Consider the following 547,887-nt stretch of genomic DNA (forward strand, 5'->3'; position numbering starts at 1 on the left):
CACACACAACAGTCTCTGGAGTGTAAAGAGTATGGTGTTAAAAACAAAAAACATCCAGAAAGCGTCAGTTCTGTGAACGAAAATGGCTTGATAATGACAGAGGTCAGAGGAGAATGGCCAGACTGGTCCAAGCTGACAGGAAGGTGACAGTAACCCAAATAACCACACAGTGCTATGCAGGGAAGAATTTCTGAATGTACAACATGTCAAACATTGATGTGGATGGGCTACAGGTGCACCTACTGTTAGCTAAGAACAGGAAAACACACTCACTATTCTAAACAGCACTGTGGCAGCAGTGGAGTCATTCAGGTTCCTGGGCACTACCATCTCACAGGACCTGAAGTGGGAGATACACATCGACTCCATTGTGAAAAAGGCCCAGCAGAGGATGTACTTCCTTCGCCAGCTGAGGAAGTTCAACCTGCCACAAGTGCTGCTGAAACAGTTCTACACAGCACTTCAATAACTGTCTGGTTTGGTTCAGCTACAAAAACCAACATCAGAAGACTACAAAGGATAATTTATCATTTATAAATGAACAAATAAAAAGATTATATTAATGTATAAAAATTGCATTATATTTAACAATACAATTGTGCATAAAAAATCATATTTATTCTTTAAATTGTAATTAAATGTAGCAAATAATTAGTGCATTAAGTCTGTTTAATTATCTTTTTAATGCACTTTAAAAGCACTTTTTAAATTGCATTTTAAAAAGGTATTTGCCAATGGATTTTCTTTTCCATTTTGCTTTTCCTTTTTCTTGTCCTATTCTTTCTCCAATTAAGAATCGAGTTTAAAAAATGTCATTGGACCGTTGACTTGTGGGAGCAACCAAAGAACTTTCAACTCAGTTATAAGACACACCCCCTCTCCCACATGCCACTCGAAGATGATGTAAGACGGCCTGTCATTGGACGATGGTACGAGCAGTTTACGTGATATTATTGGATCTGCGAATCCCGTGCAGTGCACAGTGATATGTGTCCAGGATGGGAGCTGGAAATTGTGATGCTCTCAACAGAACCAGCCTACCGACACATGCCCTGAACTGAAACACGTGCAGCTACCACCATTTGCCTTACCCTACCTCATCGCTTTATGTACTGAGCCAATGAAGAATGCCGCCAGATCCTGTACTAAAGCACCTCCGTGAAGTTGGCACCCCATACAGTATAATCTTTACCAAATCAGTACCATTCAAAAATGAATGTTTGTGCTGGTTCGGTGTTTGACATATTAGAAATAATTTTTTTAGCTGTGTTACGTCAATTTCCACCCCATGAGGTCCAAATCGCTCCAAACCAGTGCAGTTCATTTTTGTAATTAAAAGAAACACTAACTATTTCCATTCCTTAGAAATAGCAAGAAACAGTGACTTCTTAGTTTTGATGATGTTATACTCTAAAATCTAAAATGTGCAGTAACAAATAATAAAGAATAGGCAAGTGTGATCAAAACTTTCTAAAGAGTTCTAGACTCACACATAGGGGCTGATGAACAGAGCATGTTTTATCCACACTATTTTATTAATTATTTCAATGTAAACATGCGCTAGATAGACGTCTTTGGTGGCTTGTTCGTGTTTTTAGATGCCATGTCGAGTTAAAAAAGTCTAAACTAAACTGTTAAACGTCCTTCTCGAGTTGAGACAGCTACATTTTGCATAATTTTCTGAATAGTAGCTACCACTATGCAATTAAGCAAACACCATCAACACAAGTCAAGCGAGCTTCTAACTAAATTTAAACGAATAAAAGCAAATTCAGAGCTGAATACTGTGGCTGTTTACTTGTGAAAACATTTGGAATAATTAACCTATATAAAGCTTTGTTCAGCAGTCTCACATATAGCCTATACACAAATCATAGTTTGCAGCACAAACACGGAACATTTTTGCTGTTGTATTTGAAGTTTGATGGGGTGAAATATGAAACTTTGCCAAAAAAAATGTGTGCTTCAATGGCACAAACCAGAAGCGATCACATACAAAAACAGGTGAGAGTGATTGACATGGGGTTTGGCCTGCATGATTTCATGGCTCCCAAAAGCTATCTTGTTAAATACAAAGAAAGGAATATGTTATGATGTTTTTTTTGACAGCACAAATAGAGCACAAACGAACGACACCGGTTCGGAGCGATTTGGCAAGTGACGTCACACAGTCAAAAAAAATTATAATGTCTAATATCTCGAACACCATACCAGCACAAACCAAGCACGAGGCCACATAAGGGCCAAAGTGGCGCTGGTCCACCCAATAAAAACTGTAGGAAAATAAGAACAGTTTGCCAATAAAAAGAAACTGCATTTTTTTTTTTGCATGCATAATAGCTCTTATGCAAGACAATCATCATATTCCTGTTGGAAATACATGCGGCCATATCTGATTATTTCAGTGTGTAATGTATAATATTTCAGGGTCCCCCTCAGTGTATATTGTGGTTACGGCCCTGTATAAAGTTGAACTTAAGTGCTTCGTTATGGGAGCTGCCTGGTACAAAGGTGCTGATCACATTGGCAAATATTTCCAGGTGTTTGTTTCTCAAAATGTCAAGTCAAGTACATTTTATTTGTATAGTGCCATTCACAACACACATCGTTTCAAAGCAGCTTTACAGAAGATCAGCATTAACAGAAGATAAAACTGTAATGTCTATAATGTCGATGAGTCATCATTGTGTAGTTTGATAATATATGATTGTGAATTGTGTTTAAAAATAAGTAATTAAAGAATAATCGTATTAATAACCCCAGTGAGCAAGCCGAAGACACAAAACTCCATAAGATGTTGGTTAATGGGAGAAAAATAACCTTGGGAGAAACCAGAATCACTGTGGGGGCCAGTTCCCCTCTGGCTCACATCATGAATATAATGCCAATATTACTAATGTATAGTGCAAGTCATGGTTTAAAATGATTAAACTAAGTAAGTGTTAAGGGTCAGTGTTGGTGTAAGTGTTAAGGGTCAAAGATTTAGTTTGAACTGTAAGATTAATGACCAATGTCTTTGAAGTCCATCCTGGATTAACTGCAGAAGTTCACATAGATCCAATTGTCCTTGTTAGTTGGCAGAAGAAGGCTTTTGTTGGCAATTGATAGTCTATGTATTCCATTTCAAGAGTGTAGTCCATCAATAGACCGAGGTGATGCAGGCAGAGATCAGTGAGGTGCATCGCAGTTCAACCTGGCCGGTAATTTCGGTGAGGTTCGGTGTGGTCCATCCTAAATCCAAGGTTCTGACAACCTTCAAAATTAAAATAATGTGGTGTCACGAACCCCGCTCCCTCGCTCCGCCCACTCGAGCTTCCTCGCTCGTTTTGCTCCCTCGGGCTACCACGCCCGTTTTGCTCGCTCGAGCTTGCACGCTCGTTTTTGCTCCTACGAGCTCACACGCTCGTACGCTATCTCCCCCTCGGGCTCACGTGCCCGCTCCCAATGGCCAGAACATTATGACCACCTGCACTCGTCTCAGTCACCCCTTTATTCGTTTCACCTGCACTCGTCTCATCACCTTTCATTGTTTACACCTGCACCTTCCCCTATAAATACCACAGCACATCCGTTTCACGGGTGTTGGTTATTGTATTTAGTTTCCCGTCTCTTTGCCCCCCGCTAGTCTCGTCTAGTTTAGTACTCCTCTCGTTCACCCCTTAGCTTGCCAGCTCCCCTTGTTCCCCTGTCTTTTGCTCCCACTAGTCCCGTCTCGCTGATTCTGATTACCCCGGCTTTGACCCTACACTTTCCACGACCTCTCTCTTTGGATTTGCCCCTTTTATATTCTCCGATTCCCCGGCTTCGACCTCTCGCTCCCCTTGACTACGCTTCACTGGATTTGCCCCTTGTTTGTACTTTTGCCTGCTTTGCTTTGTGAATAAAGCAGTTTCCCATTTACATTGTGACTGTCTCGTCTTGTGTGTGTGTGAGCGGGTTACATGTGGAAATACTAACAAACATGGAAGTTATTTGTAAGCTTTTTGAGGTGCCAAAATGTATTAACTATTACATAATTCAATTCAATAAATAATTGGTGCTTTGGTAAGACAGGGTTTGCTCATCTTATAGAGATGAATAAAAGTGATGCAAGGAATGCATGCAATGTGAATGTACCCGATGAGCATCGCATCATGATAAGGGGATCTCAAGTAGCCTGTGTTGTTTCTTTGGCAGGAAACTGAACAGATGCATGAAGAACAGGGTTAAAATGACGGACATCAGTACTGAACTACTCATAGACCTTTCTAAACAGAATGAAGGGATCTCTCATTGCACACTCTAACCTCTTTGATAAATGTATTTTATTTATTTATTTCAGATTTAAACTGTAGGGTCACTTTACTCACATATATCTCAAAAAATCTGTTTAATAACATAATCTTTGTATTGCTGTCATAGTTATGAAAATAAGGCCAATAAAACATTATACTGTATTATGTGCTATGTACATTTAGATTTATCTGTAGACTTAATTTAGTCCCATCACGTTGTATACGCAGATTGTGGAGACTGCCACGTGATTTTTTTTCACACTTTTTAAAACTGTAAAACAGAGTACAATGGCTTTTCAATGATTAAAATATATTAATATAATTTATTCAATGTCACTTTGTATCTGATAAACTGTAAAAGATACATTTAAGTTGCTCTTGATGGATTTAGTTTAATAGCTCTCGTTAATTTACAAACGTTTTTACTTAGATAAAACATGCTTTTAGGAAACACACCATAGAGATTATTACTACTTAAGTGTTACTAACAGTCCTCTTAGTGCTTCTGAAAACCCAAACAACACCTGTGAAAAGCAGGAGGACTGGAAAGTGTCTAATAATAATGTTTATTGCAATATCTATTATTTTAATTTATTGTACACTGGCGGCCAGAAATTGGAATAATGTAAAGATTTTGCTCTTATGGAAAGAACTTTTATTCACCAAAGTGACATTCAACTGATCACAATGTATAGTCAGGACATTAAATTACATTTCAATGAAAAATGTTCAGAACTTCTTAAACTACTTCACAAATCATCCACATGCAGCAATGACAGCTTTGCAGATATTTGGCATTCTAGTGGTCAGTTTGTCCAGATACTCAGGTGACATTTCACCCCGCGCTTCCTGTAGCACTTGCTATAGATGTCGCTGTCTTGTCGGGCACTTCTCACACGCCTTACAGTCTAGCTGATCCAACAAAAGCTCAATGGGGTTAAGATCATTACACTCTTTTCCAGTTATCTGTTGTCCAATGTCTGTGTTTCTCTGCCCACTCAAATCTTTTATTTTTCGGTTTCAAAATTGGCTTTTTTTTTTTTCAATTCTTCCCATAAGACCTGCACCACTGAGTCTTCTCTTTACTATTGTATATGAAACTGGTGTTGAGCAGGTAGAATTCAATGAAGCTGTCAGCTGAGGACATGTGAGGCATCTATTTCTCAAACTAGAGCCTCTGATGTACTTATCCTCTTGTTTAGTTGTACATCTGGCCTTCCATATTTCTTTCTGTCCTTGTTAGAGACAGTTGTCCTTTGTCTTTGAAGACAGTAGTGTACACGTTTGTATAAAATATTCTGCCAATTTCAAGCATTGTATAGCCTTCATTCCTCAAAACAATGTTTGACTGAGGAGTTTCTAGAGAAAGCTGTTTCTCTTTTTTGCCATATTTGACCTAATATTGACCTTAAGACATGCCGGTCTATTGCATACAGTGGCAACACAAACACAAACACAAAGACAATGTTAAGCTTCTTTTAACGAACAAAATTTCAGCTGTGTTTGATATAATGGCAAGTGATTTTATAATACTAAATTAGCAACATAACATGATTACTCCAGGATAAGGTGTTGGAGTGATGGCTGCTGGTAATGGGTCCTGTCTAGATTTGATCAAAAATGAATTTCGGAAAGGCACACACCTGTCTATATAAGGTCCCACAGTTAACAGTGCATGTCAGAGCAAAAACCAAGCCATGAAGTCAGAGACAGGATTGTATCGAGGCACAGATCTGGGGAAGGGTACAGAAAAATGTCTGTAGCATTGAAGGTCCCAATGAGCACAGTGGTCTCCATCATCTGTAAATGGATGTTTGGAACCACCAGGACTCTTCCTAGAGCTGGCCACCTGGCCAAACTGAGCAATCAGGGGAGAAGGGCCTTAGTCAGGGAGGTGAACAAGAACCCGATGGTCACTCTGACAGAGCTCCAGCGTTTCTCTGTGGAGAGAGGAGAAACTTCCAGAAGAACAACCATCTCTGCAGCACTCCTAATCAGGCCTGTATGGTAGAGTGGCCAGACGGAAGTCACTCCTCAGTAAAAGGCACATGACAGCCCACCTGAAGTTTGCCAAAAGGCACCTGAAGGACTCTCAGACCATGAGAAAGTATTCTCTGGTCTGATAAAACAAAGATTGAACACTTCCGCCTGAATGGCAAGCGTCATGTCTGGAGGAATCCAGGCACCGCCCATCACCTGACCAATACCATCCCTACAGTGAAGCATGGTGGTGACGGCATCATGCGGTGGGGATGTTTTTCAGCGGCAGGAACTGGGAGACTAGTCAGGATCGAGGAAAAGATGAATGCAGCAATGTACAGAGACATCCTTGATGAAAACCTGCTCCAGAGCGCTCTGGACCTCAGACTGGGGTGAAGGTTCATCTTCCAACAGGACAACAACCCTAAGCACACACCCAAGATAACAAAGGAATGGCTACGGGACAACTCTGTGAATGTCCTTGAGTGGCCCAGCCAGAGCCCAGACTTGAACCGGATTGAACATCTCTGGAGAGATCTGAAAATGGCTGTGCACCGACGCTCTCCATCCAACCTGATGGAGCTTGAGAGGTCCTGCAAAGAAGAATGGGAGAAACTGCCCAAAAATAGGTGTGCCAAGCTTGTAGCATCATACACAAAAGACTTGAGGCTGTAATTGGTGCCAAAGGTGCTTCAACAAAGTATTGAGTAAAGGCTGTGAATACTTATGTACATGTGATTGTTTTTTTTTTTTTCATTTTTTATTTTTAAGAAATTTGTAAAGATTTCAAACAAACTTTCACGTTGTCATTATGGGGTATTGTTTGTAGAATTGAGGAAAATAATGAATTTAATAAATTTTGGAATAAGGCTGTAACATAACAAAATGTGGAAAAAGTGAAGTGCTGTGAATACTTTCCGGATGCACTGTAAATCCATAAGACCCAGAATACAATTTTAAAATACGAATGTGGAGGAACGAAATGTAAAAGGTGCATTTAATAATGACTTATATTTAACACTAAAACAGCACACTAATAAGTACGTCTTAAAAATATTTAAATATGTATTTATTCATCCATTTATAAATTGGTTTATTTATTTATTCACATTTAAATGTGTCTTTATTTGTCCATTTATAAATTGGTTTATTTATTCACATTTTTATTTTAAAATTAATAGAATGATCATTTATTCCTTCATTCTTTTGTAAACTTGCACTCGTGGGCTTTCATACAGGTGAGGCACTGTCCATTAAAAACGGTCATCTCGACTCTGTGAAGTATCGGCATTTTTATTATTTTTTTTTTTTACAAATGTAATACCTTAAACATTGCATTATCTGTTAAGAATATACGCCGATGCGAGTGAAAACACTTGGAGGCTAATGAACGCAGCCGAATCGTGGAAAACTTTCGCCTTCAGGGAAAAGGTGGTTTACCTCGACTCACCAGCAGATGGCGATACTCTCCACGAAAGTGAACGACTGTGTGAATTTATATTTATTTTTACGCGGCCAGCTTGTACTGCTCTGACTCGCCACCAGATGGGGCCCCTCCGTCTTAATTTTTAAGCACACACAAAAACCAGCCTTCCGTAGAGAGCATGGAGATCAGATTACACAGAGGGCGGAGAACAGCCCACTCCAGCACTGTCTTCCTCAAACTCCAGTGGGACAGAGAGCCTGCGATCCGTGCAGTTCAGACAGAAGATATATCTCACTGCTTTCACCTCCATTATTCCACACAATGTGAGGATCATGGCTGAAACAAGGTAAGAGTTGTCAGTTCGATTTTGCAGTTGCACAGTGCAGTACTTTAAACCTTGAAGGTAACTTTGAAATTAAATCCATGTTTGTTTATTGAAGATCGTGGCAGGAGTCTGAATGTCACTTTACGGGGACGTTTTCGATTAAAAGAAGTACAGGCGTAGCTTGATCACTTGATATTATTGCTAATACATAAGTGTGTTTTAAATGCTCTGCACGGGCAGTGATGTTCACACAGAAGTGTTTGCATGGTCAAAGTTTGACATATCCATGTCCATTCTCAGAAGACCTCCTATGAATCCAGGACAGCACTGACAGGGTTTGTGAACCATTCAAATATTCAAAATGCGTCTGGTTGGACTTAAGAAGCTAGAGACTTACAGTTTGATAATATGTGATAGTTCGCACACTTACTGTAGTTGTTCATGCATGAACTGTGCCTGCGAGGACCAAAAATAAAAGGCCATTTAAATCATAGCGAGTAATCTTCCAGTTTAAAGGGATAGTAAACGTCAAAATGCTAATTCTGTCATTATTTAATCACCCTGCTGCTGTTCCAAACCTGAATGTTCCTCTTTCTTCCGTGGAACACAAAAGCGTTGGGGGGCGTTCACACCAAACGTATTTTTGCATCAGTCTGCAATACTTTTATCGTTTTCCTATGTAACGTAACATGCAACACACATTTTTTAACACTTATCGAAACACCTGCATTATTTTCAATTTGTGGTGCCAAAACTAACACGTTTTTGTCAGACAACTCGAGATGCAAAATATTTTAACCAAGTAACTGCCTGTATTAACTGGTTATTATCCGATAAGGTATGAATCAAACAAATGGCAAAACAGGTGTGACAAAGGCCTATATTGGCTAAAACAGGCTCACTTGACAGATGTGGCCGCATCTCAGGATAGCATTCTGCTCTCAAATCTCATTAGCTTTTGCTTATTCAAAAATTAAGCATGTCAAGTTTGACATGAATTACCACCCTTCATGAGACATGCAAGAACCAATGAGGTTTGTTAGAAAATGACAAAATTTAGATTTTTGGGTGTCATTTTCCTTTAAACTAGGATTTGATATAAAGCATTATAAGCCCATCACCTTATCAGTGTTCACCAAAGCATCTGTTGGGTTTGCCATGCTGTGTTTTTTGATAGGATTGTTTGAAACGGAATACATTCATTCGTGTTACACACCACTATACCAGGTTTTCAGCTGTTTACCCTGCCAGCAGATGGATGATTCCCCTCACCGAGAAACACTTGTTGGGCAGAAGTCAATAGTCTTACCCTATCAGCTTAATGTTGCTATTGCAGGGTTTAGCTCACATTGTAGTTGCTTGAGAAAATAATGTATCTGTTATTGATCTGTGGTAAAGCCTTAATTACTAGTTTCTTCTTTGGATCTTCTCGGATGAAAATACAAATTGACTTAGCACTGCAAGTAAACAACTGAGGAACCCAAAACAAATGCCTCATCCCTGATGGATACATCAAGCTGTTCTCTCTGGTTCTAGCCTCTATAAAGAGGTCATGGCTTTTTTATTCTTTGTATTGGCTAATATGTGCATTGTATATTAATTGGATGTTTAAAATAATTCTTTTGAAGAAATGTTGCATCTGTCTGCTATTTCATGCTTTCAAACGTAATATGGAACGGCAGAGAAATTGTTGAAATGATATGACCAATTGTGATAGATGTAGCCCTGGTCTGATGGAAATTGAGTTTGTGGGTGTGCGTTTGTGTAGCCAAACTTGGCTCGGCTATAACTATGTAAGTGTAGGGTTTGTGTGTGACTGTGTGAGGGATGATGATATATGTTGGTCTCCTCCATTCACTTGTTGTGCTATAGTTGCTCTCCAGTAATATCTCCGAAAACACAAAGCTGCCTCTCCCTATGGAGTCTTCCTGTCGGCCCATTTAGGAAAAAGAGCTCTCTTCCCACTGTGTTCTGCTTTAGAACACTTTCTACTGCTCTTTTGGGACATTTGTGGGTTTTCCAGAGGTGTGGTTTTCAATGTCAAGAACACATTTCGTGCTTAAATGACCAAGTCAGTCGAATACTGAATATTTGCTTACTCTTTTGTTTGATTTACCTCATTGTTCATCTAATAAGCGTTTAAAAATAGTTTTACACAAGAGCTTTTGGTGCTTACCTGAGTCCATATTTAGTCAGAGTTTAGTTCATTTTTTTGGTGTGAAAGCGATTTTCCAAATTCAGGTGTGCTGATCGATGATGAACAATTAGCATCTTTGCACACTTCCAGTCACACTGTCATATAGGCGTAAGCGAAATATGCAAAAATGTTTATCCTAATATAAAAAAATAAAATTAAAATTTGATCGATAACATTGTATATCATGATATAAAAGTGATTAGAAAACATTCCTTTTTATTTAAAATAATGTCTAAAGTAGTCTAATAGTAGAAACCAACATGGAGACAAAGGGTGTGTGCCATCTGAACCTTGGTGCGCACCAAACGAGCGGGCCGAGTAATTTGCCTTTAATACTGACCTCAAGCATACCAGGTTCTTCTCTATGTTGCCCATTACAGTTCGGTACAGGCGTCGGAACCGCCGTCAGCCGTCCTGGAAGCATATCTTTGTTTGTGTGTGCAATGGAGGAATTTCTGGTGCTGTTTTGACTCCTTTGCACATTTTATTAACTCTTTGTTTATTCTCCTCTGGTAAAAATACCACCAAATATACATATATCCAACACGAGCATTTAGCCCAGCAGCCAGCATTGTTTTAGATGTTCATCAAGTTCCATCGCAAAATATACGTCATAAAAGCTGTCCAATCAGGTTGTGACGTTATCCTTATGCCTTCTGTTTTGTATCTTTAGGTTTGGTGTTAAAAATGCCAGTGTGAATGTCAAGTGAACCAGGACTAAATGCATAATTTTCTTTTTTGGTCCAGACCTAGAGGACCAAGAGAACCGAACTACAAGTGTGAACACACCCTAAGATTATATTTCTACGAACTTGACATGTGTTTTTAAACTTGAAAAAACTGCCTAGCTTTTTTTAGCGCAAGGATATAATGTAAATGGCCCATGTTTTTGCGTTAGTGCTGTTTTTCAGTTGCTTCAGTTGATGGATGTTTTTTACTGTTGCAGTTTTTTTATATAAATGTTTTTTATCACTGTACAATACGGTCCTGTTCATTAACATTAGTAAATGCATTCCTATATATTTACTGTGCATTTACACATTGAGAATCGATGGATTCATGCAAAAGCTGAAAAACTTTGCTTTCATAGGCTTTATATGGAGTTAAGTTGCATCTTGAACTGTTCTGAGACCAGTGCAGACAGACAGCACACTGGAGGATAAGTCATTCACTATATAGAGATCAAGGGAGCATCCTATAACTTTCTATGCAGCTAAGTGCATTCACTCCAAAATCTGACAAAAAGTTCAGTTTCAGGTTGCAGGTGATGTTTGGCCCACTCAACATGTTTGGCAGACATGGGACTATAAAAATCAGTACTTTGATTCAGAATAGATATATTGTGCAAAAGTTATAGGCACTTGTGAAAAATTTGCATAATGAGGGTGTCTCATTAATTTGCTGAGGATGTCAGCAAAGGTTGCATAATAATAATGCTATAAGTAGTTTTCATTTATCAATTAACATCATACAAAGTCCAGTAAACATAAAAAAAGTTTTCCCTTTTAAAACCCATCATTCTCCTAGGTACACCTAGACACAGTTTTTTTGATTGTTGGGAGATCGGATGTTCCAATTTATTTAGGCTGTCTCAGTTGCTTCTGTCTCTTCATGTAATCTCAGACTGACTCTATGTTCAGTGGGGGGGCTCTGTGAAGCCATGACATCTCTTGCAGTGCACCCTGTTCTTCTATTCTATTTTCTATTTGCAAAAGTAATGTTTGGGAGTCTAAAATGTTTTTTTCCTATTGACACTAAAACTGAAGATATAAATAATCATCTTAAGACAAATGTTCTTGTGAAACATATAGATATATATATATATATATACCATGTCAAATAAATTTAAACTCAGTTCCCTTTACAAAAAGCTTCACTATGAAGCGATTTTGGGAACAATCCTGCATTGTAACCAGCTGTGAATATGTGTGTAACACGTCACCGGAATTTATAGCCTCAGCTGGTGAGATCATTAGATGCACCTGTGGCCAGGCTGTAAATATACGCGTCACCAGCGTGTCGTCAGATCCGTTTTCTTCAGAGCATACTGTGCTGTGTGTTTCACAAGCCAGTCAGAAACTTTCTTTCCTCTGCTAGGATTTAGAATTTGTTAGGCAGTGCGCAGTGAACCTTTTCTCCTTTCCCTCTTCCTATAAATATATATAAAATTATATTAAGACCTGAGTGCGGGTGCATGCCCAACGAAGAAGCCTTTTCTGAACTTCGTCGGGCTACAGATTTATCTTTCCGTGCGACCAAGCAGACAGCCCATGCCATTGGTCGGTCTATGTCCGCTTTAGTCAGCACAGAGAGGCATTTATGGCTTAACTTTTTGGGCATCAAGGATAAGGTTAGAGTTTTCCCACTCAATGCCCCTGTTTCGCCTTCCAGTCTCTTCGGAGACGCCATGAATATGATTATCTCCAGATTCCAGGAGTAGAAAAGCCACAAGGTTCCCACTACCGTGAAACCGGAGCAGACACGTCTACTGTGGAAAGAGCTGCAAAATCTCTTGGTCAAAGGGGCCATGAACATGTTCCCCTTCCAGAGAAAGAGTCAGGCTATTACAGCAGATACTTCCTGGTCCCCAAGAAGGGGGTTGCGTCTGATTTTAGATCTTTGAGGCTTGAACCGCTCGGTCAGGGTGTTCAAGTTCTGTATTCTCAGATCCAGCATTACGATTGGCTGATCACGATCGATCTCGTGGACGCATATTTCCATATTGGAATTCTGCCACAGCACAGGAAGTTCCTGAGGTTCGCTTTCAGGGATGAAGCCTTCCAGTATCGGGTTCTTCCATTCGGCCTAGCCCCATCACCCCGCACATTCACAAAATGCATGGATGCAGCACTGGCTCCTTCGTGACTCCGGGGCATCCGCATTCTGAATTACATAGACGACTGGCTGATCTTAGCACAGCTCCAAGAACTGGCAGTTCAGCACAGGGATATTGTCTTAGCTCATCTGGTTTCTCCGGATCTGAGACTCAACGTCAAAGAGCGTTCTCTCTCCCACCCGAGGAATCACCTATCTGGGGGTTATATGGAATTCGATCAAGATGCGGGCACAGTTGTCTCCCGCTCGTTAGGGTTGTGCCTTGTGATGGCTGACCAACATCACGATGTAGAGCCACCATCGTGATGCCACGCCCCCTTTTGCGAGTCTTGCTAGTGTGACTCACTAATCCTAGTCTCTTCTATAGTTAACCTAAAAACTTTGCAGGGATTGCTCTGTAAATTAAATTGAGAATATAACTAATGCATATATGCTATTTTAAATACTGTAGTATATGCCAGAGACGTGACGTGTTAGTCTGTGAAAATACCGTGTCAGGTAGGCTACACAAATATTGATCTTGACATTGTTAGCTTCTTGTCTTTTTTTACATGTCTTACACTGTACATTTACATTAAATTTTTTTATGTTGTAGGCTACAAGAAAATAGCCTTTATTAATTAATTATTAGTAGTTGTAGCGTCTCAGAAAATCTTGCTCATTGTCACATAGCTCTTGTATACACTGAAGCGGCAGTTTAAGATAAACTCAGACCAGCGAACGTCAAATAACTTTTGTCTGGTTAATACTTTTTAAAGAAACATTTCCTTGGCCATAAATCCACAATGTCAAATCAAATGAAAGAAACAAGGTGAATATGAATAACACACATTTATTAAAACATAGAAGAACAACAAATAAAGAACAAGAAAACGGGAACACTCAGACCGAAACTCGGCATTAACATTTCACTTATAATTAGCAGCACAATTAACTTCAGCACAGGCTACAAAATAAATTATGTTATTGAAATATTGTAAAGTGGTCATATGAACTACACAAATGAATGTTTCAAAAATAATATGCAAAATCGAATAGCTCCGCAACGGATGGCGAAAAATAAGTAAAGAAGTCTACTATCTTTCACCATAGACCATGTATAAATTTCGATGTTTCTGGCCAGAAATACCAACATATTCACTTTATCTGGTTTTAATAAGCTGCGGATTGGAGTAACTACACTACCCGCTGTGCTGAAGACCCGCTCTGATGGAGTACTGGTAGCACATATGCACAGATATTTCCGTGCTAATCTTGCCATGAACGGAAACCTTTTGTCGTTCGTTTTCCACCAAGTCAGCGGGTCCTGTTCCCCATCAATGGCCATTTCCTGCAGGTACATGGTCATTTCTGCCTCGACCTTTTGCTCATCCGTGAGTAAAATAACAAAATTATAGTTTTTAAGTGGAAAATAGTATTTATGTAAAGAGATATATTAAAATAAAAAGTGCACAACTCTTCTTAAGTGAAAGCTAAAAAAAAAATGCTTCACGTGTCGTGCAACCTACTGATAAAGCGCCGACGAGTCATTAGTTGGGTTAGTAAAATAACGAAATTATAATTTTTCATATAATGTTTGAAAATTATATGAAATTATATAATCCCCGCCCCACCCCACTGATGATATCATCGTCCATCGCGATGTTTTACTGTCAACATCGTCAACTGCCAATTTAGGGGACATCGCCCAACCCTACCGCTCGTATCACGTCCATTCAGAACACCCTGAGCAAACTCAGGCTAGGTCAAGGTTGCACTGTTCACCAGTATCAACAAATACTAGGTCTCATGGCGTCTGCGTCCACGGTGATCCCTTTGGGCCTGCTCCAGCTGTGGCTAAAAGCCAGGGGATTTCATCCAAGGGCCAGTCACCTAGGGCTAATAAGGGTTTGCTTCGTTCCCTTGCTATGTGGTTCAGACCCTGGTGTAGGTGTGTCTCATCGTCGCAGGCTGCTAACGACTGATGCCTCCCTGACGGGCTGGGTAGCGGTCTTAAGTGGTCGTCCAGTTCAAGGGGATTGGAGGGTCGTCAGCTCGTTGTCACAGTAACTGTCTCGAGTTGATGGCGGTATTTCTGGCCCTGAAATACTTCCTCCAGAGGCTACCATGTCTTGGTGCAGGTGGGCAATACAGCGGTAGTCTCTTACATAAACCATCAAAGAGGTCCACGTTCACGTCAGCTAAATTTCTGGCACGTTGGATTCTCCTTGGGGCCAGGGCAAGCCCCTATCACTCAGGGAAGTTTATATCCCTAAATGCCCGTATGTGGGAGCAGATTTACTCTCCAGACAGAAAATACCGACGGGTGAGTGGAAACTCCACCCCTAGGTAGTGGAACAAATCTGGGTAAGATTTTACATGGTAGAAGAGGACCTCTTTGCCTCTATGAACAGCACTATGTCTCCTCTACTTCTCCCTGAGTCACCCAGCCCCCCCGGGTCTGGACGTGATGGCGCATACATGACCCTGAATGCGTCTGTATGCATTTTTCCCCGGTTTCTCTGCTCCCAGGAGTCTTGGCCAGAGTTCGCCAGCAAGGGTCTTGCCTCTCACCAATAGCACCACGCTGGCCGAACAGGGTATGGTTCTCGGAGTTAATATCTCTCCTCGATGGCTCGCCTTGGGCGATTCCAGACAGGAGGGACCTTCTGTCTCAGGCACAGGGGACGATATTTCATCCCCGGCCCGAATTGTGGAAACTTCATGTTTGGCCCCTGAAGGGTACCAACTGAGGGACACATGGCTGTCACCTGAGGTTATCGAGACCATTCTTAGTGCTAGGGCTCCCTCTACCAGAAGAATCTACACCAATAAATGGGGTGTCTTCGAAAAGTGGTGCAGTTCACATGGTGCAGATCCAGTTAACTGCCAAATTGTTTCAGTTCTGGACTTCCTGCAGGAAAAACTGTCAGCAGGCATATGCCCCGCTACTCTCAGGGTTTATGTGGCCGCCATTTCGGCATGCCACGCCTTGATGGACGGGGTGCCTTTGGGGAGGCATCCTCTACTCGCTCACTTCATTCGTGGAGCCATGCGACTGAGGCCTCCTGTTAGGACCAGAACTCCTTCATGGAGGTCCTGGAGGGTCTGGTTGAGACCCCCTTTGAACCTCTAGAGTCAGCGTCTGACAGACTTCTGACAGATGGTCTTTCTTATGGCGATTACCTCTCTTAAGAGGATTGGGGATCTACAGGCTCTGTCTGTTTTGCCAGCTTGTTTAGAATTTGCCCCAGGTATGGCCAAAGCTATTCTGCATCCTCATCCTGACTACCTTCCTAAGGTGCCTTTTTTGACACTACATCCTGTCACTCTGGAAGCATTCTGCTCCCCGCCGTTTTTAACGCTGGAGCAGGAAAGACTTCGCGGACTCTGCCCAGGCGTGCCCTTCAGACTTATGTCCACTGCACTAGCCAGTGGCGTAAGTCAGGGCAATTATTTGTCTGCTATGGGGGCCGCAACAGGGGGGCGGCCGCTACCAAGCAGACTATGTCACATTGGGTGAGGGATGCTATTGCCCTGGCCTATGAGGCGCGTGGTCAAGCTTCGCCAGTAGGTGTCAGGGCTCACTCCACCAGAGGGGTCGCCTCCTCTAAAGCCTTGGCTAGAGGGGTCCCTCTGCAGCAGGTTTGTGATGCGGCAGGCTGGTCCTCTCCGCACACGTTCATCGAACTTTATGGGTTAGATGTTTTTGCTACTCCGGACTCCTACGTCCTTGAGTCGACATCTCAAGCTCATGTCTGAACAAGTTTGTGATGCGGCAGGCTGGTCCTCTCCGCACACATTTGTCAAATTTTATGGTTTAGATGTTTATGCTACTACGGGCTCTTACATCCTCGAGTCGACATCTCAAGCTCATTTCTGAGACCTCTCGCATTCTTGTGAGCACACTTCACAACCGTAGGTGTCTGGACAGCCCTGTGCGGCGGCGTGGGTATTGCGTTCCCAAAATTGCTTAGCAAAGCGCAGCATCATAGTGAAGCTTTTTGTAAAGAGAACGTCTCGGGTTACATGTGTAACCCTTGTTCCCTGAAAAAAAACGATGCTGCGCTTCTTTGCTGAACTGGGACGTCCCAGGACTGCTCTTCAGAAAAAGATATCTGACGACACGCTGGTGATGCATCTATTTATAGCCTGGCCACAGGTGCATCTACAGATCTCACCAGCCGTGGCTATAAATTTCGGTCAATGTTCATTGACGTGTTACACACATATTCACAGCTGGTCACAATGCAGGATTGTTCCCAAAAGCGCTTAGCAAAGCGCAGCATCTCATTCCGCTTTTTTCAGGGAACAAGGGTTACACATGTAACCCGAGACGTTTTTCACAATTCCTGACATTTAATTGTTGAAAACATTCTTTGTCTTAGGTCAGTTAGGATCACTACTATATTTTAAGAAGGTGAAATAATAATAATAGTGGAGAGAATTATTTATTTCAGCTTTCATTTCTTTCATCACATTCCCAGTGGGTCAGAAGTTTACATACACTTTTTTTAATATTTGGTAGCATTGCCAAAAGAGAACTGGTGTATCTGAGTCAGGTTTTTAGGCCTCCTTGTACGCACATGCCTTTTCAGGTCTGTACAAATATTCCATCGGATTGAGGTCAGGGCTTTGTGATGGACACTCCAATACCTTGAATTTGTTGTCCTTAAGCAATTTTTCCACAACTTTGGAGGTATGCTTGGAGTCAATGTCCATTTGGAAGATCCATTTGCGATGAGCTTTAACTTTCTGGCTGATGTCTTGAGATGTTGCTTCAATATAATCCCATAATTTTCCTTCCTCATGATGCCATCAATTGTGAAGTGCACCAGTCCCTCCTGCAGCAAAGCACTCCCACAATATGATGCTGCCACTCCCATGCTTCACGGTTGTGATGGTGTTCTTCGGCTTGCAAGCCTCACCCTTTTTCCTCCAAAAATAACGATGGACATTATGGCAAAACAGTTACATTTTTGTCAAACCAGAGGACATTTCTCCAAAAAGTAAGATATTTGTCCCCATGTGCACTTGCAAACTGTAGTCTGGCAGTTTTGGAGCAGCGCCTTCTTACTTGCTTAGCAGCCTTTCAGTTTATGTCGATATAGGACATTGTTTAACTGTGGATATAGATACCTGTTTCTTCCAGCATCTTCACAAGGTCCTTTGCTGTTGTTCTGGGATTGATTTGCACATTTCATACCAAACACATGGTGTTTATACTTGTGTACTATTGTTTGTACAGATGAACGTGGTACCTTCAGGCATTTGGAAATTGCTTTCTAGAATGAACCAGACTTGTGGAGGTCAACAATTTTTTTTTCTGAGGTCTTGGCTGATTTCTTTTGATTTTCCCATGATGTCAAGCAAAGAGGCACTGAGTTGAAGGTAGGCCTTAAAATACATCAACAGGTACACGTCCAATTGACACCAATTAGCCAATTAGCCTATCAGAAGCTAATTGGCTAATTGCCTAAAGGCTTTACATAATTTTCTGGAGTTTTCCAAGCTGCTTGAAGGCACAGTTAACTTAGTGTATGTATACTTCTGATGTTCTGAAATTGTGATATAGTCAATTAAAAAACAATCTGTCTGTAAACAATTGTTGGAAAAAGTACTTTTGTCATACTCAAAGTAGATGTCCTAAATGACTTGCCCAAACTATATTTTGCTAATATGAAATCTGTGGAGTGGTTACAAATTTTGTTTTAATGACTTCAACCAAAGTGTATGTAAACTTCTGACTTCAACTGTATATAATGTATATTCTGATGAGCAGTTTTAAATAAATAATCTTTTATCTCATATTTGTATAAATTATGAAAGAGGTGTGAACATTTATGAGACAAAAGGGTATGTTATCTTATTTTCATGACTATATATATGTACTGTTTATTAATCCTGTGATTAATGGCTTATCAGCTGTCTTCTGATTTCTATCTTGTTTCTGAACGGCAATGTAATTATGTGATTTGGTGACTAAAAACAGCCATTTGGCTCCTTCATTTTTCAGTTTAGGAGCCAATGGCTCCTAAGTTATTTTTGTAGGTGGGCTTGAGAAAGTGGCTTTATTTCACACAAAACTTGAAAACAGAAACGCAAATGCTCACTGTGTCACGTTTGAAAGCAGCATTCCCAGTATAGGTCGGTATCTGCTGAATATTAACCCAAGACCACTGATGTAAAATCGTTTAGCCTAGAGTGGCAGTCATTAAATGCACAGTAGGGCATGTCTTAAAATAACTTGCTACCCCCACTGAGATGATAGGAAACTGAGCACGGCAGCACTCAAAATCTAGCCCTGCTCTCCCTCTGGCAAGGTGGGGCTTTTCTTTACTTGTCAGCTAGTGTCTTGTGAAACCATCTTCAAAACTTAATAAACACAGGCCTGTTTAAGGCCATCAAAGACAATATTAAATCAAAGTTGACCCTTTTTACTTTTATTTAAATGTATACCTGGCTGACAAAAGAATAACTACGCAAGGCTATTCGGAAAAACATCACATTATGGAAGTATAAATGCATTGCAAATGTTCCATGTTGTCTTTAAGCTGGTGGTGGTACATCAGGTTACATACAGCTGTTTGTTGTAGATGAGTTGAGTTTGGTCTTAGTTTTGTTGTCAAGTGCTTGCAATATTCATATAAAACATACAGGTATAAAAGGTCATAAAAAAGTAGATTGAGTAGGTTTAATTTGTTGGTTTGACTCTATGAAGAGGCACCAGCCACAGTTTCATGTGAGTTAAGCTGTTTCAAGATCTTGCCTTGATACTTTCCAGTGCATAACCATCAGGGCTGGACTGGTAATCTGGCACACCGGGCATTTTCCCGGTGGGCCAAAGCTCTTTGGGGCCGATCAGGTGCGGACTGGCCATCGGGAGAACCGAGCGGGCCGGCGGTTCGCAGCGAAACAGTCCGAATGGGCCGCAATAATCTAAAATGTGCTGGCGTGTTATGCAGAACGGACATCAAAATGGCACTGCGATATACAGAAAAGGACAGTGAACACCCCCCAGCTCAAGTTTTGGACCAGTTGCCATGTAAAATCACGGGCCGATATGTCTTCTCAGTCCAGCCCGGGTAACCATCCATAACCACAAGAAACAGAATGTTAGGGATATTAGCGTAAAACCACCTCTCCCTTTTAGCCTTCAGAGGTCTCTTTCTGTTTTTGAGAGTGCTCATAATGCACATAACCAGTTAGTAGCACCATTTCTCTTTTTTCAGTGGAAGTTTACCACATGTTCCTTCCTTTAGATGAGTTTGACTTTTGCCGCTTGGAGATTTAAACAGAGGGACAGCACACATACCTGCCCTGGAGGCTCATCTCCATGGTTTAGTCTTTTGAAATTCCTCTTAAATCTGTATTGGAAAACTTCATGTAATGAGAGTGGCAGAAATTGAGGGTGTTTCTCTGGGTTTCCTTGATGAACACAAGAGGACTTTCACATTTCGTACACTTTGGCTCTATTCTACTTGTACTGCAAGTATTATGTTAACACGAAAAATGCGATGAGACCTAGTTACCATGAGCACATGAATGGTGTGCTTGTTCTAACGAAAAAGTGCACAAAGTGCTTTTCCAAGGGGTATTCATGCCCGAAGAGAATAGTGCAAGTACACAGTGTATGGTACATCATTAAAGACACAGATAAATGTTCCCCCATCTGTACTAATACACTTTTCTGAATCCTCTCACATGAATACCCTGCCTCTCCAAAACACCCACACTTGTCCTCTGAGCCACCCCTAACACCCGGCCAGCCCCCAGCAAACACAATGCAGTACCTCATCTATCTGATAAGAGTGGACATGACCTGCAAGTGTTGTGGGCCAGGCCATCCTGAGCTGTTTGTGCATGAATTGGTGGGTTTGGGGTGGTGTGTTCAAGCACTTTGAGAAGCAACAGATTGAGGAATGTGCTTGATGATTTGCTTTTTTGTAACCTTTCATATTTTGAAGCTTTTCCATGTTAATAGTTTAAGTGTTTAATTTTTTGGTTTAAGTGTTTAATTTGTTTTTCCTACTTTTGGCCAGACAAAAAGATAGTCCTTCCCCAAACTTTGGTCGATCCAGTGTTGCTATGTTGGGCTGGTTGGGATTCTCAACAAAACAGAGCCATTTTTTTGAAAGCCCCACAGTGTTAATGGAAGTCAACCCACAAATGGCATATTTATAGTTATTGCATATTAAGCTAGGAAACTATTAATTATTTTAGCATTGGTAAAAAAATTACAATTTACATTTTGCCTGAGGCTTGAGCCATACTGTGATCAAACAATTGCAATAAAACATCTTTAACTAGTCAATGAAAAACATTTCTTGACTTTTCTTCCACAGTCAATACTAGCATCCCACTCAAATAATATAACCAAGAATTATTGAATTAATATCTCCTTGGCAAACGTTGACAGGCATTTAATGGACTGGTGTTGTGATTGGCAGTGGAATAGTGAAGAGAAATGTTCATTTTCTTATATCTCTTTTATTCTTGTATGTTTTCTTTAGGGATTGTGTCATAGATTCAAAAGGTCTGCAATGACCTCGGCCTGTGTATGAACTATAGGGATCAGCGATGTAGAGTGAAGGACGCGCCTGGCCTGTGCCCTCCCACCTCACTGTGCCTCTTCCTTCCTGGTTGTTATTAACAGAGGACTAGAGAGATGAAGAATGACTTAAAAAGTCAAAAAAAGATCTGGGCCACAGTACCATGCTATACCAAAAAGAATTTCAAGGTGGTAAATGCCAACATTCTGCTTTGAAGTCTTTGGCTCTTTCTTTGCAAGGACATTTGTCTAAAACTGAAACAACCGCAATTAAAATATATTGTGACATGGAATTATGAGCCATGACTTAACAACAAGTACGTGTGTTTTGACCAGTGATGGTCAAGTTACTTGGAAATAGTCATTAGTTACTGATTACTGATTACTTCTCCAAGAAAGTAATCCAGTTAATTTACTAATTACTTATTGCCAAAAGTAATTCAAAAACATGATCCACGACCTGAATACACTATAAAGCAATAGACCTTTCAGCCTTATTCTATCCTTTCTGCATATTCCATCATCTAAAATTGAATCAAATGAAACCTTCTCTTTTTTTAAAACTTGTTTTATTAGTTTCAATATTTTAACTTTATGCACATTACATCAAGCAAAAATGTAATTAAATGCAACATTCTCAGACTTGAAGAAAATTGTTGAACATTTAAACCTATTTTCTGCACATTCCACCATATTTTAATGAACTTATGTTCTGTTAACTTCTATTTCTGCATATTCCAGCATATAAACTAAAAATATTTTTTGTAAAACCCTTCATTCGAATAGATTTAAATAAAATACAGCAATAAAATAATTAAAATGAAAGTATCTCCTGACTGTATTCCAAATTATTAACATTTACATCTTTTAATAGTAAAGTGCAGAGAAGAGTAAAAATAATTTTACCAAAACAGAAAATGCTGTTGCATGCCACATTTAGGCTGTTAGCTGTAAAGTGGAATTAATCCAGTGAACGGTTACACCCATAAAACTTTTGTTATTTACCGTCCAGATGTCAGCAGTAGTGGAAACAAAGTCTACATCTCCGAGTGCAGCCTTCAAATTAGCGTCCATTATGTCGTATTCTCTCTCAAGGTATCCTGCAAATGACTTTCTCTGCGGCAGCTTGATGCCGTCTTTGGTCGGTATTTTTTCTACGATGCGTCGGAACGATTCAGAGTCAACAGTGGAAATTGGCAGCATGTCCTCGACAATATAGCCAGCAACGAGATTATTCAGTTCAGCGGCACTAAGTCCTGTCACTTTTAAGTCTATTTTCACCTGTTTAGCAGGAGACGGGCCCTCGGAGGTTCGCCTGGTGGAATTGGATGTAGCCGCAGCGGTCATGTCAGTTGGCGGTTCAGGGTTATTTTCAGTAAGTTTCACATTCCTGTGCTGGCTTGCTAGGTGCTTGCTCAGATTTGAGGTGGAATTTTTCGCTGTAGATAAAAGTTTTCTTCCCACGCAGAGTGTACAGCGGACGCTGATGTTTTTGTCACCTTTAACCGAGTCAAACTCAAAGTAATGTCGGTACTTCCAAGCATTAAACGCTGCATGGTCCTGCTCTCTCCCGCGCTCCATGTTGTCTCGTTCAACACTACACATGTCAGTGTTTACCACTGACGTCGCGGCGCTCATACGTCATCATTGTCACTCACGAGTCACGACTCACGTCACGAGACAGTCTCACGAAACAAAATCACGGTCAAGTAATGCAGTAATGCAGCCTGCTTACGGGGAAGTAACTGTAATCTAATTACTGTTTTTGCAACTGTAATCCCTTACTTTACTCGTTACTTGAAAAAAGTAATCGGATTACAGTAACGCGTTACTTCTAACACGTTACTGCCCATCAGTGGTTTTGACACATTAAGTTGTGGTGCTCATCTGCCTGATGTGTGGTTGAATCAAGCTCGCAACATTTCCAGATCCCATTTCGCCCTCTTCGACATAGTATTTGTTGTCCTCTCTCTCTCTCACTGTCCTTGTCAATAAAACTGACAAAAAGCCCCACCCCCAAAAAATTTATAAAATACATTACACATTGCTAACAAAGCCGGTACTAAGATTTGATGTTTTGGGGGCATTTTAATCATAAGGGTGGGCATGTGGTTGTCTCTTCATTAGACTGGGAAGGGGGTGTAGGACATTTTGGGGTGCACAAGGAAAATGTAAGTGGTGCCCTTCAAGTGGGAAAAATATTGTTTGGAATTCACTGTCTGTCAAACATATTTTACAATGTCACATCAGGATGAAAATTGCAGAAATGCTAATGCAGATCGCTGTTGCCCCCTGAATTACCCGTTAAACTTGAGGGCAGGAGTCTTGTTCCGTGCTCCCCCTGAGATCCCTAATCAGGCATCCTGCTCGTTAACAGTGAGTGGGTACCAGGCTGGTTTCTATGACAAATGCCGCTTTTGTCCATGGTCAAGGAGTGTGGATAACACAGACGCTAGCTCTGGAACGCTAATTTCTTTAATTGCAATTGAGGCCACAGTAGCGATACAGAGCTAATTGCAATGGCATGACTCCTCTCTCGTAAATTGGGTGGAAATAAAACTTAACTACCAGAAATTGCACGTAATTAGTGTATCTGTGGGGAAAAGGCACACTTAAAAATGCATTAATTTCATTGCGTAAGATAAAAAATATCAAACCAAGTGACATCTGCAAACAAATGATGCTAGAAATTTAGCTGAACAAACTTTTGTTTAATTAAAAAAGTCATTTGTTCACAAATTGGACTACACTGGTTGTGCTGTATTGTGCTGATTTTTAGTACGATGTTGTATCCACATCTGTGGAAAAATATAGACATTTATGAACCATTATTGGAACTAAATGTCATGAACATTATTCAGTTCCATTCAGATCCAGTTCCATAAGCAAGTTTAATGGAACAACATGAGGTCACATGTTAAATACATTTTTAGTTTAAAACGCAGAGGAACAATTCTCTACCAAGTTTTCGAAAGCGCTCCCCTAGTACAGCATACTTTGGAAAATGAGAAACTGAGTTACCAACTAAAAACATGGAAGCATGTATATGGCCTAAAGGCCTGTTCACACCAAGAATGATAACTATAATTATAACCATAAAGTTTTAAAAATCATTCTAACTCTTAAGAGGTCCACACCACAACAAAGATAACGTCACCAAGGAATTATACCGTTTTGTTCACTTTCAGGACGATTATCTTCCAGCTAATGAATGATAATTGATGAAATTTGACAGCTAATCAAAATACATCCAACTTAAAAGGGATCGAGCCACAATGTGGACTCAAAATAACACTCCAGTGCCGGAACGCCACTTATTATATCGCACAAATGAATTGGAAACTCCTGCTCAAGAAGCGGCAATGTTTCTTCTGCAGTCTTCTTCAGTATTACCGGAGATGAGATCATGAAAAGCTAACGCAAGCTGGTACCAAAGATTTTCTCGGGTATCCAGCTGTAATTTCAACAACATCGTCTTGCCTCCTTTGAAGTTGTATCTGTCTGTTTTTCTTTTAGTTTCTTTGCAAAACAACGTGTTTAGAATAAGTAGAATGTTACTGTCCGTTGGTGTGGTGGGGATGCTAATATAGTTATCATTACAGTTATAGTTATTATTCTTTGTGTGAACGGGCCTTAAGACTGATGGTGCGTTCCAGACAACTTGAAAATAACACCTGGAATGGCAATTGAAGGACATCTGACTTGTAAAAACGTATTTCTGAGAAGGCATGAGAGGCAAGTTTAAAATTTTATATATAATGATGCCTTATTTTTTGCTATTCTATGGCGAACACAAACATTTTGTGTCCATGACTTTGTGCCAAAATGATTATAAGCACACACAATTTTCTTGTTAAATCATGCTGCTCTTTCGTGGTGTGTACATTTGTCCATGATCTATGACTGATTGGAATGCTTTGATGTTGGAAGTGGAGAATTTCAACTCAGATATTCCCACCTCTTGACTTCTGGAAACCAGCTCAAGACAACCCCAATTATTGGAATACATTTTCATGTCTGGTAACCTCGCTGACCCCGGCAACTCTATTGGAGTCGTTTTAATGCACGTTTAAGTTTAATTTTCCTGTTCTTTTCTTTTATATAAGATTGTTAATCCGGCTGTTATTTTAAATTAGGAAGGGAGGACGAGCAGGTGTGTGTCTGGTTTTAGATCATCCTATCAGTTACTATGTTCGTGAGTAGAGTGTGTCATGTGGAGCTCTCTGTTGTAACTCTAGCCGAGAGCTCAACAGATGAATTGGGCCCTTCCTCAGGGGGCCGTGTTGATGGGATCTGAGTCATTATTTCATATTCTATTGCAGGACGCCCACCATTGTATCTGTTCTAAGTCACCATCATCTTGAAGTGTTTGCATTTATTTGTTCATGTCTGTCTATAGATGTTTTCAAGCAAGCGTGCAGTTTGTTTGAACTGGTCTAAGTTCAGCATAAGATGGGAAAATACTGATAGACAAAGACGAAATGAGAGAGAGAGACGACGAGAGATTTCTGAAAAATGTAGGCCTACTGGCTACTCTTTTCCATATAACGAAAGTGAATGTGGTTCCAGGTTGTCAAGCTCCACAATGACAAAAAAGCACCCCAATATAGTATCATTAAAAGTTGTATATTTTACTGTATTGATTTGCTTGTTTTAATGGATGCAAACAACAGAGAGCATAACTTTCTTCAAATAATGACTTCAGAAGTCGTCTGTAGGTCACGAGTGGTATGGACTATTTTAATCATGTTTTAACCCCCCACCCCCCCAACAAAAAACAAAACAGTGGCCAGTACATTTCCCAACATTTCTTGTGGTGTGTTCCACTGAAGAAATAAAGTCATACTGGGTTGGAACGACATGAGGGTGTGTAAAAAATGGCATGTTTGGTTTAGTTATTAGTTTATACTGAAGGTACACTCAGTAATCTTTTGAAGTATGCCGAAGTGGTTTACATTGGCATAAAGTGACTCCTAGTGGCCTGGAAGCTGCATCATTCAAACACAATAGTTTTCTGTTACCGCTGCCATTGTAGAAATTCACTATGCACAGTAAGCCAGGATTAATTTAATCCTTGAATGAAAGTGCCTAATAAAAGTGCAGTTAATGCAGAAGTAGAATAAAAGACCTTTTATCAGGTTACTATAATGACTGAACTATTCACATGTGTGGTCATGATTTTATACATGAGGAAAACAATTATTGAGTGCACCTTAAAATGCCAAAAAATTATGTAAGATCCACTAAATCTTTCTTGCAATTACACTCTGATGTTCTCTTTTTGACTTATTTTACATCAGTCCTCCCAACGCTTTCCAGATATCCATATGTAATTCACATCTCTGTAACGAGAAACACACACACAAATGTGAGACAAAGAGCATGTTTAAAGCAGCGTGCAGTTGTTCGGGCAGGCCTGTGAGATCGTTTAGTGGAGCATGATCCTGTGTTTTTCTGGACTGACCTGCTCTGCTTGTAGTCACTGGAATTTGAGGTGATCCCATTGTGTTTTTTTTTCCCCCGTAGCTTACACTACACTGCGTGTAGGCATGTACCCATTTTAGAAAGTGTCCTATAAATATTTTCTTAGTGGAGGAAGAACCACATTGCTTTTAATCTAGACTCTGGATACAGACAGCCCAACTTTTCCCAGAGTCATTGAGGTATTTTAAACCTCAGATCAGATGAAGACTGTGTTAAATGAGGCGTTTGATTGCATGTCATGGATGGACAGACTGAAGAACTATGCCTCTTTTTGAACTCGCTCGTAAAATAGAACTTCCCCCACATGCAATTATAATATTTATAAATGTGCACCAACGCACTGTATTTGTCCTCTGCTGCAAAGCACAATGGCCGATATCAAGTACATGTCTGTTAATTTATATAAAACCGTATCAAACATATTTTGTTTTATTAAATAATTGTATTAATCATTTTACTTTACTGTATCATGTCTTTTAAAACACACTTATGCAGATTCAAACTTGAACATTCTCATGTAATTATTCATGATGTGTCAAATTTAAATGTGTGTAAATGAGTTTGGACAGCTACGGTGGAGGGCAAGATTTGCAGTTAATAATGAAATAAATGTCTTTTGCTCAAGCAAAGCTTTTGGAAGACTTAAGAAGAAGTGGAATGTAGCACTCAAGTCTTATGGACTTAAATGTACTTAACCCTTAAATGAATATCCTGGGTCTTTGGTGACCCGGGACCTCATTTGACCATAGTGACCTCCTTTACCTCATTCAAATATGGGAGATATGCCCACACTTATTTTGTATTCCTCAAACGTTTTCTTATGAATCATTTAACAATTTAAAAAAAGACAAAATTGGATCATTTTTTATTTTTTTTCTAATTGTATAATTACCAAAAAGGGGACTTTAGTGGCACGAGCTATTAAATAGTGTTGCAGTATATATTTCCACTTCTGTAAATCATATTTTTATGATTATTTCATATACATTTAAGTTTAAAATCCCAGAATGCCTATTTCTTTGTTAAGTACAAGACAAATGAGTGCCATATTCTTTAGGGATGTACAAGACTAGTCAACTAAACGGTAATGATGCAGCTAGTCGACACTGGAATTACTTGTTGGTCAGTATTTTTCCCCATTACTTTTTAGTCAACTAGTTGACTCTTTACACTGTAAATTGATGTTTAACTTTACACTTAAACATTAGTCAAATTAGTAGTTACGCACATCCATAATATGTGTAATATACACATTACTACTATATCATGTAGATTTTCTGCACAATGGTGGTAAATTATCAGTATCCTACTAGCATGTAGATCCATTTGGGATAGATATACATGCCAGGTCGCTAAAGAACAGAGGTATGTAATAATGTTAAGCAAAGAGCCCATGCATTTAAGTGTTAATGCTGGTTTTATGGTGTCATTTTGTCATTTTTGGAGATTGACAGCCACTGGTCACTGTCTGCTGTTGTGAAATGCAAAAGAGCAGCATGTACATTTTTCAAAACATTGAAAGAAAAGAAAGCAAGTCATATGGGTTTGGAAGAGCACGATGGTGAGTAAACGATAACAGAAATAAAATATTTGTGTGAACTGACCCTTCAAATCAAACCAAACAAGATTCTCCATGGTAAAACAAGCTTGCTTGATAATGAATATTTATTTTGCTAGCACAGATGGGAGTTGAAGTGTGGTAATCCATCGTAACTAGGCCCTGCTGAATTCCTTCCACAGACCCCTCATGATTAAATCATGGCAAGAATGATCTGCATGACCTGTTTTGCATTATTTTGCATTCAGCTTCTCTTTGATAGATGTAGGCCGAAGAGTGCTGAGAGTGAGAGAAAATGATCGACTCAAACAATACAGAACAAAAGCAAGGACAAACTTCTGCAGCCATTAATGACTGAATGTTTTGGCTTGATCTAAAACTGCTCCTGAACTTTGGTCTAGACTGTTTCTCTCTTTCTCTGTCTCTCATTCTTTGTAAAGTTTCTCTCTGCTACTCTCTCTCTCTCTCTCTCTCTCTCTCTCTCTCTCTCTCTCTCTCTCGTACTCTCTTGGGGAACTTTCACACAGCAGCAGAATGCGATTGTCAGTCCTGTTCAGGGCAGGGACTAGGATAAGATCTTGGGATTGGGGCATTTTGAACATTAGGGTGGGCGATAGGTTGTCTCGTTTCACAGTCTGACCATGGATGTATTGGGGGCTTGGCTATTTCACCATCCTACCGGGGTGGGGGCATCCGAAGTTTATTGGGGGCACAAGGAAACCTTTTTACTGTGCGTTGAGAGTAAAAGTTTGGTTTGACTTGTTCTGTGTGTCCAAAGACAAAGTCCACCCAAGCCTTTAATACTCTCTCTATTCTTTACAGTCAGTTTACAACAAATAATAAACATTTAATTCGAAGCACACACTTTATCCAACTGACTTGTTTTTACAATTTAGTTTTCAAATAAATGAGTCGATAATGATGTAGTTTTTCTCTTTTGTAAGTCGCTTTGGATGAAAGCATCTGCCAAATGAATAAATGGAAATGTTCATTTAAAAGCACAACTTGGATGGAAATCTGACTTTTGTCAGTTAATACTTGTTGGATGAACTCATCCCTCAATTGGACTTGCATATGAAATAATATTGAGTCAATTGTGAAAAGATTCTCCATATTCAGCAGTTTGAAGAAAAAATTGGCTTGTTCGGAAGAAACACATTTTCTCTCAGAAGTGCTTTAAAGTTTGTCACAACTGGCTCTAGACTTTCTCATCCTATCTTTCCTGCTTTATATAGCCCCCTGCAGAGAGTGTAGAGAGAGAGATTCAGGTGTTCTTTTCATTTCTCTCTCAGCATGCATTACTGCTCAGAGAGTTGTGTGGGAGTCCTTTTCTGAGGCCTCTCTCTCTCTCTCTCTCTCTCTCTCTCTCTCTCTCTCTCTCATGATGAGGAGAACAGTGGTTTTACTTTCACAGGCATTTTACACTTCCATGAAACTGTTTTACATGCTGTTCAACTATCATGTCTCTCTTTTTAATCTTTAATATACTTTATATTTGTCGTTTTCTGTCCATTTTCTTTTTGTCTTGCTTTCCAGCAAAAATCCTTAATAAAGTTAAGTTTATAATTTTTGGATGTTAAAATACTTTCTCCCCTTGTGGGTATACCTCACTACATTTTGTTATATTTATGCTTAAAACAAGAATTAAATAATTTGCCAATGGGGTAAGAAAATGATCCTTAATTCAAGATATATTTTCTGAATTCCCCCCCCCATTGTCCCTAATCTGTCGTGGCCTCCTAATAATCTAATTCCCTAAATTGGCTACATCACTCTACTCTGTCCTCTCCATCAATAGCGGGTGTGTGATGAGTGTACTGGTGCATTATGTCTGCCATCGCATCATCCAGGTGGATGCTGCACACTGGTGGTGGTTGAGGAGAGTCCCCCTATACTATGTAAAGTGCCTATGTAGAGCACCTAGAAAAGTGCTATATAAATGTAAGGAATTATTATTATTATTATTATTTTAACAAGTCTTAATATCCAATTTTGTTCCCTGATGGATGTTGTTTTAAACATGTTAAGCTGTTTTAGTCTGACAAAATAGTGCTAAGGAAAACAATTTTTTTTGCCATTGGACTGGGATGCTTATACACTGAACGGCAACAGCAGGTGTTCTTTTCTCTTTTTGATCAAGCCGGGTTCATAAAACACAAGATTGTATTTCACCTACTGAATGAGAGAGAGAGTGAGTGAGTGAGGTACATTTTCCCTCTGAGGATTCCAGCTGGTAACAGATGTAGTATAGTTCAGAAATGGTACAATAAAGTGAGTTCACACCTGGTCCTCTTCATGCTAACCTCAGTGTTTTTATTTAAACGGCCGGGCGCATCAATCATTGCAAAGCTCAATCTGTACGAAGATTAAACACAACAGAATGCAGTATCACTTCTCTTTTCTTTGATTAATATGAATAATCTAATGATTACACTCTGATGTCAATTTCTGATAATTTGCATGTCCTTCATCTCATAAATCCATGTAAATATTACCCATATGGTGCATTTAGTTGTATGTAAACCACAGCGGGCCAATGCAATAGAAGACATGGTATGGACAACAGATGACAAAGCTTTCATGTTCTCAGATTATGTCTGAAATGGAGCTCCAGAGCATCACAAATGCTGTTGTCCATCATCTCCAGGAAACACAGGCTTTGGCAGTGTACTGTTTATTAGATACAGTTCAACATTGATATATAAATATAGACTAGTGTGCAGGTCTCTGAGAGAGTGTCTTATGAACTGAGTATCGTGTGAATCTGTGAAGAGATTGGGAAGTGACTGGAAGACTTGAAGAGGTCTTGGCATGATGTGGAGATGCAGTCTGTAAATTTAGGGGGGTGGACGGTATGAAACTGACATGGCCAGTGTCAAAAAGACCCCATGAAAGCAAAAGTGAAGTTTTGTGGCTTTTACTCAATGTTGAGCTTTGAAGCCATCTATATGGTAGTGTACTCCAAAAAGTTGACAAAAGTAACAATTAGTAGATATGTGCAGTCAAAATTTACACTTTCTCTTCCCGGTAAATTGCCCAAAAATAATGATGAGTGTAATTCACATAGTTGTATGCAATTTTCTGTCCAATCAAATGCTCGTTGCCATCATGCTATATTACCTGCCACCAGCAAGTAGTAAATCAGGGTTCGCGGCTGTGATGCAACTAAAGACTATTGGCTATTTCTTTAAATGGACAAGACAAAGTTCTGTTTCTGTAAGAAATGCAACATCACAGGACAGAAAACTGCACTCATTACATGGTTTTATGAGGTCTTTGTTATAGTTGGCTTGATAGATGTACCTGAAAGAAACTGGAAATGACTGGATAGAGAGGTTGAATGGAATCTAGACATGTTGCAGACCAATTCCGAACCTCTGTCACCCACATGAATACAACGGGTAAAATGTGGCTTAACTCCATGAAGGAAACTTTCTTACTTGCTACCTTGACCATATAAACAGTTTTCATACATTCGTCTCTTTGGTAAAGAACAAGGAGATAAAAGCAGCAGCGTATATGGCTTCATAATGATAAATATGTATTAGGGAAATCAATACTTATTGTCAAATCAACAGTTATTGAATGGCTCATTGTTTCTCAGTACATTTTGAGGCAGCTTATCATCATTTTGATATATTAACATTAGCTAACATTTAAATTACAAGCCTAATTTGTGCACTTTCCAATTCACAGTCAGTTGGCCTTCTGTTTAATGTAGTCTGGTGTAATAGCTTTAGGAGACCACAAGGGGTCTATATAACATTTACTGTACTTAATTCTGAAGCCAGCCATGGGTGGGACAAGGGACAGGTGACACTCAGGACACGACGATGCGCTGCAGGTGGCAGTCCAAAGTTGTAAATCTAGTCACCATACATGCAAAATTTACAAAAGTTTTTGTTTTCTTCTTCAAGAATGAAGAAGTGATGTTGATGAGTTTGCAGGTTAGTGCATTAAGCTGGTGTAACTGTGCAATCTGAATGAGTAGAAATGGTTACGTTTACATTTCTCTGTGTTTAGCGTTGAATAGGTTTCATTGAAGCTGTCAAACCACAAAAATAAAGACATATTTGTAATTAAAAATACATTGTGAAGGCTATATAAAGATACATGTATGCAACGTATAATCTAGTCATGGCTAGAGTAAATTATTTATGTCCTTTGATTATGATTTGGGTCAAATTTAGTGGAAAACTATGTGTGTTGCACTGTGAAGGTGTGTGTACCTATGTAATACAAATTAAATAATTATATCTCAAATTAGAAAGCCTATATTTTAAAATATAATTAACATGAGGCTTATTATAGGGATTCACAGATGTATCAGTCACCACTGATATTTTTTTGGACAAGTATTAATCAAATGAAAACCATTGGCATGTCTGTCATAAGCATGATAAAGGCAATAAGAAAACCTGATGGTTTATTAATAATTATTGAATTTTATATAGTTTATAAATATTTTTTGTTTAATATACTGTTTATATTTAATATACATATTATATATTTATGATTTAAAAAGTGAGTTCCGAATGACCCTTATTTTTGAGCCCCACACCTTTTAGACTTTCAAAGATCTCAGAATGGATGGTAAAGTCTTTGTAGGGAATATGGCATAGGGATGATCATTTCTGAATGGAACGCATCCTCGTTCAAAACATCAGCGGGAGGCACTTCATTCATAGTGACTTTAACATGATTAACGTTACTAACATTAATATTATTGTCATAAAATGCCATTATTAAAATGTGGACCATGTTGCTCGGTGGCTGGATGCTCTCTGGATATCTGGAACCAGAGTCCTGCACGGGTTCTGTTGCGTAAACCCACACAAATGTGCACGTTAAGTGTCTCCACCCCCATAGAAAACCATTATAAAGAAAATGCTTAAGATGGTCTAATGTACTAAAACAATGATAATTGAAGACCAAATTCAGAATGCACCTTATTGATGATGCATTCTATATACAGGCAAGCAGATGAGCCCACAATCTAAACACAATTCACGATTTACTCGCATTGATAATGTCATAAAACACTTAATGTGCATTGTGTTCAGATTCTGGGCTCATCTGCTTGCCTGTATATGGTTGGTGAAAATGAACAGGAAAAAGATGGGAAAGATAAACATTATTTGACATTTAAAAAATACCCTTGGCTATTTGACCAGCAATCAAATTAGAAAGCTAAACCATATAAGTATGATTTAACAAGATTCGGTCGGTGCCTAAAATGTATCAAACTCAATACCCAGTCCTATTAGGAACACACAAAAATAAATCCTTACCTTGTCTGCAGGTCATGCAGACAGCTCCATTGAACAGCTTCATTGATTATAATAGGAATGAAACAATATTCTTGATCTCTTTGTTGAGGAAATCATTTTGAGCATCTGAACTCGCGTAGATGCTCAGTATCAACAACACATCTGGAAAGTCACTTCAGGCAAATGTTTGATGTCATTTGAGGTAAATATGTTAACTTAGAGCCTTAAAGGATCCGTTAATGATACAGAAGTGCTTCAGGAATAGTTGTGTTCTAAATCTTTTGTTATTGTTTACATGCTTGAAATGGTCTATAGCAGGAGTATGCAATTAAAGTTTCAAGAGGTTCGGTTTATTTCCTTCTCAAAGGTCTGGAAAATAATAACCTGCAGTACTGCTTTAAAATTTTGTTGTTGTTGTTTTTTTATTTGGAATAGTTATTTTAATTTTCCACGTTGGTAGCAATAGTACTTTGTAAAAGAAACAAAAATTAAACAGTCAAAATAGTCTCTTCAAAGCAGAGACAATGTCAAACCAAAGCAGTGGGGTGTGAGGGATCTTTTCTACCAAAAGATTCGGCTAATATATTTCATAGTTCATTAGCCGGCATACCGATGCATACTGAGTTTAACAAGCAACACAAAGCATAATAAATCATAAATAAACCCTTTGGAAAAAATATGTTGCTCAGAGGTTGCTTTTCCTTAGCTGTAATCTCTTTCAAGACTCAATTACAGCAAAATGCTATTGCTCAGAGGTTGGTCTTTCTAAGCTCAGGAACATGAAATTTACATTTATGCATTTGGCAGATGCTTTTTTCCAAAGCGACTTGCTGTACAATTATTACAGGGACAATCCCCCTGGATCAACCTGGAGTTAAGTGCCTTGCTCAAGGACACAATGGGAATCGAACCAGCAACCTTCTGCTTACAAGGTCTGTGCTTTAGTCCACTGTGCCACTTCCACTAAAATTTAAAGTTTAAGCCTATATTAAGAGTGCAACGATGAGGAAATAGGATTAAAGTTACACTTAATTGTTGATATACATTAAGAGAATAGAACTTTACAGTTTATGATCATAGGGCAAATAATTTGTTCTTGGAAGTAAGTAGCTTGTTAGTCGTGTACCAGATGTCTTTTTCCAAAGTCCCTTAAAGAAGTCTTATTAGAGTGGGAAAAAAAAATGCTGAAAGGCACAATGATGATGATTCTTGAATAATTTGATTATTAATAAATATTATTGTGACAGGGCGGAGGGCGGGGCCGGGTCGTGATTTTACACACCCTGTCCCTTATCAAGCTAATTAAGCCTCCGAGAGGGATAAAGGCCGACTGCGGATGGTGGTGCGGGATAGAGAGAGAACGTTTACGGGCAGCTGAATGCCATGTGTGTGTTGAACCTCTTTACAATTATGTGGCAGTATTAAGAAATGTTTGAGTTCATATTGAGACCTTTGACATGGTGCACTGTTTGTGAAGTTGTTGAGAGCTCTTCTGAAACTTCAGAGGAGACAAATGTGTGAAGCAGGAGACTTCATTTCTGTCTAGGAGAAACATTTGAGATATTAAAGGGATCTCATTTGTGATTTTTCTTTCCTCTTATGATTAAATTAAGTGATATTATTGAATGCATTTATTATTAATTGTAATTATGAATTACTGTTTGTTTATTATTAATTGCAATTATTAAATGCATAAAATATAGTTAGTATTAAAAAAATAAAATGTAATCACTACATACAGGAAGTCATTTTATTATTTTACAATGTTATAATTATTATTTAATTCTTTCTATAAAATCATTCTCTACCAATATTCAGACCAAATCTCTGCTTTACAAAGATACACGGTAAGTGTTTTGTCTGTTCAGCTGCTGTGTGCAGATTGTGTTTGTACAGAGAGGGTGAAAATGTGAGAGCTGCATTCCCTCTTTGTGAATGTGTAACAGTGAAGCATGTCAGCTATGCTCGGATTAGTTTACTAACAGAAGGAATAAGTGACCACTCACTCACTCACACACACACACTTTGTGGTCCTGTAAAGGGCCTGTGTATTAGGTTTTGAAAGAGTCTCATTTTTATGAGATTTATAGTAAAGATTTGGCATTTATGATCTGAGTCAGTGTTAAACAGGCATAAAGTTCTGGTCTATAAAAAGGCTTTTTTTGTTGTTGTTGTGAGGTCTGGCCTTGGATCTGTTAGTTAGTGGACGGCAACACTGTGGCATCGATTGACACTCAGAACTGAGTTGTCATCTCTCACTACCCATTTGTTTTTCTAGAGGCAGGTTGGTACTTGTAAATGACTCCACCCTTTACTGAAACACACACACACATAGTGTTGGAGGTGTTTCAGAGCCTGTCTGTGGAGAAGTTTATTGACTTTCACAGTGGTGTGAATGAGCCAAGCCAGAGTGAACGTCCTGCAAGACAAACCAATCACAAAAGGACAGTGTTTCGTTTGGACCAATCCGGCTTTAAATGACTGACTGACTGACAGGCTGTTCATAACAAGCTGAGTGACTGATGTGTGTCAGACAGGTTTTTTATGTGAGTGTCAGTGGAAAAAAGAGGTTACTGTGTGTATCTGTGTTGTTACTATTGACGTCAGTTTCCATGCATTTTCATAGTCGATTGTCGTGGATATGAACGATCAATCAACCATTTAATCATAGGTTTTGATAGCGCAAAATGTACATGAGAACTCCAAATAATGTGTGCATGTAGCTTACTGTATATTTAACTTACATGAATACACTTAAGAAATGCAAGTATAGGCATTTCTCTCATTAAATATTCTTAGTTTAGTGTACACGGGTAAAACTTGTATTGTCATTGTACTGCAAATTGCAACTCTATGTTAAAATTTTATTTGATTATATTATATTATGAATCCCCATTGCTCACTTTTTGTGTTTTTGACTTTGTTTTTTGACACCTGATCAAAGGAAATTCCCACTGGGATAAGTAATAAACTGAACTGAACTGGTTGCATTAAGCGTTTTATGCTGTAGATTCAAAAGATCCAGCTAGAGTCATTTGTTCGGGAATTGAACTACACTGCTCACACTGAGTGTTTGTTTTGTGGTATAGATTTTATAACTGTGCAGTGCTGCCACTGAATAATGCACATTCGATAAGCATGAGTTATAATAATCATATTCCAATTACAAACTCCATCCCTACTTATTTCCCTCATTAAAGTTAGGGGTTTGGTCAAATAAGCATGAGCAAATGTAATAGTGATGCTTGCCTTGGAAAACACCTAAAAATACCTAAAAACCTGTTTTATTATGCCAAAAATAAATTATTTGCAAGTCAGCAAGGTTTAGAGGTGTGTCCATTTGCCTCAGGTCTCGACTTTAAAGACTTATTTTCTTTCTTTTTGAACATTACAAGCACATACAGACACACACACACACACATGTTGGTGTGGCTATCCTTATGAGGATAATGATTTTTATACTATATGAACTATAGATTCTATCCCCTAACACTACCCCTAACCATCACAAAAAACATTATGCATTTTTAAATTTTCAATAAAACATCATTTATTATGTTTTTTAAGGGATTTAAATTATGGGGACATAGAAATATGTTCATAAACCACATTTATAGCATAATTTTAATTACCAGTTTGGAACCTAAAAAAAGTCCTCTTAAACCACTTAAACCTGCCCACACACGTGCACACAAACACACACACACACACACACACACACACACACAACACACTTCTGGTTGTGCAGCACAGTTCAAACTGCTCATTTCTGGAATGCCATGCAGGTGTCTTTGGAGGTGAATAGATAAAACGACCCTTCACATACAGACGTATAAAAGAGGACATTCCTATCCTCAAGACCACACACTGTGCTCTACACACACACACACACACACACACACACACACACCCTAAAGCTATCTGACATTCCACTGCCCACGTGCTGTATGCCATTCTAAACGAAAGTTGCTTTAGTCCAACCAGTCACAACAAACGTGATGTACTACTACTACACAACACTACTACTGATAATTCTTTGGCATCTTTTTTATTTTTTTATTTTATTTCCAAAATTAGATCAGAGGAGTGGAATTTGGGCTCTTACATTGCAAACAGCTAAACAAACGAGTTTATTTTTTTATCATTGTAGGTAATTAGTGTATGAATGCTGTTTATATAATTTAAAGATAGAGATAAGGACAGGATCCATGGGAGTTTATGCTCTGTTTGCACAGCACAAAGTGTGTTTATATAGAAAGCACAGATAAAATAGGGCGGTTTGATTCCCCTAGCTTTGAAGACACACAACATGCCAAACAGAAATGTAAGCAATCCTGTTATCGTCTCTTCAAAACAGATCTCTACTGAGTGCATGCCATATCACAAGGTGTGCAAAAAATCACAGTAGGGCAACATGCAGGAATCCACTGCGAACTCTGTATAAAAGTGTATGAACATCATTTTCGAACATTTTATGAATTTCAATCTTTGATGTGTGAAAGTATGAATGAAATTTGCAATCTACGGTGGAGGGGAAGATTTTCAGTGAATAAATACTTTGCTCAAAAAATATTTTTACCTGTTTTTAAAATGTATGCATTTTGTTTTCATAACTAAATTACATCAAATTAAATTGTGTAATGTTAAACAAAATTAATTTAAGAAAACTTTTATTTAATTTTATTAAAGATTACTCAATTACATTTTGGGAGAATTATTCCAATGAAAAAAAATGCGTAAATCTCAAAATAATTTGAGTGAAGACACAAGACATATGGACTACTTGTATTGTGTGTTTTTGGGGGCTTTTTAGGACATTCACCTTAAACCCATAATTGTATTTTCTTTAATTTAGGCAGCATTTTCTTTATTACCAAAACGCAATACAAACACAAATTTGATGAGAACATTCATTTTGGGAACACAAGGGAATTTATTAAAGGTGCAGTATGTAACCATTTATTTTAATTTTTTGCCAATGTGTGAATGGCTTGTAATGCCACTTAAATAATGAGCCCTTCCCGGATTTCCTAGGTTGCCTATTAAAGCCTGTAGACTAATTTTCATGTGAAAGGAGCGGGTCGCTTTTGCCGGGAAAATCCAAAGGATGTGACGTTTATGTGCGCTCCCGAGAGCCTTGCCTCAGACAGTAATAGCTTCTCTTCCGTTATTCAACAGCGACAACAAACTGCAACATTAGGTAATGTTATCTTAGAGCTGAAACCAGCAAATGTCCGGCTCCCAGCACAACACCGACTCCTACACAAACTCAGAGTTAGCCCAAAAAAAAAAAAAAAAAAAAAAACATTTATCTACTGAATCCAGTCTTGCTAAATGGTAACGTGATCGTGGTTGAGCGAAAACTAGTGAACATCGGCAGGGCATTTGATTCCTGGAGGAATCTTCGTTTGGTTTTGGGGATCAAATCTAACCATGAATTGGCATTCTTCTTATTAGACATGTAAACTTACATAACTGCAACGCATGTGAAATATAGTGCCATAAGGATTGATCTGTGTAATTTTAGCTAAACTACAATAACACATGAAATGAATGCTAGACAATGTTCAAGATAATGCAAAAAGACCCATTCATTAGTGTAACATAACTTGGTTATACAGAAAATATATACATTATAAAACAATAGCTCATCAATCAAAATGATAGTTGTGATGGAATCACATCAATACTGAATTGTGTCAACATATTTATAATGTATAGTCTATTTTATCAACCGCTACTGTCATCACCCACCAAATTTACCTAACAGCTATTGATAAAGCTGGCTAGCTAGCTAACGGCAACATAGGCTATCGTATAAATGCAATCAATTTATCATGCAAAGAAAAGTGATTAATTTAAATCTGTAGACTATTATTAATTTTCCACCTGTTGTCGTTGACGGATACTTGCTTGATTGCAAATGGAGTCGTTGGAGACAGTAAATGTTGGATTTGAGGTGGTTAAATGCGATTTTTTTTTTTTATCACTTCGTTATTTTATTGCTTTTCCATTTATTTTAAGTTCAATTTGAATTTAGAAATGTACTTTGTGTTTCAAAAAATTAATTTAATATTTAAAGTAAAATCAACAATATAATCGGATATCATTATATTTTTTAAGGCGATTATCAATAAAGTATTTTTTACATATTGCCCAGCCCTAATACGCAGTAGTGTTATGTGAGTTTGTTCACAGATTGGATTTTCTGTCTTGCTTTGACACTACTCACAAAGCTAAACAGACCTGCCTTTAGATTTACACTTCTGTTAGTAATGACATCAGGCACAAACTGAAAATCTTTCCAAACAGTATTTGTGACAATGTGAGCATCCTGATTCATGCAAATGGCTTTTTTCCCCACTTGTCTGAGGAGCTTCCGCTGACTGGCTTGAAAAGTTAGTAGCCAAATGAAGTAATACTGTCATACCGTCTGTTGTTTATCCACTCTTCTTTTCTATGAAAAGTTCAAGTGCACTCTAATGCAAGGAGTTCAGAGCTCTGGCCTGTCTTTAAAGCAGACATGCCAGGGCAAACCACTCATCTACTGCCTGACAAGAGCTCAAAAGGGGGGATAGAAACAGAAGACGAGGAGCGAAACCTCCTGACTACCAACTGGATTGTAGGTCAATGTTTAATTTTAAGCACCATGTGGCAAAGGACCATCTGAAAAGTCTATATATTGTGCTAAAACTGTGGATTTTTTTATTTAAAAACAGAAGGTTCAATATAAATGTTCAAAAAGATGTACACAATTACACAGATCAGACAATGTATGGATACTGGATAGATGTATGAGTTTCCCTTATTTTACAGCTTCAAAATTGGCAATCGTATGCTGCTGCCATAGCGTGCAGCATCCAGCCACAAGCACAGTGTAAAGTAAGCAGATGCTAAACTCATCTGATCCCAAACAGCCACAGGACCTCGTCTGAGTGCTCGCTGTGCACACCATAAAGAAGTGTGCTGGAGGATTTAAAAAAAGCCCTCTACATCCCTCTATATCAGAGCTGACTGTAATCAAACAGAAATCCAGCCCATTCCTCCCTGAGAGTGCAGATAAAGTTTTCAACAGATGACAAGCTGCCCTGGGAAGAGCCACAGCTGTGAAGCTATAAGAGCTTTGCGTGCGTGTGTGTGTGTGTGTGTGTGTGTGTGTGTGTGTGTGTAATCCCCACTCCTCCCATGTGAGGGCAAGTCAGCATGATGCTTCCGTTGCTCTTAAGGAGATAGAAATAGACTTATCACTCCCAGTACAAGTATTAAATGCACATACAAATGTGGTGTGTGTTTTTCCTGCAATCGTACTCGAGGGTTTCACAAAACTGAAGATAATTAATGTGTTTGCCTTGTCTGCTTGTCAGACACCGGGATAGGGATGTTTGTGTACGGGAGACTGAAATTTAACAAACATTTGCATGACACACACACTAAAGCAAACACGATCACATCATGTGGGTTTGAGTGATTTCCTCACTTTAAAATGTATAAAAAATGATACAGAAGTATCATAAACGTAGTTGAGGTGACTCATGTATCATATTCCAAGTCTTCGGAAGGCATACAATAGGTTTCTGTGAGAACTGGATCTTGTAGCGTAGAGATTCTGCTACAAAATAATGTGAAAACCATCTTGATCACTCATTCATACAAAACAATATAGTAATTGAACTTTTGTAAGACAATTTTAGTGTTATAAAAGGTCATATGCGAGGAGGCGTGAACTATCTTGAATATTGATGCATTTCACACCTGAGGAGACAAAGAACCCTCCCCTGGGCCTATCAATGAGGAATGTGACAGAAATACTTAATGATCAAAATCAAGTTTAATCTGACTATAAATTTTCTTTACATAAAGACTTTACTTAATTTTAGACCTACACTACCTTTTAAAAGAAGTATCTTCTGCTCACCAAGACTGCATTTATTTGATCCAAAATACAGTGAAAACATTGTATGAACTCTTTTTACAATTTAAAAGAACAACTTTTTGAATATATTGTAAAATGCAATTTGTGATCAAAGCTGAATTTTCAGCATCATTACTGCAGTCTTCAGTGTCACATGATCCTTCAGAAATCAAAATAATGTGCTGATTTTCTAATATGGGCATATTTACACCATATTTGACACATTTACAGCCGAACACATATTTGCAAGCACAAGCTTTGTTGATGATAATGAAGCATTATAAACACTAGATAAAATATATTCTAAACATTCATATTATTTATATATCATATTGCATATCATATTTATATTATACAGCATACAATTTAAATACCTGCTTTAGCCTAAACAGCATTTAAATGTAACTAAAACTTGCTTATTAGGACATATTTCAATTGTCAATACTCTGAATCCTGGCTGGCAAGTCTGGAAACAGTCCCACTAGTAAAATATGTACATGTTTATATAAAATAGCATGTCAACTAATATGTAAGTAAAACTAAATGACTTACTCATCCGAAATTGTATCCTCAGCTGGATCAAGTCACTCTTCAAAATACAAACGTACCGGAGTCCTGCTCTTCTGAGGAAAATGTTAACTCTTCGTCACTATACAGGAGCTTTCTCGCCTGTGTATCGTGTCATCCAAACATTCAGAAATGTGAATTAAATAGTTGTTTTCAAGGCACAGTCGTGGGCGTTTACCATTTGCATTGATCGCCTCAGTATATTACCGTATGAATAGCACCCTCTGCCCGTGGGTGTGATCACATTAGGGATTATTAGCTGAGCCAGGAGAAACTGTACATCACTTTGTTTCAAACAGATTACATTACAGAATATCTGTTTTAAATTTGAATTGTTTTATTTAAAAGTAGAAATCTTAAGCATTCTTTAGACATATGTTTCATGTTTGTGTGATAAATATTCGCGGAGTTTCTGTTCATTTTTGTGACGCATTTCTGAAATATGCTTGTGAACACAGAGACTGCTGAAAGCTCAACCTTTTTATTTTCTTTATTTTACAAAAGCACACGATTTTGTTGTTATTGTGAGTATACACAAATAAAAGTAGACCCTTTATAGTCTCTAACAATGTCTTACACTTATCTGTATGCCCTAAACAGATAAGACGCTGGCGCGTCCGTCGACCTTAGAGGGTTAACAGCTCTGATTAACAGCATCCTATAATAAAATGTTTATTTAAAAGCGTCGTTTAGGGTTGAAGCCATGGCCTTGCAGTTATGACACATTACTTCAGACATTTTGACATCTGTGGTGTTCAGCTGGTAGATGCAGGTTCGAATCCAGTCTATATCGTGCCTTGATTCCATGTGGGTGATTCTCACATAAAATGAATAAAGAAAATGGAGCATACATTTTGGACCATTAAGGAAATAGTTCACCCAAAAATCACATAAAGGCAGCATAAAAGTAATCAATTTGACTCCAGTGTTTAAATCCATATCTTCTGAAGTGATATGATAAGTGTGGGTGAGAAACTGATCAACATTGAAGTTCTTTATACTATAAATATACACTTTCACCAGCCCTCCTATTCACATTCAGTGTTCTTATTTTGTTTTTCAAAAAATCGCCACGTAACTGGGCTGTTGTGCCAATATGTTTTTTTTTCCTTTCCTTTCCCTTTCGCTTATCCTTTCATTTTTGTATTTCTTGTCCCTGCCCAGTAGGTGGCAATCGCCTAAAAACAGAAGAAGAACTCTGTCCTCTTGTAAGCACACATAGGAGGGCTGCTCAAAATGGTTGCCACAAATTTGCCACTCATTCATTTCCCATGCAAATGAGCTTGTGATTCGCCACTGATTCCGGTTCTGTTACTCTATTATAGTCAATGTTAAATTGGTCAGATTATTGAAATAAAATGGGTTGTGAACAGTGTTACACGTTGGCTTTAACTGTCAGTTGTTCACAAAAATGCTCAAGTTAAATGGAATTAGGTACACAAGCTCCTTTTATTGTCAGGAAACTATTTTCTGGTATAGACGGCTACATACAAATGTGCTTCTCTCAGGCTGTCGGCATGTCTAGACATGTTCAGTGTACTGGTCACACAATAAATCTCAGATCAAGCTTTTAAGGGGATAGTTTACCCAAAAATGAAAATTATCTCATCATGCCATCCCAGATGTGTATGATGTTCTTTCTTCTGCAGAACATAAACAAATATATTTAGAAGAATATTTCAGCTCTGTTGGTCCATACAATGAAAATTATTATGTGCCAAAATGTTGATGCAGAAAAATGTAATTCGGAGGACTCCTGTAGTTTAATCCATATCTTCTGAAGCGATATGAGTGTGGGTGAGAAACAGATCAATATTTAAGTCCTTTTTGATAGAAATTCTCCTCCCTGCCCAATAGATGGTAATATGTATGAAGAAGTTAAAGTGGAGATTGATTGAGCAGGGAGGAAAGTTAATAGTACTAATGACCTGAATATTGATCAGTTTCTCACCTACACCTATCATATCACTTCAGAAGACATAGATTTAACCGCTGGAGTCTTATGGATCACTTTTATGCTGCTTTTATGTGCTTTTTGGGGCTACAACATTTTGGTACCCATTCACTTGCCTGGACTACACTTTACCACTACTTTACCACTATGGACCTACAGAGCTGAGATATTCTACTAAAAATATTTTTTGGTGTTCTGCAGAAGAAAGAAAGTCATACACATCTGGGATAGCATGAGGGTGAATTTTGAGTGAATTATTCCTTTAATACAGTTCAGAACATTGTTTCCCTAACAAGTTTAATGTTGTTATGACAGGCTGACCTCTTTTTATCTCACAAAACTATCTGGGATAAATATTAAGTTGTTCTGGGGTCAGCATTTCCAAATACAAGCATATTTTCCTTTGAAGAACACACAGATACAAAGGCTCCATGTGAACTTTTATATTGAGAGTTTCTTTTGCAGCTCAAGCTGAATAACATCTTTATCTAGTCAGTGGGTTCTGCTTTATGTCTCAAACAATACAGCCTTATTTCCATCGTGTGACTGTGAGAGTTTTGTTGGTGAGAGGTTTTTAGAAGTCTCCACAATGTCATACCCTGCTGGAAAAAAGAATGAGCTGGTTTGCTGGCCTGGTCAGGCTAGCCTGTTTGCTGGTTTTTGAGAGGTTTGAGCACTTGTCAGCTGGTCAGGCTGGGAGACCAGCTGGCTAACCATCTAACCAGCTGAGAACCAGCACGTTTGATTATTGTCATGCAGTTTCAGCGACATTGTCAATACAGGGTTTCGTCCTGCGACGGCAGACTGCATCGTGCGGCGAACTCCATGCTGTGTGTGTGTGTGTGTGTGTGTGTGTGTGTGTGTGTGGCAACAGTCCTTCATTGACACTCTTGGTGGTTTCAGTTCTGAGTGATCACACAATAACACTGTGCATTGTGGCTCTCTCCACTGTTCTGGGAATATTTCCCATGTCACGTATATATAATACCTTCAGTCTTTGCTAGCTTGTCCATATTGCTTTCACATTGGGTATCAGCAACCATCTCGCATTGTGTTACATCTTGCAATATACAGTATACCATATGCAACGATTCAGTATATATCACACATACATCAGTATATCATAATTAGATTGTGATTGAAACTGTGGCAAAATTATCGGAGAGAAGTAGCATGTCTAGGAGACTAAATCATGAATCATGTGGTTCAGGGTGTCAGTCTCCACGTGGCTCTGACTGACATGAGAAACTCTGGTTTAGTTTGGGCTTATTTAGGCTATTTGTATCTTCGTTATTGAACTCTAGGACATGATATGAAAAATAAATCAATATAGGGATCCATTTTTCCTCTGGGGAGTCTGTAATTTCTCAGCCAGTTTGTTTACATGCAGTTTAAAAGTCAGATTTCGGACTAAATTGAAAATTTGTCTTTTTAAAATGCATGTAAACCCTGAATTTATGCAAGTGTGTTTTTTGCGAAGTCTAACAGACCTAGATAATGCAACTTTAGCTCGTTTTCATCCAGCATGTCTACATGTTAATCGGATCACAATTGGCCTCATCGTTGTCCGTGTGCTCCGAAAAACAAAGGTATCACGTGTACTTCCTTCAAATATTCAGTTATGGATTGTGTCATGTATACAGAACTTGGACAGACAGATTAAGACAGTAGCTCGACCACACACACCAGCTGTAGCTTGATTATAACTGCATGTAAACTTACTGAGTAAGAAGTCAAATGTCTGTCTTATTTCAGAGTCCTCTGTTCACAGATCACAACTTTGATTTCCCCTCTTTCTCTCTCTCTCTCTCTCTCTCTCTCTCTCTCTCTCTCTCTCTCTCTCTCTCTCTCTCAGCATTTCTTACAGACGCATACTTCTCCCAACACATGCCCGTAACACAAAAGGGTTTCTATTCCTGTCCTCTGGTCATGTGAGTGTGGGAGGGGTCAGGGGTGTGTGGTTGGGATTACAGGGCCAGTGTGAGCTCACTGCTGACCCCAAACACAGCAGATGGCCCTCAGTGTGCATGCTTGGATAGGGTAGGTCTGACTCACTGTCCTGGAAAGACCATCACAGTGGAGGTGCACACACACACACATGCGCACACACACACACATAAACACTATCTTTTCTTCTCTACCTACTTGAGTCAATAGAGGAAGCTCTTTGTGGTTTAACACACACGTTCTGTACACACATGGTGGTTCTCCAGGATAAACCTTCTCTCTGTGTGGATTTTGATATGGATTCTGAACATTAGCCTACAACACAAGGTAAATTGTGAGTTTTTCTGGTTTCCAACAGGAAGAACCTACAGTAATTATGCTGTTTGGTGTCTTGCGTGTACTCTGCGACAGTTTAAATAATTAAAGCATGCTGGAAAAGTGTAGTTATATTTATATTGCTAATGGATTGATGTGGTGTTGATATGACACTATATGACATAAGACACAATATGCTGTATGTTGGGTTGTAAATATAATGCTCTAAAGCAATTTGAAAATCTTTAGTATGCTATAAAATTGTCAGGTAAACTACAAAATGTGCTTTATTTATTAACATCTACATGATACATATTTTGGTTACACCTTTTTAATGTGTTCTTGTTTCTGTGTAATTACACAAGTAATTACTGATTATTACTAATTAACAACATGTACTTACTATAGGTTTAGGTTTAGTTGCTTGTAATTATATATAATTGATTGTTATTACTATTGTAAATACATGTAATATGTGTAACAAGAACACATTAAAATAAAGTTTTACTGATTTTGTTTTAAAGTAAAAATACTGAATGAACCTGAATAGACTAGGTGGCACAAATAAAAGTAATATTCAAGGGTCAGATCTGGTAGAAAAAGCTACTTAAGAAAACAACTGCACATGTTCACTTGTTACAGTTAAGCCGAGAGCTAGTGCATGCTGTGAAGTCACATGAGGTTTGTTCAAATTCATATTAATGTAAACTAAGAATGTATAATTAATAATTCATATACAGTAAAATAAGAACGTTTAATATTAGGTTGTATCTCAATTAATATGAAGGCAAAGCTGTATGTATAATAATTATCAAAGAAATAGCAAAACGCTGTTTAAAATAGTTCTTGATGGAGTACAGTACTGTGCAAAAGTTTTAGGCACTTGTGAAAAATGTTGCATAGTCTTCAAAAACAATGGCATATATAGTTTTCATTAATCACTTAATGTCATACAAAGTGCAGTAAACGTAAAAAAAAGTTAAATCAATATTCGGTGTGACCACCTTTGCCTTTAAAACACCTGGACACAGTTGTTCTTGGTTATTGGCAGATAGGACGTTCCACAGTTCTTCTATTTCTCAATTGGTTCTGTCTCTTTATGTAATCTCAGACTGACACGATGTTCAGTGGGGGCTTTGTGGGGGCCATCTGTTGCAGGGCTCCCTGTTCTTCTATTCTAATCTTTTCTATTTGCAAAATTAATGTTTGGGAGTCTAACATTTATATTTCCTACTGACACACTAAAGATGAAGATATAAATAACCATCTTAAGACAAATGCTTTTGTGAAACATCTTATGTGCCAAAGACTTTTGCACAGTACTGTATATCATATCATCTGCCCTTGTATGTTTATTATGGTGTGTCATAGACTCCAGAATGCCCCATGGTTCACATGACTGTGTCAGTGATGTCATCATATTTTAAATGGTGAAGGGAATCTTTGAGAAACATAAAATCATTGTCTTTTGAACCAGCACTTATATTAAAATCACTTATAAAGATCACTTTTTTACTCTATATATTTGTCGTGTTTTCCAGTAAAACTATCGAAACATTCTTAAAACAAGATACATTTACTTGAAGTAAAATTGGGTAGAATAATAGTTCTGGTTTTTTTTTGTCTTGTTTTAAGCAAAAACAAAAAAGTTTTTGTAAAAATAATTCTAGATATCTAAATCCATTTTTCTTCTCAAGTAAATACGACTTTTTTAGGGAGTTTAGGTTTTAAATTTTTATTTTGTTTACTAAAAACAAGACAAAAATACTTTTTTCACTTTCCCTGAGAGACTACAACAGGTGTCTTGCTGCTCTGAACAGTTGTTTTCTTGTGTTTGTATATGTTCTTTGAGCCATTTCATTAATTAAACTGAAACAGATTTAGCACAATCTCTATTTCCTGTGTGCTGTGCTTGTAGTTGGCCATCTGTATCAGAAGATAGGTCTCTTAATCTCAATCTTCAGATCCTTTGTTGTACAGTAACTAAATTGTTGAGAGTAGATTAGAGCAGTGCAGGTCAGGCAAGGGGCCAGGATCCCTTTCCTACCAACAATTCATGGCTCTCATCCCTGGGCCATGTGCCTAGCCATGAACCATGATTGACATTTCTGTCTCTGAGCGGTTTCACTACACCTTCCAGGAAAAGACAGTGGAAAATCTTGCATGTATGTATGTCTGACCGTACATGCAAGATGAGTGATTGATGTGACATTTTATCATATGCATGTGTTCAGTGTAAACTGTATGTGTGTTTTCAGTTTGAACTGGGTTAAGTCACTGTATTTTGAGGGGTTCCTGGCTCACACCTGCATACACCTGTTGTTCAGTGTGGAGACTGCAGTATGAAGACCAACTGGAGCTCTCTTCAGCCATCCAAAAGAATCCAAAACAGAAGAGTCATGGAGAGCATTATTTTGATTTATTTGTTCTGTCTTGTCTTTAATGTAAATGGAAATGTGTCATATAAACGGTCATTTAAAAGCTATTATATTTTTCTGTGTTTCTTATTGACTACTTGTATGGTGCAATTTTGCCCTTTTTGGAGTTTGACAGCCTCAATCACCATCCACCTTCATTATATGGAAAAGAGCTGCCTGGAAATTCTGCCAGATATCTTTTTTATTGTTGTTGTTCCACGGTTAAAAAACTAAAATAAAAATCATCTCATGCACAATGTTTATTTTAAGTGAACTGTCACTTTAACTAGGTTTGTCACATTTATTAGTTAACCAGTTGAATAGGAAAATAGCATGCACAGTATAATACTGTATATATAAAAGCATAAAAACAAAATCACATGGATTTGTGGATGATGCGGACAGGCCTATCTTATTAATATCTCATTAAGATAAAACAATTTTTCCACTGGTGTTCTGTTCTCGGCTGACAAAAGTGGAACCTGATGTTGTCTTCTGCTTTTGTAGCCCAACTGCCTCAAGGTTCGACGTGACATTCTGAGATGCTATTCTGCTCACTACAATTGTGAAGATTTACCGTAGACTTTGTCAGTTCAGACCAGTCTGGCCATTCTCTGCTGACCTCTCTAATCAACTTTTCCTTCCACAGAACTGCCGCCCATCATTCTGAATACACTCTAAAGACTATTGTCCATGAAAATCCCAGGAGATCAGCAGTTACAGAAATACTCAAACCAGCCCGCCTGGTACCACAAATCACTGAGATCACATTTTTCCCCATTCTGATGGTCGATCTGAACATTAACTGTAGTTCCTCAACCATATCTGAATAATTGTATGCATTGCACTGCTTCCACACGATTGGCTGATTAGATACTTGTATGAATATGTAGGTGTACAGGTGTTCCTAATAAAGTGAACAATGAGTGTGTATATATAAAATGCTGCTTATTTTACAAGCTGGTTTGTTGTTTTGTTGCACTGCATTTTCATTTTAAACAAGCTGCAAACAAATCCAGTTGTTTGAATTTCTTCTAAAGCACTGCAATACTATTCACTGTATTGCATGATTTGATCACAATTGTGTGACTGTGACAACATTTATGCTAAATGACATCACATGGTACATTAGTGTACCTCGGCAGTTAAATGTCCACTGAGTGGTGCTAAAAGTGAGTTAAATGCTGTCCTAAACAGATGAGATCTTTAAAGATGAAGCTCTGTCAAGTTTTAAATTACCTAAAGCTATCCTAATCCTTAACCTAATCGATAGTATGCAGTGCGTCTATGACACTTTTGTCTCATGTGTCGACTCGAGCACTTTTGGACTTGTACCCGGTCCTTTGTATTGTAACTTGATTGCACTTGAACAAACTTGTAAATGTGCATAGTTGGTTATGTAATGGAAATGTTAGAATGGATCACCTTCCCAGTCATGCACTATAGTAAAAGTGTTTAAAAGTCATAAGATAGCATGGTGTGAAGAGCAGTGTGAAAAGTTTGTGTTTATGGACTCATAATCTGCCATTTTACTTGTGATTGTGTAAAGTGAATTCAAGTATTTGTTGTCATATCACCTCTAGTGTTCATTTCACCTGGAAACTTAAAATCGAAACATAAAAATAATTTGGCAAAAATATATGTATAATCTATGAGCTTGATATCACTTTAATATTCTGACTACATTACTCATGTCACCTTTCTCCAGGTCTGACTGGGTGGAGATTGTGGAGCCCCGCTCCAGGGAGCGCATGTATGTCAATCTACTGACTGGCGAGTGCGGGTGGAAACCGCCACCCACCGCCCCTGTCCGCCAGTCAGACGGCAACCAGTGGTGGGAGCTTTTCGACAATAATAACAATCGGTTCTACTACTACAACTGTACGAGCCAACAGACGGTCTGGCACAGACCTCAAGACTGTGACATATTGCCACTAGCCCAACTCCAAGCCATGAAGAGAAGTTCAGATGCTGAGCTCATGGCTCAAGGAAGACACCAGAGGGGAATCGTAGACAGCAAGCGGACCCCCCTGCCTGGAATGGTTTCACCCACACAGGAGCTGGAGAGTGGGAGGGAGACACCATCCTCTGGGGGGAAAGAAGACAGCCTGGAGAAAAGGAGCCAAGGAAATAGGTAAAAAGAGCACAGTGTCTCCTGGTTATACTTGCAAAAAAGCACAAATATGACATTAAGGGCAGATTTCTCAGTGATTTTAGTGGAGTACCTATATTAACTGAGTTTCAGATGTGTGTGCTTCTCATCTGTGTCTCTGCGTGTTGATATCAGCCACACTGAAGAATTTTAAGTTATTGTGGATGTATATGTATGCATTTTCACATTTTCTGATCGGCTGGTTATTTCCTTTTAAAACCGTACATAAACGGGAATGCTTACAACTCTGGTTTTAGTGCAGTGGTTGATTGACAGGTGAACAGGTGGTGCTTTGCTGCTGTTCAAATGCATTTGAACGGAGGAGTGTTTATACTATAAGCCCAATGTATTCACATGCGTTTCGACCACATTCAACCACCTCAGTCAAATGGCCCCTGTTTACACCTGTGAGTAACTCTCATTTCAAATGGATCACTGCTCTCTGTGACCATGAACACTGTGGAGGATTAATGGCTGTGTTTAATGGGATGTCTCACTGCCAGAGACTGTTGAAGTCTGTATGTAGTCTGCTTGCAGATTAATCTATTAGCTGACAGACATTTTAGCCTCTTTGTCACTTGGTTCATTGCGGCCTTGTTATCATATTAGCTCTGCATATGTTGTTGGTTAGAACCGCAGAAAGAAAACCTTGTTTTTTGTCTTTTTGTTTTGTCTTGCCTTGTTCTCTTTGTCTGGAAGTGAATGGGGCCAATGTTTGGAGGGTTTTAAGGCAGAAATCTGAAATTGATTGTGATAATCAACGTTATGCCACAAATGCTGACAATTGATCTTAACTTGTATTAAACCCAGAAAATTCCTTTAAGAGGCAGCCATGTTTTTTATTTTAGTCATAATTTTTGTCTTATGATGATAATGTCCTTTACATTTTGTCAGTATTTCATCAAAACAAATTCATGTAATTTTAATCAATGAATATAATATATTTTAGTTGGTGATAATGTACAAAATAACAAAAAGTTGTTTTAATCTGTAACAGACTTAACCAAATGTTTTGATACATTTTAGAATCCTTTCTTACCTATTTAAGCATGCACTCAAAAAATAATTGTAAGATTTACGCAATTAAATTTTACAACAAAATTACATTAAATAGTCATTTGTAATATATAGGCCTATACTGTATATATATTTAGTTTTATTGGTAACAATTCACAATAAGATTAACAACATTAGTTAACATGAACTAACAATGAACAATACTTTTACAGTATTAATTAATCTTGGTTCATGTTAATTTCAACATATACTATTAATAGTACTACTAATAATAGTCTTTTTATTAACTAGCATTAAGAAAGCTTAATAAATGGTGTAAAAAATAAGCAATTATATAAATAAAATAAAAAAAACATTGTTATTGCATAGTTAATATCTTGCAGTATTATTTGTTTTTTCTCATCATATTTTCATCAGCAGTATGTTTCAGTTAAAAACAGTTTGATTATTGACCTTTAAAATCCTTGAGAGGATCGACACTAAATCTATTACCTCATTGTCTCTCTGTGTCTCCATGGCACACCTGTTGGCAGAAGTATGAATACGCTGAGGTATGTACCAATGTTATTGTGGCTGAGATCTGGAAACTTCTCATATGCACTGATTTCACTGAAATTCTGAATTCACACGCAGTAACAGTTACAGTAGCGGATGTGCCTATACAGTTGAAGTCAGAAGTTTACATACACTTTGGTTGATGTCATTAGAACATATTTTAACCACTCATTGAGTTAATATTAGCAAACTATAGTTTTGCAAATTGTTTAGGACATCTACTTTGTGCATGACATGACATCATGGGAAAATCTAAATAAATCAGCCAAGACCTCAGAAAAATAATTGTGGACCTCCACAAGTCTAGTTCATCCTTGGGAGCAATTTTCAAGCACTTGAAGGTACCATGCTCATCTGTACAAACAATAGTACGCAAGTATAAACACCATGGGACCACACAGCCATCATAATGCTCAGGAACGAGATGCATTCTGTCTCTTAGAGATGAACATAGTTTTTTGCAAAAAGTGCAAATCAATCCCAGAACATCAGCAAAGGACCTTGTAAAGATGCTGGAGGAAACAGGTAAACAAGTATCCACAGTAAAGTATCCACAGTAAAACGAGTCCTATATCAACAAAACATGAAAGGCTGCTCAGCAAGGATGAAGCCATTGCTCCAAAACACCATAAAAAAGCAAAACTACAGTTTGCAAGTGCACATGGGGATAAAGATCTTACTTTTTGAAGAAAATTCCTGTGGTCTAATGAAACAAAAATTGAACTTTTTGGACATAATGGTAATTTCTATGTTTGAAGGATAAAGGGTGAGGCTTGCAAGCTAAAAAAAACACCATCCCAACCGTTAAGCATGGGGGTGGCAGCATCATGCTTTGGAAGTGCTTTGCTCCAGTAGGAACTGGTGCACTTCACAAAATAGATGGCATCATGAGGAAGGATAATTATGTGGATATATTGAAGGAACATTTCAAGACATTAGCCAGGAATTTAAAGCTCGGTCACAAATTGGTCTTCCAAATGGACAATGACCCCAAGTGGGATTCAAGAAGAGCTACTTCCTCGTAGTGACCCCTTGGCAACATCTCTGATGGCAAAAAGCTCTTCAAATGGAGCTTACCATGCAATGCTTACCAGCAATGAAATGTACTCCGCAAGAAGAAAATAATCGAAGGGTCTTTCAAGAACCTACAGGTCCGTGTATCCTGCAGATTACTGCGGAATGCCTAACTTGAGCCAAATGCATGGTTATCAACCCCCTGGCTCAAGAGCACAATGCTCAAGTGATCCTTCTTAAAGAGACTCACACCAAAGATGACAGCAATATCAAGATACATGGCTACTACCTCACAGGTGCCATCCATCATGCACACAGTGGATTGCTATTGGAATAAAAGGCTTTATTATTGTCAAAATCTACAAACCACCTAGTACCCAGTTCTCCAGTCGTCCAAGCTAAACACTTCCTGTCATCTATGCTGGTGATTTCAATTGTCAGCACACCAACTGGGGCTATCGAAAGAGCACACCAGAAGGTGAGGCTCTAGCCGACTAGGCATCCATTCAAGGTTTAACTTTACTGTTCGATAAGAAACAAGCCAACACATTCTTCTCTGCCAGGTGGCAAAGTGGAACAAACCTGGACCTGTTTTTCAGCTCAATAAACAACCACATGCCTTCACCACAACGCTCAGTGCTGAGCAGATTTCCGAATTCGCAGCACAGACCAGTTACGTTCCACCCAGCACTTGTGACACCAACTCCAAGTCATCCATCCACTTGCTTGAACTTCCAAAAAGCAAATTGTACCAAATTCACTAAAGAAAACAGCCCCTTTCCACTTAAACTTCCAGATCCAAACTCAACTGATGTTAACGACTTGTACTCAAGGTTCTGCAATATGATTATCTCCACATCTAACAATCATATCCCAAGAGGTTTCCGAAAGACCTACATTCCCGGCTGGGATGAAGAATGTACTAACTTAGCCTCTGAACTTGATTCAGCAACCACAACAGAAAGAGCGCAATCCATTGGCTAATAATAGAATAACTGGACAACAAAAGGAAACAAGAGTGGAACAACACAGTCTCTAAAATCGACATGAAGCACTCCAGTAGAAGAGCCTGGCAAACCATCAATCGACTGACTGGCCAAAGCCATAAACCACAAATCCAAAACCAGGTCAAAGCCAAAGACGTCGCAAAGGTGCTTGTCGGCAGTGGCAAACCAACCCACATAGACAAGCAGTTTGCTAGGAATGTTAAACAAGAGATTCAAGACAGCTGGCGAGCCAGCTCAGCAGATGATAACAGTCACAGCAGCTTCACCTATCCTGAACTGATAGCAGCGATTTCCACCCTCAAGGCAGGGAAAGCTCCAGGGTCTGATCACCTGCATCCTGAACAGCTTACCCACCTCTCTGCACCTGCCTTAGAATGGCTACTAACATTTTTCAACAACTGCCTAATATCTGGAGAACAGCAAAAGTTATCGCTATTCTTAAACCAAACAAACCACTTGATGACCCAAAAAGGATAATATACAACAGAATAGGCTCTATCATAGACCCAAAGCTCCCAAATTAACAAGCAGGTTTCAGGCCAAATAGATCAACAACCTACCAGATCTGTTGTATGGTCGATGATATCGAACAATGCTTCCAAGAAAAATTAATATGGTTGCTGTTTTTGTGGACTTAACAACTGCTTATGACATGGTCTGGCATAAAGGACTCATACTTAAACTGCTTTGTATCATCCCAAACAAGAAATTGTTCCTCTTTATCCAAGAACTAATCTCTAACAGATGATGTACCTTAACACAGGAAATTCTACCTTAAGATCAGCATCCCGCAATGCTCAGTGTTGACAAAACTATCCCATTTGAGAAAAGTTCTAAATATCTAGGAGTTGCCCATGACTTCTCACTGACCTTCAAACAACATCTCGAACAGCAGCAAAAATCCAAGCAAGGAACAACCTCCAGCGAAGACTAGCTGGCATTAGCTGGTGTGTAAATTTCACCGCATTATCCACCTCTGTGCTTTCTCTAGCCTTCTCGGTAGCTGAGTACTGCTCTCCAGCCTGGCAGCAGCCACACGAAGAAGGTAGACACAGCCCTGAACAACAGCATGCACATTATCACTGGGTGCATTAGATCTACGCCCACTGAGCTGCTACCTATTCTCAGAGGCATCTGTCCACCAAATCTTCGCAGAGAAGCAAGTTGCATCAACCTTGCTCTGTAAGCCTTGGATGACCCTAACCACCTGCTGCATGATGCCACCGTGAACACCACGATCCTCCGCCTTGAAAACCAGCACCCACCTTCTAACACAATGAGGCAACTTATGAAAGAAGTAAATTATGACGATGGCACCAATTGGGTTAACAAAAAGTGGCAAGACGCATGGAATAATAACAACCACAGACTGAAACAGTTTATTGACAATGTGTCTAACAAACCCTCTGGAAATGACCTATCCAGACAATCCTGGGTCAAACTGAACCGACTAAGAACTGGACATGGCCGTTTCTGAGCCACCCTACACAAGTTGGGACTCACTGATGACCCAATCTGTGAATGCGGCGACAGCAAGGAGTAGACGGCCGACTACATTCTATATTCCTGCTTTAACAATGTAATATCTGCATGTTAAGCTCATATGAAAAAACCCCAAGCATACTTCCAAATTTGTGGCAAAATGGCTTGAGGATAACAAAGTCAAGGTATTGGAGTGGCCATCACAAAGCCCTGACCTCAATCTGATAAACATTTGTGGGCAGAACTGAAAAAGTGTGTCCAAGGAGGCCTACAAACCTGACCCGGTTACACCAGTTCTGTCTGGAGGAATGGGCTGAAATCCAAGCAACTTATTGTGAGAAGCTTGTGGAAGGCTACCCAAAACGTTTGACCCAAGTTAAACAATTTAAAGGCAATGCTACCAAATACTAACAAAGTGTATGTACATTTCTGACCCACTGGAAATGTGATGAAAGAAATAAAAGCTGAAATAAATAATTCTCTACTATTATTCTGACATTACACATTCTTAAAATAAAGTAGTAATCATAACTGACCTAAGACAGGGAATGTTTTCTACGTTTAAATGTCAGGAATTGTGAAAAACAGAGTTTAAATGTATTTGGCTAAGGTGTATAACTTCTGACTTCAACTGTATATGGCTGGAAGCAGTTGAAGCTAGGCATTGTCTGTGTATTAGCAAGGCAGAGGTAATTTATATTTATATTCAAAAACAGACCGGTCTATAATGAAGGATGTCTTATACAGGCTTGTCATTATAATAGAATATAACAAAAACACTATAACACTCACAGACAGAAACCGAAGAGAACAAAAGGGTGAAAAGGAAAATAAAAAGAAAAAAGAAGTGTTTGTGCACATTCTATGCAGGCCTACAAAACCACATTGTTTGCTGATTGGCACCAATATGAAGTTGTTTCAGACCAAAGTGTGAATTGCTGTTGAGTTTTATTTAGTTCTCTTGTGGTGTGAGGAGCACTGAGGAAAGGCAGATCTTTCATGTAGTTATCTTTCCAACCACAATATATGTTTCATAGAAAACCCAGATCCTCTGCATGAGTCACTGCTGCATTGGAAAAGGTGCCCCTTGCGTCTATGATGAAGTTATATTGTCTAACACAATTTGATGATGTCACGCTTCTTCTTTCTGGGTCACTGCTGATGAACCCTGAGTTTTTTTTGTGGGTATAAATAACATGCGTGTTCTGTTCTCTCTCAGTGTTTTTTCTTCTCGTAACATTTTCGTCATTTTGGACTCTTGAAACTGTTTTGGCACAGAAACACCGTTCAGCTGGTAGAGTGCCAGCCAGGAAAAACACTGTGTGTAGAAGAGAGAGAGGGGTGCCTAGCAGTCTCTTCTAAGAAAATCAGCCTTAAATGGTCACACTCTTTTCTTTGTTAACACACCCGTTAACACACCCTGGAATGCGTTTTCTCTGCGGTACTTAATATGGTGTGTTAGTACCCGTTGCTAATTGTAGCTTCTTAGGTGGGACACATACATAGACTCCCAACTCTTTAAACTTTAGATCTTGTAGTATTATACCAGCTCTTGTAGATTGCAGTGATTTTGTGGTGTGAAACTGTTCTTTCTAATTGAATGTACACCATCATCTCTTTAACAGCTCTTTCTTGCAAATTTTCTTGTTTTATGTAATATATGTTATAGGGATGGTGTATGATACTTGACTAGTTGTCCAACAACCATCTTGTCAATTAGTCCTCATTGTTATCTGGATTCTTTTCAGATTTTTTTTTTAGATATGATATTGTTTGTGGTGGTGAAAGGAATAGTCATTTTCAAAAATGTGTTTAAAATTATTTACACACACAAAACCTTTATTCTTATGATGCTGGGCACACATAAATGCACATTGCCATGTTGAGATCATATGACTGCCTGAAGGTTACCGTATTTTTTAGAATATACATCCATTTTTTTTCATCATCTGAAAGGTTCAGCGACTTTTAGTCCAAAGCGACTTAGATCACAATTTATATTGCCAAGAGGTATGCACATTTTTGAAATATCCATAGATAAAGACAGTCGCTAACGTTAATAAATTCTCTCTTTGCACTGTGAAACAAACAAGTGATTGCCAATGTTGATGCATTTTACCATTCAGAAATGAGCATAATTAATTCTAATACAAGTAATCATCAGCATTGTCCAATCAATGCCAACCATGTTCAAATCAAATTTAGCATTATAAATTCTGAATCTAAGTACTGATTTTCATAGTCCCATGTCTGCCAAACTTGTTGAGTGGTCTAAACATCATCTGCAGCCTAAAACTGAACTTTTGGTCAGATTTTGGAGTGAATGCACTTAGCTGCATAGAAAGCTATAGGATGCTCCCTTGATCTCTATTTAGTGAATTACCTATCCTCCAGTGTGCTGACTGTCTGTACTGGTTTCAGAACAGTTTTGAAATGCACCTTATTTTCATCCTAACTCCATATAATGCCTCTGAAAGCAAAGTTTTTCAGCTTTTGGATGAACCCATTGATTCTCAATGTTATAATGCACAGTAAGTGTAGAATTTCTAAGGAAACATAGGCTTATAGTCCACGTCAGTTATTCGCTCAAATTTTCAAAATGACATATCGGATGAAACTAGAGATTGTAGTCTTTTGACTCAAATAGGTTTCAATGTAAAAACGTAATTACAGATAGGTTTCTTAACCGATGTAGTTTAGTTGGCATTTCTCCCAAAAACAAACTCTGCTGTGATCGGCGCCATGTTGTTTTGTCTCATGACTCATATCCTATCGTAATACTTTCCTGACAGCCCAAAGTGTTCTGAATTGAGATAAGTCAGTTAATGTAAGTTTGAATAATGCATTGCGTATAGTGAAGCCAAAATACAATGTCAACACCCCTTAAACAAACACAAAAAATACATTAGTGCTGTGTCCCAAATGACACACTATACACTATGCACTAACAAAATATACTATGCACTTAACCGTGTGGGGTATGAATTTTCAAATTGCAATATTGTCCCAAATGAAACAGTTAATGGTTTGTTACTATACGGAAGCTTTTGCCATTTAATAACTGACAGAAGTGACATTTCAAGCTAGCTTTAGCGCATTAGCGGACATCAGATCAACAATTGTATCTCAAAAAACGAACGTATTCACACAGCATGATGTGATGGTAAAGCATTCAACTTACATATGCAAGGTGCTGTCTACACATAAGTTTCACTAGCTGCTACATTCTTCATTATTTACAACTGTTTTGTCAGATTAGCAATGCAGACAGGTAGCACGTCCCCTGCCACTGGTTGGCTAGCCACGTGCGCTGAGTGCACGAATTATCCAACATTCCACACTTAATTTTTGACGGTTGAAAAAGTGCATCATCCGGTACTTAAAGTACTTTTGCTTCTTTTTGTTGCATTTTCAGTGTAAACATACTACTCTCACTACTCACACTACAAAATGGTATGTCATGGAGAAAACCTGGTTCTCTACTTGCACATGTGTTGCATAGCCTATGGATGTCAGAGAGGGTAAGAGGTCTACTCAATGTGTGTGTATATGCTCTTTCTGGAAAAGGTCAGGGGCTCTTTTCTTAAAACCTGGTGTGCAGCCTACCTAGAAAGCATTTTTTGGGGCATTAAATGCACATTCATCGGATGTGCCCGTGCTGTTTTTCCAGCAAACTCAAATATGTGTGAAAACTTTGTCATTGTCACACCTCCCTCGGGCTCTGCACCTCCCTCAGTGCTCCGCTCCTCATCACCCATTTTCTAATTCACCGCACCTGCACCTTCTCATCACTGCTTGCATATCTCACCTTCACAACACTTCACTGGCTGTGTCTTGTTTTGAAGGCTGCATGCTAGGTAGGACACGTCCTTTGAAGGGTGCAGTATACCGAGTGTCCTACTTTAAACAAGCCTCGTTTAAACGAGCCTTCATAGGACAAACGGAAACAGTAACATGGTTGCTATGACAGCATGCCACACATGAGAAGGGAACAAAGACCCTTAAAAAGGGAATGCATGAGGTACTTTTTAGGAGAGTTATAATGATGTAAAGAGAAAAGAAAACAGATTTTACAGGTGTACTTTTATAATTATATTTTAATATAATTATACATATTTTATACTCTGCACTCAACTACTGAGGTACTTCAACTTGGAAATTAACGTTACTTGCATTTGAACATATTTACAGGACAATTGGCGTATTTTTTTAAACATTTCCGTTGAAGCAAAGAATTGTGAGTGCCCATGAAGAATACACCTCATGCATCCTCCAAATTCAGGAAATCGTGATATGACTTAATGTGATTATCAAACTTAAAAAGAATCCGATTTAATTAAATACAGGTCCTTCTCAAAAAATTAGCATATTGTGATAAAGTTCATTATTTTCCATAATGTAATGATAAAAATTAAACTTTCATATATTTTAGATTCATTGCCCACCAACTGAAATATTTCAGGTCTTTTATTGTTTTAATACTGATGATTTTGGCATACAGCTCATGAAAACCCAAAATTCCTATCTCAAAAAATTTGCATATTTCATCCGACCAATAAAAGAAGTGATTTAATACAAAAAAAGTCAACCTTCAAATAATTATGTTCAGTTATGCACTCAATACTTGGTCGGGAATCCTTTTGCAGAAATGACTGCTTCAATGCGGTGTGGCATGGAGGCAATCAGCCTGTGGCACTGCTGAGGTGTTATGGAGGCCCAGGATGCTTCGATAGCGGCCTTAAGCTCATCCAGAGTGTTGGGTCTTGCGTCTCTCAACTTTCTCTTCACAATATCCCACAGATTCTCTATGGGGTTCAGGTCAGGAGAGTTGGCAGGCCAATTGAGCACAGTAATACCATGGTCAGTAAACCATTTACCAGTGGTTTTGGCACTGTGAGCAGGTGCCAGGTCGTGCTGAAAAAATGAAATCTTCATCTCCATAAAGCTTTTCAGCAGATGGAAGCATGAAGTGCTCCAAAATCTCCTGATAGCTAGCTGCATTGACCCTGCCCTTGATAAAACACAGTGGACCAACACCAGCAGCTGACATGGCACCCCAGACCATCACTGACTGTGGGTACTTGACACTGGACTTCAGGCATTTTGGCATTTCCTTCTCCCCAGTCTTCCTCCAGACTCTGGCACCTTGATTTCGAATGACATGCAAAATTTGCTTTCATCCGAAAAAAGTACTTTGGACCACTGAGCAACAGTCCAGTGCTGCTTCTCTGTAGCCCAGGTCAGGCGCTTCTGCCGCTGTTTCTGGTGCCTGTGCACAGTGGCTCTGGATGTTTCTACTCCAGACTCAGTCCACTGCTTCCGCGAGGTCCCCAAGGTCTGGAATCGGTCCTTCTCCACAATCTTCCTCAGGGTCCGGTCACCTCTTCTCGTTGTGCAGTGTTTTTTGCCACACTTTTCATTCCCACAGACTTCCCACTGAGGTGCCTTGATACAGCACTCTGGGAACAGCCTATTTGTTCAGAAATTTCTTTCTGTGTCTTACCCTCTTGCTTGAGGGTGTCAATGATGGCCTTCTGGACAGCAGTCAGGTCGAGCAGTCTTACCCATGATTGCGATTTTGAGTAATGAAACAGGCTGGGAGTTTTTAAAAGCCTCAGGAATCTTTTGCAGGTGTTTAGAGTTAATTAGTTGATTCAGATGATTAGGTTAATAGCTCGTTTAGAGACCCTTTTCATGATATGCTAATTTTTTGAGATAGGAATTTTGGGTTATCATGAGCTGTATGCCAAAATCATCAGTATTAAAACAATAAAAGACCTGAAATATTTCAGTTGGTGTGCAATGAATCTAAAATATATGAAAGTTAAATTTTTATCATTACATTATGGAAAATAATGAACTTTATCACAAAATGCTAATGTTTTGAGAAGGACCTGTAAATGCATGCACTGTGTCCTTGAAAATGAAAACGCAGCACAGTTGTATTTTCTACAAGCATGCAGTGGCTCGTGTTTGTTTCCAGCTGTTGCAGAGCAGTCCACAATCATTAAGCCATATCAGAAATGTATGACAAACTATCACTAAAGATCAATTGTTGATGATGATGATGATGAAATGTTGATGAAATATAACAACGTTTACATTTAATTGTTTATATTGTAATATGTTGTAGATTATTGTAGGAATGCACATTTTATATCCCTTATTTTTTTGAATGAGCAAACAATTCCCCATAAAGTGGAATTTAAATAAATTTGGATCGGCTGGATCCAGCTCTATTCCTGCTTCGTGTTGGACTCCACTGCTACGCTGTGTGATGATGACTAATAGCAGCCAGTGCCAGCCAAACATCACTTCGGTCTATTACGATGGACTTCAGACGATGAACTGATGCCAACTCCAACCATAAGACATGGGATGCTTCATATGCCATTGCCTGAACCTTGGATTTAGGATAGACCTCACCAAAATTACCGGCCAGGTTGAACTGCGATGCACCTAACTGATCTATGCCTGCATCACCTCAGTCTAATGATGGACTACACTCTTGAAATGGAATACATAGACTATCAATTGCCAACAAAAGCCTTCTTCTGCCAACTAACAAGGACAATTGGATCTATGTGAACTTCTGCAGTTAATCCAGGATGGACTTCAAAGACATTGGTCATTAATCTTACAGTTCAAACTAAATCTTTGACCCTTAACACTTACACCAACACTGACCCTTAACACTTACTTAGTTTAATCATTTTAAACCATGACTTCCACTGTACATTAGTAATATTGGCATTATATTCATGATGTTAGCCAGAGGGGAACTGGCCCCCACAGTGATTCTGGTTTCTCCCAAGGTTATTTTTCCCAAGATTGGGGAGGGCAGCAGTAATCTGTCTCATACATTACATTGCATTATGTCCTCTTGTAGAAGGCAGAAATCCTTTCAGATTAAATGTAAGAACAAAGAAGGGGTTTAAGCACTCATCCCCCTTTAGCAGCCACATCACAGCAGAGAAAGACATGGACACGAGGTCATGGAGACAAGAAGATCTCGGTGGATTAGCAAGAACAAGAACCAGGCTATCCTGATGACAATAGACCTGTTGTTAATGTTGAAGTGTGTAATTTCTCCACCACTAGCATTATCTAACAGAATCATGCAAATAATCATTGTTTTCAAACAGATTTCAGGAAACTATACTCAACTTCCATTGGTTCTACAAACAGATAGGCCCACTCCAAACTCATGCCATTGGCTGAGTCAATGTTGCTGTGTCGGGCTGGACGGGCTGTTTAAACAAACAGGGGAACGTTTTAATAATGTCACCGAGCCACACTGATAAACCTTTAGTTGAAATCAACCTACAAAAATTGATGCTGGATGAAAGTTGTTTGTGATAGTTCAATGTTGAAAAAGTTTCATAGTTGCAAGGGAGTGTGTGAATGTGTGTCTGTTTTCAGTAAATGTATTTTTATTGGTGTGCAATGTTTGAAGAACAGCTTGTCTTCTTAATCTGTGCAGATCATCTCATGACAGTTCACCTGTTGCATGTTTTTGTTGTTGCGTCCTTTTTCATCTATGCATGCTTTTGTTTTTTGTTTCTATCTCTGGATCCATCTTCCCACAAACGAATGCTTTATTCTCACTCTTTAATTGCACATGTCCTTTCTTGTCCCTGCCTTTCAGATCGTCTCTGTCATTGGTTTTTGAGATGTTTCGCTTATTGTCTTCTCCTCTGTGAGGGCACTGTAATATTTGACCTGCAGAAATTTCAGCTTCAGGGAAAAGAAACTTGTTTGTGTGCACATGTTCCTGCATGTGTGTAAAGCATGGACAGTACTTCCAATCTTTAACACCAATTTTAGCCCGATTTGCAATTATGTCGGTACTGGTCGTCGCCTCCAGTCTGCAGACTTGGGCCAGTCGGGGTTGTAAGATTTCATGGTAAATCACATAGTAAATGATGAGCACAGACTCTGATTTCTTACCCTTAAACTATGAATCTATTTAGTCAGTGTATATCTAACATGTTTGATATTTTAGAGCAGACTATAGAGCTAACATTGTGGCTTGAAAAATATTACCAATAATTCAATGATTATTGTGGCCGATACTGAAAACCGCTAATTCACCATTCATTGTGGCCAAAACTAATAACCTCTAATTAACCGCTCATTTTGGCCAATACTGATGACCGCTTATTCTCTGCTGATTTGGACGATACTGAAAACTGCTAAATCACTGCTCATTATGGGTGACACTGATACACGCTAATTCACAGCTCATTGTGGCCGACACTGAAAAATGCAAATTTACCACCCATTGTGGGCAACACTGAAAAACACTAATTCACTGCTTATTGTGGCAGATACTGATAACTGCTAATTTACCGCTGATCGTGGCCGATGCTGATAACTGCTAATTGACCGCTCATTGTAGCTGACGATGCTGATAACTGCTAATTGACCGCTCGTTGTAGCTGACGATGCTGATAACTGCTAATTGACCGCTCGTTGTAGCTGACGATGCTGATAACTGCTAATTGACCGCTCATTGTAGCTGACGATGCTGATAACTGCTAATTGACCGCTCGTTGTAGCTGACGATGCTGATAACTGCTAATTGACCGCTCGTTGTAGCTGACGATGCTGATAACTGCTAATTGACCGCTCATTGTAGCTGACGATGCTGATAACTGCTAATTGACCGCTCGTTGTAGCTGACGATGCTGATAACTGCTAATTGACCGCTCGTTGTAGCTGGTACTAATACAGATAATCGATAATTCGTTGCTCATCGTGGCCGATATTAATACAGATAATCTATAATTTCCTGCTCATCGTGGCCGATACGTTAACTGATCATTTTACCCTTAGCATTTTTTTATTTAATACTGAGAAATGAGAATTCAACAGAATATGCCAGCCATCAATTATGAACAACACACCCTACCAGAACGTTTAGGGTACAGTGGAGCAAAGTTTTGACAAAGTCCAGACTGACTTGGCACTCTGCGCACATGCACACACACACACACACACACACACACACACACACACACACACACACACACACACACACACACACTTGTTGTCAGTGCTCATAGAGATGTTCACATGCTTCCTGGCTCAGACGAGCAGCATTCCACTTAGACCAGTAAACACAGAGACACTGTTCAGTTTTAAAAGTAACAGCACTAAAATGTGTAGCTGTCTTAAGGTGGGTTGACTGGTAATTACAGAGGAGTACAAGTGAAAAAACACTGGGATGAAGGGAGGGACATGAAGAAAAAGGTAGGAGGAATGATATCGTTTACTTAATACAGAACATGCAGCTTTAGTAACATGAAGTACACACTACTATTCTCAGCAAAGTGTGGGCTAGTTGTCTGCTTATAAAACAGCGAGAGATAAACACACTCCCAAACACACTGATGCTTTTTAGGTAAGCAACCGTACATGATATCTACAAAACAGTGCAACTTGAAAGCATTCCATTCTACTTTAAGCTACATATTTATGTGCAAACTTAAAAAATCTGATTTAAGTTATTTCTAAATGACTTATGTCGGAAAAACATAGTTTTACTCGTGTATATTTAAGTAGTGCTAGTTATCATTTTGAAAGTTATGCTGCAACCAAGGGTGCAGCATCCTTTGTAACTGGAGGGTTGTGTATTAATGTTTATGCTTGTCGGAATACCTCCCATATTTTCCGTGGTACATAGCCATGGGAAATACATGTTGTTACCATGGTACCCCTGTACATTAGAGAGAGATGAAAACATGACCTCAAAATTCTCTTCATTCCTTTAAATTGGTTTCTTAATTTATTTTGTCACACTCTCTCATTTGTCGAGTGTGTGTGTGTGTGTGTGTGCGTGTGTGTGTGTGTGTGTGTGTGTGTGTGTGTGTAAGCGTGTGTTCTTGAGTGTAATTGCAGGATGCAGCCAAATATGTGCTAACACACTCACTCAGCACATAACTTGCATATTTATAGACTTTGGTCAGATGTAAATTCTAATCCGTAGTCACATCACTCATTCAGAAAGAAGGAAAAGAAAGTAGGCCTTTATCACAGTGACTGTATTTGACAACACTATCGCTGTCACACGTGCTCATTGATGACTCACTTCCTGTCATGTTTTTACTGACTATAGGTTAGATAAACCAAACATAAAATTAACATAACATGAAATGTAGCCGTTACTCATTGTCTATTTTATTTTGTTGTTTATTTAATGTCTATTGCTAGAAAATGACAAAATCACAAGTTATTTATACATCAAAAGTTTGGTAGCAGTGTTGCAATTATATGCAAATCTCAGAGAAATTTTGATAGACCATTTTAAGATAGACTGCTTTTGTTTTTAAGACTTAAGAGTTTTAGGTCCTATTTTGTACCATATTCATGGAAAGTGGCTTCTAAAATAAGCTAAGCCACTTGAGACAAGAACAAGATAAAACCTGTGATTGGTTTACATTTTTTGATAAAATAATAAATAAATTAAATAGACAATGTTTGGTGAATTGGACTCGTTACTAAGCAAGCACTAAATGTATTCTGACACATTGAGTAAACTTGCTGAATTTGCATGGTTTGAGGTGTGGTCATTAAAATATTTTTAGCATAAATTAGAGAAACATATTTAGATTTTCTCATATTTACTTAGCATTCAGGTTCGCTGGGTTTCAAGGCTATTTTGCACACACAAAATGCTACATTTAGTTAAGAAAATGAAATGCTAAATATAAAATGTAATGAGAATAAGTTAAGTTGGGGTCATAAAAATGTGTTTGTGTTGTACATATTATTAATTAAACCTGTTTAGATTTTCTTGTATTAACTTAGCATTCAAAACTCCATGAAATCAAATTTTTCTATTTATTGTTTTATTTATTTTTATGTCTGTACATTCATTCGGGGTTCCGTCTGTCATGACATTTTAAGACTAGGATTTACAGGCCTTAAAAAGTAATGGAAATGAGTTACATTTTTAAATGTCAAATTTCTAAAGAAAAATCAATTTTGTGGTTTTTAGTCTATGTCTTTTAGCTTTCATACCAGTTATTTTCTAGTTATTCACTAACACATTACAATAAGGTTACAATTGTTAACATTAGTTAACAACATTAGTTAACATGAACTAACAATGAACAATACTTTTACAGCATTTATATATCTTGGTTCATGTTAATTTCAACATACTAAGACATTTAAAAGTTAATTGTTATTTACATGAACTAACAATAGACAATTGTATTTTTTATTAACTAACATTAACAAAGATTAAAGATTAACTGTAAAAAAAATATATATTATTAATTGTTTGTTCATTATACTTAATGCATTAACTAATGTTAACAAATGGAACCTCATTGTGAAGTATCGCCAGTTATTCTAGTTATATTCCAGTTCTAGCTATATTCTAGTTATATCTGTATTGGCCCAGAAATTCAATATAATTGCATCTGTACTTATGAAAACTAGATGTGACCTTGGATCTTAAGACAATAAAAGATATTGAATGTTAATTGAATGACAGTATTATCACTCACAGCCTTTTTTTAGTTATTGGATTAATTATCAATTAAACATTGTGTCTACCCTGACAAAGCCCCATTGGCTATTTTTAAATGGTGATGAACTCTTGGATAAATTTTACCCCAATTTCCTGTTTCAACAAGTAATACATCATCACAAGAAAGGAAATTGAGTTTGTAAAAACATTTCTTTGGATCTTTCAAGTTCGCCCTGTTTCAGCTATTTCGTTTAGACAACACAATGTTCAAATTAGGCTAGGCATCAAACTGCTAAACATAAACAGGGCATTTATTAAAGCCATTTCTGTTTGACAGCCGTCTCTCTCTCTCTTATGAAATCTGTCATTCAAGTTCAGATTGTGAAGTGGTAGCTAATGCTAGTTCACAGTAAAATCTAAATTGCAGTTATTAGCTAGCTATTTTCTGTAACGCAAGAAGCGAAAACCTCACGATAACAAGCTTGATTTTGTTACTCACCCATTTTATTTCTTAAAGTCTAGAGAAACAACTCTTCCCAACATCTTACCCTCCTTGTCACTGTTTGAGTCACACAAATTAAAACGCCCTGACTGCTAACCCAATTTGACTCTCCATGACCAAATTGGGTTAGCTCACATTTCAAACGGATCTTAACTTTGTTTTTCCTTTCCTTAAAATTCAGCAGCTTCAAACATATTTTTTTTCCCTCAGATGTTGTTGACACAGCGACAGATGACAGCAAGCTCGATATATGAAACTAAACACTGCGACTGCCAAATCAATTCTCCCACAGACGTGAGCTGATACCACGTGCCGAGTGACTGTTATGTACTGCGTTTGTCAAATCTAGTGAGTAGTCTCGCTTGGATAAGGCCGTTTGAGAGCTGCCATATGGAATGTGGAGTATTTTGGGCTCATATTCCCCACATCAGGTCAATAAGGTCACCCTGGAGGTCAAAGGTCAAAAGATTTGACCTCATGAAGTGAGATAAATAAGGGATGGGGATATTCCCTCTTGTTCGGCCACACACACGTACACACACACACACACACACACACACACACACACACACACACACACCCTGTCTATCATACATTTTTAAGGTTGACATGGTTGTTGAGTTTTTTCAAACATTACCCAAAAGTCTGTACAAAAACATAAAAGCACACAAACACTTTCATGCTTTAACAAACTTATAGTTTTATGCACTTTGTTCACAAGATTCCAAAACCAGAGAATGCCAAAGTCTGTTCGGATTCCATGCTTGACTTTCCCATGACAAATCCCTTTAGGACAACCCGCCCCCTTCCCCCTCTATCGGTTAGACCAGCATCAGCATCTCAGGCCAGAGACCAGCATCTGATGGTCTTTTCATCACTCTGTAACTCTGTGTTCGCTACATAGAATTTCAGTTTTATGGTTTGTAAGAAGGTACTCATTATTTACATCTCACTTATAGAACTAAAGCAATTTCACACTCACAACTACATAACATGATGCCCATGTACGCACACAGTAATAATCAGGCTTGAAGGTGGAAAGGATCACAAGAGAATTTAGAAAGTTGTTGGCAAGTATGAAAACAAGAACAGTGAGCTGATTGTTTCAGTGCATTCATGATGATTTGGGGGAAAGGAGGGGAAAATGTGGAGAACAATGTGGGGTGTGTGTATTTGTAACACCTGTGAAACAAACTGCTAATTTTCTGTCTGTTGGATCAAAAGAGCAAAACAGGTTTATAAGCAGAGAGGGAGGATGGAGAAATGGAGTGTGGAGAACAAAAGCACATGTGACTGACTTGCCCCCTCACACCCACCTGCTGCGTATATCTGTGTGTTTGTGTGTGTGTTCATCAGACTCTGATCTCCATGGAGAGATTAGTCTCAGACAGTTTCCTTTGAGCCCATAGTAAAAAAATAAAAAATGTACGCCAAATGTTCTATATTCACATTTTCAATATATTTATATTAATATTTAAAAACTAAAGTTGTTTCTTTTGTTGTTTTTAAAGATTTATAGCATTTAATGCTATAAATAAATAATTCTAAAATGTGAAACAATTAAGAATGATTAAGTGACCCTAAATGGTATTGTATGGAAAATATTTACTCTATATTAAATTGTATTTCTTCTACTTGCTATTAGTAACAGTATTAGAAAAACATTTTTAATTCAATGCAGTTTTTTAGTCCATAAGAAACAGTATAAAGCAGTAATAATATTAAATTGTACTTTTTATTTTTTTGTTTATTTATTTATTTTTCCTGAAATTGAAATGTTCCACAGACACACTAGCATTCCCTTGCATCCCCCTGAGGGTCCCTGGACACAGTTAGAAAACCCCTGCTTTGATATAAAGCATGGTACTGAGTCATTACCATATTCATATACCATGATATTTACACGCAAGGTACCTACAGCAAAATAATTGATTTGTACCCCCATGATAATACCATGGTACTATTTGTAAGTGTTTGCTTGATAAGAAATAATGTATGTTGTTAGTCTGACTTGTAACATGACCAATTGTCCACAATTTTTCAATTTCAGATATTGATTTGTTTATTTGTTTGTTCAAGGTTTCCATTATTATGGAAAACCTGAAAAGTAGGGATGCACCTATATAAAATGTTCTCTTTTAATCCAATACTTTGAGTCTCAGTATCGACCAATAATGTTTTTTCCAAATCTGTTTAAAATATATGTACTTCACTCTGTGACACTAATTGTGGGTACTCTTTTATATGCAAAGAAACACAAACCTTTAAATACACATTATTTCAATATAAATGTATAGCCTATTAAGAAAGACTTTATTGTTAACTAGATTAAGTAGCAAAAATCAGTCCACTTTTCAATGACACTGTTATTTATTGGTATCCAGTCAACTTAAATATTGTTGTAATTTGTAAACTAATATTATTATTATTATTATTGACTAATAATTAGGGCTGTCGATTTAACGCGTTAATTCAGTGCGATTCATTTGACAAAAAAATTATGCGTTAAAAAAATGTATGCAATTAATCGCACCATAATAAGAAAGATTCCTGAGAAATGCAAGCCTGTAATACCACCCGTTTACTCCAGAGGGCAGTAAGTGAAATTTCAGCTGAATGAACAACACACAGTTTATACAGTGAAGAAAACAACCCACAACACAGACATGCGTTACATTCTTGCGTTCAAAACACTTGAAGGAGCACAAATGCGAACTAAGGGATCTCAAGATGTGTTTAAAGATTGAGAATTAAACTATATTTAACCCTGAAACAGTGAACTAAACATTTTATGTTTATGCACCCAAGACGCTACACAAGCATGTCTGACGCAGGTGTAGATTGACGGGCTCTTAAACAAGCCCTCATAATAAATCTCCAACTGATTGACAAATTCACTTGTGAAATGGATTGCTGTGAACTGTGTGCCAATGATTGACTTATGATCAATAATATGGTAGTAAACAAGACATTGTATTCTAAACTCCTCTGCCACAAGAATGTAATGCATTTTAATTATCTGAATATTTTTTATGATATATATAATTTTAAAATATTTAAAGATAACTATGTATAATTATATATTGATATAAATATGTATAATCATTATATATTGAATTATTGTTATATAAGGGGCTTTCTCAGCAAATATTTGTATATGCGATTAATAGCGATTAATTAATCGAGACACCATGTTATTAATTCGATTAAAAATTGGAATCGATTGACAGCCCTACTAATAATACAATAGTAATATACTTTAGTCATGCACCTTTTACTTTAAAATCCTCTGGCTTTTATTTTGAAGGTCGGAACACTACAGAATGTCCTGTAAGTGTCTGTTTTTGTTTAGTTCATAGTAGTTTAATTCACTGCTATAAGCGAACCAAACTATTGAGCATCTACATCTGAGATGTTTTTTTGTGTAGCACTCACATATTGTGCACTATTCTGTGAGCTGAAAATAGCAACGAACGCATCACTAACTTGCACGTGCTATGTTTGTGTGTCAACAGAGCCGCACCATTCACTAACATGCTGGCGCTGCGCAGGAATACTATATATATACTTATTAAACAGCCTTTTGCATTCACAAAGCTATCACATGTCTTCAAGTGGCTTTGAATAAAATGCACGTCGAGTCATATGGACTACATTTATGGTGTTTTTATGTCATTTTTGGAGCTTGACAATTACGAACATGACTAACACAGAGGATCGGATTTGGGTTGGTCTTGTCAAATGGCTACCCGATCTGTGTAAATACATCAGTATCAGAGCTGACACTGATCCAGGTATAGGATCGGTGCATCCCTTCTGAAAATATCCAGGAATTTTACATTTCGTGGCCAAACGATGAGGGACAGCTGGGGGAGAATTATCGCAATCCGCCACACACAACATCAGGCCCTCCTCGAACTGTGCACAGAACAGGAGCAGCGGTTTATTGCGCTCCTCCGGGCTCAAGCGGAGGACCAGCAGGTGCTCCGGAGCTTGTTGCATCAGGAAGTTGCTGCCGCTGCAACCCCAGACCCTGCGACCGCCCCACCTCATGTTTCGCTAGTCATGATGGGCCCCCAAGACGATCTGGAGGCATTCCTGGAGCTCTTTGAGTGCTGTTGTCCGGTGGTTTGTGCTTATATTGCTAGTTCTAATTAGTGTTATCAAAAGTACTGCTACTTTTGTACCAAGTCGATACTAAAATAAAAATATGCAATGACCAGTGTTTCAGCAGTACCCGTAGTACCAAGCACCGACTCTATCCGGTACCTGCTCACAGTATGAATGACACATGCTAAAAAATGCTCACAGGCTTGTTTTGAACACGTACTCTGTTACTTCTTTTACACTGAAATAGAAAATGTATCAAATTAAAATCATGACATATCCTAGTGTGATTCATTAAAACCATAAAGGCTGCATTCTTAGTGTGGATGTGCTACATACTTTGAACAAATCTATAAATCGCTGGTATCATTAGGGTTAGGGCTGTTTTATACAAAATTTGGCTGCATCAGAAAACGTAGGCAGCTGCATAATCAGTTGGTTTGGATGGATGGAACACTTTAGAAAACAGTTTGAAAATCACCTTATTTCATCCTACCTTCATCCATTAAGTTTGGAGCAGAAGAATTAGAAATAAACCTTGTGTTCCAACTGTTCCTGTTTATTTAATGATGACCTGTGAGACTTAAATCAAGCAGTGCAGTTACTAACTGGTTGGTCATATGACATGTATAATTAAAGATACATGAGAGTTGTTGTAAAAAAAAATACAAATAATAATTAATCAGTGAAATATGCCATCGCATTTCTTGTTGGTTTAGGTTTGTCTGTTTAAAATATTGTTAGGCTCTATTGTTGGATTGTAATTATGTCTCTAAAAAGTCTGCAAGCATACCTTTTACAAGAATGGTATTCAATTTTCAGATTGATATCTGCTCTGTAGAAATCTGAAATGATCTCATTGTTTGGCAACAGACAGCAGAGGGTAGTAAATGCAATAAGAATTGCATTTCTCATTTCAAAATAAATCTTTTAAAAAAGGTGCTACTATAATTACTGGAATCGTTACTGGAACCGCTAAGGAAATGGAATCGTTAAGAAGAATATGAACCGGAATTGTTTACGATTCCCATCCCAAATTATCATATTAGCTTTCTGTGGTATCGAAATCGATATTCAGAACCATGAAATTTCACTGGTATCGGTACCGACTACTGAAATTTTGGTACCGTGACAACACTAGTTCTACCTGGAAATTGTCAAATTAACAGAAGTGCATTCCCGTCTGATTTCTATTCCAATCAAAATTGTCCATTCAGTTACTGTCCAATCAGCATTTGAGCTTTACATTGTACCTGGATTCACTTTGACAGGTGATTGGTCTGTGAACGAGTAAGCACCTCCTCTTCATGAGAATGTGCCCGAACGTTCTACCTTCATTTTAAGTATGAAGTGAGCCGAATGGTCAAAACATCTCAAATAGCTTACATTCCTATATGAGGTGTGTTCAATCAATGTGTGTGCTTGTGCATGCTTATTTAAATGTTGATGCATGTGTTTGTGTATGTGTATTAGACAGAAAGAGCACTTTTGTGTATCAGCTCTTCATCAATATCATGCAGTGCACACACTCTCTGTTGCATCAATGTGAATTCTGCGCTGGTATTTCCTGTTTATGCTGTGGGAGAAATGCCCTTTGAACTTTTCCAACATACTCTCCCTAAGGACACCCCCGTTCTGTGCTCCAGCCCCCTGTCCAGCTCTCTCAGCATCCTTTAGTGTTCTCACAGTGCAAATAACACAATCAGCACGCTGCACTCGCCAAGACTCAGACTCTTTTGTGGTTGTTTTTGTGTGTGAGAATCTAAACACCTGGGCGTCAACGAAGCTTTTCAGCCCTCTCTGAAGATAAATGAGCTGGTGTTCTCATTAGCACACTCATAACTCAAGTCACAACCATGTGTTGAAAACTACAAGGATGCTTTTCAATTTAAGTGAGTGAGTGCTGAGAAAAAAATATAAAACAATAAATGAATGAAAAACAATAACAGAATTATATAAGGGGAGATTTAAAAAATGTGATTTGTAGTGGTGCTTGCCCATGCAAAATTCACCACCATGGTTGCCTTGGTGTTGCTAGTTGTTTTTCGCATGCTGCTATATGGTAGCTAGGGTGTTGTAGGGGGTTGCTAGGTTAATCACTACATTTGTAGTGGTACTTGCCCATGCAGAGTTCACCATGGCAATATTAGGGTGTTGTGGGTGGTTGCCAGGGTGTTGCTAGGCAGTTGCTATGGTGTTTTGAGTTGTTTTTTTGCACATTGCTAGCTTGTTATAGGTGGTTGTTTACAGGCCCTGATCAAAAGAGCCCACATGGCTTGGATCTCTCCTGATCTGTGTTTTATTGTCCACCAGGCGTTTCGGAACATTTTGAAAAGTAGTTGCACCCAACAAGGCACACATTTTGAGATATCAATGTTTGTTGTACAAACAGTGTGGGGCAAGTTAAGCTCCAAAGTTTAATTCTTAAGTTTAGGGGTTTGTTTAAATCCCTAACCCTAAATATGAGCAGTAATAATAGTGATGTTTAGTAAGTGAGAGTGAGAGAGCATACAGTCTAGAGGTTTTACAGATTAATCAGTACCATTAGTTACATTTACATTTACATTTACATTTATGCATTTGGCAGACGCTTTTACCCAAAGCGACTTACAGTGCACTTATTACAGGAACAATCCCCCTGGAGCAACCTGGAGTTAAGTGCCTTGCTCAAGGACACAATGGTGGTGGCTGTGGGGATCGAACCAGTGACCTTCTGATTACCAGTTATGTGCTTTAGTCCACTATGCCATCTCCACTCCAATCCTAGTTGCTTACTGTATCTACAAAAAAAATATTGTACTTTTGTGGTGGGTGCTGGAGGATTTTACAGTAAAAACAAACGCCTTGGTTCTACCATATAACAGCGGTCTCTAGAGGTGAAATTAAAACAATTTCATTGACACCTCATGGGGATTTGCTGTATAAAAATCTTTCATAATAAACCATATTTATCCATATTGTTATCCTCACTTCAATGCACATTTGATTTTTTTTTATTAGATAATCAAGTGATCTAAATTTAAGTCAGGGTATACAAAGAAAATGTGATTGTGGGAAAGTGCCCTGTCACCACACATTTAATCTCCAACTATTATTCACATGTCTTGTGAATCGCAATAAACCTTATTCCCCATATATAAAGCCCTGGTGTATGGTAAATAACTGGCGAATATGTAGGCTATAAAAGCTTACTTTGATAAACAGCCTACTTAAATAGAGCATTGTAACGGAGTCAAGTCACCATAATTTCAGAAGAAGTTGCAGTGTTTTTGGGCTTATTTATAGTTCAAATTGCCACCAAAATGCACCATATATTTATAATTTTTTTAATGGTTATTATTGGGATTTAGTTTGAATAATAAACTGCATCTGTGCTTTTGTTGATTTTGGACTCCTGTAGCTTCTATGACTACGTCATTATCACATTCATTTGAGGGAGGCAATTTCAAAAAACATATTTTTTTTTTAAATAAACAAAACACTAATCAAGACTCTCACAAGGGAGAGGAACAACAAAACGTTCAGGAACCAACTGGAGACAAGACTTGAATTCACAAACTTACAAAACAATCATGCACAGGACTGCCCACAAGGGGAGTTTAAATAGGTTAGGGTAAAGGGGAAGGCAGGTGCAACTGATGAACTGATAACAAGGCAAACGAGAGGGCGGGGTTATCACTCAAGACAGAAGAGCATGTGGCAATGAAAAACCCAAACAAAGACACATACTCACACTCATGACAGACACCATATCAGTGTCAGGATCCAGTCACAAAATGATACAAACCAAGTGACAGCATCCTGAAACTTTAGACAAGACACAAGAACACAGGGCCATGAAAACAAACCCAAAGCCATGTGTTCACATACGACAGAGTAAAACATGGAAATCAGAATCCAGCCACAAAAACTATCAAATAAACCAACGGAAGTAGCTGGATCCTGTCAATCATAGTAAGGAAAGATTAAGAAATATGTTTAAATTCTTTAAATCATTTTAATATTAATTGGTTATCTGCCTTATCGACCACCGTAGTTATCGGTATCAAAATCCACTTTCGGTCGACCTCAAATACAAGACCCAGTGTATCAGACCTTTTCCTAGTATGTATGCAGGCAAAGTAATCTTGAGCTTTTTTTATTAGTTTGAGTCTTTCTGAAGTGTTTTGGGCTTTTATTGGGATTATTCAACTCTTTGTTTACTCCACACCATGAATAGATTGTTGACATTTGTCTGGGAGACCATAGACACAATGGGTGGGAAAAAACAGATATGGAGAGAAATACATTTAGGGTGTGAACAGTGTTTAAAGATTTGGATTAAGAGGTGGACAGCTGCTTGTTTTAAGAAATGAGCTAAGGGTGTGTTCAGACTTTGGCAGGTTTGGTTCGATTAAAACGAACTGTGGTGCAATTGCTCTGTTAGTGCGGTTCATTTGAACAAGTGTGAATACTGCCATTTGAACCGTTTGTGTGCACCAAACGAGCGGGCCGAGACCACCTGAATAGTGGGTCTTGGTCCGCTTCCAAATTAACTCTGGTGCAGTTTGATTGATATATGAACGCAGCATGGACCAAATACGTCTAAACTGACCAATAACTTAACACATTTTATTAGCTCTTCGCTTTTATCCCAGCAGCCAGCATTGTTTTAGATGTTCGGCAAGTTCCGTCGCAAAATATACGTCATAAAAGCTGTCCAATCAGGTTGTGACGTTATCCTTATGCCTTCTATTTTGTATCTTTAGGTTTTGTGTTAAAAATGCCAGTGTGAATGTCAAGTGAACCAGGACTAAATTGTCAAATTTTCTTATTTGGTTTGGACCAAGAGAAACGAACTGCAAGTGTGAACACACCCAAAGTGTGGACAAGAACTTTAGGAATGGGGTGAAGTGCTGAAAATGAAGTGAATGGAATTTGAAAAGCATTTTATGAATAAATCTCATTACATAAGAAAATGTGAGAAAAATAAAGATCAAGAAAATGTCTTATTGTTAAAACATTTTCTTTTTTCAATGTGGCTGGGGATTTATTACATTACACGCTGAAATTATATCTGATCAAGACAAACAAACCGAGAACTGTCCAAGGAAGTAGGGATCCAAGTTTATTTGTGCGCCTGTGTGTGTGTGTGTGTTATGATAAGACTCATATTCTTGCTACTGTAATCCAGAGGAGGGCCAAAAGTAGCTGCCTTCCTCCTCCCTCTTTTTCTCTCCTTCTCACCCTCCCTTCCTCTTTCCTCCTTGCTCACTGCCTCACTCTCCATACCACTCATAATTAAAGGATCACATTGTGCCGCTAATAATGTGAGCTGAAGTTGGATAACATGTGGAATAATAGAAGTTGCTTGGTTTGCTAAAATAGACTTTTGGACAACTGCAGACACTTGTTCCTTCACCTTTATTAGGCTATTTTGTCATTCCTCTGCGGTTCCAGATAAGGGAGGTGCCCTCTAGGATTTTCATCACGCCAAGCACCCTTACAGATCGCTTGTGCTCCGTGCCACCTCTGGGTATGCCAGGGGTAAGTATGCTTGCTGATCACTTGATTTTACACGTACACACAATGCCCTGTACATCAATGTCTCAGGTGTGTGTGAGTTTAGATGGCCATGTGCAACAGGTGCATCTAATGTACATGTTGTGTATGTACATGTATATGGCTTTTTTCAGTCTTTTGTTTTTTCAAAAGGAAGGTTTTATGTTGAAATTAATATAAATGTTTAAGGAAAGCGTTTATTTTAGGTCCTGTTACTGGTCAACATTTCTTTTAAGTGGTTCACTATGTTTTGCCTGTGTTGGTTCAGTCTAAATGAGGTTATAAAAGCTACATGCATGATAATTATAAAATAATTAGCAAAATGTTGTTTACAATATGTTTAGATGGAGAAAATTATGTCAAACTACATGTCAACTTCCCAAAACTATTTGATGTCAACTACCTATCTTGAATGTATTTTATTGATTTTTTTTTTTTTTTACTTTTGATATTTGTAATGTAAAAATCATCCCTGCTGAAAAACAACAACAATAGAAACCTAGAAACTTCTAGTGATGACATTTTATGCTTAGTGGGTACCATTAGGGACCGATATCAGTTATGGAAACCATTACAAACCATTAAAATCTAATGGAATATCTATTTATTTTTCTCTCTGTGTGTGTGTGTGTGTGTGTGTGTGTGTGTGAGTGTGTGTGTGTGTGTGTGTGTGTGTGTGTGTGTGTGTAGTGTGTGTGTGTGGCGTATTTATCACTTTGTGGGGACCAAATGTCCCCATAAGGATAGTAAAACCCGAAATTTTGGACCTTGTGGGGACATTTTGTCGGTCCCCATGAGGAAAACAGCTTATAAATCATACTAAATTATGTTTTTTTGAAAATGTAAAAATGCAGAAAGTTTTCTGTGAGGGTTAGGTTTAGGGGTAGGGTTAGGTTTAGGGGATAGAATATAAAGTTTGTACAGTATAAAAACCATTATGTCTATAGAAAGTCCCCATAAAACATGGAAACACAACGTGTGTGTGTGTGTGTGTGTGTGTGTGTGTGTGTGTGTGTGTGTGTGTGTGTGTGTGTGTGTGTGTGTGTGTGTGTGTGTGTGTGTGACCAGGTCTGAGTAAAGTGCAATTGTGTTGTGGTCATAGAGACACTGTTTTGTTTTGGTGGGCTGGCAGGGGTAAAGGAAACTGCTAGCCTGGCACAATTCAGATTAGCGTGCCGTGTACACACACATATATTGCTACACTGTAATCTGGATTAGTAGTCTAAGGTCTGAATGTTGTTTACGCCTTTAATAAACCCAAACACAAAGATTTGCCTCATTAATTTAGCTTTTTGTCAACAACATTGATGGTTGGTTTGAAGTGTGTATTCAGTTTTTGTGGTTTGTGTGTGTGTGTGTGTGTGTGTGTGTGTGTGTGTGTGTGTGTGTGTGTGTGTGTGTGTGTGTGTGTGTGCAATCACATGTTTGTTACAGTGGCATTTCTGATTGGGAGTTTTAGAATTTCAAGGGTTTTGCTGTATTTTACATTAGTTGTGTATGTTGATGCACACATGAAAGATAGAACACATGAACCAGTAATATGCATTGTTATTTGTGTCTGTGTACATCTATTTAAACATACTTAAACCTGTTCTGTATATGTATCTTTAAATGTGAGCATGTGTACGTCTTAGTAAACATACAAACATTATGTAAACATGTTTATAAGTTTCTGCCTCTTGTAAGCATGGTGGCATTTGTAGCGTTACTCTCGTTCAGGATGGTTGTGTGGGCGAGTGATAAATTAATCTGATTTTGTGACATGTCGTTTTGCTAGCATTGTTATAACGTTCTGTTAATATTGCTGTAACATTTCCTTTGCTACAGCAGGGCATAGTAGATTCCTGTTTTTCCGCTATTGCTGGAACACTGTCTGTTCAACCTTTCCTGTTGTGTTTCTCCTACACACTCCACTGCAGTTGCCTGGATAGTGTGAGTGTGTGTGCCTGCTCTGCACATTGTTTCTCATGCTTTGTTAGTTGCGAGAAGCTCTCCATTACTAAAAAACAATTCTTTAAGATTAATAAATATTACAAATGTTATTGCTTAGTCTTTCCCTATCTAAGGGTAAACACAGTGTTTCGTCATTTTTGTTTTTAATTCATGTGCTATTCGTTTGAAGAAAACATGCAAGAGGGAAAGTACTATGTAAGCCTTGGCATCACAACCCTGAATTCCTCTCTATTATATATGGACAAATTTGTAGAAGATCTCACGTTTGTCTCTCAAGTACTCACAGGATATTGTTGGATATTGTAGTCAAAAGCAGGAATGCATAGCATGCAACATGATAAATGATGCTGTATGAATTCTTACAAAGGTACTGAATTGTAAAATCAACTTTACTTAGTACAGTATGTGAATGTATATACGGTATATGTGTGTGGGTATTAAAATTTTTTGAGTTGCCTAGCAAGACAGCATTTGAAAGTATTCTAGGTATGCTCCAGATACAAAGGCTATTCTAAATAGTTAGCAACAAAATTAAGCTGCCTTCTAAAATAGCTTCCTCTAAATAGCTTTGCAATGAAAAATTAAAATCCCCAATATGGCAGATGGAATCAAGTGAAGTCTTGGGTTAGTACAGTAGTATTGATGAAAATCAATAAAACCAATCAAATAAAATGTAATTACAATTGTACTATTTCATCCAATATCTGTGTGTGCTATGAATTTAAGTGCTTATTAGAGTGTCGCATAATTAATAGCTTAGCAAATTGCTAACATGAAACTCCATTAGAATCAACTGTGAACTTTAGACCAAATCCACACTAATCCTTTTAATCTGGAAACCCTCTTTTCTGTTCCCTTACATCATAATTTTCCTGTTATGAAATTGTACTGCAACACAAAGTATACTGTTATGAAGAGCTCTTTTGAAAGTCTCCGTGGTTAATGGCATTCCAGTGTAAATGAGAGGTATAAACATAGCAAAATCTATGCATTTTCAAATGAAACAGTTTGGTGTGGACATAGCTGGAGTCGAGTCTCCTGTGCTTCACAAGAATAGCAATATGTGTTATGTGCATGAGTGACCGTTAAGGCGATCGCACACCGGACAAGAAGCACCACGTCGCAGCTAGGACATGGCACAAGTATTAAATACAGGGCACGTCAATGGAAGACAGTACACATAAAAGTTAGCAAGATTGATCCCTTCTTCAAGAATGAACAATGCTAGAGTAAATAATCTATTTCTTTTGATAATGATTTGGGTCGATTTTAATGTAAATATTACATTGCTGTCTTTATGCGCTCTGTGGCATGGCATAAATTTAAGCAGCCTCTGAAGTCGTAGCTGGCTGCTGCAGACAGATGCCAAGCAGCAGTGGCAGTGTGCGTACCTTCATTGAAAACAGTTGTTTCAAATTTTAGAACGTGCCATATTGTCCGCCAGACACATCCGTTGTGCGACCCCCTTCAAGAGATTAGTTGCTTATATAGAGCATTTCAAATCATTTTTTTTTTTTACATTTTTGTCATAGAAGGTATCTGCATATGAAGATAGTATGGTTTAAGGTAGCTCACTAGGTTTTGAAATAGAACTATTGAGTTTTTGTTTTGACAATATCCTTTTTTGTGTGTGTTTCAGGGAAACTGCTCAAAGATGGCAGCCTGCTCTGGGATCCAAGGCAGCCATGTTGGTGAAAGTGAACAGCATTGGTAGAAACCAGCCTCTGGGTCCTGCTAGCACCCACCATCTCCTCCACCTTAACCCCACCAGCACTTGCACCGGTACAACTTCACCCAAGCCAGGTTATACTCCCCAACCCGACAGAACTTGTCTACTCAGCAAAATGTCCATCCCTGGAGACTCCAAGCAGTACCATCTCAATAAAGCAGATAATGCCAATTTCTGTTTGGTTCTGACCACTTCTAGCTCTTCCTCTAATCCTGCCCCCCCACGCTCTGGAGCCAGTACACCATGTCCCTCCTCCCCACAGTACGGAGCCACACCCTCAGCACCCATCTACGATGAACCCCCACCCATGGACCCACCCATTTACGATGAACCCTCAGTGGAAATGGAAGTGGAGGGGGTGCACCACTTAAAGCGAGGTCCCTACTCTACAAATCACAGCATAACGCGAGGAACCCAACCTCCTAAACTTTTCCAATACCCCCAATCCAAGCACATGTGCAGTTTTTCGGATAGTGAGTACAGTCCAGCTGGCAGAGAGTGCATCAAGCACATGGTGAATGTGGATGTAGCTTTGTCCAAGCACCAGTCCTTTAAATCCAGTGAGGGTGCTTCAAACACAGCCAGTCTTCAAATCCAGCCCCAGTCCCCAATCCCTGCCCAGATTAAGAAGGAGGTCTCTCTAGAGAAGAAGCAGTCATGGAAATTGTTGGAGCCTCGCCACAGCCATCAAAGCAGCCTGGCCTCCCAGGATTACCCAAGCCGTGCTGCCGTCACGTACCAGGACTCGGGCTACTCCACTGGGCCGTCCCCGAGCCTGCGAAGAAAGAACCAGTGTCGTGCAGCTCTGGGTGTAGGGTCAGGGCGACCCGGCTCTGTGGGCAGCAGTGGGGAGTTAAGTGCACTGAATGAGAAGCTGATGGCAGAAATGAGGGCAGTGGTGAACCGTTCAAACATGCTTCATGGAAGCAAGGCCAGTCTGGACACTGAGATGGGCTCGGAGGCTTCTGGGAGTACTGCCCGCTCCCCTGTCAGTTCATTGAAGATAGGTGCAAGAGGGGGTGGAACACTGGGCTCGAGGGAGGATGTGACATCAAGCAATCGTTCACTGTATAGGGGTGGGGGTAGCAACAATGGTGGCATGGTGCTGGTGACAGATGGCCCGGGAGGCAGGAAGAAGAGGACATTTGAGAGAGTGGATTCACAGGAAAAGAGCAGAACATTGCAGACAAATTTGTCCTCTCCAGAACCACCCAAGTCATCATCACAGGTACAATTTTTTTTTTAAGTTGTCCATATGGAAATGTTGTCATAGGTCCAGTGAGGCAATCAGAAAATGTCATCCTTGCAAGTCTCTTTTCCACCAAGTTTTTAATTTAGATCCCTTGCTGAAAAATCCAGCATGAATTTACAGTACATTTTGGTTCAGTCTGGTTTACATTGGTGTGGTGCTGTTCCCTTTACAAAAAGCTACACTTCTTATGCTGCGCTGAAAGCGCTTTGGGAACAACTTCATGTGTGTGACCAGCTGTGAATATGTGTGTAACACTGACCGGAATTTATAGCCTTTGCCGTTGTGATCATTGGATGCACTTGGGGCTGAGCTATAAATAGATGCGTAACCAGCGCATCATCAGGTATTCTGTCTTCAGAGATCACTCTGTGTGTGTGTGTGTTTTCACGAGCCTGTCAGAACTTTCTTTCCTCTGTTAGGAGTTAGAATTTGTTAGTCAGTGCGCAGAAGACCTTTTCTCTTTTCTCTTTTCTCTCTTTCTTTCAAAAGAAAAAGGGGGGAAAATATGACAGAAAGTCAGGGCAAACGATGTGTGTTCCCCTGTCTCCGCTGTATGGCCGAGAGGGACACGCATCAGCTTTGCTTCGTCTGTTTGGGGGAAGAGCATGCTGCTCTCGCGTTGGGGTGGGGCGGGTGCGAGCATTGCGATCTGCTTTCGAGCAAAATGCTTCGCGCTCGCCTCGCTTCTGGGAGTCAGTGCCCACTCTTTCATCGTGGGGCTCTCGCATATATCTGGCTGAGGAGCGAGAGACGGGTCCGTCCCTATCCCTCGCTCTCTCCCCAGATCCAGCTGATCCTTCTTGTGAGCCTGAAGCGCACCTCGGCGCCTCTTCGTAACACGAGGGGGGGCACTGAACCTCTGTACATTCCACGCATAATAATAAAGTGGCTGAGAAATTATTCGAGGTGGTTACTCGGGCTGTGGCTACAGCTAGACTGGCCACGCGAACAGACAGATTTCTGTCTGGTGGCAAAAAGGAGGAAGGGAATATTAGTATATTACTATATTAGTCCCTTCCTTTCTTTGATGACCTCCATGACGAGCTTTCTCGTTCATGGAGGAAACTTTTTACTTCCTGTGTCTTCGTGCCCTTGATGTCGACATATTCGACTATCGTAGGTGCTGAGACACGGGGCTTATCAGCACGTAGGTGCTGAGACACTTGCGGGTTATCGCTCGCCTGGCTCGACATCATCACTAAAGAGACCCACTCTCCCCACAAAGCCATGCAGGACTACCTCCATGCTAGTAGGGAGGGCTTATCAAGCAGCTGGTCAGGCTGGTGCTACTCTGCACATTATGGCAGTCTTGCAGGCATACCAGACTGACCTGCTAAAGGACCTGAGTGCGGGTACCATGCTCAACAAGGAAGCTTTCTCAGAGCTTCGTCACATTTACATAATGCCAAGGAATGCAGAGATTTTAGATTTTGAAAATGTGTTGTTTTAAATACTATAAATTATTTTATAAGCTTAAGCAAGACTCAAGAAACAAATTTGTTTAATTAAATGTATGAGTAGAACAGAGGGATTAGCACCATTAAAGGAACAGTTCACCCAAAAATCTGTCAAAGGTTCCATACTGTAAATGCAGACTAAAAGTGGTTTATATGATGTGTGTGCTTTTATCCAAGTCTTCTGAAGTCATATGATAGATTTCTGTCATTAAACTAAAAATCACACAAAGCTATCAGATGTCTGAATATTGTGCATGACTCATATGAACTACTTTTATGGTGCATTTATAGTGTTTTTTGTCTTTGTTGGAGATTCAGGAGGATTCTCTTTTTGAAGAATTTGTTTTATAAAATAACAGCATATGGATTTGGAACAAAATGAGGTTGAGTAAATTTTTGGATGTACTATCCCTTTATTTAGGAGAGATGAAAAGTTGGAAAGAAGAAGAAAGAAAAAGGGAGGCAGCAATGTTTGATTTTGGGATGTGATTTCCATATTGGGTCACCTATTTAGGGAGCAAGCGTAATCCATATGAGCGTCTCTAAGTTTCAGCAGGGAGAGTGAGTAAGCCAATCATCTGCAACCTACGCAATACACAGACTCCAGTTCCTGCGGCAGTCGTGATAATGCAAATAAATGCTAGACCATCTGCATCATGCAGTACTGACACATTTCTCTTTCTTGATCTCTCTGGCTCCAGACAGGAACACTGGAATCCAAAACTCAGCAGGACGTTTCCCCCCATGTCTGTGACCATGACAGAGTGGGCCATGGAACAGCCCACATCACCCAAAAAAACAAGAACAACCCCCCTCCCTCCCATACCAGCACGGGTTCCGGTTACCAGTACCCGTACACCACCCTCTGCAAGCCTCCACCCGATGCCAACATGGAGGACTGGGCCAGCAAGTACCTCAACCAGCACACTCAAGGCCTGTTCCGCCGACGAGTCTCCATCGCTAATATGCTATCGTGGAACCGTGGCTCCATTAAGAAACCCATGTTGATCACCAGTGACCGTGCCATCAAGAAGGAAGCCTGCGAGATGTTTAAGCTGGTCCAGGCCTACATGGGAGATAGGCCGGCCAGGCTGGACAAACGGCATGCTGCCCTTCAGGTGGTGACAAAGTGTTGGGAAATGCAGGGATTGAGGGATGAGCTGTACGTGCAGTTGGTGCGGCAGACCACCGATAACTTGAGTTTGAGGAGTCTGGAGGCCGGTTGGGAGCTGATGGCCATCAGCCTAGCATTCTTCTCACCCTCGCCCAAATTTAGACGCTACTTGGAAGGCTACATACAGAGACATCTTGAACCTAATAACGATAAAAAGAGTAAGTATGCTGTGAAGGCACACTATGTTACATGTGTGTTTGTGTTTTTGTACAACACTATAGTTTGGGGAGAAATTTGTCACAAAAAATTAACTAAATCTGACAAAAAAATAAATAAATTGGGGGAATCCTTATTTGGAAAAACTGTTTATACATAAATAATGTTTTATTATTATTAGTAGTAGTAGTATTACTATTGTTTCTTGGGTTAGGGTGTGGGTTAGAGTTAGTCTATAGTAACTAGTGGCCATGCACCAAAAGTGTAGTAGCCCCTAGTGTGTTTGTTTTTTAAAATGTTACAATTTTAGAAAACGTATCAAATTTGGCACACTGATTGGTGTGGGCATGAATAGCCCCCTGACCAACTTTGGAGCCAAACCCTATAGCACCACCACCAGTTCAAATAATGTAATATTCATCTCATTACTTTTGAACAATTTTGTCTAGAAACTAAATTATTTCTACTCCTACAGATTATGTACAATCTTTACCATAAACGGCTCTGATGATCTTTAATCCCAGCCGCAAAGACATGGCTGAACAGAATTTCGATTTTTTTTTGCCACGGATCGGAAGTAACAACATTGTGAACTGAACGATTGCGACCCAAATCGGGAAGTGAAGCTGTATCATGGCAATGCTTTGATCTATCAATATGACACTTAGTACACTTCTTTAGGACCATGATCTGAGGCTAAATGCCAAGTTTGGTGATAGATGTGATAGGTCAAGAAATATAAAAAATAGCTATTTTTGCCCATAAATTCTGAGCCCTTTGTTTCAAACAATAAAATTGATATTGTTGTCTATGGATTCCTTGGATCATAGTAAATAAGACAATACCAGTTTTGCCATGAAAGGCCATATCGTCCGACTGCCATTTTAATTAGCTTCAGTAGATCTGTGTTAGTACAGTGGCCCCAAAAATAATGTAGACACTGATACCAATGCTGCTGAAAAGCTTAAACTAGTGTGATTTCTCTTGCCAAGCTGGTTTATGCTTGTTAGTGCTGGTTTTTGGTCTAGCTGCTGGATGAGCATAGTTCACCAGTAAAACATTCTGGTTGACAAAATATCTGGTTGACCAACATGGTTTTTCTGGTGATACTGGTTGATCATGAAAGTCTTTCTGGTTAAGCTAGTCAAGAAGCCCTTTTTGATCACTAGCACTAGATACTAGCTATGAACTACAGTTGAAGCCAGAAGTTTACAACCACTCCACAGATTTCATATTAGCAAACTATAGATTTGGCAAGTCGTTTAGGACATGTACTTTGTGCATGACACATGTAATCTTTCCAACAATTGTTTACAGGCAGATTGTTTAACTTTTAATTGACTATATCACAGTTCCAGTGGGTCAGAAGTTTACATACACCAAGTTAACTGTGCTTTCAAGTAGCTTGGAAAATTCCAGAAAATTATGTCAAGTCTTTAGGCAATTAGTCAATTCGTTTCTGATAGGCTAATAGGCTAATTGGAGTCAATTGGAGGTGTATCTGTGGATGTAATTTAAGGCCTACCTTCAAACTCAGTACCTCAGAAAACAATTGTTGACCTCTACAAATCTTGTTCCACCTTGAGAGCAATTTCCAAACGCCCGAAGGGCCTACGTTCATCTATACAAACAATAATATGCAAGTATAAACACCATTCAACCACGCAGCTATCATACCACTCATGAAGGAGACGCATTCTGTCTCCTAGAGATGAATGTAGTTTGGTGCGAAAAGTGCAAACCAATCCCAGAATTACAGCAAAGGTCCTTGTGAAGGTGCTGGAGGAAACAGGTAGACGAGTATTTATATCCACAGTAAAAAATAGTCCAATATCGGCATAACCTGAAACTCTGCTCAGCAAGGAAAAACCACTGCTCCATAACTGCCATAAAAATGCCAGACTACATTTTGTATGTGCACATGTGGACAAATATCTTACTATTTGGAGAAATGTCCTCTGGTCTGATGAAACAAACATTGAACTGTTTGGCAAAAATGACTATCGTTATGTTTGGAGGAAAAAGGGTGAGGCTTGCAAGCTGAAGAACACCATCCCAACTGTGACGCATGGAGGTGGCAGAACCATGTTTTGGGGGTGCTTTGCTGCAGGAGGGACTGGTGCACTTCACAAAATAGATGGCATCATGAGGAAGGAAAATTATGTTATGTAAAGTTGTGGCAAAATGGCTTAAGGACAACAAAGTCAAGGTATTGGATTGGCCATCACAAAGCCCTGAACTCAATCAGATAGAACATTTGTGGGCAGAACTGAAAAAGCATGTGCGAGCAAGGAGGCCTACAAACCTGTCTCAGTACACTCCTACATCAGTTCTGTCTGGAGGAATGGTCCAAAATTCCAGCAGCTTATTGTGAGAAGCTTGTGGAAGGCTACCCAAAATGCTTGACCCAAGTTAAACAATTTATAGGCAATGCTACCAAATACTAACAAAGTGTATGTACATTTCTGACCCACTGGAAATGTGATGAAAGAAATAAAAGCTGAAATAAATAATTCTCTACTATTATTCTGACATTACACATTCTTAAAATAAAGTAGTAATCATAACTGACCTAAGACAGGGAATGTTTTCTATGATTAAATGTCAGGAATTGTGAAAAACTGAGTTTAAATGTATGTAAACGTCTGAATTCAACTGTATATCTATTGTTTTATAATATAAAACTTATTTTGATGATATGATTTGCTTGGAAAGTGGCGTGTGCTATCTTCAATTCCACTTGGTTTGATATGAAATGCAGTGACATTCAATGCTTTTTGGGCCCACTGTATATCTTAGTTTAATAATTAGAATATGTTCTGTTTTAGGATCCCTATGCTTTTTTGCTTTGTATTTGTTTGTAGGACGGATAAAGGACTCACACAGGGGAATGTTTATGTTTTAGGCCATCCCATATAGATTCAAAGCCTGATAAACTCATATACATATTAACAGAGTGGGTCAATATTGGTCACAATGCTATACTTATAATAGTTTGTGCCTACTCAAACAGGATGTAATGCTGATGACGAGAGAAAAATAAAATGCAGGGATTACAGCAGGTGATAATTACGGGTCATGGAACAAAAAAGTCATACATTTTTCAGATGGACAATTGGACAGTATGAGTGTTCACAATTAATTATTTTGCTGTGTTTTACAGTATTTCAGCATATCATGGAACAACAGGACATAAAAAACAAGAAGAATTCAAAGCCCAGGAAGAAGAGGAAACAGAACAATGAGGAAGAGGAAGAGCAGGGTAAATTTTAATGTGGAATTACCCATTCACACACACACTCAAGGAAATGTGCGTACACACACACACACACACACAATAAAACATGAGTAGAGTGTGTACATGTGACAATGACACAAAGATGCTATTATTTGTTGGTAGAGCAATAGATTAAAAAATACTCATCTACTCAAATATAAAAAGCACCTTTAAGATAACTTATGATGGTTCGCATTTATTCAGTGTGATTAATTGTATAAATATAACTTTGGAGCAATTCAATTTTCCATCTTCATGGTGAGTCTCAGTCAGCAGGGGACAGTCAGCTCAAGATACCTGTATATATTACTGAACCTGCAGAGTTGCGTTCACAATGTGTATGAGCGAACTGTTGCATGGAAATAAATTGAAACTCACAGCACCTCACGAGATGATCAGAGATCATTTGCAGCATTCTCATAGACGACATTATTCTTGCACACAGTTTACAGTAGAATAAAACAGAGAAAAGGAGTGATAACTCTTTACATGGGCTTGCTCCATGAGACAGGGTCCTGTTGCATGGCTCTGAACAAAGAGCGAATCATACACAAGCCTTAATGGCTTTTCTTTTGTCTGTTCTAAAAAATATAATAAAGTGTGTTTCTTTAAGCACACGTCTTTGTGACTAACAGCATTTCTTGTCATGTGTCACTCCGAAACGTCGTACAGGTCACCCGCCTGTTGTGGGTAGATGAGCAAAATTACTCGTGCATTAAATACATTTGAACGAGGAGCTTGTGAACTGGATTCAGCCTTGTCACATTTTGCGGGTGGCGGGTGCTATTTCACACCATGGGTGCACATAAAAAATAACGAATGTTCATAGAATTGCTCATAGAAAATGCTCTTAACAGCTGAGGTCAGTAGTTCCCCTTCTGTCGCTCTCTCCACGTTGTGTCAGAGAAGCGAAACTAGGGGTCTCTCTTGAGCGCCGATATTCACCTCTGAACTATGAAAAAAGGCCAATGAGAGTTGGCAGCCAGTATTTGCATGTCCCGCCCCCGGACATACGGGTATTTAACCCTTCTGCATCAATTAAAAAAAGTTACACATAGGTTCATTATGGACAAAAATGTCCATGTCCAAAAACTGTCATAAAAATATTATAGATTTATATTTTTTTCCACTTTCACTGACATAATTTTTTTAACCAGTATCAGCTCTAATCATAATGACCAAACATTCATTCATTTTTAGAATTTTAACCCTTTAAACGCTGGTTTGTTTACATAATGCCACTGTTGTTTTTTTAGGAAAAAATGAAAAATAGTAATTATTTTCAATTTAATAGATGCTAAGCAGAATTTTTTTCTTTGATTATTAGAGCCTCGGATATGTCAATGATTAACAACAACATTCATTTTGATGCTTTCATATTTTTTATGCAGTATCAGATTTAAAAAAAAGCTACCACTCAGGTCCATAATGGACAAAAATGGCCATGTCAAAAAAGTGTCATAAAAATATTATAGAATAATATTTTTTTCTACTTTCACTGACTTATATTTTAACCAGCATCAGCTCTAATCATAATTACCAAACATTCATTTATTTTCCGAATTTTAACACTTTAAACGCCGGTTTGTTTACATAATGCCACTGTTGTTTTTTATAAAAAATATAATAATTATAATTATTTTCAATTTAATAAATGCTAAACAGAATTTTTTTTATTTTTATTATTAGAGCCTCAGACACATACAAACCACACTCTGAAATCCATACCAACACACTCACACAATTATATATTCATAATGTATCTAATTGACTCTATAATATGCATAAGCCAAAAACAGCAGAAAACAACAACAAAAGCGATGATATGCCAAACCTGAAAAAATGGCACGATCTGGTAAAAAATATTTAAAATGTAAATTTTGAAGCCTTGCCAACATAATGAAAGCATGTTAAACAAGATTGCGTAATTTTATAGTTAAATGGCACTGGGATTAAAAATCGCAGTTTTAATGGGTTTCAATGTGCCATTTTTGTCCAAAACGACGCAAAGAGGGAGTATTTTGTGTAACTAGTGCAAAAAATATTTTTTTAAAGAAAATATGGTGAAATATTAAAATTCCAATAAAAATTCACACCTGTGGAAAATTTTATGCAGTTAGCATTAACACAGACAAAGTTATCAAAAAAACAATACTGAAAAAGCCAAAAATGTCCACAAGGATGCACAAGGGTTAAGCGGCGCAAATACGGGAGTTCATTCAGAAAATTTCTTCAGAGCCAATGGTCGTGTCTGCAACTGCTGCGTATACACACAGAGTTCCTGCTATCCCTCTGCTGCATGCTGTTCGATTCTACGGCGCACAACAGCGGCTTTCTCCTGTTTGCACGGCTGTGCACTTCCTGCCCCTGAGCGCTTCGACAGTGCAGATTTTAAAGATCTCTCACGAGTTCTTTTCCCTTCATAAAAGAGTGATTTTATTTAAAAGAGTAATTTCCTCTAAAAGAGCAAAAACACAGCGGCGTTGAATGTCCTTTTAAGGATGCATCTTTTTAAAGATGGCTTTCCGCCCCGTGTTGTTCCTGGATGCAGTAGAGTACTCTCCGCTTCCGACGGCCACAGGTGTTGTCTCGTGTGTCTGGGTAGCGATCACACCGGGGCTGCCTTTGTGGATGGTTCATGTTCTCACTGCGAGAACATGACCATGACAACGTTGCGGTCGCGGCTTGCTTACAACCGTAAGCAAGCCACTCCAGCCACCCCCCGCGTCGTTCCTTCTTCCCACGTGATTGAGGACGATGCGGCTGGCGATGGAGGCGATTCGGGGATGGCAGCGGGTGCAGCTCGGTTTGGAGTTAGACTCAGTCTCAATGACAGCATGTCTCTCCAACGAGCGTGCTCAGTCAGTGCTGAAATGCCTCGCTTCCTTCAAGCCAGGCGCTGGTCCCTCTAAAACGTTTCCAACAGCTCCTGGGGCATATGGCATCCTCCACGGCGGCCGCACGCTGGGGTTGATGCATATGAGACCACTTCAGCACTGGCTCCAGACTCGAGTTCCAAGATGAGCATGGCGCCGTGGCACGCACAACGTGAAAGTTACCACTACCTGCCGCCAAGCCTTCAAACCCTGGACAGACCTCTGCTTTCTAAGGGCAGGAGTACCCTTGCAGCAGGTGTCCCGACGTGTTCTGGTTACGACCGACGCCTCCAAACTGGGTTGGGGCGCCGTGTGCAACGGGCGCGCAGCCGCAGGCCGGTGGATCCGAAGCCTGCTGCGCTGGCACATCAACTGCCTAGAGCTGCTGGCTGTTTCCCTTGCCCTGAAGAGGTTTCTTCTGTTAATTCAGGGCAAGCACGTCCTAGTCAGGACAGACAGCACCACGGTGGTAGCCTACATAAACTGCCAAGGCAGAGTACGCTCCCTCCACATGTCACAGCTCGCCCGTCGTCTCCTCCTTTGGAGCCAGCAGCGACTCAAGTCACTGCGCGCCACTCACATCCCCGGCAAACTCAGTGCAGTAGCGGACGCGCTGTCAAGGCAGAGCTTGCCTAGCGGAGAGTGGAGGCTCCACCCCCAGTCGGTTCAGCTGATTTGGGACAGGTTCGGCAAGGCCCAGGTAGACCTGTTTGCCTCCCAGGAAACCTCCCACTGCCCTCACAGAGGCTCCCCTCGGGACAGATGCTCTGGCACACAGCTGGCCCGCGGGGCTGCGCAAGTACGCTTTTCCCCCAGTGAGCCTTCTTGCACAGGTGCTATGCAAGGTCGACATAACAAAGGGGGTATCGTCCCATGTTTTCTCAGGTCCGAGCCCGTAGAACTCGGTAGCACGCTGACGATCTGACCGGGTGAACCGCTTGCGACTAGCGCCCTTTCCCTCTAACCAAGGGAAAACAGTTCGCCTCCGTTCCCAGGAGATCCCATCTTTGGGCCGCTGGTTGACTCCTCCCTAGCCCTCGTGGGTCCGCAGTTCAGTGGAGGAACTCGCCGACCCAAGCCACTGTGGGTACCTCAAGCTACCCTGTACTGGTATAGGTGCTCCACAGGTAAGGCCTCCTGTTCGGACTCCCCCTGTGTAATGCCACGGTACTGTCCCCTCACGAGCGGACCCCTGTGTCTCCCTTAGGCAGTTACAGCTGCCTCGGTCACCGTGCTGTTCACTATCCCCCCCCCTACGGGGTTGGGTCTACCACCGCACCAACTTTTCCACATAGGTCCTAAGTTAGGCCATCTGATGTATTTGCCACTAAAACTTTGTCTCCCCTGCCGGGTAGGTGTGGCCTCCACAGGGTCTTCTCCGCCCTGAAAGAAGGGCTAAGACCCCCTTCCCTCAATGCTTGTAAGGGCCCCGGCCGTAGTTGCTCTATGCGAGAAACATAGAGAGAAAAGAGGCCCAGCCAGGCTGGCCCGTTCCCAGGTTGGCGGCCATCACCTTGTTCCCCCCTCCAGGGTAACGATAAGGAGTCTGATGGCTTAAATGGGGCATTGGGGAAGGGTACGTGCAGCCTGATACAGTTGGTCATCCTGCACGTAAGAATACCTGCTCGCTCCTGTATCAGCAGTTCACGTACACGGCTCAGCGCATGGCACTTTTATAAGTGGACCCCTAGTGTCGCTTCTCTGACACAACGTGGAGAGAGCGACAGAAGGGGAACGTCTAGGTTACGTATGTAACCTCCGTTCCCCGATGTAGGGAACGAGACGTTGTGTCTTCCCTGCCACGTCGCTGAGCCGAGCCACTGTGGTGGACGGACCATTTCCGGCTCCTCAGAAAAATCCTGAATGAACTCCTGTATTTGCGCCGCTTAAATATCCGTATGTCCGGGGGCGGGACATGCAGATACTGGCTGCCAACTCTCATTGGCCTTTTTTCATAGTTCAGAGATGAATATCGGCGCTCAAGAGAGACCCCTAGTGTCGCTTCTCTGACACAACGTCTCGTTCCCTCCATCGGGGAACGGAGGTTACATACGTAACCTAGACGTTATTGGGTAAGGAGGCCCAGAACACTATGAATGTGCATGTCGTGGAGAAGCGCTTTCATTGCACTCGTGAACAGCAGAGCTCACTGCGCACATATAAAATTAGCCACACATTGGCGGATTTTCTTTCATCTGTTTTTCAAAATATAATCACGCTTCATAAAACGTGTGTCTTTGTGTCTAATTTCTTGTAATTTATCACTCCGAGAAGTCTTTCAGGTCACCTTCCACAGTGGCTGGTATATCAGCAAAATACTCTGCATGAAAAATCTGCATTTGGCGGGTGTTCATTTCAAAGCTTGTTCACCAGGATTAGGGTGTACCACAAATTCGGAAGAAAGGAAATCAAAACAGTGTCATTGACTTTAAGCTTTGCAATCGCATCCAAACTTTCTGCTGGAAAATTATCTCTAGAAAGTTTTAAACGATCATGTGTTGGTGAATGGTGAGACACCTGGCGATTTTTAACAAAGAGCCACTTGTGGGTCACGAGCCATAGGTTCCCGACTACTGACTTAAAGCGTGTATAAAGACACAGTCTAAATGAAGCTGGCTCTAACCCACCACAGATGAGCCTTAAATTTAGTTTTTGTCATGATAGAGCATATATTTCATAATTTAGTTTTTTTAAAGTAATATTTTCATTAATTTCATATTTCTATATTGCATTGCGTCTTTACACAGAATTTTTAGCAGGCACAGAGCAATATGAACTTGGCTGTGTAAATACACCAATAGATTGCAGGTGGAATGCAATAATTCATCCTATGAAAGCAGTCTACCTCGGACAGACTGACAGACTCAATTGAAAAATGGATTGCTGTGAACTGAAGGCCAGTGAAAGCCTTATGTTTAATGATATGGAAATAAAGCAAACAATACATTGACTTCTAAAGCCACCTTTAGTATTATCTAATCAGTGCTTCACTCATCTGCCACAATAATGTATTGTCTTTTGAATTATTTGACTTATTATCTATACACTGGCAGCCAAAATTTTGGAATAACATTTTTTTGCTGTTTCGAAAGGAAATTGGTATTTTAATTCACCAAATTGGCATTCAACTGATCACAAAGTATATTCAGGACATTACTGATGTAAAAAACAGCACCATCACTATTTGAAGAAATTCATTTTTGATCAAATCTAGACAGGACCCATTACCAGCAGCCATCACTCCAACACCTTATCCTGGAGTAATCATGTTATGTTGCTAATTTGTTACTAGAAAATCACTTGCCATTATATCAAACACAGCTGAAAGTTATTTTGTTCGTTAAAAGAAGCTTAACATTGTCATTGTCTTTGTGTTTGTGTTTGTGTTGCCACTGTATGCAATAGACTGACACGTCTTAAGGTCAATATTAGGTCAAATATGGCAAAAAAGAGAAACAGCTTTCTCTAGAAACTCCTCAGTCAAACATTGTTTTGAGGAATGAAGGCTATACAATGCTTGAAATTGGCAGAATATTTTATACAAACGTGTACACTACTGTCTTCAAAGACAAAGGACAACTGTCTCTAACAAGGACAAAAAAGAGATGTAGAAGGCCAGATGCACAACTAAACAAGAGGATAAGTACATCAGAGGCTCTAGTTTGAGAAATAGATGCCTCACATGTCCTCAGCTGACAGCTTCATTGAATTCTACCCGCTCAACACCAGTTTCATGTACAACAGTAAAGAGAAGACTCGTGTGCAGGTCTTATGGCAAGAACTGCAAAGAAAAAGCCACTTTTGAAACATAAAATCAAAAAGAAAAGGTTAGAGTGGGAGAAGACACACAGACATTGGACAACAGATCATTGGAAAAGAGTGTTATGGATTTTAACCGCATTGAGCTTTTGTGGGATCAGCTAGACTGTAAGGTGTCATGAGAAGTGCCCGACAAGACAGCGACATCTATGGCAAGTGCTACAGGAAGCGCGGGGTGAAATGTCACCTGAGTATCTGGACAAACTGACAACTAGAATTCCAAATATCTACAAAGCTGTCATTGCTGCATGTGGATGATTTTTTTTATGAGAACTCTTTGAAGTAGTTTAAGAAGTTCTGAACATGTTTTTCAAATTGTAATAGTAATTTTTCTCATTGCTAATGTCCTGACTATATATTGTGATCTGTTGAATGCCACTTTGGTGAATAAAAGTACCAATTTCTTTCCATAAGAGCAAAATCTGTACATTATTCCAAACTTTTTGCCGTGTGTGTGTGTGTGTGTGTGTGTGTGTGTGTGTGTGTGTGTGTGTGTGTGTGTGTGTGTGTGTGTGTGTATGTATCCCCATAAGGATAGTATGTATGTATCCCCATAAGGATAGTATGTATGTATCCCCATAAGGATAGTAAAACCCGAAATTTTTGACCTTGTGGGGACATTTTGTTGGTCCCCATGAGGAAAACAGCTTATAAATCATACTAAATTATGTTTTTTGAAAATGTAAAAATGCAGAAAGTTTTCTGTGAGGGTTAGGTTTAGGGGTAGAGTTAGGTTTAGGGTTAGGTTTAGGGGATAGAATATAAAGTTTGTACAGTATAAAAACCATTATGTCTATGGAAAGTCCCCATAAAACATGGAAACACAACTGTGTGTGTGTGTGTGTGTGTGTGTGTGTGTGTGTGTGTGTATCCCCATAAGGATAGTATGTATGTATCCCCATAAGGATAGTAAAACCCGAAATTTTTGACCTTGTGGGGACATTTTGTTGGTCCCCATGAGGAAAACAGCTTATAAATCATACTAAATTATGTTTTTTGAAAATGTAAAAATGCAGAAAGTTTTCTGTGAGGGTTAGGTTTAGGGGATAGAATATAAAGTTTGTACAGTATAAAAACCATTATGTCTATGGAAAGTCCCCATAAAACATGGAAACACTACGTGTGTGTGTGTGTGTGTGTGTGTGTGTGTGTGTGTGTGTGTGTGTGTGTGTGTGTGTGTGTGTGTGTGTGTGTGTGTGTGTGTGAGATGCAAATATTTTAGGAAACGTTTAATCGATTGACTGCCCTACTTAAAAATTGAATTGACACTATTTACTCTACTTATTAATGTCACTGGTTTTATTATGCACTATTATTGCATGTTATTGTAAGAAAATATTTGTTTTCATAATTTTTCATCACAGTGTATTTTCTCCACCTCTGAAAGGATGTTTTTGCTGATGTAACCAAGGCCACATTGGCAGCAAAAAAATGATATTCACCAATTAAATCAATAATATCAATTACAGTATATGCCAATGGATACAATTAAGTCCCATCCCAAATTAATGATTAATATTCTATATTCAAATAATGTAATATATTAATATATCAAATTTGTAAGCATATTATAATATTCACTCTGAAATAATTGGCATTATGAAAGTTAATTGGGTTGCAAATGCAATGTTTAACATTGTCTTTCATGAGTTCACTTGTTCACATAATTCTTGAGAGTGATTCAGGTGGAGGGACTCGAGCATGAGACTCCACTTGAGCTTTAGCAGCCACTTTAATGTAAAATGCTAATTCCAGACTATTGGTTAGAACACATATTTATTATATAGAATTGGATTGCTCATGACATCAACAAAGTGAAACCACTGTGCCACCATATTGCTATGTCCAAATGTTCCAATGTCCCTGTTGACTAAATAGGAAATCATCTCATTTCAGTGAGTAAACATTAATCATTCAATCACTGATTTTACATCTGAAATCTGCATGTACATCTCTACAATGCAAACGTCCTAGACATGTAATTATTTATTTATTTAAAGTCAGGAATTTTTCCTGTTTCTTGAAAGTCAGAGCGAGTTATGTATATCTAATATATATCAAACAGTATCCACCTCTATCAAACTTCATCAGTGAACAGATCAGCTGAATGTACACAAGTTCACTGAAACATTTTCAGACTTATTTATTGTGAACATCGAAGTGTTTGTTCAGAGTTTTATGTTTTCATCAAAAAGTGACACTTGAATAAGAGCGCGTGCTCTCTCTCCCTCTATCACATGCACAGCGGGCAAAGAACACATATTTATGACATGTATCCATGTATGACTAAGGAGAGCACTTCAATATGAAAACAAACAAATCCAGGCCTTTTTTAATGTCTCTTTCGGGTGGTAAGGACATATTGCAAACATTACAGCTTTTCCTACTTACATTCAAAACTTGTGAACAGTTTTGCCGCTTCCGTTGGTGATCGTTATGCTGCACTGATTGACTGAACGTTAACAGGTGAATGCTCTGATATCGCAATCACGTATATCTTCTCCCTTGTAATGAATATTATCCATGATGAACAAATTAAACAATAAACATGATTGCCACTAGAGGGTGAAATGCAACTGTCGTACCCACAGTTCGGATACAGTGAAACGGGGGCTTTTTCGCCAGTCAGTCATTGATGTTCTATGACAGTTTGGGCATACCAAGATGGCTGCTCGAACACTTCCTGTGGCTTCACCTCCTGCTGCCAGTTTAACATTGCATCAGCAATCCAGTTCTATATGTATATCATTGGTTAGAACTCCATTGAGGATGTGGAACATTGGATGCCACATAGAACACATCCGCTCACATGCGTGTGCAGTGATAATATGGGAATCTTCCTGGTTTCACTTTCGGCTTAGTAATGTATTAATGATGCCTTGGATCTGGTAGCAGAGAAGGACCACTCAAAGAGAGAGCAGAAAGAGAGAAACGAGGAGAGACCAGCTGGTCCTGTACCTAAGGGCAGTATTCCCCCACTTGATTTCTCTCGTTCTATCTCTGTCTCCTTCTCTCAGTCTCTTGTAGAGGGAAGATTAAAGCTTTGAGCAACAAGATATTCTGAGAGTCCCACGCTACCCTGGCCCGCAGCCAGACTGCTCAGAGAGAGAGAGAGGGAGAGAGAGAGAGAGACATACAGACAGACAGAAAGAGAGTTTGTGGGTTGAGAGGCAACAGAGATCCTGAGAACATCTTTCAGACTTAAAGCGAGAGTGATAGGAGATGGAAAGAGAAAGAGGATCGTAGCAGATTGAGACAAAAAAATAAAAGAGAGCAGGACATTTTGATCAGGTTACACCCTCGGTGGCTGCCATCCAACTTAACCCTCCGTTCATTCTTTTATCTGTCTCTCTTTTATTTCTTTTGCACACAGTAAGCCTTTCTCAAGAGCCTCGCACCAAAACAAAGAAGAGACAGCTCAGCGTGGGCTCTTAATAATGCAGCTCCAGCCCGGTCTCAGTTAATTACACTGTGTGCTACTTCGCACTTGATCCAGAGTGCTGAAGTAATGGCCACTGTAATGTTTTGAGGTTGAAATGCAAGGCTAAAATATACTGTATTTACTAAGATATTATTTACAGTAGTCATTTAGCGGATAGTTTTTATCCGAAGTGACTTACAGGACACTTATTACAGGGACAATCAACCTGCAGTTATCCTGAGTTTAAGTGTTTTGTTCAAAGCACAACGATAATAGTTTATGACTTGACCCTTGCAAGATTCAAACTTTTTTGTTACCAGCCTTGATCTTTAAGCACTAAGCAGCACAGTTATTATTTATAAGTTTTACATTTGATTCTTTCATGAATTTCTGTTTAAATCTTGTAATTATTGGTTGTTCATTGTCCTCTAGTGAGGCCTAGGTCTCTATTTTCATGATCGTGCTAAGTGCAGCGCTACACGCTACAGTGGTGTGTTCCATCGTATCCAATTTTCTTGAGAGAGCTAATTATAAGTGCAATTTTCATCCCAGCACAAGTGTAAGTGGGCGTGGATGGGAGTGTTTGCATTATCAAACTGTGGGAGTATTGTATGTTAACGAAGTGCCGCATAGCACAATTCTCTATTTTCCTGAGAAATGGGTCATTGCGCTAAAACTTTCCAGAGCCACATCTTATCTTAGTGCAAAGTTTAAACTCAGTTCCTGCATTTGCAGTTTGGAGATTCCACAAGCAGGTAATAATAAAGTTCATGACCAAACTCTGAAAATATAGTGAAACATCAAATAATGTCCCTGACGATCACTGTTGTAGCCATTTTATGAAACAAAAATTTTAGATTTGTGTTAAACAATCCATAGTTCGTGGTTTATTTTTTAGTTATCATTATGTTTATATTTACAGTTGTATTTATGATTTGGATTGGTATTTTTCCACCTGTTGAGTCATTTTTAAGTTACTGCAAAAGTGGCCGGTGGAAGAAGTTGGAGAGTAAAATGTTTAGATTTGGGAAGGTGGTTATATATAAAAGAAATGTACCACTTCGTTATTTTGATTACATTTTTGTTTCGATTAAAGTGTCATTTAAATTTTGAAATCTTTTTTGTTTAATTTTTTTGTGTTTCAATAAATAAATTTTTATTTTTAAAGCACAATTAACCGGTAGAAGTAATATGCATGCAAAAATCCACAGCCGAACATGGAAGGTCGATACAATCACTGTTAATACTAGCCATGATTTGTGTTTCAGTTGATCAAAATTATTAATAATACTTGAATTCTATAATTTAATGGAGTCTACTCCCAAATTCCAATGAGAACCATTCTTATAAAAGGAGGGTGTCACTGGCTTTTAAATGTGCCAGACATTCATCAAGAACGCAGTTATTGCACAAAAGAATGTTGTAACGTATTCAATGGAAAGGAGGAGGCGAGAACCGGCTTGACGATATAAATAATATTTTAATTAACAACTTAAACAAAAAGACAAACACACACATATGACGAACATGTCCGTAAATGATCTCTCTCTCCCGAACGATCCTCTGCAGTAAACCTTTATCCCTCTCAGAGGCTTAATTAGCCTAATACGGGACCGGGTGTGTTGGCTCACGACCTGGCCCCGCCCTCCACCCTGCCACATTCCTCCCTCGTTCTCTCAGGCTGGGGAGCCCCCAGCCTGACGTACACCCCCACCCCCCCCTTTCCCTGGGGGAGGGCGTGCTTTAAGCCTAGTCTGCCGGCAGGTCATCCCCATCTACCTGGACAAGGGAGGGGACAAGGGGAGGGAAACAAAAATAATTAAAATGGCGGGGTACTTCCTGTAACATTGTAGTACCCCCCTAAAAAAACACAAAGGGAAAAGGCCAACGCAGAGCGGCAGTGAGAGAGAGAGAGAGGAGAGAGAAATGACATTTTTTTTTTTAAAACCTACTCGCCGGTTCTCCGATACGCCGTAGCTTGTTCCTCGGCCACTCCTCCACCCTCTATCGGACGACAGCCGCGCCTCTCCGGGCGGATCAGAGGCAGACCTCCAGCCCCTGGCGGACGGAACGCCCTGCCGCATTCTCGGAGAACAGAAGGGGTCTCCCCCGCCCCGGGCAGCGGTTCTCCTGCTCCAGGCGGTCGGCAGCGAGCCCCTCCCCGCTCGTGGTCGGTGGTCTCAAACCCCGCCACGTTTCAGTGGCCGGTAGGCGACTCCTGCGCCCCTGGCAGCGGCACTGACCACTCCAGGCGGTCGGTTAGGAGCCCCTTCTCCCCTCACGGTCGGTGGCCATCGTCCTCTTCCAGGCGGCTGGGCTCCTCGTCCCCCGGCCGCGGCTGCTCCATTGGGGTGGACGGTAATGGCGAGAACTCTACTACGGCGTATCCCTCCTCCTTCCCGGGTTTCGGCACCAGTGTAACGTATTCAATGGAAAGGAGGAGGCGAGAACCAGCTTGACGATATAAATAGTATTTTAATTAACAACTTAAACAAAAGACAAACACACACATATGACGAACATGTCTGTAAACGATCTCTCTCTCCCGCACGATCCTCTGCAGTCAACCTTTATCCCTCTCGTAGGCTTAATTAGCCTAATACGGGACCGGGTGTGTAGGATCACGACCTGGCCCCGCCCTCCGCCCTGCCACAAATGTTAAGTCCAAATATCTATTTTTCTAATTCATTGTATGTAGTCCATTTACACTACCAACTTCTTATGAATGTGCTGTCTTTATTTATATCGCTGGTGCTTGACTGGAAATTAACTACATAAAAGGATGCAGATGGTGAAATAGCCAGAGAATTATATTGCACTTGATCGCCCATTAACAATTTGCGTGTGCAATTTCGCCAAACCCACTTGGCTGCCACACGATTGGCTGATTAAATAATAGCATGGATGGTTGTTGGTGCCAGACGGGCTGGTTTGAGTGTTTCTGTAACTGCTGATCTCCATGAAAACAAAACAAAAAAAGCTTTACCGTAGATTGTTTTGGATCATTCAAAAGCTCATAAGAAACAAACAAACACCCCTAAAAAAATTGACTTGGTGTGAACAGGCCTTTAAGCATCAGTTTCAGAATTGCTCATGGTGCCCAAAGTTCAAACATTTTCAACTTTGACTCTGCTGCTGCTGACCATTCAAAGTTTCAGCCAATGATTACCGAGTAATTTGCTTGTATGCAAAGTAAGTCTTCGGAATGACAGGTACAACTTAACACTGTAGTGGTTTTACACACTTTTTACATCTCTAATAATGTCGTTTAGAGTGAAAATTAACAGGCAATATTAAAAAATTGCCAATGTTTATGAAGAGATATTGATATTGTCTCTTGAAAGAATATTCCAGGTTCAATACAAGTTGAGCTCAATAACAGCATTTGTGGAATAATGTCGATTATCGCAAAAGAAAAATTATTTCGACTTGTCCCTCATTTTCTTTAAAAAGGCAAAAATCTTTGTAACAGTGAGTCTCTTACAATGGAAGTGAATGATGTCAATACATATTTGTGTGTGCTCACTTGCATCAACAGTCATTTGTCCCTGACTTTTGACCTTTGCGTTGTTTGGAGGTCAGAGTGGCAGGATTTGTGAATATTGTTTCAGTGTTTGTAATAGTTATGAGTTATAGCAAAGCCAGTAAAACACTGATGGCTTTTCAAATCAAGGCTCACGTGTGTACAGGGAATATGAAGGAAACAACTTTTTTAGCATGATGTTCATTTGTCTCAGGAAAACACTGCTGGTTTACTTTAGTCACCCAAAACATTGTTTTGCCTTGAGTGGAGCATGCCATATGACACCACTATGTCTTTCACTCTATTTTGCGGTTGTGGTTCCATCAGATGGAGGCTGGGAATATTCTAGAATGACTGAAAGAATGTGGCATTAAAGTTGCTGGGCCTCACCAGCTGTCTACCAAAACTGTTTGCCCCAGGAGATGGCATTGTGAAAAGGGCTGGAGTTCAGAGGCCCTGGTACCCTGTCCTTTTTAGAGGAGGGGGAAAAAAAGTTTATTATATGATGTACTGTATTTGCTGGGGCCCCGTCCCTTTACCCCCATTTTTTCCCTTTTTCATCCCTGTCTCACTCAATGTCAGGATGTTTTGTGGGGGTGTGGACTGAGGTGTGTTGAGTGGGAGGGGGTTGACAGATTTTTAGCATGTATGGGCTTTAAGAACAGCCGTTAAAACATTAGCACTATTTGTATGCAAAACAGCCCTCATATCACCCCATTCCCTTTCATCCCCCTCCGTTTCTCTCAGTATCTGAAGTGTCCAAACCACCATTCTTTATCTCCTAGAGGCCGATGATAAAAGTGTGTTCAAAGACACTCAAAGCTCATGAGAGAGAGGGAGGGTGCATCAAGGGGATGGGAGATGTAGAGAAGAGTCAACCTAGACAAATTAACAATCCTTACAGTACAGTAGAGCACAGTTACTGTAGAAATGTTTGAGATTTTACTATTCTGTAAATACTGTGGTGTTTATTTTCTTGGCTATCAGTGGGAAGAGCTGCTTTACCATATTTACACAATAATGCGACAAAGAAACATGGATTAATGTGAAAATATAGTGTGGGACCCCTTGTTATTAAGGGGTGATGTTAGAGTGGAGATGACATTGTTTATGCTCTTCAAGCAAAATCACTAATTGTCATATCAGTATAAAACTCAACTGATGTTATGTCACAGGTTTGCGTATATCAGCCATATTCGGGGCCGTTTAGACTAAATGCGTTCTTGCGTTAAAAAAAGCTAGACGCAGCGCAAATGAAGTTTAAAGGGATACTTTACCAGAAAACTTTAATTCTCTCATAATTTACTCATCCTCATGCTTTCCCAAATGATTTTAGACATTTTTAGAAGAAAATCAATGATATAAAAAGCATTTAAAGGCAGCACAAAAGTAATCCATAAGACTCCAGTGTTTAAACCCATATCTTCAGAAGCGATATGATAGGTGTTGGTGAGAAGCAAATACATTTTTAAGTAATTTTTTTATCATGAATTCTCCTCACTGCCCTGTAGTTGGCGATACACACAAAGAATGCAAATCGCTAAAAACAAAAGAACGTGAAAGTGGTTGGAAAAAAGGACTTAAATATTGATCTTTTTCTCACCCACACCTATCATATATTTTCAGAAGACATGGATTGAACCACTGGAGTCTTATTGATTACTTTTATGTTTAATTTTGTGATTTATTTGGAGCTACAAAGTTGTGATCACCATTCATTTTAATTGTATGGACCTACAGAGTTGAAGTATTCCTCTAAAAATCTTCAATTGTGTTCTACAGAAGAAAGAAAGTCATACACATCTGGGATGGCATGAGGGTGAGTAAATGATGAGAGAATTTTCACTTTTGGGTGAACTATTCCTTTAAGTTCTTGTAACTTGTCATGGTGTCTTTAAAACTTGGCACCCCTGAACAAGACACAAAATAAACAACTAGGCACCATGATCAAATACGTCCGTCCGGCACATGTTTACATGAAGAAAGAAAAAACAGCTTAGGCTTACACAAACACATTTAACTAATAAAATAATATTCATTATTATATATCTATATATATCTATATATATATATATATATATATATATATATACACACTGATCAGCCACAACATTAAAACCTAATATTGTGTAGGTCCCCCTCATGCTGCCTAAACAGCACCAACCCGCATCTCAAAATAACATTCTGAGATTACATTATTCTCACACAATTGGTTATCTGAGTTACCGTAGACTTTGTCAGTTCGAACCATTCTGGCCATTCTCTGTTGATCTCTCTCATCAACAAGGCATTTCCTTCCACAGAACTGCGGCTCACTGGATGTTTTTTTGTTTTTGGCACCATTCTGAGTAAATTCTAGAGACTGTTGTGTGTGAAATTCCCAGGAGATCAGCAGTTACAGAAATCCTCAAACCAGCCCGTCTGGCACCAGCAATCATCCATGCGTTTATCTAATCAGCCAATCATGTGGCAGCAGTTTAGTGCATAAAATCTTGCAGAAACTGGTCAGGAGCTTTAGTTAATGTTCACATCAACCCTCATAATGGGGGATAAAAAAAATTTGATCTCAGTTATTTGGAGCGTGGCATGATTGTTGGTGCCAGACGGGCTGGTTTGAGTATTTCTGTAACTGCTGATCTCCTGGGATTTTCACACACAACAGTCTCTAGAATTTACTCCGAATGGTGCCAATGATCGGTATATATACTGTTGTATATATGAATCATAAACTTTCAGGCATAAATTACTCTATTGTGTTTACAGTCGTGACATAAAATTACTCATACTGTGATATAAGATTTTGGGCATAGCACCCCTATAGTACACAGTGATGTAGGTATAAAACAGAGGACTTATAAAAAGATGAAGGGAAGATAGTAGAAATTTCCAAGGGAGCGTAGCGGAAGATAGATAAAAGAATGGCAGGAAAACAGAGGATATGTCAGAGAGGGGTGAGATAGACTCATATAAAATATCTGAACTACTTGCCAAACATGTTTTCACAGCTTAATAGACACAAGAGCCGCCAGGGTACAACAGTAGCTATAAATCTCACCATCTTTGTGATTCACATATTGTGTCTTAGAGTAAAAGACAGACTCTCACAGCCCCACCTGTTCCTGTTAGTTCTGACTTGGCTTTAGCGACAATGTCCAGGCCATTGTGCATTTAGCTTTGTTTTTAAATATCATTAAGTGTTCTCACCATTTGTAGGTGGAATTAAGTTAAGGCACATGTCTAAGCCATTTCTCCAGTTTTTCAAAATGTAAATATTACAGATGTACCATCTTTATGTGCAGGTTCATTTAGCTGTATTGATTTTCATATTAATGCTGGGACCTAGCTTTAGACATTAAAAAAACCTATCCTGGCATGTAAAAATCTCTAAAGGTTTGACCTTGTGAAACATTGAACCTACCTCTCACTGCTTCAGTTTTTGATACAATGACGATGCGCCAACACCGCCCATAAGTATGAGTAATAGTTCTGAAGAGCCCTGAAGCCTCTAAGTGTCTGTTTTTGATGTCTGTTTCTCAAGCTTGAGTTCAGTCCTCTAAACCTTCCATCACCTGTTTGCAGTAAATCTCATCCTGTGTATCTGAATTTCAGACCTGTGTAACTGTGAAAGGTTGTTCAGCCAAATAATGAATTGTGTTCTCAAGAAGAGACAAGGGAGGAACCTGGTGAATTTTTTTAAGCATTTCCTTTGTTGAATGGAAGCGATTGATTGCACACGGCATTAGCTATAGTTACTTGTATATTTCACCCCTATCTTGCTGTGAGTTTGATATTTAATCTGCCGGACAAATATCTGCCACTACTGACATACAGATTTATGACATAACTTGAACAAATATCTGCCAGTACTGACATACATATGATAGAACTTGGACAAATATCTGCCAGTACTGACGTATTTATGGCAAACTTTGACAACTATCTGCCAGTTTTAGCAAACAGTTCTATGGTGATCCTTTGTCAAATACTGTATCTCCCACTACTGGTAAACATTTGTATTACCTGCCACTGCTAGTAAACAGATTTGGAAAACCTAAGCAGTCCTGGCAACAATGAAAAATCCATTTAATTGAAGAAAATGTACTTTTTCATATTATTTCAATGTTGTGAATGAAATTTTTTTTTGAAGAAAAACTTTCAATTAACCAAAATGTGTGAATGTCTCCAAAGCCATAAACACCCTTACCTTAGTATATTTTCAAATACACTGATGCATACAACCTTGCAGTTAAACACACACATATAAACACAAAGTCCAAATCTTTCTAAATATTTTCGTCCATAATCACAGAGACCATAGAGAACGAGAGAATTTGCATTGTTTCAAAATACTTTATTTATAAATCCCTTATAAGAGCATTTTATGCTTAGGACTCTGATACAACTCACAAGACTATTAACAAGCCAAACTTTGCCTCCCCTCAAGCTCTTAGAATTCTGGCAAACCAAAATTGATTTAAAATAAAACATTAATTCTCTACTGCATTGGTCTCTCAGTGGACTTTTCTGTAATATACTTTAATAACTCTGCCATTGGTCAGTAATATTATCGATTTATTTTCTTTGACAGGTCTTCCCATCAGCACTTACGCTAAGTATTGCTACCGTAAGCTGCAGAAAGTGGCCATTACTGGGGGCAAAAAGGTAAGAGAGGCAGAATTAAACTACACAGTAAAACAAAATATTTATAAAAACATCTTTGACCATTAATAGATGTTGCCCCTCACCTCTGTTCTGAATCTGGCATTGTTGAAATGTTAAAGGCAGGCATTGGTCACATCTTGATCGGAGCTAAATATAACTAATTACATGTAACATGTTTTAACCAGACACAGATGTTGGATGATACTATTATGTGATGACAAATGAGAATTGAAAAACAGACACTTTTTCCCAGGATTTATGTTTATTTATAGATGCCAGCAGTGCTGTTAGATCATACCCAGTAGTCTCAGAATGGCCAAATGAAGCAGTATATATAGTGCAGCCATCTTAATTTGGTCATATCTGTTAGCACCACGAGAAGTACTAATGTACTAACTCAAACTAAGAAACTAAAGATACAAAAACCCCTTAGGCCCCTTTATAACCCTTATACATGAGTTACAGATACACACACATACACACATTACTGGAAACAACACTGGCAGTAGCTCTATGCCCTCGTTCTTTGTCCTTTTATCTACTCCACACTGTAATCAGCCATCCCACCACTGTCTCTGGGTATTTACCCCACACCACACCTCACAGCAATGTACTATCTCGCTCAGTTTTAATTGTACCATGATACCATTGAGATAGTGTCTATTTGTTCTACATACAGTAGTTGTGCAATTAAGAGGGAACCTTGTAGTGATTGTGCCATATTCTAAGTCTCCTGAAGCCACAATAATAATACGTTATATGTGTGATTCAAACATGTACAATCTCTTAATTTCCCTTGTTCCATCTTTAGGGTCTGAGAAAGCCCATTCTGGAGGAGATTGATCATGGACGGAATGTCATCTTGACGCCGTCTCTGTTTGGCAGTGCTCTGGAGGAGATCATGGAGAGACAGAGTGAGCTTTTCCCAGAGAGAAAACTGCCCTGGGTGCAAGTGGAGCTCTCGCAATGTATACTGGCCCTAGATGGAGCCCAAACAGAGGGCATTTTCAGGTGAGACATATAAATAGAAAGAGACAAGAGGCCCTATCATAACTGGGAAAGTGTTAAGTGTTTATTGCAAATTACAAAATTATTTGAATAATTAAAAGGGGAAGTTCTTGTAAGGCTAATTACTATGCACGTGGCCATATTGACATTTGAAAATGTATGATTGAAACTCCCTAACCGTGAACGCACACTGCGAATCTCAGTTGCTCCTAGTCTTCATGTAGCTGTATTGATTTGGGTGGTATGTTCAGGGGATTTTCATTCAAACATTAATTTGTCTGTTTGACATTTTGGAACATAAAAAAATAAAAACAGATCAAACACATTAAAGGAATATTCCGGGTTCAATATACAAGTTAAACGCAATCTACATAATCTGTGGCATAATGTTGATTACCACAAAAATTATTTTAGACTCGTCCCTCCTTTTCTTTAAAAAAAAGCAAAAATCTGGGTTACAATGGAACTGAATGGGGGCCAATACGTAAACGTTAAAATACTCACTGTTTCAAAAGTATAAACACAAGATATAAACAATAAAATGATTTTAGTGTGATTAAATAACTTTTCTTTGTAAAGATATATCCAATTATAAAATGACATTTTAAACAGCATTACAGCTCAAATAATACACAAGTTTTAACTGAAGAATTAATGTAAGTGCTTTTATAAAATTATAAGTTTCACATTTCTGCCTTTAAACCCTCCAAACATTTGCACCATTCACTTCCATTGTAAGTGCCTCAATGTAACCTCAATTTTGACTTTTTTTAAAGAATAGAAGGAATGCACTGGAATACATTTTTGTGGCAATCAATATTCTGCAACAAATGCTGTCGATTGAGCTTAACTTGTATGGAACCTGGAATATTCCTCTAATCACTCAATACAACAGAGCCACAAGATTGTCTGAAGTCTGACACCTGAGAGAGAAACAAGCCAAAACTAGAGTGCTGATTTCACTTTCTCATCCCCTCTTTCATTATCTGTTTTATGACATCCCACTCAGTCCGTTATGGAAGTAAATAATTTTCCGGACAGTTTATTTTTCTTCCCCTTGTTACCAGGATGTGCCCTGTTATTAATGGCCCTCTGTTGAATTTTTCTTGCGTTTGTATGTGAGAGACTTCCCGTAGACACTTTGTCTCGTCTCTGTCGAGTCAGTCCCCATGTGTAAGAAATACTTCACAGGAGGAAGTGTTCAAGTACACACACTCTTCCACTAACATACATTCTGAGCTGTATATTTCATTAAATCTTAAGGGATATTACACAGCAAAGCAGTCACAATTCCATGTTTTAATGAAATAAGGTATGAGACTGTCAAATTGGCTCCACCTTGTGGGAGACTGTTAAAGCACACTATTCAAGCTATTGATGTATTCAACACTCATGCCCTCATTAAATTAAGTTAATAATTGTTCAGGAACAGGTTATGGTAAATTAAATGCTATATGTGAGAAATGTGAATGATGGGCTCTTCTCCTGGTATTATCATCCTGTAGGGTACCTGGGGACATTGATGAGGTAAATGCTCTCAAGCTACAGGTGGACCTGTGGAATATTCCAGAAAACCACTCTGATCCCAACATCCCAGGTGAGAATATAAACATGATACAAAAACATTCACATTTATTTCAGTAAATACATGTGATTCGACATGAAAAATGAGAATGAAAAGCATATATGTATCTGTGAGAGAGCAAAGACTCTTATGTTTGTCATGAATTACTGGCAAAATGCCTAATATTTTGGTAGAAATTGAATGGAAAGCAAATTAAGTAAACTTTTCAACCATTTTTGTTTTTACACAACCTCAGTATATTGCATATTTAAGTCTGATAGTGGATTCCTGTTATCATATTGGAAACAGATATTAGAGATCCACAGATGTATAGACAGTAGATCTTTCACTTTCTGTCTCCCAGCATCTCTGTTGAAGTTGTGGTACAGGGAGCTTGAGGAACCGGTAATTCCTCAGAGTTTCTATAAGCAGTGTATCAGTCACTATGAAGATCCTGATGCTGCTGTCAGCGTGGTTCAGTCGCTGCCAGAGCTCAACAGACTAGTACTCTGCTATTTCATCAACTTTTTACAGGTAATTCCCTGGATGTTAACATAACTTATAAACATTAACAACAAATATATAAATGCCATGTTTTGCTTGTCCCAGGTCTTTGCCCAGCCAGTGAATGTGAGTAGGACTAAGATGGATGTGAATAATTTGGCAATGGTCATGGCTCCAAACTGCCTCCGCTGTCAGTCAGATGATCCTCGAATCATATTTGAAAATACGCGGAAAGAGATGTCCTTCCTCCGTATACTGATTGTCCACCTGGACACCAGCTTCATCAAGGGATTAATCTGACTCCTCAGACTTGAATCCTCTGCTAGAGCTGTGGAATGAATCATTCAGGAGATTATTTGAATTAGGGCATTCTTCTTCTAAAAGAATCATTCTAATCTTCAAGTGTCACAATATTAGTTACACTGACTTCTGGAATACACCTTAAATCTGGACTTTGCTCAGTGTGTGATCATCCTAAACGTAATCTTCGTAAAAACAAATCGTCTCTCTTTTTGGAGAGTGAATGAACTGAATCAAAACACTGAATTTGATTCCATGTTGCAGAGATCAAAGACAGGCTTTGAAACAAAAACAAAAACAAAAATGCAAGACATTTGTCTTTGGTTCGTCATTTGTTTCTGTCTTTTATATGAATTAGATGGGAAATGCAGCTATGGACAATCATAATCTATTCCTCTTTCCCAATACCATACATGCAATATGATCTGCAGTGTATTTACTTAATTTAATATGTTATGAGTGTTCTGATTATTTAATAGCAAGAATTCGTAATCTTAAGAAGGAGTGTGGGGGTGTGGCGATTATAGCCTTCAGTTTTGTCTACATGCCTACAATGAAGCTCAGGAGGTGACATTTCAGAGCAACGAATAGACTGGCTCGGAAATACTTAGCATAGTGGTTAATATTTGGGGTCTGGCACCCTATATGGTTCCTGAGAATGTTTCTCTGTTTTGGAAAAAGCCTACGCTGATGCAAAAGAGTGTATGTGTAGTGCCAGTGTAAACACACAACTATCCATGTTTCCTTATTGTAATAAGCCCCAAAGGGTACCATAAACCAAAGATCAGATACAGTTTTTCAACCATTACAACTGTAGTTTCCCAATCATCTCTCCTTTTCCCATTTGGAAATGCAAAACTGAGCTTCCAGAAGTTGGCTGGATATATCAATGGAGTTAACACAGAAAAATACTCCACGCAAGCATGCAGATGCAGATGTGAACGTTAAGGCAATGCATTGCAAACGTGTTGTGTGGTTGTACACACTTAAAGGTGTATTTTTTTGCTAAATAAAAAAGTTTTGCACATTAAGACATAAATAGCAGATTTTGAAAATGCTGTCATTAGATGAAGACTGCAGTCATATCAGAAGCCCAGGACAAACTTTTACATTTTACATGGAGCGGGTTGCCTCCTCATGGGCCTGCCATGTTGACAGCGCATGACACAGTTACTACCACAAATAATGACAATGATAGTAACATGTTTAATTTATATAGCACTTTCAGCCAATGCTCAAACATAAAAGTACTTGTAAACAAAACAAGCCCACTTGATGGCCAGACACTCCTTTTCTAACGTGCTGTACCTAGTCTCTCTTACCGAGAGCTTTGTACAGGTAATGTACAGCACGGGGCGCCAGGGTCCAGTCACTGTGGGATTCTTCTATCCTCATCCCAAATCCTCACCTTGGACCAAGCATTGGTGAATCGAGGTCTGATTACAACCCAAACCCACCAAGAAAACTCTGGAACACCCACCTCTCCTCAGCCTGGGCTCGCAAGAATGCCTCAAACCATTGCTCCTGTTCAGAATGAAGCTCCAGGAGTGCCTTGTGTTGTTTTTGGTAGATGCCAGCGAGGGTCTTTTTGATGTCAGCCATGACGAGGACTCCATGACGGCTATTTCATTTACTCCGGGGTTTTGGCACCAGTGCAACAAGACCCTTAACTCCAGGGAATGAGGAAGCGGGAGACGGAGATTCCAACACAGGAAAACCCATTTATTCAAACAAAAAGGTTTGCTTAGCGATAAATACCAACAGAGATGCACACAAAGTTCAAATAAATTAAAGGTGGCAACAAATCAGTACAGCATTCAGTAGAACAGCAAGCGGTCAACACACAAACAGCTTGTCAGCTGGGCTCTCTCGTCTGCTGCTGTCTCCTCCTTAAATGCCCCATCACTCCTCACTGAAACACGAGTGTTAAGCACAGGTGGAAATCATTCACCACGTATCTTCCCTGACCTCACTCCCTACAGCACGGTGCTTGGCCACGGCCATGCCTCCCCACAAACAAGAAACAGCAGCACTTAGTGAACAAACTGAGTCCACCTTTAAATGTGAAGTGTGTAATATCATACACCGAATTGTAGTAAATATTTAAATCTGTCAGATAGTCCCACCCCAAACTCTCACCATGGGTTGGTGAATGTTGCTTTGTCAGGGTGGTCAGGATGCTCTAACAAAGTGTTTACACTTTTCAGGGAAATCAACTTATGAATGGCTTAGTTGTATCTGCATATTGGGAGATGGAAGAAAGTATTTTAACATTGCAAAAATCACCTTTATGATGTACTTGTAATCTTCAATCACTACATTGGTAACAAACCTCAGTACTCAAGGGGGTGATAGAGTTGGCTGAAATTGATTGTCATTTAACCAAATGTGTTACTATTTGTTAGAGGTTGACCAATTAATCTGGTTATTATAATTAGAATTTTTTTTATTTAGAATTTTTCTCCCCAATTTGGCATGCCCAAATCGCTTTAGGTCCTCGTGGTGGCATAGTGACTCGCTTCAATCCGGGCGGAGGACAAATACCAGTTGCCTCCATCTGAGACAGTCAATCTGCACATTTTATCATGTGGTTTGTTGAGCACTTTACCATGGAGACCTAGTGCATGTGGAGGCTCACGCTATTCTCCGTGGTATCCATGCACAACTCACCATGCGTCCCATCAAGAGTGAGAACCACATTATAGTGACCACGAGAAGGTTAACCCAACGTGACTCTACCCTCTCTAGCAACCGGGCCAATTGGTTGTTTAGGAAGCCTGACTGGAGTCACTCAGCACGCTCTGGATTCGAATTTGTGACACCAGGTGTGGTGGTCAGCGTCTTTACTTGCTGAGCTTCCCAGGCCCCCGGAACAATTGGTTATTGGAAAAAAGTAACTGCTGTAGTTCGCCAGTAGTTTTTACCCCAGGTGTTGGGAGGTTCTAAAGTATGGCCATGGTGCATTCTGGGCTTGTTTGTACTTAAAAGTCACAAGTTATGCACCAGATCTTTATTATTATCTGGATTTTGGTAGCTCATTAAACTACAAATGGTATTTTATTTAATTTGGACTCTTTTTGCCTCTTATGTCGGTGCCTGTCACAGTAAGGAAAGACCACTGTGAAATTGTTTAACACATTAACTTAAGATTTTAGAAAGTATCAACCACTTAAATGGTTATCAGCTTTTTCCACCAACTTAGATATCAGAATCTGCAAAATGCAATATCAGTCGTCAGTTGACCTCTACTATGTAGGTATCTTACTATCAACATATCGACAGTTTAACTAACTTGCTCAGCAAGATACTTTTCAAAATGTTGCTCCAGCATGACAGTAGTAGTAAAACTGGCCGTAGAAGATTGTTCATCTTGCAGCAATGCATTCCGCATGTTAAATTGTGCTTGTGGAGCCAGAAGCATTTGTGTTCATGTAGCATAAAGTTTCGGGGCTTACCATTATCACTGGAAACTTTCGCCATCAAAGTGAAACCAATAAACAATTTTTCTCTGGTTTTATTTTGGTATATAAACTCATCTGGAAATTCAGTTTTTTATGGTTGACTCAAAACTGAACAGCCATTATTCATCACTGATATACAATAAAACAATACAATTTGCTATTGATTTAAAGTGTGATCTGGCATCTGCTCTGCATCTGCTTTTGTATATAGACCCCTCATCTGATTAATAGTTGTTTTATAAAGCTGAATGAATGGTGAAAATGTAAGTGAGCTACTAGATTTGAGACTCTGAATGGGAGTGTTTAGTCCTCTCCTGTTGCACTTCCCTCATCTTGTGGGTCCTCATGATCTTAAAGATTTGTTGTCTTACTTTGCTCTGTCAATCTGTGTGAGAATGTACATGTAGGAGAAAGTGGTGAATTGATGACATGATTGATGATTTGTGTTTGAATTTCCAGTTTCATAAAGAATTCTGAAAGAATAAAGTTTGTAAATTTGTATATTTGTGCACAATTTGTCCTCCACATTTCTGTCTCTATCCATGACTCACTCAAACCTGATGTACTTAGCGTGTAATATTCCAAATGTAAACAGCAAGGTGATTCAGAATGCATACTGCACTTCAAAGAGTCAAGAAGGATATATATATATATATATATATATATATATATATATATATATATACAGGTGAAACTCGAAAAATTAGAATATCGGGCAAAAGTTCATTAATTTCAGTAATTCAACTTAAAAGGTGAAACTAATATATTATATAGACTCATTACAAGCAAAGTAAGATATTTCAAGCCTTTATTTGATATAATTTTGATGATTATGGCTTACAGCTTATGAAAACCCCAAATTCAGAATCTCAGAAAATTAGAATATTACATGAAATCAATAAAAAAAGGATTTTAAATACAGAAATGCCGGCTCTCTGAAAAGTATAATCATGCATATGTACTCAGTACTTGGTTTGGGCCCCTTTTGCATTAATTACTGCCTCAATGTGGCGTGGCATGGATGCTATCAGCCTGTGGCACTGCTGAGGTGTTATGGAAGACCAAGATGCTTCAATAGCGGCCTTCAGCTCTTCTGCATTGTTTGGTCTCATGTCTCTCATCTTTCTCTTGGCAATGCGCCATAGATTCTCTATGGGGTTCAGGTCAGGCGAGTTTGCGGGCCAATCAAGCACAGTAATACCATGGTCATTGAACCAGGTTTTGGTACTTTTGGCAGTGTGGGCAGGTGCCAAGTCCTGCTGGAAAATGAAGTCAGCATCTCCATAAAGCTTGTCTGCTGAAGGAAGCATGAAGTGCTCTAAAATGTCCCGGTAGACGGCTGCGTTGACACTGGACTTAAAAAAGCACAGTGGACCAACACCAGCCGATGACATGGCTCCCCAAACCAACACAGACTGTAGAAACTTCACACTGGACTTCAAGCATCTTGGATTGTGTGCCTCTCCATTCTTCCTCCAGACTCTGGGACCTTGGTTTCCAAATGAGATGCAAAATTTGCTCTCATCAGAAAAGAGGACTTTGGACCACTGAGCAACAGACCAGTTCTTTTTTTCTTTAGCCCAGGTAAGACGTTTGACATTTGAAGCCCATGTCCAGGACCCGTCTGTGTGTGGTGGCTCTTGATGCAGTAACTCCAGCCTCAGTCCACTCCTTGTGAAGCTCCCCACACATTTGAATGGCCTTTTCCTGACAATCCTCTCCAGGCTACGGTCATCCCTGCTGCTTGTGCACCTTTTTCTTCCACACTTTTCCCTTCCACTTAACTTTCTATTAATGTGCTTTGATACAGCACTTTGAGAACATCCAACTTCTTTTGCAATTACCTTTTGAGGCTTTCCCTCCTTGTGGAGGGTGTCAATGATGGTTTTCACAACTGTCAGGTCAGCAGTCTTCCCCATGATTGTGAATTCAACTGAACCAGACTGAGAGACCATTTAAAGGCTCAGGAACCCTTTGCAGGTGTTTAGCTGATTAGAGTGTGACACTTTGAGCCTACAATACTGAACCTTTTCACAATATTCTAATTTTCTGAGATTCTGAATTTGGGGTTTTCATAAGCTGTAAGTCATAATCATCAAAATTATATCAAATAAAGGCTTGAAATATCTTACTTTGCTTGTAATGAGTCTATATAATATATTAGTTTCACCTTTTAAGTTGAATTACTGAAATTAATGAACTTTTGCACTGATATTCTAATTTTTCGAGTTTCACCTGTATATATATATATATATATATATATATATATATATATATATATATATATATATATATTTATATGTCAAGAAGTATATAAATATATGTGTATATACATATTTATATACACACACGTATATATATATATATATACACACACGTATATATATATATATATACGCACATATATATATATACACACACACACATATATACGCACATATATATATACACACACACATATATACGTGTGTATAGATATGTCAAGAAGGATATATATATATATATATATATATATATATATATATATATATATATATATATATATATATACATATATTACCTCTACTGGCCTCTTGTGGCGACATCAGTAGTCTTATTTGAAAATATACGTTGATTATACTCTTGTTTTCAAGATTTTCAAGATTAAATACATTTACCTAAGTATCATATGAAAGTAATAAGTATTACTTTCCGAATGCAATGTAAGTTTTAATCTCTAATAACATAAAACAAACATAAAATCAAAATGCTTTAATATACGTCACATTTAGTATACTTAATGATTATAAAATTAATGACCACTGCTGTCTCGTGGTCTGACTCTTTAGAGTTCAAATGAAACATTATAATTCAGACACTGGCCGTGTGTTTGACTGATGTGTTTAGGGAGCACCACCTGACTAATATATATATATATGCCTTCCAAAAAAGACACCGCAAATATCTTCATGTTATGCCATTACAATCATGAATATCTATGATTACAATGAGGAAACACGAATAACTCCCAAAGAAGGAAAATCCGCGCATGCGTACTGCGAAGACAGGCTCCACCTCGTGAGCCCCACCGGCCTTTCTGCTCGCGCCGCCGGAGAAAACAAACTGCGTGGACGCACTCTCAAAGCATGCGACTTCAAGCACTCTCCGAGCATTTAGATTTGCTTTCTTTGCTATCGGAATACATTTATCGGGAACAAGGTAAACATCAATGTGATAATGCTCTGCTAAAAAATAAGCAATTGTTTTTGACGTGGTTGGCTGGTGTAATTATGAATCGTATAATGTTTATATGATGCTGTTCTGTTAAAACGAAGCTTGCTTCCATGCATGTGTTCCTCCGTTTGATGATGGCGGGACCCGTGAAAGTGATTTTGAGAAATTGTGCATTAAGGAAAAGCATTGGCAGTAACAGTCTAAGACATTCAGTAGATCGCGATAAATACATGCATGGGCTTCTTCAATAGCTAGAGGACTTTTTTTTCGAGTTGTTCTGTATTCGAGAAGCATAATGACGGGAGCCCCTTGCAGCGAGGAGCAGGCCGAGAGGAGGCCGTTGAGAATCATTGTTTGATTGACAGATGCATTACCCAATCAGAACGCTGGGATTCACGTCAGTCAAGGGCGTGAACCAATTAGAATATATTGCTGTTGCGCATCGGCCTGGAGCGGTGAACAATGTAATGTCAAAATAGCCCTTTAAATACCAAAAATACTGCTTGAACTTCATTTTGAGAGGTTAACTCATTGTTATGAAATGCAGATAGTATTTCCATTATTTCGTTTGTCTGTTATCTAGAACTGTACACAGCATTTCCCGTCAAGTTCGCAGTCAACGTTGCACCCACGTTTTCTTCGCATGCGAAGTGGAGGAAAAGTCAGAAGCCTGATTTCATGTTCACCATTGTGAAAATTTCTCCCAATTAACCTTATACCTTTAATCACTGTCATGTTTTGGGAACGATTGTGACTTGCTATGTCAGGTACGCAGAGATGAGCCGCTGGCCTGACAAGGTAAACAACGAGGAGGAAACGTATTGCGCGCCATTTGCGTCATGCTGCACTCAACCGCCATGTGCGACACGTGAACGAGATTGCATTGAAATAATCTAATGTGTCGGTATCCAGCGATTATGACGTATAAATAATATATGGATGGACCCTGTTGGAAAGTGTCTGCCCACGAGGATGGACACGAGTTCGAGGGCTGCACGAGCAGCACAGGCGAGTTATGAAACTTAAGCGACATGTGATGACGCGCTTTCATATGATAGTGGTGTTGAAGACCCGTTGTGATGAAATGTATTTCTGTCTGTACAATGATGTATAGTGTTTGTCCAATTATCCTCGTATTTTTTTTTTTTTTTTTGATCATCTGAGACGTTTAAACATTACTATTATTTAGGAATATTGTGTGCAAGAATGGTCCTTTTTCACTTGTTTTGACAGGCAAAATAATAACATTTTGTTAAAGGTGCAGTGTGTAAGATTCAGAAACCCTTGTTATTAATGACACCTGTGGCCGTTAAGTGAACTGCAACCAGCTATCTGTTGCTCGTGCTTCTGCATACAATCCAGCAAGTATTGTCCAAAACAATGATGTAATAATTAGGGCTGTCAATCGATAACATTTTTAAATCGAATTAATTACTTGGTGTTCCGATTAATTAATCACGATTAATCATTTGCTGAGAAAGCCCCTCATATAACAATAATTCAATATATAATGATTATACATATTCATATCAATTATATAATTATACATAGTTATTTTTTAAATGTTTACAAATTATATATATATATATATAATATATAGTGATTCACTGGCATATATAAAAATATTCAGATAATTAAAATGCATTACATTCTTGTGGCAGAAGAGTTAATCATTGATAAGACAATACAAAAAGCGTCTTTAGAATACAATGTATTGTTTACTACCATATTATTGATCATAAGTCAATCATTGACACACAGTTCACAGCAATCCATTTCACAAGTGAATTTGTCAATCAGTTTGAGATTTTTTTTATTAATGCTTACAAACTTTTACATCTAGAGCCAAGAGGTATATTAAAACAAACAACAACAAAAAGGAAAATAAACAGTTTAAATAAAAATATCGAATTGTTTACATATTTCAATACACTTTACAGCTTTCTTGTTACTCAAATTGGAAATTGTTCTTAGGTATTGCTGAACCACTGCTAAATCTAATGGTTTATAACCACCATACTTGCATCTATGAATACTAAACTTTGCCAACAAAAGCAGAACATTAACCAAATAATATTCCTTATGAAGAGACATGTCATGGCTTAAAAAAACAAATAAAACATTTTCAAAACAAAGTTGAAAGCTGGGAATGATATGATCTCTAACAATCTTGCAGAAATCAGACCAAAATCAAGTCGAGTGGGGACAACTCCAAAATAAATGATTTTTTTTTTTTCCACCTGCATGTACAGAATATAAATCTCTCTACAAGCAAATAATTAGTGGGGTAGTACTTATAAATAAGTTTGAAGGAAATTTCTTTGATTTTATTTGTGATTAGATATTTATAGGTAATTTCCAAATTTTGCACCATCTCAATCCAGCCACACCCTGCATCAGGCATGTTTGTGTAGCGTCTCGGTTGCGTTGCATCATAAACATAAAATGTTTAGGTCACTGTGTCAAGTTCAATATGGTTTAATACTCCATCTTTAAACGCATCTTGAGATCCCTTCGAGTGTTTTGAACGCAAGAACGCCTACTGAAGTGTTTTCTTCACTGTATAAACTGCGCGTTGCTCATACAGCTGAAGTTTCACTTACTGCCCTCTGGAGTAAACAGGTGGTACTATAAGCTTGCATTTATCAGTAATCTTCCAAATTATGGTCTGGGGAAAGTGCGATTAAATGCGTACATTTTTTTAACGTGTTATTTTTGTAAAATGTATCGCACTGAATTAACGTGTTAAATCGACAGCCCTAGTAATAATGTACAAAGAGACTGAACGTGATTCACTGGCATCATGACTGATGAGGTAGCATAATTAAAATTACAGAGTTATGATTGGTTTACTACAAACTTTAAGACTAAACTAAAACTACATATCAGCTAACACAGCATACTGATACACACATACAACTACATATGAACAAACTATACCAGACAGTTTACTGTTGCACTATTGTATGTTTTATATATGTTGTACTACGAATAAGAAACCAGCGTATTTGCTTAAATGTATCACTTTGTTCCTGACTTTTTTTTTTATAAAGTGAAGATCAATGAAATTGAAAGTTACTAAGCAAGGTAGTGCAATTCGTCAGTTTTAGCAGGCAAGATTAAGTTAGCTAAAATTACACAGATCAATCCTTATGACACTATATTTCACATGCTTTGCAGTTATGTTATGTAACCTGTCCAATAAGAAGAACACCAATTCAGGGTCGGTTATGTTGCCGTTTAGCCAGACTGGATTCAGTAGATAAATGTTTTTTTTTGGCTTGCTTGGAGTTTGTGTGGGAGCCGGACGTTTGCTGGAATCCATCTCTAAGATAACGTTACCTAGGCTTGCAGTTTGTTGTGGCTGTTGAATAATGGAAGAGAAAATATTACTGTCTGAGGCAAGGCTCTTGGGAGCACGCATAAATGTCACATCCTTTGGATTTTCCCTGCAAAAGCGACCCGCTCCCCGCTACAGGCTTTATTTGGTAGTCTAGTAAGTCCGGAAAGTGTACATTTTTTAAGTTGCATTACAAGCCATTCACACATTGGCAAAAAAAGGGCAAATATTACATGAAAATTGTTACATACTGCACCTTTAAGATTTATTTTTGAATGCCTTTTTCACTCTGCCAGGCAGGTAAAAGTGCATCTAGGTTCACAAACACGTGCAATTCTTTGGAGTGTGAACTGGCAGTTCATCATGATATGATCTTATATCGATACTCTTAGAGGTAGATCCGATGTTTGCCAATACCTCAGTCTGCCACGATATGATTTTGATAAATTCCTGCGATTGATATTATGTACCTATTTTACACAATTAATTGTATTTATTATGTCAAACATGCAATCAAAATATAATTTGAATATTTTACTTTCAATCCAAAATACTTACATACCCGTGACAGAAGAGTATGCAGGGCTCAACGCTAAGGATTTTTTCTACTAGACTGGTTGGGCCAGTGCTTCAGATTTTTACTGGCCCTGGCAGCAATTTCACTGGCCCCAACACAATAATGACAAATAGTTGTTTTTACCATCATGGCTTTAAAAATTATGTCTGAAGATTAATATTTTTTACATATCTTATGTTTTTGATACAATATCCCCCAGGAGTCTGGGTATCTTAGTGAGTAAAGACGCTGACTATCACCCCTGTCACAAGTTCGAATCCAGGGTGTGCTGAATGACTCCAGCCAGGTCTCCTAAGCAACCAAATTGGCCCGGTTGCTAGGGAGTGGAGAGTCACATGGGGTAACCTCCTTGTGGTCACTGTAATGTGGTTCTCGCGCTCGGTGGAGTGTGTGGTGAGTTGTGTGAGGATTCCCACATGCTATGTCTCCAAGGTAATGCGCTCAAAATCTACGTGATAAGATGCAAGGATTGATGGTCTCAGATGCGGAGGTAACTGAGATTCATCCTCCGCCACCCAGATGGAGGCGAGGCACTATGCCACCATGAGGACTTAGTGCATTGGGAATTGGGCCTTCTAAATTGGGGAGAAAAAGAGAAAAAATTACAATGTCCCCAAAATTTTATCACATTTATAATTTGCAAGATATGATTTATGCCTTATGTAATCCCATATATGCGCTTTACAGATATAAATTCATGAATGCATCATATTAACCTCAGCTGTCCTGTCAATTACACATGTGATTTTAAGCCAAGATTTCTGTGGAGGAGATGATGGGTTTTCGGTCACCCGTTTAGTCATGCAACTTTTGCCCATGTGTTGTGTTTGCACAAGAAGGATCAAAGATTTATAAAGACAATAAAGATTTAATTATTGTCTGAGAGAAGACTTGCTACTACAGTGGGTAGATATTAGGCCTAATCTGTGAATTAACAATATGTATATAACATGAAATGAGACAACCCAAACGAGACCAACACCGACTGATATACAAAGAACAAAAGCAAAAGTACCTGTATGGTCCAGAAATTAGACATGTAACAGGTGTTTTATGGGGATGATATGAATTAGACTGATCAAAATTTCAAATAGTCATCTTCACCCTGCAGCTGAACAGCTCTGATAATAATAGCCCTAGCGTTCTTGATGCTTTTCATATCAAATGGCATTATCATGTCGAATTAATGTTTACATTTTGAAATATTACTAAATTAAATACTCTATATTCTGTATACTTCCATTGTGGATATTGAGCAGCTCGTGATTTTCAGACACGTGTATAACTGGGGTTTTGCAAAGTTTAGCAAAAGTTTGCATGGAGAGACATGGATTTTCAGTCCTATAGAAAGAAACTCTTGATTTCTTGTGTTCCAATGTGTGGATCACTAATTTTCACCAACATGTAAAAACGTAAAATGTGGAGATTTCACCCACTGTGAACATGGAATGTGCGGGATACTTAAAATGTTGCAAACACGTTAAATCCCACTACGAAATTCATTAAGTGGGTTTTCGTTCCTGCTATTTTCTACACATTGTTAATAGCTGCTACCAAAACACTTGGAAAAGAGTGAGGACAGTGCTAGGAGAGTGTCTTCACGATCTTCTGTGTGCACGCGACTGTGCCTTGGCACGTCCAGTACATTATGCATTTGCGCATCTTTGCAAGATAAATATACTCGCGCTCGCTCCTCGGTTAGAAGACTTTGTTAGCTCCGTGTAATTTTTGTGCTCTCTCGCATGTTGTTTGCTTGCACTCATGTTATAAATGCAGCACTGGCCCGATTGGGTAAGTGTCAGTTCTAGCAACTGGCCCGAATCTTTCTCACACTGGCCCCGGGCCATCGGGCAGTCCATATTGTCGAGCCCTGGTATGTGCTATCGGTGTTTTTCAAAGGAGAAAGTGAGACGTGCATGGTTGCCAGATTGCACAAAATAAGTATAACATTAGGCAGAATATTTCCAATTTGCGCAAGTATAAATCTAATATTGGGGGCGTTTCGTCTCTTATCTAGCAACCTTGAGCATGTTAAACGCTTGTGGAGACGCGTTAGGTCCCAATGCAAGTTAACTGAAATATCCAATGAAAAATAAAAAGCTTTTACGATAAATGAGCCGCTGGCCACATTAAACCACATGTTGGGCCTGATCCAGGCCGTATATTGCCCATGTCTGCTTTAGCTGTTTGCGAGATTATCATTAAATCTACGTCGGCAGTCCTAAATAGTCTATCACTTGGGCAGCCACAGAAATATCTTCAATTGGAGAACCACGGCATTGCTCTTTCCCTGCTGTCCGTGACCCAGTCCGAATAGACCAGTTGAGAAACACTGCTTTAACTCACACACCCACTCATTTCAGACCCCCTCGCCTCACTACTCTCAGACATTTTCTCCGCTGCACGCACGTGTGTGTGTGTGTCGCAAGTTGATGAGTCTGACAAGGAATAAAGGAGATGCGCACACATGTGAGATTCTCTGTCCGGTTGCATTTTTTTCTCAATACCGTAGATAAAAAAATGTACATGGTGCGATCAGTGCCTCATCTATGAGTTGTGCAAATGTCCCGATCTGTCACACTGTCGTGGAGACCCTCATCCCTTGAGCGCGCATGCTTAATTCAGCTAGATTAGAACGTGATGTCTTGTGACTTATTGAATCATAATATGTGTCACTGTGCATTTCTTATCTTGAAGAAAATTGGCAGAATGCAGCTTTATTAATAGAGAGAGGTTGTTTTTTAGTAAGTTAAAGATGGATTGAAGTGAACAGAAAGGTGAGAGAGGTAGTCTTCACCCCATTATACACTGCAACAAAATAAATTTTTGGCTTGTTTTCCGATATAACTCTAAAAAATTATCTAAAGCTCCTTTAAAACAATGTTCATTTTCTTTTGCAGCTATACTGCAGAAGAAAAAATATGATCTGAGAATGTTGAATATAATATTAAAAATACAAATAAAAAAAATCTATAAAAAAAAAAAAATGCATTCGCCTGAGAAGCAGCATATAAGATATTTAGACTTGCTTTTAGAGAATAGATCTTGAATATAAGTATATTTTGTCTTTACTGCACTCGCAGAAGTATAACCAAGTGAACAAAATACACGTATAATACAAAATACACTTACTGTATATTTAAGATACATTCTCTTAAAGCAAGTCTAAATGTCTTATATGTTGCTTCTCAAGTAAATGTGTTTTGTATTTTAGACTATTTTAAATGGAAAACAAGAGAAAAAAACGTTTCTTTTTTTGCAGTGAATTTCTTTACTCAAACTTAATGAGTTTTTTTTCCCGTTATTTCAGTGAATGTCTTTTAGAGGTATTTTTAAAAGATGATTTTGTCCTCTTAATTCTTAGTTTGCACGTCGGGGCACAGGCTGAATAATCGGTTAAGAGCTAATGATTTGCAATAATCATTCTAATAATTGTTAGATTAATCGATTATTAAATTAAAAGCCCTAATGACAGAGGGCATGTGATGTTTGATGCGCTTTAGGGTTGTTTCTCTCCGCGTTAAAATTTCACAAGTGTACACATAATATTTTTCCCTTTTACTCTAGCGCATAAACTCATTGTTGTTACTTCAAATGTCACGAAAAACTGGTTTGCAAACACTTTGTCGATAAAATTGGCATTAACGCAAAAATGTAGTATAACATGACGGAGTTTACATCAATCGTTAGCATGTGTTAATCGTGACGACAAGGTGTATACATCTTTGAAAGCCAATTTTTATTGTATGTTGTTATGGATTGATCTTACTTTGACTTGACACTTCCAAGAGTGCCAACACAAATATCTTTTATCATGCACATCAACAAGTGCATGGAGAACAAATTAATGGCACCCATTTGCAATTAATCATGGTAGACATTTATTAAAGTTGCTTTTACACACCATTCAAAATAATAGGCGGCAGTCATGGATTTAGCCCACAATACGAAAAACCTAATTTCTGTGCACAAAGATGTTTTAAATTAAAAATAAATATACAATACTAGGAGAAAAACAACAGTGTGCTTTTTTGTAACTAACATTTAGCCCAATTCTATAAAATAGTTTAGTTTACTTTTGAAAAAATGGCTGAAAAATTCCCCGTATTAAATGAATTGCCAAACAAACAAAAAAAAAAATTATTTTTTGAGCTATATAAGCTTTTTCTTTACACAAACTTAAATGATCTTTACCCTGTTCTGTAGATGAAAAAGTTGTCTGAATGACATTATCAGAATGTTCTGCACTTTTCAAGACTATAAACTATCAGAACTAATTGTCCAATGCAGAGTTCACTTTCAGAAAACATTTGAAAATGTTTAAACATTTTAAATCTAACCCTCTTTACCTCGGATCTTATTTGCTGAGCTTCTTCAGAAAATGTAAATTGCATATGACACATTGTTTTCAGATGACAATCGAGTTCAGTTGGTCGTTAAAAGTTGCTGGACAAATATGCAGGACATAATGCAGTTGTGATGGCGAAGCTTTAAATTAGATGATTTTACAACGCATCAATTTTTCCTTAATAGCTGTGCACACAGCATATGCACATCAAAGGATGGTCCTTGTACTAAGACCACAAATTTCTCCAATACTTGGTACAGGTTGTCAGCTTGAACAGGGCCATGACGATTCATTTTCGGGTCAGAACCGGTGGCAACCTGCGATCGGCGCAACATCAGGACCAATATCACATTCCTATCAGAAGGGCAACTGTTCTTTTTTGATAGCAATTCCTCTTCTGTTTGCATTTATTTGATACCTCAGCCCAGGGATTAATGTAATTGGATATTGCTATATATATATACAGTAGTGCTGCGCGATTAATCAAATCGCAATGTCAGCCTGTGCGATTATATGATGGCAAATGCTGCGATTTTATTAAATAAATAAGTGCATGTGTGGACGGAGAGCTGTTTGCCCATTTTCTACACCGCTAATAAAAAGATGACCAGTCAGTCTCAATTTAGGGAGTGGCTATGTGAGTTTCCGGTGTGCAGCATGGAAATTAGGTGAAGATGGACGCCAACACTGAACTGGTGGTCAGAAAAAATAACAAACACAGATCGCAGCTTGGCGATATGTCTTTATTTCATCAATAATTAAAGTTAATATAATATGGGAGTTAGGGCTGGGATAAACGATTATTTTTTAAATGATTAATCTAGCGATTATTTTTTTCGATGCATCGACTAATCTAACGATTCATTTTTTCAGTCCGTTTGGATTCGATTAATCGACTTGTGACAACACCGGTAATACCGGTTTCATCGGGGGTGGGGTTGTATAAAATGTAAAAAAAAAAAACATTTGCTGGGAGTTTGATTGACTGGCGATCTGATCAATCAATCATAATACGCCATGTTTGTCCGACAAAGTAGTCAGGAGAGAGAAGATTAACGTCGGTGGATTTGAATTTGAATAATGGATTGTAGGCTACTGTACTGACATCATTCCACGGTTAAAACAACAGTCCTTCTGATGTAGGCTACATTCATGTTTAGCCTATTTGATGCTATAAATTAACCAAGGAAAAGATGATCGGTTCACGAGCAGCTTTAACTGAGGCAATCTGTCATGACACATTAAAGAGCCACAAAATAGTAGGCCTATTTATGGTTTAATTTTCTTTGAATGTCCAAATTTGAAAGTTGAGACTTTATTAAATGTTACCTGCTTGGTCCTGTCTGTCAGCCGTTGTCAGTGTCCTCTATGTATTTTTCACGACATTCATAGCTATAAGCGCATTATTAATAGCTATAGCTGAAAACTTTAGGTGTCGACAACGTATTATAGCCTACTCCAACATCGAGTGCAAAGTGGGGAGTTGAAAAAAACTTACGGTGCTCTGTCATCTGCGGCTGCTCCCGGGTGGCGCTAGAATGGAAGGCCATCTCCATTTTGCAAAGACGACATATCACGGAATTGTTTCCTTTTAAATTAAATAATTCCCATACTTTAGATGAACGAGTGCGTGCCGCCTTGCACTTCTGGTAGTCTGAGGAGCCACTCGTGTTGGCGCCGGCGCCGCCATCTTTGTTTTGGGTCTGACAATTCGACGCGCATATCCCAGCCCTAGTGCTGGTGCATTGCCGTGGTGCTAGAATGGAAAGCGATCTCCATTTTGCAAAGACGACATATCACATAATTTTTTCCTTTTAAATTAAAGAATTCCCACACTTTAGATGAACGAGTGCGTGCCGCCTTGCACTTCTGGTAGTCTGAGGAGCCACTCGTTTTGCTTCTACTCTCCGGCGCCGCCATCTTTGTTTTGGTCTGACTTATCGACGCGCATATTTTGCGTCGACGTATTGCGTCGTCCTAGCGGGAGTGTGACATGTAAATAAGCACAAACTCCAAAACTGCGATCTGAGTGGGAGTCGAGACCGGGAGAGATTTAATTTTTCCGCCTGCTGAAGCGCACTCTTAACACGGAGACGCTCGTCGCTCACCCCCGCTGTCTGCAGCTCGCAATCATTGATGAAATCATAATATCAATCTTATGAGAAAAATAACAACAAGAAAATGTGTGTGTGTGTATGTATGTGTATATATATATATATATATGCAAAATTTGTATGTTCTTATTTATTGTTCTATTTTATTTATTGAGAAAATAACAATTTTGCAGTAATGCAAAGATATTTAATTTTGAAAAAATATTTTAATTTGAAAACACTGCATTTATAGTTGTTGTTGTTGCTAGTTTGTATGTTTGAGTTGAAAAATACACATTTCAGCATTATCGAAGTCAAAGTATCGATATCGAATTGTTTTTAATGATACCCAGCCCTACTTTCAACAGCAGAATAAGAATATTAACTTTCTAAAAAGTGACATAGGCCTAGGCTGTCAAAAATATAGCCATCACATTTTGTTATACATTGTCTGTGACATGTTGCATGTAATTATATCTAATTACTATAATAATTATATATACCACTATACCACTTTTTCTGTTCTGATTCCGAAACCCTGAAATCTCCGATACCAGTGTTGTTCTTTCAGAAACAGTTCATGAATATCTATACTTCACTGAGTGACTATTTGGAGGTACTCATTTTCAGTGTATATATTAATAAAACACAAACCTTTAACTACACAGAGAACTGGATTAATTGGCAGCAAAACTAAAAGTAATTCCAGTGTAAGTCTTAAATACAACTTGAATCTGGACTTTAAAGGGTTCAAATTCTCCAAAAATATTATTATTACTAAATAATTTGATATTCCAATAGTAATACATTTAAGTAGGCCTAATGCACCACTAACTTTAAAACTGGCTTTTATTTTGACAGCTGGAACACTCCAATAAGTCGTCTTTTTTTGGTTCATTCACACAAGATTAATTCGCTTCTTATTCAAAATCTGGTGAAATGCTCTTCTGGTGCCATTCTAAATGCATATTACAAGTGAATCGAACTATTGAGCATCTACATCTGAGATGTTTGTGTATGGCGCTTACATATTGCACACCTTTCTGAGGGCAGAGAGTACATCAATAGCATGCACGTGTTACGTATGTGTGTCTGTAGAGCTGCGCAAAACTCTTCCGATAACTGGAGTTCAGTCTTTCACAACGCTGTGGAATTTTGGCCCACTCTTCACAGAACTGTTTTAGTTCAGCCACATTGGAGGGTTTATGAGCATGAATTGCCCGAACTGCCACAGCATCTCAATCAGGTTCAATTCAGGACTTTGACTAGGCTACTGCAAAACTTTAATTTAGCTTCTTTTGAGCCATGCAGAGGTGGATTTACTCCTATGCTTTGAATCATTGTCTTGCTGCATAATCCAGTTGTGCTAGAGCTTCAACTCATGGATTGATGACCGGATGTTCTCCTTTTGGATTTTAGAGAGAAGTATTCATGTTCCCCTCAATTAGCGCAAGTCACCCTGAAGCAGCAAAGCATCCCCACACCATCACACTTACACCACCATGCTTGACCATAGGTATGATGTTCTTTTTGTGGAATTCTGTGTTTATTTACACCAGATGTAAAGGGACCCCTGCCTTCCATACAGTTCCACTTTCGACTCAGTCCACAGAACATTATCCCCAAATCTTTGAGGATGATAAAGGTGTGTTTTGGCAAAATTCAGATGAGACTTCATGTTCTTGTGGGTTAGCAGTGTCTTTTGCCTCACCACTCATCCATCGATGGCGGTCATGAACCGTGACCTTTATTGATGCAAGAGAGGTCTGCAGTTGCTTGGATGTTGTCCTTGGCTTTTTCGTGACTTCTGGATGAGTCGTAGCTGTGCTCTTGGAGGAATTCTGGAAGGTCCGCTGGAAGGTTCACTACTGTGCCAAGTTTTCTCCATTTGGAGATACTGGGTCTCACTATTGTTATTTGGAGTCTTAGAGCCTTTGAAATAGATTTGTAAAATTCATTATTCTGGGAAGGGTTAATCACCATTTTCCTCATAATTTCTGGAATTTCTTTCGACCTTGGCATAGTGTGCTACTGGGTGAGACCTTTTAGCCAGCTCCATGCTGCAGAAAAAGTTCTACTTAGGTATTGATTTGATTGAACGGGGCTGGCAGTAATCAGCCCTGGGTTTGTCTAGTCCAGCTGAACCCATTATGAATCCAGTTTCATAGATTTGGGGATTTAGTAACTTTTTCACACAGGCCTAGTTGGTTTGGATAATGTTTTTTTCTTCAATAATTTAACAACTGTATTTTGTGTTTACTCAGTTTGTGTTTGTTTTATGATACATTTTGTTTAAAATTTTTAAACAATTTATGATGAGTATATAAAAGCAGAATAAAACAGTTTGTGCGCAAATACTTTTTCAAAGAACTGTCTAAGAAATATAATATAAAATATTATATTTGTTATATTTTATTATGAAATGGTAAAATATTTCTGTCCTAATTTCATCACTTTCACGTTATTTTAATGCTCTTTGATTCAACCCAAGAGCCCTTGTATTTCATGAAACAAAACCTTTGACATTTTATTTTCATAATTTTATTATGAGCATGCTTCACCTCTATGTACTGTGTCATTAACACGTTTATGAACTCTCTATGACCAGGAATATTTGCCATTACATGATTGTTAAAATTAAAGTTAAACCGGAGCACTTTGTGTTCACTTTCAAAGTTTATATTTGCTTGTTTATATTTTCTCACGAGTTTGGCACAAGCCTCTGCTGACGATGCGTGCGTCAGAGCGCTTAAAGTGCTTCACGTGCTCTTCCGAACAGGAGCTGCTCTGTTTGAATTCGCGGTGCGGCTCAGTGATGCTCGGAGTTCAACTGAATAGCATACAAGTGCCCCGTTCATGGCATTCATGTATTTGCTTAAAATTCCCTTATTGGGGCATTAAAATGTTATGTGAATTTGAAGTGCACAATAATTGGTTTGATCAAATAACCACAGTCGGATAATTATTTAATAATCACTACAGGCCTTACTCCACATGAAAAGCGCTTGCAGACAATGTCTCATTAACGTTTTTGTGATAGTTAAGCCTTGATGTGCTTCGGTTGTAATTACAGAGGCTGTAAAGTACTTGATTTCTGTCACAAGCCCCATCTGGGCTTGTCCTTTCTCCATCGCTGTTGTGTGTGTGTTGTCGTGTGTGCATCAGTGTAATAACAAAAAGGTTATGTCCTACTCCAACCAGTGTTTAGCACACACACAGAGCTAAATAAAATGCTAGAATATAATGTGAAATCAGTAAATGCTTTATTCACGATTAAGAAAAAAAAAACACTTAAGTTTTAAATACATCACATGCATTAATGCGTTGATTTTGACAGATCTAATAATTACACATCTCGTACAAGTAGTTATAGTATTTCTCAAAGAATTCATGTAAATACACAAACATGGATGCTGTGAATTAAAGTGTGACCTAGGGATGTTAATGATTATTTGATTAACATCATTAATAATTTGATCGATTTAGCTTATCGATTGTTGGTTAATTAATTTCAGGGTAACTGCATTCAGTAATAATGGCTTGCAGAGTTGGAGAAAGCTGGCTATGCAGTCATCTGCCGCTAGAGGGCACTGGCGCTGCATGTCCTGTCTTGTCCGCATGACAGAAGATGCTCAGATAAAGATGTAGAGGTCTCCGTATCCTAGTTTCCATCCACTTTTCATGCTGTTTTGTTATCAGCAGTGTGAAAATGCGTAAAAAATATTTTGGGAAATTTGCTGTCTTCAGCCTGTTTCCATTCAAATCGCCTTTTATCGATAAAAATGGTGTGCGTGAGGACGTCATGCTTAAAAAATAATTTGTCGCATACGTTTTGGTTTATCGCAAAATAAATCTGCCCTTTAGCCGTTTCCATACAGAAATGTGTGTACAAGCAAATGTATTCCAGCTTTATGGACTCTTTATGGACTTTATGGAGAACTGAACTAGTCAATGGTGAGTCAGATGCATTGTTGATGTTATGCCTCTTGTAACATGTCTTTTGATGCTGTTATGTTATGATCTTCATGAGCTGGTTAGGATCATCAGTAATCAGTCAAATTCATCATTTAAAGTTTAGCAGCACTGCATGTATGCATATTGAGTGCTTACGGTGTCTTTTGCTGCTTTGTGTTGTATGGGGCTTCGTTATTGGCTACCAATTGGTTGTATGAATGTTGTAGCCTATAATTCAAGTCATGGGTTTGCGTTGTGTAGTTTTGATCTTTTTTTTTTATTTTTTTTTTTTATATAGTATTATTAGATGTATTTATGGATGCATGTTCACTAAATAGGGAGGCACAATATACACATTTTGTCCAGTACCAATAGCCAGTAAGCATTTTGAATATTATGGCCTATATTATAAATCTATACTGTACCTAGGGATGCACCGATACCACTTTTTCTCTTCCGATATCGGAATATCTCAGTATCGCCCAATCCGATACCAGTGTTGTTTTTTTTTACATAATCAGTTTAGAATATCTTTACATTATACTGTGGAACTAATTGGGTGTACTCTTTAATACGTAAAGAAACACAAACCTCTAACTACACATTATTTCAATATAGAAGTATAGCTTATTAAGGACCACTTAATTATTAACTAGTATGCTGGATAATGTAGCAACAAAATTTACAGTAATTCCAGTAAAAGTCATCAGTAGAAAATAAGCTGTTTTTTTCTTCAACTTGTATATGACTTCAGATCCATTTTTTGTTCAATTTAATTAAGACATCAGTCCACTTTTCATTCACAAAGTTATTTTTTGGAACCCATTCAACTTAAGTATTATTATAATTTGTAAACAAATGATTATAATAGTAATATATATTAATCGTGCACCTTTTGTCATGGATCCACAGGTCTCTCGCTTCCTCACTGCGGTCAGCGCTCACTCTCCCCTGAGTTCTGATTACACGCACCTGCATATCATTATTGGCTAATTTTTTTTGTCTGTTCTCAACATAGTATCTCTGAGACTCCAGACTAGTGTTGTCACAGTACCAAAATTTCAGTAGTCGGTACCAATACCAGTGAAATGTCACTACTTGATACCATTTTCAGTACCAAAGCAAAACACAAAAACAGGTTACTAAACAACACTCTTTTATTAACAAAGTTAACAAAACATTAGCAGCAGAACTAAGAACAGAAATATGCCATTGAGCAACACTTTAATTTAAATATATTACATTTGAATTATAACAAAACTGAACAATGTATGCTTAAAGTATTTTTGAACACTTATATAAGATTTGCTTCAACTTTTGCAACTTTTAATTTAAATGTTTACCAAGTACTAAAAATCAAAACCTAAATAAACAAGCATACTAGAATGAATAAAAAACTATTTCCAAACTAATGTGCAAAGTGCTCCCTTATTAATAAAGCTGCATTTTGCCATTTTTCTTCATAATAAGAAATGCATATGGACATATATATATATATATATTTATGATTAAATAAGTTCTAATCTAGCTGCATGAAGCGTCCGCAATCAAGAGAGGAGCGTCCTCGAGGCAGAGTCTCTCTCAGCCGGGTGCAGTTTCAATCTCTCCTCCTTAGATCGGGACATTCGCACAACTCATTGAAGAGGCACCGACCACACAAAGAAGTGTCAGTTTCTGAGTTTATAGTCATTAACATGAGCTGCTTCTGTATTATTTGAACTTTAATAAAGCTAGAAAACATTACATTTTACTGCATTTAAGATGTAACGCCGGGATGTTTCCTTTTAAAGAGCTCCGCCTCCGCTTAGTCCACAACGGCACATGCTTCTGAATGTACTTTTTTTTTTATAATTCCCAAATACTTTGGGATCTACATAAAATAAACTGTGAAAGTTTCGAGTGCATCTGGACTTTGATCTGTATAATTCTTCCTCCATCAGGCGTGAACTGCTGCTCTCACGCGTCATTGTTATAGTTTATTGTGATTTCATGTTACGTTAAATGAGATCAAACTATTCAACAACAAACATTTTTCTCGTCAATTTTGTATTTTCGACGATGTCGATAATGTCGACTAAACGTTTCAGCCCTAACGCAAATGATAATATGCTTTAGTTGCTTGAATAAATCCGGGTGACTGTCTTTCATGTGCTTTATTAAGTTTGATGTGTTTCCTCCTCTCGTCAGAAAATTGCGAAAGCAGCAATTACAAATAGGTTTTTGCTGGTCTGTGATGTTTCTCTAACCTATGAATTTCCAAACCTGGCTTTTTCCACTTTTCTTTTCGACAAGATTCAGTTGAGACTCCGCAGCAGCTTTGCTTGTCGTCATCTTTTGCTTGTTGTGAGCGTTCGAAAGTTCCTGACGCTGCATAGGTACCGGGTCCCCAGAAATTCTGGTATCGTAAATCATTTTTTGTTTGAGTACCGACTTGGTACCGGGGTACCAGTATTTTGGCAACACTACTCCAGACCTTGCTACTATGTCAAACATACCCATGTCTTTATTCTTGCCAGCAAGTATCATGAGACAGTTGTGAGTTATCTGTTCATCGTGTCTATATCCTGTCGGAATATTACTCACCTGCTGTTTGCCACTCTGCTCAACTGGATTTACTCACAATGTTTACATCACTGTGTCAATCGTCTGTTCAATCAACCCTGCTACTGAGTTCATATCTCTGCTTCCATGAGTCTCTCTGTGACACCTTTAATTTTTAAAACTCTCACGCTTTTTTGACATTCTGAACTCTCCAGGAAGTCCTGTATGTGTCTGTTTGTAGACAAGTTTGCAGTAGTTTAATTAGCTTCTTATTCAAATTGTGGTAAAACAAACAAAAAAAAAAACACCTCCAGTGCTGTTCTAAATATAATATATAATATGTGAACTGTACTATTTAGCACAGGGGTGGGCAACTATTTTGGTAAAGGGGCCATATTTGGCTTTAAGTAGTGGATGGGGGGCCATATTTTATTTCTTTTTTAGATACAATGTTCTGCATTGATTTGGTTTTTGTATCTTTTAAGCCCATAAATAGTTGTGTATTCAATTTTCGTGTATCTGTGATCTGTGTTGCCTGAAGTATTGTATTGTTCTACAAAGGTAGATACTTTTCAATCAGGCATTAAAAAATTAAATAAAGGCAGAACTTATACATTTATTTTACCATGTCTAATTCCCTGTTCATTTATTATTCAATTTAACACTCTCTACATCAGGGGTCTGTTTGAATGAAGAAAAAAAATATTACATTTATAAAACTTTTAATGTTTGGGCAAAGCGGGTGAGTTTACTTATTTTTTTCTAAAACATTACCCGTTTACATGCTAAAAGAGTCATGATGCGGGTCTCCTCGATGGATTGACTTTCAGCACACAAATGAATAACACAACTGCATGATTATGATACATGATTACTGCAAGAGTTAGATTAACATACAGGCGCAGAGGGAATTCAACATTTCTAAATTGCACAAATAAAAAAACATATACATATTCATCTCTGGCTTGCTTTTGCTCGCATGTCAATGATGCCAAGATCTACTATTATATTTAATTTAATCACTGAGAAGTTTTACCTGCAAAGTAGCACCAAATATCACAAGCAGCCTCAAGAATGGACACAGTAGCCGGATAACACTTTAGAGCAGAATATTAAACTACAGATCGCTAAATTTGTTCAAAGGGGAAAGCGAGAGATAGAAAAAGTACATTCCTGAGCATGGTTGCCAGATTGCACTAAATAAGTATAACATTAGGTAGAATATTTCCAATTTATGCAAGTATACATCTCAAAACTGGAGGTGTTGTGTCTTATCTGGAAACCCTGAGCATGGTAAATGCTTGTGGAGACGCGTTAGGTCCCAATGCAAGTTAACTGAAATATCCAATGAAAAATAAAAAGCTTTTACGATAAATGAGCCGCGGGCCACATTAAACCACATGGTGGGCCTGATAGCAATATGGCCACCAATAAACATTGCATCTCTAATATTGAGACAATGATATACAGATTTCAATATGACTGTTTGTTTACAAGCAACTTCATTAGATTGTGTCATCCATCACAGTTACATCATCTATCATCTTATACCTTTTGACCCTATGATGTGGACACAGCTCATGCATGTCTTCCCTGATTTTTTTATTTAATTATTTTTTAATTTAGGTTGGTGAGTGATTCTGAACAGAATGACAAAGATGCCTCCTCACAGGCGTGGGATCACATTCGAGGTGGGAGCGCAGCTGGAGGCTCGGGACAGTCTGAAGAACTGGTCAGTGTCTCTTTTCTGCTTCTGTTTGTCCATCCTTTCATTGAATCTGATTGAAATTCAAATACTTAACTCCCTCTCAGTGCAACTTCTGAGCCACCAGTTCTATTCCATTGCTTACAAAAAAGTGCTTGCTTACTGAAAATTAGGGCTAGGTATTGATACAAATTTGCCAAATAATTTGGGTAGATTTCAGTACATAATGATAATATTAAGATTTACAATTATTGTTTTCTCTGTTGTTTTGGACCTTTTGGTCATTTAAAAAAAAAAGTACAAATCCATATATATTCTGACGAGCCCGACCCAAATCCGATACTCTGTATTAGTCATGTCCGTTACTATCAAGCTTAAAAAATGACATAAAAGAACTGTTAAAACACCATTAAAGCGGTTCATATGACTCGTGCATTTTATTCAAAGCCACTTGAAGACACGCGATAGCTCTGTGAATTGCAATAGGCTGTGTTTAATAAGTAAACATATAAATGCACTCGCAGCTTCAGCCCGTTAGTGAATGGTGCTTCGGTTTACACGCACACGCGCGGCTATTTATAGCCTTCACACGTGCACAATATTTGAGCGCTACAAACGAACATCTCAGATGTAGATGCTCAGCAGTTCGGTTCACTTATAATATGGACTTAGAACGGCACTGGAGGTGCATTTAACCAGAATATAAATAAGAAGCGAATTAAACTGTGAATAAAAAGAGTGAAGGTTTAAAAGTTAAAGCTGTCATGGAGAGACTCACAGCAGAGATATGAACTCTGCAGGGTTTATTGAGCAGAGGATTGAAACAGTGATGTAAACATTGTGAGTAAATTCAGTTAAGCAGAGTGGCAAACAGCAGGTAAGTAATATCCAGACAGTGTATAGACACGATGAGAGATAACTTACAACAATTTTATGATACTTGCAGGCAATAATGAAGACACATGTTTGACATAGTATTTCTGAGACTCCAGAACTTTCTACTATTGATGAGAACAGGCACAGAGTGTGTGAGAGAGAGAAAGAGAGAGTGAGAGAGAGAGAGAGAGAGAGAGAGAGAGAGAGAGAGAGAGAGAGAGGCGCACATGGGAGAGAAAGCGGGGTATTTATGCAGTCATTGATTAGCCACTAATGATATGCAGGTTTGTGTAATCAGAACTCGGGGAGTGCCAGTATCCAGTATGCTAGTTAATAATAAAGTGTTTATTAATAAGCTATACATTTATATTGAAATAATGTGTAGTTAAAGGTTTGTGTTTCTTTACATATTAAAGAGTACACCCAATTATTTCCACACAATAATGTAAAGATGTTATAAACTGATTATGCAATAAAACAACACTGGTATCGGTATCGGCCAATACTGAGATTTCCATTATCGGAATCGGATCGGAAGTGGAAAAAGCGGTATCGGGACATCCCTAGTCTTGATATTATTGTATGTGTCATTAACCAAGTTTCCATCCACTTTTCGCTGTTTTGTTATCGACTAAGTGAAAATGTGTAAAAAAAAATGTCTTCTGCCTGTTTCCATTCAAATGGCCTTTTATCGATAAAAATTTTGTGCGTGATGACGTCATGCTTTAAAAAAACAAATCAGAAAATAAGAAATCTGCCCTTTCCATACAGAAATGTGTTTATCACTAATTGTGTACCTTTCACCTCCCAGATGTCCCTAATATTTCCCCACAAAGTCTTTATAAAATTTGGAGAGTATTGACACTATTCATTGAAATTAGACAGCTTACTGTCATTTTAATTTAACTAATAAATGCAAACAGAAGAGGATTTGCTATCAAAAAGGAACAGTTGCCCTTCTGATAGGAATGTAATATTGGTCCTGATGTTGCGCCGATCGCAGGTTGCCACCGGTTCTGACCCGAAAATGAATCGTCATGGCCCTGTTCAAGCTGGCAACCTGTACCAAGTATTGGAGAAATTTTTGGTCTTAGTCCAAGGACCATCCTTTGATGTGCATATGCTGTGTGCACAGCTATTAAGGAAAAATTGATGCGTTGTAAAATCATCTAATTTAAAGCTTCGCCATCACAACTGCATTATGTCCTGCATATTTGTCCAGCAACTTTTAACGACCAACTGAACTCGATTGTCATCTGAAAACAATGTGTCATATGCAATTTACATTTTCTGAAGAAGCTCAGCAAATGCGATCCGAGGTAAAGAGGGTTAGATTTAAAATGTTTAAACATTTTCAAATGTTTTCTGAAAGTGAACTCCGCATTGGACAATTAGTTCTGATAGTTTATAGTCTTGAAAAGTGCAGAACGTTCTGATAATGTCTTTCAGATGACTTTTTCATCTACAGAACAGGGTAAAGATCATTTAAGTTTGTGTTAAGTCAGTTATATAGGCCTAACAATAATAGTTTTTTGTTTTTAATACAGGGAATTTTGCCAGCATTTTTTCAAAAGTAAGCCTAAACAATAATTTTATAGAATTGGGCTAAATGTTAGTGTTCCAAAAAAGCACTCTGATATTTTTCTCTTAGTATTGTGTATTTTTAATTTAAAACATCTTTGTGCACAGAAATTGTGTTTTTTGTATTGTGGGCTAAATCCGTGACTGCATATATTATTTTGAATGGTGTGTAAAAGAAACTTTAATAAATAAACGGATGGATACTGCGATTAAATGAATCACATATTTGCATTGGCACTCCTGGAAGTGTCATGATGCACATGTGTTTGCAGCATCGGATCTGTGCAGGTATGCCGTTAAGACCAATCCATAGTGCAAGTAATGGTTCACGTACAATAAATTGGCTTTCAAAGATGTATACCTTGTCGTCATGATTAACACAGGCTAACGATTGGTTTAAACTATGTCATGTGAAAAATATTTTTGTGTTAATGCCAATTTTCACGACAAAAATGTTCCAAACCAGTTTTCCGTGATATTTGAAGCATCGACACAGTTTATGCGCTACAGTTAAATGGAAAAGTTTTATGTAGACACTTTTTTTGTGTTAATTTGCTATATATATCGCACACACACCGTAGACACATGGTTGTTAAGACACTAACAGCTTACAGAAGGTAGGCAATTGAGGTCACAGTTATAAAAACTTAGGACACTAAAGAAACCTTTCTACTGACTCTGAAAAACACCAAAATGAAAATGCCCAGGGTCCCTGCTCATCTGCGTGAACATGCCTTAGGCACAAGCCATCACGGACCAGACAGGACTGGCAAAAAGTGCTCTTCACTGACAAGTCGTGGTTTTGTTTCACCATGGGGTGATGGTCGGACTTGCATTTATCGTCGAAGGAATAAGAGTTACACCGAAACCTGTACTCTGGTGCGGGAACGATTTGGAGGTGGAGGGTCCGTCATGGTCTGGGGCGGTGTGTTACAGCATCATCGGACTGAGCTTGTCGTCATTGCAGGCAATCTCAATGCTGTGTGTTACAGGGAAGACATCCTCTTCCCTCATGTGGTACCCTTCCTGCAGGCTCATCCTGAAATGACCCTCCAGCATGACAATGCCACCAGCCATTCTGCTCGTTCTGTGCATGATTTCCTGCAAGACAGGAATGTCAGTGTTCTGCCATGGCCAGTGAAGAGGCTGGATCTCAATCCCATTGAGCACGTCTGGGACCTGTTGTATCAGAGAGTGAGGGCTAGGGCCATTTCCCCAGAAATGTCTGGGGACTTGCAAGTGCCTTGGTGGAAGAGTGGGGTAAGAACTGGCAAATCTGGTGACAGGTAGTCTTCACCCCATTATACACTGCAACAAAATACGTATTTGATTTGGTTTTGCTTGTTTTCCAAATAAAAATATTTAAAATGAATTTAAAACCATGTACATTTACTTTAGGAACTATACTGCACAATAATTTTTTTTATCTGAGAATGTTGAATATAATAGCATATAAGATATTTAGACTTGCTTTTAGAGAATAGATCTCGAATATAAGTATATTTTGTAAAAAAATACACTTGTACACAAAATACACTTACTGTATATTTAAGATACATTCTCTTAAAGCAAGTCTAAAAATATGTTGCTTCTCAATTAAATGTATCTTGTTTTTAGGATTTTAAATGGAAAACAAGACAAAAACACTTGATAACAATAGTTTTTATGCATTACATTTCTTTCTTATTTAAACTTACCGTAATAAAAAGTATTTATATACATATATATACACACACATATACATACATATATATGTGTGTGTGTGTTTACTGATTACAAGCATAATTTGTTCTATTAGAAGTACTTCCATTGATTTGTAGAGTCATTTCTAAACAGATACTTTCTCTTTAAGATTTCAGCAAAAGTCTCACAGAAGTGTGTGGTGTGCACATTAAAGGTGCTGTTAGCCATATTAGCTTTCTGATGCTTTCAAGTGACTGAACCATTGAATTAGCCACACACCCCCATTCCAAAACCCCGGCCTCCAATGAAATTTTGAGACCAAAATCTAGCAAAAGTGCAGCGTTGCTTGTGTCCATCCAACTGTGGCACAATAGCGCCCTCAACTGGCAAGAGTTATGAATCATAGCCTCATTGATCCCCTTTAAATACAACACTGAGAACATGCAAAATGATTGACAGGTGAAAAGCGTCAATGTCTGTGGACACTTTATTTTTTTAGCTGTTTACAAAATCTACAGCTGTCACAGAGACTGCTGAGATATTTTAGGACACTTATTTCATTAATGACTTTAAAGGAGTAGGAACATTTTTTGCATACTTTTCCATGAAAAATCATTTATATCACCTTTAACAAGAGAGAAGTCACTCTCAGTTTTTTTCCACAGCACCTGTGCTTTGTTAGATTAGAAAAAGTCCTTAATGTTTTTGTTGTTGATGCTTTTGATCAACAACTAACTGACTGTAAATAACTGAAAGGGTGTTAAACGAGAGATTATTCAATAGTAAATGGATTGTGAGGATCTTGTCTTTGACCACACAATACACTGAACAAGTCAAACCAAACTTTTACTCCCAGTATGCAGTGAATGGTTTTCAGCGCTTAACTTTACATGGAGTAAAAGTTCGCTCTTGGGATCTCAGAATCGATACTGATCGATAAATGAATCTAAAAATCAACATTTTTACCTGCTCCTAATGAAAATCCAAAATGCAGCATTTTAAGAAAGTGTTATTGTTAGGAGTAGATACTGAAAATTTAAAGCTTCGTGCTTCTCATTTTAAAGATGAAGTGTGTAATTTCTATGCCTCTAGCAACACAAAATGGAACTGCAAAAATCCCAAAGACTTTCCTATCAGTCATTGGTCTCTCAAACAGATAGTCCCTCCCCAAACTCATGTCAATGGTTGAGCAAATGATGGTGTGTCAGAAAACTCAAACAAGAAAAATATATTGTTAGCAACACAATCTTCAAGGAATTCAACCTATGAATAGCTTATAGTTTTCAAATGTTGGACATGTTATATAGGTTTTTAATTGTTTTTACTTAAAGTTGAAGTTGATTTTGCCTTGAAAATTGCTATAGAAGCTGGTATGGCATTTAAAAAATAAATGTCTCTGCATATTAAGCTTCAATAAAAGTAAGTCTTATCCTTTTTTTTATTTTTATCCATAGGTATGCAGCTAGTATTGAGAAGATAGACTATGAAGACGAGAAGGTTCTTATCCACTACAGGCAGTGGAGTCACCGTTACGATGAGTGGTTTAACTGGAGCAGCCCGTACCTCAGACCAGTGGAACGAATCCAGCTGAGAAAACGAGGTCTCCCTGAATGGCAGTCGGCTCCAGTGAGTACTTCTATCATACTTGGTTGAGTCACTCAGAGTCAGCTTGGGCAAAGTTACTCTTGGAGCCAGAGTATGTGACAAGATTATATATAGATATTTGTTTCTTTTCAGGGCTTTTATGTCAACCAGAAAGTTCTAGCCAGCTGGTCAGACTGTCGGTACTACCCTGCTAAGATCCTGTCCCATGACAAAGATGGTGTGTACTCCCAACCTTAGGGGCAAAGCTTATTAATATTGTAGATACAAATCAATGTCCAGGTCTCTTAATTTAAAGGAATGTTCTGGGTCTATGTTGCAAGGTGGAATTGTGCAACTCATATTTTTATATTTTTAGTGGTTTGATTACTTTTCTAGGCAGATGAACTTAGAAGTCACCGACGCAATTATGTGTGGGTGTGTTTTGCTTCATGTAAACAGTTTTTGGCATTCTATTATTATTAATTATATATATATATATATATATATATATAATATATATATATATATATATATATATATATATTATACATTCAGTGCTTGAATTAAAAAAGTATCACAATTCATGATCTTGGGAAAATAAATTGTGATTTGTATTTTGGTGTCATTGAGAAAAATCTGCTACAAATTCTTTTTTTTTTTTTTTTTTTTTTAGAGAATTCACTTCCTAGAAGATTGGATTGCAATTTAGGGTTTTATCATTCAAGTGGTGGATTGCAGATTGTGAAATGAGTTTCTGTATTATTTAAAAATGTGAAAATAGTTTGTGAGAATTCACTTCCTAGAAGATTATGTTGTGGAATTCAGGTTTTTATTATTCCAATGTAGGGCTGCAACTAACGATTATTTTTATAATCGATTAATCTAATGATTATTCGACTATTTTGACAATTATTGCAACGATTAATCATTAATCTTAACCCACTATTCAGCTTGTGCCCCGATTTAAAAGGTTGTATTAAAGGTGCTTACTAAAAATATTAGGACAATCATCTTATAAATATGCCTCTAAATGACATTCACTGAATTAAAAAAATTCTTGTATTTTTATTGTTTAATTAATTAAAAATTTCACTGCAAAAAATCCTATCGTTATCAAGTGTTTTGTCTTGTTTTCCATTTAAAATTGTCTAAAAATCCTTAAAACAAGATACATTTACTTGAGTAGCAACATATAAGATATTTAGACTTTCTTGAAGAGAATGTATCTTAAATACAGGTGTATTGTTTCACTTGTTCATACTTCTACCTGTGCAGTAAAGAACAAATACACTCCTATTCAAGATATTTGCTCTAAAAGCAAGTCTAAATATCTTATATGTTGCTTCTCAGGTAAATGTATATTGTTTTAAGGATTTGTCGATATTGAAATATAAAAATTAATAACATTTTATATTCAAAATTTCTTCTTTATAGAGCTGCGCATCGCAGATTTTCTTCACCATAAGATACACACCGTAAAACTCGTATTATAATTCACTATGTCTCGAGCAATCACTAAAACAAAATCTAGCTGCAGCAAGCATGCGCCAATGATGAGCGTCTCCGCGCGGGACAGTGTATCAGCCGGGAGAACTTTGAAACTCTCTCGTGCTGTTTTTCACGCGACTCGTAAAAGCGGCTCTGACCGCACGGACAAATGACAATTTCGGAGTTTGTGCTTATTTACAGCATACAGCCCGCTTCCTTAATATTTGAACTTTAATAAAGAATGCATTAAATACAGTATATAACGGCGCAGTGTTTCCTTTTTAGACGCTCTGACAGGCAAGTTTTGCTCAAGCGGAACACCAGGTACAACTCCGCTTGATTTCACGACAACACTGCTTCTGTATTTACTTATTTAGCATATTAGTATTATAATACTCTGCGTTCTACATCACCTTAATCTGTTTGGAAAGTTTGGAGTGTGTCTGGACTGTGAGCTGTTCTTTCTTTCTCTCCTCAATCAAGTGTGAGCTGAAGTGCTGCTCTCCCAAAGATCTCATGTTGTGTTAAATGAAATCAGACGACTATTCGACAACGGAAATTTTTGTCAACAATTGTTTTTATTCGCTGTCGATAATGTCGACTAATTGTTTCAGCCCTATTCAAGTGGTGAATTTAAGGTTGTGGTATTTTTTCAAATATTTAAAATGAACAGTGAAAATGTTCTATAACTTGCGATACTGTGAAGACTGTGAGATGAGATGGCGTCTTTACATGGTCGTGGCATGAGTTGAAAGATAGGATATAATCTTGTTGGATTGGATCTCTAGGTTCTAGTGAAAAAAATCATATGTAAGTGTTGAGGCTTTGTATATTAACGTTTATTCTGGTGTAGGGCTCCTCGATTATGGCAAAAGTCATAATCACGATTATTTTGGTAAATATTGAGATCACGATTGTTTAACTTAATTACTTTAGAAGCATCATGCATTTAATGATTTTAAATTTTTTTAGAAATGTCTTTTAAAAATTATTTTATGTTACTTATGGTAGTCAAATAAAGAAAAGCCTCCATTGCCACCATTAATTGCAGAGGGGTGCTCACACTTCAGTTCTACTTTTTCATCATGTTATTGCAGCAAGATCTACCATTTACAATAAAGGCTATACATTATAACAATACCAACATTTCAGTAGTCGGTAGTGAAATTTGACGATTCTCAATACCAGCTTCAAAACAAATAATAACACCAACTAATATGTTAATTATGGAAGAATGTTTTCAAGTTCTTAATTATTTAAGACTAGTAAACAGTCAATAAAATGACAATAAAAAAACGCAATTAATAGAAACAGATTAAAAATGATCAAATTAAGAAAATGCAATGCTTTTTTAACAGCTTTAACAGGTTTTAACAGCAATATCAAGTATTCAAGTAAACATTCAGAATGAAATGCAACATAAAATTCTACTGGTCTTCACTGTAAGATTATAATACATTAATGGTTTTTAAAGCTACTAAAGTTACTTAGTCAAGAGCAGTGAGTGTTTTTTGTTATGGTTACAAGTCCAACATTTTAATACAAATCCACTTTTTTCTCTGCTGTTTACGTTAACTTTAGACATCATTCTCTATGTTTACATGAATACCTCACCAAGATGGGCATTTTGAAATGTATTTGACCATTTAAGTGCGCGTTAGCACGAGCATTTTCGGAACATGCGCATGTTCAGCACACACACAAACGCACACAATCAAACAAGGCTGTTACTAGATTACTAGTGAATTATGAAACTATGTGCTCTGGATTAATTTCAAAAGCAGAATAAGAATATTAATTTTCTAATAAGTGACACAGACCTAGGCTATCACAGGTTATATTTTTCGTTATTGACGTTTTAATCAGTCTGCATGCCGGGCAGGTAAAATTCTCTTTCACTTGCCCCTTCAAAAATCCACATGTCCCGGACCAGTAATGTCGAGCTCTGATTAAATATTGTATTCAACATTCTCCGATAATTTTTTCTTCTGCAATATAGCTCCTAAATTACATGTTTTAAAGGAGTTTTAGAAATTTAGAAAGCTATTGACTAATCAAAAGCTTGATTTGTTTCAGTGTATAATGGCTAAGACTAGACTCTCTCACCTTTTATGTTCACTTTGATCCATCTTTAACTCACAAAAAACAAGATACATACAGTAAATGTGACCCATATATTATGATTCACTATGTTGTGAGCCATCACATTATAATCTAGCTGCAGCAAATGCGTGTGAGTGACGAGCATCCCCACGCCAGTGTGTGCATTTGCCTGAAGAAGATTCATTCTCTCCCCTGCTCAATTCACACAACTCATAGATGCGGCACATGACCATTTAGATTTCCATTGCAAATGTATTACTCTTTGATGCAAGTAAAAAAAAAACTCTATTAATCAACTTAATTGTTCTTTTAACTGATATTCGAAGAGATGTTGACAATATCCTAGTTTCCATCCACCTTTCACGCTATTTTGTTGTCGACAAAGTGAAAATGCGGGGGAAATTGACACATTTGCCGACCTCTGCCCGTTTTCATTCAAATACATTTACATTTATGCATTTGGCAGACGCTTTTATCCAAAGCGACTTACAGAGCACTTATTACAGGGACAATCCCCCTGGAGCAACCTGGAGTTAAGTGCTTTGCTCAAGGACGCAATGGTGGTGGCTGTGGGGTTCGAACCAGTGACCTTCTGATTAACAGTTTACCAGTTATGTGCTTAAACCACTACACCACCACCACAGTTTGGGTAAAATGGGAGATTATTGAGACAATTCATTGAAATTAGCCAGCTTACAGTAATTTTAATTAACAAATAATAGCAGAAGAGGAGGAATTGCAATCAAAAGGGAACAGTTGCCTTTCTGATATGACTGTAATATTGGTCCTGATGTTGTGCATTTCGCATGTTGGCACCGGTTCCGACCTGAAAGCGGATCGTCATGGCCCTGTTCAAGCTGGCAACCTGCCAGCAAAAGTAGTGGCAGAAACTTTCAGTCTCAGTATAAAGACCATCAATCGATGTGTATATGCTGTGGAAAATGATGCGGTGTAATATCAGGGTTTATATATGATACATTCCCGTTATTCAATATTTTTAACAATCATCTAATTTAAAGCATCGCCATCACAACTGCATTATGTCCTGCATATTTGTCCAGCAACTTTTAACGACCAACTGAACTCGATTATCATCTAAAATTTATTTTGGCTTCATAATGCAAATAAAAATTTTCTGAAGAAAATTTTTCGAGCTAAAGAAGGTTAGATTTAAAATACTAAATGTTTTAAAATGTTATAAAGCTAATTTTCTGAATGGGAACTCCGCATTGGACAAATAGTTCTGATAGTTTATATTCTTGAAAAAATTGCAGAACATTCTGAGAACGTCATTCAGCTGACTTTATTCATCTCAGAGCAGGGTAAAGATCATTTAAGTGTGTGTAAAGAAAAGGCATATATAGGTCTAAAAATATATATATTTTTTTTTTGTTTGGTAATTAGTTTTTTTAATTTAATGCTTTTTTCATTGGTTAATGTATTTTTTTATTGAATGCTTTTTTTCGTTTGGTATTTTATTTAATACAGAGTATTTTGTCTGCATTTTTTAAAAAGTAAAACTAAACAAGAATTTAATAGAATTGGGCTGTAAGTGTTACAAAAGTATGCTCCTAGTATTGTGTATTTATTTTTAATTTAAAAAAAATTTGTGAACAGAAATGATATGTTTCATGTTTTGTGGGATAATTCCGTGACTGCCGTCTATTCTTGTCCTCTGAATGGTGTGAAAAAGAAACTTTAATAAATAAATGGGTGGATACTGCGATTAAATTAATCGCAAACAGTGGCCATTCATTTGTTCAATGTGCACGAGATATTTGTGTTGGCACTTCTAGAATTGTCATGTTTGCAGATCGGCTCTATATGATCAATCCATAATCACGTACAATATAATTGGCTTTCAATACTGTTGTCATGATTAACACAGGCTATCAATTGGGGCAAACTCTGTCATGTGACACTACATTTTTGTGTTAATGCCAATTTTATCGACAAAAAGTGTTTCCAAACCAGTTTTTCCATCAGCTTTATTTTAATGCACTAAAACTTTCCCCTCAAAAAATGCTTGGATGGAAACGTAGTTAATGTGCATCTTGTATTGAACTTGGAACATTCCTTAAATAAGACCTTTAATAGAAACACAAAAATATAAGTTGCATATATTGGATTCTATGTTTGCTTGTTATAGATATACATTGCATTTGGAAGTTTTGAGCGTTATACATAGGTATGCTTCTGTCACAGGGTTCTACACAGTGAAGTTTTTTGATGGGGTTGTGAAGACTGTCAAGGGGATTAAAGTGAAGCCTTTCCACAAGGAGGTGAGAAGGTAGAAATATAATTAAACCAGGCCATTTATTGGGGATATGGGATTGATGAGTCTGTCTTTGTTATCTACAGAGCTCTGATGGCAAGAACAATCAGCGGGCACGGAAACGTGGTGACCAGAACGGGAAAGAATGGAAGCCCAAGGAGAACGGCAATAGAAGGAGTAACGGTTCAAGACACAGCACCTCTGACCAAGATGGAGAAAGCGAATCAGAGGGGGATGAAGAGGACAGCATGGTGATTTATGATTCCAGAAAACTCCAGAATGGCATAGTGAGTGAAAGCACAGCAAATGAGAAAGTGATGGAATCAGGGCCAGATTCTGCTGAGCAAAAAGAAAAACTGCCCAGCGAAGAACTCAAGACAGAACAGTTTGTGAATGAAAAAGGCGAGAATAAACCTGAGAAAAAAGATAATAAAACAGAGAAAAAAGATATGAATGGAGGACAAGAGGAAGAGAAACCCAAAGCACTTCAAAATGATGTTGACAAAAACGAGGGGGCAAAGAAAGAGGAGCAAGCATCAGATGACAGTCCCAGTCCGCCCAGAAGGACACGGAGTAGAATGGCAGATGGTGAGTTTGCTTTGAAGGAACAGGGTGGTGTCACATTTGAATATTTTATTTAATCATGGTTGAATTCCAAGAGCCAGATTCAAGCTCACCTACTTACCAATGGACAACATTTGCTATGTAGTGACAACGTTTCTTTAAGGCAAGAAAGTTTGCTCAGTGGCCATCTTTTTAACACCTCTGGATTGCTATTTTCAATGTAGGCAATAGGCATTCCAGTACAGCTCCTATCTACTTGAATGGGGAAATAGTGAAATCTCCAAAACTCAGGGTTCCTACATGCTGGTCTAGCTAGTGTGCATGTGCATTGTAGAGCAATAGTGTATAAAAGTCTGGTTCAACAAGTAAATATCCCATTCATTTTCTCCATAGGGAGTATATTTTCAGAATCAGAATGAGCTTTATTGCCAAGTGTTCTCACGTACACAAAGATTGTTTTTTTTTTTGTGGTGAGGAGAAACCAGTGCGCACACAACATTACAGTGAAACACATAATATAAAACAAGGTAAGAGTATTAAGGTAAGACATACAAATAATAGGACATACAACAGTATGGCGCAAGTACACGTGCACGTGGTAATGTATGTGCAAGGTAGGGGTATATACATTTATTGAATTAAATATGTGAATATACATATGCGCATGAGATATGTAGTTACATTATTGCATTATGTGGGAGTCCTGTGGCAGTTTAATTGTTCATGAGGAAAATGGCCTGAGGGTAAAAACTGTTCTTGTGCCTGGATTTCCTGGTGCTCAAGAGCTTTGTATCGCCGGCCAGAGGGCAACAGTTCAAAGAGGGAATGGACAAGGTTTGTGGTCCAGATTGATTCTACCTGCACGTTTCCTCACTCTGGAGATGTACAGGTCTTGGAGAGTGGTCAGGGGGGCACCAACAATCCTCTCAGTAGTCCTGACTCTCCGTTGTAGTTTCCTTCTGTCTGATTTGGTGGCTGAACCAAACCAGACATTTTTAGATGTACACAGGACAGACTCCATGACAGCCGAATAGATCTGTGTCAGCAGATCCTGTGGCAGGTTGAACTTCCTTACTTGACAAAGGAGCAGTAAAGCGAGAACGCATCTCTGGGGAGCACCAGTGCTAATAGTGAGGTTCCCGGATGTGAGTTTCCCCAGTCTCATTAGATGCTGCCTGGCTGTCAGAAAGCTGGTGATCCATCGACAGATTGGGGTGGGCATGGAGACTGGGTCAGTTTGGTTGAGAGAAGATCAGGCTTGATGGTATTGATGGCTGAACTGAAGTCCACTTTATAGGAATAGGATCATTGCATAAGTCCCAGGTAGGGCTGCAACTAATTATTTTGATAATCGATTAATCTAACGATTATTAGAATGATTATTAGAATATTTGATGATTATTGTAATGATTAATCACATATAATCGCAGTCGCTTGTGTCCTGACTTAAAAGGTTGTATTAAATGTGCTTACTAACAATAAAGAGGGGAAAAATTATCTTTTAAAAATGCCTCTAAATGACATTCACTGAAATAAAGGGGGTCAAAATACTTTTTATAAGTTCAATTCAGTAAAGAAATTCACTGCAAAAAAATCATATTGTTATAAAGTGTTTTTGTCTTGTTTTCCATTTAAAAATGTGTAAAAATCCTTAAAACAAGATACATTTAATTGAGAAGCAACATATTTAGACTTGCTTTAAGAGAATGTATCTTAAATATACAGAAAGTGTATTTTGTATAGAAGTGTATTTTTTACTTGGTTATACTTCTGCGAGTGCAGTAAAGACAAATAATATACATATACTCGAGATCTATTCTCTAAAAGCAAGTCTAAATGTCTTATATGCTGCTTCTCAGGTGAATGCATCTTTTTTTTAAAGGAATTTTAGATATTTAAAAATATTTGTATTTTTAATATTGTATTCAACATTCTCAGATAAAACATTTTGTAATCTGAATTATAGCTGCTAAAGAAAATGTACGTTGTTTTAAAGGAGTTTTGGATATTTATATTAAATAACAAGCCAAAACAAAAACAAATCAAATACGTATTTTGTTGCAGTGTATAATGGGGTGAAGACTAGCCCCTCTCACCTTTCGGTTCACTTCAATCCACCTTTAACTCACAAAAAACAACCTCTCTCTATTAATAAAGCTGCGTATTGCCAATTTTCTTCACGATAAGAAATGCACTGTGACATACTTTATGATTCAATAAGTCGTGAGCCAATATATTATATTCTAGCTGCAGCAAGCGTGCGCGCTCGAGGGACGAGCGTCCGACCGAGTGTGCATCAGCCGTATGCGGTTTCAGTCTCCCCCCTCAGTTAGGAGTTCAACTCATAGAAGAGGCACTGACTGCAGAGAAAAATGCCTGTTTTGGAGTTTGAAAGTTATTTACATGTTCTGCTTCCATATTATTTGAACTTCAATAAAGTTTTAATGCATTTATATAACTGCATTTAAGATGTAACGTCAGGGTGTTTCCTTTAAAGACACTCGACACACAAGTTTTGCTCCAGCTCCACTTATTCCACAACAAGAGTGCTTCTGTATTTACATATATTGTATTTTTGTATAATTTCCTCATACTTTGCAATCTACATCACCTGAAGCTGTTTGGAAAGTTTAGAGTGCATCTGGACTGTGAGCTGTGTAATTCTTCCTCTCCTAATTAAGTCTTCCTCTCTGCAGTGCTGCTCTCATCATTAGAGTTTAAAGTGATCTCCTGTGACATTAAAGTAGATTAAACGACTATTAGACAATACAAATTGTTGAATTTTTTTTTTATCGTCGACAAATCGTTTCAGCCCTAGTCCCAGGTCTATCGAGGTGTTGCATGATATAATGCAATCCTCTATTGACAGCATCATCCACAGACCTGTTTGCTCAGTAAGAAAACTGTAGGGGGTCCAGCAGAGGTCCAGTGATGTCCTTAAGGTTGGCCAAAACCAGTCTCTCTAATGACTTTGTGAGCACATACGTGAGAGTGACAGGTCTGAAGTCAATAAGCACTGTGATTTTTATTTATTTTTAGTATTTTTTTTGGGCTGGAATGATGGTGGAGATTTTGAAGCAGCAGTGAACGTCACATTGCTGTAGTGATCTATTGAAGATCTGTGTGACTATGGGGGCCAGTTGGTCAGCACAGATTTTCAGACAGGCAGGTGAAACACCGTCTGGGCCTGAAGCATTTCTATACTAATACTAACAATAATACTAACTCAGCAATACTAACTCAATGAAACGTCCTCACTTTCAACTGCTTTATTTTCAGCACACTTAACGTGTACATTTTGTATGAACATAAAAAGATTCAACAACTAAGACATAATCTGAACAATTTTCACAGACATGAGACTTACAAAAATGGAATAATGTGTCCCTGAACAAAGACAGTAAATAAAGTAACAGACTTTATCTGGTGTGGCCACCAGCTGTATTAATTACTGCAGTGCATCTCCTCCTCATAGACTGCACCAGATTTGCCAGTTCTCACTGTGAGATGTTACCCCACTCTTCCACCAAGGGCAATACCCTAACCCTGCTTAATGAAAATTACCCCATAGTACTACCTTCGGTGTTCGTCAGTTTCCGGTGAAGATTTTTTCCTTTTCTTTTATTTATCAATTTTGTTTTTATCAATTTTTTCTTTACATGTAATGTGTACACATTTGTTTGTAGTGTGATTAACCTTGGAGCTGGTTGGTTTGGTTCATTGCTTAGAACTCTTTATTGAAGGATTTTATGAAAAACTTATTGAAGAATTTAATGAGGGGGGTAAAAAAAAAAAAAGAATTATCCTGGAACCAATATGGCAAACAAGTGGGCGGGCAATGTTGTGCTCTGTTAGATGAGACATAGTGGATTTACCATAAAGGTGGTTGGCTCTTTTAACTGAATAATGGTGGCTGTAGAAATACTCTTATATATTTGTGTGGTCAATCTTCTCCTTAGACCGTCTCTGGTAGTGCATATTAGCACAAATGATAAAATCCTTATCTTGCTAGGGCTGGGCGAAAGGACGATGTAATCGGATATCTGCTAAATATACCAATGCAGATTGGGACAGTCATTACAGACGACCTCGACAATATGGGGAAATGACAAAACCATGGATATAGGAAGTCGACAAGTATATTAAATAGTAGCACAATAGTTATCATGCACTTATATTTTTTGATGCTAAACAAAATATTAAAATGTTAAAAGCTTTAAGGATTAAAGAGGTCAATTGTGTCTTTTCACTGCTGACATGTTCTCTAAAAAGCATGAAAGGTTTTCAAATATAACCTACTGTTTAGTCTTGGACATGACTTGTAACACCCTATAGCCAAGCAACTGGAATAAAACGGCACGTAAATTATATTGGAAATACAGCCTGTCAGGAAAATACATTATTATGAAATATCATTAAGGCAAAATTAATGAGTGACCAAACAGTGTTGTCTTTATAAAAAATCTTTAGTCAAAAGTTATTCAAAACACATTGTACAGGACATCAACTTGTATTCATCATTCACTCCATAAAGAAAATATTTTAATTTGCAGGCCATGGAATTAATCTCTTGGAAATGGAATGAATAATAAAAATAAAAAAATGTTATGGCATGTGTAGGCCCTATTAAACAACCTTATGATTTGCCAAGAGAAAGTGCAGTTCACATGCACCTTGAACCTTAAATTTAGTTCTATTTAACTGTCTTTAGGCAGCATCAAATGCATGAAGGAAATGCGGAAATTATTAGGCAGCATTAATTGGGGAACAAAAAGGAATTTATTAGGCTTACACCCAAGATGAAAACTGGTGTTTTCTATTCATTTAAGCATGAACTAAATTAAGTAACAATCTGTTGTAGCTGTTTAATGAAAGTGCAAATTATGTGGGTTGTGTTGCACTTTCTAAAAGTAATAGTTTATATATAATTCATTTATTATTATTGTTATTATGTTTGCATTTATAGTAGTCTTTAGATCTTAATTTGTATTAGTAATTTACTACCTGTTGTTGTAGATGAATACTTGTGTGATGGTAAATGGGGACGGTAGAAGAAGTTGGAAACTGCAAATGTTTGTTTATTTAGGGTGGTGGTCATAAATGTCATAAATTCTTTAGTTTAACTGCATTATCGTTTACTTTGAAATGCAATTAAATTTTTTGTATGTGTTTTCTTGAATTACATTTTTAAAGCAAAATCGACTGTTTGGAAGTTAAATGTGCAAAAATATTCACCGATCCCTCTGCACTGGGGGCATGGGGCTTGATGACACAATCACAATGGTGATTATTTTTTATATTTTTTTTTCCATAAATGTTTTTTTTAAATATATCTTGCATATTCCCCAGCCCTAAATCATGGCAAACCTTGAAAGTTTTAACAGCATGGACTTGAATTGAAAGTGAAGGACTGTTAGGTGATTTACACTGAAGTCAGGCATGAACCAAATGCTGTATTGGACAGAGTCTTGATCATTCAAGCAGCTTTGTTTGTTGCTGAGTTGTTGGGTTGTGTATCTTAACAGAGAAAGACGTGGATCGGCCCAATGGTCCAGAGCTGAGGAAAAGACGAGCATCAACCGGACAGACGCCACCTTCCAAAAGGAGCAGAGCCAATTCAAGCACAGGTTAACTGTCTCTCTCATATCATACTCCTCAATAAACTAGCTTCCCATTATAACAGTTACTAATTCTGTGTATCTCACAAATAGTCAACAATGTGTCTGGGTCATAATAGATCTCCACCCCACAAAAAAGAAGAGGAAAAAAAATGTTGGGAGCATTGTAATGAGTTTACTTCAGGATTACCCAATTAGCTTTAAGCATCATCTCGCAGGATATTGTATCTGATCCTCTCATAGATAGAAATAGTCGATCCCAGATCAAACCAGCTAAGTCCGACTCTGTCCCAGAGACCTTCGAAAATAAGGATGGCCCAACTTGTCCTTCAGAATACGCAGCCCCCACAGAAGAGACAGAGTCCACGCCTGAGCTTGGTAGTTATCCTCATTCTGTTCATTCATTAAACATTTATGCTGATATAATGTATGATGTGCTAATGGACACATTGCTTTCTCAGCTACAGCGCTCAAACAACAAGTTCACCTTCCCACATCAAATAAGTACAGCAGAGAGCCCTGTAAGTGTACACACATGTACCATTTTTCTTATACAGTCATTAGAGTTGTTCACCCAAAAATGAAAAAATTATGTAATTTTTCTTGTGGAACACAAAAGAATACTTAATGAGGGCATAGGACATAAAAACACCATGCACATAAAATAATCAATACAAATCGTGTACTATTTTCCAAGTCTTAATAAGCCATACAATAGGTTTTTGTCAGTAACAGCTCAAATTAGACAATTGATTTAAGGGAATAGAACTCCCGAAGATTTCAATCTCATCATTTACCCACTCTTATGCTGTCTCAAACTCATATGATGAGAGAATATCCATACAATGCAAGTCAGTGGTCAGTGATGAACCGACATTTTACTACTTTTTCTCTTGAAATCTTGACATCTTGCTTTCTTCTTGCCGCGAATGTGATTTGAAGCTCTGTTACACTTGACCCATGGACTTGCATTGTCACATTTCCTCCAAAAAGATTCTCCTTCAAAAAAATCTTTGTTTGTGTTCCCTAGAAGAAAGCTGAATTCGAGTTTGAGATGGCATAAGGATTAGTAAATGATGAGAGAATTTAAATTTTTGGGTGAACTATTACTTTAACACAATTAAATCAGTTGCTAACTTGCTACGCACATGAGAATCAATGGCAATTTGGCATTATGAAATTATCACAGTGTATTTTAATCTATGTCTGGATACGAGCTTGACACCAGATTCATTTTGCAACTTGACAAATGTAGTCTCTATGAACTGTTGTATGGCAAGAGGTGTATAAATATTCTCTCCTTTCACGAGTGAATAACAGAAATTAATTTTTTCTTTAAAAAAAATCTACTATTGTGTGTGACCTCTTGCCCTTTTCTGCCCTCAGTGTACAGGGTCATCAAAAACCAACCGCCCCCTATCCTGTCCATTGAGCTGGACCATAACCCCTTCAAGTGCAAGATCACAGACTGCCTCAAGTCTTTTCGCAAGGCATCTCTGCTACACTACCACATGAAGTACTACCACGCACAAAGCGACCCGTGTCCCCCTTGCTGTGTACATACGCGCTCTTCAGACAAACAGAATCACAGCCAGGAGGCACCCCGCAGGCGCCGGACGGTCTCTGCTTCTCAACGTTAGTGCACGCTTCGTTAATAAGCATTTACTGTAGATGTTTGTGGAATGATTCTGTTTGTTTGGGTTGTTGATTTTATTTTTTTTATCAATGTATATATGTTGACTGGGTTGTCATGAAAAACACATTTTTAGTAGCTGATACCAATACTCAGGACTCAATAATAAGGATGGCCGCTGGCCCATGGCCAGTTTATGGAATTATCACTTGTCCCATCAGACCAGTTCTGTGGTGTCATTATTGACCCGTTTCAGTGACGTCACTTTTTCCCGCAGCTGCCATATTTGTGACCATCAGTGGGAGGAAACAATAGCAGTGAATTAAAATTATTTGATGAATGACCCGTGAAATGATATCAAGAAAATCATAAAAAATTGCTTTTGTTCCATGCAGGTTTGAAGACAGCAGATATTGCCAAATTGAAATCTCATGAACATTTAAAGATATTTGATCCCAGATTCATCTCTGTACACCAGCGAGTCTGATGTATGTCCAACACACGCCCAAGAGTACATCACCTTAAACATCTCTCATTCAGAAGTTACAAATATTTTTGTGGTGTTTTCTGGTCTGATTTAGTCACAGTATTAAAAAACGTCTGTGATGATCCCATCTGTGTAAATGTTGGAGCTGCTTTTAACTCCTGAAGAAGTTTTTTGTCACATCTCTGCACAGCTCAATGTAGGTATATCGAATATTGGTTACAAACATGGTGGTGCTTTCATACAGTGATGTCACATGAAACAGGCCAATATCTTACATTCACTGATCGTGTACAGTTGAAGCCAGAAGTTTACATATACTTAGCCATTAAACACATTTAAAAAAAAAAAATGTAAACACTCCACAGATTTCATATTAGCAAACTATAGTTTTGGCAAGTTGTTTAGGACATCAACTTTGTGCATAAAAAGTAATTTTTCCAACAATTGTTTACAGGCAGATTGTTTCACTTTTAATTGACTACATAACAATTCCAGTGGGTCAGAAGTTTACATATACTAAGTTAACTGTGCCTTTAAGCAGCTCTGAAAATTTCAGAAAATCACGCTAATGATGCTATCTAGACTGGCGAGTAATGGGAGGGACAGTGCCCTCCCTGTCACAAATGGGTCTTCCAAATGGACAATGACCCCAAGCATAACTCAAGTTGTGGCAAAATGGCTTTAGGACAACAAAGTCAAGGTATTGGAGTGGCCATCACAAACTCCTGACATCAATCCAATAGAAAATTTGTGGGCAGAACTGACATAGAGTGTGTGAGCAAGGAGGGCTACAAACCTGACTGTTACACCAGTTCTGTCTGGAGGAGTATAAAGATAGTATATTCCAGAGTATAAAGATAGGAATGCACTAAATAACACCAATTAAAGTAACCGTAATCATTTTCTGAATGTCTAAGTGGAAGGTTAACTTATTGAAATATCTAGTCCCCATATTTTGCGTTTTCATTGCTATGGGCAATAAATCTCTTAAACTTGACACAATATTAAGCGACCCAATTGACCTACAACAATATTGAAGTCGCATGATTTGCAACATTTTGAACTCCACATGAAAAGTGCTGAGGACATCTTGTTCTGCTTTTAGCGCTGGCACCGCACACGCAGAAGATACTTGATCCGAATTGCCCGCTAAGATGCGAGCGCAACACATCACGAGCAAACGCTGATACTCCAGCGAGTCATGTGAATGCAGCTTTTCACAGGTCCCATCTGTCTTTGTTTTGTCAAAAACATTACGGTTAAGAGGTTCTTTCTCCATCACTTCATCAGTTTGTGTGTGTTTTTTGTGTGTGTCAGTGTAATGAACCCAGACACATTGCAAAGATTCTGCACTATTCCAACCAGTGTTCAGCACTAACACAGAGCTGAATAAAATGTCAGGATCTAAGGTGAAAATTGGTAAATGTGTTAAAGGAAAATTAATATTAACAACATATTAAACACAGCAAAATAAATTTCGGTTGCATTTATGTTTCAAGGCTTAATGCACAGATCCGATATGAATCCGTGATCTGTACTACCAATTCTGCAGAAATATATGCATTTTTTTTTTTTTACATGAGCACACCTGCAGCCTCAAACAAACTTCCTTTGTCCCACAGATACGCTGTCCCCTCTCAGTGACAGTAAGCCAGGCCACACTCTGTCTCCCCCTGCTGCTGGCAGCATGCACCGGCAGCACTCGAACACACTGGGCACCGAAAGGAGCAAAGAGAACCAACACATCAACCGCTCGTTGCATGACGACAGAGACTGGGTTGCCAAGGAAACAGGTATTTGAAAGCATCGTGTCTTCATTCTATCTATTTCTGTGCACACGTTGATATCTCCTGAATATTACTTCAATCTGTCAGTGACCATAATAGGGATTGATTTTCACTTCTGAATTTTTTACTGTAGGGATTAAAGAACGAGAGAGTCTGAGAGAGAAGCGTCAGAGGGATTTCTTCCGCATTAAACTGAAGAAAAAGAAGATAAAGAAGTCGAAGTCAGGTTAGACGGCTGTTTCAGTGCAGTGGTGTTTGTGCGTCTCTGGCTCTCTGCTGCTGCTTCTATTTGCCTGCTTTAATGACAAGTCTCTAAAAGCTTGCATGCAAAATTATATTGGACCCTGCAAGGATTATGAGCAACAGGATATCATGTTTCGCTCCAAGGCTTCTGTTTTACATGTTTTAAATAAAAATTCTCAGCCAAGAGGTCAATGTGAGATTTTAGATCCTCTATTGGTCATATTTCTTCCCGCTTTGCAAATCCTCAGATCAGAGTTTGCTATTAACTTCTTCAACAAAAGACCTTTTTTTGCACAAGAAAAACTAGCTTCATATCATGTGACCCACATTTGATTTTCAGCCATTGAAAATTATAAAAATGTAAAAACATTTGGATGAAGCCACATTGAGATCCCTATATCTTTGGGATTTAAGTATATAGGGCCTTAAAATGGCTATACCAAAAGGAAAGTTTGTCATGAACCAGAATCAAAAAGTATATTAAGATATCTAGGTTGCACTTTACAATAAGGCTCCATTTGTTAACATTAATAAATGCATTATCATGAACACATTTATTTTTATTTTTTACAGCATTTATTAATCTCAGTTAATGTTAGTTAAAGAGCCCATATTATGCTAATTTACAGGTTCATAATTTTATTTTGGGGGTCTACTAGAATAGGTTTACTTGATTTAATGTTCAAAAAACACATTATTTTTCTCATACTGTACATCGCTGCTCCCCTCTCTTCATCCTTTGGCTAAAACACTCTGATTTGGCTCCTGTCTCTTTAAAGCCCCCCTTTCCGAAAAGCACAGTCTTCTCTGATTGGTCAGCTGGCCCAGTCTGTTGTGATATGTCAACCACGTAGAGCGTGTGTCGGAAATGGAAAACCCTTTACCATAACAGTGTTTCAGCTCCAGAGTCTTCCTGAGCAGCTGTAAACACTATTGTAACTATGGTAACAGTGGCATTGGTTTTTAACATACCAGCTCTAGCCCAAGTCCGATAATGAAAGTTTGGAAGAACAAGCTGATCGAACCAAACCAGCTTCACAAGCACAAATTGAGCAGGACTGTTTTCTACGATTAAATGTCAGGAATTGTGAAAGACTGAGTTTAAATGTATTTGGCTAAGGTGTATGTAAACTTCTGACTTAAGCTGTAGGTATTGCCCAATTTATCTGTCTATCACTAGTTCTAACTAGTTCTAACATTTGCTGTTAAAAGCTTTTTCTCAAAGTCAGTAAATCTATACAGTAAATGCTTCAGCTGCATAATGTTACAGCCTTAGTTTACTTTTCTTATGAACATTTTTATGATTTTGAGTATTCTATTCTCTCACAATTAATTGGTTACATTTTTCAAGAATTGCTCTGCTTGTTTAGATATGCCACCCGTACTTAGCCACTCTGTCATGATTCTGTGTGTCTTTAGTCTTCGGTTATTAAAACACTATGAAACTGCTTTTCCACTTCTGCCCACAAGATGAGCGTTGTAATTACCAGTCAAACTTACTACACACAGTTTAGGATTAATACCGGCAGAATCAGATCTACAAGCCGCCTGATCGATGAGGAACCATTCGGCCTGTGTTTAATCCTTTGTGGCCTCTGCTCTTCCTCTGACAGAATATTACAGCACTGAGGAGAGCATTGGCTTAAAGTCTGTCCCCTGCAATATGAATTTGGCCTTCAAATTGCCCCTCTCCCTCACACACCGCTCCTACATGGGACACTGCCCCAAAATGATGCTCAGCCAGGGTGGGTACCACAGAACGCAGGACCTTCGAACTCACATACACCTGCTTTGTGTTATTTTCCTGCCGCTTTTGTTTCTTGTTTGGCTTTGCATAATGTTGCCTTTAAGTGTCTTGAGTATCTGTCTGATGTCTTTTTGTCAGATATTTCTTCATTTGGTGCCTCTGTGCAGATTCGTATTTCTAGTAATGATGTTATACACCATTAAAGATAGAGTTCTCCCCATCATAATTTACTAATTACACTACATTTGGCAGTGGTGGCTCAGCGGTAAAGGCTCTGGGTTACTGACCAGAATGTCAGGGGTTCCAGCCCCAACACCACCAAGACACCACTGTTGGGCCCTTGAGCAAGGCCCTCGAACCTATCTGCTCCAGGGGCGCCTTATCATGGCTGACCCTGCACTCTGACTCCAGCTTAGCTAATAATTTCACCATGTATATGCAATGTGTGACAATTGTTAAAAATATAATAATAATAATAATAAATAATAAATAAACCATGTTATTTCTAACCAGTATTGCTTGCTTCTGTTGAACATAAAATATTATTTTAGGGAGAATAACAGCAATTTCATTGAATGGAAAACATATGCAATGCTGTCGAACAGTGAATGAGGCTTTCATTTTGCATATTATTTGCGTTGTGTTCCAAAGAATAAAGCAAGTCATACTAATTTGGAAAAATACGATGATATATGAGTAATTGATGACATACTTTTCATTTTTGAGTAAACTATCCCTTTAATGTGTGTGTGTGTGTGTGTGTGTGTGTGTGTGTGCGCATATGTGATTTAGAGTAGTTGATTACTACTTTGCTTGAAAGACAGTTTTGTAAAAATAGTCAACGGAAAATGGTATTTGAAATGTTTGCTCTCGTTTTGGTTTGTGGCAGGTGAAGACAGCATCAGTGATTTGTCTTCAGACAGTCCTATATGGAGTGAGGACGAGTCTGACCCTGAGCTGGATCTGAACATGCCCCTCTCAGAGCAGAGTGTAGATAAGGTCACTCACAGCTCCGAGATCATCCGCTGTATTTGTGAAGTTCAGGAGGAGAATGACTTCATGATACAGGTGATCTTCCACCCTTTGAATGCCACCTCCCAACCCCCCCACCCATTCCAGATCTCTTGTTTGATTCAATTATATGTTTATATACCATTATATATACCTTGTTTCTTTTCCATTTGGCACATTTATGTTAGTACACCAAATACAAAAAAATGCTCTGTTTTGACCATTAACACCAAAAACACTGAATTAGTCTGAAAATTATGTACCCTTTTCCAATGTATTTTTTTCTTTTGTTCTGGATAAACCCATGAAAAGATTTAAATGAACCTTTTTCAGAATTACTTGCATAGTAAATTAGTAATAATTTTAATTTAGACAAGTTTTAGATAAATATAAATGTCATAAAAAAATACCCATTTTTATCCCCCATGAAACCATAAAATATTAGTCTAAATCACAGCATGCATTGGCACATTCAATGTTCATCTGAGAGTCTGAAGCAATGTTTCCTGTGTGTTTTCTGTAGTGTGATGAGTGTCTGTGCTGGCAGCATGGGACCTGTATGGGTCTGTATGAGGACAGTGTGCCAGACACCTACAGCTGCTACATCTGCAGAGACCCACCAGGTGAGAGGCTTTAACATTCCCCTAAACCTTTTTTATTGTAGTGTATCTGGAGAATTGTGTAAAGGCAATGTGTGTTCAGGAACAGCCATCATAACTGGATATGTTTCAAAGTCTGATTCTTACAGGCCAAATAGCAGGGAATGTGATTCTTCTGGATGTATCTATAATTCAGTTTTTTTCAACCTGAAAATGTGACCAAAGTGAATTGTGTAAATCCATCAAAATAAATTAACAGAAGGGGCAATGTTAATATTTCATGGGGGGTATCTTATTGAGAATGCAATGTCTTGTGCTTTCTTGATAAGCACTTTTTACCCAAACAAGTGTCATTCAACCTTCCCTTGGATGACGCCACTGCTGCTGCATCATGCACATACTTTTGAGTATGAGACGGAGGCTACTGATTTTCCATGTCAATACTTAATTTAAGTGAGACTTGTCTATTGTAATTCATCAAGAGAAATAAAATGGTTTTATATAAATGGGTTTGAACTGTTGCCACTGTTGTTGACATGGTAAAATTCGCTATTGTTATGCATTCCAGCGTTAATGATGTGGTATTTGCAGTGGATACGTGAACTTTATCTTCAATATAAAGTACACATTGCCAATGTATTTTACCATTTGTATGTATAATTATAAAACTTTGCTAATACATTATACGGGGGACCTTTTAACAAGGTACATTTGAAAATATACATTTTACTAATTATATTTTATTACCTTTTCATCATTTTGTTCACATTTTAATAAAAAAAATATATATATATTTAATCAATAAATAAGATATTATATTTCATATATTTTTTTAGTAAAATTTTTGTTAAATTTTATCATTTGTACTATTTACAAATAGTTACATTGATTTGTTGAACGTGCTAAAACCGCTACCGTCTCTGTGAGCCTTTAGAGTACTCGAATGACTTTACCTCATCTCTGCTATGCATGATTAGAATTAAATATGATGTTTTATGTTGTTTTTGATCAACAACTGACTATAAAGAACAGAAAGGGTATTAAAAGAGACAGTATTCAATGACAAATGTGTTGTGTGGATCTTGTCTTTGGACATACATTACACAGTATAACTTTTACTCTCAACACGCTGTGAAAGGATCTCTCTGCTGAGCACTTCATGACTAAACTACATAATTACTGGCGAGTGAAATGTAAATATTTACCAGCCAGTTGCCAAATATATTCACTTTAGTCACATAGCTCAAAATTTGGTTGCAAATGCGAGTGATTTCCTCTCTGTTGTGGAGGTTTACGCATAGTGATCGATCGATCTTGAGATTTAATAATCAAGATTGCTCAAATGAAGTTTGCGATTTATTGAATAAACAGTATTTTTACCCACCCTTACGGATTAATCATTTATAATAAAAACAGAAACATCCAATAAGAAAATAAGAATAGTCTATTTTAAATTCATGGTGACTTTGAGATTGAAATCACAATATGGCCTTGCATGAATACTAAACCAAAAATACTGCGTTTCAAAATATTCTTCATTGAGCGCTTCAGTCAGCGCTGCATGATCTAGCGGTGCCCTCTAGTGGCTGAGTGCAGGACACATTCAGCAGCGAAATCAAAATAGATAATCATGGAATTATTTTCCATGACTATCATATTACAGTTCAAATTGTGAAGCTTGTCAAAATTGTCTCTTCCCAAATGTTGGCTATAGATTTCATAACTTCACTCTTTTTGGGTAATTTTGTGCTTATCAAAAATCTTTCTTTTTAATCAAGATTTTAAAAAAATGTTTTATATATCTTTTTGAGTCTGATACATTTCTGAAAACTGGAAAAGGTATGAAGTGTGTGTGGGAGTTGGGATTGTTTGCTATGCCGTTGTCTTTGCTTTTTTGTCCTATGATTAGTACCTTTTACAATTGATCTGCAATTTTGCAGTTTTTCTTGGTATTAATAATCAAATCTGTATGTATCTATACACAGCCCAGAGGCAGAGTCAGAGGTACTGGTATGATAAAGACTGGTTAAGTAGCGGTCATATGTACGGCTTGTCTTTCCTGGAGGAGAATTACTCTCATCAGAACAGTAAGAAAGTGACTGCTGCTCATCAGCTGCTGGGAGACGTGCAGCGGGTGTTTGAGGTGCTCAATGGCCTCCAGCTCAAGATGAACATCCTACAGTAAGTCATTCGTGTGCTCCATAATGGCTGAGTGATATGATATATTTACAGTCATTTTCCTCAAAAATATTGAGATATCTTTTTATCAATATCACCCAGCCCTATTGTCCATCCAGCCAGCTATTTAATGAATCCGTAAATATTTAGTATAAATCTCCACTATATTCTTTTCCCCTTTTTAGAACACAGGCTCATCCAGACCTGAAGCTTTGGCAGCAGCCCTGGAAACATACAGACGGCCTGCGAAGGAAGACAGCTGGTGACTCTGGCATAGCTACTCCCTTCCCCTCCTCACCTCTTGAATTTGGAGTTAATGAGTTTGAGACGTTGAAGAGTGAAGTTCCGTCGCCCATAGCGATGCACTGCTCTTTCCAGGACTCATATATTAGCAGTGAGCACTGCTACCAGAAGCCCCGTACATACTACCCAGCTGTGGAGAGAAGACTTGTGGTGGAGACGCGGGGTGGTTCAGAGCTGGAGGACAGCCTGAGGAGCACAGAGGACCTCCTAGAGATGGCTGACCAGAGGTACGGCATGCTGCTGGACCACGAACAGCACAAACTGCTGGCCGACTGCACCTTTAGTAAGGTATGCACCCTGTTCACTTTTTCTCTCACATTCTCTTGAGAAAATGACCAAATCTAGTCTGGTCTTTATGACTTTTTGTAATTTACGAAACAAGGTACGAATGTGGCTTGAAATAGTTTTTTTTATAAAATTCGATTTCATGCAATTTTGTTGTTCATGTTATAAATGTTGAGTGGATTTGAGTTCGGTTTGCCTAAAAATTGGATTTGGACCCTAGTGTGAACCAAATATTTGGTTTATTGAAACATCATTATAATAAAAGAAAAATTGCAATGGCAAAGGTTTTGTGCTGTTAACATTTATTTTTTTATTTTTTTGGGGCTACACATCAAGCGTGAAAATATCAGCACACATTAAACTTGCCTGTCATTAATTTATGTTGTCAGGAACTGGAGAGTCGAATGAAGCAACTGGTGTCCACTGAGCAGGAGAAGTGCTGTGTGGTCAACATTAAGGAAGAGGAGCCTAACCCTGTGACCCCCGACCCCAAGCCAGACCCTGACCTTCTGCTGCACCAGCAGTGGCAGCTGAACCTGCTGGAGCATATTGAGGCGGTGCAGGACGAGGTGACGCACAGAATGGACCATATTGAGCGAGAACTGGACGGTGAGACCTGTGTTTCAACTAAATATAAACTAGACCAAAGCATTGTGTGTGACTGTGAGCTTACTACTTACTAAGGGGTGTTCTTAAACCTTGGTAAACCCTTTACTGTGGTAAAATTACTTTAAAGGATGCCCTTGAGTGGCTTTTTGCTTTTATAAAATGATGGCAATAGCAATACAAGATGCCAATGTTACACCAAGTAAAATAATTTATTAGTGTAAATGTAGGCTGTTTACGGTTGCCAAGCAACATTGCAACAGGGACTAAAACTAAATGTTTTTCATTTTGTTCTGAGCAAAAACTGTTTTCGTTCCAGTTCAGAAGTTCCGCTGCCTCCTTTACAAAAGGTTACTGGTTAGAACAAAATAAAAATAATGTTCTTTTTAAAATGACAACTCTGTGCCGCGGGTGAGTGAAATACCAGTTGCAGTGTTGCCAGATCTCACAAGAGAGACCAGCAACCTGGTCTTGAAAAACAAGCCCAAAATAAGTCACTTGCCTAAGAAACTAAGTTAATTTTTTCCTGTGAGGTGGATTTATTGGCATAGAAATCATAAGCATACATTTAATTAACAGTTAAGTATAATTTTAATTACAGATCTGCTTCTCAGCCAAAACTGTTCCAGCAGCATAAAATCAGTATTAATGCATCATCTCCTTTGGTCCAATCTGGGGCATAGGCCACCAACGAGGACTCTCCTGAGCCAGTCTCCCGAGTTGTCTCCAGGTGTATCCCATCTCCTTCATGTCTGCCTCTATCACGGCATAAGTTGTTTTTTGGGCGGACTTGATTTCTCTTCCCTTGTGGGTTCTAGGTCAAAGCTTGCCGTGTGATGCTTAAAGCAGGTTTTCAGAGGGTGTGGCAGATCCATCTCCAGCGTCTTTGGAGTATTTCGTCCTCCACTGGTTGCTGTTTTGTTCGCTGCCAAAGTTCTTTATTTGCTAATGGTCTCGGGCCAGTGAATCCGGAGAATCCTTTTGAGGCAGGTGTTGATGAATGTCTGGATTCTCCTCATGGTTGTGGCAGTGGTTCTCCAGGTCTCCTCACCATAAAGTAGGATATTATCATGTTAAAGATCCTGATCTTGGTGTTGATGTTCATGTCAGTTGATCTCCAGACATTCCTCAGTTGGAGGAAAGCTACCCTCGCCTTGCTGATCCATACTGTAATGTCAGCGTCAATGTCACCTTCTAGTGTGATGGGGCGTCTGTTGACAGTGGCATTGATCTTTAGAATCTTGCTCTTCCCATTGTGGATGTTAAGGCCCAGGAGTGCTGAGTTTTCCGCAACCGTGCGGGTTTTCTTCTACATCTGTTGTTGGGTGTGGGAGAGAAGGGCCAGATTGTCCGCATAGTACAAATCTTCCAGCTGTGTCCAAGGTGTTCACTGGATCCTGCTTTGCTTTTGGGTTATGGATGTCTTCATGACCCAGTCTATAGCCAACAAGAACAGGAAAGATGATTGCAAACATCCTTGCCTCACTCCTGTCCTCAAAGGCATCAGTGAGTTGATGCCCATGGAGCATTCTGCAGGTCATACCTTTGTAGGTGTTCCTGATGACGATGTTGATCTTCTCTGGCACTCCATAATGTCTCAGCAGTTTCCAGAGGGTCTGCGTATCCACGCTATTGAATGCGTTCTTGTAGTCAATAAAGTTGATGTCAAGAGGTGAGTTCCACTCAAGTGACTGTTCCACGACGATGAGCGTTGTTGAAATCTGGTCGGTGCAAGACCTGTCTTTGTGAAAGCTTGCCTGCTTATCTTGGAGCTGAGGATTGATGGTGTCTTTCATCCAGTTGAGGAGAACCCAGTTTAATTAATGCATCATATCTAACAATAATTTAGTGAAGACTTGAAAACAACTGATAAATATACTTTTACCTCTAATACATTTTTACTTGTATCTGGATTAGACGTGCATCTACAGTGTATGTAGTAATTATACATAGTTATTAACAAGTTATATACAACCATAATGGGCAAAAAGGCAAAGAAATGTGTTATGCAGCAGTTTCCTTCAGGATCAAAGCATGTTTAATTTTTTCAGGCAACATGAAGTGATGTAGTTCCAAAACTTTACTGTGATAAACCCTTTGGCCTTTAGTTTCATGAAAAAATGATCAGAACAAAATTAACAGGTTATAACCGGTTACCAGCATTTAAAAATAACGTTTTCCGGAACAATTGAAAATCACTTTGTCCCAGTTTTCTGTTACCTTCTGCTGCTAAACATTTCATTTGTTTTCGGTTTACATTTTCATTCCTTTAACCGTTTTTAAGTTCTTGCATAGCAACTTGAAGGAATATTCCGGGTTCTGTAGAAGTTAAGCTCAATTGACAGCATTTTTGGCATAATGTTGATTACCACATAAATTAATTTTGACTTGTCACTCCTTAAAAAAAAAAAAAGGCAAAAATTGGGGCACAGTTAAGCACTTATAATGGAGGTGAATGGACACTTTTTTTTTTTTTTTTTTGCTTTAATGGCAGAAATGGGGAACCTTTTTATTTCATAAAAGCAATTACATTAATTATTCTGTTGAAACTCATGTATTATTTGAGCTGTTAAGTTGTTTACATTCATTCATTCATTGTTTTTGCGGTCGTTTTAGGGTTTATGGCATTACGTCGCCATGGCAACACAGTTGTAAAATTGGCTATAACTTTACAGAGTAAAGGTTAGTAAGAGATTTTATCATACTAAAATCATGTTTACACACATATTGTTTGTCTTGTGGCTATACTTTTAAAACAATTAGTATTTTAACATGAACGGATTGGCCCATTCATTTCCATTGTAAGTGCCTCACTGTAATTTTGCATCTAAAAAAAAAAAAGAGATATTGAAAATGTATTTTATTTTTTTAGATAATGAAAGTAATGATACAAATGCTGTCGATTAAGCTTAATTTACATTGAACCCAGAATATTCCTTTAACACGTTAGTATATCGTGTGGTCATAGGCGTTTGCTTATCTGTATGTTAGAATGTGTTAGAGATTGTGATTTCCAGACCTGGATGTCATTGGTAGATTTTAAAAAATCCTTATCGAGTAATCAACTGGAGAAGTCATAGAAATGTATTGGAATTTAGAGTTGGAATGATCTGTTTTATAGTAAAGCTATAGAGCGCAACAGTTACGGAATACAAATACCATTAGTTTATAACTTATAAACCTTTAAAGACAGACATACCATAAGCCACAAGGTTGTTCATCGATGTTATATGCTTCCATTAAAGCCACCTGTCTGTATTGTTTAAAAATCATGTTTGATATTGGAATTCATGTTAAACGACTACATTACCCATGGTACTGCAGAGAAAGATCCACCAATCAAAGAACCGCAGTCAACCAAACCCATGAAATAATTCCAGAAGCTACCGCCCACTTCCATGACACACTGTGAATTACAAAAACCAATCGATCTCCCTACACTCTCAAACTTCTTTTATATTTGTGCTTATCGGAATGTTTCACAATAAACATAAACTATATTGTTTCTATACTCCTAATAAACAACCTAAAATCAATAGTTTTAGATATTTCCATAGATTTGTATTCAGTGACATCATTCGCAATGCTTCATGGAATTGTAGTCTGTGCCCTAATGAAAGACCGTAAGTACACAAGCTTGTACCTTTTTCTTTGTGTCCAATTTTCAAGTACTTTTTTTGCCTTAAAATAAAGACTGTAATGTTGCGATTCACCTCGGAGCTGGTTGGTTTGGTTCATGGATTATGGAACTCTTTAATGGAGGATTTTTTAAAAGTCTATGGAAGAAATTAATGGAGAAAACATCTGGAAAACAGGTGGCTGAAAAAGTGAGCATGCACTATTGCACTTTATAAGCCACGAAGTGCAGCAGAGGCTATTTATGAGAGATGGGCCACTTCTATTTAAATGAATGGGAGAAATTTGAATGCTCACCAAGAAGCTCTATCGCCCAACAGTCAATGGATGTAGAATTGAAGTCCCACTTTACAAGTAAAAGAGCCAATCACCTTTTAGATACAGGCATCGCCTGTCAATCAACTCGAGAACGCACATGTGCATTAGCTGTACAAAACAGAAACATTTAGTTTTTTAGTGTAATCTGTCAAAGAAGCACAATTTAAGATGCCAGCATTGTCAGTTTTTTAATGCTGATTTGAAATGTATTCTTTTATCATAATCTTTTATCAAAAACGGCCATTTTTTTTCCCTCTCCCCCCCCTTTTCTCCCCAATTTGGAATGCCCAATTCCCAATGCGCTCCAAGTCCTCGTGTTGGCCTAGTGACTCGCTACAATCCGGGTGGTGGATGACGAATCTCAGTTGCCTCCGTGTCTGAGACGTCAATCCGCATATCTTATCACGTGGCTTGTTGATTGCATTAGCGTGGAGACAGTGCATATGGAGGCTCATGCTATTCTCCACGGCATCCATGCACAACTCACCACACACCCCACCGAGAGCGAACCACATTATAGCAACCACGAGGAGGTTACCCCATGCGACTCTACCCTCCCTAGCAACTGGGCAAATTTGGTTGCTTAGGAGACCTGGCTGGAGTCACTCGGCACGCTCTGGATTTGAACTTGTGACTCCAGGTGTGGTAGCATCAATACTCTCTGAGCTATGCAGGCCCCCCTTGACCGACCATTTTTAAGATTTCTGTGTTCCCCCATTCAAGTAGATAGGAGCTGCACTAGTCTCTCTGGAGCGTTCCAAACATGGCCGACTGTAGACTTGCTTGAAAGTCTTTGGCAAAGTCTTTCGATGAAGAGATGTTGTTAGGCACAGTGAGAGATGGAATAATAATAATATGTCGTGCAATTATCATAACTTGTTTACGGTTGCCAAGCAACATAACTGTTTTAATGGTTTGTTGCAAATTGAAGCATTAACAAACCATTTAATACCATTGATCACAATTGTGTGAATTTAGAAGGGTGTGAAAAAAGTTGATGTATTTTACACAGAGTTGTTAACTATAATGCAAGATTACAAGTGCAGACCGTCTTGAAAACACAGCCTCATTTTCGAAAAGGCAATTGTTTGATTCCCATTATAAAACTGCAGATTTACTGTCACAATAAATTAAAGTAAAATTAAAAAGGCATGCAGTTATTCTTGGTTTATCATTCCCTTTTCCCTCACAATTGCTTGTAAGTAAAACATTTTTTTTAAATATTCAATTATTTGACTTCGTTTTCAATTTTCTATTGGGTAAATATATTTGTTGCTTACCCATTTGCCCCATAATCAAAAGAACAGCACTTATGTTTCCACAACTCTCCAAATAAAGAACAAAAATAGAGAGTGAAGGATTACGACAGTCAGAAAAGAGATGGGGAATTTTACTGTCACTATCTCTGTAGCTGTATTAGAAACCTCATCGCATCTTTGGTAATTGTTTTTAATTCCAGGGTAATATAATACAAAGTTCAATGTTATAAATGTACACTAAATAATACAATTTCGCTAGATTTACACTGTTAAATAAGGCAGAAATGTGTCATTACTGCCTGTAAAAAGGTTCCTTGAGCAACTAAGCTAAATTTGACTATAGTTTCCCACTGGTTACAATTGTGAGCAAGAATAAATCTGATTCTTTCACTTATATATAAAGGCATACATTTCGTTTTCTTGGTTTATCCAAGGGATAAAATACAGCTGCCCACATTGCTGGGAAATAATAGAACTTAAATGTGTTAATATAGTTACATGTTTGTAGGTTTAAAGTGTATATTTTTGCAATTTTATGATGAATCTTGCCAGATCTTTGTACTTATTATTTGCTCATATTGAAATCTCGCTGTAGTGTTGGAGAGTTGGCTTGACTACACAGGTGAGCTGGAACCTCCAGATCCGCTGGCCCGTCTCCCTCAGCTGAAACATCGCATCAGACAACTCCTGACTGACCTGGGAACAGTCCAGCAGATCGCAATCTGCTCCTCATCCTCTTGAGGGTGCCAGAGAACATAAAGACTGACACAAGTTTCAGACTGAGCTGAATGCACACAGAACTGTTGATGGTGAAGTTAACTTACATAACATTAAGCTCATGTTTCATTTCTGAGCTCTGAAAGTCTCATAGGAAATTGCAGAAATAGTTAACAGTCTGTTTTTGATAGGAAACATCTTGCCAAGCCATCCAAGTTAACGTGAATATGATACTGTAGTTTTTATGACGTAAGATAAGGCTAACAATATCTGATGCAAGCAACCATTTGTTGTATTTGTGGAATATAACGCTTCATTGTAGCACTTAGCTATGTCTGTCATAATTTTTTTTTTTAATTATTATTATTATTGCTTTTTGACTATTACTAAATACTACTTTTTTCATGTTTATTCATAAGCAATCTTTTTTTGACTGTTTTGTTCATCTTTGCTCTGGATAAAGAGAGCTTTAGGACCCGAATGAGATTTTGTTGTAGTTAATGAAAATAATGAAAACAGTAATGACAATATGAAAATATATTTTATCCTGAAAGTATGTGGATTTTCTTTCTATATTTGTACTATAGTCATGTAATCGTGTAAATAACGCAACCAACTGCTTAAATTCATGTTCTAGTTATTTAATACATGATCAAAACATTTAAGAAATGAGAATTTAAGAATCTTTGATCTGATGCGTATACATTAGTACTGGACTTTCTGCCTTTAACAATTTAATTTTGACAAATGATGTTGCTTGTATTTCAAATCAGTGTGCGGAGTCCACTGGTGTTAAACAGGTACAGAACGTTGTTTCCACTTGCATACTTAATATTTGTATGTATATATTATCTTCTTTGTTTTGTTCCTAAAGCAGGTTTTTCTATTTCTCTGTTCATTAGTATTTGTTGGTTTTTCCTGTTGCTTTCAAGTCTACAAGATTTTTTTTTACGTCATTGGATGCCTTAAAGTTATTGTAATTGTGTATTTAAGTTATTGATTCTGCTGTCTTTTTACCTCTGTCGTCTTTTTTTAAACTGCGTATGTCTGTGGTGTGAAAGAGTGTGTGTGGTCAGATAAAGAAAGAAAGGCTTTCTCACCCTTTGGTGTTATGATTTTTGTATTTTATTTTTTTGGATATTTTTATATAAGGTGTCTCTAACTAGGTACTTGGATATAAAAATCAAACATAGGATACAATGTACTTATTGTGTGCATTCATGTTGTTCTGCGAAACTCTTTTTCTGCTACTGCACAGCGAGGTAGGTTAAGGGGTCAACAGTGAAGTACATACAGGTACTTTAAATGCAAGGACAATGTAACCAAATCTATGTGCACAATAATGCATTGTATTAAATAGATTTTTTTTATAAATGTAAGTGCAAAATATTTAAAGACACCTAATATAACTTATTATTATTTTCAGACTATTAGTGATAAAAAAAAATAAATAAAAAAAAACACTGTTCTTGATATCATCCTGTTTTGAGGCCGGTATGTGCACCATTTACCTACTAAGAATGCAAACTACATATGTTATAAATCTGTGGATTCAAAGTCATACTGAAGGGTATTTGAAGGGTTCGATTTTTGTTGTTTATACAGTATCTTTCACTGTATGATTTGTACAAGGGATTGACAGCCTAATGACTGTTTCTCAATATTGTGTATTATATTTTGTACATCTGCCCTGTTGCTTTCCCTTTACTGGAAATCCAGTGATCAGACAAGGAGTATTATGGTCTTTTTTGTTTTCTTTTTACATTGGGGGTTCCCTGGAAAACTATAAAAAAATGACCCTAACCCTGACATTCTGAAATTCTTGATTCATAATCCAAGTGCAAGAAAATAAATGCTAACATTTAAAGCCAAAGAATATTGTTCTCAATTTGCTTTGTATTCCCATAACAAATGATGAAATCTCTGCTGTTCGGATTGCAAGAGATCAGTCAAACAGATATTGGTTTCACTTATTGCAAAGTCCTACAAGCTGTGACGGCTGTTATAAAAAAGAAATTATTTATAAAAGTTTGCAGATAAAGAAATTACCCTAAAATGTGTGTGTGTGTGTGTACACACACACACACACATACACACACACACACACACTAATCAGCCATAACATTAAAACCATTAATGTGGATGTTACTTTGACACAGACCACTTACACCCCTTCATGGCAATGGTATTCCCTGATGGCAGTGGCCTCTTTCAGCAGGATAACGCGTCATGCCGCATGTGCAAAAATACTAAAGAAATGGATTGAGGAATATGACAAAGAGTTCAAGGTGTTGACTTGGCCTCCAAATTCCCCAGATCTCAGTCCGATTGAGCATCTATGGAATGTCCTGGACCAGCAAGTCCCATCCATGGAGGCCCCACCTCGCAACTTACAGGACATAAAGGATCTGCTGTTAACGTCTTTTTGCCAGATATCACAGGACACCTTCAGAGGTCTTGAGGAGTCATGATGGGTCAAAGCTGTTTTTGTGGCATGAGGGGAACCTACACGATATTAGGCAGGTGGTTTTAATGTTGTGTCTGATCGGTGTATGTAGTGTATATACACTCAGTGACATGTACACCTACTTATTTATGTGATTATCTAATCAGCCAATCGTGTTGCAGCAGTGCAATATACATAAAACAATGCAGATACAGGTCAGGAGCTTCAGTTAACGTTCACATCAACCATCAGAATGGGGGAAAATTTGATTTTCACTGTGGTATGATTGTTGGTGCCAGACGGGCTGGTTTGAGTATTTCTGTAACTGCTGATCTCCTGGGATTTTCATGGACAATAGTCTTTAGAGTTTACTTGGAATGATGCCAAAAACAACCAGTGAGTGGAAGTTCTGTTAAAGAAACACCTTGTTGATTAGAGAGGTTAACGGAGAATGGCCAGACTGGTTTGAGCTGACAGACAGGCTATTCAGAAAGGTAAGACTGATAACCCCTCTTTACAATTGTGGTGCTTGGCTGACAGAAGTGGAACCCAACATGGTCTTCTGCTGTTGTAGCCCATCTGCCTCATGGTCCAACTTGTGCATTCTGAGATGCTATTCTGCTCACTACAATTTTACAGGGTACCGTAGCCTTTCTGTCAGCTCGTACCAGTCTAGTTATTTTCCATTGACCTCTTTCTTCAACAAGGCGTTTTTGTCCACAGAACTGCTGCTCACTGGATGTTTTTTTAGTTTTTGGCACCATTCTGAGTAAATTCTAGATACGGTTGTGTGTGAAAACCCCAGGAGATCAGCAGTTACAGAAATACTCAAACCAGCCCGCCTGACACAAACAATAATGCCACGGTCTAAATCAATGAGATTAAAAAAATACCCATTTTGATGGTTGATGTGAATGTTCACCTGACCTGTATCTGAATTATTTTATGCACTGCTGCCACACGATTTGCTGATAAGAAAATCACATGAATACGTATAGGTGTGCAGGTGTTCCTTGGTGTATGTGTGTGTGTGTATTTTATATATATATATATATAATTCCAGTAACGTAATTGTTTTGATTATATAATTATTGTTTTTACATTTAAAGGGAGTGTGTGTAGATACCCCTAGCATCCATATGGGTTGAAATGTGTCTTTTTTTTTTCTTTCTGTTATCTATTTATGCAATTACATGTGTGTGTATATATATATATATATATATATACAGGTGTTCAGGTTTATGAGTACTGTAAAAAGCAAACTTTTATCCACAGCAGTTTACAATATAGGTATTGCAGTAAGAATCCCCGTAGAGAAACCTGATGTTAGGCACATACACACAGTCTCAATTATCGTTAAATATTATTTGCATTGACAAAAGTAGCGTTAAAAATGTCTAATTGTTTCCCACAAACATTGAGGACAAAAGTTATTTTAAAAAGGAGTAAAAATTGTTTTTTATCCTCCCAAACAAAGATACTTTGTTTCTCTTTAGTCGTAACAGCAACTGAGTCCAGACAGTCCAGAGGCTGTGCGCGTGTGTTTGACCGTTCACGTGCAATCTGTTTGTCAACTCTCGTGAGCTCCTCCTCCATAAACGCCAGGAAGCAAATAGAGCACCGCCAACACATACACTCACTAGTCTTGCGTTCCAGTTATTACAGCACGCGGTTATTACAGCACCCGGGCACCATTTATCCAGCACGTTTTGATCTTTGTGAACGGTAAGTGATAATATATATAAACTTATTTTTGTAACCGGAGTGTTTGAACATTTGGCCTGAAGTCGTCACTACTTCGTAACGTTTGATCAGTTGTTCTTGCGCAAACGGTGTCTGTTCTGTGTGCTCCACGCGAGCTAACGGCAGGCTAGCGAGAGACTACGAACAAACCAGACATAACGCATTATCAACGTGCCTCCTATAACGTTGAAAATATAGTCTTTTTTGTAAGTTAACACATGGAAGCAAGTAACGGTATAATTTCTTCATCAATGCTTTAAGCCTGTATGTTTGGGAGAGACCGGCACTAGATAGTCTGGTCAGTGAGTGGTTTTATACTGGGCTATTCGAGAAAATTGGGTAGATTTGATTCATGTTTATTTTTTTAGTGGTCGGTGTGCATTAAAGCTGTCTGAACTGTTCAGCTCAACTTCCGAGCACTTTATTCAGGATCTGACGTTTGGACTTCGCTCTCCTCAGGAAGAAACTGTCCGATATTTCTGTTGTGAAGTCATTTGCAGTGAAGTCGGTTATTTTATCACTCCTGTTTCATATTTTCACTGATACAGTGGTTTAAATGTGTACTTTGGGTTTCACCAAGAAAGTCCACAACTTCAGAAGATCACAGATCAGTTCTTTATGGGAAAATACTCCCAGCACAATTGTCCTGGTTGGCAAAGGGCAGCTCCTAGGGCATCTCTGCACTTGTTTTATAAAAGTGCTGCTAACCCAGTTACCCAAAATACTGCACATGAAACAACAAATCACCAGCAAAACCATCTGATTACTGACATTACAGTCCAAATGCACAAGTATAAGCACAGCTTTATATTAAACTTATCTGTTTACCTAATTGTGCTTTAATATTAAAGTAGTTTGGAAAGTAAACGTCACCTAAACGTATGGGTCCTCCGCAATAAGCAGTAGGATTTGGTCTGAAATATTTGACCAGAATGGATATTAAATGTATCAAGTAGGTGCCCCTGACCAAAGCACAATACTATCAAAACAGACCATTACTATTTTCCTCATTTATTTGACTTAAATGGGCAAATCAGTCTGCCACTCTTCTCATTCATGGCCTCATCAAAGTTAGACACATTTTAGTTCGTCATAGAGGTGTGTTCAATTACTGCAAAATTTTTTGCACTAAATCACTGAGCTGCTTTATTACAGTTAACAAAACTGTACAATGTATGCTTAAAGTGTTGCTCAATGGCATATTTTTGTTCTTAGTTCTGCTGCTAATGTTTTGTTAACTTTGTTAATAAAAGAGTGTTGTTTAGTAACCTGTTTTTGCTTTGGTACCGAAAATGGTATCAAGTACTGTGAAATTTCAAAGGTATTGGTACCGACTACTGAAATTTTGGTACTGTGACAACACTAATGTGGCTTATTCACTGATTTTGCTCCAATATGACAATGCAAAGGTACTCAAAGGCTGCTTTCTTAAACAAATATTTTTATCAAGATTATTTGAAATTATTATTATACATTGTCAACATTCTAGAAATGAACACTGAGAAAGTAAAGAAATAAAAATATAATAAATAGCTTAATAAACATCAGTACTGTTTAGTATTAGTCAATTGCTGACTATATTATTACTGCCTTTCAGTTAGGGGCAGGTTGTAAAACAAGAAGCATTTACACCTGCCGATGTGACACCATATTCAAAGTTCAGAGGAAACTTTTAAATATTACACTTTATAAATGCAACGACTGGAATTGTTCAGTTGAAGGGGGTACCAAACTGTTAATCCTAAACAACTTTTTTGTGAATTCATGTTTTCATATTAGCTTCCACTCTGCTGAAGCAGCTACGTGGTTAGCTAGTTAGCTATAAGCTCGTTGTCACAGAGAGTAAAAGATGAACGTTGTTTATTTACTTTCCAGCATTGCTTCTCACCAACTAGGTAACAACATAACGTAAAATCAACACACAACAGACACAATCCACCACCGCATCGTTGTCTGCTGAGCTGCAAAAAGAGGCTCTGATGTTTACCTTTTAATCTGCTACATTACTTAATGCACTGACAAACTATAGCTGGCAAACAGACATGGTTGTCAAGGACAGGGTTAACGTTATATTAGTTATATTGAAAAGGGAAAATTATAGGGTCATTGTTTATTAACTTTGTTTAACTTACCGAGAATACACCGCTCAACCGCCCTGTCCGCAGACCCACTGTCAGTTCAGAGTCAGCTCTGTAAACAATGGAGTCGGAGCACACTCTGCTGGACAAACTATGTAATGACACCAATTCTAAAGCATTGTTTTCTGCATTATATGTTCTGAAAAAAGTTTTCATATCTGCGCATATCAGTAAAACATATATGCCGAAATCGATATATCTGTCAAAGGCTAATATCAGCCGATAATATCGGGCACTAGTCTGAATATTAATACTTCCCTACTAAATAGTATGGCAATGGAGTTGTTTGACAGAATCCTTAGTGTTCATTGAAAGCAAGTGAGAACTACCTGGATTCTCTGGACATTTTATGATCCAAGCTTGGATTTAAAAAAACTGTGGTGCACCCTGAGTTGGATGGCTCAACTGTAAGTGCTAGTGATCGACCAATATCAATATCCAGAGAGCAGGGTGGCTGATACAATGCCGATATATCACACAATTTAATATAGTAAATAACATAAACATAAAATTGCTAAACAAAAAAAATTTAAAGCTTATTTAGTACTATATTTACTCAATTTCACACTAAACTTTAACTTTGTATAAAATAATCAAAACAATTATTTTGTATTTTAAATGTTGGATAGTAGTTTCTTCAGATTTCTGTTTAGTCATCAAATTTTTGTTATTTATTTGCACATGAAGAAATTGTTAATATTTTAGGAAGGAAATAACCATACACGCTGTGGTCCAGCAACCATGTATAGCATGTCCACGTTAGCAATCGCATTTACTCCAAAAATACAGAATCAAACCAATTGTAAATACAGTGCATAGTGAATATGACATTTACTTATAGCACGCTTGAAGCGCTTTTACTTTGAAGTTGCACTCACCTACTCGTGCGGGTCCAGCGCGAGCAGCAATCTACTGACAGTTTAAACGGACTGGATCACCTGCTTGGATTGTCATGGATTGACCGTCATTATTTGTGAATCAGAAGAGTTTTTGATCTTGATCCCGAAGTTTTGATTCTAGCTGATAGAGTACACGCTTGAGAGGAAGATATTAAATGAGCACTCGGTGGGAAGAAAACGCTGGATTTTCGTGAGTTACATCCTTTTAAACCTTTTTTTATATATATATATATATATATATATATATATATATATAATCATTAGAAAAGTGACAGGGAACTGAGGCTGATAGAATACGTGTTTTAGAGGTAAATAAATGAGCACCCCACAGGATGCTGGGTCTGCTGAAGTTGTGAGGTTGGTTTATTACATCCGTTTAAACGAGATATGCGCATATTTGCAGATGGTGTATTTTATTAGTTTTACTAATATTTGCCTTTTTATCATTAGACAAGACAGTTAAAAGTAACAGGGAACTGTTGAGGAGAGAGAGGAAGAATGAAACAGGTGAGTACTTTAACATTATGAGCTCAAACGCGTCTGCATTTGATATGCGGACTGTTTAAATGACACTGTGTTGACACCGGACTGTTATTGTATTAACACGATGGGACATAACAACAAAATGAGCCGTGAATGGTCATTTACATGTCTCAGTCACTTCGCATGCAAGCAGGCGATACTCTGCGTCCTCCAGAAACAAATCGGCCAAAGGGGAAAATTTACTGGCTGATGCGATATTCAGCATTTTTGAATTATCGCTGACATAGTGGTCGACCACTAAAGTGCTATATATATTAAGAAAGTTGTGCTTAAATGTTTAACAAAACCAATGTGGATTATTTTTGCAGATGTAGTTCTTAAGTCATATATTCGGGTCACTGGTCAATATCCACATCCCAGGATGAAGAATGTCCAGAATCAATTCATACTACTCATACATGTGTAACGGGAGCCAGCTGGTACATGATAGCTGTGCAGTATGTTTAAAAAAAAAACCTCACTCCCCTGGCCTCAAGAGGCACACTAGCGACTGTAGCCTTTAGCCTCCCATGCCGGCTGACGCTGGTTCGAATCCCGCTTGGAGGGGGTCATGCAGGACCGGATACACATGCCTAAAAAAACATATGGTTTTATTGGTAGAAAAGTGTGCCCTTCATCAAATACAGTGCAAACTGTGACAGTGTGTGATTTGGACACTGGGATGGATTTTAAAACTGTTTCCTGTGAGTCATATTAGAAATGTGACCAGACCAAATGCTGTATGTCATAGTATTTCCTTGTGATACAACAACAACCAGAAACATGAAGAGGTCCTGCATGTCTTTAATGTGAAGAGAACTACATAGAGTAGAGTGGGCCAACTTAAGTGTAGTCTGTGTGCTGAGCATCATTTGGTTTTATTCAACAAGAAAATTCCCACTGCACTCTACTTCCCAGTGTTATAGAAAGAGCCAATGTTTTTGCAGTGTTTGAATGTTATACTCTGCATGTTTTTATAATGTTTTTCTGTTTGAGTTTGGAGGTCTTGTAGATCACAGGAAAGACTGATTACAGAACCACATCTCTGGACAGATCACCTTTGTTTTCACTGTTGTTATATTGATTGGTTTACTCGGCTCACCCTCATCCCATTGCTATGCCAACAACCTCTCCATGGGTGACTGCTGTTGTGGGTTTTCTCTTGTTCCTTAATTTCCATTGGCTGTGCTCCCCACAGCTCTCCATCAATCCATGCCTGCTTCTATTTTTGATAGCGTTCCCCAAAGAATGACAGTGCTCATGGCCTTGTCTGGATTCCTGGAGTGGCAGACTGGTACAGCAGAGGTTCCTCTTGGGCAGGGGTGTTGTTTATCTGTCAGCACCTATCAGATCACTTTGCATCAGCACAGTAGCTGTCAGACAGCAAGACATGGAAGTAGAGTTGGGAACGAGAACTGGTTGTTATTCAGAACAGAAACGCTTCCATTTAAAAAAAAAAAAACACTTGTTTGATTTAATGTCTTTTGGTTTTGTAAAGGTTTTGAAATGTTCAAATTTGAGGCCGATAAGATCAGCGACATTTTAACATTGTGATTGATCAATACCGATCTGTGCTGCATTTCCCAAAAGTAGTGTAAGCCTAAGTAGATAGTAGAAACCATCTACAATCAACTTAAGCTTGCGATGCTTTTGGGAAACGCAGCCCTGATTATCTATATTTCATGCCTTTTTAATACACATTTGTTGTTTGTTATTAACAAGTTATTTGTGAATCCCCCACACTGTACAATGAGATTCAATTTACATTAATTGTGAATAGGGCTGAAACGATTAGTCAACGTTATCGACAACTTCAACAACATTGTATACTAAAATGTCCATTGTCGAATAGTTGTTTGATCTCATTTAACGTAGCATGAGATCACAAACTCTAATGATGATGCGCAAGTGCAGCACTGCAGTTTGCGCCCGACTGAGGAGAGGAAGAATTACACAGCTCACAGTCCAGATGCACTCTAAACTTTCCAAACAGCTTCAGGTGATGTAGATCGCAAAGTATGAGGGAATTATACAAAAATACAATATATGTAAATACAGAAGCACTCTAGTTGTGGAATAAGTGGAGCTGGAGCAAAACTTGCGTGTCGAGTGTCTTTAAAAGAAACACCTTTTAGGTTACATCTTAAATGCAGTTATATTTAATGCATTGTAGCTTTATTAAAGTTCAAATAATACAGAAGCAGATCATGTAAATAACTCTGAAACTGCCATTTTTCTGTGCAGCGCCTCTTCTATGAGTTGTGCGAATGTCCCGATCTAATGGGGGGAGACTGAAACCGCATCTGGCTGATGCACACTCTGACACGGGACGCTCGTCCCTCAAGCACAGATGTTTAATGCAGCTAGATTATAATGTGAGGGCTCACGACTTGAGTCATAAAATATTTCACTGTACATTTCTTATCATGAAGAAAATTGGCAATACGCAGCTTTATTAATAGAGAGAATTTTATTGTGAGTTAAAGGTGGATTGAAGTGAACTGAAAGGAGAGAGGGGGTAGGTAGTCTTCGCCCCATTATACACTACAACAAAAGTTTTGATTTGTTTTTGTTTTGGGTTGTTTTCCCATATAAATATCTAAAACTCCTTTTACGCAACTCACATTTTATTTAGCAGCTATACTGCAGAAGAAAAAAATTGTTATCTGACAATGTAATATTTAAAAACAAATATTTTGAAATATCTAAAAATCCTTTAAAAAAAGATGGATTCACCTGAGCAGCAGCTTAAAAGATATTTAGACTTGCTTTTAGAGAATAGATCTCGAATATAAGTATATTTTCTTTACTGCGCTCCCAGACATATCAAAGTGGAAAAAATACTCATACAAAATACACTTACTGTATATTTAAGATACATTCTCTTAAAGCAAGTCTAAATATGTGGCTTCTCAAGTAAATGTATCTTGTTTTAAGGATTTTTACACATTTTTAAATGGAAAACAAGACAAACACTTGATAACAATAGTTTTTTTTGCAGTGAATTTATTTACTGAATTATATGTAATAATTTTTCCTTTAAGTCAGTGAATGTCATTTAGAGGTATATTTAAAAGCTGATTTTATCTTTGCTGTTAGTATGCATGTTTAATACAACCTTTTTAAGTCTGGGTACAAGCTGAATAATCGGTTACAAGCTAATGATTAATCGTTGCAATAATCCCAGAATAGTCGAATAATCGTTAGATTATTGATAAAAATGATTTTTTTATATGTTATAATATGTTAAATATGTTAGTTGTAGCCCTAATTGTGAAATGCCAACATTTATTTGAATTGAAAATAGTCATGAGTAGTTTTATTACTATCAAAGTTCATTGTGACATACTAGCAACCATTAAACACAATACAGCATCACACACATACAGTGGGTACGGAAAGTATTCAGACCCCCTTAAATTTTTCACTCTTTGTTATATTGCAGCCATTTGCTAAAATCATTTAAGTTCATTTTTTTTCCTCATTATTGTACACACAGCACCCCATATTGACAGAAAAACACAGAATTGTTGACATTTTTGCACATTTATTAAAAAAGAAAAACTGAAATATCACATGGTCCTAAGTATTCAGACCCTTTGTTCAGTATTTAGTAGAAGCACCCTTTTGATCTAATACAGCCATGAGTCTTTTTGGGAAAGATTGGATTTGGGTATCCTCTGCCATTCCTCCTTGCAGATCCTCTCCAGTTCTGTCAGGTTGGATGGTAAACGTTGGTGGACAGCCATTTTCAGGTCTCTCCAGAAATGCTCAATTGGGTTTAAGTCAGGGCTCTGGCTGGGCCATTCAAGAACAGTCACGGAGTTGTTGTGAAGCCACTCCTTCGTTATTTTAGCGGTGTGCTTAGGGTCATTGTCTTGTTGGAAGGTGAACCTTCGGCCCAGTCTGAGGTCCAGAGAACTCTGGAGAAGGTTTTCGTCCAGGATATCCCTGTACTTGGCCGCATTCATCTTTCCCTCGATTGCAACCAGTCGTCCTGTCCCTGCAGCTGAAAAACACTCCCACAGCATGATGCTGCCACCACCATGCTTCACTGTTGAGACTGTACTGGACAGGTGATGAGCAGTGCCTGGTTTTCTCTACACATACCGCTTAGAATTAAGGCCAAAAAGTTCTATCTTGGTCTCATCAGACCAGAGAATCTTATTTATCACCATCTTGGAGTCCTTCAGGTGTTTTTTAGCAAACACCATGCAGGCATTCATGTGTCTTGCACTGAGGAGAGGCTTCCGTCGGGCCACTCTGCCATAAAGCCCCGACTGGTGGATGGCTGCAGTGATGGTTGACTTACTACAACTTTCTCCCATCTCCCGACTGCATCTCTGGAGCTCAGCCACAGTGATCTTTGGGTTCTGCTTTACCTCTCTCACCAAGGTTCTTCTTCCCCGATAGCTCAGTTTGGCCGGACGGCCAGCTCTAGGAAGGGTTCTGGTCGTCCCAAACGTCTTCCATTTAAGGATTATGGAGGCCACTGTGCTCTTATGAACCTTAAGGGCAGCAGAAAGTTTTTGTAACTGTGGCCAGATCTGTGCCTTGCCACAATTCTGTCTCTGAGCTCTTCAGGCAGTTCCTTTGACCTCATGATTCTCATTTGCTCTGACATGCACTGTGAGCTGTAAGGTCTTATATAGACAGGTGTGTGGCTTTCCTAATCAAGTCCAATCAGTATAATCAAACACAGCTGGACTCAATTGAAGGTGTGGAACCATCTCAAGGATGATCAGAAGAAATGGACAGCACCTGAGTTAAATATATGAGTGTCACAGCAAAGGGTCTGAATACTTAGGACCAGTGGTGGACGAAGTACACATACCATGTACTTGAGTTAAAGTAAAGATACTCAAGGTAAAATATTACTCAAGTAAAAGTAGAAGTGCTGCCTTTAAACATTCACTTGAGTAAAAGTACAAAAGTATTTGCCTTCAAATGTACTTAAGTATCCAAGTACTATGATTTTTTTATGGCCATAATGTCCTATTATAATTTGTCACAAGACTCTTGCTTAACTCAGTCTACATGAAGACTAATGTCACTCTTGGCACACCAATCTATTAATAAAATTACATTAATTAGTCAGATGTGTGTATATATATATATATATATATATATATGGAGTAAAAACTACTTTTAATGAATCTGTTTGCGATCTAATTAATGCTAGATGTTTTGCTATAAATTACGGACATGTCATCTGAGGACTATCTCATATTTTTCTCAGTTATTTGCTTTATTTCCAGATTCAATCATAGGCTCGTTCTTACGCACTAGAGCACGTTCACACATGCGCACTCTTCAAAAACGGTGCTTTAAATCTATTGACAAACTAAAAGACATAAAGGACATTTGTATGTCTTCTAAATAAAAGATACTGATTGTACTGAATGTTATATTGCTTATTTGGCTCAAGATAATAATTTATTAAGCCCACATGTTATAATATCAAGAAACTCTGCTTCTAACCACAGGTCGAGAGCTGTCGTTTCAACCACACAACTCTGCGATGCTGTTTGCGAATGTTCATTGGAACAATGGTTTCGGGAAACACCGACTCGTTGAACTATGATGATAACGACGGAACTTGCGACCATAGTTGGCTAACGATGCTTTTGGGAAACGCACCCTGGTTCAAGGCTTAGTAGATGCCGCCAAGGCAAGTTCAAAACAAAGCGCGCGAGCTGTACTGTGATTGGTGGCTCGTTTGACCAGTTACTTTTTTATCCACTCATAAATAAAAAGGAACGACTGATTTTGAAAATGTAGTAGAGTAAAAAGTAAGATATTTGATTTTGAAATGTAGTGGAGTTAAAGTAAAAGTCTCCCCAAATTTAAATACTTCAGTAAAGTACAGATACGCAAAAAAACTACTTAAGTACAGTAACGAATTACATTTACTTCGTTACTGTCCACCACTGCTTAGGACCATGTGATATTTCAGTTTTTCTTTTTTAATAAATGTGCAAAAATGTCAACAATTCTGTGTTTTTCTGTCAATATGGGGTGCTGTGTGTACAATAATGAGGAAAAAAAATGAACTTAAATGATTTTAGCAAATGGCTGCAATATAACAAAGAGTGAAAAATTTAAGGGGGTCTGAATACTTTCCGTACCCACTGTATGCGTTGAAAATATGAGAGAGAGCCATTACATGACCCAAAACCCCTCCAGTGAGAAATCATTAGTATATTTGTTTTGTTTTCCATCTTTGCTATTTCCATTATTGAAGATTTAACCATAATTGCTGTTATTAGAAGTATTACAACAAACATATACAGTACTGGGCAAAAATTTTAGGGTCTAGTGAAAAATGTTGCATAGTGGGGATGTTATTTTTTTAAAAATTTTCCAATGCACAATGATCTTCATTTGAACTATCTCGATTATTGATTCTTAAATCCTAAGATCGTTTCAAGTAATGCACACGAACATGCTACTAAGTTTTGCGCTATCTAGCCACCAAAGCTGCCGTCCGCCGCTTGATGCACTTTTAAACACTTTTGCTTGGTGCACTGGAAGCCTGGTTTTCACGTGATTGTGGAGAGAGACATCACAGAAGCTCGTGCAAGTGATGGGGCTCTATTCTAGTGTAATCGTGGGATAGTGCAGAGATGGTCACTTGATATTAGGGCTTTCAATTGGGCAGAGAAAATACATTTGTTTTTTACCTTAAATATTTTTTCAATTCTATTTTAAAGATTTTTAAATTGATGTTGTTTCATTAGTCCACATCAGGTTGCACTGAATACATAAACCATACAGAACCATCTTATTATTGCAAAGAAATTTCCAGGCTATTAAAAAAAGAGCATTCCATTTTCAAAGAATGTGCATAAAATAAAGCGTTTTATTTGATCCATAATATTGTCAAAAGTCAAATGAGGGAGGAAAAAGCTTCAATAGACCTAGTTAACATGGTGTTACACTTGCACTGATGCCACCGTATACTAACCCAGACTCAAGCTTAATAATAACTGCAAAATACCACATTGCTTTTATTCAGTACAGTTGTATGTAGGGTATCAATATTCCCATATAGCAGTGGTATTTGGCTGAACTCTGTGGTGAAGCCGCTTGGAATTTAAACCCAGGCCATGGGCTGTTCAAACAGACAGAACACAACAGAATGGAACCGAAGGCGAGGATCTCGAGAAACACATTTCCACTCCTTTCCTGACAAAGCATTTTTTGTAAAAACTCATTGCTTAATCTGAGAAACGCTTTTAAGAGTACAAGATGCAATGACCTCCACCTACTTTAAGGGGCTGTTCACACGCTTTTGCAACCATCCATTTGTTTTCTATGTAAACGCACACTTATGCATTTGGCAGATGCTTTTATCCAAAGCAACTTACGGTGCACTTATTACAGGGACAATCCCCCCGGAACAACCTGGAGTTAAGTGTCTTGCTCAAGGACACAATGGTGGTGGCTGTGGGGATTGAACCAGTGACCTTCTGATTACCAGTTTACCAGTTATGTGGTTTAGACCACTACACCACTCACCACTTTTAAAATAAACAAAATTTATTTAAAAAACCTAAAAAATAGCCATAGAAGCTGGCATGGCGTTAAAAACAAACAAACAAACAGCTGTAGATACTCAATCGTTCCGTTCACTATAATATGCATTTAGAACAGCACCGGAGGTGCATTTGACTATAATTTGAATAAGAAGCCAAATAAATTAAAGTGAACTTGCCTACAAACTGTCAAAATGTATTTAATGTAAAAATAAATGCCAGAGGGTTTTAGATGGTGCGTGATTACAGAAATATTACTGTTGTGTTTGAAATTCTATCAATAATAATAATAATAATAATATTTTTGATATTATTAAATCAACATTATTGATATTAAAGTCAATAATAATAATAATAATAATAATAATTTATTAATATTATTGTTTACAAATTCTAACAAAAGTTGTTGAATGGGTTCCAAAAAATAACTGTGAATGAAAAGTGAACTGATATCTTACAACTAAATTGAACAAAAGAGAACCGAATCCTTTAAAATCCAGATGCATTTTTATTAAATTTTTTAATGTTTGTAAAGACAAAACGGCTTCTTTTCTAATGATGACTTATACTGGAATTACTGTTAATTTTGCTGCTATATTATCCAGTAAACTAGTTAACAATAAAGTTTTTGGAATAGGCTATACATTTATATTGATATAATGTGAAGTTAGACGTTTGTGTTATTTACATATTAAAGAGCACTCCCAGTTAGTTCCAAACTATAACGTAAAGATATTCTAAACTGATTATGCAAAAAAACAACACTGGTATCGGATCGGTGTCAGACGATTCTGAGATTTTCGATATCGTAATCGGATCGGAAGAGAAAAAGTGGTATTGGTGCATCCCTAGTAAAGGTGTTGAAAAATGATGTTATTATTATTATTATCAATTACTTGTTGAAGCACTAGTGTTTTTGATCAGTGGTGCATGCAGAAAATATGCCTGCAAATATAAATATTGGCCATTCTTGGGGTTGGGGGTTTGTTCAAATCTTTTGTCTAAATATTTATGATCAAGAGCAACAGTTCCCATTTTAATATGTCAGTGTGAACACTGTTTATTGCATTGTTTCTGTTCATCTGTCCTCTTAAGGGTACTCTTAAGTGCCCTAAATCGACCAAAGTGACCCAGTTTTGTGGGTGTCAGGAGACAGCCAGACTCTGATCCAAAGGTTAACCCCACAGAGCATCACATCACTTTGTACTCTGTCCATGGTGTCTCTGGTGTGGGGGGAGCAACCTAACAGCAGCTGCTACATTCTGTCACTGGCAGGGTGCCACTAATGAGATCGCTAAACAATTGACGTCAGTGACCTTAATGAAGGAAAACGTGTACATGGGAAGCAAATGGAAGTGCAGTTGTAGAGAAAGGGATGGGTCAGAATAGTCGACTAGTGCTCCAACAACCGACTAGTTTATTAGTGTGGTCTATGGATTTAATTCTGGTCTGAAAAACTGCTCCCATAAGGAATCATAATATTTTGTTTTGCTGTAAGCCAGTGCGAAACTGACAAACTGCTTGGTTATGAAATGTTGAGGAGATGACTTGATTGACACATTTTCAGTGTACATGAGAAGGTATACTGTCACCATTCAAGGCCAGCAGAAGTAGTGGACTTTGCTGGGTAATTCCTGCCACAGTGTCAGCGTCTCCTGCCTGTGTGTGTGTGTGTGTGTGTGTGTGTGTGTGTGTGTGTGTGTGTGTGTGTGTGTGTGTGTGTGTGTGTGTGTCTGTGTCCGTCCGTGTTTCCAGGATGCCTGGCCCTCTCTTTGGCCAGGCACAGTGATTACTTTGCTGTCAATCTGTCTCCATAGCCTGGTTTGCTACCATATTAAGAGAATGCTTGCCAATAGCACACACTGTAAATGGAGTTAATGATTTTTATTGTGCAATATTTGTGATTTTTATTTCTTTACAAATATTCTATAAAGTATTTATTTATTTATTTTTTTGTCTGTTTTATGGTGTTCTTAATGGTTAAAGGAATGTTCAAGGTTCAATACAAGTTTGGCTCTATCGACAGCTGCTTGGCATGTTGATTACCACAGATGCATTGCATTCAGAAAGTATACAGACCCCTTCATTTTATTTTTTTTTTGCAGCCTTTTTAAATGCTTTAAATAATTTTTTTCACATCAATCTATACTCCAGATCCCATAATGACAAAACGAAAACCAGATTTTGTATGCATGAATGAATGAAAAAGATGATCGATGGTTATCATGCATGATGTGACCACTTCAGTGACAATTACCTGACAACTAAAAACTGTCAGAGGGAGCTTATTTTTAATTTTGAGATTGATTACATTGTGGTTTTTAGGGGTATGTTGAATATCAGAGATATCTCATAGCAACCAACTGACATACAATGCTGCAATGCTATCATTACGATAATCAAAAGACTGTAATTAACCGTGGTTTGAACATGTGTCTCTGCAAATCATTTGCTAAACATGTTTTATTATCATTTAATGTTAGAACTTGTATACTCGTTAATGGGAGTTGAACATTTTCACCTGAGTTTCCAAGTTAGAAGTCCGACATAAATTGTCAGTCCGTTGCACTTTCCCCAGTGCCAAACATTCCCCAGAATTTCCTACTCTCCATGTTGATTGGAACACTTCATGAATCATCACAGCAAAAACATTACAGAGCATCGAGACTTTCCCAACATGAGCGAACACTTGGGGGACCGAACTTCAACTTGACACTCATATTAAAAACGCAATGGTTATGGTGTCTCCTGTTAAACCAACTTTGGTTTGAAAATGGACTGTTCAGACAGTCACTAAAAAACTGATGCGCGCTTACTAAGATTACTACGGTAACCTGAAGGAAGAACAGACAGATGCAGTGAAGTTTCCTTTCATGCAGTGAAACTTCACATAATGACAAAATATGTTGCATTATTTCTTGATTATGCAATCTTTTGTACATTCTGTAACATTATTTTATAACAGCCTATAATAATGAATAGACTATATATACACACTGGAACAGCAAGACGCAATGCTGCAAAGACTTTTGTCAGTCATATATGTCATTGCCCCTTGTCTACTCGAGTAATTAGTCAGAGTACTCAAGTAGACAAAATGACCAAAATGCTCATCCTTCGATTTTTGGTAACTTTGCAAATGTATTAAAAAGAAAAAACTGAAATATCACATTGAAATAAGTATTCAGACCCTTTGCTATGACACTTTAGCTTGGGTGTATCCCATTTCTCTGGATCATCATTGAGATGTTTTTGCACTTTGAGTCCACCAGTGGTAAATTCAATTGCTTGGACATGATTTGTAAAGGCACACACCTGTCTATATAAGGTCTCTCAGCTGAATTTATATCAGAGCAAAAACCAAGCCATGAGGTCAAAGGAACTGCCTGCAGGGCGCAGAGACAGCATTGTGTCGAAGCACAGATCTGGCGAAGGCTACAAAAAATGTTGGCTGCTTTGAAGTTTCCCAAGAGCACAGTAGCCTCCATAATTCTTAAATGGAAGAAGTTTGGAACAACAAGGACTGTTCCTAAAGCTGGCCACCCGGCTAAACCGAGCAATCAGTGGAGATGGGCCTTGGTAAGAGAGGTGGCTAAGAACCCGATGGTAACTCTGGTAGAGCTCCAGAGATCATGTGTGGAGATGGGAGAAACTTGCAGAAGGACATCCATCACTGCAACACCCCACTGATCTGGGCTGTATGGCAGAGTGGCCAGATGGAAGCCTCTCCTCAGTGCAAGACACCTGAAAGCCCACTTGGAATTTGCAAAAAAGCACCTAAAGGACTCTGTCTCTGAGAAACACGATTCTCTGGCCTAATGAAACAAAGATGGAACTGTTTGGCCTCAATTCCAAGCATCATGTCTGGAGGAAACCAGGCACCGCTTATCACCTGCACAATACCATCCCAACATTTAAGCAGGCTGGGACTGGGGGACTGGTCTGGGTTGAAGGAAAGCTAAATGCAGCAAAATACAGAGATATCCTTAATGAAACCTGGTCCAGAGACCTCAGACTGGGTCAAAGGTTCACCTTCCAACAGGACAATTACCCTAAGCACAGCCAAGACAAAGCAAGAGTGGCTTCAGGACAACTCCTTGTTGTGGCCACTGTCCTTGAGTGGCACAGCCAGAGCCCGGACTTGAACCCAATCAAACCTCTCTGGAGAGACCTGAAAATGGCTGTCCACCGATGGCCCCATCCAACTTGACAGAACTTGAAGAATGGCAGACAATCCCAAATCCATATGTGCATCATACCCAAAAAGACTTGAGTATGTAATAGCTTCCAAATATGCTTCAACTAAGTACTGAGTTAAGGGTCTGAATACTTATGTCAATGTGAAATTTCAATTTTTCTTTTTCAAAAATTTGCAGTTATCAAAAATCTGTTTTTTGCTTTGACATTATGGTTTATGGTGTGTTGATTGATATGCTAATATGCGTTCAATTATTTAGCTTTTCCACAAGGCTGCAACATAAAATGTGAAAAAATGAAGGGGTCTGAATACTTCCTAAATTTAATACAGTACATTTAACTCATTCCAAAGTTTGTGTGAATAAATTATTTGCAGTAATGCACATGCAATGGAAGCCTATGCTGGACGGTTTAAATGCAGACATATGCTTCTCATATTTTTGTCTAACTGCATATGTCTTATGATATGTCATATCAATATGTCTTATGATATGCATATGTCAGTAGGCCTACTCTTCTCTTCTAGTTATGCCTTACTGATGTAATTCTCTATATAAAAACAATCCCTTTATGGCATCATGTTAAGTTGCAAGGTTTGTTGACTTCACACAGTCATGACAGGAGTTGAAAGATTGGATATAACTTTGCAACGACAAGGTAAGCATAATGCCTATGCTTTTAAAAAAATATGTATATGGACTTCGGTGGCGAATAATTTTATTAATATTATATTTAACAGTATTATTTTTAATTTTAATATCAACTCCTAATGTAGAGAGTGTTCTCATTTCAATTAACATCTCTACTTCCCTGGTAATTTTAAAGTAAATTATTTATAATGATGCTCAGCCTTTATCAAGCCTTTATCAACCAGCAATTCTTCAGGCACAATAGTCCTATAGTCACAAATACACTAGAAAATTGTGCATCATGCATTCGAATGAGAACATCATAATTTCTGGTCTTAAAAGATACAATAACTAAATCAATGCAGTACATATATGTTTTTAAAAAGGAATATAATGTGTTCCCCATGTACTACTTAAAGCTTGATGTGGCCCCTGTACCAAAACAAAAATTGCCTTCCCCTGCTCTCTTTTGTGTGGGATGTGACATGCTAAGCGACAGTCTTTTTCATTTTTGCATTCTTTGCATTGTTTTGAACAATGTTTTATGTGCAACAATAACTCACTCTGTCGGCTTTAAAGGGTTAGCCCCATATGACTTTCTTTCTTTTTCTTAACACAAAGTGAGAAATTGTGAAATAAGAATTGTGCTCAGTGATGTCATATTTGGAAGTATATGGTGACCACCTCTTTAAGCTTCAAAAGTAATTCAAGTCTAAAATGATTCCATGAGACTCATGATTGTATTGAAAGCATACGATAAGTTTGGTGAGAAACAAACCGAAATCAAATGTATTATTTTGTGAAACTGTAGATGGATCGCTGCTCTCCTACGCGCATTCATGAGACTGCACAAGATTGTAGTAATTCACACAGCCTGCTGGTGAAATGGGGTGTTCAAGCAAAACTTTGTTTTATCTAAAAACAGGTCTGCCACATCAGTACTAAAGAACAGAACACAGCTGCACACAAACCAGTTAACCGAACTTATGAAACCTGTATGAAGAGTTTGAAGTCCAAAAATAATGTATTTCTATGCCCAGTCTTATTTTTTATTTTTTTTGCTGGAGCACTCCGTCAAACTGAGGGAGAGAGGCTGCATCTGAAAACGCAATCAGTTAACTGCTTAACCGACTGCGTTTTATAAATGAATGGAACTGGTCTCAGAACAGTTTGAAGATCACTTTATTTTCATACTACCTCTGTATACAGCCTCCAGTTTTCGGACACAGCCATAAATAGAGGCTGCTGAAGGCAGCCACAGGCACACAGTTTCCTAACCTGACAGCAAACACATGATAAAAGGTATCTTTTCTATGTTATTCAGAGTTTTTGTCCTAACTAGCTGTGACGAGCGATGGTGCAAACTCGTTTGCATTGTTTCCATTTTTGGCATTGCACTTGGTAACCCAACCCACTGAGATCTCACACTGGTCCAAAAACTTTCTCATAAGTTTATTGAAGCCAGCATATCATGAGACGGTTCCAAAATACTTGATTTTGGCAGAGAATGTCACACCTACAGAATGTTTTGCTGAGGTATCACAGACATTTCCCCCTACTCTATCTCCCTGTTTTATTGAATACTCTGGTAAAAAAAAAAAAAAAAAAAAAAGGCTGGGCATATAAATGCATCTTTTCTTAGACTTCAAACTCTTCAGACATGTTTTTAAGTTCAGTTCTCTGGTTTGTATCGCTGTGGGAGACCTATTTTTAGGTAAACAAAATGCATTTTTCCTTGAATGCCCCATTTCGCCAGAGGCTGCGTGAACTGTTGCTCTCATGCAGTCTCTGGAACACTCGGAGGAAAGCAACAGTCTGTTTCACAAAATGAATGCATATTTCTTTTTTCTTTCGGTTTGACTACTAAAATGTGGGATCCGTGACAACTATTATAGATAAGGTTAGTCTATATTTTTCATTCGTTCTGTCAAACAGCCATAAAAGGCAATGTAAAATATGGTATGCATGCAAAAAAAAATAATTGCTGCACACAGTGTTTATTATAAGTGGGCGTACCTTTTGCAACTCTGCTAGGGGCGGCTGTGGCTCAGGTGGTAGAGCGGCCGGCTAAACCCGTTTTAAAGTAGAACAAGGTAGTGTTGTTATGGTTCCGAAAGTTTAGTTGTCTGTACCAGTGCAACTTGAAGATTCTCAATATTAATTTGGATATTTTGACCATTTTGACTTGTATTAATAATTCCGGTAATATTGAAATCTTTAAAGGATTGGTTAAACATTAAATTGAAACAATGGCATGTTGACTTGAAGGGTTTCTCAATTAAGTAAAATATTTCAATTTTTTCAAAGTAATCTTTATCTGCTCCTAGAACATGTCTAGAAACAGAGCTGTATCTGTTGTTGGTGATGGAGTATTGGCATGACTCACGGCAGCCCTTATGATTTAACTGATGGTAATTTTGCTATGACACAATGATTCTCATGAATTCAGTGTCATGATGTTTAAAGAGACTTTGGAAGAAGAATGGAGTAATTACTGCCAGCCTCTCTCTCTCTCTCTCTCTCTCTCCCTCTCCCACTCATGATGTTGAATTATCAGCTGGTTGTTATGGTGATGGGAAGAGGGCATGCTTGAACTTGCCAACTATCAAATGGTAGGAGCTGATGAATATGTACTTGAGAAAATAGGCAGATGTGGAGTAGGCTAATAGTAGACCATTGGGCTGCACGATTTGGGGAAAAAAGTCATATTTGATTTATTGAGGTTAATATTGCGATATGCGATTTTCGATATAATAAACTAATCGTAACATGAGTCAACTTGCTTGGTTGTCATGGGAAATGCACAAATAGATTACTGATAATGCTGAAATGTGTATTTTTCAACTCAAACATACAAACTAACAACAACTATAAATGCACAGTGTTTTCAAATTAAAATATTTTTACAAAATTAAATATCTTTGCATTGCTTCAAACTTGTTATTTTCTCAATATTACACCTAAATAAAATAGAATAAATAAGAACATACGAGTTTTCACGAAAATAAGATTGTCCAAACAAACAGGGACATTTAAGCAGGATGTAAAATTTACTTTCTATAAACTCTTTTGAAAAGGAAACTGGATATAAAAGTGTGGTTCACTCAATCAAACCACTAAAACTGTTGCATCAGCCGGCGGAACTTTTAAATCTCTCACAGTCAGATTGGGTCTCTTCCGTGACTAGTTGAAGCGGTTCTGACCGCACAGAGAATGACAGTTTTGGAGTTTGTGCTTATTTACATGCCACACTTACGTATTATATAAACTTTAATTATTGATGAAATAAAGACATATCGCAGATCTGTGTTTGTGTTGTTTTTTTCTGGCCACCATTGTAGTGTTGGTCTGCTCGGCATCCATCTTCACCTGATTTCCATGCTGCACACCGGAAACTCGCATGACATGACCGCACGTGCCACTCCCTAAACCAAGACTGACTGGTCATCTTTTTATTAGCGGTGTAGAAAATGGGCAAACGGCTCTCCGAGAGAATGGGCTGTCACGTCCACACATGCACTTATTTAATAAAATCGCAGCATTTGCCGTCATATAATCGCACAGGCTGACATTGCGATTGTGATATGATTAATCGTGCAGCACTAGTAGACCGTAAATCAATGTTAACATTCATTCAAGCTGTAGGGTATTTATAAAATCTTAAGTCTCAATGTGGAGATACAGTTCTTTCTGATTGAGTGTGTTACGTTATCTTATCTTACATAAGCACCCAAAGCATGTTAAACTCCCATCAACTGAAATCCACTGTTGAAGGGTGAGATTTCCGTTTCTCCCTAGAGCTGATTAGAAACAGGCAGATTAATGCTGCTGATACAAATGCTGGTGGTTAGTATTTTGTTTGCTTTTGTTTATTTGGATTCAGCTTCATACTATGTAAGAAAGGGCTGAACAGATTATTTTATTTGTTCCATGAGGACCGTTACAACCAATCCATAGTTTATGCATATTTATTTTTACTCTCTCTCTCTCTCCTTATTCCATATTTTAAAGCTCCTCATTTGGATATGTATCTCTGAAATTGCCCCATTATTTTGCTCATGGATAACTTCTGCTGGTTGATGAGGAACACTCGTAGTTATGGTAACCATGTAGCTCCTTGGAGCAGGCTGGTTCTGCCTGATGGGATGTAAATTTAATCTGCTCTGAAATTTGGTTTGGGAGAGACCAGGTTGTAAAACCCAGGAAAAAAAAGAGAAATAAATCTCTCCATGAGAGAGAGAGAGAGAGATCAATTTTTTATGTATTGAGTTTTATTTGATATTTGAGGCCTAAATAATTAAAACTAGTCCTTAGTTCTTTAATGCACCACTGCTGCAGCCGTCAAGCGCTGTTTGTTCATTGTCGGATGTCAAAATGTTCTGCTGTGTTAAATGTTCCTATTGTTATGCATAACTCAAAAGGTTTTTGAGGTGTTTTGGAGAGTATTTGTCATAAGTCATTCTGCAGATTCTGTCTGACACTGCTCAAATAAAGTTTAGCTGTAAAAAGGCTTATAAACTGTTGGATGCTAATAATCTACATCACGCCCTGCAGTATTTATTGTATTATGTCCACACCCAAACCCCAGCCCTATACCTAACCATCAGTGGAGTAAAAATCTAATGTTTGAAAAAAAAAGTTGATATGGTTTGTTATTTTCCATGTCATCTTGAAGTGTTGTGATAGCTTTGGGTGAAAAACAAAAGTCAAGTACTTATTAAAGTGGATATTCAAATGATCCAGTATGTTAATATTGTTTTCATTAACAAACACAATGAAATGAACACGTCGTTTTACATTAAACAGAAGAGTGAGGTATCAGGCAGTTTTGATCATAAACTGGTACACTGTGTCTTAGTTGATTCAAGAAAAGGTTTTTTGATGTGATCATCCCGTTCTCATACAACCGTACTGGAAAAGCACAGAAGAAAATCTCCGCATTTAAAAAAGAAAAAGTGTTTAAAAGCACCGGATGTAATCAAACCACAAATGTGTAACATTTCTAAAATCCCAAAACTACAACTGAATAAATAGCCCTATGTGTCACTTATTCTTAGTATTGTATTTATGGACTTTTGGTTAAAGGAACAAATTGCCATTATTTATTAAGTTCATAAACAATCAGTGTTCAAAACATTGTCCTTACCTTACCCCGATTCATTTCGGTAAGCCTGCAAAAATGATTTGTATTTTGAGCTGTCGGGTCAGATTTGTCGGGCAAAATCCCTTGCTTATGTTGTTCATCCGTACGACATTACATGTCCTTGGACACAGAAAAGAAGTACAGGCCGTCACATGTTCTGGGCTGGAGAAACTACGCTGTTCAGTCAGTCAAACTCCATTCAGGACTGCATCGCTGCAGTCTTGATTGATGATTATCTGTTTGACAAAGTTGTTTACCTTCTATAATGCTTGGATACAGTATTGTATGGTAGGGGGAATGCTTTTATGAATTGGTTTTTACTCGTGTGTAAACCGATCTCGCTGTATCTGTTATCCAGTGAAGTTACTGTGCCATGTTTAGTAATATGTATGACTTCTGTAATTTTCTTTAATTTTAATTGTTATATTGCATATTTAAGCATATTTATTTTAATGTTTAATAAAGTATATTATATCTCCATCATTATTGAATCCTCGTTTTATGTTTGTTTAGTGTTATGGTTTCACTTCCATTAACTGAGGCTTTACCAGTGTTCATTTTTTTTCCACAGTATTTTGTTTCATATTTTGTCTTTTGATGAAAATATTTCATCATGTCATATTCATTCATTTTAGTCTGTTTTAATCTGATGAAAATTACATCTAATTTTAGTCAACCAAAATTTTATATTTTTACTTTGACGTGAAATATGGACAAAAGTGTCAAACTGTAACAGACCAAACTTTAATCGAATATTCAAACATTTAGAAAAAAGTATAAACATTTTCAAATGCAAACATGTATCAAACATACAGTATAAATGTACATATAGGCCTACTGTACTTGTGAAAAACCTGAGCTCCTGAAATAATGTAGAATGAAGTATTAGCCAACTTTTAGAAGTTAGCCTGTATTCTGAATTCTCCATGCTTTAGAAACGTATTAATTACATTGTGTGTAGCCTGTTTCTTAAGGAAACCGCGTATTCACAGCGCAAGTTACACAATGCAAATTACACATTCTGACTAAAGCATTTCTTTTACTTCAAGTTCACCTGTTCGTTCCATAAATGTTCTGGATATATTGATTAATCTCACGTATAAATAGGATGCATTTGAATTATGTACTTACCCCGCTTTATAGCGTTTAATTTAGCTGGTGTGTTCAATTTGCGCAGCTCAAGCAGAGAAATCCCCAACATACTGGATTAAAGGATTAGATAAATCCATATCTAATGGACAATGGACAGTCAGGACTGTTTGTTCTTCTAAACTTCTTTATGGTTAGCTATGTTTATAACACATTTAATTTAATGGCCCTGACATTTGAAGGTAACTTTGTCCCTTTTTGGTATTGCCACAATAATGCAAGAATGCATGTTAAAGGATTAGTTCACTCAAAAATTAAAATTCTCTCAGAATTTTTTCACCCTAATGCTGTGTTCACTTTCTTCCACGGATCACAAAGATATTCTGATGGAGATATATCCATAGTGCTAGTAAATGGAGCCCAACACTTCAATCTCTAAAAAGTACATTTAAGGTAATCCATATGACTCAAGCGGTTTAATCCATGTCTTCTGAAGCGATCCAAATGGTTTTGGGTGAGAACAGACCAAAATGAAAGTTTTTACTGTAAATTGACGTCTGCGGTCTCCTTGGTGATTGTAATTTCAAGCTCATTTACACTTGTTAGCACATTGTGCATCATAAAACAATATGTATCCTTCAAAACATCTTTTTGTTTTTGTTCCGCAAATGAAAAAGTCATAAGAGTTTTGAGACTACATTAGGAGGAGTAAACGATGAGAGAATTATAATTTTTGGATGAACTATTCCTTTAGTGTCCTTGTACACGAATCATCGGTGCATGTTATTCTAAGAACTAAATTAATGTTTGTTTTTGTAATTGTTTATCGAAGTGTAATAACTTGCTCTGCCTCTGAAATAACTTTCTGGTTCAACTGATGTGACCAAGCCACCTTATTATTCTACCCTTCCCCTCAAACCTCCTACTAAATAGTGATTGTACCCAGCTAGCTGTGCATGTCCATTCTGGAGTACAACTCCCACTTTTCACCTTCCAATCAATTCCAGACAGTCAGGACCACTGAGAGGATTATTGGTGCCCCCCTGCCCACCCTCCAAGAACTGTAGGTCTCCAGAGTGAGGAAACGTGCAGGTAGAATCACTCAGGACCCCCACACCCTGCCCACTCTCTCTTTTGAACAGTTGCTCTGTGCTGGTGCTACATAGCTGGGGGGGACCAGGACATCCAGGCACAAGAACAGTTTTTACCCTCAGACCATTTTCCTCAAAAACAATTAAACTGCCTCAGGACTCCCACATAATGCAATAATGTAACTACATATCTCATGCGCATATGTATATTCACATATTTAATTCAATAAATGTATATACCCCTACCTTGCACATGTACTTGTGCCATTCTGTTGTATGTCCTATTATTTGTATGTCTATTTATACTCCTATCACCAAAAAAGAAAAAATTCCTTATGTACATGAGAACACTTGACAATAAAGCTCAGTCTGATTCTGATCTAATATATTCTTCTATAGATTTAAGATGTTTCTTCTGTTTATATCTTGCACTGTTAAGATCTTGCAGTATCCTTTTCATCATCATATTTTCATCAACAGTATGCTATAATAAAATCATTTAATTATCATCATGATGCCTCTTTTCTCATTACGTCTTTGTTATCATTGACAAACTTTTTCATCCGTGATTTCATTGACAAATGGCTGTACATAATGTAAAAATAATCAAGTCTTCCATTAAAAATCATATCAGCCAAATCACGAGTTTCACCTCTTAAATTGATAAGTGTAGTAGGCTACAAAACAAACCTTAATAGTAGATAAAACACTTGATTATTCATATTATAATACACCGGTAACTTGTGGTAGTTGAGGGGAGTCCCCTGTTTTCTATGAAAAAGTGCATTGAGTGTATTGTAATAAAAGCGCTATACTTGCAAATTCATTCATTTAAAATATGTAATTAAGTTTTTTTTTTTTTATCTTCATCAAAGCAAGTAATATTTCAGTTTAAATCTTTTTTTTATTGTATAACATAATTATATCATCATGAAAATAGCACGTTATGACTCTGAATATCATGATAACACACAGGCGATGTCCATTTAACCTCAAAACAAGAGATTCATCGGGCAGATGAGCAGTGCTGAAACACAACCTGCATAGTGTTCTTCCGCAAATTGCTTGCAGGATTATGTTTCAACCACAGATGTCACTAGAGAGCACAGTTATACATAGTGCAGCACAGTTATCCATAGTGCAGCACAGTTATACATAGTGCAGCTTTAAGAATTTTACATTTTTGACATTGTTTTTATATGAATAAATTAAGGTCTGTTTATGTAAAGGTCTACTTATCTGTGCACCATATCCTTGTTATGTTGGAGAAGAAAAACTAGCTTCATATCATGCGACGCACATCTAGTTTCTGACCATTGAAATTCCAGTAATCCAGTAGTAAAAATTTAAAAAATGATCTACCCTCCCTAGCAACCAGGCCAATTTGGTAGCATTGGAGAGCTGGCTGGAGTCACTCAGCACTCCCTGGGATTCTTCAGGGGTGGTAGCCAGCGTCTTTTTACCACTGAGCTACCCAGGCCCAACACCTGCATCGTATTAAAATCATTCCGTTATCGTAAGCCCTTTTGCTATATTATCTATATATTGCGATATTATCTAGGGCTGCACGATATGGAGGAAAAATGTGATGTGCGATAAATTGTTAGATTATGCAATATGTTACTCCTATGATGACGTCATCGCAATGCCCGGAACATCATAACCCCCACCGCACATGTAAAAGAATGTCCATATATCCCAGTGATCACAAAAATACTTGTCTTTTGTTCCAAAATGCATTATACAGTGTGTATTATACAGTTTTACCTTTAGCTATGTAGCAGATATTAAAATTCATATTTAAATATTAGTATTTTTTAAAAAGCCTATGTATAGAAAGTTAATTTCACCTTATTATGGGTTACCCTAAAATATTCTGTTGTGAAATATTACATTTTTATACTGTAATTAATGTTTGTATTTATTTCATAATTGCTTTATTCAATATGGGAATTTTATTTTTAAATTGTTTTTATCCAGAAGCACTTGCCTTAGACATTCATGTTGGTTTAACGTTCCTGTTGTCAGTCGACGCTGCGACTGCACTGAGAGGAACGATTTCACGGGACAGTCCATTCATTGAAACCCATCCTTTGATATATCCAAAGCGGCTATTAAACAACCCAAGTTTTCGTTTGGTCTCGTTATTATCTGCACAAATGTTGTTTTGATACTCTGTAATGCTGTGTGTGACAGATTGAGGGCTTGGAACAGCTGATTTATTCAATACAAAAACAATGTTATTGATTTGATTTATTTGCCTGTTTCAGTTGGTTTAGCGATTCTCAGCTAAATATTTGTGAAAAGGGTGCGGGAATTCCCTGGATTATGAACGTGAAACATGCGGAAATGATTCAAATTGTGTGCAATATCACTCCAACTTTCAGGCCTAGTAGATTATTTTTTTTTTTCAACAGCAGAATAACTGTTAAGGCCTTGACTAGATTACAAATAGCCGGTTATTTTTTCATTATTGACGTTTTAATTAGTCTACTTGTCCGGTTGTGCAAGTGAAATTATATTTCACTATCCCTTCAAAACTCCTCTTGTCCTGGCCAAGCTAACAAGCATTAATGTCAAGCCCTTCAACCGATCACTGATCCCATACTGTGGCTGACTGACCTTTTCCCTCCGAGTAACTCCACAAATCCCTCTAACACACATATACTTCCTTCTGTTTGGACTGTAACCTTGTCAGCATTTGTCAGCCCTCCTGTGGATGCCACCCAGGCTCACCAGCACCAACAGTCAGTCAGGCTCTAGGAGTGAAATAGTAGTTCATATAACTCAGAATGTCTATTGTGTATGGCAGGAGAGAGATTTTACAGGTTACCATGACGTTATATGGGGCGGAAGAGATCAGTGGGCGGAAGCCTTTAGAATGGAATCCGATACCTGGACGTTGAAGCACAAGCTTGTGTCAGCAAACCCTTCTCTTGACTTGACTTTCCTTCTCTTATTACGAGAAAGGGATGGAGTGAATTTTATCATATTTCAGGTCCGAATCTGCAGAAAAATTATACTCCATGTAAGTAAATGAACGCAGCCTCTTATAGCTACTTGAGCTTGATTTCACGCATTGTTGCATTCCAAATAGTCATAACCTCATTCATAGTGCCATGAAATTGTGCTTTATATTTTCTACATTGCCACAAAGGAAAAGTGTAGCAATTTTCAGTGTAAACGAATCGAAAAAACTAATTACGATTACGGCTGCCACGATTATGTAATTGTGAAAACTGACGATTACAGCGTTCAATTTAAGTCTGTTCCTGCTGCATCAATGGTTTCTATTTACAGCATGTTTTTGCAGTGGTTGAGTAGTCTAACCAATCAGTAACATGTCCATTAAGCAATGAAAAGGCAATGGCCAATCAGAGCCGCCTAGATTAGTCCTCCGTCCTATCTGTAATGACAACTGATACTAATGCGCAAGTTTTAAACCATCTGAATGCCCAGATGCTTGATGTTCTAGCTCTGGCACATGAAAATGAATACTGAAGAAACATCACCTGACACTTGAAAAGAAGCTGTAGAATGAGCAAAAAGCACTTAATAAATATTTTGGATTCATTGCCTATTGCGTCCCTCGCTTTGAACATCGATGTTAAATACACTGCAAATGAGCAACACGAGACAACTAAAATGCTCCCATTCTAATCGAGGCACAGACACGGTGTAAATAATTAATTTATTATGCTGATTAGACAGCTTTGTTTTAAATGAGAGCATTTATGAAAGTGGAGAACAGTGTGTGGAGCGTCACTGAGCTCGCGTTGAAATGCAGATCTCAAACCGTGTAAACCTGCAGTGAGTGACAGCAGTCATTGTAATGGGAATTTGTCGCGTTGCTCGATTTCTGTGTACAGTTTATTAAGTGTAATAACAGTTTTGTTTTGTCATGTTAATGAGTTGGCCAATGTGAATTTGATTTGTACAAAATGGCAATAAAATAATTCTGCAAAACTAAGTGTGTTTTGGAAGTGTAGCCAACATAAAGGATATGGCATCAATAGAATATTTCAGGAATCACCGTCATTATCATGCCTGCTCTAATAAGACCCATTTGCCACGCAGCTGGTATTGGTAGATTTAACATTTTCATGAATTGCAAAACCTCTGATAGCCAATTACCTGTTTTTAATTTCCAAAGTGCAACCACTGAGGCCACAAATTATCTAACGATGATCTTACATGAACAAGATCACCATTGAAGATCTAACGGTATGAATGGTCCACTGTCTAGCCACCAAAGGGCTTACTGAACGCAATAACTTGGTCGTTTTAAATCGGCTGCTAATAAGTTTGAATATTGAATATGCCATTATTATTTACTGTACGTGGACTAATCATTTAAGCAGTAATTTGGCAATAATTGTATTTATTTTATACCATATCCATTTTTAAATAATTTGTATTTTCCTTACCCTAACAAACATTATTACAATATACAGGTGAAACTCGAAAAATTATAATATCGTGCAAAAGTTCATTAATTTCAGTAATTCAACTTAAAAGGTGAAACTAATATATTATATAGACTCATAACAAGCAAAGTAAGATATTTCAAGCCTTTATTTGATATAATTTTGATGATTATGGCTTACAGCTTATGAAAACCCCAAATTCAGAATCTCAGAAAATTAGAATATTACATGAAATCAATAAAAAAAAAAGGATTTTAAATACAGAAATGTCAGCCCTCTGAAAAGTATAATCATGCATATGTTCTCAGTACTTGGTTTGGGTCCCTTTTGCATTAATTACTGCCTCAATGCGGCGTGGCATGGATGCTATCAGCCTGTGGCACTGCTGAGGTGTTATGGAAGACCAAGATGCTTCAATAGCGGCCTTCAGCTCTTCTGCATTGTTTGGTCTCATGTCTCTCATCTTTCTCTTGGCAATGCCCCATAGATTCTCTATGGGGTTCAGGTCAGGCGAGTTTGCTGGCCAATCAAGCACAGTAATACCATGGTCATTGAACCAGGTTTTGGTACTTTTGGCAGTGTGGGCAGGTGCCAAGTCCTGCTGGAAAATGAAGTCAGCATCTCCATAAAGCTTGTCTGCTGAAGGAAGCATGAAGTGCTCTAAAATGTCCCAGTAGACGGCTGCATTGACTCTGAACTTAATAAAGCACAGTGGACCAACACCAGCCGATGACATGGCTCCCCAAACCAACACAGACTGTGGAAACTTCACACTGGACTTCAAGCATCTTGGATTGTGTGCCTCTCCATTCTTCCTCCAGACTCTGGGACCTTGGTTTCCAAATGAGATGCAAAATTTGCTCTCATCAGAAAAGAGGACTTTGGACCACTGAGCAACAGACCAGTTCTTTTTTTCTTTAGCCCAGGTAAGACGTTTGACATTTGAAGCCCATGTCCAGGACCCGCCTGTGTGTGGTGGCTCTTGATGCAGTAACTCCAGCCTCAGTCCACTCCTTGTGAAGCTCCCCACACATTTGAATGGCCTTTTCCTGACAATCCTCTCCAGGCTACGGTCATCCCTGCTGCTTGTGCACCTTTTTCTTCCACACTTTTCCCTTCCACTTAACTTTCTATTAATGTGCTTTGATACAGCACTTTGAGAACATCCAACTTCTTTTGCAATTACCTTTTGAGGCTTTCCCTCCTTGTGGAGGGTGTCAATGATGGTTTTCTGCACAACTGTCAGGTCAGCAGTCTTCCCCATGATTGTGAATTCAACTGAACCAGACTGAGAGACCATTTAAAGGCTCAGGAACCCTTTGCAGGTGTTTAGCTGATTAGAGTGTGACACTTTGAGCCTACAATACTGAACCTTTTCACAATATTCTAATTTTCTGAGATTCTGAATTTGGGGTTTTCATAAGCTGTAAGCCATAATCATCAAAATTATATCAAATAAAGGCTTGAAATATCTTACTTTGCTTGTAATGAGTCTATATAATATATTAGTTTCACCTTTTAAGTTGAATTACTGAAATTAATGAACTTTTGCACGATATTCTAATTTTGAGTTTCACCTGTAAAATACAATACAATATAATGCTTAAAAGAAACTGGAGCGCAGCTCATATCCACCATTGAAATCTACTACTCTGAAGAACTGCTTTGTGACGTCACAGTAATTTTATATTTTAATTGACATTAATAATCACGATTACAATATCAAGGGCGATAATTAACAATTATGATTTTTGCTATAATCGTGCAGCCCTAGTGTAAACTCTACTAAGTTCAATGTATTGTCATAGTGGAGCAACAGATAAAAAAAAGTCTTGCTGAGCAAGTTTGTTCTTCTAAACTTCTTTATGGCTAGCTACATTAATAACACATTTAATTTAATTTAATTTAATGGCCCTGACATTTGAATGTAACTATTGCCCCTTTTTGTTATTGCCACAGTAATGCAAGAATGCATGTTAAAGGATTAGTTCGCTCAATTTAAAATCTCTCATCATTTACTCACCCTTATGCTGTGAATCACTTTCTTTCTTCCACGGATCACAAACAAAGATATTTTGATGGAGATATATCCATACAATGCTAGCCAATCAATTCCCAATGGATAAAATCAAGTCCAATGCTACTTTAACTCAGAAGTATGTTAATTACATGTTGATTTTAAAGCCTAATTTATTCAATATAAGAAGTCAAACTTTTTTTCTCCATAAACAAAATATCCTTGGTAAACAAAGCCTGTTCATTAGTCCCACTTCATTTTATAATTAGCTTGAGGAAAATAAAGAACTCCACAATCAAACTATATCCACAATTAGTTTTAACCAATCATCTGTGCTCTTTAACTAGCCAAGTTCTCCTTGTGCAAGAACCTTAGGCGAAATTGATTGTAATTGAACGAAAACCTAGGCGAAGGAGCCTTGCATTTATATAACCCTCTGCATTGTTTTAAAAAATGTGTATGTTGAGGAAATTAAAGAACGGCAAACCACTTTCACGATTAGTTATAACCAATCATCAATGCTCTTCGACTAGCCGTAGGTAAACAAAGCCTGCTTTTTTTATTATGCATGCACAGCATTGTTTTAAAATAAAATGACTTTTGAGGAAACTAAATAAAGCATCACATACAGACCAAACAAATGATAAGTTTTAAACAATCAATGATATTCAACTAGCGAGTTTTCCTTGTTCAAAAATTTCAGGGATGCGTTCAAACAGGAGAAACATCAAACAGTCACCTTAGCAGAACAAAAATGTCAGTGCATTTCGTCATAATTCTTTAAGTAAACTAAAAGAAGCCTTTTCACTTGGCTGTATAAGCTAGCCTTAAAGCTGATGTGCGTAATTTTTTTCAATGTTAGAATATTTTCTCTTATCCCATACTAAATGCAATATTTACATTTTAATATGCATAGACAACCATAAGTAAACCATTCGTTTGTTGATTTCTCAGAAACATGTAATCACCAAACCTCCATAGCGCTCTCAAACATAATTCTGTTCAGTTTGATTTGCCCGGGCTGCCTGACACATTAGTATTGGGTCAACCAATGGCATTTGGAGGCGGGACTATCTGTTTGTTCAACTAATAGCAGGCAGAGGGTGTATTTGGAAATCTGTTTGGAAACAAAATGTGGAAAAAGTGAAGTGCAGTGAATACTTTCCAGATGCACTGTACACTACCATTCAAAAGATTAGAATTTTCATTTTAGAATAATAGTGGACAACTATGGAATAATAGAAATGGAAACATGGCATTATGTTGTGAAAAAAAAAAAATCCTATTTTTTTTTTTTTTTTATGAAATAAATAAATATGGTGGCACATATATTTTGGTCTAAAAAAACTAATTTCAAACATTTAAGCATACGCCTTCAGATCAAAAGATTTTGTATATCATGAGAAACATTTCAGTAAAGTGACCCCAAACTTTTTAATGGTAGTGTATGTTTATTTGCATAGTGTTTCTGATGTAAAGCACAGAAATACGTTTAATCTGAGAACAACCTTTTTTCAAGCCTCAGTAAGTCACACAGAACCATTATTAGGGTAAAATAAACCTACATAATTCTCTACAGAGACTGCATACACTGACCTTCTGAATAGCCAGACAGAGTTCAACGATGAATTAAACATGAGCTCATCTAAATTGTTAACAAGGAATGTTGGGGAAATTTGGTGGCCGTTATTGTTCGGGATGTTAAACATCAATTTGTTCTTGCTTTTTCCTGATTACTGAAATTCTGTATACGAGAGTAATTGTCAGGCTGAGCCATGGTCGCTATTGGTCAAATAGTACAAGTCAGTGACTGTAATAATTAACTAATCCATTTCTGTCCTGTCTCTCTCTCTCACATAGTGACGGGCAGCTGTCGGACTCGAGTATGGATGAGTTACAGGATGTGCAGTTGACTGAGATCAAACCCCTTCTGACAGACAAGGTGATTTCTCACACACTATCTTTAACTACGTCTCACCACCAATCCAGTTCCTTAGCATGACTTGATCTGAGAAGACTCCTCCAGGCTCCTGTCACAGGGCTGGTTACCCTTGGATACCAGGCTGTCAATAGCTGATCTGGAATCGCACTAGAGGAATGAAATCAGACTGATGATATGTGAATATCATCAGAAGCTAATCTCATAGCCATCAATATCACCAGAATCTAATAGAGCCAAAAATGAGCTTGTGTTAGAGAATTCACCTGATGGAATTGTTTATCTGTGTTTGTGCACTATAATGTATGCCTATTTCCTAATAAAACACATGGTACTGTGCCTCACATCACCCTGATGTTTATATATTTAGTTAATATTTATTAGTTTTTACGGAATGTACAGTTGCAGTTCATCACTGTCATGGCACTTTTGAACACAAGCAACAAAGACAACTTGAAATCTGCTATATTCTGTTGAAAGTGCTTGTGTTTTTTGACTACCTCTAGTGGTCACTCCAGTGCTTGACAAACAGTGAAGCTCAGGTAAAAAAAAACTGAACTGAATTAAATGTGAATCCATCCCATTTGTAGTGTAATTAAGGCCCTATGGAATATTTTTATTTTTTCCAAAATGGTTTTATTTTTTCCCAAATCCCGTTTTTTCCGCTTAAATTTTTCATGTTTAATGTTTTCAATTCAATCATCAAAATAGTGTCTAAACTTAAAAATGAAAACCATTAATTTTCAAAAAAAACATTGCCATTATTATTGGTCCCATAAAATGCTACACAACAGTTTCACATTATAAATAACATAAGTAATCTTAGATAATGTAGACGAGAATGCAGAGGAGCGCCACTCATTTATTCAGAAGACACCATGTTTTCAAGTCGCATCCTTTTGCAATTTAATAATCACACTTTGTTACAATTTCATCCCAAATTTGTCAAATTCCATTTAATTCCATGTTTTACCCTTAAAGCTGTAGTGTGTAACTTTTTCAGTGTTGAAATACTTTCTCCTATCCCAGGTTAATATGCAGAGAAAACTATGCTGTAAGACATTCATATGTTAATTTTCTTGAAAAGTGTAAACACTGTGCCTCTGTGGCGCTATGAAAATTCCTCCAGTTTTTTAACAACACTTCTCATAAGACACTGACATGACCAATGACCTATTCCGTGTTTTCCACGTCACGGAAATCACAGGGCCCTATGTAAACACATGTATCACAGACAACAATGACCGTCTGCTCTCCTTATACACAATTATCGAGCCAAAACAAGGGTTTAAACATTTTATATGCGTGTTTAAATTAATATTTATCCGATTGGAATGTTTGGAAAAGCAATGTGTATGATAGGAATGTGCACGGTTACCATTTTTAAAGGAGACCTATTCTGCCCCTTTTTACAGGATGTAATATAAGTCTCGGGTTTCCCCAGAATGTGTCTGTGAAGTTTCAGCTCAGAATACTCCACGGATCATTTATTATACCATGTTAAAAATGGCTCTCTTTTTTTTTATTTTTTTTAACGTTTTTGATCAAAAACACGCTGATTTCGATTGTGTCTCTTTAAATGCAAATGAGCTGCTGCTCCCATGTATTAATGTGTATATCTGGTCTCCGTGAATACAATCAGAGACAATGGTAACTTGAGCTGCATTAGCCGTGGAATCAGCTAACAAGCACATTCAGAAAGGTGATTTGCAAACATTCACACAATATAAAGTGCGATACTTACATCTTCAGGATATAAAGCTGGAACACGAACAGTTTGTACTGATCCATGCTTGAGAATAGAACATTTAGAAAATCCTGCTTTATATTGACACAGTCACAAAGCAGTCCGGTGTAAATGATTTGCACAAACATACACACATTTTTGTATGTTTTGTGGCACATTTCCTTCAAAAACAAAACCTTGTCCATTGCGTCTTCAGTGGCTCTGATGCCGGAAATACATGAAGACTCTTATATTCACTTTTACAGCCAACAACAGAACACTTATGACGGTTAAGAAGCTGAGACATTATTCTTCTCACTGTATCTGCTCCAGCTCTGATAAAAATGGCAGACTGTGTGTAGATCACTCCGGGGAGGAGGGTGGAGTACATCACCAATCGTGGGTGAGGCCTGCTCTAATGTGACGTCACATTATAGCAGGAACGAAAACCATTTGACAACACTGTTTTTGATTAATAGAAGTATGAGGAGTGGGTGGACTTTTAACACTGTAGGGTGGATGTGTACACACACTGCCGACTCACATTTATGTACAAACACCATGTAAAAGTGAATTTTGCATAATAGGTCCCCTTTAACATCTGGTTAACCATGAGAAAGTTTAATTGTTTTTTCATTGGCAGTCGGAAATTTGAAATTAAAAAAACGTGTATTGCAATTTCCTCAAACATAACTTAAAATAGCAGCAAATAAAGTGTCCAGTGAGATATCAGCCTAAATAGTGCAATCCATAGACCTTCAAATTATAAAATCTTAACCAAAAGTTAAACAAAAATAATCACTGCCTGTATATGCACTCTCCCCGGGCAGGTTCACATTTCCATTTAAAACCAAATGGAATTGCACACCTTACCGTTTATTATGTTTAATGGTGTATCAGTCCCATGAAGTCACTTTTTGCAATCTCAACTTCTTTAGAACACAGCACAACGAATGAAACGCAACACAAATGTTTCCAGATGCATTCATAAAAATTAAAGCTCTAAATGTATTTACTTGGTGTCTACAAATGTAGTGAACAAACGCAAGACACTAGAAGTAAAACTGTGAGATTCAGCTCAACAGTCAAAGACGTCCATCCAGCATGTGTTAACGGTGTACAGAAAAACAGTGCAGATGCACACAAAAGCAAGTTTGAACGTACCCTAACTCGTCCTATACTTGAATAATGACCCATAAACATCCGGAAGCCCATTTGGGTTGTAGACCTCCATTGCACGTGTAGAATAACCAAATTGTGATTTTGGTATTTGAATAGTTGTGTGTCGATTGGTTAACCGAATGTCGACTATCCACGCACATCTCTAGGATATGCGTGGTTAAGGCCTATATTGCACCAGATATGAACTTCCAACAAACACACATTAACTTGGTTGACCTGTGTGTAAATTAAAGCTTGTCTCGTCTGTCCACTTGCGATAGGATCACCTTACACTGTCAATACAAGGTCTAAATTGAGCCGTTGTGTCTTTTAGCCCAAAGTATTCTTCGATTCTGACGTGAACACTCAGCGTCTGCGTGCAGTCTAATGCGAGCCTGTTAAAGTATACTTTATTTGTCGGTGCACGCATACACAGATGTTTGGCACAAGCGCGCTACGACTGCTTTAAGGCACAGGACTATTTCTCTTCAGGACTTAAGACCCATTAAGATGTCTCCTCACACACATGACGTGCACATCCACTGCTATTGTTTTTAGCTTGGTGTCCTATGGCTCAGCAGCTAGCTCATCTTCGTGACAGCAATGGCTGAAATGTGAGTGTTGCCACATTTTGGACTCACTAATTTGTGCAAATTTTTCCGGGTACATGCGCATTCTGTGCCTTCAAAGATGCGTGGTGAGAAAAATCGGACTGCGCATCCGGTGCTCACATGCACTGCTGATGATGAAATATGTTATGCATGTATGCTGAACGTCCGCGTCTGACAGAAGTATACTTTGGGCTTTAGACTCTGCTGTCTTAATGTCACATACTTTCAAAGTGGCACAGCTAAATCCTCTATATATTTGTCATATCTCTTCTCCTTCTCTCTGTCTGTCTTTCCACGCAGAATGGACAGAACTTCCAGGACTTTGATTGTCAGGTAAGAGTCTCCTGTGGTCATTGGGCCTTTATTTGTCTATTAATGCCTAAAGCTCTACTTTTAATCACTTCATTTACTCAGTCATTATTGTACTGCGCTACTTGTTTATATCCCAGCGCACACCATAGTGATGAAAGATGTGTGTGCGGATCAGTTCTTGGCCTGTACTACACCATTTGAGCTGCAAAATTCACAAATGTGTGTTTCTCTCTTTGTTTTTTCTGTGGATGTGTGGGTAGGTTTGTGGGTGGTAAGCTATGCTGGAGGAGAGTAAAACTTACAACTTGTATGCTTACAAATGTTATCTGTGTGTTACCTCGCAGCAATTTATCAAATCCAGAGAATATTCAATGAATTAATTTTACATTTATGTAGAGCTTTTCTGACACTACACTCAAAGCGCTTTACACAGTGAACAGGGGACTAAGGGGAACAAGCTCGTACTCCTTGCGGTGTCAAGCTTTAAGGTGAACAATCGTATTAGTTGTGTTAACTGTTGTTCCACCTTGAGAAATTCTAGCAGTACAAATTTACAAATCACAACTTTGCTGTCATTGTCTCCCAATTCAAAGTAATTCCATACAAGAGACCTTTTATTTAACACAGAGCTGTAGACTTATTGTCAGTATTTTTCCTCCCAATTTTGCCCTGATCATTGACTTTTTAAAAAACATGTCCCATAATGCAGATAATTGATTTTATCGGCTGAGACCGATGGTGGATCTCTGGATATTGTAATTATATTTGGATCGCAATATTATCATAAATAATCATCTTTTAGTGTATTGCGATATCAAAACTGTATAGGATTTTTTCTTTTATTTATATATATATATATATATATGCACCTTTCTCTTTTATTGGATTTTGGTGCTTTGCACAACAACTGCTTAGCCATGGAAGAAGTGCAGAGTATAGGCACGTTGGTGTCAGGGGAAAAATATTATGTCAGAGAATACCATACCATGGTTCAAGCATGTCATTTCATGAAAACCCTTACAGTCTAGATCAGGGGTGCCCACACTTTTTTGTGTGATGATCTACTTTTAAATGACCAACTCAATAAGATCTACCAACTAAAAAAAACAGTGTCATTTAAAATAAGAAATTGCTTGTTGGGACTACTACATGTATCCCTACATGGAATTCATCTTCTAATTAATATATAACAAAAATATATAACAACGTTCAATGTTGATATCATTCAGTTTTAAAACTAAATGCAAAACACCTACAGCACAATAGCCAGGGCATTTACCTTATTCTGATGACTTGCACTGAATTAATGAGACAACATAATTAAAACTTATTGAATGTTTGTTGACCTAATGCTGTGGTACATTTTAGTGGCGGTCCTAGTGTTGGTCATTCTTTCCTAGCACAGTTTACTGATTGTGTTTATTCTCCTGCCACAGGCTCTATAGGCATTAGGGGTGATCTGGTCTGTTCTAGACTGCAACAAACGGCTGCTAGCACAGCTCACCAGCTTTCTATTATTCAGTGTCGTCCTCACCATTATCTCAAACCCCATCAAAATGACATTTGAGTCCCAGAAGGCGATTGTAGTCCAGTTTCACCCAGGAAGCAGCAACTCCAATTACTCTCCCTCAGGCTTTTCTGGTGTCTGCAATTAAGAATGATCTCCTAGAGTTACCGTAAGCATAAATAAAAATTTTGGTTGAATATAACAATTTTGACTTTTACCACAAGATTTTGCAACTGTCAGAAAAGTACCAAACTTTCTGGACATCCAAAGTAACAGCTTACAAAATGTATTTAAAAATGTTTAATGCCCGTTTCATTTAAGTGACATTTTTCTCAAACTAAATACATAAAGTTAATTACCAATCTCAGAATTATAAAAAAGATATATATATATATATTAAAATAATAATAATAAAAAAAAAAATATATATATATATATATATATATATATATATAAGTATTTTATTAATTCCTGGTCACAATGCAAATATATTGTCATATTGCAAAGTTTTATGTCGATTAAAGGAAAGAAAAAAATTATCTTGTCAGCTCCTGAAGTGGTTTGGTACAGTTGAAGTCAGAAGTTTACATACTTAGGTTGTTGAACTCATTTTAGGTCATTAATACTCATTTTTTTAACCACCCCACAGATTTCATATTAGCAATCTATAGTTTTACAAGTCGTTTAGGACATGTACTTTGTGCATGACATGAGTCATTTTTCCAACAATTTTTTACAGACAGATTGTTTCACTTTTAATTGACTACATCACAATTCCAGTGGGTGAGAGGTTTACGTACACTAAGTTAACTGTGCTTTAAAGCAGCTAGGAAAATTCCCAAAAATATCAAGCCTAATTAAGCTTCTGATAATTGGAGTCAATTGTATGTGTACCTGTGGATGTACAAGACCTCAAAAATAATTGTGGACCTTCACAAGTCTGGTTCATCCTTGGGAGCAATTTGCAAAGCCCTGAAGGTAACTCATTCACCTGTACAACAATAGTACATAATAGGGCTGGGGCGGTATGGATTTTTTCTAACCGCGGTTGAAAAGCAAGATATTCCCGCGGTATAGCGGTAAACCGCATTAAATACATTACATTGGATCAGAGAAGTCCCCCCCCCCCCCCGACAGACTTTGGCGCACACATCAGAAGTCGCTTTTGATAGACAGACTTTAAATATTGTCACCTACATCCGAAGAAAAAAAACGAGCACAATTTTAAATAGTCAAATTTTCATCAAGCAGTAATTTGGCATGAACTAATCACTGTATAGATTTCCTTATTTAAGATTATTCTCAGATACATTCGCATTGAAGATGGGTCAGACATGATTTTGACCACTTTATTAAGTTTTGTAGAAAGCCTTTCTTTAACTTAAAATTTTGTTTTGTATAAATTGTATCTTAATTTTAATCACTGTTTCATTAACTAATTGCCTGGAATTAATAAATAAGAAGCAAATATAGCAGACATATAATCAGCAGCAGGACGTGGAAGCGCCGATGCGATCTCTTGCGCGTGAGCTCTCTCATAAATGAACCGAAACTCGGCGGCTAGGCCTACTGCCTCACAGACATGAGAAATAAATAGAAATCTTAAAATGCATTTTAAACAAAATTCAAAACAAAATGATAAAATTTTAGGCTACAGTAGCCTAGTAGTCAGGTTTGCCGATGTGCGTTACTATTTATTTATTTATTTTTATCCCTGTGCCAATCGAAACGGACTTCACTGCTGATATTCTGGGGATACAACATAGCCAATAGGCTATAGCCTACTAGGGACTTTAGCCTTTAAAATATCTTTGCTGCATTGGATCAGTCTCCTTTCTAGAACAGCCAAGAGCTTTCTAGCCTCGCGGCAGCAGCCTTGCATCGCTCAGACCTTAAAACAGTCAGCGCCATGGATGCGGTTTTGAAAATTTATCAAAAAACGTTGGTGCGGACAGATGAGTTTTGTGATGCGGTTATGGATTAAATAATAATAGCCCATCCGCAGCATCTCTAATACAAATGGAATGTTATTATGTGTCATGGAACATTGCGCTCCCCAACTCGCGAAAGGTCGGATTTGCTCCATATTTTGATAAGTTTTGTTTAGAAAACCTTGAATCCATGTAGGCTAATATCATTAGACATAATCCATATCATTAGACACAACGAATCCATGTCATTAGACACAACGTGCACACATGTGCAGGCCAATGTTTTTTTTGTTTTTGTTTTTTTGCGGTGACGACGGTGACAAGCTCAGACCCGCGGTTGGAGTCACGTGACCGCGGTATTGCGGTAATGCGGTAACCGTCTCAGCCCTAGTACATAAGTATAAACACCATTGAACCACGCAGTTATCATACCGTTCAGGAAGAAGCATTCTTTCTCCTAGAGATGAACTTAGTTTGGTGCAAAAAGTGCAAATCAATCCCACAACAACAGCAAAGGACCTTGTGACGTGCAGAATAACGTGCCTATACTCTGCACTTTTTCCATGGCTAAGCAGTTGTTGCGCAAAGCACCAAAGTCCAATAAATGAGAAATGTGCATATACACTCACCTAAAGGATTATTAGGAACACCATACTAATACTGTGTTTGACCCCCTTTCGCCTTCAGAACTGCCTTCATTCTACGTGGCATTGATTCAACAAGGTGCTGAAAGCATTCTTTAGAAATTTTGGCCCATATTGATAGGATAGCATCTTGCAGTTGATGGAGATTTGTGGGATGCACATCCAGGGCACGAAGCTCCCGTTCCACCACATCCCAAAGATGCTCTATTGGGTTGAGATCTGGTGACTGTGGGAGCCATTTTAGTACAGTGAACTCATTGTCATGTTCAAGAAACCAATTTGAAATGATTCGAGCTTTGTGACATGGTGCATTATCCTGCTAGAAGTAGCCATCAGAGGATGGGTACATGGTGGCCATAAAGGGATGGACATGGTCAGAAACAATGCTCAGGTAGGCCGTGGCATTTAAACGATGCCCAATTGGCACTAAGGGGCCTAAAGTGTGCCAAGAAAACATCCCCCACACCATTACACCACCACCACCAGCCTGCACAGTGGTAACAAGGCATGAGGGATCCATGTTCTCATTCTGTTTACGCCAAATTCTGACTCTACCATCTGAATGTCTCAACAGAAATCAAGACTCATCAGACCAGGCAACATTTTTCCAGTCTTCAACTGTCCAATTTTGGTGAGCTCTTGCAAATTGTAGCCTCTTTTTCCTATTTGTAGTGGAGATGAGTGGTACCCGGTGGAGTCTTCTGCTGTTGTAGCCCATCTGACTCAAGGTTGTGCGTGTTGTGGCTTCACAAATGCTTTTGCTGCATACCTAGGTTGTTAGGAGTGGTTATTTCAGGCAAAGTTGCTCTTCTATCAGCTTGAATCAGTCGGCCCATTCTCCTCTGACCTCTAGCATCAACAAGGCATTTTCGCCCCCCCAGGACTGCCGCATACTGGATGTTTTTCCCTTTTCACACCATTCTTTGTAAACCCCTAGAAATGGTTGTGCGTGAAAATCCCAGTAACTGAGCAGATTGTGAAATACTCAGACCGGCCCGTCTGGCAGCAACAACCATGCCACGCTCAAAATTGCTTAAATCACCTTTCTTTCCCATTCTGACATTCAGTTTGGAGTTCAGGAGATTGTCTTGACCAGGACCACACCCCTAATAATCCTTTAGGTGAGTGTATATCCACAGTAAAACAAGTCCAATATCGACTTAACCTGAAAGGCTGCTCAGCAAATAAGAAGCCACTGCTCCAAAACTGCCATAAAAAAAAGCCAGACTACATTTTGTATGTGCACATGGGGACAAAGATCTTACTTTTTGGAGAAATGTCCTCTGGTCTCATGATACAAAAATGTAACTGTTTGGCCATAATGACCATCGTTATGTTTGAAGGAATAAGGGTGATGCTTGCAGGCCAAAGAACACCATACCAACTGTGAAGTATGGGGGTGGCAGCATTTTGTTGTGGGGCTGCTTTGCTGCAAGAGGGACTGGTGCACTTCACAAAAAAGATGGCATCACGAGGAAGGAAAATGATGTGGATATATTGAAGCAACATCTCAAGAAATCAGCCAGGAAGTGAAACTTGGTCGCAAGTGGGTCTTCCAGATGGACAATGACTCAAAGCATACCTCAAGTTGTGGCAAAATGGCTTAAGGACAACAAAGTCAAGGTATTGGGGTGGCCATCACAAAGCCCTGACCTCAATCCGATTTTTGTGCAGAACTGAAAAAGCATGTGTGAGCAAGGAGGGCTAAAAACCTGACTCGGTTACACCAGTTTTGTCTGGAGGAATGGGCCAAAATTCCAGCAACTTATTGTGAGAAGCTTGTGGAAGGCTACCCAAAATGTTTGACCCAAGTTAAACAATTTAAAGGCAATGCTACCAAATTCTAACAAAGTGTTATGTAAATTTCTGACCCACTGGAAATGTGATGAAAGAAATAAAAGTTGAAATAAATAATTATCTCTACTATTATTCAGACATTTCTTTGTTTTCTCCCCTTTTCTCCCCACTTTGGGATGCCCAGTTCCCAATGCGCTCTCTGCAGCGACTTGCCTCAATCCGGGTGGTGGAGGGTGAATCTCAGTTGCCTCCGTACACCGTCACGTACTCCGTTACTGCGGAGACATGGCATGTGTGGAGGCTTCACTCTTTTCTACACGCACAACTCGCCACGCACCCCTCAGAGCGAGAACCACATTATGGCGACCACAAGGAGGTTAACCCAATGTGACACTATCCACCCTAGCAACTGGGCCAATTGGTTGCTTGGGAAGTCTGACTGGAGTCACTTGGCACGCCCTGGATTCGAACTTGCGACTCCAGGTGTGGTAGTCGTTGTCTTTACTTGCTGAGCTACCCAGGCCCCCGTGACATTTCACATTCTTAAAATAAAGTAATGATACTAACTTTACTAAGACAGGTAATGTTTCCTACGAATAAATGTCAGGAATTGTGAAAAACTGAGTTTAAATGCATTTGGCTAAAGTGTATGTCTTCAACTGTATGTACCTTTTAGTGTGATAATAGTGTAATGTATTACACAGTAAATTACAGTATTATGCACTAGTAAGGATCATGCCAGCATTCGCAGGTTTAAATTTAGCCTCGGTCTGCAGGTTAATGTCAGATGGTTTAATAAAGCGCTGTCTCGAGTGATAACTTAAACACTCACACATGGGAGAGGATGCTTATTGTGAAAGTTGAGTTATAAGTGGAAATAAGAATGGAGTAGAGAGAAGGATGAGAGATGGGTGAATAGGGTGTTCAAGGTGATTGAGCCATAGTGTGACTACTTCTGCATGTACGGTCTGTCTTCTGAACTGCATTTAAAAAGGTGGTATTTTTTTCCATAGTTTTTTCTGCTAGATCTGGTAGATATGCTACACTCAGACTTAATACATATGACATCTCTGAACTCCACGGTAAGAAAGAGGACTTTAAGAGGACACTGTTCTACTCATGGTTGATGACATTACCGTCTTCTCTTTAGCTTTTATAGTTCCCTCAACGTGCTTGTATAATTAGGAGGAGCGGTTGCTGTGGTAACTGTGGATGATGACTGGTGATTGACTGTGAGCTGACACCTGTTGGGCTTTTCCTCAAGAGGGCAGCATAAATACATATAACAGCTGTTCTCTTAGAAATCCTGTTGAATTTTTAGTTTTATTTTTTTGTTCTGTTCAATGGTTGTTTAAATTATACTGCATGTTTTTAAAATGTGATGTGACGGTACAGCAAACCGCACACATGCAGGAACATTTGCACCTGTCCTTAATCACCTTGATGTGACTCTGTGTGGGAGAGAGTTTAAAAGATGGTGGTTTGGAATGAAATGGTGGAGATCATTCAGACAAGAACGAGCGGAACGAACTGCAGGTGTACGGGTGATTACAAAAACGAAGGAGGCGGTGGAAACTTTACAGGAGTGTCTGGTCAAATTGCACTGCCAACGCACGGTCCAATTTGACAGAGGCCCGGCATCGCTGTTCAGTGAATGAGATCTCTGAGGATCACGTTGCAACGCAGAGACAAAAGCAACTTTTTGGAATCTGCTCATCATTGCCGATAGCGCTGGCAGAAAAGTTGAGGAGAAGTGTACGGTGTTAACCACGTATTTGGCTCTTCAGTTTCTCCACCTAACCTCTGGAGTTTCCCCAATCGACTCTCACTCTTCCAAACTTGTACTCATGCATGTGCACACACACACATGCACACACGCGTTAATTAATAATTAGAAATGTTTTGTGTGTTAATGCTGGAATTCCATTTATTAATTTAAATTCGTCCATGTCTTGTCTATGTAAAAATACACTTTGCTCGATTCAGTTGATTTGTGACTTCTGTTTTTAATTCACTATAATAGTTTGAGTAATTGTTAAATATATACCTACATTTCTCATTTGTAACATGTGATTATTAGTTTAATTACAGCTTAAGTGAACACCAACATATAACATATTATCAAGTGCGGGATAAATAGGACCCCATCTCCAACACTGTAGTGCACACTTGCTGTTTGCATTCATTGCTTGTCTTAGTTTTCATATGTATTTCAAATTTCTCAGGCTTTAACTGTGTTAAAAATCTGAGGAATTGGATGTGTATTCATCAACCCGTTACATGTCCGACAAAATCATACATGCCTATTGTGTCAAGTTAAAACCAATTCAAAGTACCTACATATATTTATGCACTATAAACTATAGATAACACTTTAATAACTTTTAATATTTCAATGGTAATTATTGGAAGGTTATTAAAACATTGTGCTGCTCATCCAACATTAAAAGATGCTGCTCTGAAGAACCAGGAAGTGTGGTTTCTTGATGTGTGACATCACAGCAATTTGATCAATATTTGAATTTTGGCACCACTGGAACTCTGTATTAACCAATTGGCTTCCAGATCTGTAACGATCCATTATATATTTATCTTTGTGTACCAGAGTCTTCTAGACACTGCCTCAGGAATGAGGGTGATAAAGAAACAGAGCAAGCTTTAAACATATAAAGGAGCATTATTAGAGAGAGTGACTTGAGCCAGGTTAAAACGAATGCTTGTCCTGATAAATCCCTTATTTGTAAGAAAATAGAGGCTGGTAAATAGGTTTATGGTGATAGATGCTGACCCCTGTGGGTCATTAGTAGTGTTGCATCATATTGCAACACTTCTTTTTCAGTTCAGTCAGAGAAAAGTTGACATTTTAATATCTGAGATCAAAACACTAGTGCCTCTCTTCTCTGACTTCTTTGCCGATTAGGAGCATCCTCAACTACTGCGGAGGCAGGATACACCTGCTGTTTGATGTGGCTGCTCACAGGCACCACAAACATTTACATACAGTTGTACTTGGCAAGGGTGTGTTCCAGAGCAGGAATGTATGCGCGTAGGCCGGTGCTCAGGGGTCTTTCTTTACAACCTGTAATCTTAGGGAAATCCTTGTTCCCCTCACCCACCTTCTCATCCATCAGAAGCCCAGGTGCATCCAGGGACATACTCTAAACCAGTTGGAAGGTTACGCAGTCTGAAATGTCAAGGGTTAACCCATATTTCTAGGACCCCTTTTGCGAGTGTATTACGCATATGTTCAAAGGTCAATCTCACCACTCTTGCTTAACTGTCAGTTCTTAAACATCATACACAAGTTTTTATCACCTTGTGCTTAAGTGATCTTCATAGCGTTTGTGGTTGTTCAGTGAAAATGTGCAGCATCAGAGAATACATTGTTCTCTTTTACCAGGAACATGGACTACTCTTGGAAAGTTCCAAATTGTCATTTATGAAATGCATTTGTAAAGGAATTGGGAATTAGTTGTTTATAGTTGAGAATAATTTCCATCATGTCATGATTATTAATCATGTTATTAAATAATAAGAAATGGGGACATAATAAACTCAGCAAAAAAAGAAACATCCCTATTTCAGGACACTGTATTTTAAAGATAATTTTGTAAAATCCAAATAATTTTACAGATCTTTATTGTAAAGGTTTTAAACAATGTTTAAAACTTGTTCAATGAACCATAAACAGTTATTGAACATGCGCCTGTGGAATGGACGTTAAGACACTAACAGCTTACAGAAGGTAGGCAATTAAGGTCACAGTTATAAAAACTTAGGACCCTAATGAGACCTTTCTACTGACTCTGAAAAACACCAAAAGAAAGATGCCCAGGGTCCCTGCTCATCTGTGTGAACGTGCCTTAGGCATGCTGCATGGAGGCATGAGGACTGCAGATGTGGCCAGTGCAATAAATTGCAATATCTGTACTGTGAGACGCCTAAGATGGCAGAGGGAGACGGGAAGGACAGCTTATCGTCCTCACAGTGGCAGACCATGTGTAACAACACCTGCACAGGATCGAGTACATCCAAATATCACACCTGCAGGACAGGTACAGGATGGCAACAACAACTGTCATGGTTACACCAGGAATGCACGTTCACTCCATCAGTGCTCAGACTGTCCGCAATAGGCTGAGAGATGCTGGACTGAGGCCTTGTAGGCCTGTTATAAGGCAGGTCCTTACCAGACATCACCGGCAACAACGTCGCCTATGGGTACAAAACCACCTTCACTAGACCAGAGAGGACTGGCAAAAAGTGCTCTTCAGTGACTAGTCGCAGTTTTGTCTCAACAGGTGTGATTGTCGGACTCTCATTTATACCGAGGCCTGTACTCTGGAGCCGGATCGATTTGGAGGTGGAGGGTCCATCATGGTCTGGGGCAGTGTGTTACAGCATCATCGGACTGAGCTTGTCGTCATTGCAGGCAATCTCAATGCTGTGCGTTACAGGGAAGACATCCTCCTCCCTCATGTGGTACATTTCCTGCAGGCTCATCCTGACATGACCCTCCAGCATGACAATGCCACCAGCCATTCTGCTCGTTCTGTGCATGTCAGTGTGTCAGCCATGGCCAGCGGAAGAGCACGTCTGGGACCTGTTAATTAATGCATGTTTAAACTGTGAAATTGTAATCTTATAGTTACATCCAATATATCATTTGAAAGACCTGAGTCTCAAGATTTGATATTTTAAAGAGATTTTGACGATCGCAAAGTTACAACAATAAGATTTTCAATAGTGAAAATCAAAACACGGAAAATGAAGCCGGAAGTTATGACATTTATTGTCTTCCAGCCAAACACAGATGAGCACAATCCTCCAAACTTTGTCATTGCAATAAATAAATGTAAAATAATAATAAAAACTATTTGGGAAGGGGATTTTAGTCCAAAAATCAGGTTTTACATATTCAACACATGTCATCATGTCCATTCTCTGCAAAATCTTGCACTCTGTGTAGCGTTTCAGTAGCAAAACACCCAAACATTATATTTGGGAGGGTCTTTTGAATAAAATGAGTCCTCTCTCAAAGTGTTCTGTGCCATTGTGATCGTGTAGTTACTCAAAATAGCCAAAAAGGATAGTCAACACAAGTGATATAAAGATTTGCATCATCCTGGTTTGTCTCTGGATAAGGCCGGCCAATGAAAAGCTAGATCATTTTTTAATGCAGGGTCGTGTAGCTAATGAAAAGATGAAAACAACAATAAGAGGGTTGTATATTTCCGATATATGCCGATTTGTGAATGTTCAGAGTGGAAAACCTTGGACTGTTTGTTTGTGTTTGCACTTTTACACACGTGTGCAGTTATAGCGTGTTGCGTAAGAACTCTGACAAAGAACTCTGCTTTTGGACCCACAATCTGATCCACCCTCCTCTGCTTCAGTCAACATCATCAAGGGCCTGGAGGTTTTCATCAAACCTCCTGTTCAACTGCACATCCAGGGGGCTCGGACATGTCATTCAAGCCGAGATGAGCCACTCTCATTCACTCACTATGTTAGACTCTGGAGCACACGCATTCCCAATGCATTGATTTATTTCCACTGCTTTTCGTTCAGTTTACATTGGGAGCAGGTGTGCTCCAGGCTTCACTAACAGTGATAGAAGCCGGTGAGCTAGGCTCCCTAGCTTGAGGCAGTAGCTAAAGACCCTGGGTGAACTGCAGAGCAAAAGTCTGAAAAGCTGGGTATGGGGAAAGATTTTACAGAAGCATCTTTATTGAAAGTAAAAGATTAATTCCATTGCAACTTTTCAAATTGTAATTTTCTTTTCACATTGTTTATAAAATGCTTAAATATATATGGAATGCATTATAATATATTACCAAATAATACAAAAAAATATATATCTTCATGTAGATTTTGGTTTGTGTGCTATTTTTTACATTTCAAATAGAAACAAATTGTGTGTTTTGAACCACTTTGTTCATTGTTTTACGGAGTACTACGAATGTCCTTTTTTTGGAAGTACACTTATATAAATCATTATGGAACAAATAGTTTTGGACATTTCGACTTCAAAATTGTGTCAGACCTTCATCAGACAAGTGGCTTTATATCAGATGTGTCTTAGTCTTGCATATTTATAAGAAATTATTAAATGGCTCTGTAAGGGTGTCCACCTATTGGTCCAATGGCGGCTTCCAACAGCATGGATTAAGGTCTCCTGCGTGTTCTGTCTTATCGTGCGCATTCAGTTAAGTTATTTAATTCCGATTACATAACTATATTATTCATTTTAAGATCCTCTTATTTTATCTGACTCTAATTATAAAAGTTTCTAAGGATATATTAATGTTCTAATCTTAGTATTATTATTATTATTAAATTAGATTTTACATTGAATCATCATATTTAACTCCGTTTTATATACTGCTCGTTCATTCGGATTTCTGTCGCTTAGAGAGTCTCGCGCCGGCCGTGAACGCGGATCTCACGGTTACAAATATGCCAGTTTTGGTCACTAAAACAGTAATTGACTAAATACTAATTACATGGCTGCTTCTGCTTGCCCTTTTATCTACAATAATTTGTTTAGTCCCCTTAGATAGTAAACACTTAATTAGAGTAACATTTCTACCCAGAGGTCATGACCACTACATTTACAAAGATAGACCAACAGAGTTTTTATGACTTGGTTCTCACAGAGTTCTTTGACTTTTACTACATCTTGATGCCAGCCTTACAGTTTCCTCCGCTTGACCCCCGGGGACAATTCCAGAAGAGTCCCTGTGGGGTCATTATGTCTTAGTTTCTATTTTTATCTCAGTCGCTGAAGTGTGTGCAGTTGCGAAGGGCTGAAAGCCAGTGCCATGTCGGTTGATGTCCGTATGGATCTTTTGAGGCATCTGAAGTCACAACACTGTGTCTGGTTGAGGTTAGCACATGTGTTCAGTTCATAGAGTCCATCAAGGCTTTTGTGGCTTGTTCAGTGGACATGTCATCCCATCATGGAGAAACATCTGCTTCTGGTTGCACCTTCCCTTTACTGATGATCTGCCTCTTAGAAGAATTCTCTGCCACCTCCAGTGGTGGTCTTCTGGGCAGACCTCAATTAGGTGAAGGCGTTCTCACTGGTAATGCATATATACCTGAACAGCTTCTTAAATGACCATGTAAAGATGAAACTCAGAAGAACTTAATGTTATACTGACATGAGAAAAGGTTGAGTAATACATCAATACATGATGAAAATACAAACAATGAATTAATGTTACAAGTGCGAGTGGTAATCAGGTCTCAAGTGTGTCTTTGAAAATGCAAAGGGGTCTAATTAATCAGATTTTTTTTACTACCATTGTGATTTGTGGTAGTGGAATTTAGATATATTTGATCTGAATTAAGTAAAGGTGGCACAGAGTTCAAGGCAATTAGAACATATACCATCAATATACATTATTACAGTGGATAATAAATTAAAGGAAACATACCACAAAATTCAGTATAACTAGTATCTTCACCAGTGGCATGCATCATTAAACATACACTCACCTAAAGGATTATTAGATACACCATACTAATACTGTGTTTGACCCCCTTTCGCCTTCAGAACTGCCTTAATTCTACGTGGCATTGATTCAACAAGGTGCTGAAAGCATTCTTTAGAAATGTTGGCCCATATTGATAGGATAGCATCTTGCAGTTGATGGAGATTTGTGGGATGCACATCCAGGGCACGAAGCTCCCGTTCCACCACATCCCAAAGATGCTCTATTGGGTTGAGATCTGGTGACTGTGGGGGCCATTTTAGTACAGTGAACTCATTGTCATGTTCAAGAAACCAATTTGAAATGATTCGAGCTTTGTGACATGGTGCATTATCCTGCTGGAAGTAGCCATCAGAGGATGGTACATGGTGGCCATAAAGGGATGGACATGGTCAGAAACAATGCTCAGGTAGGCCGTGGCATTTAAACGATGCCCAATTGGCACTAAGGGGCCTAAAGTGTGCCAAGAAAACATCCCCCACACCATTACACCACCACCACCAGCCTGCACAGTGGTAACAAATTTTGGTGAGCTCTTGCAAATTGTAGCCTCTTTTTCCTATTTGTAGTGGAGATGAGTGGTACCCGGTGGGGTCTTCTGCTGTTGTAACCCATCCGCCTCAAGGTTGTGCGTGTTGTGGCTTCACAAATGCTTTGCTGCATACCTCGGTTGTAATGAGTGGTTATTTCAGGCAAAGTTGCTCTTCTATCAGCTTGAATCTGTTGGCCCATTCTCCTCTGACCTCTAGCATCAACAAGGCATTTTCGCCCACAGGACTGCCACATACTGGATGTTTTTCCCTTTTCACACCATTCTTTGTAAACCCTAGAAATGGTTGTGCGTGAAAATCCCAGTAACTGAGCAGATTGTGAAATACTCAGACCGCCCGCCTGGCACCAACAACCATGCCACGCTCAAAATTGCTTAAATCACCTTTCTTTCCCATTCTGACATTCAGTTTGGAGTTCAGGAGATTGTCTTGACCAGGACCACACCCCTAAATGCATTGAAGCAACTGCCATGTGATTGGCTGATTAGATAATTGCATTAATGAGAAATTGAACAGGTGTTCCTAATAATCCTTTAGGTGAGTGTATAGTGAGGTGAGTTATAATAATAATTCTATGATAGTAGAATCACAGTTACAGACATATATAATGATAACAGTGTTAATTCAAAATTATCTAATGTGTGTGATTTGGTGGCAAGTCACAATCGATGATATATGCCTATTTTCAAAATGTGTTGTGGATCGATAGAACGATGCATTTCATATTGTCAACTTTTATTTTTACATTGTTATTAGCGATGTGTTGAAAACCAGGGGCCCTCTGGTTTGCAACCATTCCAACAACAATCAATTGGTTTGATTTATATGTAGGTGGAAATGTTGAAATTTGGGTGGCAAGTTTGCTTGCAATTAGTAATTAAATCATCGATGTGTGACTGTAGCCATGCACATGTCCCATGTATATTACAGTATTTAAAAGGAAAGTTGTAAATAGTGACTGTTTTATGGAAACAGGTTTGTTATGTGTATGTGAGAGGCAGGCCAGATCTTCAGTGGATTATTATTTTCAGAATCTAGGCCATTATTTTGTTCCATGACGTGTAGTGATTAAAGTGTGTGCTCTGTATGTTTAGGAGATGAGTGGAACCTGATCTTGAGCAATTGGTGTTGCACAATTTTGGTTCCGGTGCTAAACCGGGAGGCCATACAGCTATTTTTGTTTTTGTAGAGCTGTGAGGTGTGAATGGCCTGTTAGATTTGCTTTCGCACCCATCTCCATCAAACTGTTGTCTTGGCTTGAAGCAGGGGAATCAGAAACCTTTTGGCATCTATCCCTCACGAGATTGCAACCTGAAATGGGAACAACCACAGAGAGCGAAAACAGTTAATGTTGAACCTTTAATTCATTTGCATTTAGACATGTGGTACTATCTTTATTTTCCTCTGATAGTCAAAGCCAAACTGTTACAGACAGCTTTAGTCTCTTACTGTATGGTTTGTGTCATCAGAGGGAATAAGCATTTTGTTTGAAAAACATGTACCATTACAATGTCTAATGCAAATTTTATTTCAGAGATCAAATTAGACTGAGCATCTTTGGTGAGATCTGAATTACTGCTGATATTTTTGAGCAGTTTCACGTGTGTAGCACCTTGAGCTGTTTTTGCAGTTGAGTCTGCACAGTCTGCTGTTGTGTGCAATATAGGACCCAGTTCTGCTGGGGAACTTTCAGAGTTTTTTTTATTGTTCTCAGCTCTGTGGTCAAAGACTCAGTTCACATCTTTGGTGATGTGTTTTCTGCTTAGTGTTTTTTAAGGGACCATTCACACATTTTATCATCTATGATCTCTGTGGTCTGTCAGGGTTATGACATTTTTGCCTGATGTTTAGCATTTTACATACACACATCTTTCATTGTCTACACAGTGGAATGGTTACCCTGATCAGATTTAAATTAAATTGGTGCTTCTCAGCGAGAGATGATTTGGTTCATTATCATGTGCCACTGTTTTTACAGCATTGATGCACACCAAACAACTACCGTATACCCTCCCTCTTGGCACTGATAAGAGAACCAGTGAAATTTACATTGGAATTTTCAGGGCCAGTAAGGTTGTTCGGTTGGCATTGTCATTACAAATATACATGTCTAGTATAAATATACATGTGTAGTATACATCTGCAATGTCATGCATAACCTTTCCCCATCTATGGCCATGCTTAGCCATTATAATATAATGCATATTATAATGTGATCATAATACAACTATATTATATTATAATAATTTTATTACTGGTCTCTGGAGGTTTTCTGGAATGAGATATTGGTCATCTCGCTGCTCTTTTGAGAATACATGCTTTTTGATTTGGCCCTGTTTCAGATGCATGAGCATGTGCATTGTGTGTACAGCAACATGTCAGGCTGAAAGCCTTTGATGGAAATGCTGCTGTAAACATCCAATGACTGCAGGTACATTTTTACATGGGTCAAATTTCTGCTCAAGCTGCAGAGCCTTTGCAATTACAATTTGAAATTGAATGCAATTTTCTCAAAGCCCTGCAGAGGATAGTGAGGACAGCTGAGAAGATCATTGGGGTCTCTTCCCTCCATCAAAGACATTTACAAAAAACACTGTATCCGCAAAGCAACCAGCATTGTGAACAACCCCTCACACAAACTCTTTACCCTCCTCCCGTCTGGCAAGAGGTACCGAAGCATTCGGGCCCTCACGGCCAGACTGTGTAACAGCTTCTTCCCCCAAGCCATCAGACTTCTCAATACTCAGAGACTGGTTTGACACACACACGTGTCCTGAGTTGCACTTTAATAACTGTCACTTTATAACTGTCTGCTACCTCAATAACTGCTATGTGCATAGAACATTATCTCATAGTATGTTATGTTTACATTTTAGAAACTGTCATCTTTTTGCACTACTGAGTACTGGTCGGCGCTGCACTGTCTATTGTCCTGTTCATTGTCAGTAATTTGTTGTACTGTCCTGTACTTGTATAGGTATATATAGGTAGTTTATATAGGTATTTTATTTCGTTGTGTAGTCTCATGTGGTCCTATGTTGGTCCTTTGTTGTTTTTATGTAGCACCATGGTCCTGAAGGAACATTGTCTCGTTTTGCTGTGTACTGTACTAACTGTATATGGTTGAAACGACAATAAAAACCACTTGACTTGACTTCATTTCAGTCCCCTTAGATAGTAAACACTTAATTAGAGTAACATTTCTACCCAGAGGTCATGACCACTACATTTACAAAGATAGACCAACATACCAAGTTAAAGTAGTTTTATATGATCATGCCATAGTTTCCTATGTACACCTAGCTAGAAAATATTACAATAACCAGAGGTTTAGACTTCACCCTATTTAGGCTTGGTCGACACTAAACGGAAATTCCCTATCAAGCCTGTACACACTAAGTACACTAGAAATAATGCTTAGAAAATGATTTAGTGGGAGCTCTAAAGTCTCAGTCAGTGTGCCCCATGCTCCACTCAAAACCGGCTTTAGTCCGCTGCTTACCTGGTCGAAGATTTGCAGAAACGAGGACTTAACGTAATCTACTAAAGACAATAGTTTCAGAGTAAATCAGAATAAACTCAAATGTAACAATTTATTGACCAGGTAACATAATAAATGAATCAATTCCAATTAGACAGTGATAAGTAAAATTTAGACATTTTATCAAAACCTAAGAAATTCAAACTGCTACTTTTTTGGGAGTGGTTAGGTTTGGAATTCCTGGGGACATACCTCATTAACATACAGGCATACAGAATGGGGACAGACCTCCAGAATTATACAGCATTTGGCAAAGACCTTATAACTTTGTTACCAATAGAAAGAGACCATACATTCACCTAAAGGATTATTAGGAACACCTGTTCAATTTTTCATTAATGCAATTATCTAATCAACCAATCACATGGCAGTTGCGTTAATGCATTTAGGGGTGTGGTCCTGGTCAAGACAATCTCCTGAACTCCAAACTGAATGTCAGAATGGGAAAGAAAGGTGATTTAAGCAATTTTGAGCGTGGCATGGTTGTTGGTGCCAGACGGGCCGGTCTGAGTATTTCACAATCTGCTCAGTTACTGGGATTTTCACGCACAACCATTTCTAGGGTTTACAAAGAATGGTGTGAAAAGGGAAAAACATCCAGTATGTGGCAGTCCTGTGGGCGAAAATGCCTTGTTAATGCTAGAGGTCAGAGGCGAATGGGCCGACTGATTCAAGCTGATAGAAGAGCAACTTTGCCTGAAATAACCACTCATTACAACCGAGGTATGCAGCAAAGCATTTGTGAAGCCACAACACGCACAACCTTGAGGCGGATGGGCTACAACAGCAGAAGACCCCACCGGGTACCACTCATCTCCACTACAAATAGGAAAAAGAGGCTACAATTTGCAAGAGCTCACCAAAATTGGACCGTTGAAGACTGGAAAAATGTTGCCTGGTCTGATGAGTCTCGATTTCTGTTGAGACATTCAGATGGTAGAGTCAGAATTTGGCGTAAACAGAATGAGAACATGGATCCATCATGCCTTGTTACCACTGTGCAGGCTGGTGGTGGTAGTGTAATGGTGTGGGGCATGTGTTCTTGGCACACTTTAGGCCCCTTAGTGCCAATTGGGCATCGTTTAAATGCCACGGCCTACCTGAGCATTGTTTCTGACCATGTCCATCCCTTTATGGCCACCATGTACCCATCCTCTGATGGCTTCTTCCAGCAGGATAATGCACCATGTCACAAAGCTCGAATCATTTCAAATTGGTTTCTTGAACATGACAATGAGTTCACTGTACTAAAATGGCCCCCACAGTCACCAGATCTCAACCCAATAGAGCATCTTTGGGATGTGGTCGAACGGAACTTCGTGCCCTGGATGTGCATCCCACAAATCTCCATCAACTGCAAGATGCTATCCTATCAATATGGGCCAACATTTCTAAAGAATGCTTTCAGCACCTTGTTGAATCAATGCCACGTAGAATTAAGGCAGTTCTGAAGGCGAAAGGGGGTCAAACACAGTATTAGTATGGTGTTCCTAATAATCCTTTAGGTGAGTGTATACCAGTCACACTGAGACATTTTAAATTATATGCCCAGTCACATTATTTGTATACATCAGTCATGATATTTTGATGCTGAGTATGAAGTGATTCTGAGCTGAAGGGGAAGGAGGAGTAGAGGGGGGCAGATGTTTGTGAGTTTTAGGAGAATTGGCCTAAATTGGCCTGAGGTGAGATAGAGGTCAGATGTGAGATTTGTGTTTTTATTGTCCTTGCTCAGTAGGATGTGTTGACTCAGGTGAAAATGTTCTTCTGTGTGAGAGTTATTATGACTTGGTTCTCGCAGAGTTCTTTGACTTTTACGACATCTTGATGCCAGCCTTACAGCTAAAAATAAATTATACTACAATGATACATTTTTACTCTTGAATAACAAATGTCCAAGTATCTACTTACAAATGAGCCTGTTTGTGTTTGTAGACAAAAGAAGGTTCAAGAACTGAAAACGTTTTACTTTGTCGTTTTCAAGCTCATGCACAAAAAGAGTCCGGATGGTAAGATTTAATTATAGTGATATTTAGTTCTGTGCTCATCAAATCAGGCGCAAATCACGTATTAGGCATTTGACATGACTGTGAGTGGAACCAGAATGACTTCACATCTGAAACACAACAGGCGGCTTTCTCTAAAAGCTGATAAGGAGATTATGCCCTACACACTTACTTACCTCTCAGTCTGTCTTCCTCTCTCTCTTGTTTGAAACTTAACTTTCCTGTTGTTCTCCCAGTTACTCAGCATTCCCTGCTTGCATTCATCTCAGTCACAATAGAGCACACACTGAAGCTCAGCAGTGCTCTTATTGACAACTGTAGGATTTTGTGTAAATAATTAGTTTAAGAATCGTTTCCGTGCTCGACCACCAAAATAATGCAAGATAAATGACAATTGAGCAGATAAGTAATCCGTTTAAAATTCTCTAACATTAAATATGTAATACAACAGGATCATTGTATCCGTTAATAATTTATATGCAAGAAATTTAGCTCAAGAATGGAATTATGCTTAATTCTGTTAATATTGAAAGAATTCATATTTACATCTGATCAACCTGTGGTCAGCGCTGAGGTGATTTAACGTATATGTTAACTCTTTAGAGTAATAGTATTCTCATAGCCATTGAAAATAAAATCACACTAATTTTTAAATATTGTTTGAGCATGTAGCGTGATCATAAATTCAAGTGACGAATTTATCAAAATATACCAGTCAACTTCTCTCTTAATACAAACAATCTTTGACTAATCTACTAAACTTTACTGTAAAACTAAATTGACGCACATCAGACAAACATGAACAGGTTAGTGATTGAATTTTGACAGAATTAATGAAAATAATCTAACAGGAAAATGAACTTTATGGAGTCTATAGACCTTGCCTTAAAACGTTTCTCAAATTGTATATTAAACAGACACCTGCAAGTATTTTGTGCTTGTGTTACGTTTGTTTGGCGTTGAAGTACTTTGAGGTCCTTTGACATCCTTTGGCTTGGTTTGTGGAAGTTTGTGTTTAGTTAGAAGGTCTTAACCCTCGGAGGTCGACGGACGTGCCAGCGCGTCCTGCTGGAGTTTTTTCATCATTAAAGCGGAACAACATAAAATACTCTGTCATTTTGGGGCATACAGATAAGTGCAAGACATCATTAGAAACCATAAAGGGTCTACTTTTATTTGTGTACCTCACAATAACAACAAAACCTTGTGCTTTTGTAAAATAAAGAAAATAAAAAGGGTGAGCTTTCAGCAGTCTCTGTGTTCACAAGCATATTTCAGAAAAGCGTCACAAAAATGAACAGAAACTCCGCGAATATTTATCACACAAACATGAAACATATGTCTAAAGAATGCTTAAGATTTCTATTTTTAAATAATTCAAATTTAAAACAAATATTCTCCTGCAATGTAATCTGTATGAAACAAAGTGATGTACAGTTTCTCCTGGCCCAGATAATAATCCCTAATGTGATCACACCCACGGGCAGAGGGTGCTATTCATACGGTAATGTGCTGAGGCGATCAATGCAAATGGTAAACGCCCACGACTTGTGCCTTAAAAGAAAGTGTAGTTAATTCAGTTATCTGCACGTTTGAAAGATCGCAAGATACACAGGCGAGGAAAATCCTGTATAGTGACAAAGAGTTAACAATTTTCGCAGAAGAGCGGGACTCCGATAAACATTTGTATTTTGAAGAGAGACTTGATCCAGCAGAGGATACATAATTTTGGACTAGTAAGTCATTTTAGTTTTCATTAGTTGACATGCTTTATTTATTATATTTATCTTCACAAGGTCCTTTGCTGTTGTTTTGCACTTTTGGCACCAAACTACGTTCAGCTCAAGGAGACCGAATGCGTCTCGTTCCTGAGCGGTATGATGGCTGCGTGGTCCCATGGTGTTTATACTTGCATACTATTGTTTGTACTGATGAACGTGGTACCTACAGGCATTTGAAAATTGCTCCCAAGGATGAACCAGACTTGTAAAGGTCCACAAATATTTTTTTTCTGAGGTCTTGGCAGCTTTCTTTTGATTTTCCCATGATGTCATGGACACACTTTTTGGTGGATCTAGGGGGTTCTCCTCAACCACCACCAATGTGCAGAATCCACCTGGATGATGCGCTGGAAGCCTTTGTGTGCCAGTACGTTCACCACACACTAGCTGTTGGTGGAGAGGAGAGAATTGGGTGATACATCAGTTATTGGATGTGGATCGTTAGGAGGCCATGATTGATAAGGCTGGAATGGGGGAATTTGGCCAGGACACTGGGGTTACACATCTACTCTTTTCCAGAAGTCCTGAGGAAGCTAGCTGATTTCATTCCAGGTCTTGCCTTTCATCTTCATCTCCTCCTCCACCGTCGTCCTCCGAAGTGCCCAATGGTCTACCCCTTTTTCTTTTTAAGGTGTCCATCTGAGTGCTATGTGAGGATGTCTCCTTTTGTTCATTCATAGTACATGGCCCAGCCATCTCCATCGTCTTTGCTTGATTTTGTTTGATGTTACTGCCTGTGCATCTGCTTACTACTTTGTTGTTTACTTAGATATGATGTTCCCATCGGACTCTCCGGATACACCGAAGCCAATGTCCTTCAAAGCCTTTGAGCCTACTTTCGATCTTCTTGTTGGTCCTTCAAGTCTCTGCAGCATACAGCAGGACTGAGCGCATATGTGACCTGTAGATCTTAAGTTTTGTCCTGATCTACACCAGTGACAACTTCCAGATGTCATTGAACCTATGGCAGGTTTGCACAGCTTGGGCGATTCTGGTGAAAATCTTTCATTGTCACTATCTGCCGAAATGTAGCTGCCGAGATACCATGTCTTTGACTTCTAGCTCTTCTCCATTAACGGTAGTTTTATTGGTGTTCGTTGTCCTCAGCTTCATCAATTTGGACTTGCCAGGGTAAGCCTGACCTTTACTGTATCAGGCTATTAAACCACTTGTTTCCTTGATACTAACTCAAGTTCAGAGGTTGACTTCCAAACTATTCAAAGGTAGGCTAACCTGTGCCACATTTTGGAACATCCACATTAACATGCTCTCAGGTTATGAGACCTCTGTGACTTTGCATGCAGTTGTAGGAAGCCATAATGTGCCTAAATGTCATTGTAGCCCATCGATGCAATCCTAAAATGGCAGTATGAGCCATTTCTACTTGAAAACACTTGAAAACCTGGAGGAAACTGCCATCAAGTCTGCACAAGGTTAAGTTGGAATGGACCAAATCTGTTCCTCAGCACACTTCCCCACTGTTGCAGCCTGGCTGTGCACTTTGGTCAGGAAGACCTGGTCAGGTTAAGCTCAAGATTTTCAGCTCTGTGCTGTGGGAGGCAATCAGCAATATACCCATAATCCTGTTTTTTTACATTTCTGTGACTTGTACCATAATAGCGGAGACATTTAGAGATATTCTTGTATGTACAGAACTGTTTATGCATGTTACTATGGCAACAGCTGCTTGGAATAGGCGGTACAGCTTCTTAAATACACTGAGCAGTATTATAACACATTTGGATGGATTTATACACCACCCTTTATTACATTCCTTGAATATTCACCCTTATCAACTCTGACACTGAAACATGAGCAGTCTCAGAGATACACACACCCCACACCCCACCCCCTACACCTGATCCTGTAAATCCAATTAGAACAGATGAGTGCCCTCCATATCTACCATTTCAGTCATTAAATGTTTGCTTTCCTTTTTATTCCCCTTTATCCCTAATAATAGTGACACTTGCTGCTGGTGAGGAAATATATTGTGCTTTTATCTTTTTTTTTATTTTTTTATTGGCTCTTCAAAGCAACGGTATTCCCTGTTGTCTTAGTATTTCCATCTTAGTCCATATTTTTTCTTTTTATTTGTGACTGTCCCCTCCCTTACCTCCTAAGCTGCCACCGCCCCTCTCTCTGAGGAAAGTGAGAAGAGGGAACAGTGGAAAGCGTCTCTTTCTGTATCTATCTGTTTTCGTGGATGAAACATGACGGCAGTGCTGGACCTCAACCAGGTTTCCTGTGTAATGATTGCCGTGGTGAGTGTTAGTGGCTCTAAATAAGCATGCGAGAGAAAGAGAAAGGGAGAGTGTTTTTGACTAGGACTAGCCTGTTGCTTTCCCTGTGAAGCACCAGCGGTAACTTTGTGAATCTGAATATTTTAAACTCTCATTTGATGTGTGTGTGTGTGTGTGTGTGTGTGTGTGTGTGTGTGTGTGTGTGTGTGTGTGTGTGTGTGTGTGTGTGTGTGTGTGTGTGTGTGTGTGTGTGTGTGTGTGAGAAAGAGAGGGTGGTAGAGTTTGGCTGGTTTCTGTCATAGGTATTGAGGTTGAAAGATTGTGTATCGCTCTTTTGTCTGGAGATTGCTTATGTGTGTTCTCTGTCATGTGCTTTCATGTGCTACCAAGGGGAGGCCTTTGAATTTAGTGTGCCTGTGAGAGAGAGAAAAGATTGGGATGGCAGCATGTTGTCTGATGTCACTCTTTTGGGTGGAGTCTGGACTATGAATTTCTGATACTAGTTGTGATGCTCTACCGTGTGTGTGTGTGTGTGTGTGTGTGTGTGTGTGTGTTATAATTTCCTTGGTTCGATTTGTATCATGGTTTAAGGGTCACGTTTCTGTATGGTTCAGTATTTGCTCTTGTTAAAAAATAAATATATATATATATATTACTGCCAAATCCAAAGAGTTTATTTAATAAACACTTCAACAGGTTTTCCCTTAAATAACAATCATTGTTTTACAACAGTAACCATAGTTTAACCATGACATTTGTAGTAAAACCAGTAATGACACATATGCTCATCTTTTTTGGTTAGGCATTATTAAGTAAATTACCAAAGTATATTTGTAACTTGTTAACTTAAAATCATCACAGCCATAACACAAGATTAGCGGAAAGATTATATTTATTAGTGCCGAGATTACGTACAGAAATTGGAAAAATCTTGTTTGCTTTTTTTGCCCTATGGATCTGGAATAATATGCAGGATGTCCTTAGCTTAAAATGTCGACCTACTTTAATAAAAAAAAAAAAAAAAACATTTATTTTTCAGTTTGAAAGAAACATGTACTTGTTTGTAGTTCCTTTTTTTTTTTTTTTTTTTTGTGGAATGTGTTTTAATTTTTTTACTTTTATTGATTTTATTGGAACTATGTATGTAAGCTGCTATCTTGACCAGGACTCCCTGGAAGAAGAGATCATGTATCTCAATGGGACCTTCCTAGTTAAAGGATAAATTAGTAACCACAATATAAACATTGTTACTGTCATGGTTACAGTATATAGTAAAATCATGGTTACTATATAGAAACTACAGTATTACTGTTATAAATCCATGGTTATTTGTATCAAAACCATGATTTCTGCTCTGAAAACCATGTTGAGAGCAGTCATGGTTACTACAATATTACCTAGTAATTATTTTTGTCAGGGTCCTTAACTAAAAAAAAATGCTTCAACATAAATTGCACTTCAAATTCATCTCAACATATATTCAATATTCGGAAGCTGTACATCACTGTCAAAGGGATAACCTTGCTATTTGAATCCAAATGAGAAGGGATGTTGTGATAATGCTGCTCGAGTATGTTAATCATACATGGAAATTCCATATGAACACCCCAAGCGCTTTAGTTATTGTGTCATGTCTGTCCGAATTAGCACTGAGTGCCTGCTTAAAAATAGAAGGGAGTGTGTGCAGTTTCGGCTCACCTGCGGCTCTTTCCCTGGGTGATGCACAAATGGCCAAAATGCATCATCATTTTGCAAGAAATCGGCTTCCATCACCTTAATGCACATTTTAACTAATGCAAAACTCTAGAAATTCCACCTTCTCCAAGCTCATTCAATTTTATATGAATTTAGAAAGTCGTCACATATCAAGCATTTTCATTCAGGATTTCTTCTGCACAATTTCAAAATGCACATAAAAATAGTTTGATAGAAACCCAGCTTGTGTCTGGATGGCAGCATATGTTGCTCCAAAGAGTGTGTGTGTGTGTGTGTGTGTGTGTGTGTGTGTGTGTGTGTTATGTCTTGTTGTATTTGAATGCATGTATGCATTAAAGTTAACAAGACATAATACAAATAAACAACTGTTTATCCGTTACTTATCAATTTCTTAGCAGTGTTTATGGTGGTTATTGGTGGTGATGTGAGGGAGTGAATCATTTTTAAGCCATAACTGGATGTAATTTTGATGCCTGTATATTTTATTGTTCACTACTGTTTATATTATTCAATAATTTAAACTTAACATACTTGCCTTTTGGAATTATAAATATTTGCTCTTCACTTTAAAATGTATTTTTAACACCGCAGTAACAACAGAAGGACACATGGTGACTTAAAGTTCATCAAGAGTGGCCCTTCCACTCTGAAGTTGAATTTGTAGGCCACAATAACTGTGGAATATGTGGCTTACCTTGGTATTTCAGATATTAATATCTGCATGACACAGAATTTTCTTTTGTCTGTGCATTTATAACAAAATTATTCTGGATCCAGGAAGTGTCATGCAAAATGTGAAATGCTAAGCATACATTTTGTAGTGAATAATAAATACAAATTAAAAAATAAAAATAAATCAATATAGCCTGCAAACATGTGAAAAGTCCCGTAAATCTATCAGGATTTTTTGCTCTCATGAGACCATGTAAAAATAAATTTTACGATAGGACACCATTATTTAGTTAAATAATAATAATACATTTATATAGCTCAAGAAAACTTTTGAGTAGAAGAAAAAAATAAGACATTTTTTTACATAAGGAATATTTTGAATAGATTAATAATCTATGGAGCATTTTAGTGTTTGGTTCGAGTCCACCTTAGTCGATTAAGAGTAAAGTCTGAGTCTTTAAATAATCAAGTCCGAGTCCAAAAGGGGCAGAGTCAGACTCAAGACCAAGTCCATAACAGTCGAGTATGAGTCCGAATTAATCTGATCAAGAATCTGAATTATTGTAACCGTAAACTCAACATCAATATTTTAATCTTATTTTAACCTTCACAACTAATTTGTCAATATAAATAAAACAATTATTAGTATCCTGCTGAACAAATTTCGAAATGAAAGCATTTGCTTTGTGTGTAAGAAGACAAAACTGTCCTTCAACACACTTCTTATTGCATCCTGTTGACATTTCAATTATTTGTTGATTTTCCCCTCCACTCAAACATAATCCAAAGAATGTGAAAGCTGTGTTAGACATTACAACCAGTTATTGTTATTTCAAATTTTTATTTGGTTTTTATTTCTTCTTGGTTTTCAATTTGTCCATTCAATTTAGTTAAATTTTATCTAGAATTATGGGTGTTTAATACATTTAATAATTCCCAGCAAATTGAATATAACGGCATGAAATAAAAACAGAAAAGATCAGATACCATTAAAAATATATATTTATATGAGTACTACACTTCACACTTTTCAATCCTCCTGCTGTGTCCAAGTTTCATCTACTTCCCTAGTCAAGATCAAACTAACCTTGGGCTGATGTTTCATTCTTTTCACATTATATTTATTATGGATAATAGGTGAATAGACATATACACGTGAAAACTGATGCACCATATCAAATACACAGAATGTATGATAGTACTAACTGTAAAGAGCACATCAATATGAAGACAAAGCCAAATTCCAGACAGGGCTGAAAAGGAGGACATGTCTGGGGAAAAAAAGGACATTTGGTCACCCTGTTTTACATAATTTTTTTGTTTGTTTGACTCAGAAAAAAAATCCAAAGTCCAAAAGGCTCGAGTCCGAGTAAAAATGCATCGGAGTCTGTTACAAGTCCAAGTCCATTAAAATTGGACTTGTGAATCGGACTGGAGTCTGAACTCAAGTACCCCAACTCTAAAGCATTGAAACCTTCATGGAGCATTTTAACTTTTAAGGCTTAACTAGATAATTACCCTAATCACTGATATGGATATAAATGTGTTCAACTTTAATAGCTGGATAGACGAGCTCCAACGTGAAATCATCACTTCAGGTCAGGAATTTAACATTGCGCTCAGGTTTGACCTATAAATGAATACACGGGAATCACATGTGAATGGTGTGATACATTTAACATAGACATTTCAAGAAGTGAAAAGTGTATATGATGTCGTATCGTAGTTAATGTTACACTTGACAAGCTCCAGACGCGCACAATTAACAGAGACCGCAAACATAGCCGAGACCGTGCCCATCCGATCTGAAATCACACAGTGCAAATTTCCATTCATTACACTTTAGAAAAATTCTTTGTAATTTTGCATATGTTTATTTAAAATGTCACTTTATACTTGTGCTTCTTGGATAATCAGTCAAACTATGATTTTTTTTATTGTTATTAGGATGAATTCATTATTCGTTTTGAAGTCTTTCGAATAGGGTATTCCCTAATATGTAGGTTTTAGATGGATTCATATTGCACCAAAGTATCTAAACTGCAATCACCCATCCTCTTGCTGTTTTAAATGACTTTGATATTTTCTTGAATGTTTAAATGCTCCATTTCGCTGTCATTATTGCTTGGTGATTTTTGTGTAGTGTCCGTCTGCAGCTGTTGCTTAGTCACTATTATTTTCTTTTCATTCCACATCTGTAAACTCTTAAGGACAACAAGGACAATTCTCACCCACCTGTCTTAACTTCGTACTTGCATCCAGAGATGCCTGAGGTTATATTGTAATTATGTTTAAGCCATCAAGGATGTTGGACACTGCTTCTAATTCTTTGTTGTAGAGTGAGTAACATAAGAAGAAATATTTTCTGGCATATTTTTAGATCTCAGCCAAGCAAAATGCCAATTCTATACTTCAGTGCCATGCGCGGTGGCTTTCTCAGCCTTTCTCGTCTTCAGAACGTGATGCCTGACATTCTTCGTATGCACAGAAGTTTTGTTCTGAATACATGCAATGCATATGGAAACAAATATTTGTTATGGATTGCACAGTTAAGGGTACATATAAAACTGTACATTCTGAATCTGCAATTGGATTGAATTAATGAAATTTAGTGCATGTAAACATAGCTACTGTAAATTCAAAAGAACTGGATCATAAGAGCTTATTTATTTGTTAATAACAAGTGAAATAAGTGGGATAATGTACTAATGTGTCTTAATTTTGTAGATTTTTACTAAGTGCTATTAGTATGGAATAATGACCATCTGTTATGGCAAAATAAACCACTTCCGTGTGATACAAGTCCTGATACAATTCCAGATCACCCTGCGGTAACAACTGGCTGTTTGTACATTATGCTGTACCAATAGCACTTTGTAACAGTTACAATGAAGATGCCCATTGGGTGCACTTACAAAAAACAGAGGTTAATTGCAAATTTGTCACTGATTATTTTCACATGCAAATGATCTTTGCAGCAATCACAAACTCATTTGCATGTGAAAATAACAAGTGGCAAGTTTGCGGATAGATTGCCAGAACTCTAGATTTTTTGTAAGAGTGATTCTGTCGATTTATTACCAGGTAATTGAGTCATCAGTGACCCAATGTTCAGCTGATCCACACCCTTGTTGGTGCCCAAATTCATGTTCACTATATATTGAGTCAAGAGAAGAGGCAGCCAGTGTCTACAGTGTTGATACTCCTTACCTCAGAATGTTCTCGAACTGTCGACCAGTGAAGACACTGTAAAAACACCTGCTCCAGAAAACTGTTTGTTGTATGATCTCTTGATGTACCATTCAATCACATCTAACACACGATGTCATGGAGAGCACACACAAACTTGCACATAACCGCCTTGTCTATTTTTAAATCTTCTATCTTCAGTGGGTGCTGGTGTGGTTTGTTTCAGGTGTCAGCTGCCTGCTTGAGTTCTAGATCTTCTGCTTAAGATCACCAGAGACATTACTTGTGTCATTTTACCATAGTATTTTTGAAGAAAATGAATCGTATTATATTGATTTGCTTGAATTTGCACAGCCCTATTATGCAGTGATTCATTTCAAGTCTATTAAGGTTGAGATCTCTGCATGTTTGCATCAAAACAAGGTTAGTCTCCATCAGTGAAATTCAGAGTTGTTTTTGACGAACTGCATTGAGATCCGTCCAGTGTAATGAAGCGCCATGCTGTGTGTGGAATGAGATTATAAAAAGACCCGCTGATTTTCAGCTCTTCTGTCCTCAGGAGTCCTTGAGTGCTGTTGAGCGGCCTCTCACCTCATACTTGTGGTTTAAACCTTTTCCTGTTTGTGTGTTGTTTGTGCCCTATCCGTCTTGTCCATTTTGTCCAAGGGCATGAACAATGCCACAGTCGTTGTGGTGACGTGCAATAACAAATAACATTAGCAGTGGGCAGAAACCAAATGCCTCCCAATACACCCAGTGAGAGACAAACAGACAGAAGAGGGTGACAAAATCTGATGTTGACAAAAGTCTGTTTAAGGCAAGTTGGTTCACTCACTGGCTATATTGGTAATGCCCCTAGGCAAATTGTTTCTATGTAGGATATAGGCATAGAAGTACAGATCCTATCTACTTAAAATTGGGAAAGACTGAAATTTCCAAAACTGTTGGTCAAGATTACATTTAAAAGTCTAACATCAATAGTAGCATAATTTTTCTTCAAATATCTTTCAGGCTACACCAGCTGATATGCATGTATGTTCTGGAGTAAAAAAGAAAAAACACTTTCAATGCAGCGGTTGGCTCTTTAAACTGAAACAACAGCATTATAGAGCAATTTACAAGTTCTTCCATGTTTCTACAAGTGGCCCGTCTTTTCCCTCTTATTACATCTCTTCCTATTTGTTCCCTTTTATTCTGTTGAAAACAGGCTATCAGAAACCATAGTGGAGTTAAATGACATTTAAAGTAGATTTAGACAAGCTTTTCGACTGGCTGGGCAGATATTACCATGTGCATAATGAGATTAATGGCCGACTGATTGCCATTTGTGTCTGTGGCACAGATGTTAATGATAGATAAACAATTTTGTTGACCATTTATGCGCAAAGAACCATGCAACCATAGACCTTTTGTAGGTGTGCTGAAACCAAATGACCTCCCATAACTCTTTGTGGAATATATTGTTCTTGTGGGCTACGTTTGGTTTTTCATTTGTAAATGATCTTCTGATTGGTTACAGGAGCATGACATTGAGACTCCTCATGGTGTCCTTCATGTGACTTTGAGAGGGACCCCAAAAGGAAACCGCCCAGTCATTCTCACGTATCATGACATTGGACTCAATCGTAAGTCATCCAACTATCTCAAAGGTTCAAAGTTTCTGTCTTTAACAGCAAAATGTATAATTATTGAGCTTATATACTTCGAGTACATGAACGGGCGTTCTATATTTTCATAGAGACATGATCAGTCTATAACCTGATTGGCAGCCAGGAAGAGAGCTGCCATTTCTGATTAGCTTCTGTTTACAGCATTGTCTGCTGGTCATTTTTGATAAGCCTCTACAAACCAACAGATTTTGGAAAAAAATGTATATCTGAAATGTTTGATTTCAACGATTTCGATTCCAGTTTATCTTGGTGTCAAATGATGACTGTGATTAATGTTTCGATTTTGTTTTTCTCTTTTGGTGCAGATAAGTCATGTTTCAACACGCTCTTCAACTTTGAGGACATGCAGGAGATCACCCAGCACTTTGCTGTGGTCCATGTGGATGCTCCAGGCCAACAAGAATCTGCTGCTCCTTTCCCCACTGGGTACGATTAGCTATATCTTGAACTAATCTACAAGCGAAAAAGTTAGGGAGACAGTGCGTCATTAATTTCTGCTTTTAGTACCATCTGCAGGGTGAAGAACCATCACAGAGAGCACTGATTTTTTTTTAGTAAATATGATTATTTCCCCCTAGTCAAAGCATGAGGAAATTATCATATTTTTCGGGAAGAATATGACAGTTGAGTATTGATCAATTAATTTATATTTGTTAGTAAAATATAATTGTATTGTTCATAATTAAAAAGCAGTAATAATACAATAACACAATTTAATCATTATTCATTGTGTCAAATTGTCCTGTCGTTTTTAACTGTCACTTTTAGCTTTTTCTACAAATAAAAGGAAACAAGGAAAATAAAAATATCTCGTATTCCTACATCACAAAAGCTCTATTCCGTTCGGCAGTGAGGGTTATACAATTTATATTCACATACATGACAGTTATACTGAAGTGGAAAGTGATATATACTGCATAAATATAATTAAATGAACTAATATTGGCCACTTTTAGGTAGATCGTATGGTTAAAGTCAGGGTAATTGTGTTAGTCTTCATTAATAACTGAAATATCTTCACATTTGACCTAAAGCTGGATCATCAATCCTCATTTTATACTAATTTATAATATGACAGTTGCATACTTTATCTAGCAAGATTAAACAAAATAATTATAAGTAGGCTATATACAGTCAAAAACGGGGACCTTTCTAATCCAGTGCTGGTCAGCTGTGGCTTGTAAATATTCACGCTCATTGTGGTCGATATAACTTGAAATACACGTCGCTAAACCCCTTCTCTTTTTTTACTGGATGAAGTAATAGCTCCGTGTCTTAATATATGATGGAAATTGTCCACTGTCATCTGCTGAAACTCCTGTAAATAACACGTTATTTTAAGTAATTTCCCCCGAGTCTAGAAGCGAGATTCATTCATCAATCAGAGAAGTAGCTGCAGCTATTAACATGGATTAAGCGATTTTCCCATTTGCATTCCAGAATAAAAATACATTTATTAGGCTGTTTGAAGAAATTATTCTAAACTTCTGTTATGTCATATTTTTACACTAGTAAGTAGCTTTACATTGAGTAAATGTTTTATTGCTTTTTTTTTATTACTTATTTGATTAGAACATTGCATAACCCCCTGGCTATTTGAAAAGGACCCCTGGGGGTCCACAGACCCCAGTTTGAGAAACGCTGTTAAGGACTGACACGAAGAAAGCGTGAGAACCCTTTACATACGCGTGTTCCACAAGACTGCATGCCTACGAACAAACCGCGCATCAGACATGGGCAAAGATGGCTTTTCTGTCATCTGTTCTTTTTCAGATTAACACACTTTATTGATTCACACACTTGAACAGAAAAGCAAAACATATATTCATAGAATCAACTATAACCCCCATTATTCCCTGACCCTCAACAATATCCCTGTGGACAACTTCAGTTACACACACACAAAAAAGAATAATATATATTAAAAAATGTTTTATAATCACACACATTTAAAATTGCACCCCTCTCTCCACGAGCCCTCCAAAAAGACCAAATAGCAGCCACATTTTATTATTAAACGAATCTAAGTTGCCTAGCCTTCTACATGGGATCTCATCAAATGCAGCCATACTTTCATTTTCCGGCCACTAAGAACAGCCTTAAGCGCCTCCCAAGCCACGCCCACAGAGGATACTGAGGACTCCATATTGACATTGATTTTAGAATTTAGCATTTGTTGGAAATCAGGATTTGGCATAAGGTATACATTAAACTACATGTGAAGTGTCATTGTTGCTCTAGGGGGTTTGCACGCTTTTGCTTCACTATGATCAAGGAGTCCATCAAAAGAATATAATCTCTTCTCCCAATATTATATCATGAGGGGTGCCAGCGTCTTGCCAACATCCCTTCAAGATCTAAAAAAACCCCCCCGATAATCAACGTTAGGTGGATAAATATTAGCCAAAATAAGACTTAGTCCCTGAATTTCAGCTAAAACAATTATGACTCTTCCTAATATATCTTTATTTGAGACATTTGAATTATAGATGTTTACTTACCAGCATAATGACTCTCTTGCTCATCCTCGAGCCAGCACTATAAAAAAATGCCCACCCCGTATCTTTCAGAATTTGTGCTTCAACTATTCTTTATTTAAGACAATTCTATTCGTTAGGCTATTGTATTGATATTGGAAGTTCCATTCATAATGTTTCCACCGGTATAACATTTCACACCGGTGTTGTTCCTTGTACTGACTAAAACCGGTAACACCGTGGCAACCCTATCTAGAACACAGTGAGGGGTCTTATCACATTTTTGGAAATCATTTATGCTTTTCAAATGTTCAAATCGGATTATGGTGCCCAAAATTGCTGACTAGGTCACTTTGTGCCCAAATCCTAACGTTATTGTCTGTTTTGAAACTGTGCTCAGCATGCTAATCAGTGTTACGTTAATGTTAAAATGCCTGTTTGAGTGGTCTGAAAATTTGTATGCAGGCATTGTTAGTCCCAAGCTTAGTTCCGCTAACACTAATACATTCCAATGGCTTTGTTTAAATATTTCAAAACCACATGTAATTTATTGCATTTGGATTATCAATGAATGCAAAAAAAAAAAAATCACTCACAACTTTCTTTGTATCAGGTTCCAGTATCCCACCATGGATGAACTTGCCGAGATGCTGCCTTCAGTGATGACCCAGCTGAAGTGAGTCTGATCCTTGATGTACCAAACCGGTTCAATTGTTGTATTCTGGTTCCTAACAGAGTACAACAAAGGACTATTATTAATTCATAATGTTCAAGAAGTCAGAATATTTATTTCTGCTAATGTCTCAGATCACACTTGTGTTTCTTGTAATATATGCCATGAACACTATCGGTTTAATGAGCGATATATGTCATTGTGCTTCAATTAACAGGATCAACAGTGTGATTGGAATCGGTGTGGGTGCAGGAGCCTATATCCTCACTAGACTGGCTGTAAGTGTAGCATCTTGGAGTTTTTTTTTCCTTGCCACTTTTGGCTTTTTCACTAGGGTTTTTTAAGGTACTGTTTTTCTACTTACTGTAAGGACGCTTTTAAATAGTATGCATGCATTATAAAAAATACTAGACAAATCAAATAAAATTAAGTATAATTATGTATCAATTGATCCCACTTTATATTTGGTGTCTTTAACTACGATGTTCTAGCATTAAAATGCATACAAATTATTTATTGTGTAACTACTAGGGATGGGTTTTGAATACTCTGAAGTGACAGCAATGGTCGATCATGAAAACGATATGTTATGTGCCATGTTTGGGACCAACAGAAGTCGTCATCAATAGATAAACAAAAAGGTTGCAATGGCCATGGTAAAAAAGGTGGTTTATTTACAAAAAATAAACCTTGCCTTGCCTTGCCTTGCTAACAGTACATAAAAACATGCTAAATCAAACAAGGACAGATGAGCTGACTAAATTAAACCGTCAAATTAATAAGAGTTAAGAAATCTTTCTAACTCCTGTGGGAAAAGAACTGTGGAGGTGGGGGCATGGTCGAGCGCCGATTGTGAATGGAGAGCGAGACCGGGAGATGAGAGCGGTATGGAGTTACACCTGTGGGCAAAAAGATGTTCTGTGTTGCAGTGAGAGGTGACAGAGAGTTAAAAGGGAGCTGAGAGCCACAGAGGAGAGAGGATTGACACACTTTGGAGTTGTGTGTGTGTTTTTGTCTATGTGGACATTTTTCATTTGTACACTGAAAAGTGATTTTAAAATAAAAGTCGAGAGAAGGTGGGAATTCATTGACTCCTACTTCCTCATTTCTGAAGAGTGACAAGAACGTATTGCAGTGGTTCAGAAACTCTGGATTAGAACTGAGGAAGAAATGTCGTCATGGAGTCCTTGCCATTAGCTGAAGTCAAGACTCTTGCTGGCATCCACCAGCTTCAGCATCAAGCCCTCCTGGACCTACGTGCAGAGTTGGAACAGCGTTTCCAGGTCCTGCTCCAAGCTCAGGCAGAGGGCAGACAGGTATTACGGAGCCTGATGGCCCAGGGGAGTACTCCAGTACCTGATGGCCCAGGGGAGTACTCCAGTACCTGGAGTAGACCCCGGCCGCAGCCATGGTCATGCCCCACATCATGCTCACGTAGATTGGGCCACCAGAAGAACCTGAAGCCTTAAATGAATAGTTCTCCCAAAAATTAAAATTTGCTGATAATTTACTCACCCTCAGACGTGCCTCCTGCCTCCTCCATGTGATGCGTGACCTTACCAATGAGCTTACACCATCCTTCTCATGAGCGCACATCACAGAGATTTAGTGAAGTGAACATTTGTAGTTATAAAGTATAGACGTATTGTTTTGTTTCTAAAATTAATTAATTGTTTGGGGTCAGAAGAACTTTATTTGTCGAGTTGTGTGGATTATTTTGATGCACCCTAAATATGCATTCACTTTATATAGGAGTTTATAGGAGGCCTGAAATTAAATCCTAATAATCAGTTTTGATGAACAAAAAACTCTTGGATGGCCTGAGAGTGAGTAAATTATCAGCAAATTTTCATTTTTGGGTGAACTATTCCTTTAATTTAGCTTTTTGAGCATTGGCCTAACACCCAGTGGTCACCCTGATTGCTGCCCTTCTGTCCGGGAAGCACAGCTCGCAGCACAACAACTTCCAGTCACAAACATCCTGGAGTACGGGGACGTGAAGCACAATCCAGAACAGCACTGGCAATGCTTCTGCATGCTGCCGTACAACGAATTTGGTCGCCCATTTGCCTTCACCCAACAGCTCCATGATGCCTGTCGAAGGTAGTTGCTGGTAGAGGATCACAACACTGGAGTAGTTATCGATCCTGTTGTACGGGAGGAGTTTGTCAGCCGGCTACCGAAAGGGATGGCTGAGTGGGTCCAGTGCCACCGCTCAACGTCGCTGATGGAATCAATCAAGCTGTTTCAGGACCGTTTGGTGATGTATCTGGGGGCTGGCAAACCCACTTCTCTCGCTTCTCTCCTCTCATCCTTCCCCCTCCTCTTCCCCTTTTCCTATACCTGCACCCTGAAATGGGGCTGCATTCCAACAAAGCCAGCGCCCCGTTTTCAGGGTTTCCTTAACCTGCTGGCTTCCTCTCTCTCTCTGTCGCCCTCCCCACAGATTGGGGACTCTGCTGCCAGGGGTGCAGAGGGAAAGCCTGGGCTAGTCTTCTGACGCTCACATGCCATGCAATGGAGGTAGGGGTGTTGGTTCGGGTCCCTGATGTGCCGCAGGCTGCCCCCGATTGAGCAGGAGCATACCGGATACCTGAGAGTTTTAAGGGTGGTATATACAAAGCCTTGGTGGATTCAGGTTGTAATCAAACCTCCATTCACCAAAGCTTGGTTCAATCCTAGGTTTTGTAAGGTGTATGCAGGGGGATGTTTAAAATTACCCATTAGTGATGGTCATCTTTCAATTTCAGGGACAAAAGCATTACATTACATATATGTTCATGTCATGCTATCCCTAGAAACTACATGTTGTGACTGCAGATGTAATTAAATGCAGGTATATGAAATGTAAATGTAAAGCAATACGCACTTTTTTTCAAATGCTCAAGTACATAATAGTTTAGTTATACCTAATACAAGGGTGGGCCCTTGTAACTATCTATTTGTAAGACTAGCTTGTGGTAAAAAGCCTTTAGTTTATTAGTATTTTGTATATACAGTGGGGTGTAAAAGGCTTCTATTTTGCACACTTATAATTTAATATTACAATATATTATTTTCAATACGGTTTGTATCATCAGCATAATAAATTGAGTAAAAGGTTGAGAAATGTGTTAAATTCATAATGTCTTGGTATTTAGTATGTACCCTTTTTCCTTTAATGTCAGCATGCACTAGAGCTGACATGGACTCCAAAAGTTCTTCAAAACATAATGATCCATGTTATCCCAGCATGATTTTCGAATATTGAAAGGAACATCTTGTGTGCTTGAATGGAAGAAAAGAAAGCTGTCTTTTTGTTAACATTGCCAGTTAACTAGATTTTACATCTTAACATTTGTTTCTTCTAGATTTTACATCTTAACATTTGTTTTATAAACACATTTAGTAGGATTCATATACACACACATTCACACACACACACTCAAGTTTCCCACTGATTACAATCAAGCAATGAAAGGATCATCCAAAGAATGCCGGTCACACCATCAACCAAAGAATGCCGGTCACACCATCAACCCGGTTTCTTTTTATAGTTCTGCGTGCCTTATCTTTCAGTACGGAGTCCATTAATTTAGTCCAGCACCTAACATACACTTCTAACAGCTTGATCTGCATGTTTATCATATTTCTCTCACATATAAACTTGCTTATCAGGCTTTGTGAAAACAGACGACCAGTACAAACACACACACCTACGCAGACCTGCAGAACAGCTTTACTTTCGTGAACCATTATAAATCATTTGTACGTGGCTCAGCACATGGGAACATCATTAACCAGGGAACGCGTCGACTTATGAGAAAAGAATCTGCCAAATTCATAAATTAATTACGCTTCAGGATTTACTAATTATCTCATGCATGTCCTAAGACATGTGGTCATGTAAGAGCGCTACATCAAAGGCTTGCATTTCTCTTCTTAACTCAGTTGCAGAACACTATGCAGAGAGGAAAAAGAGGTGTGAAACCTTTTTTTCCATCACGGTCACTAGACATTTGACTTGCATTCACGTGGCTGCACATAGCTAATGTTCTCATTTAAAACCAAGTTAACGCTCTGGACATGAAGCGACTGAGAAGTTGGTTAAGGTGTTGAAGTCAAGAATACCTGATTAGGTCACGTCAGTAGGAGGTTTTTCTTGGTAACTGCTATGGTTAAAACTGTAGCGTAGGCTTTCTCAGAGTTTACCTTTATTTTTTTTATTTCATCATGGGGCATATGCATATCTTGCAAAAGCACAGTTCTCTTCAAAACCTCTAGGATGCTTAGTCAACATGAAAGCACATTTACAACCCTTTTTTTCTTCTGTAATTTTACATATTTCCAAGTGGATATTTAGTGAGGGGAAAAAAAAAATGTTAGATAGGACTTCATGAATTGATAGGATTATGAAGGATTATTAGGATTTATGTATGACGACACACCATTTTTCTGAAAGTGGAAGAGTAAGCGGCATATCTGTTTTTCCACCCCCCTCCACCACCCCATCACCACCAGTTTAGGTCTTGTTCAGCCATAGAGGGTAATTTCCTCCCCCTTGCTGTCATCATCTTCTGGCAATATTGGACAGTTGGCACAAGAATCTGAGCGCACTAGAATGGGGCTACAGCAATAGAAACTATTTTATCACTATATTCACATTAATTCTTATTCATTCTGAGTCTTTCTGGAAGAAGTGGATAAATTCTGGGTTTAATCCAATTACTCAAATCCTGATCTCATAAAAGCATTAAATTACTTAAACTATTGAAAAGATTTAGAAAGGCTGCACTACATACAATAGTTTACAAAAGTCAAGTCAATTTTGATTTAATGTTGACCTTATTATTGTCGACCATCTTGGACAAAATCCAAGATGGCGGCGCGGTAGCACGCAGCGGCCACTCCGGATCCACAATGGTGCTATTTTTGTTAAAAAAGCCCGACTTTTGCAACACATGGACATCGGAGCAACCAGTGTTCGTGTCTACCATCGCCAGACACTACTCAAATATAAGACTCATGCAAAAACCAAGCTGCATGATGACCTGCAGGAGGCGCTACGCGTGCTCGGCTTGCTGCGGAGACCAGGCCTCCAGCCCTCGGCGTCGCCTGATGCCGGTGGCCGGGGGAGAGGACGTCGTAAGCGGTGTGCGAGAAAGCGGAAGCGCGGAAAGAGGGCGGGGGTCCATGCTAGGCTAAAAACAAACCCTAGCCGGCCGGCTCTCCCGTCTATCCTGCTCTCAAATGTTTGCTCCCTGGACAATAAACTGGACTATATCCGACTCCAGCAGGCTACGCAGCGTGAGTTTAGAGACTGCTGCGTCTTTGTTTTCACGGAGACGTGGCTCAGCGACAGAGTTCCGGATGCCGCCATTCAGCTAGACGGGCTCGCCTCGTTTCGTGCCGACAGAAATACAGCTCTCTGCGGTAAGACTCGCGGTGGTGGCTTGTGTGTTTACATCAACACGGAATGGTGCAAGAACTCTATGCTAGTCTCTAGTTACTGTTCATCGCTGTTGGAGCTTGTGACTGTTAGATGCAGACCTTTTTATCTACCACGGGAATTCACCACTGTTTGCATAACCGGAGTTTACATTCCCCCAGCGCTAACGCTAAGGAAGCGCTCTGTGAACTGTATGGGGCTATGAGCGAACTGCAGAACGCTCACCCCGACGGACTGTTTATTGTCGCCGGAGATTTCAACCATGCAAATCTCAAGACAGTGCTCCCTAAATTCCATCAGTATGTGGACTTTGCAACGAGAGGGGCGAACGCGCTTGATCTTGTTTACACAAACATCCCAGGCGCGTACCGGGCGGAGCCCCGCCCCCACCTCGGCTACTCAGACCACATCTCTGTTATGTTAATTCCAGCATACAGACCGCTCGTCAGACGCACAAAACCGCTTCAGAAGCAGGTGAAAACCTGGCCAGCAGGAGCCATCTCTGCTCTTCAGGACTGTTTTGAGTGTACTGACTGGCACATGTTCAGGGAGGCTGCAACATATGGCGATTCTACCAACTTGGAGGAATACACAGCATCAGTGACCAGCTACATCAGCAAGTGCATTGATGATGTCACTTTCTCCAAGACCATCACCACACGCTCCAACCAGAAGCCGTGGATGACTGCGGAGGTGTGCACGCTGCTGAGGTCCCGAGACTCCGCCTTCAGAGCAGGCGATAAGGCAGCCCTAAGAACAGCTAGGGCCAAACTGTCACGGGCAATCAGAGAGGCAAAGCGCGCACACGCCCAGAGAATCCACAGTCACTTCCAGGACAGCGGTGACACGCGGCGCATGTGGCAGGGCATCCAGGCCATCACCAACTACAGGACAACATCAGTTGCCTGTGACAAAGATGCCTCCCTTCCAGATGCGCTGAACGACTTCTACGCTCGGTTTGAAGTGCAGAACGACGTGATGGCGAGGAAGTCCACCCCTCCTCCCAACGACCAGGTGCTCTGTCTTACCACGGCAGATGTGAGGAAAACTCTACGTAGAGTCAACCCACGGAAGGCTGCTGGACCAGACAACATTCCTGGCAGAGTGCTCAGAGGATGTGCAGACCAGCTAGCAGATGTTCTTACCGACATCTTCAACATCTCTCTGAGCAGCGCCGTTGTTCCAACGTGCTTCAAGGCCACCACCATCATCCCCATGCCAAAGAAGTCTTCAGTGTCCTGCCTCAACGACTACCGTCCCGTCGCACTTACACCCATCATCATGAAGTGCTTCGAGAGGCTCGTCATGAGGCAGATTAAGACCCAGCTGCCCCCTCACTAGACCCACTGCAGTTTGCGTATCGTTCAAACCGTTCAACGGACGATGCCATCACCACAACCCTCCATCTGGCCCTCACCCACCTAGACAATAAGGACTCATACGTTCGAATGCTGTTCATAGATTTCAGCTCAGCATTCAACACAATCATTCCCCAGCACCTGATTGGAAAGCTGAACCTGCTGGGCCTGGACACCTCCCTCTGCAACTGGATCCTGGACTTCCTGACTGGGAGACCTCAGTCAGTCCGGATCGGGAACAGCATCTCCACCACCACCACACTGAGCACTGGGGCCCCCAGGGCTGTGTGCTCAGTCCACTGCTGTTCACTCTGCTGACTCACGACTGTGCAGCAATGCACAGCTCGAATCACATCATCAAGTTCGCCGATGACACGACCGTGGTGGGTCTCATCAGCAAGAACAACGAGTCAGCATACAGAGAGGAGGTGCAGCGGCTGACGAACTGGTGTAGAGCCAACAACCTGTCCCTGAATGTCGACAAAACAAAAGAGATGGTTGTTGACTTTAGGAGAGCACAAGGTGAACACACTCCGCTGAACATCGACGGCTCCTCTGTGGAGATCGTCAAGAGCACCAAATTTCTTGGTGTTCACCTGGCGGAGAACCTCACCTGGTCCCTCAACACCAGCTCTATCACCAAGAAAGCCCAGCAGCGGCTCTACTTTCTTCGAAGGCTGAGGAAAGCACATCTCCCAACCCCCATCCTCACTACATTCTATAGAGGGACTATTGAGAGCATCCTGAGCAGCTGCATCACTGCCTGGTTTGGGACTTGCACCGTTTCGGACCGCAAAGCCCTGCAGAGGATAGTGAGGACAGCTGAGAAGATCATTGGGGTCTCTCTTCCCTCCATCAAAGACATTTTCAAAAAACACTGTATCCGCAAAGCAACCAGCATTGTGGACGACCCCACACACCCCTCACACAAACTCTTTACCCTCCTCCCGTCTGGCAAGAGGTACCGAAGCATTCGGGCCCTCACGGCCAGACTGTGTAACAGCTTCTTCCCCCAAGCCATCAGGCTTCTCAATACTCAGAGACTGGTTTGACACACACGTGTCCTGAGTTGCACTTTAATAACTGTCACTTTATAACTGTCTGCTACCTCAATAACTGCTATGTGCATAGAACACTATCTCATAGTATGTTATGTTTACATTTTTAGAAACTGTCATCTTTTTGCACTACTGAGTACTGGTCGGCGCTGCACTGTCTATTGTCCTGTTCATTGTCAGTAATTTGTTGTACTGTCCTGTACTTTTTGCACATGTTTGCACGTGCACTTTATATAGATATATATAGGTTTTTTTATATAGGTATTTTATTTCGTTGTGTAGTCTCATGTGGTCCTATGTTGGTCCTTTGTTGTTTTTATGTAGCACCATGGTCCTGGAGGAACGTTGTCTCGTTTTGCTGTGTACTGTACTAACTGTATATGGTTGAAACGACAATAAAAACCACTTGACTTGACCATTGCACGTTCTTCAATGTCATTTTTATGCACCCAGACTAATCATAAAGCCCAAAGTATACTTTGGTCAGACGCGAAGCATCTGCGTACAGGACACGTGACTGAAATCTCATCATCAACAGAGTGCTCGAGCACTGAACGCTTTCAGCCCGATTTTTCTTTTTGCACATGCGCCTGTAATTATTTGCACTAATTAGTGGGTCCACAAGTTGGTAATACTCATATTTGAGCAATTGCAGTCACAAAGATGTGCTAGATGTAATCACAGCTAAATATCAGATGATTAAGGTAAAAACAACAGTAGATGTGCACATCAAGAGCATGTGTGTGAGGTCAAGAAATACATGCATTTGTATAGCTTGAGTCTTAAGGATTATAAAAACATCTTTGAGTCTAAACTCCTGAAGAGAAATAGTCTGGTGTCTTATAGAAGTCGTAGCATGCATGTGCCAAACAACTGTGTATGTGTGCACAATGAAATTATGTATACTCTGACAGGCTCTCGTTTGGCTGTACGCAGACGCTGAGCGTTCACATCAAAATCGAAGTATACTTTGGGCTTAAGTTTATCACATGACCCAGACAAGTCAACTCAAGCAACAATTTCACAAGAAGTCATGAATCACTGTCTCATTAGTCTGTTCTGTATGCCACATGTCAAGCACCTAATCCTCGTAGTCAGTAGGGACCCTCTGTGTTAAAGTCAGTACTAGCTTTAATGATGAACTAATCCATGTGATGTCACTCATTTCTCTCTCTTTTCTAGCTGAATGAGCCTGCTCTGGTGGAGGGGCTGGTTCTCATCAATGTGGATCCCTGTGCTAAGGGTTGGATTGACTGGGCTGCTTCAAAGGTGAAATACTGAATATTTATTTACTGAATAGTTATTTTTTAACTCCATCATAATCCAGTAGGTAAACGGTGGTCCTTAGCATTTCTTCATTCCTCATATTTCTCAACAGATTAGTGTGCTTGATCTTCTTAAAGGCTTTCCTTACATGCACTATTGTGAAGCATGCGCTATTGTAAAGATTGTTATAACCTTAAATGCCAGTTTGCCGGGGCTTCAGCTCTAATGATGACATTTGGCGTTTCACCAGTATCATGTGGTGAATGATCAGACGGTCGCTGCCATTTCACTTGACGCCGGGTTCGGTAATACCATTATTGGATGGATTAAGTTACCTTATAAACACCCGGTAGTGGCGGTACAAACAAATGTATTAATTTCAGATTATTTTACTCTGGATAGGGGCACCCAGCGGGGTTGCTCTCTTTCCCCCATTACAATTAAATGTAATGCCCTGGAACAATTAACAGCTGCAATAAGAAAGGAAGATGATTTTACTGGGGTGATTAGCTGGAGGTGTGTAAGCATAAGCTTTTGCTTTACTTAGATGATATTTTATTACTCGTCTCCGAACCTACTAGATCTATCCCTTGCCTCCACAGAATTATTAATTCCTTTTCCTCGGGAGTTAATTGGTCTAAATCCGAAGCTTTGGCTCTGACGGAGTACTGCCTGGTAACCGCTTTTTAGCTGAGCGCCTTCCAGTGACTCAAACAGGGCATTAAGTGTTTGGGCATTTTTATTCCCAGCAAATTTGTGTGATTTAGTTAGTTAATTTTGACCCCTTAATAAAAAGGTTTTCAAGCAATGTGGGCAGATGGGCTTCATTACATTTATCTATGATTGGGAAGGTTAATGTTATTAAAAACATTTTTTTTTCCTAAATTCAACTACCTGCTACCATCTCTGGTGAATGAATAAGCGTCCCAGATTACATTTCAATAAATTACGTAGGCCGATTGACAAAGGTGGGCTAGGCCTACCCAAGATTTTGTTTTGTTAGTATGCATTTGGTTTCAGACATTTGGCTCATTGATTGCTTCCACCTGAGCGAGCCCCTCCCTGGTTTTGTATTGAACAGGAAGTTCTTGCCCCTATTTTGCCATTGCAAAGCCTTTCTATTAAACTAACCAGAGAAGTTAGGTTTCACCCAGTTATCTCGCATTTGCACACGGTATGGACAAAAGTGTCCACATTTATTTAAATGTTGCCTCAAACATATGGCTTAACCCAAAATTATATATTAATAAGTCCCCTTTCTGCTGGACAGAGTGTATTGAGAGGAAGGTTAGTACGCTCAGTGACATATATGAGTGGAGTGATGAGATCCTTTGAAAATAAGGTTCAACATTTTGGATTCCCAGATTTCAGTTCTTTAGGTTTTTACAGCTGCGCCACCTGCTCTGTTACTATAGTAGCATACACCCCCCTAAAGCGGCAGATACTCTGGGAGTGGTGATTAATGCTTTTGGAAAAGGTCATGAGGCATCGGTGTATTACTCCCTGCTAATTTGAGTCTGGGGGACAGAGCTTCAACTTCTCAAGAGATTTAATGTATATAATTGATTCAGTATTTTATGTTGTGTTCGTTTGTCTTATGAATGGAATCAATAAAAATAGTTAACAAAAAAGGCCAGTCTGCCACAATAATGAAGTGTTATAGTGCTCAAGTCATTTGAAAGTGAACACTAGATAAAACATTGCATGTTTATGAACTAGGGGTGTAAAAATGCATTGATTTCAGACTGTTCTGAAGGGACACAACCAGTTGATTAGTCACCTGTGAAAATCTAAAACATTTTTATCGTTTGCAGTGTGTGCAACAAACAGTCCTGCATGAAAATGCAATTGGATTTTTGTGAACAAGCTTGACAAGCAGAGCTGTGTCCTTTTAGCCTCCCCTGGCGCATCTCCCTATCCCAAAATTATATCATCTATTTGTGTGTTTGCATAAAATCATTGCTGCAACAGACATTGTTATCCTTTTTTCATATCAGCATATTCAAATCCTTTAATTATCATCATGTGTCATTTTCATCTCATGTTCGTTAGTGTTGACTAAATAAAAAAAAAACCTTAGTTTGTCAGCAAACATTTCCATCAGTAATTTCGTTGTCTAGATTAAAACTGCCATAACACATATCAGATGTTTTTCTTAGAGGGTTTTTATGTAGAATGTGCTTTTGGGTTAAAAGTTGAACTACTTGACACATTGTCTTGAAATCCTACAATGGCCAAATACGGCTGTTACTTAGACCATCAAATACAGCGCAGACTGTGCAGCCCTTCAGTAATGTAACTGACAGATATTTAACAAATAAATAAGCTAAATATCTTTTGACCTTTTTAACAAAATGCCCATAGTTCATACAAAAACAAACCTACAGATTAAGCATAGTAACAGAAACATTGCTCACAGTGGGTGATTTGAAGTCTGCCAGTGACTGACAGTCTTAAGGGCTGTTCAGACCGAAAATGTTCTTGCGTTAAAAAAAGCTAGAGGCAGTTCAGCAAAAGGAACAGAATGCAAATGTCCCAGGATGTGTTTTTAAAAGTGTAAATTCTTGTAACTTGACACGGCATCTTAAAAATGAGGCGCAAGATGCCAAGGGTGTAAAGTAACGAATTACAAATACTCACATTACTGTAATTAAATACTTTCCGCCAAGAATTGTACTTCAAGTAGTTTAAAAATGTTATACCTATACTTGAGTACATTTTAAGTGCTGTAACTGTACTTTTAATGTGCTATTTTCCCACTGTCTGTGTTCGCTACTTCCCTGTACTGATTAAATGATCTATCAACCTGATTGGCTAGGGAGAGTCTCGTGACTCCAATCAAATTACACGTGAACTTGAATGCCAGCTGCAGATCTGGCGCCAACTGATATGGATGTGGAGGATGCCTCGAGCACAGTTTACACCTGAACATCACAGCTGCACCTGAAAGGGATTTTTGCATTGAAAAAGGCCAATTGCCTGACTGTGTCATGTGAGTTTAACTTGCTAAAGCCAGATATCAGCATTAATCCTGCCTCTAATGTGAAGAAACATATCGAGGTAAATTTCATATTCTTTGTGTCTATAACGTAGCCTGTAATTTAACTATCATAATAAATGTAATAATACTTTTACAAATATTATAATTTCTTTTTTTAATAATACCGACCCCTGATGTAGAAAGTGTTAATTTGTATAATAAATTATCAGGAAAGTAGAGATGATCAAATAATTTGCTTCGCTTTTATCTTTTTTTTTTCTAATGCCTAATAGAAGTGTCAATCTTTGTAGAGCAATACTTAAGGTAGAACATTCCACCAGTCACAAACTTCAGAAAATTGTGCATCATGCATTAGAATGAGAACACTGCTATTGCTGGGCTTAAAAGATACAAGAACTAAATCAGTATGGAACATTGTATCTCAAAAGGAGGTCAGTGTGGCCCCCCATGTGCTGTTTAAGTCAAGTCAAATGGTTTTTATTGTCGTTCAATCATATACAGTTAGTACAGTACACAGGGAAATTAGACAACATTCCTCCAGGACCATGGTGCTACATAAAACAACATAGGACAAACACAGAACCACATGAGACTACACAGACTAAATAAGACCTACGCATTCCTACATGAAGTGCACATGCAAACGTGTGCAAAAAGTACAGGACAGTACAATAATTACTAAAAAGGAACTGGACAATAGGCACAGTGAGAGATGGTGCAGTGCCGACCAGTACACATTTCTAATAGGAGTAGTGCAAAAGATGACACTTTCTAAAAATGCCAAATTTAAACAACATACTATGAAATGGTGTTCTATGGACATGGCAGTTATTGAGGTAGCAGCCAGGTATAAAGTGACAATGAATTTAAGTGCAACTCTGGGTGTGTGTGTGTGTGTGTGTGTGTGTGTGTGTGTGTGTGTGTCAGTCCAGTCTCTGTGTATTGAGGAGTCTGGTGGCTTGAGGGAAGAAGCTATTACACTGTCTGGCCCGAATGCTTCGGTACCTCTTGCCAGACAGCAGGAGTTTGTGTGTGAGGTCATCCACAATTCTGGTTGCTTTGCGGATGCAGCGTTTGGTGTAAATGTCTTTGATGGAGGGAAGAGAGACCCACTGTCCTCACTATCCTCTGGAGGGCTTTGAGGTCCGAAATGGTGCAAGTTCCAAACCAGGCAGTGATACAGCTGCTCAGGATGCTCTCAATAGTCCCTCTGTAAAATGTGGTGAGGATGGGTGGTGGGATATGTATTTTTTTATGTACCTCACGACGAGCCTCTCGAAGCACTTCATGATAATGGGTGTGAGTGCAATGGGACGGTAGTCGTTGAGGCAGGCATTGAAGACTTCTCGGGGTGGTGGCCTTGAAGCACGTTGGAACGACGGCACTGCTCAAAGAGATGTTGAAGGTGTCGGTAAGGACATCTGCCAGCTGGTCTTCACATCCTCTGAGCACTCTGCCAGGAATGTTGTCTGGTCCAGCACCCTTCCATGGGTTGACTCTATGTAGAGTTTCTCACTTCAGCCGTGATTAGACATAGCACCTGGTCATTGGGAGGAGGGGTGGTCTTCCTCGCCGCCACTTCGTTCTGCGCCTCAAACCGAGTGTTGAAGTCGTTCAGCGCATCTGGAAGGGAGACATCTTTGTCACAGGCAACTGATGTTGTCCTGTAGTTGGTGATGGCCTGGATGCCTTGCCACATGCGTCGTGTGTCTCAGCTGTCCTGGAAGTGACTGTGGATTCTCTGGGCATGTGCGCACTTTGCCTCTATGATGGCCCGGGACAGTATGGCCCTCGCTGTTCTTAGGGCCGCCTTGTCGCCTGCTCTGAAGGTGGAGTCTCAGGTCCTCAGCAGCGCACGCATCTCTGCAGTCATCCATGGCTTCTGGTTGCATAGTGTGGTGATGGTCTTGGAGAAAGTGACATCATCAATGCATTTGCTGATGTAGCTTATCACTGATGCTGTGTATTCCTCCAAGTTGGTAGAGTCGCCATATGTTGCAGCCTCCCTGAACATGTGCCAGTCAGTATACTCAAAACAGTCCTGAAGAGCAGAGATGGTCTTGCTGGCAGCTTTGTGCGCATGACAAGCAGTATGTATGCCGGGATTAGCATAACAGAGATGTGGTCTGAGTAGCCAAGGTGTGGGCGGGGCTCCACCCGGTATGCGCCTGGGATGTTTATGTAAACAAGATCTAGCGTGTTCGCCCCTCTTGTTGCAAAGTCCACATAGTGATGGAATTTAGGGAGCACTGTCTTGAGATTCGCATAGTTGAAATCTCCAGCGACAAACAGTCCATCAGGGTGAGCATTCTGCAGTTCGCTAATAGCCCCATACAGTTCACAGAGCACTTCCTTAGCATTAGCACTGGGGGAATGTAAACTCTGGTTATATTGACAGTGGTGAATTCCCGTAGTAAATAAAAAGGTCTGCATCTAACGGTCACAAACTCCACCAGCGATGAGTAGTAGTTAGAGACTAGCACAGAGTCCTTGCACTATTCCATGTTGATGTAAACACACAAGCCACCACCACAAGTCTTACCACACAGAGCTGCATTTCTGTTGGCACGAAATGGTGAGCCCGTCTAGCTGAATGGCGCCATCCGGAACTCTGTCGCTGAGCCACGTCTCTGTGAAAAAAATGCAGCAGTCTCTAAACTCATGCCGCGTAGTCTGCTGGAGTCGGATGTAGTCCAGTTTATTGTCCAGGGAACAAATATTTGAGAGCAGGATAGATGGGAGAGCCAGCCGGCTTGGGTTTGTTTTTAGCCTAACATGGACCCCGCCCTCTTGCCGTGCTTCCGCTACCTCGCAAACTACTTTTGACATCCCCTCCCCGGCCACCGGCATCAGGCAATGCCAAGGACTTGGGGCCTGGTCTCCACAGCAAGCCGAGGTCACGTTGCTGCTTCTACAGATCATCATGCAGCTTGATTGTTGCATGATTCTTGTATTTGAGCAGTGTCTGGTGATGGTAAACACGAACACCGGTTGCTCCGATATCCTTGTGCCGTAAAAGTTGGGCTAAGAAACAAAAATGGCACCATTTTGGATGCGTAGTGGCCGTTACATGCTACCGTGCTGCCATCTTGGATCATCCATCCATCCATCCATCGTCAACCGCTTATCCTGTGTACAGGGTCGCGGGGGGCTGGAGCCTATCCCAGCTAACATTGGGCGAAAGGCGGGGGACACCCTGGACAGGTCGCCAGTCCATCGCAGGGCCACACATAGACAGACATACACTCACACTCACCTCCACATCCCATCTTGGATCAGTAAAAGAAAATTCAATAAATACTTGTCTTATTATTTGCTCACCCTTATGGCATCTGTCTATGACTTTCTTTCTTCATAACACAAATTAAGATTTTCAGAATGATATATCAGCTCTGTAGGTCCTCACAATGCAAGTGAATGGATGCCAAAATGTTGATGCTCCAGAAAGCACAAAAACAGCATAAAAGTAGCCTAATCAATATAACTCCAATGGTTAAATCCATATCTTCTGAAGTGATATGATGGGTGTGGGTGAGAAACAGATCAATATTTAAGTCAATTTTTGCTAGAAATTCTTCACCCAGCCCAGTAGATGGTGATATGCATGAAGAATGTGAATCACCAAAAACAAAAGAAGAAGAATGTGAAAGTTAAAGTGGAGATTGACTGAGAAGGGAGGATAATTTATTGGATTTAACCTCTGGAGTCACATGCATTAGGCTACTTTTATGCTGATTAATGTAATTTTTGGAGCTTCAAAATTTTGGCACCAAGTCACTTGCATTGTATGGAGCAAAAGAGATGAAATATTCTTCTAAAAAACGTAATTTTTGTTTTGCTGATGAAAGAAAATCATTTACATCAGAGATGGCATAAGGGTGTCTAAATAATGAGAATTAAAATTTTTGTGTGAATTATACCTTTAAAGCCCGATGTGGCCCCTTTACCAAACAAATCCTCTACCACTTCTATTGTGCCAAGTGTCCTTGCATTTTAGTGTTTTGTTTTTTTTTTTTTGCATTCCTTGCATTGATTTGAGCATGTTTTATGTGCAACAATAACTCTCTCAGTTGGCATTAAGGGAAATTTAGACTCTGCACATAAACTGATTTTAATGTAATTGTTTCATACTTTGAGATTGAAAATAACCTTTTCGTCTTTTAATTTCTGTAATCATGGCACCCTTTTATTTATTTTTTTATATCAGATTAATGTAGTGTTTACATTATCATAGATAAGTGATGTATTTTAAAAGTTGTCAGTCACAAACACCTATAAAATATCTATATTTTTTATTCTTTCTGGCAAACAGCCATGAAATGGTATGTAAATCACGGTATGTGTGCTACATTTTTAAATTGCAGCACACAGTTTTTATTATAAATGGGCATATTTTTCACAACTCAGTCTCACTACTCATGAGTATTTTTAAATGAGATGCTCTTTTACGCTTACTTTAGTTGTTAGGACAGGTATTTTTACTATACTCAAACTACATTTTCTAAGAAGTAACAGTACTTCTACATAAGTAATATTTTTCAGTACTCTTTCCACCCCTGCAAGATGCTGAAGAGCGAGATGTGAATTCTTAGATTAATATGATTACTTGGATTCCTTTACTCTGTATACTTTATAGGAAAAGTAATAATTTTACTTATTACTTGACACAGAGAAGTTTTGTATTTTTCTCATCAATTTCTAAATATATTTTTCATTGTTGCATGCAATCTTTCCCTCAGCACTAAATGTTTCTCCCTCGTTAGGGGGCGCACAACCTTCAGACATCACCAAAATACAATCTGAAGTACATTTGAATGCAGTTAGTGTTGTAAAAGTATTCTACTTAAAATGTTGGATCATGTGTAAACCATGTAATTAACTTATTTGAAATTCATTCATCTGATTTCAAAAATGTAATGTGTTGCACTACTGTTTTTTACTAAAAAGAGATTAGATTACAGTAACTAATTACTTTGTAAACACATTACACCTAAAACTGCCTAGAACCATGTTAGTTCAGTATGACACAAATGTCCTTTTCAATCTGTGTGGATGTGTGTTTGTTTCAGCTGTCTGGGTGGACCAGTAATCTTGTGGACATTGTGATGGCACACCATTTCAGTACGGTAGGCCTTAAATTCGATCACATCAGCGTCTATGTGCATTTAACACAAAGGGTCTTTGCAGAGTCGGACTGACTTATTTCCTTTTACCTCAGGACGAGCTGACCGAGAATGCGGAGATTATTCAAACATATCGCCTGCACATTGCTCAGGACATCAACCAGGACAATGTGGCTCTCTTCTGCCACTCTTACAACAGGTGACAATAGCAAAGCTCTGGTCTTAGATCAGTTAATGTGGTGATTATTGACGTGTGTTGATCTTGATGAGGTTTTTGTCACCTTAAAACAGTCGGCAAGATTTGGAGATTGAGCGGCCCATCCCTGGACTTAATGAAAATACAGTCAAAACACTGAAGTAGGTTTTTTTTGGTGTTTTTATTTTAGTTGTTCTTTTTATTATTATTGTTTGGCCATTAATCAGGGTGCCGCCTTTTTATTAAGCTTTATGTCCCTCTTCTGTTGCCATGCAGGTGTCCTGCCCTGCTAATAGTTGGTGACACATCGCCAGCAGTAGAGGCTGTGGTGAGTCCCTAAATGAAAACCTCATTAGACACAAGACCATAAACACATTTTTACTTTGTACATGCAATTTTATAGCTAAAGCTTTTTAACCCCATGTTTTCCCTGCTTTTACAGTTTTGGACCTCAAGACATTTTTTGGAATGTTTTTGGGATTTCCTTCACTTAAAATCCTGGCTGTTATTTAGCTCAAACAGAATCTTTTTGAACTGATCAGTTGGGATTTTGATGAGTGGTTTTATTTTCACAGGTTGAATGCAACTCTAGGCTAAACCCAACCATGTCTACACTACTCAAGTTATGTCAACTTTATTTCCTCCTAGAAAATATTTTGCTTATTATTATTTCCGGATGAAAGAATGGATTTTTTTTGTCGTCCTCCTCTCTTTAGATGGCAGATTGTGGTGGACTTCCCCAAGTTGTCCAAGTAAGAACAACACCAATCTGCCTGTTTGATTTAATTCATAGTTTTGTCTTGCTTTATATTGAATGTGGCATTTGTCTGTTTTTAGCCGGGTAAACTTGCAGAGGCTTTCAAGTACTTTGTCCAGGGAATGGGCTACAGTGAGTATCTGTCAAATTTTGTTTTATTTATATAATTTTTTTGTCTTCTTGTAGTCCACTTTATTAAGTTTTTAACCATATTGTCTCTCATAGTTTAATTGGATATATCTTCACTATGTATGAACATTGTCTCTTGTTTGCATTATGTGTCTGAAAGCATCTTGTTGTAAAAGAGATGTCAACATCATCTCACCTCAGCCGACAGCTTCTATTCTCACAAACGCACTCTTAAGTACTATATGTCTCCAGTGTTTTAATAATGTACGTACACCACATTAAAAAATGTATGACAGCTGCAGCAGTACTATAATAAATGGCAAAGTATGGTTTCAAATGTAACTAACCCTTTAAGAGCCCTTAGTTTAGTTGTTTTGATTGTAGCTCCTTATGATAAGTGAGGTTAACCTTTCTTTACTACATAAAGTACAAGACCACGATTCATAAGTAAAACAGTACTCAGAACATTTCTTTTTCCGCTGCACTAACACATGACTTGTCTCCCGTGTGGCTGTGCAGTGATGCGTTCTTCAGCGTGTAAGTACACTAGTCTTCCTCTAAGAGCATGCTATGTGGCATGAACCCTGTGTGACAAACCTCTCTGATCTTTAGGTTTAAGGTTGTTTGAGCCAAAAAAGATCCTTGGACTGCACAATGGGTTAAACAGCATGTTTCATATTGGAAACTTTATCGCTACAATGCCTCAAGTGTGCACAAAGCTTCATTCTGTTCTGTAATATTTTAATATGGTTATGTTCAGAATGGATGTCCGTTCATTGATATAAAACTTGAATGAAGTTTTCATCTGATACTTTAAGGTGATTCAAGTAATTTCTGCACTACAAGTGGCTCTAAAGTGGTTTTCTAGTTTACTTGCTACCAAGGATCTCATTAAAAGCTCTAAATATCTGTAAAAGTTTTCATTGCATTGCCAAAATCTGGCAAATCCAATTTCTGTGATTTATTTCTTCCTCAAAGGTACTTATTGTCGTAGGCGAGTACCTTGCAAGCATGACTTTGTTTCCAGTCAAACTACTAAAATCCTGACTACTCTCTTTTTTGGAAGTTGCATAAAACCAGCCAATCAAATTGCGGCTTGCATTTTTGTGTGTCATATGTTGAAACGCTCAACAAAGTTACTCTACAGGGAAGCCTAATTTGCTTTAAAAGTTCTTTAGTGAATAGACCAGCTTAGTCACTAATTGCCAGTGGAGAAAACAGTTTATTTGCATAACTTTAGAGACTGATGCAGGTGCAGAGATGCTAATTATGCTTCCGACATAGCAAGAAAATTACAAATCACATTTCCTAACAACCCCAACTGATACTGTCAGATGTGCGTTTTTGTATGCATATGCTAATCACAGTTTTAGAGACTTTCACAACTCTGTGGAGCATTATAAATGCCTGGTTACCTGCCACCCAGAAAACAGAAGCAGTATTTTAGGCTGTGGGCCATAAAGAATAAAAGCGAAAGTTCACCCCAAAAAATACAGGGTCAGAATTTAGTTTCTTGTTCCAAACAGCCATGAATTTAAGTGTAAAATCATATTAGAAAAAGGGAAGGAACAATTTACTGATTAGAATTGTTCAAGTGTTTGAATGTAGAATTTACAAGTGAACAAGCTCATTTAAATTCTGAAGTACCTCTTTAAGCTCTTAATCTAGAGTAGAGAATGTGTGACTTTGAGGAGATGTGCGGCACAAAAGACTTACTAGCAATTAGTAATAATGCTTACCAGTATTAGTAAAAATGTTACCTTTTTTTTTTTTTTATGCTATGATTAGGTGCATATAGAGAATTTGAAGAACGTGATTGAAACGCCTCGACTCAGCCTGAAAGTGTTTGAATTTTTATATGATTAGTCATATTCCTCCTTCATAAGTCTCTAATCTTAATCCTCTGATCTGTTGACCTTTTGTTAGCGACTGGTCTGTGTTCAGACTCAAAAACGCAGCCCTATTCTCCCCTTAACAGACTACACACACTGCAAGATATTAGTGTAGTTCAGCCACTGACCTTTTTGTTTAAATTGTGATTCCAAGCCACTCTGTCAATATGGTATTTTATAAAAGGATAAAGGGTGTAAGAAATTGCACCGACAATGATTCAATCACAATTTCTTACTAAAAGATGTGAGGCATCTTTTAGCAGGGACAAAAACATTAACAGAATATTGACCATACAGGTTTGATATTCATTGGTGCAATTTTTTTATTTTGGATAAGAAACAAATGTGTAATACATTAAGGGTAATTGTTGTAATTGGAATCCACAATTACATTTTGTTATTGTTGCGTAAAACTTTTTTTTTCTTTCTAAATGTACACCTCTGCATGCATCAGCACTTGTTGACATTGAGTGTGTTTACATGCACAGACATACACTGATTATGTTTAAGTGGACAATGTGTAAGGTCATATAAATGCCTTAAATGGTTTTACTTTATTGGGGTAAGTTCTTAATGTTTTTTGCAAAAAGTATGCTTAATGTTTTTTTTTTTTTACCTTTACCCCAATTTCACATTTCATGTAAACAACTTTACTGGCATTCTTACCAGCTTATTTAATGTGTGCAAGTGTTGTGCACATGACTGTTTACATTTTGACGATGAAACCAGAAAATAACCATTATTTTATGTCTCATGTAGACGTGGTTTTCTTGCATACAGATTATTTTAATAAGCTAACTTTTTATAGTTATCAGCTTATTGTTGTGCTTGTAAATGCACTCAATGAAATGTCAAAATTGGGGAAAAAATATATACAAGTGTGTTTACCTCTTCTATTTTATAAAGTGATAGTATTGTTTAATAGATGACCTAATTATTTGTAATTTGAACAAACTCTTCATATGCAAACTTTCGGTTTAGACAGGAAAAGTACCTAACACATTTGAATATAATTTTTTGTTTTTCTGTTTGGAAATGTTTGTGAATGGAGAGTAAGTTAACAAGAAGAAACTAATATTGTTTGGTTAACTTTGTCATTGACATGTTTGTATTTTAGTTGGAGGATGTCACCGGTAATTTCCACTTGCTGTTTTCAGTCTGTGTCTTTGAAAGTTTTTGTTCTTTTTTGGGGTTGTGTGTTTTAGTTTTACAAATCAAAAACCCACGCACACAAGACACCATGTGGGGGGACTATCCCAAAAGAAGACAATTTCCCTTATAGATAAGTTCTCTCACTTTCTATGTACTTTCACATACTTTCTCACACTCTGACAATTATATTAACTGAATGAGATCAGATAATTTTCTTGGGGGTATTTACAACCCCAATTCTGAAAAGTTGGGACAGTGTGAAAAATGCTAATAAAAACAAAAATTAATGATATATAAATTATCATCACCCTTTGCTATATTGAAAGCATTACAACTACACATAATATTATATTTGATCTTTTCCTTGTTTTTGTTTTTTTAAATGTACAGTCATTTCAAATCCGATAATGTCAACACGCACATTATCACAGTTGGGACAATCAAGTGTTTACCACTGTGAAACATCACCATTTCTTCTAATAACACTTAAGCATTTGGACACTGAAGAAACAAGTTTAAGTTTAGTAAGTGGAATTTTCCCCCATTTATCCATTATGTAGGTCTTCAGCTGCACAATTGTACATTGCCGTATGGTGTGCTTGATAATGCACCACACATTCTCGGTTGGAGATGGTCAGGACTGCAGGCAGGCCAATCTAGTACCCGCACACTCTGCTGACACAACCATGCACTTGTAATCTGGCCAGTAAGTGATTTGAAGTTGTCCTGCTGAAAAATTCTGGGACGTACCTGGAAAAGACGTGTTGGATGGCAGTATATGCTGTTCCAAAATGTATACATATCTGTCTGCATTCATGGTGTTTTCACAGATGTGTGAATTACCCATGCCATGGGCACTGACAATCCCCCCGGCCCATACGGACACTGGCTCTTTGGACCTGATTCTGATAACAGCTTGGATGGTCCTTCTCTTTGGCCCGGAGAACAAAACGGCTGTTTTTTTTTAATTGACTCTTTGGACCAAAAATCAAAGTTCCACTAATCTACTTTCCATCTAAGATGAGACCGAGCCCAGAGAAGTCAGCAGTGCTTCTGGACAGTGTTGATGTAGGGCTGGGGTCTCAAACTCAACTTACCTGGGGGCCGGTGGAGGTAGAGTCTGGGTCAGGCTGGGCCGCATCAAGTATTCCAAAAAAGGAGCACAACTGATCCAATCCTCTCAATCTTTATTATTAACGTTTCTTCTGAACTGTTCCTCTGAATTTGAACATTGCTTTCTGAACATGAATGGTTCTTCATGAGCTGTCCTTCTGAACATGAACGGTTCTTCAGAACATAGGCTTCTCTTGCCTACTCCTTGCTGCCAGAGACCTGGCAGCGCTTCCTCTCACACAGCTGAGACACATTTGACTTGAGGGAGGAAACAGTTGAAACCCTCAGTGTGGCTTGAAGATGCTCATCAGTAAGTCTGGACCTGTACTTTGACTTATTGAAGTTTATGGTGGAGAATAGCTTTTCACATAGATATGTGCTCCCAAAAAGGCACATGGTCCGCTTGAACATTCTGGAGAGCTCAGGGAAGGTGGGTGGCAATTCTCTCAAAAAATGTCCAAGCTTGTCTGCGTTTCCACTCACCTCCCTGAACTTGGCTTTGAGTTCAGAATTGCACTGCAGGTCAATGAGCTCCATTTGAAGTACAGGAGGACTATCTTGCACATCGAAGGAGAAGGGGTCAGCAAAAATTTGAAAAGTGTCTCTGTGTGTCTTGAAGTCTGCAAACCTGCGATCAAATTCCTCCTGTAGCTTCATAATGGCATCAGCATACTTCTCACCACTGAATGGTGTGCCCACATCCACAAGTGCCTTGCATGCTGGAAAATGGCAGAGGTTTGTCTGAGAGAGCTGGGCTTTCCATTACACAAGTTTTGAGGAGAATGCCCTCACATTGTCATAGACAGCACTGACAAGCTGCCCCTGGCCTTGTAACTTCTTGTTCAGTACATTCAGCTCCTGTGTGGAAAAGGAAAGCCATCCCATCCTTCTCCATGAAGGCTTTCACTTCTGCTCTCAACTCAAAAAACCTCTTCAAGACGTTTCCCCTACTGAGCCAACGTACCTCTGTGAATTAGAGCACATCCTCATATTCTGACTCTATTTCCTCCAAAAAGGTGCGGAAATGCCGGTGCTTTAATCCCCTAGTTCTGATTTGATTGATGCATTTCACAACAACAGACATCACATTGTCAAACCTCAGGCATTTGCCGCAAAGAGCCTGCTGATGGATAATGCAGTGCAGAGCAATGTCCTCCTCCACATTCTCCTCTTCCAGTTTCCTTTGAACAAGTGCTACCAGTCCTTTTTTCCTTCCTGTCATTGATGGCGCACCGTCGGTCATTATTCCAGTAAACCTCTTCCATGGCAAACCTGCATCCTCAATAGCACCACACAGCTGGCGGAATATTTCCTGAGCGGTGGTCTGACCATGCATTGAAATCACAGCGAGCAACTCATCGATCACTTCAAAATTGTCGTCAACACCACGGACAACACTGACACCGCGCAGCTCGCAATATATGTTCGTGCTCTCATCAAGAACGACTGAGTATGCGCAAAAACGTTTGGCTTTCTCACGCAGCTGATCATAAATGATTTCTGAAAGGTCAGAAATGTGCTCTGCCACTGTGTTAGCTGATAGGCTGATGTTGCTAAACTGACCCTTCTTTTCTGGACAGACTTTACTTGCAGCTAGTAACATGCACTTTTTGATGAACTCGCCTTCCTTGAACGGCTTACCGGCCTTCGCAATCATCTCACTCACCACGTAGCTAGCTTCGACGGCTGCTTCATTCTCTTTCTTTGCTTTCTTGAATAAATCTTGTTGCCTCATTAGACATTTTTTAAGATTAGCGACCCGGTTCTTTCTCTCATCTCCATGGTATTTTGTATACTCCTCAGCATGTCTAGTTGAGTAATGACGTCGGATGTTATATTCCTTGTACACCGCAACTTTCTCTGTGCATATGAGACACGTAGGGGTTCCCCTGTGCTCGACAAAAAAATATTCCGTCTCCCACTTTTCCTGAAATTGCCTGTGCTCTTCGCCAACCTTTCTCTTCACGGCACGTTTTGAGAGAGACATGACTGGAACTGGGTGATGGCATATATTTTCTGTCCACTTCTGACTAATGTGGATTGTGGATACTTCCCCAGTATGTTTGTACTTCGCGGTGGTCTATGACAACTATTGACAACAAACCCGCCATAAGCTGTCACAAGACTATCTATGGTAGCCCATAAGGGATATAAAAAATAAAATAAAAACGCGGCACACGCAACGACGGGCCGCACTAACATTAAACTTTAATATCAAGTAGGGGGCCACAAAATATCAAACCGCGGGCCGCGAGTTTGAGACCACTGATGTAGGGCTTCTGCTTTGCATAGTAAAGTCTTAACTTGCATCTGTGGATGCAGCGGCGAATGGTGTTGACTAACAAAGGTTTACAAAAGTTATCCCAAGACCATGTTCATGATATCATTACAGATGAATGATGTTTTTTAAGACAGTGACGTCTGAGGGATCAGAGAATCCCATATATTCAGAATGGTTTTCGTCTGGTCCTTTACGCATTGAGATTTGACCATATTCTTTGAATCTTTTAAGTTTATTGTGCACTTTATAGGGTAAAATGCCCCAAATCCTTCCAATTTATCTTTCCAATTCTGGAATATTTTCTGAAGCATCTGAAGGCTCCTTATACAGTATACAATTTCCATCTTAACTTTCTTGAAGCATGTTGCAATAATCTGATTTGAAATTATTTCAAAAACACATTCAGGTAGGAGGAAGGTCACGTGACCCGGAGCAGGATGGACGCTTGAGACTTCGCTCCTTGCTAAACCACGGATTATATTCCCCTTTTTTCCAAAACAAACGTCATTTCATCAGTTATCTTTAATGTCAAGTATGCCTAAACCTTCCCGTGACAAAGATTTTCCTATATTTTCAACACCCGACCCGTCTATCGGGAAGAAGAAAGCGAAGACTCGACCTACCGCATGCTCGACAACTGAGGATCAACATGGTGAAACTAGCCTCACGGCTATCGGCACGGCAACTACGGATCGGATTTTGATGGAAATCCGATCCGTAGCCTCACGCGTCAATAACATGGATGAATCTGTTGAATCCCGTTTGGACACGATAGACAGTACTTTGGGCGACATAAAAACATCCATCGCATCGGTCGAGCTCTCTCTCTCCAATTTGTCCGACCGGGCAACAGATCTGGAAGGGCGAATGGATGAAGCAGAGACTCGGATCTCTACTGCGGAGGATAGTTGCGACAACCATGGTGCTCAAATAACAGCTATGCAAAAGATAGTTGATACACTACAGCTGAAGGTTGATGACCTAGAGAACCGTGGGCGTCAGAAAAATAAAAAATGGTTAATCTCCCGGAAAAAGCTGAGGGTTCCAATTCGCTTGCGGTCTTTCTCCAAACGACTATCCCAACTTTGGTTGGCCTACCTGCGGACTTTCCTTCTCTGGAGATTGAACGTGCCCACCGTGCTCTGGTCCCTAGCCCGGACGCGAGCAAGCCGCCAAGAAGTATCCTCATGCGATTTCTCCGATGCTCTCAGAAAGAAGCGGTTCTCAGGGCAGCTTTGAAGAAGCATGACATCCTCTACAATGGATCCAGAATAAGGTTTTACTCCGACCTTTCAGCGGAGGTTCTGAACGAACGGAGTTTGATTCTGTGGGGAAGCTGATGGCCCGTCGTAATATGTATCGCGGCTTCGCTTATCCAGCGCGGCTCCGTTGTCTTTACAATGGGCAAATTCGTCTTTTTGATACCCCTGAATTGGCCACCGCCTTCCTGGAAACTCTTACTTGAGATATTTCACTCTCGTTTTCTTTTTCTTTCTTGTTTGTTCTCTGTTGTTGAGAGGATTACAGGAATATTGTTTTGATCTAGTGAGTCCTTGTTATTATCTTCTACTTCCTTTTGACTATATTTATCAGAGCTAGCCTTATTGAAGAGGTACATACGGCAAGGTTTGATTTGATTTGAAACATAGTTCCCTGTTTGTAATATAGCTCTCATTTTACTCCTATGTGACTTTTTTTTTTTTTTTTTCTCTCTGTTGGGTTTTTATGTTTTTATTCATCTCGTGGTTTGGCCGCTGTTCTTGACGTCCGAACTGTTATAGTGGTCTTTGAATTGAGTTTGGATTTGTATTTGATTATTATTACTGACTTCATTTTGGAGGATGTTACTCTGTCGTTTGGGGACAGAGTTGGGGTGGGTGTGCGCTGCAAGCTGGTTTTCGTTGTTTTATCTGTCTGTTGTAAGTCAACTCTCTGCCGTCTTATTATGCCAAACATTCTCGTTTTATCTACGCGATTAATTCGCAACCTTTATGGCTGGTTCACTTAAACTTGTAACTTGGAATGTTCAAGGGATTGGGCATGTCATTAAGAGGAAATTTTTTTTTAACTTACTTGAAAAAACAAAAACCCGACATAGTACTGCTTCAGGAAACAAAACTATCCGATGTTGAGCATTCGAAGCTGGGAAGAGACTGGGTGGGTCAAGTCTACTTTTCCTCTTACTCACAGAACAAAAGAGGGGTAGCCATTCTTTTTAATAAAAATATACCTTTTATTTTAGAACATGAGGAAACAGATCCTGAAGGGAAATTTATTATGATCACGGGTTCCATCCTCGATCAACATAAACTATTCTCAACGTTTATGCTCCAAATGTAGATTCCCCCAACTTTATATCTCAGATGATCTTACTATTCACTTACCATTGCAAAGGCTTAGGTTTCCTAGCAGGAGACTTTAATTGTATAATGAATGCTTCTCTAGATAAATCTTCATCTGCAAATGTTTCAAACCCTAAATCATCTAAGGTGCTCAACAATTTATGTTCAGATTCTGGCTTAATAGACGTATGGCGTCCATTAAATCCTAAAGTGAAAGATTATACAGTCTATTCTCACCCTCACAATTCATATTCCAGGCTTGATTATTTCTTTCTTCCTAAACAATTTTTGCATGCCGTTCAGTCTTGTCATATTGACTCTATCGCCCTATCAGATCATGCAGCAGTACGCTTGCAGATTGACCCTGCATTTAGCATTCCTAGAACCTCAAATTGTAGGTTTAATACATCTCTTTTAAACAATGATCCTTTCTCATCTTTTGTCTCAGATAGTTTGTCTCAGTTTTGGCTGGACAACAGTAATTCTCCTGCGTCTTCTGCCATGATTTGGGATGCGGCCAAGGCCACTTTATGCGGTCACCTTATTTCTTATACCTCCCATCTAAAAAGAGTCAAAGACAGTAATAGAAAAAGTCTTGAAAATGAGGTAACCAGACTGGAACGAATACGTAAGCAATTTCCTACTGTTTCGAACTTAAAAGTTTTGACGAATGCAAGAATTAAGCTTAATATGGATCGTACCTCTCATATTCAGAAGCTTCTGCTCTTCACTAAACAAAAATACTATGAATTTGGCAATAAATCTAGTAGGTTACTAGCATACCAACTAAAAAATCAAAACAATAACCGGTCAATTAATATGATACGAAATATAAATGGTGTCCCTTCGAGAGACCCTTTAACCATAAACAGCACTTTCAAGGAATTCTATAAATCCCTATATAGTTCTGAATCAAAAGCGACAGATTCTGACATTGTTGCCTTTTTAAGTAAAGTCACATTACCGTTATGCTCCGAGGAAGACCGTCTTAACTTAAACGCCCCGTTTTCAGTAGAGGAGGTTTGGACAGCAATTCAATCTATGCCGAACGGGAAATGTCCCGGTCCAGATGGCTTCCCTTTGGAATTTTAAAAACAATTCTGGCCCAATATACATCCGATTCTCATGCCTGTGTTCAATGATATCTGGAAAGGTGAAGTCCCCCCTTCGTGGAGACATGCTTCAATTTAGCCTTTTACTTCTAAAAAAAGATAAAAATCCTCTAGATTGCTCATCTTATAGGCCCATTAGCCTTCTTAATGTGGACTAGAAAATATTAGCAAAAGTTCTGGCCCACAGACTAGAATCTATTCTTCCCAAGGTGATAAATCCTGACCAAGCAGGATTTGTGAAATCCAGACATGGTTCAGATAATGTACACCACACTCTTAATGCTATACGTTATTTTCGCACCCAAAAAAAGACATCAATGATATTATCCTTGGATGCCGAAAAGGCTTTTGATCACGTGGAGTGGCCTTTCCTGTTTTTGGTTTTGGAAAAATTCGGACTAGGCTCCAATTTTACTAATGTTATTAAGCTTCTTTATTCAGACTCTATTGCCTCTGTCAACACAAACGGCTTGATGTCCGAAGGTTTTCCAGTGCGAAGAGGTTGCAGACAGGGATGCCCTTTATCACCCTTATTGTTTACGTTATTCATTGAACCCTTGGCAGAATCTATCAGGACCAGTCCCGATATATCCGGAATTGTAATCAGAGGGAAAAAACACATCATCTCTCTGTATGCAGATTACGTTCTTTTATATTTAGGGAATTTACGGACTTCTGCTTCTGCAGTTCTGGATTCCTTGGCTTCGTTCAGTTCAGTGTCGGGCTATAGAGTCAATATCGAAAAGTCTATTTCTATGTCTTTTAATTACTCCGATAAATCCCCGATACAATTTCCTTTTGATGTTTCTAAAAAAGGCATTAAATATTTGGGCATTTTCCTCACCCCTGACTTGAATAATTTATTTGAAACAAATTATTCTCCTTTAATTCAAAAAGTTAAAAAAGATTTAGAAAGGTGGACACCTTTACCAATTTCCCTTCTTGGGAGAGTTAACGTTATTAAGATGAACGTACTTCCTCATTTAAACTATCTCTTTCAGAATCTCCCATGCTACTTAGCTTCCTCGCTCTTTAAATCCTTGAATTCTGTCATATCTCGATATATTTGGAGCAATAAGCAACAGAGAGTTGGTTTTTCTAAACTTTGTAAACCAAGGGACCTCGGGGGTCTCTCCTTACCCAATTTCTAGCTTTATTACTGGGCTGCTCACATCAAAATTATAACAAGCTGGGTTATGAATAGGCAGGACGCCCTATGGATTGACTTTTTGTCATCCAAGAAGTTTAGACTCTCTGTGCTTTATTAACAGTACAACTCAGATAAGCTCTCTCACTGATAATGTGATGGTCTATAACACATTACTGGTTTGGAAGGACGTGAAAAAACATCTGAATATCCCTCCAAATATATCCATTCACTCCCCTTTGGCTTTGAACCCGGACTTTCCCATTCAGATAAGGAGCATTGGGTTGCTGGACTGGAGTTTTAGAGGTTTGTCTGACTTCTCAGGAATGTTTACCTCTGAAACCTTGAGATCATTTGCACAAATTAGAACAGAGTTTGGTATACCCTCCCAAGACTTTTTTAAAATGTCTTCAAATCCGGCACTTTATAGAGTCTCTTATAAAGCTAAACAAATTTCGATTCAAATTATCAGAATTGGAAGAAACCATATTGTCAGTTAATTCATTCAAAGGGCTTATTTCCAAATTCTATACCTTACTAGCTTACTCTGATTCCTCTGTTTACGATTCTTTGAAACCACTGTGGGAACGGGACCTAGGAGTTATGTTTAACTCCGAAGACTGGACCAGGATTTGTGATGGTATTTTTCCAAAATGCACCTCGATTTCCATACATGAACTAAATTTTAAATTCTTTCACAGAATTTATTTTACACCTGTCCGTCTGCATAAAATGTTCCCAGATTGTTCCGACCTCCGTTTTAAATGCAGGACTTGTAAGGGCACATTTTTTTCATGTGTTTTGGCCATGTGTTCATATCCAACCATTTTGGAAAGGGGTTCACTCTGCAATTCAGGAGATAGGAAAACGTTTTATTTTATCTCCCTCACTTTTTCTGCTGAATGACTTTCGTAAAGACCTGCTTGACTCAGGCTTCAATCCTCTGTTTACAACCCTTATATTCCTGGCTAAGAAATGTATACTATTAAAATGGTCTACACCTCAGGTCCCTACTATTTCTATGTGGATTTATCAACTGTCAGCCTTTCTTCCTTTGGAGAAACTAACCTATGACCTCAACCACAAACAGGACAAATTTACGAGTCTTTGGGATCCTCTCCAATCCTTTCTATACAAATTTTCAAATTTTTATTTTGAGAAGGTTTTGGCTTCTCTTGTTTTGACTTGCGTTTTTTGTAAACGGACACATTTGTACAATGTACATTTTATCGAACTTGCAGTGCCTGGGGTTTGTTTGTTGGCTTGTTTGCCTGTATGTCTTTGTTTTTGATGTTGTTATTATTATTTGAAAATCTTTAATTAAAAAAAGAAAAAAAAGTATAGACACAAGACAAACAATATGCGTGTTAACATGATTTTACTGTCATTAAATCACTTACCACATCTGTGTAAAGTTATAGAAAATTCTACAACTTTATTACTATGATGATGTAATGTCAACAAACCCTAAAACGACTGTAAAAATCACAAATTAAATTAAGTTTAATCTGAAAAGAAAAAAACACATTCAGGTAAAACATCATATAATGTTTAGTTGTGGTGTTTTCAATATAGCAAAGTGTGAAATATGATTTACAAATCACCTTTTGTTTTTATTAGCATTTTTCATACTGTCCCAACTTTTTCAGAATTGGGCTTTTATAAGATTTCCAAAACCTTGTGAGCTAACTGCAGCCTATAAGGTTCAATAAGTTAAGCTCAATCAACAGCATTTGTGGCATAATATTGATTACCACAAAAATGTATTTAGTCTTGTACCTCCTCTTTTTTTGTTTTTTTAAAGCAAAATTACAATGAGGCACTTACAATGGACGTGAATGAGGTCAATCCGTTAACAGTAAAATGCTTACTGTTTCAAAGCCACAAGATGCAATCAGTATGCGTGGTAACATAATTTTAGTGTGGTAAAATCACTTCCTAAACTTTTCTATGTAAAGTTCTAGACAATTTTACAATTTTGTTGCCGTGATGGAGCAATAAACCATAAACCCTAAAACCTCAAAACGACTTTAAAAAATAAATAATTTATGTTAACAACTTTACAGCTCAAATAATACACACATTTTAACAGAAGAATTAATGTTATTGATTTGATAAAATTATAAACTTAACATTTCTGCCTTTCATCCCCTTCTAAACATTGTCTCCATTCACTTCCATTGTAAGTGGCTCACTGTAACCTCCATTTTGGGTTTTTTAAAGAAAGAAGGAATGAGTCGAAATACATTTTTGTGGTAATCAATATTATGCCACAATTGGTGTGGATTGAGCTTAACTTGGGCTCACTAGGGCTGGGCAGCATGGCGATATATATCGTAGTGATGATATAAAGTGTCAGTTGGTAGAGATTTTACTTTGTTGTGTATATCGCAATTTAGATTATCCATGTGCGTGTCCTGTCTGTATCTATAAATTGGCAGGGCTTCACGTGAGACTGAGAGCCACAACATTAAAACCACCTGCCTAATATCATATAGGTCCCCCTTATGCCACCAAAATTGCTTTGATCCATCAAGGCATGGACTCCGCAAGACCTCTGAAGGTGTCCTGTGGGATCTGGCACCAACACGTTAGCAGCAGATCCTTTAAGTCCTGTAAGTTACATATATAATTTAGAGATGTGGCCGGGGTCAGATAAAATGGGTATTTTGCGCGCATTTTACCATCATTATTTGTAGGGTAATTTGCACACATGCTAAATTTAGGAGGGAATTTAGGGTCTCAAAATATGTGTGCTATGGACTAGATTAAGCAGTCTTTGTTGTACCTTATTAGGTAATGAAATGTATAAGGGAATTAGTCACGTTCGGCAACCATTATAAATTAGATAAATAACAAATAACTAGATTATTTGTCTTTAATAGACTCTCCAACATTGAAATCGTAATACAATGTCTAGTTGTATCAGCTCACAATTTCTACTGTAAGGAATTAGCTTTAATAAGTGAATTATGATTAATTCACTTATTGGAGTGATATTATTCTCATAGCTTATTGAAAATATCACATGTATTTAGGTACATCTTTGAAGCCAAATCTTTTAGAAACAGTGATGAGATTATTCATCATAATATACCACAGTCAAATCGTCTTTGAACACAGACAAACTTTATTACTAATCTAAACATAAATCTAATCTAACACATATATACATAAGACAGGTTGGTGAGTAGTGACAGAATGTGAAATAAATGATCAATACAGTGAAGATGAACTCTACGGAGTCTATCGACAATACCTTAAGAACCATTTCATCCTCCTTTGAGTCTACATCGATTTGCTATCGGATTACCAAAAATATTTCATCAATTCACTAGCACTTTGAGGACAATAATGGAGGTGTTACTTGTGTGTCCTAGCATCCTTTATATTGCTCGGTTCTTGGTCGAAAGTTCGTTCCGTCGATGTTTTGATCCCTGTATGGTCGAAGTATATTGTCTGTATGAATGATGTTAGCTGTGAAGTGAGGCCTTCTCACTCCTCCTCGGGTTGTCGAGTTCCCTTGGATCTCACATGGGAGGAAGAGTGTTCAGAGAGCAACCGAAGAGCAAGATGAAGAGAGGGCTAGAGAGACGCAAGAGGACGAAGAGTCAAGAGATCGACTTCTTCCTGTTTGGAACTATTTGAACTAAGATTGGCTGCATCCCCCAAAGGTGTCCTGCGCCAATCAGAAGTGACTTTTCAGAGTCACATTGTCAACTGGACTGTCTTTTCTGACAGTTGAGCTATGGTCCTTTGTTTCAGACTTTTAAACATTTCCCGTTTAAAAATAGTGCATATTTAATCATGAACTTTTCTATCTTGAGAATGGTACAAGAGACATGGTATTCATACATGATATTCATTGTCATCGGATTTTTCTTCATACACAAACAAATGTTTACATACAAAACATGACATGTTTTTATGGATGTTATATGTGTAGGTAATAAAACGTGAAAATCTCTGGTTAAAAAAATCATATTGGTTTTACACATCATTGCATTTTATCAAGTTAAACATTATATTATAACCTTATATTCCCAAAGTACTCTATGTCCTCATGGTGGCATAGTGACTCGCCTGCATGCGGAGGACGAATCTCAGTTGCCTCCGCGTCTGATTTGGTTGCTTAGGAGACCTGGTTGGAGTCACACAGCATGCCCTGGTATTCGAACTCGCAAACTCCAGGGGTGGTAGTTAGCGTCTTTACTAGCTGAGCTACCCATGCCCCCCATGGAAATACCTTATTAAATAATCAAATATATCCAAAAGGGAATCGTACCCATTAAAAAAAAATGGTTCCTCTGGCCCCTGGCTGCAGCATAATTTGCATTTTGAGTATTTCTCAGCACTAGATATTAAGGCTATTCGCATCACACGGTCTAACTTCCCCTGCCTTCCTTGCATTTTCTCCTTTTAGCTTCTGCTTTATCTACCTTTCCTATTCTCTATCCTCCCTCTTCCAGAAAGTACTACCAAATAACCTCTCTTTCCTCTGTCCCTTCTTTATCTTCCTCCTTTTGCTTTCCCTCTTCTCTCTTCCTCCTTGACCCCTACGCCCAATGCCACCAGTCCCTCATGTTCTGCTCAGCCATCTGAACAGCGAATCAGGTACCAGGAGATCAGCCAGCACCTTTTGCTGCGCCTAAGCCCGTCATCTCAACCTACCATGCTTCCTGTCTTCACTGTCCATTCCAAGTCCCTCCTGTCACAATCACATGCATTCAAATATCTTTTTGTCTCTGCATCATGGTGTGTAAAGCATGGTATGGACACATGTCCGTTTGTTGTCTATGTTTGTATTTGATTATATGCTGTTAAAGGGAGTACCTGTTCATGCACACTGTCGTCTTCACTTTATCAACAAGTGTTTTATTACTTTATTCTTTTCTGATTCACATTGAAACATGACTTTATTCTGCATGACACATTTTTACATTGTCTGCATATTCTCTATTCATTTTGCTGCAATGGTAAAAATGAATTTGAGCTTGATCCCAACCCGAGGATTCTCTTTCGTTCATGGGAGAATAATGACTGCAGTGTCCAAACAGGGTGGTTCTGTGATCAGGATATAGACATTTAGACTGTTCTTATGGTGCAGAGTTGAATCCCAATTTGCAGAATATCCATCCTATATATTTAGCGAAACTATAATGAGTGCCTCTCAATTCACAGTGCATTGAAAATAGTATGTCAAAGATGTTTGGATGGTATACTTTTGATATACACCCATTCTTGTTTTTTTTTAAACTAATGTGGCGACAGATTGGTTTGCTACATTTTCTGGTGCCGTACCAAGACACACTTTAATGACATTGTATTATATCCCAGTTCTGGTGCACTGTACTGTCTGGTGCAATACTTTTCACACTTCATTTGTGTTCTCACTGACTGCAAATATATCACTGGACCTCATTGTACTGTTGGTTGTTAGTAGGCATTCAGAATCAGCTACTATATTCAACTTTATTGGGGGGTGGATCTCTTGAGCTTCACCGTGTACACGTCCATTGGTTGTTCCTGCCCCTCGTCTTTGTTCATTTACATCAAATTAAATTCTGCTCAACTTTGTTACTGTCTCTGCCAATCACGTAGCCTCAAATCGACAACTTGCATTGAAAATAAATGACTTTCGGTCGATTTGTCATTACAAATCTCTGTCAGTGTATATACATCACATTAGAAGTGTGCTAATTGGGATTCAGAATAATATTCTCATTAAAGGTGCACTAAGTGATTATTGTTATTTATTTTTTTTTGCGATTGCTTTGGTGATTGTTATTGAAACATTAAAACAAAATAAAAAATTAGCAATATTTAAAAAAAGATATTTAAATGATGTACATGAGATGAAATCTTCAGCTGCTTTATTCTACATATGGTGCTGGGTAATTTATTCATCTGTTGGATATATGAATTATAGATATCTCTAATATTCACTATAAATCACTTATTCCTAATATCAGCATAAGAAAATCTAATAGTGAAAGTGCTCATTTTTATGTAGTTGCATTGAAATTATGTAATTGTGTGAAAATAAATCCCTGAACAGACAACCTCTGAAATCCACGGAGTTCTGTTGCTGTTTCTTTTGTAAATAATGAATGTCTGACTGCTCATTATGCATCTTATTACAAGACTACTTGCCAAAAAATAAATAAATGCACATGAAACATTGATTTAAATTGAAATTATTTTATTAGCTTACTTGAAGAGATTGCATGGTAATCCGAGAAGCAAGAAAGATGACTCACACATTTGCAATAGCTGGATGAGCGGTCTGATGAGGATGTGCGGTTGTTACTCAGAGATATCAGACCGCTAGATGGTGCCATTGATCAATCAAAATGTAGTATTCCAGAGAGACCTGTAAAAATGTCTGATATCAAAAATGTTGCATTTTCACTAGTTCCAATGCTGACATTGCTGATAGAAGTAGCATTTTAACTTTTTGAATTCAGTCATTCAGATCCTGCACACGATTAAAAGTCTAAAGGGATCGCGATAGTGCTGCAATGTTGATCACATGACCAGTAAAATATCTTGATATAATAAATATCTTGTGTGATTTATCTTGATAATCTCCTATAATTGGATTCTTTCACTTGCAGACATAAATTAACAGCGATGGCTGACAGCGAAAAGCGCATTTCTACAACGCCGTTGGTAACTAAGAACTTTTGGTATTGTGATAACTAGTGTATGTAATATAAATTAAAAATGACCTAGTGCACCTTTTCAGAATCTCAAAACTTTATCGGTCCATATTATCAATCCAGTATTAGTTGAGTTGTCATCAGTGTGCAGGAGTCCACTCACTGTAAGGAGACTCATTATTCTCTCCTTCCTGGACCTCCATATGTTTGGATCTGAATGCTGAGAGTGCAAAACTGACTTTGTTGTGAACCACATACCCCTCACTCGGGATCGTCCCTCTAGTCATGCCTACAAGAAGTTACGTTAAGTTAGAAGCAGCTTCAGAAGTCCATCCATGTTTTCACCCCTTTCAATTTTTATTTTCTCTCTGTCTCAGTGCCCACTGCTAGTATGACCCGGTTGGTGCGGTCTCGCACCCACTCTGCTTCCAGTATGGGCTCAGGAGACGGCTCTCGCAGCCGGGCACATACCAGCTCACAGATGGAGGGAGCCACTGGCAGCTCCATCCAGGACAACCAGACCAGACCACAAACCATGGAGGTCTCCTGCTAAAGCATCCAGAATCATGCCACCATCTCTCCAACTGGGATCGTTCTAATGAAGGGATGCAATGTTTGACTTGTAATCCATGTATTTAAAATATTATTGTACTTCTCCACTGCATGGACTTGCACTAACATTTTGCTGTTTTTTTTTTTACCTTAATCTTTATTAGCTTACTATATTTCTCCATTCTTTTATATTTGTGTTGTCCTTTGGAGAAAGAGGTTAGTTTGCAGTCTCTCTATGCTTCTCATGTATATAGTTTGCTGAAGGCTGTTGTATACTGAACATTATTTCAAGGGTTTTCTCGCCTGTAGAGAGTCTTTCCCTCTCTCACTCTCAAAGGTCTTCCTCGTCATCTATTGTTCTTTTTGTTCTTCATTTTCTGAACTGATTTCTTTGTTTTGTGGGTTTCTCTATTGTCATTTGGCAGTTGTTAATGAGTTCATTTAAATGTATGGCTCTGCCATTATAGAGTTTCTAGAACAAGAGCTATTGACTGGCATGTTCCCATTTAAAGTGTGGCGTAGGAATTTACAGTATATTAGTTTGGTTTATGTTTAGAGTTTTCTTGAAAATGTTTTACAAATCAGTTTGTTTAATTTTGATCAGTCTGGAGAGCTGTATTAAGTTTTATATCAGAAGTCTCTTTCTAGCAAAATGGTTGCACTTAAGTCCACTTAAAATGCAACTCACCATCTGTGTTAGGCAATTACAGATATTAGCTACTCCAGAACAAGCAGATATGCCAGTAACTGTAACCAAGATCGGTAGCTCAAAGACCATCATTCAGAGAACACATATATACCATAGAGAGCAAAGGGTGTCTTTCAGATATAACATTCCCTCTACAATGTGGATATCCTGATAACCTCAAGTTTTATTGTCATTGGTCTATATTCTTATTTTGCTGGGTGGCAGTTCTGTTGATTGCTGATTTGTAATGCTGATTTGAGTGAGTTTGTAATGTGTTGTGCTTTGTCCTCCAAGCATTTAGGGGGCGTTGTACTGCATACTGTCTGCTGATTATTATACATATATTGAAATAAAGTAGTTGTACATAAAATTTGTTTGTCTTTGTTTGTTGATGGTCACAAAAACAGGGTGCATGTTAGACACATAAACTAAATCGAGCAGGACGAACAGAATTTGATAATTTTCTATGATAACATACTGTAATTTTCAAAGCTTGCTCCACTGTCCTTAAAAGGTGATTTATTAACACTTATCAGCAAAAATGACTATCATCAGTAGATCAATTGATTTCTTTCATTAGAAACCCAAATTCACAAGACTGCCCACATTTAGGTGTCTTTTCTTTTTTTTTTTTTTTTTTTCCTGAACATTTCAGAATTATCCTAACAGTTTGAGCTGCTGGATGCATTTCTGCTCCGATAGTATGACATAGGATGATATACAGGATCCTAAAATTCTAAACCATAGTTTTCCATGAATATAAACTACTGCCGTTCAGCCTTCGTTGACGGCACCCAGCTACAACTCTCTTTTAAACACTCCCCTGTTGAGCTAACAAACAGATGGACACATCCCCAAACTCACACCGTTGGTTGAGCCAATTAGTATGCATTACATGCACATTCTTACACCTATATTCTCAAGCCGACTTTGTGCCTTAAAGGGCTTTCCTTAATTGGGTTGACCTAAACGGTTTAAGAATAACCCGATGGACAGATGTCCATTTTTACCCAATACACTGATTTTGCTTTGATTGTAATCACTTTTATGGGCATTCTTAATGGTTTATGCAATGTGCAAAAGTGCTGTGCCAGAGAATAAAGGCCCGTTCACACCAAGTCAGTTTTTTCAGTACGCATGTTCATTCCGAACTAGCTTTTGTATGTGTCAATGCAGTCCTATTTTGTTATGCACATCGGGTCCGACAAATCATCCGCAGGTTTTTTATGGAGAGTTTTCATTATATATATATATATATATATATATATATATATATATATATATATATATATATATAACATTTTTGTGTTCGGACTGCGATGAAAACTGACTGACCAATGAGGTAAGCGCTTTTTGTCAGTCGCTGCAGATGCTCAATCCAGCGTGTTGGTGGCGCTAATCAACTGGCAAACACTGGCATGCAGCTGATACCTACGCCTGAAAATGATATAATAAAAAATAGTTGCAGTTAATGAACCCTTTGTACTGCAAACATAAACACATTCTGTTTTTAAAAGTATGCTTATGGTGTTTTGTCTTAATGTACATTATTTTATTTTTAAATCAATGTATCTGTTTTATTCTCATGCATTAAAAATAGCAGCGAGGTTTTGCAATTAATTTGCTTTGAGGTTGTAGAAAATCCCAGAAAAAGACACTTTACATACAATATTTTACTGTAGACAAACGATTTGCAAAATCACACTGACATTTTTATTGCACACGTAATATAAAAAAAAGTATTGAAATAATTTGAATAAAGAAAAGAGCCATGGAATTTTATATTATTTTAATATTAGTCATCATATTTCATAATATGCCTGTTATTCTTTCTGTACATTATTTCACGTATATTTATATCACTATATATAGTGTTATATTATCCAGACATAAAAAGAAAAATTGACTTCAGGTGTCTGTCTAAGCAAAAATATATTTGCAAACATATTTAGTACTACCTTGAAGAAGCTATTTGACGACATATACTTTCATAAATTCCAAAAGACTAAAATAGTAACTGAATTTAAACAAATGATCCTGTTCTAAAGTTTACAATCCGTTGGTTCTCATAGGATTAGTTCACCCAAAAATGAAAATTCAGTCATTGTTTACTCACCCCTGTGTTGTTATATCCCCTGTTGACTTTCTCCCTTTTTTTTTTTCAACACAAAGAGATAAATTGTGAAACAATGTTGTGCTCAGTGATGTCATACAATGGCTGTTTAAGCACTTCAAGCTTTAAAAGGACACAAAAGTATAATTCAGAAGTCTGATAAATTATTGTATGAGACTCATGTCTTGTTCTGAAGGATTATGGTAAGGTTTGGTCAGAAACAAACCTGAAATCTGATGTTTTATTAAATTAAACTCTTGACCGACCATTGCTCTCCTCATGAGACAGACTTAACACAAGCTTTACAGCTCCTGGCACAAGAGCAAACCCTTTAATATGGTGTGTATCTTTCTCGATGATTCATTTTTGTAATAATTGTTCATGAGTCCCTGCTTGTCCTGAGCTGTGAATCTGCCCACTTAAGAAAAATACTGTACATTCTTTGGTTTCTCTGCATCTTGGTTCTTCCCTACAGTGGATGTATGATATAAACAGCTTTTGACACTTAGGACAATTGATGGCTCATACAGAAGAACCAAGGGTGTGTAAACTTTTGAACAGAAATTTTGTCAAATGTAGCTTTGAGGGGAAGTATTACATAAAATATATAATCTTTTATCTCTTATATTTGCATACATTCTGAAAGGGGTGTGAAAACGTATAGGCCTAAAACAAAAGCGGTAAACTTCTGCAATATATCGTTTGTGAAAATCTATGACACAATTAACAGCATTTGTGGCATACTATTGATTATCCAAAAAAATTTCAACAATTACTAATCTCCTTTTTTTTTTTTTTTTTAAAGAAAAAATGGAGGTTACAGTGAGGCACTTTCAATGGAAGTGAATGGGGGCAATTTTTGGAGGGTTTAAAAGGCAGAAATGTGAAGCTTATCATTTTATAAATGTACTTATATTAATTCTGTTAAAACTAATGGATTATTTGAGCTGTAAAGTGGTTTTAATCTTAATTTTACAGGAATTTTGGGGTTTGTTGACATTACATCCTCATGGCAATAAAGTTGTAAACATGAATATAACTTCACACAGATGCAGTTAGTAAGCGTTTTACATTAAAATAATGTTCAAACACATGTCCTTTATGTCTTGTGTTTATAGTTTTAAAAAGGTGAGAAATTTCATTTCATTGTGCAGATGTAAGCTGTTCCATAAATGTTGTGGATATAATTATTAATCTCATGTATAAATAGGATGTGATTGAATGAGGAATCCCGTTTTAAAGCGGTTCATTTGGCCGGTGTTGGCAAGTTCAACTCGCGTAGCTCAAGTGGAGAAATGACCAAAAATTAATGGATTAATTTTTCACACTGAATGAATGGATTAAATTAATCCATATCTGATATCTTCTTCTATTTAAAGATAATTAGTATGTTTCTTCTTCTATTTATATCTTGCAGTATAATTTTTATCGCCATATTTTCATAAACAGTGTGCTTTAATAAAATCATTTAATTATCATCATGATGCGCCTTTTTGTCTCATCTTTGTTATCGTTGATGAAATTAAAAAAGCTTTTGTCAAAAAACATTTTCATCATTGATTTCTTTGACTAGATTAATAACGAGGTCTTAGATTGAAATCGAATCAGCATTATCATTACCTCTTAAATTGATAATAAAATTCAAACATTAATAGTAGATAAAACACTTGAATATTCATATTATAATACATTGGTAACTGGTGGTAGTTGAGTCCCCTGTTTTCTATTCAAAGAAAACATGTATTCAAAATATGTAATTAAATGTTTTTTTTTTTTATCTTCATCAAAGCAAGTAATATTTCAGTTTAAATCTTTTTTTATTGTATAACATAATTATATCATCATGAAAATAGCACGTTATGAGTCTGAATATCATGATAACACACAGGCGATGTCCATTTAACCTCAAAATAAGAGATTCATCGGGCAGATGAGCAGTGCTGAAACACAACTCTTTTTAAACAATTTAACGGGCCAGAGTCAATTCTTTCACTTAAACCATGGTTACCACACCTTAAGACATCGTTCAGGGGTTTTGTTCCTAAAACGCTCTTATGTGTATCAGATACCAGGAGTCTGTTGAACGCTTGATTCTGATTGATTCACAGACGTTCTAAGGTGTGCAATTGTTTTTCAAAGAAGAGCTATAAAGTAGTTCCAGGTCTTAACCGCATAACGGTTCCATGTCACTTTACCAAATTATTTCAGTTATTTCAAAGAGCCCTACAACACAATACCAAACAATTCAATGCTTTAATACAGTCCGAGCCTTCGTTCCTAATTCGAAAACGTCACTCCAGAACTAGCAATGGAGGATTGCACTGCTTTACTTATATTTACTGGAGTAATAAGACAGAGTTAGTGCGTGTGTGTATGAGTTAGTTGTGTGTGTGTGTTTGTGAGTTTATATTTCAGGGCTCAAAAGAGAGAAACTGAGAAAATTAGATATATCGCTTTTTGGAATACCTTTCTTTTTTTTGCAGTTCTCGTCAGAAGTAACATCGCTTCAAAATCGCCAAGATGTGTGTCGCTATATTCCCGTTGTAAACCTTTTGTTTCTTCCCCACAGATATTTCAGATAAAATAGAAACTGTTGTACTGATCAAGCTTTGATACAGCTCAAGCCTTTGTTGCTAATTCGGAAACGTCAAGTTAGAACTAGCAATGTATGCGCAGCTTTTCGGCATTGGAGTAACAAGGTTGAGTGTGTGCGGCGTGTGTGTGTGTGTGTGTGTGTAAGTGCAGGAAGACGAGACAATTGTTGTTGACAGTTTTTAGTATTAATATTTTAATCATTATGAAAATATATATTGATTAAACATGACAAACAGAATGAAGGGGCCGACATCAGGATTTATGGACAGGGGGACAGGAGGACAGGGACAACACTGAAGAAATGACACTTTGCTACAATGTAAAGTAGTGAGTGTACAGCTTGTATAACAGTGTAAATTTGCTGTCCCCTCAAAATAACTCCACACACAGCCATTAATGTCTAAACCTCTGGCAACAAAAGTGAAAAAGTGAAAATGTCCAAATTGGGCCCAAAGTGTCAATATTTTGTGTGGCCACCATAATTTTCCAGCACTGCTTTAACCCTCTTGGGCATGGAGTTCACCAGAGCTTAACAGGTTGCCACTGGAGTCCTCTTCCACTACTCCATGATGACATCACGGAGCTGGTGGATGTTAGAGACCTTGTGCTCCTCCACCTTCCATTTGAGGATGCCCCACAGATGCTCAATAGCAGCCCAGTCTCCGAAGGGAGGGGATCATGCTCTGCTTCAGTATGTCACTGTACATGTTGGCATTCATGGTTCCCTCAATGAACAGTAGCTCCCCAGTGCCGGCAGCACTCATGCAGCCCCAGACCATGACACTCCCACCAACATGCATGATTGTTGGCAAGACACACTTGTCTTTGTACTTGCTTGACACCATCTGAACCAAATACATTTATCTTGGTCTCATCAGACCACAGGACATGGTTCCAGTAATCCATGTCCTTAGTCTGCTTGTCTTCAGCAAACTGTTTGCGGGCTTTCTTGTGCATCATCTATAGAAGAGGCTTCCTTCTGGGACGACAGCCATGCAGACCAATTTTATGCAGTGTGCGGCGTATGGTCTGAGCACTGACAGGCTAACCCCCCAGCACTCATACATCTATTTCCCAAAGACAACCTCTGGATATGACGCTGAGCACGTGCACTCAACTTCTTTGATCGGCTATGGCGATGCCTGTTCTGAGTGGAACCTGTCCTGTTAAACCGCTGTATGGTCTTGGCCACCGTGCTGCAGCTCAGTATCAGGGTCTTGGCAATCTTCTTATAGCCTAAGCCATCTTTATGCAGAGCAACAATTCTTTTTTTTCAGATCCTCAGAGAGTTCTTTGCCATGAGGTGCCATGTTGAACTTCCAGTGACCAGTATGAGGGAGTGTGAGAGCGATGACACCAAATTTAACACACCTGCTCCCCATTCACACCTGAGACCTTGTAACACTAATGAGTCATTAGTGTTACAACACTTGTAACACTAATGAGTCAACCATTTTCCCACACCAGGGAGGGAAAATGGTTAATTGGGCCCAATTTGGACATTTTCACTTAGGGGTGTACTCACTTTTGTTGCCAGCCTTGGGCCCGGGGTCATCAGTTCCCTTTGACCCCCCCCCCGGTTGGCAGGCCTGCCTACAAGTAAGATAAGTTCAGATGTAATTAAGTTGTTTCTGCATCATATCCAGCGCTCTCCCTACCTCTCAGACTTTTTGTGTTTGTATGCATCCGAATTCACAAACTCATTTTGTTCACTCTGTGCCTGATATAGGGCACTCGCAGACATCCAACATATATGAAATAGTGAATGAGTGAACAAGTGAGTGATTTTGGACGCAGCCACAGTGTTTACAGTTTTCAAAGGAAATCAACCTAGGAATGTTTTAGTTTTTTCTGCGTAGTAAGCTGGGATAGAAGAAAGATTTAATTAAATAAAATTGGACTTAAAACGTTATCAAGGGACATACATTATTGACTTTAGCCTAGACTAGAAGATACAATTCTGTATTAATTGGTCATAAAATGTGATCTCATCTTCATCAAAGTCACAAGTATAGACAAACACAATGTTGCTTAAGATAACAACACACAAACAATTATAATATTTCATGTCTGTATTGAACACATCTCATTAAATTAAAGTGAACCCTTGGATTTAATAACTGGTCAAATCCTCATTTGGCAGCAACGACCTCAACCAAACGTTTCCGGTAGCTGCAGATTAGACCTGCGCATCGTTCAGAAGGAATTTCTGCTCAGCCATATTCTTAGGATGTCTGGTGTGAACGGCTCTCTTAAGGTCATTCCACAGCATATTTAGCTGGTCTTTTTCACCCCATTGAGCATTCTGCAGTGTGCCCTTTGAGTCATCTTGGCTGGACGGCCACAGTTCTAAATCGTCTCCATTTATTGATTGTGTGTCTAACTGTGGACAGATGAATATCTAATCTCTTCAAGATAACTTTCTAACCCTTTCCAGCTTTATGTTAAGCAACAATTATTGATCATAGGTCTTCTGAGATCTCATTTTTTGTGAGGCATGGTCCACATCAGCAGATGTTTCATGTGAATAGTAAACTCAAAATGTTTGAGTGCTTTTTACAAGTCATGTTCTAACCCACACCTCCAATCTTGTTTAATTAATTGGATGGCAGTTTTGCCAACTCCTGGCTCTAATTAGCTTTTGGTGATGTCGTTAGACTAGGGGTTCACATACTTTTTCAAACCTACACTGTGAATGTTTGAATGATGAATTCAATATGTACAAGAACAATAGAATAATGTGTGTGTTATTAGTTAAAACAGATTTTTTCATTATTGTAATTTGTATTCATAAATGCATGAAAATGTTATGAATAAACCCCCAGTAATTCAAATGTTCACAGATTAAAATATGTATAACAGTTAATTTAGTTAGTTTGTTAGTTTAAATCTTGTAGGCCTAAATCATTAAAATAACTTACAATTATTTTGAATAAGTTATATTAAAACATAGGTCATGCTGAGGCCCCCTGGTTGAGCACCACTGACCTAGGCTACATATAGAGAAACAGCATCATTTCTAATCTTTCAGTTTGTGCCATTGCTAAAAACGTTCCATTTGTGAGGGTGGAAAATGGTCTTGAAAACGATTTTTCTAGCACATTACTTGATTAACATAAATGGACGAAATACATAAATTTGAGAAATAAACATATATGACCTCTTTAAGACCCAAATCAGTTCTCAGCACTGCATGCTCTGTTAACAGGAAACTCAGCATGCACTCTTTTACACTACCCATCACAGTGACCCTTTTTTTTTTTGTCATCTCAGCCAGCTGTGAAAGTTTCCAATCATAAGTAAGATTTGTAGGTTTTATTGCTAGCTTCAAAGTGTGTCATCTCTGCCCGCATGCTATTTATAGAAACTGTTGCATATACACTTTGCACATTGACCACAGCATAAAGGAGCAATGATAAGAGATCATAGTCTTCTTTCCATCAGCTGTGCATAATCACTCTTTTTATGTTTCTGTCATGTTCAATTAATGTACAGATCAGCTGATTTTGTTTCTTACCTGCCGCTGAAATTTGAGCATGAACTTTGCAGACCCAGTAGGATGACATCCACTATAACTATAATTAACTCTCTCCTTTTTCATGGGAATGAGTGTTGGAACATCTTTAGTATGTAGTGAAGCTCTTACTAAATGAAATGACTGACATTGCAATGTACATAGAAAATGCATTGTAAATTCACTGAAAGTTCAGTTTGAATTAATCATTTTATGCTAATGAGCTGAAATTCTGCTTTAAGATTAATGAGTGGCCCTACTTTGTAGAAAGACTTTGTTTTGAGACTACAGAACATTATCTGCATCCAGTCTGAAAATGTAGTTTCCATGGCAGTTATTGCTATGGTAATTGGTTTTGGTGCATTTAGAAATATGTGCTAAAGAATTTCTGTATGCTTTGATTCCTATGAACAATTCAACAAGGCTCATCCATTGGTAATGTTTCTGGCTGTATACAAGGTGACATTTGGGATTTTTCCTCAATGAACATCTGCGTTGAGTATTTGTACAGCTCAAAACACCTTCCCTACCTCTTTCTCTCTGTCAGACCTCTGTGCGTCAGTAAAGGAGTGACAGTTAGACCTGTTCGTCACAGGAAACTGCAAGTGTGTAGTAAGTAGAGCTGCCTGTGTAGACTGCCTACCAAAACTCAGACGACCACAGCAACAACAGACAGCTTCAGACTTCACCTGACTCTCAGCTCAACTATTGTCCCTCCTCGGCTCTTTAGTGACCTGAATAAAGAAGAAAACTTAACTCAACTCTGGTTTACAGAATTGTATTGCCTGGCTATCTCAGTTTTCAGGCCTGTTGCACACCAGCTGTGTTTGTGAGGAGGTCACTTTGCTTCTATAGAAGGATTATCATAAATGCCAGCTTGAGGACCATGAGGTAAGACACTTTGTGCCCAAATGTAACACACACACACACACACACACACACACACACACACACACACACACACATAGTGGTATAAATGTATTAGTGATTCTGATGTTTTTAATACTCTTGTGCAGAGTGCTTCCCTGTGAATATTTATTAAGTAGTTGACCTTTTATCCAAAACAACTTAAGACAATATTGATGTTCAATGTTCTCACAGGTGAACATCATTTATATATATTAGTTTTAATACCATTTTCGGGTCAGGGGAAAAAGACTTTAAATGTGCTGTATCAGAAAGAAAAGAAAACAGGCTGATGTATTCCTTTAATATTTCAATATTCTATTTGTGCTGTAATATATATATATATATATATATATATATATATATATATATATATATATATATATATATAAAAATTATAGAAATAAATTTTTTTTGTACTTTTCCTAAAGAAAAGAAAAACATCTCTGCTTTTGGCTTTAAGACAGCATGGTTTTAGTCATCAAGGATGTTTACATTACATAGAGAATTTAACAGTTCTAAACTTCAAAGTCATAATCTCACAGTCTTGAAAAGCATGCGCTTGTAAAGTCTTGAAGTTGCTTCAAAGGCTTAACATATTTCAAAGAAACGTTTGTGGCTTTGTATGCAATTCTAAACTTAAACTTACAACCTAAAAATTGTATATGCTAAAAATTCTGACTTGAGAAACCTTAAAGATCTATTACATGTGTAAATATTGACCCAAAAAAAAAAAACATATTGAAACAATGCACTAGGTCCACAACAGGAAGTTAGTACACTTGGTCTTTTCTTTGTGTAAATATGCATTTCCCATCATACTAACCTTTTAGGAATATTTTTAAACATTATTCTAAAAGAGAATAGGCACTTTAAATTTCTGCTTATTAGCCTTTGTGCTGACACTGCAATGATACAGTAAATTCTGCTATAGATGTGATTTTTTTAAGCACATGTAATTAGTTACACACGTGTTGTTTTGGTGATCAGGGTATGGGGTCTGTGATTTGGACCTGAAGACCCTGATAACCTAGTGAGACCCATCTGTGATACCATCTGCTTAATAATGCCATGTACTTGTGCCACTGCGTTGCACTATAATATGGAAACACGCTCTGCAATGGTCACAGTGTTTATCAGTGAAATCTATTATTTGACATAAGAGGTTTTTTAAATCATGGCAGGGGTGATATTTTACTAAAATTACTAAGAGCAGGGAATGAGCATGTTATTACATTGTAACAAAATGTTATAACAGTGTAATTACAAGTTAAACAATCTATACATGTCAGTGCACTGCAAGTAAAAGAACTGATGTTTTAGAGTATTTTAGAGCATAAAAGTAATATCCAATAGATGGCTGTTTTATTAGAAATAATTATATCTTATTATAAATATTATCTTGTTTAAAATATTTTATTTGAAGTGATGTATCACACCATCCAACTCATCTGATTTCAATTAATCAGTTTAAAGTAATCATTAAATCATAATTGTCATATTATAAAATCACACCCACCCAGACTGAACATTGACCACACGATCCCATCTTAATTACTGTTAAGGGACAACACAAAATGTTTTACTTAATTGTAATCTTAGCTAGTGATTTTATTTAGTGCATATCTGTATTTGTGCATGTAAAATCCTTTTTATTTATTTAATTTCTTTGTGAATATGTTTGTTTTGTTTTTTGCCTAGGCACACATGGAATTGTGAAACAATCGATTAAACAACTGTGACAATTATTGTGATGTAATCAAATGAATAGAATTTTCTTAGTGGTGCACCAGATATATTTTAAGAACAGCCTCCCCATTTTTTCACTCAAGTTGACAAATAAGTGTGTCATTTTGAAAGTGTGGATGGAAAGTTTTGATCAAAGCACACTAGTGGTTAGTCGACATCCTCCCTTCGTGCAAAGCCTGATATAAGGAACCCTTAGCCTGATAAAATGTTTCAGCAGATTTTTAAAAAATTTTTTATTAAGTTTTATGGATAACATAAAAAAATCCATACAAATTAATGTTTTATTATTTTTTTATTTAGATTGTGGTTCCTACTAGTATTGAGCACCTAAACACTTCAGAGCAGCATGGGCAGTCGGCCCAGTAAAGATCGACATGGATCCAGCACACATGCTGGCCTCCTGAGCCCAGAGGAGAGCACCGGCCCAATGTTGCTGGGTGAGTTCAACACTGAAAATATGGACAAGATGACCAAGTATCAATACTGTGGACTAGAACAGATTTTATACATGCATGATGTAATTTTGACCTGTTTGCACAATCTTAGCACTAGAATGTACTGTAAATCAGTATGATCGCACTGTGAATTCGGTGACAGCAGGTCTAAGGTCTTGCTGCTGAAATGGGTTTTTACTTACCAAAATTAAAATCACTGCACCCATGTGCCCAAAGCAGGAAGCGATGTTGAACGTATGGCTAAGATTAAGCTTCAGTTTCTGTTTGAAATGTCCAGAGTGGTGAAAAATTCCCAACCATAACCTAACCGTCAGTGGAGAAAATATGTAATTTTAGGATCACATTCAACATTGTATATATGAATGTGATTACTCCCTAATTTAGAGTAAATTGTATCTTAGAGGTTGCTTGCGCAATGCACTTTTAGAAGCGCTAGAGGTAAATGTGTTTACAATTGAATTGATTTCTTATGGGGGATGGAGCTTGCCAGAAATTTAACTGAATGGGGTTGATTTCAGGGTAGGTCAACTTTTGGAAGCAATGTGTCGATTATCCATGGGTCACTAAGCATTCACCCATAACATTTAGTAACATGCTAAAAACACTCAGAACATCTTAGCAACTGCATAGCAACATCCTAAAAACACTTGGAACATCCAACAACTGCATAGCAACATCCTAAAAACACTTGAATCATTTCAGAAACTGCATAGCAACATCCTAAAAACACTTGGAACATCTCAGCAACTGCGCAGCAACATCCTAAAAACACTTGGAACATCCAGCAACTGCATAGCAACATCCTAAAAACACTTGGAACATCCAGCAACTGCATAGCAACATCCTAAAAACACTTGGAACATCCAGCAACTGCATAGCAACATCCTAAAAACACTTGGAACATCTCAGCAACTGCATAGCAACATCCTAAAAACACTTGGAACATCCAGCAACTGCATAACAACATCCTAAAAACACTTGGAACATCTCAGCAACCGCATAGCAACATCCTAAAAACACTTGGAACATCCAGCAACTGCATAGCAACATCCTAAAAACACTTGGAACATCCAACAACTGCATAGCAACATCCTAAACACACTTGGAACATCCAGCAACTGCATAGCAACATCCTAAAAACACTTGGAACATCTCAGCAACTGCATAGCAACATCCTAAAAACACTTGGAACATCCAGCAACTACATAGCAACATCCTAAAAACACTTGGAACATCCAGCAACTGCATAGCAACATCCTAAAAACACTTGGAACATCTCAGCAACCACATAGCAACATCCTAAAAACACTTGGAACATCCAGCAACTGCATAGCAACATCCTAAAAACACTTGGAACATCCAACAACTGCATAGCAACATCCTAAACACACTTGGAACATCCAGCAACTGCATAGCAACATCCTAAAAACACTTGGAACATCTCAGCAACTGCATAGCAACATCCTAAAAACACTTGGAACATCCAGCAACTACATAGCAACATCCTAAAAACACTTGGAACATCCAGCAACTGCATAGCAACATCCTAAAAACACTTGGAACATCTCAGCAACTGCATAGCAACATCCTAAAAACACTTGGAACATCCAGCAACTGCATAACAACATCCTAAAAACACTTGGAACATCTCAGAAACTGCATAGCAACATCCTAAAAACACTTGGAACATTTCAGCAACTGCATAGCAACATCCTAAAAACACTTGGAACATTTCAGCAACTGCATAGCAACATCCTAAAAACACTTGGAACATCTCAGCAACAGCATAGCAACATCCTAAAAACACTTGGAACATTTCAGCAACTGCATAGCAACATCCTAAAAACACTTGGAACATTTCAGCAACTGCATAGCAACATCCTAAAAACACTTGGAACATTTCAGCAACTGCATAGCAACATCCTAAAAACACTTGGAACATCTCAGCAACAGCATAGCAACATCCTAAAAACACCCAGCAACTGCATATCTATGCCCACACAGCACCATAGCACCACGGTGGTGAAATTTGCATAGGCAAGCACCACTTACTTTTCTTGGAAAATAATAAAATCTTGTTTCCTAATATATATTCATACCAGGAGAACCACCCTTACACTCCAACTCTAGAGTTCTGGCAAACTTGCAACTCACTATTTTCACATGTAAATTACCTTGCGATTTGTCACAAAAGTTTGCCAGAAGTTTGCAGCTCTTCACCGATAGTGGTGAACCTGCAGCAAACTTTTGGCAACAATTGCAGCTACTGGCAAACGCTTCTATGGCAACAATGAAGAGTTTGCCGCAAAGCTCATTTAGATTTGAAAAGAATAAGTGCCAAATTTGCATCAGGGGTTTGCCAGAACTCTCGATTTTTGTAATTGCAGTGAAGTAATTTGTTTGCGTTAGTGCTTAAAATGTTCTTAAATTCACGTCGGATTTGTGTCACAGTGATTAGTAATCTTGAAGACAACTAGTGGTTCAATTTTGGAGGCAAGTTCTCAGACGTCAATTTCTAAATAACCAAAAATCCCATGTTCACATCAATGTTAAAAAGGACTGTAGAGTATGTGTTAAATCGTGTGACGAGGAGACCTATAAAGAATGTCTAATTTAAACCAATGACTGAAATGGTCATTAGATAAAACTGACAGGACTGAAGGTGTTGTTTTCACCTTTTTGTGCAGACAGTGGCAGATACGTGGTGGTTTCACTGTACGACTATCCATCGAGAGGTCCGGGTGACTGCACCATCAGAGTGGGAGAGAGACTCAACATTTTGTCAGAGTAAGTCCAGGATCCACTTGCACTGTTTTGATAACAGGTTGCTTGTACTGCATCTGTATCTGATTAGTTGTAATCTGTTACAGTGAGGGAGAGTGGTGTAAAGTTAGCTCATCAGCCACAGGAAATGAGAGCTACATCCCCAGCAATTACACCGCCAAAGTGTACAACAGGTGAGCACAACTTTAATTTCTCATCTTTAATTTAAGCAAATCACACAAGCAAGATTGTTGTTTTGTGCACACAACAGCACTATTGCTCATGTTTATTGCTTTTATAAACTAGTTCTTCACCCAAGAACCCAAATATAGAGTAATTTTGAGCAGAATCAGTTGAGATGGAAACAGTGGTTTATTCGCAATTTGTTTTTGTGATATTCAGATTTTGCACATAAATAAAATGCTGTATAAAATCCAATAACTTGGATGGATTGGAAACATGACTCCTGAAGTAGATGTTCTGAGTAATCAAGCCTCTGCGAGTTGCGAGCAGCCCACGCTTTTATTTCAGGTCTTTGGAGGGTGAAATTTTGAAGAGAGACAGTGGGGCTGGTTTTATTCCAACATAATCATACTGATGTGTTGGTTCCAAATTCATTCCATCAAAATTCAGACCAGATGTGGTGAATTCTGGACAAGCAAAACCATGTCAAGTAAGCAGAAAAATGCTGTTTTGGTCTTTGTACTTGTAGGATTATGTTTAGGAGTATATTAGCATTATTGCTACTCATCAGATGAGCTATGCTTTACATTACATCTATTCAAAGACATAAGTAAAAGAACGCTGTTTCGTTCTCAGTACTATTGCTTTTACGCACAACTGTTGTTCCAGGTTTGGCCACTGGGGGCAATTTGAAAATTTGGAAAGAAAAGACCTATTTTAGCAGTCAAAAAATGTGACTTCCTGTTCCCACAAGAGTATTCTGCTAATTCAGTGGCTGTCGAATATTAGCCCTATAATGCTGTATGTATCAAGTATTATACACAATGTTTGAAGGATCCTGTTTCACTCTCTGTTTAAGCTGAAAAGCCAAAAACCCTATGATATGTAAGTTTCACATGTTTTTGGCACCATCTAGTGGTTATTTGTGAAAAAAGTTGTTTCAGTGTTTTTATCGATCTATTTAAAATGCCGGCAGATTTGCGTGAAAAGTGACTGTTATGTTGAGATAAATGACTGCTTACTTTAATAAAGTAAAACTGACAGTAATTATTATATTGTTACTGATATTTTAAAATGAGTTTTTGCTGAATATAAGCAACCTGTGCTTGGTTAAACTTTTGTATATAATTCTTTGGAAAATGTATATTACATGCATCAATGATACAAAACGCTTTTGAGGTAGATCTCTCAATCACCATTACATTCATGGCCGCCACCACCACAAAAAAAAAAAAAAAAAAAAAAGAATCACAAAGCTTTGAAAATTCTAACACACATATATATACATATATATATATATATATATATATATATATATATATATATATATATATGGGCTAAGAAAAACTTCAACAACAAATGTAATTTACAAAAATGAGTCAGCTGAGCCTCAGGAAGGTAATAAAAGTCTAATACCAAATATATACATTAAAAAATAATTAAAAAAAAAGCACCTGCAATTGTTTTTTTTTTTTCTTCTTTTTTTTCTAAAATCAGTTTAATGTAAAAAAAATAAGACATTTCTGACAATACTTTCATATATCAGGCTTTACAGGTTTATCAAAACCTAAATGCCAAAAGTGTGATGAGTACCTCTATCAAAACAAGTCTGAGTGTCAAAATTGTCAAAATTGATTGGTTCAGAGACTACATCTCTTGACATCACATTGATGTCATTTGTCCGATCTGAGGGTTAATTCCACACATCACATCATCATTCCTCCAGAGGGGGTAATGATTTCAGTTCTAGTTTTTGAGGTGGGGTTAATTTCTTTAGAAACAAGAACTTGGCGTGGGTTAATAAACATGTATTGTGGGCTTAAATTGTTACAGTGATATTTTGCTATTGTCAATGTACTGTAACCACACTGACCCTGCACCTCACTCACATGACGACAAACGTTACCTGCCTACTGCTTTTTCCTTCGGTGCTGTCTTTCATTACGTACATTGTCATTTACTGTATCTGTGACTAACCCTGTGTGTGTGTTGTGTGTGTGTGTGTGTGTGTGCAGGTGGCAGTTTGTAGGTCTCAGCAAACAGAAAGCAGAGGAACTTTTGTTGCTCCCCCATAATCAGCCCGGCTCCTTTCTTATCAGAGAGAGTGAGACCTTTCAAGGTACATACACACACAAACTAATGCTAGTTAAAGTTCATTTCAACCTTTTACCCAAAGCTACTTTGATGTATAGAGGGTATCTTTACTTGCAAAACAAAACATAAACAGATTTTGTTAGAGCATAAATTAGTATTTAATAAACTACTATTACCCATAAGTATTACACTTTGGCGTGTAACTTGCAAAAGACTCTTTTGCACAATGGACATGAAAGATACCTCAAATCATGCGGTGTGTTTTTACTGTTCTAAGCGATCAGACTTCGAATAGACTCACGTTGAAGTAGGAACCTGAGTCATATCTAGGGTCCTGAATAGGGATCCATATATAGAGATGACCAAGTCAAGTCAAATGTTTTTTATTATCGTTCAACCATATACAGTTAGTACAGTACACATTTCTCCAGGACCATGGTGCTATAAAACAACATAGGACAAACACAGAACCACATGAGACTACACAGACTAAATAACATTTCTACATGAAGTGCACATCCAAACATGTGCAAAAAGTACAGGACAGTACAATAAATTACTAAAAGGAACAGGACAATAGGCACAGTGAGAGACACCAGTACACATTTGTAATCAGAGTAGTGCAAAAGATTCAAAAGACACTTTCTAAAATGCTAAATGTAAACAACATACTATGAAATAGTGTTCTATGGACATAGCAGTTATTGAGGTATAATGACGTGGGGATGGGCTTTTTTTTACTTAGGACAGTAGTACCTAATCACCTAGCAAGCACCCAGAACACCTTAAAAGAATATTCCATGTTCAATAAAAGTTAATAATGTTTATTACTACAAAAAAATATTATTTGACTTGCCCCTTCTTTTCTTGAAAAAAAAGAAAGCAAAAATCGGTGTTCCAGTGACACAGGTGAATGGGGGTCAGTCCGTAAATGTTAAAAAACTTGCTGTTTCAACAGTATAGTCACGAGACGCAAGCAACATGCTTGCAACATTTTAACATGATTTTAGTGTGATAAAATCACTTACTATTCTTTTCTTAGTAAAGTTTTATCCAATTTTACAACTTTGATGCCACTGCGATTGTAAAAACTATTATTTAAATGATTGTGAGAAAGATCATTTTTCACAATTGATTTGATCAATTTCTCCAAACAATAGTCAGTGCTCTCAAAACAATTCACATAGCCAATAAAACAAACTCTTAATTTTGCATAACAATTCGATTTCACTGCATAATGAAATACTGTATTCTTTTCTGAGTTTCTACTAAATACTAACATCAAAACCATTGATGTGTTCTCTATTGAATTCATAACATTTTCAGTTACAGACACACAACTGTCACTAAAATCCACAACAAAGAAAGACCCTTTCATAAACTTTCTCTAAAAGTCTCCTTGTTCCTGCTCTTCCTTTTAAAAGAGGATGAAAAAGTTTACTTGTTAAAAAGTTAACAATCTCAACTAACCCAGTCTCGCTATATTTTATGATGAACCCAAGACAACATAGGATGTTGCACTGATGGTAATTGTAGACCTTGATTCTGGCACGCAGACCAATGCCATTCAGTTTCCTTTTTTGTTGAGATTGAAGTCACTGTAGATCTGCTCGCATCAGATCATAACATGATCAATTAGACGGCCTCTCAGATTAGTTGAGCCTCTTCTGTGTTTTCCTTTTCTCTCCTCTTCCACCCTGCTGTCCTCTTTCTTTCTGCTCACCATCGTTAATGCATCTCATCATTTGGTCTTTCCTCAACTCGACCAAAGAGTTGAAAGCCTTCCTTTTTCCACATCACTTCTTCCTCCTGTTTCACTCTACCTCTTCTTTGTCTTGTTCTTCCTCTTTTCCTTCTTTCTCATTGTTCATTTGCTCTGAATTTTCATATTTGACTATGGATTATAGATATCAAATCATGATGAAAATTTAGTAAATTGCATTTTTTAACGCAGCAGATATCAATGTGAAGGGATTTGACCACCTGATAACCTTTAATTTAGTTGTCTGTGTTAACTGTTTTGAAAGCATGAATCTTGGATCAGAGAAATGTATGTGTAGTGTTTCGAGAAACTCAAGAAAAATGTACAATCTGTTTAGGGCAATTACAAAGTGTTCAGATGGTGTTGAGAGCTGTGACCTGAGTTTGGCGAAATGTGTAAAATAGATTGAGAACAGCTGTAATACACAAGTTTTAACAGAAGAATTCATGTGCTTTGATAAAATGATAAGCTTCACATTTCTGAATTTTAAACCCTCCAAACATTGGCCCCATTCACATCCATTGAAAGTGCCTCACTGTAACCTCCATTTATGCTTTTTTTAAAGAAAGTTTTTTTAGGTAATCAACATTATGCTACAAATGCTGTTTATTGAGCATAACTTCTGTTGAACCTGGAATATTCCTTTAAAAACTACATAGCAACATGCTAAATACCACTCAGAACTTATTTGAGATTGCATAAAACCCTGACAACCAGCCACTACACCCTAGCATTGTGGCCGCGAGTTTTGCATGGGGAAACATTTCTTCAGAAAACGTAAAGATCTAGATTATAATGTACTCTGTTTTTCACAGGTAACCACACACTGTCAGTGCGCAAGAGCAGCTCAGAGGAACACGCTTCTGTCAAACACTACCGCATCAACTGCATAGAGAATGGCTGGTTCTACATCTCTCCTAGACTCACCTTCCGATTCCTCTCAGACCTGGTCGCACATTATTCAGGTACACACACAGTTATAAAGACAGTATATGCCAGTATAGCATGTATAATATGCACCCATGTGGCTGTAAGTGACATTTTGTTTGTGTGGTTTCAGAACTACTGTATGATGATTATTGTATTGGATCTCTATCACACTGCAATAAAATCGAATTTACACTTCGTCTTAGTCTATTACACACTTTGCTTTAGGTGCGATCCTCAATGAAGTCAGACTTTAAAAAAATTATTGTATTTTGAACTTCATTTTAATACAAACTCACATAAAATGACATAAGTCTCGTCAGTGGTCAAGAAGAAGCTATTCTTTTCTACATACTGTAAGGTGGGTCACCCCTCATGATGGCGGCCATGTTAACACAACATGACCAGCCAAATACCACTCACTTTATCTCAGTTAAAACAGTATTATTGGACAATTTCAGTTGCTGAATAAATTAATCACAGGTCAAAAAAATACAGTAAATATCGTATTTATATTATGATATTAGTAGCCGAAAACATTTGCTTGTGTGATACTGCATCTACAGAGAAAATATTAGCTACTTGGTGCACCTTTAATTAAATAAAGTAAAACAAACATAGTTTAAGCTTGAGGTACAGGAAGCTTTGCTTAATGTCAGTCTTTTTAAACTGAGTTGTGGTGCAGATTTTAAATGTTAACTTTTCCTCAGAAGTATCGGACGGGCTGTGCTGTACTCTAGGGGAGCCTTGCTACATCATTGGATCCAACAATGTTCCCGTGGTAACTGGTCCGCCTCCTCTAGCCGTGAAGAGGCCCACTATAAACTGGAAAGATGTGAACAGGTACGTTTGCATCGACAAATTAAACAAAATCAGTCATGAATAAAGTTTGATTGCACATTATCTGAAAGGTTTACCCATGACAAATATTCCAGAATTATCACAAACCCTTTCAACATCAGGATATGAATCTTATATATATATACAATAACATTTTTACTAGTTAAAATAAAAAATATTGATGTCTGCAATGAAGTTTTTTTTTTTTTAGGTTTTCACTAGTTAAATTGTTAATGCTTGATAAAAAAAAAAAACATATTACTAGCGGGAATACTCAGGGTTAAAAATGCAATATGAACTATTAAAATTTGTATTTTATATATATATATATATATATATATATATATATATATATATATAATTAAATTGTTACCAAGGTCAAGAATTATGTTTTTTTTTTACTTGTTAGTAGAGATAGACTGATATATCGGATTTACCAATTAATCAGTGCCAATAGTTTCTTTTCGTTATCGCAAAAATCTATGCCGATAGTTGCTGTTCGTTTTTTTTATAATTTCTTCAATTCAAAATTAGAGTTCCTGGTGTGTTTCGTTTCTTTAATACTTAAAAGTCCTGCGTTATGCACCAAGTATTTTTTTCTGGTTATTATTGGGATTTTGTTAATTTGGACTCATTGCTTGCCATAGTAATGACTTTTTTGGACATTCGATCGATAATTGGCTGATATTTTTTTTTGATAAAAAGTATCAGCCAATTAATTGGGTATCAGCATTTCCCACCACCTTAGTTATTAGTATCATAAAATCCACTATCAGTTGGCCTTTAATCAAGAGTATGTATTTCTTCAGTAATGCCATTGCTAATATCAAGAATGAGCATTTTAACTAGTAAAAAATATTATAATAGATACCTATAATTCATATCCTGCATGTGATTGAAAGTCTAATAGCATCGTTGAACAGTTCCAAAATAATTTCTCTTTGCAGCTCAATGATCTTCGGACACAGTAAAGATGGCACAGAGGACTCTCTAGTGAGCGAAGGACTAAAGGAGGCCATTAACTCTTACCTTTACATGACAGAATCTGAGGACTGCTGTCAGCACTGGGAGACATGAGAGGCCGGTAGACTGCATGCTTGAAGTCTCATTTTAGTCCGATGATGAGAAACAAGTGTTTGAATGACATTGATCAAATCTTGGACTCTTGATGCTGTTATCTGGCCTACAAACATTCAACACTGACCCAGAAAAAGAAATGCACCCTTACTGTTCCATTTCAGATCTACACTTGGATCTAACAGATCTAAAATACATTGATGCGTCTATTTGCATTTGTGTATTGAAACAAAGAGACACAAGAACAGTTTAACAGTGAATGCGTTGTCGGATGAAGTTCCAAGCGCATTGAGTCATTGCTGTTCTTCCAGAGTGGGTGCTGGAGATAAAGATGTCACAGTTTTCTGTGTGGACTCGTTCCTGGCGGACATGAAAGAGAGAGTATGAAGGAAAGCATGATAGAGGAGTGTGTGAGTGGGAGGGGGAACACAGCTGGGTGATGTGTGCATCCATTTCCACTCCACTGGTACGTTCAGGACCTTATTTAGTGAGAAATGCATATTACACTTGATCAAATGTGATCTTCTGTCATAATTTACCCTCATGTTGCTCCAAACCGGTGTGACCCATCTGGAGATGTCAGTCATAATGTTAGGTCATTATTCTCAGTCATTATTCACTTTCATTGCATCTTTATCTCACACAATGAGAGTGAATGGTCACTGAGACAAACATTCTGCCTAACATCTTTTAAAGTTTGGGGTGAACTATCCCTTTGAGGGAGAATGTGGAGATCAAGAAGAGACATTGTATTATGTCAAAATTATTAGGATTCAATTTTCTGATGAAAATGCAAAATAATTTGTATAAATTACTAATGGATTGTAATGTAGACCATTTCGATCTCTGTATATATATATATGGCTACATATTGTCTAAATAGCCATCAGTTTTTGTGCTGTTTTAATAAACTTGACATAAAAACAAGGCATCGTTGAATTTGTGCTGTCAGACAAAATTGCATCTTGAATGAGGTTTCCTGTCTTTGTATCTTTTCTCTTGTTTGTCTGAAGTAAAAAGAACCGCAGTCTTGTGCTGCAGGAAATGGTGAAGGTTTGAGCTCTCTGAAAGCTTGTAGGTTTGTGCATGCCTGTATGTGGTTTGCACTCTCTGGCAGGGGAATATTAGTTTGAAATAAATCTTGGAGTTTGTGTGCTCTCTAAGTGTTTACGGGTTTCTGATGAGAACAGACCCAGCTTTAAAACTTAACCGTGAAATTTGTGACAGTACATTTTGTACTGCAGCTAAACCAGAGGAAGATTTAAGTATATCTCTCGAAAAATCACATCTCCACAACACAATTTTCCACTGAATAATTACCCTACTGCATGTGTTCATATAAAAATTAGTTTTATCCTGCCATCTTGACAGGCCGTATGTTACACCACATGTGATTTGACACTGATGAACGTGATAACAGGCACAACAGGATTTTTGATGTTGTTGAACGCTAGATCTGATACAATTACACTGCAGTACCACACAAGTATTAAAGTATGTTTTACAAGCTAAACTAATGATTGTTTTAGTAGTGATGGGAACATCAGGCCTTTTGAAAGAAAAAAAAAAAAAAACAAGGCTTTAAATATCGTATTATTAAATATTAAATTGTATTGCAAATGGGGTAATATGGTGTTCAATTTACTGCCATCTGGTGGTCAAAAAATGAAGCGCACATACTAAGCCGCTGTGGCTAACCACGTGTTATGAGGCAATACAATTTTAATTGTATTTGTTCACCAAAGTGATTAAATATAACTAAGTAATTTAAGGCTCAAGCCTTGTGGACTTCATGAGTCACGAAGTGACTTTAGTTATGTCAAATTATTGTTATGTAAAGTTATGTAAAAATTACTGATTACAGATGAGCACTTATTAAAATGAATGAAACAAATTGAAACACCCAATATGGCGGGTGTAGAAAGGGAAGTACCGCCTTACAGGTAAAAGAGCCAATCACCTTTTACACTGAAGAAAGAAAAACAAACAAAATAAAAAAATTTGTAGCTCAACAACCATAACAGAAACATAAATATTAAAAAAATTGTTAGATAACTTAAGACTTCATTTGCAATAATATGTACAAGACAAAATATCAATTATAAGGTGAACTGAAAAAGATGGTTCACCCAAAAATGAAAATTCATCATTTACTCACCCTCCTGACGTCACAGATGTATGACTTTCCTCTGCAGAACACATTTTAAGATTTTTAGAAGAAAATTTGAAGCTAAAAAAAAGGGAGCACAAATGTAACCCATATGACTCTAGTGGTTAAATCCATATCTTCAGACACTATATGATACAGTGCATATATTTGCTCACTATTATATTTGACAAGTTTATATCTCATTTATATTTTCGCAGGAGTTTGTAGACGTAATGCGCACATCAGAGCGCTTGAGATGCGGTTCACTGTAAAAAACATCCTGTTGTTTTTACAAAAAAGAATCTGGCAGCTGTGGTTGCCAGAATAATTCTGTAAAAAATACAGTTAAAATGTAAACCACTTTACAGAACAACCTGTACATTTTACAGTTTAAAATGTCTGTAATTTACATGCTGGCACTGTAAAAAAAAAAAAAATTATGTTAAATTTACGGTAAATAAATTAATAAACATGCCTTATGAAACTGTACAAATCTGTTGTTTACTTTATAAGGTATTTGTTAATCAACGTAATAACTATAACTATAATATAATGCAGTAAACATGAACTAAATTAAATCAAATATAACACAGAACACCCAAGTGCACGTAACTGATATTTAAAATAAAAAATATTCCCATCCCATTAAATATAATGAAATGTAATGGATCACGCAGGGAATTCTGGGAACGCCCGATTACTGTTTGTTTTTACTGTAATTTTAGCAATAATTTACTGTAAAAAGTACATGTGCTCTCTTGTTAAACATAATGTACATTTGTGGCAGCGGGGGCGTGGTCAAGCGCCCGTCCGGGAGAGGAAAGCGGTAAGGGCGCTTACACCTGAGCTAAATTATGCCTAACACCTGTCTCTAATTCCAGTGAGCACGAGGAGAGCGGCATAAAAACAGAGCCTCCAGACGGGGAGGGAAGAAAAGAAAGAGAGCAGACCCAGCGTTTGTGTGTTCGTGTATTTGTGTATATAAAACATAATTAAAAGAGGGACGTACCTTGAGAGGAAGACCTGTTTCCTGTCCTCCTTCACTAGTATAGTGCTACACTGGTGCCGAAACCCGGGAAATTATGGAGCAAAGTCGCCCCATAGAGTCCTCCCAGCTGGCAGAAGTCCTCCAATCCCTCGCGACGCTGCACCAAGGCCACCAGCAATCCCTGCTTGAGCTCCGGCAGGACCAAGATCGCCGGTTTTTTGAGATCATGCGGGCTCAGGCAGAGGACCGGCTCGCCATCCGGAGCCTCCTCAGCCAGGAGACGGAGCCGGCCACAGCCGCGACCCCGGACAGCCGCGCTACGCTACCCCCGCCCACGTTACAGAAAATGGGGGCGGCAGATGATCCTGAGGCCTTCCTCGACTTGTTCGAGCGGACGGTCGAAATCTGGGGCTGGCCGCCCGAATAGTGGGCAGCCCGTCTAATTCCTCTCCTGTCCGGGGAAGCTCAACTCGCGGCACAACAACTGCCGGCGAAAAATCTCCTGGCTTACACTGACCTGAAGAGGGCCATTCTGCAACGGGTCGGTCGGAGCCCGGAAGAGAATCGCCAGCTCTTCCGGGCATGAAGCTGGAGAAGTCCGATCGCCCGTTCGCGTTTGCCCAACGGCTCGGGACGCCTGTCGGCGCTGGCTGCTCGCTGGGGACCACGACGTCGAGGGAGTGATCGACCAGGTGGTACTGGAACAGTTCGTTCAACGGCTGCCTCGGAAGACGGCAGGGTGGGTCCAGTGCCATCGCCCGGCGTCGTTGGAGGAAGCTGTTCGGCTAGCGGAGGACCACTTGGCGGCGATCCCGAGGGCGGGCGAGCCCTCTTCTTCTCTCTCTCTCTCCCCTTCCCTTGTATCTGCCCATGCCCTCGCCCCCTCCCCTGTGTTTTCTCCTTCTGTTCTCTCCCCAGGGCCCATTACTGCCCCGCGCAGGAGTGGAGGCTTCCAGAGACCTGCTCCCCAGCCGTGGGAGAATGCGTCCTCCCATTCCCCGTCTTTCAGCCGCTCTCCTCCTCAGGTGGGGGCACCCGCCAGCACAAGTGCGGCCGCAATGCCTGGGCCGGCCTGTTGGAGGTGCGGAGACCCGAGCCACTTCCGGGATCAGTGTCCGCTGATGGAGGTGGGGACGGTGGTGCGGGTCTCCGACGTCCCGCAGGCTGCCCCCTGTTGGGCTGGAGCATACCGGATTCCGGTAAGGATCGGGGGGGTATTTACCAAGCTTTGCTGGATACCGGCTGCAACCAGACCACCATCCACCAACGCTTGGTTCAACCCGGGGCTTTGGGTTTATCTAAACTGGTGAGGGTGAGGTGTGTGCATGGGGATGTGCACAAATATCCCATGGTGACGTTTGGCAATTATATTTTGGGGAAAAACATAGTGTGGAGGCAGCGGTTAGTTCCCGCCTCACCCATCCGCTAATCTTGGGTACTGATTGGTCGAATTTTAAAGATATATTAGAGGGTATTTGTGCGGATGGGTCCTGCATAAAGAGGTGTGCAGTGTGCGATGCTCTGGCAGGGGAGGCGGAGCCGGACCGCCCTCGGCTGCCCGAATGACGAGGAAAGGGGCGAGGTGGCGCCCCTCCTCTCAGGGAATTCCCTGAAGGGGACTTTCCTCTAGAGCAGTCGCGGGACGAGACTCTTAAACATGCTTTTGACCAAGTGAGAGTGATTGATGGTCAACAGCTCCGCCGGCGTCGCCATTGCATACCCATACTTTGCGTTGGTTAAAGACCGGTTATATAGAGTGACGCAGGACGCTCAAACAAAGGAGGAAGTGACACAATTATTGGTTCCACGGCCGCCGGAAATGGTTTTCCAGGCGGCTCACTACAATCCTATGGCCGGTCACCTAGGGGAACGGAAAACACTTCTCCGTCTAATAGCCCGTTTCTATTGGCCGGGCATTGGCGGTGATGTCCGCAGGTGGTGTGCGGCGTGCCGTGAATGTCAGCTGGTAAACCCACCGGCCACCCCAAAAGTGCCATTGCGCCCTCTACCATTAATCGAGGTCCCCTTCGAGAGAATTGGGATGGACCTCGTCGGGCCATTAGAACGGTCAGCACGCGGACATCTCTTCGTGTTAGTCCTGGTGGATTACGCGACACGATATCCGGAAGCAGTGCCTCTCAGCAACATCTCTGCACGTAGTGTTGCAGGGGCACTCTTCAAGATAATCTCCCGGGTGGGGATTCCGAAGGAAATCCTCACCGATCAAGGCACCGACTTTTATGTCACGTAACACTTCGCGAACTTTACGAGCTCTTGGGCATCAAATCGATTCGCACTAGCGTTTACCACCCGCAGACAGATGGCCTAGTGGAACGATTTAATAAAACGCTCAAGAACATGATTCGTAAATTCGTACACGAGGACGCTAGAAATCGGGATAAGTGGCTAGACCCCCTGTTGTTTGCAGTACGAGAGGTCCCACCAGCCTCCACCGGGTTCTCCCCATTTGAGCTGCTGTACGGGCGACGCCCCCGCGGTGTCCTTGACGTCATCCGTGAAGCGTGGGAGGAGGGACCTTCTAATAGTAAAAATGAAATTCAGTTCGTTCTCGATCTTAGAGCAAAACTCCACACACTGGGGCGATTAACACAGGAAAATTTGCTCCAAGCTCAAGAACGCCAACGCCGGCTGTATGACAGGGGTGCTCGGCTACGGAATTTGCACCGGAGATAAGGTACTTGTATTACTCCCAACATCGAAGCTCTAAATTACTTGCCAAGTAGCAAGGACCCTTTGAGGTCACACGACGCAGTCGGGGATCTCGATTATGAGGTTAAACGTACCGATAGAGGGGGCGACGTCAAATTTATCACCTCAACCTCCTGAAATTATGGAGGGAGGAGGCAGCCTCTGTGACGTTGGCCACGGTAGTTCCGAGAGGGCGGAGCTCGGGCCGGAGGTAAACAAAAACTACAATCTCAACACTCCGGTTACTTGTGGAGACCAACTCTCACCACGACAGCTCACAGAGGTTTCTGAATTACAAAAGGAATTTGCGGATGTGTTTTCCCTCTACCGGGCCGTACAAACATCATACAGCACCACATCGAGACCGAGCCGGGCGCGGTGGTGCGTTGTCGCCTCTATCGCTAACTCGAACATAAAAAGAAAATAGTACGGAAGAATTAGATGCGATGCTTGATATGGGCGTAATAGAGGAATCCCACAGTGATTGGTCCAGCCCGGTTGTTCTTGTTCCCAAGAGTGATGGGTCTATTCGATTCTGTGTGGATTACAGAAAAGTCAACGCGGTGTCTAAATTTGACGCGTACCCAATGCCCCGTGTTGATGAACTGCTCGATCGGTTAGGCACTGCTCGATTTTATTCGACCTTGGATTTAACAAAGGGTTATTGGCAGATCCCCTTGACACCAATGTCCCGTGAGAAAACAGCCTTCACTACGCCGCTTGGGTTACACCAATTTGTGACGCTTCCTTTCGGTTTGTTTGGGCGCCGCCACGTTTCAGCTGACTCATGGATCGGATCCTCAGACCGCGACACCGCGTACGCCGCTGCCTATTTAGATGATATTATCATTTATAGCAATGATTGGCAGCGGCACATGCAACATCTGAGGGCCGTCCTGAGGTCGCTGCGGCGGCGGGCTCACGGCAAACCCTAAGAAGTGCGCGATTGGGCGGTGGAGGTACGGTATCTGGGGTTCCACTTGGGTCATGGCCAGGTGCGGCCCCAAATTGATAAGACCGCGGCGATTGCGACTTGCCCTAGACCGAAGACCAAAAAGGGGGTGAGGCAGTTCCTGGGGCTGGCTGGCTATTATAGAAGGTTTGTGCCTAATTATTCGGACGCCACCAGCCCGCTGACTGACCTCACTAAAAAGGGGGCTCCAGATCCGGTTCAATGGTCGGAGCAGTGTCAACAGGCGCTTATGCAGGTTAAAGCCGCACTTTGTGGGGGCCGCTTCTTCATGCACCTGACTTCTCTCCCTTTTATTTTGCAGACGGACGCTTCAGACAGAGGGCTGGGGGCCGTACTCAGCAGGTGGTGGAGGGGAGGAGCCCAGTGCTGTACATTAGCCGTAAGCTCTCCTTAAGGGAGACTAAGTACAGCACTGTGGGAGAAGGAGTGTTTGGCCATCAAGTGGGCGGTCCTCACCCTCCGGTATTACCTGCTGGGGCGGGCCTTCACCCTCTGCTCGGATCACGCCCCACTCCAGTGGCTCCACCGCATGAAGGATACTAACGCCCGGATCACCCGTTGGTATCTGGCTCTCCAGCCCTTTAAATTCAAGGTGGTCCACAGACCGGGGGTGCAGATGGCTGTCGCCGACTTTCTCTCCGGGAATGGGGGGGGAGTGGTAGACAGGCCAGATGGTGCCCCGGCCTGAGTCGGGCGGTGGGGGTATGTGGCAGCGGGGGCGTGGTCAAGCGCCCGTCCGGGAGAGGAAAGCGGTAAGGGCGCTTACACCTGAGCTAAATTATGCCTAACACCTGTCTCTAATTCCAGTGAGCACGAGGAGAGCGGCATAAAAACAGAGCCTCCAGACGGGGAGGGAAGAAAAGAAAGAGAGCAGACCCAGCGTTTGTGTGTTCGTGTATTTGTGTATATAAAACATAATTAAAAGAGGGACGTACCTTGAGAGGAAGACCTGTTTCCTGTCCTCCTTCACTAGTATAGTGCTACAACATTTTTACCATTAATAATACATTCATACTTTTTACATTTAAACATTTAAATTTTTACATAATTATATTGTAAAAACGACTGTATTGTCTTTTAAAATATATTTAAAAAAATACTGTATATTTTACAGTTAATATTTGTTAATCAATGAACATTTTAATTCTATAACATTTTTACAGTATTTTACTGTTAAAATTACTGACACTTTTTTCAGTTTAGGGCTGGGAATCGATTCTGATGCATTAGGAATAGATAATCGAGAGCTGGAGCCGATTCCTTTCGGGGAAATCAGTTGATATTTGAAGACTGTGTTTATATCCTCGACCACTGAACTACTACAAATTTCAGAAGCCTAACAGCACTAAAACAATTTACAAAAGAAATATAAAATGGCTGCATCTTAACGATCATCAACCTGACTTCTAGTCTTTTGTTGTCCATCAGCATCAGTAAATCTGATCTGCTCATTCATCTGTATTCACAATCACACAAGCCCTTCAACATATCTGCTTTCCAGACCTGTATTGTTTGCCGGCATTTTTTACTTTGGATTAAAATCAAGTAACATGCCAAATTTGTGACAGTAAATTTGCAAACAATAACAACTTCCATGATGTTACAACACAAATCTGCAACAAGAAGATGCCAGAGTTGTGTAATCGTCCCAATTCACATCAATAAATCTGTATATTTAAGTTTAAATAATCGTGGTGCACTTACAAAAGCAAGAATCTAACGCTTCTCTAGTCGTTCTGGACATTTTTACAGTGTTTTAAAAGCTTTTACACATATATTTTTTTTATCAGCCTACATTTTACATTATAATTATTTTATGAAATCAAATTCAAAAACCAAAATTTTAAATAAAAGTTATAAAATATATAAATTTTTAAATTTTATCAAATAAACCAGTACAACAACCTGCATTTTTAAATAAAACTGAATAATTTGTATATTGTTTGGACATTTTATTCAGTGTACAAAAGATTGTGGACAATTACTGTCCATTTTAATTTAAACCTCATCCTAAACAAGAACTCATGAGTGATAACAGACAATTTCAATGAAGGTAAAATGTGCTTTTAAGATTATTTGCTGTATTTCGTGAACATCTACTCAAAATTCCCTCAAATTTATCTCATGGGATTGAAGCATACATGCCCTGTTTTAATTTTAGAATGGACCTATTAATAGTAAATGTCATTCATGCTATTATAAATAGTGCAAAGAACACATTGTAGTGAGCTGTTTATTATAAGATTTAACCTTACCTCCTGTTTTTTCTTTCTTTCTTTTTTCCAATCAAACAATAAAAAAATATGAGTCTGGAATCGACTCTTGGAATCATTTCCATCGATTCCAAAACCAGAAATCGAATGAGAAACTAAATTCAGATTGTCAGATTCATCAGCCAATCAGATTGATTTATTTGTTCTTGGTGGGCGTGATCTTTTAGGATATGTCCTGTTTTTGTTTTGTTTTTTTCATAAAGAAAAAGATAACAGCACTGCATATACATACAAGAGGACACAACAAATGGGAAAAGAAAAGAAAGATTCAAAATATACAAACAGATCAACAAAGGGAACATCAGTCAATAAAGAAATCTTAAGAAATCTTATTTATAAGTTTAAGAGATTTAGGATATGTCCTGCCCGAGGCCTTCTAGCTGGCCTTGAGTGACCCAGTCATGCTTTAAGTGATGTAATTTGAAATCGATGAGCATGAGATCGTCGTCACTGCTGCTATCACCATTGAGAAAGAGATCTTTATGGATTTAAAAACAGCAGATGTTCTGCATGATCGTGTGAATGCTTAATTTATTAAACAGGAAAGGAGAACAGATTTTCAACTAAATTGTTTTCAAAAAGTGCTTTTTGCATTGTTATAGTAACATCAAGACATTTCTAAGTGTAAATTAGGCTGCTGGAGCATTCAGTGTTGGATCGAGTATTGAAAAGTAACCGTGTACCCTGACGAATCAAAATGTATTGCAAGCAAAATTTAAATTGCAAATGTTATTAGAGAGCTTTTTCTTTGTATTAGACCTCCTTGGTTCTGGCTTTCGTGCGTGGACGTGTTAAAGTGTCAGTTGGTATTATTAGTTGACTGCCATGTAATGTATGATTATTTATTGTGAAACTTATGACATTTATTGTGTTTTCTTAATGGCACGAATCGCACTGAAGTCCTAGACTTTAAATGCACGGGCGGTGGCTGCCGTCTACTTACTATAAAGCAACAATTAAAAACATCTAGCTTTGAAATATTAAGAGGCCAGTAGTGTGACTTTTTTTTAACTGTTGCCCTCTGGCCAGCGCTACAGAGCACTGGGCACCAAAAACAGTTTTTTCCCTCAGGCCATCCATCTCATGAACAGTTAAAATTGCCCAATTGACCAATAATTATGTGCAATACACAGCTTAGTCTATTTATATTTATCCAACATACCATAACTCTTCTGCCATTACATTTCCTTGCTTTTGTATATAACAGATTTGCATTTGTACATACATATCCATCCATCCATCCATCCATCCATCCATCTTCAACCGCTTATCCGAAGTCGGGTTGCGGGGGCAGCTGCTCCAGCAGGGGGCCCCAAACTTCCCTATCCCGAGCCACATTAACCAGCTCTGACTGGGGGACCCCGAGGCGTTCCCAGGCCAGTGAGGAGATGTAATCTCTCCACCTAATCCTGGGTCTTCCCTGAGCCCTCCTCCCAGCTGGACGTGCCTGAAACACCTCCCTAGGGAGGCGCCCAGGGGGCATCCTTACCAGATGCCCAAACCACCTCAACTGACTCCTTTTGACGCTCTACTCCGAGCTCCTCACGGATGACTGAGCTCCTCACCCTATCTCTAAGGGAGAAGCCCGCCACCCTTCTGAGGAAGCCCATTTCGGCCGCTTGTACTCGTGACCTAGTTCTTTCGGTCATGACCCAGCCTTCATGACCATAGGTGAGGGTAGGAACAAAAATTGACCGGTAGATCGAGAGCTTTGCCTTTCGGCTCAGCTCTCTTTTCATGACAACGGTGCGATAGAGTGAGTGCAATACCGCCCCCGCTGCCCCGATTCTCCGGCCAACCTCCCGCTCCATTGTCCCCTCACTCGAGAACAAGACCCCGAGGTACTTGAACTCCTTCACTTGGGGCAATACCTCCTTCCCTACCTGGAGTACGCACTCCATCGGTTTCCTGCTGAGAACCATGGCCTCAGATTTAGAGGTGCTAATCCTCATCCCAGCTGCTTCACACTCGACTGCCAAGCGATCCAGTGAGAGCTGAAGGTCACGGACCGATGATGACATGAAGACAACATCATCTGCAAAAAGCAGTGATGAGATCCCCAGCCCACCGAACCGCACACCTTCCCCACCCCGACTACGCCTCGATATCCTGTCCATGAATATCACAAACAGGATTGGTGACAAAGTGCAGCCTTGGCGGAGACCAACCCCCACATGGAATGAACTCAACTTCGTGCCGAGGACCCGGACACAGCTCTAGCTTTGGACGTACAGAGATTGGATCGCCCTAAGAAGGGATCCCCCCACCCCGTACTCCCGCAGCACCTCCCACAGTCTCTCCCGGGGGACCCGGTCATACACCTTCTCCAGATCCACAAAACACATATAGACCGGATGGGCATATATATATAAATATATATATATATATACACACACACACACACACTGGCGGCCAAAAGTTACATTTAAATTCTTCAATATTTAAAGTGTTTTATGAAGTTAAAATAATTCAGAATATATTATTGCCCCTTTAAATATATGCACGTTTACATAATTATTACACATTTTGTTACATGCTTGTTTTTTGTATCATCATTTTTTATATTTACATTGAGTTTACATTATTAACAAATATTCAAATGGTGCTCTCTCTTTAAAAACAGTGGCAGTTTTCGGTTGAGCGGTTTCTTTACCACATCCATGCTGTGTGTTTAAATGAATCTGACTGTAAATAACAAAATAGGCATTTAAATAGACTTAAATCAATGAAAATTGATTGTGTAGATCTAAACTTTAAAAGTTGAGATCTACGGCTCTTATGGAAAGAAATTGGTACTTTAATTCACCAAAGTGGCATTCAACCGATCACAAAGTATAGTCAGGACATTACTGATGTAAAAACACAGCACCATCACTATTTGATCAAATCTAGACAGGCCCCATTTCCAGCAGCCATCACTCCAACACCTTATCCTGGAGTAATCTTGCTAATTTTTTACTAGAAAATCACTTGCCTTTATATCAAACACAGCTGAAAGCTATTTGGTTTGTTAAATGAAGCTTTGGTTTGTCTTTGTGTTTGTTTTTGAGTTGCCACAGTATGCAATAGACTGACACGTCTTAAGGTCAATATTTGGTCAAAAATGGCAAAAAAAGAAACTGTTTTCTCTAGAAACTTGTCAGTCAATCCTTGTTTTGAGCAATGAAGGCTATACAATGCTTGAAATTGCAAAAAAATAAATAAAAACTGAAGATGTCATACAAACGCGTACACTACAGTCTTCAAAGACAAAGGACAACTGTCTAACAAGGACAGAAAGAGACGTGGAAGGCCAGATGCACAACTAAACAAGAGGATAAGTACATCAGAGGCTCTAGTTTGAGAAATAGACACCTCACATGTCCTCAGCTGACAGCTTCATTGAATTCTACCTGCTAGGCTAAAAAAAGATGTGCATAAGTTACCCAGTGGTCTACAATACAAATAAAATAAAATACAAATTTAAAATAAAAACGCCATAACCAACTAAATTCATCTTGTTTTATGAAGTTTAGCTTCATACACAAACTCTGTCATTGAATAATACATTCATTTTATAGTCTATAATTAAATTATAAACAAAACATTTCAGTGCCCAAAATATCCTATTATTTTATTGTGCATGGTTGAAGGTTTTGTATGGTGGACAAATGCTGTAAAAGAATATATTTTAAGCAGCTCGTCAATGCTTTGAATAGTCAATCAATAATAAATAGGTGCTGTTTATCTGTTTAGAGTTGCTGTCTACTTTATCAATAATGCTTTTTTCCCCACTATCTAAAAAGTTACACAGTTAATTCATCAAGCTATTATGAACCAGTTCAAGCTGACAACACTTCATGGACCACAAGAGACTACAGAAGCTTACATGTGTAGATACATTATGCCTAAAAAGAATTAATAGTCCAATATTAAAACTATTTTTATATATTTTTATTTCGATATGCTGTTTTTAGTAAACTGTGGAGACATGATGTGGGTGACTTGACTCAGTGTAGTTTTTAACCATGATGAAACTGCAATGCGAGCACCATCTTTGCTGCACAAATGCCACACACCAGTTGTTAGGTCCCATGTCATGTGAAACTACCATGTTTAGTTTCTATTACATTGGATACATACCCGTCGTCATGCCAGCCATCTCGGTAGTCGATAATTTACAGTAGTCTCTGTAGTAACATTAAAACGTTCTGGTTGACTGATGAGTGGGCCTGTGCATGTGCGTATGTGTGTGCGCGTGTGTTTGCTTAAACACAGTGAAACAACTCTCGCTACATCTACGATGTAAAAATGCACCAGAGTCTGTGACAACTCCATTAAAATTGGACTCGTGACTCTGACTCGAGTCCAAACTCGTGTACCCCAACTCTAGATAATTGTAAAATAGTGTTATGGATCTTAACCCCATGGATCAGCTAGATGCATGAGAAGTCCACAATAAGACAGCCACATCTATAGCAAGTGCTACAGGAGGAGTGGGGTTGAAATGTCACCTGAGTGTCTGAACAAACTGACAGCCGGAATGCCAAATATCTGCAAAGCTGTCTTTGCTGCATGTGGATAATTTTTTGATGAGAAAACTTTTGAAGTTGTTTTGAATTGTAATAGTAATTTTTCATGTTATTAATGTCCTGACAGTAGTTTGTGATCAGTTGACTGCCACTTTGGTGAATAAAAGTATACATATATATATATATATATATATATATACATTTTTGGGGGTTTGCTGTGTATTCCTATATATACTTATATTTTCTATTCACTTTTTTTTATTCTATTTTTTTATTATTATATCTGTCTTGTTGTATTGTTTGTGCACTGGAAGCTTCTGTCTCCATGACAAATTCCTTGTATGTGTAAGCATACTTGGCAATAAAGCTCATTCTGATTCTGATTATCAATTAGTCACACACCTTTTCAGAGTTCAGCATCCCCTCGTCGTCCTTATTCACACTAGCGCCATCTTTTTTCAAATGTTTTTATCCCCTTTCCTTCCAATTTAGAATGCTCAATTCCCACTAATTAGCAGATCCTTGTGGTGGCACTGTTACTCACCTCAATCCAGGTGGCGGAGGATGAGTCTCAGTTGCCTCTGCTTCTGAGACCGTCAATCCTTGCATCTTATCATGTGGCTCATTGTGCATGACACCGCAGAGACTCCCAGCATGTGGAGGCTCATGCTACTCTCCGCGGTCCACACACAACTTACCACACACCCTTTATGAAGGACATCGCTTGCTGTGGGCATGTGAATGTTTTACAGCCATCCTTAGCATCTATTCTCAGTTTGGCCAGTAATATCAGTGCAAAAGCGAACTTCCGTTGATATAAAAGTTTCTTGCATTCCTTGAATCGATCATGTTTCTCTCTTGTCGAGTTCGCAAAGTCTGGGAAAAAGAAAATGCTGTGGTTCTTCCAAGAAAGCCTTCCTTTACACCTCGCCTCACGTAACACAAGATCTTTATTGGATGATCTCAGAAATTTGGCCAGAATTGATCAGGGCCTGTCTCCCGCAGCGTATCGCCGAGCCGGAACCCTGTGAGCTTGCTTGATTTCCAGCTTATGGCCTGCTATGTCGAGCAGAATCTGAAAGAGCCTGTCCAGAAATTCCACCATATTCTGTCCCTCCACTCCATCTGGGACTCCCACGATACGGACGTTATACCGCCGGCTACGGTTTTCCATGCCCTCAAAATTCTCCCAGACATGCTCTAAATCCACCTTGGTCGCCAGCGGATTAGCAGATAATTCCCTCTCCTATGACTCCAGATAATCAATCTGTTTCTTGACATCCCCCACTCTTGTGACCACATCAGTAAATTTCGCCTCCATGGCAGAGATCGATCTACGTATTACAGCAAGATCCTCCAAATCAGCAACGACCTTTGTCAGCATTGCCGTTATTTTCTGCTTCTCTTTGACCAAATCGACTCTCAGACTCGTGGCCTGCTCAGGAGTGTCAGCTTGAGCACGTAAGTGTCTTTTAATGTCTCCAGATCCCTGAGATTTTGAATTATTTGACATATTGTCCTCCTAAAACTGTTATGGAACAGTGTATCGAATCTCACTGGTTTATGTCATAAAAGGTTTTAAAACTAGCAAAGGGCGCAGAGCTCGCTGTTCACACATCCAATCCTCGCATAGCATCACGTGACTCCCCAATAATACAGTTTTAACAAACTAATGCGAGTGCTTTTATAAAATTAGAAGCTTCACATTTCTGTCTTTAAACCCTCCAAAAATCCTCATTCAATTTTATTGTAAGTGCCTCAATGTTACCTTGATTTTTTAGTTTTTTAAAGTCAAAATAATTGTCCGTGGTAATATACATTATGCCACAAATGCTGTCGATTGAGCTTCACTTGTACTGCATTCAGAATGTTCCTTTCAGAATGCATTTATAGTATAGCTATTCAAAAGTATTCTATGAAATGCAGCTTCGGACATCTCAGATCACATGTCGTTTGCAAAACAAATCAATCCTAAAAGTATTTGGACACTAATGTGGTATTCTGACATAGTATTTGATAAAAAAAAAACAAAAAACAAAAAAACAATTGCATTTATATTAAAAAAATATAACAAGCACACTTTTTCAAGTAAAACATGTCACAAATAAGGAAACTGATCCATATACGGACACAATCTTTTAATTTCTGTGAGGACACATCTTAATACAATAGGCCACATAATGGCAATTGATAGACTACCATGAGATAGAAAGAATGAACGTTAAAGAGGCATTAATAAAGAAAGAGTGGAACCATTCATTGCAAACTTCTCTCTCTTGGGCCAGTTATGGCAAAACTCTCTGTAAAACTTAAATCCAGATCCTTCAAATTCAGAGGTCCACACTAGTGGACTCTCCTCTTCAGTTCACCCCACAGGTTTTCTATGAGGTTCAGGTCACGGGACTGGGATGGCCTTGGCAGAACCTTGATTTTGTGAAATGGGAACTATTTTTGTGTTGATTTTGTTGTTTGATTTGGATCATTGTCCTGCTGGAATATCCAACCACAGCCCATTTTAAGCTTTCTAAGGTTTAGATCTTTTTTTCTCTGTTGGTGTTTGATAGAGTCCATGATGCCATGTATCCAAACAAGATGTCCAGGACCTTTGGCATAAAAACAGCCCCACAATGTTAAAGATCCACCACCATATTTAACTGTGGGCATGAGGTACTTTTAAAAATGGCTACCTCTCTATGTTTGCTGAAGCTCTATTTTTGTTTCATCTTACCCATTTGAAGTTCCAGTAGTGTCTGGCAAACTGAAGATGCTTGAGTTTGTTGTTGGATGAGAGCAGAGTTTTTTCTTGAAACCCTCCCAAACAACTTGTGGTGATGTAGGTGATGTCTGATGTATATTTTTTAGACTTTCTGACCCCAAGACCCAACTAGTTTCTGCAATTCTCCAGCTGTGATCCTTCGAGATTCTTTGGTCACTTGAACAATCCTCCTCACTGTGCATGGAGACAATATAAACACACATCCTTTACCAGGCTGATTCTTCACATCTCCGGTTGATTGGCACTTCTTAATTATTGCCCTTATGGTGGAAATGGGTATTTTCAATGTTTTAGCTATTATCTTATAGCCACTTCCCATTCTGTGATGCTCAACAACTTTTTGCTACACATCATAACTATATTCTTTGGTCTTACCCATTGTGATGAATGACTAAGAGAATTTGGCCTGTGTGTTTCCTCATATTTATACCCATGTGCAACATTATCAAGGACCAACACCGGTGGCATTCATTGGCTAGACATCAACCAATAAAACAACTTAATTGACCCCTCCCCCACCGAACACTGGTCTTGCTCTCTCTCATCAAGATTGTACAAGTGCACAAGATTTGCTAAAGATTTTTCACAAAAGTAGTTTCAAAAGTCAAGGCATGGAGATTTAAAGTTGCAATGGCAGATTTGAGAGGTTGTAAGTGCTGATTTGTGGTTGTACTGCGAAAATGAATTAAAGTTCAAAAGTTAATGTGTAATACAAGTTTGTGTCTGTAGTTGTATTTATGTGAATGACATTTTACACATTTGTGATTACTTGTGTGCAGTTGTGAATTCAGAACACAAGCTTTGAATTATTGTCTGTGAGTGCAGATTGCAACATTCAACTTCAAATTTATATTTTCACATCGGTGCTGTGAGTGTAAATGTCAGCTTAAGAGCAGAAATATTTATTGTACAAGCTCTCAAGTCCAAATTTGCAAGCTCTCGAGTTTTGCTACTGATTTCTCTTCATAATTTAGAACAGGTTTTACCTGTGTAGAAGTCGATCTCCCTGTGAAGTGCATAAATCTTGAAAAGCAGAGGAGCTGCGGTACAGATCAAATTCATCTCCTGCAGTAGGAAGACACACACTCGCCATCGTGGCAGCAACCACAGCTCCCAGTCCATGCTGTGGACAAACATAGTGTGGAATATCAGGCTACAAATGTTTTATAACTCTTATCTAGTTCATTTAGCAATGTTACTGCATGCGTTATTGCACACATGGCTACTCTTTCCACGTTGTGGTGTGTTGACAGCTAAACAACAGACAGCAGAATTCATGCACGTTGAAACACCACACGGACCTTGAAAAATGCGTCAGCATCCTTAAACTCTGGACAAAACTCTGCTTCTGTTTCTTCAGCTGATGAAGGATTTTTTTACTGTGTTTAGTCCTGGCAGTACTGCTCAAGGAGGCAGTCATAGTGAAAACAATAAATACACGTTTCTTTCTCCACGTTTCTGTCGATGTTCATCACAATATTGCCACCACCCTGCGTTTTATTCAGGTTTGACAAGTTCGTAAAATCCATTTGTTCTTCCTTTTTAAAGCATTAACTTGGTTGGGTTATAGGGAAAGTTATTAAACTTGGCTTGAAGGTTATTTCCGTGGTTAAATTTATTAATCTAAATTATGGTATGGATTAGTATTGGCTTTGCCTAGCAGTGGGTATGCATTTTGGAGCGTATCATATCACGTTTATAATTTCTTAGAAAAAAGATGCATGTGCTACTGGTGCAAAATGTATATTTGAACTGCACACCCTCATAAACCAATCCCTGATCATTTTTAGATCTTTTTATCCGAAAATCATCACCATCTAATTAACATCTGCTTAACATCTTAAAAAGAGCAGAATTACAAACACTCTAATTCAGAAACGTATCAAAAACATCTGCTGAATGTTTTATTGATATTCAGAGAGAAAACGTCTTATAGACATATTGCAGATGAGCAAAAATTGCATATTCCAGATGTAAACACACACATCAAATAGACATCTGGGTGACGTATGTGTCCTATCAGGGGTCTTATAGACATATTGCAGATGAGCAAACAATGTATGTAATGTAAATGTATAACAGAAATATGGGCACTTTCCTTGTTTGGTGGTAAAATATGAAATGTCTTAACAACCCTATATATAAATTAGTGATGAACTTTGCTATTCTAGTGATGCTATTCTTCTCATCACAATTGTACAGAGGGGTTATCTGAGTTTCCATAAACTTTTGTGCTCTTTTTTGCCATATGGCACTATATTTCTTTATTAATCTTTGTAGCAAAATGTGTTGTTCGGAGCCCAGATAGCACACATACAGTACATCTCTGAAATGTCTGTTTTTCATCTGGAAAGCAACACAATCTAAATAACACCTCCTAAACATCTTAAAAAGATCAGATTTACAAACATGCTAAATAATAAATGTCTCAAAGATGTCTTTGACATCTGCTGAATGTCTTATGGACATCCGAGACTTATTGACAAATGTCATTTATTGCAGACAAGCAAACAACCTAAATAATATGTCATCCAGATGGGAACACGCACATCAAATAGACATCTGAGTGATGTAGCCTACTTGTGCAATCAAGGAGTGGTGAGGTGTACTGAAAAAATAAAATTTGAAGTTTCAAATACACCAAGAAGTTGTCAAGTAACTAGTAGTAAGACTATTGTGCCCTTGACATGAACTAGGCATCTAACCTCAGGTTGCTCCTAGGTGACTGTCCCTGTAATAGCTATAATGCCAAACACTTTGGATATAAGCATCAGCTGAATGACAACTTTCTACACTTGTATGCTACATATAAATATAAACTTGAAGATGGTATTAAACATATTTTAATTACATAACAAATGGAAACTGAAAAAAATAAGTGTGTTGTTAAATGCTAACTGAATCGCATTGGAAACACATATGGGTTGATTAGGACCCACATATGCATTCTAAGGGTAGTGATGCATATTCTAGAGAATATGTATATATATTTTTACAATTATTAGAGCTAATAATAGTAAAAATATTCTAATATAACTAAATGTTAAAAAGTCACCTCACAAGATAGAAGAAACCTTAAATGAGGCATATCTGGAGTGGCAGATCAAAAGACCACTTCATGTAAACAAAGAACACTGTGCTCTAAAAACTAGACGCTGGTTCGTTTTTGACTCCACGTGAATGCATCAGACTGTAAACATGTGGGCGATGAAGAGGCGGGACATCACAAAACCAACACTTCATGATGATTCTGCATTTCTCTGGGTCTCAGTACAGTGGATGTTAATGTTATCGTAAAGTGAACATGCGTACCATTTTATTTAATTAACGTAGAGTAACAACTTATTAAATAGATTTAAATGGATATATTTACATAAATTAAACGTTTTATTTTTATTTTTAATGATTGAACCAAAGCACACACAGCCCTAGAGCGCTCCCTGTAGACTGTGACCTGCAGCGCACATGAATCGTGTCGTCAGCAGCTTTCTGCTCAGTGGTTGTACCCCGGTAATGTATTCAAACATCGCAAGTGTCTGTTAGCACGAGTGAAACTACTTTAGTTGATTGTGACCCTGAAGTCAGGCTGTGCCGCAGAAATCGGACAAGACACAAGAATCTCCATTGCGAAAGGAGAAGTGAGTATAAAAGCCATTTACATCAGGTATGTCATAACTCGATAGCTCTTTCGGCAGCTAAATTATCTAGTGCTTATGTCGTAAACACAGTACTTTCTGTAAATTACTGTACAGATAAGCCAACAGCATGTTCGCCTGTACTTGTCCGTCTCAATGTGACGTATCTCGTTTGGAAGGCTGAGTCCTCCGGAGGTCGCTTACGTCATCGAGGATGTCTCGTTTCAGAAAAGCCAGTAGGACACCCCATTATTTGAAAAAGTCAGTGATACTAAATTCTCACAAAAAGGGTGGCTCAAGCTGCGTACACACTGCCAGCGACTTTGTCGCTGCAAGTCGCCAGTGGCTGGCGGTGAAGTCGCTAGTGGGTGTTCCCACTACTGGTTGCCTAGTAACGTTTATAAATGACATTCACGGATGTCATTCCATTGCTGTTGACAGCGAATCTCTTTTCTTGCCACTAAAAACAAACATTTTGGAGGGAAAAGACTAAATATAAATGGAATCAGTACATTTTAAAGAAATTAAAGTGCTGATTTCAAACCTGCTTCGCTGTCTCCTGACTCCTCCATTGCTCAACGAACCTGTTCACAAGCTACTTAAGTTCTTACAATGCTCACAGTAAATGTACGTGTAACTAGGTCATCTCATGTAATGATTTGCCATGTCACATTTAGCAGAGAGAATATCCAGATGTCGTGACGAATCTTATTAGTGTTCTGACTCAAAGCTTCGGTCATATTCAGGCAGCTCAGGGTCAGCAGCAGCATTTTGCTTTTGCACAATTAACATTATAAGTGATGTTCTTTTATTGTTTGTAGATCGTTTCCTGTGATGCTTATTTGTTACGATCGTTTAACTTTTTATTTGTAATCTATTTATTGTCTCCTTTAACAGTGATAATGTAACATCTATTTATATATTTTTAAATATGGAGTTTACATTTTTTTAGAAGACAACATACTATGGGATAGACAATTATAATCTATAAAGTAAACATAAGAATCAATCAATAGTCCAATCAATTGAGAGAGAATAAACTGCGGATGCTGGCTATGTTAGCGAGTATGGCTAATAAATCCACCGCTTTAACTGATCTCTAACTTCTTTATCTGAAGCAAACGCTGTTAAAGCACATTTAATGCTAATTAAATAAAAGGAAACAATCAACTTTTTTTTTTTTATTGAACACCAAGAACAGAACAAAAAACAGAATGTACATCTGCAATGACATTGGTAAGTACAGGTAAATGAGTATTAAGCAAGGCACATATCAGTTAAAATAAAATAAATAAATTCAATGTATAAAATACAAATACAGAGGGGTCACTTTATTCCTCTTTTAAGAGCTCAAGGTCTCTTATTATTCCAGCCAATTTCTGGGCCTTTTTACTTTTCATACATTCCAATGCTGGAAAGAAATTACAAATCAATTCTCTTTTAAATACAGAAAAATAAGGTTTCGTCTTCATACATTTGGACTTATGAATGAAAAATGTGCCCAGTATCAACATTACATTAATAAGAAATTCATTTATTTTCTCGTCCAACAGCACTCCAAACATAACATGTTGCCTAGCAAAAGTGGGCAGTGAGTGAATCTTAGATTCCAACCAATAAGACATATTTTCCCAAAAAGTATTTGAAAAAAAAAGATGATCAGTTGTCTCTGTCAATTTGACAAAAAGTACAGGCATTTTCTTCTAAATTAAACCGTTGTCTTAAAAATTCACTGGACGGGTATACCCCATTTAATATTTTAAAATGAGTTTCCTTAAACAATCAACTTTATATACCTGAGATCCACCTGCATGCCTGTGCTCAGCCATGATGTTTGATCCGTGTCTCAAGCTAATGACGTAACTTCCAGGGAGGCATCACCGAGCCCGTTGTACACGCCCCAATCCCCTGACTCCACCCCCACGTCAAAACAGTGCCATAAAGTGAAACGCAGAGAAAAGTGAAGCGCAAAGGCAAAACGGTATCACGAGCTCACACGTGATGGAAATGCAGATTAAAAGGAGCATTGCAAAATAATTAGTAGGCATTGCAAAGAAAAAGATGTGTGGCAAAATCATTGCTGCCTAAAAATCTGTTGCAGAGATAAAAAAGGATAAAAGTTATTTGGTTTCTTTTACAACAGTCATTGATTTTTGCAATTAATTATATCTTGGGTTTTGCTATATTTTATTTATATTTTGCAATTCTTTATTTTTGTTTGCAAAACTTTATTTTTTTCTCTCGATACTTTATTTTACGTTTGTGATACTTAATTTTTGTTTTAATTTTTTTTTTTTGTTTGCTCAATACTTTTTTTCTTTTGCAAAACTTTATTTTATTTTGCAATACTTTATATTTTTGCAAATATGTGTGGCATGGAATTGATTCTATAGAAGGATCTTCATCGTTGTTACATATCGAACAATAGGAACATTTTATTTAAGAATAAATCTTTATTCTACAATCACTGGTTCAATAATGGAATATGTTAAGACAGTTCTTTAATAACGAAGGTCTGCTTTTTAGGTATACAGAATGTCTTTCAGAATATAACAAACCAGTAATTCCTAAAGTGTTTGCCACAGTTTGGATGCTATTCCATCTGGCATACACTTGCTTTTCAAAAATAATACTCTTTCTTTATGTTCATTACCCTCTACTGAACCTGTAAACACACCTATTGGTGAGATATGTTTCACTGAAAAAAAAGGAAGAAATCATAAAGAGCTCTATTCCTTGAGAACATTGTCTCTGCCCCTTCTGTAATCTCATACTGGAATGGACTATTTGATTATTTAAATTGGAAAAATATATGGTCCATGCAACAAATGTTTTTCCAAACAAACAAAGTAAAAGAAATATCTTTTAAAATAATTCATAATATTTACACTGTCAAATTTCTTAAAGAAAAAATTTGGATCTGATTTTGACTAATTGCTCTTCTTGTCAGAACGACACTGAAACTCCTCTTCATTTGTTTTGGTTGTGCTGTTATTCTCTGCAACTTTGGAAAGATGTTAGTTTGTTTATCTCAAGCAATATCTTGCAAAGTTTTTCCAATGAATCCCAAAACGTCTAGGTTACGGATGTAACCTCCGTTCCCTGATGGAGGGAACGAGACGTTGTGTCGAAGAATCGACACTAGGGGTCTCTCTTGAGAGCCTTTTGCATCTCTAATCTATGAGAAGAGGCCAATGAGAAATTGGCAGACAGAATTTGCATGTCCCGCCCCTGGACTTACTGGTATAAAGTGAGGGAAATACGTCTGTTTCATTCAGTATTTTTCTGAGGAGCCGAAAATGAGGCTCGACCGCAACAGTAGCTAGGTTCAGCAACGTGGCCGGGAGGACACAACGTCTCGTTCCCTCCATCAGGGAACTGAGGTTACATCCGTAACCTAGACGTTCCCTGTCTGTCGCTCACACTAGGGGTCCAATTTAAATCACGCCATGCGCTGAGCCGTGTACGTGTACTGCTGACACAGGAGCGGGCAGGTATTTTACCTGCCAAAGCGACCGGCTGTGCCAGGCTCCACGTACCCTTCCCCAACGCCCCATAAAATCGTCAAAGCCTTCTGGTTCGTTACCCCCGAAAGGGGGGAACAAGGCGATGTGCCAAGCATTGGAGCAGGCCGCGCCAGCCGCGCCTTTCTCTATCTATGTTTCTTGCATAGAGTTAAAGTGGCTGGAGCCATCTTAACGCTATCATACGCATCGGGGAACACAATCTCTCCTATTCTTTCAGGGGGGAAAGACTACACCTTCCCAGACTGGGGGAGGTAAAGAGTGGTGAAATACATGACATGGGCTTTTAGGTCACATGTGGAGAATGGCGCGGTGGTAGATCCTACCTCATTGGGAGGGAGGAGTTGCTACAAACATCAGGAGGGCCGTCTTCAAGGAGAGGGCCCTGAGTCCGACTGATTCTAGCGGCTCGAAGGGGGGTCTCTGAAGGCCAGAGATGACCACTGAGAGATCCCAGGAGGGGAACAGGCTCGGCCTGGAGGGATTTAACCTCCGGGCACCTCTTAGGAACCAGATAATTAAATCGTGCTTACCCAAAGACTTGCCGTCTACTGTGTCGTGGTGGGCCACAGTAGCAGCTACATACACCTTCAAGGTGGAGGGGGACAGTCTCCCCTCCAACCTCTCCTGCAGGAATGAAAGCACTGACCTAACTGTGCACCTATATGGGTCTTCAGCCCGGCAAGAACACCAATTTGCGAACAAGCGCCACTTCAGGGCATAAAGTTGCCTGGTAGAAGGGGGTCTGTCTTGGTTGATCGTGTCTACAGCAGGTGGTAGATCAGCTAGATCTTCCGCATCCCGTCCAGGGGCCAGAGGTCTGGGTGCGAATGCCAGAGCGTGCCCCGTCCCTGAGAAAGAAGGTCCTTCCTCAGGGGAATTTGCCAGGGAGGGGCTGTCGCAAGGAGTACGAGATCCAAGAACCAAGTCCGAGTGGGCCAATAGGGAGCCACTAGAATGTCTTGTTCCCCGTCCTCCCTGACCTTGCACAGCACCTGTGAAGCAGGCTCAGTGGGGGAAATGCGTACTTGCGCAACCTTGCTGGCCAGCTGTGTGCCAGCTTGTCTGCCCCGAAGGGAGCCTCTGTTTGGGCGTACCAGATCGGGCAGTGGGAGGTCTCTCGGGAGGTGAACAGGTCTATCTGAGCCTTGCCGAACCGTTTCCAAATCAGCTGGACCGAATGGGGGTGAAGTCTCCACTCTCCACTGGGCAAGCGTTGTCGTGATTGCGCGTCTGCTACCATGTTGAGGTTGCCCGGGATGTAAGTGGCACGCAGCAACCTGAGTTGCTGCTGGCTCCAAAGGAGGAGACGACAGGCGATTTGTGACATGTGACACCTGCTGCAAGGGGACTCCTGTCTTTCCAGGGTTTGAAAGTTTGGCGGCAGGCGGGGGTGATAAACACATGACCCGCCGTGGAGGACGCCATATGCTCAGGAGCCTCTGGAAATGTTTTAAGGGACCGCCATGCCCGGCCTGAACGCGGTGAGGCATTTCAGCACTGACTGCACGCGCTCGTTGGTGAGGTGCGCTAACATTGAGACTGAGTTTAACTCCATGCCGAGAAAAGAGATGCTCTGAACTGGGGTGAGTTTGCTCTTTTCCAAGTTGACCTGAAGCCCTTAACGGCTGAGGTGCCTGAGCACCTGGTCCCTGTGGGCGCATAGTAACTCTCGGGAGTGGGCCAGAATGAGCCAGTCGTCGAGGTAGTTGAGAATGCAGATGCCTGTTTCCCGAAGCGGGGCAAGGGCTGCCTCTGCGACCTTCGTGAAGACACGAGTGGACGGGGACATGCCGAAAGGAGGACCTTGTTCTGATTTGACTGGCCGTCGAACGCGAACCATAGAAAGGGTCGATGTCGAAGCAATATTGAGACGAGTCGTGTCTGACAGTCATCAAGGATGAGTGTAGTTTTAATTCTAATTAACTGCATACAGTCCATTTACACTTCCAACTTCTTATAAATGTGATGTTTTGGTTTATATCTCTGGTGTTTGACAGGGAATTAACTATATAATAGGATGCAGATGGCGAAATAACTGGAGAAAAACCTCAGATTTAAATTGTACTTGACCCACCCCATTAGTGCTTTGTGCTCGCAGTTTTGCCAAGCCCACTTGCACCAAGACTTGGCTTAATTTCATGGCCATGCCCACTGACTTTGTGCTTATTACTTAGGTCATATCGCTGTGATTAACAGTAGCACTCTTAAAATAGGGTGTGTTGTGTTTGTTAACATTAGTTAACTAAAAGTATTGTTTATTGTTAGTCTATGTTAAATAATGTAAAGCACTTACAAAATTGCTTAATGTTTATCTCAACATATGAAAATGTTTTACATTAAAAGTTGTATAAGTTACAGTGACAGTTACTTAATGAAAAATGAACAAACATGAACAAAGAATGAACATTCATATTTTGATAAAATAACCAATTGATAATTATTCATTGCTAGTTCATAATACCTAATGTACTTACAATGTTAAGGAATAGAATCTTATGGTAAAGTGTTGCAGAATTTATGTTGACATGAAGCATAGGTTGACTGCTATGTGCTTCATTCTGATTCTAGATTTTCTGCAATGTCTCCAATACGAGAGGAGGTCCTGAGAGATGAAAATTTGATCAGAAGTCTAGAGGAGATAGCAAAAGACACAGCTCTTTTAAATGGGGTGTTGATGCGGACCAAAGAAACTCCAAACTCTCCTGAAGTAAAAGCACCATCACAGTTTTCATGTGGCCAGATGAAATGTTTATTTAACTCATTCAAGGTTGTAGAAATGTAGTAGCACTGTTCATCCAAGCCATGAAACCTACAGAGAGCAGTTTTTCTTTTATGGTGGGTAGAAGATTGGGGAAGTGACTTCAAGGTAGAGATCGACCAATAGTGGATTTTGCCGATACCAATAACTAACCGTGCTTTCAGACCAGAGGAGGTGAAAGCATCAAAATTTGCTCTGGCTGCCCTACCAACAACGCTATCGAAGATTTGTGGATGCTCTGACTTTGTTGAAATAGGCGACAACATTCGTTGGGAATGCTTGGTTTTGTGAACTATATTTAAAGGGGCCGAAAAACATCCAGACTTGTCGACCTATCACATGTAGCATATATCCTCATGAAATCTTTTCAAAATAGCTCCTTTACAGGCTATGTTGAAACTAGTCTGAAACTAGTGTTCTAACATCTGTAAGCTCTTGGCTATTTGTGATGTGCAGCTGGTAAAAATATAATGTTAAGACAAATGCTGATGGTATAAATGTGTAACCGATTAATCATGTAGCACGGTTCTGCATGCTATGATGCCAAAATGAGCATGCAATATATTAAATAAACCATAATATCCACTTCATCAACTCACCACCAACAATTTCAGACACCTTTGTCCACGCATCGTTTTTTAAATTCATATCCCTGTAAGCAAACGGACAGATTGTATATTACAGGAAAACCTGCCACGGCAATAATTCGTTTCTCCTCCATTTTGTCTTCGGAACAATTGTTTGCTGGGAACCAAAGTTTACACGGTTGTGTTCTCTAAACTTCACTAGAGCGGAGCACTTCTATATTCCAATAGCTTGCCGCCGAACCGCATCAAAGCTCATTACCATAATTTTGCCCTCACTTGAACTTTCCTCTGACGCCCACAATGGCCAAAATGTGCCGGCCCGGACGCGCTGCTTCTCGCCGCCGAGAGACGCTGGCTGCCATTTGAAAATGAATGACTTCCAGTCGATTTGACGCTCTCGACACCTCTGGTCTGAATGCACCATAAGGTGGTGGGAAAGGCTGATAACCGATTAATCGGCCGATACTAGTTTTAAAAATCGATTAATAGAATGTAAAAAATTTTAATTTCACCAAAATCCCCAAAGCAGTTTATTGTTCAACCAAAATCCCAATAATAACCAGAAAAAAATGAAGATTTGGTGCATAACACAGGACTTTTATCAATAATCATGCCAGAAACAAATTGGAGACTCTGAAATATAGTTAAGTAGGCTATTTACCAAATTAAAGATTTGTATTTTTATTATTTTATGGCCTGTAAATTCACCTGGTTTTTGTTTGCATATTTCACCAGATGAGGTTTAAAGAGGAATAAGGTTTATTATTACTCACAAGATATGCTGAACAAGTTGCATAGCATAAAACATAAACACATTGTATGTGCTAACAGAGGACGTTTCCATATAGGAGTTTTCTTTAGTCGAATATATATTTGCAGATAACCAATAGAGTTCCTTAAAAGCAACTATCGTCACCGATTTATCATTAAAACTGATATATCCATCTTCTTCTGATTCATGGTGTACATTTCAGTACACATGTTACTTATCTATCTTTGAACTAGACTCATAAATTGCCATTATTGCATGCCAACAAAACTGATTTCAAAGAATTATCACATTGGAAATGTATCCGGCATCTAATCATGGAATTCACTGTCATGTCTGGAATTCTGTCACACTGGTGGCCGTGTTTTGTTTCTGGATTAAAGCACGTCTGTTCTGCCTCATTGAATAAACACTGACCAAAGACTGTCAGCTCAAAGAATCAGGAAGGACCGAAGTGTTCTGGAGGTGTATATGCATGTAAAATAAATGTATGTTTGTTCACAGTTGGTGAGTTATGCACCGTTCACATTGTTCCCCACTCCAGTGCCTACAGCACTCTTTTATCAAGCACTGGCAGTTCAAACACATTTTAACCGGTTGGTGGACCGAGTCAGCCAGAATCCAACCTTTCTTGAGGACACTCTGGCCAGGTACTGTATGATCGAACTTAATTGAGTGTCTTATTGCTTTTTGAATTATTTAGTACATTTTAAATTCAATGGTTAGTAATAATTATGGTGCTCTGTTTAAATACATGCTACTTTGCTTTAACAGCACCATCAAAGTTGACGATTTTACAGCCAGACTTTTCAGTATATTCAAACAAGTTCATCAGGAATGTCAATCCCAGGTATAATGATTCACCAGCTGTTTGTTGATTTAAATAAAATAAAATACCATGTTATTTATTGATGAGGTATTTACATAGCTCATATTCTATTCTAAGTTGTATCAGACCACTTCTTTTCAATAAAGGGTTTTATGAATGTAGTATTAATGCTATTGTAAAATAATTTCAAGTCTTTTTCCTTTAAACCATGGTTCATATCTTCCCCAAGCCAATAGTTCTGGGTCTAAATCGTTCAGACTACATGTTGGACCAGAACCCAGACGGTGGGACATCTTTAAAGCAGATTGAAATCAACACTATCGCTGCCAGTTTCGGCGGTCTTGCTTCACAGACACCAGATGTGCATCGGTAAGTGTGTGACCAAAATGGTAAACCAAACAAGTTCCAAACTTTGAGGCCTGAAACCTGGAGAGTTTGCATTAAAATGCAATGCTCCTATTCTGTTTTCCATATGGATTCATCATTCAGTGCCTTCAGGCTGTGCATAATGTGAAGGTAAATGACAGTGCTGTTCCTTATTCCTATAAGGCACATTCTGAAGGTTGCAAACATGTTAGACGAGTGTGATCATATTCTTGACAACAACCCTGCAGCGGGTCTTGCGAGAGGTTTGGCAAAAGCCTGGGAGCTCTATGGATCTGAGAGGTGTGTTTAAACATGTATTGTTTTGATTGTGCCATGGCAAGAAATACAGGGGTGCCAAACTGTATGCTCTTTTCTTAGGGAATATATCTAAACAGTCAGCTGATGATCATTTAGGAACTCAAACTCTTAAGTTACATTATTTAAAAGGTCTTATCAAAATGAATGATATGGTAACCGTTGTAGTCATTGATGCTTAACCATTTCACGTCATCATGTAAACAATGATAAAGTGGCCATTGTCCTCATGTCTGGTGTATTGTGAGTTACAGGGCTGTGGTTATGTTTCTAGTTGAGGACATCCAGAGGAATATTTATGACCATCGATATGTAGAAAATGAGTTGTGGAAGAAGTAAGTGGACAAATAGTTTTGCTATGGTCAACATATTTGTTTTAAAGGAATAGTTCACCCAAAAATATGAATTCTCAAATGAAGAACACAAATTAAGAATATTTCAGCTCTATAGGTCCATTCATTATAGGTGAATGGTGGCTAGAACTATGAAACTCCAAAAAGCACATAAAGGCAGCATAAAAGTAACCCATAAAACTGAATGTCTTTAGAAGTGATATAATAGGTGTTGGTGAAAAACAGATAAATATATATTTTTTATTACTATAAATCTCCACTTTCACTTTCACCTCCACATTATTCTTTTAGTGTTTTTGGCAATTCACATTTTTTGTGCATATTGCTAACTACTGGGCAGGAAGGAATATTAATAGTAAAAAAGGACTTTAATATTGATCCCTTTCTCACCTACACTAATAATTTTAAGTAAGCAGTTAGCATTTAAGTTAGCATTACTTAGTGTACATACAAAGTTACAGTGTAATTACATTAATTAGGACTCTAAATTGTAATCAAATTACTTTACTGATTACTTCAGTGAAAAGCCTTGTCATAAATGAACTTTTACATTTAAGGTAAAATATTTGCCCCTGGATTTGATTTTCAGGGATTTTTTTCTTTTTTTTTTACAATTTAAAACAAACTGCATCTCATCCATTTATGTTAAATGCATCAATTTGTTGCATTAAAGGGATAGTTCACCCAGAAAAGAAAATTCTCATGATTTACTCACCCTCATGCCATCCCAGAAGTGTAGCTACAAAAATAACATAAAGGAAACAGAGAAGTAATCAATAAAACTCCAGTGGTTAAATCCATGTCTTCAGCGGTGGTATAATATTAGTGTGAAACTAAACGAGCTCCACATGTGACTTTTAAAAGGACTTAAATATTGATCTGTTTTCACCCCACACCTATTATATTGCTTCTGAAGATATGGATTTAACCACTGGAGACCTATGGATTACTTCTATGTTTTCTTTATGTGACATTTGGATCTAAAAAGGACTGATCACCATTCACTTGTATTTTTAGGACCAACAGAGCTGAAATATTCCTGTAAAAATCTTTGTGTTCTACTGAAGAAAGAAAGTTATACACCTGGGATGGAATGAGGGTGAGTAAATTATGAGAGCATTTTCATTTTTGGGTGAACTATGCCTTTAACACAAATTCACAAGATTGAGAATTTGTTTCCCTCTTACCTTACCCTGCCATTATATGTTACTAAAAAGTACAAGGGCATATATTTTTGCCCTGAGCCCCCTTAATTTCTGTTAAATTGGTGAAAAGTAATCTCATTACTAATTACTTCTAAGTTACATTTCAAAACCCTTCAAGAAAGTTTTTCCAGCCCAACGTGTTCAAAAATATTGTCAATATCTCCTCCTCGTCCATTGTTGCACTCCCTTCACCTAGAACAGAATCACAAACAGTTGTACATATGAACATAATTCATATTTTAAATGTAATATACATGAATAATCTTATTTTAGAAATGTGTAACCCTAGTTATGTACTTAAAATGACCTAATTTGAAAGTCAAATTATAAGAATTTAAAAGTAATGGGTTACACTACTTTTTGACTTACTGTAATTAGATTACAGTAACAAATTACTATGTAATCAAATAGCACCAAACACTTGTTGTGAAACAGCCTATTATTACACATTGTTAGTGCTGTTCTACTTATTTATATTAATATATAGTAAATGAAACATGGTCTCTGTAATTCAAAGTTACAGTTTCTTATTAATGACTTGGTAAACTTACTACATAAGAACATTCAGGAGAAGTTTTACTACACTGGGAGGGTGTTGCTTAATAAAAGTGTTCTTGAATTAGCCAGACATAATCATTGGCAAAAATGGTTGATTTGGTTGCCTTGTGATGATTTTTCAGGGACTGAATTGATGGTCTGTGCTCTATATATTTACAGCAATATTCCTGTTGTAAGAAGACGGTTTGAAGATGTTTGTAGAACTGGATCATTAGACCAGCAGAAGAGGCTATTTGTGCAAGTTTTTGTGACTCAATATCACAAATATTTCTAACATTTCTTGTCTTAGGTTGCACTTTAAAAATTGTGTTGTGGAGATTATTGAGTATCATGTGTCTCTATATAATCTCTTTATTTATTTTTAATCTGTAGAAATGGGCAGGAGATCGCCATTGTTTACTTCCGTAATGGATACATGCCCCAAAACTACACATCAGAGCAGGTGAGGGCACTGCTTTATTTTTCATGGGTTTAAATACTTTTATATAAACAAACTAAATTAACTAAGACCATCTCAAATGTTTGCAGCAACAGCATCATGTAATTTAAAATATATATGGCTGTTGCAGTTTACCGTACAAAGCTGATGTTGCACAGTCGCGTTGAGGAATGTTCCTCCAGTCGTACTTGTTCTAAACATGGTGGCAGCAGAAGTCATGTGATCCACGACTATACGGCACCCAACGCGTGGATCAGTGGCTTAGCTGATCTATCAGTGTTCAACCCCTAATATTAGCTAATGTTTATTGGCTGCGTTTCAGAGCTGGGAGGCACGGCTGATGATGGAGCGCTCTCTGGCTGTGAAGTGTCCAGATATCAGCACACATCTTGCTGGCACGAAGAAGGTCCAGCAGGAGTTGGCCTGGCCAGGGGTTCTGGAGCGCTTCTTCCCTGATGAGCCTGAAACAGTTGCTCAGATTAGGGCCACGTTTGCTGGATTGTACACCTTGGACAAGGTAAAGGAATAACATCTGGGGTTCTCAGTCCTGCTTGTGAAGATGTACCGTCCAGCTAAGTGTAGCTCCAACTCTTTCAGGTTCAGGTTTTGGAAGTCGCATTGGAGCTAAACTTAGCAGAAAACTTCAGAACCAGGATGTTAATACTAATTAAAGGCATAGTTCTCATCATTTACTCACCCTCGTGCCATCCCAGATGTGTATGACTTTCTTTCTTCTGCTGAACTCAAATGAAGATTTTTAGAAGAATATTTCAGCTCTTTAGGTCCATACAATACAGTAAAAAAGCTCCATAAATCACATTATAGACTTATAATCACGTAAGTCAGTATAAAAGTGATCCATATGACTCCAGTTGTTAAATGAATATCTTCAGAAGTGATATGATCGGTGTGGGTGAGAAACAGAATAATATTTAAGTCCTTTTGTTTACTATGAATCTACACTTTTACTTTCACATTCTTCATGCATATCGCCCCCTACCTGGCAGGGAGAAGAATTTCAAGCAAATATTGTATATTGAATATTGAATATTGTAAAATAACTGTTTCTCACCCACACCTATCATATCACTTCTGAACACATGGATTTAACCACTGGAGTCAAATGGATTACTTTTATGTTTCCTTTATGTGATTTTTGGAACTACATCTTCATTCACTTGCATTGTATGGACCTACAGAGCTGAAATATTCCTCTAAATATCTTCAATTGTGTTCTACAGAAGAAAGTAAGTCATACACATCTGGGATGACATGAGTAAATGATGAGAGCATTTTTGGGTGAACAATTCCTTTAACAGTATTTTTGGAACTGATTTTGAAAGGTGTACCTGTCTTTCTACAGGGAGAAGAAGGTGATAAAACCGTGGCAATGGCTTTGGCCAATCCTGATCAATATGTGCTTAAGCCTCAGAGGGAGGGAGGTGGTGAGTAACAGCTCATTTCCTGTTCGCACACACTCGCACACGTTGATCTTGACCTCATTGGTCTCCCACTGTACCACAGGTAACAACATTTATGGAAAGGAGATCTGTGAGGTATTGGAGAACACAAAGAGCTCCAGTGAGAGAACAGCCTACATCCTGATGGACAAGATCCAGCCTCGTCCTGTGCAGAACTACCTGCTCAGACCAGGAGCTCCTCTGAAACTGAACTCCTGCCTCAGTGAACTGGGTGTGTTCGGAGCGTACGTCAGGTGGGATATTCAATATTTGAAACTTAAAAAAAGGTATACTCCCACAGCAGTAAGCATTTGACATTGTTTTGAAGAGGTGTGCTGTGCTACTGTGAATGTTTACTGCTTGGGAAGGAAATAAAGGAATAGTTCACCTGAAACGGAACATTATATCATAATTTACTCACCTTCAAGTCGTTCCAAACCTGTATGATGTTGGAACAAAAAAGGAGGTCTTCTGAAGAATTTTCAAGCTGATCTTTTTTCCATACAGTGAACACAGGCAGTCAAGCTCCAACAAAGACAAAATAGTACCATAAAAGTAGTCCATATTACTTGTGCGCTTTATTTCGAATCTTACCACATGATAAAAACGCCATAAATTTGTTTTTTAGTTTTTTGCTTAAGGCACTGAACAAAATTTAAGTTGTAAAACGAATGTTCCAGGTTCAATACAAGTTAAGCTCAATAGACAGCATTTGTGGCATAATGTTGATTACCACAAAAATTAATTTCGATTTGTAACTAAACTTTTAAACCAAAAAAAAAGGCCCTTTCAGTGGGGGCAGACCAGGAACATTAAATTACTCACCGTTTTAATAAGATATAAACATTATACTGTATGTTAACATGATTTTGGTCTGAGAAAATCTCTTTTCTACAAGATATTATTGTGATATAATGGCTTACAGGCTTTACCGGCATTGTCATCATGGCCACAATGTACAATGTAACTTTACACTGATAAGGTTAGAATTAGAAAGCGTGTTGTTAATATGTTAACAGGTATAATGGTTACGTCTTGTGGCTATACGTTTGAAACTGTGTATTTTAACGTTTATGGACTGGCTCCATTGGAAGTGACTTAATGCAACTGCGATTTTTGCTTTTGTTTATAAATGAGGGAAGAGTCAATTATTTGTTGTGGTAATCAGTATTATGCCACAAATTCTGTCGATTCAGCTTAACTTGTATTGAACATTCCTTTTAATCACTATTCTGAAAATCTTGCCATCATAGCTCTCAAAACCCATTACATATATTTAAATTTGTCACATTGTGATCGATTACACGCAACGACCAATACCATTTGCCGTCATTCACTGCACCCCTGCTGGAGCCAAGATTTTCAGTGAATAACACTGTCCTCGAATAAAACTATAACTCATGAGATCAATAGACTACTTTAAAGGAATAGATGACCTAAAAATTTTAATTCTCATAATTTACCTTCATACCATCCCAGATGTGTAGGACTTTTTCCAGCAGAACAAAGATTGTTAAAGAATATTTCAGCTCTGTATGTCCATCAAATGCAAGTGAATGGTGGCCAAAACTTTGAAGCTCCAAAAAGCACAAAATCAGTATTAAAGTAATCTATAAATCTCCAGTGGATAAATCCATGTCTTCTGAAGCAATCTAATTGGTTCTGAGTGAAAAACAGACCAAAATATGACTTTTTTTCCACTGTACATCTTGATATCAGCAGTCTCTAGCCACGATCATGATTTCAAGCTTGATTACCCTTTCATTGTATGGCAAAGAGTGTGAACATTTTCCAAAATATTTCCTTTTTGAATTACACGCAAGGTTTGGAATGACATAACAGTGAGTAAATGATGACAGAATTGTTTATTTTTGGCAAACTTTATTTTTAATAAAGCTCATACCTCTGTAGTTTGCCATTTGTAGAATAGATATTTTTTTGCAGTCCTTGAACAAAGCTTTGGGTTGTATTGTACCTTTTCATAACAATTGCTAAATCATTTGCAAATCACTGTAAACTTTCCCTACTTATCAAACTCACTCACAGGAAAGGCAACGACATGGTGTTTAATGAATGTGTGGGCCATCTGCTGAGGACCAAGAGCTCAGAGCATGCTGATGGGGGTGTGGCTGCAGGAGTAGCAGTACTGGATAATCCACTACTGGTCTGAACTGTACCACCCTCTAGCGGTCAGGAGGAGAATTACACACAGATGACACTGGGAAGCTTCATCCCCACAAGAACCCCTTTCTGGATGGCTGTTTTATTATAGATTCTGTGTTTTGAGGATCTCCATCACATGCGTTAGAGCACTTTTACATGCAGTGAAGTCAAATTGACTACAGAACAGAAGTGCATATTTTTCCTGTAAATGTATTCTACCTAATTTAAGAGCTAATCTATACCAGTGTGCCATATGTAGCTATTACTCATGTGAACATTTTTTTTAACATGTTTTTTTTCTTCTATTAATTTATTTTATAACACACATTAATAAAGCACACTGGTAACATTTCAATGGACAACAATGCTGACATCAGTCTGTAAACTAGTTTGAAGCTGTTTTAGAGTGACCAAAGCTAAGCAAAAATGTAAGCATTACATGATTTATATAAAAAAGTAAAAGAATAGTTTTACAGTTTCAAGTTCTGGGCCAATTCATGGATTTTGCTCTACTGGATATCATCTATAGACCATTTTAGACACTAACCCTATGGCAGAGATACAATGACTAAAAACATATATGTAATAAAACATTTTGTTCTGAAATCCATGTTTATTTAAATCACATTACAGCCAAAGAAACCAAACTCTCATCACCGCCCAAGTAAACGGCACAAACACCTCCATCCTCTCAGGCATTCATACAACTCTGGAAACGTAATGTCAACCTCTGAAAAACAATATAGTACAAAGATGACAAAAGACATGCATCAAATATCAACCAATGAGAAACAATGAAGAAAGAAAGAAAACATAGAGACAAAAAAGGAGCTTGACAAAACTTCAAGGCCTAAATGGTAATAGAAACACAAAAAGGGAGAAATAAATGTTTTGAAAAATCCTGCACCGAAACAATTGTGTAGGAGAATCTTAAAATGCTCTTGATTACTGTGAAAATCCTTTTAAAAAAATCGTATTAACACAAAATTTGAAAGTGTGACAAAGAAAGCAAAATTTGAGTTTTTAAAGGTTTCTTGCATGGTTAGCTTAATGTCCTTGACAAGAACCAAAAGGCAGTCAGAAAAGTTAGAATAACAGGAAACAGATCTATCGGAATGTGCAGGGCAGAATGACATCATGATCCACATAGTAACGTCCATCCAACAGTACATACGTCATGATGTACAGACTCCCTTATAGACAGATATTTCTGATCAATGAAATCATATCAATGCAAGGCAGATTTAAAGCATGTCAACTGAAAATAAGAACTAAAAGAAAAACAAAACACTGAGTGGTTCTATCAACTTGATATGCAAGAGAAAAACAAAATAGACAGAAGTTTGTGTAAGACAAGCAATAACAAAAACAAACACAAACAGCCGTGACAGATTACAGGCAGAATATTTTGTTTTGTAGATATTACATTCATTGTTGCTTTCCCCCCATTCACCCTCAGTCTGAAATATACAATGAATATATACGTTTTATTCACTACAGACTGAATTCAAAAACAAAAAAGGCTTTCTTTCAATTCTTTCTTTTATGGTTTCCATTTTATATCATCTATAAAGTTGGCAAAGAAGTCAAAAAAGTGATTGTTTTGTGACTCCACGCTCAAAATGGAAACTACAGAACTTATTTAAAATGTCACTGCCTGACTCGATTATTGATGTTTAAAGGGATAGTTCACCTAAAAATGTAAATTCTATCATCATTTACTCTCTCACCCTCATGTTCAAACCTGTGACTTCTTTCTAGGGATATGCCAATTTTCATAATCGTCTTGTCAGTCGGTCGTTTGACCCCGATCAGACACGTTTCAGAATGATATATGGATGCTAAGCACAACATTTTAGCATGGTAACGGATATTCCACAAAAATATAGGCTAAGTATCAATAACAACTTATTGCACAAAACTATCAAAGAGAAGAAATAATCTCTGCTTATGCACATCCTGAATGCAGAATGACTCACTTCAATGTAAACAGAGCACTTGGAAGTCTCAGGATGATCCTTGCTTCACATTCAAAAGTGCAGAACTGCAAGATAATATTGCGGGTGAACGACATCAAGCAGTTTAAACTTTTTATTTTAGCAGAGTCAGACAGAATCCGCAGAAGAATACAGCAGAGGATTTAACGTTTGACAGTGATCGTCTTGTAATGTATTGTTGAGGCAGCGCTTTGATGGCTGAAACAGCAGCAGTGCATAAATGTATTAAAGTTGAAGCATTAAAAGGAATATTATGGGATCAAAACAAGTTGAGCTCAATCGACAGCATTTGTGGCATAATGTTGATTACCATAAATATGTATTTAAACTCGTCCCTCCTTTTCTTTAAAAAAAAAAAAAAAGAAAATATCTGGGTTACAGTGACACAAATAAATTGTACAATACACAATGAATACAAATGATATTCTTGTAAAAATTATTTTAGTGTGATACAATCACTTACTAAACTTTTCTGTGTAAATTTATAGCCTATTTTACATCTTCGTTGCCATGATGTTGTTATGCTGTAAACCCTAAAACGACTGTAAAAATGACGATATAAACATCTTAACAGTTCAAATAATACATGAGTTTTAACAGAAGAATTAATGTAAGTGCTTTTATAAATTAATAAGCTTCACATTTCTGCCTTTAAACCCTCTAAAATTGGCCCCATTCACTTCAATTGTAAGAGCCTCACTCTAAACAACTTTGTGGTAATCAGCATTATGCCACAAATGCTGCTGATTTAGTTGAACTTGTAATAAACTACTTGCCAAATGTTTTACTCTGCTGACTATTATTCACTTTTAAGAGCAGCGAGCTATGATCATGAAAAAAATGATGCTCTTCAATATGTTGAGTCTCTCAATTAATTTGAGAATTGTGTCTCCCATTAAAGCAAACACCACAAAAAATATGAATGTTAGTTGATTGGTCGACCACCATGGCATATCCCTACTTCCTTACTTAGAACATAAGGTTCCATTTGTTAACATTAGTTTTACATTACAAACAAGGAACAATATTTTTAAACTGCATTTATTAATCATTGTTCATGTTAATTGATAAAAAACACAATTGATCTTTCTTTACAATTGATTAGTTCATGTTGCTTTAACTAATGTTAACAGCACTGACAGCCATTCATTTTCATTGCATCTTTTTTTGTACAATGAAAGTCTGACTGAGGCTTACAGTACATTCTGCCTAACATCTCTCTAGGCTATGTAAAAATGATAAATTACTTTCATTTTTGGGTGAACTTTTCCCTTTAAATCCAAAATATACCAATGACTTGTTTCCTATGCAGAGAACAAGATAACGTTTTACATGAGAAAACAAGACAAGTCATCAAAAGTCAGTGACATTCCCAGGAATCTAAGGAGCCTAAATGATTGTCAACGATTTAAGCCTGCAGTCAAATGACTGAGGGCATAAAGCTCCCTGATGTGTTCTGCAAGGCCCAAACTAGCACAACACCATAAAGTACCGCCAAATAAGCTTATAGTTGGGAAGTCTGTGAAAAGACCCCATCCCTGACCCAATGTCAATTGAAAATTATGGCGGTCAGATACGACCATTAAGTTTTTCTTTTAAAAACTTCAATTTCTGTGTATAAAAATGGTACATAAAAATATACGTTTTGTGCATTACAAGTTAGTGCAATTAAATGTTTTCCCTCTTGTTCTTCTCATTGGCACTTATTGAAGGTTATGATCATGAGAGGGACACTTGTCTGACCACTGGAAAAGAGAAGACAAAGCTGCTCTAAGCTGTAACTGGACAATATGCCTTGACATTTGGTCATTTGGCATTATGCACCAGCCCAATTGTTTCATTGATACCATGATTTCTAAAAGCTTTTTGAGAGAGTGCTACGCCATTTTTTTAGGGAGCTACACTTATTGATTGTTTTTTTTAGTCTGAAAAGGTAAACTGACATTAACTCTTCATACCTGCGAGGTAGAATAAAACTGTCAAATTTTCATTTTTATGTAAAACTATCGCTTTAATGTTCTCCAACCTTAATGATCTGTGAAATCACATTCACGTATACAGCCAATATGGGCCTAGGTGACTCAAGGGTTATCAAGGGAAACAGCTCAGAGCTGGCTTTGGGGTCAGAAAGCACAGTGCACACCCAGCCGTGCCTGTATGTGTACATGACGACATCATATGATCACCTTGATATGAAGAGAAAGCGAAAGACTAGCAGTGGAAGACATGGCAAAATATACATTCACACACGTCTACATGTTTTCAGAGTAAGCATTTCCTTGTAAGCCTGCAAATAATATGTACATATGCATTGTAGCCATATGTGGTATAAGAAGCACACTACTCTTTGGAAGCACAGCGTGGCCCAAATTAACCACATCGACTCTGCAAATGCAGGGATGGATTACCGACCGGGCCAAAGGGCCAGCGCCCAGGGGCCCTTGACTTTAGGGGGGGGGGGGCTTTACGGTTGCGCTGCTCGAAAACCTATCAACAACGAAAACGAGAACCAATCCCCACCCCCCATATGGCCCCAGGGCCTTTGCAAGTCATAATCCATCCCTGTGCAAAAGTTGCAGGTAAGGTAGGCCTACAAGTACAAGTTATGCATCTGTACAAAAAACACTAGATTTAAGGTATTATTTAAGTGGATCATATGAAACTGGGATGTACTGTTCTAGCTTAGTTAGCCAGATACAAAAGGCAAGGGTGTACTTCATTTTTCCGTGTGCTGTCACACCTCGCGAACAGTTGCATGTCAACTGAGCGAGAGCCCAAACGGCCGCATTTGACATTTGTGCACTTTGTGATATTCTTTTGTACAGATGATGCACACAGATGTGTACAAATAAGCACGGCTTAGGGCCTAAACACACTACACACAAGTACGCAAACACAGACGCGAGCACTTCGCCAGCGCGTGGTCCCGTTATACATGCATTACGTGTGCTCGCAGATTGCTCTGGCGGTTACAAACCTCGGACCACAAGGGGGTGAAGTTGTTTTTTAGGTGCCACTAAACCGGATGTGGTGGAGTCAACACGTTGACAGTTGAGGAGTGTAAATTGTATTTGCTGAAAAGACGACAGAAACTTTTTTGTATAATCTAACTTGTTCAGCAAGACTCCTCAGATTGTTGCTCCGCTATGACAGTTGTTGATTGAAAAAAGAAAATGCGCTGTAATGCCCCTTGCGGCAACACTGAGAATACAGCGTGTACTTGCGATAGGTTATGAACTGCACTCTGACACGTCACAACGCAATGACACGTGAAATCGAGCTTGCGTAGCAAGATGCGTCTGCATTCATGTACTTGCATAGAGTATGTTTGGGCCTTTAGAGTTGCCAACGGTCTTGTATTTGTCAGGATGTGACATATTTTGATCAGAATTACGACTTCCTTTACGAGACGCAAGGATTATCTTCCCCCCACCCCCTCGTATTGAAGGCATTGTGTTTCTGAAATGAAAACAAATGGGTATACTTCGCTTTTCCGTGTGCCTTTACGTCTCACGCGCGGTCACGAGTTCTCTGAGCGTTGTCTGCGCATGGAAAACTCGTGACTGCAGACCACAACACACAGGCACAAGTACGCGAGGCGGATGGTGTGGATGAGTGTTTCAAAAGCACACAGAAAACCAAAGTATACTTTTAACACTAATGTCCTGTTGGGCTAACTGACTTCTCTAAACAGCAGATTGTCTTTGTTAAATTTTAACGTGAACTCATGAAATTTGCTGTAAAATGTTTGCTAAAAGTGCCTGCAATTAAATTAATACTACGGACTGATAGGAATCAGTCTTATAAAGAAGCATGCAGTTGATCTGTGAGGGACAGAGTATTTGTTTTTCCGTTGCTTTAGTGCAGAGAGGCCATTTTACATTCCTGCACTACAACTATTCACGCTGAAGTACACAGAGGGCTCTCTCTAAGAGGCGCATTCTTGTTTAGCGGTATTAGGAGATGTAAAATGTAGCCAAGAGTGTTAAAATAACTAAAACAAAGGTGCGAGAATGCATTACGCAATTCCTAATAAGACGCAGCAATGCTAAACTTTATTCCGCTTTAACAAAATCAAATTATTTTCATGGCTGTTAAAAGTGCTTATAGGCAAAATAAAGCGACCAGAAACAGTTTGAACATGTGCCAAGTTAGACTGTTTGATTTAAGTTTAAATGATGTGAAAGGCCAGGTTTCTTTTTAAACTGCTTTTAAATTTGAGTCGCTGAATAAGTGTCAAAAAAATTGGTTAACTGTTCAAAAATACTCTTCAAAAAATAGCTTACAGAGTTTGATAACAGTAAAAACTGCCACATATAAAGTCTGTCACAATTAAAATCGTGGAAAATGTTCAGCTACTGTATTCCAAAGAACATGCGCACAGTGTGAAAGGATAATAAACTGTAAAATCAGCTTAGAAAGGCTTGTTTCTTTTTGCCTTAATATAACAATAAAGCAAAAGCTAATATGCTTTTTTCTTTTTTTTTTCTTCAGTTTTTCTGCACAGAATCTCAGTGTTCCACTATGGAAGCTGCAGGAAAAGAGCCCCCTCTTGTGGCCTGGAGAAAACAGTGAATCCAAATTGGCCACACCTCTCAGAGTCAGCTCTGAAGGAAGAGTCCAATCTGAGAGCATGGAGGAGTTTATCAGTTGTCAGTCCATGGAACACAAACAAAAGAAGACCACATTTTGATGGAGTAACAACTAAAGCTCAGTCAGTGAAACGCTGGCAGGCCTTCTTCCAACGACATGCTGTGCACCACAAATCTCTTTTCTCCATGCCATAGACCTTTCTGCACTTCTTAGCTTCACCACGGGGTTTCCTGAGGAAATATTTGACACATTTTAAACCAGTGTCAGAAATATTTTTTTTATTAAGAGGCAAAATTGAGGGTAGCATAACACAAAAATAACATTACAAATGTGCATTAAATCATTACCAAAAAATATTTTAAATTGGAATTAATTTATTTTTGCTAGATTTACTATGCTAAATTAAGGCAGAAATGCATCATTACAGTCTGTGAAAGGGGTCCATACCAATATCTCACAGCTACAGGTCACTTCGGTATCCAAAACATGTGGTTTAGTGTAATATATGACATGTTAGAGGAATTCACTACAGTGCCGTTTTTGCCCCCACTTTTTAGTCATTGTTTATTTGAATTTTTCTTAGAGCCTTGGTAAATTCAGAAACATCATGTATTTACTCTTCCATTACGACCCCAGACATGTGAACACATAGAATACCTGGTTCCAGTGGTGGGTTTGGAAGTGGAGGTGCTGATGTTCGTTTTGCTGATGGTGGTGTGGTTAACAGGTTGTCTCTTCTCACCGATGCTAACAGTGCGAATTTGAGTCATCGGTCCCTGCAAAGGTTTTTAATGTTAAGCGTGACCTAACTCAATAAAAGCACAACCAAATATACAGGTTAAGCCATGCTTAACATCTCATTGGTTACCGGGGTGCTGCTGTAGGGTTGCTAGGCTATTCTTAGTGGTTGTTTACTGGCCTTGTTCACGTTCAAGTCTTTATGACCCGTTTACACTTTGTATTAAAATGCATTATCTGATCACAAGTAGTCAGCGCTAAATACAGGTGTAAATGGGGTCTAAAACGTTTTGTGATCTGATCACATATATCATAGATATATATTTCATATATCCTTTAATGTAAGTCTAAAGTCAAGGCCGTTCCCATGTCTTGAACATTGGGGGGGGGACCAAAAAATATTGAAGGTGGGGGTCATGAGTGTTGAAGTCATAAAAAACAATGGTACTCTTTGGTCCAGACTAAAAATGTTAAATGCAATAAAGGCCCAAAATTTTATCATCTTTGGTTTTAAAATGTATGTTCTTGTTTTTTTTTTTAAGTCCTCACAGTACAAGACAAACACTGTGCCTGCATTGCTAGCAATTCACCTGTTTCAGTCATCTCTTCTTTCTTTTTTGTGCTGTCTCAAAGAAAAGATGAATGTAATTTGAATTTCTTTTCATCACTGATGTATCTGTAAAATGACATGTCTGTGTCAGCTGGCTAGCATAAAGAAAATACACAAAATTATTTACTGCCCTCAAGTTGTCCCTAATTTTTTTCCTCCATGAGAATCTGAACACAAATCTTCATGAATCCTAACACTGCTCTTTTCCATACAAAAACACATTGTATGGAAGTATTGGAAAAGTTAATATTGAAAAAGTAACAGCATATGAACAACATAAAGGTGAGAAAATTAGTGAGTAAAAGGACATTTTCCATTTTAAGGTGAACTACTACTTTAACTGGTGGCTCATTTTTTTTAGCACAGACCTGACAAGGACATCCTCAAAATAAAATCTCTTAAAATTAGACTCATAGGAGATAATTAAATTATTTAGAAAATCTTAAATTTATTGTAAATTATTACCAAATAATATTTGCATTTAAAATATATGACACTGTCCTTGCCAAAACCTAAAAACTCAATGGAAGCCAGAAGTCACAGGTCTAATGTTCACACAATTCGGCCATATCTGATTGTTGAAGGGGACTTGTCCCCCTCAATGTATATTGTGGTTATGGTCCTGTATAAAGTATATTTCTTATCAGCTGTTTTTTTGTCTGCCAGATGTATCGCCGATAGTAAGGACTAAACATGGGCCTGGTTTGGCAAATATTGAATTTAAATAATGTATAATATTATTTAAGGCAGTTACGTAACAGTGATCTATCTTATCTACAGTAAAAAAACATTTTGCATGTATAATTATAGATTGGAGCCTTAAAGGTATAATTCACCTAAAAATGAAAATTCTCTCATCATTTACTCACCCTCATGATATCCGAGGTGTGTATGACCTTCTTTTTTCATCAGAACACATTTGAAGAAAAATAGAAAAATATCTTAGCTCAGTAGGTCCTTAAAATGCAAGTGGATGGTGATTAGACTTTTGAAGCTCTAAAATTCACTGAGAGTTAACATAAATGTAGTCGATAAGACTCCAGCTGTTAATGTCTTGTAAAGTGACACGATCGCTTTTGGTGCGAAAAAGATCAATATATAAGTACTTTTTAACTATAATCCAATGTTTCCTATAAGCTTAGCGAGAGGGCTGAGTTCACATAGTCTCTTGTGTGACGTATTCACGTTGGCATATTATGTTCGGAATCTCCCATTGTTCTCTCGGTTGAGACATCCAAGGTAAGCACACAAACGCTGCTCACATGAAGTACAATTTACAGTTAAAAAAGTACTTACATGTTTATCTTTTTCACACCAAAAGCAATCATATCACTTTAGAAGACATTCATTTAACAGCTGAATGTTTATGCTGACTGTCTGTGATTTTTGGAGCTTCAAAATAGAAATCACCACTTACTGGCATTTTAAGGACCTACTGAGCTTCATGTGTTTCAAATACTATTTTGCTTGAAGTCAAAGTTTATAATGTGCAATTCACCTCAGAGCTGGTTGGTTTGGTTCACTGCTTAGAATGATTTTATGAAGGCTTTTCTGAAATCCCTATTGAAAATATGAATGGAAATAATACCAAAATGGCTGAAAAAGTGGGCAGGCCACTTGTCACTATTGTCTTTCTAAAACTTTTTATAAACAACACACACAACATTATAGACCTATAGAGTATTGATTGATAGATAATATTGTCTAATAACAATATATGCTCGAAACTAGTTTAGATTTAAAGATGTCTTTTTGAAAGGTAAATGAAGTATGCAGTCTCTATCACTGTCAATTTGTAACAGAGGTTTAGTGGCAATTTTCAGTCAAGTGTTTTGCAAAAGAATCTGAAACAGGAAACCAGAAGCCATGCATGTGCAACTTCTGAAAAGACCCCAGCAGACAAAGACAAAAGCGACTCAAAGAACAAAGCTTACAGGATGACTGTGAACTTTATATCAGTAAGATCTGCATAATTTAGAAGGTGACAAACATTGAATGAAGAAAGACAGAAAGAAAGTAATCTCACCAGTGGGCCTTTAAATATGACAGGGGGTGACTGCCAGGATACACTAATCCTGTCCTCACTGTGAGGCAGCTCAGAAGGCATGCTGGGAATGCTGACAGGGTTTGTAGCCTGAAAAACAGTGTGTGTGTGTGTGTGTGTGTGTGTGTGTGTGTGTGTAAGAGGCCATATTAGCAAAGCAACGGAAAGAGAGAAAAAGAGAAAACAGTGTAAAGCACAACCACACCCCATTGATTTTCCCATTAGTAAAGAAGAGATGTCCCAAAAACTAAATCCTGAGAAGGCAGTGGGTGCTTTAGAAATAAGGTTAAAAAGACTGTCAGCAGCAAAGGGAAAATGATCTATTGAACCTGGTCCTGAAATCAGGTCTTTTCCCGACCTCTTAAGTCAAGGGTACATTGCATTAACCTGTTAAACATAAAAATAAATAAATAAAATGGATTCCAGTCATTAAACAGATATATGTGTATGCAGTGGTCTAAGCAGAATATTTAACAGGTCAAATAGATCAATCTTTGCCTGTTTTAGAGATTCCAGAAAGGCATTTGGGAAAAGGATGTTCTAGAAACTCAAAAAAGCCACATAGGAGGTACGACGAGGAATCTGGGCCGCTTTTTTAATCATTAATTGTATTACTTTACTTGATTTTATTACCCAGCTTTATTATTTGCTTAAAGTGGTCATGCCATGAGGAATCAAATGTTCCTTGATCTTTTGACATATAAGAGGACATTGTACTGTAAAAACACACTGCAAGTTTCAAAACTCAAAACTTCCTCACGGCAAAAAGAGCATTTGTTGAAACCAAGCTTCCAAAATGACTATACTTCCTCCACATTGTGATGTCACACTGTGGTAGACATTTGCATCTGACCGCCTCCACAACACATCAACACCTACTTTACCTTATCACTTCTTTAGCCCTGCCCAGTAGCTGTGAGCAGTGAGAGAGCAGGTCAGTCAAGAGCCAATCATAACAGTGGGCATTTATTGTAAAATCTTAAAGGAGAAGCAGCACCAAAACAGAGCATTTCTGACAGAGGGTCAGAATGAGGGTGGAAAATTATCCTGTTTTACAGTTATATGACCATGTTTTTTGTGCAAAAGGGTTACAAATATTTGAAGTGAACCTCAAGGAACAAATTAAAATATTTAAAAAAGGCATGTCATGACCCCTTTAACTAAGTTCATAATTTTTTGGTGAATCAGTACTTGAATCAATACTGTATTTTTTTTATTTATTTTTTTATAAAGCTTTGTTGACTCTGGTCCTGATGGAGAGAGAGGGAGTTTAAATTGAGCGTTCAATTGCATTAATGACTAATTAAGGGTCTTATGTGGGGAATTTGAATGAATATGATGTTTCTGAAGTAAATACACACATGCACCAAACAGAATTATAAAGCCCTGCTGGAGAGAGTCACTGGAGACTTCATCACAAATCAAATATCTCTAAACCATAACATAATATAAGTGTTCCGCTGTTTGCAGATGTAATTAGCCAAACAGAGACTGTGCTTGAGAATGAGTTAGTATTTTATAAGACTGTGACCTGAATTGTTTTCAAGATTAGGGTTAATGTTTGGATAGTTACCTGGTAAGCGTGGTCAGTGCGGATGTGGCACAGCGCCGACGGTGCTGACTGGCTGAGAGGGGTGTGGATAATGTGAGCAGGCTCGGATCGAGGAGCATCACAGGTCAGGACAGGGAAAACAGGGGGCTGCCCGGATGAAGTGGGTGAGGTGGGAGTGAGGTTGGACAGCCCCTCCGAAAGTGTGTCCATGTTCACCTCAATTTCAGAGTAGTAAAAATCCTCTTCACCATCACTGTAGTCAGAGTCTCCATTTCGCCTGAAAATACACACACACAGAAACCTCTAAATATGATATTTTGTGAGAAGTAATATTTTTTATTTATATATAAGTCAATTTAATCAAATTCTCTGTACTGTATAAAAAATAATAAAGTGTCTATATATAAACTGTTAAATATTTATACATCATGGTATTATTCATTGTACTGGCTTTAACTTATGCTGATTTCGATAATCATTGTGTCCACATATTATCAGTTCAACAGCTGTATTACAGTAGCGGTAATGACATTGTTTTCTATTGTGGTAATGGGAATTTGGGAGAAAATGTGCTTTAATTGTCAACAAAATAATGCCACAAAGCAAAAAAATTAAATAAAAATAATAATAATATTTATATATAATTGTGTAACAAAAAATATCAACCTTACATTTCTGGACAGGGTTACAGTACTGAGAATAAGTTTTTCTCTTTCTCTATAACAGTAATGAGAATTTGTGGGAAAATGTGCTTAACTGTTACAAAAATAATGTACATTTTTTTTATTACATTTGTAATAAGTAATATGATCCGGACATATCGTTTTTTCCTTTTTATTTGATTTTATCCCCTTTTCTCCCCAATTCCCACTACTTAGTAGGTCCTCATGGTGTTGCGGTTACTCACATCAATCCGGGTGGTGGAGGATGAGTCTCAGTTGCCTCTGCTTCTGAGACCATCAATCCATGCATCTTATCACGTGGCTCATTGTGCATGACACTGCAGAGACTCACAGCATGTGGAGACTCCTTCTACTCTCCGTGATCCATGCACAGCTTACTACGTGCCTCATTGAGAGCAAGAACCACTAATAGCAACCAAGAGGAGGTTACCCCATGTGACTCTACCCTCCCTAGCAACCGGACCAATTTGGTTCTACAAAAAGGATTTTCGTCATGTAAATAAGAAATATTTCTTGACAGCTTTTGTGAAATTCTCCAATTTAGATAAAAAAAATGCAGTGCAAGGCTAAATATAACTATGCCCAACTGCTCTAGATGACATTAACCACTACTATATACATTTCATATAATATACTGTATATATATATATGTATATATATATATATATATATATATATATATATATATATATATATATTATACTACTATATATTTACTCTGTATTTATACTGAGCATAGCATGAATCCTTATGTATGTGGAATGAATTACCACAAAATAAATTCAGCACGATTAGCAACCAGAAACTTAATCTCTTACAGATCACCAAACAGCCACCAGAGGGCAGCAGTGCCAACATAATTATCAATATTAAATGTGCACGGTAAGGTCAGGTAGCAACAAGAGGCTATAAAAACACTCTTACTACAGCCATCAGAATGCGATTCCCTCTCTGCCTCCTGTTATGGAGTATGTTGCTCAGTAAGGGAACAGTACACTAAAGATGTCCCATCTTTAGAAGCTGGCAATGACAAATTGCACCCTGCAGAGGAATCAACATTTTCACCATTTCAAAATCAGCACAACTTTGCTTTAAACTTCAAGGAATATTCCAGGTTTACACAGAAGTTAATCAGATAACCTTTTCCCACTCATACCTCAGTTTCATAAACAACTTACAAGGGAACTCTATGGGAACTTTAACCTTAAGGTGGCTTCCTAGAATTCCACTGTTTTTAAATGGGAATTAAAAAATATCCTATTTGTCCATCAGTCTCATTTTCCTTTCCTTCCTTCCGTGTTTTCTTGCTTTTAAATAGCCAGCTGGATGAACATTTGGATGGCACACTTGCCCACCTGTTTCTGGTGTGTTTTGTCTGGAGGACAAACATGTCAACCTGTCCCTGGTGTTGGTGTGATTGACACTTACCCCAGGTGGATGGTGCGGATGTGCCGCTGTATCCCTAAGGAGGTGCTGAGGACTTTTTCACAGTTCTTCCACAGACACTTAAACATCACCTTTATGGAGTTCTGGAACAAACAAACAAAACCAGATCTGAAGGAAATACCACTGGTTGAAGGCAGCAAAAGATTGTTGTGAAAGTTGAAGATAAGTTTATATGAAACGCAAACAGTTGTGCAGATTGGATAAGACAGTAATAATGGCAGTAAAGGTGTTTACGCAACGTCAAATCAAGTAAAGGGCAAAATTCTTGTGTCGCTTGGTTTTTGCTTAAATCTTTTATGACCTTATCCTGACAAAGGAAATTCCTGCTTATTAAGCAACATCGGTGTATGATCGTGCATATAAACACGCTCATTGTCAGAATGTGATCAGCAAACATTTTAAAACTTGAATTTTATATTTCTTAACATGTATGGGGGCCTGGGTAGCTCTCAAGTTTGAATCCAGGGCGTGCTGAGTGACTCCAGCCAGGTCTCCTAAACAAACAAATTGGCCCGGTTGCTAGAGAGGGTAGAGTCACATGGGGTAACCTCCTCGTGGTCGCTATAATGTGGTGAGTTGTGCGTGGATGCCGTGGAGAATAGCGTGATAACTCCACACATGCTATGTCTCTGCGGTAACACGCTCAACAAGCCATGTGATAAGATGTGCAGGTTGACAGTCTCAGATGCGGAGGCAACTGAGATCCGTCCACCACCACCCGGATTGAGGCGAATCACAACGTCACTACGACTTAAACTGGGTGCTCTCCTGTGCGTAATCAAACGCATCAAGGTAGACTGATGCTGAGGCAATTGTCATTTGATTTTGTGTGGCAGAATGGCACTTCTAATGGCAGTTTTAATTTTGTTCTGGAGGCTGAACCCAGTGTCAAGCGCCGCATTGCCCTCTACATGACAAGAGTTGCAGAAAGTGTCACAGAGGGGCGATTTTACGAGGTTGCCACGTAAAAAAGAAGGAGGTGTGCACAATAAACATTGAAAACATGTATTTGGAAGAGAGAAAAAAGCTTGCAGTTGCTTTGATAGCAGAAAGGAATAAAATAACTTGTTTATGTTTAGGTCGAAGCGTTTTCTTGGTGAATTTAAATTAGTTCAATTACTCGGGTCTCTGATATTCGTAAAGGAGAAGGCAATATTTAATTGAAATAAATTTTGAGACATTCAATGTCTCTTCACAAATTTGAACCGTTTTTATATGTCTTGTTGCTTAGTACTCTCAAAGACATTATTGGTGAAGCAAAAACTTGTGTGTGAAAAACTCTTTGGTGGAAAGTCACTACATAGATTCAATGTATTCTGCAGCGCTGACGTGAGTCGTGTGAAAGACCCTTAACGTATAGAAATATCACTCACATTTGCACATTAATCATTGCTCTTCACAATCACAAAAGTTACAGATTATGGTTTCAAAGTGGCGAATTTCTTTGAAAGGTGAGTTTGGATCCCTGAAAATATTCTTTTTTTTTTCGTAAATGTTTTTATTTATTTATTTTGTGGAATTTGATAATTTTCCACAGCACACCTGACATTCTTTCACAGCACACTAGTGTTGGGACAGTGGTTGGGAAACACTGGTTTAGTAATAGCTGAGAGGTGTCAATAATGTGAGTAAATTACCACTAGTAGTGCTTGGTAAGACAATTCATCATCATGAATGATACCTCAAATTGTGTGACTTGTTGAGGAGAAGTGTGCTATTGCCAACCTGGTCTCATAGAATGTTATTATTTTGTGCAAAAATGTTTTTAGGTGGCTCGTTGTATGTATTGTGGCATTTTTACTGGTCAAATAATTTCTAGAGCCCTTAAAAACAACTGTATTTCCTTTTATTCTCTTTCACACAAATCAGGAGTAAAAAGGGCAGATTCTCAGTTCATAAACAGTTAGTTTGTGCCCTGTTCCAATCCGCACACTATTCAATCTTATGACATCTAAAAACTTTTAGTATGATATGATATATTTTAACATTTGCATTACATAACCAACTACATTGACAAGCTTGTTTGAGCGCAATAAAATTGCACGGTAGCTCAACTGATAGAGTGTTGAACTTGTGATGCAAAGGACTGGGGTATGAGTCCTGGAAAGCATGCAAGTTGAAACCTAAGGCAAAAGTGTAATTGAAGCACCACAAAATGATGTGGTTTAGTAATTACACTTTTCATCAACATTTGCTTTTAATGAAACTATCACTTAATTTAGGTTTAAGGTTAAATGTAGGGAGGTAGGTTTTAAAACTCGATAGAGAATAAACCTTAATGGAATATTCAAGGTTCAATACAAGTAAAGGTCAATCAGCAGCACTTGTGGCATAATGTTAATCACAACAAAAATCAGTTTAGACTCGTCCCTCCATTTATTTAAAAAAAGCCAATGTGTAAATGTCAGAATTCTCCCTGTTTCAAAAGTAAAGCCACAAGACATAAACAATCAGCATGTAAACATTATATAAGGGTGATAAAATCACTTACTAATCTTTTCGATGTTAAGTACTAGCTTATTTTACAACTTGACGATGTAATATCAACAAACCCTAAAACGATTGTAAAAATGACAATTTAAACAACTTTACAGTTAAAATAATACTTGAGTTTTATCAGAAGAATTCATATAAGTGCTTTTATAAAATTATAAGCTTCACATTTCTGCCTTGAAACCCTCCAAATATGTATTTTTGTGGTAATCAACATTATGCCATGAATGCTGTCGATTGAGACAGCATTTGAGCTTGACTTGTGTTGAACCCGAAATATTCCTTTAAAAACCTCATCTGTTTCGGGAAAATATTGAGCTCGCTTTTAGCGCCACACAGTGGACATTTCATCTTTGAACTGCCGAGATTCGCATAAGGAACCATGTAACATAATTTTGCAAATATTTTGCCACAGTCACATAATTGTCATGAGTTCAGGCTTGCTATTTCTTTTCTAAACGATCAGATGACTGGTGGACAATAAAACGTGCAAAAAAATCCACTAGACTTGCACTGAAGTAAGGACTTGAACTATGGAACTAGAATATCAGAGACTTCAGGGTGGACATCTGACATGGGCCAGTAAGCAAACACCAAGAACATCCCCACCTAGCAACCATACAGCTGCATGCTAAAATCCACTGAGAACACCTTAGCAACAGTATACCATAACATTTAATTTAATATCATATTTGGTAACATAATCTTATAGTTCAGGAGAGAGAGAGCAGCATGACAGAATGACTCAACTGATCAAACAGTGGCCAAGATCATCATCATCATCATCAATATCATCATTATCATTGTAATTATCCACATTCTTTCTGATAAACCCAACATAATTTTAATTTGTGAGAAAAAATTGCACATTAACACTAAAACATGCCTGGACCTGTTCATTGATGCCATTACAGAGAATGAGGGTGTGTGTGTCTCCTACTACACACACACACACACACACACACACACACAACAAAACAAGCAAGTACCTGCAGCTGTTCTCAAGGCTGATAATATTAACACTTACAAGACATTTCCACAGATTACAAAAACCTGAAAATAGTTTCCTGTGCTTTACAAAAAAAACAAACAAACTTTCATTCTTTTTTCTGGTTACTTCATGAATGGATAATTTATATTTTTTCAATTTCTTCAATTTGTTTTTTAAATTGTGACTTCAGAAATGATTTATTTGAATAAATTACTTCTCACCATTTTTCTATTTTTCCATTTTGGTGTCTCGCAATTTGTGCGGTGGGCTGTTCCATTAGCATTTCTGAAATCTTTAAGAATTTTTGAATTTTAAAACTTTTCTCTACTTTGACTTAAATGCACGTTGCAATTTTTGCCAACTACTAACATTAAAAACAGCAACTAACAAAAACAACTATCACTTTCACTAACAAAACCCTGGGGCCGGATTCACAAAATACTCTTGAGAAGCAAATTCTTTTTAACAACCATTTTCTTCTTAAAGGAATATTCCAGGTTAAACACAAGTTAAGCTCAATCCACATGGCGTAATGTTGATTACCACAAAAATAATGTTAACTCGTCCCTCTTCTTTAAATTATCAATATATTCTTACATACTATTTTAATGTAATACTTATACAACCCCAATTCTGAAAAAGTTGTGACAGCATGAAAAATGCTATTAAAAACAAAAAGGAGTGATTTGTAAATTATATTCACACTTTGCTATATTGAAAGCACTACAACTAAACATTATATGATGTTTTACCTTGTGAATGTCATTATTTTTTTTTTTAAATGTACAGTAATTTCAAATCCGATAACTGCAACATGTTCCATAAAAGTTGAGACAGTCGAGTGTTTACCACTGTGAAACATCACCATTTCTTCTAATAACACTTATTAAGTATTTGGGCACTGAAGATACAAGTTTGTTAAGTTTAAAAAGTGGAATTTTCCCCCATTTATCCATTATGTAGGTCTTCAGCTGCACAATTGTACGGGGTCTTCATTGCCGTATGGTGTGCTTCATAATGCACCACACATTCTCGGTTGGAGATGGTCAGGACTGCAGGCAGGCCAATCTAGTACCCGCACTCTCTGCTGACACAACCAGTATGTGGTTTGAAGTTGTTTTGCTGAAAATATCGGGACGTTCCTGAAAAAGACGTGTTGGATGGCAGTATATGCTGCTCCAAATTGTTTACATATCTGTCTGCATTCATGGTGTTCTCACATATGTGTGAATTATCCATGCTATGGGCACAGAAAATCCCCCTGGCCCATACAGACACTGGCCTGGTCTTTGGCCTGGAGAACATAACGTGATCATCATCACCCCTTAATCAGGGCTGATTGTGAACAGTGAATTTCTACAATGGCATCAGTAACTGAAACTATTGATTTTAAATTATGCTACATCCACACCGCTAGGTGTCATTTCCATTCTGTTAGGTTCCATTCTGTTCATTTTCTTGATATTGTGAAAAAATCAAGTTATAATCAATACATTTTAAGTTCCTGAGCTTTAACCAGAGCTATTTCTGAAAGTCTAGTATGCCCCTCTACAAAAATCAACCTTAAATTACAACACAGGCACATTCAGAAATGTAAAGTGTTTAAAAGGTACTGCATAACAGGAATTACCCTTCTATCAAAGCATTAATTAAATTAACTCGACAGCTATTAACCAAACTGACTCACGACTGTTCATTTCCATCTGCCTTTATGAAGAGTTAGCATTCTCGTTTTATATTTCACCCAGCTGCTCAACATTTGGTTTGGATCGGTTCATGGGACAATGATTTTTTCTCTTCCTTATACAGAGAGGTTTTTATTGGCTATAGCAGGACATTTAGGCCCCTGGTGAACTGAAAAATATAAGGAGTAGCCAGCGCTGTTGCTTAAGACAAGCACTAACAGTATGGGACACATCCATCTTACAGAGGAGATGTCATTGTACTCACAGAGAAACACACTGTGGCTTCGCTGATATAAAGAATACATATCAGCCAACAATAAGCCCAAAGTGATTTAATTTGAGCACTATCAGGATGTAAACAACTCCAGGATCTACTATTGGAGGAAATGTAGCCTATTCTTTCCTTAAAAGGCTTCAAATTCAAAAAGACACAAAGTTATATATTCAAAATAAATGCATAATTATTTTTGCAGGTGGCACTGCCTGACTAAAAGACATCCTAGACAAGTATGACTACATCCACATTGATCCAAATGGTCTCTACTCCCACCGGCATTTTCAAAAGTTTCAAAAAGTTGCTTGTCCACACTGAAATGTATGAAAAGCCTTAAATCCCCTTACTGCACGTGTGAGAAACACAAGAAGCGTGGTCTGAAATGCAATTGCCCTTGTTTTCCAACACCGGACAGCAATTCCGGGTAAACTTTCCATCGCCTTTGATGGAATGTTGTACAAAGGGACAATTATCTTTAACAAAGATTTCAAAGTGGATAGCACACACAACAACACTTTGAGGAATTGTTACACACAAAAATAGCTCCATCAAAATAGTCCATATGACTCATGCGCTATATTCCAAGTATTCTGAAATCAAATGTCCATGTCGAGATTCAAAAGTCACGCATTGACTCATTGGTTCTTATATGTACAGTAACCGATCATGATGGTTTTTCAATTCTGGCAAGATTGACAAGATAATCAGTGAATAATGTAGGGATGCTCCAATCAATTGGCCACCGATCAGTATCTGCCGATATTCACGTCCTATGACTCGGTGATCAGTAATTTGGCCGATCGCATAAAACAATTGCTCATGACGCGAAAGACACGCAACTACTTAAAAATTTTAGCCACACTGTCATGGCATCATTGAGTGTGGGCAATACTGACATTGTAATATACAACCAGGCCCGCCCACAGAAATGACTGGGCCCCTGAAAAGGTCCAGTGAATGGGCCCTCCCCAAATCTGCTAAGCTACTCATATCATGCTGGTCTCTCTCTCTCTCACACACACACACACACTAACATACATTTAACAGAGAGACTTGACTCTCAAACGATCTGCACTGTAAACCCGAATAAGTGGGCAAAACTCAAAACATTTAAAGGGGTTGTTGAATATGATTTCACTTTTCTAACTTTAGTTATGATTAGTGTGTAATGTTGCTGTTTGAGCATAAACAACATCTTGAAAATTTGCTCTCACTTGACTGTACTGTAACGTTAGGTCCACGGCCAATTCATCCAACGCATGTTCTCAAATCTTCCTGTTAGACTGACTTCGAGTCGAAGTGTGAATTGAAAGCGCTTCAGACGATTCAGTGCGCGAGGAACTGAACAGATCATTCAAACTGATTCACGAACCGATTTAGACAGATCTGCCAACTTGTTTGATGAAGTCTTTGAACAGAATCGACTCAAAAGAGTGATTCATTTGTGAATTGAGAGTCGCTCATGCCCAGAAAAAAATACAGCTCGCTTGGAATAAACTCATTAAAATTTTCCCCAAAAATCCTCAAGTAAATGTAGGCCTACTTTGTTACTACCCACCTCTGGTTAAATGCAGAACATCTTCGCAATTGGTGGTGGCTCTCTCGCTAATAGCCTCCTGGCTATCGTTAGCCTGACTGGGAGCACTGACAGGTTTCTGAGCTGACTGAAAAAAGTTGGTCAGTCGAATTTTGTTTGGGTCTAAAGCCCTTGCCAGCTCCCTCTTCTTCTTCTCCTTTCTCTTCTGGCACCCTGATTTATTAGCTGGCCCTGGCATACCAACTAAATGTACTACAATATTAAGTTAATTATTTTGTTCTTGTCACTTTTCTGCTGACCGCAAACTGGCGTGAAGCACTGGCGGATTTGACGTTACGCTACGCTTTTAAAAAAAAAATAGCCTGCTCAGACCATTTTCAGGAGAGGGGTGTTTCATTATGACACTGGCTACATTTTACTCAAGCAGCATTAAATAAAATGCATTTTCAACAATTAATGGTGCTTTTTTGGTTCAACATAAAATATGGTAACCTGATATTTAGGATGAACATAATTATTGCTGGACTGCATGGGCCCCCCCCTAGCGGCTGGGCCCCAGAAAACGTTCCCCTTTATCCCCCCTTATGGACGGCCCTGTATACAACAACAAACTTGATTCAGCAGTTAAGAATGATGCAGTGGGTGTAGCACCTGTAGAGTCCAGAAACATCTCTACTTTCCTTTCATCTCTTGCCCTCATTAGAGTGCGTGTGTTCCCCTCATTAGGCAGCAACAAGTGAAAAATTAACTATTAATACAATCATCCAACTAAATGAAAAGGCAGGGAAGGAATTAATAAATATAATAATTCTTTATACAACATTATGATACCATAATATAATGTATTAAATATAATGCAAAAATAAAATAATAATAATAATATATAATAATAATAATTATATGAAATAATGACAATGAATCAATAACCAAAAATGTCACCACATTAAATTGCACCTATGAACTATCAGTTTGTCTTCAGTTTGACACTAAGCATACAATTTTTTATAGGGCTTTCTATCTTAATATAGAGAATATTTTGTTAGCCTATATTTGTTTTAGTCTAATTAAAAAAGCAATTTTAATAAGCCCTAGAACTTTTTTGTCAGCAAATACTACGCAAAGTTATATTACTGGGAAGAGGTACATTCAATGAATTGTGTGCAAAATGCTTACATATAGCCAGTTATGACAGAGATCTTGATAAAAGGTTAAATGATCGGGATCGGTAACGGCTGTAATAATCCAGATTGGAGCATCCCTAAAATAGTTACTTCAATTTTACTGTTCTGCACACAATGCTATCATATGTCTTCAGAAGACTTGGAATATAGAACACAAGCAGATATAATGATTTTTTTCTGGGGTTTTTGTCCTTTTTGGAGCTTCACAGCTGTGGTCACTATTTTGTTTTACAGCATGAGCTCTATAAATATTATGCAAAAACACATCCTTCTGAAAAAAATAACAGCATACGGGTTCAGAAGAAAATGAGGGTGAGTAAATGATGTCAGAATTTAAATTTTTGGGGTAAACTATCCCTTTAAACTCTGATATGACTAAGAAAGTTTGATTGTATTTCTGTCATGTACTTGCCAAATTATTTCTCTGTTCAGTATCTGAAATGGCAAAATCAGTGCATTGTTTAACATTTAGTAAAACAAAATGGGCTGAATAAACACTCGAATCTCATGATAAGATCTTATGACAAGATCCATGTATACAGCATGTTACACTTAAGAGTTTTGTGAAGTTACTTTGTGAATAGGATAGGCTAAAGTGTGTCTGTAATGGAAATCTCCCCATTTCTACACACCTATGCACACATGCTCACACCCTCTGCCACTCCCCATTAAAAAAAGGTGATCGGGTAGAAGGGCTAATGGCTTCCTGACACTGAAACCACATTCACAGTCTGGAGTGATTCCATGCTTGTTAAAAAAATAAAATAAAAAACAGTCAAGAAAAGAAGAGGAGACAATGAAAGTGAGAAAAGTGAAAAAAAAAAAAAAACATTCCATCACTTTGAGGGAAGAGGGTGACAAGACTCATTGTGCCAGAGCCAAGCTGGTATATTTAATGGAGCTCTTAAGTTACTGAATGAGCGTGTAACAATCACTGACTCATTAAAGGTGAAGACTCAGTATGTGGCCTCAAAGTAGCTGCTGGGACTGTACACTTCAGTAAACAGGAACACTGTTTGTAGGTGCTTAGAATGTTTTATAACTAAGAGTTCACACTATGTCAGTATTTGGGTGGCTTGCTTGTACATTTATAGTGTATACGGCTGTGTTTTAAATGGAGGATTTAAGTTCTTTTTAATATACAGTTTGTAACCAGGTGGGATGCGATAAACAACAATTGGTTCAAATCTTTTCCACTGTAATCTGAGATTTCCCCCTAACCAGCCGCAAATGGGACAAGCGGTATTGTTTATAATACTGCACCATCACTCTTAATAGCCCCACCCACTGTGAACGGTTGCTAAGGTGTTAGGTGTGTTTTCTGTACATTGCTATGTGGTTGCTAATGTGACTTTAGTGTTTTTAGTGTGTTGCTATACATTTTCTAAGGTGTGTGTTTTTAGTGCCTTACTATGCGGTTGCTAAGACATTATGAGTGTTATAGTGCATTGTTATGCAGTTGCTAAGATGTAATGAGTGTTTATAGCATTGCTATATGGTTGCTAAGGTGTTATGAGTGTTTTAGAGCATTGCTATCTGGTTGCTAGGGCATTATGAATGTTTCAGTGCATTGCTATACAGTTGCTAAGGTGTTATGAGTGTTTTAGAGCATTGCTACATGGTTGCTAAGGTATTATGAGTGTTTTAGAGCATTGCTATGCGGTTGCTAAGGTGATATGAGTATTTTAGGGCATAGCTATATGGTTGCTAATGTGTTATGAGTGTTTTAGAGCATTTTTATATGGTTGCTAAGGATTTATGAGTGTGCTAGAGCATTGCTATGCGGTTGCTAAGGTGTTATGAGTGTTTTAGTCCACTGGTATACGGTGGCTAAGGTGTTATGGGTGTTTTAGGGCATTGTTATGTGGTTAATAAGGTGTTATGAATGTTTTAGGGCATTGCTATATGGTTGCTAAGGTGTTATGAGTGTTTAAGTCCATTTGTACACAGTTGCTAAGGTGTTAGATATGTATTTAGCACATTGCTATGCAGTTGCTAAGGTGTTCTGAGTGTTTTAGGGCATAGCTATATGGTTGCTAAGGAGTTAAGAGCATTTTAGAGCATTGATATACAGTGGCTAAGGTGTTAAGAGTATTTTAGAGCATTAATATATGGTTGCTGAAGTGCTATGAGTGTTTCAGTGCATTGAAATACGGTTGCAAAGGTGTTGAGTGTTTTAGTCCATTGGTACATAGTTGCTAAGGTGTTATATATAATTTTAGCACATTGCTATGCAGTTGCTAAGGTGTTATGAGTAATTTAGGGCATTGCTATATGGTAGCTAAGGTGTTATGAGTGTTTTAGAGCATTGCTATGTGGTTGCTTAGGTGTTATGAGTAATTTAGGGCATTGCTATATGGTAGCTAAGGTGTTACGAGTGTTTTAGTCCACTGGTATACGGTTGCTAAGGTGTTAGTTGTGTTTTTAGTGCATTGCTATGTGGTTGCTAAGGTGTTATGAGAGTTTTAGAGCATTACTATATGGTTGCTAAGGTGTTATGAGTGTTTTAAATCATTGCTTTACGGTTGCTAAGGTGTTATGGGTGTTTTAGGCCATTGCTATGTGGTTGCTATAGTGTTATGCGTGTTTTAGAGCATTTTTAAATGGTTGCTAAGGAGTTATGTGTGTCCTAGAGCATTGCTATGTGGTTGCTAAGGTGTTATGAGTGTTTAAGTCCACTGGTATAAGGTTGCTAAGGTGTTAGTTGTGTTTTAGAGCATTGCTATATGGTTGCGAAGATGTTATGAGTGTTTTAGATAATTGCTATAGGGTTGCTAAGGTGTTATGGGTGTTTTAGGGCATTGCTATATGGTTGCTAAAGTGTTATGAGGGTTTTAGGGCATTGCTATATGGTTGCTAAGGCATTATGAGTATTTTAGAGCATTGCTATACAGTTGCAAAGGTTATATGAGAGTATTAGAACATTGCTATGTAGTTGCTATAGTGCTATGAGTGTTTTAGAGCATTTTTATATGGCTGATAAGGTGTTATGAGTGTTTTAGATAATTGCTATATGGTTGCTAATGTGTTATGGGTGTTTTAGAGCATTGTTACAGTATATGGTTGCAAATGTTATGAATAATTTAGATAATTGCTATGTGGTTGCTAAGGTGTTATGAGTGTTTTAGAGCATTATTATATGGTTGCTAAGGTGTTAAGATAATTTTAGAGCATTGCTATATGGTTGCTAAGGTGTTATGAGTGTTTTAGAGCATTGCTATAGGGTTGCTAAGGTGTTATGAGTGTTTTAGAGCATTGCTATGTGGCTGCTAAGGTGTTATGAGTGTTTTGGAGCATCGCTATCTGGTTGCTAAAGTGTTGAGTGTTTTAGTCCATTGCTATATGGTTGAAAACGTGTTATGAGTGTTTTAGAGCATTGCTATGTAGTTGCTAAGGTTAAATTAGTGTTTATAGCACATTGTTATATGGTTGCTAAGGTATAATGAGTCTTTTTAGTGCATTGCTTTTTTTTTAAATTGTATGAGTGTTTTTAGTGCATTTCTATGCGGTTGCTAAGGTATAATAAGTGTTTTTAGTGCATTACTTTTGTAAAAATTGTATGAGTGTTTGAATGCATTGCTATACAGCTGCTAAGGAGTTTGGTGTGTTTCATTGCATTTCAATGTGGTTGCTAAGGTGTTGAGTGTTTTAGTCCATTGGTATATGGTTGCTAAGGTGGTTTTTTTTTTGCAATTCTATGTGGTTGCAGAGTTGTTATGAGTGTTTTTTCCTGCATAGCTATGCAGTTACTAAGGTTAAATGAGTGCTTTTAGAGCATTGCTATGTAGTTGCTAAGACTAAATGAGTGTTTTTAGCGTATTGTTATGCGGTTGCTAAGGTGTAATGAATGTTTTTAGTGCATTGCTTTTGTAACAATGTTATGAGTGTTTTTAGTGCATTACTATGTGGTTGCAAGGTATAACAAGTATTTTTAATGAATTGCTTTTGTAAAGCTGTTATGAATGTTTTAATGCACTGCTATGTGGTTGCTAAGGTATAACAAGTGTTTTTTGTGCATTGCTATGTGGTTCCTAAGGTTAAATAAGTGTTTTTAGTGCACTGCTATGCGGTTGCTAAGGTATAACGAGTATTTTTAGTGCATTGGTCTGCGGTTGCTAAGGTATTTTTAGTGCATCGATTTTGTAAAAATGTTATGAGTGTTTTAATTTTTTTTTTTTTTAATAGAATGAAAAAAAAAAAAAAAAGTTATTTTTTTTTCAATAACATTTGAAGTCACTGAAATAAGGTCATATAACATTTGTCCACAATACTTTTGAGAACTGGATCTTGTAGCCTAGAGTTTTTGCTATAAAATGATGTGAAAACCACTCTGATCACTCATTCATGCAAAACAATATAGTAATTTAACTTTTGTAAGACAATTTTAGTGTTGAAAGGTAATATGCGAGGAGGCGTGAATGATCATGAATATGGATTGTAATTCACACATGAGAGACAAAGACCCCTCCCCTGGGCCTATCAATGAAGGATAGAGAATGAATGTGAGGAGACTTTATGATCCAAATCAAGTTTTAAGTTAAAATAATTAATCTGACTATATATTTTCTTTACATAAAGACTTTACTTAATTTTAGACCTACACTACCATTAAAAGAAGTCTCTTCTGCTCACCAAGACTGCATTTATTTGATCCAAATTACAGAAACAACACTGATATTCTGAACTCTTTTTACAATTTAAAAGAACAGTTTTTCTATTTAAATATATTGTAAAATGCAATTTGTGATCAAAGCTGAATTTTCAGCATCATTACTGCAGTCTTCAGTGTCACATGATCCTTCAGAAATCATCATAATATGCTGATTTTCTAATATGGGAATATTTAAAGTGCATTTTAGTAATTTAACCCCAACACATATTTGCAAGCACAAGCTTTGTTGTAGGGCCGCAATCATCGATTACGTCGACTATGAAAATACGTCGACACGAATGAAATGCGTCGACGCGTCACATTCATTATTTACGTTTAAATATCGAGTAATGGCGGCTTCTGCTCCAGCTCATGGTGAAAATGACAATCTGGCTTTATCACATAGCTGACTATCACATAAAGCCAGACCACGATCATCCAAAGTATGGGAATACTTTAAACTACAGCCGAACAGAAAAGTGCTTTGTTCACTATGCAAAGCGGAAATGTCATACCATGGCAGCACAACTGCTATGAACGAGCATCTTAAAAGGAAACATCCTGTGACTCTGCGAACTCAAAACGACGAGCCAGCTGGGTAAGTAGTAGGCTTTATTACAGTGAGTTTTTGGAGTTGTTTTTGCGGTCATACCTTCTTTTTTCAGCTATTATAGCTTGTGTGCTAGTTAATAGTGTTAATTACTAACGGTGCAGATGTAATTTATTGGCCCATTCGGCGACAATAAAATGGACTTTCATTTATAACTTCAACTTAAATCTGTCAACGAAGCCTTCAGTGCATTTAAATTGCCCGTTTTTAAAAGTTGTGTATGCACATGTAGACTAGAGACGTGCACTCCCGCGGACCCAACACAACAGAGTGCGGCGCTGGATCTGATGGCCGAGAAGCGGCACGGGCGGTAATGTACTCGTGTGTGTGCTGGTTATGGGAGAATAAAACGATTCACGGGACTCCGCAAAATAGAAATCTATAAATTGAACATCTCAAAACAAATAAATTGTCATTCATCTGTTGTACAAAAGCAACAAGAACAACTAAAACAAAATAGATAGACCCTGGCCTGTAAATCGTTTCTATGTATAACATGTTTGCAGCGTTTAACAATGTAGCCAATCACAGACATATGTGTTGATTTCTTGAACGCAATGGCCAATCAGAAGCATTTAAGATGGAATCTCCTCACCGCTCAAAATGGACTTTTTGTTCAGTGCTGAATTCTGCATACTGGCAAATCGATATAATGAAAGATTCATTGTGCAGTCAGTTTCATTGATAATAACAGAGATGTCCGCTTTTTAGGAATTATTAAGGGAGAAATCCGTCCCGCGCATGTCTCTAATGTAGACTTTAAAAACAAACAATAACGTTATATTTACATATTAACAGTAGCCTAGGCTGTAATCTAGTGTATTTATTTATTTATTGTTTATTTGAATAGGGACAGATACAAAAACATTTTCAGAAAATGAATTAATAAAAGTTTGAAATACTAATGTAGAAGTTGTACTTATTATTTATTGGAAAGTTTGCCAATGGATAAATCGGCTAATCCCAAAAATATGCATTAGATTAATCAGAAAAATAATCATTAGATTAGTCGACTAATCGAAGAAATAATCGATAGATTAATCAACAACAAAAATAATCGTTAGATGCAGCCCTACTTTGTTGATGATAATGAAGCATTATAAACACTAGATAAAATATAATCTAAACATTCATATTATTTTTATATCATATTACATATCATATTTATATTATACAGCATACAATTTAATACCTGCTTCAGCCGAAACAGCATTTAAATGTAACTAAAACTTGCTTATTAGGACATATTTCAAATGTCAATACTCTGAATCCTGGCTGGCAAGTCTGGAAACAGTCCCACTAGTAAAATATGTACATGTTTATATAAAATAGCATGTCAGCTAATGAAAACTAAATAACTTACTCGTCTGAAATTGTATCCTCGGCTGGATCAATTCTCTATTCAAAATACAAATGTTCATCGGAGTCCCGCTCTTCTGAGGAAAATGTTAACTCTTCCACATTAGCGTATGAATGGCGCGCTCTGCTGGTGGGTGTGATCGCATTACAGATCATTAGATAGACCAGTAAATACTGTACATCACTTTGTTTCAAACAGATTACATTGCAGGAGAATATTTGTTTTAAATTTGAATTGTTTTATTAAAAAGTAGACATTTTAAGCTTTCTTTAGACATATGTTTCATGTTTGTGTGATAAATATTCACGGAGTTTCAGCTTATTTTTGTGACGTGTTTCTGAAATATGCTCGTGAACACAAGAGACTGCTGAAAGCACACCCTTTTTATTTTCTTTATTTTACAAAAGCACAAGATTTTGTTGTTATTGTGAGGTACACAAATAAAAGTACACCCTTTATAGTCTCTAATGATGTCTTACACTTATCTGTACACTTATCTTTGGGCAATTGCCTACTAGCCCAAAATTGCCCATTCCCAAGTTTCTAAGACATTCTTGCTCATAGATATGACTTGGGTCACTTCTTCAATCTACGTTTGTGGCATTTTTGGCCTTTTTTATCTGCCGGGTGAAAATGGTTTTGAACCTTAAGTATAAACAACAGTAGAATTGTTTGCCTCAGCAAGCACCACTAACTCCCTCTAAACAAAAACCCTTGCCCAATCCTTGATGTGTCAAACTGTGCATATTATTTTGAAATAAAATTCCACACTGTTACCAAGGTCCAATAAATCAATGAAATCCACTTTAACACATGCCATGACCTGTCCCCCTACCTTTCGTTTACGTGGGATGGGGTCCTCAAACAGGAAGTGTGTACTATCTGTTTCCTCAATGTTGTCATCACTCTGGGAGGAAAGCAGGAAACTCTTGCCAGCCTCGTTGGAGAGGGGCGGGGATGGCGTGGAGGGTACTGATTGATCACTGGCGTCCCAGCTCCAGTTCCCACTGGTGGAGCTGCTATAGCTGGCCGACAGGCTCTCCTTCCAGCCCTTACTAGCCAGCTCTGCACCTGAACACATAAAACATGATTTAAATAGGAGAAGACATTTGACAAATAGCCATGCCCTATAGTTCTATTACTTAGCCTGTTACTTACAGTGCATGCACTCTTTAGATTTTAAAGCTGAAATGTGTAATTTTTGTTCCAAAAACGTTATCAAATGGAATTACAATACTAATGACTTTTCAAACAGGTTTCCCCAAGACTCCCCGCATTTGCCATTGGTCGGGCAAACAGATGATCTCTCCCTAAACTCATGCTATTGGTTGAGCAATGTTGCTGTGTCTGTTTGGTTGGGATACTTAAACAAACAGAGCAATGTTTTGATAACCCCCAGAATGCTCTCCAGTGTTTACCTTTTTTTCCCTCAGAGGAAACAACCTATGAATGACTTATTGTTGTATTTGCATATTTTAGCTGGGATAGTAGTATACAGTAAACAGGGCTTAAAGTGAAAAAAAAATGCAATGTTTTGCAGAGACGGACTTATCTTCAAATGGAACCATTTATTTTTAAGTATTACGGCTGTATCTTAATGGAATCTTTTTATAAATGAAGGCCAGTATCACTGATATTTTATTTAGTATACTAAATTTTAGGGTTATAAAATAGTCCGCAATGCATAAATTATAAATTAAATTCGATTAATCCTTATTAAAGCTACAAGCGTTCTTTAGTCAAAGAGTAGTTAGTAGTTTTCTCTGTTCCCTTTGTTCTTTGGTTAACTTTACTGACAGACAGAATTAATGGCTACTGTCACTTTAAGATCTACAGCTGGTGACAGGATCTCACGCGTCTCATTCTCTCACTACTCTTTACTTCCATTTAAGATTTTATTTAACTCATTTAAAGTTAATAATGATTGATTCTTGTGAGGATACTCGACAAAACGGACATTTTGGCATAAATGTGTGTGTTATTGTTCGTTCAAGCGCGAAAGAGAATTCGATACTGGTTCGCGACTTTTTGTGCCTCGTGTGTGTGTGTGTGTGTGTGTGTGTGTGTGTGTGTGAGGAGGACATTTACTGAAGTGCGTTCTCTTTTGTCTTGTCGCACATTAATAGTTTAAAGCATTTGGTGGACAAACTAATAACTAATAAGAGCTAAAGAATGACAAAGAACGGATGCAGCGTTAATTGTGTTAAATATTTTAAAACATTAAAGCTGGACAAAAAAAAAAAGAAATCGCATACGTTAACGTTGACAGCACTAAAGGTGCGTACACACTGCAACGTTACTTGTCATACATTGCTGACAGAAAATAAAGCGGTCTGAAGTTACCTAGCAGCAGTGTATGTTAATGTTAGCTCAGTCAACGTAAGGCTAACATCAAAAGGTGTAGACAGAAAATATGATTATGCTGACCTGAGCTAATTTACGAAATCAACTAACTCACATCTCCTTTCTTTTCATCCATGATGACATTAAGTCACCTAATGTTGTTTCTGGAGTTCTGCGCTCCATGCTTTCACCGACGACGCTTAACGTGAGGTATGGATCTCAATCACACTGTTGCCAGGACCCGCCCTGCTCTGCTTCTGATAGGCTTGTGACGTTAGTTAGAGCTGCGCTCCTCTCATATGATTGGTAGGTGAAATCAATTGACTCGAAAATATTAAACCGCATTCAAGTTCCCAGTTTCAAATGCAGCCGCTGGTATGCGCACTCATAATGGAAGTGGCGCACTCGTTTTTCCAGCGCGTCCGCGCCGAAAGTGCGTCCGACTGTAATTTGCAGCCTGATTAATAAATTTTGCCTGCGCCGGAGGCCGGACCTGCCCTCAAGCCGGAAATCCGGCCCCCGGCCGGAATACTTTAAGCCCTGAGTAAAATATATAACAAAATACACACAAAAAGTGAATTTTTTTTTTAATATAAACAAAGCATTAAATAGGGATAGTTCACCCTAAAATTAAGTCTCTCATCATTTACTCACCCTCATGCCATCCCAGACTTTCATTCTACTGCAGAACTCAAATGAAGATTTTTAGAAGAATATCTCAGCGCTGTAGGTCCATACAATGCAAGTGAATGGGTGCCAAAATTTTGACACTCCAAAAAGCCACTAAAGTCAGCATAAAAGTAATCCATAAGTCTCCAGTGTTTTAATCCATATCTTCTTAAGCGATATGATGGGTGTGGGTGAAAAACAGATCAATACTTAAGTCCTTTTTTGCTATAAACCTTCCCTGCCCAGTAGGGGGTGATATGCAAGAAGAATGTGAATCACCAAAAATTAAAGAAGAAGAATGTGAAAGTTAAAGTGGAGACTGACTGAGCAGGGAGGAAAATATATAGTAAAAATATTACTTAAAATATTTATCAGTTTTTCACCCACACCCTCATTTCAATTCTGAAGACATTGATTTAACCACTGGAGTCATATGGATTACTTTTATGCTGAATTTTGTGATATTTGGAGCTTCAAAATGTTGGCACATATTCACTTGAAATATACATGGACCAAAAGTGCTGAAAAATTAGAAAATTTGTTCTGCAGAAGAAAGAAAAGTCATACACATCTGGGACGGCATGAGGGTGAGAAAATTATGAGAGAATTTTTATTTGTGGGTGAACTATCACTTTTCATACCAAGTTGGAATTTTCAGCATGAAAAGCTTGTGCAACGTGATTTTAAAACGAAACAACGTATCTCCAAAAAACTCCACCAGAGTATAAAATATCATATTGCCATGCTTGTTTTGTTAATTAGAGGTCCATTTCAAAGACATCATTCAGGTATCCTTTGTTTCAGGGAATGTCAAGCTCAGATTGGTGCAAGTAGTGTTCAAGACAAAAACTGTTTAAATAGTTGCTTTAAGTTCAAACGTTAAGGCTGTGTAAACACAGGCTACAGATACAACATAAAACAATGTAAAGCTAGGTTAAGCATCAGGATAAGCTACACTGTCCAGCTGTCATTAAGCAATGCATGCCTCTAAACACAAACTTAAACATCTAAGTCACTCAGCTTAGATATGTCACACATCCATGAGCAACTGTACATGCTTCTTCATGCTTCTTTGACCCCAAACATTAAAACCAACTCCATTCCATGACCCTTGACCTTTAAGAATTAGGGTCTGGGTTCTTCCAGCCTGTGTGCACTTGCCATACAGCAGATGCTTTTCATTTAAAGCAATTTACAGTACACTAATTACAAGAACAGAGCCCTGGAGTAACATGGTTTAGGAGTGTCTGGCTCAAGGGCCAAATAGTGATAGGAAAAATTTGCCACTTAAGTAGCCTTATATTTTCTTCATGAGTCTGAACCTGCAGCTTTTCAGATAGTAGCCCAGATCCTTAACCTCTGAGAATCCCCTCGTGGCCGGCCCCGGCGCAGAGCAACCTGCAGGACGGCGACGCCCTCCGCCTCACGGCCGGCCACCAAGAATCCCAAGAAGGCTTCAAAGCGCCCCTGAGACAGACAGCCCAGGGCTCAGGAAACTGCCCTATGGGAGCTGGTAAGCAGTCCACTCCCTCCCCTGCTGGAGGGGCGGGTGGAGAATCCTTATTTTATTGTGAATTTCATTTCGCCGCACACCCAACGAGCTGCGGTACCCACATTTAAAAAAAAAAAAAGAGCAGTTTCCTCAGCCCCTGGGCTCTATTTCAGGTCTCCCTGGCCGTCACGACCGCCAGCCACCGGTTCTCTTTGGCAGGTACATCGCCCTGGAACCGGACTTCCCGCTTCCACACGCCCAGCCGTGACACAAGCCCGCCAAATGGAAAACCTCCTCTCCCTTCCCAGGCTGTTCCGGGATCGGTCACAAGGAGCCAGGAAAGTGCTTCGATGTCTCTAGACTCAGCACTTTGGGCTCCGCCCCGCCGCGAGGCCCCGCCCGCTGGTATGTCTGATGCTGTAGTCCCCTTGGTCCCTCTCGAACGGAGCTTGAGGGCATGGCTCGCTCTCCCCAAACCATTACGTTGGTTGATCAGGACCGTCCGACTCTGCTATGCGATTCAGTTCGCCAGGTTCAACGGCGTCCGCTCCACCATGGTGAGAGGCGAGAACGCTGCTGCCTTGCGTGCGGAAATTGTCACGCAGGCTTGTTGCCACCTTTTCAGTCCCTGGTCAGACCTAGCGTTCCTACGGGCAGGAGTTCCCCTCGGCCAGGTCCCCAGGCACGTCGTGGTCATGACAGATGCCTCCCAACGGGGCTGGGGCACCGTATGCAATGGGCACTCAGTCGCCGGCCCTTGGACTGGTCCGTGACTGCATTGGCACATCAATTCCCTTGAGTTGCTGGCAGTACTACTTGCCCTGAGGAGGCTATTACCATCGATCCGGGGCAAGCACGTGTTGCTCCGGATGGACAACACAGCTACGGTAGCGTATATCAACCGCCAAGGCGGCCTATGCTCTCGCCGTATGTCACAACTTGCCCGCAGTCTCCTCCTTTGGAATCAGCATCGGCTCAAGTCGTTGCGAGCCACTCATATCCCGGCCCACCTCAACAGCACAGCAGACGCGCATTGGCCTTTTCTCAAGATCAGAGATGTCTGGGATCCGCAGGAGCGACCCCTAGTGTCAACTCACCGACACAACGTCTCGTTCCCTCCATCAGGGAACAGAGGTTATGTCAGTAACCGAGACATTTTCTATTATTGTGGTATCTGTTTCAGATAACCCCACCTCGATCTAGCCATTATCACGGCGCTACCATGCAAAGGCCGATGTCAGCTCTGTGGAAATATTTGAAAGCAATACCACCGCTCCCTATAAGCATACTACACAGTCTTAGTAGGGCATCAACTCCCTAGGGGGGCACCATCTTACCCAAGGAGGGCACCAGATAGTCCACCGGGTGCCCTTCCTCGCGCGTTATACATTGTTCAAGGAAGCGAAAGCAGTTGTGGAACACAGACGATCGCTTCACGCTCATATCACGCAAACGCGACAATCCTCTTGACTACTGGGGCATGAACAAAGATCTCTTTCCATTGCTTGTGCGGATTGCAAGCAGGTATTTATCTGCCCCAAGCACCAGCACAGAGAGAGAGACTATTCAGTGCAGCAACTTTTGTTCTTGAAGAGAAACTTGCCACTTTTACTTAAATAGAAAGCAGTCCAATTTGCTATGTGTATAGCAATTACATAAAAATGTGTTTAGCCCTGCAAAACTTTGTTCTTCACTTGAGGCTACATCTGTCGTTTACAGTTTGAGGTGGGTTTTAGTCCTATTACGGCTGTTTTGCACTATTGTTTTGCACAATAATTTTATATTAAAGTGGAAATACGTTTACTTAAACAGAATAGAGGCCCTCTGACGTTCTGTGTTTTGCCTTTTGTTTTCATTAAAATGACTGTGTAGCATATTTAAACTTTTTGTATTTGCAAGATGCTAGCCTAGAGCTGCTAAGTTCATTACTTGGCTGCTGTTTTGCATATCATTATAGTTTTCTAGAACGTTACATTATTTGGTTAATTGGTAAAAAAAAAATCTGTTAAATTTGATTGTTAAAGAACTGAATAAAGAATAATATATTTAATATTGTTTTAATTAGGGCTGTCGATTTAACGCGTTAATTCAGTGCGATTAATTTGACTAAAAATAAATTAACGCAATTAATCGCACTTCCCCCGGACCATAATAAGGAAGAGTCCTAAGAAATGTAAGCTTGTAGTACCACCGTTTTACTCCAGAAGACAGTAAGTGTAATTTCAGCTGTCTGAGCAACACACAGTTTATACAGTGACGAAAACAACATTCAGCAGACACACACTCACACATGCGTTACATTCTTGCCTTCAAAACACTTGAAGGAGCGCAAATGCGAACTAAGGGATCTCAAGATGTGTTAAAAGATTGAGTATTAAACTATATTTAACTTGAAACATTTTATGTTTATGACGCAACGCACCCGAGACGCTACACAAGCATGTCTGACGCAGGTGTAAATTGACGGATCCTTAAACAAGCCCTCATAATAAATCTCCAACTGATTGACAAATTCACTTGTGTAATGGATTGCTGTGAACTGTGTGTCAATGATTGACTTATGATCAATAATATGGTAGTAAACAATACATTGTATTCTAAAGACGCTTTTTGTATTGTCTTATCAATGATTAACTCTTCTGCCACAAGAATGTAATGCATTATAATTATCTGAATATTTGTTATTTTATATATATATATATACACAGGTGAAACTCGAAAAATTTGAATATCGTGCAAAAGTTCATAATTAATTTCAGTAATTCAACTTAAAAGGTGAAACTAATATATTATATTGACTCATTACAAGCAAAGTAAGATATTTCAAGCCTTTATTTGATATCATTTTGATGATTATGGCTTACAGCTTATGAAAACCCCAAATTCAGAATCTCAGAAAATTAGAATATTACATGAAATCAAAAAAAAAAAAAGGATTTTAAATACAGAAATGTCGGCCCTCTGAAAAGTATAATCATGCATATGTACTCAGTACTTGGTTTGGGCCCCTTTTGCATTAATTACTGCCTCAATGTGGCGTGGCATGGATGCTATCAGCCTGTGGCACTGCTGAGGTGTTATGGAAGACCAAGATGCTTCAATAGCGGCCTTCAGCTCTTCTGCATTGTTTGGTCTCATGTCTCTCATCTTTCTCTTGGCAATGCCCCATAGATTCTCTATGGGGTTAAGGTCAGGCGAGTTTGCTGGCCAATCAAGCACAGTAATACCATGGTCATTGAACCAGGTTTTGGTACTTTTGGCAGTGTGGGCAGGTGCCAAGTCCTGCTGGAAAATGAAGTCAGCATCTCCATAAAGCTTGTCTGCTGAAGGAAGTATGAAGTGCTCTAAAATGTCCCGGTAGACGGCTGCGTTGACTCTGGACTTAATAAAGCACAGTGGACCAACACCAGCCGATGACATGGCTCCCCAAACCAACACAGACTGTGGAAACTTCACACTGGACTTCAAGCATCTTGGATTGTGTGCCTCTCCATTCTTCCTCCAGACTCTGGGACCTTGGTTTCCAAATGAGATGCAAAATTTGCTCTCATCAGAAAAGAGGACTTTGGACCACTGAGCAACAGACCACTTCTTTTTTCTTTAGCCCAGGTAAGACGTTTGACATTTGAAGCCCATGTCCATTACCCGTCTGTGTGTGGTGGCTCTTGATGCAGTAACTCCAGCCTCAGTCCACTCCTTGTGAAGCTCCCCCACACATTTGAATGGCCTTTTCCTGACAATCCTCTCCAGGCTACGGTCATCCCTGCTGCTTGTGCACCTTTTTCTTCCACACTTTTCTCTTCCACTTAACTTTCTATTAATGTGCTTTGATACAGCACTTTGAGAACATCCAACTTCTTTTGCAATTACCTTTTGAGGCTTTCCCTCCTTGTGGAGGGTGTCAATGATGGTTTTCACAACTGTCAGGTCAGCAGTCTTCCCCATGATTGTGAATTCAACTGAACCAGACTGAGAGACCATTTAAAGGCTCAGGAACCCTTTGCAGGTGTTTAGCTGATTAGAGTGTGACACTTTGAGCCTACAATACTGAACCTTTTCACAATATTCTAATTTTCTGAGATTCTGAATTTGGGGTTTTCATAAGCTGTAAGCCATAATCATAAAAATTATATCAAATAAAGGCTTGAAATATCTTACTTTGCTTGTAATGAGTCTATATAATATATTAGTTTCACCTTTTAAGTTGAATTACTGAAATTAATGAACTTTTGCACGATATTCTAATTTTTCGAGTTTCACCTGTATATATATATATATATATATATATATATATATATATTTATTTTAATATATCATTTTTTTATATTTAAAGATAACTATGTATAATTATTTCATCATTACATATTTAATTATTGTTATATAAGGGGCTTTCTCAACAAATATTTTTATATGCGTTTAAATGCAATTAATCGCATTTAATTAGTCCGGACACCATGTAATTAATTACATTAAAATGTTTTTGGGATTGACAGCACTAATATAAATGGATACAGATGGTTAAATAATCAGAAAAGGAACTCCGAGTTAAATTGCACTTTATCCAGCCCATCAGTGCTTTGCACAAAATTTCGCCAAACCCACTTGCGCCAAGATTTAGCACATACTTGACCGAAAATACCAACTGACTTCGCTCGTATTAAAGCATAGTGCTGCACTTAGCACTAAGGCTCTTAACATAGGGCCCTATAAGAATACAGAGACAAAAAAATGAACATTGCTACAGCCTACACCGTCTAGACAGCGAGGGACATTTCACTATTAACTGCATACATCTCCCCAGTCATGTTTGGAATATTTGGCACATTTATATACATTTATTGTAATGGCAAAGCAGGACTGGCTCATCCAGCTGTTAGGCTGGTAAATCACATATCTGCTGTTTTCCTATTCAGCCTATGTCTTGTTAATGATTTGCATATTGTTGGGCCTATGCAGTTGAAGGTAATTTTAATAAATAAATAAATTATTTGAAGGTTAATTCACCTAAAAGTGTAACACTGTGGCGCTATCAATACATTGCTCTGTTTGCTTAAGCAGCCCGTCCAGCCCGAAACATCAACATTGGCTCGACCAATGTGTAAGTTTAGGGTTGGACTATCTGTTTGTACAACCAAAGGAAGACGGGGGAGGTACACAGGGATCAGAGCAGAGTATGACCTGAGACATTGGTGGAGGGGTTGAGCACCAGCGGGCTGGTGGACAGTGTGGTCAGGACGGTGGCGGCCATCACCTCTTTATCAGCATGACCAGAGGGCCTCCTGTTTAAAGAGAAAGTGAGACAAATGAGGTTTACAAATCACCAACATCTTAAGACCTGAATCAACAAAAAAACAATTACATCAACCAGACAAAGATGTTTTGCGCATTCTAACATAGTGCTGGGTGATGTAGATCAAATATTGATACTTTCAGCCTTTGCTGATATTCGATATACAATATATCTCAATATGTAATCTTCTGCTATATAGCGTTCCGAATCGTCCCTCAAGATCAGAATTGGATTCAGCAGCGATTTTGTGGTCACGTTTGCACCATTGCCTGATCTCTATAATTCCTTTAGTGAATCAGGCACTAAATGAGTGCAGACATCACATGCTAATAAACGTCACTTTTACCAGCAGCAGTTCATTCATAATGAATCTGCCCCTGAGTGTTCAGGAAACCTATTTGAAAAGTCATCACTTAACCAGTTCAGTTTGGTGCCAGTAGAAGCATAATTATACACTTCACTTTTATAGACAAAACCTGTGTTTAATTCAACATCTATTCATCATCAATGAAAGAGGGCAAGCATTCAGGATGGACTTAAAATTAAAAGACTACAGGCTCTATTTTCGTGGCTGTGCTAAGTACATGCAATGACCGCTTGCTACGTTTGATCAAATCTTTGAGTGAGCACTAATTACATTTTCATGTGAGCGCAAAGCGCAAATGGGTGGGAGTGTTTGCACTATCTGTGGGTGTATGTGCACAAACTGTGGGTATATTGTATGTAAAAGAAGTGGAGCAATTTGCTTTTTTCCTGAAATAAGTCACTGCGCTAATACGTTTCAGTAGCAGGTCTGTTTTCAGCCCAAAATCTAAACTCAGTTTCTGCATTTGCAATTTGGAGATTCCACCAGCAAGTGATAAAGTTTATGATCAAACTCTGAAAATATAGTGGAACATCAAATGATCTCCCTGACAATCACTGTTGTAGCCATTTTATGATTTTTTTTTATGAGATTATGAGATTTATTTTTCAATTATCATTTTGTTTGTATTTATGATCTAATTTATATTGGTATTTGTCCACTTGTTGTCTTAGAGTGATTTTGAAGTCACTGTAAAAGGATCCGGTGAAGAAGGTGGAGGGAGTAACATTTTTGGATTTAGTGTGACTTTTCTGACCACTTCGTAAATAATATAAATAATACATTATATTCACACAAAAGAACATACTGTACAGTAAGTCCATATTTAAAATTAATTGAATACAGTCCATTTACACAACCAACTTCTTATAAATGAGCTGTCTTTGTTATATAGCTGGTGCTTGATGGGGAATGTACTATATAAATGGATACAGATGCTTAAATAATCAGAAAAGGAACTCTGAGATAAATTGCACTTGATCCAGCCCATCAGTGCTTTGCACAAAATTTCGCCAAACCCACTTGCGCCAAGATTTAACGCATACTTGACCAAAAATACCAACTGACTTTGCTCGTATGACTTAAAGCATAGTGCTGCAATTAGCGATAAGGCTCTTAAAATAGGGCCCTATAAGATTACAGAGACAAAAGAAAATGAACATCGGATTGCTACAGCCTACACCGTCTAGACAGTGAAGGACATTTAACTGTAAACTGCATACATCTCCCCAGTCAAATTAGGAATATTTGGCACATTTATATACATTTATTGTAATGCCAAAGCAGGACTGGCTCAACCAACTGTTAGGCTGGTAAAACACACATCTGCTGTTTTCCTATTCAGCCTATGTCTTGTTAATGATTTGCATACTGTTGGGCCTATGCAGTTGAGTATATTGTGAATATTCAATATACTGTATTATCAATCTCTACTCTCACACTAATATCAAACAACACACATCTGTTTGGTGGGCCACATATCTCGCCCTGTATACATCTAGTCCACAGTAAAACACTCGGCTCGGTCGTAACACAGCTCCCTACAGCGCTGAACTTATCACAAGTAATGGAAAATTCCAAGGCAGTAATAAACATTAACTGAGCACTAACACTCGGCCTCTGGAGTATGCTCACACAGCAGAGCTAGATCATCAACTGTATATATTCAGTATGTGTGTGGGAGCCAGTTTACTCGTGTTTGTAAATCAACATCAGGGTTTAGTGTGTGGTTGAATGAACCATTCTGTTAACCATTAAGTGGCTATGCACATGTGAGACTGAAGTATTTCTGAACTATGAGCTGTATATTTATACAGTACAGTATACACATGATTGGTGGGTGTTATTTTTGATTGCAGTGAAAGAAAAGGAAAGGGGGACTAGAGAAGAAAAAGTATTTACATGAGAGAGTGAGAGAGAGAGACAGAGAGAGAGAGAGAGAGAGAGAGAGAGAGAGAGAGAGAGAGAGAGTTAACCGACTCTAAACTTCAATATTTATGCAAAGTAAGCTTTTTTACATGAAATCGATGAAATAAGCAAACGTGTCAGTGACATGTTAAGTCGATAAACACAACATTATTACAAGCACGTCTTCAGAATTTGTAAGTTTGTCTCGTGTCAATCGATAAATATCTTCCATCTATAATCTTGACTTGTTACTTGTTTATATGTAACACAAAAAGGAGATATCAGGCAGAAAACTGCTTGTTTCAATATAATGACAGTGAATGGCTGTCAAGCTCAAAAAATGTAAATAAAACCATCATGGTGTAATAAAAGGAGTCCATACAAAATCTGTCTTCACTTTGTGTATGCAGTAGAATTTAAGTCATTTATAGGTATTTTTGGGCAATTTCATGTCCTAGGGGTCGATTTTTATTAAAACAGATTTCAACTTTTTCTTTTTGTTACATTAATGTACTATATAAGTTTTTACTATGCCTTCATAAATAGTTTTTTGGTACTTTTCAAATGCTTTTTATAAGTACATTAATTTTAGCCTCATCCCACCCAGTTCAAGATTTTCAATATTAAACTATAAAAATCCATTATACATTTTTTTTTTTAAATCTGTGACCATCTAAACAAAGAGTGAAATAAACATAAACTATTTATTGTGTAAAAATGATTTCTATCAATTTTTCACATTTTCCAAAAGTACAACCACACCAAATCATTTTGACCCTAATATAGATTTTTCAAATGTTAGTGTACTTGTTGATCAAGTCAACAAAAATGTCAGTGAAGAGTGAACTTGAGATGAAACATAAGACAAGGATGTTTGAAGAAGAAGAAAAAAAATTATATAAAGGTAAATGACACTTGTGAGCAGATTATTTTTTGTATGATACATAAAATCTATTATATAAGTCTGATCAAGACAAAGGAGTCAGACATCTTATTTCAAAAACATAAAAAATGTAATTCCCATCACCATTATTTCCATCACAGAATTCTATTAAACACGATACAGAATTTGAGATGTGCTGAAAATGATGTGAGGGGAATTTTCATGACTTTCAGAAAAAATGACATAAATCCCCTGTTAAGCATGTACATACAGTATGTACACTGTTGGACATTGTTAGTTGACCAAAAAAAAAAAACTATTGAGAGTGTGAAGAAGCCCTAAATTGAAAAAACAGTTAGTTTTTTTAGGAATATCCCCCTCTACCAAAGCTCTAAAATCTTTTTAAATATACAGTTTAAGACACATTCCATGAAAATCATCGCAAAACCAAAACGTTTTATGTCATTAAAATCAAACCTGATGCATTGGCTCTTAAATGCCATATTTAAATGTAAACAACACAAATGAGATTTGAGAACTACGGCAGAAGGGAAGATTGTCATGGAATAACAACTTTGAATATAAAAATAAAAATTTGATTATATCTTTAGAAGATCTGCAATATTCCTGTACATTTTCCCAAATTGATGGAGTAATTATTATACTTTAATGGTGCCTTTATAAATTTTTGGTGCTTGAAATTGTCCATACCCATTCACTTTTACTGTATTTTGTGTTCCACGGGAAAGAAAATCATACGAGTTTGGACTGACATTAGTGTTAGTAAATGATGACAGAATTTCCATTTTTGGATGAACGATTCCTTTAAGGTTAAATATCTATTGCAACATTCTCAATTATGTAATTTGTGACCAATGCTTGAGTATCACGGGTTATACAGAAGTTCTGGTAATGACATTCTTCCCTCTGTCCGACTCCACATCCTGAACACAGCAGCACTGATCTTAGAACAGAAAAGCTGTGTCTCTGTGTTATATAATCAAAAAATCCGACTCCCTCATATTTTCATGATATATGCTCTCTCTCTGCCCGACACACACACACACGCGCACACACACACACGCTCATACACACACGCTCATACACACACACACCCACACACACACGCGCACACACACACGCTCATACACACACGCTCATACACACACGCTCATACACACACGCTCATACACACACACACACACGCGCACACACACACGCTCATACACACACGCTCATACACACACGCTCATACACACACGCTCATACACACGCGCACACACACACACACACACACACACACACACACACACACACACACTGGGTTTCTTCTCCCACCCCCTGCCTAATTTGGCAACCCTACCAGAGCAAACTGGTTTGGAGTCACTCTGAAAGCCAAGCCCAGAGACTTGGCAGGGTTGTCAAACTTTTTTTTTCTTTATCTGGGTCAACTTCCAAAAATCTCTCTATCTCTAGAAAAAGAGAAAGAACAAAAATAAAGCAAGAACTGGATTAGAAGCAGACAGACTGAGGAGCATTAATAAAATATGTTCGTTTTTGAGATAGGATATAGAAATGAGGGAGACAGAACAAGTTACTGACACACCATACTGTGAAAATATGTTGTATACAACTTTGTAAGCAGTTTTGGAAGGAAAAGAGGAGAGGAGATGAGGAAATTTATTTTCACAAATCCTGTTTTCCATTTTATTTTATTCTGTATTATTTTAAGTTTATTTAATTTCATCATCAAAATAGTGTTTACTCAAAATAATTCCAAATTTTTTTTAACAAATGAATATAGAACAATTACTGTAAACAATATTATTATTATTATTATTAATAATAATCATTATTATTATTATATATAATTGTTATTAATATTATTACAGTGAATATTACATTTTACAAAACAGTTGTAAAATATTTCTGTTGTAAAGTGTGTTGGACGAAGCCAAGCAACAATTTCATTATCTAAGTCTGTTAGTCCAACTGGTACATTTTCAGTCAGACTAATATTTTTACATTTTCAAAACGACAAATGATTGTTTTAGTCTGACTGAAATTTAACGTGCATATACACGTACCAAATGTGTGTGTTTGTGTGTGTGTCAAAAACATATCTACACTATATGTTCCACACACAAACTTCTACTGTACCTTGTTATCTAAATGAAGATATATCATAGACTTCTATTGTTTTTATAAAGCTAATTATAATTAGTATAGACTAACTCAAACTCTAACCCTATCCCCCTTTATGAAAACTTGCAGTTTTAGAATACAAAAACACATTATTTAATTTATTAATACTTTTTTTACCTTAAAGGACATCCCAATAGGGAGGCTTTTGTTTAGCTCACTTCGGGGGTACAATTTTGTCTCTAAAGTACAGATAAGTTCATACATGCACATGTTTATTTAAATAACTAAACAGGGTCATACTTAGACTATTATTGTTTTTAAATAAAGCTAAATATACTGCAGACTAACCCCAACCCTGATACTAACCCTAAAAGAAAATGTAATGGATCTTTTTATTATGGAGCCCCTTAGAGGACAGTGAGAAAGTAGATTTATTTATTGTGTTCCCTCGCAATAAAATTAACCATGGTTTTACTATAGTAATATTGTAACATGACAATAGTAACCATGATTCCCCTTCTGTCACTCACTCGATGTTGTGTTGAATGAAGTGACACAAGGGGTCTTCCTGGCATGCCAAACGTACCTCTGAACCTGAGAAAAGGCCAATGTCAAGTTGGCAGACAGAATTTGCATGGCCCGCCCCGGACATACGGGTATAAAGGGAAGCGGGGCAGCGAGTGCCAGTCAGAATTTTTCTTCGGAGCCAAACGGTTGTGCAACAGCAAGCTGCGTACACCACTGTTCCACTCACCTCTACTGGCGATAAGCACTGCTGTTGGATCTACGGCACGTTTACAGCCGGCGTTCTCTCTTTCTGCATGCTGTGCAGTCCACGCCCCTGGGCGCTTCGACAGTGCTTTCATTGCCTGAAAGAGTGTTTCTCCTCCTAAAAAGAGTTTAATTCCTCTAAAAGAGTTTGAGTTCCCACTCATAAAAGACCACTACAAAGCAGGTGTTGTACGTCCTTTTCAGAACGCGTCTTTTTAAAGTCTTTCCGCCTTTGCGTAGTTCCTGGATGCTGTTGATTTTTCTCCAATTCTGACTGTCATAAAAGCTGCCTCGCGTGCCTGGGCTGCGATCACACGCAGGCAGCGTTTTATGTATGGTTCATGTTCTCAGTGCGAGAACATAGCCATGGCAACATTGTGGTAAGCCACTTCGTTCCTTCTTCCCACAGGATTGAGGACCTGTCTCGGCAGTTCACGTAACACAGTCAGGGCGTGGTGTTTTTATATGGGACCCCTTCTGTCACTTCATTTGACACAACATCGAGTGAGTGACAGAAGGGGAACGTCATGGTTACTGTTGTAACCTCCGTTCCCAGAGGTTGCCACAGCACTAGACCTCCCTTTATACCCGTATGTCCGGGGCGGGGCATGCAAATTCTGTCTGCCAACTTGACATTGCCTTTTTCTCAGGTTCAGAGGTACGTTTGGTGTCCCAGGAAGACCCCTTGTGTCACTTCATTCGCCACAATATCTCGTTCCTTCCCTCGGGGAACGGAGGTTACAACAGTAACCATGACGTTATTTTTGGCTACTATGGTTTTAAAAATACCATAGTTAAACTAAGACTGTTGTAACTTTCGTAAGGGTTAGCCATGGTTTTTACTACACTGTAAAAAATATTCTGTTAAATTGAAGGTAAATTTATCCTATTCAAGGTTTACTATAGTAAAACCATGGTAAATTTTGTGGTTGCTATGGATGTAGTACAAATACCATAGTTCAACTTTAGTTACTGTAGTAAAACTATAGTTAAGTTATTGCGAGAGAATGCAAAACTTTTTGTGAGGTAATGCAAACCTTTCCAGAAAATGTTTTTCTTCCTCGTCCTCTCCTTAATTTTGTCTTCAAAGTGTTGTAAATTAAACACACATTCAAAATAATTTGTAAGCAAGAAGAGGGAGATGATTTCACAGGACAATCTTTTAAAAAGATAACAGCAAAAAATGTGCTTGGGATGTTTTTTTTTCTGAATGTTTCCCTCTCACTGTTTCTTACACTTACCGCCTGCTTTCCTGACATTGAGTCTTACCGCTTCTTTATAACATTCAACTGTCTGATTCACACTTAACCATACACACACACACACACACACACACACACACACACACACACACACACACACACACACACACACACACACACACACACACACACACTTTGTCAAGGCGAGAGGAGGGCTTAGAGAATCAGTCAATGTGTGGTTTGAGTGTGTGAGTAAAAGAGATAAATGGAACATTCTGAAATCTAGATTCCAGTACAAGAAATACAATTTCAGCATGTGTGACACTGTACCAGTAACTGTTATGAATTAACCCACACCCTCCAATCGAAGCTGTTGACAGCATTTGTCGGCCTGTTTAACACTGTCACAATGCTGTAGTCTGACTACATCCACATTAATCTGGATAAATTTAAAAGCGCTGTTTTCGTTTCACAGCAATTCTTAGTAGGTCCTCGTGTTGGCGCGGTTACTCAGCTCAATCCCGGTGGCGGAGGACAAGTCTCAGTTGCTGAGACAGCCGATACGCATATCTTATTATGTGGCTCGTTGTGCATGACACTGCGGAGACTCAGCATGTGGAGGCTCATGCTACTCTCCGCTATCCACGTACAACTTACCACGCGATCCATTGAGAGCAAGAATCCCTAATCACGACCACGAGGAGGTTACCCCATGTGACTCTACCCTCCCTAGCAAATGGGCCAATTTGTTCGGGCCTTCAGAGACCCCTTTGACTCAGTTGAGCTCAAGGCCCTCTCCCTGAAGACGGCCCTCCTAATAGCGCTAGGCTCCATCAAGAGGGTTGGGGACCTGCAAGCATTCTCTGTCAGTGACACCTGCCTGGAGTTCGGTCCTGCACCATGCTTGTAGAGCTCCTCGCTCATCAGGCAGGACCTACCACCACGCCACTAGCTCATATGGCTTCACAACCTTCGTGGTGTATTTGCCACATGTCACCTCCCCATATTCTGGGCAGGATGTAAGAATAGGATCGGGAAAGACCGCCTTCCCCGACGCATTTCATAGTGCTAGGATAGCCCCAGCCACTTCACATTCTATGCGAGAGACATTGAGAAAGAAAAGGCTGCGGCTGCCGGGCTTGCTCCCATGCAAGTCATGTAGCACCTGTTCTCCCCTCAGGGGTGCTGGGAACCTAAGATCAATATATGACATCTCTTTTGGGGGTGTTGGGGAGGGTTACGTGCAGCCGATACAGTTGCCTCTAGCACGCAGCAGCCTGCTTACACTTGTGTCAGCAGTTCACGTAACACGGACTAGTGCGTTGCGCTTTTGAATGGGACCCCTTGTGTCACTTCATTCGACACAACGGGGAACATCTAGGTTCCTGAGGGAGGGAACGAGACATTGTGTCTCTTCTGCCACGGCACTAGACCTACCACTGTAAATGGCCGTACCTTATTCTTGGCTCCTCAGTGCAAAAACCTGACTGACAGATGCACGCCCCCTTCCTTTTATACCCCTATGTCCGGGGGTGGGACATGCAAATTCTGTCTGCCAATTTCTCATTGGCCTTTTCTCAAGTTTAGAGGTACATGAGGCTACCAAGGGAGACCCCTTGTGTCACTTCATTTGACACAATGTCTCGTTCCCTCTCTCAAGGTTAGGAACGGAGGTTAAAACAGTAACCGTGACCTTAAGTCTACTTGGATGTAGTTATCTCAACTTAAAAAGTTAAGTTCACTCTACTTGAATACCAAGTTAATTGAACCTAAATACTCAAGTTTTGGGAGAACCCATTACTCAAAGGAATTGAGGGAACGAGTTTACTCAATCAAATCAGTGCAATTAACTTATTAGGGTTTTCAGTGTAGGTTATGTTAGATAAGAAGAAACAGCTGTGGTTTGCTTTGTGCTACTTCAAAGTGCCATTGTTAAACAGGCTTTTTTGGCCACACATAAGTAGCATTCTAACTGTTTTTTGAGGAGTGCACATGTGCATAAACATACGGGGATAATAAACATCATAGGATGGAGCCCAACAAGTCAACACAGCAGAAAGAATTAAATATTTCTGGGAGTACAGTGGGAAAAGCACATATACTATAAAATATATCCCTACACACCCATGTTAAATATTGACTGTACCTCATGTTTGCGTATATGCGCACATACATTGGAGGAATCGCACTGTTTACGTAGAGGAAAACCCACTATTGCAGCGCAATTCAGCTGTAGGTCACAATAGAATGTTAACAAAAAACACAGCAACAACTCTGGAATATCTGGATATAAACTGAAGCAATGGAGAATAAAATAGCGAAGTCTTCCTCGAATACCATGTTTGGCATTTACACAAGCCAAACTAAGCAGGGAAATTAAGTTGCTGTGGAAAAAGCCGCTAACACAGCTCATGTAAATGGGAATGCCATTTTCTCACAATAAGACGCTTTCTGTTGTCCATGTAAACATAGTCAATGTGTCACTTCCAGCAGTATAAACATGAATTTGATTGCTTTGCAACATTGATTCAACCAATGACATGAGTTTGAGGTGGGGCTATCTGTTTGTTAAAACGTTGAAAAACACATGTTCGGGAAAGCTGTTTGAAAATAATGACTACTCTTTCATTTCTGTTTGGTGGCTCTATAGTGGTGCAAAAATTTTCATCTTAAATACTAAGTAATCATGCAACAAAGTTGTGGTAGAAAAAAATGCATGCTAGAAAATGCGTGCTAGAATATTTTTTTCCCAATACAAAATATATTACATTACTTATTTTTGTTCAATAAAATGATATTATCAGCACAAAAAATTGAATGAAAGGATGAGTGAAGACTTGTGTTTCAATGGAACGAATGAAACAATGTGTCAATGAAACAAATGTGTTTATTTGATTAATAACAAAAAGTGCAAAATCTTATTTCTTTTCATTAATTTTTGTGTTTCTGTTTTAAAATGTATCAAAATCCTAAAACTCCACTGTTTGTCTCTTAATATGTAATGTTTGCTTGTGTGTTTATTGTGCTGGACATAGCAGGCAGAGGGAAGCACAGCTATAACTCCCATGCCTCTGTGTGAGGGTGTTCTGAGTGTGTTTTGTGTGTGTGTGTGTGCTCATGTTAGCCAATAGACACTCAAGTAAACACGCTGCCTGATAGCACTCCAGAGAGTAGCTCCATTACTGACAAACACCCGCTATTGGCTGGAATAAAGCCAGCATCTCACTGAGAGAGAGAGAGAGAGGAGAGAGAGAGAGAGAGGAGAGAGAGAGAGAGAGAGAGAGAGAGAGAGAGAGAGAGAGAGAGAGAGAGAGAAATAGACTTCAAGGAATATTCCGAGTTCAATCGACAGCATTTATGGCATAATATTGATTAACACAAAAATGTATTTTGAATTGTCTCTCCTTTTCTTAAAAAAAAAAAAAACGCATAGGTTACTGTTTTAACCTCCATTCCCTGATGGAGGGAACGAGACGTTATGTCGAGTGAAGTGACACTAGGGGTCCCAATTCAATAACGGCATGCGCTGAACCGTGTACGTGCGCTGCTGATGCAGGTGCGGGCAGGCAGTTGTGTCAAAGCAACAGGCTGCGTCAGACTGCATGTACTCTTCCACAACGGCCCATAAAATAATCATAGGGGGGAACAAAGCGACATGCCAAGCATGGGAGCAGGCCGCGCCAGCCACGCCTTTTCTCTCTCTCTATGTTTCTCACATAGAGATAAAGCGGCTGGGACCATCTTAACAACGCTTTCACACACATCAGGGAAGGTGTTCTTTTCCAACTCCTATTCTATCAGGGGGAAAAGTCCCCGCTGAGACCACCACCTGCCCAGGCTGGGTGGAGGTAAAGAGTGGCGAAATACGTCAAATGGGTTTTCAGGCCACATGTGGGAATGGTGTGGTGGTAGATCCTACCTGCTGCGAGGGAGGAGTTGGTACAAACACGGCGACTGGGGGGCAGCGGGGACTGCCCAAGGGAGACACGGGTCCACCCGTAAGGGGACCGTACAGTGGAAAATACACACAGGGGGATTAATCCACAAGGGCCCATCCTGTGGGGCACCTATTCCAGTACAGAGTAATTTTAGTACCCGTAGTGGGTCTGGTTGGGGAATTCCTCAGCTGAATTCACGGACCAGAGGGCTAGGGAGGAAGAACATTCAGGGAGCGCGAAGTGGACTCTACTGGGGAAAAAGAGCGCACGTGATCACCTCAGTGGAGGGGAAAAGTGCTATATGCAAGTGGAACACCCGGTCAGACATTCCGCATTCCCGAGTTCTACGTGCTCGGTCTTGAGAGAACACGGGACGAGACTGACTCAACCCTGAGATTGTAAAATCTCGTAAAGGTATTGGATGTTGCCCAGCCCGCTGCTCTGCATATGTCTGATAGGGAAGTGCCATTGGCAAGGGGGAGGGCACGGCCTGGGTTGTGACATATAATGAGAGTGCACGACGCCTTGGCGATTTATGTACGCTATCGTAGCGGTAATGTCTGATCGGATCAAGACGTGCTTGCCCCATAATAGTGGGAGAAACCTCTGCAGGGCAAGGATGTCAGCCAACAACTCTAGGCAGTTGATGTGCCAACCCAGCCGGGGCCCATTCTAGGAGGGGAGGCGTCTTTGGTGACCAGAATGCGTCGGGACACCTGCTGTATGGGGACTCCTGTCCACAGAAAACAGAGATCTGTCCAGGGGTTGAAAGTCTGGCGGCAGGCAGAGGTGATGAACACATGGTATGTGCCGCGGAGGCATGCCCATCTCGGGACTCGAGTCTGAAGCCAGTGCTGAAGTGGTCTCATATGCATCAACCCTAGTGGCGCGACCGCCGCAGAGGATGTCAAAAGCCCCAGGAGCCTCTGAAATTGTTTTAGAGGGACCGCTATGCCTGGTTTGAATAAGGTAAGGCATTTCAGCACCAACTGAGCACGCTGTCATTGAGACTGAGTCTAATTCCATGCCGAGAAAAGTGATGCTCTGAGCTTGCTCTTTTCCCAGTTGACCTGAAGCCCTAGATGGCTGAGGTGCCTTAGTACCTGGTCCCTGTGGGTGGATAGTGACTCTCAAGAGTGGTCTATAATGAGCCAGTCGTCCAGGTAATTGTGTATGCGAATGCCACTTCCCTTAGCGGGGCAACGACTACCTCTGCGACCTTCGTGAAGACGCGAGGGGATAGGGTCATGCTGAAGGGGAGGACTTTGTACTCATATGCCTGGCCGTCGAACGTGAACCGTAGGAAGGGTTGGTGTCGAGGCAAGATACAGATGTGGAAGTATGCATCCTTCAGGCTACCGCTGTGAACAAATCATGATGCCGGACGCAAGTTAGAATGTGTTTTTGCGTGAGCATTTTGAATGGGAGTTTGTGTAAGGTACGGTTGAAAACTTGCAAGTCCGAGATCAGTCGTAAGCCGTAGACTTTATTCGGTACGATGAAGTAAGGGCTGTAGAAAGCCAGCTTCACCTCGGCTGGAGGGACAGGCTCTATCGCGTCTTTGAGTAAAAGGGTCACAATCTCCGCACACAGGGTGTTGGCGTCTTGGCTGTGCACCGAGGTAAAGCAGACACAACCGGAAAGGGGCCTGTCGAACTGAATCGCATAGCCGAGTAGGATGGTCCTGGCCAACTAGCACGACGGGTTGGGAAGTGAGAGCCACGAGTCCAAGCTCCGTGCAAGGGGCACTAAGAGGACGAATGTTTTTGGCGTACCTGGCAAGGCTTCACAATGGGGCGGAGCAGGTAGTCTGGCATTGGCAGGCAAAAGCGCATCCCGAGGTTTTGGTGCTGAGAGAAGACTCAAAACACTTACCTCCCGCCGCACACCAGGGGGCTGGTTATTGACTGAGGAGGAGATCCCGTGTAGGCGTCCTCTGGACTCGTCAGAACTGGCCGGCCGGGGGGCAGCAGTCGTGGGTCCGGAGGCGAGAGGCCCACGTCCGGGGTGCTGGGACTGCTGGAGTGTGGCACCAGGTTTTTTATTTTTGCAGGCCAGGTGACCCAGTGAAAGAGGAAATTTCTCTATTATTAAGAATGTGGGTACCGCAGCCTGAAGGGGGTGCGGCAAAGAAAATAACTTTAACTGAATATTCTCCTCCCAGCCCTCCACCTGGGGATGGAGAAGTCTGCTTACCAGCTCCGGAGCAAACGTCTTGTTCCCTGGATTGTCTGTCTCAGGAACGCTTGTGAGCTATCTGGGTCCTTGAGGACGTTCAGGAGATGGGGGGAGTGCACTTCCTGCGGGGCGCTCGACACTGGGACTGAGAGCTGAGCCCAGGTTGAGACGAAGCTGCCTGACGTTTGGAAGCCGCAGGAGGACACCCTCGGCGAGCAGACGGAGCACGGTCTGTATTGGTATGGTGGTGGAGCATGATGTGGTAAATAGCTTCCGTCTGTTTCTTCACCGCTGAGAACTGCTGGGCGAAGTCGACAACGGTGAACGGTGTTGCCAAATAGACCAAGCTGGGAGATGGGGGCGTTGAGGTATTGTGATTTGTCTACATCCCGCATCTCGACCAGGTTCATCTATAGATGACGCTCCTGGACCACAAGGGTGGCCATCGCCTGCCCGAGTGTCTGCGCTGTGACCTTCGTGGCCCTGGCCAGCCGGGTCTTTCTCAATCCCGTGGGAAGTAGGAGCGATGCGGGGGGCGGCTGGAGTGTCGTTCCTCTTTATGAAGGAAAGCCTCGACCGCAACGTTGCTATGGTGAGGTTCTCGCAATGAGAACACGAACCATCCACAAACGCCGCCTCAGTGTGATCATGGCCCAGACACACGAGCCAGCGCCTGTGACCATCAGGAGCAGAGAGAAATTGACCGCATCCAGGAACTACACAGGGGAGGAAGGGCATCTTTATAAACACGCGTCCTGAAAAGGACGTTCAATGCCAGCCGTGTATTTGCTCTTTTAGAGAAAATAAACTCTTTTTGCATCGCTGTCGAAGTGCCCTGTGGCAAAGCTGCACTACTGTGCAGAGAAGGAGAAAGCTGTTGATATGCGCAGTAGATCCAACAGCATAAGCTCTGCAGAGGTGAGTCGAACAGTAAGTGATCTCAGCTTGCTGATCGTACAACTGTTCGGCTCCGAAGAAGAAATCTGAATGGACAGACGCATGATTCCCTCCTTTTATACCCGTATGTACGGGGGAGGGACATGCAAATTCTGTCTGCCAATTTCTCACTGGCCTTTTCTCAGGTTCAGAGGTAACCGAGGCCTTCAAGAAAGTCCCCTAGTGTCGCTTCACTCGACACAATGTCGAAGTGAGCGACAAACGGGGAATCTGGGTTCTAGTGAGGCATTTAAAATGGAAGTGAATGTGGCCAATTTTTTTACATAAAATAATATATAAAAGTATAGCCACAAGACATAAACAATATGTGTTACCATGATTTTAGTGTGATAAAATCCATTAAAAACCTTTTATGTATTAAGTTATAGCCAATTTTACAACTTTGTTGCCATGACGATATAATATCTAAAACCCTAAAATGACTGTAAAAATTACAATTTAAACAACTTTACAGCTCAAATAATACATGAGTTTTCACATAAGCTTTACTTTTTTGCCTTTAAACCCTCCAAAAAGTTTCCCCATTCACTTCCATTGTAAGTGCCTCACTGTAACCTACAATTTAATTGTTTTTTGGGGGGAAAAAGAGGGACGAGTCGAAATAAATGTTTGTGCTAATCAACATTATGCCACAAATGCTGTTGATTGAGCTTAACTTGAATTAAACCCCGGATATTCCTTTAACACATTTCTCTACACTGTACCATCATTCTAGACAAGGGGTTGCGTGATAAAGGAAAGTGCATTGAATGTGTATTCTGTGTTGTTGGTTTGACAGTAAACATATAATATTTATTTGTGAGGACTGTCAAACTCTTGTATCATCTGTTTACATTTGGAGACTGTGTGGATGTGGGTCACCTCACTATTTATAACATAGCCTGACTGTGTGTGTGTGTGTAAATAAGGTATGCGATGTCATCCCGCATGACAGAGGCAGACACACACACACACACAGTTGATCCGTGTCCTTAAATTGCTTGAGAAACACGCATAGTTTTGACTGCACAGTTTTATTTGAAGCATGCACAAATTGACAATCACAAACTTTTCAAGCTGTAATATTTTAGTGTGACTTAAAGGGACAGATGCTTTTTTTTGGGAAACTGTAATTGATACTTTTCATTCCACTGCCCCTAACATTCATTTGGTTTAGACTTATTCATTCAGTGTGATTATCAGGAAGCAGATACGTATGTCATTTCAGACAGGGGGAAGCTATCTGGCCAGCTGAAAAGTGCACAATGAGCACTGAACATTGTGAGTGGTATGCTAAACTTAGCAGCGTGTAAACACACACATCATTCTTCCTGTGGTCTGCTGAAAGACGCTCAGCCGCTGACTTGTGTGACTGTTTCAGAAGTGCAGTTGTCTTCCAGTTGCAGACTGCTGAGTCAGGTCCCTAATATTAAAGTATTTACAACCATTCTCAGATCAGTGATGATAGCAAAAATGGTCCTTACTCATGAGTAAACTCTGCAATTAATAGACAAGATGAGTGGCATGGTATAAGTTGAAGGACTGGATGGCCTATTACTTTGCACAGAAAGATTGGTAAATGATTATGGTGAATTAGCCTCATGCTATTACCTGTAATGTGTAAGTGTTTAAGGAATATTCTGGAAAGTTGAGTTCAATCGACAGCATTTGTGGCATAATGTTGATCACCACAAAAATACATTTCAACTCGTCCCTACTTTTCTTTTAAAAATGCAAAAATCAAGGTTACAGTAAGGCTTACAATGGAAGTGAATGGGGCCAATGTTTGAAGGGGCTGAAAGGCAGAAATGTGAAGCTTATAACTTTATAAAAGCACTAATATTTATTTATTTATTTATATTTTTATCCACTTTTCTCTCAATTTGGAATGCCTAAATACTTAGTAGGTCCTCGTGGTGGTGCAGTTACTCACCTCAATTAAGGTGGCGGATCAATCAATCCACACATCTTATCACGTGGCTCGCTGTGCATGACACCGCAGAGACTCATAGCATGTGGAGGCTCATGCTACTCTCTGTGATACACACACAACTTACCACACACCCCATTGAGGGCGAGAACCCCTACTCATGACCACGAGGAGGTTATCCCATGTGACTCTACCCTCCCTAGCAACTGGGCCAATTTGGTTGCTTTGGAGACCTGGCTGGAGTAACTCAGCACGCCCTGGATTCAAACTCGAGACTCCAGGGGTGAAAGTCAGCGTCAATACTCGCTGAGCTACCCAGGCCCCCTGAAAGCACTAGTATTAATTATTCTGTTAAAAAATATATATTATTTGAGCTGTAAATTTGTTGAAATCTTTGTATCATTCATTTTAGGGTTTACAGCATTACGTCATTCTGGCAGCACTGTTGTAAAATTGGATATAACTTTGCAGAGAAAAAGTTAGCAAGTGATTTTGTCACACTAAATGTGTGCGCATGGTAACACACATATTGTTTACGTCTTGTGGCTATACTTTTGAAACAGTGAGTATTTTGAAGTAAAACAATTGGCCCCCATTCACTTCCATTGTAAGTGACCCAGATTTTTGCTTTTTTTAAAGAAAAGGAAGGACAAGTCAAAATACATTTTTGTGATAATCAACATTATGCCACAAATGATGTTGATTGAGCTTGACTTGTATTGAACTACAACTTAATGCCAATTCCACATCTACCGTATAGCATGCTGTTAATAACACAGACAGTAATGTCGACTTGTCCATCAGTTTGAATAAGCAAACACAAAACATGTTTGTTATATTATACCCAAAATGGTCTTGTGGTGCTGTTCTCAAGCAAGCAGCATCGCAAACAGCATATACAATTTAAAAAATGCTTAACATATATCAATTTCAAATATTTAACCATATTTAAGGAATTTTATGGTATAACCAGAATATCCTGTTGATAAATGTTCATCCAGGTACATGCCCAGTGTTGGTTAAAAGATGTAGTTAAATGCTGCTCTGAGAACAGCAGATGAGTGTGAAAACTGAATTCCCATGGGCTACAAGCTGAATGCATTTACAAGGACTTTTTAAGTCCGATTTCAGTCAGACTTTCAATCTCTCTTCAGTCTAAATGTTCTTATTACGCTTTACATGCAGATTAAAAGGATGAAGCAAAGAAGAGCTCGTATAGCTAGAAAAATCAAAGAGCAAACTGTGTCATCATCATTGATTCAGACATCACTATAAACACAACAGATAACGTACATCTAATCTGCACCAAAATCAACATGTAAAGAATGTAAGAAATACACATGGCTGTATAGTTTTCCATGTTATTGTTGTGACTGTTGTGTGTAACTTCTTCGACACGCTACTTTTGCATAAATGGTCAACTGGAAAATGTCTACCTCACTTCTTCAGCTGACGTCCTTTCTTCTGCGATTCGCATAGTGTCACGTATACTTGGACAGAGAAATGAGTAGCTCGACAATGCAAAAACCCACAGTGGTTTGATTATAACTGTCTATGCAAATGTACTTAATAATCTCTAGGCAAGAAAATAGGCACACAAGGCAGGACTAGTCATCTGGTCTAGTCATTTAAGTTGCATGTCAGTCAACCGAGGTGGATAACAAGTGCATATAAATGCCTTTTTGTCTGAATGTTTGTGTTTTTTAGAGAGTTTTATGTGTCTGCCAACCATCCATGTTGTGTCAACCAGAGAAGGCCTTTGAATTTAGCGTGTGTGTATGTGTATGTGTGTAAGCATGTTTGCTTTTTTCACCATATGACCTTGGCAGAGTTATAAAGTGAGCAGCATTCCTCTGGTACGCACACTCCCTCGAACTCCCTGATGTTTTCTTTTATTCATTTCTTAAGCACATGTTAACATTTGAAAAGTTAACAGTTCCACGTGAGCAGCGAGTGTTTCATACATGATCTAGCGCTCTCTCTCTCTCTGACATGTGTTTTCGTTAGTCTGCTCCCTGCAGTGAGACTCAAGCCATCATTTTCACTCCATTCTTCACTTTCACCCACAAGCAGAGCCACACCCCCCCCAAATACACTCTTGCCCCGTGCTGATGGACGGATAGTCACGGATGAGATCAAGCAGAGTGTTATGATCCATTAGGATCCACTTAAACACATCTTATGAGTAAACAGGGGCCTGTGCTGATATCCACAGATGTAATTCGAAGTATACTCTTTTGTCCACGAGCGCATACAGACACGTTCCACACATGAGCACTAAGACTGTTTGAGATGCTCTTTTACCATCAACGGTAGATGTTTGTGCCCACGATGCACACAGACAAGGACTGTCCGCATGTCTAGAAAAGTAGGCTGCGTGCGGACTATGCTGTTAATTTCTGGCATGTGGAAAACCGAAGTATACTTTGGACTTAACCCAACCCCATTCCTAAACCTAACCAATTACTAACAATATAACACATATAACAGGTAATTTTACATTTTTTAAACACCTAACCCCACCCCTATGCCTAAACCTAACAAATTCTCAACAATACAGAAGACATAAGCAGATATAAGAACAGTCACAATAATTTATTTAAAAAAATTACAAAAAGCACTATAAAAGCATTTTCATTGATACAGAATTTTTAATTCATTTAGTATCAAGGTAAGGTAATCACAATTACCTGTGGCCGAATCACAGCCTAACTGATATTCAGTACAAAGGCACTCTTGATTTTACTTAACTAGTTTTAAGTTTAAATCATTGTTTGAATTAAGACAACAAAAACTCTTTGGTTTGATAATTTGTATAGCTGAGAATTCCCAATATTTATTAATTGTAAGACATACATACTGTACATAGAAATTTGATTAAATGCATTTTAGTTTCTTTTTTTTTTAACCTTATTACATCACGTGTTAACATTGGGAAGTTCTGGTATTTTGCTTAAGTGTAAGCGTAGATGAATACCCTCCTCATTATTTCTACATTTCTGTGTTTCTACACTTTGACATGTTGTTTGGCTACTGTCAGATGCATATCAGCAACAAAACACACTGCTATCTCTCCTTTTCATCTATATTTTCATCTATATCTCTTACTGTACTGCTTGGAGGCAGTTCTCTAATTATAGACTTCCCCACCCCCTCCCAGCACACCCAGTCTATCTATGCCTGTTTTCCACCACACTGTTATGTAATGCTCTGCTCCACTCCAGATACACACACACACATACTGGTAGGAGATCCATGTTTACCAAAGGATCAGGCTACAGCACAGAATGATAGATGTCTGGACTTTAATAGCCCACAACATTGTGATATATAAAAGCCCTTCTTATGCAAGTTACTGTGTGTCTGACAAACAGTACTGCTTTTAAATCAGAGCACACTGTCAAACTCTCTCTCTCTAAAAAGAGCACATTGTCTCATACAGTTATGTAATACACTTTAGAATAATGTAAACAATTTAAAACTGCTCTCTTGCAAGTTTACTTATCCATTTCCCAACAGAAAAGCTGTTTGAAAAGACACAAGAGTGTCTGACAATATTTGTTCACATTTGATTAATTAGAAATAATTTCTGAAACTCTATATAGCTTACAGCTCTATTTAACTCTCTATAGGTCTGTGGTTGACTCTATTATTGCAGATAATTGTGTTATTAATTGTAATTGCTGTATCTATTGCCAGATATTTCTAAGGACCAGAATATCACAGAGACTTGATGGTGGGCTTTTTTGACATGGGCCAGAATGCAACTCAGAACACCATAGAAACCACCTTGCAACGCCATAACAACCAGTGTTTGGGAGTAGTTAACTAAACCGTCCTCTGTCTCTCATGTAGCACTGTAAAATCCAAATAATTTAAGTGAATCGGTTCTCTCTGAGAGTTCATGTAAATGAACCGGTTCAAATAAACAGTTCCCTTAAATTTAGAGGGGAAGGGATGATATATTTAATTACGATATATCATGAAGCAAAAAATGACAAACCAAATTGAGGCAAAACTCTGTATTTCTAAATTTACAAATTTATAGTAAAAAAAAAGGACTTAAATATTGGTCAGTTTCCCACCCACATCTCAGTATCACTTCAGAAGACATTGATTAAACCACTGGGATTGTATGGATTACTTTATGCTGCCTTTATGTGTTTTTTTTGGAGCTTCAACATTTTGGTCACAGAGCTGAAATATTTTCTAAAAATCTTCATTTGTGTTCTGCAGAAGAAAGAAAATCATACACATCTCGGATATCATGAGGGGTGAGTAAATTATGAGAGAATTTTCATTTTTGGGTGAACTATCACTTTAAAGCGAAATATTAAGTCTATTGCTGCTGTTTATCACTATATTTTGATTCAGTTAAATTAAATTATTTTATCGTTTATTATTGTATATAAAGTATAACCTTATGTTCTTTTCAACGTTATCACCCTATTTGTTTAGCCCCTTACTTTGTATTACAGTTATCTTGTAGTAACCATGACTAGTTAGTAGCCATTATAAACTATGATGGTTAACAAATACAATGGTTTAAACTATGGTTACTATAGTAAAACCATGATTAATTTTCATAAAGGAATGTCAACCTAATTAAAAATGTATTATTATAAATATTAGGTGACATTTTTTGAATTCTCCAATCAGAACTTATTACAAAATTATATAATATCATTCAAATGTTATATATCTTAAAGAAAAAAAAATCTACGAATAGCTTCAATGTAGTTAGGCACGTTTTGTAAGCAGCTTGTAGTGTAGCGAACTACTTTCTGTTGTTTATGTAGAACATTAAAATATGAACAATAGAAAAAAAGAAACAAAGTCAAAGTATAATCTACTCTCCAGCTAAGAGGAATAGCAAAACAAACCCCACAATATACAAACATCAACAGAGACAGAAATTTGCACCCACATAACAACACACCACTTCCTCATGCATCCAAATTTAGTTTGACATGTCAGAAGAGAAATGTTCCACACACGCTAAAACTGAGAGCACTCTTTGTCGCACCATCAATATGATTGTAAAATATTTATGGAGCACGACAACTGAACTGTGCATGCTGAAAAGAACAGGAAATGCTATGATGAAATTTATTTTTCTTTTTCACCAGGTTGACTTAATTGTGTTCAAGGCATATGATATGAACACAATGAGGACGAGGAGACACACTTTGCTATTGAGTGTAGAAGCAAACCACACAAAATGGAGGCTATCAAGTTGGGGAAACAAAGTTTGAAAGGAGTCCGCTGAGGGCTGATTAAATAAACTCTGCAAGCTGTGAGTGTGTATGTTTGGGTGGACATGGTACATAGAAACATGTTTGTAACGGGTAAGGATGGGCTAGGAGGAGGCAATCAAGCTTAAACAACATAAAACACACTGACAGCGCGGCCATGTGCGTCTCTCTCTCTCTCACGAAATTGCATCCCTTGCTCCTCTTTATCCCTCTTCTGCTGATTGGGCAGATTCAGTGCCGGGCGTTCATCGTTGCAGCCTGGCCACACCCTCTTCCTCGTTACACCTCCGCCGCCCTATTCAGGCCGGGGAAATACTCCTTCCAGGAGGGGACATGTTGCCCTTATGGCCTCCTTCTTCCGGCAGGTCTTCCACCGCCTCTCTGGAGCCCTGGGAGAGGGAAGGGAGAGGGGAGAGGGAAAGAGCAAGGGGGAGAGACAGAGAGAGAGAGAAGAGAGAGAAAAACTCGCCTGCCGGTCCCCAGACATGCAGTCGGCTAGTCTTCAGCCACTCCTCCGCTCTCTGGCGGATGACAGCCGCTCCTCCCCTGGTAGACAGCAGTGAGTCCTCCAACCCCTGGCAGGTGGAATGGCTCCTCTCCTTCCTGGCAGATGGCAGCAGTTCCTCGGACACCAAGCGGCTGGCAGCAACTCCTCCATCCCCTGGTGGACGGCCGCGGCTCCTCCCCTGGCGGACAGCAGTGGCGAGAACTCCACGACAGCGCATCGCTCCTCCTTCCCATGTTTCGGCACCAATGTAATGGGTAAAGATGGGCAAGGAAGAGGCAGGAACCGGCTGAGCAGTCAACGTAATAAACTAATTTAAACATTACATGAAAAACATAGACACACACACTGTGGCCGCATGTTTCTCTCTCGAACTAGGGATGGGCATTCATCAATAATTTGGTATTTGAACATTTAATCTCATAAAAAACTAATATTCTAAAATTCTATAGGTAGATAATGAGAAGGTAATTAATGAGAAAGAGACATTGTAAAAAAAATGTTTTAGTCATAAAGGTTTGCGTCAGCATTAAAAAGCTTCTAATTATAATCAAAACAAGCTTATATCATGTGCTGTGTTTTTATTTATTTATATATATATAAAAACAAGCAATTCGTGAAAACAAAAAAAGAATAGAATGAAAACATTTAAGCTCACACAAAGTGAAGAAACCGCTAATGAATTCGACTGACACAGTTAAGGTACAGGATGACTATAAACATTCGCCATATAATAGAAATGATTATATTGTATCTCATGTCATGTTTTTGTTGAGAAAAACAAGCATATCCAGGTGCTCATTCAACTATTCTCATTTATACACACCAGTTAAAATGATGGAATGTCCATTACCTCAGCTAGCATAGTTTTTCTCGAATGCCATGTTTGTTGTTTACAGAAGCATCATGGGTATTACGTTGCTACGGGGATGCTGCTTTCTGAAGAGCTGCGCATATACGAGAGTAAAGTGTACACCGCTTATCCAGTACATTTAAATAGGAACCCAGATTTCTCAAAGTAACCCACATTCTCACAATAACCCGCTTTTCTGGAGTCCATCTGAATGTGCTGACAGAACCATTTGCTCACCCAGTGCATTCTGTTATAACTGCCAGTTTTAGTTTGTGTGTTCAGGATTTAACATGCATCTCACTGTATATACAGTATAGCCAACAAAGCAAAACTTTGCTTTAGTTGAAATAGTATTTTTACTATTCGAATAATTATTGCAGAACGAATATTCGACTACTGGTGCATATCCATATCCGGTGCCTCCTCGTCATAATGTTCTATTAGAATCTGAAAATCAAAGGAGCAGCTTTTCTTATCACACACGAGAGCACAAAACATGACTTATTTTATACCTCTGAGAGGAGACAAGCTTATCCTATCATACCTTACCTGACAATTGAGATGTGGTCCAGAGTAACATAACGGCTTTAATAGTCCTAGGGGCTTGCACATCAAAACACACACACACACACACACACACACACACAGCGAGCAGGAAGGCAGTTAAAATGCAATGCAATATATAAAGCTCATCAGAAATGAACTGAAACTAGTAGAAAGCCCCCCCCAATCTCATGACCTTAAACAAAGTTTCTACGATTCACAGTTGTTACACTGTGCTAACTCCCAGTTGCGGCTTTAGCAACATATCTGACGCCTTTAAGAGATGACTGTATAATAAGCCATCTTTGGCCAGCTGCGAGTGAGGGGAAACCCCACGTTGGGTGTTTTTGTGTGTTTGTGCAATCTGCTCTCATTGAATCCCGTTTTCATACCTACATTTTTGCTAAATGGTATTCTGTGGCTCGCAAGAGTTTCCAGTTGAATGAGTTAAAATGAGATGTTACAATATAATTTACTTCTATTCACTCAAATCAAGAGTAAAATGGCAGATTATCAGTTCATAAACACTAATGTTTTGTATTGATCTTTACACAATGCATCTTATGACATCTATACACTCGTACTAGTGCAGGACATATTAGGCATTACATTTTAACATATGCAACACATAACCACATCCATACATAACTAACCACATTTATATGCTTTTTTTTTGTGATAAAGGTGCATGGTAGCTCAACTAGTACAGCCTAGCACTTGCGATGTAAAGGTGTTGAGGAGCAGGCCCTCCAAGCGCACACGTCAACCGGGCTTCCCGCGAAACGCTCCAGACCAGAGACAGTATCGCTGCAAGCACGTCAACTGGGCACTCCTTAAAATGCGAGTTCTCGTGATAAATGCAGAGTGGCTCACATGTGCGATTAATTCGGGCTTCCATCGCTATCATTGCACATGCGATCCATTTGAATTTTACATGACAATTTCTTATTTTAAAGTACCATGGAGCAGTTCAACCATCACATGAAACGTCTTGACAACGGTGACATTCTGAACAGCACTAACAAGGGAAAGAGAAATCACCTTCTGCCAAGCATCAGTTATAAACCTTTACACAACTACACATCAACACCCTTACTAACATTTATCCCAGTTAACTCTAACAGATTTTTTTATTTCAAATGTGGAAGTTGTAGCAAAAAAAACTTAATGGTTACTGTTGTAACCTATGTTCCCTGATGGAGGGAACGAGACGTTGTGTCGAATGTAGTGACACAAGGGGTATTTCTTGAGAGCCTCGCATACCTCTGGATTTGAGAAAAGGCCAATGAGAAATTGGCAGACAGAATTTGCATGTCCCACCCCCGGACATACGGGTATAAAAGGAAGCAGACATGCGTCTGTCAGTCGGGTTTTTTACCGAGAAGCCGAGAGCAATGTTCTGCCATTTACAGTGGTAGGTCTAGTGTCGTGGCAAGGGGGACACAATGTCTCGTTCTTTTCCGTTCTTTTCCATTCCTATTCTTTCAGGGGGAAAGACTCAAGGAGTCATCCAGGGAGCCGAGTTAGTGGGATCTCCTGGGATAAGAGCGCACATGTTCGCCTCAGTCTAGTGGAAAGGCGCTAGGTGCAAGCGGTACACCCAGTCAGTTGTTCCGTATTACCGAGTTCTACTGACTCAACCCTGAGATTACAGAATCTCATCTTTAGGTATTGGGTGTTGCCCAGCCCGCTGCTCTGTAGATGTTTGCTTAGGGAGGTGCTGTTGGCCAGTACCCACGAGGATGCCACACTTCTCTTCAAATGTGCTCGAACCTGCAAGGGGGCGGGCACGGCCAGGGTCTGGAAGGCCAAGGAAATTGTGTCGACCACCCAGCGGGCAGCCTCAGTTTGGAGACAGCGTTCGCTTTCCACTGTCCATCAAAGCAGACAAAAACCACTTGGAGCATCTAGAGCTCTGCGTGCGGTCCAAATAGATAAGCAAAGCACGTAGGGGACACAGCAACAAAGGCTGGGTCTGCCTCCTCCTGGGGCAGCTTGCTTGCAGGTTCACGTCCTGGTCCCTGAAGGGGATCGCAGGAACCTTGGGCACGTAGCCTAGTCGCTGTCTTATGATGATATGAGTATCTGCCGGACCGAACTCCAGGCAAATGTCGCTGACAGAGAACACTTGTAGGTCCCCAACCCTCTTGAAGGATGCTAGCGCTATCAGGAGGGCCGTCTTCGAAGAGCGCTCGTGGGGATTTACCTGGCGAAACCGAGCACGTTGCTCTCCCCAAATCGCCTTCATCGCCGGCCGCGGCGTCCTTAATCCCATAGGAAGAAGGCGTGGCGTGGGGGGGCAGCTGAAGTGGCTTTCCCTCGGAAGAAAGGAAGACGCGATCACAACGTTGCCATGGCTATGTTCTCACAATGAGAACATAAACCATTCATAAATGCAGCCTCCATGTGATCGCAGCCCAGACATGTGAGGCAGCGCTTATGACCATCAGAAGCGGAGAGAAAACAGCCGCATCCAGGTACTACACAGAGGCAGAAAGGCATCTTCAAAAAGATGTGTCCTGAAAAGGACGTTCAACGCCTGCTGTGTATTGCTCTTTTATGAATGAAAATACTCTCTTTTAGAGGGGAAAATACTTCTCTTTTAGAGGTATACCCTACAGAAGTGCTGTTGAAGCATCCGAGGGGCGTGGACTGCACATCGTGCAGAGAGGGAGAAAGCAGCTGGAAACGCGCCGTATGATCCAACAGCAATGCTCTGATATAGGTGAGTGGAGCAGTAGTGAAACTCAGCTTGCTGCTACACAAACGCTCATCTCTCAAGAAAAAAATCTGACTGACAGATGCATGTCTGCTTCCCTTTATACCCGTATGTCTGGGGGCGGGACATGCGTCTCCCCTCTCAAGAAAGACCCCTTGTGTCACTACATACGTCACAACGTCGAGTGAGTGACAGAAGGGGAACTGCGGATAGCAGATATAGTTGGAAAAAAGTCATGTGTATGTAAGTAATTTAAATTGGATTAAACTGAAAAATTATCTGTAATCAAACGATTGATGATCACATGTGTGTGACATTATTTTTTTATATTATTATCTGTATAATTTTTCAACATCTGAAGTACCTTATTTTGTTATGAATGTCCCAATGTGGATACTAAATTTGCACTTTTCAGAGAGCTCAATAAAATATTCAAATTATATTTTGGTTGCATTTGAGGGTTTTTTTTTTTAATTGATTGTGTAAAATAGGCACATCGATCGCAGAGCCCTGAATCGAATCAAATCTAAATCAAATCACGGCAGACTTTGAAGTATCTGCAAATATCGGACCACAGGCCAAGACTTTATATAAGATTGTATAGTGATGAAACGGAAGATTCTCTTTTCACGAGAAGTTCTCATGTTTGTGTATGTATCCACTTCACATTTTCCAATCAGATGGTTATATCCTTTTAAAGTCTCTCGTAACCGGCAAAGTTTAAACTGTTGTTTTAGCACAGCGGTTGAGGGTAGGCGCATCTCTGCTGCCGGGACCATTCAGAATGGATTAGCTTTTACACCTGAAATGTGATGTTGTCACATGCGATTTTGACTACCACCGTATGTGGTTTTTGTGATCAGATCACAAAACATTTCAGACCCCGTTCAGACCTGTATTTAGGGCTGACCACATGGATCACCCGAAATGCATTTTAATACCAAATGTAAGCAGGGTCTATGTTTAAGCAGGGTTAGCTTTTTCAAGGCTCCACATAAATTGTGTTTGTGGTGAGATTTGGTCCTCAGGTTATGCACACACACACACACACACACACACACACACACACACACACACACACACACACACACACACACACACACACACACACACACACACACACACACATCACAATTTAATAAAAAAAAAAACTCTTAAGTTTCATGGTCCCAAATTAAATCTGGTCAAAAAAGGAACAGTTGTGTTTTTTGTTCATCTCAATTTTAGTATCTGACCATAATGAATATTAACCTTTTTAATCCACCCTTATGGAAATAATGTGAACATGTCTAATTCTGTTCAAATATGTGTATTCGTGGCCCCAACTGTGAACCCAGTAGACAATGCTCCAGTGTGTAAACACAGCACAGGAATAAATAGTGATGAAAATATAGAAAATCTGAGATATAGAAACAGCTGAACTAATCAAACAAACAGGTCTTAAGTAAACCTCAGTGACCACTTCCCGCAGAGAGAGTGAGAGAGAGAGTGGGAAAGAGAGAGAGAGACAGAAAGAGAATAAGAGACATACTTACATTTTTTAACATCTTGAAGTGAGTTGAATGTTTCAAATGCATCTGTTTGTGGATTTGCTATGGTCAGTAAAACTTCTCAGTTTTTTACTGGGAAGTCTTCAAGTTCAACAGTCTCAGCCAGTGTTGTTTTTGCTACAGGGCAAAATGGCTGCTATAGAGAGCACTTTGACTTGAAATCATTCCAGTTTAACAAACCAGCCATTCTTAAACAGACAAGAGACAAATAGTCAGGCCCACACAGAAACTGCTGACTTTTTAGCTTTTTCTGCACTGATTTTGGGGCAATATTTTCACATTTCAGTGAAATTGCTTTAAATATGGTAAAATGTGTTAAACAGAGCTGAGATTCCAACACTCTTATTAGTAGCTGAAATCATAATTATATTAGCAAAAATGTTTGATGTGGGTGATGTGTAGAACCTTTTTAATCTTTGGGTGAGAAGTGAGAAGTTTCTTCCTGTAGAGATTCAATTTCCTGCAGCGCTGACAACTATTTCAGGCCAAAGTGTCAGCAAAAGATTAACGAAAAAAATTTATAAAAATAAAATAACAAGACAGAAAAGGATTTTGCATGGATTGGCGGTTGGCAGGTTGCAATGCACAAATTCAAATACAGTTTGCCGTGGAGTCTTTTTTAAAGTATGTGAGGCACAAATCCATTTTTGTTGTTGTGCGAACTATTAGATACGTTAAAAAAGTATTATTTAACATAAAATTAATTCACCAAACTACCTCTTATAAAAACACATAAAACGTCTGTACACTGTATTCTCTTTCAACACTGTTTCAACCCAAGTTATGGTTTTGAAAATGATATTGAAAACAAAATATTTTTTGGCCACTAGTACTACAAGATCCTGAGATTCCTAGAGAATATCTAGACCTATAAATTTAAAATACATTAGCTTCTGTGTTAACCAAGTGCTAATTCTGTCAAACTGACATGTAAAACTTTAGTGACAGCTTAATGAGACTTAATGATCAAAATCAAGTTTTAAGTTAAACGAAGTAATCTGACTATATATTTTCTTTACTTAATTTTAGACCTACACTACCATTTAAAAGAAGTCTCTTCTGCTCACTAAAACTGCATTTATGTGATCCAAAACAGTAAAAACAGTGATATTGTAAACCGTTTTCTATTTGAATATATTGTAAAATGCAATTTGTGATCAAAGCTGAATTTTCAGCATCATGACTGCAGTCTTCAGTGTCACATGATACTTCAGAAATCATTATAATATGCTGATTTTCGTAATATGGGCATATTTAAAGTGCATTTTACTCATCTAACCTGAACACATATTTGCAAGCACAAGCTTTGTTGATGATAATGAGGCAGCATAAACACTAGTTAAACTTTCATATTATTTTTATATTTCCCTGTTGGTAAAACCATAGTTGTTGCCTAGTTTTTGCTGTCAAAAATAATGTTGGTTGATTGAATAATGCAATAAACACAAAATATAATTTTTTAAATATAAATGTTACTCTTTATTCTAGGCCTTAAAAACTAGTTGGCTTATACAAATTATTCTTTACTGTATATAAGATAGTCCTCAAGTTAAACTGATAACCCATTGGTGAAATTACATTTAAAGTGAACATTTTGGTTAGTTTGTCACCATTTCATTTAATTATTTTTAATCATTATTTTTTTATATTTAATTTAGTAATGCATTATAATATAGTAACTAAATATTTAATATAGATTTATTATATGTACGTTCCTTCCTTTTTTCATTTTGTTGGATGTTGGTAATATTAGTTCCGCTTTCACTTGTTTCCGCTGGGAGTGTAATAAGGGGGACACGCTCTCTCGTGAAGTAAACAAATAACTGGAGACTGGAAGAAGAGAAGTTTATGGACTCTGCAGGTGTTACTGTTAATGATGTTTGCTCAGCAAGCATTTAATAAAGGTTTGAATTATTCCCCATCTTGTATTCCGCGTTAATATTATGATACCTGTGCCTTGCGGAGACAGAGATGCTGAGACGGAGGACGCGCCAGTTGAGTGTAAATAAAGCGTTTTGAGCACGTAAGCAAACGGAACTGAACTTTGAGCACTTCTGTTACTCTAAGCATGAGTGGGAGTTGTGGAGTGCAGAACCGCTCTGAAAACACCAACAATGCTCTAACTTAATATAGACTGCAGTGCAAATAAACTTTGAAGAGAGCAGAATATTTATTTATTTAATTAAATTGCAGCCCTTCCAGTTTAATAATTGCACAAGGTCATATCGCGGTTTCGATTTTATTTCTATTAATTGTGCAGCCCTAGTCGCAACCCACCTCCTTTTTTGGGTACAATTATGTAAGAGCTGTAGAAACCATCCATCTCGGCAGGAGGGACAGGATCTATCACATCCTTGCTTAGAAGGTTTGCGATTTCCACCGCAGGGTCTTGTAACTGAGGAGGAGATCCTATAAAGGTGTCCTCTAGACTCGTCAGAACCGACCGGTTCTGTGCACGATGCAGTCGCGGTCATGGAGGCGAAGGGTCTGCATCCACAGTGGCATGACTGTAAGTATTCAGTGCCGGGCTGCTCTGAGAATGGCATGGGCCGCCTAGGTGACCCAAGGAATGAGGAAATTGCTCTTTTATTGAAAATGTGGGTACCACAGCCCGAATGGTGTGCATCAAAAGAAAATAATGAAAAGCAGGATTCTCCGCCTGACAGTGTCGCCGAATAGGCCAAACTGGGAGATGGGGGCATTGAGCCTTGTCGGTGTCCCGCATCTCGAATATGTTCAGCCACAGATGGTATTCTTGGACCACAAGGCTGGCCATAGCCTGTCCGAGAGCCCACGCTGTGACCTTCATAGCCCAGAGGGTGAGGTCAGTTGCTGAGTGCAGTTCCTGCAGCACGTCAGGACCAGGACTACCCAAGTGCAGATCTTTTAGAGCTTTGGCCTGGTGGACATCAACGTCAGCCGGGTTGACCTCAATCCCGTGGGAAGAAGGTGCAACGAGGGGGGCGGCTGGAATGCCGTTTCAAGAGCCATCCACAAACGCTGCCTCGGCATGATCGTGACCCAAACAAACGAGGCAGTGCCTATGACCATCAGAGGCGGAGAGATATCTGCCGCATCCAGGAACAACACAGAGGGGGAAAGGCATCTTTATAAAGATGCGTCTTATTTAGAGGAATATGCTCTTTTAGGAAGCGCTGTCAAAGCGCCCAGGGGCGTAGTTTGCACTGGCGTGCAGAGAAGAGAAAGCTGCTAGAAACGCGCCATATGATGAATTCAGCTCGCTGATCACACAATCGCTCCGCTCCGTATGTCCGGGGAAGGGACATGCAAATTCTGTTCGCCAATTTCTCATTGGGCTTTTCTCAAAATCAGAGGTAACCGTGGCTCCTGAAAGAAGCCCCTAGAGTCACTTCAATCTACACAAAGTCGAGTGAGAGAGACGGGGCACTCTCATTTTAGTTTCATGGGGTCTTTAAAATTAGACCATCTGTCTTCCCAACACTAGAGGTGCTACAACAACTACGATATTTGTTCACTTTCACACAAATCACGAGTAAACTGGCAGATTACCAGATCGCTCAGTTCCTCACACTATTCTATGATATGACATCAAAACACTTTTACAATAGCACATGACTTGTAAGGTGATATATTTTAATGTTTTTACATTACATAACCAACTATTTATGCTTATTCAAACATGATCATATTGTGCGATAGCTTACAGTATCTGATATAGCTTTGCACTTGCGATGCAAAGAACCGGTACATAAGTCAATATGAGCAAGTCTGAGCAAGTCAACGTGTTTGCCAAAAAAGTCACACATGGACCACATAATGACATGGTTGCTTCAGCAATCAGGTTTTTCATTTTACATTTGCTTTTTCTGAAACTTTCAATTATGTTTGAGGTAGGGAGGTCAGTTTTGTTGATTTAAAACTCGTTATTAACCTAAAAACGCATATGCTTTGGAGAACATGCTACACAGTAGACATTCACCTCGGAACTGCCCCAATACATGTAAGGAACCATGTAATTTCATTTTGCCAAAAGTTTATGTCGTAAATGTTTTGATTTTAATCACCAGTAATCGTGTATTATAGTGGTGGAGTGTTCAGCAGAGAGATCCTTTCACTGTGTGTTGAGAGTAAAAGTTATTCTGTGTAATATATGTCCAAAGACGAGATCCACACAACACATTTGTCATTGAATACTGTCTCTTTTAATACCCTTTCTGTTCTTTATAGTAAGTTGTTGATCAAAAACAACAAAAACATCATATTTAATTCTAATCATGCATAGCAGAGATGATGTAAAGCCACTTGAGTCTCTCTTGTTAACATGCGCTTATTTACAGAAATGCAGGTTTTCTTAAAGAGACAGTACTGGTTTTAGCATGTGTTCAACAAATAAATGTAAATAATTGTAAATAGTGCAAATTATACAATTAAACATTAAACAGTAAATGTAACAAAAAAATTATAAATGAAATACTGTATATATACTGTATACATTTCACCAGATGAGGTTTATTGATGAGGAATATAAAACAAAATAGATTATTGCTGAGAACCGATAGTTTCAAAAAGCAACTATCGGCACTGATTAATCAGTAAGCCTACCTCTAATACAAAATTGAATCAGCACTCTGTATGGGGAAGTGTAAAGAAAATCAAATCTGTGGAAAGGTTTAGAGATGACAGAAACGTTAACAAAATATTTGAGACTTGATGATCATCTGTTACGGTAGAAATTCAATCCATTCCAAAATCTAGGGGCTTTTTGCTGAATGAAAAGCTACAGTAGTTTAGTATTCTCACATGAATTGCCAAAATATTCAAAGTAATTTGCAAAAGTCCCCACATTCACTGTGGAAGTCCCAATATATGCTGTTTAGTATATCCCAAATGGATTCTTCAGCATTATTATAAGAATAAAATCATCACAAATTCATGGGTAATTCAATATACTGAGACAAACCAAGTCCCTTTAAGGGCAAGTCAGTTCACTCGGTGGTCACCGCGGGGCATAAGCAATAGGCAAATAAACATAGCTCATATGAACTTGAATGTGGAAACATAAAAATCTCCAAAACTGTTTGCTGATATAATTTTTCAATAACATAATCTGCAATAAAATATCACAACAATGATTTAATCTGACCAGGGTTGTTCTCGGCCCATACACTGACCACATGGTTACAGGAGAGTATAAATTGAAAAAGTCAGGTGGCCAATTCAAGTTAGTTGGTGCTTGCTGATGGTATTAAGCCAAGAAAAACAAGTATTATTTATAGTAAACAATTTAAACTGGCTTGATTAGTTCATCGATGGTTTGGCTCTCCTACACAGCAGACCTTGACCCTCAATCCGAGGCCCTTGCCTGCAAGTCATGGAGCAATGTGGTCTAGTGTAGGTCTAGTGTGTTTTTGAATCTTGTCGTTCTGGCAAAGCAGCTCAGCTTCCCTAAATCCACCAGGGTGTGGCTGTAAATACCGCTAACATTTTCTAGGAATTCAGCAACTAAAGAGTGTATTTAAGAGTGTTTTTGTGTGTGTATAATGCAGTTTGCTGGTATCACAAGACATAATGTTTGGAGCAAAAGTGCACAGGCAGGAGATAAAGCAAACAGTGGAAGCGGAAACCAGCAAAACCACCCTGACTTTTTCCAAACTCGACAATGCTCCACAGTCACAAAGTGAAGGGTCAGGGCTGAGTTAGTGCAAAAATGCATATTCAATGCTGGCAGAACCAAAATTGAGGACAACCAACGCTTTAAGCTCATGTCAATTATTACTCAAAGCAAATAAGATATTCAACACAATCATGGACCCATTTTAAGCAAGGATCAATATTGTGTCGGAATAGTCCTGTCATCGTTTACTCACAATCATGTTATTCTAAACCTGCAGGACTTTATTTCTTCCATAGAAGGACTTCAATTTGGTCAAATCTTCCTCACACAAAGCAATGGCTTGGCTTCAGAAAACTTGTCATATTGCACAAAAGTCGTATGGACAGCTTTTATGGTGCTTTTTTGGTTCTTTTAGGGGATTGATAGCCCCAATTCCTGTGTATTTTCATTGTACAGAAAATAAAACTAAATATTCTGCAATATATCTTCTTTTGTATTACTCAGAACAAAGAAATTAATAACATTTTTGGGTAAACTAAACATTTAAAATGACTTTTTCAGCAATAAAATTTATATTTTGTATGCTATAGGGACTTGTTCCCTAGCCCTGTATTATATCAAAGCTGTCTTATATCAAAAATGTCTTATTGCTGAAGACTGAACCAGAAAGCAGAAATGATTTCACATGCATTATGTGTGCATCTCTGTGCAAGTGTGTGTGGGTTTGTCATAAGAAGGGCGTAAGACAGTGGGGCGGCCTTGATCCTAGAAAAGGGCTCTCATATTGTGGGGATTTGTGCTGGATATCGGGCCATGACCCAGAGCAAAGAGCACTGACAACTGTATGTCAGTGCACTAAAGCATAAAATACTGAGCTCTTATCAATTTTCTACAATATCTTTCAAACTCTGAACAAATCAAAGACCACATAATTTCCTGAGCGTCATGGAAACCCAAAGTGAAATCCATCAGGCATTTTATTAGACTATGGAGGATGTTGGAAGCATGACGGATTCATCTGGAAAAGGGGGAATTGACAGAGGGATGAGAGGAGGAGACAAGGGGGGATCTTGTGAGAGTTACAGCTGTTGCTACAAGTTGGAGAAGGCTGCTATTTATTCCCAACTCCAAAAAGAAGTTGAAGTTCTTCTAACTGTAATATGGGCGATTGCAAAAGATAAGACAATAAGCATGGGCATGTGAATGTCAAAGATGAGAAGGCCTCAAACGTGCTTTTAGTTCCTGGATTTCTATTCAGACCATCACAATTTCACAAAGGCCAAGAACCATTATGGAATGACAACTGTGTTGGGAGTAGTAAAATCAGTAAAGTTACCCACACATCCACATAATAGACTTGTTATGGGATTTGGGGTGTCAAAAGTATTAGTAATTTGCTACCAAGTCGATACATTAGGCTAAATAATTATTTTTATTTGATTTAGTTTGTTAATATTTATATTCAAATTTAACTTTTAAATAAAGGTTCATGAGTTATTAGTTAAATAATTCATTAGTTTTTGCTGTTGTATTGAACTGGTTTCGAGAATCAATACATTTCACTGGTATTACTATTGACTTTGTATATCATTTATTAAGAGGGCCAAATATTGGTAAGAATATTTCTTCAACCTCTTTCTTCCAGTTCTTAATCACAGAGAAACCATTTGGCAACACTCATTAAAACTTCAATAAATTGATAATCAATGTGCCTAGGAGAGAAACATACATACATGAGCTAGGGCTGGCCATTTTATTTGTATTTTTTCTCAAAATGAACTTAACAACATGGAGACTGATATAAAAGACACCGTTAATATTTCCAGTGTGATTTTAAAGTGTGGTTGAAGCTCAGCTTTATCCATCATGCATGTTTAGACTGGTTTAATAAGAACTGGCCTGGGCATTTTGTGCATGTTGATGAACGCTCTCCTATTTTTAATACCAATAATAAAGCCTTAGTTAAGTTACAGTTACAGGTGCTTCAAATCAATTAATTTGGATAGGCTATAAATGTGAGAGTCAAAAATCCACTGCTCCATTTTTTTACAATGATGATTGAAATAGATTGCTAATCATTGCTTTTATTTTTTATGAGTTTTAAGTGTACTGCATATATAGCTAGTGTTGTGGAGTAGCGGAATTCGGAATAAGTATTTAAAATACAAAATATAAGTAACTGTATTCCACTACAGTTACAATTTAAATAATTGGTAATTAGAATACAGTTACATTCAAAAAGTATTTTGATTACTAAAGAGATTACTTTGCATTTTTTTTTTGTCATTTGTTTCATTTAATATTTAGTAATTTCAGATGGAAAACATTTATACATATAAATGAAGTGAACAGCGGTGAAACACTTTCTTATGATGTGATACATTCATATGACCAGACAGAGAAGTATGTTTGGAGCAGAAGAAATATAAATAAACCTTGTTAAATAAATAAATTGTCAGTTTTACTCTAAGCTAAAATACTATTTCTAGCCATTTTACATGCACATCACCAGGCACGATCATATATTTTTATCAAGAAAATTCATGTTAGATCATAATAGATTTTTCTAGTAAGACCTTAAATATTAGGGTAAAAATCGTATCCATGATAATAACCTTTGTATTGTTTTCCTGTAAAAATATCTAAAAATCCTTAAAACAAGATCAATTTGATTTATCTTGTTTTAGAAACAGCACTGCATAAGATATTTATATTTTTCATAGAATGTAACGGAATAAGTTCCAAATGACATTTTACAGCATGTATTCTATAATCTGTATTGGAATACATTTGAAAAATAACCCTCCCAACCTTTTCTGTAGCCAACATTTGGGGAACAATCATTTTGACAAACTTCGCAAATTTAATTGTAATGATAAATCATTTCAAATTGCTGCACTGCTCAGTATGTACAGCTAGAGGGCACCACATGCTCACACAGCACTGTCTGAAATGGTGAACGCAGATTATCAGATTTTATAACACAGCCTTTTGCTGTTAAGTAATCACACAAGGCTATATTGCATTTTCAATCTTAATTCAATCGATCATGCAGCCTAAATGGATATCATACCCATGTTTTAGAGGACAAAGTCTTCAGGTTTCACAGAGGTTTTTCTTTCTTTTTTCCAAAAAAATTCAAACCGTTTGATAAACAAGTACTTTCTAGATAAACTTGATCATATTTGGCTACTGATTTCTAAATAACTTTCTAGCCAGTCTTTGTTTAGTAAAAAAAGTAAATGTATACCTACAAGTATTTAGCATTTTTCCCATTTTATACTATTATTTCTGAGCATCTGGATTATTAAAAAAAAAATAAGACATTAAAACTAAGTTGACAACTTCCTGTGTGGTGCCTGTTTTTTTGCATTTCTCTTGGACAATGTTCAATGTTTCATATAATGAAAAGAACTTTGATTTCTCTAATAAGGTTGCCATACACTCTAATAAAGGACATGTTTTTTGAATCATGTGTGAGTTAAGATGAAAATATGAATTGTGAATAGTCCTTAAGTTTGGAAAGAATCAATAATTATCTTTTTTTTTTTTTTGTCATATCGCCCAGCCCTAACATGAGCTGTTGAACACAATCAGAAGTATCTCTCACTCTGTGCGGCACACCACAATCAGCAAAGAAGTCATAATGACGAGCAAAACTCGAACAACTATAATCTAGAAAGTAAACAAAATAGCTTGGAGCGATCAAGGCAGTACAGCCAGGAAAACATTTGATTAACTGGCTCTTTATTTCCCTTCATGCAAACAACAAGTCCACAACCAGCATTCCTCAACAAAAGAGTTCAGGTCTGGTACAAAAAACAAACTTTTTCTTGCACGTTCTCCGTGTGTGCTGGACAAACCACTCTGATGTTTATGTCAGCAGGAGCATCTGGTATTGAATTTATGTAATTCAAATTACATAATTCTGCCAGAAATTTCAAAATTGTGACCACAACCTCAGCTTAGACCATAAAAGTTTCAAACCTGTGTTTGGTAAATTCACCAGCCAGATAATACAGCTTAAAATTAGCGATTTCATTTGTGTAGCGTTAATTATGCAAGTATCATTCATTGCATAAACACATAGGACAAAATGAGCGAACAAGAGTTTATATAATAACAGAATAATAGTGTTTTTTGCAAGTGATTGCAACTTTTCATAACCCACTCATCTCAGCATTGCCTCAGATGGTCCAGTTGAATGACAGCATAATTAACCTCATACTGCAGGCCTTCGTATTTTTTTGTATGTTGTGGAGGCATGCAATGAAATGTCAGTTTGCGGCAGGAAGCTTTTTTTTCAAACAATCATAGACAGTCTTTTGGACAGAACATTCTTGTTTGGGTGAAGAATAACTTTGTGCCAAAGGTTGTTTTAGGCCTAATACATTTATATGGGAACTGAGGTCAGTTCTGTTCCTTTAGAAAAATTGCTGTTTTTGTATTGCTGTATATTTAGGGTGAACTAAAGGATTTTTATGGTAGGGGAGGCAGAGGCTAGCTGTCACTTCAATTTATATTAAACAGCCTATAATAGGCTTTTTAGCAAAAGTTAAAAAGCGGCACAAATGCACATTGTTTTAGCCAACAAATATTGCCATTGATAAGTAAACTGACATTTAAAACAGTTGACCCTTGTCTAAATGTATACCAGTTTGGTTTGATTATTTTTGCTTATTTACTGTACCCTAGAGTTATAACAAAAATATGGTGATAGTAAATAAAATTTAACTTTTGAAATTTTAATTGGAAATTATTCAAATTAACTAAGGTTTGAAACTGGTGTTTGAAACCAACATACAAAACATCTAATAAAGAAAACACACATTTGTGCAATTGGACTTTTAACTGTTGGGGAAAGCACATTAGGGCTGCAACAAATAATTATATTGATAATCGATTAATTGAATGATTATTACAATGATTATTCGACTATTTGGCGATTATTGCAATGATTAATCATTAGCTCTTAACCGATTATTCAGCTTGTGCCCTGACTTAAAAGGTTGTATTAAACGTGCTTACTAACAATAAAGAGGACATAATCATCTTTTTTTTAAATACCTCTAAATGACATTCACTGAATTAAAGGGAAAAATATTTTTTATTAAAATTAATTCAGTAAAGAAATTCAATGCAAAAAATCATATGGTTATCAAGTGTTTTTGTCTTTTTTCCATTTAAAAGAGAACGTATCTTAAATACAAGTGTATTTTGTATAAAAGTGCATTTTTTCACTTGGTATTACTTCTGCGAGTGCAGTAAAGACAAAATATATTTCTATTGAAGATCTATTCTCTAAAAGCAAGTCTAAATATCTTATATGCTGCTTCTCAGGTGAATACATCTTTTTTTAAAGGATTTTTAGATATTTTAAAATACTTGAATTGTTTACATTATATTCAACATTCTCAGATAAAAAAAATTCTTCTGCAGTATAGTTCCTTAAGTAAATGTATGGAGATTTATATTTTTATATTGGAAAATAAGCCAAAACAAAAACAAATCAAAAACATATTTTGTTGCAGTGTATAATGGGGCGAAGACAACAGTACCTCTCTCACCATTCTGTTCACTTCAATCCATCAGTAACTCACAAAAAACAAACTGTCTCATATTAATAAAGCTGTGTATTGCCAATTTTCTTCATGATAAGAAATGCACAGTGACACATATATTATGATTCAATAAGTCGCAAGACATCATGTTATAATCTAGCTGTATTAAGTGTGCACTCTCGAGGGATGAGCATCCGGTGCCAGAGTGTGCATCAGCCAGGTGCAGTTTCAATCTCTCCCCCTTGGAATGGGACATTCATGCAACTAATAGAAGAGGCGGTGACCGTACAGAGAATTTCGGAGTTTGTAGTTATTTACATGACCTGTTTCCGTATTATTTGAACTTTAATAAAGCTATAACGCATGAAATATAACTGCATTTAAGATGTAACGCCAGAGTGTTTCCTTTAAAGATGCTCAACACACGGGGGCCTGGGTAGCTCATTGAGTACTGATGATGACTACAACCCCTAGAGTCGCGAGTTCCGAATCCAGGGTGTACTGAGTGACTCCAGCCAGGTCTCCTAAGCAAAAAAATTGGCTCGGTTGCTAGGGAGGGGAGAGTCACAAGGGGTAACCTCCTCGTGGTCGTGATTAGTGGCTCTCGCTCTCAATGGGGCACCTGGTAAGTTGTGCGTGGACAGCAGAGAGTAGCATGAGTAAACTATCTCTCTCTCCCGCACAATCCTCCGCAATCGGCCTTTATCCCTCTCGGAGGCTTGATTAGCCTGATAAGGAACCGGGTGTGTATAATCACGACCCGGCCCCGCCCTCCGCCCTTCCACAGCAAGTTTTTCTCCAGCTCCACTTATTCCACAACGAGAGTGCTTCTGTATTTATTTATTTTGTATTTTTGCATTATAATTCCTTCATACTTTGTGATCTACATCACCTGAAGCTGTTTGGAAAGTTTAGAGTGCATCTGGACTGTGAGCTGTGTAATTCTTCCTCTCCTCAGTCGGGTGCAAACTGCAGTGCTGCACTCACACATCATCGTTAGAGCTGAATGTAATCTCATGTTACATTAAATGAGATCAAACAACTATTCGACAACTAAACTTTTTTATTGTCGACGTTGTTGATAACATCAACAAATCGTTTCAGCCCTGAAGCACATCAAAACAAAGCTAGTATACTCCGTCAGGTTGGTATGGATTAAAAAATTTGAAAAAGTCCATAAATATACATGCACAAGACTTCAAAGAACTTCTATGGTATGCCTGGCATGACACACTGGAATAGTTATAGATGTATGTAGTCACAGAATCAGAGACCCTCCCTTAAAAAGTCTTGGTGAAATCCGATCACATGTGGTCACTGAAGATGCATTTGAGACACATATCAGTGTAAACTTGTTATTGCATCACCCAGGACAAATGTTAATGCCAAGTGTGAACAGGACCTAAAGGTGGTACTGATCTCTCTTACTGTTTCAGAAATCAAATCCTACTGCAGTCCATGAGATCATGTCAAAGATCTAAAAATATAATTGACTCCTCTATCTTGGGATTCTCTGTGTTACTTCTCAATAACACATCACAACACAGCCAATTAAACTGCAGACATTTGAAGATCGTCCTCAAATACCAGCTATGAAACTTTCGGTTCCTCATTTCAGTTTCAGAGACACTCTTCCTTTGCTATGTAACATGAGCTATGATAAACACACTGTTTAGACTTTTATCTGTTTTGGCTTCTGATAGTATCAACATAACAATTTTAAAAGTTAATAACACAGCAAATATTTCAAGTTGAGGCACAGACAATCTATCTTGTTGCTCTTTAAGATCACTATGGTCAAATTCTCAACTCATTCTTAAGATTCCTCACACTCATCTTAAATGCAAAGGTGACCACGCTTTTTCTGCTGCTGCTCCGAGACTGTGGAATGGTCAACCATTTTCATTGAGGTCTTCAACCTCAGTCAAGATGTTTATATATCATCTTAAAACTCACTTGTATTCGTTAGCTTATCCAATGCAATGTGTGTCATAATTATTTATAATACATTCTATTTTATTATTATATGTGTATTTTATTTTATGGTTGTATGTTATGCCTTTTATTATCTTGATAGTACAGCACTTTGGTATACATCACAGTTTTTAAAGTGCTCTATAAATTAATTTGATTGATTGTTGGTGTGGCCATACTATCGCCATAAGCCACAGCGCTGTGCACTTGGAAAAGTGGGGGAATATTATAAGAGAATTACCGATTTGACCAGGAATGTGCCTCCCCTTTACCCCCCTGTTTCATTCATATTAATAGCTTGTCAGCTGGCCGGGATGTGAGATGCACACTCGTTGCCATGAAAACATGAGTCATTCTTGTGTCTTCTACATGAGGCAGCCTTTGACCTCAGTAATACTGAGAGCAAAGGTTATGACTCATTGAGAGATGTTTAAGCGTGACATGGTCAGTCAGCTGAAGTTTAGTACTCTTGAGTAAACAACCCGGCAGTATTTAATGTAACCTCAAGTTATGCTCAAATGACATGTGTAGGCAAGAAAGAAAGAATGGATGGAATGGAACTGGGGTAAAATGTGCTTATGCCCAACCCCTTTTGCCAAGTAGGATGTCGTGGCGTAACGACCCTCCACTCCCTCACGTCATCATCGCTATTGGTGGGTAAAAATATTTTTTTTCTGATTAATCGTGATCTTAATTTGAACGATCTCGATTCATAAATCCCAAGATTTATCTTTCCCTCAGTGTGCAACCCTCCACTACAATGAGAGGAAATCACTTGCATTTGCAAACAAACTTTGCACTATGACTAAAGAGAATATATTTGGCAACTGGCTGTTAAATGTTTACATTGCACTCGCCAGTAATTGTGTAGTCTAGTCATGAAGTGCTCAGCAGCGAGATCCTTTCACAGTGTGTTGAGAGTAAAAGTTAATCTGTGTTCAAGACAAGGTCCACATAAACCATTTGTCATTGAATACTGTCTCTTTTAATACTCTTTCTGTTCTTTATAGTCAGTTGTTGATCAAAAACAACTACAAAAAACATGTAATTCTTATCATGCATCGCACAGATGAGGTAAAGCCATTTGAGTCCTCTCTAGTTAACATGCGCTCATTTAAAGGCACTGTTTACAGAAATGCTGTTTTTTGTTAAAGAGACAGTATCGGTTTTAGTACGTGTACAAAAAATCAACAAATCACCTCGTTTGAGCCAGGCTCACAACGGGAGCGGCAGGAGGGAAGAGAGCAGTAATTTAAGAAAGCCTCGTTTGGCAGTGGATGATGAGTTGCACCTGATGTGAATAGAGCCTCATCACAGCTGCCTTTAAAACGCAGAGCGCGCCTCTCCTCGGGGGACTGTTCTCTATCTCCCGCGCTTGCAAGTTGTTTCCTTGCAGGTCCAGGAGCAGAGCAGGGAAGGTACCGTCCGAATCAGATGTATTGCTAGACCCGCTCCCTGGAATCCCCCATGGGGGTTAGATGAGTTGACAGGGAGGAAATCACACGTTGCGGCAAACAGGCCAGGATGCCGGGCCGCCATTCCCTTCACATGCCGTGGCCCAGGGAATCCAGGCCACTCCAGAGAAGTCTCCCCCCCTCACAACCCGTACCTTAGAGGAGTGCACATTCAGAGAAAGTACAGTTAGGAAATTCTGGCCGAGATCATTCAGTGCTCGAGCACTTTGCTGAAGGTTACATTTGCGCCAAGCATCCTGTACGCGTCTAATCAAAGTATACTTTGTGCTTAACTGTTAAGGGACTAATTGTGAGCAATTGAGTGGTTCTTTATGGTCTATATAGGACTGAGAGATGTTCTCTCTTACTCTACAATGAGTTCCAGATTGAGCAGAGGGGGCTATGGAAAGGGTCCACTGTACATCTGCCACACATCTCACACTTAACTTGGGGGATGGGGGATTCTTCTCCTGGAGCACAAACCCATTCAGTTCCCCTCAATACTGCATTACCAAGAGCCTTGGTTTTACTGAATGACTGCCTAGGAAACGTTTTTGTAAATAAAGAGGCTGCATCCCATTCTGCATACTTCTACCCAAAAGTATGTTTTTCGCTATGTTTGGAATACTAGTGTTCTAATTCCTGCTAAGAGTGTTGCACGCAGTGTACATGGCAGTATGTTCTTCTGGACAAAGCCAGAGTACCATAAAATTGCAAAAGTAAAAAGAAAACAGTAACAAACTCAATTTCCAGGAGGGGATTCAAGGGACTGTGGCCACTATTACACAAAAAAAAATATTTTAGCCTATTTTTAAGATGTATCCATTTCAATTGAATAACAAATTTCCATCTAATTTAATTTAATAGTCTTGAAGAAAATGTAATTAATAAAACTTGCATTTTGCAAGATTTGTTAATTTTATTTTGTTAAAGATTAGTCAATTAAATTAGATGGAAATGTGTTATTCAATTGAAATGGATACATCTTGAAAATAGGCTAAAATGTTTTTTGAGTGTAATCCAAAAAGCATGTCCCGATTAACACTTTGAAGATCCACCTGATATAGTTGGCTATACTATTCGGGCTCCTTTGGCATAGTGTTTTCAACATTCTAAATTGTTGTATACTCTAATCATAATCTTGCATAATAGAATGAGATTATGAGAATTGGGATGCAGTCAAAGTGTCTTCTTCAATGAAGAGCTCCTCCAATTACAGACAGATTTTAGAGACAGATGTCCAGGAAGTCCATGAAGCATTGCACATTTTGAATGTTGACCATTATGACAGCATGACTGATTTGGACTTGGATTTTGATTTTTGTACGAAGACAGGCTTGATCAAGCAGAAGATCAATTGCTTGAACTTTCTATTTTCCACCTTAGCTTTTGTCTTTCAGTTTAATTAGATAAATACTGATAAGGGAAGAATAGACTCAGGTGTAGAATTGCTGCCAATGTGAGCTATCAGCCTCAACATATAGAGAGAACATTTTTACTGATTTCACAGGCAAGCCTGGACATATCAATAAAAGACTACTGCCTGTAGAGGTGCTTAGAAATTGCATGGTTACGAGTACTTATCTTCTTAACAAACATCCACATACAGTGGGGTCCAGAAGTCTAAGACCACACTGAAGATCTTGAATGATTTGAAAAATCTAAAGTACAACTGAAAATTAACAGAATATTTCATTTCTTTTAATATTTTAAATATATAAATATTTTGTCCAAATGAATAAGAAAAATTAAAGATGTCTAGGTCACAAATCAAAAAAAGCCCATTTGTAATAATGATCATGTTAACTCCTTTGTAATAGAGATAATTTTTTACATTTTAATTTTACTGGTATAAAATGGATCATCAGGTTTTGCAAACACTTGTGGAGTATACAGAGCTTGTAAAGTGTATGCATTATGCACCAAATACTAAGAAAATCTGTATTCTGTTTAAATTAAAGGGATAGTTAATACAAAAATGAAAATTCTCTCATCATTTACTCACTCTCATGGCATCCCAAATGTAATGACTTTCTTTCTTTTTTTTTTCAGAACACAAATTAAGAGTTGTAGAAGGATATTTCAGCTCTGTAGGTCCAAACAATGCAAGTAAATGTTAGCCAGAACTTTAAAGGGCCAAAAGTCCATAAAGGAAACATAGAAGTAATCCATACGACTCCAGTGGTAAAATCCATGTCTTAAGAAGTGGGTAGAAATAAAAAAATCAAAATGTAAGTTCTTTTTACAATCAATCTCCACTTTCACTTTCTTCTTCTTGTGTTTTTGTTGATTCACATTCTTTGTTCATATCACACCCTACTGAGCAGGGAGAAGAATTTGTAGTAAAAAAATAACTTTTATTGAAAAGAACAAATATTGAGCTGTTCCTCACCCACACCTATCATTTAGCTTCTGAAGATATTATAGATTTAACTACTGGAGTTTTATGGATTACTTTTATGCTGCTTACAAATTTTTGGTCACCATTCACTTCCACTGTATGGCCAGCAGAGCTGAAATATTTTTCTAAATATCTTCATATGTGTTCTGCGGAAGAAAGAAAGTCATACACATCTGGGATGTCATGAGGGTGAGTAAATCATGAGATATTTTTCATTTTTGGGTGAACTATTCCTATAAATTAGAAAGAGAAGCATTTTCACATGTGATCTCAGACTTTTGGACACCACTTCATACAAAATTATTTAAGTATCTGTTCAGTGCCTTAAATATGTTGTGTGTAGTGGTGTGTAAACTTGAAGTGCCCCATATTAGAATGGTGAGGTCCAAATAGGTTTGCCAAGCATAATCCATCAGATGTATCAATATCTTTCAAAAACAAACATGTCTTGAATGCTAAAGGAGACATGATTGTTGAGCACTTTTTTTTTTTTAACAACTAATCCTCCAAGTAGAAGTAACTGCCTAGAAGGCATCAAATTTGCAAAAAGGTGTTGCAAAATGAGGCAGATGCAGTCACTCAAGTACAATCCTTTTGCATATGGACCATACTGCCTGTATACTGACTGCACACAGTACAATAAATAAGGTATAAAGAATAAAGTATATTTCAATGGCCATGGAATAGTAAACATTATTAATATTAATTGGATACATTACATGCATTAAATGAAATCTGACTCCAATCCATTTTTAATTATCAATGATATGAAACAATATACTTTGGTGTTCTGAACAAATATAAAAGGTGATTAAAATGGCACCTTGATACTTTTTTTGTTCACGTGTTTTAACTTGTTTTTCTTTTTAATTATTTTTTATTTTTTGCAGAATTTAAACCATGTAAACTTGAAAACATGATTATGATAGTAGATAATGAATGGAAAATGTATCTTGGTGTTTTTCATTTTCATATATGTAATAATAATAATAATAATACACAATTGTTGAGTAAATTCTCTCTTTAAAGCTTTGTTAGGTCATAAAATCCAGAGATACTTGCCAAACCGTATCATATAAACACACATCAAAGTCAGCAATGTGACATTTGTCTAGCAGGGGAAGAAGGCCGCAGGTGTATAAAACAGTTATGGAATGGTCATAAAATACGACAGGTGGAACTTTTGTGTTTATCTGTCAAGCATCATCTATTCTCACTGTAAGACTGCAGGGAAGGGAAGAACCCATTTGCCTGCATATCTAAAAGTTTTGCATACATTTACAAACTCTAAGGGGGTGTGAGTTACAGGTATCATTTTAAATTAAAATCTAGGCCACATTGACATGATGTAGAAATACAAAGTGACAGGTGTATCTTCACAGTTATACAATACTGTCTATTGACATAATCATATGTGGGACAATCAATTCCTTTCAAATGATTAAACAAAATTATGAAAATGTAAATTAAATATGAAATGACCCAATTAAAAATTTGAATCACACTCCAAACTTCTGCATACTGAATGTTAAATAAATAAATTTGGTGAGCATTTTGAAAGCCTCATTGTGATTAAAGGCATAGGGTGACAGGGTGGAGGGTGGGCCCGGGTCGTGATTATACACACCTGGTCCCGCCCTCCGCCCGGTCACACATAGTTTTTTAGATGAACTTGCCACATCAGCACATTTAGTTGAACACACACACAAACACATTGTTAATTAACCCCCTGCAAGCAACCCACACACCCCTATTGACTCAAACAGTAAGTTCTTAAAGGATGCTAAATCTCAGCTTATTATGCAGAAAAGGCCATGGTAATAATACATTTGAAGGAAGAGAGAGAGATACAAAATGAGAAAGGAGTGACAATCTCATTTGATCAGCCATTCCTAATACACATACAAAAAAATATAAAAAATCAAGTTGCAAAAACACTGACTGATTGCTGACCAAGTGGGCTTTACACAAATCATCTTGTGTCTTTACATTAGTATGCTAATGGTCATGAAGCCATTGGTTTCAGTCAAACTTCTGTCTTAAAGGGATAATACACCCAAAATTGAACATCATTTACTCACCCTCATACCATCCCAGATGTGTATGACTTTCTTTCTTCTTCTGTCAACAAATTAAGATTTTCAGAAGAATATTTCAGCTCTCTTGATCCTCTCAATGCAAATGAATGGTAGCCAGAACTTTGAAGTTCAAAAAGCACTTAAAAGCAACATAAAAGAAATCCATATGACTTCAGTAGTTTAATCCATGACTTCAGAAGAGATTTGATGGTGTGGGTGAAAAACAGAACAATACTTAAGTCCAATTTTACTATAAATTATCCTCACTGCCAGTAGGTGGCAATATGCCCAAAGAATATGAATCACCAAAATCAAAGAAGAATGTGAAACTCAAAGTGAAGATTGATAGCAAAAAAGGACTTAAATATTGACCTGTTTCGTGCACACACACACCTATAATATTACTTCTGAAGACATGGATTAAACCACTGGAGTCTGAAATATTCTTCTAAAAATCATAATTCGTGTTCAGTAGAAGAAAGAAATTCATACACATCTGGGATGGCATGAAGGTGAGAAAATGATGAGAGAACTTACATTTTGGAGTTAACTACCCCTTTAAGAATTATGTAAGAATGTATTTCTTTTATTTTGTAGTTCATTTTAAAGGCATGTAAGCTATTGTACACACGCAAGCAGTGTGACAGTTTGGCCAATGAGCGAATTAGAACATGTTCAGTCAAGCAAAGCTTCATTCCTCTTTTGAACAGCCTAAGCCATTATACCTATATATATATATATATATAAAAGAAATTGACAATGAAACCAGTGGAAGTACAAGTGAGATCTAAAATGATGAATTATGTAAGGCATAAGTCTTTAATGTTTCCCTCAGGCCTAATGTGCTTGAACAGCATATAACAATGTGATCAACCACAATCAGTCCAACACTGCTAAACTTTCTCTATTGAAAGTGCATAAAAAATTAACACACTACACTTCCACTCAAACAAGACTACCTTATATTGTAGCTTCTTCAAAGTAGCCACCCTTAGCCTAGATTACAGTTCTGTACACTCTGGGCATTCTCTCAATCAACTGCTTGAAGGAGCTCCTATTTATTCTGGTCTATACTATATATATAATTCAAAATGTGGTACTCTGTACAATGCTCTCAATGGGGCTGAGATAAATTAAATTATCTGACCTGTCATAAGGGACAAGGATGATGGAGGATGCATGCAGGTGCGGGGCCTCGGGAGATGGTAGGCAGCATCCTCGCTCCTCAGGCACTCTCACTGTGGTCCAAGCCTCCATATGGGGTTGGTCTTGTAGCCTGTGGCCATTTAGGACCAGGCGATGAACAGGGCAGCCTTGCTTGAGGACCCCACCTGGAGCTGAGCTTTGTTCGTCCTCCTCTCTACCGCAGGTAAACTGAGAAAAAGGCAATTGAGAGATAAAATTCTGCTTTATCAGTGAGCGCAAGAGATTGAGAGAACAGTTCCTGCAGCTGTGTGGTCAATAGGTGGCAGAGACCATCTATACACCCTCCAAATCTCACTCAACTACATACAAAATAGAAGGATCAGAGAATTGTGTTAGGGCTACTCTGAATCAATCATATAGAAATATTATTTTAAATATACACTAAGGGTTGGGTTAGGTGTTTAACTCAAATCTAATACCAAAAATGAAAGAAACAGTTCAACTAATAATACAAATCTGTCATTATTTACTCTTAAACCTGTTCTGAACTTGTATGACTTTCTTTCTTCCATTTAACAAAACAACATGAATTGTGCTGCTCTTTTTTCATGTAATAAAAGTTAAAGGGAACTGAGGCTCTGAAGCTCCAAAAAATAAAAATAAAGTGTGAGTATGACATATGCACTATACTTTGTGTGGTCTATTAAAGACATACAATGGTGACAAACAGACAGAAATTGAAGTCATTATTCACTGAAAATCTTGCCCTCCACTGCTCTTAAATGAAATATTTAAGGATTGCATGATGTTTGACATCACTGACCTCTCTTGTGCCTTGTGAGTCGTAATCGAACATTATCAACGTCGAAATTTATTCATACTAATTGCATGCATACTTAAAGGACATACTGTTTTACCGGCCGAGAAGTGCGTACTTCATCCAGTACTGTGCATACTGTGACAGTACGCTATTTCAGGCAAGTTGCGCAATACATTAACTAATTTCATAACTTTTATATTAAGTCATGAAATGACTAAGTCCTAAAGGTTTCGAATAGCATGAGGGTGAGTAAATCATGGCAGACTTTTTATTTTTGTGTGAACGATTCTTGTGAATTTAAAATTATTTCTCTAATTAATGAGGCCTACTGTTTTAGTAATTTGGTGACTAGTGACTAACCCTGTAGTAGACCCACCAATTACCTGACCTCCCCTTTACTCATCTGCCCTGTAACTAGTCATTTATTGTAATATAAAATATTACCTTCATGTTTGCACGTAATTCCTTTTAATAAGGTTGCTAGTTCTGTCAAGTTAAGGAAACCAACTGCACTAGCCATCATTTTCTTAACAAAAGCCTAAATACTACACTAATTACGTAATTTTTTTAAAGGTACCATAAAGCACACTCGTACCAAAACGTAGTCCAAACTGCTTTCACTGTAGGCTACTGCTCATGTCGGTCAAGTGCATGCTCGAGATGCGCTGCATTTAACCCACATCAGAGCAGACACATTCTATGACGCGACATGGTGGAAGGGGGCGTGTCACCCGCTCCAGCGCTACACAGTAACAAACACTTTGAAGGACTTTCATATGAACACTCGGACTTTTGAAGGAATTGAACGATCCGCACCATTACTTAAAGCCAGTTATGAATACATTAGAATCATTGCACTTCGTTTTTCCTAAGCACAACGTTTGCGGCACATGGAAATGCTAGTTTTCATTTCAATCAACGTCTTTTCAGTGAATAACCAATAAAGTAGTGCGTTGGTGTGAGAAAACCCGTATAAATTGTACAAACAAACCCAATTCCACCGGCTACAGCTCGTGTTGGATTCGCTATGGGGGATGGGTGAATCGGTTAACTGCACCAACCCCCCTGCCTTTTTTTCCGTTTAAACTTTGAACATGCAAGTTAAGTCGCCATTTTATAATACACGCATATCAGTTACATTCTCGCTGCCTTAACCCGAATGACAGTTATGTTAACAGTAAAACTGCCACGATTAACGATTATTTTCGATTGCTTTCTAAGCCCTTTCTCCATCGGAAAGGAAAGGTCTCGTCGTAAAGTGCACCATAACTGCAGACAACCGATATAACTTGTCAATAAATATGTTCATAAATGTCATAAACCAAGCGCGTGAGTGTGTGCAAAACTTAAATGAGTAGCTGTCACTTACTTTCTTATGGATGTAGTGCCTCTCTCTCGTTGTTGAGGTATAATGATGTCCATTCGGAGAGATTTCCTTGCCAGAACTCCTTAAAACACCTTCATGCAACGTGTTAGTTTGAAAAGCTTTCCCGTTAAACGCTCCGTTCTCGCGCGCTGCTATCATCATAACAGTGACAGGCTCGCGCTGCCCGGTGCAGCCCCCCGCGTGCGTGCTGTTGCCGGCTCGAGACTGCTCCAGAAGAAGGCGTTTGGAAGTCATTTTCAGCATGGATCAAATGTAACTAAAGCACAATCGCCAGCTTTCTGTAGATTTTAGTGCTGAACGGGATGATATACATTTAACAGTACTGTTTATTTCAACTACCTACTGTCGCAATAATGGGGAAAGACTGTTTCACTGCGGTCTATAGATGCCCCTAAAAGCAGCCGGTGAAGGGGATAAAAATTATTGTTTTGCTTTTTTCTCTCGCAGATCAACGCCACGCCCACTCCATCCTGCGCGTGCAACCAGGCGAGATTCACTCGGCTCCGCCCCTCATTGATTCTGATTGGCTCTCAGCACACATAAACATTCTCTTAGGGCACGCGGCCATCACTGCGCTGCAGCTGATTGGTCGTTTGTGTAGTGGAAGAGGTATGTCTATATGGTTTGCCGGCCGGTACAGAGGAAGGGAGAAAAAAACAGACATCGGTTACGTTTGACGCAATCTTTGAAAAGTTATATCAGCTTTAATGTGTCTTTACGGTAAAACAAAGCATTAAATAACATACTCACAAAAGGAGTAACAATACTAAATGTAGCATCAATGAATTCATGCATCAAAAGCACTTCAACTCGCTTGAAACATGCATTTCAAACAGAGTGATCGGATTGTACATAGTAATACGTTTTTTACTTATTAAGTCAGAATGCACTATTTATTTTAACAAGATGTGCAAGACAATTATTTTTATTTATTTTATGTAGCATTGGATACAATGTAATAATTTAATAACACCTTACAGCAAGGTTGTGTGTGTTAACATTAGTTTACATATTTAAAATCAACATATTCATTTCTGTAAACGTTAATGTCTGCACATTTTAACATTAAAAGTTGTATTACCTTTAGCTAATGTACTATGAACTAACAATGAACAACATTATTATTTATACATTCACATTAATAAAGATTAATAAATTCCACACAAAAAAATGCATGAAAGAAAATCCACTGCTCTTTGTTAGTTCATGATACCTAATGCATTAACTCATGATAAAGGTATAGTTCACCCAAAATTAAAGTTCTCTCATCATTTCTTCACCCTCATGCCATCTCAGATGTGTATGACACCCATTCTTCTGCAGAAAAAAATTAAGATTTTTAGAAGAATATTTCAGCTTTATAGGTCCATAAAATGCAAGTGAATGGTGAGACCTAAAATTACTCTTAATTTATCTCCACATCAGCAGTCTCCTTGGTGATCATTGAGCTTGATTACACTTCCTCCATCTACTGCTCTGTGCATGAGTCAAACACTAGGAAGTATAATCTATCTAGAAATCATAATCGTGGCTAGAGACTGCAATGGCAAAATATAGAATGAAAAAGGAGTTACATTTTGATTTGTTCTCACCCAAAACTGATTGGATCACTTCAGAAGACATGGATTAAACCACTGGAGTCATCTGGATGAAAAAAAAAAATACTTGTTTGAACTCTAACCTTGGCTAGTACTTTTCTAATACAATAGAAACTTTGTTTTGCAGCAGTTATTATGTTACTGTCATTTTGTAAGTCACTTTGGATAAAAGCGTCTGCTAAATGAATAAATGTAAATTGACTACTTTTATGCTGCCTTTATGCGTTTTTTGTGGATTCAAGTTCTGGTCACCATTCATTTGCAATGTACGGACCAACAGAGTTGAGATATTCTTATAAAAATCTTTGTATTGTGCAGAAGAAAGAAAGTTATACTGTACACATCTATGATGGCATGAGTGATAATAAATGTAAATTTTTGGGTGAACCACTCCTATAAATAAGGGTTGTATGCATTTTTGTCATTTTATCATAAATGTCCCCGATAATTTAGAGATGCCTATATTCCTCCAATAGATTTTTTTTCCTAAGCCTATGGCTAAATGCACACATTTCTTGAGATTCATCCAATAATAAATACTGTATATTTGAGCTATGTTGCAAGTTGTAGAATAGTGAGCAGAGCACACAACCACTCATAAGGTGCAACTTTATTAAAAAAGTAAAAACAAATATTTATATGAATGATGCTGATAGAAAACATTACAATCTTTTGCACAGAAAATTACTAAACAGATTTGTTTTTTGTTTTTTTGTATACACCATATATTTTGAGTGGACCACACATAAGTTCAGTTAAACTAAGGACATTCTGTATGCTGGGGAAGCAGTGTTACTATGTACACACTTCACAACATACAGTCTAAACAATGTATAAACCTTTCATTGCTTTTGAAAACATCAATACCAGAGCTTTTTTATATAATATAGTTAGATTTCATTCAGGATTCTGTATACACATGCGATTTGGTCTCACTGTGTTAAAAAAATGTTGTTTAACCATGACTGTTTGGGTGAACAAGTCAATATATGTCAAAAGTACATCTGTAAAATGCAGATGGGTGGATGTATGTATGTATATATATATATATATATATATATATATATATATATATATATATATATATATATATATATATATATATATATATATACTTCTTCACACTGGTATTTATATATATATATATATATATATATATATATATATATATATATAGGATCTTTTATTTACATATTTTCCAATAAATGTCCTGTCATGTCTCTGCCTCTTTGAAGAAAAAACATAGTTGACTAACCAATAAACCCTTGCACAATCTGTACAAATCACATCCTGAGAGATCTCATTTTGACATTCGAAAACAATGTTTGGCTGTACCATCGGTTCTCCCGGCCTCTTTCAGAAGCGACGACATCAAAAGAACTGATCAGCCCCACAGTACAATGCAAACTCTGTGCTAGGATGGACAGATTCAAGTGGGAGGAACCGCTGAGCCAAAGCTAAAGTGGAGCACACTTCCTCCCTCAATGTGGCAAACGTCAAGTCTCAAGTACACACATTTACAATGGGAGGGTCTGCAGTTGCTTTGAGACCAAAGCCCTGCTGTTTTGGCCAAGTACTGGACCAGATATGTGCTTTGTGCACCCTGAGAAGAACCATAACCTCTCAGCAGTCTGTGGTGTCTTCACTCAGCCTGATTAGTGACCAGGAGCCATATTACATAAACATTCTGACAAATTCAAGTTAGGATTCAGAAATCGTCATGGTTACTAAACTGATGCGATAGGTTCTACAGTTAAGATGTGTTTGTGATACTGCGCCAGTACAGTTTTTTGGCACTATGTCTTATAGTGTGAGGCACAAGTATGAATTATACACCATTATATTTGATGCACCAGAGAAGATAAAAAAAGAGCAAGAGCTTGAGTTATCAGATGCATGCATTGCAAGCAAGGAAATATTTGCAGCTTACTTGAACAGAACATTGGAACACATGTGAATGGCAGTGATAGCTTGTTTTAAACACATTGCTACAAGTGGAAACAAATGAACCAATACAGTTTCATAAGAAAATAGAGTGCCACAAAACGTTTTCATTGTAGTAAATATTAAAACTGACATGATAAACCCAACGTTTCTCATCACAGGTTGCTAGTAACATGAGTGAGGACAGTATCTTAAATTATTTACCCTAAATAAACTTGATCGATTCATCCCTGAGCTGATAATTTGGCCCTCTCATTTACTTTAACCCCTTTTCTGTACCCTGCCATTGACTTAAAGGTGATGTGTGGAATTTTTAGTGCCAATTCCAGCTTAATATGCAGAGACAACTATATGGAAGTCATTTGTAGGTTGATTCCCCAGAAAAGTGTAACACTGTGGCACTATCAAAACGACTAACCCAACAAAGCAACATTGGTGCAACCGATTGGCACGAGTTTGAGGCCGGACGAATATATTAAAAATAGTCGTGACATTTGCAATGCAATTTGATGATGCTTGTGGTGCAGAAATTAGGCATTTCACCATTTAAAAGTATCTGTATGCCATCCACTCAATGTAGTAAAATCACAAACTATCTAATAAAGTTGATATGTGCTGATGGGCCTTGGAAGCTAAGTCTTCAAGGATCATCTAGATTGGTTTCCCCTTGCAGAGGTTTCTCCGTTGTGCTATTATTTTTCCAAATTCTAAATCCAACCTACACTAATTCATGTGGGAAAGGCATTGTTTACAATAGGATCAAGTCACAGAGACAGTCCAGAAAATGAGAAGTTCTTCCAAAAGACATGCACGAGCAACCAAAAGCCTTGTGCTGCGTTTTCCTTGGATACTGTCTCCATGAAATGCTGCTGATAGCTAAGCCAGCCAGAGGCCCAGCGAGCCGGGGAGCAGTGCTGGCACACACTGACCTGAGAACTGTGGATGGAGAGTGGACACGGCCAAACTAGAAGCCTTTATTGCACTCCATACTCACACCACAATGTTCCAGTACCCAGTCATTACAAGACTCATAAAGTCCCGTGTTAACAATGGCCATTGAAATGGACATGACGTGTCCCAGGCTGAGACATCCCTTAGCATTCCCCCCCCCCCCCCACACTTTTTGTGGTCCATTCCTTTTTTTGGAGGAAAGATTGAGGCAAAAGTTCACTGTCAGTATTGCAAAATGTTTTGGATTGTGAGAAGCAAGTGCCATCCACTGAAGCTACCTGACATATCCAAAGACTGAGTGGAGGTGGCATGCTTTTGAATAAATAACAGAAAATGTAAATTGTGCGGCCATTTAAAAGAGCTACATGCCCTTACACAGACATAAAGTGACCTCCACGTTATGCATGTACCAAAAACCGACTACACATACTGTATCTACACCTCCTAAACTGTCATACAGCATGCAGAATGTTAAAAGAAATAGTTCACCTAAAAATGACAATTCTCACCCTTGTGTTGACTTTACCCCTCATCCTCAATTACTTTTAGCAGAATGTTAAGACAACTCTTTTCCATACAATGAAAGTGAATAGGGATAGATGCTGGAGATAATAATAAAAAAAACACCATGAAAGTAGTGCATGTGAATCATAAGTTATTCTAAGTTACGACACACTCAAAAAGTTAATTTTTCAGATTTACGCAATTTTCATCAAATTAGAGTAATCATTAAATAGTATACATATAATGAATTCAGTTTAAATGTTAAGTATTCATTAAAAATGTACAAAACAAAAAGTTTTAACAATACAGGTTGGTAAGTGGCAAAGCAGCTACATTTGCTTTGGCATTAAATTAAATAATTTTGTACCTCACAAAGTAACAATCACACGAGAAGACGACAAGTTATTTGAGAGAGTACCGGTACCCTAGAATCGGCCCTATTATGCCAACTCACCAACAAGCCAAATCTCCCATCATATATTTTTACATCGGCTCCATGTTTACTTTGCCCTGTGGCGCAGCTGGAAGCATGTTGTGTCAGCAGTGTGGGAAATCCAGGTTCAGATACTATGTTGAAACCAGGAAGCAATCGCGTTCGCGTAATCATTGACGAGCACGATTCAGAGGTTGCGCTTTCCCCTCTAACATAAATTTTTTCTGATAAAACTCCACTTATAGGTTGGTACAGTCTTTAAAATATGCATTCCTCTTCACTCTATTACATCCTGCACAGCAGAAAACAACTTTATTTACAACTCGCTTTAGGCGTCCCTCTGTGGATGCCTTCCACGCCAAACAACACTTGCCGATTTTGCCACTGGAGCAGTGCTTTGCATTTCGGTAAGCACAGACCAATTTTAACTTAAGATATGTATACCTTTCCAATTTCACTCTGAGATTAGTGTGCAAACCATGTCAAGCATTTTTAAATAAAACCATATTAAACCATTTGTTTCAATCTTTCTTTTGCGAAGAAAACTTTTTTGAGTACATGTGAAGAACAGACAAAAGTCTGTTTTTCACTGAAAAAGTCATTATTCACTGAAAATCTTCCCCTCTATTGTAGCTCTCGTAACTCATTTGCGTTTCCACATAGTCAAACCAATGGTGTTTGGCGTCCTCATGCATATTTGAATATATGCAAATGAGAGCTGTGGCAGATGGAATGATTTTTAGAAAATAATAACTTGAGTTTTGGTCTATTGGATTAAGAATTAATTTTAAGATACTTTTTTATCCTCTTTGAAGCTCGACTGGCACTGTTACCATTCACTTTCATTGTTTGGAAAACCAGCAGCATAAAAATTCTTCAAAATTTCTTCTTTGAAGAAAGTCATATGAGTTTGGAATGACATGAGGGTAAATGATGACAGAATTTGAATTTTGGGGTAAAACTAATCCTTAAAGGTGGAAAAAAAATTGCTTTAAAACAGGTATTCCGTTGTTTCAGTTAAACTAACACCAGTGGTGGTGGCCGGCAGTCTCAAGTTTAGAGAACCAGTCAGGTTGGTTTTCACAGCAGGGGGGGTTAAGATGACATCTCATGTCATTCCTGTGTTAATATGTAGGTAGTGCTCACACAGAGCGGTAGGGTTGATTGGCTGACAAGGAATAAAGGCAGTATTCAGAAATTCTGATTTCATACAATCAGATTCAAACTCTCCTTTGCTACAGAGTAAAGGAATATTCACACAGGACGTGTTGATGCAATAAAAACAACTAGACGGAGCACAAGGAAATGAAAAAGATGGTGAGTTTATAGGCATATTAACTCCCATACAATGTTACTAATATAAACACAAAAAAAACCTTTTCCATATATAAGTACAGTATGTTTAACCCACCATTGGGTTTATCTCATTGGTACACTGTTTTAAAACTGATATTGAAAAGTTGAACTATTGTTTAGATTCGACATCTTAAAAACAGGGTGCAACACACTAGTGCAGTGTTTCCCAATCCCAATCCTCATAGTACTCCCAACATTAAGGCTTGGTCAAATTTCACCCTGCATAGCGAAATACTGCAGGTGAAGAAGGCGGATGTTAAACAAGTGTTACCATAAACATCCTTTATTAACAGCAGAGAAGTATGTTCTTTGTATGTTCAGTTCATAGTCTGAAAGTATGCAAATTTGGACTCAGGATTGGAGAACACTGATCTAGCGCATGTTTAATTAGACCAGCAATTAATGCATAGCACAGACTGAATGCTAGAATGCCTCCTGTGCCTCTTACAGTGGTATTGACTTTCATCCTGCTGTAAACTAACCCTTTCATTAGTGACTGCAGCATAGTGGAAAAACCTGTTTAGATCCCTGGATTCTGTTAGCATGCATGCTTGCAAACAACAGCTCGGCTGCAGGCCTGGTTCAGCCAATTCAGTGTTTTCCCATGCGAGTGTTGCAATTGATTGTGCTCTCCAATTGTAACAATAAATATGCATTGGTTATGGTTTTAGAGACGTATCCCTGCTGGAAAAATATGCTTAAGCCTAAGCTAGTTTGCTGGACTCCCAGCCTGACCAGCTGAAAAAAAAAACAGCCAACAGACCAACATGACCAGGCAGAAAGGCCAGTAAAGACTAGCTTAAGGCTGGTTTAAGATGACTGTTTTCATCAGGGATGTATATTGGCATGTGCTTGGCAGCAATACGCTGTATCTTTTTATCTGTCAGAACAAGTGGGCTCCAGTTTATTCTTGTCCCCTCTGTGGGTGTTTTATTTGACTGTTTTACTGAGGGTTTTTATAGCCCCGTAACATACATTTCCATTCCATCGTTAAAGGTAAAGATAGTGGTGGTACTTGCTGCATTTGCCCCTTGCTTTACGTCACTGATATTCTCGTAAAAGTTCTCACAGGTCATGGCTCTTCCTGGCCCCTGAGGTGGACCACCAGGCTTCTTCTTGGCCTTCAGTGTGTTGCTGGCCAGCTTCTCCCGCTTCCGGTGTGAATCGATGGTGGCGTAAGCCGGTTCTGACTCAAGTGCCAGGCCGCGGGGCCACATCTTCTCGCCCACTGGTTCATAGCAAGGCTCTTCCTGGGGGAAACTCCTCCCCCATGCCTCTTCCCCCGAAGCACTGCCAGCGGGCCAACCCACGGTGCCCCCCGAACCCCGCCCCACCACTTGGGATGCAGTAGAGGCCATCAGCCTGTTTTCCTCTTGGCTTTGGTCCGGTTGGTGTCTCCTCTTCAGGGTCTTACAAACAGTAGAGTACATGTCAGAGATCTGAGGAGAGAGAGAACCACAAAATGAGAAACACTTGAAAATGTGCCAAAGATCAGCTTTGCCAAAGTGGATTTCATAATACTATCCGTCCTGGGGAACAAATTTCTCATGTTACAGTTATAGTGCTAAAAGCGTTACAAAAAACAAAGTGTGTTTATATGAAACACAAAGAATCAGCAAACTTTCAAAGTTAATTTTCACCAAAACAAGTGAAGAACATGTGAGTGGCGCTTGCCAAACACATAACTCGTCATCATAATGCTAAAGTGTAGGAGTGGTGGTTGCCAGGGCGATGCTATGCAGTTGCCACAGTGTTCTTAGTTCCATAGATATACTGTACATACATAAATGCTACATCAGCAGCTGTTCCTATGGACGGTGATACATTGGCGCGTCCACCATATTGGAGAGGTCAAGAGCCGTCCATAATGACAATAAAGAAGTTACCGATACGTTTGCAATAGTCTGGAGTCTTCTCCAGACAGTTTTCATAAAATGCTATTTGTTTCACATAGTAGGTGTAACCTGCACTCACACATACAAGATGGGACAGTCACAATGTAAATCAAAACTGCTTTTATTAGTATAAGAGCAGGCAAAGGTACAATAAGGAAAGTCCAGAGGGAGAATGGTCAAGGAAAGCGTAGGGTTGAGAGCCGGGTAATCAGGATGGTACAAAAGGGCAAATCTGAAAATAGAGGTGGTTGGTAGCCCAGGACGCACTGGAAGGGGGTGAGGTGTGTAGAGGAGCTGACCAGACTGTTCTGGGCGTACTCGGCCCAAGGGAGGTAGGTGTGCCAGCTGCCTTGGTTTTGGGCGCAGTAGGCTCTTAGGTACCTGCCTACCTCTTGGTTGAGGCGCTCGGTTTGGCCATTGGTTTGGGGGTGGTATCCCGAGGAGAAGTTGAGTTGGATACCCAGCCTGTCGCTGAAAGCTCGCCAGAAGCGAGATGTGAACTGGGTACCCCGATCAGAGGTGATCTCCTCGGGAATGCCAAAGTTACGGAAGATGTGGTTTATCACCAGGTCGGCCAGCTGTGTAGCGTTGGGCAATCCGGGCAGAGGGATGAGACGGCACATCTTCGAAAAACGGTCAATGACCACAAGGATCTCGGTCCGGCCGTCGGAGGGGGGCAAGTCTGTGATGAAGTCCATGGCTATGTGAGACCATGGACGGTCAGGTACTGGCAACGGCTGGAGGAGACCTGCAGGAAGGTGGCGGGGCGTTTTAGACTGGGCACAAACAGGACAATAGAGGACAAAGTCAGAAATGTCATCTTTGAGTGAGGGCCACCAATATCTCTTAGCGAGCAGTTGGGTGGACCGGGTAATCCCCGGGTGACCCGAACAACGTGAGGTGTTTACCCACTGCATGAGCTGGGGGCGGATAGCGGTGGGGACATATACTCTGTTGGTGGGGTCTGGGGAGGAGCGGGTTCGTCACCCTGGGCCTGTAGGATGGCCTCCGTCAGTTCCCACTGGACGGGTGCTACGACGGACGACATGGGGAGGATGTTTTCTGACCCTCTGGGAGCCCGGACGAAAGGTTACGGTGAAGTTGGACCGGGTGAAGAACATAGCCCACCTGGCCTGTCGAGGGTTTAACCTCTTGGCTGCGCGGAGGTACTCAAGGTTCTTATGATCAGTGAAGACGACAAAGGGGAACCTTGAGCCCTCCAGCCAATGGCGCCACTCCTCCAGGGCCAGCTTGATGGCCAGCAGTTCTCTATTCCCAACGTCGTAGTTTTCTTCGGGGGGAGACAGCTTGTGGGAGTAGAACGCACACGGTTTTAACTTGGCAGGAGTACCGTGGGGTTGGGAGAGTACAGCCCCCACCCCTACCTCAGAGGCGTCTACCTCTACCACGAACGGGAGAGTTGGGTCGGGCTGCTGAAGGACCGGCGAGGTCGTGAAGGCCTCTTTAAGGGCCTGGAAGGCTTGCTGGGCAGGTGTGTTCCAGGTGAGGAACTTCGGGTTGCCCCGTGTGAGGGACGTGAGGGGTGCGGCGATTTTGCCGAAGTCCCTGATAAAACGCCGGTAGTAGTTGGTGAAACCCAAGAACCGCTGGAGTTCCTTGAGCGTGCTCGGTACGGGCCAAGACAGAACCGCAGCCACCTTGTCGGTCTCCATCTCCATGGTTCCTGCTGATAGGACGTAGCCCAAGAATGAGACGGAGGGGCGGTGAAAGGCACATTTTTCGGCCTTGACAAAGAGATCATGCTCACGAAGTCTCTGCAACACCCTCGAGACGTGGACGGTGTGCTCCGAGAGCGTGGCGGAGTAGATCAGCAGGTCGTCGATGTAGACGAGAAGAAAGCGGTCCAGCATGTCTCGGAAGACGTTGTTCATGAACGACTGGAACACTGAGGGGGCGTTGGCGAGGCCATACGGCATCACCAAATATTCATAGTGCCCCCTAGTGGTGATGAACGCCGTCTTCCACACGTCCCCCTTGCGGATGCGCACGAGGTTGTATGCATTCCTGAGGTCGAGTTTGGTGAAGACTTTAGCCTTACTGACCTGCTCGAGGGACGGTTGGATGAGGGGTAGGGGGTAGGCGAATTTCACAGTGGCCTTGTTTAGGGCCCGGTAGTCGATGCAGGGGCGAAGTCCGCCAGTTTTTTTGCCCACGAAGAAGAAACCGGATGCCACCGGGGATGTGGACGGCCGGATAATGCCCAGCTTGAGTGCCTCATCGATATAATCCTCCATAGCCTTGGTTTCGGGTAATGTTAGAGGGTAGGATCGGCTCTTGGGGAGTGGGGTCCCCGGGAGGAGTTCAATGGCACAGTCCACACTACGGTGGGGGGGAAGGCGAACCTGGGTGTTCGCAAACACGTCTGCAAACGCAGAGTAGTCAGGTGGGATGTAACGGACGACTCCACTTCGGGGCTCTCTACTGAGGTGGAGGACACAGGAAGGGAAATACAGTGGGATAGGCAGTGGTTTGACCAGCGCAACAGCTCCCCTGTGCGCCAGGAAATATGGGGGTCATGAAGCGCTAACCAGGGGTGGCCTAAAACCACAGGGTCTCTAGGGGAGTGTATAATAAAAAACTGGATTACCTCCGTGTGGATAAGGCCCACTTGGAGGGACAATGGCATGGTCCGGAGGGTGATGAGACCTGTTCCGAGGGGTGCCCCATCCAGAGAATTGACTCTGAGGGGTGGCACGACCGGACAGAGGGGGATGGACAGCTCCTGGACCAAGCCATCGTCTAAAAAATTCCCCGCTGCCCCGGAATCCACTAGGGCTGGGGTAGAGAAAGAGACATTGTTAAAAATCAACGTTACTGGGAGGCAGACTTGTTTTTGAGTAATGTTGAGAAAAACAGATGTTCTCACCTGGCTTCTAGGGAGAGCGCCCCGAGGGCAGAGCGGGCAGGAATTGACGCTGTGCCCCGGGTTGCCACAGTACAGGCAGAGGTTCAGCGTCAGCCGTCTGGTTCGCTCCGCCTGGGTTAGAGGGACGCGGCCAAGCTGCATGGGCTCAGTAGCGGAAGAGCGCTCGGGAACTACTGGTCTAGCTGGGTTGCGAGCTGTTGGAGGCTCGTTGACTACAGAAGGGCTCCGAAAAGCACGATCCCGAAGCAGATTATCAACGGTGATAGAGAGCTGTATATAGTCCTCCAGTGACAGCGACTCCCCGCGGCAGGCTAACTCCATCTGGAGTCGATCATTCAACCCCAGGCGGTACACAGTTAATAATGCCGGGTCGTTGAACCCGCTACCCGCGGCAATGGTGCGAAAATCAAGTGCGTAGGTGGCGGCTGTGCGCGACGCCTGCTTTAAAAACATGAGGCGGCTGCCGAGATCTCGGCCAGCTGCCGGGTGATTAAAGACCATGGAAATTTGGTTACAAAATTGGCTGTATGATAACAGAAGCGGGCTCTGCGCCGTCCACAATGCGGTGGCCCATTGCGGTGCTTTGCCCGAGAGCAGGGAGATAACAAAGTGCACCTTCTCACAGTCGGTTTGCAAAAGGGAGTGATACATCATGTATACAGAGCATTGCATCAAAAACCCCTGGCAAGCGTCCGACGAACCGTCAAACCGCTCGGGGGTTTGAAAGCTCGCGGCGCTGGGGAATACATTGGGAACATCACCGGACACAGGGACAGGTGCAGGCGGAACCGGTAAAAACTGAGTTGAAATAGCACGTACCGTCTGCAGGATCTCCTGAATCTGCTGTCCCTGAGCCGCGAGAGTTTGGTCGTGTTGGCCGACCGTAGATCCCTGGGCGGAAAGTGCCGTGTAAATCCGCTCTAATGAGCTGCGGAAATCGTCAGCGATTTCCATTGTGACTGCCTGCGGTGGGGTTGGTTATTCTGTAACCCGCACTCACACATACAAGATGGGACAGTCACAATGTAAATCAAAACTGCTTTTATTAGTATAAGAGCAGGCAAAGGTACAATAAGGAAAGTCCAGAGGGAGAATGGTCAAGGAAAGCGTAGGGTCGAGAGCTGGGTAATCAGGATGGTACAAAAGGGCAAATCTGAAAATAGAGTGGTCAAGGAAGGCAAGGGGTCAAAGCCGGGTAATCAAATATCAAGAGGAGGTAGTCTAACAAGTAGAAAAGACTGGGGAAACTAGGGGATCACTAGTCGCTGGCAAAGTGCAGGGGTAAACTATACGATAACCAACAAATGAGAAATGAATGTGTAGTGGTAGATATAGTGAAACAAAGCAGCGGTGCAGGTGAAACGAATGACAGGTGATTGGGACTGTGGCAGGTGTGTGCAATGAGGGGCTGAGAGAGGCGAGTGCGGAAGTGTCTAATACTCTGGCAATAGGGAGCGGGCATGAGTGCCCGAGGGGGGAGAATGCGAGCGAGCATGAAAGCTCGGGGAAACTGAACGAGTGTGGGAACTCGAGGGAATGGGTTGAGCTGAAGAGGTGGGATTCGTTACAGTAGGGCATAGCCTATATATTATAAACCAAAACATGGGCTATAAAACTATTAAACTACAATTAACTTCTATTAATTATAAATGTAATTATTATTTATTAAAGATAAAAAAACTGCAGTGCAATTTATACTCTCTGAAAATGCTTTCAGAGTTTTACAATATTTAGCACTCTAAATAGAGTCTTGAGACTTCTCTTCTAAAAGAGTGATTTTGTCATAGCAAACTCCAAATAAAGTTCTCTACAAATAAATATATCATGGCAAACATATTTAAGATTAGCACCCAGGCACTGAATTTATTATATGAAGAACTTTTTCCACACAAAAATTATTTACGCAGCGCTCTGAGGCATCTCCTCCATTGACTTACATTCAAACAGGTCTACTTGTTGACCGTTCCAGCCAAGTTAGATGTCTATGTATGGTTTTTACATGTTCTGAATGGTTGCTAGGCCATTGCTAGGGCACTCTGGATGGTTGCTAGGTAGTTGCTTACTGGCCCAAGTCAAAAAAGCCCACCTCCATGTCTCAATGATATGACCTTTCAATGTAAATGTATTAGATTATTTCTCCTGTTTTATAGTATAATCACTTAGACAAGTAAAAGCACAGCTTCTCAACAAGCCTCATGATTTGAGGTATCATTCATGTCCATATTATCAATAAGTAAGCTTGTTGTCTAACCTTTTAAGGTCCAAAAAGTAAAAGGAGACATCAAGATAGATAATACCACACAACCTCTAACATGCCTTAAGATGTAGTATATCTAGATATGTGCAATATCAACACCCACATTGGTGAGTATTTGACTTGTGTGGAGCAGTGCGTGGTAACAGGACTCTATTTGCACACAGCAGAAACATGACCCACTTTGGCTGTGACCGACAGAGCCAGGGTAAACATTCTTATCTGGCTGAAGAGAGCTGCAGTGTTACCTAACCTGCAGATAAGCCTGTTAAACTTTCACCACAGCAACCCACTGAGATAGCATTAACCTCACCAGACAGGAGCTGAACCGGTGGGAAGACTTACCAACAATCCTTCTTAATTGTCCTTGTGTGCTTCCACTGGGCCAGAAGTGATTCAGAAAGGAATAGGCCTAGTTAACCTTAAAATTCTCTCATTATTTACTCCTCGTGTCATTCCAAAACCCTATAACCATACGGTATAACGTTCTTTCTTTTTCCAGGACTGGGGCTGTCTAAAGAGAAAGATTCGTGAACAAATCATTCAGACTAGTTTTGTGAACTGGAACAATTTATTCATTCCAAAAGAGCTGACAAAAGAAGATGATTTGTTAATGAATCATTCAGACTAGTTTTTTGAACTGGAACAACTGATTCACTGAAAAGATCTAAAGAGAAGGATTTGTTAACAAATTATTTAGAGTAGTTGTGTGAACTAGAGCATACATTTAATTGTAGAGATCCAGCTCAAATTAACTTTTTAACATTTCGTTGTCAAATTGAACAGCGCTTCTTCTCATTAAAGCATGATGGTAAGTTAAGGCAAATGTCTGGATTCTCTGTCAATAATGGCCTGAATTTCAGTCTATTCCTCACACAAGGGTACTGCGAGGCTTCAGACGACTTGGGCCCCTGATAACCCCACATGCCCTCTCTGTGGTAGATGACTTTCAGTACTCATATCTGAATGGCATGTGTGAAAGCCCAGAGAGGAATTCAGCTTGGCGCTCCAAGTCACATAGTGACCTTTATGGCATTCATGTGTAAAGGCAGTGGGAGATGTTAGAGATGCAACAGCATAGACAGAGCTGTGGATATCACTGTGTTTATCATGTTAACACCACCAACCAGTCTGAAGAACACACTGCAGTATTCCTGCAGTATTTTGTCCTGGCATGAGTAGCAGCATGTGTCTGAACGCAGGCATGACTGAACCAGCTGCATTTAAATTGTAGTCTTAACTACCGAGAAACAATGCAGTTCCCGCTGTCTGTTTCATGTTGTTTGAAACTCCCAAATGCATCTGAGCCATGCTGATATCTTCTCTCTGTTTGGAGCATTGTGTACTGTGTGTTGTGCTGTACTTTGCACAGAGAGAAAGGAAATCAAGATGACGGGGGTTTCAAAACTCTGCAGCTGTTGAGAAAGCCTTGAGAGGTTTTTTTCTTCCTTTTGCTCCCCAGCTCACTCTTTCTCTCTCCCTCTTTACTTTCCCCTTCATATCTCTCTCACACTCTCTCCACTTTTCTCATTTCCCTCCTTACAATTGCAGTCTACTGAAGCAATTTAACCTAACATGACATGCAGCATATGTGTGCATGCACATGTTCTCACAGGTGTGTTTGCATGTGAACACAAAAAGCACTTTGAGAATTAAAATTTCAGTCTAGAAATTGTACCATTCTGAGATGTTGAATCAAATAAATATATGATTAACATTATATTTAAAAAACATATAGAATGACAGTGATCTATTAAATTACAGTTTTAGTTCAAAGACAATCAAACCTTAAAGGAATATTCTAGGTTCAGCACAAGATAAGCTGCATTTGTGGCTTAATGTTGATTACCACAAAAATGTATTTCGACTTGTTCCTCCATATCTTTAAACAAAGCAAATACCTTGGTTACAGTGAGGTAATTACAATGGAAGGAGTCCAATTCGTAAACATTTTTACGAATGCATTTTTCACTTTTATACAGCCACAAGGCGTAAACATTATTTGTGATAACATGGTTTTAATGTGATAAAATTGCATTCTAACCTTTTCTGTATAAACTTTCATCCAATTTTACTACTTTATTGCCATGACAACGTAACAGCATAAACCCTAAAATGACTGTAAAATGATGATTTAATCAACTTTACAGTTCAAATAATACACAAGTTTTAACAGAATTAATGTAAGCGCTTTTATAAAATTTTAAGCTTCACATTTCTGCTTTTATCCCCTTCAAAAATTTTCTCCACTTACTTCCATTGTAAGTGCCTCACTGTAACCTCCATTTGTGTTTTTTAATGTGCAAATTTGGTTGGTGTTTTGCGCACGGTGATGAGATAAGTTGTATATATTTAAACATGTTTAGTGAGTAATGACAAGTGACTATTTAGCAGAGTTAGGCCACTTCTATTGAAATGAATGGAAGAAATTGGAACGCACAACCAAGAAGCTCTAGAGCCCAACAGTCAACAGATGTAGAAAGGAAGTCCAGCCTTACAGGTAAAAGAGCCAATAACCTTTTAGATACAGACATCACCTGCCAATCCACTCAAGAACGTGCATGTGCATTAGCTATACAAGATGGGAAAAGTGTGCTTTTTAGTGTAATCAGAGGTAAAGCACTATTTATGATACCAGCTTTGTCAGATTTTACTGCTGATTTGAAATATGTTCTTTGATCTTGACCAAAGATTTTGTTTTTTCCCATTCAAGTAGATAGGAGCTGCACATTCATGAATGGAAATAGTCTCTTGAGAGTGTTCCAAACATGGCCGACAGTAGACTGAATTGATAGAAAGACTTTGATAATGATAATTTTTTTAGAATCACTACTTAGGCCACGTCCACAATTATCTGTTTTCATTTGAAAACTCAGTTTTCAGTTCCCCAACGCCATCGTTTTCCAAAATATGTTGTTATTGAGAGAGTTTTCGTATGTTTTCGGAGGAGGTAAAAGCCATTCTAGTGTGGATGCATGGTGTAAACATAGCAAAATTAATGCATTTTCAAACAAAATCATATTGATGTGGACATGGCCTAAATGTTGCCATGAAACATTTATGGCATGTTTCATGACTGAACAAACTTTGTTCAACAAACTGAGCTTCTCAGATTTTCGGCCATGGTTTTGTGTGTTCTGGTAATGAGAATTTGTCTGGGCATGCTCCAGAAAAAGGTTTCAGAAATTTGGAAAATCTTTTAAATATGTCTTGAAATTATCCTGTTTACAGTGATTTCAGACTTTCCTTTAATTTTCAATAAGAAAAGAAACAAAAATATTAAATTAAAAATAAAATCAAGTGTGATATGAATGAAATCAGTATTTTGTGAGATTTGCTCCAATAGATATGAGTAATTTCAAAGACAAGTATAGATCTAGAATAGAAACAAATTAAGTTAATGGTAAATATACTCGTAAAATAAAATGATAAAATATGATGAATTTATATATATTGGGAAAGTTTTGACAGTCATCAAAAAGTGCGGGGTTTACCTGATTTCACCCTGTATATGCAGTATAACGTGTTAGGTGAAGTGGAGCATGGGGCTAGTGTAACAACCACACACTCACACACCCACCTCACCACATGAAACTGGGCGTGTCTGGACAGGAGAAGGAATGAACAGTGAAGAAAGACAGTGTAGTGCAGAGTGTGGAGAAGTCTATCCAGCACAGCAGATCTGGTAACACTTATATCTCTTTATCACAGCATAATCCTCAAGAAGATCAGTTTACTATTACACTATTGATGAACAAATCCAAGTTGAGTGTAGAAATTAATTTTAAATTAAATGTAATATCAATATTAAAACTGGCATGTCAACTATCCATTTCATCTTTGAATGTAACGTACATTTGTCAACTTCAATACAAACTGCTGAACACAAAATGTACGTTTTGAGTGCCCACAAGTTGATTAAACACAATTAACTCTGGGAGTCCTTCAGACTGCCAATCTGTCGTGACCTCTGCCCCCTCCTCCTTTTCCCCCCTCCTCCTTTTCCCCCCTCCTTCTCTAACACTAACCCATGAACTGACAGTCAACAAGCACAGTCCACTGACCTTTGACCTGCCTGTTAGTTATTTCATTCCAAGCCAGCGACAGACTGAGAAAGAACAGAGAGGGGCAGGGAAAACCAAAGGCCAAAATTTTCGTTAGACATTGAGGCAGCAATTTATTTTACAGTACTGTTCTAGACTAACGTACTATATAATTACATTAGTAATTACTTGGTACTAACCCTAAACCTAACCTCAACCCTAAGTTTAACTAATATTAAGTACATGTAGTTACCTAATATTACTCAGTACTTTCTTGGCTAAGTACACTGTAAGCATACTGAAAGTACACATATTCTAAAATAAAGTATAACCGACATAATTTATCTAAATGCAATAAACCACTCTCTAGGTCGCAACCATTACTTTACTCAACTCCTGAGCGAGAAGACTCTTTATTGATGTACAATGGTCTGACAAAAGAGATCCAAAATGTTCAAGAGTGGTCTTGAGTTTTAGAGGTCAGGGGTCAATGTCTGAAACCCGATCCCTTCTTGCAACCTTAGAGCAATGTCATGACCCCGTCTGCAATGCTGGAATAGCAAGAGAGCGGGTGGAGACTTTACCTCCACTGCAGTAGGATGGCTGTGCCCGTTCTCCAGTGGAGGGACCCCCGGCATCATGATTTCATCCTCTTCTGGTGGTTTCCAAATGTACTGCTCACCGTTGCCCATGAACACTGCCTCCTGTTGGCCAGAAAGGGAACAAGAAGGCTGGTCAGATTTCCTCAAGCACTACAGCAGATCATTGAAGTTCTAATTGATTCTTCGCTAAGCTCCGCCCCTCCTTGGTTACAGTTGCTCGATCTGACAAGCTCTGCAGAACTCCCCATAGAAATGAATGGGAGATTGCTGTGAATTACAAAATATTCTTTAAACGGAATGGATAATATTGTTATGTGGGCTGGTTTGAAGATATTGTAATGCATATTTATCTGAAGTTATTTTTGTAAAAGAATTAGACTGAATCAGAATCAAGGAAATAAATGATTACAGTCACTTGAAAAGCTTCATTTAATAGAGATTACACATCTAGTAACATAAGCATAAGTGAACTGAACCGTTTACAACTTCTCAAAACACACTCTTTTTGATGCTGTGAACTGTTTAATTACTATCACTTTTACTATGACTTGACTCAATACATAAGTTAATTATCGTTCAGTTATTAGCTTGAATTTACCTTGGAGCAAATGTAGGTTTCGTTGCAGATGTTATATGTTCATTTGGGAGTGAGGACTGATACAGTTTAATCCAGAACATGCTCTTCTCCAGATTTATTTAAAAATTATTTTGAGGGGGGTAGCTCAGCAAGCACTGACGCTGACTATCACCCCTGGAGTCACGAGTTCGAATCCAGGGCATGCTGAGTGACTCCAGCCAGGTCTACTAAGCAACCAAATTGGCCCAGTTTCTAGGGAGGGTAGAGTTACATTGGGCAACCTCCTTGTGGTTGCGATTAGTGGTTCTCGCTCTCAATGGGGCACGTGGTAAGTTGTGCGTGTATCACAGAGAGTAGCATGAGCCTCCCGTGTTGTGAGTCTCAGCAGTGTCATGCACAGCGAGCCACATGATATGAAGTGCAGATTGACGGTCTCAGAAGCGGAGGCAACTGAGACTTGTTAGGGCTTAGCAAAGAGTCAGTTAGCAAAGTTGTTTTTTTAATTATTAAATTGATAATCATCATAGACTATACTCTTACAAGAAAATTACTTACTATTAATCATTAACTGATCATTTGGACACTACAAAACTGAAGCCTAAGAGGCTGTTCAAACAAAAGTTTTCTTGTGTCTGTCTGCACCGTTTTTAATTGCTTTTTTAAGTAAACACTCACTAGAAGGATGTCTTTGACTGTTGCGCCATGTCGCTGATTTTTTTTCAACTTTCAAAAATGCTTCACGAGACACTTGAATTCTGAATGGAATATATCTCTCTCTATGTGTCTCTAAAAGATGAAAAACCTTAGCATTTAAAAACTCTATTTGCAAGCAAAACAAAACTCTAGGTTAGATTAGTATTTGCTTCTTCAATGGAAATTATCTGTAAGTTAATCATTAAGGGAGCAGGCATGCACATAGAGCAGATCAAAGGGTCAATGATTAATGAAGGGGGAAAACACGCCTCCAATATGAATGATTAAGACTGGGAGATGAATGGCTTCAGTGTGTACTGCTATTTATTTTCCTGGCTGAAGCGGCAACCTGCCCCATGGTTCCTCCCCGATGCCTTTAACAAAAAAAACTAAACAAAATAAAACACACACGGCAGGGCGGGCATCCTTACAGCAGATCTTACATAATCCAGCCAAGTGCACTGGAGTGACACATGTGCTGCACAACTGCGGTGCGTGCTAACTCTCTCTCTGCTAATTATAATGCAGGTCAAATTAGACACACACACACATTAACACTCTAATTCCTCAAATTTAAGGAGGGATAGACACCTAGCCTTGCTTAAACATCAAGTGACATAAGTGTGCAATTGCACAAATAAATTGGGCTCAGAAAGATAAGTATGCACACACAACAGCAAATACAATTGCGTGCCTATGTAAACAAGCCATCAATCAACATAACCTGTAACAAAGAAGATTTTAATCTCCGTATATGGAGTACAAATTGCATGTACACACACACACACACACACACACACACACACACACACACACACACACACACACACACACACACACACACATACACACACAAAGGCAAGAAGAATGGAGCTGTGTTAACAGGAAGACAGGATCATTATCAGATCATTGTCAGTTTGTTTTCCATTGTAAATGCACCATCATTCCAATGGCTGTTCAGCTCTCTGCAAATCTTATCTGTTCTTGAAATCCACAAGCCACACACAACATCAACACATATCAGCTGACAGATGGGTATGAATATAGGTGAAATGGGAACATACGACAAACAAAAACAGATCAGAAGAAGAGTGTGATCACATAGACTATAGCTAAAGCTTATCAGACCAAACAATGGACATTGCTTCCAACTATTTTCAAGAGGGGGGGGGGCTAAAATAAAACAACAAACTTGGATTACAAATCTGAATATTGAGGTGAATGCATCCTCCTCAATATCTATGTTGGTTGCTAATCTTGCTAATGTTTATTTTTATCCACTATGAAAAGAAAAATGTCTTATAACCTGGCATTTAATCTGGTAGGACATCAAGATTTTTTGAAAGATATACCTGTAAAAGTCTAGTCATGTCAGTAATTTTAGTGGTCCTGTCCTCTCAAAATTCTTGAATAGCATATTTTAAATGTTTTACTCATTTTAAACTTTATACTTTTTATTTACTATTTACATATAAAATAATTGTATTACTAATATTTTGTGTTAACACACTTATGTTTATACACAATTACAGTGCAAATTATAAAAACAGCTTGACTTAACAAGATAATGCTTAACCATTGCAAATGTAGAGGATATTTGAATGTGATACAGTGAACTCTAGTGGACAAATGTATAGCCGCACTACTATTTCAAGCATTTAATTCTTGCATTAATGCATTTGGAAGATCTATGCTTCTTTCAATACATTCAATGTGTATACATTTGATCAGTATTTGTGTTTTCTAGGTATTTAACACATTACCTTGCCATTGCTAATGCCATAGGCCTAGTTGCAAGAAAGCCGTAAGAAAACCTTTACATCAGTGAATTGACAATGAGAGTTTTCTTAAAGGGATAGTTCACCCAAAAATTTATTTTTATATTATATTATAAATTAATTTACTCACCCTCGTGCCATCTTGGATGTGTAAGACTTTCTTCTGCAGAACACAAATGAAGATTTTTAGAAGAATATTTCAGCTCTGTATTTCCTTACAATGCAAGTGAATGGTGACCAGAACTTTGAAGCTCCAAAACGCACATAAAGGAAACAGAAGTAATGTGGGTGAGAAACAGATCAATATTTTAGCCCTTATCTACTGGGCAGGGAGGAGAATTTATAGTAAAAAAGGCCTTAAATACTAATCTGTCAGTTCTGATGTCATTGATTAAACCATTGGAGTTTTATGGATTAATTTTATGCTGCATTTTATGTACTTTTTGGAACATATTCACTTACCTTGTGAGTATCAAGAGAGCTGAGAGCAGAGCTTTATTTGTGTTCAACAGAAGAATGAAAGTCATACTCATCTGGGATGGCATGAGGGTGAGTAAATGATGAGAGAATTTTTGGGTGAACCATTACTTTAACGAATACATTTAGCAGATTAATGCTTCTTTCAGTGTATTCAACGTATACATTTCATCATGATGTTTTCTAGGTATTGAACCCATGACCTTGCCATTGCTAATGAAATTGTCTACCCAGGGCCCCATTAATGCACAGGCTTACCTGGGTTGAAGCCCCGGGGCCCCAGGTTGCAGGGGGCCCCCCAACTCAACGGGAGCTTGTCAACATTTGAAACACGTGCAGCCGGATTCACAAATGTAAAAACTGAGAGTTCGTGGTCTCTGTAGTGCATTATCACAGAGTAAAAACGTTCTGCTACCCCCCACCCCACCCCAACCCAGGGCTCTGTGCTAAGTTTTTTCTCAAGGAGTGCATGTGCTCCTAAATGAAAAAATTTAGGAGCACACAAATTATTTTTGGAGCACAGTGAAAATGTAATACAGAGTTTATTAACAAACTATTTATTACATACATATTTATAATGCGTGTATGAGTGTGTGTGTGCATGTACTAAGGGACACACATCTGTGGAACAGCACATACCACCCAAATCACACATTGACCCATGCCTACTAGAATCAAAGGATATCAGTTGTCCAGCTGCTTTTGTATGTTGAACGTCTGGCATACTTAGAGGTCAACCAGCGATCTCTCATTATGTCAGCAATTTGACCGATCGTCTCCACACATTGGCGTATGTGGGATTCATGTAAACTCCATTTTTGTGGTGGAGTCTGATAAGCGGCCCAAATTTGATGAAAGGTTCTTCTTCTTTCACAATGAAGTATGAGATGTCAGCTGCTTTCTCTTCTCCTCCTCAGACTGCAGCACTTGCCTCCTCAAGGCTGCTGGCACTGAGCTTGATGGTTTCTCCTGTCTCATCCAGAGCACTGGATATGCCACCGTGAGATGTTTCGCTACACTATCTCTTTTCAGATTAGCGATGGGCATTCCGGCTCTTTTCATAATTGGTGTTAAAACAATTCTAATAAAATTATTAAATGAAATTATACTCTACCTTAACCACAATGTATTTAAAAATGCATTGATTTGTTACGAAATTAATGCTATTAAACATTTGCATTTAAAAGTATAACTTATTGTATATAAACAAAGTGCATTTAAATCTAACCATTCAAAACAAATACAATCTGAACAGCATAATAGACAGGGCCACCACTGGCCAAATTGATGCCCTACACGTGATATGAGCGTGAAGCGATCGTCTGTGTTCCGCAACTGCTTTCGGGTAACGAAATAACGTCTAGCGCGTGAGTAAGGGCAGCAGGTGGACTTTCTGGTGCCATCCTAGGGTAAGATGGTGCCCCCCTAGGGAGTTGATGCCCTACTCAAACTGCAGCATCCCACAAATTGAAATAAATGTAAAAAATAAGGAAGTATAACTTTTCAATATATATAAATAAAGTGCAAATAAATGTAACAATTCAAATACAATCTGAACAGTATAAGTTGGCTCCGCCCTCCCTCACGCATCTTTGGTTCATTGGTGGACACTGCGTGTCTTATTGACAGGAACAACAGGTGATGCTTTTAGTCTGAGAGGACAGTCAGAAAATAATGTGTGTGCTTGAGCATTGAGGCCTATATTATTCAATTAGTTTTTTCATTATTTTTAAATCTTTTGATTATTCATATCTTAATTTGTTTTTAAATATTTTTATAAATAGATTCTGATATGTGAGCCTGCTCCCAACGTTCACCTACAAGAGCCGACTCGTTCGCAAATGACCATCACTATTTCAGATGCGGGTTTCCTGACACGAAGGACGAGATGCCCACCTGTTTCTGCCCTCTACAATATTTGCAGAATATGACGTTGTTTTCGAACTCTTGCCATGGGAACATTTTGAGCCAATTTGCATTGAATCTATATGTTCTCCTTCCACCGGCTACAGTGGACCTTGAAGTGACAGCTGGGGTCACGGTAGCTTTGCTCTCAGCATCCCTAACGTTAGCCGTCTCCGGTAAACCTTGTGAAGAGATTTCATTACTTGAACCTTGTGAATCCCCCTCGCCAAATTCCTCTTTCTCCTTGTCTCTTTTTCGCTTAAAATAAAATGCGATGTCGCCTATACCGCTACTTTTTTTTCCATTGTTCACCTTTCTCTCTCTGACTGGACGGCGTCATCACAGAAAACTCTACTGTGGTTGGCACAAGCCACTTGTGGAATGTGTGTCTTGTAATTTTTGGGGGCGGGGGGGGGGGTTCCGTTTGTAATCTTTATTCGCACACTGTGCTCGTAAATAATATTTCCGGTTCGCACATATCTATTTTTAGGGGCAAATGCGAGTGAAACACTCGCACTGCAGAGCCCTGCAACCAGTGCTCAGATGACAGGCAGGGCCCAGCGGAGGGGTAAGACCCAGATCCTCCGCGGTTCCTTAATGCGTCCAACCTGATCTCATGGAAATTTTTACATATTTTACAAGTTGGCTATTTGTATGATTCTGTACGATGTTGTTCATATCAAATCGTACAATTTCAACACGTGCAAATGCACAGATGTTTAATGCAGAAGCATGTTTATTAATATTGTGCACTTACCCAATCCCCTTATCTAAACCTAACCAATCAGTAGGGTGTGTAAACATGACAAGAAGCTGTTGTGTGACAGAAGCAAGTAATTGTGGTAAAAGGCCATTTACCACATTATGCCCCGCCACCATTCCAGCGCGGGCCATGCTATATCTGCTTGCCGAGGGCATCCTCCTGCAGCTTCCAAACGTCAGGCAGCTCAGCCTCAACCTGAGCCCAGCTCTCAACCCCAGCGTCGAGCGTCCCGCAGGAAGTCCCCGTCTCTTGAACGTCTCAGATAGTTACGCACAACTTACATCCCGGCCAACATCGACACGGCAGCGGACACGCTGTCGCGACAAGGTATGCTCAACAGAGAGTGGAGGCTCCACCCACAGGCGGTCCAGCTGATTTGGCAGTGGTTCGGCAAAGCACAGATAGACCTGTTCACTTCCCAAGAGACCTCCCAAGCAGCTCTGGTACTCCCTAGCGGAGGCTCCCCTCGGGACAGACGAGCTGGCACACAGCTGGCCCCGGGGGTGCTGTGCAAGGTCAGGGAGGACGAGGAACAAGTCACCCTGGTGGCCCCCTACTGGCCCACAAGGACTTGGTTCTCAGATCTCACACTGCTCGCGACAGCCCATCTCTGGCGAATTCCCCTGAGGAAGGACCTTATTTCTCAGGGACAGGGCACTCTCTGGCATCTGTGCCCAGACCTCTGGAACCTCCACGTCTGGCCCCTGGACGGGATGCAAAAGATCTAAGTGGCCTACCACCTGCTATCGTAGACACAATCAACCAAGCCAGATCTCCTTGGCGCTTGTTCGCAAATTGGTGTTCTTCCTGATCTGAAGACCTGCAGAGATGTACAGTCGGGTCAGTGCTCTCGTTTCTGCAAGAGAGGCTGGAGGGGAGGCTGTCCCCCTCCACCTTGAAGGTTTATGTAGCCGCCATATCGGCTCACCATGACGCAGTGGATGGTAAGTCCCTAGGGAAGCACAATCTGATCAGGTTCTTATCAGGTTCCTTAGAGGCGCCCAGAGGCTGAACCCTCCCAGGCCATGCCTGTTCCCCTCACGGGATCTCTCCATGGTCGTTTCAGGCCTTCAGAGACCCCCCTTCGAGCCGCTAGAATCAGTCGAGCTCAAAGCCCTCTCCTTGAAGACGGCCCTCGCGCTCGCTTCCATCAAGAGGGTTCGGGACCTCCAAGCATTCTCTGTCAGCGAGTCTTGCCTGGAGTTCGGTCCAGCAGACACCCATGTCGTCCTAAAACCGTGACCAGGCTATGTGCCCAAGGTTCCTATGACCCCCCTTCAGGGACCAGGTAGTGAACCTGCAAGCGAAGCTGTCCCAGGAGGAGACATACCCAGCCTTTTCATTGCTGTGTCCGGTGCATGCTTTGCGTACCTATGTAGACAGCATGCAGAGCTTTAGATGTTCTGAGCAGCTCTTTGTCTGCTTTGGTGGACAGCAGAAAGGGACCTCTGTCTCCAAACAGAGGCTTTCCCGCTGGGTTGTTGACACCATCGCTTTGGTCTATCACACCCTGGCCGTGCCCTCCCCCTTGCGGGTTCGAGCACACTCAACAAGAAGTGTGGCATCTTCATGGGCATTGGCCAACGCCACCTCCCTAGCAGACATCTGAGCTGGTAGGATCTACCACCGTGCCATTTCCACATGTGGCCTGAAAACCCATGTGACGTATTTTGCCACACTTTACCTCCGTGAGGTCTTTTTCCCCTGAAAGAATAGGAGTTGGAAAAGAATGCCTTCCCTGATGCGTGTGATAGCGTTAAGATGGCCCCAGCCACTTTAACTCTATGCGAGAAACATACAGAGAGAAAAGGCGTGACTGGCACGGCCTGCTCCCATGCTTGGGACGTCGCTTTGTTCCTCCTTCGGGATGCCGGGAACCTAAAAAGTTTATGACGATTTTATGGGGCGTTGGGGAAGGGTACGTGCAGTCTGACGCAGCATGTTGCTTTGGCACGCAACTGCCTGCCTGCACCTGCATCAGCAGCGCATGTACACGGTTCAGTGTATCGCTTCACTCGACACAACATTGAAGTGAGTGACAGACAGGGAACTTCTAGGTTACTGTTGTAATCGCCGTTCCCTGATGGAGGGAACGAGACATTGTGTCCCCCTGGCCACGACGCTGAACCGAGCCACTGCAATGGCCGAACCTTATTCTCGGATCCTCAGTGCGAAACCTGAATGAACAGAGGCATGATTCCCTCCCTTTATACCCGTATGTCCGGGGGAGGGACATGCAAATTCTGTCTGTCAAATTCTCATTGGCCTTTTCTCAAGTTCAGAGGTAACCGAGGCCTTCTAGAAAATCCTCTAGTGTCGCTTCACTCGACACAATGTCTTATTCCCTCCATCAGGGAACGGAGGATACAACAGTAACCTAGACATTTTTAGCTGTGTTTAGTTTTGTTTTTTAGTGTTACTAAGTGGTTGCTAAGATATTCCAGGTGGTTGCCAGGGTGTTACTATGGACTTGCTAAGGTGTTTTGAGTGTTTTTTTTAGCTGCGTTAAGTTGTGATTTTAGTTATTTTTTTGTGTTGCTATGTAATTGCTAAGGTGTTCTGAGTGTTTTTAGCTGTTTAGCTTTGTTTTTTTAGTGTTGCTAAGTGGCTTCTAAGGTATTCAAGGTGGATGCCAGGGCGTTGCTATGGAGTTGCTAAGGTGTTCTGAGTGTTTTTTAGTAGCTGTGTTAAGATGTGATTTGAGCTATTTTTTATTGTGTGTGTTGCTATGTAGTTGCTAAGCTGTTCCAATTGTTTTAGCTATGTTTATGCTGTACCACAAAGTTTAATAGTGGTTTGGTTAAATCCACAACCCTCAGTATGAGCAATAGTAATAGCCATATCATGCACCATTGTTGAGGCAAACAGCTTTTGCACTCAGTTTGCCAGTCTGGATAAAATAACTACTTTGAACCTGTGTATCTGGACTGCTTCATATTCACCTTAGGGAAATTGGGCAGGTGAAATGGCTCTACTGTTTTCCTGTGCAAAGTGCTGCTGGAGGACTCAGTGCTGGACACAGTGTGCTGCTCCCGCTCATTTTCCACCACTTCCTCTCTCCTGCTGCGCTCCAGCTTCTTCCCCTTTCGTATGGAAGCATACTCTGCCGTCACCGCCTCCTGATTTTCACCATTCATACCTTCCCTGCCACGGCTGTTCCCACTGAGCGTAGGGCTGTGGGCGTGGCACTTGGCGGGCATATTGGCTAATGTTGAGAGAGGAACAGGAGGCGGGGCAGCTGCATCCTGTCCCGCCCCCTTAATCCCAACACTCTCGTAAAGGCCATCGTCTGTGAGAGGGGGATTGGGAGACGGGCGACGGCAGAATACGGAGTAGGTGTGTTCACGCTCCCCATTCTCAGAGGTGTTCGCTCGAGGAATCTGGTGGGCAGAGCTCAGGGGGTGGAGGTCAGAGTTGGAGCGGCGGGTGTGCAGGAGAAGAAGGTCCATGCTGGCCGGTCGGCTTTTAGGGGCACCTGTCAATCAGCATAAGAATAACACTGATTAAGGCAAGAGTTGGGATTAGATGAAACAGTGGATTAAGATTAAAGACGGAGCTGGAGAATTTATATAATAGCAGATAAAGATAAGAAAATACACATACATACTACAAAGGGTCAATATAACAGCATTTCTTATAAACACATGTCCTTACATACACTGGACCAAAGTATGTGGACACCCAAACACAGTACATGTTTTTGAGCATTTCATTTCCAAATTATTGCCATTAAAAGGATATTTGCTCCCATTCAGACACAAGATACTTCACACAAGATAAGACAAATACTTTTGTCCAATTTAGTTGACCACCTGGTGTTACTCCAAGCAAACACTAGAGGGCAGAGCGTTACTGTTGGAGTGTCACATGTTTTCAATTTTACAATTGCCTATTTTTAAACCTGCATTCCAGTTGTTAAATGAGTTCAGCATGAAATGACATTCACAACCCATCACAACATTACTTCTGTAATTTAAGTATTTTCATGTGAATCTGGATACAGTATTTTAGAGAAGTGTGGGACTTGATTTTATGCTTCAGGCATTGATTGGATCGTGAACTATAGTTCTCAACTTTGGAGAACAACTGTCCTCCTGAAACACCACTGACAACCATTGATTGACTCTGGTGACATCACTTCAGAGGCGGAGCATGTTGCTACATGTTTTTTTTGTTATTATGTGTACCGATAAAACACTCACCATATTACCTGGAACGTGTATTTAAAATAGGGCTGAAAACATTAGTCGAAGTTATCGACAAAAGAAAAATTGTCGACAAAAATGTTAATTGTCGAATAGTCATTTGATCTCATTTAACGTAACATGAGATCATTTTCAACTCTAATGATGATACGCGAGAGCAGCACAGCAGCTCGCGCAAGACTGAGGAGATTTACACAGACCACAGTCCAGATGCACTCTTAACTTTCCAAACAGCTTCAGGTGATTTATAAAAAAAAAAATAAAAAAAAAAAGGTAATACAGAAGCACTCTCGTTGTGGAATAAGTGAAGTCGGAGCTCTTTAAAGGAAACACCCCGTTGATACATCTTAAATGCAGTTTTAATGCATTACAGCTTTATTAAATTTCAAATAATACGGAATCAGGTTATGTAATTAACGTCTAGGTTACGGATGTAACCTCTGTTCCCTGATGGAGGGAACGAGACGTTGTGTCGGAGAAGTGACACTAGGGGTCTCGCTTGAGCACCGAATATACCTCTGATCTATGAAAAAAGCCCAATGAGAAGTTGAAGCCAGTATTTGCACACCCCGCCCCCGGACATACGGGTATAAAGGCGAGGAAATACTAGAGTTCATTCAGGATTTTTCTGAGGAGCCGGAAAATGGTTCTGGTCACTACAGCAGTTCGGCTCAGCGACGTGGCCGGGAAGACACAACGTCTCGTTCCCTCCATCAGGGAACGGAGGTTACATCTGTAACCTAGACGTTCCCCGTCTGTCGCTCTCTTTGACATTGTGTCGGAGAAGCGACACTAGGGGTACAATTTAAATCACGCCATGCACTGAGCCGTGTACGTGTTCTGCTGACACAGGAGCAGGCAGGTATTTATTACGTGCCAAATGACCGGCTGTATCAAACTGCACGTACCCTTCCCCAATGCCCCCAAAAAAGTTGTCGGAATCCTTCTGGTTACCCTAGACAGGGGAACAAGGCAACGCTTGCCAACCTGGGAATGGGCCAAGCCTGGCCGGGCCTCTTTTCTCTCTATGTTTCTCGCATAGAGCAATAGACGGCCGGGGCCCTTATATGCATGGAGGGAAGGGGGTCTTACCCAATTTCCTATTCTTTCAGGGAGGAAAAGACCCTGCGGAGACCACACCTACCTGGCGGGGAGGTAAAGTGGTGAATACATCACGTGTCTTTAGGTGACACGTGGGAGTGTTGCGGTGGTAGATCCATCCTCAGCGAAGGGGAGTTGCTACAACACGGCGACCGGAGAGCAGCCGAAACTTGCCCAAGGAAAACGCGGGTCCATTTTCCGGGACCGTATCGCGAAAATACACACGGGGGAGTCCGAGTAAGAGTCCTCACCCTGTGGAGCACTTATTCCAGACTGAGTACCCACAGTGGATTGGGTCAGCAAGTTCCTCTTGTTTGCGGACCCATGAGGGCTAGGGAGGAATCGACCAGTGATTTGAGATGTGGAATCTCCTGGGAAATTTTACCTCAACCGAGGGAAAGGGCGCTATATGCAAGCGATTCACCCGGCCAGCCCATCAGCGTGTTACCGAGTTCTACTGGCTCGGACCTGAGAAAACACGGGATGAAACTGACTCAACTCTGAGACTGTAATATCTCGTAAAGGTGTTGGGTGTTGCCCAACCGTTGCTCTACAAATGTCTGCTAGGGAGGTACCCCTGGCCAGTGCCCATGAGGACGCAACACTCCTTGTTGAGTGAGCTCGGACCCGCAGGGGGGGGGGGGGGGACACGGTCTGGGTGTGATAGGCCAATGAAATGGAGTCTATTACCCAGTTGGAAAGCCTCTGTTTGGAGACAGCGTTTCCTTTCCACTGTCCCCCAAAGCATACAAAGAGCTGCTCAGAACGTCTAAAGCTCTGCGTGCGGTCCAGATAGGTACGCAAAGCATGTACCGGACACAGCAACGAAGGGGCTGGGTCTGCCTCCTCCCGGGGCAGCGCTTGCAGGTTCACTACCTGGTCTCTGAAAGGCGTGGTAGAAACCTTGGGCACGTAACCCGGTCGCGGTCTTAGGATCACATGAGTGTCTGCCGGACCAAAATCCAGGCAAGTGTCACTGACAGACAATGCTGTCTACTGGCTCGGACCTGAGAAAACACGGGATGAAACTGACTCAACTCTGAGACTGTAATATCTCGTAAAGGTGTTGGGTGTTGCCCAACCGTTGCTCTACAAATGTCTGCTAGGGAGGTACCCCTGGCCAGTGCCCATGAGGACGCAACACTCCTTGTTGAGTGAGCTCGGACCCGCAGGGGGGGGGGACACGGCCTGGGTGTGATAGGCCAATGAAATGGAGTCTATTACCCAGTTGGAAAGCCTCTGTTTGGAGACAGCGTTTCCTTTCCACTGTCCCCCAAAGCATACAAAGAGCTGCTCAGAACGTCTAAAGCTCTGCGTGCGGTCAAGATAGGTACGCAAAGCATGCTGGTCTCTGAAAGGCGTGGTAGGAACCTTGGGCACGTAGCCCGGTCGCGGTCTTATGATCACATGAGTGTCTGCCGGACCAAAGTCCAGGCAAGTGTCACTGACAGAGAACGCTTGCAGGTCCCGACCCTCTTGATGGAAGCGATCGTGATTTTAAGCGTCTTATGAGAGAGGGCTCTGAGTCCAACTGATTCTAGCGGCTCGAAGGAAGGTCTGATGATTAAGTCGTGCTTACCAAGGGACTTGCCGTCTACTGCGTTGTGGTGAGCCGTGATAGCAGCGACATACACCTTTAGGGTGGAGGGGGACAGCCTACCCTCCAGCCTCTCTTGCAGGAATAAGAGCACTGACCTAACTGCGCACCTCTGTGGGTCTTCAGCCCGGGAAGAACACCAATCTGCGAACAAGTGCCACTTCAGGGTGTAAAGCTGCCTGGTAGAAAGGGCTCTGGCTTGGTTGATCGTGTCTACGACGGTAGGTGGTAGACCAGCTAGATCTTCCACATCCCGTCCGGGGACCAGACGTGAAGTTTCCAGAGGTCTGGATGCGGATACCAGAGTGTGCCCTGCCTCTGAGAAAGAAGGTCCTTCATCAGGGGAATTTGCCAGGGAGGGGCTGCCGTAAGGAGTACGAGGTCCGAGAACCAGGCCCGGGTGGGCCAATAGGGAGCCACTAGTGTGACTTGTTCCTCGTCCTCCCTGAACTTGCACAGCACCTGTGCAAGAAGGCTCGCTGGGGGAATGCGTACTTGCCTAGCCCCGTGGGCCAGCTGTGTGCCAGTGCGTCTGCCCCAAGGGGAGCCTCTGTTCGGGCGTACCAGAGCGGGCAATGGGAGGTCTCTCGGGAGGCAAACAGGTCTACCTGGGCTCTGCCGAATCGTTCCCAAATCAGCTGGACCGAATGGGGGTGAAGCCTCCACTCTCCGCTGGGCAAGCATTGTTGTGACAGTGCGTCTGCTTACACATTGAGATTGCCGGGGATGTGAGTGGCACGCAGCGACCTGGCTCCAAAGGAGGAGACGACGGGCGAGTCGTGACATGTGGCGGGAGCGTACGCCGCTTTGGCGACTTATGTATGCTACCGCAGTGGTGCTGTCTGACCTTATTAGGACATGTTTGTCTCGAATTAATGGGAGAAACTTCCGCAGGGCAAAGAAAACAGTCATCAACTCTAGGCAATTGATATGCCAGCGCAGCGGGGCCCCTCTCCAAAGGCCCGCAGCTGCGTGCCCTTTGTACACGGTGCCCCAACCCAATCTGGAGGCGTCAGTAGTGACCAGGACGCGTTGGGACACCTGCTGCAGGGGCACACCTGCCCGTAGAAAGCAGAGGTCTGTCCAGGGTTTTATTGTTTTGAGGCAGGCGGGGATGATTGTCACACGGTGCGTGCCGTGGCGCCATGCTCGTCTCGGGACTCAAGTCTGAAGCCAGTGCTGAAGCGGTCTCATATACATCAACCCCAGCGGTGTGGCTGCGGCGGAGGATGCTATATGCCCCAGGAGCCTCTGGAAGAGTTTTAGAGGGACTGTTGTTCCCGGCCTGAATTTGGCAAGGCATCTCAGCACCGACTGCACACGCTTGTTGGTGAGACGTGCGGACATTGAGAATGAGTCTAACTCCATGCCGAGAAAGGAGATGCTCTGAACCGGTGTTAGCTTGCTCTTTTCTCGGTTGACCTGAAGCCCCAAGCGGCTGAGGTGTTTGAGCACCGGGTCTATGTGAGTGCATAGTAACTCTCGTTAGTGGGCCAGTATGAGCCAGTCATCGAGGTAATTGAGTATGCGGATGCCGGCTTCTCGGATCGGGGCAAGAGCTGCCTCTGCGCCTTTCGTGAAGACGCGAGGGGACAGAGACATGCCGAAGGGGAGGACTTTGTACTGGAACGCCTGGCCGTCGAACGCGAACTGTAGGAAGGGTCGGTGTCGCGGCAGAATTGAGACGTGGAAGTACACGTCCTTCAGGTCTACCACTGCGAACCAATCTAGCTGCTGGCGTAAGCATTTTGAACGGGAGTTTGAGCAGAGCTCGGTTGAAAACTTGCAGGTCCAAGATCGGTCGTAAGCCGCCGCCTTTCTTGGGTACAATGAAGTAAGGGCTGTAGAAACCCTTCGTCATTTCGGTTGGAGGGACAGGCTCTATCGCGTCTTTGAGTAGAAGAGTAGCGATCTCCGCGCGCAGGAATATGGCATGTTCGCCGTGCACTGCGGTAAAGCGGATGCCCGCGAAGGAACTGAATTGCGTAACCGAGTCGGATGGTCCGGGCCTGCGTGACTGGTTGGGAAGTGAGAGCCACACATCCAATTTCCATGCAGGGGCACCAAGGGTACAAGTATTTTTGACGTACCCGGCAGGGCTTCGCAGCAGGGCGTAGCAGGTAGTACACCGTCGGGAGGCGAGGACGCGTCCCGAGGCTCTGTTGCTGAGAAAAGACTCAAAGCACTTACCTTGCTACGCACACCCGGCAGGGGCGGGTTAGTGACTGAGGAGGAGGTCTTGTAATGCGTCCTTTGGACTCGTCAGAACCGGCCGGCCGGTGGACAGTCATGGGGCTGATGGCCGATCTGGGACCACATCCAGCGTGCTGGGACTGTTGAGATCTGGTGGCATAGTGCCATGAGAACAGCATTTATGTGCCAGATGACCCAGAGACAAAGGAAATATCTCTTTTATTGAGAATTTGGGTACCGCTGCCCCGGTTAAGGTTCAAAAGAAGATTCTCCTCCCGGCCCTCCACCGGGGGATGGAGTGGTCTTACCATCTCCGGAGCTAACGTCTTGGGCTCTGGGTCGTCTGTCTCAGGAGCGCGTGGGACCATTCCGGGTCCTCAAGGGGGTCCATGAGACGGGGGGGCGTCTGCTTCCTGCGGAGCGCTCGACGCGTGGGCTGAGAGCAGGGCCCAGGTTGAGGCGGAGCAGCTTGTTGTTTCTTCGCATGGGGACGCCCTCGGCGAGCAGACGGGGCATGGCCCATGGCGGCAGGCTTGCGGCGGGGCAGGATATGAGAAATCGCCTCCGTCTGTTTCTTCACCGTGGAGAACTGCTGGGTGAAGTCCTCGATGTTGTCGCCGAAGAGACCGAACTGGGAGACTGGGGCGTCGAGAAAGCGAACATTGTCGGTCTCACGCATCTCGACCAAGTTCAGCCACAGGTGTCGTTCCTGGACCACGAGGGTGGCCATCGCCTGCCCGAGTGACTGCGACATGACCTTCGTGGCTCTAAGGGTGAGGTCGGTCCCTGAGCGCAGTTCCTACAGCACGTCGGGATCAGGGCTACCTACGTGCAATTCTTTAAGCGCCTTGGCCTGGTGGACTTGCAGGAGGGCCATGGCGTGCAGGGCGGAAGCGGCATTTCCGGCGGTGCTGTAGGCCTTATGTTGTCCTACAGGTCTTGGAAGTGAGTACCGGGCGACCCCGCTAGGTGATATTTTTTCCGGGGCATAAGTGGAGCGCAACAGCCCTATCCACCGGGTGAATCGTTGTGTACCCGTGGGAAGCTCCGCCGTCGAGGGTAGCGAGAGCGGATGAGCGCGAGGCTTTGTGATGTCGTGTGGTGAAAGGTGCCCTCCACAGCGACGTCAGCTCATCATGCACCTCCGGGAAAAACGGGACCGGGGCGCATCCGTGAGCTGCGCCCGAACCCCATGAACCAGTCATCCAGCCGTGGTGGCTGTGGGGAGGACGGGAGGTTCCAGTCCAAGACCACGCTGGCGGCGGCCCGGGAAAGCATGTCGGACATCTGAGCGTCAGCCTCAGCTTGGGCATGCTGGCCCGAAGGCGGCACCCCAAGGGAGTCAGACACCGTGCTCTCCGATGCAGCGGCGAGCTCATCTGCTAAGAGCTCCAGAGGATAAGCAGGCTGGCTGTGAGGCGAGCCGCTGTTTCCTCGAGCACGGACGGGAGTCAACGAGCGCGCCGGGGGACGGGTGGTCCGAGGGGGGGTACCTGACGGAGCCGCACCCGCTGCCATCCCCAGATAGCTTTCAGCGCCACTCGCATCGTCCTCAATCCCGTGGGAAGAAGGAGCAATGCGGGGGGCTTGGTTGTGCTTTCGGTTGAAAGCGAGCCGCGACCGCAACGTTGTCATGGTCATGCTCTCGCAGTGAGAGCATGAACCATCCACAAACGCAGCCTCGGTGTGATCACTACCCAGACACACGAGACAACGCCTGTGGCCGTCTGAAGCTGATAGCACTCTGCCGCATCCAGGAACTACACAGGGGCGGAAGGGCATCTTTATAAAGACGCGTCCTAAAAAGGACGTTCAACGCCGCTGTGTATTTTTGCTCTTTTAGAGAAAATCACTCTTTTAGAGGAAATCACTCTTTTAAATAACTCTCTAGAGTTTGGGTTTTCTGCACTGTCGAAGTGCCCAGGGGCAATCTGCACTGCTGTGCAAGGAGAAATCGCCACTGTAATGCACCCTCAGTCCAACAGCATAAAGAGCGTCAGAGGAATACAGGAACAGGTGTGTTTTCACGTGAACAGCATGCACAACCATCGGCTCCGAAGAAATTTTCGGAATGAACTAGTATTTCCTCGCCTTTATACCCGTATGTCCGGGGGCGGGGTATGCAAATACTGGCTGCCAACTTCTCATTGGCCTTTTTTCATAGAGGTATATTCGGTGCTCAAGAGAGACCCCTAGTGTCGCTTCTCCGACACAATGTGGAAGAGAGCGACAGACGGGGAACTACAAACTCCGAAACTGGCATTTATCTGTGCACCTCTTCTATGAGTTGAATGTCCCGATCTAAGGGGGAGAGATTGAAACTGCTGATAACCACTCTGTGGTGGGGATGCTCGTCCCTCGAGCACACACACTAATGCAGCTAGATTATAACGTGATGGCTCGTGACTTATTGAATCATAATATGTGTCACTGTGCATTTCTTATCATGAAGAAAATTGGCAATACGCAGCTTTATTAATAGAGAGAGTTTGTTTTTTGTGAGTTAAAGATGGATTGAAGTGAACAGAAAGGTGAGAGAGGTAGTCTTCACCCCATTATACACTGCAACAAAATACATTTTTGATTTGTTTTGGCTTGTTTTCCAAATAAAAATATATAAAACTAATTTAAAACAATGTAAATTTACTTAAGGAATTATACTGCAGAAGAATTTTTTTTTATCTGTGAATGTTGAATATAATATTAAAAATACAAATATTTTAAAATACCTAAAAATCCTTTAAAAAAAAGATGGATTCACCTGAGAAGCAGCTTATAAGATATTTAGACTTGTTTTTAGAGAATAGATCTTGAATAGAAATATATTTTGTCTTTACTGCACTCGCAGAAATATAATCAAATAAAAAATACACTTATATACAAAATACACTTACTGTATATTTAAGATACATTCTCTTAAAGCAAGTCTAAATATCTTGCTTCAAGTAAATCTATCTTGTTTTAACAATTTTTTGACATTTTAAATGGCAAATAAGTCAAAAACACGTGATAACAATAGGATTAATCACAGAATAGTCTAATAATCATTCTAATAATCGTTAGATTCATCGATTATCAAAACAATCTTTAGATGCAGCCCTAATTTAAAAAGTAAGTCTATTTTGACTTCATGTTATCGTTAAACAGATAAATATTCTGTCATAATTTTCTCACCCTCATGTCGTTCCAACCCGCTTTGACTTTCTGTCTTATGTGGAACACAAAAGAACAATTTGTAATGAATATACTGATCTGTTTTTTCAGTATACTGATAGGTGAAAGGGACTCATGACTGTTCAACTGACGGCAAGATTGTCACTGCAAAAACTTCAATTTCAGGTTGTTTCTCAACAAAACCTGCACTATCAGAAAAAAAGGTACAGTTTAAAGGGATAGTTCACCCCAGAATTTTAATTCTCTCATCATTTATTCACCCTCATGCCATCTCAGATGTGTAAGACACAAATGAAGATTTTTAGAAGAATATTTCAGCTCTGTAAGTCCTCCCAATGCAAGTGAATGGTGATCAGAACTTTGTAGCTACAAAAACAAATAATAAGACTCCAGTGTTTAAAATGGGTCAGATTGACCAACACAGTCTAAATACACTCAAAAACAGCAAAGAACAAGGTTAAAATGATGCACAATCAACAATGCCACTATGCCATTGTATTGAAAAGCCATTGTATTGAAAAGATTGTATTTTTCCAGAATATTCATTAACAATTCTCATATTTACATTTACATTTACATTTATGCATTTAGCAGACGCTTTTATCCAAAGCGACTTACAGTGCACTTATTACAGGGACAATCCCCCAATTTTTGTGTCTTCCCACACTTATTGCATGAGCATCCATTGGGCTGAATGTAAAAGATGAGAAAACTGATGTAAGTCATTGATGTTTGTGTGTGTGTGTGTTGTGTGTCACAGCCAACGAGTGTCTATCTCAGCCTGGCTGATCACACGTTGGTGGCAGTGAGAACATGAACTAATAAACATCTTACCATAACAAGCTTCTAGAGACGTCAGTCTTAGCACCGGTACATCTGTGTGTATGTTTGTGTGGAAAATGTGTATGTGCGAGTGTCTATAATGATCTCTGTCTCTCTCTCTTACCATTGGCGTTGCAGGGAAACCGGTTCATGTCATACAGACGGGTGTCAGATTTACTCAAGGAGTTCAGCTTGGAATGGCGCAGAGCAGCCTGCAACACAAACCAGTATCATTAGCATGAATATGCTTACAGACACATTGCACATGTAAGTGTGTTTGCTTGTGATTTTATTCACTCACTGTTTCTGTTTTCTGACCCCCTCCATTGGTTTGGGCATGTTTTCTTTTACTTTTTCTGTGGATAAAAAGAAAAAAGCACTCAAATTTTGTACATAAGATGCAGCAAATATATAAGGAACTATTTTACCCAACGTTCGTGTGTGCTCTGTATTGTTTGTGCTCATTATGCTGTGCCCTAAACAGGCATGACACAATAAAAGCTTTTTCATGTACTGTAAATTAGTTTTTTTGGGAGGGTTGCTTTTCTCACCTTTTCTCCCCAATTTGGTATGTCCAATTCCCAAGTCACTCAACACACCCTGGATTCGAACTTCACTCCAGGTGTGGTAGTCAGCATCTTTACTTGCTGAGCTACTCAGGCCCACTCATATAGAGTTTTAATTGCTAACCATTCGTGAAAATGTCATGCGACAGGACATTTTGTCGATTTCTTGTCGTTTTATATATCTACTTTTTGTTAGGAACTCGTGGGGTAGCTAACTTCTTTTCTAAAATAGTAGATTAACTGTAGTTTAATTACTTTAAGTTATTAGTAGCTTCTATTGCTTGGGAAGTTAGCATTTTGAAGCTACATGGTCATGTATGAAGCTCACAAGGTTTTGAACCAAAGCCTCAGTTTCAGTTTGATGTTGCCTTAAGCTAGATGGTGTAAGACAGAGCAATTGTGTACTGTTGAATAGGGCAGGAAGTAAAATTCCAAAACAGCAAGTTTTTGTAATGGCTCTCTGGAGGTTGTATCATGAGGGACTCGATGTGTTGCAGGTGTGCTGGATAAAGAGAGAGAGGATGGATGGGTAGCCCTGACAATCCCTCCTCCCATTCTTTTCTTCTCCTCTCCTTCCCTCGTTCCCTACACACACCTGGTGTGAGATCAGTTATAGCTTCACACACCAATCCAACAGGCCACAAAACGCACACACCTCTTTTTGTTATTTGCAATCACACCCCGTTTTTAACATCCACTGATATGCACATCTCTCGCTTAAGTTTCTCTCCTTCTCTCTCTCTTTTCTTCAACAAACCATTTAAAAGAAGCATTAATGGTGGAAAAAATGGATGAAAGAAATCTCTGATAACTTCACTTTCAGTAGGTCCAAGTGATAAGCAAATGTTTGACATTGAACATAGTAACTAATTTGTACAAAAGTTCAGATGTCATTGTTTCCATTGAAGCACACAAGATGCTCTTTGGAACGTTTTCAAATAGTGCTAGATAACGTGGATGGAATAAAAATCATTTAACATGGATGATCAGGTTTTGCACACACTTGTGGACTGGCCAGCTTGAGTGCATGCTGTCATTAGTGAATAGTGAATACATTTCTGTCTGTACCTCACATAAAGTTATCGTATGGCTTCCGAAGACTTGGAATACAGCATTTGAGTTGTATGGACAACTTGTACAGAGCTTTTTTGTCTTTTTAGGTGCTTGACAGACTATGAAGTGTTGTTTTATGGGAAAGAGCTGCATAAAGATTCTTTAAAATTTATCTTTTTGTGTTCCATGGAAAAAATAACATATGAGTTTGAAATGGCATGGAAAATAATTAAAGAAGTTTATTCTTTACAGTAGAAGGGGGACATATCAAATACTAAGAAATTCTGAAATTCAACTTTTTACTAGGACTGTCAATTGATTTAAACAGATAAATTAAATTGATATGCCAATTAATTAATAACATTTATCACAATTAATCATATATCAATATTTGATGAAAAAGCCCCCCATTTAAGGAATATACAAAATATAATAATCAAAATTATTATGAAAATAATAAATATAATTTTCCTGATAATTCAAAGACATTACATTAATGTGGCAGATGAGTAAAGCATTGATTAGATCTGCAATCTCTCTGAGGAAGACTTGAGGTGTGTCCCAATCCACACACTTCAGCACTATTCTACAGCTTTTTGTTGTGTAAGTAGTGCGAGTAGTGTGTTTACACTGAAAATGCAATAAAAGAAGTGTTTTAAGTTCCAGGATCATGCACTTTGTCAACCGTCTAAACAGTGTGTGAAATGTTGGACACTACATGCACTTAGTGCTCACGGCTTGCCGTACGTAACAGAAGGGGCGGAGTTACCTGGCTGCATTGCTGATCTGACAAAATAATTGTAAATAATGGAGCAGCAAGTGAAACCTCAGTGAAGGCAGCAAATTACAAATGTGAGTTAAATGCTTTACCATCACCCCATGCTGTGTGAATGTGTACGTTGTTTGAGATACAAGTGCTGAACTGAGGTTGGCTAATGTGGTAAAGCTAGCGCAAACATATCGTTTTTATTTGAAAAATCACTTCCGTCTGCTGTCAAACGGCGCATGTTTCCATAAAAAAAAAAAAAAAAAACAGTTAAGTATTCCATTTGGGATGATACCACACTTTGAAAATCCAACACACTACATGGCTGAGGGCATAGTGTATATTGTAAGTGCATATATTGTAAAGTGTGTCATTTGGCACACTTGGGCTATTTTAATTATATAGCTGTAGATATCTGTGCAAGCGTCAGACAGATGCATTTAGATCGTCTCACTGTGGTTGCATCGCATTTCACTGGTTTTCAGCATATACAGTATAGCCATACACACTGCATTTATAGTAGGCTATGTCAAGTTAAATGTAGTTTGAAACTTTAAAAAATGCATCTCAAGCACTGATATATAATATGGAACTGGATTGCTTATGATGTCATTACAGTGAAGTCAATGTCTAAACATTATTTTGTGCCTATTTATTTAATCAGAATCAGAAACAGAATCAGAATGAGCTTTATTGCCAAGCATGCTTACACATACAAGGAATTTGTCTAGGTGACTGGAGCTTCCAGTTCACAACAATACAAAAAACAATACAAAAACAGCAGCAAGACATAGATAATAAAAAATAAAAATAAATATATAAATATAGCTGCGAGTAGCGATGGCGGGCCCAAGCCGGTGGCACCGCCACCCCCGTGCATTTAGGGTCGCTGTGCACGATGGGCAATAACGTAACCTCGCTTTGACCGTCGAGAAGACGTGTGCTGTAGAGCTCGCATCAGCGTGGGCTCTGCAAAAGTTCGCATGGAGGGCACATATCAACCACAAAGTATGCGTGAGCACCCTTCCGATACCTAAAATGAAAAATGAGACACCCTACGGTCTCATGGAGTTAATGGACACACGAAATAAGTACACAAGACTGAAAATTCATATGAAGTGTGCCATTTGAGACAGGGACAGTGCCTAGGACCGTGAACCACAATAGTCACATCTATGAGGTAATTCAAATGTAGATTAATTTTTGATGTCATAGGTCAATATCTTTTGCAGCACTTAAACGTGTTAATCCAGAAGGCCAGTATTTATCCGGAGGTCTCTGTTCAGGTTTATTAATGTAATTATAATTTACGCACTGCTGAAGTTTCATCGAGATCAGTTAATGTATGCAGAAGTTATAACACACTTCCTTGCTTTTAAGCTGCCTTTATGTGCTTTTTGGAGCTTCAAAGTTCATTTGCAATGTGTTCCACATTCAAACCAAAATATCTGACTTTCTGTTGGTCTGTTTGTTCACTTGAGACATAAGAGGGTGATTTAAAAGCATTTTGAAAGTGACACACTCCCTTCTGCCAGTTGGTGGCGCTATAACTTTGTCTCACAATAGTCACATCCATGTGACACACTGCTGAAGTTTCATCGAGATCAGTTAATGTATGCAGAAGTTATAACACACTTCCTTGCGTTTATGCTGCCTTTATGTGCTTTTTGGAGCTTCAAAGTTCATTTGCAATGTGTTCCACATTCAAACCAAAATATCTGATTTTCTGTTGGTCTGTTTGTTCACTTGAGACATAAGAGGGTGATTTCAAAGCATTTTGAAAGTGACACACTTCCTTCTGCCAGTTGGTGGCGCTATAACTTTGACTCACAGTAGTCACATCCATGCGACCGGCCTCTTCCGCAAAACACACTGCTGAAGTTTCATCGAGATCAGTTAATGTATGCAGAAGTTATAACACACTCCCTTCTTTTATGTTACTTTTGATGTGCTTTTGGAGCTTCAAAGTTAATTTGAAATGTGTTCCACATTCAAACCAAAATATCTGATTTTCTGTTGGTCTGTTTGTTCACTTGAGACATAAGAGGGTGATTTCAAAGCATTTTGAAAGTGACACACTTCCTTCTGCCAGTTGGTGGCGCTATAACTTTGACTCACAGTAGTCACATCCATGCGACCGGCCTCTTCCCGCAAACACACTGCTGAAGTTTCATCGAGATCAGTTAATGTATGCAGAAGTTATAACACACTCCCTTCTTTTATGTTACTTTTGATGTGCTTTTTGGAGCTTCAAAGTTAATTTGAAATGTGTTCCACATTCAAACCAAAATATCTGACTTTCTGTTGGTCTGAGCTAATGACTGTAAATTAGAAAGTTGTTCGGCCCGACGAGATCTAGAAGTGTTCCGAGTTTCATATTATTACATGCAAGCATGTTTGATATATGGACAAGTGTTTGAATCCCATTCCAGGTGTCGCTGTCGAGCCCCCTGCCACGCCCGGGTACCAGATTCAGCCCGGCCCTGATGGCCGCGGGTTCTGACCTGTGTGCAAAGTTTCAAGAGTTTTCGAGCATGTTAAGGGCCCCAAAAGTCCCAGAAACCTTGAAAAACAATCAAACAATCAAAAAGCAAATGTAAACCCAACAGAGAACCCCCCTCCCCTCCCCACACACACACACACACACACACACTAAAAAAAATTTGGCAGGCCCATTCTGTCTGTCAGACAGAGAGACACTGAGAGAAAAAACACAGAAAGGGAGGAGGAGGGGTCACTCAGAAAGAGAAAAATTTTAAGAAATCCACATTCAAACCACAATATCTGAATTTCTGTTGGTCGGAGCTAATGACTGTAAATTAGAAAGTTGTTCAGCTCGACGAGAACAATATACACGCCGAGTTTTGTAACTGTAGATAGAACTAACTAAGTTATAACACACTTCATGTGTCCATTTTTAGTCATAAATCAATTTCCTCGCCACGGCCAAACCGTTCGAGATATCAAAAATCCGTCCGGAATGTAGCATCCTCAATGTCTTGACTTCATGCCGACCGAGTTTGGTGGCGATTGGATTCATTCTCTAGGAGGAATATATATAATTCCAGAGCACGTGTTTCCAAACAACCCATAATAGCTGACTTCCTGTTGGGCTGGCGTAAAACTTAGAGCACGAAAGTTGTTCGGCTCGACGAGACCTACAAGTGTACCGAGTTTCATATCATTACATGCAAGCATGTTTGATATATGGACAAGTGTTCGAATCCCATTCCAGGGTGCACTGTCGAGCCCCCCTGCCACGCCCGGGTACCATCTTCGGTCCGACCCTGATGGCCGTGGGTTCCGACCCGTGTGCAAAGTTTCAAGAGTTTTCGAGCACGTTAAGGGCCCCAAAACCTTGAAAAACAAAAATAAAAGCATTTTCACTCCTCAGCAAAATCAGCACCCTCCCCCCAGACACAGAGAGACGTAGGGTCAGTGAGAGAGGGAGAGAAAATTCTCCAAAACATCCACATTCAAACCACGATATCTGACTTTCTGTTGGTCTGAGCTAATGACTGTAAATTAGAAAGTTGTCCGGCTCGATGAGAACAATATAATTCCTGAGTTTTGTGACTGTGGGTCAAAGTGTAAAGCAACCCCCACTTTTGTCAAAAGGTGGCGCTACTGAGCCCCTGCACCACGCCCGTTTCTGAAACTTTGCACATGTGTACTGGCTAATAAATGTGATGAGTCTGTCGAGTTTCATGCAATTTCAAGTATGCTAAGAGTCTCAAAAGCATCAAAAAAGAATATTCGAGTTTGAAGCGTTGCCGCGGCGACAGTATCGAAGATATCAATAATCCTTTCACATGTCTACATCTGCCGTGTGTTTACATTATACACCTAAAGTTTTAAGTAAATCGGGTAAAAATAAGTGGGTGATTTCAAAGCATTTTAAAAGTGACACACTTCCTTCTGCCAGTTGGTGGCGCTATAACTTTGACTGACAATAGTCACATCCATGCGATCGGCTTCTTCCAGCGATCACGCTGCTGCGGTTTCATGGAGATCAATTAATGTATGCAGAAGTTATAACACACTTCCTGTTTCTCTTTTCGCGCCATCATTTCGTTTCCTCGCCACGGCCAAACCGTTAGAGATATCAAAAATCTGCCGGCAATTTTTCATGCTCAATGTCTTGACATCATGCTGACCGAGTTTGGTGGCGATTGGTGGAATTCTCTGGGAGGAGTATTCCAAATTCCATTGCGTGCGTTTTCAAACAACCCTAAATAGACGGTTTCCTGTTGGTCTGGGGTAAAAAGTAAAAGTATGAAGGATATATGAAACGATGAGATCTATACGTGCATCGAGTTTCATATTATTACATGCAAGCGTGTTTGAGTTATAGACCAAGTTTTCGGACCCTGTTCCAGGGGCGCTGTCGAGCCCCCTGCCACGCCCGGTACCAGCTTCAGCCCGGCCCTGACAGCCGCGGGTTCTGACCCGTGTGCAAAGTTTCAAGAGTTTTTGAGCACGTTAAGAGCCCCAAAAGTGCCCCAATAGTCGTAAAAAAATAATAATAATTAAAGCTGCGAGCAGCGATGACGGGCCCAAGCCGGTGGCACCGCCACCGCTGGGCCTTTAGGGTCGCCAGCGCACGACGGGCAATAACGTAAGCTCGCTCGACCGTCGAGAAGATGTGTGCAAATTCCAAGAAATCCACATTCAAACCAAAATATCTGACTTTCTGTTGGTCTGTTTGTTCACTTGAGACATAAGGGGGTGATTTAAAAGCATTTTGAAAGTGACACACTTCCTTCTGCCAGTTGGTGGCGCTATAACTGACTCACAATAGCAACATCCATGCGATCGGCCTCTTACAGCGAACACACTGCTGAAGTTTCGTCGAGATCAATTAATGTATGCAGAAGTTATAACAGACTTCCTGTTTCTCTTACTGCCTTCTGCCAGTTATTATAGGCTTTGTACTTTACTCACGCTCCAATACCGACGTAGAAAATCATCCTCTTTGCATGCGTAAAAATATGCTTGGAAACATCACAGTGGAGCGGTGCTTACTGTGAATGATACTGAATTGTACTACTGACTATTTAAACAGAGTAATTTTTATATGGTAGGTTTACTATTTTATTATTATATTTTATTGCGGCTATAATGAACAGGCTGCAATGTCAAGATTGCAATGATGGAGTGTGTGTGTGTGTGTATTTGTAACCTTAAAGGGGTCATATAATGCCATTTTTGTACAAGTTAATATGAATCTTTAGGGTCTAAATGAAAACTTTGTAATATACTTTTATTAAAAATTCTCATTAGTGTTTTAAGAAAACACAAATTTTAACTGCTCAAAAACAGCTCCGTTTTCAGCACGCCGTTTCAGTGCATATGACTTTAAATGATAATGAGGTTTGGTCACCCGCCCCTCCCTCCGTTCTGGGGAATTGTAGTCTTGAATCATATGCATTTGCAAGATGTAAACAGTATTTTGCCAGTATTGTGTTACCATTCATCTTCATGCAGTTATAACTGTTTTTTTTTTTACATTACTTCTTAATCAGTAACATACAAGTAAACCAGGTGTAACTTAGTGTTACCATGTTAACTGTAACCTGCGTACACAGTTTTTAATAACACAATAACCATAACGCGTTGTTCATTATAAACGTGTGATTATGAATTATATTGAGAACGTCGTAACGTTATGGAAAACATGCCGTAATGTACCCTGAGTGTAAACATTAGCCACATGCAGTTTAGCGTTGTTTTGGTTGAACTCACCTCTGAGTGCTGCTTTACCTGCAGTTGAGCGTTGTTAAACTCACCGATGAAAGGTGTTGTACGCCACAATGAGCGTTGTTAAACTCACCGATGAATGCGGTTGCCTATGAACGCGCTAAACCTTTGCTGAGAGGGCACTTTGATATCAGATTGTGAGGGTTTTTAAAAATAAAAAAACTGTTGGAGGGTCAGATAAAGATGATCTGGGGGCCACCATTATACTAGCCCTGCCATAGATCACTCATTGTAGCCTATTCCTTTTTATTTTTATTTATTGCAGTCTCGACCCATTCGCAGCAGACGAAAAACGTACGTGCAGGTCCAGCTGTTTCGTTTTGGTGGTGCGATGAAGACTTTCGTCGAACATCAGCACGAACGGTCCCGTGATTTTGGAAATTAGTCATCATCCGCTATTCCAAAGCGCGTAATGGCTGATGGCTGTAGTTTGCTGGAGACCCTTGACAGCAGTTAGATATTTTTCACTTTTTGAATGAGACTCCAGCGCCGTACACCCAACATTCCCAATTTAATAGCTTTCTTGCATAAGCAGTAGGCTTCAAATGCGTTATTTGCAACTGGGTTTAACCAAGCACGAAATTCAGATTTTTCAAGCCAAGTATCGCTAAACTTGCACTTCCTCATAGCTGAATAAAATCCTTTTAACGTCTTTCTGTTGTATCCGAGAGACTCGCGCCAATAACACGAAAGCTCAAAGCTGGCTGTTGCATGTTGGTCTATTTTGTAGTCATAATACAGCGAATTATATTTGGACTAGCGAAATAAGAAACTACAACACCACGGAAGTAAAAAAAGAAACATTCCAAAGCGCTATGGGAGCATTTAAATGAGATTTACATGGACGTAGGAAAATTAAGACCTGTTAAAAATTATTTAAGACCTAGAACACAATACTTCAGCAAATTTAAGACTTTTAAGGCCTTAAATTGTGATTTTGAAATTTTAGACTTTTAAGACTTTTTAAGACCCCGTGGAAACCCTGTTTTTTTTTTTTTTTTTTTTTTTGTAGAGTATTTTTTATTGTATCACCAAAGCAATGACGCTCACGAATCCCGTTGAAGTATCCAGCATCTCTAAGGTCTGCAAATAACTCCATCCAGAACTGAGACCTATATACATTTTGAAGAGTCCTCAAGCTAATGCTTACACCGTGTACAGCGTACGAGTGGCCCTCGTTAAAATATTGAACGCAATGATGCAGTATGTCTTGTTTTTCCGTCTGGTCCGCGTCTTTTAAAATCTCCAAACACCGTTCTCAACAGTCAACACGTACAAGTGTTCTTCTTACGTTAAAACAACGAGAATACAGAAAATGTGCTTAGACCTCCATCTAGTGGTTATATTATAGAATTAAAGGAGAAATTACATGAGAGACAGCTTTATAACTGAAATAGACAAGTTTAATATAACTATACTGATAAGTGTGTATTTCCAACGTCATGTTTGTGTTATCCGTTTCTGTAAGTTTTTGTGACGTGTTTCAGAAAGATAATCGCTTAGACAGAGTAATAGTTTATTTTCATCTTAACCGGACATCACAGTTGATCAGTGAAATAATTCATAATTCAATATATTGATACCGATTTCTTTATCAACTGTTTGTTCAATTGAGACATAAGGGGTGAATTCAAAGCATTTTGAAAGTGACACACTTCCTTCTGCCAGTTGGTGGCGCTATAACTTTGACTCACAATAGTCACATCCACGCGACCGGCCTCTTCAAGTGAAGAAACTGCTTAAGTTTCATCGAGATCAAGTAATGTATGCAGAAGTTATAACACACTTCCTTGCTGTTTAAGCTTCATTTATGTGCTTTTTTGAGCTTCAAAGTTCTTGTGCAATGTGTTCCACATTCAAACCAAAATATCTGACTGTAGGTCAAAGTATGAAACCAATACCCCACTTTTGTCTGAAGGTGGCGCTACTGAGCCCCTGCACCAGGCATCAAAAAGAAAATTCAAGTTTGAAGAGCTGCCGCGACAGCAGTATTTAAGATATCAATAATTCTTTCACACGTCTACATCTGCCGTGTGTTTACATTATACACCTAAAGTTTGAAGTAAATCGTGTAACAATAAGTGGGTGATTTTAAAGCATTTTGAAAGTGACACACTTCCTTCTGCCAGTTGGTGGCGCTATAACTTTGACTCACAATAGTCACATCCATGCGATCGGCCTCTTACAGCGAACACACCGCTGAAGTTTCATCGAGATCAATTAATGTATGTAGAAGTTATAACACTCTGACTGTTTCTCGTTTCTCGCCATCATTTCGTTTCCTTGCCACGGCCAAACCGTTGGAGATATCAATAATCTGCCGGCAATTTTTCATGGTCAATGTCTTGACATCATGCTGACCGAGTTTGGTGGCGATTGGTGGAGTTCTCTGGGAGGAGTATTCCAAATTCCATTGCGTGCGTTTTCAAACAACCCTAAATAGACGGTTTCCTGTTGGTCTGGGGTAAAAAGTGAAAGTATGAAGGATATATGAAATGATGAGATCTATATGTGTACCGAGTTTCATATTATTACATGCAAGCGTGTTTGAGTTAAAGACCAAGTTTTCGGCCCCTGTTCCAGGGGCGCTGTCGAGCCCCTGCCACGCCCGGGTACCAGCTTCAGGCCGGCCCTAATGACCGCAGGTTCTGACCCGTGTGCAAAGTTTCAAGAGTTTTTGAGCATGTTAAGAGCCCCAAAAGTGCCCCGTAAGTCGTAAAAAAATAAATAATAATAATAATAATAATAATAATAATAATCCTAACGAAAACAATAGGGTCCTACGCACTTTGTGCTTGGGCCCTAATAATAATAATAATCCTAACGAAAACAATAGGGTCCTACGCACTTTGTGCTTGGGCCCTAATAATCCTAACGAAAACAATAGGGTCCTACGCACTTTGTGCTTGGGCCCTAATAATAATAATCCTAACGAAAACAATAGGGTCCTACGCACTTTGTGCTTGGGCCCTAATAATAATAATAATCCTAACGAAAACAATAGGGTCCTACGCACTTTGTGCTTGGGCCCTAATTATACATATACATACATACAAACAGACACACACCTTCATACATATACACACATATATGTAGTGCAAATCTAAAACAAATACGTTATATAAAGTACAAATATACAGTATGTTATGTAGCCTACAGTGCAAAAAGTTTTTTTTCCCTTTGTATGTAATGGCAGAAGAGGATATGTTAGATAATATAAATAGGCTTAAACTGTGTATTGCACATAATTATTGCTCAATGGGGAAATGTAACTCTCCTTTGTAGTCTTCTGATGTCCGATTTCATAGCTGAACCAAACGAGACAGTTATTGAAGTGCAGAGGACAGACTCAATGACTGCTGTGTAGAACTGTTTCAGCAGCACTTGTGGCAGGTTGAACTTCCTCAGCTGGCGAAGGAAGTACATCCTCTGCTGGGCCTTTTTCACAAAGGTGTCAATGTGTCCCACTTCAGGTCCTGTGAGATGGTAGTGCCCAGGAACCTGAATGACTCTACTGCTGCCACAGTGCTGTTTAGAATGGTGAGGGGGGGACAATGTTGGGGTGTTCCTCAAAGTCCACAATCATCTCCACCGTTTTGAGCATGTTCAGCTCCAGGTTGTTATGATTGCACCAGTGAGCCAGACGTTCAACCTCGTTATCTCGGATAGAAATTCATCTAATTTCAGCAAGCAAACATTAATCATTCAGTCACCTAAATATATTTTTCCTGTTCCTTGAAAGTCCGAGCGAGTTATGTGTATCTAATATATATCAAACAGTATCCACCTCTATCAAATTTCATCAGTGAACAGATCAGCTGAATGTACACAAGTTCACTGAAACAGAGGTAAGATACAAACAGACATTTTCAGACGTATTTATTGTGAACATCGAAGTGTTTGTTCAGAGTTACATGTTTTATGTTTTCATCAAAAAGTAAAATTTTCTCGCAGTCACTTGAATAAGAGCGCATGCTCTCTCTCCCTCTATCACATGCACAGCGGGCGTGTAGAGATTGAGGGAGACACGCAAAGCAAAGCTGGTTAAAATTAAACGTATACGCTAGGTTTAAATAGCAAAGAACACATATTTATAACATGTATCCATGTATGACTAAGGAGAGCACTTCAATATGAAAACAAACAAATCCAGGCCATTTAAGGCAATTTAGATGGTCTGACTTTTTTAATGTCTCTTTCGGGTGGTAAGGACATATTGCAAACATTACAGCTTTTCCTACTTACATTAAAACTTGTGAACAGTTTTGCCGCTTCCTTTGGTGATCGTTATGCTGCACTGATTGACTGAACGTTAACAGGTGAATGCTCTGATATCGCAATCACGTATATCTTCTCCCTTGTAATGAATATTATCCATGATGAACAAATTAAACAATAAACATGATTGCCACTAGAGGGTGAAAAGCAACTGTCATACCAACTGGTTGAAGATGGTGAAACAGGGGTGTTTTCGTCAGTCATTTATGCACTACGACAGTTTGGGCATACCAAGATGGCCACTCAAACACATCCGGTGTCTTCACCTCCTGCTGGCAGTTTAACATTATGTCAGAGATCCAGTTCTATATACTATATATATATCAGTGGTCTTGAGACCCCTGCTCCATTTAACTGTCTTTAAACAGCTGTAAGTTTGTTGCCTGTACAGCTGGAGCTGCACTGACTGCCCCCTGATGACTGTGACTCACAAAAATAAGAATGTGGTACTTCAAGCTTGGTTTGCTCTGTTGGCAGTGAAAATCCTTCAAATTACATTTACAAAGGGGTATGATTACTTGAGTTATTTTTATATAATTAATCACAGTGATTTAACATGTAAAATTTACAGTTGTTCATCATAATGTTGGTAATATAATTTATAATATATAATATATGTTAAAAAAAGTATTAAATTAAAAAATAATTTAAAGTAGCATTTTTTACAATGTTCCCAGACCCCATGTACACTATTTGCACATGCCTCAAGGGTCATACAGTTGTGAGTCTGCAGGACTGTTGACGGTAATGATGAAGTCTCTTGTTTGTACTTCTGAAGGGCTGTATTCCTCTGTTCCCCTTTTTGAAGGTCAGAAACCTCAGGAGAGCGAAAGGACACAAATTTTCACCAGAGGTTTGAGTGACCCTGTACATACTGCAGACCTCACACAGCATAATAAAAGCTGCATTGTGCTACTGAGTATGCAATCAGAAATACAGCTTTAGCATCGCAAGTTTACATTTTTAGGAACATTGAGTTCTCATTAGATTACTATATATACAGAATAGTTCACCCTTAAAATGTATACCCTCATATAGTTCCAAACCTTAATTTACAGTGAATAACAACTTCAAAACCATTGTATGGCTTCAGAAGACTTGGAATATAGTGTCTCCTTTTGTGTCTCACAAAAGAAAAAAAATGTTAAATAGGGTTGGAACGACATGAGGGTGAGTAAATGATGACAGAATCATCTTTTTTTGGGGTAAACTAAGCCTTTAACACTGTTTTTTTTCCCATAATACAGATGAAAACCACTGTCATCTCTGAGCTGTTGTGATCTTCTTTGCATTGACTCTATCTGTTCAGTTTAATGAATTGCAGAACAGCTGTCTGGAAAGTCTTGGGCAAAAAATATCAGTTGTATCTCTGTCTATTTTTGCTGTCGTAATAATACTAAAACACAAACACACTTGACTTGCTAGCAATCCCCTGCTTTAGCAATTGACTGCAAAAACATGACTTTGTGGTAAAAGAATCCAACAAACTAGTATAGCCCCTATTTATCTCTTCTTTTAAACATTACACAAAACAGAAATAGAAAGAAGCCTGAGAGAATATGAAACTGATTTGTTAAATGGCTTCATTGCTTGCAATATCCCTAAGCAAAATTCACAAATGAGCATCTGATGCAGAGCTTAACTTAAGGCTCTTTCCCAGCGAAGCGGCTCCTACAGAGGGAATGCAATCTGCTGAAGGAGTGATATTAGCATTCATCAAATTGCTCCACAGCAGGGAAGTAGCAATGGAGACAGAAAGAGAGATAGAAGTGAAGAGAAAGAGGAGGCGGTGCCCTGACACAAGAGTGGTGGAGCGTTTTTAAGAAGCCGACACAATTCTTTCGGCATATGAGTGGGGCGCATCTGTACAGAAAGACTTTTATGTGCAGAGGAACAAACAATTCTGGAATTAAGTATTATATGTAGAGCTGACAATTAAATGCATATACAGTATGTATTACAATTATTAATAAAACAATTATGCAATGAAGAATAATGCATTTAATTATGCCTCCTGACCCATAAGCAGGATCAGGAAAATATTAATACAATTAATGCTTTGATTAATGTTTTTTACAAATCAGATGTGCTGTACCTTTGTCACATTAATTCAAGAAGAAAGTGAAAGAGGGAAGTTTTGATCCCAGTACTGCAGTACCAGTTTAATAGCGTGGATTAAATGTAATTTTGAGTTACATTAATTGACAGCCCTAATTATACTGTATGTAAAATATGTTTACAATCTGTGTTTGTGTGTTCTCACCTCTGACACCCCACACACACCAGTACGATGAGGATGGTGACCACGAAGGCAGAGGCCGCAGCAATGGCCCCCAGTATCAGCACTTTAGGGAGATCTGAAACCATCCCACTGAGCAGCACAGACACACATACACACAAACTTCCTGTCGCACGGCTCTTCCAGTGCACCTACATAAAGAGAGAGAGAAAACAGAAAAATCACAAGATATAACGAGGTTAGAATGGAGTAATCTGAGCATGAAGGGATGTTTTTAAATTATTCAAAACCAGCTGAGTCTGAAATGTTTTTCGAATATGTAAGCCCTTTATAAAGTGATTGGACGTGTTTTCACTTGAATTGTAAGGTCAGGTTTGTCATGTTCCATGTTTACTAAAGTGAGAAATACAGTCTGAATCACACTGGACAAGCTCAACCAATACAACAGAGGTAAACTAATCTTAATGTGCATTTCGAGATTATCCATCCATCCATCCATCGTCAACCGCTTATCCTGTGTACAGGGTCGCGGGGGGCTGGAGCCTATCCCAGCTAACATTGGGCGAAAGGCGGGGGACACCCTGGACAGGTCGCCAGTCCATCGCAGGGCCACACATACACTCACACTCACACTCACATCCACCCCTAGGGCAATTTTTTTGGAGACACCAATTAACCTGCATGTCTTTTTGGATGGTGGGAGGAAGCCGGAGTACCCGGAGAGAACCCACACAGACACGGGGAGAACATGCAAACTCCACACAGAAAGGCCGGGGCAACCAGGGTTTGAACCCACGACCTTCTTGCTGTGAGGCAACAGTGCTAATCGCTGCACCACCATGCCTTAAAAGTATTTGTACACAGAAAAAATGTATGAATTAGAAAAATATACAAATAAAATGTTTTTAACTACAAAGTTTGACTGAATAGATTCATTAAACAGGGTTATGGCACACAGAGATTTCTCACTCCAATATTTAGAGTAAAACCCTTTAAACAATTTCAACCACCAATATACCTACAGATTCTAGACTGTTCTAGGAAGACAATATGTCAAAAAATTCTAAATACTCTGGCTCTAGCCCTTGCTGACTTGGAGGATCTTGCTGTAATATGTAGATCTATCACTGCCATGGAGATGAAATTCACTGATATGTTTACAAGAGTGGCAGATGTTGAGAAATGGTTATCTGGAGTCATCGGAGAGGGAATTAGCTGCAAATCCGCTAATGAACAAAGTAGATTTGGAGCGCCACTGGGAAAATTTGGAAGACTAGATGCCGAAATTACATCCGAATTGTTGGAATTCCTGAAGACGAAGAAGATAGCGATAGATAGTCGAGATATGGTGAAATTTCTGGACGGACTATTTCTGAGTCTGCTCGACATAACAGGCCATAACCTGGAAATCGAGCAAGCTCAAAGGGTTCCAACTCGGAGATCCGTGGAGGGAGACAGGCCCCAATCAATTCTGGCAAAATTTCTGAGATCATCCAATAAAGATCTTGTGTTACAAGAGGTGAGGAATAAAGGAAGGCTTTTTTGGAAGAACAACAGCATTTTCTTGTTCCCAGACTGTGCGAATTCGACGAGAGAAGTGTGATCGATTCAAGGAATGCAAGAAACATTTCATCAACAGAAGGTCGCTTTTGCTCTGATGTTCACGGCCAAATTGAGAATAGATGCTAAGGATGCCCGTAAAACATTTACATGCCCACAGAAAGCATTGTCCTTCATAAAGTCAATGGAGTAAGTCATTTTGTGATTCTCAGGTTGCAGCCGAGTAACTGAACACTCACTTGATCATCCGAGGATGCTGAGCACCATTATTGTTTATTTTTTGTGCTGGTTCCGCCTTGCGGCTGGAGTTTGTTTTATGTAATAACACTCCTTCGGGAGTGGAGTATTTCTTGCAGGACATTGTGTGATTGGGTGATCTGTTCCACTCTGTTCTTTCTATATATATAAATACACACACACACACACACACACACACACACACACACACACACACACACATATATATACATATATATATATATATATATATATATATATATATATATATATATATATATATATATGGTCTGGGGCATTGCAATTAATCGCAATGCCCCGGACCATAATAAGGAAGATTCCTGAGAAATGCAAGCTTGTAGTACCACCTGTTTACTCCACAGGGCAGTAAGTGAAACTTCAGCTGTATGGCAAGGCACAGTTTATACAGTGAACAAAACAACCCTTCAGCAGGAAGCACAAAACACTTGATGGAGCGCAAATTCGAACAAAGGGATCTCAAGATGTGTTCTAAGTATTCAACTATATATAACTTGATACAGTGACCTAAAAATGTTATGTTTATTATGCAACGCTCCCAAGATGCTACACAAGCATGACTGATGGAGGTGTACATACGGGCCCTTCAACAAGCTCTCATAATAAATCTGGAACTGACTGACAAATTCACTTGCAAAATGGATTGATCATACATTATGCTCCATTCATCAAAAAATCCAAAGCACAAGAACTTGTGAAATTGGAAGGGAATATTACAAGCGCAGAGGCAGAGCTGAAGCGCTGAATGTTGTCTGATGGCCTCAGAGGATTGACCCGATTGAAATATAGATATAATACTATTTGAGTTTTGGCTATTCAAGGCAAGACAGTCTTTTTCTACCATTCCCTCAGTGAAATCTGCTGATGGTAAAATTTTTACCTCGGTCATTGATATTAATAATGCTTTTAAAGAATCTTGATCTCTATAGTTCCATGTCTTCGTCTACTGATGAAATTTTGTCGAACCACTAGAACTTCCTAAACTGACAGCTGAGCAAAACAATTCTCTTGATTCTGAGATAACATTGGAGGAGCTTGGTGAATTAATTAAGGGCTTGCCTAAAGGCAAGGCTCCGGGGCTTGACGGCTTTGCTGCCATTTTTTAGATCTTATGCTAGAGAACTGGCTCCACATTTGTTAGAAGTTTATATGGTAGAATGGGATTATCTTATTAAGATTTTGGAAATATATGGCTTTGGGAATACTTTTACTGGATGGATTAAGTTACTTTATAGACACCCGTTAGCAGCGGTAAAAACAAATTGATTAATTTCAGATTATTTTACACTGTTAATGACTCTTTTCCCCATTATTGTTCTGTCTTGAGCTGGAACCATTAGCAGCTGCGATAAGAAAAGACGATGAATTTCCAAAATGATGTGGCGCATAAGCTTTTGCTTTATGCAGATGCCTTGCCTCCACAGTATTATTCATTTATTTTCTAAATTCTCAGCATACAGAGTTAATTGGTCTAAATCCGAAACTTTGTCTCTAACGGCATCCTGCCCAGCAACGGCTTTTAAGCCAGGTGCCTTCCAGTGGCCCAAACAGGACAAGAAGTATTTGGGCATTTTGTTCCCAGCCAATTTGTTTGATTTAGTTAATTTTGAACCATTATTAAAAAGATTTTCGAGCGATGTGGGCAGGTGTCCATTACATGTATCTATGATTTGGAAGGTCAATGATATTAAAATGAATTGTATTCCAAAATTCAATTATCTGCTACAGTCTCTCCCAGTAGATGCCCCCTCTCTTATTTCAAGCAATTTGATAGCAAAGTGAAGTCCTTCATTTGGAATGGTAAGCATCAAAGATTACATTTCATTAAGTTACATAGGCCGATTGACAAAGTTGGGCTAGGTCTACCCAAGATTTTATTTTATTATTATGCATTTGGCCTCAGACATTTGGCTCATTGGTCACTTGAGAGAGCCCCTCCTTGGTTTTGTATTGGACAGGAATTTCTTGCCCCTATTTTGCCATTGCAAAGCCTTTCTATTAAACTAACCAGAGAAGTTAAGTTTACCCCGTTATCTCGCATTTACATCTGGACAAAAGTTTCCAGAGTGTTTCATTCTGACATTTATTTAAATGTTGCCTCGAGCATATGGCTGAAAGAAAATTATGTATTATTAAGTCTAGAGCCCTGCATTTCAGCCTGAGCCCGACGGGCCCCGACTTATTTATGCCCATAGGGCCGGGCTTCGTGCCAATTTTCATGTCATAGTTCACACGCTGGCCGGGCATCGGGCCTGTTTTATGATCCTCAATTTTTATATTTTAGACATTTATTTATTAAAAGAAACTATGAGAAGTTGATGGTAAAACAAACATAAAAAGACGTTTTATAACCTATCACACTGATACAGTCTGTACACACACATGTACACAGGTTTCCCACAGACCCACGATTCACCTCACGTGCAATGGAGAACATAAAGAGAAAAATAGCCAATGGCGAACTTAAAACTGCTGTGCCTGCACCTGTTGCTGCGGCCATGCAGCAAAGAAGAGAGCGCTGGCTGAATTTGAGGAAGAGTGGAAAAACATTGTGGAGCATGAAGAGGATAAGTTGTAGAAGAAAGGAGGACTGCATTGAAATCTTCCACTGTGGATGCTGTGCTTTTTCTCCACGATGCTCTGTAAGAGACTGTTCTTCTGGCTGTAGCCATGTTAAGACTAGGAGACTGTCTTGTTTTTCATTTGATTGGACTTAATTTTCATTAGTCTAACTATTGGAAACTATTGGAAATAAGAATGACCATATTCTGTGGTGAAGCCTTGATTTTTGAGGTAACCTGCATATTTTAATTTTTTTTTATTTTATTTGTTTATATTGTATAGCCCGTTCTTTCATTTTTCCGCACACCGTTGCGAGCAGCAGAGCAGCCTACCTCAGCTTGTCAAAATGCCTTTTAACAGTGGTGGTGATAATAAACATTTAAAATATATTGTGTGATATACTTGAAGTGTTTTATATCTATAGATTTTATTGTTGTTTGCAAGTCAAGTATTGATTTGAGAGGCTATACTTTAAAAAACAAAAACTTCAATTTAACAAACAAAAAATACTCCACATTTTTTTTCTAAATTAACGAAAATATATAACTACTTTGCCATTAAAAACAAAACTGAACAATTTTAATGGCTGCAACAGTAGTATAGGTTGTGTAATGAGAAAAAAAAAACAGGCTCCAGTCAGACTCGGGCCGAGAATTCTGATAAGCTGCTGGACAAGGGTCGGGCTAGGGCTTGAGCATCTCGGGCCGGGGTCGGGCTAGGGCCAAGATTTGAGGCCCGTGCAGGGCTCTAATTAAGTCCCCTTACTGCTGGACAAAGTGTATTGAGAGGGAGGTGAATATGCTTGGTGAACTATATGAGAGTGGAATGTTAAGATCCTTTGAATATATGGTTCAACATTTTAGGATTCCCAGATCTCAGTTCTTTAGGTATTTACAGCTGCGCTATTTGCTCTCTACTATTTTTGGGAGTAGTATTCACCCCCCTAAGTGAGTGGAGTGGTGATTATTGCTTTTGGAAAAGGTCATGAGGCATCAGTGTATTACTCCCTGTTAATTCAGAGTTTGGGATGGAGCTTCAACTTCTCTTAAGAGATTATGGAAGATTTAAACTTGGTATTGTTGGAGGGAGTGTGGGATTCTAAAAATCCTCAAGTCTACATCAAGAGATGCAAGAGGGCATCTGATGCAATTTAAGATTTTACATCAAGTCTATTGGACCTCCCTCTAGATTATATAGGCTTAGTCTTAAAGACACACCCACCTACTGGCAATGTTAATCAGAAGCCATGAAGAAGAAGACATAACCCATGCTTTTTGGGGATGTGTGAATATCCAAGAATTTTGGTTGAGGGTTCAGAGCATTATGTGCGACGTATTGAACACTCAATTTTTATTTTGCCCCAGACTTTGTATCATTAATATTGGTGATAGTCATTTAAAAAGTTGGGTCCTAGCCAGAGTTATGATCTGCAGACAAATTATCCTCAGGGGGTGGAAGACGGCTGGGCACCCTCGGTTCAGGAGTGGTGCAGGGAGATGGGCGGAGTGTTAGTATATGAGGAGGTTATTTTTAGAAGGCTGGGAAAATGGGATTTGTTTGATAGGAAGTGGGGTGGATATTTGGAGGTTTCTTGTGGAGGGGCAGTGGAGAGGGATTTCTAGTTTGATGTGTATATGTATTCTTGTTGTTTTTTGAAAGAATAATTTTTATGTTCTAATTGTTGGTGACCACTGTAGTGCGTGTTTGTGTCAGGTGGGGGCTGGAGAGGGGTTGTTTGGGGGGAGGGGATTAATGTATATAACTGAGTCTGTATTTTATGTTGTGTTTGTTTGTCTTATGAATGGAATCAATACAAATTGTTAATAAAAAAAAGAATCACATGACCAGCTGAATACTACTCAGTTTAATCTCAGTAACCATCTTGTTATTGGACATTTTTACTCTTTGATTAAATTAATCATGGCTGACTGTGAATAGTGAATTTGTACGATGGCATTTGTAACTGAAAACTATTCATTTTAAATGATGCTGAATCCACACCACTAGGTGTCACTGTATGTCCAAGATGACGCCAGCAAAAAGTTACTGAGAGCACCTTTAATTTTAGCTAAAAATGTCTCAAATCACCTGTACTCTTTAATGTTGGTTAAACACATCAGTGACACAGTCATGGTGGCTGCTGTTTAATCTGTTGCTGTGTACAGTAATGTGATGGATTTAATCTGAAGTTTAATATCAGTAGATGAAGCAAGTCTCTGGGGAAAATATTCAACCACAGGCAAAGCAAAGCTACCCATGGAAAAGCTAAACCACATGTCTCAGTCAGCAAGCATTCAGTCATGAAGATAAACACAGAGAGTCAGTGTGATGTAACATCTTCAAATATCTTTCTTTCAACTGAAAGTGAAGATTTAATGATCCATGAGTGAAGAGATAATCGGGTTATTAGGAGTTTGAGAGTGAGGTTTGCTGATTTCAATAAATAAAAAGTAAGATACCATGGTTATATCATGTTTTAAATTTCAAGAAATTTAAATATTCAATATATTTATCATGATTGGCCATTTGGACATACGCATCATGATAATACCATGTTTTTGATCGATCAATCATGGAAATGACTGTAACATTTGAAGTATGTGACCATGCTAATCAATCAATAATGTTTTTATCTAAATACTGTGGTATTATGGTATTGCGGTACTGGTTTTTCCTCATTTGTAAGTGACTGTGGTTAAAATTGTCTGCTAATGACATGCTCTGCTATGAAGATATGTAAAATGTTATTATCATATTATTCCACCACAGTAATATTTTGTAAATGATAGATAGCATTTCTCATTAAGACAGTGTGAAATGACTTGATGGACATAGTTTTACTGCCCAACAGTAAGTTTGATTGGGCTCTTCTAAATATCCAATAGGCTTTAATTTAGTAACAGCTATGAACAAAATGGCATACTACCATAGAAGTGCCAGAAATAGTAAGAAGTTGGGTAGTATGCTATTCACAACTAATGCTGCATTCCATTCCAAGTTGGATGTGGGAAAATCCAACTTGATATCTCCAATTTCTGAAAATAAAGGTATTCCATTGCCCAATGCTTGGAAGATATGCTCCTGGCTCAGCTCCCATTAGCTTGGGGTGTCAAACTCAATTTCAGCCCGGGCCACTTCAGCATTATATATGCCATAAAAGGGCCGGTTGAAAATCTGAATTGGTAGCAACCATGCAATATCCAATAATATAGCATATTTTGTGCATTTAAAATGCACATTTGTAAATAAAGCATTGAATTTGAGGTTGGGATGTATATGCAAATTATTATATTTACAATAACATCTGTGAGAATATGAATGCCTAATCTGTATAGATCTAAATTAAAATATTTTGACAGAGCAACTAAAATGGGTCTCCTCTATAGATGTCTTTCATCAGGCTCCTACTTATTGAAGTACAGTCATCTCTTAAAATTTATGAAAGCAAACAAACCCAGTTACAATCATACAGCATTATTATAGAGACCAGATTTTACACAGAACTAAAACTGATAGCTTGCTTCATAATAAATATGAAAATTGTGGGAGAACAGTAAAGAAGAACAGTAATCTAAATACATTTCGAAACTATTACTGGCAAAATACCATAATTAATACAGTTAGTGTTTTTTTTTACAGTAAATCCATGGTAAATGTTTGTAAGGTATATGATGTGTATGTGGAGAGAAAATTCTTCTGATTCATGTGTGCTTTTTTTCATTATTTCTCTGTTGTTGCTGTTTATAATGGCTGGGCTGTTCAACATGGTTTTAAAGTAGTTTAATCAATGATGTATTTGAAGTTTTGCTTTAGAATTCAAATATGGTTTATTATCCTTATCACGTTTGATAAAAATGCAGTCTGGGAAAAATGCATCTGCCCTGTGCTCATGCACCTCTTTGCATTTTTCTCCATTGACCCAGGCAGCAGTTCCCCTTCTGTCACTCACTCGACGTTGTGTTGAATGAAGTGACACAGGGGGTCTTCCTTGGGAGCCTTGCGTATCTCTGAACTTGAAAAAAGGCCAATGTGAAATTGACAGACAGAATTTGCATGCCCCGCCCCCGGACATACGGGTATAAAGGGAAGCGGGCGTGTCTGTCAGTCAGAATTTTTCTTCGGAGCCGAACGGTTTTGCAACAGCAAAGCTGAGTTCACCACTGTTCCACTCACCTCTACTGGCGAGAAGCACTGCTGTTGGATCTACGGTGCGTTTCCAGCTGGCGTTCTCTCTCTCTGCACGCTATGCAGTCCACACCCCTGTGCGCTTCGACAGCACTTTCACTGCCTAAAAGAGTGTTCTCCCCTCCTAAAAGTGTTTGTTTCTCTAAAGAGTTTGAGTTTTCACTCATAAAAGAGCAATACACAGCAGGCGTTGGATGTCCTTTTCAGGACACGTCTTTTTAAATATGTCTTTCTGCCTCTGTGTAGTTCCTGGATGCGGTTAATTTCTCTCCACTTCAGAAGCCCCCCACGTCGTTCCTTCTTCCCACTGGATTGAGGACGACCTGGCTGCCGATGAAGGCAATTTGGGGATGACGACGGGCTCAATTTCACAGGGTAAATCCCCACGAACCACCCGCACCCCGGCACGCTTGCTTGCTTCCGTCCGAGCTAGGGATGAGTGTGGCTCACCTTGCGGCCACGCGGCATTCTCCCTTGAGCCCCTGGAATTGGATGACGATGTCACCGCTGCGGAGAACGTCACAGTGGCGTCTGATGCTGATGACTCGTCTGGGCTGCCACCTGCTCGCACAGTCCGAGGCCGACGTGCGGATGTCCGCTATGCTTTCCCGGGCCGCCGTGAGCGCGAGGCTGGACTGGAAACTTCCGTCCCCTCCTCACGGCTACTTGATTGGTTCCTCGGGTCAGGGCGCCACTCATTGCCACAACCCCCCCCCCCCCCCCAGGTCTCTCCAGCTAATTTGAGGCAAGCACATCTTGATCCGTTCAGACAGCACCGCGACGGTAGCGTACATAAATCGCCAAGGTGGCATGCGCTCTTGTCATATGTCACAACTCGCCCGTCATCTCCTCCTTTGGAATCAGCCACGACTTAGGTCGCCGCACGCCACTCACATCCCTGGCTGTCACGACCGGTTTCACCCAGCGGATATTGGAAGCTCCAGCCCCAGGTGGTCCAGCTGATTTGGGACTGATTCGGCATGGCACAGATAGATCTCTTTGCCTCCCAAGACTCCCACTGCCCGCTCTGGTACTCCCTGACAGAAGCTCCTCTCGGGACAGACGCACTGGCACACAACTGGCCCCGGGGGCTGCGCAAGTAAGCATTTCCCCCAGTGAGCCTCCTTGCACTGGTGCTGTGCAAGATCAGGGAAGATGAGGAGCAGGTCACCTTGGTGGCTCCTTACTAATCCACCCGGACCTGGTTCTCGGATCTTATGCTCTTCACGACAGCACCTCCCTGGAAAAGTCCCCTGAGGAAAGACCTTCTTTTCTCAGGGACAGGGTACCCTCTGGCACCCACACCCACACCCAGACCTCTGAAACCTCCACATCTGGCCCCTGGACGGGATGTGGAAGATCTAAGTGATCTACCACCTGCAGTTGTAAACACGATCAACCAAGCCAGAGCTCCCTCCACCAGGCAACTTTACGCCCTAAAGTGGCACTCGTACGCGAATTGGTGTTCTTCCTGAGCCAAAGACCCGCAGAGATGCACAGTTCGGTCAGCACTTTCATTCCTGCAGGAGAGGCTGGGGGGGAGGCTGTCCCCCTCCACCTTGAAGGTGTATGTAACTGCTATCGCAGCCCACCATTCCAGGGAGGTGCCTTGAGTTTGACACCTGTGGCTTAGCAGTTGTTTGTTTGGCATGGGATTCCAAGATGGAAGTCAGACTTCAAGGGGCATTCCATTGCACTTTTCCAAGTAGGAAGTTGGAAATTCCGACTTTCTGCGTTGAATGTAGCCCAGCATAAGCCCATGATTAACTTGCTGGCTGGTTGCAGGGTGAGGGACATTCTCATTCTAGAGAGCATTTGACTGGACAAAAATGTGTATAGTGTAAAGTGTGCAAGATTGTTTTTCCATTAAGAGAGCCTTATTAAAGAGATTTTTTTTAAATGTGTGTCAGCAGATGTTTATACTAATAGCAACAAAACTCTCATTTTGATTTCATGGGGTCTTTAAATAACCAACATCTCGAGATTTTTGGTCAAATGCAATTGAATTGTTTTATTTATTTATTCATTTATTTTGCTAGTCATCATTTGTCATCATGTCTTTACAAATGCCTGCCTGTCACATGAAGAAATCTGTCACGGCATGTGTATGTTGGTGAGCACATACATCATGGATTAAAGAGAGCAGTGATGATGGAAGTAAAGCTAGCTGGACTCTCTCACCTTTACACACGGGATCTCATATCAGTATTTCAAAATGGCCAGAGCTTTCCCCTCTATACACACACACACGCACACACACACACACACACACACACACACACACACACACACACACACACACACACACACACACACACACACACACACACACACAGCCAGGGGAGAAATATGGCCAAAGCTCAGGATTAGGATGAGAAAGAGAGAGATGCAGAGAGGGAGAGGGATATGACAAAAGACTGGCTCAGGAAAGGAGGTCATGGAATCCAAAAAGCACTCGCCATTTTTTATGATTTGTGCGTGTAAATTGTGTGAGTGTGTGTGTGAGTGTGTGCATGCTTTACAAAACAAGCCTGGTGTGGGATAAACGTTGTTTTCGTGTTCTAGGAGATATTCTTGCATCCTTCTAGCACCCCAAAAATTCAGAACCATGTCTCTCTCTCCCTCTGTCTGGTGCTGCTGTCAGCACATTTTGTAAATATTCTGGAGGATCCAGAGAGGCAAAAAAGCAGAGAAGTAAATGAGGGCAGGCAAATGACGAGAATGTGGAATAAATGAAGGAGCAGAGATATATGAGAGACAGTGTTTCTCAGGCATTTGGAGGAGTCTTTAAACAGTTCTTTAGCTTGGAAAGTATTAGGAGGAGTGTGTTGTTTAATGGTTTCCCATGGGAAGGTTTCTCTAGAAACAATTTGTACATCTCTGTTGTTCCCACCTCTCACCATAGCAGCACTGATGAAAGCACAACATATAAATAAATGCATACACATGCACATGATATTTTTACTAAATTAGCAAGGACATCTCAAAGAGTATCCTAGCAGACAACTCAACCTTAACAGAAACCTTTTGTTATGAGTAGATTTAAATTAAATCGTGATTTGATAGATTTAGCTTTTTAAAAGTGCAGACCATAACAAATGTCCTCACAAATCGATTTTCGACATGTTTTACAACATTTGCGGTGATATTTTCAAAGGTTCTGCCCTTATAAGTATAGCCAAACAAAACAAAATATATGTAATATTTAAACACAAACACACATATGCTCATTTAGCTATCTACATTAAATGGGGACATACCATGAACTTGACTTTATATAAAGCTAATTAAAATTACTATAAACTAACCCATACACCATACACCTTAAAGAACACATTTTGCATTTTAAGCATCAACAAAAATGTGAATTATTTTATTTATGCATTGTTTCTTACAATTGAGGACATCCCCAAATATGTCAAATTTAAAACACTAGTACTGTAACACACACACACACACACACACACACACACACACACACACACACACACACACACACACACACACACACACACACACACACACACACTATTTATCTGATTAGTCTTGTAGTTGTACATATCTTTGCACAGAGGAAATGGCAAGTTTGCAGTGTATAGCATTTTCTTTGAATTTCCACAAAGAATTTTTATTTAACTCTTCAACCTGCCTGACCTGCACACTCAGCACATTAAATGTATAATATAAAGAAATACAACCACAAAAAAACAGGCCTAGACATAGACGTTTGAATATAAAGAACAACCTTATTTAGATGGAAATAAACTACAATGATTCTTTATGACAAGGGTTTTCATTACAGTAAATGTTCATGTTGATTTATTTACAAGCATCAGTTTCTGCGGCCAGTCCTGCAGTTAAATGCACACATCACTATTAAATAACATCCCTGCCTGCCTTTGCATGCTTTACCAGCATAGTCCCTTAAGGCAAACACAATCCAATTCCCGTCATACAAATATGCATGCACACATGTTGCATCATTATAATCACATTTTTAAACAACACAGGGATGAGCTGTTCCCTCCCTGCCCAAACCTGACCTCCTAATGGCTCGTGGAAAGACCCAAAGCTCCTTTCAACTTTCCCAGCAGGATTAGGGCCTGCCACAATTTCCCTAATTGTGGCCAAGAAATGAAAAGCTGAATGTGATGGGGTTGTCCTAACTAGACCCCGAAGCCGCCGCCAGGCGCCGCCATTTGCGCCATTTGGAATGTCAGCCGCCGCCAGCCAATAATTTCGTAAGCCAAATTGAGCCGCCATCTGATAAAGTTTGGCTGAGCCGGCTAGAATTATTTGCATCAAATAATAATTATATCACATAGAGACATACACACACGAAATATATAAACAATACACGAGATCTATTTTCCCACTGGATTCATAACAGCGCAGTCTTGTGCTCGTTGCTACGATACACAGACTCACAGTGAATTGACGACCAATTAAAATTGCTCGTTTTCCGTACAGAAGAAGCGATGCATGTTTTTCTCGCACTGAGGTGAAATGGCGGAAAGAAGCAAGCAAGGTAATTTTGATCTCACTTCTCACATACTTTCCTAATTCCTACTTACTTTTTTCTTAACTTAGGCCTACCCAGACTTTTGTTAAATCTTCAGGGCACGTTTGCACAAACACCTGAATCAAAGATTGATGTTATGAACCAAATATTCTGGAACGGAGAGATTTATTTACATTTATGCATTTGGCAGACGCTTTTATCCAAAGCGACTTACAGTGCAATTATTACAGGGACAATCCCCCTGGAGCAACCTGGAGTTAAGTGCCTTGCTCAAGGACACAATGGTGGTGGGCATGGGGTTAGAACCTGTGACCTTCTGATTAACAGCCCTGTGCTTTAGCCACTACACCACCACCACTCCATTTATAGCACTGAACGTGATATTACTGCAGTAACAAACCACCGTTTCCACATTGCTAATTCACGACGCATGCTTCAGTGTACATTGAAGTGAAATGTGCAAAACTTTGTCCAAAATAATAGGCTACTGATAACAGTGTGTGTTTATATTAAGGCGAGACACGGCAGGCAAAAACATAGTTTTTTTTTTACTGGTCAATTTTGAGATTTTTGGATATTTGTCTTCAATAACATGTCTTCTTTCAGACTTGTGGTGAAAAAAAGTCTGATATACACATTTAGGTCTTTATTTTACTACACTTCGTCTGTTTGCGTCTGTAGATTTCTCATAAAATTCAACAAAAGTTTGCATTCTTAATCAAGGTGTAATATGATAAGCTTCATCCATGATAATGCCAAGTTATTGTATACAACTTAGCCTACATACATTTAGCCTAAACACAACACATTGTAGGCTATTTGAAAATGTTTAGTAGCATACAGACTACAAAATAAATATGTACATACGTTGTGAAAGTAAAATCTGGTGTTTTCTTTATTACATTATATTGCATTTTGTAGAAATATAGTGTAAGCCATGCATTGCTTGGAAATATTGAGATCTAGTAAATCAGTATAACATAGACAGTGGTGGACGAAGTACACATACCATGTACTTGAGTTAAAGTAAAGATACTCAAGGTAAAATATTACTTAAGTAAAAGTAGAAGTGCTGCCTTTAAAAATTCACTTGAGTAAAAGTACAAAAGTATTTGCCTTCAAATGTACTTAAGTATTCAAGTACTATGATTTTTTATGGCCATAATGTCCTATTATAATTTGTCACAAGGCTCTTGCTTAACTCAGTCTACATGAAGACTAATGTCACTCTTGGCACACCAATCTATTAATAATATGACATTAATTAGTCAGATGTGTGTGTATGTATATATATATATATATATATATATATATATATATATATATATATATATATATATATTTGAATTGAATACATTTTTTGTGTGTTTAATTTTGGAGGGAAGTGGACTGTTCCCATAAGGTATAATACATTTACAGTATTTACTGTATATATTTTTCTCGAGCGTCTATGGTCATAATTATTAACATCCTAATGTTATGATACATTCACATAAACCTGCACAATGCCATTAAATATAAATATATATATATATATATATATATATATATATATATATATATATATATATACACACACACACACACGCTGCGCAGCACACACACATACATAGAATATATATATATATTCTATGTTATGGGAGCAGCCAATTTCCCTCCAAAATTAAACACAAAAACATATTAATGCAGTGTTTCTGCTACTCTCCAGAAAAACAATGCTATTATATGCAAGTCATTTTAGTGTCAACATAATAAGCAATGTACATTATGCGTCAATATTTACCGATAATTGCTGCAATAATAGCTGCTGCTCTCTGCCCCGCTTAAAATCATTGGCAACGCAATTTGTTTGGAACTATTGAGAGCTACACGAATCACGTGACCGCGCGGCGGCGAGATCACTGTCGCAACCGTCTATGTTCGCAACTCTCATATTTAACGGCTCTGGGGTGCGTTTCCCATACAACAACGTAACTTGCTGCTCCACTACCGTAGTACCATGCACTGTTGAAGAAATCAACTTGCTAGTCACGACTGTTTCCCAAAACCGTATTGTCGCAAATTGGTTGTTCAACCACGTTGGTTAATGATGTCACATGTGGTGGATTAAAAACTACTTTTAATGAATCTGTTCGAATTAATGATCGAATTAATGCTAGATGTTTTGCTATAAATTATGGACATGTCATCTGAGGACTATCTCATATTTTTCTCAGTTATTTGCTTTATTTCCAGATTCAATCATAGGCTCGTTCTTACGCACTAGAGCACGTTCACACATGCGCACTCTTCAAAAATGGTGCTTTAAATCTATTGACAAACTAAAAGACATAAAGGACATTTGTATGTCTTCTAAATAAAAGATACTGATTGTACTGAATGTCATCTTGCTTATTTGGCTCAAGATAATAATTTATTAAGCCCACATGTTATAATAACAAGAAACTCTGCTTCTAACCACAGGTCGAGAGCTGTCAATCCAACCACACAACTCTGCGATGCTGTTTGCGAATGTTCGTTGGAACGATGGTTTCGGGAAACACCGACTCGTTGAACTATGATGATAACGACGGAACTTGCTACCATAGTTGGCTAACGATGCTTTTGGGAAACGCACCCCTGGTTCGCGCTTAGTAGATGCCGCCAAGGCAAGTTCAAAACAAAGCGCGCGCTGTACTGTGATTGGTGGCTCGTTTGACCAGTTACATTTTTATCCACTCATAAATAAAAAGGAACGACTGATTTTGAAAATGTAGTAGAGTAAAAAGATATTTGACTTTGAAATGTAGTGGAGTTAAAGTAAAAGTCTCCCCAAATTTAAATACTTCAGTAAAGTACAGATACACAAAAAAGCTACTTAAGTACAGTAACGAATTACATTTACTTCGTTACTGTCCACCACTGAACATTGACATCTGTAGACATGAAGTGGCAGCTTCAGCCATTTCCAGCTATGAAAAGTTTGGCGGCTGCAGCAGCCATTTAGGTTTTGGCTGAGCCGGCTAGCCAGCCAATAACTTCATCAGCCAGCCATTATTCTCAAAACAAATGGCTTCGGGCTCTAGTCCTAACCCTACGTATAATCAAACAAAAAGTCTACATTTTACAGATATTTATACATTTTTCACATATTATTGAGGCGTTGCACACAATATTTATGTAAAGAATTACCAGATAAATAATTAGGGTTGATATTGTGCTCTATTTTTCTTTATTCAAGTAAAAATATGCATGCTTTATGTTTGTTTTCATTAAAGTATCACGTCGTTAGCTTAGCAACATGGTAACATAAGACTATTTTAATTGACTGAGAAAGCTGCTGAGTTTGGAATTGCTACTTCCATACTACACACACTTTTCCTGCCATAGACAGATATGGCAGATAGGGATTGGTGGATCGATCCTAAAGTATCGATACTTCCGATACTGATGTTGTATCAAAAATATCGATCCTCACAAAAAAATATAAATTCTAGCATATTAAAAAACTAGGGACATTATTATTTGGTTACTGTGAACATGAAAAATAACCATAAGCTTCAAAGTTAAATAAAAAGGATTAGGCTAACAGCTTCTGGAGTAAACTCACACTAAAATAAAAACATATCTTAAGGTGACATTTTCTATAATTTGGAATGATTTCACTTACAATATTGTAGTAGTAACCACGGTTAATTGTGTGGTAGATAGGGTTTAACTAAATATCATGGTTAAACTATAATTACTGTGGTGAAATCATGGCTAATGTTTGTAAGGGTAAACAAAACAGAAGTCTAATAATTTTCTGTTTAGGCTCACAAATGTAATGCGTACACCAGTTTGTAAGCCGCTTGCTCCATTTGTGTTTCAAATAAATCCTCCAGTCAAACCCTAACCTGGGTTTCTCCAACCGTTGTCAGTCCCTTCAAGACCCTGGTCACACATAGCCATGGATTTTACCGGTCTCCCCCTCCCATGGCAACACAGTAGTTTTGACTGTTGTGGACTGGTTCTCGAAGGCAGCTTACTTCATTCCCCTCCCCAAATTACCCACAGCGAGGGAGACAGCGGTGGCAGTCATTAACCACATCTTCTGCATTCATGGCCTCCCAGTCGACGTGGTTTCTGACAGAGGCCCCCAATTTGTTTAATGTTTTTGGGCTGAATTCTGCCGACAGCTGGGGGCTACTGTGAGTTTGTACTTTTGGTTGCATCCCCAGACAAATGGGCAGGCGAAGCGGGCTAATCAGGATGTTGAGAAGACCCAAAGTTGTATAGCCTCCTGTAATCCATTTTCTAGGAGTTCTCATTTAGTCTGGGTCAAGTATGCGCACAACTCTTTGCAGTTGTCATCTATGGGGTTATCAACCTTCCAGTGTAGCCTCGGTTACCAGCCCCCTTTATTCCCTGCCCAAGAGCACGACGTTCAGGTCCAGTCCACTTACTCCCTTATTCAAAGGTGCCGTTGCACCTAGAATGCTACCAGAGAAGACCTCATTCGGACTGGTGATCATGTTAAGAGGTCAGCAGACCGGCACAGGTCTAAGCCTCCAGGTTACATGTGTGGTCAGAAGGTCTGGTTGCTCTCCAAGGAAATTTTACTCTTGACTCCCCTCAAGTAAACTGGGTCCCAAGTTTATTAGGCAATTTCCCATTGTTAAGGTCATTAGACAGATGGCAGTCCATCTCAAGATACATTCCTGCCTCAAACCCAACCTTCCGTTTCCATGTTTCTAAAATGTTTCATTCCAATTTGCATCCCACTACACCTGTCCTGCCTCCACCACATCTATTTGAGGGCTGTCCAGCATATATGGTCAAAAGGTTGATCGACGTCAGGCAGATGGGCAGAGGATTCCAGTACTTTGTTGACTGGGAGGGTTATGGACCTGAGGAGAAATGTTGGGTCCCGGCTCGGGATATCCTCGACTGCACCCTCATTGATCAATTCCACCTCCGGGAAGGTAACTCTGTTGGGGACACGTAACACACCTCACTCTCTCTGCCTCAGCTGGTCCTGTCTCGTGTATCTGTATTGGTTGCCCGTCTCTGCCCGTGTGTCTGGAGTGCGGTTACCTTCCAGTTTGCGGCTGCACTTGTCCTTGTGCCCACACATTCTACAATGGGGGATTCCTCACAGATATTTTCCCTACTACCACGACACATACCCTCCCACGAACACACTCTTCATAGTGGATTCCTCAAGGATCTGTTATCTACACTACCACGACCCACATACCATTAAAAACACACTCAACGCCTTCCTGCTGCAGTCATGCCAGAACTGCTGTGCTTATTACTTATTGTCAGTAAATAGGACGCCTACATGGGACCTCCTCCTCAGTGACTACCCGCCCTCTGCCGGGTGCGCGGAGCAAGGTAAGTGTTTGAGTCTTCTCTCAGCACCAGAGCCTCGGGAGGCGTTTTTGCCTCCTGACGGCACACTACCTGCCCCGCGCTGCTGCGAGGCCTTGCCCGGTACGTCGAAAACGATCGTCCCCTTAGTGGCACCTCACACGGAGCTTGGACGTGTGGCTTTAATTTCCCAACCCATCACGCTAGTTGGCCAGGACCATCTGACTCGGCTACGCAATTCAGTTCGCCAGGCCCCCGCCCCCTTTCCCCGGCATCTGCTTTACCTCGGTGCACGGCATAGACGCCAACACCCTGCGTGCAGAGGTAGCGATCCTTCTACTTAAAGACGTGTCTCTACAGCCCTTACTTCATCGTACCTAAGAAAGGCGGCGGCTTACGACCGATCTTGGACTTGCGAGTTTTCAACCAGGCCTAACACAAACTCCCGTTCAAAATGCTCATGCAAAGACACATCCTAACTTGAACCCTTTCTACGGTTCGCGTTCAACAGCCAGGCGTATCAGTACAAGGTCCTCCCCTTCAGCATGTCCCTGTCCCCTCGTGTCTCCACAAAGGTCGCAGAGGCAGCCCTTGCACCGCCAGGGGAAGTGGGCATCCGCATACTCAACTATCTTGATGACTGGCTCATCCTGGCTCACTCCCGAGTGTTACTATGCGGCTGAGGTGCCTGAGCACCTGGTCCCTGTGGGCGCATAGTAACACTCGGCTTCAGGTCAACTGGGAAAAGAGCAAGCTTGCCCCTGTTCAGAGCATCTCTTTTCTCGGCATGGAGTTTGACTCAGTCTCAATGGTAGCGTGCCTCACCAATGAGCATGAACAGTCAGTGCTGAAATGCCTCACCTTGTTCAAGCCATGCACGGCGGTTCCTCTAAAACGTTTCTAGAGGCTCCTGGGGCGTATGGGATCCTCCACGGCGGTCACGCCGCTGGGGTTGATGCATATGAGACCGCTTAAGCACTGACTCCAGACTCGAGTCCCAAGATGGGCATTGCCCCGCAGCACGCACCGTGTGTTTATCACCCCTGCCTGCCGACAGATTCAAACCCTGGACAGACCTGTGTTTTACGGAGAGGAGTCCCCTTACAGCAGGTGTCCCGATGTGTTCTGGTCATCACAGATGCCTCCAAAAAGGGTTGGGGCACCGTGTGCAACGGGCACGCAACCGCTTGCTCCTGGAAAGGTTCTGGATTGGCATATCACACCCAGGCCGTGCCCACCCCCTTACGGGTTCAAACACACTCCACGAGAAGTGTGGCATCCTCATGGGCACTGGCCAATGGCACCTCCCTAGCAGACATATGCAGAGCAGCGGGCTGGGCAACACCCAATACCTTTATGGGATTTTGCAATCTCAGGGCTGAGTCCGTCTCATCCCGTGTTTTCTCAGGTTCGAGCCGGTATAACTCGGTAACACGAAACAACTGACCATGTGTACCACTTCCACCTAAGCGCCTTTCCCCTCCACTGAGGTGATCAATTGCACTCTTATCCCAGGAGATCCCACTAACTTGGCTCCCTGGATGACTCCTGCCTAGCCCTCTGGTCCGTGAATTCAACAGAGGAATTCCCCGACACGACCCACTACGAGTACTGAAACTACTCTGTACTGGAATAGGTGCTCCACAGGACGGGATCCCATGTGGATTAATCCCCCTGTGTGTATTTTCCGTGGTATGGTCCCCTTGCGAGCGGACCTGCGTCTCCCTTGGGCAGTCCCCGCTGCCCCCAGTCGCTGTGTTTGTAGCAGGTAGGATCCTCTCAGCAGGTAGGATCTACCACCGCACCATTTCCACATGTGGCCTGTAAATCCATGTGATGTATTCCGCTACTCTTTACCTCCCCCCAGCCTTGGCAGGTGGTGGTCTCCTTGGGGTCTTTTCCCCCTGAAATAATAGGAGTTTGAAAAGAACGCCTTCCCCAATGCGTGTGATATCATTAAGATGGCCCCAGCCGCATTGACTCTTTGAGAGAGAAAAGGCATGGTTGGTGCAGCTTGCTCCCATGCTTGACACGTTGCCTTGTTCACCCCTTCGGGGTGTTGGGAACCAGAAGGTTATGACAATTTTATGGGGCGTTGGGGAAGGGCACGTGCAGTCTGACATGGCCTGTTGCTTTGGCACGCAACTGCCTGCCCGCACCCGCGTCAGCAGCGCACGTACACGGTTCACTGCATGGCGTAATTAAATATGGACCCCTAGTGTCGCTTCTTCGACACAACGCTGAAGTGAGTGACAGACGGGGAACATCTAGGTTACTATTGTAACCTCCGTTCCCTGATGGAGTGAACGAGACGTTGTGTCCTCCCGGCCACAACGCTGAAATGGGCCACTGTTACGGCCAAACCTCATTCTCGGCTCCTCAGGGCAAAATCCTGAATGTACAGACACATTTCCTTCCCTTTATACCCGTATGTCCGGGGGTGGGACATGCAAATTATGTCTGCCAATTCTTTTCACAAGTTCAGAGATGCGCGAGGCTCTCAAGAGAGACCCCTAGTGTTGCTTCGTCTCATTCCCTCCATCAGGGAAAGGAGGTTACAAAAGTAACCTAGACATTCGTTTGATGGGAAATGGGGCAGCTATTTGGCATTCTTGGAGGGCTCTCGGGGAGGTGCAGTGGAGAGAGAAGTATAGTTTTAATTATGTGTGATTATTATAATATTTTTTTGAGTGTGTGTATACTCATGTGGGACCACTGCATTTGTTAAGGGTCAGGGTGGGGTTGAGGATTGGGAGGTGGAGGGTTAATACATGTTTAACTTTTCTTTGTAAAAAAAAAGTCAATTTAGCTTGCCATATATCTTGCGTCCTTCAATGAAAGCGAAGGAATCTGAACTTTTGTACAAAGTTAACATAGCCAATATCACAAATTTTCTGATTTTGTTAGTGACCTAGAAATAGTGCAGAATATTAAAAATGTATTATTCATTTTACATCATAATGTTTCTTTGTTTTAATTTTTTTTGTATAAATCCTAAAACTTGTTTATTTTCAATGTGGTATCAGGCTTTGGACCCTATACACTATCTTAAGCTACTCGCAGCTTTTAACTGGACTTTATTTGAAGTTGTAGGCTATGTCACAAAACATTTATTGAGGTCTTCTCAAAACAGCTTAAAGACAGTCTACTGTAAATGCTTCAAGTACAGATGCAGACAGAATTTGTCTCCACATATCCTAAAGTATCAAACATCTGCTTCAAGCAGATTAGAATGATTTTAGTGCTTAACTTTAAATAAAGCGTCTTAACTAAACTAGTCTGCCCTGCTGCATCTGTGGGTTCCACAACACTTACGCACATTTTTCTGTAATACTACTGCAGACTGTGAGAAAAAGCAACGGAAATTCTCTCTCTTACTCATCATTTGAAGCATGTTCAGTGTGAGGCTGACAAATCCCTTCCCTACGCTATCTGAGCTCAAGATGAATTTAGTGTCATTGACGCACAAGCATGTGAGGGGAGGCAATCAGTTTGATCCTTGACTAATCTCTTATTGTGCATCCCAGTGCAGTCCTGTATGGAAATCTGACCCCTTGACATCAATAAAGAGTTTACACTCAGTGCATCGCCACAGAGAGTGCAGTTTCACTTTACAAGACATCAATATGTGCAGAGATACAGGAAATGGTAATAAAAACGGTTTATTGCCAGCATTGTCTGTAAAAATTATATTGGTGGATTAAACTCCATTTAAACTAATCTGAGTTGTTTAAATGCCATCCATAAGTCATGGATGGACATGCTGTGTCATCATAGAACAAAAATATGTTGAGCTGTGGTGCTTGTGTGGTTGCACAGGTTTTAGTCTAAAACATGGCCCGATCAAATTCCCCCCTCTCTTTCCCAACAATTTACTGTCCACTCTTCACTATATATTTATATAATAAAGTACAAAACAAGGTCAAAAATAAAGTTTAAATATAGCCACAAGTAAAATTACTCGGTCCAAAATTGCTAAATTTGAAACAACAGATCTGTCAGGGGCAATGTAATTTCATACTCTCTAGTTAAGTTGTAGACTCACAAGGATTAGCGAAACAAAACATATATACTGTATATATTTATATTTCATTTACGTCCAGTATTTTGAGTTTTCAAAAAACTTTTTTTCGTTTAGAACATATAAGCTAACGAAATATTTTGCCATGGCCAAAATTCATCTACTAAGCAATCTGATGAATCAACAATGCGTGCAATTTTGTGCAAATTAGACCAACGATATATCTTAGGAGTAACGTTTGAAACAAAACAAAACGATATAAAACAAAAACAAATATGAAAAAATTACACAAATGCATAATTGTAAACATAATTTCCACAAACCCCCTATTGAAGATTAGCACACAGCATTGCTGTAATACAACACAATGCACCCTGTCACCGTTTTCCCTGTTGATAAGTGATATTTTCACCCATCTAAAGGCAGGTTTCTATTTCTGCTCAAATACAGCACATTCAATAATTCATCACTCCTCTGTACTCACAACTGCTGTGACAGCTCATAGAAAATGAGCAAGAGATGGACGCACATCAGGCTTTGGACTACAGAGTACATCATGCTCAATTCAGTTAAGAGCCATACTGCTCTAGGAAGTAAAAGGATTTGGGATTTTCAGCTGAACATTAATCCTGAAAGTGACGTAATCATTATTTTTTTTTTTTGCACCTGAATCAATGATGCAAAGGGATTGGTAAAACTGCATAAAACAGCCTGATCTCATGATATTTATGTGACTGCACAATATTTTTGCTAAATTATATCACATGTTTCCTTCCCCGTATCGCAGCAGTTCTGAGGTGAAAGTGACTTACATTTTCTCTCAAACAGGTTTATAAGTTTAACTATATATTGAGTTGAGAAAAACAACCTCCCTTCCCTTCCCTAAACCTAACCCGTAGTGTCCTAACAAGCAAATGTAATATGCAAAATGCAATTGCTCAAGCAAGCAACCACATCCTTTTGTGGTGCTTCTACGACACTTTCGGCTCATGTGTCGGCTGTAAAGCAGAGGTGCGAGCAAGTCACACATGTTCAAGTCACAAGCAAGTCTAAAGTCTTAACCATCAAGTCTCAAGTCAAGTCTCAAGTGCAGTGTAGACAAATCAAGTCAGTGACTCACCTCAAGCAAGTCGAGTCAGTGACTCACCTCAAGCAAGTCAAGTCTAGTCACTGACTCACCTCAAGCAAAACAAGTCTAGTCAGTGACTCACCTCAAGAAAGTCAGGTCAAGTCGTCAGTGACTCACCTCAAGCAAGTCAAGTTGAGTCGTCAGTGACTCACCTCAACCAAAACAAGTCTAGTCAGTGACTCACCTCAAGCAAAACAAGTCTAGTCAGTGACTCACCTCAAGAAAGTCAAGTCAAGTCGTCAGTGACTCACCTCAACCAAAACAAGTCAAGTCAGTGACTCACCTCAAGCAAGTCGAGTCAGAGACTCACCTCAAGTAAGTCAAGTCGAGTCAGTGACTCACCTCAAGCAAGTCAAGTCGAGTCAGTGACTCACCTCAAGCAAGTCAAGTCGTCAGTGACTCACCTCAAGCAAGTCATGTCAGTGACTCACCTCAAGCAAGTCAAGTCGAGTCAGTGACTCACCTCAAGCAAGTCAAGTCGTCAGTGACTCACCTCAAGCAAGTCATGTCAGTGACTCACCTCAAGCAAGTCAAGTCGTCAGTGACTCACCTCAACCAAAACAAGTCTAGTCAGTGACTCACCTCAAGCAAAACAAGTCTAGTCAGTGACTCACCTCAAGAAAGTCAGGTCAAGTCGTCAGTGACTCACCTCAAGCAAGTCAAGTTGAGTCGTCAGTGACTCACCTCAACCAAAACAAGTCTAGTCAGTGACTCACCTCAAGCAAAACAAGTCTAGTCAGTGACTCACCTCAAGAAAGTCAAGTCAAGTCGTCAGTGACTCACCTCAACCAAAACAAGTCAAGTCAGTGACTCACCTCAAGCAAGTCGAGTCAGAGACTCACCTCAAGTAAGTCGAGTCAGTGACTCACCTCAAGCAAGTCATGTCAGTGACTCACCTCAAGCAAGTCAAGTCGAATCAGAGACTCACCTCAAGCAAGTCAAGTCGTCAGTGACTCACCTCAAGTAAGTCAAGTCGAGTCAGTGACTCACCTCAAGCAAGTCAAGTCAGTGACTCACCTCAAGCAAGTCAAGTCAGTGACTCACCTCAAGTAAGTCAAGTCAAGTCAAGTCAGTGACTCACCTCAAGCAAGTTAAGTCGAGTCAGTGACTCACCTCAAGCAAGTCAAGTCGAGTCAGTGACTCACCTCAAGCAAGTCAAGTCGTCAGTGACTCACCTCAAGTAAGTCAAGTCAGTGACTCACCTCAAGCAAGTCAAGTCAGTGACTCACCTCAAGCAAGTCAAGTCGAGTCAGAGACTCACCTCAAGCAAGTCAAGTCGTCAGTGACTCACCTCAAGTAAGTCAAGTCGAGTCAGTGACTCACCTCAAGCAAGTCAAGTCGTCAGTGACTCACCTCAAGTAAGTCAAGTCGAGTCAGTGACTCACCTCAAGTAAGTCAAGTCGAGTCAGTGACTCACCTCAAGCAAATCAAGTCAAGTCCTGATGAGTTTCAAGTCAAGTCGAGTCAAGCCACAGTACTAAAATAAATAGAGGTTAATGTTTTAAATAAATATTTATTTTTGCTCTGAAAAGAGCGCCTGTCAATCAACTGCATTAAACAGCGGAGCAAGGCAGACGAAATACATGCCCATGATATGTGATAAAATAACTTGTTGTGGGTGCTAAAGTGTGCGTCCATGAGTGACTATGAGTAATTATTTCCCTGATATGATTCGCTGATGTTCTTCCTCTTTTGTAAGTCGCTTTGGTTAAAAGCGTCTGCCAAATGAATAAATGTAAATGTAAATGTGATATATGTTCTGATTTAATCTGATTTATGTCTCTGTTAATGTGATGTTTATCCACGGATATTGAGAGTATTGAGATCTGGTGTTACCCGTTATCTTAGTGTCATCTATGCGGTGTTTCACATGTGTTTGTTCAATGATATCTGACTCCTAATGATGTTCATTGCTGATCAGCGGTTTACTTTCGGTTTCGGTTTCAATGTGTTTACATATTAACGCCATATCAGCATGTTGTAGTGAGCATTATTGCATTACAAGCTGATATTCCTATGTTATGTTATGTATATTGTTATTGATGATTACATAATCTTCTGTGATTTGTTAGAGGTATAACAGTACAGAGATGGTACGTTAACCTAATTATTTCTTTCTGTTTCTGTTGTAGAACCACACACAGACACACGTGCACACAAGTATAAACCTATTCAAATACTCTCTTATATCCTCACATCAACCTGACTACCTGAATATGCAACCTGTCATGTGAATGTGCCTTGTGGCGTCTTCAATGTAAATAAACCCCCTTTGAATTGAATCTAGATGTTTGGATCCTATTCTGTATTCTGACCGACACACCAGGAGGCGAATGGATAATTAGGAACCGTCTTAGCCTTTGTTCCTCCCCCAAACTATCACACAAATTGTATAACAGTAGTGTGTTATACTCATATATATATATATATATATATATATATATATATATATATATATATATATATATATATATATATATAAATAATGAACGTTAATGCGTTAATGAACATGCGTTAATGAACATGCACAGTATTTTTATCGTGGGCACTTAAAAATACTGTGAATACTAATACCTTACCTATTACTTAAAAATACTGTGAATACTTCTAGATACATAATTATCCGAATTGTTTAGATTTTTAGAATTAACCGGTTAAAACGTATAACACTGCGTGTATGCTGTGTAAAAATGTGGTCAGATTTTCACATTGATCTAACAAAAATGTCAGGCGGGCTGAATGAAAATGCTAATTTGCTATCTGACAGTAGGTGGCGCTTATGGAACAGCAGAAATATAGCTGTTCCCTGGTAATGCCTGTGCACTCTGACCCCAGCTTAGCTTAGCTTAGCTTAGCTGGGATATGTGAAAAATAAATAATTTCACCATGTATATGCAGAAATGTATGTATAATGTGTGACAATTGATCAATTAAATTAAAAAAATTAAATACACAAAGCAGCCCTACGCTTATAAAGAATACTTTATTAGGCATTAATATGGAGGTAAGATCAGATGACAAGAAAATGCCATCTAAACTTTTCTGAAGACAGTCGGTTCCCTTCAGTGATACATTTATATGAAATAGTCATAAAGGTATTGCATTCAAGCGCTTTAGTTAAAGTCTTCAGAAGTCATATTCACTATGAGAGCACTTGGATTTCGTCACGAGCCATTCTGTATATTTTATACTACTTGTCACGTTTTAAATAAAGTGTTGTGACTGCAAATCTGCCTGTTATGTTTTTATATTGCCAACAAATGGTTATGGTATATTGTTGATTGTTGAGAAGGTTTAGAAAAGGCACACACACGTAGAGGCAATGTCAGGTCATTTCAAACTTGTCATGCTACAAAACATGAGATTAATCATGTATCATTTTAATTTACTGACAACCCTCAAATATTTGAACAGTAATTTTACATAGTAATCTTTGTGGATAATGAAATAATTAAATTATTTACTTACCTTTCCTTGTGGTTTTTTAAATGTCTGATGAAATTCGAGGTTGTGGTGTTTGTTTGCATATTGCGCATCTTGCAAATCTTTTTTTATTCACACGGTCCAATTCGAAATCTTTATATCCAAAGGAGATTATTTTGGGAACTCTACAATCATCTGTCATTTTGGCGCATTGTGAGTGCAGCATTAACTGCGCAGATGCAGATCAGAGGCTTATATTTTGGCATATTAATTAATTGATGTTGCAATATTTTAACACATTTCATTACTGTTTATAATAAGTTATTGAAAATAATAATAAAAAACATTCATGTCATTGTTGAGTCATGCAGTTCAAGTCAAGTCAAGTCTCAAATCACTGGTTCTCAAGTTAAAGTTGTCATTTTTCTCTTCTGGCCTCATTTAATTTGGAAAGACCACAGCAACTCACAGATCAGGCAACCAGCTGGACCTAATTTTTACACGTAACTGTACCACCTCAAATATTCTTGTTACACTTTTACATGTCTCTGATCACTACTTTGTTCAATTTAACATGATTCTCCCATCTATAGTAAAACCGACTACCGACTATAGTAAACACTGCCACAGACACACTTAACTCTACTTTAACTCGTACTACACCACCCAGCCCCTGGCAGTCTGACATTCTTCATGAACATCAGACGGATCTCAGAGCAGCTGAGAGGAGATGGCGTAAATCTAGAGATCCAGCAGATCTAGTTAAATATCAACTTCTGCTTGCAACTTTTTCAGATAACGTTAAAGCTGCAATAACCTCCTATTACCAGACCAAGATCAACAGCACCACAAACACTCGTAGCTTATTTAGAACATTCAACACACTCCTCTGCCCTCCCCCTCCACCACCTGACACATCACTGACAGCAGATATCTTTGCCACATTTTTTACAAATAAGGTTACAACCATCAGCAATACATTCACTGCACCACACGCTGTCAAACACCTGGCTCCTGTATGCAAACATTCTTTCTATGTTCTCTCCTCTGACTGATGCTGAGGTCTCAAAACTCCTCCTCTCCAACCACCCCACCACCTGTTTCCTTGACCCCATTCCATCACACCTTCTCCAGGAAATCTCTCCGTCCATCCTACCTGCACTTACACACATAATTAACACATCTCTACTTACAGGCACGTTTCCCACTACATTTAAGCAGGCTCGAGTAACCCCACTGCTGAAAAAAACTGCACTTAACCCCACACAGATAGAACACTACAGACCAGTCTCACTCAGCCCATTCATGGCAAAAACAATTGAAAGGGCAGTTTTCAATCAGATCTCTGCCTATCTCTCACAGAACAAGCTATTGGATGACAATCAGTCAGGCTTCATAAGTGTACATTCCACCGAGACTGCCCTGCTGTCTGTCACGGAGTCGCAGAGACAGGCAAAAGCTGAATCCAAATCATCCGTTCTGATTCTGCTGGACCTTTCTGCTGCCTTTGACACAGTCAACCATCAGATCCTTCTCTCCACCCTCTCTACTCTGGGCATCAGAGGAACTGTGCTGGACTGGTTGACCTCCTATCTCTCAGCTAGGTCCTTCAAGGTAGCCTGGAGAGGTGAGGTATCCAAGCCACATCAGTTACTTACTGGGGTACCTCAGGGATCAGTGCTTGGGCCACTTCTCTTCTCCATATACACAACATCACTGGGACCCATCCTTCAGTCACATGGTTTCTCTTACCACTGCTACTCTGATGACACGCAACTCTACTTGTCTTTTCAGCATAACGACACCAAAGTGACTGCTCAAATCTCTGCCTGTTTGGCAGACATCTCGGCCTGGATGAAGGAACACCACCTGCAACTCAACCCAGCCAAGACCGAACTCCTTGTCTTTTCAGCCAACCCTGCTGTTGAACACACCATCACCGTGCAGCTGGGTTCAACTACAGTATCGCCTTCCAAAACGATCAGAAATCTAGGGGTAACCATCGATAACAAGCTAAATTTCACAGACCACATCTCAAAGACTGCAAAATCATGTAGATTTACACTACAATATCAGGAAAATAAGACCTTTCCTCTCTGAACATGCCACACAACTGCTTGTTCAGTCACTTGTCATAACTAGACTGGATTACTGTAACACTCTCATTGCAGGGCTTCCTGCATGTGCAATTAGACCTCTGCAAATGATCCAGAATGCAGCAGCACGTCTGGTCTTTAATGGACCAAAGAGAGCGCATGTTATACCACTCTTTGTCTCTCTCCACTGGCTGCCGGTTGATGCATGCATTAAATTCAAGGCTCTGATGCTGGCATACAAAACAGTCACTGGATCTGCTCCAGCATACCTAAAATCAGTTATGCAGATCTACACTCCTGCCAGAACCCTGCGGTCGGCCAAGGAACGTCACCTTGTTGTACCAACACAAAGAGGCATCAAAACACTTTCCCGGACTCTCAGTTTCATCATACCTCGTTGGTGGAATGACCTTCCCAACTCCAACCGTGAAGCTGACTCACTCTCTGTCTTCAAAAAATGGCTAAAAACACATATTTTCCAAGAGCACATAACCAGTCCTAAAACAAAACAAAAAAACAAAAAAAAAACATTGTTGCACTTAAATCTGTTTTGAATGCTATTCTGATGATAGTGAAACTTTGTAGTATGGCACTTTTCGTACAAATGTCTCCTTAAGATGATTCGCTTATGCTTTCCTCTTTTGTAAGTCGCTTTGGATAAAAGCGTCTTCCAAATGAATAAATGTAATGTAAAATGTAAATTTAATTTTCTTCCTTTAGTCAAGCAAGTCACAAGTCCTTAAATTTGCGACTCGAGTCAGACTGGAGTCAAGTCATGTAACTCGAGTCCCCAACCGCTGCTGTAAAGTAGTGTTGTAGTTGTTTTTGTAACTCAAACGTTTAAATTTATCATCTTATAAGTCTGTAGTAAAAGTGTTTTGATATTATAAGATAGCATTGTGTGAGGAAAAGGGTGTAAAGTATTTATGAACTGATCATTTGTTTTGTGTGAAAGTAAATAAAAGTAATTCTTGTTGTAGCACCACAAAACTGCCATGATACATACAACAAGCTTTCTGAAAAGGCCAAGTTTCAATATGATTGGCTGGCTTAAAACATTTTCCAACAGTCAGGGACATAAATTAAGAAATGTTAAGAGTAAGATCTAGTCCCTGCATTCGAAAATGTTCGCAAGGTTCCTGGAATGGGTTTGTTTGTGTTCAAAAACTAAACAAGAGTTCCTTGAGCACACCTGTATATTTCGCTTTGTTCATTCAATTCTTCATATTTACCCACCTCTTAACGGCACATGAAAACAAAACTGAACATGGCTTGTCAATTAATGTCGGCCAGACTTTATACTGAGTCAAAGTTCTGGCTTTATCTGTCCCAACAGCTGCCAGTCATTTAGAAAACTGCACACGTCTGCAACTGCAACAACTACAGTTAAACTGCAACTGTCTCTTTGATAGCATTTAGCAAACATTCATGTTATCCACTGAGAATAATGAGACAGCTGTCCTGGAAAACCCTAGGATAAAGTGAATTACTCAGGGGAACATAGGTAATAAAAAGCCATTGTGATTATTTTCTAGCTCCAGGTTTGGTGCTTCTAGGGGATAGTTACACAATCCAGATCTAAACTATTATGCTACCCCGCCCTGATCTTATCTTCAAGGCCCATAGTTTTTAACCAGAGGTCCACAAATTAAAATTAAACACATTTGCTGATAAAAGCCCCCAAATGAAGATAATTAAATGGCAGTAGGCTACATTATTGTGGCAATCGAGTAAACCATTGACAACAGATATTATTAGACAATTTATGGATATTTCCATGTCATTGAAATTAAGCATATCAGTGGGCAAGTTTGTCAATTATTCGAGTTGGACTTTAAAAAGCCATTCACACAGAATGCGTTCTCACTAGTGTTGTTAAAAGTACTGCTACTTTGGTACCAAAAAAATATGGCACGATACCAGTTTTCTGCATCACCGGTAGTACTGAGCACTGACTTAATTCAGTACACACACGCTGTCTGACTGGCACACAACAGATTTTAAATGCTCACATGCTTATTTGAGCGAGTGCTTTGTAACTCCTTTTACACTAAAATGGACAATTAATCAAATTAAAATTGTGATATATCCTAGTGTGATTATTAAACCACGAAGGGCTGCAATCTTAGTAATCATGAGCTGTGTGCTTTAAATGAATGCATAAATCTGACCGCTCATACACTGGAAACTCCACAGATATTGAGAATAATTTGCATTGTATGAGATAACAGAACAGGACACTCATTTACTGTAAAATGCGCAGCACATGTAGACTTTATATTTATAAAATTAAATCACAGCATTTGCACAATAACGATCACACTGGGCCATGTAGCTTACTGTTTATTCATTAGAAGAAGTGAAGCTTCAGTCAAAACCTTAAGTCAAAATAAAAGCATGATTCAAAATAAAAGCTAAGCAGCTGAAACTGAAGAAATTACAACAGAAATATATTACAACTGTATATTGTAAATGTAATATGTACGTATACATTTGATCTTTATTTGATTAAATACTGCTGCCTGATCAATAGAAAGTATACACAAATATCGCTTATAAATAAAATCATTTTACCACCTGGTGTCTGCTTTCCTCAGGCGGTAATAGCATAATGTTAATTGCAGGCAGATGGCACTGAGTTTTGTGAATAAAGCGCAATCTATGATGAGCCTAATTTACACTGAAAGGAGGGGTTTCAATTACTTGAAAAAGTAACTACGACAATTACTTTATTGAAACACTCAAAGATGCAGTCCTATTTCAGCGCTCTTTGTACCTGCTTCATCTAAATTGTGGGTGGTTAGTGAATCAGAAGCAGGTTTTTGTGCTCAAATACAGCTAGCAAAAGTGGCACAACCATCTGTTGTTATAAATTAACATATTAAATTGACAATGCTAGTACTCGATGAAAGTTATTAGAAAGTTGAGTAGTTGAGTGCTCTGAGATGCAACCTGGTAGTCTAAAGCAGAAAGCTGAAGTGATGAGAAAATTATTTAACCTGAAAGACATTTTGGTCTGTTCACCAAGAATCTGTTGGTCTTATGGGTGTGCTCATGACTTAAAGTAACCAACATTTTTCACAGTCTGACAACATTTATAAACCTTAGTAATCCGCCCCAACCACTCACACACACACACACATCCAACAAGTCCTTCAAATAAGACATATCTCAAAACCTAATCCATCACCCCTCCCAGTGTCCTATCTGGCTTCATACGCTTATTCAGTGTCCCCATATTTCCCAAAGGAGAGCTCAGACATCGAAAAGCAATTGGAGTGCTAAAACAGCCATACATGCAGGCTGCAAGAACCAATCCCTTTCTACAAATGCTTTTTCCCTCATCCATATCTAGTTTTTGTCTCCATCCCGGTATCCCCAGACAGAGACACACACCCTGCTCTTTTACACTGGGACAGCACTTCTCTCTTGATCAGAGCACAATCTCTCCATCTTCAGAGGCAGACTCCACTAGCAAATGTGTGATTTTAAAAACAGCCCCAACAGCACAGACTGACAGACATATCTTCTGTTCTGTGTCTTTGACAAGGTCATCTCAGAACCTGACTGCATTTTTCAGTACCCTTAGCTTTGAGATATGACAGGCGATATGATGTGTATCCTCTATGGATCAAGAATCTAAAGATGGTAAAAAAGGGGACATTTTTACACAAGAAACTCTTTTATTTGCAAGGTTGTTACTCAGGGGCGCTGTACCGGGGAGGTTGGTGGGGGGTGGTGTTGGAGGGCTTGACTGCTCTTACTTAGGGGGCAGCTGTGGCTCAGGTGGTAGAGCGGGTCGGCTGCCAATTGCAGGGTTGGAGGTTCGATTCCTGGCCCACATGAATACACATGCCGAAGTGTCCTTGGGCAAGACACTGAACGCCAAGTTGCTCCCAATGGCAGGCTAGCGCCTTGCATGGCAGCTCTGCGGCCATTGGTGTGTGAGTGTGAATGGGTGATTGACAGTGTAAAGCACTTTGGTAACCTCTAATGTTGAAATATAACCTTATAATAAAATAATGCACTATATAAGTGCAGACCATTTAAGAAAAGACAATTTTACTAGATAATAAAAGATAATCTAGTGTGTGGGATCCCCCTTCATTCAGTGATTTAGCCAATAAGCAATTATAAGTGCTAAATGTGCTTCCCATTTTTACAGTCTGGCACGTCTCTTGCGCATCTTCACACTGGACGTGTCATAAATCAGGCTTGACTGGATCATGCAGCACCCTAAACAGCACGGTACAGACCACAAAATCTGAATTTAACTGAAAATTTTCTACTTTGAAGCATTCAGGAGAACGTCAAACATCTCATAAAGCCAGAGAGACCTGACATTATTAAAAGCACTGAAGAGGAAAAGACGAGAAAACATAATGTGACCATTACTTTAGTACCAGGTATGATTTGACAGAAATGTTATAGATTCATATTAAAACTATAAAAGGGGAAGGAGAACTCTACTTAGTTTTAATATAACAAAGGCTGTTTTAATTATAGATTTAAAATGTTTTTGCTTTTTTTTGTTTTACTGTTTGTTTTGTAGAAAACAGTTACATTGACCTATACAATAATGATCAAACCTGTGGTGATTCCTTCAAATAAAAAAAGTAAAATCAAGGGCTTTAAAGCCCTCTGAGTCTCTGAATTACTGTATGTGCCAAGCTTTCAGTTTTTCATCTGTATAAAATCTGTTCTATTCCAATGCTCTTGTAGGGGACAAATGTTGGCTTTGTTTGCCTTCAGATATTTCAAGAGATGACTTAACCCTATAACGCATAAAGAACTTCACCTCTTTCATACATATGTGGGTAAAAAAAGACCCAAGTGAAATCTAGATTCTTTATAAAACATAAATTAACTCTAATGGTAATTTTATAATATAAAATGTAATTTACATTTTTATATAGTTTTTTTTTTTTTTTTTAAACAGATTTTAATAATCTTTTATTCAATTCTGAAGACTTTTGGATACATTGAAAATGAGGTATACCAAGGGCATAGCCAGGAAATTACTTTTGGCTGGGTCTCCATAAAAATGGATGGGACAGGGGTTTTTTTTAACCAAATTTTAAACAGCAAAGGTTCTTTCACATTTTCAGAAATCAGAATTTATGCATTTTCAAAAATATTTTATAAATAAATATTTGATGTCAAAGAATAATCTCTAATATTCTGGGTGGTCCTAGGTCTAATTTGGCCCAACCTTGGCTATGACACTTAAGTATACACTTTTGGGTGAGAGTCTAAAAAAGTCTGTAAAAAAGAAATTTCTCTTATAATAATAATAATACAAATATTAACCCAAATGTACAAAAGTAATTTGACATGATAGATTGAGGAATACTTGTAGTGGCAGATCAAAAGTACACTTCATGTGAAAATGATGTCTTAAAACTAGACGCTGAGTCATTTTTGGCCCACATATAGGGTTGAATCAACATTTAAAACTTAAACATATTTCCATAAAAAAATTGAAACACAGTCCCAATTCAGTAAAATGACATTTATTTATTGTATAGTTATTGCTTTTAAATGCATTGTTATTTTAACGAAATTTTCAAACATTAGTTTTAAGTGTCTCTTATTGAATGTGAAATCATGATTATGTTCACATTTATTATTAATGATAACTTTTTTTATCTTAACGGATTGCGTTAAGATAGGGGGCCCAGAGTGCCATGTTGTCAGGAGGCCAAAAAATCCTTGCCTTTGACTAAAATGGCAAAGGTCTGGACTATTTTGCAGTTTAAACTGGCCAAGAACTGATCCCTTAGACAGGAAGAGCCATCTAACTGACATGTAAAGCAATCAATCATGGTGGGTTTTGTTATGATTTATCATTTAATGGACCAAGATGGGAAAAAAATAATTTATATAATGGCTCAACCGTCTCCACAAGTGACTGCACAGAAAACACACAAAAATGAGTGGAAAATGCGTAGAGAATCTAAGTAAAGCACAGAAATCCTAATTTCATAGACATATAGACATACAAAGCAGAAAATAAAGTTCTGTTCATGAATATCTTCCTTTACTTGCTACTACATGCCTTAAAAATATCTTTCAGATTTGATGTCACTAACTTGTCAAACTTAGGCAAATAAAGTAATTATTTCATCCTCAGAAGTGCTCGTACAAGGAACCTTGATGCTTGCCAAGCTACAGTCTCAAAGTAGGAGCCTACCCTCTGTTTTGATTAGTGAATACGTTTTTTCTTCTTTTTTCCAGAAAGTATTACAGTATAAAAAACGGCAGAGTTAATCATTAATTAACCTGCATAATCAGGATTGAGTGTATGTATTTGTGTGTTGGCATGTGTGCATACAAAGGTCACCCCAGAGCGTTCAAATCCGCTCTTGCTCTTGTGGTTTAATTTTGGATGACTCACCCACTTTCCACCTTATTCTGCAAAGGTGCAGGCAACCTCCACCCTGTCTCCACATCAACGCATGAACCCACACCCACACATTACTGCAACTGGGACTCATCGTGATCAAACACACAAAACACACACAGGGCCTTTCGCCGTGCCGTATCTCTTTTCCAGTTGGCGAACACAGCAGTCTGATGCTTGATTGTCCAGGCAGTATAAAGTCTATCTATCATTTCCATCCAAAATCGTATCTGTGAATCTGATTCTGAACCAACTCCTCTGAATCTTCTATAAAATTTCACAATGAAGGCACCGTTACATAATTCTCACATGAATAATATATAACAGCCATGTGAGATGTTTGAAGTGTACAGTATGCAGCGAAAAGACAAGGGAAGCTTCTTTAATAATCCCCCACTTAAAATCACATCCAAACTTCAACCCTCAGAAGATTTTGATCTAGAATACATTTTGTACATAAAAGAATAGTTTAAAAAAAAAAAAAATTGAAACCCATATGATTTTTTTTATTCCGTCAAACACAAAGCAAGAGGTCTCCATTCAATTCCTTGCAATTATGCTCCAGAATGGACAACAAAATCACCCTGTAAGCACCATAAAAGTTGTCTATATACATGTTTTGTGTGCTATATTCCAAGACTTCTGAAAACATATGATTTGTATGAGGTAATTTCAAGACTTTTTAATCTTGAGTAATTTCAATTTTCAAGTCTATTAAATGTTTCCCCTCACAAAGCTACCTAATGACTTCAGAATACCTGGAATGTAGCTCATGAGCTGAATAGACAACTTTTATGATGCATTTTGTAATTTTTGGAGCTTGAAAGTTCCTAGTCACCATTCACATTAATTATATGAATAAAAAAAAAAAAAAACAGAATCACCATTGAGCAACATTTCTTCTTTATATATACATATGGGTTTTAAAGAAAATAAAGGTGAATCAAATTATGACAAAATAATAAATTATGACATAATTTTCATTTCTGGGTGAAATGTTCATTTAAAGAAATATGTAAGGACTCATGCACTGTCATTTTAATATAAATTCATTGCCCAAAAATATTTGAGCACGATTGACCTGTCAGAATCAAATATTCAGAGTAATTTTAAACTTGATGTTGATATGTCTCCCAGTAGCTCCCAGACCTCAAAGGATGATTTGGAATTTACAAATATTTTATTTATTGAAAATAAAGCTTAGCCTTTCTGATTGTTAAGCCTTCCTAAAGACTTGTACCAGACTTCCATTGTTAGTAAATTACTGTAAACGCACTTTCCATTATTTTTTACAAATTCATGAACAAGTCTAAATGATTAGAGATAACTGACCACATGCAACAGATGAATCCCATATACATTATGTTGTTAATATCCCATATTATTCCTTAAAGATCTACTGTCACTGCATAATGTGGGCTTTCTAAATCGAACGCGAGGACAATCTCATTATGGTTTCAAGTTAACAGGTAAGTAGACTATTTGAAGTATATGAGACATTTCTGCTATCTATTCTTTGTGTCTCTGATTCTTTTTTGTTTTTTATTTTGTTAGAACACTGCTTTGCTTTCCGTTTCACTTTCATAACAGTGTAGATTTGACATGCAGTCATGAACTGTGGGGGCATCTGTGGAGAGAACCAGTGCAATTGGAGGTTAATGGTGCACTCATTGATTTTATGCTGCTTGAAAGTGGGAGCAGCTTTACGCCTGACAGAGTTATGAAAAATGTATTCTCAGGTGAGTATGACCAACTGCTCATGTGTCCATCCACCTTTCCATAACCTCCTTCACTCTCTCTATCTCTCTTTTTCTTGGTCAATCTTCAATATTCATATGATGACTGTGTGAACAAATGATTAGAGCAGTGGTTCCCAAACTTTTTACAGTGGTGTACCCCTTCAAACATTCAAAATCCTTTTGAGTACCCTATCTTTAATGCATATATAACATTCACACAAGGTAATTTGAAAATATGTCTGTTTAACACAATTATCTTTGAAAAACAACTCCCTTAAATTAAACATGTTATATTTTACATATTTTGTACATGTTATATTAATAATAAAACTACTGAATCAATGGCTTACCAATTGAGATGGGAATGCTAGATATGATATAACTGAATAACTTGAAAACTCCATCTCATTGCGTTATGGTAAAAAAACAATAACTGCGTTCGGTTCTGTGCCTGGAAATGAGCATCACGGCAGGTACGGCATTGCCGGCCGACTTTGAGCATTGCAGGTAAGTATCTGTGCAAGCTCATTGCAAGCTCATGTTGAGCTCATTTGCTGAAAAAACATCTCGGGTTACTTGACTGTAACACTTGTTCCCTGATAAAAGAGGATGAGATGCTGCACTGAGTTACCGCTTTAGGAACAAAAAGCACTTTGCACTTTGGGAACGAGAATACCCACGCAGCCGCACTGTGGATTTCCGGACCCCTTACGGTTGTGTAGTGTGCTCACTAGAGCGTGAGAGGTCTCAGACATGAGCTTGTGATGTTGTCTCAAGGACATAAGAGCCCGGAGTGGCATGAACATCCAAACTATAAAATCTAATGAATGTGAGCGGAGAGGACCACCCTGCCGCATCACAAACATGCTGCAGAGGGACACCACTGCTGGAGTCTCCTTTTTCTGATATGGGCCTGAGGAGTTGGTCTCCAAGTTCAACTTGTCATGTGGCAAGATTGCCTGGCATCTTGAACATTGTGGCTCCATTAAAAATTAGGAAGAAAAAAGTCAAGGCTCAGCCCTGGTTGAATAGTGATACCCGTGCTCTTAGGCAGGAGTGCAGGAAGGCTGAGCGAAAGTGGCTTAAAGATAAACTACAAGTGTCCTATTAAATTTAGAGAGACTGTTTGACTAAATTTCAAAGAGCAGTTAAATTAGCCAGATCAAGTTATTTTTCTAATCTCCTTTCAAAGAACTGTCATAATGCTAAAGTTATTTTTTCTACCATTACATCATTTCTTCATCCAGTTGCCCTTACTCCCATCTCCCCTTCGGTGTACACATGTGAGCAGTTTTTAAAAATGTTTACTGTTAAAATTTCTGGTATGCGCTCACGGATCTTACCTGTTAGTAATGATCCTGTTACCTATACTGTTCTAAAAAATCTGTTGATCTGTTTTGTACCTGTGTCCTTGTCTCAACTCAAACATATAATTGCACATATGAAGCCTACGGGTTCTACGTGTGATGTTATTCCATCCGCTTTGTTTAAGGAGGTGGTGGAATCAATTGGTCCAAGCGTGTTATCGATTGATAACAGTAGCCTGACCACTGGTATTGTACCCAGCTGCTTCAAGCATGCTGTTATTCAGCCTCTTCTTAAGAAAGCAATCCTTGATTCATCTGATATGAACAGCTTTAGACCTATATCAAAATTATCCTTTATGTCAAAAATATTAGCGAAGACGGTGATTGCACAATTTAATGATTTTTTTAGCTCTCAATAATTTGCTCGATCAATTTCAGTCAGGCTTCAGAACTGATCATAGCACAGAGTCAGCTCTGTTGAGAGTTTTAAATGATATTTTTTTAGGTGTGGATTCTGGTAGTCCTGTTGGTCTTCTGCTGCAGGATCTTAGTGCCGCTTTCGATACGGTTGATCATGACATACTTATCAATCGCCTAAGAGACCAGGTTGGTATTCAGGGGTTAGCCTTGGATTGGGTCTCTTCATATCTCAAGGGTAGAACGATTTCAGTCTGTTTAGAGAACTGTTCTTCATTAGTTGTTCCTTTAACATGTGGGGTCCCTCAGGGCTCCATTTTGGGACCCGTTTTATTCTACCTCTACATGCTTCCATTAGGAAAGATCTTTGATAAGCATGGCATACACTACCATCTGTATGCTGATGACTCTCAACTTTACTTTCTTATTAAACATGGGAAGCACCCTTCTTTTGAGTCTCTGCATAAATGCATGGCCGATGTGAAGTGTTGGCTGGCAAACAACTTTCTGCAATTAAATGAGGATAAGTCAGAATTTATTGTTTTTGGTCAAAGGGGATGTGAGGTAAATTTAGAAAGAAATTTGTCACTGCTTCCAGGGAAAAAACTTTCCTATGTAAAAAAACCTGGGTGTTATATTTGACTCTGAGCTCAAGTTTGATCGACAAATAAATGCTGTTGTTAAAAATAGTTTTTTCCATTTTAGAACTATAGCAAAGTTGAAGCCCATCCTTTCTTTTGATGATTTGGAGAAGGTTGTGCATGCTTTTGTGTCTTCTCGATTGGACTATTGTAATGCTTTGTATCTGGGTGTGAGTCAAGCCTCTCTCTCGCCTGCAGCTGGTCCAGAATTCAGCTGCTAGGCTTTTAACTGGAACCAGGAAAAGAGACCATATCACCCCAGTATTGATTTCACTACATTGGTTACCGATCCAATACAGAATCCAGTACAAAGTGTTGATGTATGTATTTAAGGCTCTTCATGGTCTTGCACCTGAGTACATCTCTGCTTTAATAAGTTTGAATCAACCTTCAAAAGGTCTCTCCGCTCTGGTGATCAGCTGTGTCTGTCAGTTCCTCGATCTCGCCTAAAAACTAAAGGTGATAGAGCTTTTGCAGTGGCAGCCCCTAGACTTTGGAATAGACTAGACTTTCCATTGGTCATAAAATCATCTCCGTCTCTATTCTCTTTCCAGGGGGCCTTAAAAACGTATTTATTTTCCCTAGCTTTTAATTAATTGCATTATAAATTGTATCAATTTTATCTTATTCTTGTTTTATTGGTTTTAAATATTTTTTTGCATTCTTAAGCTGTATTTATGTGATTTTATTTATTTTTTGTAACTACATGTACAGCACTTTGGTACCCAGTGTGGTTTTTGAAAGTGCTCTATAAATAAAATTGAGTTGAGTTGAGTTGAGAGTGGGTCTCTTTAGCGATGATGCCGAGCCAGTCGAGAGATAACCCGCAAATGCCTCTTCTACCGGCGGCATCACCGAATACGAGGGCACGAAGACACGGGAAGTATAAGGATTCCTCCATGAATGAGAATGCTTGATATGGAGGTCATAGAAGAATATAGCATGACTGATATAGCATTCCCTTCCCTTTTTTAAATTTATTTATTTTTGGCCACCAGAAAGACAGAAATCTGTCTTCTAGTTTGGAGCGTTTGTGGGGGGTCTCTTGTTCGCATGGCCAGTCTAACTATAGTCTGGCCACAGCCAGAGTAACCACCTCGAGTAATTCCTCAGCCGCTTTATTATTGTGCGTGGAATGTACAGAGTTTCAGCATCCCCCTCGTGAGGCTTACGAGAAGTATCAGCTGGATCTGGGGAGAGAGCAAGCGATAGGGACGTACCCGTCTCTCGCTCCTCAGCCAGATCTATGCGACAGCCCCACGAAGAAAGAGTGGGCGCTGGCTCTTGGAAGTAAGTGAGATGAGTGTGAAGCATTTTGACTGTAAACAGATAGCAATGCCTGCACCCGCCCTGCCCCCCAAACACACAAAACAAAACTGGTGTGTGTCCATTTCAGCCATAGAGCATAGAGTAAACATAAGAACACACACCGCTTGCTTTGTTTATCAGTCATTCTTTTTCTTCTTTTTGATTTTTTTAAAGAAAAGAGAAAGGGTTCTGCGCACTGCCTAACAATTCTAACTCCTAACAAAGGAAAGTAGAAAGTTTCTGACAGGCTCATGAAGCACACACACACAGAGAGTGATCTGAAGACAAAAGATCTGACGATGCACCTGTGACGCATCTATTTATAGCCCTGCCACAGGTGCATCCAATAATGTCACCAGCAGAGGCTATAAATTCCGGTCAATGTTCATTGACGTGTTGCACACATATTCAACGCTGGCCACACCTAAAGTTGCTCCCAAAGCGCTAACTCAGCACAGCATCATAAGTGTAGCTTTTTGGAAGGGAACATCATGCAACAACTTAAAAGATATAGGTAACAAGTAGCCTAATTAAAATTTTTAGAAGTTATTGTTAGAAGTCAACCTAATAACTAAAGAAACTTTGTTCTGGGGAAGAATATTCTACCACAAATGGCCATCCAACATTAAAATGTTTTTAGCAACATAAAAATGTAGTGTACATATGACTCTGTACAACAATAGTGAGTATTTTAATTGCTTTGCAATGTAACTCTCATAATAAAGTGTGTAAATTAGGGCTGTCAATTGATTGAGTTTTTCTTTTTGTCCTGTTCTCGCAGGATACGTTTTTATCGCCCGTCTGTGCTATTTAAATTGTCATCTATATACATGTGCATCAGACGGATGCTTTTGGAGCATTTCTCTGGTTTTCAGTATCATAAACAGTGTTTTTAGAACGCTGTGTCAAGTTAAAAGAAGATGAAACTTTGAAAAATCGTATATAGAGTACACCTGTCTCCAACTCTAAGATGTGATGTTGGTGGTAGAACTCAGTGGGTGGGCCGGCCAGTTAGCGAGTTGGTTGTTGGGTGGTTGCCAGAGTGGGCAAAACTCATTATAGGATGGCCAGGCCACCCAGGCCCCCTGTGGAGCCAGGCCAGGTCTCGAGATTCATGCATTCTGTTGTGGTTCATCCAGTTGTCAAGAACCTCTCATGTGTGACCGGCTTTCATTCTGTGGCTGCACTGCTTGTGACGTTTGTTGAGGCAAATTTACATTACATCCATGTGTAAATGTGTAATACTGTATAATTGGGAATTCGTGATTGGTTGGTGTGGGCCGAATGGGTCTTGGGCTGATTTTGAGTCCTAATCCATCCGTGGATTTTGATATATCTTTGCCCCCACTTCTTGAAAAATGTATGTCCATTAGACTGACCGAATTAACTGTTTTACTCAATAAATCATGAAGGTCAAGACACATTAAAAGTCTAGAAACTAATAACACTGACTGACATTCACTGACCATGCTCGCCACTAATCAGGTTGATAATAATGTTTATTTTTGATATGGCAGCCAAGCATAAAGGCTTGCATAATTCATAAGCTGTTTTTGGAGCTAATTGGGTTACTAACAATCTCATTAGAATTCTCTGTAGGTCTAAGAACACTCTACCTATTGATAGATCAGAGCAATCGATACAACACAAATCTATTCATCACATTCAATAAAACACAAGCAAGCTAAAACAAGAACTTTCAAGAACTTTCAAGAACTTTTCATTCATTTGTAAAAAAGAAAGAAAGAAAGAATGGAAAAAGCGGACACATAGGACTGAAGGCATTGTGAGAGTGCAAGTGAATTGGAGACAGAAAAAGAAAGAAAGAGAGAGAGAGAGAGAGAGAGAGAGAGAGAGAGAGAGAGAGAATGCCTCACAGAGAAAATGCCTCACATTCCTCAACTAATCAGTTACACTAGGGACCATAGGATGCTTTCATATGGAGGTGCATGCATAAATAAACAAAATGAATTCAACAAAGAAAACTCTATAAATACACCTCGCTGAAATCCTCAAACCAATTTGGTAACAGTCACCTACATTAAGTAGGGAATAAAAAAGCTATCTTGCAAAGACAAATCTTAGGAGTTATTTTAGTATCATAGAATATCATCATGGTTACATTAAACCCTCCAATCCTTGGGCTGCACGATTATGACAAAAAACTAAATTGACGATTAGTTGCCTTGATACTGTAATTGCGATTATTGATTTCAATTGAAAGAATTTACACTGAGGGATGTTTCTTCAACTTTTGCCACATTAATGTCCCAGGAGTTGAACAGACTTTTTTTTTCCTTTAAAAGTCACATTAAAACAGATTTGGAACCTTTTTAATGGGTCTATTAATTCATTATTGCAACTTTTCAAATGCCTTGTATGTATAGATTTTATAGTTTTAACCAGACGCAAACTGTCACTATTACTTTATGTAAATCCATTAAAAAAAATATGAATTGTTATATGTTTAAAACATTTAAACTGTTGAGTGTTTCCACCACAAGGAACAATTGTGCAAGTTTTATTTTTTTCTCAAAAGTGAATGTATATGTTTACTAGGCAGACAACAACGTTAGCGAAGAGCATACTTGAGGTGAAATATGAGACATTTTAACGGTGTTCCTATTACGTAGTAATTATGTAAATTTATGCCAAATGTATGAAAATATTTTTATTTAGGATACATAAAACGCTAGATACAAAATCAGCTATAGCAAGACAAAGGAGTCTTCCTTTTGATATTAGTAAAAGTAACAACATTTATATTGTTACAGATTTTTCAAAATTAGTATTTGCTTACTTAAAATTTTGTACATTATTTTATAGAAAAGTCATGTTGAAATGTGTGTATCAATGAAATCATCATTAAATTGCATTCATGTCTACTAAAATAAAATAAAAAACACTGAGCTTTAAAAATACTAACATATCATTTATATAAGATATATAAAAAGCATGAACTGATATTTGTATGTATTTTTATATATGCAGCCTGATTTGTCATCACCGGCATCTGAACCGCACGCAGTCAATATGCAGATTGTGTTGTACACCAAATTTATACCAGATCAGCTTACAAGATTGTAAAAATCATGGTGGCTGACTATTGATCTATATTAGTCACAAACTGTTTCCTTACACAGTTTAAATGTTGACGTAATCAAACTAAAGTGATTCAAATATGCTGGCATAGAGAGAGTCTGTTCCAAAGGGGATAAATCACCCTCCGCAGGGAACTTTAAAGGGAGAACAATCATCGTCATGCTGTAAGATCGCTTCAAACTGAATTTGCAATAAAATTACTTAAAATTACACCTTTCAGCCCTGCAGAGCTCTCACAGTGAATGATAAAGTCGTCAAAGGGAATAGGGCATAGGGATGATCACTTCTGAATGGAACGCACCCTGGATATGTGCATATCAATATATTTACAGTTCACACAAACTGCTTATCAAACAGTCTTTTCAACAACATTTTTATTTTATGTAGCAAACATTAACTATGGTGTTATCATATCATATCATATCACTACAGTTAGAGAGAAATTGTTCATGAGGATACATTTCTCATAGCATTTTCCTTTATAGCGGTATTAAAAAACCTCAATATGGGGCATCGTTCAGGGTAGGCATATTTAGAAGGCAAGTACATAAATTATCGTTAAATATTTGTTTACTTTGTCCTACACCTGCCATGCAGAGTATGCTAAGTTAACCCTTAATTGCATGGTAATTTTCCCAGACATTTACATATTCGGGTCTTTAGAGGCCCTGCACTTATGTCTATCAAAAACGGATGCACAAAATGCCCAGATAGTGTCAAATTTAAAAAATACTTTCAAGACAATTAGAAAATAAAAAATTAAATATATTTGTATATTTTTCATAAATCAAAGAGATAATGCAACAAATCTGGAGAAATCTAGTTAGTTAGTTAGTTAGTTACGTTTATTTATAATGCAAATTTATGATGTTGAGCCAACGTGCTGTACAATAATAAAAAGGTCAAACAATAAATAAAATAACAAAATAATACAAGAATAATAGCAACTGGGGACCTGGGTAGCTCAGCGAATAAAGACCCTGACTTCCACACCTGGAGTCGCGAGTTCGAATCCGGGGTGTGCTGAGTGACTCCAGTCAGGCTTCCTAAACAACCAATTTGCCCGGTTGCTGGGGAGGGTAGTGTAATGTTGGGTTAATCTCCTCGTGGTCATGATAATGTGGTTCTCGCTCTTTGTGGGGCACGTGATGAGTTGTGTGTGGATGCTGCAGAGAATAGCATGAAGCCTCCACACATGCTATGTCTCCACGGTAACGCACTCAACAAGCCATGTGATAAAATGGCGGATAAGAAGTGGATTGATGGTCTCAGACGCGGAGACAACTGAGATTCGTCCTCCGCCACCCGGATTGAGGGGAGTCACTACGCCACCACGAGGACTTAGAGTGCATTGGGAATTGGTCATTCCAAATTGTGCAGAAAAGGAGAGAAAATGAAAACAATTAGCAACAATAATGATAACGCCAATAAGTACTAAAAGAAACAAATGTGTTAACATCTCAGGCAAGCTCAAATGCTCAAATGTAAAAATGTGTCTTTAAGCTAGATTTAAAAATAGCAAGGGTAGGAGAAGACCTAATATGAAGTGGAAGGCTGTTCCACAATTTCAAAATGCCTGATCACCCTTGAACTTTAAACGAGAACATGGAATGGAGAGAAACAATTGGTTACATGACCTGAGAGATCTCGGAGCAGAATGTGGATGAAGAATATCACAAATATACTGCAGGGCAAGACCATGCAAGGCTTTAAAAACAAATAGCAAAATCTTAAAATCAACTCAGAAACTAACAGGTGACCAGTGCAAAGATGCCAGCACAGGGGTGATATGGTCTCTTTTTGTTGAACCAGTTAAAAATCATGCTGCTGCATTTTGATCCATCTACAGATGTGCAAGGGAGGACTGAGGCAGGCCAACTATACAATGAATTACAGTAATCTAGCTGAGAAGTAACAAGGGCATGAATACAGTTTCCAGATGCTTACCATAGAGCATTGCAGAATTGAAAATGACACAAAGGTTCTTAACGTTGTTATGCAATTAATTCATTATTTTCAAACTGAAATTTCATGAGACGCAACTGGCTGTCAAACACATATTGAGCTACACATGACACATAAGATACAAATAAGCTACACATACACATATGTATTTTTTCAGGCAGTTTTGAGTCTAAATAGATGCATAACTTACATTATTTCAGTTGTACACCTAAATAACAAGTCATATCATACTGTTCACGTGCTACACTTGATATAGTTTCCAAGTTGTTTCATGGTCATAATCCACCGCTCTTTATTTTTTCTTCATTCGGAAAGTTGTGTAAGCATAATAGTGTCGTTTTACTTTTGATATTGGAGTAACTGTGAAAGCAAAAATTATATTTGCTGTGGTGTCCAATTCATCGCTATGGAAGTGTACCCTGCAATTGTTTACCTCCGTGTTCCAAAACCTGGAAGTGTGAAAAGTCATCTAAATACAACCTCCCAGCAAAAAAAAAAAAAGCTTTACAATTTAGCTTTTATAACATCAATATAGTGTTTTGTGCACATAAGTGTGTGATAATATTATTAGTAGTATTTCAATATTCATATTTGATTTGATGTGCAGATTTGTTATTCATTTCTATAGACCAAGGATAGGAAGTTGTCATGGCAAAACTCACAAACAATTGGTATCTCTGAAAAGCCCAGGGATTTCCTACTACGGCATATATGGGCTAAGAGAAACTTAAACAACCAAAGTTCTGTACAAAATGAATTGCTTGCTCTCAGGTGGATACTGACCTTTAAATCCCAAATATGGCAAATAAAAAAAAAATTATTATTAAAGAAATTATTATCTGTGGATCGGACTGCTTAAAACTCACTCAATAGGACCTTTTGTATTTAGTTGTAGCCCTTTAGACTATTCCGCCTATGATTCGCACAACAGAGATGTCATTGGTCACAATGCTGCAAACAGCAACAAAAAAATAAATAAATTATAAATAAAAAAAATTGACACAAAATTAGTAGACCTAATCAGAATCTCGATCATTTATTCAAGTGCAGTCCTACCCTCCAGACTGCATGTACAGAAAAATTCGATTAGCAAGCCATATGTTGCATTTGCAATGTGTTTCACATGCATAACAAGTTGCAAAGATAGCTAACAGTGCTCCATCATTTGCGCAACATTTTAACATATGTGCTTGCTAAAAATAGACGTACACTAGTGTCTGACTTTGGTTCATATGACACACTGGTAAAAGGAGGCAGTGCTGCAAAGGTGTGCCTGAATGCATCACTGTGTGTACGTGTGAGCGTGCTCCTGCATGGCAACGTGTGTTTCTTCATATGCAAGACCACAGAGTCTTTGAACTACCACAACTGATTTCCTACCACATGCAGTCTTACGCTATCACCTCCTGGCAAACTGCAGGCTGTTGCGACTCGCGTGTAGGTGTTGTTTTGATAAGGATGCAGTTGCCATTTGCCAGGGCAACAGCGCAGAGATTCTGTGATTGTAAACACTAACTATAAATAACATTACATTACATTGTCTACGTTGTCAATTTCCAATTGTGACATCACAACAGAAAATAAAACCCTCAATCTGTTTGTTGTCTGTTTCCAAGTCAAACATCCTGTCATTCTGCTCACTGTTACATACCATTTCAGATTAGTCAGTTTTAGTAACACAGTGTTTAAATGGCTTGAATCTATGTAATGTCTGGTTTCCCTGCAGACAGTCGGGTCTCTAGAGACACAGACAGGCTCTGCTGTAGGGTCCTGTAATGGGGTCATGGAGTTATGAAGCTGATCCAGAAATTCTGCAGAAGTCTAGGCTGGGTGTAGAAGTGCATTCTGGGACATATGTGTAAGGGAGAAGCAGACCATGGAGAAATATTTTTGTAGAATTTATACTTTGCGCATGATGTACACAATCTGGATTCAATTCCTGAATAATTTGGGTATATTTAAGTTATACTGTCCATTATGCTTACATATGAAAGAAATTCTCTCTCAGCTAATGCTGTTAATTATATAGGATACCTTCTAACTTGATAAAATTACCAAAATATTAAACTTTTTGCACTGTACAAATTCCATGTATTCCATCAATAAATATAATGTCTAGAAATTGCATATATTATATTGCATCTAAATCATTTGTTACATGTTTATTGTTTACATGCAAAATTTGTATTCTTTACAAGTGTTTACATTGATATGTAGAGCAAGTGCTAAAATTGTCTCTTTAAGAATAGTGACAGTTCTGCGAGGGTCTCACAGAAGTGTTTTGATTGAGTGCATATTAATGACTTCTTTACAGCATCCGTGTTGTGTGATTACAATTGAATGATTCTTCTTTTGGGTGGAATTGACTGCAAAAAAAAAAACATAAAACAAAACAGAAAGGGTATTAAAAGAGATATTATTCAATGACAAATGCATTGCGAGAATCTTGTCTTTGGACACACATTACACGGAAAGAGTCAAACCAAGCTTTTACTCTCAACACGCAGTGAAAGAATCTCAGTGCTGAAGTTCTTCCCGACTATACAACATAATCACCGGTGACTGAAATCTGAACATTTACCAGCCAGATGCTACTCACTGACATTTTTAGTCACATAGGGCGAAATAGTTTTTACTTGCAGTGTTGTAGAGGGCAGTGGAGGTCTGTGAAGGAATTTTCTGGGAGCTTTCCATATGTCATTCAGTATTGAAGAATCAAACAAATAAAAGATCCATTGGATTTAAATTTCATGTTTTATTACCCTATACTGTATTTTTAGCTTGTAATTATGCTCCAGTACACAAATGATCTTCACTCACTGATATCTTAAAATAGTCTTTTATAACTCCAAATGTGTTACAATCTTTTCAATCACCAACCCAACACTTGTCAATACAGTAAAGGAATGGAACAAATCACACTGTGCCACCTACAGAATACGATCAAGGGTTTCTTGCATTGTCATATTCTTTCAATTAGCAGATTTGTATTTGTTATCAGCATATTATCGTGTGCATGTAAACACACTCACTGCTGGTTTGTGTTGATAAAGGGGTACTTGAGCCTTACTGATGGAGCTGTGGGAGCACATCATCAGACAAAAAAGTCTGGAAAACACTGGCCATATACTATGTTTGTGGCCTCGTTCCACTTTCATGTTCCACTATGCCTGTCTCTCTCTCACTCAGATCTGTGGCTGAGATTGGTGTATATTCTAGGCGGATGCTCTGCAAGCTCACAGGCATGCTGCACTTTTCCTGTTGAGCATTAACACTCAAAACTGTTGAGCCACGCCACATCACACCAGACCATGAACCAGGACTTGGCGTGGGTCAAAATAGGACATAGAAAGCTGATCTCAGACTACACACAGAAGAAAATAGGTCAATACGTATTAACTGCAACCATTTTCATAGGTTCCTTCATTAGCACTGGGAAAACATAATCTGTATGAATCCTCTCTCCATATTCACTGGTCTGTGATCCAGTCTTGCTCTACTGATCTTTATTTCCTCTTCCTAGTTAATATTCATCTTCTGGCACATCACAACAGCAAACATCTGTTTCAGAGGTAGGAATTATGAATGATAATCACAAACCAGTTGCTTCCTTTTATGCTATTGTCCCCATCAATGGCTGCCAATTTCAGGTATACTGTAGGGCACTATGTTGCATTCACTATATAGGGAACAGTGAATGAGTGAACAAGTAATGTAAGTGATTTAAGACACAGCTATGGAGTAAACACACGCGTAACCAAACTTGGTTACTTTTAAAACATTAAAATGTATTTAAAATATGCAAAATTATTAACATGGCATACACCTAATAGGAGAATTGTCCATTTTGGTTTCTAAATGTATCTTGAATTTTCATATTTTCATGCTGGGTTTTTAGCAGTGCTGTTAAGCACCCTATCAGAACAGACCTGAAACCTATTTTTGGGTCAAGACCCACCATTCTATTAAGCTACTGTTTGACATAGACATCAAACAAACATTATTAAGAAAACTATAGGATAAGATACATGGCCAAACCAAAGTCTTCTAATTGCATACGATGAAAATATATGTCATTTTTGATGAAAATCTTAACGTCCGTTATGCATTCTTTGGTGCATGAGAGAAGCTCACTCACAGTGGCTTGCGTGTTTACACAAGAAACATTTTATTTTTCACTTAAAGATTGACTTCAATTGCTGGTTGTTCTTCACCACGACCTATGGTATACCTTCAGAAGTATTGGAAAATGATGCACGAGTTGCATGGACTACTTTTATTATAATTTTGGTTCTTTGTTTAAGCTTTAAAGTGAGTCACTAAACGCTGACATTTTATCAAAAAGACGGGCCGTGATATTCATAAAAAAAAATCCTTTTGTGTTTCACATATGAAAGTCACACAGGTTGAGAAAGACATGAGTGTGAGTAAATTATGACTAAATTAATATATTTTTGGAGTAAACTATTTCTTTAACACTAGAGAGGCTGTATGAAACTATAAGTGGACCTGCAGTTTGAGACCTCTGGTGTTGCTGTTACATCACACTCATGCTCTTGATGTCAGTGATGTTAAATACACACCATTCTGTAGACACAAATCACTTTATTGGCAGCATTATGCTTCCCATTGGAGATTATGGTTTTGGCATTTTAAGCACACTCTTTAATGGTAGAGAACAATGATTAGGCAACGAGCATGATGAGTGAAATATGCTAAAGGCTATTATGCCCTTCGCCCTGAAGAAATTAATCAAATATTGTGTCGTGTTATGGATGAAGCCTGTTAGTCTAATGCATATCACAACAAGACCCTAAATACTCCTAAGTGCTTAAATGCCTGTTGAGTTTGAAGCAGCCCACTCCTATTACCTGACCATATGATAGTCGGTGATGAGAAATAGAGAGAGAGAGAGAGAGAGAGAGAGAGAGAGAGTGAGTTAGGAGTTCCCGTCTTCCTGGATGAGAGGAATGGCAACATGAATCTCACTTTCTGTCATCCATGGTGGAAAGAGAGAAATGAGAGTTCTGTTCCTCAGGTCACAGCCTCTCCACCAGTCAGACAACAGAGGATAATTCCGTCAATGTACCTGACGCATGCAATTTATCTATTGTTTATTAGCTAAGGTGTGTATGCACAAATACAGCCGTAAATAACAATATATGTACACTCTTAAAGTTTCCAAACAACCTGAACCCATGCTAAACCTTTTTAAAGCTTCACAAAGAAACCCATCTATGTACAGGTGCTCTAATAAACCCAGAAACCAATACACTCTAGTGATTGACAAATATGGGTTTTTCAATAACTGATGTTGAAATAAAGATAACAAAGTGGCAGATATAAAGTGAATATACATTGGCTACATATATGAAATTAAAGTAATAATCCACAAAAGCAGTGAATTACTGTGATTTTACCACAGGTAAGAGGTGTTCTTAGCCACACACCAAATGGAGTGGTCACTGCAGCACATGATCTTGAGTGGATTATTGCTTTTATAAAACAGCGGCAGCAACAATAAAATAAAAGACACCAATGTTCAATAAACAGTTCAATTTATCATTAATAAAAATCAGAAAAAACAATTCTTCCACCAATTAGGCTAATATAATTAATTATCATACCTGTGTTTGCGGTTGCCAAGTAACATAGCAACTTGGAACATTAACATAGAATGAGTGGTCACATGTGTGCAAAAATTATGTGAATGAGAGAACAACTTGATTTTACACAATATTTGTACATATTTATTCTGTCAGTGCATTTTGTAACCAAAAGACTTCTGTTAATCGCAAATTATGTCCAAATGATGATTGATAAAAATCAACCTAACTCAAACATGCACTCAAAAATGGTTCTAATTAGCTCCAGATTAAGGTTCTTTCGCAACAACAACCATTTCTGCTCTACAGAACCCTGCTGTTCTAGCTGCTCCATGAAGCACAGGATTAAAGAATCTTAAATTTGAACGCAAAGAACCATTTCAGCATAAAAGTGTTGTGTGTGTGGTAGGGATGAAATGGTTACCAGTTTCACGGTAAACCACAAGAAAATTCCCACATTTAATTTTAATTGAAATCGTGCACCATTATCGTGATTTGTAACTCATGGTAAATGCTGTCCACACACAACCAGCATGAGTTTTTGTTTTTTTGACAGTGCTCGGGAGAAGTGTGGTCATATTTTGGATTTTATAAGAATGTTGAGGGAAAATTAGTAGAAGATGGTAACTCTGTCTGCAGAGCTTGCCAGAGGAAATTCGCCCATCCATCACTTTATAGTGCATGCAAGTAAGTTAACTTTTAGCTCAGTGCACGAGTTGGGGAAAAGTATGAGGAAAACTAAATAGTTGGACACAATATATAATTGGGTCGAAATAATTTCTTATCTCACTTATTTCTTATCTGATGCAAGCTTCCACAAAGAAAAATTTCCTAGCAAGTGCATCGCTTTGAGCCAAAAGAACAAGAAAACAAGTAAACAAGACAGTAACAAATAACAAATACGTGCAGCATTTAAGTGATGTACATTCATACATAATAACTAATACTTTTTGTACATTTTCAGCACATTTTAACAATACTGTGAAAATATTGATAACTGTGATAGTTTTGGTCACAATAATCGTGATATGAAATGTTCATACGTTACATCTCTAGTAGGTGGATCTGGTTCTAAATTGTAATGGTAATATCATTAAAGAACCTTGAATGAAAAACTTTTTAGGGTGAAATGCTGATCTGAAAACACTCTAATGAATCATCAAGAACACTGTAAAGAAAAGAGTCGCAAGCAACAATTATCGGAGTCTGAGCAGTTTGGAAAAATGCTGAAAATTACCAAAATTGCCAAATTTGAAAAAAGAACATATCTGTCAGGGCAAAGTAATTGAATTACTAAGAACTCTAATTACTTAGTAGGTATGACGTTTGCAAATATATGTCTCCAATTTAATTTCAAACTTACTTTTCTTACTAGACTGTTTTCAATTTCACAAATGAACCTACATCCTCTGAACGATATGACAAATCACAATTGTTTTGATACATTTTTGTCATGAGGGTCTCTAGATTAAACATGTAAAAAATGTGTGCAAATCAGACCAACAGTTTAGGTCAGGGGTGACCAACCCTGCTCCTGGAGAGCTATCTTCCTGCAGAGTTTAGCTCCAACACACCGGCCTGTCATTTTCAAGTAATCCTAAAGACATTGATAAGCTGGTTCAGGTGTGTTTGATTAGGGTTGGATCTAAACTCTGCAGGAAGGTAGCTCTCCAGGAGCAGGGTTGGTCACCCCTGGTCTAGGAGTTAAAAATAAGTTCATGTTTTTTTTTCCCGAAAACTCAAAATGGCAGAAAACATATAGATATATACATTTTGTTTCGCTTGACTCAGGGAATAAGTGGAAAGTTTGATTCTAGACCATACGGTTGCAAACATATTAGCATAAATGTAACAGTGCTTATTATAATGCCACCGTTCGAATGGGTGTGTGCACCCCAGTTATGGGGGAGGTTTGCGACACCAAATTTGGTGTCTCTAGGACTTACACTTTTTGTTGCCCAGACACTTTTAAGGCAGAAGAAGAAGAGTAAAAATACAATCAGGTCTCCACACCTTTGGACCCCAAATTCAAAGATACTCCAAGCACCATTTAGGGTTTCTCATCTGCAAAGAACCCTTTGAGATCAAGGCATTCAGTTCTCTGAGAAACGTACTCTTAGTGCCCTACATTTCTAAAGAACTCTCAACTATTCTTTCAGATAAACCATCATAAGGGAAATGATTCGAGGGTCTTGAAATATATCTTGAAGAAAAAGATAGGATATTTGAGGATATTTGCTCCTTTAAAGTGTGTCTGGAGGTGAGGAACCCCAAATTGTGCCTCTAGTATCCTTTAATTTTTACTGTGTACAAAAGAACCATACAGTCAGTTAAGAAAAACCATACAGTTTCTGTGCTGCAAAGAGCCACTGAAGAGCTTTCATCTTGAGATACTGAAGTAAAGCTCAGGTTCCAGTGATCTTGGGGATCCCCCAACACTTCTACGGTTAATAAGTCAACCTGTGTAACATGATGAGCACTGCGTCATTTTCATGAACTCCGCATTAGTTTCCCTTCATTTGTACCCTTCATCTTATCTCCATTCCTCCTCTTGCCCATGTTAATTATTAAGGGATTTTTATACAGTCACTGCGTCTGGTGCCCTAAACCCTGCTTCAACCTACGGTCACACATATTCCACGCTAATCCATGGGGACTATTAATTTCCCTCTCTATCTCTCTCTCTCTCTCTCTCTCTCTCTCTCTCACTTCCTCTTTCTATCTCAGCTCATATCTGTCTTAATATACAGCAGCAATATACAGATCTTGAATCTACTCTGGCATCAACAGTGGCAGGAGTGCATGGCGTGCATATTAAACCCACGCATGTGCAAGCTGTATGGAGGAAAGTGGCTATGCAAAATCCACATATAACAATCGAACTGACCCATTCGTGCACCTTTCAAACATTTTAACATGTCTGCATTATGCTGTAAAACCATGACAGACTGTCACGTCACACAACATAGACTCAGGCCATGTGGTTAAATATGCAACCACTGTAGCCTGTCTGTAAGGCTTGGCATGCTTAATATATTAAGAGTGAAGCAATGGAACAGAACAAAGCTTTGTGAGACAGCTTTTGAGGGGTTTAAAATTGCTGTTTTGGGACATTTGGATGGACAATGCATCCACGATTGGTGGAAAAACAGATATACCTGCCCCAAACTCATGCAATTGGCTAATCAGTGGATTTCTTATGTCTAAAAAAAGACACTGCATTTTATTATTGAAGAGCATCTACACTTCACCTTGAAATCAACACAATTGATATAATTAGGTGAAAAAGATATTCTCTCACTCTCTCTCACTCTCTCACACACAAACACACACACACACACACACACACACACACACACACACACACATACATGGTTGTGCAGCTATCATTATGAGGACTCTCATAGACATAATTATATTTATACAGTATGAACTATAGTTCCCCTTCTGTAGCTCACTTCGATGTTGTGTTGAAGAAGCAACACTAAGGGTCTCTCTTGAGCGCTGAATATACCTCTGATCTATGATAAAAGGCCAATGAGAAATTGGCAGACAGAATTTGCATGTCCCACCCCTGTACATACGGGTATAAAGGCGGGGAAATACGTCTGTTTCATTCAGAAATTTTCTTCGGAGCCGATAGTTGTGTATGCAGCAAGCTGCGAGTCACAAACACCTGTTCCTCTTACCTCTGGTGATCAGCTCTTGGATCTATGGCGCACTTCAGCAGCTTTCTCCTTCTTTGCACGGCAGTGCAGTTTGCCCCTGGGCACTTCGACAGAGCAAACTAAAAGAGTGATTTTCTCTAAAAGAGTATTTTCCTCTAAAAAAGCAATACACAGCGGCGTTGAACGTTCTTTTCAGGACGCATCTTTATAAAGATGCCTTTCCACCCCTGTGTAGTTCCTGGATGCGGTAGAGTGCTCTCCGCTTCAGACGGCCACAGGCGCTGTCTCGTGTGTCTGGGCTGCGATCACACTGAGGCAGCGTTTGTGGATGGTTCATGTTCTCACTGCGAGAACATGACCATGGCAACGTTGCAGTCGCGGCTTTCCTTCAACCGAAGGAACGCCACTCCACCTACTCCCCCACATCGCTCCTTCCCACGGGATTGAGGACAACGTGGCTGGCGATGGAGGCGATCTGGGGATGGCAGCGGGCTCGGTTTCGCCGAGTACACCCCCGCGAACCACCCACCTCCCGGCACGCTCTTTTTCTTCCATCCGGGTTCAAGGCAACAGCGGCTCACCTCACAGCCAGCCTGCCTATCCTCTGGAGCCCCCCGAGCTGGATGAGCTCGCCGCTGCATTGGAGAGCGGTCCGCCATCTGATGCGGATGACTCACGGCTGGATGATTGGTTCCTTGGGTCTGCGCGCCGCTCACAGCTGATTTGGGAATGGTTCGGCAAGGCCCAGGTAGACCAGGGAGGACGAGGAACAAGGCACTCTAGTGGCTCACTATTGGCCCACCCGGCCTTGGTTCTCAGACCTCCTACTCCTCGCGACAGCCCCTCCCTGGCAAATTCCCCTGACGAAAGACCTTCTTTCTCAGGGACGGGGCGCGGAAGATCTAGCTGATCTACCACCTGCTGTAGTAGACACAACCAACCAAGCCAGAGCCCCTTCTACCAGGCAACTTTACGCCCTAAAGTGGCGCTTGTTCGCGAATTGGTTTTCTTCTCAGGCTGAAGACCCACAAAGGTGCGCAGTCAGGTCAGTGCTCTCATTTCTGCAGGAGAGGTTGGAGGAGAGGCTGTCCCCATCCAACTTGAAGGTGTATGTAGCTGCTGTCACAGCCAACCACGACAGAGTAGACGGCAAGTCTTTGGGTAAGCACGACTTGATTATCAGGTTCCTAAGAGGCGCCAGAGGTTAAATCCCTCCCGGACAAGATTGTTCCCCTCCTGGGATCTCTCAGTGGTCCTCTCGGGCCTTCAGAGACCCCCCTTCGAGCCGCTAGAATCAGTTGGACTCAGGACCCACTCCCTAAATAAGGCACTGCTGATCGCGCTCGCCTCCATCAAGAGGGTCGGGGACCTGCAAGCGTTCTCTGTCAGCGACAGAATGCAAATAATAAACTCAACACACCGTGATAACATTAACCAGTCATGTCAATACATCAGACGGACTATTGCTAATGACATTGTTCAAAACTCTCAATGTGATCATAGTTAAAAGACTGTCTAAACTGTCTAAGTGGCCTTAAAATGGTACAGTACTGGTAACAGAATGTAATGTAATACGTACTTTGATATATACTATAGAACTGAATGATTAAAATATTAATGTATGATGATTGTAGTAACCCAAGGTACTTCAAAAAATGGCATGGTACTACAAAAAAACATTAAACATGGCAGTACCACAGCATCATGAAACATGTGACTACCATGGTATGTTCAGGAAATCATGGTAATACCATGGTATAGCCTACAGTACATCAACAAAAACATGGTAGGACAATGGTCATTTTAGGTATGTTTAGTTTGTGGTAGAGGCCCACCAGCTTTTCATTCAAGACACACTTTAACCCATCTTTACCTTGTTAATGGACACTTACCATCTTTTCCTTCCCTTAACCACCCCTCGCAAGAAAATATAGAATCAATAAAAACATCAATATGAGCTCAGACTACCCATTCAGTGATCGCAAGTCTACTGAAAAAGTTATCTGAACAGTCTTTACAAAAAAGCAAACTGTAGTACAGTTATCAGATTATAATACCATGGTACTTTGATCCTGGTACTGAATGATTACTGTTATGGGGCAGTCTACAACAATCAGTGTTTCTCAACAATCAGTGTTTCCGTTAGTCCTCTGTTTCGATTTTCCCTCAGTGGGCCACCTGGGTCCCAGACACTGGGCAAGGCAGAGGGGAGGACAGGAACTGATATAAGCTTCTGGAACAAAGACTGTGTGCTGTAGCCCCAAGGCTGTCTTTGAATGAATAATGTTCTTGTTCTTCTGTCTGTTTCCAACAAAATACAAAGTACCTAAGTGCTATTTCTGTTTCAACTGTTATCTCTATGTATGTGGGATGTTTATGTGTAGGGAGTCTCGTGGAATGTTCTGTGGCAAAAGTAAACTGTTATCTCTATTAGATTTTCTTCTCTTCTCCAGGTGTCTCATGGTTCTAAAGCCTGTGTTCACTAATCACCAAGTTGTCTCTTGCCTTGTCCTGGCTGTGCTTTTAAATCTCAAAAGATCACACATATCTCGGTCTCGTCCTTGTCTTTGACTAGCTAACAGCAATTGCCATATTCATGTATGATGAATTCATGAAGAATTAATGTATGATTACACCATGGGTCTACTACCATGGTTTATGTCCAGAACAATACGGTATGTCCAAATAACATGGGAGAACCATGGTTGTGATTATTAAATAATCGTCTGATCATGGTTATTTGATCAGTGAAATCGGAATATTTGAGATAACTGCGATTACTATGCACTTCAAATTTCAATCACATTTTAATGCCCAAATAAGGGAATTCTAAGCAAATATCTAAATGCCATGATAAGTTTGTGATTGACACACGTTTGTGCGTCATTCAGTTAAACTCTGAGCGTCACTGAGCTGCACCACAGGCATCAACCAGAGCATATCCTGTCCAGAAGAGTTTGTGAAGTGCTTCTCAAGCAGAGACTCGCTCCAAACTCTCGCGAAAATATAAACAAACATATATAATCTTTGATAGTGAATGCAAAGTGCTCCGGTTTAACTTTAATTTAACAATTGTGTAATGGGAAATATTCCTGGTCATAGTGGGTTCATACAGACAGTTACTGACATGCAGAGCTCACTTTATTTCTGTCGAGTGATAAAATTATTAAATGAAATCTAAAAAATAAAACATATTCTTATAAGAAATACGGGTTTGTGGGTTTGATCAAAGAACATTAAAATAACATGTGAAGGTAAAGAAATTAGGACAGAAAAATTTTACTATTGCGTAATACAATACAATATAAAATAATACTATATAATATAAACATTATAAAAAATATATTTTTTACATGAGTTCCAAAAACAGCTTCGTTAATGTAACATTAAAACTAAAGTTGACCAAAAAGAGAGACATTTGAAATATTTAGAAATATTCTGAAATTTAAAACTATATTATGAATATTTGATTTATATATTTGAAGTTAAATATTAAATATTACTTCTTATAGTGTATGAAGCACACATTAAGAAATATTAATCTTTATATGACATTTAATCGTGAAAGCACTAAAAGAGACAATTAACCGGCATAATCTCAATCATTTGTTTGACAATTAATCGTCAGCTAAATTTCATGATCGTGACAGCCCTACATGGTACATGCAAATAAAAACATGGCAGTAACATGATACAATTCCAAAATCCATGATAGTAAAAAATGGTACCATGTCCAAAGAGCATGCATCAATGTACAGTACAGTTCAAACAGTATATAAAGAAGAAGAATAAACAACAGTGCCATGGTAAATGCTCTATTTATCCACAAAAACTTTATTATCATGGTACTTTTTGGTTAGAAGTAGAGGCCCACCACCTTTACATTAAGAGTTCTCATTCGGGACACACATTAACCTATTTTTACATTATTAATTGACACTTGCCATCTTCTCCTTCCCTTTACACCCCTCTCAAGAAAATATAGAATCAATAAAAACATCAATATGAGCTCATACCATTCAGTGATCTCAAGTCTAGCAAAAAAAAAAAAAAAAAAAAAAAGCTCTGAGCAGAGACTAGACCAGATAAGGCTTATTGTGTAAGAAATTTAAAATGTTAATAGGCTATATGTAATGCTTGTTCTATTTAGTGCCAAACATATCAGTCAACAATAACGTTATTTTCACCATGCAAAATATTTAATTAGCCTTTTCAATGGCAATTGGCAATCTTAAAGTTTACAGATTTTTCTGACTGAGTCAGAAAAGGTAGGCTACTAAATAAAGGATGGATATGGAAACATGATGCGTTCTTACCGTCTGTGTTCACAGAGTCGGAGAGACAGATGCAGCGTGGAGCACCTCTGGCATCATCCTCTGTTGTAACACTTCTACTGTTCGCTGTTTGCAATCATCTTGTGAATGTTTGGAGAGACGCAGAGCTCATGATAACCTCTCCTCCAGTGCACAGAGGTGCGGGCTGAGCATCATGGCTGGTGTTTTGCTCTCAGTTCAGCTGGAGTGAAGCGCGCGCAGTGCCGTCTACTCTGCATTGAGTTGAGAGAGACGAGACACTGCGATGATGATCGCTCACTTTCTCCGAGCATATGAACCTTGTGATTGAGAATCATCCCTCCATCTGCGAGAATCCGATCAGCGCCACCCAATGGAAAAAACAATGGCTTATGCTATGGGGCGCAGTAAAAAAGACAGCCCCGTTTTGTTGAATTTGTAAGAAAAACGTTAACAAACAAATAATATAGGTCTACATTTGGCATAGAAAAATGTTAAATATTTACATTTAACTTTCACGTTTAGATTTTACATTTATGATTTATATTAAAGATTAGCATTTTACATTTCATTTGGAATATTATTAAAATTTATATTTTGTGTAACATATAGGCTACTTATGTATATTTAAAGGTGCACTCAGTAATTTTGTCCCCATTAAAAAAAGTTTTACTCCAAAATAAATTAATTATAATTTTGTAACATATGTATAAAATCATGAGCACGCACATGAGATGAGGACTCCAGTCATAGCAGTAACCTTATAAAATATGTTTTATTCTACATGGGGCAGGTGCACACTCATGGGGTAGCCATTTTAGAATCACATGACCAGCTGAAAACTACTTGCTTAAACTCAGTAAACATACTGTTATTTGACACTTTCACTCTTGGATTAAATTAATCATGGCTGATTGTGAATGCTGAATTTCTACAATGGCGTCTGTAACTGAAAACTATAGTTTTTTTTAATGATGTCGCATCCACACCAGTAGGTGTCACTTTAAGTCCAAGATGAAACGGGCAAAAAGTTACTATGTGCACCTTAAAGATTTAGACTTATACTGTATGTAATGGTTAATGTTTTCAAAATTATATAATTTTATTGAAATATTTATTCAACCATAATTTAACGCTGCACTCATTCTAAAGTAAAACTTCTTTAAATGTAAAAAAATATATATTTATATGATTTTCATTTATTTTACATTTAACATATACAAGATTTAGATTTAGATTCATATGTAACAGTTGTAGTTATTAAAAAACTATTTATTAGATATGTTATATGACAATTTATTAAAGCACAGGCCTAAAATGATACATTTGTAAATCTGGTTTAAAGGAATAGTTCACACAAAAATGAAAATTCTCCCATAATTCACTCACCCTCATGCCATCCCAGATGCGTAGGACTTTCTTCTTCAGCAGAATATGAACAAAGATTTTCAGATGAATATCTCAGCTCAGTAGCAAGTGAATGGATACAAGAACTTTGAAGTTCCAAAAAGCACATAAAGGCAGTATAAAAGCAATCCACACGACTCCAGTGGTTCAATCAGAAGCGATATGATAGGCGTGAAACAGATCAAAGTCCTTTTTACTGTAAATCTAAACTTTAACTTCCACATTCTGGTGTGGAACTGACTTCCACTCTCACATTCAGCATCTACGGGTTGGAGCTGGTCAAATGTGGAGATTTATATTTTAAAAGGACTTAAATATTGATCTGTTTCTCACCCACACCTATCATATCTCTTCTGAAGAGATCTATTTAGCCACTGGAGCCGTATGGATTATTTTAATGCTGCCTTTAATAGTCCTTGCTAGATCTTCTGAGTTCTGATCACCATTCACTTGCATTGTGAGGACCTACAGAGCTGAGATATTCTTCTAAATATCTTAATTTATGTTCTGCAGAAGATAGAAAGTCAAACACATCTGGGATGGCATGAGGGTGAGTAAATTATAGAGAATTTGGGGCCTGTGTAGCTCAGTGTGTATTGATGCTGACTACCACCCTCGAATTTAGGGCATGCCGAGTGACTCCAGCCAGGTCTCCTAAGCAGCCAAATTGGCCCGGTTGCTAGGGAGGGTACAGTCACATGGGGTAACCTCCTCGTGGTTGCTATAATGTGTGGTTCTCGCTCTCAGTGGGGCATGTGGTGAGTTGTGCATAGATGCCATGGAGAATAGTGTGAAGCCTCCACACACGTATATGTCTCCATGGTAACGCACTCAACAAGCAACTCGATAAGATGTGCGGATTGACGGTCTCAGACGCGGAGGCAACTGAGATTCGTCCTCCACCATCCGGATTGAGGCGAGTCACTACGCCACCACAAGGACTTAGAGCGCATTCCAAATTGGGGTGAAAAGGAAAAAAATATAAAAATTATGAGAGAATTTTCATTTTTGGGTGAACTATCCCTTTAAATCAGTTTTTTGCTCTCTCTTAACACATTTTTGTTCTATAACATATTTAATTGTAGGCCTAAATTATACTGCATATTTCATAGGATATTTTATTCTTGTTCTGATTGTTATCCCAATTTACATTGTTTCATGTACTTAACATTACATTGCATACTTCATAATTACATTTCATTGTACAAAACACTGTGGTATTTTGCTTCACTAACTCATTTTTATTTCTATGCTACAGTCTAACAGTATCTCATTTTGGTTCTTCACTTGTACCCCAGTGTATTTGTATAATTCTGTATGACCAAAGCTAAATTGCTCCTCTGGGATTTATAAAGTTGTTTTGATTGTACTTACATCACTGGACTATATGGGTCTAACTCTTTCTTGTGACGCACTGTGGAAATCAATAAATGTAATCAAATAATCGATGTCAACTTTACATAAGAGTTCATGTTACAGTGTAATTACAGTACTGTTCAAGTAAGTACCGAGTAAGACAGATGAGCAACATGTGCTTATTAGGCCTGTGTGATTGTTTTCTGGAGCAGCCTGTAACTACACATTGTTATTGCATATATAGTGTTTATAATATATAGTAGAAAAGTAAAGTGGTGCCTTAATAGGATAATCATTTTTGTCCAGGACATATTTGGTCCAGATATGTAATTCAACTAACACTTATCACAGCAGTATTATGACTGTGGATCACCACCAAAAGAATCAATCAAACTCAATTTCTCTGAGTGCTTGTGAGTTGGCATGTTTTATACCCCCTTTTTTGGAGTGTCATTGTGGTTATTATTACGTCTTTCTCATAGCACAGGTCTGGGTCTGCTAACTGGTCTGTCAGTCTGCATTAGCTCTTGCTGTTTGAATGGTGCAAAACACAAAGCTCTGACCCTCCATTTAGCAGAGTACACTTTGTAACTGGAGGGTGATGGTGAAAAGGAAAGCTTCAAGATCTCATCAGGTACTCTTACCAATATAGCACAATTTGACCTTATTTCCACAGCTGATGTCTAACCCATATGTTACACATTGTGTGTGTGTGTGTGTGTGTGTGTGTGTGTGTGTGTGTGTGTGTGTGTGTGGTTGGTGTAGTGACATTGGAGAGGTGTTTTATATAATATCTGAAAAGCAGGAATATAAATAAAAAATTATATATATTTTTAATAAAAGCAGTAAATAATGTGCACAAGTGTCTCTAACACCAAAGCTTGTAAGTCCTTCTTATTGTACATTAAATAAAAATGTATCTAAGAATGAGCTTCTTTAGAGAGCAATTTCTGTAGTACTCTCATCTAAAAATATCACCAAACTATTTACAGTAGTTTGTATATGAGTAAGAGAATGTGTTAGTGTGTGCATGCGTGTGTGTGTGTGTGTGTGGGGGTACAGTGATGTAATGAGAAGTGAAGTGTTCCATGGCAATACAGGCTCAACTTGTAAAAGATTCATCATTCTGCTTCATGTTCAGAGAGAGGAAGGAGCTGACCAGCATGAGGGAGGAACCACATTTAAGGGCTTTTCCATAATGGATCAGCACAGACAGAGCCACAGCTGTCATGTAGAGAGGACAATGGTTAGCACAGGAAAAGTGATAGTGAAAAAAACATATTTTTACTTGATCTTTAATCTAACTTCCTCATTAATACCTTAATTGTATGCGTGTGTGTGTGTGTGTGTGTATGTGTGTGTGTGTGTGTGTGTAGTCTTCTCGATGGTTTACCAATGTAAGCCATTGGTTTTCATGTAAACAATAGTTCTGAATGTGAGAGCAGAATATAACTTTGGACATATCGATACAGTAAATGCTGTGTATTTCCGAACAGACTGAACAAACTTGCCTGTAAAAAATAATAATCAACGTGTATTGTATGATTGCCCCAAATACTTCTATTGTAAGTGCATAAATATCAATGTGTTTTTTGTTTGTGTTTCCAAAGGGACGAGTCAAAATTATTTTCTGTGGTATTCGACAGCATGCCAAATGCTATTATAGATCTCAACTTTTATTTAACTGGGATATCCCTTTATTATAAACAACAGACAGACAAAGAGGTACTGTTTGTCCTCTGCTTTAACAGCCATTCATCTCGAATAGATTAATTGAAACCGTAAAATCATTCCTATATTAACAGGACTGTATACATAAATCAGTGAAAACACTGAAGAATGAAACTTGTGTTATGTACAACACTGACGGTATACTATATAAAATGGAGCCAGACAGGTTCCAGTTATATTCAAGGTTAACAAAAGAAAGATACCCTTTCAGTAATGGGGGAAATTATTTGATAATTTTAACATTTAGCAAAAACCACCTTTGATTAATTTATTGTGTCTATTTTCTTAAAGTAATAGTTCACACAAAAATTAAAATTCTCTCATCATTTACTCACTCTCATGCCATCCCAGATGTGCATGACTTTCTTTCTTCTGCAGAACACAAACTAAGATTTTTAGAAGAATATTTCAGCTTTGTAGGTTCATACAATGCAAATGAATGGTGACCAGAACTTTGAAGCTCCAAAAACCCACATAAAGGTAACATAAAAGTAATCCACATGACTCCAGTGGTTAAATCCATATCTTCATATGATCCACTTTCACACTATTTTTGTTGTGCTTTTGGTGATTTGCATTCTTTGTGCATGTCAGAGAATATATAGTAAAATAGGACTTAACTATTTATCTGTTTCTCAACCACACTTATCGTATTGCTTCTGAAGACATTGACTTCACTACTGGAGTTGTTTGGATTACTTTTATGCTGCCTTTAAGTGCTTTTTAGGGCTTCAAATATACGGCCATCTTGGTCAATCTGAATGGACTAACAGAGCTGAAATATTCTTCTAAAAATCTTAATTTGTGTTCTGCTGAAGAAAGTCATACACATCTGGGATGGCATGAGGTAATGTAAATTATGAGAGAATTTTCATTTTTGGGTGAAATATTTATTTCCCTTTAATGTGAGTCAAATTAGTGTAACATGACATCATAACCACACACCTCTGAAACAGTACCTTGCTAAACCATAGACATTGCTAAACAGTGCAAAGGTGTACTCCTAAACATAAAGGTTCCACAAAGGGTGTTTTGCAACGATGCTAAAGAAGAACTATTTTTGGCTTCCCAAAGAAGCTTTCAGAGAAAGGTTTTTTAAATTAACATTTTGAAGAACCCAGTCCAATGAACTTTTATTTATACAGTACAGGTGAAACTCGAAAAATTAGAATATCGTGCAAAAGTTCATTAATTTCAGTAATTCAACTTAAAAGGTGAAACTAATATATTATATAGACTCATTACAAGCAAAGTAAGATATTTCAAGCCTTTATTTGATATAATTTTGATGATTATGGCTTACAGCTTATGAAAACCCCAAATTCAGAATCTCAGAAAATTAGAATATTGTGAAAAGGTTCAGTATTGTAGGCTCAAAGTGTCACACTCTAATCAGCTAAACACCTGCAAAGGGTTCCTGAGCCTTTAAATGGTCTCTCAGTCTGGTTCAGTTGAATTCACAATCATGGGGAAGACTGCTGACCTGACAGTTGTGAAAACCATCATTGACACCCTCCACAAGGAGGGAAAGCCTCAAAAGGTAATTGCAAAAGAAGTTGGATGTTCTCAAAGTGCTGTATCAAAGCACATTAATAGAAAGTTAAGTGGAAGGGAAAAGTGTGGAAGAAAAAGGTGCACAAGCAGCAGGGATGACCGTAGCCTGGAGAGGATTGTCAGGAAAAGGCCATTCAAATGTGTGGGGGAGCTTCACAAGGAGTGGACTGAGGCTGGAGTTACTGCATCAAGAGCCACCACACACAGACGGGTCCTGGACATGGGCTTCAAATGTCAGACGTCTTACCTGGGCTAAAGAAAATAAGAAGTGGTCTGTTGCTCAGTGGTCCAAAATCCTCTTTTCTGATGAGAGCAAATTTTGCATCTCATTTGGAAACCAAGGTCCCAGAGTCTGGAAGAAGAATGGAGAGGCACACAATCCAAGATGCTTGAAGTCCAGTGTGAAGTTTCCACAGTCTGTGTTGGTTTGGGGAGCCATGTCATCGGCTGGTGTTGGTCCACTGTGCTTTATTAAGTCCAGAGTCAACGCAGCCGTCTACCATGGACATTTTAGAGCACTTCATGCTTCCTTCAGCAGACAAGCTTTATGGAGATGCTGACTTCATTTTCCAGCAGGACTTGGCACCTGCCCACACTGCCAAAAGTACCAAAACCTGGTTCAATGACCATGGTATTACTGTGCTTGATTGGCCCGCAAACTCGCTTGACCTGAACCCCATAGAGAATCTATGGGGCATTACCAAGAGAAAGATGAGAGACATGAGACCAAACAATGCAGAAGAGCTGAAGGCCGCTATTGAAGCATCTTGGTCTTCCATAACACCTCAGCAGTGCCACAGGCTGATAGCATCCATGCCACGCCGCTTTGAGGCAGTAATTAATGCAAAAGGGGCCCAAACCAAGTACTGAGAACATATGCATGATTATACTTTTCAGAGGGCCGACATTTCTGTATTTAAAATCCTTTTTTTTATTGATTTCATGTAATATTCTAATTTTCTGAGATTCTGAATTTGGGGTTTTCATAAGCTGTAAGCCATAATCATCAAAATTATATCAAATAAAGGCTTGAAATATCTTACTTTGCTTGTAATGAGTCTATATGATATATTAGTTTCACCTTTTAAGTTGAATTACTGAAATTAATGAACTTTTGCACGATATTCTAATTTTTCGAGTTTCACCTGTAATTGTCCCTAAATTTCAGGAATGACAAGGGTTTTGTTATGATTCACTACCAGCAGATGGCGCTTTGGCAATACATTTCAATAATGTTCTCGTGACATTGTAGTGAACATATGCACTTCAAGTCAAGATACATGTGTAGAATTTAAAAACAGAGTTTCTAAAAAACATTTATAACCAGGACATTATTATTCTGCAAGAAACATGGTGCAGATCAGACGTGGACAGTCACTACCCTTTAGGATACAGGGAAATATTATTGCCATCACTTAAAAATCGGAACGTGAAACAGGAAGAGATGCTGGTGGGGTCATCATTTGGTACAAAGAGACTTTAAAAAACAGCCTAACAATCATGAAAAAAGACTCATCACATGTTTGGCTTAAACTCAAAAAAGGCATCATAGACTGTGATAAGGACCTTTTACATCTGTGCAGCCTACATACCTCCATCAGAGTCTCCGTACTACAAGGACAATCATTTTGATCAGCTTCAGAGGGAAACCAGCCAATTCCAGGCCCAGGAGAATGTGATGTTATGTGGGCACCTAAATGCAAGGACAGGTTCAGATTCGGACATTATAGATACCCATGGGAATAACAAAAGCCAAAACACATCTAACCCCCACCACTACAACACGGAACAATCCGGACAGTACAGTCAACAAAAACGGTAAGGAGTTAGTGTGTCTCTGTCAAGGCCTGAGTCTGTATATGCTTAATGGTAGTATACGAGGAGACTCTTTAGGTCAATTTACATACTGCTCAGCTCTTGGGGCTAGTGTAGTCGACTACGCCATTACAGACATGGACCCCCCTCCTACATGCGTGCTTTCACTGTCAGACCACAGTCTACCTTATCAGACCACTGTCAAATCAATGTATTCCTAAAGAAAATCCAACACCATAGAACAGACCAAGGGCCCAGCAAATACAAATGGTACCCAAAATATGAGTTTGAATTCCTTAATGCAATTAGCTCCAAAAAATGTCCAACCTAATCAACAGATTACAAATAATACGGTTTATGGCTAACATGATTGATGTAAATTCTGCAGTACAACAAATAAATTACATTTATCAAAGGTGCTCAATCAAAGCAAATTTACTCTATACAAACAAGAAAACTGAACTAAAAACTGGGGATGAAATTTGGTTTGATAAAGAATGTAAAATTAAAAGAAAAATAATCAGACAGATCTCTAACCAAAAACACAGAGAGCCACACAAAGGTGAAACCAGACAAAATTATTGTGAAGCACTCAGGGATTATAAAAATGCAATATGCCACAAAAAGCAACAACACCTAAACCACACTCTTAATGAAATTGAAGACTCAATTAATAATAATGAGTTCTGGGAAAAATGGAACTGTCTGAATAAACAACACAGTCAGGACATAGCCATACATAACGGAGAATTGTGGAAAGGCTATTTTAAAAACCTATTCAAAGAAATTTCTCCAGAAAATCTCACACCTGACCAGAAAACATGCAAAATAAGGTCAAGAGTCAATTGCAATCTACAATAAATAATAACCAAATTTCTTTAGACTATCAGATTAGCAGAGAAGAATAGACTAAAGCACTTAAGAAACTAAAACCCAGAAAGTCATGTGGTTTAGACAACATTAGAAAAGAAAAGCACAACCCTGCAGTAATGCAGGAGGCCTTGTTAAAACTGTTCAGTCTGGTTCTGAAAACTGGCTATTTTCCTGATACTTGGAGTATGGGCTTAATTAACCCATTATATAAGAGTGAAGACAAATTCGACCCCTATAACTACCGAGACATTTGTGTGAGCAGCAATCTGGGGAAGATTTTCTGCTGTATCCTGAATGCCCGGATACAGGCCTTCCTTACCTACCACAATGTCTTTAGTAAGAGTCAGATAGGATTCTTACCAAACCACCGCACCACCGACCACATTCACACGCTTCACACGATAGTCAACCAGCACGTTCATCAAAAAAGCAAAGGCAAAATTTATGCATGTTTTTTTTATTTTAAAAAAGCATTCGATTCCATTTGTCATGATGGTCTATATTATAAAATTCTACAATCCGGCATTGGGGGTAAAATGTACGACACTTTCAAATCTATGTATTCGGACAATAGGTCCGGAGTTGAATTGGCAATAAAAGAACAGAATTCTTCACTCAAGGGCGTGGGGTGAGACATGGCTGCAGTTTGAGTCCAACTCAACATTTACATTAATGAGTTAGCAGGAACAATCTGCAACACCCGGTCTTACTCGAAATAATTCTGAAGTTAAATTTCTTCTCTATGTAGATGATCTGGTGCTGCTGACAGCTACTGCACAAGGGCTACAGCAGCACCTGGACCTGCTGGAGAACTACTGTCAGAACTGGGCCCTGACAGTCAATAAAATAAACAAAAAAAAAAAACTACAATTATGATCTTCCAGAAAAAAGCCAGATTACAGGACACCAGATACACATTCACTCTAGGGAACACTGCAATAGAACACACTACGACTACCTCGGTCTAAAAATCAGTGCTTCAGGGGTTTTGGTCTGGCAGTGAATGCACTAAAATAGAAAGCTAGAAGAGCATTCAATGCTATTAAGGGCAAATTTACCCAAGAAGACATTCCTGTAACAATTTGGTGTAAAATCTTTGATAGTATTATAATGCCTATTGCTCTGTACAGATATGATGTTTGGGGTCCACTCTGTCTGGCAGATTACTCGAGATGGGACAAACACCCCAAAGAATTCCTGCATGCAGAATTCTGTAGAAACATTCTAAGAGTTCAGAGAAGAACACCTACTAATGCCTGCCGGGCCGAACTAGGCAGATACCCCATTATAATACATATTGAAAAACGATCCCTCAAATTTTGGACACACCAAAATTCAAGTTCCCCTAACACACTGCAACATGAAGCCCTTAAAACCCAAGAGCTGAAGCATAAAACCAGTCCC

The 547,887-nt window shown here is 39.0% G+C and overlaps 7 protein-coding genes across 18 annotated transcripts; 5 read left to right on the forward strand and 2 right to left on the reverse strand.

Moving 5' to 3' along the window:
- The first annotated feature begins 7,936 nt into the window (after positions 1-7,936).
- On the forward strand, positions 7,937-114,489 carry LOC127629151 (rho GTPase-activating protein 39-like). Of its 3 annotated transcripts, none has more exons than XM_052106239.1 (10): positions 7,937-8,026; positions 50,700-51,125; positions 81,443-82,760; positions 84,943-85,573; positions 88,735-88,833; positions 107,076-107,149; positions 107,961-108,160; positions 109,663-109,754; positions 110,086-110,255; positions 110,331-114,489. In XM_052106239.1, exons 1-10 carry the CDS (start codon positions 8,013-8,015, stop codon positions 110,523-110,525), a joined length of 3,219 nt encoding a protein of 1,072 aa, XP_051962199.1. In that variant the 5' UTR covers positions 7,937-8,012; the 3' UTR covers positions 110,526-114,489. The 3 variants fall into 3 exon arrangements, with proteins under 3 accessions (XP_051962199.1, XP_051962198.1, XP_051962200.1); XM_052106238.1 differs by lacking the exon at positions 7,937-8,026 and adding an exon at positions 46,254-46,352; XM_052106240.1 differs by lacking the exon at positions 7,937-8,026 and adding an exon at positions 46,497-46,586.
- Positions 114,490-117,040: 2,551 nt separating this feature from the next.
- On the forward strand, positions 117,041-172,205 carry LOC127629153 (PHD finger protein 20-like). 2 transcript variants are annotated; one of them, XM_052106249.1, is made up of 19 exons: positions 117,041-117,184; positions 135,679-135,784; positions 141,352-141,523; positions 141,635-141,719; positions 147,278-147,354; positions 147,434-147,935; positions 153,437-153,538; positions 153,773-153,907; positions 153,991-154,050; positions 154,916-155,164; positions 157,272-157,442; positions 157,570-157,662; positions 159,293-159,424; positions 160,316-160,494; positions 160,961-161,060; positions 163,022-163,217; positions 163,400-163,805; positions 164,192-164,411; positions 170,217-172,205. In XM_052106249.1, exons 2-19 carry the CDS (start codon positions 135,702-135,704, stop codon positions 170,360-170,362), a joined length of 3,108 nt encoding a protein of 1,035 aa, XP_051962209.1. In that variant the 5' UTR covers positions 117,041-117,184; positions 135,679-135,701; the 3' UTR covers positions 170,363-172,205. The 2 variants fall into 2 exon arrangements, with proteins under 2 accessions (XP_051962209.1, XP_051962210.1); XM_052106250.1 differs by lacking the exon at positions 159,293-159,424.
- A 2,175-nt stretch (positions 172,206-174,380) lies between these two features.
- Positions 174,381-281,482, forward strand: LOC127629154 (protein NDRG3-like). Of its 5 annotated transcripts, XM_052106251.1 has the most exons (18): positions 174,381-174,509; positions 206,078-206,159; positions 209,955-209,987; positions 240,563-240,668; positions 241,019-241,139; positions 243,804-243,866; positions 244,081-244,141; positions 252,890-252,976; positions 261,044-261,100; positions 261,193-261,296; positions 261,389-261,454; positions 261,570-261,621; positions 261,869-261,914; positions 262,008-262,045; positions 262,131-262,182; positions 262,699-262,716; positions 277,794-277,832; positions 280,258-281,482. In XM_052106251.1, the coding sequence occupies exons 2-18, from the start codon at positions 206,103-206,105 to the stop codon at positions 280,431-280,433; spliced, it is 1,176 nt and encodes a 391-aa protein (XP_051962211.1). In that variant the 5' UTR covers positions 174,381-174,509; positions 206,078-206,102; the 3' UTR covers positions 280,434-281,482. The 5 variants fall into 5 exon arrangements, with proteins under 5 accessions (XP_051962211.1, XP_051962212.1, XP_051962214.1 ...); XM_052106252.1 differs by lacking the exon at positions 262,699-262,716; XM_052106254.1 differs by lacking the exons at positions 262,699-262,716; positions 277,794-277,832.
- An 8,429-nt stretch (positions 281,483-289,911) lies between these two features.
- Positions 289,912-302,977, forward strand: LOC127628986 (src-like-adapter 2). Of its 2 annotated transcripts, none has more exons than XM_052105989.1 (8): positions 289,912-290,233; positions 292,298-292,434; positions 295,140-295,239; positions 295,323-295,409; positions 297,414-297,517; positions 300,070-300,219; positions 300,892-301,024; positions 301,969-302,977. In XM_052105989.1, exons 2-8 carry the CDS (start codon positions 292,344-292,346, stop codon positions 302,096-302,098), a joined length of 795 nt encoding a protein of 264 aa, XP_051961949.1. In that variant the 5' UTR covers positions 289,912-290,233; positions 292,298-292,343; the 3' UTR covers positions 302,099-302,977. The 2 variants fall into 2 exon arrangements, with proteins under 2 accessions (XP_051961949.1, XP_051961950.1); XM_052105990.1 differs by having other exon boundaries at positions 300,895-301,024.
- An 18,788-nt stretch (positions 302,978-321,765) lies between these two features.
- Positions 321,766-344,000, forward strand: LOC127628518 (glutathione synthetase-like). 2 transcript variants are annotated; one of them, XM_052105315.1, is made up of 14 exons: positions 321,766-322,115; positions 328,208-328,346; positions 330,258-330,403; positions 330,528-330,603; positions 330,812-330,951; positions 331,132-331,248; positions 331,518-331,598; positions 333,539-333,616; positions 333,752-333,821; positions 334,141-334,335; positions 335,182-335,263; positions 335,343-335,532; positions 337,325-341,243; positions 343,933-344,000. In XM_052105315.1, exons 2-13 carry the CDS (start codon positions 328,218-328,220, stop codon positions 337,446-337,448), a joined length of 1,428 nt encoding a protein of 475 aa, XP_051961275.1. In that variant the 5' UTR covers positions 321,766-322,115; positions 328,208-328,217; the 3' UTR covers positions 337,449-341,243; positions 343,933-344,000. The 2 variants fall into 2 exon arrangements, with proteins under 2 accessions (XP_051961275.1, XP_051961276.1); XM_052105316.1 differs by lacking the exons at positions 321,766-322,115; positions 343,933-344,000 and having other exon boundaries at positions 330,298-330,403; positions 337,325-338,006.
- On the reverse strand, positions 338,035-426,155 carry LOC127628517 (zinc finger protein 704-like). 2 transcript variants are annotated; one of them, XM_052105312.1, is made up of 9 exons: positions 425,760-426,155; positions 423,572-423,798; positions 375,569-375,669; positions 366,722-366,957; positions 351,087-351,187; positions 348,997-349,252; positions 347,406-347,513; positions 344,689-344,807; positions 338,035-344,261 (listed from the first exon to the last, which is right to left on the reverse strand). In XM_052105312.1, exons 1-9 carry the CDS (start codon positions 426,018-426,020, stop codon positions 344,150-344,152), a joined length of 1,521 nt encoding a protein of 506 aa, XP_051961272.1. In that variant the 5' UTR covers positions 426,021-426,155; the 3' UTR covers positions 338,035-344,149. The 2 variants fall into 2 exon arrangements, with proteins under 2 accessions (XP_051961272.1, XP_051961273.1); XM_052105313.1 differs by lacking the exon at positions 347,406-347,513.
- Positions 426,156-432,541: 6,386 nt separating this feature from the next.
- LOC127628978 (uncharacterized) lies at positions 432,542-537,909 on the reverse strand. 2 transcript variants are annotated; one of them, XM_052105979.1, is made up of 8 exons: positions 537,772-537,909; positions 478,216-478,382; positions 463,831-463,885; positions 463,654-463,741; positions 453,380-453,912; positions 447,423-447,455; positions 444,227-444,346; positions 432,542-434,002 (listed from the first exon to the last, which is right to left on the reverse strand). In XM_052105979.1, exons 2-8 carry the CDS (start codon positions 478,317-478,319, stop codon positions 433,520-433,522), a joined length of 1,416 nt encoding a protein of 471 aa, XP_051961939.1. In that variant the 5' UTR covers positions 478,320-478,382; positions 537,772-537,909; the 3' UTR covers positions 432,542-433,519. The 2 variants fall into 2 exon arrangements, with proteins under 2 accessions (XP_051961939.1, XP_051961940.1); XM_052105980.1 differs by lacking the exon at positions 447,423-447,455.
- Between the last annotated feature and the right edge of the window lie 9,978 nt (positions 537,910-547,887).

This window comes from Xyrauchen texanus, chromosome 35 (genome assembly GCF_025860055.1).
Source record: "Xyrauchen texanus isolate HMW12.3.18 chromosome 35, RBS_HiC_50CHRs, whole genome shotgun sequence".
Lineage (NCBI taxonomy): Eukaryota > Metazoa > Chordata > Actinopteri > Cypriniformes > Catostomidae > Xyrauchen > Xyrauchen texanus.

What these genes read in the sequence shown, in the direction of transcription:
- LOC127629151 (XM_052106238.1), top strand. Translation starts at nt 46,324, where the DNA reads ATGGCCCTCAGTGTGCATGCTTGGATAGG. An exon ending in CCATTACTGGGGGCAAAAAG is followed by an intron (nt 107,150 to 107,960) that starts GTAAGAGAGGCA and finishes TTCCATCTTTAG; the next exon opens with GGTCTGAGAAAGCCCATTCT. An exon ending in CTCTGATCCCAACATCCCAG is followed by an intron (nt 109,755 to 110,085) that starts GTGAGAATATAA and finishes TCTGTCTCCCAG; the next exon opens with CATCTCTGTTGAAGTTGTGG.
- LOC127628518 (XM_052105315.1), top strand. Translation starts at nt 328,218, where the DNA reads ATGTCTCCAATACGAGAGGAGGTCCTGAGAGATGAAAATTTGATCAGA. An exon ending in AAACTCCAAACTCTCCTGAA is followed by an intron (nt 328,347 to 330,257) that starts GTAAAAGCACCA and finishes GTTTGTTCACAG; the next exon opens with TTGGTGAGTTATGCACCGTT. An exon ending in CTTGAGGACACTCTGGCCAG is followed by an intron (nt 330,404 to 330,527) that starts GTACTGTATGAT and finishes TTGCTTTAACAG; the next exon opens with CACCATCAAAGTTGACGATT.
- LOC127629153 (XM_052106249.1), top strand. Translation starts at nt 135,702, where the DNA reads ATGACAAAGATGCCTCCTCACAGGCGTGGGATCACATTCGAGGTGGGA. An exon ending in CTGGGTTGCCAAGGAAACAG is followed by an intron (nt 157,443 to 157,569) that starts GTATTTGAAAGC and finishes TTTTTACTGTAG; the next exon opens with GGATTAAAGAACGAGAGAGT. An exon ending in GATAAAGAAGTCGAAGTCAG is followed by an intron (nt 157,663 to 159,292) that starts GTTAGACGGCTG and finishes TTCCTCTGACAG; the next exon opens with AATATTACAGCACTGAGGAG.
- LOC127628517 (XM_052105312.1), bottom strand. Translation starts at nt 426,020, where the DNA reads ATGCTGAAAATGACTTCCAAACGCCTTCTTCTGGAGCAGTCTCGAGCC. An exon ending in ATCCGCACCATCCACCTGGG is followed by an intron (nt 349,253 to 351,086) that starts GTAAGTGTCAAT and finishes GTGTATTTTCAG; the next exon opens with GCGAAATGGAGACTCTGACT. An exon ending in AAACCCACCACTGGAACCAG is followed by an intron (nt 344,262 to 344,688) that starts GTATTCTATGTG and finishes ATATTTCCTCAG; the next exon opens with GAAACCCCGTGGTGAAGCTA.
- LOC127628986 (XM_052105989.1), top strand. Translation starts at nt 292,344, where the DNA reads ATGGGCAGTCGGCCCAGTAAAGATCGACATGGATCCAGCACACATGCT. An exon ending in CACCGGCCCAATGTTGCTGG is followed by an intron (nt 292,435 to 295,139) that starts GTGAGTTCAACA and finishes CTTTTTGTGCAG; the next exon opens with ACAGTGGCAGATACGTGGTG. An exon ending in AGACTCAACATTTTGTCAGA is followed by an intron (nt 295,240 to 295,322) that starts GTAAGTCCAGGA and finishes AATCTGTTACAG; the next exon opens with TGAGGGAGAGTGGTGTAAAG.
- LOC127628978 (XM_052105979.1), bottom strand. Translation starts at nt 478,319, where the DNA reads ATGGTTTCAGATCTCCCTAAAGTGCTGATACTGGGGGCCATTGCTGCG. An exon ending in ACCTGCCCAATTTCCCTAAG is followed by an intron (nt 447,456 to 453,379) that starts GTGAATATGAAG and finishes TGTGTTCTGCAG; the next exon opens with AAGAAAGTCTTACACATCCA. An exon ending in ACATCCAAGATGGCACGAGG is followed by an intron (nt 444,347 to 447,422) that starts GTGAGTAAATTA and finishes TCTGGCCAACAG; the next exon opens with GAGGCAGTGTTCATGGGCAA.
- LOC127629154 (XM_052106251.1), top strand. Translation starts at nt 206,103, where the DNA reads ATGGATGAGTTACAGGATGTGCAGTTGACTGAGATCAAACCCCTTCTG. An exon ending in AACCCCTTCTGACAGACAAG is followed by an intron (nt 206,160 to 209,954) that starts GTGATTTCTCAC and finishes CTTTCCACGCAG; the next exon opens with AATGGACAGAACTTCCAGGA. An exon ending in AATACAGTCAAAACACTGAA is followed by an intron (nt 261,455 to 261,569) that starts GTAGGTTTTTTT and finishes GTTGCCATGCAG; the next exon opens with GTGTCCTGCCCTGCTAATAG.